This window comes from Homo sapiens, chromosome 10, assembly GCF_000001405.40.
Source record: "Homo sapiens chromosome 10, GRCh38.p14 Primary Assembly".
NCBI lineage: Eukaryota > Metazoa > Chordata > Mammalia > Primates > Hominidae > Homo > Homo sapiens.
In genome coordinates, this window is record NC_000010.11 from 68,953,628 (window position 1) to 69,447,694 (window position 494,067).

The window sequence follows — 494,067 nt, forward strand, 5'->3', positions numbered from 1 at the left end:
GGCACTGTCTGAAATTTTGAGGACACAAAGATGAATAAATCAAGGCTCCTGGCTCAGGGATATCAGAATATAAGTTAAAGCACTGTTGCACATTTTCACAAATTGTTAAAAAAATTTGAGACCATGGCTGGGCGTGGTGGCTCACACCTGTAATCCCAGCCCTTTGGGAGGCCAAGGCAGGTGGACCACCTGAGGTCAGGAGTTCGAGACCAGCCTGGCTAAGATGGTGAAACCTTGTCTCTACTAAAAATAGAAAAATTAGCCGGGTGTGGGGGCAGGCGCCTGTAATCCCAGCTACTGAGGAGGCTGAGGCAGGAGAATTGCTTGAACCTGGGAGGCGGAGGTTGCAGTGAGCTGAGATCGCGCCACTGCACTCCAGCCTGGGCAACAGAGTGAGACTCTGTCTCAAAAAAAAAAAAAAAAAAATTGAGACCACGAAACATCAAATAATAGTTTAGGTGAAACAAAATTTTTCCTTGAAACTCTCAGATTAAAAAATGTGCAGTAGACCAGGCACAGTGGCTCGAGCCTATAATCCCAGCACTTTGGGAGGCCGAGGCGGGAGGATCGTGAGGTCAGGAGATCGAGACCATCCTGGCTAACACGGTGAAACCCCGTCTCTACTAAAAATACAAAAAATTAGCCGGGTGTGGTGGTGGGCGCCTGTAGTCCCAGCTACTTGGGAGGCTGAGGCAGGAGAATGGCGTGAACCCGGGAGGCAGAGCTTGCAGTGAGCTGAGATCACGCCACTGCACTCCAGCCTGGGCCACAGAGTGAGACTGTCTCCAAAAAAAAAAAAAGTGCAGTAATCAGAAATACAGAAATACTTTTCCAGCATTTTCCTTTATCATAAAATGTAATATTTTAAATTGTGTTTTCAAATCCTTGTGACACACTAAGTTTTAATAGTTTTCATTGATTGTGCTCTGTGTGTCAGGCACTGCCAGACCATTTTCTGCCATTATCTTATTTAATTTTCTCAATTGATGAAGTAGGTTTTGTTATCCTCATTTCATACAAGGGAAACTTGGGTTCAGATAAGGTAATGTTTCCAAAAATAACAGAGCAGACTGGGTATGGTGGCTCCTGCCTGTAATCCCAGTACTTTGGGAGGCGGAGGTGGGAAGATCACTTGAGCTCAGGAGTTCAAAACCAGCCTGGGCAACATGGCAAAACTCCGTCTCTACAAAAAAAAAAAAAATTAAAAAATTAGCCAGGCAGGGTGGCACATGCCTGTAGTCCCAGCTACTCGGGAGACTGAGGTGGGAGGATCGTTTGACTCTGGGAGGTCGAGGCTGCAATGAGCCATGATCACGCCATTACACTCCACTCCAGCCTGGGCAACAGAGGGAGAACCTGTCTCAAAAAAATGAAATAGATAAAGACTGGGCGCTGTGGCTCATGCCTATAGTCCCAGCACTTTGGAACGCTGAGGCGGATGGGTGGATAACCTGAAGTCAGGAGTTCGAGACCAGCCTGGTGAAGATGGTGAAGCCCCATCTCTACTAAAAATACAAAAATTAGCTGGGTGTCGTGGTGCAGGCCTGTAATCCCAGCTACTCGGGAGGCTGAAGGATGAGAATCGCTGGAGGCAGAGGTTGCAATGAGCTGAGATAGCGCCACTTCATCCAGCTTGGGCAACAGAGCGAGACTCCGTCTCAAAAAAACAAAAAGGCCGATTTTCAATGTCAGATATTATTCTATCCCATTTTTGAAATTTATTTTTTCTTTTATATATATGAAATATTTTATTTATATATTATATATGTGTGTGTATATATAGATATATAGACATAGGGGTTTTGCTGTGTCGCCAGGGCTAGTCTTTAAGTCCTGGCTTCTTTGGAGGCTGAGGCAGGAGATTCGCTTGAGCTCGGGAGGCAGAGGTTGCAGTGAGCCCAGGTCACGCCATGGCACTCTCCAGTCTGGATGACAGAGCGAGACTCTGTCTCAAACCCACAAGACCTCTCTCTCCCGCTAGTCTATAAAGCTTCTTGACGATAAGGCTTTTGTGCTTGTTAGTGAATACTAGTCCTGTTTCTCCTACCTGACACAGTGAACGCTCATAAGATGTTTGAGTGCTCGCATGAATGAACGACCAGACCCGACTGAATTATTTTTTTTCTTCAGGCTCCTGAGTCTGGTCGACACTTTCAGAGTAGACGTTTCCAAGAGATGATTAAGGACACACATCCGCGCGTCTGTACGTGCAAACTCGAGCAATACAACATAAAGCACTGAAGATGGCGCCACTCAAAAGCAACTAGAAGCCTTCATTTATCAGGCTGGGGCTAGGGAAAATCTGGCCAGTGTTGAAGAATACAAAGCTAACCTTTGCAATTCCTTGCGGTTCTACCGTTCCGTAGGTGCCTTCTAGACCAAGGGCCGCAAGTGGTCAATTCACTAAATCCAACCACAGTCACAGGCCGCTGCTTTGAATTTACCACGCGGAAAGCAGCTTTTCCTGTGCTTCCTGCTTCCCCCGGAAGTGCCTTGCTACGGGAAGTGACGAGAGCCGGGTGGACCCAGGGTGGGGAACTACCTCTTCCTCTCCACGCGGTTGAGAAGACCGGTCGGCCTGGGCAACCTGCGCTGAAGATGCCGGGAAAACTCCGTAGTGACGCTGGTTTGGAATCAGACACCGCAATGAAAAAAGGGGAGACACTGCGAAAGCAAACCGAGGAGGTGAAACGGAGGGACCTGGGGCCAGGAGGGACGCTGAATGGAGCGGAACCCCGGGGTGCGGGAGAAGTGCCCGGGCTGGGATCGTGGGAGCGCGCGGCGGATAACAGCGCGTCCAGACACCGGGCGTGGGTCTTGGCGGGCGGTCGCCCAGGAGTGGTGCGCTCCCCGGGCAGTGGACGCGTCGTTTGCCCGACCGAGCCAGGTCCGCCGTGCGCTGACCTCTTCCTCTGAGCTTATAGGCATCCACAGGTCGGAACTCTGGTAGAGAGGCCCTGTTGGAGCTCGGGAGAGGGCCGGGTGTCCCACGTGGTCCCCGGCGACTTGGGCGCGCCTCACACAGTGCGCAGAGTTGGACCTTCAGTCAGGCTCCACGTTGTTGGCTAAGACAGAACTCCCGGCATGAGCGTGCGCGAAGGAAGTTACACGTCAAGTCAAAGTGGGTACTGGAGGCCGGGTGCGGTGGCTCACGCCTGTAATCCCAACACTTTGGGAGGCCGAGGCGGGCGGATCATGAGGTCAGGAGTTCGAGACCAGCCTGGCCAACATAGTGAAATCCCGTCTCGACTAAAAAATACAAAAATTAGCCGGGCATGGTGGCGCGCGCCTGTAGTCCCAGCTACTCGGGAGGCTGAGGCAGGAGAATTGCTTGAACCCGGGAGGCGGAGGTTGTGGTGAGCCGAGATCGCGCCACTGCACGTCAGCCTGGGCAACAGAGCGAAACTCCATCTCAAAAAAAAAAAAAATGTGGGCACTGGAGCTTTAGAGTAGACTGGAGAGGTCTTAACTTCATCTGCGCACGTGGGCCGCGTCTTTAGTGACTTTTTAAACTCTCGTAAGGGAAGTAGAGTTTGTTTTCCGGTAAGCCGCCCTGAGAAGATGACGTAATTCAGTTATTACGAAAATCTGTTTTACAACTGTTTGACCCACATGAGTTGACTGGATTTCCCATGGAAATGTAAAGGCATGTGTTGCGGTGCTGAGTGTACACCATATTTTTTATATAGGCCAGCAGTGTGCAGTAGTTTTAACCTTGATAGCTGACCGGTGCTTTGCTGTTGCTTCCTAGTGATTTAACTTGTGACTGAGTCTCTGTTCTGAGATCAAGTCAGTGGGAACAAAGATTGTCCTTGAACTTAGGTTGTACGCTACTTAGAATTAACTTTCCTTGTTGGTTTCTCTGTCTTTTGATATGGAGTTCTTACAATAGCAATATTTTAGAATTGTAGGAAGCCGCGGCAGATTTGTACTCAGGTGCAAGAAGGTCGTGGTCCTGGTTTACATTGCATCAGTCAATTGCGTTCAATTTGGCATGCTCAAATCCAGAGGTACATGACCAAACTCTGTTATATTCCAAAAGAGACCACCAGGATGGGAAACTCAGTCTTATTTGGTGGAACCAAGGGATGAAAACGAATAAAATTTTGGAAGGAGACTAGCTTGTTTTTTGTTGGCTAGGAGATTATTCTTAATCTATGATTTGAGAACAGAGACCAGGCCTGAAATTTCCGGGAGGCAGAATTCAGCGTAATATGTACTTCCAACATTGTTCTGGGGCTCTGCCAGAACAGGCTTCTAAGGAGGCTACAACACATGTCTAATTGTTTTCAGTAGTATGAAAAGTTGTAGAGGGTCAGAAAGTTCAAATAGGAGCCACAGTCATCTGTCTTACTTGGTTCTAAGGTGTCACTCCTTCCATATTCTTGTAACTTATTTATTTTATTTTAAATTAAGTACATCTTTTTTACACATGAGTGATAGACTGTGAGTTTTTATAACTTTTTGTTTCATAAAGTGTCTCTTTATTTTATTATTATTATTTTTTGAGATGGAGTTTTGCTGTCGTTGCCCAGGCTTGTTCTCCATGTTGGTCAGGTTGGTTTCAAACTCCCAGCCTCAGGTGATCCGCCCACCTCGGCCTCCCAAAGTGCTGGGATTACAGGTGTGAGCCACTGCATCCTGCCCTTTTATTTTTTGTAGAGACAGAGTCTTACTGTCACCCAAGCTAGAGTGCAGTGGCATGATTATAGCTGACTGCAGTCTTGAATTCCTGGGCTCAAGCAATCCTCCCACCTCAGCCTCCTAAGTAGCTAGGAGTATAGGTGTGCTGCTACACCTGGCTAATTAAAAAAAAAATTTTTTTTTTTGAGACAGTCTTGCTGTGTCGCCCAGGCTGGAGTGCAGTGGCATGATCTCAGCTCACTGCAACCCCCGCCTCCCGGGTTCAAGCAGTTCTCCTGCCTCAGCCTCCCGAGTAGCTGGGACTACAGGTGCGTGCCACCATGCCTGGCTAATTTTTTTGTACTTTTAGTAGAGATGAGATTTCACTGTGTTAGCCAGGATGGTCTCCTTCTCCTGACCTCGTGATTCGCCCTCCTTGGCCTCCCAAAGTCCTGAGATTATAGGCATGAGCCACCGCGCCCAGCCTAAATTTTAAACTTTTTCAATAGAGACGGGGTCTCGCTATATTGTCCATGCTTGCCTGGAACTGCTGGCCTCAAACAATCCTCCTGCCTTGGCCTCCCAGAGTGCTGAGATTACAGGCATGAACCACTGCACCTGGCCCTAAACTGTCTTTGTATAAATTCATTTGCTCTTGTAAGATAGGCAAAGTGCAGAATTCCTGTTTTGGAGTTAGAGGCTGCAGTGAGCTATGATCATGCCTCTGTACCACAACCTGGGTGAAAAAGTGAAATTGTCTCTTAAAAAAACAAAAAAAATCCCTGTTGTTTTACCTGGGATTTTAGCAGGAAGAAAGAAAAGAAACCTGCTTAACATCATCAATCTGTAGATACATTTGCCTTATTCTATTGGAATTGAATTTGGACTTTTTATAGTATTGAGTTTGGAGCCTGTTGGAGTATCCCATGAGCTTATCCAAATCCCTTATGAAAATCTGGTTTATAGGCCAAGCACGGTGGCTCATGTAATCCTAGCAGTTTGGGAGGCCGGAGTGGGTGGGTTGCCTGAGCTCAGGAGTTTGAGACCAGCCTGGGCAACATGGGAAAACCCCACCTCTACTAAAAATACAAAAATTCGCTGGGTGTGGTGGTGGGCGCCTGTAGTCCCAGGTACTCGGGAGGCTGAGGCATGAGAATAACTTGAACTCAGGAGTGGAGGTTTCAGTGAGCTGAGATTGTGCCACTTCACTACAGCCTGGGCGACAGAGCGAGACTCTGTCTCAAAAAAGAAAATCTGTTTTACAACTGTTTGACCCACATGAGTTGAATAGTTACTAAGGGGCACTCTTCATTTTCCAAGATAGTGAAACTATTGATATATACCCGTCTATATATATAGCTAAGAAGCGATTTTAGAAAAAGCTTACTATTTTGATTTTTACCTTATCACAGCATGAAAGTACAAATGTCGAAATGCCCCAAAATTGTATTTTTTAAAGTTGAAAATGATCTTGAAATAATCCAGAATTGATGAATGTTGCAAATGTATAAATGCCTTATTCAGTGTTTGTATTTTCCTTATGAATTTTTTTTAGAAAGAGAAAAAAGAGAAGCCAAAATCTGATAAGACTGAAGAGATAGCAGAAGAGGAAGAAACTGTTTTCCCCAAAGCTAAACAAGTTAAAAAGAAAGCAGAGCCTTCTGAAGTTGACATGAATTCTCCTAAATCCAAAAAGGCAAAAAAGAAAGAGGAGCCATCTCAAAATGACATTTCTCCTAAAACCAAAAGTTTGAGAAAGAAAAAGGAGCCCATTGAAAAGAAAGTGGTTTCTTCTAAAACCAAAAAAGTGACAAAAAATGAGGAGCCTTCTGAGGAAGAAATAGATGCTCCTAAGCCCAAGAAGATGAAGAAAGAAAAGGAAATGAATGGAGAAACTAGAGAGAAAAGCCCCAAACTGAAGAATGGATTTCCTCATCCTGAACCGGACTGTAACCCCAGTGAAGCTGCCAGTGAAGAAAGTAACAGTGAGATAGAGCAGGTACATTTGCACTTCATTGGGTAGAAGATATCTTTCATTGTTGTTTCAGATAAATAAGTAGGTAACTGCTATATGTACTCTTTAATAGTAGGAGAAAATGTGATGTGTCAGCACCTTGTGGGTTGGGGGATACCTTAGGCTGACTGGGACTTCATCTTAAAAATTAGCATACGACAGGGCATGGTGGCTCAGCTAAGAGTACTCTGTCTTTTTTATTTTTTTATTTTTTTGAGACAGAGTCTCGCTCTGTCACCTAGGCTGGAGTACAGTGGCACGATCTCAGCTCACTGCAACCTCTGCCTCCTGGGTTCAAGTGATTCTCCTACCTTAGCCTCCTCAGTAGGTGGGATTACGGGTGTGTGCTATCACGCCTGGCTAATTTTTTGTATTTTTAGTAGAGGCGGGCTTTCACCATGTTGGCCAGGCTGGTCTCGAACTCCCAACCCCAGGTGATCTGCCCGCCTGGGCCTCCCAAAGTGTTGGGATTACAGGCATGAGCTACTGTTCCCAGCGGACTCTGTCTTTAAAAAAAAAAAAAAAAAAATTAGCATAGTGTCACAATGCCTCCTTTACAAATAAGCAGATACTGCTTAAGCTTAGGGAGAGTCTTGGTCTGCTTATTTGCAAGTCAGTCAACAGAAGAGATACAGTTTTGTAAATGGGCCCTAGTTTCCCTCTGAGGGGTTTAACCAAATAAATTATTGGAATTACTGAAAAGGTTGATTGCATAAGTCCTTTTGGTTAGGCCATTAAGTAATCATCCTGGAGTTGAACAGGATGATAAAATGTCTGTCCAGAACCTAATTCTGTTATCTTTCAGAAACTCAGTTATGAAAGAAATACGAATTGTATTAAAAAAATTTGTTTTAGACATGGGATCTCGCTGTGTGGCCCAGGCTGGTCTAGAACTTGTGGCTTCAAGCGATAATCCCGCCTAAGCCTCCCGAGTAGCTGGGATTACAGGCACAAGCCACCACACCCAGCTGAAAAATACTAATTCTAATAGATTTTCTTTTTGCTATAGATCATGGTCAACATTTGTAACTTTTTTCCTGATTATAAAAAATATGTGATCCAGAGAAAATAGAAAATGCAGACATTTTGCAAAAAGAAAGAAATGCTTCCTGGAATTTCACCATTCATTTAGTAAATATTAATACCTGTACTTTTCAAGTACAGAAGTCATCTTGTTAATTTTTGGTGTTTCCTTGTAGTACTTTTAGTATATGCATCTATTATTTTTAATCAGATTAGGATTGTACTGTGCAATCTTGTATCTTTTTTGTTTCTAGCTAAGCATTTTCCTCGTTAAGTACGCTTAATGGTTACATAATCCTTCATATAAATGTCTTGAAATCTACTTACTACTTGTATTGAGCATTCAGATATCTTACTATCAAATAATGCCACAGTGACTGCTACCTCATAAAATGTTTGTTCATTTTCTATGGATGTGTGTATACAAGAGATGCTGCTTTGGAAGAGGGCTAATGACATTTCCATCAGTATATTGTTGATTATGGTTATGGAGTAGATCTTAGTTGAGATCTAGTCACACATAATCTTAGTTGAGATCTTAGTTGAGATCTAGTTACCCAGTATATATTTGCCTCAGATTTTTCTTTTGTTAAAGTTTTATAGATTTATGACAATGTTTCCTTTTCAGATCTCGAGTTACCTATCAAGGTTTTTGTATCTTTTTGGTTGATTTTTAAAGTGATGTGTTTAGAAGAATTGCTTTAGGATAGCTTGTTTTGTCTCTTTCTCAGAAGGTTCTCTATTAATTTGTGTAGGTGATTATTGATTTCTTTCTATGGCCCTTTACTTGATAGGAAATACCTGTGGAACAAAAAGAAGGCGCTTTCTCTAATTTTCCCATATCTGAAGAAACTATTAAACTTCTCAAAGGTAATGTTCTTGGAAATATCGTATGATGTTAGAACGTATTATTTTAACAGAAGCACTCCACTATTTTTGTTAAGATGAACCAGGATGTATTCTTATTGTAGGCTGATATATGCAGTCATATAATGAAGTAGGCCTGTGTATTCAATTTAGTACTATAGTAGTGATGGTTCTTCATGCTTCTTAAACAAGTGGTTAAAGCTTTTTCAGGCCCTCTGTGGTGGCTCACACCTGTAATTGATTGAGGCCAGGAGTTTGAGATCTTCCTGGGTAACATAGTGAGAACCTGTCCCGACAAAAAGTTTAAAAATTAGCTGGGCACGTGGTAACACACATCTATAGTCCTAACTACTCCAGAGGCTGAGGAAGGAAGATCGCTTGAGCCCAGGAGTTCAAGGCTTCAGTGAACTGTGGTCACACCACTGCACGCCAGCCTGGGTGACAGAATGAAACCCTGTCTCAAAAAAAATTGTATTTAATACAGTGTGTATTCAGAAGTGTATTGACTAATGGTGCTGGTGAAATTAAGCAATTAGGTGATGCCATATTAATGTTTTATCTCTTTCACTTCTGAGGCATCTCTAGATTAATGAGCCTAATTTATAGGCATAAACCCAGAATTCATTTAATAATCTGCTTCTGAAGTAGCTGGAGTCACAGTTACTCAAGTAGGTGCTTCCTAAATCAGGAGCAGCACAGTTGGATTGCAAAGCACCAGATTTTCAGGCTTATGGATGAGACTTCAAATATTTACTATAATTGGATGCTTTAAAGTTTGTTGATATTTTTCAGTCAAGCAGATTCTTTACTATCAGAATATTTCTGAGCCAGGTATGATGGCTTGCACCTGTAATCCCAGCTGTCCATCAGGCTGAGGCAGGAGGATCACTTGAGCCCAGGAGTTCAAGGCTGCAAGTGAGTTATGATCACACCACTGTACTCCAGCATGGGCGACAAAGCAAGACCTTGTCTCTTAAAAAATATACGTATTTGAGCCTAACTTTGTAGATGTTGACCAGAAGGTAGAATTCCTTAATTCTGCAGGACCAGAAGCATGAGTAGTATACTTCAGTATGTCAGTATGGCTAATGTTTTAAGAATTGCAGTGTGAGATAACACAGTTAATTTGTTCATAGGCCGAGGAGTGACCTTCCTATTTCCTATACAAGCAAAGACATTCCATCATGTTTACAGCGGGAAGGACTTAATTGCACAGGCACGGACAGGAACTGGGAAGACATTCTCCTTTGCCATCCCTTTGATTGAGAAACTTCATGGGGAACTGCAAGACAGGAAGAGAGGCCGTGCCCCTCAGGTAACTGTCTTAAATACAAGGGCTCTCAGTCAGCATAGGAAAAACCACCACTTGGGCATTGTGTACATACCCTACTATTTTTTATTGAGTTCTTATAGTCACCCATTCTATTTACTGTGGATCTTTATGTGAAAGTAATCCAGGACAATTCTTTTATATTTAATAATTAATATATACAGATCATTCTCTGTATATTTCAATATTTTAATCTTTCCCACAGTTTTGATCATCTATATAATTAATGCTATCATATTTCCTTCAAACCATTAGATGTCCCTGGGGCTCATAGCTTTCGTCAAGTGTCTGACCATTTTTGCCTAGATGGAGAAAGCATTTTTGGTAGAAAAGCATGAATGGGCGGTGGCTCACACCTGTAATCCCAGCACTTTGGGAGCCCGAGGTGGGCGGATCACGAGGTCAGGAGATCGAGACCATCCTGGCTAACAACATGAAAGCCCATCTCTAATAAAAATACAAAAAATTAGCCGGGCGTGGTGGCGGGCGCGTGTAGTCCCAACTACTTGGGAGGCTGAGGCAGGAGAATGGCGTGAATCCAGGAGGCGGAGCTTGCAGTGAGCCGAGATGCACCACTGCACTCCAGCCTGGGCGATAGAGCAAGACTCCGTCTCAAGAAAAAAAAAAAAAAAAAAAGAAAAGCATGAATGGAAAGAAGGGCAAGTCAGAGGTGAAAACGCCAAGCCCCCATATTAGGGTGAGTCCATTGGGTTCATTTCTAGAGAACTTGACATTTAACAAACATTAACCTCATTGAAATGACTGCGAATGCCCATGTAGTCACTTTGGCTGTGGGTTCTTGCAGTTGTCTTTCTGGCCTAACCTCACTTGCTCACTGGCCTTCCAGTGTCCATGCTCCCCCTTTGTTAATTTGTTTACTGCTATATCCCTAGCACATTTTAGATGAATGTATTAGGTGTTCTTGAATCATATTAGTTTCATACCATTACCCTATTTTTGAGGACCTGTAGCAGTTCAAGCAATTCTCCTGCCTTAGCCTCCCAAGTAGCTGGGATTACAGGCGTGTACCACCATGCCTGGCTAATTTTGTATTTTTAGTAGAGATGGGGTTTCACCATGTTGGCCAGGCTGGTCTGGAACTCCTGACGTCAAGTGATCCACCCACCTCAGCCTCCCAAAGTGCTGGAATTATAGGCTTGAGCCACTGCACCTGGACTTTTTTTTTTTTTTTTTTTTGAGACAAAGTCTCGCTTTGTCGCCCAGGTTGGAGTGCGGTGGTGCAATCTTAACCTCTGCCTCGCAGGTTTAAGTGATCCTCCCGCCTCAACATCCCAAGTAGTTGGGATTACAAGTGTGAGCCACCACGCCTGGCTCATTTGTATTTTTAGTAGAGATAGACTTTCACCATGTTGGCCAGGCTGGTCTTGAACTCCTGACCACCCACCTTGGCCTCCCAAAGTGCTAGGATTATAGGCATGAGCCATTGCGCCTGGCCAGCAGTTTCATGTTTTATATATATATAGATCAAATTCATATTGCTCTAGGATTCAAAGCCCCTTACATTGTTGGCTCTACCTTACTTCTCTGATTTTGTTCTGCTTCAAATTTTCTCTACTGTAGAGGTTAAGACTATAGGTTTTGGATCCCAATTGCTTGAAGGCTCTGCTCCTTCTTAGCCTTTGGGGTTTAGTCAAGTTATTTATCCTCTAATACCTAGCTCAAAAGGTTGCAAGAATTGAATCAGAATAATATATATAAAGAATTTAGTAGAGTCTCAGATCTATTAGACAAAAATATTAGATAATGTTATCGTCATCATCAGCGTTAGACCTTGTTCAAGTCGTTCTTTTCCTGGAATGCTGTTCTTTAAGGACTAGATTAAGAAACAAATACTACACAGTAATTTGAATTCAATTATTTTTCTTTATCAGGTACTGGTTCTTGCACCTACAAGAGAGTTGGCAAATCAAGTAAGCAAAGACTTCAGTGACATCACAAAAAAGCTGTCAGTGGCTTGTTTTTATGGTGGAACTCCCTATGGAGGTCAATGTGAGTACATTCAAAAAGTGAGGGAGGTATAATGCCACCCATTGTTGACTGCTCTGATTGGATTTCTTTTCACCTTGACATCTGGCTTCTCTATATAGGATAGTCGTTTATGGGGATTTTCTTTTGCCATTGTTTAAACATGGTCAAGAACATGGTCCTGCTTGATGATAGGCAAATCCTGTATATCGTTCTTAGGACTTTTATCTATTTATATTTATCTAGGGGCTACAAAAGTAATTTATTATTGAACCCAAAAAGACAGTCCATTTGGGCTCTAGGAAATAGGAAGTCAGAATTCAAGGTTCCTCTTGTCTGTCAGGACCTTGGGTCTGTCCCTCTTTCTGCATGGTTGCTTCTTTCTTGATGTAGGCAGGCTTTCTTTCCTTGGGGCTCAAGGGCCAAATGTTAGTCTCTACTCTTATATTCCATTACTTCCCAGTTCAAGGCCTTGGAGCTTTATTATTAGAGCAGATGTATAAATTAGGAAGGGATTTAAGGAATTTAAAAAAATCATAGTTTTGGCCAGGCGCAGTGGCTCACGCCTGTAATCCCAGCACTTTGGGAGGCTGAGGCGGGCAGATCACAAGGGCAGGAGATCGAGACCATCCTGGCTAACACGGTAAAACCCCGTCTCTACTAAAAATACAAAAAATTAGCCGGGCGTGGTGGCAGGCACCTGTAGTCCCAGCTACTCGGGAGGCTGAGGCAGGAGAGTGGCGTGAACCTGGGAGGCTCCCACGCCCGGCTAATTTTTGTATTTTTAGTAGAGACAGGGTTTCACCATATCGGCCAGGCTGATCTCGAACTCCTGACCTCATGATCTGCCAGCCTCAGTCTCCCAAAGTGCTGGGATTACAGGCGTGAGCCACCGTGCCCAGCCGGAAGTAATTTCTTTCCTGATGCTATTGTCCTCCAGTAGTGCATATTTCTTTCTTTCTTTTTCATTTATTTATTTATTTATTTGGTGAGACAGAGTCTCACTCTGTGGCCCAGGCTGGAGTGCAGTGGCGTGATCTTGGCTCACTGCAACCTCTGTTGCCCAGGTTCAAGCGATTCTCCTGCCTCAGCCTCCCGAGTAGCTGGGATTACAGGCGCCCACCACTGCGCCTGGTTAATTTTTGTAGTTTTAGTAAAGATGGTGTTTCACCATGTTGGCCAGGCTGGTCTTAAACTCCTGATCTCATGATCCACCCACCTTGGCCTCCCAAAGTGCTGGGATTACAGGCGTGACCCACCACGCCCGGCTGCATATTTCTTTTATGTCACTTTGTACACTAGACTGTCACTTCAAATATTTACTATAATTGGGTGCTTTAAATTTTGTTGATATTTTTCACTTCTAATGTTTTTCCCACTAGATTAGGAGTGCCATGAGTATCTTTATCATTATTACTTAGCATATTACTTTGTACTTGTAGGTATTTAACAAATATTTTAGAGTAACAATACAGTTAACTGTGGTACCCCACACAGATAAAAGTACTTACTAAAAACCCAGCAAATCTTGTCATTGTTTTTTATAGTTGAACGCATGAGGAATGGGATTGATATCCTGGTTGGAACACCAGGTCGTATCAAAGACCACATACAGAATGGCAAACTAGATCTCACCAAACTTAAGCATGTTGTCCTGGATGAAGTGGACCAGATGTTGGATATGGGATTTGCTGATCAAGTGGAAGAGATTTTAAGTGTGGCATACAAGAAAGGTAATCCACAAATTCAAGAAGCTGATAAAAAAGACCAAAGGAAGGGTGGTAACTCTGTCTCCTGGGTTCAAGTGACTCTCATGCCTCAGCCACCCTAGTAACTGGGATTACAGGCACCCACCACCACGCCTGGCCTCGTATTTTTAGTAGAGATGGGGTTTTGCCATATTGCCCAGGCTGGTCTCAAACTCCCAGCCCCAGGTGATCCGACTGCCTCACCCTCCCAAAGTGCTGGGATTAGAGGCATGAGCCACTGCGCCTGGCCTGGTGACTAAGTAGTTTTCTAAGAGATTAATAAAGCCTTGGGAAATTGGAATGGGGCTCATTTTATCTAGAAACTTGGATTAAAAAAAAAAAGTCATTACTCTGGGATTAAAGCTGGTGAGGAAAAAAAAAGTCATGATTTATCATATTACCACAATGGGGAAAACTTGGAAAAGTAAAGAAAAATACCATCTTCTGTCATCTTGATGTGGTCTGCTTTTGGTGTATTCCTGATGTTTTGCATTTTATTGTATATATGTGTTGATTATACTCTGACTATACATATAAAAATTCAGCAAAAATACTGTATGAAGTGGTTGGCCATGACTTAATTCTACCATCTGCCTAGTTTGATTTTTATTCAATATAAATAGTTCTGTTTAGCCACTTTTATACAGATAGCTTCTCACCTCAATATCTGGAATTGTTTTTTGTTTTTTTTTTTGAGACAGGGTCTAAATCTGTCACCCAGGCTGGAGTGCAGTGGTGGGATCTTGGCTCATTGCAGCCTCCACCTTCCAGGTTGAAGCAATCCTCCGAGTAGCTGGGACTATAGATGTGCGCCACCATGCCCAGCTAATTTTTCTGTTTTTTGTAGAGCTGGGTTTCACCATGCTGGTCTTGAACTCTTGGACTCAAGTGATCTTCCCTCCCACTTTGGCCTCCCAGAATGCTGGGATTACAGATGTGCTCTACCGCGGCCGCCCTTTTTTTATTTTTAAGATAGGCCCTCACCCTGTCACTCAGGCTATAGTACAGTGGCACCATCATAGCTCACTGCATCCCTAAACTCCTGGGCCTCAGCTTCCTGAGTAGCTTAGGGCTACAGGCGTGCGCCACCATGCCTGGCTAATGTTTTTATTATTGATAGAGACAGGGTCTCACTGTGTTGCCCAGGCTTGTCTTGATTCCTGGCCTCAAGTGATCCTCCTGCCTCCACCTCTGAAAGCATTGGAATTACAGGCATGAGCCACTGTGCCTGGCCTGGAATTGGTTCTTTAGGATAGATTTCCAGAAGTGGAATTACTGAGCTTAAAAGTGTAAAAAATTCATGCTCCTCAATATACATTGTCAAATTCTCTCCAGAAGGGTTCTATCACACTTCTATTTGGAATGTTTGAGAATGTGATGTCACTCTTAAGTAGAATTGAACAAACAAAAATAGTAGCTGGACTCAATGATTGGACAAGAATTCTAAATTCATAAAATATTGAGAATAGAAATCTTAGAATAGATTTCGTTTGTAATTCAAAAGCCTAATGGTCAGAAAGCAAAATAACTTTAAAGTACTTTCACTATTTTAAGGATCTTTTAGATAAATTACCTAGCGGTATTTCTTTGCCCATTGGGAAACCTCTGTCTTCCAGTTTTGTGTCCTCAGTGCCCGACTTGGCCTCAGGTGGTTGCTGGTGAACATTGATGGACTGTGGAAGTATTAGGTTAGGTGGAATACTATGTAGGCTTGTTTGGATTATTCATACTGACTTTTTTTTTCCCCCTCCTCAAAGATTCTGAAGACAATCCCCAAACATTGCTTTTTTCTGCAACTTGCCCTCATTGGGTATTTAATGTTGCCAAGAAATACATGAAATCTACATATGAACAGGTGGACCTGATTGGTAAAAAGACTCAGAAAACGGCAATAACTGTGGAGGTAAATTATTTACTTAGTTGCCAGAATATAAAATTGTATATATTTTTTTCTTGTCTGTTAGTATTAAGACTGGCAAATGCTCTTTTTCCAGATAAATACTAAATCCATGTGAAAAGCCAAGGAAAAATATTTCTATTTGAGCTGTATATGATATCTGTGTTTTTATTTTTATTTTTTGAGATGGAGTCTCGCTCTGTCACCAGGCTGGAGTGCAGTGGCGCAATCTCCGTTCACTGCAACCTCCACCTCCCAGGTTCAAGTGATTCTCCTGCCTCAGCCTCCTGAGTGGCTGGGACTACAGGCATGCGCTACCACGCCCAGCTAATTTTTGTATTTTTAGTAGAGACAGGGTTTCACCATGTTGGCCAGGATAGTCTCAATCTCTTGACCTCGTGATCTGCCCATCTCGGCCTCCCAAAGTGCTGGGATTACAGGTGTGAGCCACCACGCCCGGCCCGATATCTGTGTTTTTAAAATTTCATCATCTATGGCCTCATTTCATTTCAGAATGATTTGGAACTTAAATCTATCTGAGTTATGTAAACATAAATCACACTTAAAATTTAAACATTAGAGGGCAGCAGAGAAATCTAGTGCTTTGTGTTTAAGCTTAAAAGTGTTGAAGTTTAAAATTTCACCTTTGATTCTGATAATCTAGATGAATTAATTTCACTGAGGAACAGACCTGTATATTAATCTACTACAGATTGGGTTTTTAAGTAAATGAAAAGGCAAAACATACAGAAATTTGTTGGTTATTTGGTTTCCTGTAGAAAGCTAGGGAGTGGCATTTCCTTTCCTGCATTTTCCTGGTTGTCAGAAAATAAAGAAGTTAGATGCTCTTTAGAGAAAGGGGAGAGGCATGGGGAGATGGGCAGATCATGTTGCTTTCTGCTTTACTGGCTTATTTAGGTTTTTTTCTGTCAGTGGTGGCTGCAGACAGCTCTTATCAGGCTTGAGTAGTTGTTTCCAGGAGCAAGACATTAGAACATTAGTGTTGTGCTCACTGATCATTGTGTTGTGATTTTAGTTTCCAGCAAAGCTTTACTAAATAGATGTTTTTTTTCTTCTTACATAAGCATCTGGCTATTAAGTGCCACTGGACTCAGAGGGCAGCAGTTATTGGGGATGTCATCCGAGTATATAGTGGTCATCAAGGACGCACTATCATCTTTTGTGAAACCAAGAAAGAAGCCCAGGAGCTGTCCCAGAATTCAGCTATAAAGCAGGTTGGTCCTTCCCCTTATGCCAGCAAAACTGGGGATATCAACAAATCTTCACCTTGGGCATATCTGCTCTTGGTCTGATTTTCATTCATTCAGTGAATACCAGTTTAGTTTAGTTTAGAAATGAGAGGAAGCTACTTTTTTTTTTTTTTTTTTAATTGAGGCAGAGTCTCATTCTGTTACCCAGGCTGGAGTGCAGTGGTGTGATCTGGGCTCTCTGCCTCCTGAGTTCAAGTGATTCTCCCACCTCAGTCTCCCGAGTAGCTGGGATTACAAGTGAGCACCACCATTCCTGGTTAATTTTGTTTTTTCTTTATTTTTTTGAGAGGGGGTCTCGCTTCTTCGCCCAGGCTGGACTGCAATGGTGTGATCTTGGCTCACTGAAACCTCCGCTTCTTGGGTTCAAGCAGTTCTCCTGCCTCAGCCTCCCAAGTAGCTGCGATTACAGGCACGTGCCAGCATGCCCAGCTAATTTTTGTATTTTTAGTAGAGATGGGGTTTCACCGTGTTGGCCGGGTTGGTCTCGAACTCCTGACCTCAAGTGATCCACCTGCCTCGGCCACTCAGAATGCTGGGATTATAGGCATGAGCCACTGCGCCCAGCCTAATTTTTTTTTTTTTTTTTTTTTTTTTTTTGGAGACAGGGTCTCACTCCCTTTGCCCAGGCTGAAGTGAAGTGCATTGGCGTGGTCTCGGATCACTGTAGCCTCAACCTCCAGGTAGCATGCACCACCATACCTGGCTTTTTTTTTCTGGATGGTGTTTTATTATTGATATAATTCATGTGCCACATATTATCATTTTAAAGTGTACAGTTCAGTGGCTTTTAGCATAATCATGAGGTTGTGCCACAGTCACCACTATCTAATTGGGAAGACTTTTTTTATCTTCAACTTTTAGGTTCAGGGGTACATGTGAGGATGTACAGGTTTGTTACATAGCTAAATGTATGCCAAGGTGGTTTGCTGCACAGATCATCCCATAACCTAGGTATTAAGCCCAGCATTTATTAGCAGGATTAGCTATTCTCCTACCCACCCCCAACTAATTTTATTTTTTTAAATTTTTTTTCTATTTTTAGTAGAGACCGAGTCTTGCCATATTGCCCAGGCTGGTCTCAAACCCCAGCCTCAAGCAGTCTGCCTGTCTGGGCCTCCCAAAGTGCATGAGCTACTGCACCTGGCCTCACTTCTTTCTAATGATCAGAGGGTACATGTTAGAACTCACTTAATCTGTCATGGCATCTCATCACACAAATGAGGAAAGGGTGGCTCAGACCTAAGGTTACACTGATAAAATAGGTTTGATCACTCTTGTCTCATTCTCAACTTCAATAAGTAAAGTTGGATACAGTTGGAATTGATAACTGAGGATTTGGAAATAATATTGAGGCTTATCCATTCAAGACACATTTTCCCCTTTGTAATGTTTTCAACAGGCATGTCACCAAAATATGAATGTCTTTTACAGGCCTAACTGATGAAGAGAAAAAGTACTTGTATTGTTGGAACTGGTGTTCTTACATCCGTTTATTTATTGGCAGGATGCTCAGTCCTTGCATGGAGACATTCCACAGAAGCAAAGGGAAATCACCCTGAAAGGTTTTAGAAATGGTAGTTTTGGAGTTTTGGTGGCAACCAATGTTGCTGCACGTGGGTTAGACATCCCTGAGGTTGATTTGGTTATACAAAGCTCTCCACCAAAGGTATGTGCTTTATGCTTAGATTTTATTTTGTTTTGTTTTTTTTGGGTATTAAAACAAATTGGAAATTGTATTATTTACTTTCATGTCATTAGTATATAGCTATCTTTTGAGTGCTGGGATGCTAAGGGTGATTTTGAGAATGAACCTGTTATCAGACACCCCCCTCAGAACTGACACTTGAGTAGAAGTGCAGTCAGCAGACAGAGGTTCAAAAGGTGACTTGGGGATATAGTGTGATTTTTGAGCCAAACCTTGAAGATGGGTGGAAGGACTGAGATGGGATAGGGGTAAGTAAGGTAGATAAATGCATGAGCCTAGAGGACAGGGGAGAGAAAGGGCCTGTAATTAACCTCTGTGGTTAGAGATGCTTAGGTTTGTGAGTTATAGGAACCTCTCAAGGAGGACCCTGAATCATAGTTTACTTGATGTGGATAGTTCTTCACGTAAATAAAGGTTGTTCCAAAGGTATTCCAATCACTTCCAACATGAGGACCCCAAAATCTCACCCAAATTGGCAAATCCCCCATGGTTAAAGGCTGCTTACAACAATGGGGAAAAATAACTGAAGACTATGAATTCACCAATTCTTAAAAAGGAAGTCCCATGAGTGTGTGGTATAAACATTGTTTCACGAGCCTTTAGACTTTTTGATATGGTAGCCACTAGCTGTGTTGAGCACTTGAAATGTAGGTGGTCTGAATTGATCTGTGTACTGCAAGTGTAAAATACATACTGCCTAACTTTTTATTATGCGGTCTGGATTTTGAAGACTTACGAAAAAATACAAAATATTGCATTGGTACCCTGGTTTGTATAGATAGTATATTGAAATGATAAGACTTGGATATTCTGACAGGCGTGGTGGCTCATGTCTGTAATCCCAGCACCTTGGGCGGCTGAGGCAAACGAATCACTTAAGGTCAGGAGTTCGAGACCAGCCTGGCCAATATGGTGAAACTCTGTGAAACCCTGTCTATACTAAAAATACAAAAATTAGCCAGGCCTGGTGTCAGGTGCCTGTTGTCCCAGCTACTTGGGAGGCTGAGACAGCAAGATCACTTGAACCCGGTAGGCGGAGGTTGCAGTGAGCTGAGATCATGCCACTGCACTCCAGCCTGAGTGACAGAGTGAGACTCTGTCTCAAAAGAAAAAAAAAAGACTAGATATATTGAGTTAAAATACATTAAGCTTCTTAAAGAAATCTTTTCAGTCTGTCTACTGGAAGACTGAAAATTGGAATTACATATATGCCTCTAATGGACAAGCACTATTTAGACAATGCTCTTTGTAAATTTGCCTGCAGGACAGGGACCATTGTTCTAGAAGCTTTAAAAATTGCCAGAGGTCTTTAAATTGAAGTGCTAAGGGACCTTCTCCCTCATGTCCCCAGGTTTATAACCACAATTGCTAGTGTTCACTGACCTGCATAGGCTACTCAGGTGTTTGTCTCTCTTTTTTGGTTTAGTGTTACTCATGTATTTTACTTCAATAGGATGTAGAGTCCTACATTCATCGATCCGGGCGGACAGGCAGAGCTGGAAGGACGGGGGTGTGCATCTGCTTTTATCAGCACAAGGAAGAATATCAGTTAGTACAAGTGGAGCAAAAAGCGGTAAAACTATTCTTACCTTTCATTAAGCAAATGTTGAGTTCTAAAGTCAGTCTTTGGTTTCTTCAATTTTTATCCACTTTAAAATATTTTTATTTCTAGTGTGTGGCAATGACTGAAAGCTTATTGTTAGGTACATATGTTGTCCTGTGATAAAAGGCCCATTCTGAAGTAACTTTGCATTTGAAAACAGTGATTTTGTTTTCATATGTTTGAAAGGAAGTTTTCAGACAATGATAAATATGAACCAGAGATAATTAAGATTGAGGGGCTGTAGGAATTGCTTGAAAATCAAATGAATGAGGGTATGTCAAAAGGATAAAGGGGAGAAGAGACTAATTTTTCCTCCAGGAGAATTGGAATAGTGTATGTAGATTCTTGCCCCTTCAGGAGCTTCACTCGTCTCCTTCCTCTTGAGTGGACTGCACTTAGGGACTTGCTTTCAAAGAATAGAGTAAGGTGGGGAGTGAGGACTTTACCGAGGAGAGATGAACAAACACTACCTGGGCCAGTTGATCGTGGGTCACATCATTAGTGATAGGCACATAGCCATGTGCCCCTGATAAGAGGTGGTAAGGCGAGCATTCACTTCGGGTATTCCTCCCCCAAATATGTAACCCTGAGCATGAGGAAAACACAAGACAACCTCAAACTGAGGGACATTCTACAAAACTGTTGACCAGCACTCCTTAAAACTGTCAAAGTCATGAAAAACAAGGAAAGAAGGAAAGACAGACATGGAATAAAGTCTGGGGTTTGATTAATAGTTTAGCCATGTTGGTTTCTTAGTTGAAACAAATATACATTAACAGTGTAAGATGTTAATAATAGCAGAAACCTGGAGCTCTCTGTACTGTCTTTGTAGCTTTTCTGTAAGTCTAAAATTAAAAGTTCATTTTTTAATGTAATACATACATTTGGCCTATATTAAAAAATTAGGGGACTGCTTATCTTATTGGAAACAATTGATGGCCACTGTACATTAAACTGTGGTTCATTTTCCTGTAGGGAATTAAGTTCAAACGAATAGGTGTTCCTTCTGCAACAGAAATAATAAAAGCTTCCAGCAAAGATGCCATCAGGTATGTTCCCTACCACTGCTATGGTCTGTTTTAGTGTTGGTTCAAATACTGCATGTCTTTGTACAGTAATAAGATTTGACTTAAAAAAATTTTTTTTTTAAAATTTTTGAGACAGGGTCTCACTATGTTGCCCAGGCTGGTCTCAACTCCTGGTCTCAAGCAGTCCTCCCAGCTCAGCCTCCCAAAGTGCTAAGATTACAGGTGTGAGCCAGCATGCACAGCCTATTCTTTTTAACTGATAACCTGTTTATCAAAAAAAAACCAGACCGTGCTGAAGTAGAATTTCACAAAGTGGATACCCTCGTTTCTACTCATTCCTGTCCTATCCTGTTTACCAGAGGAAACCACTATTAAAATAGTTTGCTTTGTCTAGGATATTTTAAGGGATAATATCTTAGGTATAGTATAGGTGCTTCTCACCCACTGGCTGATTAGACCACAGATTACATTCCAAATCTACATTAATCCAGTTCCTTCCCTGGTAGGATGAAAGTTGATTGCTTCGTTAATAGTAAATGTCTAGATGGTGAGGATTAGGTTAATTAACAGTTTGTCAAATGGAGGTGCTGCTGGCATTGGAGGCAAGAGAATTATTTTTTATGGGATTGTCCTGCAAATGGAAGGATATTTAGCTGCTTAGGATCCGTGGCTGATTCCCCTGTGCCACATACTCAGGGTAAGTAGGGTTGGCATTATAAAAACCAGAAACCATTTTCCAGATGCCTCCTGATGGTGACCTATGTTCTCTGTTAAAGAACCACTGAGTTTGGGCATCATTTTTATAGTAGTTTTCACAATTACTGTAAATGCTTATTTAAAAAACAGACACAGGGAGTCCATGATCAAAGGAAATCCTGGATGTCAATCAGCATATTAATAGTTCAGGAAAGTTTTGTTAATGAAAGAGTTTTGGGCCAGGCATGGTGGCTCATGCCTGTAATCCCAGCACTTTGGGAGGCTGGGGTAGGCGGATTGCCTGGGCAACACGGTGAAACTCCATCTCTATAAAAAATACAAAAATTAGGCCGGGTGCGGTGGCTCACACCTGTAATCCCAGCACTTTGGGAGGCCAAGGCGGGTGGATTACCTGAGGTCAGGAGTTCAAGACCAGCTGGCTAACATGGAAAAAACCCATTTCTACTAAAAATACAAAAAAATAGCCAGGCGTGGTTGCGCACGCCTATAATCCCAGGTACTTGGGAGGCTGAGGCAGGAGAATCACTTGAACCCGAGAGGTGGAGGTTGCAGTGGGCCGAGATCACACCATTGCACCCCAGCTAGGACAACAAGAGCAAAACTCTGTCTCAAAAAAAAAAAAAAAATACAAAAATACAAAAATTAGATGTGGTAGCAAGTGCCTGTAGTCCCAGCTACTCTGGAGGCTGAGATGGGAGGATTGCATGAGCCCAGGAGGTTGAGGCTGCAGTGAGCTGTGGTTGTGCTAATGTACTCCACCCTGGGTGGCAGAGTGAGACTATCTCAAAAAAAAGAAAGAGGGAAGGAAGGAAGAAAGAAGACAGGGAAGGGAGGAAAGGAAGGATGAGTGTATTTTTTTTTTTTTTGAGACAGAGTCTTGCTCTGTTGCCCAGGCTGGAGTGGAGTGGTGCAATCTCATCTCACTGCAAGCTCTGCCTCCCTGGTTCACGCCATTCTCCTGCCTCAGCCTTCCGAGTAGCTGGGACTACAGGCACCTGCCACCACGCCCAGCTAATTTTTTGTATTTTTAGTAGAGACGGGGTTTCACCGTGTTAGCCAGGATGGTCTCAATCTCCTGACCTCATGATCCGCCCGCCTTGGCCTCCCAAAGTGCTGGGATTATAGGCGTGAGCCACCACACCCAGCCTGGAAGAGTGTATTTTAACTGCATTTTTCAAATTTATTTTAGCATGGCATGTTTTTTTAAGTGTCCTACAGACAGGGTTCCCTTGGGTGCCAGTTAAGGAGAGTTGGGGTTAGATGGCCAAGAAGGGGAATGGGACAAAGATGCTGGTGGTATACAACAAACAGCCTCCAGCGTGCCAGCCCTGACACGGCTGCATGTCACTTTCTCCCCTTTTTACTGGATGATCTTTTTCAACTTTGAATGGGACATTTATTATTGCCAAGATAATAGTGACCCCCTTAAGAATGTACAAATAGTCCCATAAAGGTCCTTATCATTTTTTAAACTGACTTTGGAGGTCTTTTTCTTATTTCTTTTATTTTCTTTTTTTTTTAAAGAGACGGAGTTTCTTAAAATGATTGTGTGTGGCACAGTCATAGCTCACTGCAATCCTCCCACCTCAGCCTCCCAAGTAGCTGGGACTACAGGCATGTGCCACCACACCCAGCTTTTTTTTTTAAACTTCAGAATGGAAATAGGTTTTTTCTGATCCTAAAAGTAACACATGCTTCTTGTATAAAAACTCTTGACATAATTCATCATCACATCTAATGGTAGTATGACATTTTATTATGTCTGTTTTGTGGCTTATATAAGCAGCCCAAATGATGCACATTTTAAAATTGTTTGTACTTTTTGTGTATTATAAGTAACACCGTGGTGAACTTCTTGTTTTATTATTTCCTTAGGATAAAATGGTGGGGTAGGTGATAAATTAGAATTACATACAGTCAAAGGAATGGATTTATTACTATAGAAATATGATTATTATATACTGCATCAAAAATAAATATGTTACACATGTGAAAGATTTGGAAAGTTACTCATTTATCTTGAGATGTCTTAGAAATGAAATGTGTCCACTTCTAGTATCCTTTCTCCTAACACACTCTCAAACAACAGGCTTTTGGATTCCGTGCCTCCCACTGCCATTAGTCACTTCAAACAATCAGCTGAGAAGCTGATAGAGGAGAAGGGAGCTGTGGAAGCTCTGGCAGCAGCACTGGCCCATATTTCAGGTGCCACGTCCGTAGACCAGCGCTCCTTGATCAACTCAAATGTGGTAAGGTTCTGCAGCACATTCCTGACACTTCATAATTTGGGGTATGAGCAGGATATGAAAGGGTTTCATTTAAGCTTCCCAGTTGTTTTCATTTTCTCATGAAGTTAGTAAAGTATTAATTGTATTTTACAATTTCTGGCCAGACACAGTGGCTCATGCCTGTAATCCCAGCCCTTTGGGAGGCACAGGCAGGAGGATGGCTTGAGCCTACAAGTTTGAGATCAGCCTGGGCAACCTAGTGATACTCTGTCTCTACAAAAAAATAAAAAAAAAAAAAATTAGCTGGGCGTGGTGACATGCTGTGGTCCCAGCTACCTGGGAGGCTGGGATGGGAGGAGGGAGGATTACCTGAGCTCAGGAGGTTGAGGCTGCAGAGATCCATGATGGTGCCACTGCACTCCAGCCTGGGTGACAGAGTGAGACTCTGTCTCAGAAAAGAAAAGAACCAATAATTCCCATGTTTAAACACACACACACATACATGCAAATCCATAGAGGCAGAAAATATGAGTGGTCCTGACTGGCTGTGTGGAGGGAGGAATGGCAGTGGCTAGTAATGGATGCAGGATTCTTTTGGGTGGATTATGCCATGTTCTGAAATTTTAGATAGTGCTGAATGGTTGCAGATCTTACAAATATACTAAAACAAACAAAAAAAACACTGGATTATATACTTTCAAATGGTGAATTTTGTGGTATGTGATTTTTAATTGTTTTAATCCTAAAGTAGCCCAAACATATATATGCGCATAAATGCATATAATACATTTAGCCAGCATACCTAGAAACTTTAGAAGGTGTATGCTTTTCTTTTCCTGTAAATTCAAATTTTTATTGAGATAATTGTAGATTTACATGTAGCTGTAAGAAATAATACAGAGAGATCCTTTGTATACTCTGCTCAGCTTCCCTAAATGGCAATATTTTGGAAAACTATAATACCACAACCAAGATATTGACATTGGTACAATCAACCAGTCTTACTCAGAGTTCCCCAAGTAAAACGAGGGACTGTTCGTACTAATTGTTTGTGTGAGATGTATGTTTTTAGGAATAACTTTTCAAGAAATATTTTAGAATCACAAAAGCAGGTATTTATCAATTAGGTTTATTTTCAGCACTTTAATTTTATTCTCCTTTCTTGTGTTGTAAGGGTTTTGTGACCATGATCTTGCAGTGCTCAATTGAAATGCCAAATATTAGTTATGCTTGGAAAGAACTTAAAGAGCAGCTGGGCGAGGAGATTGATTCCAAAGTGAAGGGAATGGTTTTTCTCAAAGGAAAGCTGGTAAGGCTGGGGTCTCTGTTGTAACCTTGATGGGGCTTTATGTGGGCAGGAAAACAGTGTGGTGTGGGTTCTTCCTGTTCTGTGGGGATGCTGCATCTCTTCACTCTCTCATCTTCCCTGGGTAATCTCATCCGTGATCCTCAGATGCCACTCTGCCACTGACAACTACTGTACCTCTATCTCCAGCCTGAACCGTTCTCACAATGCCAGACTTGATCCAGCTGCTTCCCTGACATCTCTACCTAAATAGCTTATTTAAAGTAACTTTTTCAGAATCTTTTTTTTTCTTAGCAATGCTATTCTAGCACTGGACTTATTCAGAATCTTGAATTCAAATTAAAAATGAAAAAATTTGCCTCCCAAACCTGGTGTTCTTTCTTCTGAGGCCTTCTCTTTGTTTATGCCATAGACTATCACAAGGATTCTCAAACATTTTGGTTTCACAATCCCTTTAGCAAATGTTAGGGACCCCCAAAAGCTTTTGTTTACATGGGTTATATCTATTGATACTTACTGTATTAGAAATTAAAACTGGAACTCTAAAACACAATATCATGTTCCATTAGTCATCAGAGCAATGATTTTATCACGTCATATATGTCTAGGAAACTCCACTGTACCCTTGAGGGAATGAGTGTGGAAAGGGCAACATTATTATGAAAATAATTTTGACTTGGCGAAGCCCCTAAAAGATCTCAGGTTTCCAGGTTTCCATTGGCCTAGTGAACTAATCGGATTTATCTTCAACTTATTGCATGTCTAGCCATGTTGTTATCTCCTTAAGCAACTCCACAAAACTTGTGGGATAAAGTCTCAACCCTTTCATAGGAGGATAAGATCCTTCATGTCCTGGCCTCTGCTAACCTTACAGCTTAATTTCTACCTCATTGCTACCAACACCATTTACTCCAGCAGTGCCCAGTACACCATGCTTTATCTCATCCTCAGTGCATGCTGAACCTACTATTTATAGTAATCTTTCGGCTGGGCCCCGTGGCTCATGCCTGTAATCTCAGCACTTTGGGAGGCTGAGGTGGACGGATCACCTGAGGTCGGGAGTTTGAGACCAGCCTGACCAACATGGAGAAAACCTGTCTGTACTAAAAATACAAAATTAGCCGAGGATAATGGCGCATGCCTGTAATCCCAGCTACTCAGGAGGCTGAGGCAGGAGAATCACTTGAACCCGGGTGGCAGAGGTTGCGGTGAGCCGAGATCGCGCCATTACACTCCAGCTTGGGCAACAAGAGTGAAACTCCGTCTTAAAAAAAAAATTTTATATATATATAAATCTTTTCCTCCAAAGTAGCTTTTATGACTTTGCTTAGCCTTAAATCTTACCAGGCAATGTTAGGGGCGTCTTTATCTGTACTTCAGAGTCTTTAGGACACATGTTTATGCAGGTAAACTTTTACCTTGCTGTGTTTGCTAATGGAGAGCCTCAAGAACACTCAAAGGCAAAAACTGTTTTCTAATTACCTCTATACCCAGTGAATGCCTGGGATTATACTCTACTTCGTAAATATGTAAGCGAAGATTCCCATGAATGGCAAAATCCACCAGTAGGTGATGATACCTATGTTATGATTGGGTAAATTTTGGGGTGAAAGGGGTGTTCCTTATAAAATATTGCAGTTGAAGACAGCAGGGAGAGGAGTGCCTGTATTAGTTAACACATAGTTTGACTATATTTTTAGACGATTTCCTTGATTGGAGAGGATGGCACTTAATATTAAAGATGGTGTCCTGGCTAGGTGCCATGGCTCACACCTGTAATCTCAGTATTTTGGGAGGCTGAGCTGGGAAGATAATTCTTGAGACCAGCCTGGGTAATGTAGTGAGACCCTGTCTCTACCAAAAAAAAAAAAAAAAAAAAGCCAGATGTAGTGGCATGCACCTGTAGGAATTCAAAGTTACAGTGAGTTGTTAATTGCACCACTGCACTCCAGCCTAGGCAGTAGAGCAAGACCCTATCTTAAGAGGGAAAAAAAAAAGATGGTGTCCTGTATTATTTTTTTCATACTCTTACAGAAGGCTGAATTAAGAAAAACCAGAAAATCAACAATAGAAGATCACTTGTTTTTCTGCTTTTAATTAGGTCATTCTGAATAGCTGGCATTGCTTTTCTGATGGAAGGCAGTATATAGTTTAGACTATAGGTTTTAGAGCCATACAGACTAGATTTTAAATACTTGTGCCATTTAATAGCTGTGGGGCCTTAGACAAGTCAGCTAACCTTTCCAAGCCTGTTTGCTCAGCAATAAAATGTAGCTAATAGCCACTAGGGGGTTAGCACAGTGTAATAGCTAAGACTCTGTCTATAGTTAGAAAGTTCTAAATCATTTGGGGTTCTTTTTTTCAATGTTCCTTGTCTTTCTGCAGTGTACTTTTGGCAGCTATAATGTATTAGCTTTGGTCTAAAGTTCATCTAAAATTATACCTGGTGGTTTTTTTGCTTTATGTTTTTTGTTTTCTTTTTTTTAAAGAATACGTGGTCTTTTAAAGGGAGTATTTTTCATGTGCGTTGGTTGGATTAACTTCCATTTGCTTTGATTTCTAGGGTGTTTGCTTTGATGTACCTACCGCATCAGTAACAGAAATACAGGTATTCTTTTCCCTTAGATTTTAAAGTTAACATACCTAAATTGTAGAATGTTAATTATGAAAATAGAGAATAATAGATTGGGAAACAATAGTTCTGGTTCCTTTAGTAAGAGATAATCGATAATTAAATTTTGGAATATTCCCCCCTAACTTTTTAATTCTGATATTTTTGTAGTTGAACCCACCTGGTTTCTATATTTCCTTTATACAAAGTTGTGAACGATATCCAGCTCTCCCCACCCTTTAACACTTATATATGGTATATAGATTTTGTGTGTGTGTGTGTGTGTGTGCATGTGTGTGTGTGTTTTCAGACAGAGTCTCGCTCTGTCGCCCAGGCTGGAGTGCAGTGGTGCAATCTCGGTTCACTGCTACCTCCGCCTCCCGGGTTCAAGCGATTCTCTTGCCTCAGCTTCCCAAGTAGCTGGGATTATAGGCCCATCACTACCCCCAGCTAATTTTTTGTATTTTTAGTAGAGACGGGGGTTTCGCCATGTTGGCCAGGCTGGTCTCGAACTCCTGACCGCGGGTGATCCACCCACCTCCCAAAGTGCTGGAATTACAGGCATGAGCCACCACGTCCAGCCTACAGGTTTTCATAGACATTTAAAATTGTTACATCTTTATTCAATACTGTGAGAAATGTGTGCTTAATATATTTGTTTTATTACCTTTGGCTGTAGATACCCTGTAGCAATTGAGTTGAATAAATGGTTTAATAACTTAATAAATGAAGTAGTGATGAGGGCTATTTCTCATAATGAAACTGTGTTTTCCCACACTTCAGGGACACTGGCTTTTGGACCATGATGGGTGGCCAGTGTTATTTTTGACCAGTGACTTGTTAAGCACTTATGTTATCACCTTTTCTTTGAAGAAGTGGCAAATATTTTGTTTTTCTCATGCTTTTTAAAAATTGAATACTAATTAAAGCACACAAAAACAAAACATTCTCTCAACAGGAGAAATGGCATGATTCACGACGCTGGCAGCTCTCTGTGGCCACAGAGCAACCAGAACTGGAAGGACCACGGGAAGGATATGGAGGCTTCAGGGGACAGCGGGAAGGCAGTCGAGGCTTCAGGGGACAGCGGGACGGAAACAGAAGATTCAGAGGACAGCGGGAAGGCAGTAGAGGCCCGAGAGGACAGCGATCAGGAGGTGGCAACAAAAGTAACAGATCCCAAAACAAAGGCCAGAAGCGGAGTTTCAGTAAAGCATTTGGTCAATAATTAGAAATAGAAGATTTATATAGCAAAAAGAGAATGATGTTTGGCAATATAGAACTGAACATTATTTTTCATGCAAAGTTAAAAGCACATTGTGCCTCCTTTTGACCACTTGCCAAGTCCCTGTCTCTTTCAGACACAGACAAGCTTCATTTAAATTATTTCATCTGATCATTATCATTTATAACTTTATTGTTACTTCTTCATCAGTTTTTCCTTTTGAAAGGTGTATGAATTCATTACATTTTTATTCTAATGTATTATCTGTAGATTAGAAGATAAAATCAAGCATGTATCTGCCTATACTTTGTGAGTTCACCTGTCTTTATACTCAAAAGTGTCCCTTAATAGTGTCCTTCCCTGAAATAAATACCTAAGGGAGTGTAACAGTCTCTGGAGGACCACTTTGAGCCTTTGGAAGTTAAGGTTTCCTCAGCCACCTGCCGAACAGTTTCTCATGTGGTCCTATTATTTGTCTACTGAGACTTAATACTGAGCAATGTTTTGAAACAAGATTTCAAACTAATCTGGGTTGTAATACAGTTTATACCAGTGTATGCTCTAGACTTGGAAGATGTAGTATGTTTGATGTGGATTACCTATACTTATGTTCGTTTTGATACATTTTTAGCTTCTCATTATAAGGTGATTCATGCTTTAGTGAATTCTTCATAGATAGTATATATAAAAGTACATTTTAATAGAAAGCCAGGGTTTTAAGGAATTTCACATGTATAAGGTGGCTCCATAGCTTTATTTGTAAGTAGGCTGGATAAATGGTGCTTAAATGGTAATGTACTCCACTTCTTCCTATTGGAAGATTAACATTATTTACCAAGAAGGACTTAAGGGAGTAGGGGGCGCAGATTAGCATTGCTCAAGAGTATGTAAAAAAAAAAAAAAAAAAAAAGAACCAAACCACTGGAAATAATCAAATGCAAAAAGGTAACAAATTCATAACTGGAAAGCAAAGAGAAGAACAAGTATGATTTGGATGATAAAGCATTGTTTTAATGGTGAAAACTTCACAGATCACTAATGTTTCTAGAGGTTAACTTCAAGTGGGCAAGCTGGGGTTTTTAGGTAGTCAGTGGCCTAGTTCCTAAAGCCACAGTATAGGATCTGTTAAACTGAATGTCTGTTGAAAGTTTGTTTTAGCTGCTTGGAGGCTTCCTTTTAAGACAAACTGTATGTGATTAAGTTGTTTTGAGGGAACTGAAGAACCTGATGTAGCCCCTGGCCAGATAACTGCCTGATTTCTCAGATATTATTTCTCTGGGAAACATTCTACATAGCACAGGAGCTTAAGAGTGGCATTATCTTCTCGCCTTAATTTCCAGAGATTATTTCTGTACTGAGAATCCTGGAACTACTATGCTAGGAAATTTAAAGCTGCATGGTCTGTCTTGTTTTCATTTAATTATTGTGAATACCTAGAATCTTTCTTGGTCCTGATTTCTCTTGCTTAATCCAGTCTTTATCTCTAACTGCCCCTTATTTGATCACCATGTACTAGGAGCTCTGATAGCCAGCTCAGCTCCTAATCCTTGAGGCAACATTCTTTTTCTATTTGAACTTCAGTTCTGTCCTTGAATCCCGACTAGATATTTCTTGCCCTCTGGTCTCAGAATTCTCTTGGCTTTTATTCCTTGATCCACTTGCCAGTTTTATCACTTTACCCTTGTTCCTCATGGCTTCCCATCAAGCCATGGGTATTAGGTGACAGTGTAATTTATTAGATTCTGGTTTTGCCCAAATACTGGGCATGCTTTAATAATAACTGAACCATTTCATTATTTGGATAGGCATGGGTACCTTATCAAGCAGATTAAAAGGATATGGTACCCGTCCTTTAGAAAAGAACAGCTAAAACCTTGTTGTGGATTATGGATTTAGCCTAAAGAAAAATAATCTGGCATAAATTAAGAGTAAGAGAGAAGATTAATAGAAATTTCACTTCACATAACTTAAAACATGGCTATTTCAATAAAGGACTAAAGTTTCTCCTGGATCCCAGAATTCAACCTGTATTTATAAATGTATAATGTATTTAGCTACTTTTTGGTTTAAATGAACTTGTTGGGTTAGCTTGGTAAATGTTATAATTTTTACTATTTTCTACAAAGAAAATATTTTCTAATTTAAGTTGGAGCTATCTGTGCAGCAGTTTCTCTACAGTTGTGCATAAATGTTTTTACTATAAAATGAGCTAATGTATAAAATACTGCTGTATACCATAATAAAGATAGTAATACTTGATTTTAGTGGCTTTTGTTTTCTAAAATGAAAATAGCTTGAAATATTTATTATAAAAATAATAAAAGCTAGATATAAAAATCTAAAGAGAAAAAAAACCAGTCACCCTTATCTAATATTTTAGTGAGCAGTCTTCCACATGTTCATTTATAAAATTGGAATTATTTGATTTTGTGTATTGCTTTTCCCCCCTCAACATGTTGTGCACAATTTTGTACAGGCTTACATGGACATTTTTGATGACATGTTTTCTTGTATGGATATGCCACTACACATTTAACCAGTACTCGATGTCCATGTTGGTTATTTCTAATTTTTCACCATTATAAACAACCCTAAAGTTAATATCCTCACATATGTGTTTGCATACTCGTCTGTCACCTTAGGATACGTTTTCTAAAGGTAGAACTACAGCTTTGAACTCCTAGGCTCAAGTGATCTTCCCTCTCAGCCTCCCAAGTAGCTGAGACTACAGGGGGGTACCACCAAACCTGGCTAATATTTAAATTTTTTATAGAGATGGAGTCTCATTCTGTTGATCAAGCTGTTTGTGAACCCCTGGCCTCAAGCAATCGTCCTGCCTTGGCCTCCCAAAGTGCTGGGATTATAGGTGTGAGCCACCATGCCCGCCCTCTTCTAATTATCTGTCATGAGATGGATCTCCAGTCATTGCATTGAGGTTTATGTATTTAATATATTTAGTGTTTTCCCTATACCGGGGCATGGATTTTTGTCTTTCTTTGAGACAGGGTCTCTATCTGTTACCCAGGATGGAGTTCAGTGGCATGATCATAGCTCACTGCAGCCTTGAACTCCTGGGCTCTAATGACCCTCTTACTTCAGTCTCCCACTTAGCTAAGACTATAGGCATGTGCCGCCACACCTGGCCAATATTTCTTTAAAAATGTTTTTTGTAGAAAAATTAGCTGGGCATGGTGGCGGGCGCCTGTAGTCCCAGCTACTTGGGAGGCTGAGGCAGGTGAATGGCGTGAACCCGGGAGGCAGAATTTGCAGTGAGCTGAGATCATGCCACTGCACTCCAGCCTGGGTGACAGAGCAAGACTCTGTCTCAAAAAAAAAGATGTTTTTTGTAGAGCCAGGGATCTCACTATATTGTCCAGGCTGGTGAATTTTTATCCATTTTTTACTGCTGAATTCCCAGCACCTACAACAGTGCTGGCAAATAATAGATAACTAAATATTGAACAGGTGAACAAATTTTTTTTTTTTTTTTTTTTTTTTGAGACAGGGTCTCACTCTGCTACCCAGGCTGGTGTGCAGCGGCTTGATCACAGCTCACCGCAGCCTCCAACTGCCAGGTTCAGGTGATCTCCCATGTCAGCCTCCTGAGTAGCTGGGACTACAGGCATCCACCACCATGCCTGTCAAATTTTTGTATTTATTTATTTATTTTTTTGTAGATACGGGGTTTTGCCATGTTGCCCGGGCTGGTCTTGAACTCCTGGGCTCAATCGATCCCGCGACCTTGGCCTCCCAAAGTGCTAGGATTACAGGTGTGAGCCATTGCGCCTGGCCCAAATCATTTTAAATGTACTGGGAGATGCACTGATAGGAGGCCAAACTGGCAGCAGGACTGCCTGTTAGAAGTAATCAGATGATGGTGGCCTAAACTAATGGAGATAAAAAGATGTACACAGAGCTCTTTAGGAGGTGGACTAAGCAGTACTATCTGGTTTTAGGTTTAATGACAGAAGAGGCCTGGTGCAGTGGCTCACGCCTGTAATCACAGTACTTTGGGAGGCCAAGGCGGGCACATTACTTCAGGTCAGGAGTTCGAGACCAGTATGGCCAACATGGTGAACCGCCCCCCCAACCCCGTCTCTACCAAAAATACAAAAATTAGCTAGGTGTGGTGGTGCACACCTGTAATCCCAACTACTCAGGAGGTTGAGGTTGCAGTGAGCTGAGACCACGCCAGTGCACTCCAGCCTGGGCAACAAAGCAAGACTCCGTCTCAAAAAAAAAAAAAAAAAAAAAAAAGAATGACAGAACAGGCTGGGCTTGGTAATCCCAGCACTTTAGGGGGCTGAGGTGGGAGGATTGCTTGATAAGCCTGGGCAACATGGCAAGACTCCATCTCTACCAAAAAAAAAAAAAAAAGTGCAGGAAATCAGCCTGGTGGATGGTGGTGCCATTCACTGACATGTAGAACTGCAAATGTGGCAAATTTGGTATGGGAAGGAAGGGGCATGTGAAGAGGAAGATCATTTAGACTTGAACATACTGACACACAGCAGCTATTGAAACATTCAGGTGTGATTGTTGTAGCTGGATGTTGGATATTCCAGTCTGGAGCTCTGGAGAGCCATCTGGCCTGGAGACAAAGTGGGAGTGAGCAGCGTGTTTAATGATAGACCTGGAAATGGATGAGATCTCCCAGGGATAAGGTTTAGGAAGGACTTTTTAGGAGCATTAACACTTAAAGGATAGACGTTTAATTTTATTTATTCTTCAGAATAATTCTGTCGAGGTAAGTAGTATCATTCAGATTTTACTGTGGGAAACCTGAAGCTTAAAAAAGTTAACTTGTCAATAAGAAAGCTGGTTGGTCTGAGGTTCAAACCATATGTCTATGAGCTCCCAAAATCAATGCTCCTTTGTATGTCTCAAAGCACTGTACACAGCTGGTGCTTAATAGTTAAAATCTTCTATCACCCCTCCCCATTTGACTTGATAACTTAGGAAGGTAAAAGGCATGAGGCGGCTTTCACAGCTGTGGGACTTAGCTCTTGTTACCTTGGGCAGTTGTACAGATTCCTACAACCTGTATTTCAGGGTCGAAGTGAAAATATTTGTCTATCACTGAGTGTTTTGTATATTTATGGCTCTCGATCAAGAGATTATGTGTCAATGATAATAATCAGCTCTTGGCTACATTTCAATTTTTTTTCTTTTATTTTACTTTTAAGTTCTGGGATACATGTGCAGAACATGCAGGTTTGTTACATAGGTATACATGTGCCATGGTGGTTTGCTGCACCTATCAACCTGTCAGCTAAGTTTTATGCCCCGCATACATTAGGTATTTGTTCTAATGCTCGTGTTTTCTTTTTTTCTGAGGCAGTCTCGCTCACTGTAACCTCCACCTCTTGGGCTCAAGCCATCCTTCCGCCTCAGCCTCCATGGTAGCTGGGACTACAGTCGCGCGCCACCACGCCCGGCTAATTTTTTAAAAAAAATTATGTAGAGATGGGTCTTGCTATGTTGCCCACTCCAGTGGGCATCCCAAAATGTTACTGGCATCCCAAAATGTTAGGATTGCAGATATGAGCCACTGCGCCTGGCCTTTTTTAAAAAAAGTTTTATCCAGTGACAGGCTGGGCTATACACTTAATGTCTAAAGGTTTTTGCCTTTCAGTTCATATCAACGCGAGTAGAGTTAGCTAGCTATGTTTGTAAACAATATTCCGATATGCTTCGTTAAAGTAAGCCGATATTAAACATTTATATAAATCCATCCTCACAGGGTCAATCTGGAGATAAACTCACCGCTGCAGGGGGCGGGGAAGGAGGTGGGAACACGCTCATTGACAACTTCATTTCCATGAGAATGGTTGCTGTGGTGATTGCTGCGTCTTCCCATTGGTCATTGCCGAGCGTATTGCGGTTCTCCGGGAGGGTTATATTGGTTCCCATTCCACAGCGGCCGCAACGTGTCGAGAGCCGTAAGTAAAGTGTCGCAAAGCAGAAGGAAGGCGGGAGTCCCGACTGCAAACATTGAGGAAAGCCAGGCAGTAGAGGCCGCTATGGCGAACGTTCCGTGGGCAGAGGTCTGCGAGAAATTCCAGGCGGCGCTCGCTCTGTCGCGGGTGGAACTGCATAAAAATCCGGAGAAGGAACCATACAAGTCCAAATACAGCGCCCGGGCGCTACTGGAAGAGGTCAAGGCGCTGCTCGGCCCTGCGCCTGAGGACGAGGATGAGCGGCCTGAGGCCGAGGACGGCCCGGGTGCCGGTGACCACGCCCTGGGGCTGCCGGCTGAGGTGGTGGAGCCCGAGGGGCCCGTCGCCCAGCGAGCGGTGAGGCTGGCAGTCATCGAGTTCCACCTCGGGGTGAACCACATCGACACGGAGGAGCTGTCGGCGGGGGAGGAGCACCTGGTGAAATGCCTGCGGCTGCTGCGCAGGTACCGGCTCTCGCACGACTGCATCTCTCTCTGCATCCAGGCGCAGGTGAGAGCGAGCCCGGCCAGGCCGGCCCCTGTTGGCAAATGGCGAGGGATGGGGAGGAGCCCCTGCCAAGGCCAAGGGCAGACGTTGTAAGGCGCAATTCGTCCCCACGTTTTTGTAGCTCTGGACTGAGTCCCAAAGAGCGTCTGTGGTCTTCAAAAAAGCCAGTCTTATGGACTTATTGCCTTGTAACTAGATCTCCCACAGTCGGCCGTCCCCAGACTCCGTGTCCACCCTCGTCGCCCACACCAATATCGCTTGCTGCTGCTTCACTTAGACGTGGCGATGCATTGGTGTCCGAGACCCTCCTACATCGTCATGCGCTTTCCTCTCCACCAGTCCAACTCCTGTTCATTCTGTTAAGAAAATCCAAAGTAATTTAAATCTTAACGTCTCAAGGAAATGACAATGACCGGAGTACATTCTTTTTTGGTTTTGTCTTGTTTTTGTTTTTTTCTTAGAGATGGGGTCTCACTGTGTCGCCCAGGTTCGAGTTAAGTGGCACCATCATAGCTCATTGCAGCTTCCACCTCTTGGGCTCAAGCAGTCCTCCTGCCTCAGCCTTCATAGTAGCTGGAACCACAGGCGCATGCCACCATTCTTGGTAATTTTTTTAATTTTCTGTAGAGATGGGGGTCTCACTATATTGCCCAGGCTGGTCTTGAACTCCTGGACTCAAGTGATCCTTCTGGCTCACCTTCTCAAAGTGCTGGGATTACAGGCCTGAGCCGCTGTGCCTGGCTCGGAATACATTCTTAATTCAAAATAAAATGTCCAAAATCTGCAGCTTCCTTTCTTACCAAATTCATTTGTTTGCATCTTAGGGAATTCTTCCCCATTCTTGAAAACCTATCTCAAGAATCACTTCCTTTAGTATTAATAACTTTCTTGGGACCATTTTGGGCCAAACTGATCTCTCCCTCCTACCTTTGAATTCTTATAATACTTTTTGTTTCCCATTTATATGGTACTTGGTTTCTTAAATAAATCTGGGCAGGGCACAGTGGCTCCCATCTGTAATCCCAGCATTTTGGGAGGCCGAAGTGGGAGGATGGCGTGAGGTCAGTAGTTCAAGACCAGCCTGGGCAACAAAGTGAGACTCTGTCTCTTAAACAAAACAAAACAAAACAAAAAACCCACAAAACTAGCCAGGCATGGTGGTACACGCCTGTAGTCTTAGCTACTGGGGAGGCTAGGTTGAGCTGGGAGGATCACTTGAGCCCCTGGAGGAGCCATGATCATGCCACTGCAACTGCAGTCTGGGTGACAGAGCAAGACCTTTTCTCAACAACAACAAAATCCACATCAATATTCTAAAGTAATATTGGTCAACACCTGTGAAAAGAAGGGGTGAAAAAAAGAAAAATACTTTAAAAAGTTAAAATAATATTGGGACAGGTGAACATGGATGTTTATCACAGCAGTGTTGATTATTAAAGAAGGAAAATCGCAGGGCTGAGGCAGGAGGATCGCTTGAGCCCAGGAGGTCAAGGCTGCAGTGAGCCAAGATTGTATCACTGCACTCCAGCCTGTGCAACAGAGTGAGACCCTGTCTCAAAAAGCAAAGAAAAGGAAAACAATATAAATGTCAGTAGGAATATGATTAAATTCCGTTACATCCAAACAGAAGAACAGTACACAATTATTAAAAATAATAATTTATATTAACAAAAATTGGCAATATGAAGAGGGAGGAAGAAGACTATAAGCCATATTTAGAATTATGTAGAAAAGGCCGGATGTGGTGGCTCACACTTGTAATCCTAGCACTTTGGGAGGCTGGGATGAGATGATCACTCGAGCTTAGGAGTTCAAGACCAACCTGGGCACATAGTGACACCTCATCGCTACTAAAAATAAGAAAAAAAAATTATTCCAGGCATGGCTGCTTTGCTAGGCAGTATGTTCTTTGGGCAGCCATCGGGGCCCCAACCACCACCGGGGCTCTGGGGCCAGGCTTCCTTTACTTACCAGCAGCTCCAGGGCCTCTGAGACCTTCTAACAGTACTTTGGTGGATGACATGGAGTCATCTTTCCAGACTTGCTTTGCCTCTCCGTTAAGTCAGGACTATGTCAATGGCAGCAATCAGGAAGAAATTGGAACTGGTGTTGATCGGTGTATACACAAGTTTCTGGATATTGCAAGACAGAATATTTCTTTCCTACAAAAAAGATTGCAATTATCTGTCCAGAAACCAGAGCAAGTTATCAATGAGGATGTCGATGTCTCCGAACTAAGAAATGAATAACATTGGAGACATGCACTGGTCCAGAAGCACTTGACAAAGCTAAGGCATTGGCAGCAAGTGCTGGAGGTCATCACGTGCAGTACAAAAAGCTAGCTGACATCCATCAAGGCTCCTTGGTCTACCTTGAGCAGGCATTCAATATCCCTGCACTTCTGAAGTGCACCTGAGCAAAAGGGTAAAGGCTGTGGGCCTGAGAGTGGGCTGGTGTGGGAGAGCCCCATGCAGATGGTTTGCCACACATCCCTTCTTGTAGACTTGGCATTTTGGAAGAACTCTTTGACAGAGAATGAGTTGATTTTAGTTTTATGCTCCCACCTAAAATTTTTTCACTATTTTTATAAGATGTTAATTTCTTGAGTACTTTATTTATAACATGCCTGTACCTTGGGTAAACCAAGTAAACTTTTTTTTGTCTTAGGCAAAGTTTAGACTGTTCGTATGATGATACACTTTCTTTTTTATGTGGGTTTTTTTTTTTGCTTGTTTTTTATTTTTATTTTTATTTTTGAGACAGAATCTTCCTCTGTTGCCCAGGCTACATAGCAGTGGCACCTTCACAGCTCATTGCAACTTCCACCCTCCTGGCTTAAGCGATCCTTCCACCTCAGCCTCCCAAATAGCTGGGACCACAGGTGCCTGCCACCATGCCCAGCTAATTTTTGTATTTTTAGAGAGACGGTGTTTCACCATGTTGCTCGGGCTGGTCTCGAACTACTGAGCTCAGGCAATTCTACCCACCCCAGCCTCCCAAAGTGTTGGGATTACCAGTATAAGCCACTGTGTCTGGCCTTTTAAAAATTTTTGCATGACTTTTCATCTTTTTATGTGTGTTTCCCATTTGTTTGATATGAGGGAAAAATTTCTAATAGCTTGAGAATCAAGGGGATGGGGATTTTGGTTGTAGGCATTTTATAATAATTAACCCCTTAGCAGTGGTGTAGAAAAATAGGTAAATTTTTTGTTTCAAGACTTAAAACTACCTCAAGAAGAACAATCTAATGTAACAGTATTTGTAACGCTTCCAGAGGTCTCAGATGAGGAATTTTTTTGTAAATGGTTTGGAAGAAGATTAAAATATCCTGGGTTAGCGTAGTAACATTACGGTAGGATCCTTAGGTTGATGCTGACTTTTGTTTGGGGTAAGTTTATATTTTGTGTGGTGTTTATTTACTTTTTTTGAAGAGGAGGATGTAGTAGGAGCAGTGTTACAAATCAGTTTAAGTAATGGAGTAGACCCTGTTGTCAGTGGGGCATAGATGAGTTATGAGGGCTAAAGCTTGCTCTGATGGTCTCTTTTTGTTTTGTTTTCTTTGCTTTTATCTTTTGTTTTACATTTGGGGAGGGGAGAGATTTTCCATTAAGGAAGGTTATTGCTAGTGGATTTGATTCCAAGGGTCTGGGGTGTCACAGTAGGGTTGGGGAGGGGCTGCAGGGTGATCCTTGGCTACTGAACCTCCACAGAGAGCATGTGGTGCCCCTGCCCTTTCAAGATAATTTACTCTCTTGTTAGTTTTGCAGGCCACCTCAGATTCTCTGTTGAATTGCTGTTAAGAAATACAGACCAGTGTTGTTTCTGGGCTCTCGTTGGGTGAGGTTTTCCTGAGTTTTATGTCTCTTCTTAGTTCACATCGTGTTACCCAGAACACATGCTTCACTGTCTTCTGAACAGGCAGTACTCCTGTGGCTCTGTGTCTTGGCTTGTTTAGTTTTTTTCAGCCTTGAAGGCTCCTTCCCACACTTACTGACATCCACTCATGTTCCTGGTATGACCTGGATTGCTGCCTGGTCCCTGCAACCTCCCAATGCCCTTTCTGCTGCATTCCCAGAGCACAGGACTTTTCTCTTTTCTACTGACCTTGCTTGGTTCTCCCTTGTGGGTTAGTAATTTCTGTCTGTCTCTTTGCCCCTCACTAATTGTTCACCCATGAGAATTAGGTATTATTCCTTTTAAATATACAGGGACCATATAGTCTTTATCTTTTATACATGATACTTATTACTCAATTTTGTGTGTGCAAGGTATCTGGCACATGGACCTGTGATTAGTAGCCTGAGGTCAACAAATCTCAGTTAGAATGCGTAGGTTAAACAAAGCTTTTTTTTTTTTAAATTTAATTTAATTTTATCTTTATAGAGATGGGGTCTCACTATATTGACCAGGCTGGTCTCAAACTCCTGGCCTCAAGTGATCCTCACATCTCGGCTTCCCAAAGTGCAAGGATTATGGGCATGAGCCACTGAGCCCAGCCTAAACAAAGCTTTTAAAAGCTCCTGCAACCTCAAGGTTGTTAACCTGGTCATCTCATGGTAATTAGAAACTCTGATTGGCTGCTTTAGATTTCTTGATTAAAAACCTAAGTAAACTGATTAAGTTTTAGGCATTCTTTCAAAGGTTTCTCAGTGAAAAGATTGGGAACTATTCTATTTGGTGCTTTGTGAAAATATTTTGAATTAGTATATGTGCCAGTTATTGCCATTTCTTAAGTCCAAAATGTTTTTCTGGTCAAATAAATAGCAGTTTTTCAAAAACAAAAATTAGCTGTGTGTGGTGGCATGCATGTGTAGTCCCAGCTACTCAGGAGGCTGTGGGAGGACTGCTTAAGCCTGGGAGATCAAGGCTGCAGTAAGCTAAGATGGTGTCACTGCACTCCAGCCTGGGTGACAGAGTAAGACCCTGTCTCAGAAAAAAAAAAAATTTATAGAATGATCCTATTTTTGTATAAGACTAAGTATACACACACACACACATACTTACATTATATATACACATATAGTAAAAAGTTTATATACATGTGAATATATACAAATACGTATGTATGTGTGTGTATATGGAAGAGTTTTGCAAGTATCAGTTAATGGGAATTCATGATATTCTAACTGCTTTGTCTTAATCTGGTGTATTCTCCTTGGGGAACTACAGAACTTGGCTCTATATTATTTATCAAAAGAGATTGATATTACATTAGATTATCAAGAGATTTCTGTCTTCTCTGGGTTCCAGTGCCTTAGGAATAATTTTTATCTGGTATTCCTTCTGATCCTTGTTATCACCAGTACACACTGGCACTACCATCTTGATTACTTCACTTTAGTAAAATTTCCTAGGAAATTAGTAGATTGCTGTCCCCACTCCAGGTTATATATGTATAGGAGTACTTTTTGTTGTTATTGTTCACAGATTCATTGAGTTGCAATTGGCATATAATAAACTGCACATATTTTTAAGGGTACAGTTTGATGAGTTTTGACATATATATTTATACCTGTGAAACAATCACTGCAATCAAGATATGAACATATCTGTCACCACCAAAAGTTTTCTTGTGCTCCTTTGTAGTCCCTCCCTCTCTCCTATATTCTTTTCCTCCCTTCTGCTTGCCCCCAACCCTGCATTTTGTAGAATTTTATTTTATTTTAGAGACAGGGTCTTACTATGTTGCCTAGGCTGGCCTCAAACTCCTGGGATCATGTGAACCTTTCACCTCAGCCTCCTGAATAGCTGGGACTATGTAGAAATTTTATTTTATTTTTGAAGACGGGGTCTGGCTCTGTCACCCAGGCTGGAGTGCAGTGGTGGGATTTCGGCTCACTGCAACCTCTGCTTTCTGGGCTCAAGCCATCCTCCCACCTCAGCCTCCTAAGTAGCTGAGACTACAGGGTCACACCACCACGCCCAGCTAATTTTTGTATTTTTTGTAGAGGCAGGGTTTCACCATGTTGCCCAGGCCTCAAGTGATTCGCCTGCGTTGGCCTCCCAAAGTGCTGGGATTACAGGTATGTGCCACTGTACCCAGCCTATGTAGAATTTTATATAAATGAAATCATATTGTATATACTCTTGTTTTGGTATACCTTTTTTCCACTCAACATCGTTATTTCATTCTGTATCTACTGAGCTGATCGTGTCTTTTCATTTTCAGTCTGTTAATAGGGTGGATTACATTGATTTTTGTAAATGTTAAACTAATCTTGCATTCCTGGGATAAACTCCATTTGGTCGTAGCGTATTCTTTTTATATATTGTTGAACTGAATTCACTAAATTTTTGTTTAAAATCTTTGCATCTGTGTTCATGAAGGATTTCAGTCTGTAGTTTTCTTGTTATATCTTTGTTTAATATGAGATGGGAAGTGTACTGTCCTTTTCTCTTTTCTGGAAGTGTTTGTGTAGTGTTGGTGTTAAACTTCATTACATGTTTGGCAGAATTTACCAGTAATACTTTTTTAGCTGTTTTTATTTTATATTTTACTTTTCTCCTTACCTAGTTTGATAGTGGCAAGGATATGATATGTGAAAGATGCAAGACCTTCCATTGTAGCTTTTCTACCCTTAGTAGGATTTATATTGTATTTAAAGAATAATTCACATAAAGGCTGGGCACGGTACCTCATGGCTGTAATCCCAGCACTTTGGGAGGCCAAGGCGGGTGGATCACTTGAGGTCAGGAGTTTGAGATCAGCCTGGCCAACATGATGAAACCCCATCTCTACTAAAAATACAAAAATTAGCCAGGTGTGGTGGCAGGTGCCTGTAATCCCAATTGCTCAGGAGGCTGAGGCACAAGAATCGCTAGAACCCGGGAGGCGGAGGTTGCAGTGAGCCAAGATCATGTCACAGCACTCCAGACTGGGCAACAGAGCAAGACTCTATCTCAAAAAAAAAAAATGGTAATAATAATTCAAATAAAATGTCAATAGTGATTATCTCTGTGGAGTCAAGCTTTAAAAAAAAAATCCAAAACACCAAACCTAATTTAATTTTAAAAATAAAGGTGGGCCGGGTGTGGTGGCTGACGCCTGTAATCCCAGCATTTTGGGAGGCTGAGGTGGGTGGATCACCTAAGGTCAGGAGTTCAAGACAAGCCTGGCCAACATGGCAAAACCCCGTCTCTACTAAAAATACAAAAATTAGCTGGGCGTGATGTTGGGCGCTTGCAATCCCAGCTACTCTGGAAGCTGAGGCAGGAGAATAGCTTGAACCTGGGAGGTAGAGGTTGCAGTGAGTTGAGATTGTGCCACTGCACTCCAGCCTGGGCGACAAGAGGGAAACTCTCAAAAAAATAAATAGGCTGGGCATGGTGGCTAACACCTGTAATCCCAGCACTTTGGGAGGCTGAGGTAGGTGGATTGCCTGAGGTCAGCAGTTCGAGACCAGCCTGGCCAACATGGTGAAACCCCGTCTCTATTAAAAATACAAAAATTAGCCGGGCATGGTGGCGCATGTCTGTAATCCCAGTTACCCAGGAGGCTGAGGCAGGAGAATCGCTTGAACCCAGGAGGTGGAGGTTGCAGTGAGCCAAGATCGTGCCACTGCACTCCAGCCTGGGCAACAGAGTGAGAGACTGTCTCAAAAAATAAAATAAAATAAAAAATATTTTGGCCAGGCGCAGTGGCTCATGCCTGTAATCCCAAGACTTTGGGAGGCTGAGACTTGAGTCCAGGAGTTTGAGACCAGCCTGGACAACATAGTGAGACTTTGTCTCTATTTGAAGAAAAATAAAATAAAAGTGATTTGATCATTCCACTGGAACATAGCACTTTGGTCTTCCGGCTTTACAAAATATATCCATTGTATATATATTTTTTTAAGTGACTTGATCAGTCCTCAGTATCCAGGACTATAGGTCATACTGATAATGTTTTGAGATTGGATAGTTCTCTCCTCTATGTTACTTATGAGGTCCTTTCCAGGACCTCATTAAACTACATAAGTAATAGAGGCTTGACATAATAGAGGACCTTATTAAACCTCATAAGTAATAGAGACTTGAAGGGTGATATGGTTTGGCTCTGTGTCCCCACCCAAATCTCATGTTGAATTGTGATCTTCAGTCTTGGAGGAGAAGCCTGGTGGGAGGTGACTGGATCATGGGGGTGGATTTCGTCTTGCTGTTCTCATGAGATCTGGTTGTTTGAAAGTGTATAGCACTTCCTTCTTTGCTCTCTCCCCTTCCTACTCCAGCCATGTAGAATGTTTGGGCTTCCCCTTCACCTTTTGCCGTGATTGTAAGTTTCCCGAGGCCTCCCCAGCCATACCTCCTGTACAGCCTGTGGAACTGTGACCCAATTAAACCTCTTTTCTTTATAAAGTATCTAGTCTCAGGTAGTTCTTTATAGCAATATGAGAATGAACTAATAGAAAGGGCTCTGCCTTCCTAATAACTTACTGATTGTAATTTCCTGATCTTAGACCTACAGGCCACCTTTTCCTTACTCTTTAGTTCAACTTATTTCTCCTTTGATGATAGACAGTGCTTGGGAAACTCCTTTGACCATGACACCAGTAAGCCCCACTGCAGCACACTGCAACTAACCTAGGTAGTCTAGAGACTCACCTAGTACCAGAAACTGGTTAGTCACACTCTATTTTTGGGACAGGGTTGTGTTTGGCCTGCTATATTCAGGGTAGACTGTGCCACAGAAAGCAACAATTCTTGGTATGTGACAAATCTGAAACCATGAAACCATGATTGTAAGTTTCCCGAGGCCTCCCCAGCCATACCTCCTGTACAGCCTGTGGAACTGTGAGCCAATTAAACTTCTTTTCTTTATAAAGTATCTAGTCTCAGGTAGTTCTTTATAGCAATATGAGAATGGACTAATACAAAGGGCTCTGCCTTCCTAATAACTTACTGATTGGTCATGTTACATGTTAGTCAGGCTGGTCTTGAACTCCTGACCCCGTGACCTGCCCGCTTCAGCCTCCCAAAGTGCTGGGATTACAGGCGTGAGCCATTGCACCCAGCCCAAAAGATTTTTAAAACAAAATGTGTGATATAGTAATATATATGCTTCTTTATTAACACATTATATAATGTGTCTAATATCTATGATGATTGTAAAGTAATGATGAGCATAAATGATATTTTGAGATATCTGCAAACTAGCATAATAGAAAGGTTTTTTTTTTTCATTTCTATTGTTCACAAAGTCCCAGGTCCTATAATACTGCTACAATTTATTTCCTGTGTTCATAATGAAAAGAAATGCTGTATTTTAATAGGAGATTGGTGAAAAGAAATTTGTATTTTTTTCCCTGTCCAAATTCATGGACTCTGAATTCTCTTTATGGATGCCTTGGGGATCCTTAGACTTGAGGTTAAGAATTTCTGCATTAAAAACTTCCTTCCCTAGTGGCAAAAGATGGTAGAAGGCCAGCCTCAGAAGTATCCTTGTGCCTGAAGGACTGACTATTCCAAGGGAAGTGAGGTAGACTAACCCCACTACATACATACATACATACATACATATATGTATATATATATATATTTTTTTTTTTTTTTTTTTTTTGAGACAGAGTCTCAATCTGTAGCCCAGGCTGGAGTGCAGTGGCACGATCTCGGCTCACTGTAACCTCCACCTCCTGGGTTCAAGCAATTCTTCTGCCTCAGCCTCCCAAGTAGTTGGGATTACAGGCATCTGCCACCACACTCGGCTAAATTTTTTTTGTATTTTTCAGTAGAGATGGGGTTTCACCACGTTGGCCAGGCTGGTCTCGAACTCCTGACCTCAAGTGATCTGCCTACTTCGGCCTCCCAAAGTGCTGGGATTACAGGTGTGAGCCACTGTGCCGGGCCCATATATATAATTTTTTGGTTTTGGTTTTGTTTTTGAGACAGAGTCTTGCTCCATCACCCAGGTAGGAGTGCAATGGCACGATCTCGGCTCACTGCAACCTCTGCCTCCCAGGTTCAGGCAGTTCTCGTGCCTCAGCCCCCCAAGCAGCTGGGATTACAGGTGCACGCCACCACTCCTGGCTAATTTTTATGTTTTTAGTAGAGATGGGGTTTCACCATTTTGGCCAGGCCGGTCTTGAACTTCTCGCCTCAAGTGATCTGCCTGCCTCGGCCTCCCAAAGTGCTAGAATTACAGGCGTGAGCCACCATGCCTGGCCTATTTCTTTTTTTTTTAAAAAAAAAGTTCTCTGGAAGAGCATAGTATTTTGAAAGTATTATATGTTTCTGATCCATCTTTGTCTATTATCTCAGAATCTCACCATGGCTTAGCTGATTGTTCCTTACTCAAAGGCCCACATCATATTGTTGACCTGCTGGGGCTCGCAGTAATACTTGAAGACTGGGACGCCGGGAGGATCCATTTCCAACTTACTCACATGGTTGTTGGCAGGATTCAGTTCCTCACAGGCTTTTTGACTGAGGGCCTCAGACTGTTGACCTCTCTCATTTCCTTTCCATATGGGCTTCTCCATAGGGTGGCTCACAACATGGCAGTTGGCTTCCTTAAGAAGGAGCAGGCAATTGACCGGGCGCGGTGGCTGACGCCTGTAATCCCAGCACTTTGGGAGGCTGAGGTGGGTGGATCATGAGGTCAGGAGATTGAGACCATCCTGGCTAAAACGGTGAAACCCCGTCTCTACTAAAAATACAAAAAATTAGCCGGGCGTGATTGCGGGCGCCTGTAGTCCCAGCTACTTGGGAGGCTGAGGCAGAAGAATGGTATGAACCTGGGAGGCAGAGCTTGCAGTGAGCTGAGACCATGCCACTGCACTCCATCCTGGGCGACAGAGCGAGACTCCGTCTCAAAAAAAAAAAAAAAAAAAAAGCAGGCAATAGATAGCATCCAAAATGGAAATCAAGGGTTTTGTTAACTAATCTTGGAAATGACTTTCCATCACTTCTGTGATAGTCTAGTCGTGAGAAGCACATCACTAAAACCAGCCTGTACTCAAGGGGAAGAGGTTACCTAAGAGCATGAATACCCCGAAGCAGGGATCATTGGGGGTTAATTTTAGCAGCTACCTGCTGCACTACATAAGGTCAATATCATTGTGAATAATTAATTCATTGGTAATCCAACTCTACTATTTGGTTGGTTATAAGTATTGACTTCAAAACTATGAAAGTTACTTTAATTGGAAGTCTTATATCATTGTTTGTTTCTCTTTTTCTTTATTTTCCAGAATAACCTGGGTATCTTGTGGTCTGAAAGAGAAGAAATTGAAACTGCACAGGCTTACCTAGAGTCATCAGAAGCACTATATAATCAGTATATGAAAGAGGTATGTTACATGTCAGATGAGTTTTAAGTTTTGATTGAAACTAGTTAAGAATTGATAGTAAGAATCCCTCATTCGTAATATTGGTGTGACTCTTCACTGTGCCCTAGAACTTCTCTATAGAGCCATCTGGGAAGTCACCTCATAGCTGAAATTATTGCATATTAAAGACTTCAGGGTTTTAAAAAAATAATCCTTGTATAGGACATAATGGCCACCTAGTCTAAATACAATTATAAAGGAAATATTATTCTAGTGTTATCCTAAAATACTATTTGCATGTTTTTGTATTTATAATCTAAACATTCTATTTTAGTTTTCCATGAAAATAGCACTACTTGAAGGAAACAAGAACTACTTTAACAAAACATCTGAAATCTTTGAAGCAATGGTTCTCAAATGTTAGCACCCATCAAAATCTGGAGAGCTCATGAAAGCACAGCAGACTGGGCATCCAGGCTCTGATTTAGTAGTTCTGGGGTGGGGCCTAGGAATTTGCATTTTTAATAAGATCCTGCCTGGGTGATGCTTAAATGCTGCTGGTCTAAGTACTATACTGTACTTTGAGAACCACTGCTTCAGGGCAATGGTTTTTCAATGATTTTTTTTTTTTTTAACCCGTGAAACCCTTCTGAAAATGCAGCATATAAAAATTGATTGAGTTACTCTGGTTAAGCAGGTTAGAAGGACCCAGAGCCCACTCCACTACAGATTCTTCCTCCTCCCCACTGCAGTAGCACAAAAGAGATGCTGTAGAACTTTTAGGGGTCTGGGGAGCCAACATTGAAAACTCTCACTTTAGGGGTCACAGCCTGCAAAGGTGACAAGCCACTGTGTTACCATCTGTTTCCTTAATAAACTTTTTTTTAATATGAAAGGGAAATAATCAGGCACAATATTTTCTTGTGGATTACTATTTGTCACAGCTATCTGCTTTAAAAATCCATTAATACGGCTGAGCATGGTGGCTCATGCCTGTAATCCCAGCATTTTGGGAGGCCGAGGCAGGTGGATCACTTGAGATCAGGAATTCGAGACCAGCTTGGGCAACATGGTGAAATCCCATCTCTACTAAAAATACAAAACAGCAGGCATGGTGGCGCACGCCTGTAGTCCCAGCTACTCAGGAGACTGAGGCAGGAGAATCGTTTGAACCTGGGAGGCAGAGGCTGCAGTGAACTGAGATCACGCCACTGCACTCCGGCCTGGGCGACAGTGAGACCCTGTCTCAAAAAAAAAAAAAATCCATTAATAAAGTGCTTTTATAACATTAAAAAAGTTGAAATAACATTAGATATCACATAAAAGAGACTAAACATACAAAATTATGTTTGCTAAATTCATGCGTCAGAATGCTTGACTGCAAAAGGATATAAGAAGCTTGGTATGCCTGTAATCCCAGCACTTTGGGAGGCTGAGGCTGGAGGATCACTTGAGCCCAGGAGTTTGAGACCAGCCTGCGCAACACAGGAAGACCTCATCACTACAAAAAATTAAAAAATTTGCCAGATGTGGCACACACTGTAGTTTTAGCTACTTGGGAGATTGAGGCAGGAGGGTCGCTTGAGCCCAGGAGTTTGAGGTTGCAGTGAGCTATCATCGAACCACTGTACTCCAGCCTGGGTGACAGAGCAAGATTCTGTCTTTTTTTTTTTTTTGAGATGGAGTCTCGCTCTGTTGTCCAGGCTGGAGTGCAGTGGCGTGATCTCGGCTCACTGCAACCTCCACCTCTTGAGTTCAAGTAATTCTCCTGCCTCAGCCTCCCAAGTGGCTGAGATTATAGGTGCCCGCCACCATTCCCAGCTAATTTTTGTATTTTTATAGAGACCGGGTTTCACCATGTTGCCAGGCTGGTCTCAAACTCCTGACCTCAAGTGATCCGCCCACCTCAGCCTCCCAAAGTGCTGGGATTACAGGCATAAGCCACCATGCCCAGCCTCGTACCTTGGCATTTTAACTTTCTTCCTGAAGTACTAACAAGAGCAGAGTGCCACAAAACCAAATAGAGATATTAGTCTACCCTTTCTTGCTTTTAGGCTCACAGTCTTATATGTGAAATTGTTAATTTAAAATGTAAGGTCTGAGGCCAGGCACAGTGGCTCACGCCTTTAATCCCAGCACTTTGGGAGGCTGAGGTGGGTGGATTGCCTGACTTAGAGGTTCAAAGATCAGCCTGGGCCACATAGTGATACGCTGTCTCTACAAAAACTAAAAAAAAATTAGCTGGGTGTGGTGGCGTGTGCTTGTGGTCCCAGCTACTTCGGGGGCTGAGGTGGGAGGATGGCTTGAGTCCGGGAGGGCAGTCCAGGAGGTCAAAGCAGCAGTGAGCGAGGATCCTGCCACTGCACGCCAGCCTAGGTAACCAAATAAGACCCTGTCTCAAAAATAAGTAAAATAAAATGTAAAAGCTGAACACGGTGACTTACACTTATAATCCCAGCACTTTGGGAGGCCGAGGTGGGAAGATTGCTTGATGCCAGGAGTTCAAGACCAACATGAGCAACAAAGCAAGAACCCGTCTTTACAAAAAAAAAAAAAAAAAAAGTTACTAAGCATCAATAGTATTTCATTAAAAATAGTATTTGTATGGAAACATAACACATATAGTGAAATTCCTTGTGTTTAGTTGTACCTCTGTTTCAGTTAAGAGACTGATTTGACTGTATTAATATTACGTATGATGTGTGAAAGCCATAACAGTGAAGTATGTACATAAAATAATATATTGATTAATTCCCCTCATCTAGACAGGGGTAAGCATGGTAAGCAGCCCTCGGAATTGTTGAAGAGTTCTCTGAAGAATTACTTATCTATTGTGTTTGCCTTGGGCCTTGCTTCCTGTCTTAGTTGTTTTTACTTTATGTGAATCCTGGGAGCCCACGTTGTGATGCTTTTAGTGTTTACATCCAGAATGTAAAATCATATTTTTATGAAAGACGTTGTTCCTTTTTGAGTTTAATGAATTCAGTTAAAAGCAAGAGTGTGTTTCTAGATGGGACTATCCTCATAGAAGTAGAATGAGGCAGAGGTTAGGTAGTTCTGTTTTGGAAGACGTAAGAGGGGGTTGTAAGTGATTTATAAATATTACTTAATCCTCATGAGATAGATACTGTTATTACCCTTATTTTATAGATGACTAAACAGAAGCACAAGAGATCAAGTGACTTGCCCAAGGCAATAAATAATGGAATCTGGTTTTAATGTCCCTGTATTGAAAGGGGGTAATACACTTTTGTTATTTCCTTGAGAAAAAAATATTAGAATAAATATTAAAATCTCTCATTTGATTTTTATTAGTGGTCAGTTTAGAATACTACTACTGTAGAAATATATACATTTTTCCTATTTGTTTTGCTTATGCATGTTTTTAAAAGAGCCCTTTTACCAGACAAAATTGCCATTTGAAATACTTAAAGAGGGGTCGGGCACGGTGGCTTACACCTGTAATCCCAGCACTTTGCGGGGGCCGAGGCAGGCGGATCATGAGATCAAGAGATTGAGACCATCCTGGCCAACATGGAGAAACCCCGTCTCTACTAAAAATACAAAAATTAGCTGGGGGTGGTGGCACGTGTCTGTAATCCTAGCTACCCAGGAGGTTAAGGCAGGTGAATCGCTTGAACCCGGGAGGCGGAGGTTGCAGTGAGCCGAGATCGCACCACTGCACTCCAGCCTGGCAAAAGAGCGAGACTCCATCTCCAAAAAAAAAAAAAAAAAAAAAAACTTAAAGAGGCTGGGCACCTTAGCTCATGCCTGTAGTTTCAGCACTTTGGGAGGCTGAGGCAGGAGGATCACTGGAGGCTAGGAGTTCAAGACCAGCCTGGGCAACAGAGCAAGACCCCCATCTCTAAATAAATAAATAAGAATTAAAAAAAGAAAAAATACTTCAAGAATTATATATGTCTAAAAGCAGATTGGTGGATTTTTTGCATATTTGCAGTTTAACTGCAACAACAGTAAAATTTTGTCAAATGTGAACTTTTGACATTTGGTTAAAACAAATAAAAGGGTATCTTTTATTTGTTTGACTCAGATTTTATGGTTAAGAAAATTACTTGTTGAGGCGGGTGCAGTGGCTCACGCCTATAATCCTAGCACTTTGGGAGGCCAAGGCAGGTGGATTGCTTGAGCCCAGGAGTTTTAAGACCAGTCTGGGCAACATAGCGAAACCCTGTCTCTACAAAAAATATAAAAATTAGCCAGGACTGGTGGTGCACACCTGTGGTTCCAGCTACTCAGGAGGCTGAGGTAGGAGGATTGCTTGAGGTGGGAGGATCGGGAGACGGAGGTTACAGTAAGCCGAGATTGTGCCACTCCACTCCAGCCTGGGTGACAGAGACCCTGTCTCAATAAATAAATAAAAATTTAAAAAACAGAAAATTACTTCTTGAGTAACATAAAAATGAACTAGGAAAAAATGAAATGTATTTGGCTTGTAGAAGTTGATTTCTCCAGGTCCTCCAGAAGAGGGCACTTGGTGTTTACAGTTTAAAACTTTAAAGAGCTTTTGTTTTTCTTAATTGTAGGTTGGGAGTCCTCCTCTTGATCCTACTGAGCGTTTTCTTCCTGAAGAAGAGAAACTTACTGAACAAGAGAGATCAAAAAGGTGAGTAGGTATAGAAATCAGCCCTTGCAAATATTTCCACATATCATAGATTAGTGATTGTTCAAAAAGTCACTTATAAAGGTTATAGAATGTGGATTCTGACAGGAGTAAAACCTCCATTTACCACTTACTTGTTATTTGACCTTGTTCAAACCTGAGACTCAGTTTCCTTATCTGTCAAATAGATACAATAAACAAATCCAACTCAAAGGGTTGGTGGGATAATCAAAATAAATATATATGAAATTTACTTATAAAACGTAAACCATGGTCCGGACACGGTGGCTTACACCTGTAATCCCAGCACTTTGGGAGGCTGAGGCGGGTGGATCACAAGGTCAGGAGTTCAAGACTGGCCTGACTATTATGGTGAAACCCCGTCTCTACCAAAAATACAAAAATTAGCCAGGCATGGTGGCAGGCGCCTGTAATCCCAGCTACTCGGGAGGCTGAGGCAGGAGAATTGCTTGAACCCAGGAGGCGGAGGCAGTGAGCCAAGATCGTGCCACTGTACTCCAGCCTGGGCAACAGAGCGAGACTCTGTCTCAGGAAAAAAAAAAAACAAGTAAACCATTACACAAATATTGGTTTATTTTTTCTTTACAGATTTGAAAAGGTTTATACTCATAACCTATATTACCTAGCTCAAGTCTACCAGCATCTGGAAATGTTTGAGAAGGCTGCTCACTATTGCCATAGTACACTAAAACGCCAGCTTGAGCACAATGCCTACCATCCTATAGAGTGGGCTATCAATGCTGCTACCTTGTCACAGTTTTACATCAATAAGGTAAGCTTCTTGAAGTAGTTATCTAACAGAGTACCAATAGTGAGTATAAAAATAGAACCAGTAGTACCTTGAAAATACTATCTTTTAAAAACAGGTAGCTTGTATTTTATGATGTACAACTGAAGCCGAAAATGCAGCCCAGTTTGCCCGTGTACTAAAATTTTGTAGCTTTTTGTTGTATGAATTATTTTGAGTTTTAAAATACCGAGTTTTATCATTGTTTTACATGTTACCTAAGACCAATTCTTTTTTTAACATAGGCACGCTATCTCAACTCATTTTAGTGAGATATTACCTTAAATTGCAGATTTTACCTTGTAGATATAGCTTTATCTTTACGTAATGGTAATCTCATAACTCTGAGAATTTGACTGAGGAAGTTGACTGTTAAATGTGGGCTTTGATAAAAGCATGTGATGCATTTCAGTTATTTTTCAGAATTAACTCTGTAATAATTTTTTAATGTTGGAAATATGTCTGCTGAGTTCCAAAGTTCTAGGTCTTTATACCATACTTCTTTTGGATTGTTACACAGGGACAATGTTTTTGAGCTTCTTAGTTGTTTATCAGAATTTCTCATAAAAATTTAAAAAAGCATTGCTCACATCATGTTGGTGTACTCTTAATTGACCCATTTATTCCTTTAATCCTTGAGAGTTTTTAATGCTAAAATAATTTTACACCACCTTTTCTAACCAGATTTTCCTATTAATCCTTAATAAGACATCTCAGCAATATAAATTACTTTTATTTATATTTCGAATTCGCAAGCCTCTCTGAAATTTTGGTAGTTCTCTGCTTATCAGAGTTCCTTCTTTCATCTCTCTGGTAACCCGCTGCCTTATCCTTGGGCCTTTATCCTTTTTGAGCATTTCGTTAGCGTTGGTTCTGTAAATGCGCCCGATGATTAAAGTATTGTCCCACAGAATTTCATTCAGAAAAGCTATTAGCAGGAGAGAAAGGGCTGTGGTGACTGCAGCATCGCTTCTAGGACTTTGGTCTAAGATCAAGTGTGTAAGTAACGCTACTGCATATATCAGAGCATTCAGTTAACTAATTCTCATGAATCCATTTCATTGTCCTCATCCAAAGTGTTATCCAGTGCCTCCGCTTGTGACATCTTTTTTACAGCTGTTGGAGGCCCCTTATTCATTCTGTTTAGCAACTTTAAAATTACATATTCACTGTGACTTTAATTTATACTTAAAACTCCATGGAAATTGGCAGTACTAAGATATCTAGATATTAAAGTGTGATTAAAATTTAAAGTTGTTAAGCATTACTTATGTGGAGCATGCAGTAATTTTCATGAGACCTCCCACACCCTGCACTTTTATTTTTTTACCAAAATCTTTTTTAAGTTTTTGTTAAAACCAACTAAGTCGTATTGCAAAAAGAGGGATTTGAACCATGTTTTTAAAAATGCAATTGTCATTTATATCATTGTCATCTTCATCTGATTCCAGTGATGAGGTTTTGCTACTTGGTGAATCCCTACCTGGCAGCTGCTAAAGTCCCACATTTACCAGCCACCTAGAGGGCATAAGACACTCACTGTTCTAGCAGTGGTTGCTCACAGGGAGCCAATCTGGACAAAGCTGAAATGACGATAAATGTTAAGGGATTGGATTATAGAGAGATAATTAAAGTTTCATTATATAAACTCTAACTTTCTTTTGGCTTTTAAGATTTAACACATTTTTATCTATAGATGTTGCTGGGCTAATACTACACGTGTCCAGCTATTCTCAAGATGGCTTCTGAATTTGCCATAATGGAAAGATACATTTAATGCTGCAATTTTAAAGTTATAGCCAACCATTTAAAGCCTTTCAGGTATTACTAATATTAAGTAGACATTCTATTTAATGAGGGTGGCTTCCAACTAAAAGTTGGACTTTAACTTTGAACTTCTGCTGGGTGGTCCTTTGACTTACATGACAAATACAAAATGTTTCTATTAACAAGGAGATCTTCTCTAATTGTTTGAGAAGTTTGCCATGCCCGGAATTGAATTATGAAGTCTTCAAGAGTGTTGGTAAAGCAGTTCCATAAGGTTCATCTGTAGAAGTCTGTTGACTTTAAAACTTGGTGGGAAGCCTTATTGTATGTAAAGTTTAAAGATTTTAGAACACAGGAATATCTTCTTACCTGAGTTTATCCTATTTGCCTTTGTATAGTAGGATGTAAAGGGGCTCTCTAAACCTAATAAAAATTAAATCCTCAGGCTGGGCAAGGTGGCTTACATCTATAACCCCAGCACCCTGGGAGGCCAAGGTGGGAGCATTGCTTCAGGCCAGGAGTTGGAGACCTGTTTAGGCAACATAGAGAAACCCCAGAATTAGTCAGGCTTGGAGGCTAAAGGTGGGAGGATCCCTTAAGACCAGGAGGTTGAGGCTGCAGTGAACTATGATTGTGCCACTGCACTCCAGCCTTGGGCCAGAGTGAGACCCCTGTCTCGTAAAAAAAAAAAAAAATATATATATATATATATATATATATATTCAGTCTTCTGACACAATGTAAATAGTCTAAGAATTTATTGTGCATGGGATTTTGGCTACTTAGACTGAACCTAAAGGAGTTTTTGAGACAGTTTAAGTCTAGGATGACAGCCATTCCTGTATATCTATTGATTGTATAAGGAGAGCTAACTTTCAGTTGGCAGTTGTCTTTCAATCCGAGTGGATTATTATTAAGAGTTTGGGGGCATTAATATTTTAACCTTTGAGGTTACATTTTAACCAGATAATATGATAATATATCTTTTGTACCTTCTGAATGATCTGCAACTCTACAGGGCCTCCTTTGTAGTATTTTTATCTGATTTTATACCTTTTCCCATATTAAAAGAAATTATGCAAGTATCAGTTGCAAATAAAGCTGTGTGATAGTTGCATTCACTGTTGTTTATTTCCCCAATAGCTATGCTTTATGGAGGCCAGGCACTGTTTATCAGCTGCTAATGTCATTTTTGGTCAAACTGGAAAGATCTCAGCCACAGAAGACAGTAAGTTTACCTTTGCATGTTTTACATAGCTTTTAAAAAAAGTTTTATTTTGAAATTATTTTAAACTTTTGAAAAGTTGCAAGAACAGAAGAGCTATCATATGCCCTTCTAAATGCACCAATTTTTAGTATTTTCCTCGCTTGGAATCAAATTTTATTTTTCTCTCTGAACCATTGGAGAGAAGGTTACATACATTAGGCTCTTTTACCCTTTCATACTTTAGTATATATTTCCTAAGAAGAATATTTTCTTACATAATCATAGATCATTTATCAAATTCAAGAAATGTAACATTGGCCAGGCATGGTGGCCCACGCCTGTAATGCTAGATTTTGGGAGGCCAAGATGGGAGGGGCCAGGAGTTCAAGACAAGCCTGATCAACATAGTGAGACCCCATCTCTATGTTTTTAAAGAAATTAAAAAAAAAAAAGTAACATTGATACAATTCTTTTATCTACACTGCATATTTCTATTTCATCAGTTGTTGCCATAATATTCCTTCTAGCATTTGTTTGCCAGTACTGGATTATACAGTTCAAGATTGCATAATGCATTCAGTTGTCACATCTCTTCAGGCATTTTTCGTCTGGAATTGTTCCTCAGCCTTTCTTTCCCTTTCATCACTTAATATTAAGAATATAGGCCAGTTATTTCATAGAATTACTGCCAGCTGGGGTTTGTGTGATGTTTCCTTATGCCATGATTCAGATGATATATTTTTGGTTGGAATACTACATGCATAAGCGATGTTGCCAAATACCCATCTTTTTAAGTATAGTGTTTCCTTTAGTCTTAGAAAATCACAGTTAACATGTGTCTTTGAGTCATTTAACAGGTTTTTTAATAAGTTCATCATTTTCTTTAAAAATAGTTTATTTTTAAAAATAGTTTGATTCTATTGCTCACTGTTGAACAGTTTCCAACCTTCTTACGATGTTTTAGATTTTGAAACATCATGTCTTCCTTACAAATGGACATTCTAATTGTGGATCTGAAAAATGCAGAGACTCTTAAGAGCTAAAGGAATGTACATTATCAAAGTAAATAGTTGCTTTCTCCCCTAATATATTAACTACATTAATTATAGATTAGTTGAAGTCTAAGAGGCACTTGTCTCAAAAAATGAATAAAAACTAAATTGCTGAGATATTATTTAATAATTCACTTTATTTAAAGTAATATCGTGAGATATTATTTTGTTTTTACTCTTCATAATAGCTGAAAAAATGACAGTGACCAGTGTTTTCAAAATGTTCTTATTGAGCATTCTCATATATTGTTGGTTGGCATATTTGTTGAAAATAATTTGGCTGTATGTTGTGAATTATTTAAAATTGTGTAAACTCTTTTACTCAGTAAATTCCACTTCTAGGAATCTGCCCTAAGGAAGAAATCCAAAATCCAGACAGATTTTTGCACAATTATACTCATGTTTCAAGTTTAAAAAAAATGTGTGTATGTGTATAAACTTTACAAAGCTTTGTGTTGACAGCTGACTTTGTAGATTACAGCAAGAAAGCTGCTCTGCTATGTATGACACTCTGACCCAGAAGCAGGTCATCTGAATAGTTTAGCACCAGGTTCTCCACAACCATCTGTTGTGTGACATAGACGTTTTTGTGATAGTAAAGAATTGGAAACAACAAATTCCAGGTTAGAATTAGAAGAATGGTTAAATAATAGAATATCTATTTAATTGTATATAATGGTGTACTTAAAAATGAAGCTAAGAGTTGATAATGATATGAGTAAAGTGTTTGTGGTGCGAGAAAGAAATATGCAAAAATAATAGTGAGTGCTTCTGGGTAGTAGGATTTGGGGGGGGATCTTTCTTCCCTTTTCCCCAAGCCCCCTGCTTCAGTAAAGATCTGTTACTTTTATAGTCAGGAAAAAGTGATATTAAAAAAATTACAGTACCCAATGAAAATTACAGTTGTGACCATTAACTTAAACAAATCACATGTATATTTTAGCTCCTGAAGCTGAAGGAGAAGTGCCAGAGCTTTATCATCAAAGAAAGGGGGAAATAGCAAGGTGCTGGATCAAATACTGTTTGACTCTCATGCAGAATGCCCAACTCTCCATGCAGGTAATGCAGTCAGAAGCTGCCTTTTTCTTTCTTAAATGAGGAAATTGTAAGTAAAAACTCATAGTGGGGATTGTGCTCATTGGGGTCACATTGTGTTTAATATGAAAGGTGTGTAGAATGTTTTCGTAAATATTTCTTTCTTGGTTTTAAATCGTATTCTTCGAATTGCTTGAATCCGGGAGGCAGAGGCTGCGTGAGCCGAGATTGGACCACTGCACTCCAGCCTGGGCAACAGAGCGAGACTCCATCTCTAAATAAATAAATAAATAAAATAAATCTTACTCATCATTCAAGGCCTATCTTAAATACTACCTCTTCCTTGAAGACTTTTCTTTGGTTAGAATATAAGCTTCTTGAGAGCTGGGAACGATATCATATTCTTTTTTTTTTTTTTTTTAGACAGGCTCTCGCTCTGTTTCCCAGGCTGGAGTGTGGTGGCGTGATCATGGGTCACTGCAACCTTGGTCTCCCCGGCTCATGCAGTCCTCCCACCTCATCCTTGGAGTACAGGCGTGTGCCACCATATCCAGTTAATTTTTAAATTATTTTGTAGAGACTGGCTCTCACTGTGTTGCCAAGGCTGGTCTTGAACTCCTGGGCTCAAGTGATCTTCCTGCCTTGGCCTCCCAAAGTGCTGGGATTACAGGTGTGAGCCACTGTGCCTAATCTTTTTTTTTTTTTTTTTTTTTTTTTTTTTGAGACGGAGTTTTGCTCTGTCGCCCGTGCTGGAGTGCAGTGGTGTGATCGCAGCTGCAACCTCTGCTTCCTGGGTTCAAAGGATTCTCCTGCCTCAGCCTCCTGAGTAGCTGGGATTACAGGTGCCTGCCACCATGCCTGGCTAATTTTTGTCTTTTTAGTGTAGATGGGGTTTCACCATTTTGGCCAAGCTGGTCTCGAACTCCTGACCTCAAGTGATCCATCCATCTCGGCCTCCCAAAGTGCTGGGATTACAGGTGTGAGCAACCACACCTGGCCAAGCCCTTACTAATCTTTATATACTTCCCAGTGTTATCTTACACACAGCATGGACTTGATAAAATCTAAAAGGGTAGACTTTTAAGAAATAGCTCATGTAATAGTTCAAAAATAGAAGCAGAACTGATGGCAGTGAAGAGCATGGACTTGAAATACACTAGGTAGGTATGAACTCCAGCTCTGCCGCTTCGTAGCTATGTCTTTGTGGCAATTTACTTAATATATTTTTGCCTCTATTTCCTCACAAGTAAGTTGGAGATAATAGTACTTAATACTGTTGTTATGGGAGTTAAGTCAGTATATATTAAGGCCTCGGAAAAGTGCCTGAGACATACTAAGTCCTTAATAAATGTTAACTACCATCATCATTATTAATTTATGCCCAATCCTAGTTTCTAAGCACTAGGGAGGATAATAAAATTAATCATTTAGATGCAATATACTAAGTGTAGATACATAGGAAGATTTCCTGGGGGATTCATTGTGCTTTTATTTTTTTATATTGTGTATTAAAGTATGATAATTTTTTTTTTTTACATGGGACTCTGCTTGATAAAAGTATAATAATCTTTAGTGGTTGTATTAGTCTGTTCTCACACTGCTATAAAGAACTACTTGAGGCCAGGTACAGCGCCTCATGCCTATAATCCCAGCACTTTGGGAGGCCAAGGTGGGTGGATCACTTGAGCCCATGAGTTTGAGACCAGCCTAGACAACATGTTGAAACCCTGTCTCTACCAAAAATACAAAAAATTAGCCAGGCATGGTGGTGTGCACCTATAGTCCCAGCTACTGGGGAGGCTGAGGCAGGAGAATCACTTGAGCCCAGGAGGCAGAAGTTGCAGTGAGCCAAGACTGCACCACTGCACTCCAGCCTGGGTAACAAAACAAAAGAACTACCTGAGACTGGGTAATTTATGAAGAAAAGAGGTTAATTGACTCACAGTTCCTCAGGCTTAACAGGAAGCATGACTAGGAGCCCTCAGGAAACTTAGAATCATGGCGGAAGGCGAAAGAGAAGCAAGCATGTCTTACCATGGCAAGCAGGAGAGAGAGAGAGGGCAAAGGGGGAAATGCCACACACTTCAAAACCATCAGATCTCATGAGAGAGCTCACTCATTACCACAAGAACAGCAAGGAGGAAATCTGCCCCCAGTGATCCAGTCACCTCCCACCAGGTCCCTCCTCCAATTTAATGTGAGATTTGGCCAGGGACACAAATCCAAACCATATCAGTGGTAAATAATATAGAACCTTGTGAAACTACTAAACGAAAGAAAACCAAACAAACAAACCTCAACACATCAGAAGCATAGGTCTTGAAAAGATGAAGATAATTTTAGAGGTCAGAGGGTAAAGAGGAGGCATATTAAGGAAAGACAGGAAGTAGGGAGAATAACTGTGGGGCTTTATGTGTAGAGAATTTGGAGCCAGGAAGAGCTGTCAAGTTTATTCTGGTCAGGTAAAGAAAGCTGGAAAAGGAGGGTTGCAGGGACTATTGGAGCAAAACAGTAGGCTAATTTAAATAAGCATCCTAGAGAGAACATGTAAGTAAACAAGCAGCCCAAGAAGGAAGGAAGTATACAAGATTTAGAGACTTATGATCTACATTTGAAGTAATTGTGTCAAGCAAATCGCACTATGATTTGACCCTTACCTTTCATTTAGTTGATGTTTCTAGTCTGGGAACTTAAAACTTCATCACTTGGTTAGTTTAAACTCACATATTTGCCATGCTACTAAACTACTCAGATTTTCCTTAAACCCAGTTTTGTTTTTTGAGATGGGGTTTCTGTCACCCGGGCTGGAGTGCAGTGGCATGATCTCCACTCACTGCATCCTCCACCTCCCTGGCTCAAGCAGTCCTCCTACATCAGCCTGCCAAGTAACTGGGACAACAGGTGTGTGCCACTGTGCCCGGCTAATTCTTTGTATTTTTGTTAGAGACGATGTTTTACCATGTTGCCCAGGCTGGTCTTGAACTCTTGAGCTCAAGCGATCCACCCACGTCGGCCTCCCAAAGTGCTGGGATTACAGGTGTGAGCCACTGCGCTCACCCCTGACTTTATTTTTTAACCTTAACTTCATCCTTTATCATCTGTATATTTATCTGAAAGACCTTCTTCAGTTCAAGCTTTAAGACATACATAAATTTATTCAATTAAGTATTTATTTATGCCAACCCTGTGCTAGTCATTGGCCAAGGATACTATGATGAACAAAAATGAACCTAGCCTTTAACTTCATGTAAAAGTACAATTTTGCTAAGTTCCACAAAGGAGAGACACATGATATGAGAAGGCACAATAGGAGGAAATAACAAGCAAGCTCTGGGGATGAGTAAGTAGGAGTTACCTAGACTGAAGAAAAGAAGGCACACCATGTCAAGGAGCTGAAGCAACATGTTTAGAAGTTCTGTGGCGTAAGGGAGGATGATATCAGAAGGGATGGAGCAAAGGCTGTGAGGTTGGAGCTGAGGGAGAGGGAGTGTGATATAAGCTAAAGTTAGAGTTAGAAAGGGGCTGGAGCAATCAAGGCTTTGAAGCATTGTTGTCTTCATCTTCTGAGCATTTGGAAACCTTGAAGGGTTTGTGGAAAGATCATTGGTGAGACAGTGTCAAGTGAAAAGAAGAAAAGGCCTTGGGATCTATTATTTATTTTTATTGGCCAAGAAGAGCTTACCCTATTTCTTAACCACCTTAGTTATTCTTTCTTTTTTTATTTGCCCCCCCCCACCCCCAAGAGGTAGAGGAGATAAAACTTTAACTAGGAAGGTAGATTTAACTCTTTGTTCACTTTGATGTCTTTAAGAGACCTAGAGCATTTCTGTCTGATATATTTCACTAAATAACTAATAGCATAAACATGGTAGCATTAATCTTAATGGCATCCTTGTGAAACATTTTTATGATGTAGATTACAGTCTTTTTGTTTGTTTGTTTGTTTCTTGAGATGGAGTCTTGCACTGTCACCCAGGCTGGAGTGCTGTGGCGCAATCTCCACTTACTGCAACCTCTGCCTCCTGGGTTCAAGCGATTCTCCTGCCTCAGCCTCTCAAGTAGCTGGGATTACAGGCGCCTGCCACCATGCCTGGCTAATTTTTTATATTTTTAGTAGAGACAGAGTTTCACTATGTTGGCCAGGCTGGTCTTCAACTCCTGACCTCGTGATCTGTCCGCCTTGGCCTCCCAAAGTGCTGGGAGTAATGTATCACATATATATAATGTTTCACAATTCTCAAAGTACTTTTACATGTAGCATTTATCTTATTGGAAGGAGTAACTGTAAATAAATTTCAGTTCCTCAGAATAAATGATATGTAAGCAGCTTGTCTATTTAAATACTTTTTTTTCCACATTTCTTGAGTTTTTAATATAATCGGAAGAAAGAAAGAAGTTTTCAAAGGTGTTTAAGATTATGATACCCTTCTAAACCAGGCTGGAAAGTAAGAGACTTCTCTTCTAAAAAACTCTGAAGTTTGCTTTAATATTATTTAACAGCAGGAGGTGAGTGTCCTACTTAACCATAATTTATTTTTTTTTCCTTCAGGACAACATAGGAGAGCTTGATCTTGATAAACAGTCTGAACTTAGAGCTTTAAGGAAAAAAGAACTAGATGAGGAGGAAAGCATTCGGAAAAAAGCTGTGCAGTTTGGAACCGGTGAACTGTGTGATGCCATCTCTGCAGTAGAAGAGAAAGTGAGCTACTTGAGACCTTTAGATTTTGAAGAAGCCAGAGAACTTTTCTTATTGGGTCAGCACTATGTCTTTGAGGCAAAAGAGTTCTTTCAGATTGATGGTTATGTCACTGACCATATTGAAGTTGTCCAAGACCACAGTGCTCTGTTTAAGGTGCTTGCATTCTTTGAAACTGACATGGAGAGACGGTGCAAGATGCATAAACGCAGAATAGCCATGCTAGAGCCCCTAACTGTAGACCTGAATCCACAGTATTATCTGTTGGTCAACAGACAGATCCAGTTTGAAATTGCACATGCTTACTATGATATGATGGATTTGAAGGTTGCCATTGCTGACAGGCTAAGGGATCCTGATTCACACATTGTAAAAAAAATAAATAATCTTAATAAGTCAGCACTGAAGTACTACCAGCTCTTCTTAGACTCCCTGAGAGACCCAAATAAAGTATTCCCTGAGCATATAGGGGAAGATGTTCTTCGCCCTGCCATGTTAGCTAAGTTTCGAGTTGCCCGTCTCTATGGCAAAATCATTACTGCAGATCCCAAGAAAGAGCTGGAAAATTTGGCAACATCATTGGAACATTACAAATTTATTGTTGATTACTGTGAAAAGCATCCTGAGGCCGCCCAGGAAATAGAAGTTGAGCTAGAACTTAGTAAAGAGATGGTTAGTCTTCTCCCAACAAAAATGGAGAGATTCAGAACCAAGATGGCCCTGACTTAATCCTTGTTTTTAAAGAAAGGAAATGTGCAATATTGAAGTGATCTTTTTCCCTAGTCAGACAGGCCCAATTCCATTGTGATGTTTACCTTTATAGCCAGGTGAGTGCAGTTTGAACTTGAGATACAGTCAACTGAGTGTTTGCTAGGATCCTAAGGAACATAAAGTTAATTAAAAACTTACACCTAATTATGTAAATTGCCTTGTTAAAGACATGTGATTTGTATTTTAGATGCTTGTTTCCTATTAAAATACAGACATTTCTACCCTCAGTTTCTAAATGTAGACTATTTGTTGGCTAGTACTTGATAGATTCCTTGTAAGAAAAAATGCTGGGTAATGTACCTGGTAACAAGCCTGTTAATATATTAAGATTGAAAAAGTAACTTCTATAGTTACTCCTTCTAAAATATTTGACTTCCTAAATTCCCCCCACCCAAAATCTTTCCCTTTTGAAAATACTAAAAACTAAGTTATGTTATTATAAAGTGTAAAATGGTTTGTCTTAATTATAGGAGAAAAAGGCCTTGTTAGAAATAAAATAAACTGACTTATTTCACTAATGAAAACTTCTGTTTCCTTTTTGTTTTCTTGTGAGCACTGATACCTCAATACATTGATACCTCAATACCTTTGAGGTATTTTTTGATACCTCAAAGATACTAGCTTATTTGAAGCTAGAGAAGAATATTTCTTCAATAACATTGCACAGTTAGAAAACATTAAAATATCATTCATGGGCCAGGCACCGTGTCTCATGCCTGTAATCCCGGCACTTTGGGAGGCTGAGGCAGGCGGATCACAAGGTCAGGAGATCGAGACCATCCTGGCTAACACGGTGAAACCCCGTCTCTACTAAAAATACAAAAAATTAGCCGGGCGTGGCCGCGTGCGCCTGTAGTCCCAGCTACTTGGGAGGCTGAGGCAGGAGAATGGCGTGAACCCAGGAGGCAGAGCTTGCAGTGAGCCGAGATTGTGGCACTGCACTCCAGCCTGGGTGACAGAGCGAGACTCTGTCTCAAAAAAAAAATATCATTCATGGCTGAGTGTGGTGGCTTATGCCTGTAATCCCAGCACTTTGGGAGGCTGAGGTAGGAGGATCACTTGAGGCCAGGAGTTCGAGACCAGCCTGGGCAACATAGTGAGACCCCCATCTCTACAAAACATACAAAAATTAGCTGGGGCATGGTGCCACCTGTCTGTAATCCCAGCTACTTGGGAGGCTAAGGTGGGACGATTGCTTAAGCCCAGGAGGCCAAGGCTGTAGTGAACCATAATTGCCACTACAGCCTGGGTGACAGTGAGACCCTGTCTCAAAATAAAATAAAATATTCACTTAGTGAATATTTATTGAGCTACTACTGTGTCCCAGGAAACCTCACTGACTGATTTCTCATCAGAGGATCCTGGCATGTTTATAAACTTTTAAGCACTGTTGAGAAAGGATATATACGTCATAATTAAACCTCGTTAATATGTGTTAGTCATGTTAAGAAATGCAGGAATGGAGTTCCTATCCGGTGTATTGTCAAGATCAGTCGTAACATTTAATATAGAGAATAGCTCTGTGCTTTAGCCTGCCTGTTACTTTGCTTCTCAAAGCCTAGGTCTGGTCAACACTAAGATCCTGTAACATTTATGTAAAAACACACACACACACATGTGAAAATCACCTTGCTTTCCCTTTGAGATCAATTTTCCAGGAAGAAAAATCTTTGAGTATAACAGTCAGAAATGTGTAATTCACTCAATATTTAACTGATGTTTATTCAAGTCTTTACTAAGGTCAGGCCCTGCTCTCACTCTTCTAATCATAGAGGATATGGTGATAAACAGGATAAACAAGGACCTGTTCTCACAGAGTGAATAAACAACTAAGAAAGATAATTTCGGGCCATAAATGCTGTTAAGAAAGGAAAACTGAAATGGTAAGCTTTTTTTTTTTTTTTTTGAGACGGAGTCTCACTCTCTCGCCCAGACTGGAGTGCAGTGCCGTGATCTCAGCTCGCTGCAACTTCTGCCTCCCGGATTCAAGCGATTCTCCTGCCTCAGCCCCCTGAGTAGCTGGGATTACAGGCGCACAACACCACACCTGGCTGATTTTTTGTATCTTTAGTAGAGGCGGGGTTTCACCATGTTGGCCAGGCTGGTCTTGAACTTCTGACCTCAAGTGATCCACCTGCCTCGGCTTCCCAAAGTGCTGGGATTACAGGTGTGAGCCACCACACCCAGCCTGAAATGGTAAACTTTTAATGGAAGGGGTGCTGTCTTAGCTGTGGTGATCTGGAAAGGTCTTTGAGAAGGTGGGAGGTGACACCGAGCTGAGAATGAAATGGGGGAAGAAAGCAGCCAAGTCATCTTTAGGTAGGGTGTTCCCGGGAAGCCAGGCTGGAACAAGCTCAGGAAGGAGTTTGGCATGAGAAAGACCAGTGTGGCTGGAGCAGATAAGGGTGAGGAGTGGGGGCAGCAGTGGGGAGTCCAGATGGAGAGGGCTTTGTAGATCAGGGTAAGGAGTTTGGATTTTATTCGAGGTGCAGTGGGAAACTTCATGGAATTTTAAAAAGGGAAGCAGCATGATCTGATTGGAATTTCTTTTTTATTTTATTTTATTTTATTTTATTTTATTTTTTGAGACAGAGTTTCGCTCTGTGGCCCAGGCTGGAGAGCAGTGGCACGATCTCGGCTCACTGCAAGCGCCACCTCCTGGGTTCACGCCATTCTCCTGCCTCAGCCTCCCGAGTAGCTGGGACTACAGGTGCCTGCCGCCACACCAGGCTAATTTTTTCCATGTTAGCCAGGATGGTCTTGATCTCCTGACCTTGTGATCCGGCCGCCTTGGCCTCCCAAAGTGCTGGGATTACAGGCGTGAGCCACCGTGCCCAGCCAATCTGATTGGAATTTTTAAGAAACTACTCTGGCTCTTAGGGCAAGGAAGGGGGAAGGGACAGTCAAGAACCAGAGGAAGAAGAGAGACAAGTGAGATCCTGTTAAGATTAATCCAAGTGAGAGATGAAAGTGGTTTGGAATAGGATGAGGGAGTAGAGATAGAGAAAAGTGGATAAATTCTGGATGTGTTTTGAACACGCTAGAAGGTAAAGTGTAGAGCATGAGGGGAAAAGAAGAACCATGTTAAGTTGAGGAAGTATGGATGCAAAGCATGTTTTTATGGGGGATACGTGGATTTAGAATTAAGAATTTTGTTTAGGTCATGTTGAGTTTAGGATGTTAAGCTTGAGATGAAATGATTGCTATTTAATAATATCTGCCCATCAGACTTTAAAAGGAAAGCGAGGAGGATCAAGAGGAGGCAAAGAAGGGAGGGAAGTTTCTTGAGGATAGTGATATATGGCACTTCAGCTCTCTTGAGAACTGATTCTAAGACAAATCCCCCTGTTAAAAGCCTTCCTTCATGTAGCCATTTTCCTCTCAACCTTAATCAACTTCATAACTTCATTTATATATCCATTCATTTATTTAAGAAGTACTTAGCTCTTTTTTTCCCCACAAGTATATCCAATGTGTATCTTTATTTGTAATGGAAGATAAAAAATATTGGGGAGTAAAAAACAGGTCTGGGCCGGGCACGGTGGCTCATGCCCATAATCCCAGCACTTTGGGAGGCTGAGGTGGGTGGGTCACCTGAGGTCAGGAGTTTGAGACCAGCCTGACCAACATGGTGAAACCTCACCTCTACTAAAAATACAAAAAAAAATTGGCCAGGCCTGATGGCAAGCACCCGTAGTCCCAGCTACTCAGGAGGCTGAGGCAGGAGAATCGCTTGAACCAGGGAGGCGGAGGTTGCAGTGAGCCGAGATTGCATCAGTGCACTCCAGCCTGGTGACAGAGTGAGACCCTGTCTCAAAACAAAACAACAACAACAACAACAAAAAAACAGGTCTTATATTAAGGGGGATAAAGATAGCTATATCAATACAATGGAATATTATATAGATTTGTACATATTACAGCATACAAGTACAAGTAATTATAAAATGTAAAAGCATGGAAAATGCATGGCTAAATGTCAAGAGGATAGCAACATATTAATTTATAGATATACATTTAACATCTAATTTCAACAATTAAAAATGTATATTTAGCAGGGGGTGGTCATGTGCATCTGTAGCCCCAGCTACTCAGGAAGCTGAGGTGGGAGGATCACCTGAGCCTGGGAGGTTGAAGCTGCAGTGAGCCGGCCGGGCACGGTGTCTCACGCCTGTAATCCCAGCACTTTGGGAGGCCGAGGCGGGCAGAGGTCAGGAGATCAAGACCATCCTGGTCAACATGGTGAAACCCCGTCTCTACTAAAAATACAAAAATTAGCTGGGCGTGGTGGTGCACACTTGTAATCCCAGCTACTTGGGAGGCTGAAGCAGGAAAATCACTTGAACCTGGGAGGCGAAGGTTGCAGGGAGGCGAAGGTTGCAGTGAGCCGAGATCGCGCCACTGCACTCCAGCCTGAGCAACAGAGTGAGTCTCCATCTCAAAAAAAAAAAAAAAAAAAAAAGCTGCAGTGAGCCATGATTGCACCACTGTACGCTAGCCTGGGTGATAAAGTGAGACCATGTCTCTCAATAAATAAATAAATATTTAAAAATATAAAAATGTAAGGCCGGGCGTGGTGGCTCAAACCTATAATCCCAGCACTTTGGGAGACCGAGTCAGGCGGATCATCGAGGTCAGGAGTTCGAGACCAGTCTGGCCAACATGGTGAAACCTCGTCTCTACTAAAAGTACAAAAATTAGTCAGGCATGGCCGGGCGCGGTGGCTCACGCCTATAATCCCAGCACTTTGGGAGGCCGAGGCAGGTAGATCACCAGGGCAGGAGATCGAGACCATCCTGGCTAATACGGTGAAACCCCGTCTCTACTAAAAATACAAAAAATTAGCCGGGCGTGGTGGCCGGCGCCTGTAGTCCCAGCTACTCGGGAGGCTGAGGCAGGAGAATGGTGTGAACCCAGGAGGCGGAGTTTGCAGTGAGCCGAGATCGCGCCACTGCATTCCAGCCTGGGTGATAGAGCGAGACTCTGTCTCAAAAAAAAAAAAAAATTAGTCAGACATGGTGGTGCATGCCTGTTGTTCCAGCTACTTAGGAGGCTGAGGCAGGAGACTCGCTTGAACCTGGGAGATGGAGACTGCAGTGAGCCAAGATCGTGCCACTGCACTCCAGCCTGGGCGACAGCAAAACACTGTCTCAAAAATAAATAAATAAAATAAAATAAAAATAAATAAAAATGTATACTTAGTCAGAGGTGGTGTCATGTGCCTGTGGTCCCAGCTACTCAGGAGGCCGAGACAGGAGGATTGCTTGAGCCCAGGATTTGAGGTCAGCCTGGGCAACACAGTGAGATCCTATCTCTTTAAAAAAAAAAAAGATATACCTGTTAGTGGAAATGTAAAAAAAATGGAAATAGTCATATTGTAATGGAATTATAAACTTTGTTTTTAAGATGGAATTTTGCTCTGTCGCCCAGGCTGGAGGGCAGTGGCATGATCTGGGCTCACTGCAACCTCCGCCTCCTGGGTTCAAGTGATTCTTGTGCCTCAGCCTCCCAAGTAGCTGGGACTACAGGCATGTGCCACCGTGCCTGGCTAATTTTTGTATTTTTAGTAGAGACAAGGTTTCACCATATTGGCCAGGCTGATCTCGAACTCATGACCTCAGGCAATCTGCCTGCCTTGGCCTCCCAAAGTGCTGGGATTACAGGTGTGAGCCATTGCGCCCGGCCACAATTAAAAGCATTTTGTTATTATTTCCTTAATATTGTGATCTTTATCTTTCCAATGAACATTTGAAAATTCTCAGACAACACACTAGGTTTTCATTAGAGGTTTTTTTACCGAGCACTTTTTGTGTGCTAGGTACCTTGAGGACATGATCTCTAAGCCACTGTCTCTTAAACCTTAGCTTTTATTCTTCTTGACTGTGTTATTCAACTTGAATTCAAAAGATAACATTCAATCGGCTGGGCGCAGTGGCTTACGTCTAATCCTGGCACTTTGGGAGGCCGAGGCGGGTGGATTGCCTGAGCTCAGGAGTTTGAGACCAGCCTGGGCAACACAGTGAAACCCTGTCTCTACTAAAATACAAAAAATTAGCTGGGCATGGTGGCACGCGCCTGTAATCCCATCTACTCGGGAGGCTGAGGCAGAAGAATTGCTAGAACCCGGGAGGCAGAGGTTGCAGTGAGCCGAGATCGCGCCACTGCACTCCAGCCAGGGCGACGGAGTGAGACTCCATCTCTTAAAGAAAGAAACAAAAAAGATAAAATTCAGACCGCCAAGACTACATCTGCCCCACCTGCACAGAGCCTCGCCCTCGCCACTCCACAGCCGGTCCGCATGTGCCGCCAGCTCACCAGGGTGATATCACTGGGCTCCAGCAAGGGCAAGGCCAGCTTCGCAGGTGACGATGCCCCGTAGGCCGCCTTCCCCTCCATCTTGGGGCGCCCGCGACACCAGGGCATGATGGTGGGCATGGGCCAGAAGGACTCCAATGTGGGCGATGAGGCCCAGAGCAAGAGAGGCATCCTGACCCTGAAGTACCCCATCTAGCACGGCATGGTCATCTACTGGGATGACATGGAGAAGATCTGGCACCACACCTTCTACAATGAGCTGCATGTGGCTTTCGAGGAGTACCCTGTGCTGCTGACCAAAGGCCCCCTGAATCCCAAGGCCAACCATGAGAAGATGGCCCAGATTATGTTGGAGACCTTCAACACCCCACCCATGCACGTGGCCATCCAGGTCGTGCTGTACCTGTACTCCTCTGGCCATACCACTGGCATCGTGATGGACTCTGGCGACAGGTCACCCACATTGTGTGCATATATGAGGGGCACGCCCTCCCCCACACCATCCTGCGTCTGGATCTCGCTGGCCAGGACCTGACCGACCGCCTTATGAAGATCCTCACATTGTGCGGCTACAGCTTTACCACCCGCAGAGGGAGAGCTCCTGTGTGACATCATCAAGGAGAAGCTGTGCTAAGTCGCCCTGGACTTTGAGCAGGAGATGGCCCCACGGGTCCTCCTGGGAGAAGAGCTATGAGCTGTCAGATGGCCAGGTCATCACCAGCAGCAACAAGCGGTTCCACTGCCCCGAGGCGCTCTTCCAGCCTTCTTTCCTGGGCATGGAATCCTGTGGCATCTACAAAACTACCTTCAAATCCATCGTGAAGTGTGACGTGGACATCCACAAAGACCTGTACGCCAACACAGTGCTATCTGGCAGCACCACCATGTACCCTGGCATCGCTCTGCAGGATGCAGAGGGGGATCACTGCCCTGGCTCCCAGCATGAGGAGGATCAAGATCATTGCTCCTTCTGAGTGCACATACTCTGTGGATGCGTGGCTCCATCCTGACCTCGTTGTCCACCTTCCAGCAGTTATGGATGAGCAAGCAAGAATATGATGACTCCAGTCCTTCCATTGTCCACTGAAAATGCTCCTAGGCGGACTGTTCCTTAGTTGCGTTACACCCTTTCTTGACAAAAACCTAATGCGCAGAAAATAAGATGAGATTGGCATGGCTTTGTTTGTGTGTGTGTGTGTGTTTGTGTTTGTGTTTGTTTTTGGCTTGACTCTGGGTTTAAAAACTGAAACTGTGAAGGTGACAGCAGTCGGTTGGAGTGAGCATCCTCCAAAGTTCTACAGTGTGGCCAAGGACTTTGACTGTACATTGTTCTTTTTTTTCTTTTTTTAATATTTATTTTATTTATTTATTTATTTTGGGACAGAGTATCACTCTGTTGCCCAGGCTGGAGTGCAGTGATGTGATCTTGGCTCGCTGCAACCTCCACCTCCCAGGTTCAAGTGATTCTCCTGCCTCAGCCTCTTGGTAGCTGGGACTACAGGCATGTGCCACCACGCCCAGCTAATTTTGTTTTTTTTTTTTGTATTTTTTTAGTAGATACGGGGTTTCACCATGTTGGTCAGGTTTTTAATTTTTTTTGTATTTTTTTAGTAGAGATGGGGTTTCACCATGTTGGTCAGGTTTTTTTTGTCTTTTTTTAGTAGAGACGGGGTTTCACCATGTTGGTCAGGCTGGTCTCAAACTCTTGACCTCAAATGATCTGCTTGCCTCATCCCCCAAAGTGCTGGGATTACAGGCGTGGGCCACCGTGTCAGGCCACATTATTCTTTTTTAAATAGTCATTCTAAATATTGTGAGGTGCATTGTTACAGGAAGTCCCTTGCCCTCCCAAAATCCAGCCCACTTCTGTCTAAGGAGAATGGCCGAGTCCACTCTCAAGTCCACACAGGGGAGGTGATAGCATTGCTTTCATGTAAATTATGTAATGCAAAATTTTTAAAATCTCCCCCTTATACTTTTTTGTTTTATTTTGAATGATCAGCCATCGTGGCCCGCCTTTTTTGTCCCCCAGCTTCAGACGTATGAAGGCTTTTGGTCTCCCTGGGAGTGGGTGGAGGTGTGGAGGCATTCAGGGCTTACCTGTAGAGACCAGTTGAATAAAAGTGCACACCTTAAAAAAAAAAAAAAAGATAAAATTCAAGTATAACAGACAGTGGTCTTAAAACCAGTCTTTATCCCAATAGCCATCAACATACTCTGTTGTTTGTCATTTGTTCTCTGTAGTGACTTGTTACATTTTAAGACTGTATTTTTAGTTATCAGAAGAAAATCTCATTGGCTGCTTTGCAGTCCTGCCCTCTGTTCACATAGCCTATGCCACAAACACTGCTTTCCCTGAGCCTGGCTTCCCAGAGACAGCTGTCTTCCAAGACCTCAAGGCCCCTTTGCACTTAAAATTATTGAGGACACCAAAGATCTTTTGTTTATGTACATTATATATTTCTATATTTACCCCATTTGAAATTTAAGTGGATACATTTTAATAATTTATGTTAAAATGACAATAATAAACCCATTGCATTTAAAGATAACTTTTTTTTTTTTGAGATGGAGTCTCTCTCTGTTGCCCAGGCTGCAGTGTAGTGGCACAATCTTGACTCACTGCAACCTCTGCCTCCCGAGTTTAAGTGATTCTCCTGCCTCAGCCTCTGGAGTAGCTGGAATTACAGGCATTTGCCACCATGCCCGGCTAATTTTTGTATTTTGACTAGAGATGGTGGTTTCACTGTGTTGGCCAGGCTAGTCTTGAACCGCTGACCTCAGGTGATCTGCCTGCCTGGGCCTCCCAAAGTGCTGGGGTTACAGGCGTGAACCTGTAATCACCTTACAATGTGTTTATACAGGCTGACATTATTGAGTGCTAACTAATCTATTCCAGGCACTCTGCTAAGCAGTTTATATACATTATCTCAAGTAATTGTCTCAAAACTCCATGACACTGATACTATTACCCTCCCACAGAATGTGTAACTTTGGCTTAGGGAGAGCTTCAATGACTTGCCCAAGGTCAGATAGCTAGTAAATGGCAGAGCTGTTTGAACCAATGTCAACATGAATATCTTTTATAAAGTTAACAAGAAGTTAGTTCTATCAATTTTAGTTTGAATGGACTGTAAGAAGGGACAACTACACCTCACGTAAAATTGCTGATAAGCCAGACAGAAGCGACAAAAGAAATCAACCTCAAATCACACAATGTCCAAATCAGAATTATAGCTGTATCTATACAGATAGAGAGTTTTAAAAATTATCCATTTTGTTTCTAAGTAGTTGTAGCAATGTTTCTTCTTTTTAATTTAAAAAAAAAATACTGGCTGGGTGCAGTGGCTCGCGCCTATAATCCGAGCACTTTGGGGGGTCAAGGTGGGTGGATCACTGAGGCCAGGAGTTTGAGACCAGCCTGACTAACATGGCAAGACCCTGTCTTTACTAAAAATACAAAAATTAGCCAGGCATGGTGGCACACACCTGTAATCCCAGTCACTCAGGAGGCTGGGGCAGGAGAATCGCTTGAACCCGGGAGGTGGAGGTTGGAGTGAGCCAAGATTGCACCACTGTACTCCAGCCTGGGTGACAGAGTGAGATGCTTCTCAAAAAATAAATAAATAAATATATTTATTTATATAAAAAAGAAAGGGAAAAATATATATTTATATAAAAATATATTTATATAATATATTATATGTGTATGTATTTTTCCTCTTCTTTTTTATAGAGATGGGGGTCTTGCCATGTTGTCCAGACTGGTCTCAAACTCCTGGGCTCAAGCAATCCTCCCACCTCAGCCTCCCAAAATGCTGGGATTACAGGCCTGAGCCTGTAACTAAACTTGAGGCATGAGTCTGTTTCTAAGCTTGCCATAGACACCTTCAGTGCATGTCTGCTTTTTGATTACCACAGTTGCTAATCGTGGGTTATAAAAATATAGAATTCAAATATGTTAGGGCAATAATAAATTATATATAGATGCATTGATGTTGCAGTACATAAATGAGCCTTTCAGTCATTTTGCATTCTAGATAGATGTAATCTTTTTTAAAAAAATTAATTGCTTTCATCTTGAGCCTGGGATGTCAAGGCTGCAGTGAGCCATGATTGCATTACTGCACTGCAGCCTGGGTGACAGAGAGAGACCCTGTGTCATAAACATAAATAAATATTTTTAAAAAGATTCTAAGGCTGAGCATGGTGGCTCACACCTATAATCCCAGCACTTTGGGAGGCTGAGGCAGGAGGATTGCTTGAGACTAGGAGTTCGAGACCAACCTGGGCAACATAGGGAGACTCCTGTCTCTACAAATAAAAATTAAGAAAAATTTATTAGAGGCTGCAATGTCTATTACTATTTTTAAGTTATTTATTATTATTAGGGTTTGAAAAAAATCTAGGATGGGAAAACAAAATTCAAGAATGCAACCAGGAACTATGTGTCAAGGAGAAATCCCAGAGAAAGTATAGCTTTCGTTAAGCCTCGCCCATATAACTCATAATGCAACCAGAGTCTTTTTTTTCTTTTTTTTTTTTTTTTTTTGAGATGGAGTCTCGCTCTGTTGCCCAGGCTGGAGTGCAGGGGCATGATCTCGGCTCACTGCAACCTCTGCCTCCCACGTTCAAACGATTCTCCTGCCTCAGCCTCCCGAGTAGCTGGGATTACAGGTGCCCGTGACCATACCTGGCTAATTTTTGTATTTTTGGTACAGACGGGAATTTCACTGCGTTGGCCAGGCTAGTTGAGAACTCCTGACCTCAGGTGATCCTCCAGCCTCAGCCTCCCAAAGTGCTGGGATTACAGGCATAAGCCACCTTGCCTGGCCCCAACCACACTCTTTAAGCCAGTAACCTCTTTCTCAGGAAGGTCATGACCCAATATTAATTTTTCATCTACAGGAAGTGACAAGAAGGCTTTATACATGTGCTGTGTAAAAATGGAGTTCAAAATGTAGTTAATAGAAACAGACCTGAGAATGTGCTAGATGATTATGAATTGCTGAATCTGACATGACCTACAGCAGCCACACACCAACTCTACCAGTACACAGCTCTTTCTCCCCACTTCCTTCTGAATTATCTCACCCACTTTTTCTCCACTGGTTATCTTAATCATTTTGCCTTTCCTGTTACCACTCTAAGTCAGGTTTTGTTATAAGAACTCATCACCCTTTAGTTATCTATACTTTTGTGTGGATGATTTTTATGCTTTAAATTTACCCAAAACCTATTGCTTAGACACTAAGAAAATGGAACAAACATGCAAGAAATGTTAACAATGAAAACAGAATAATTTCCAATCTGCTCCACTGATTGATTGTGCAAAACTGTAGGATGGCTTTATGTTCAGAATCATTGCCCTTTTAGACTCAAGAGTTTTGAACTCTGCTTCCAAAGAGTTAATCCTTCATCCGTGTTTTCTGTGCATGGAGCCCATAAAATCTAATTACATTCCGCTTCTAAATAAAGAGAAATGACTCCCAAATTCGTCTGGAAAAGTAGCTTTTTTTTTTTGAGACAGAGTCTCGCTCTGCTGCCCAGGCTAGAGAGCAGTGGTGTGATCTTGGCTCACTGCAACCTCCACCTCCCAGGTTCAAGTGATTCTCCTGCCTCGGCTGAGTAGCTGGGACTACAGGTGTGCACCACTGCATCTATCTAATTTTTAAATTTTTAGTAGAGATGAGGTTTCACCATGTTGGCCAGGCTGGTCTCAAACCCCTGACCTCAAGTGATCTACCTGCCTCAGCCTCCCAAAGTGCTGGGATTACAGGTGTGAGCCACTGAGCCCGGCCAGGTTTTGTTCACTGAGGATGTGCCAGTGTCCCAAGTTGTAAAAAGTTAATTCCATAGGCTTGCTTCTTACCTTCTTAGTTCGAAAATCATATATATCTCATCGTAGGAATACACTAAGGCGTGGATACTAAATATAGAAAGTATGTTTGGGATGATCTGACTTGAAATATGGTTGTGTTATGAATGGAAATCACTTTGTGTTACATTGGGGTGCATAGAGAACTAGGCAGAACTCTCAGAGCAGCTGATAAGGTGCTAGAGAAGTGGGGTGCCGTGGCTCACACCTGTAATCCCAGCACTCTGGGAGGCAGAGGCAGGTGGATCACCTGAGGTCAGGAGTTCGAGACCAGCCTGGCCAACATGGTGAAACTCCATCTCTACTAAAAATACAAAAATTAGCCAAGCGTGGTTGTGGGCACCTGTAATCCCAGCTACTCGGGAGGCTAAGGCAGGAGAATTGCTTGAACCCGGGAGGCAGAGGTTGCAGTGAGCCAAGATTGCACCACTGAACTCCAGCCTGGGTGACGGAGTGAGACTCCGTCTCAAAAAAAAAAAAAAAAGAAAAGAAGGTGCAAGAGGCCGAGATGCTACTAAGCCGACACAGAAAACAAATAGGTCTCAGCTATGAGCTCCAAATTTCAGTATTGATTGCTAATTAATCTGCTTCTCACATGAGCAACTCTGTGTTCCTGGGTCAGCAGCAGGGATTTGTTTGTATCATTCAATTATTTAATGATAGTTACAAATTTAACTTAATAATAATATACAATGATATGCTGAATAATGGAGGTAATTATACTTAACATCATAATTTTAATATAGATTGTATCTGCATTCAATGTAAGGCATTGTTTCCTAGAGTCAAGTCCCAGGACTATGTGCATCAGAAACATTTAGTGATACTTATTAAAATGCAGATTCCTAGGCTCTGGCTCAGACCTGATGAGAAACTCTGGGAGGTGAGGTCCAGGAATCTACGTTTTAGCAGAACCCCATGTGATATTTATGTACATTAAGGTGCTAGAACCCCATGCTTCTGTAATTAAGGAAGCTCAAACTACAGAGTATTGGAAAAGCTTTTACAGGGAGAAGCATCTGAATCAGAAAGTTATTCCCAAGGGGAACCCAGCCTGGGGACAGAGGGACACAATAAGTGTTCCCAGCTGCCTTAGGAGCCTAGGAGCTGCAACCCTCTCCTTCCCTGGAGCTCCCTGTGCTGGGAGGAGAATTCTGCTGTGTGGACCCCAACTGGGGGCTAAGCCTGGTAACCACAGCAGTGGGTCTCTCAGGGATCTAAGGGGAGATCTCCGAGATGAAAGGTAGGCACTCTCTAATGACCTTTGAAGAATATTCTAGATTGCTTCAAGGAAGATGAGAAAAAGAAAAGAGAGATTGTTTGACTAGGAACACAGACTGGGCAGGAGTCATTCCTGGGGCATTTGAATGGAATTACCCAAATGGTTGTCCCAGGGCTGTGGTAATTAACTATTTCCTCGGCAATCTAGAGCCAGGACCATCTCTCAGGAACTCTGCAAGTTTGGAGTAGAGCAAATACTCCAGAATTCCCCCACTTTTGTTCCTGGACTAAACTGAGGATCGGGCTGCTATTTCTCGTGGCCCAATAATGAGACCCAGATGAAACTGGGGAGGAAGAGAGTTTTTATTTCTGCAACCAGCGACAGGGAGAAGGCCTAGAAATTATCGCCAGACCAACTCAAAACTACAAAGTTTTCCAGAGCTTATATACCTTTTAAGCTATATGTCTACGTGTAAGTGTGCATTCGTCTAAAGACATAAGTGATTAATATCTTTTAATCCGTAACTAAGGTGTGAGTCCTGAAGACCTTCCTCTGGAGCCTCAGTAGGTTTACTTAATCTAAATGAGTCCAGGTGCTGGGGTGATTACCTTTATCTTGTCTCCTGCTAAATCATAGAGGTTTGGGGAGTTCCTTTAGACCCCCAGTAAACTTGTTTGTGGACACCTGCGGAATTTCTTCAGATCCACAATAAAACTTGTTTAATCTTAAATGGGTCCTGTTAAGAATTCCTTCCTTATTTTGTGATGCTTCAAGGCCCAGGAAAGGCATATAGGCAAAACTCTTGATGGGCTTTTGTTACATCCCAGCCTTTGTATAAGAAAACTGGCTTCTAATATTCAACTTAACCACTAATTCAGTACTCAAACAGTTGTTATGGAGGCGTGCATTAGTGAGACCTGGCCTGCCACACTTTAACACCCCAAGAAGGGTTATATTCTGGTGATGTCTGGTTAAAATAAAAACTGAATGCCTGCTTATAGAGAAGCAATCTTTCCTCCTATAGCAGACAGAGCATGCCTTCCCCGGGGAAATCCACATCTGCAGGATGGAGACATTTTGTATCTAAAACCTACATTTAGTGCTATCTTCCTTTGTTTTTTGTTGTTTGTTTGGTTTTCTTTTGAGACAGAGTTTCACTCCACCACCCAGGCTGGAGTACAGTGCCTGGATCTTGCCTCACTGCAACCTCACCTCCTGGGTTCAAGTGATTCTCATGCCTCAGCCTCCAAGTAGCTGGAATTACAGATGTGTGCCATCATGCCTGGCTAATTTTTGTAGTTTTAGGAGAGATAGGGTGTCGCCATATTGGCCAAGCTGGTCTCAAACTCTTGACCTCAAGTGATCTGCCTGCCTCGGCATCCCAAAGTTCTGGGATTGCAGGCGTGAGCCACTGTGCCCGATCAGTACTATCTTCCTTTGAAGGGGATAAAAGTCACATGCCAGGTGGATGAGAGCTTGGAACTTGGTGAATGAGAAAAATGCAGTTCTCCCCTCATATTTCTGCAGCCAGGCAGCCCAATTTATTAATATATGCACATACAGTGCATACAGCACAGAGTGGACTTAGCCATTGACTGGAGGTCCAGGGACCTCCTTGCTGCTGTCCTAATGCTAACTTTTCAGTCCTCACGATTCCTGGCATTTAATTGACTGACTGCTTCCTCCTTTTTTTTTTTCTTCCTTTTGAGACAGAGTTTCACTCTTGTTGCCCAGGCTGGAGTGCAGTGGCGTGATCTCGGCTTACTGCAATCTCCACCTCCCGGGTTCAAGCAATTCTCCTGCCTCAGTCTCCTAAGTAGCTGGAATTATAGGCACCTGCCACTATGCTCGGCTAATTTTTTTGCATTTTTAGTAGAGACAGGGTTTCACCATGTTGGCCAGGCTGGTTTTGAACTCCTGACCTCAAGTGATCCGCTTGCTTTGGCCTCCCAAAGTGCAAGGATTACAGGTGTGAGCCACTGCACCTGGCTGACTGTTTCCTCCTTGAAGCTCCTTCCTCCTTTTCCGTCTACAACACTGCACTTTTCTATTCTTCTATCTTACCAGCCTTTCCTTATGTTTCCTCTAGGGCCTTTTCAATCTATCACTTGACTGTAATGATCCTTAGGATTGTGATGTAGGCTTCTAGCCTCTCCAGGCACCCCAGGGCAATGCTGTTCATTCCTTTTTTTCTTCTTTTCCTTTTTCTTTTGAGACAGGGTCTCACTCTGTCATCTAGGCTAGAGTGCAGTGGCGTGAACTTGGCTCACTGTAGCTTTGACCTTCCAGGCTTAAGCGATCTTCCCACCTCAGCCTCCAGAATAGCTGAGACTACAGGTGCATGCCACAATGCCTGGCTAATTCTGTTCACTTTTTGTAGAGAGGGGGTCTCACTATATTGCCCAGGCTGGTCTTGAACTCCTGGGTTTAAGGGATCCTTCTGCCTCAGCCTCCCAAATGCTGGGATTACAGACATGTGCCACCTCGCCTGGCCTCATACTTAAGACATATTACTTACCATCTATATCTAATTCTTCATCTTAAAAAAAATTGTTTTAGAGATGAGGGTCTCACTATATTCATATTGCCCTGGATTCCTGGGTTCAAGCAATCCTCCCTCCCCAGGCTCCCAAGTAGCTGGGATTATATTTTCAAGTCACTGTGACTGGCTTTTATTTTTATTTTTTTCATTAGTTCTTCATCTGTTTGGCTTACTTATCCTTAAATTAGAATTTATTGAATGCTACTGTCTCTTTCTCTCTCTCTCACATGTGCACACATACATATACTTTTATTCATTTCCTTTTTAGTTATTTTATTATAAATAAGTACATATATACTTAATTTTTAAATTTATTATTATTATTTTGAGTTGGAGTCTCGCTCTGTTGCCCAGGCTGGAGTGCAGTGGCACGATCTCCACTCACTGCAACCTCTGCCTCCCAGGTTCAAGCGATTCTCCTGCCTTAGCCTCCTGAGTAGCTGGGACTACAAGTGCATGCCACCACGCCTGGCTAATTTTTTGTATTTTTAGTAGAGACAGGGTTTCACCATGTTAGCCAGGATGGTCTTGATCTGCTGATTTCATGATCCACCCACCTCGGCCTCCCAAAGTGCTGGGATTATAGGTGGGAGCCACCACGCCTGGCCAAGATCCATCTCCTAAAAAAAAATAAATTTAAGAAACACCCGAAATTTGGCCAGGCATGGTGGCTCATGCCTGTAATCCCAGCATTTTGGGAGGCTGAGGCGGGTGGATCACCTGAGGTCAGGAGTTCGAGACCAGCCTGGCCAACATGGTGAAACCCTGTCTCTACTAAAAATACAACAATTAGCTGGGCATGGTGGCACGCGCCTGTAATCCCAGCTACTCAGGAGGCTGAGGGAGGAGAATCACTTGAACTCGGGAAGGGGAGGTTGCAGTGAGCCGAGATCACGACATCACACTCCAGCCTGGGGGACAAGAGCAAGACTGTCTCAAAAAAAAAAAGAAACACCCCAATTTGAAAATAATAGTTGCAAGCAGTTTAAAATGAAAGTGCCAGTCCCAGTCTCTAGTACTATTGTTCCCTACTCATTCCCCTCCACCACTCCCAGGAGAAAATCTGTTTAACCGTCTTTTGGTGGTTACCTGGACATGTTGTAATAACATGTTCATATCACTATTTCTTGATTTAGCAATTTAAAACATTATCTGTTGATTTCTCCAATGATGGCAAATGATTTAATTCACTTACAACACCCCACTTCCCCTCCTCACTTCTTTCAATGTATCTCCCAATATAACACTTTTTTGTTAAACCATATATGTAATATATATACATATATCTACTTGCATATGTATAATACATATAGTAAATTTGTAGATATAGGTGTGTGTTGTTCTATTTCTTGACCACCCACTAAGATAAGAATATTAGTGCCCCTACCCTTCAAACTTCCCTTTCTTCATCAACCTCACAAATCCTCTGTATTCTCATTTATACATTGTCAGGGGTTATGCATACATTCTATTATGTGGTCATAATTATTAGTATGTCTCTTAGCCGGGCATTGTGGTGGGCACCTGTAATCACAGCTACTTGGGAGGCTGAGGCAGGAGAATTGTGTGAACCTGGGAGGTGGAGGTGGCAGTGAGCCGAGATCGTGCCACTGCCCTCCAGCCTGGGCAACAGAGTGAGACTCCTTCTCAAGAAAAAAAAAATTATTACTGTATCTCTGTCTGTAGGGAGATCCTGAAGGTTAGTAATCAATCAACAAATATTGTCTACATTATGACTGTGTATATATATATTGCCCACTGCAGAATCAAGTAAAATATACGTCACCATTATTGTTGTTGATTTGAGACAGGGTCCGTCTCTGTTACCCAGGCTGGAGTGCAGTGAGGTGATCATGGCTCACTGCAACATCAACCTCCCAGGCTCAAGTGATCTTCCCACCTCAGTCTCCCATATAGCTGAGACTATAGGCATGCACCACCACACCCGGCTAATTTATTTTTATTCTTTGTAGAGATAAAGGTCTCCCTATGTTGCACAGGCTGGTCTCCAACTCCTGGGCTCAGGCAATCCTTGCACCTTGGCCTCCCAAAGTGCTGGGATTACAGGCATGAGCCACTGTGCCCAGCCTGAAATATACTTTGATTATGTTCCTTTCCTGCACAGATTTGTGTTCTTCCTGGAGTTCCTAACTTTGCTCTTTTTCCTTTCAGTATTTGCCCTTAATATCTTCAGATTGTCAAACTCACCATCATCATAACCAATTCTATAGAGTTATTTTCTCCCCCAAAGACCTCCCTCCAGGAGCTCCCCTTCCTACTCCAGTCCGGGCTGATTGTTCTCTGACTGCTGCTCAGCTACCACCCTGGAATGTGGAGGTGGAGGTGAGATGCCTCTCTAAGAAGATGAGCTGGGGCTGGGTGAGGTGGCTCATGCCTGTAATCCCAGAACTTTGGGAGGCCAAGGTGGGCAGATCACTTGAGGTCAGGAGTTCGAGACCAGCCTGGCCAACGTGGTGAAACCCCCGTATCTATAAAAATACAAAAATTAGTAGGGCATGGTGGCAGGCACCTGTAGTCCCTGTTACTTGGGAGGCTGAGGCATGAGAATTGCTTGAACCCGGGAGGTGGAGGTTGCAGCGAGGTGAGATCACACCTGCCTGGGTGACAGAACGAGACTCTGTCTCGAAAAAAAAAAAAAGATGAGCTGGGAGGTGAGGTGCACAGTTTGGGAAGGAGGCGAGCCCTCTTGGATCTGCAAGTCAGCAGGCTCACCCAAAATGAGTCTTGTGTGTCGACACCGAGGAAAGAAGTTCACCTGGCCGAGCTGGGATGAAGGAAGAGACACATGCAGTTACGATAGGCAGAGGAAGCATGGCATGTTTTGCAGGGGAAGAGATGGAAAGACTTGGGTTAGTTTTAGCACCAAAGGCTCAGAGAGAAAAATAAGGAGATCAATCCTGGCTGAAGACACTGAAAGAAGTACTGATCAAGACAGAAGGCCCGGCTTGGTGCGGTGGCTGACACCTGTCATCCCAGCATTTTGAGAGGTTGAGGCAGGAGGATCATTTGAGCATAGAAGTTCAAGACCAGCCTGGGCAACATAGGGAGACCCCCATCTTGGAAAAAAATAATTAATTAATTAGCCAGACATGTTGGCACAGGCCTGTAGACCCAGCTACTTGGGAGGCTGAGGTGGGAGGATTACTTGAGCCTGGGAGATCGCACTATGAGGCCAGAGGGTAGATTGGGGCCAGACAGAGCAGCCCATGAAGGACCTGAATTCCGGGTGAGGAGTGTGGGCTTGTCCTGCAGGCAGGCAGGTGGAGTCACTGGCTATGCTTTAACAGAGGTGTGTTATGAACCAACTGCTGAAATACTGGATGTTTTAGTTTTCCATTTGCTGTAACAAATTACCACAAACTTGGTGGTTAAAACTACATGAATTTACTATTTTACAGTTCCGTAGTTCTGTGTAAGTCTGACATGAGTCTTAGTGGCATAAAACTTAGGTGTTGACAAGGCTGCAGGCCTCTCTGGAGGTTCTAGAGAGAGTTTTCTTACCTTCTCCAGCCTCCAGAGGCTGCCCACATTGCTTGGCTTGTGGCCCCTTCTGTCGTCTTCAAGCTGGCGAAGGCAAGTCTAGCCCCTCTCACATCACATCATTAGGACCTATCTTTTGTCTTTTGTCTTCCTCTTCCACTTCTGTGAGAAAGGACCTCTGTGATGATGTTGGGCCCACCCGGATGATCCAGGAGAATCTCTCTTTTTTAAGAGCATATGATTGGCCAGGCGCGGTGGCTAACACTTGTAATCCCAGCACTTTGGGAGGCTGAGGTAGGCGGATCATGAGGTCAGGAGATCAAGACCACGGTGAAACCCCAGCTCTACTAAAAATATAAAAAATTAGCCAGGCCTGATGGCGGGTACCTGTAGTCCCAGCTACCTGGGAGGCTGAGGCAGGAGAATGGCGTGAACCCGGGAGGCAGAGCTTGCAGTGAGCTGAGATCGTGCCACTGCACTCCAGCCTGGGCGACAGAGCTAGATTCCGTCTCAAAAAAAAAAAGGGGGGGGGGCATATGATTAGCAGCCTTAATCCATCTGCATCCCCAATTTCCCTTTGCTGTGTAAGGCAACAGTCACCATTTCTAGGAATTAGGACAATTAAGACATGGACATCTTTGGGGAGGTGGTGGTGCTATTATTCTCCCTACTACATTGTATTAGTCGGGTCTCTTTGCAAGTACAAAAGAAAGAAAGAAAAAAGAAAAGAAAAGAACCATGTATTGACTTAGATAACCGAGTGCTCAGCATCTTTCTCGCTTTACCTCTTGGATCTGCTTTCCTTGCTGTTGATTTTGGGCAGTCTCTTTCCATGAGTGGCCCTGGAGCCCCAGGCTTACATCCTACCAGCTTAGCAATGTTAACGAAGGGTCCTCTCTCCTGGTAATTTTAGCATAACCCAGGATGATGAGTATTGACTCTCACTAACCCATCTTCTGTCCAGGGCTGTCCCTGGACCAAACCCTGTGGCCTAGGAGAAATTCTCATGGGTCAGGCATGAATTTCATATGCATCCCTGAAGCTGAAACTTCAGAAGCCCCCCTAAAGCACAGGGAATGAGACCTGGGGGCTGGTGATTCCTTAGAGGAAAACTGGCAGATTGCTATCCCCAAAACAACAATGGCGGTGATAATTGCACAACAGTGTGAATATACTTAATGCCACAGAACGGTACACTTACAGATGAGTAAGGCTGGGCATGGTGGCTCATGCCTGTAATCCCAGCACTTTGGGAGGCCGAGGGGGATGGATCACTTGAGCCCAGGAGTTCAAGAACAGCCTGGTCAACATGGTGAAACCCCGACTCTACTATAAATATAAAAATTAGCTGGGTGTGGCAGTGCGTGCCTATAGTCCCAGCTACTCAGGAGGCTGAGGCAGGAGAATCGCTTGAACCTGGGAGGCAGAGATTGCAGTAAGCCATGATCACATCACTGCACTCCAGCCTGGGTGACAGAGCGAGACCCTGTCTCAAATAAATAAAAAATTGATTAAAATGTTAAACTTTATGTTACGTATATTTTGCCACACACAAAAACACAGAATCAGTCTAGGCTATAGCATCAACCCATGGACTTTTGATGAACCTGCTAAAAAAGAGGATCTTTCTCTTTCTACTGAGGATGCTAGGCTGGTCTGAGCCTAGGATGGAGCTGTTGGGGCCATCATGTCCCCAGGTGAGGAAAGAACCTGCCTGAGAGCAAAGACAACATGAGGAAAGCAGAGCCCGGAGATGCAGGCAGGCAGGTTCCTGATGATGACTGGGACACCTGGACCCAGCTGTGCCTGAAGCCCTCATCTATCCAATAAAGTCCTTATGCTTAGATCAATTCAATTTGAGCTTGAACTGGCCATTAAAAGAGTCCAGACTTATAAAAACAAAAAGTACAAGGGATGGTGGGTAGGAAGCAGCAAGATAAATCTACAAACAGCAATTCCTGGACAAGGGTGAAGCAAGGACAGTCTAAAGGCCAGAAAACAGCAGAATGTTCTTAAACAAATGTAGATGTAAGATGTCGAGAAAATGGAAAGGAAGGATGGTAAGAGAAGCTTTAAATCAGCAATCCTCAAACTTTCTGGTCTTAGGATCCCCTTATACTTTTAAAAATTATCAAATTTTGGGCCGGGCATGTTGGCTTATGCCTGTAATCCCAACACTTTGGGAGGCTGAGGCAGGAAGATCACTTGCATCCAGGAATTCCAGACCAGCCTGGAAAACATAGAGAGACCTCATCTCTACAAAATCAATCAATACATACATAAAAATTATTGAATTTTCTTTATGTGGGATATATCTACTGATGTTTGCCATGTTAGAAATTAAAACAATAATTTTATTTTATTTTTCTTGTTATTTATTTATTTTGAGACAGGGTCTGGCTCTGTCGCACAGGCTGGAGTGCAGCTGTGCTATCACAGCTCACTGCAGCCTCCAACTTCTGGGCTCAGGCAATCTTCCCGACTCAGCCTCCTGAGTAGCTGGGACTACAGGCATGCATCACCATGCCCAGCTAATTTTTTTGTATTTTTTTGTGGAGATGGAGTCTTGCCATGTTGTCCAGGATGGACTTGAACCTCTGGACTCAAGTGATCTGCCTGCCTTTGCCTCTCAAAGTGCTGAGATTACAGGCATGAGCCACTGTGCCTGGCTGAGAATAATTTTAAATGGCAATAATAAACCAATTACATGTTAACACGATTAATATATTTTATGACAAATAGCTATATAGTCTTTCTTTTCTTTTTTTTTTTTTGAGACAGAGTCTCACTCTATCACACAGGCTGTAGTGCAGTGGCGTGATCTCGGCTCACTGCAACCTCCATTTTCTGGGTCCAAGCGATTCTTAGGCCTCAGCCTTCCAAGTAGCTGGGATTACAGGCGCATGCCACGATGCCTGGCTAATTTTTCTATTTTTAGTAGAGACGGGGTTTCGCAATGTTGGCCAGGCTGGTCTTGAACTCCTGACCTCAAGTGATCTGCCTGCCTCGGCCTCCCATGCACAGGCATGAGCCACTGTGCCCAGCCCATATACATTCTAAAATTTTTAAAAATTACTGAGAAAAGTGGCATTATATTTTATAATCTTTTTCTTTCTTTCTTTCTTTCTTTCTTTCTTTCTTTCTTTCTTTCTTTCTTTCTTTCTTTCTTTCTTCCTTCCTTTCCTTCTTTCTTTCTTTCTTTCCTTCTTTCTTTCTTTTTTTGAGACAGTGTCTAGCTCTGTCGCCCAGGCTGGAGTGCAGTGGCGCAATCTTGGCTCACTGCAACCTCCACCTCCTGGGTTCAAGCAATTCTCCTGCCTCAGCCTCCCAAGTAGCTGAAATTACAGGCGCCTGCCACCACACCCAGCTAATTTTTGTATTTTTAGTAGAGAAGGGGTTTCACTGTGTTGGCCAGGCTGGTCTCGAACTCCTGACCTTGTGATCCACCCGCCTCAGCCTCCCAAAGTGCTGGGATTACAAGCGTGAGCCACTGCACCCGGCCTGTTTTATATTTTTTCAAGTCTCTTTGATGTCCGACTTAAGAGACAAGACAGCTTGCTGGATTTTCTTATCTGTCTCTTCATTCAAGCTATTTTGACACCACCGATCACAAAGCTTCTGAAACTCTACTGTACCCTTTTGAGAGAAAAAGACTAAAATAACATCTTAGTATTATTGTGAAAATAGTTTTGGCCTTATGAACACCCTGAGAAGGTCTTGGGGATCCCAAGGGTCCCCAGACTCACTGGAAAAACCCAGCTGTTCATTGGAAAGAGACCTGGATTTGAGTTCTGGCTATGTGGCTTTCTAGCTGTGTGACCTTGGGCAAATTATTTAACCATTCTGAGCTTCTTTTTTCTCCTCTGTAATGAAGCCCGTCTCATAGATTTGTGTTGAGGGTTAAATTAGACAATATTCGTGCCAGGTTCATGTTCAGCACTCAGTAGATGGGATTTGATCCTATTGTTATTGAGGTCTGGGGCTGGGGTGGGGGGGTGAATGGCAGTGTCATTGACAGTAATAGGGACATAAAGGGCCGGAGCTGGTGAGGGGGTAAGAAAAGTTCAGTTGGGTCGTGGTGAGCTAGAGCTGATGATGTGCCATCCAGGTGGAGCAGCTGGGCTAGAGCTCTGGGATTGGGTCTCAACTGGAGATCAAGATTTGTGAGTGGTAGGTTTTGAGGTAGAAATGAAGGATGTGAGGGCCAAGAATGTTAGCGCTGTGAGGGCAGGAAGGGTCTTGGAGCCCCGGGTCTAAGAACAGTGCCTGGCACAAAGTAGGTTCTTACTTATTTGCCTATATTTTTTAAGAGATAGAGGTCTTGTTCTGTTGCCCAGGCTGGAGTGCAGTGGTGCGATCAGATCACAGCTCACTGCAGCCTCCAATTCCTGGGCTTGATCAAACGATCCTCCCACCTCAGCCTAGTAGCTGGGACTACAGGCACGGGCCTCCAGCCTGGCTTATTTATTTATTTATTTTTGAGATGGGGTCTCGCTCTGTCACCCAGGCTGGAGTGCAGTGGCGCAATCTCGGCTCACTGTAAGCTCCCCCTCCCAGGTTCAAGGGATTCTCCTGCCTCAGCCTCCCGAGTAGCTGGGCTTACAGGTGCCCGCCACCATACCTGGCTAATTTTTGTATTTTTAGTAGAGACAGGGTTTCACCGTGTTGGCCGAGTTGGTCTCGAACTCCTAACCTCAGGTGATCCACCCTCCTCAGCCTCCCAAAGTGCTGGGATTACAGGTGTGAGCCACCGTGCCTGGCCTAATTTTTATTTTTATTTTGTTTTTAAAGACAGGGACTCACTATGTTGCCCAGGCTGGTCTTAAACTCCTGGCCTTAAGCAATCCCCCGCTGCCTCCATGTGTATCTGGGGTTACAGGCGTGAGCTAGGCCCTCAGTAACTGTTGAAGTGTAAATGAAATCAGGGAAAGAGAAAGACAACTAGTCCTGAGGCCATGGGTAGGAAGGGCGGGGTCTGAGACAAAGCTGTTCTGAGACTCACAGCGATGCCAATTTCCTCTGGAAACATTTGCTTTTAACCACCAGGGAATCCTTCCTGAAGCGTTTGCTTGAGACATCATCTTTTTTTTTTTTTTTTTTGAGGTAGGGTCTTGCTGTGTTGCCCAGGTTGGAGTGCAGTGGTATGATCATGGCTCACTGCAGCCTCAACCTCCTGAACTCAAGCAATCCCCCCACCTCAGCCTCCCAAGTAGCTGGAACTACAGGTGCGCACCACCGTGCCCAGCTAATTAATTTTTTTGGTAGAGATGAGGTCTTGCTATGTTGCCCAGGCTGGTCTGAAACTCCTGAACTCAAGCAATCCTCCTGCCTCAGCCTCCCAAATTGCTGGGATTACAGATGTGAGCCACTGTGCCCGGTCAAGACAGACACCCATCTTTTAAACTGGGACCACTTAACCAGCTCAACCATTTGATTTGGCTCAAGAGCTGGAGTTCAGAGAGAGGTGCCTGCTGTCCGCTGGTCCTTCAGGCACCGTTTCACATTTAGTCGTCCTTTTACACAGGTTACCTTGACCTTGAGTTGTCTTGTTTCACCTTGTGGAAGGGAGAGAAGGTGTGTGATTCTTGTGACTGGGACTTGTGGTAGACGTTCATCAATATTCAAGTCCTTCTTTACTGTCTCACAGAAGAATGAAGAGGAGCTGCAGGACAAGTTCCAACATCTCTTTTCCATCTTCATCCACTCCTGCCATGGGTGTGCAGAGGATGCACAGAGCGGCAGACCCTCTGCTCACCCTCCCCGTGGCCCAGTGCACTCCTGTTCTGGATACGCATGAAGCCCACTGTCTTGGAAGCAGCAGTGCACATGTCCCCATCATTCTTCCATCAAGCCTGGAATGGACTTTTTTTTTCGTTTTTTTGAGAAGGAGCCTTGCTTTGTCGCCCAGGCTGAAGTGCAGTGGCGTGATCTCGGCTCACTGCAACCTCCACCTCCCCATTTCAAGCAGTTCTCCTGCCTCAGCCTCCTGAGTAGCTGGGATTACAGGCGTCCGCCACCATGCCCAGCTAATTTTTGTGTTTTTAGTAGAGATGAGGTTTTACCAGGCTGGTCTTGAACTCCTGACCTAAGGTAATCCACCCACCTCAGCCTCCCAAAGTGCTGGGATTACAGGTGTGAGTCACCTCGCCCAGCTGGAATGGACATTTTTAAGGTGAGTATGATTTCAACAAAGTCATCCTTTCTCAATTTTAAATTTTGTTTCAGGTGTTTTAAGTCAATGTCAATGGTTGAAAACTATTGGATAGAGGAGATCTGGGAACTTACACAGACTGCACATGAATGCTTAGGGAAAGAATTCTCCTTTGTCCATGCTTTTGCTGTAAGCTGTGCTCTTTTGTGTTTAACCTCGTCATATACAACATGGACTGTCTGCCAAGGGCCTCTTGGTGATCTGCAAGGCGTTCTCAGATGGCTGTCTCTGAGGGCCTGGTCCCTCCTTTAGCTTGTCAAAGGACACAGAGATGGGTCACTGGAGCTGGCTCTCCTTGGGATACAATCCAGTCCCCTCAGCTAGGGCATTTGTATCACTGCCCTCGGGTGGAGCTCAACAGTGACCCCATGGTTAGGCCATCTGGAAACAGGCTGCTGACACCCGGGACTTCTGTGCTGCCAGGAAGAACAAGGCAGGAGGATGCGTCCCTGCACCCAGGCTGCCCTCCAAACCTGTGGAATGCAGCCCCTGGTCATAGAGGAGGCCCAACTGTTGCTGACACGTATGGGAATCCAGAGGCTGGGCTCCCCTTCATACAGCCAGGGCCCCACTCAGACCTGAGCCAACCCATCATATGCCAGATGGGACAGAGTGCTCACATGGGCCACTTGCCGGACCCTCTGACACTTTTAGGAAGCAGGTATTTTCACCATGGCCACACCCAATGCTAGTAAGTGCCTGTGATGGTTAATTTTATGTGTCAGCGTGGCTAGGCTCTGGTGCCCAGTTGTTGGTCAAACATTGTTCTAGATGTTGCTATGAGGGTATTTTTTTGAATGAGAGTAACATTTAAATAAGTAGACTCTGAGTAAAGCAGATTACCTCCCACAGTGTGGGTGGGCCTCACCCAATCAGTTGAAGGCCTTAAGAGAAAAGACTGAGGTCCCCCGAGGAGAAAAGAATTCGTCTCTAGACCACCTTAGGATTTAAGGCCACAACATAAACTTCTGCTAGAATTTCCAGCCTCCTGGCCTGCCCTGAAGATTTCAGACTTGCCTGACCAGATCATCGCATGAGCCGATTCCTTAAAGTCTCTCCTGCTGTTTTTCTGGAAAACCTGACTACTACAGTGCCTGAGGTGGGACCCGATTACCCCATTCTGCCTTCCAGCTGCTGGCGGTGCGTGTGTTTGCCCGGAAGGGTGATCCAGGGCTTCATCAGGCAAAGCATTGGGGATGGAAGTTCCGGCGACTCTCATGGCCTCGCCTGGTGAGGGGCACCCCTGGGGCAAACCCCGTTTCCTACTGATTCCATGTCAGCACTGCTTTTCCTGCTGGCAGAAATCAAATCAAGCCAGTTACCATGGCTCACACCTGTAATCCCAGCACTTTCAGAGGCCGAGGCGGGTGGACCACCTGAGGTCAGGAGTTCAAGACTAGCCTGGCCATCGTGACGAAACCCTGTCTCTACTAAAAATTAAAAAAAAAAAAAATAGCTTGGTGTGGTGGTGGACGCCTATAATTCCAGCTACTCGGGAGGCTGAGGCAGGAGAGTCATTTGAACCCGGAAGGCGGAGGCTGCAGTGAGCCGAGATCGTGCCACTGCACTCCAGCCCGGGCAACAGACAGAGACTGTCTCAAAGAAAAAAAAATGTTCCCGCCATCTAGGCATGAACTGTCTGCTGAAGCCCCTCAAATCTCCTGCCTTGCCCTGGATGGAGACCTGTTTTTATTTTGTTATTTCTGTCTATAAAAGCAGCTAGATTACTATGTCTTTCCTTTTTATTGAAATTTGAAAAACTGCACACCACTTATGTGAGCCACGTTATAATGGAAAAGGCAGGTGCCTCCAGAGGAGACACACAGGGCAGCATGTGTCTGCGTAATGTGTGTCATCAGAATACACGTGTGTGGGTTTTTGTCTAGCTCCCTTCATCTGCATGGCGCCAACAATGATTGTGAAGTATCTGTGAGCCATGAGTTCCTTTACTAATGCAGCACATGCTACTCAGGGCCTCCTCTGTGCCAGGCACCACACTGGGTTCCGGGGACCCAACAGGGAACAAGACACAGTCCCTGCCCACAGGGAATGTGCAGCCTAAGTGTCATCTCTGAGGCTGGGTTCGAAGGGAAGTGAGGAGCGTTAGAATTGGGGCCTGCAGCCTCTTAACTATTTGGCTATTTATCATTACAACGGGGCTCTATGAACCTAGTAATATTTTCTGTTTGAGTCAAAGACATTAGCATTTTTTAGAGCCAGCCAGCCGGAAGTGGGCTCTCCAACCTTCCCTCCACAGCTTCTCTGTGCATCTCACCGTGGCACCTTCACTTTCTGCCCCTACCATGTGATTTTGTAGATGTGGTGTCCACAGGCTGAGCTTTGGCCTCACCCAGACCTGGGATTGGGTCCCAGCCACACCATTTCTAGCCGTGTGATCTTGGCCTCACGACTTAGCCTCTCTCAGCTTCCCTTTCCTCATCTATAATACTAATTTGGGGGAAAATAATAGCTCTGTACTTTTATTGGTGGGGCTGTTAGGGAGATTAGTGAGATGATACATACCATAGTCCCTTGCATAAGTTTCAAATAATGTTACCTGCCACAGTCCCTTGCAAAAGTGCTAAAGGCAAGTCCCTTGCAAAAGTGCTAAATAAATGTTAACTTCCTTTTTTTAAGTTTTTTTTTTTTTTGAGACCAAGTCTCTCTGTCACCCAAGCTGGAGTGCAGTGGCATGATATCGGCTCACTGCAATCTTCACCTTCCTGGTTTGAATGATCTTCCTGCCTCAGCCTCCTGAGTAGCTGGGATTACAGGCACCTGCCACCACACCCAGCTAATTTTTGTATTTTTAGTAGAGACAGGGTTTCACCATGTTGGCCAGGCTGGTCTCAAATGTCTGACCTCAGGTGATCGGCCTGCCTCAGCCTCCCAAAGTGCTGGAATTACAGGGGTGAGCCACTGTGCCCAGCCATAAATGTTAACTTCTATAATATTATTTTTGTTATTGTTACTTATCTCCTTACTTATGTATTTTTCATTATTCAAGGGCAAGGACCATTTTTCCCCTTCTCCTCTTACCCTCCTCCTTGTTCTAAATAGGACTTATGGCAAATTTCAGCAAGTTGATGAGAAAAATAGAGGGAAAATGAAGATATAAACATAAAATGGAGCCAGCAGAGACTAATACAGAAAGTACATCCTTACTTTAGTGGGTCACAGGATTGGCTCTAAGCTTCCTAGCACCCAATGAGATGAAAGAAACTGAATTAGTTACATAATGTAACACTGTTGTCCATGAAATAAAACAAGCGAATAGCTCAGGAGAAACACACCTGGGCGACATTCTTTTTTTCCTTCTCACTTCCTTCTTGACCTTGTGATTCATTTTGCTGAAGGGAAGACCATTTGTTGGAAAGTGTTTCTGAATGCGATGGGAGTCCTGGCCCTTGGTAGAGGCCCACCCCTCGCTGTCTTCAGCTGATCTGTTAGTAATAGAGAAGATCTAGTTCCTGGCCCAGAGAACTGATCCTGCAATAGGGCTGTGTTTTTGAAACCAAAAGCGTCATACAGATAACAAAGGAGATGTGTCTCACTGTGGTTAGGCTATTTTGTAGCAACACTTGTTTCCACTCTTTTGCAATTTCAGGTTCTGTCAGACTTGATCTAAACATGAATGTGCAAGTCCAGTGCTCAGGCTGATATAACCACTGTCTGGGCCCTGAGTTGATTTGAATTTCCACTTCCAATCTGTGGTGCAACGTATGTAACACAGCAAATCAGTAAGGCTTTATCAAGCACTTTCTTTGTGCAAGGCCCCTGTCCCAGGCCCTGCCTGGGAACCTTGCTTCCAGCTTGAGGTAATGGGGGTCAAGAAGGAGGGGCAGGTAACCCTGGTTTTGAGAACTCAGGAGGGAGCTTGTAAACTCAGGAAGCTAGAGAGGCCTGGAAACTTCATGGTGGAGGTAGGACTTGAAGGATGAGGGGGGTAGGAAGGAGAAGAGGCTGTGCATGATGAGAAGGACTCCAGCTGCCACGGTCCAGTGGTGTTCAGACTCCAGGAAGAGCCTGACCTACTTGGAGTGGAGGGGAGGAGAGAGGGAGGGTGTGGACGTCAGGATGTCCTGGAGCCCAAGGCTGCTACAGCTGCTCCCTGCTCCCCACATCAGCTACCTGACATGGGAGTCAGGGAAATCCTTGCTCCTCCTGTTGCCCACCTCAGGGGATCCTAGAGAAGAATCCAATATGAGACTTTTTTTTTTTGGTGAGACAGAGTTTCGCTCTGTTACCCAGGCTGGAGTGCAATGGCACGATCTTGGTTCACTGCAACCTCTGCCTCCCGAGTTCAAGTGATTCTCCTGCCTCAGCCTCCTGAGTAGCTGGGATTACAGGCATGTGCCACCATGTCTGCTTAATTTTTGTATTTTTAGTAGAGATGGGATTTCACCATTATGGCCAGGCTGGTCTTGAACTCCTGACCTCAAGTGTTCCACCCACCTCGGCCTCCCAAAGTGCTGGGATTCCAAGTGTGAGCCAATGTGCCCAGTCCAATATGAGACTTTTTGAAACAATTTGCTACTTAGGGATTTATGAACATTAAAATATATATCATCTGGCCAGGTGTGGTGGCTCACATGTGTAATCCTAGCACTTTTGGAGCCAAGATGGGAGGATCACTTGAGCCCAGGAGTTCGAGCTCAGCCTGGGCAATAGCTGCTAAGTGTGGTGAAACGCCATCTCTACAAAAAATACAAAAATTAGACAGGTGTGACGGTGCATGCCTGTAGACTCAGCTACTCTGAAGGCTAAGATAGGAAGATCGCTTGAGTTTGGGAGGCGGAGGTTGCAGTGAGCCGCGATTGTACCACTGCACTCCAACCTGAGTGACAGAGAGAGACTCTGCCTCAAAAAAAAAATCATCTCTAAGTGAGTGTGGCTAGTGGTCAACATTCACATTTCTGTCCAATGGAAATTGCTAGATCCCAGCTGCTAGCTTTGTAGAAAACCTGCAGGTCAGCATTGCATTCCAGGTTTGCAGGTAGAACTAGACCATGACCTTCACTTGGGATCATGTCAAGATCCTAAAATTGGTTGCAGAAATATTTCTTTTTCCATCCGTTGAAGAAAATAACTCTACTGTGGTTATCTTTATTTTGGCATCTTGGGAGAAACTTAAGGAAGAATGTTGACCCCAAATGTGCTGGTATCTGAAACATTTGGTTACTCTTCAAACCACTAGATCACATGTCCCTGATAGATGGTGGGGCCACTGAGGAGGAGTCTGGGGGCATGGGGAGCAGGCAGAAGGGGGGCCCAGTGGGCTGGCATCTGTGAGGACAAGAGCAGGGCTCTTGCGTCTGTGAGTTGTTTAACCTCATCTCTCTATTCTGCATATAAGGGGATGGAGACTCAAGAAGTTAAAGAAAATTTACCCAAGGTCACAGAGCTAGAAAGTGGCAGGAGTCCGGCTTCAAAATTCAGATGACTACACACCCCAGTTCCCTCTCAGCCAGGCCACCTTCCTTAGAGAACAACCAAACCCACACCAAAAGGTGAACACAAGCTGAATCACCAGGACTCATCAGCAGCGAGGCTTCCTTGGTCCTTTCCCTAGAAATTCAGGTTAGTGGCTCTGGGGCCTGGGCACCTGGGTTTCCACCCTCTCCCCTCTCCCCAGGTGATTCTCAGGACCAGCCAGATCCTGGGACCACCTTGTAAAGAGCCTTCACTCTAGGTCCCTAGAGACCTAGATGGAGTTTCACTCTTGTTGCCCAGGCTGGAGTGCAATGGCGTGATCTCGGCTCACTGCAACCTCTGTGTCCCGGGTTCAAGTGTTTCCGTGTCCCGTGCCTCAGCCTCTCAAGCAACTGGGATTACAGGCGCCTGCCACCACACCCGGCTAATTTTGTATTTTTAGTAGAGATGAGGTTTCTCCATGTTGGTCAGACTGGTCTCAAACTCCTGACCTCAGGTGATCCGCCTGCCTCAGCCTCCCAAAGTGCTGGGATTACAGGCATGAGCCACTGCGCTCGGCCTGGGATGAAGGATTTCTACTGGGAGCCTCTCTCTGAGTGGCAGGGTGGAAGCTCTGGCCAATGGTAGAGTCAGATGGGGAAGAGCAAGCAAGAGGAAGTTGTGTCCTTTCTGTGGAAACTTGAGAACTGAGTAGATGGCAGCATGTGTCACTCTCATAGGCGCAAGAAGCTGTGGAAACTGCTGCTTGCTGACTTCAGCTCCCCCACACCCTCCACCCTCCAGCTGCTGATGTCAACAAAGAATCTTAAGGCCGGGCACGGTGGTTCATGCCTGTAATCCCAGCACTTTGGGAGGCCGCGGTGGGTGGATCACTTGAGGTCAGGAGTTTGAGACCAGCCTAGCCAACATGGCTAAACCCCGTCTCTAGTAAAAACACAAAAATTAGCCAGACATGATGGCACATGCCTATAATTCCAGCTACTTGGGAGGCTGAGGCAGGAGAATCGCTTGAACCTGGGAGGCGGAGGTTGCAGTGAGCCAACATCGTGCCACTGCACTCAGCCTGGCGACAGAGCGAGACCCTGTCTCAAAAAAGAAAAAAAAAAAAAGAATCTTAGCTGCCCTCCAGGGCTGGGGGCAGTGAAGGGAACTGATTGAGTCCTGAGCAGGGGGCTTCAAGTGCAAGCTGTGCCTCAAAGCAACTGTGATCCCCTGAGTAAGACACCCTGCCCCTCCTCTGTCCACAGGCTCCTGTACTGAAAAAAATGAAGCAGCTGGAAGCAGTCTTGAGCCCATAAATCTGTACCCACTGCAGGGGTCCCGAACTTTTTGTGGGGGGCACACCCCTTTGAAAATCTAATAAAATGATCAACCCTCTCTTGGGGAAAAAAAGCAGACATCCAAATTTTGGCTGACAATTTCAGGGAAATGAATGGACTTCCCCAAGCTCATTCAGGAAGCTCTGGGGGTCACTGGCCTATGTTAAGCACTGCTGGTCTGTCCAGAAGCCTCTATGACTGCACCGTTCAGTGCTGCAGCCTCTCATCACATGAGGCCCTGAGCTTGTGCAGGGTGGCAAGTGTGAACTGAAAGGTGCTATAGACATGGAGTGCACACTGGATTTTGAAGACTTAATAGGAAAGAAGAACGTAAAATATCTCATGACTAATTTTTATACTAATTATATATTAAAAGATAAGTTGGGACTGGGCGCAGTGGCTCATGCTGGTAATCTCAGCACTTTGGGAGGCGGAGTGGGCGGATCACGAGGTCAAGAGCTCAACACCAGCCTGACCAACATGGTGAAACCCCGTCTCTACTAAAAATACAAAAAGTAGCCGTGCATGGTGGCACGTGCCTGTAATCCCAGCTACTCAGGAGGCTGAGGCAGGAGAATCGCTTGAACCTGGGAGGTGGAGGATGCAGTGAGCCGAGATCGCACCACTGCTCTCCAGCCTGGGTGACAGAGCGAGACTTGGTCTCGAAAAAAAAAGAGAAAAAGATAAGTTGGATATTTGGGGTCAAATAAAATATGTTATTAAAATTAATTTCACCTGTTTCTCTTTACTTTTTAAAAGTGTGGCTAGAACATTTGAAATGCAGTATGTGACCGGCATTATGTATGGACTGGTCCCCGCTGCTCTGTGATGACACCCTGGAGGCATGGCCTCATGGCCGGACCTCTAAAGTCAGTGTAGGCCCTTCACGGAAAGCCCAGCACTTCCTCTTTCTGGAAGTTGTAGTTAAGAGAATGGGCAGGGAAATCTTCACCAGAACAAGCTGTAAGTTGTGTTTTCCTGACAAGATCGCAAGCTCTAGCCAGGCACAGTGGCACGTGCCTAAAGTCTCAGCTACTGGGAAGGTTGAGGCAGGAGGATTATTTGAGCCCAGCAATCTGAGTCAGCAGTGAGCCACGACTGTGCCACTATAATCATGCATCTCAACTGAGCGAGACCCTTCATTTAAAAAAACAAAAATAAGCCCGGGCGCAGAGGCTCATGCCTGTAACCCCAGCATTTCGGGAGGCTGAGGTGGGTGGATCACAAGGTCAAGATATTGAGACCTTCCTGGCCAACATGGTGAAACCCTGTCTCTACTAAAAATACAAAAAATAGCTGGGCGTGGTGGTGTGTGCCTGTAGTCTCAGCTACTTGGGAGGCTGAGGCCGGAGAATCACTTGAACCCGGGAGGTGGAGGTTGCAGTGAGCTGAGATTGTGCCACTGCACTCCAGTCTGGTGACAGAGCAAGACTCCGTTTCAAAACAAAACAAACAAACAAACAAACAAACAAAAAGGCCTGGTGCGGTGGCTCACGCCTGTAATCCCAGCACTCTGGGAGGCCGAGGCAGGCGGATCACGAGGTCAGGAGATCGAGACCATCCTGGCTAACACGGTGAAACCCCGTCTCTACTAAAAATACAAAAAATTAGCCGGGCGTGGTGGCAGGCGCCTGTAGTCCCAGCTACTTAGGAGGCTGAGGCAGGAGAATGGCGTGAACCCGGGAGGCGGAGCTTGCAGTGAGCCGAGATAGCGCCACTGCACTGCAGCCTGGGCGACAGAGTGAGACTCCATCTCAAAAAAAAAAAAAAAAAAAAAAGTTGAAAGCTCCTAGCTGGATTTAGTGGTGCACACCTATAATCCCAGCTACTTGGGAGGCTGAGGCAGGAAGATCGCTTGAGTCTAGGAGTTGGAGTCTAGCCTGGGGAACATAGCAGGACCCCCATCTCTTAAAAAAAACTGGGGGTGGGGGCGCGAGGCGCGGTGGCTCATGCCTGTAATCCCAGCACTTTGGGAGGCTAAGGCTGGTGGATCATGAGATCAGGAGATCGAGACCATCCTGGCTAACACAGTGAAACCCCGTCTCTACTAAAAATACAAAAAAATAAAAATTAGCTGGGTGTGGTGGCACGCACCTGTAGTCCCAGCTACTTGGGAGGCTGAGGCAGGGGAATCACTTGAACCTGGGAGGGGAGGTTGCAGTGAGCCGAGATCGCACCACTGCACTCCCGCCTGGGCTACAGAGTGAGACGCCATCTCAAAAAAAAAAAAAAGGCACTTTTCTTGCAAAGACATGTCTAATGTGTAAGGCTTCTGGGTCCTCTCCAGGGATGGGCACCTGGCAGATGGAGTGACCGATCTTTGGCCACCTGTGGGACTGGAGCTCCAGGTAACATTGCTGTATTATATTCCTAGGGCTGATCCAACAAAGTGCCACAAACTGGATGGCTTACAGTGACATCCCTCACTGTTCTAGAGGCGAGAAGTCTGAAATCAAATTGCTGGCAGGGTCATGCTGCTGCTGAAGGCTCTGGGGGAGGCATGTCCTTTTCTCTTCCTGGCTTCTGGTGTTGCTGGCAATCTTCAGTGCTTCTCAGCTTGCAGATGCACTGCCCTCATCGTGGCCCCCGTGGTCACTTGATGTCATCTCTCTGTCTCACATCCTCTTCCTTCTGTGTTCAAATTTCCCTCTTGCTAACAAGTCATCAGCTATTGGATTAGGGCCCATCCTCATCCATTATTACCTCATTTTAACTTGATGACATCTGCAAATAGCCTATTTCCAAATAAGGTCACATTCTGAGGTTCCAGTACACATGAATTTTGGGGGGACACTGTTCAATCCAGTATGATTGATGAGTACATTTTGTGAGAAAGATACTTCCAAAGAGTTTGGGTAGAGCTTAGGTAATTTCTCCAGCATCTTCTAACCCCAAATAGGGACAGAACAGAGTGCTTATGTGTGCCAGGCAATGGTCTCGATGCCAGGGACACGATGATGGACATGACACAGTCTTTGCCCCCGCAGAGCTCAGATCCTAGTGATGGAGGCGGACAATCAATACGTGGATATCTGTCAGTATGTAATATGATATTGGGTTGTGTCAGCAGAGTAGAGGCATGGAGAGGAACAGGCCGGTAGAGGTGGTAGGCTATTTTCGATAGGAAAGAATGGCAGGGAAGACCACTGTCACCTGTGAGGTGACATTGAGTTGCAGAAGTAGTGATTTAGTGAGGAGAAAAAGCACCAAGCCCCTGAGGCAGGAATATGATTGGTAAGTTCAAAGCACACGGAAGGGGACAGATGATGTGTCTCACCCACCATGACCTGGGCTGGGAGCTGGGTATCAGGCCTCTTGGCCCAGAGCTGCTGGTCTGGAGTGGGGAAGGTGGTGGGGAGGAGATTTCTCCCGCTTCTGGTCAAGGGTTTCACTTCCTTCAGCCTTGCTTCCCCCATTGTTCAGCTGGGGTGGAGGCTGGTTACCCCTGGCTCTGGCTGGAGCAGTCCAGTGCCATTGTCATTGTCTTTTCCATACAATAAGAACAGAATTCCGTCCTTTCTTTGCTGCTGGCTTTAAACCTCCAGGTCCTAAAGCCCCTTCTCTCACTTCTTTGTTAATCTCAGGGTGTGCCTGAGGCTTTTCACTCTGCCTCCGCTTTCACCACTGCCTGGTGGCTGGTGCGTGGGCTTCTTACCTGGCTCCCTCCTTCACCTCCTGCGAGTCTTCCTTCTTGGATGAGCGCCCCGACCACCTTACTGAAGGAACATGCACTCCTCTCCCAGCTGCCTTTGTACCTTGCTCCTTTCCCCCACGGCATGCTGTAGAATTTCCTTAGGCATTATGTGTTGTTCTGGGTCTCTGTCACCCTCACTGCTATCTACTAGATTGTAAGCTCCACGAGGGCAAAGATGGGTACTTTTTGTTCATGGATATAGCCCAAGCACCTAGAGCAATGCCTGCCACACAGTAGGTACTCAAAAAGTATTTGCGGACTGAAATGAATAAACAAGTGAATGGGTTGTAGGGTAGAATCCTAAATGGCTGAACTGGAAGACTCGCACAGGAATTCCCCTGTGCTGCCCCTACGAGGGAACTGAGATGCAGAGAACAGAAAGGAATTCTTTAGAGAATCGGATGGGAGGCTGGACACAGAGCTTGCCCTCAGGAAATTTACACGAATTGGGGGTGGGGTGGGCAGTGCCACCTCCTTGCACAACTCCAGGGGGTGTCATTTTCATTGAACACAGTATAGGTGGTGCTCCTGGAGTGGTGCCTGGCCTGGGGGTGAGGTAGTTGAGGAGAGACTGTGGCCGGACCATGGTGTGGGGCTCAGAAGAGAGAGTGCAGGTGTGACAGCTCAAAGGGCCCAACCCAAGAAAGAACATCACCAGCCCAGGGCCAGGAAGGGTGTGGTGGAGGATGGGCACCACGGTCAACACACAGAGATCCAACACACACACTCCCAACACCATCTCTGGTGTTTTCTATGCCCAGCACAAGGCCTGGCCAACCCAGTAGGTGAAGTCGCCCAAGGTGCCCAGTAGGTGAAGTCTTTTATTCTTGTTGTTGTTTTGAGACAGGGTCTTGCTCTACCGCCCAGGGTGGAGTGTAGCAATGCTGTTTGCATTGGGCTGACTGAAGCCTCAATAGGGCTCACTGAATCCTCGATCTCCCAGGCTCAAGTGATCCTCCCACCTCAGCCTCCAGAATTTCTGGAACAACAGCTGCAGGCCACTACGCCTAGCTAATTTAAAAAATTTTTTTTTATAGAGACGAGATTTCACCATCTTGCCCAGGCTGGTCTTGAACTCCTGGACTCAAGCAATTCTCCCACCTCAGCCTCCCAAAGTGCTGGGATAACAGGCATGAGCCACCGTGCTGGGCCTAGGAGGTGAAGTCTTGATGAGGGGCTGTGATGGTCTGGCTTGGGAGCAGAGCTGAGGTTTGCTCTAGCACCTGGCCCTCTTGTCCAGTGGGGCTCACTCCTCTTGACTCTGTTCCCCTTGCTGCTGGCTCTTCACTTTGCTGCCTGATAGAATCTAAAATCCCCTGGGGAATTTTAGAAAACATGGGATGCGAGGGGAGTCAGGGGGCACATCCTCGGGGATTTCCATTCAGGTGGTGAGGAGCGGGACTGGACATCCCCTCACCACGTGATACTTGTGTTAGCCAGGCTTGAGAACCCCTGCTCTAGAAGCTGTCCCGGTGACATGGAAGGACCCGGGTAAAAGATTCATAACCCTGTAGTGTTATCCACACAACTGGTGGGTTCGGCCACTTGGTGGGTATCAGTTCAATGACCGCCACCAGAGAGGATGTAGCAAGGGGATTTTATGACTTGTAACAAGTCCCAAAGCAGTGTCCCCCTGAGCCGGGGACTGGGTCACGTTTTATAAGCATAGGGTAGTGATCCGACTGGATCCTGCCATGCAGTGCCTGCTTCTTCTTTTTTTTTTTTTTTTGAGATGGAGTCTCACTGTGTCACCCAGGTTGGAGTGCAGTGGCGCAATCTCAGCTCACTGCAACCTCCACCCACCAAGCTCAAGCAATTCTTTTTTTTTTTTTTTTTTTTGAGATGGAGTCTGGCTCCGTTGCCCAGTCTGGAGTGCAGTGGCGCAATCGCGGCTCACTGCAAGCTTCGCCTCCTGGGTTCACATCATTCTCCTGCCTCAGCCTCCTGAGTAGCTGGGACTACAGGTGCCCGCCACCACGCCCGGCTAACTTTTTATACTTTTAGTAGAGATGGGGTTTCACTGTGTTAGTCAGAATGGTCTCGATCTCCTGACTTCATGATTCCCCCGCCTCGGCCTTCCAGAGTGCTGGGATTACAGGCGTGAGCCACCAAGCCCAGCCTCAAGCGATTCTTGTGCTTCAGCTAGCTGGGATTACAGACAAGCACCACCACACCTGGCTACTTTTTGTATTTTTAGTAGAGACAGGGTTTTGCCATGTGAGCCAAGCTGGTCTCGAACTCCTGGCCTCCTGTGATCCACCCACCTCAGCCTCCCGAAGTGCTGGGATTACAGGCATGAGCCACCACGCCTGGCCCAGTGTCTGATTCTTCATTCAGCCCCCACTTGGGTTCCCCTGTGGTTGCAGGCTTGGTTCATCTGCGCATGCTCAGGTTTTGTGACCCGAGGGTCTGAGGCAACTGGGAAACAACTCACATCTTTGTTACATAAAAGCTCATTCTCAGTAAACTATCGCAAGAACAAAAAACCAAACACCGTATATTCTCACTCATAGGTGGGAATTGAACAATGAGATCACATGGACACAGGAAGGGGAATATCACACTCTGGGGACTGTGGTGGGGTGGGGGGAGGGGGGAGGGATAGCATTGGGAGATATACCTAATGCTAGATGACGAGTTAGTGGGTGCAGCGCACCAGCATGGCACATGTATACATATGTAACTAACCTGCACATTGTGCACATGTACCCTAAAACTTAAAGTATAAAAAAAAAAAAAAAAAAAAAAGCTGAACCAGATTGGTCTGATGCAGTTACAGTGGCTCCGCAGAGAGCATTCAAAAGAATTGATGAACTTGAATGGGAATAAATGACACCTTAATTTTCATGAACCTCCAACTGAAATTGAGTGTTTTCTTCCGTTATGAATGTAAATGTCAAACCACAGCAGTGTCAACAGTACCTGTGACTTTGTCACCCTAGAAATCAGATCTTCTCATATCATTTTATGGTTGTTGTGGGTATCTTGAAATATGATTTAAGCTCATCTGCACTTAAAAAGTAAGATGATTATTAGATTCCTCCTAGATTTTGTTATTTAATGCATTAATGAAGATGCACATATATCACCATATCACAAATTTTACAATATTTTTGGCTACTGGCATTCAACATAATTGTTTCAATAGAAATCCTATGTATCTTAGATTTTTTTCTTTTCTTTTTTTTTTGAGACGGAGTCTCGCTCTGTCGCCCAGGCTGGAGTGCAGTGGCATGATTTTGGCTCACTGCAACCTCTGCCTCCTGGGTTCATGCCATTCTCCTGCTTCAGCTTCCCAAGTAGCTGAGACTACAGTTGCCCGCCACCACACCTGGCTAATTTTTTGTATTTTTAGTAGAGATGGGGTTTCACCGTGTTAGCCAGGATGGTCTCAATCTCCTGACCTCGTGATCCACCCACCTCGGCCTCTCAAAGTGCTGGGATTACAGGCGTGAGCCACTGCACCCGGCTATGTTAGATGTATTTTAAGACAGCATTCTGAGAAGGGGGTCTGTAGGCTGGCCAGATGGCCAAAAGGGCCCCTGATCAAAGCAAAGATCTTCGGAAGGTAAAGAACATTCAGAGGAGGCTCCTTGTCCCCAGAGAAGGCAGAGTGGTATGTAGTGGACACAGTAACTCCCTCTCTCTTCCTGTGTGGCCTGCAGGCAAAGGTCACACCGCTCACGGTCAGGGCTGTCTCACTTCCGTTTGGGGTGAGAGCACCCCCTCACTTACTCGTTTCTCATTTTTTGGCAGAAGTGCCCCTTGGCCTCCCATGGCAGCCCTGGGGGAGGGCAATAGGGCTTTTTTCCAGCCTTGTTAACCCAAGGGGGAGGGGGCAACCCAAACAGTGAGGGAATGAGAAGAGCTTGGACTGGAGGAGAGCAGTTGTTCCTTGAGCCTCGACAGGTAGATGCTGACCGCCAGCTCCTTGCTGCCCCTCACAATTCCTTCCTGCCCTGATTGCTAGTGTTCCCGCCAGAGGAGGGACCTGGGAGACCCACTGATGCCTGCTGGCGCTCCTTTAGAGCCCTTCTGCAGCTCGGCAGACGCTTGGCCCCTGTGATCCAAGCCTGCCCCAGGCACAGTCCCCCACCCTCAGGGAGCTCACAGTCTGGCCAGGGGATCTGAGCCAAGAACTCAGAGTAGGAAGAGGTTTGCAGCTGGGGCCTGGTACAGGTGTGTAGAGCAAACCAGAAACAAATGGGTTAACTTCAGATGATGTTTCTACTCTCTCACACCCACCCTGGGTTGTCTGGTGCGTGGCTGAGCTGAGTCTTAAAGGCTAGATAGAGTCTTAGCTGCCCAACTCACAGCAGTACCCTTTGGATCCACCTGCCCCTGTGGGTGGGCACACATGCTGTGTGGGGCGTGCACAACAGTGACCAGTTGGCGAGAGGTGGTGGTGTCACCACAGGGGAACTTGACCTCCTGGCCCAGCAGCCTAAAACAGAGGTTGATTAAAGCAAAAAGAATCATAGTTGTGGATGGCTGGAGACCTGGGTGTCTGAGGAGATGTCTGAGGTGCGAGTGAGAGGTGCCTGAAGTAAACGACAGACCCAGGAAGTGTCTGCCGTGCTGCTCGGAGCCACGGAACAGGGCCCTTAGACTGGATCTTTTTTCCCTTGGAGTCCGGGAACTCTTTCAGCCCTCTGGCGAAAGCTGCAGAACCATCTCCTCAGGAAAATACACATGTATCATCCAAATTCTGTACCCCATTGTAGAGGTTCTCTTCCCCATGTTTGGAGGAGGAAGAGGCAAAGTTAGAGAGGTGGATGAATTTCCCACGATCGACGGCTCGGCAGCAGGGGGGCAGCAGAGCCAGGACCTCAGGTCCCTGGCAGGTTTAGTGTGCCACGCTTTCCCTTCCCCTTATTGTCTCCCTGGAGAGGAGGAAGTGGGCTGGGGCCGGCGGGAGCCCACATGCACTTCCAGTTCCACACCATGCTGGGGGAAACTAACTGGTAGATAAATAAACACGGGACAGCGCAGGTACAAAAGGCGGCAGAGGCCTTGGGTCCACCCCAGTTCTCACCCTCTCCCTGACTTCTTGATTCCAGTGCAAAAGATCAGCAGCTCTTCTCCCTGAGGCCTAACCTGTGACTTCCTCCTCCTGGGGAAGGTAGAAAGACTTGTCTTCTGGCCTGTTCTCTAAGACCTCCCTTTTCAAGCAATGGAAGCATTCAGAACTTTAACAAGAACCAACCACAGTGACCCCACAGTGTCTGTCCTCGCTGAAATCTGAAAGCAAAGTGGTCAGAGTCGTTTGTGCCCAGGCTTCCTGGAAGTGGTGTCTTCTCAGCACGAGTCGAGCAGCCCAGGACAGACTCTTCTCCCTGACTCCTCTTGGCTTTAGAGGAGAGACTGCTGGTGACAAAAGGAACCTACTGGAAATAAGTGGAGGATCACCCACAGTCTCCCAGCTGCCTCCACCTACAGATAAGGAGGAAAGGGTGGGGAATGTGCTTCTAGTGAGCTGAATCCCAGCCTGGACTCAGGGCTGATCCCCATCCCCAAAGGGCTCAGAAGTGATTCAGGCTGCAGGCATCCCAAGTTGAGGTTCAAGAGAGTTATGCCCAGGAGCCCTGGATTTTCTGAGTTGGTATTCATTTCATATATGTGGTTACCCTTTTGTTGTTGGGTCTCGGTTACTGATTTGAAAAAATTTGTCATTATTAAGGGTCTAGGGCACAGTCCTGGGGTGCCTGGTATGGGCAGGAGTTAGTGGTTTCCTTGCGAGTATATGGCTTTGAGAGTTCTGTCCCCAGCCTTCCCTGTTGCGGCTACACTGGTTTCTGTTAATATCACTTCACTGTGGACTTCACTATCATTCTTCTCTGTTTTCTGTTTTCCTTCTTGCCCAACTTTAGCAACCACCAAAGGGATGCCAACTCCTCGTACCTGCCTCCAATTTTTATTTCATGGTCAAATTTTACTAATTTGGAGCAAACACACGGACCAAATAGTGAAGAGTTTGTTCTTTTAAGTTTTCTTAAGTCATTAAGAGATACTCCCCAGCCAGGCATGGTGGCTCATACCTGTAATCCTAACACTTTGGGAGGCTGAGGCAGGAGGATCGCTTGAGCCCAGGAGTTTGAGACCAGCCTGGGCAACATGTCAAAAACCCATCTCTAAAAAAAAAAAAAAGAAATTAGCTGGGTGTGGTGGTGCATACCCGTAGTCTCAGCTATTTGGGAGGCTGAGGTGGGAGGATCACTTGAGTCCTGGGGCTGTGATCATGCCCCTGCACTCCAGCCTGGGGAACAGAATGAGACCCTGTCTCAAAAAAATAAAAAAAAAATAATAAATAAAATAAAGAAACTCCACCTTGGCCGGGCGCACTGGCTCACACCTGTAATCCCAGCACTTTGGGAGGCTGAGGCAGGCGGATCACCTGAGGTCAGGAGTTCAAGACCAGCCTGGCCAACATGGCGAAACGCCATCTCTACTAAAACATACAAAAATTAGCTGGGCACGGTGGTAGAACCTGTAATCCCAGCTACTCAGGAGGCTGAGGCAGGAGAATCACTTGAAGCTGGGAGGCAGAGATTACAGTGAGCTGAGATCGTGCCACTGCACTCCAGCCTGGGTGACAGAGCGAGACATCTCAAAAAAAAAAAAAAAAAAAGCCCCATTTTGATCTTTGCACAATTCATTTGCCCTATCTGAGGAGTATGCTAACTAAAGGTAAATTTCAGCTGCATCCCTGCCAAGAGGAGCAAGAATTTCCTGAGTCTTGGGTTATATCGGGGGACTCCTTTTCCACATAATTCTCCTGGTTTATAAGTGCCTCTGAAATAAAAAATAAAGATGAAGTGGGAGCTGCCACCACCTATTTTCATTTTATTATTACTATTATTATTATTATTATGTTTGAGACAAGGTCTCACTCTGTCACCCATGTTGGAGTACAATGGCATGACCATAGCTCACTGCAGCCTGGAACTCCTAGGCTCAAGTGATCCTCCCACCCTGGCCTTCCAAAGTGTTGGCATTACAGGTGTGAGCCACTGCGCCCAGCCCCATGGCCTCTTTTTTTTTTTTTTTTTATGTGAGACAGAGTCTCTTGTTGCCCAGGCTGAAGTGCAATGGCGCAATCTTGGCTCACTGCAACCTCTGCCTCCTGGTTTCAAGCAATTCTCCCGCCTCAGCCTCCCAAGTAGCTGAGACTACAGGCACCTGTCACTACGCGCGGCTAATTTTTTTGTATTTTAGTAGAGATAGGGTTTCACCATGTTGGTCAAACTGGTCTTGAACTCCTGACCTCAGGTGGTCCGCCCACCTCAGCCTCCCAAAGTGCTGGGATTACAGGCGTGAGCCACCGCGCCCAGTCCCATGGCCTTTTTTTAATACCCAAGAAAGCTCAGGGATAATAACACACCATGCCTCTTGAAATTGCCACAGAAAGAAAATGGAAAGCCACTTTTAAAAATAAAAAGGCTCAGGCCGGGCACGGTGGCTCACGCCTGTAATCCCAGCATTTTGGGAGTCCGAGGCGGGCAGATCACGAGGTCAGGAGATTGAGACCATCTTGGCTAACACGGTGAAACCCCGTCTCTACAAAAAAATACAAAAAATTAGCCGGGTGTGGTGGCACGCACCTGTAGTCCCAGCTGCTGAGGAGGCTGAGGCAGGAGAATCGCTTGAACCCGAGAGGTGGAGGTTGCAGTTAGCCAAGGTCGCGCCATTGTACTCCACCCTGGGCAACAAAGAGCAAGACTCCATCTCAAAATAAATAAATAAATAAATAAATAAATAAATAAATAAATAATAAAAAGGCTCAAGCCTGTAATTGCAACATTTTGGGAGGCTGAGGTGGGCAAACTGCTTGATCCAGGAGTTCGAGACCAGTCTGGGCAACATTGTGAGACCCTGTCTCTAGAAAAAATTAAATTAAAATATTAGCCAGGTGTATTGCTGGCATGTGTCTGCAGTCCCAGCTTCTTAAGAGGCTGAGGTGGGAGGCTCACTTGAGCTCAGGAGGTCCAGGCTGCAATGAAGTGCGATTGCACCACTGCACTCCAGCCTGGGCAACACAGCAAGATCCTGCCTCAAAAAAAAAAAAGAAAGGAAAATGAAAAAGAAAAGGCTGTGTGGGTTGGCATGCACTTGAAATCCCAGCTAATTGGGAGGATGAGGCAGGAAGACAGTTTGAGCCCAGGAGTAAAACCAGCCTGGGCAACATCATGAGACCCTGTCTCAAATAAAATAAAACAAAATGAAAAAAAAAAAAACAAGACACATTTTAAATCTTCAATAATCTTTAAAAATATGACTTTTAAGATTCTTGGTTAATGCAATAGAAAATTCAGTGATCCCCACCTTTTCTTTCTTTTTTTTTTTTTTTTGAGAATGGGGTCTCACTATATTGCCCAGGCAGGTTTTGAACTCCTGGGCTCAAGCTATCCTCCAGCCCTCTTTTTAATACAAATAAGCAACTCATCCTTAATAATAGTTTGCTTGAAGACAAGGCATCTTTTTTTTTTTTTTTGAGATGGAGTCTTGCTCTGTTGCCCAGGCTGGAGTGCAGTGGCATGATCTCAGCTCACTGCAGCCTCTGCCTCCCAGGTTCAAGCAATTCTTCTACCTCAGCCTCCTTAGTAGCTGGGATTACAGGTGCCCGCCACAACGCCTGGCTAAGTTTTGTATTTTTAATAGAGATGGCGTTTCACCATGTTGACCAGGCTGGTTTCAAACTCCTGACCTCAGGTGATCCGCTCTCCTCAGCCTCCCAAAGTGCTGGGATTACAGGCATGAGCCACTGCGCACAGTCTACAAGGCATCTTTCAAAAGCAAACATGTTATTCCTCACACACCTTCTGAAGATTAAACATGGGATGGACACTACTGATGTGTGGTGGGCTTTGTATGGCTCACTAAGTGGGAGGAATTTTTTTAATATCCTATGTCATAACTCTCAAAGAATGTGTTAAAGCCAACCCAGGAAATTTCTTAGGAACAGAGGTCAACTTGACGGTTGCAGTATTTCTCGGACTTGCGGCTGATGACAAGGCACAGCAGCCTGGGAATTACACAATCTCCGCTCTTACGCATTTCTTAATCATTCACTGGATACAGTTGCATGAATACTTTCTGTTCCTGTTCGAGTTTAGTAAAAATAGCAAAATAGAAGCGTCTATGGGGTTAGGAGAGGAAAAACACTCTAGCAGCAAATTCTGTTCCATTCGACCCAACGTACACGATAGTGATCAGAGGACGTCTCTGGAGAGCGTGTTTTCCTTTTGACCTTGTGTACTTCCTGTACTTCGCTGCCTCTGTGAGCGTGCTGCTCAGGCAGGGCTCTGGGTCCTCAGCAGCACCGAGGCAGCAGAAACACCAGGTATCCGGTGCCCACCACACCAGCAACTTCTGCAGGTCACTGCTGATCCCCACCAGGTCTGACGGGCGGCTGCTCCTCCTGCATTTCACAGATGATTGAAGGAGGCTCCCCAAGGAAGCTGTCCTGGTCAGGTGGTTACAGGTGGCAGAGCAGGTGTGATAGCCCCAGGGCTGTCTGGCTCCAGAGCCTGTCCTTTCTCAACCCTACCACCCTACTTTACGACTTTACCTCCACTTGTTTTTCTTGCCAAAAACTTTTAGCACTACAGGAGAAAGAAGGCCTAGCTTCAGGGCGCTCACAGTCTAGTGAAGGAGAAAAGATGAATATTTAAAAAGCATTTTCTTCTCTGTGCAATGAGGAGCCTGGCACTCTGTGCAATGAGGAGCCTGGCATTCAATTAGAATTAGGGATTCTAACTGAAGCATCAAACCAGATTAGCTCAATGCAGGATGTTGGAACAGAGCACTGTGGGAATTCTGCTTACTGTCAGAGTTTGTATATGGGTAGCCAGGCATGGGGAGGAGGTGGGAAACAGTGAAAGCTGGAGGGACCAGGATTCATACCCCAGAGTGATGGATAAGGTGTAGACAGTATAACAGCAACCTCGATAGCTTGTATTGATTTTGGACTTGCCAAAGCCAGGTTTGAAGTGCTTTCTAGGTTTTGATGCTTTGAATCCACCCTGTAAACCTTAAAGTAGGTACTATTACTCTGTCCATTTCCACGTGAATAGTGGAGACATAGGGAGGTTAGGGAAATTGTCCAGGCCCCCCAGCTAGTAAGTGGCCAGTACTCGAACATAGGCGGGCTGACTCCAAGCCCAAGTTCTTGATCACTGTACAAAGTAGAGGATAAGTTGGCAAATACTCTAATAGATTTTGCCATTATGCTTGTCAAATTTGTAATTATTTGCCTACTGTCTGTTTTCTCCTCTAACCTATGTCTCCAAGAGGGCAGGAACTATGTCTGTCTGGCTCTCAGAGGTAATTTCAGCACCTAGACTAGTGACTGGCACATAGAAGGGTCTCAAAAGTTTCGAAGAATGGATGAAATGCATTGAGGGAAACAGAGGATTCCTTTCCACGAGCAGTCCCCACCCTCTGAGTCCGCCATTCAAGAGCTGACGAATATGAGCAAACTCACTTCTCTCCCTCCCTTGTCATCAGCAAAATGGGGTTGATAACAGAAGTGAAGCTCCAGAAAATGGTCTGGAAGTTCCTAAAAAGTTAAAAAATAGAGTCACCATAGGACTCAGCAATTCCACTCCTGGGTGTTTACCCAGGAGAATTGAGAATACAGTTATGTCCACACAAAAACTTATGCAAGGATGTTCATAGCAGCATTATCCGTGATAGCCAAAAAGTGGAAACAACTCAAATGCCCATCCACAGGTGAGTGCATAAACAAAACCAAGGAGATCCATGCAAGCACATATTTGGTCACAAAAAGAGCGAAGTGCTGAGACATGCAACAATATGAGTAAACCTCAAAAACATTATGCTAAGTAAAGAAGCTGGTCACAAAAGGCCACAAAATGTATGGTTCCATTTACATGAAATGCTCAGAACAGACATGTCCATGGAGGCAAAAAGTAGATTCGTGGTGGACAGGAGCTGGGTGGAGGGAGGAATGGGGAATGAAGAGTATCTTTTTGGAGTGATGAGAATGTTCTGGAATTAGATAGTGATGATGGTTATGAATATACTAAAAACCACTTAGTTGGAGACAGAACTGGGTTCAATCCTGGCTGCCCCCCGGCTTGGTGTATGAGCTGGGGCAAGTTACTCCATTTTGGGATCCTCAGTTTCCTTATCTGTAGGAAGAGACCCTGATCCATTTTGATCCTCATCACCCTATTCACTCCTTCTCCTATGTCCTTGGTGACAAGCCTGGGAGGAAAGAATGTCCTCTGTTGCACTGGATTGCCCTGAGGGCAGTGGATGCCCCTGACTGCTCTGGATTAGACAGGGCACTTTTCCTTTATGTTGCAGCCGCCTACCTTGCAGACCTAATTCAAGGGGTATGAGGCTTATCCTGGAATATTGTCTATTTTGTCCCCAAAATTCCTCAAGCGATTCCAGCATGCACCCAAGTTTGTGAACCACTAACTTCAGCTAACATGCACCAGAATCACAGGAAGGCATTTGTTAAAACACCAATCATTGGTTCCACCTCCAGAGTTTCTGGCTCTGCACACTTGGGCAGGGTGGAGCCTGGACATCTGCATTTCTAACAAGTTCCCAGGTGACACTTATGATGCTGTTCTGGCCCACAGTGAGCCCAAACTACAGCCATGGAGATCAGCCTCAGCTAGACAATAGACTCACCTGGACAGTAGACTCACCTGGGAGCTCTTGCAAACACACAGGCTGCACCAATTAAATCAGAATCTTTGAGGCAAGTCCAGGCCTCAGGACTTCCCCCTCAACATTGCATTATGAAAATGTTCAGCCCGGCACGGTGGCTCACGCCTGTAATCCCAGCACTTTGGGAGGCTGAGACAGGCAGTTCATCTGAGGTCGGGATTTCGAGACCAGCCTGGGCAACAAGTTGAAACCCCATCTGTACTAAAAATACAAAAATTAGCCAGGTGTGGTGGAACGTGCCTGTAATCCCAGCTACTCGGGAGGCTGAGGCAGGAGAATCGCTTGAACCTGGGAGGTAGAGGTTGCAGTGAGCCGACATTGCGCCACTGCACTCCATCCTAGGTGACAGAGTGAGATCCTGTCTCAGAAATAAATAAATAAACAAAAATAAAATAAAATGTTTAAACACACAGCAAAATGGAAAGAATCCTACAGTGAGCAGCTGTGTATCTACCACCTAGATTCTATCTTGGACATGTGACTATGCTTTGTCACACATCAATCCCAACACTCATTCCTCTAACATCAGGATTTCTTAAAGCCTCAATTCCCCAATATTCAGCCACGTTTGAGAACCAAGAGCTAGAGTTTCTGGGCTCCTGCTCTGTAAAGCTCTTTCTGGCTATGATCTGGGGTTCTCTGTGATGCCCTCCCCATCCCTAAGGGTTTGTTGAACAAGAATACATGCATTTATTGAGCACCTACTGAGTACCATTGAGGCTCCCCTTTCCTTGAGCTGACTCTAGTGGTAGATTTCTTCTTCCGAAATGTTTTAAAGCCAGGAAAATTCAGACTAAGGAGCCCCGTGTACTCAGTGTGAGGTCCTCTACTGGTGGGGAGGGTCTTGCTGTGCCACCACCACCAAGACCTGACGATCTGGAGGTGACTTGTCCCAGACCTCCTATCTAACAAAAGACTGGGAAGAAATGAAGCTTCTGGAGAGGGATCCCTATTCGCTCATTCCAGGGTACTCTCCAAGCTGTCATTGTGGGTTCTGTATCCTGCCCTCAGAGCTCAAGGCTTTATAGGGTCAAGCAAACTGCTCTTCGGAGTACAGTGTGATTCTATGTGATAAATGCTCTGCCAAATCAACCAAGGTTTGCAAAGCACTGGACGTACACTTTGGAGGGGAAAATAATACAGGGCTCTGCTGTGTGGAAGCTTCCAGAAGAGCGAACCTGACCAAGAACCATCCCTCCCTCCCCACACCATGGGTGTACAGCTGGCCCTCTGGGGCCTTGGAGTATAGAGGAAGAGGGAGAACCCACAGACATGCATAAGCTTGCTCTAGGCTGCCCGGGTTTCCAGCTGGGCACCTTTGGTTTTTCTTCCACTTCAGCTTCTGGCAGCTGGGGTTGGGGTAAGGGACCAGAGAGCTGCATTTATGTAGGAGACAGTCTTGGTGGGGTGGAGTAAATGAATGTGTGCTCTTGTTTTTGTTTCTAGGGAAACAGTGGAAAAGTTGCTAAATGTGGAAACCCAAGCTGTGGGTCTCTTTCTGGGGTTTCTTTCTCATCCTCTGTGTGGAGTGGCAAGTGGAGAGGAGAAAGTTTCAGAGGGAAGCCAACCCACGCAGTAATTCCCCCAGGGACACAGGCTGAACTTGCAATCCCAGCGGGCAGGAGGCGGGTTCGGGATTTCCTGGCTGGTCAGTAGGGTTAGAGGGTTCATTCTGAAATAAAGGGGGTTTTCCCTCCATCACCAATGAGATCAGAAGAGCTACCGTTTGGAAATACAACCCTGTGTGGAGGTAGTTTCAGCTCTGCTGGTGACTAAAGCTTGGGAGTGGGGACTTCCTCAAACACTTTTCTTCAGTCACTTTGAAAATGTCTGACTCTTCTGGCTCCCTCAGACTGGAGTCTGTTTTGCTGGGGCTTTTAGTGTGACTCATTTTGTATGTCTTCCAAGGTGTCTTCACATTTAACAAAAATGGTTTGCTGGTTTCTTGTGTCTTTAAGGCCCAAGGACCTTAAGCTCTGTGAGGACCATGGCTGCCTGGTGACTCGCTGGGCCTCCAGTGACCTCAGCACAGGACCTGGACAGACTGTGTTCTCCACATACATGGCTTGTTCCACAAACACTGCAGTTTTCCACAACACCAACCAACCCACCAAACAAACAACCCAAATCACGCCAGTCCTGTCATGGGGAATGGTTTTGTCATTTTAGCACATGAACCAGAATGGCAGGAGCCAGGAGAGAAAAGCATGTAGCTCTTCCAAAAAAGCTAATAAGGAAGATTAGGCAGGAAGATACAAAAATATAAATGGTAGAAAAATACAATCTGGTAAGCATGTTGTGATTGCTACTACTCTAAAACATGATGTAGTTAAAAACTGGGCCAGGCATGGTGGCTCACACCTGTAATCTTAGTGCTTTGGGAGGCTGAGACAGGAGGATTGCTTGAGCTCAGGAGTTGGAGGTTACAGTGAGCTATGATTGAGCCACTGCACTCCAGCCTGGGTGACAGAGTGAGACCCTATCTCTAAAAATCCAAAACAAACAAACAAAACTGGCCGGGCTCAGTGGCTCATGCCTGTAATGCCAGCACTTTGGGAGGCCGAGGCAGACAAATCACCTGAGGTCAGGAGTTCGAGACCAGCCTGGCCAACACGGTGAAACCCTGTCTTTATTAAAAAAGTATAAAAATTAGCCGGGCATGGTGGCACGTGCCTGTAATCCCAGCTACTCAGGAGGCTGAGGCAGGAGAATCACTTGAACCTCCCGGGAGGCAGAGGTTGCAGTAAGCTGAGACTGCGCGCCATTGCACTCCAGACTGAGTGACAAGATCAAAACTCTGTCTCAAAAAAAAAAAAAAAAAAAAAAAAAAAAAAAAGAAAAGAAGAAAACCTGGAAGGCAAAGGCAAATGGAAATGATTGTGTTAGTGAGATTACGGGCAGCGACCGTTAAAGGTTTTTCTTAAATTCTAAATGTTACACCATTATTGCAATATAAAAACCAAACCTTTGTGGCTATACTTCATGATGGACACAGCCAGGGCTTGCATGGCAGAAGTCCTTTGGTGTCCTGGCTAGATGAAACTACTTGAGGAATGGGTCCACTTTTTTCATGCATCTCCCCATGGCCTCACACCTAGTAGGACCACACCTAGCACATAATAGGTGCTCAGTAAATACTCATTGAATTAGTGGTTCAGTGTGCAGATTATGCCAAAGGGTGACATCTTTTTGGAGGTACCCAGGGGCATTCTTTTCGGTGAGGGGACACAACAAACGATTATTACTGTACTTGAGAGGTGCTTAGGGGACAAGTTTTCTCTCGTTGCTCAGGCTGGAGTGCAGTGGTGTGAACATGACTCACTGCAGTCTCAACCTCCTGGGCTCAAGCGATCCTTCCACCTCATCCTCCCAAGAAGCTGGGACTACAGGTGTGCACCACCATACCCAGCTAATTTTTAAAGATTTTTGTAGTGACGGGGTCTCTCCATGTTGCCCAGGCTGATCTTGAACTCCTGGGCTTAAGCAATCTTCCCAGCTTGGTCTCCTAAAGTACTGGGATTATAGGCATGAGCCACCTTGCCAGGCCTCCAGAGGCATTTTGATTGGAAGAGAAGACTTGGGAAAAGAAATTGTATCTGACCTGAAAACCACCATCCAAAGGAAAATAAGTCTTGTCAACTCTCATCTTGATTGCATATAAGTTGGTTCTCTTCAATTAATGTGATTTAGTAAATGTATTATCAAATTACTTATCTGTTTATTTGAACTCCTAAGCTTTTCCGCATGTAAATAAAATCACAAAAGAGGAGGAAATACCCCTTGTTAGATGTGGGACCTCATTCTGAGTCCAGAGTCCAAGGAAGGTGATGAAGCCTTGCTCTCAGGGAGGAGCGGCTGCCTAACTCATGTCTCCTTGTGGCTCAGGACCCAGAATCGGTCACCACAGGATGGCCTCCCTCTTGCTTCCAATGCAGGCATCTGTGGAGCTGAGCAGCAAGGTGTTTGCTGCCAGCTCTCCCTTCCTGGGGTCTTGGTGCCTGGGTCCACAACTAGGCCAGCCTCACCAGCACCTTTGTCAGGACATGGGTGGACTTGGCTTGGCGGGGAGGAGCAAGTGGGATGTTTTTGGCATGGTTTGATATTTGCTAACTGGTAAAGGTCTTGCTCCAAATATTCCCTCACCAACCACTTCTGTGTCTGAAATCCCTGTCAGTCTTTGAGAGCAGGGTTTTGAAGATCCCTGCTCAGGTACAGATCTGGAAAGGGGGCCTTTCTGAGCCATTTCTTTAAGGGAAAAAGGGCTGCAAGGTGACTCCACTCTGGGGAAAATGAACCACCAAGTCAGGTTGGAAGGAATTGTGTCTGGGAGCTATTCATGATGTGTCCCTAGCCAGGGAGGCTCAGACCAAATTCTGTCTTTCCTAGTGAGTCTGCCTGGACTACTGATATTAATTCATACACACCGCTAGTTGGTTGCTCAACTTGCAAGACCCTGAGAGAATGGAATGCAATACAGACAACCGTTGGCTTCTTACCCATTGTTTCCCAAGCAGTGCACGAAGCCCTCTACATGTGATATTCTCTTTCTTTTTCCTTCCTTTTTTTTTTTTGAGACAGAGTCTCATTGTCACCCAGGTTGCAGTGCAGTGGCACAATCTTGGCTCACTGCAACCTCCGCTACCCAGGTTCAAGCGATTCTCCAGTCTCAGCCTCCCACGTAGCTGAGACTACAGGCGTGTGCCACCATGCCCAGCTAATTTTTGTATTTTTAGTAGAGATGGGATTTCGCCACGTTGACCAGGCTGGCCTCGAACTCTTGACCTCAGGTGATCCACCCACCTCGGCCTTTCAAAGTGCTGGGATGAGCCACCACGCACGACCCACGTGATATTCTCTTTCAATTTTCCCAACAACCATGTGAGGTAGAAATATCCCTACTTTATAGGAACAAAAATGGAGGCTCAGAGATAAGCCACTTGCCCAGTGTCATGCGGCTAAACATAGTTATGCTGATTAACAGCTAGTACCATTGAGTGCTGCGGGCCAAGGCACTACAAAGGATTCCTGTTTCAACTCACTTGATCCTCATTACATGCTTGTGGAACCCCCTTTTAACAGATGTGGAAACTGGAGTACAGGGAGGTTAAACAGGCTCTCCGAGGCATTCAGCTGGCAGACGTCAGATGTCAGCCTGCTCTTCGCCGCCCTGCTGCATGCAGTGTTGGAGCCATCTGTGTATGAGCCACAAAAATGTGCCGAGAGCCTGCTGTGTGCCAGGCGCATACAGTTACCCTGGAGATCCGACAGCCCTGGCCTACTGGAGGTTACATGCTGGCATCCTCGCACCAGAACTGGTCGTAGATGGCCCAGGGTAGCAAAAGGGTTGGGACATCCAGGGGACATTGGGCCCAGGCAGTGAGTGGCCTTGATTCCTGTCTCCCCTGCCTGGGAAGGGCAGTCAGGGGTGACCCTGACCTCGTCCTGTGTGGCTAACCTGAGGCAATGATTATCCTCTCTAGGGGACTGAGGCAAGCGGCCAGGTGTCTTGAGGGCCCGCTTATCTCAGGACTTGGACCTCTATGGGGTCTTGTCTCACACACCCACTGTGGGGCTTTCCCTATCTCTGCTTTACATGCACATTGCAGAATAAGAGATGCCGTTGAAGGACTCTATCCAAGAAGCCCTTCCCAATGAGATTTGAGGCCAGGATTAAGAGGCCTTAAATGGACATTTCTGTGAGGAAGAAATTGTGCGTGCTTAGATGTCTGTGTCTTTGGAGGGTTTGGAGGGTCAAGACACCATCAAATTTGTGTTTCACAAGCTTGAACTTGAACAAATTTGTGTTTCACAACAGGTTTGATGGGATCTGGACTCTCTCTGCTATGGGGTCAGCCCTCCTGGAGTCCACCCCAGCTTGAGCACTGGAAGCCTGCCCTGGATTGGACAGGAACCCTGCATTTCTCCCACTGGCACTCACCCTCCGCCGATCAAATTATATCCTCGGCTTCCTCAGCAGTACAATCTTCAGAGGACTGTGGAGAGGATTAAACTGTTATTACTGTACATGAGAAGTGCTTACATCAGTGCCTGCTCACAATTTACATGTGATTATTATCATTATAATCCCACCTGGCCTGGTCAACATAAAGAAACCTGGGGCCTGTTCTGACTCCCTACCCCACTTTATTTTTAAAATAGAGACAGGGTCTCCCTCCCTATGTTACCCAGGCTGGTCTTGAACTCCTGACCTCAAGCGATCCTCTGTTCTCGGCCTCCCAAAGTTCTGGGATAACAGGCGTGAGCCACTGTGCTCAGCCTGCTCCTTCCCTTTATCTGCCAGGCTTGAACCCTTCTCCCTGGTGGGACCCAGAAGGCCAGCCTGGCAGAGCTGTGTGAGGACCAGGTAAGCTCTCACACCCACCCTGCCTGGCATGTAGTAAGCCCTTCCTCGCCTCTTTAAAGAAGACCAAGGCAAATGGGTTTATGATTTCTCAGGAAGGTTTTGATTCTGTTGTTTTTCCTTCCCAGCTTCCCAATTGTCTACTGTACCTGCAAACTCCCTATCCTTCAGGTCCAGATCTAGTGTGTCTCCTGCAGCTTCTGTCTAAACTAAGGATTGCCCTTTTGGTCCCTATTCCAGCCCTTCCCCTCTGGGAAATGACGTATGCCTTCCAGAACTTCTAACTTTACCACACTCTGATGGTGAGCTGGGCACTGACTGTGTGGCTGGCATTGTTCTTAATTACCACGTTCCAGGTCTTCACACAGATGGGCTTATTTGATCCTCACTGTGTTCCTATGAGGATGGTGTAATTTTGATCTCTATTTCTTTAAAAAATAGAGATGGGGTCTAGCTATGTTGCCCAGGCTGGTCTCCAACTCCTGAGCTCAAGCAATTCTCCCCACCTCAGCCTCCCAAAGTGTTGAGATTACAGGCATGAGCCATCGTGCCTGGCCTATCATCCCCATTTAAAAGACAGAAAATCTGAGGCACAAGGAGGTTAAACAACTTGCCTGAGATCCCAGTTAGAAAGCGGTAAGTTTGAACCCAAGTAGTGTGACTCTAAGCCCCAGCTCCCAACCACACCATTTTGTTGCCATCGTAACTCTAATGTTTAGAATCTATTGGATACTCAAAGGTCTTGGCGTGTCCTAAATTTAAATAAATAAGTAAACAAATAAATAAATAAATAAGAATCCATAGGAATTGGGAAAAGGAGCATGGTCTTTGTTCTATGAATGTTGTTTGTTTTTTTTTTTTTTTTTCAGTCGAAAGATATTTTACTGCAAAATTGGAGATTTCAAATTCCCCCTGGTTATATTCTGCTGGTGTTTAACCTCCTTCTAAATAAGGCATTCTTTCTGAATCTCACTGAATTCTCTTGTACTAAAAAATAGAACTATTTTTTCTTGCTCCATCACCTGTGGAGATGGAAAAGTACTGATCAGCACGTTCTCTCGCATGCTTGAAAATACCTTCCCGGTATCTCACATCTCTCTGAGCCCATTCTTCTCCAAAGCCAGAGGACCTGGCTCCTTTCCACTAGGCGGGTTTCCTGTTCGTAGCCCTGACAAAAGTGTCCAGAGTTTTCCAGCCTCTCTCCTTCCACTGGGTATGCATTGGGCCATGAGGGTGGCGCTGAGGGTGCACACAGGGTCCAAAGCAAGCCATGTGGCTTGGGGTCCTCCATCTCTGCTCAGAATTTTATTTTAGCTTACTTTGTTATTTTTTATACTCCAGAACATTTAAAAAAGAAATGAAGGTGTAAAGAAGTGGGGTGGGGGGGGGGGCAGGTGGAAAACGTTAGCCTTAATCTCTCCTCCCCTGACATTTTAATACAGGTTGGAGTTGACTTTGAACCTGAGGGCCTAAGTGCCCGGCACTGCGAGGGTATGGCAGGGACCCCATTCTTGATCCTGGCCTTGAGGTTCTCACAATCTGAGCTTGTGAGTATCAAGAACAGCTCTGGGCTGGGCACATTGGCTCACACCTGTAATTCCAGCACTTTGGGAGGCTGAGGTGGGTGGATCACCTGAGGTTAGGAGTTCGAGACTAGCCTGGCCAACATGGCGAAACCCCATCTCTTTTAAAAAATACAAAATCTAGCCGGGTGTGGTGGCAGGCACCTGTAGTCCCAGCTACTTGGGAGGCTGAGGCAGAAGAATCACTTGAACCCGGGAGGCGGAGATTGCAGTGAGCTGAGATCGCGCCACTGCAGTTCGGCCTAGGCAGCAAAGCAAGACTCCATCTCAGGGAAAAAAAAAAAAAAGGAAAGGAAACCAGGCATGGTTGCTCACCTATGTAATCCCAACACTTTGGGAGGCTGAGGCAGGAGGATCAATTGAGGCTAGGAGTTCGAGACCAGCCTGGGCAACATAGTGAGACCCCATCTCTACAAAAGATTAAAAAAAATTAGCTGGGTTTGGTGGCACATGCCTCTAGTCACAGCTACTTGGGAGGCTGAGGTGAGAAAATCACTTGAGTCTGGGAGGTCAAGGCTGCAGTGAGCTGAGATTGCGCCACTGCACTCCAGACTGGATGACAGAGTAAGACCCTGTCTCTAAATAAATAAATAAATAAATAAATAAATGAATGAAGGAAAGGAAGGGGGCTATGGCATGCTGCAGGGTGTGGGGGAGGTTGCAGGATTAGGTGGGACGCCAGGGTTGGCCTCCTTAAGAGGGTGAGAAGGTGAGATTCAGCTTCTCGAAGCTGAGGGGTTTAACCATGTGAGTATGTGGGAGTGGAGCATTTCAGTCAGAGGGAATAGCCAGAGCCTAAAAGAAACAAAATCCAACACAAAATCAGGAAGGGGCCACCTAAGAGATAAGGAGTCTGAGAAAGCGCCAAGGGAAGGGAAGAAGGAGGGTTTCATGCCTATGCTAATTGCATTGTGGCTGCTCTGAGGGTGGGGTCATTTACCCAACCTCGGGACCACCCTCTGCCCAAACCCTTAGGCTAACGGAAATCTGACCAATGTGGTGGTGGAAATAGCTCTGATCCAGGCTCTTTCATAACTAGGACACGGCCTTGAGTAAGCCACATGCTCCTTGGGTCTCAATGGCCTCGTCTGGAAAAGGAAACAGCTGAAAACTGGGTGCTTGCAGGCCCGAGTGTGCTTTGTAATAATAGCAATGTTATAAATAAGATGGCAATTGTAGCATCTTGCCAGGGTGAAGAAGTTAATTATTCTTATGATTGAGACTTTTAAAAATCAAAAGCAAAACCATCTGATTTCTGTGGTTTCTGAGGAAAAGAAAAGCAGGAAAGAAAGATGAAGTGAGGCCGGGCGGGGTGCTGACACCTGTAATCCCAGCACTTTGGGAAGCGGAGGAGGGCGGATCACTTGAGCTCAGGAGTTCAAGACCAGCCTTGGGCCTGGGAGGTTGAGGCTGCAGTGAGCTGTGATCATTCCACTGCATTCCAGCCTAGGCAACAGAGTGAGATCCTATCTCTGAAAAAAAAAAAAAAAAAAAAAGACACAAGTTTTCCTTTCGCCACCATTTAACCATCTTCACTTTGTGGGAACTGTGCTGGGGTGGTGGGTGGGGGGTTGGGGGGACCCTCTCAGCTGCTTGTGCTGGGGTGGTGGGTGGGGGATGGGGGGACCCTCTCAGCTGCTCCCTGGCAGTAGTTCCTTAGCTGAGGTTCAGAACATTCGCAAGCAACCAACCGTCTGTCTGTTGGGAAGGTTTGGAAAGTATTATGCAAATGGTGAAAAAAACGGTCTTTGACAACTTAGCAAAGAATAAAACCTGTCAGAGTGTCCTAGCCTTTAGGCTGTTGGGACCAGAAATACAAAGTCATGTTCTCATAATCTATTAAGTTGCTAAAAGGAGGGATTTGAGAGCATCATCTTGGCAGACACGGGGTTCTGCCCAAACTCTGAGACTTAGGGCCCCGTGATTCTAGGAAGGGCTTTCCCTGCTCACGACAGACAGGAGTGTTTGTTTTTTAAATGCCAGGGCAGAGGTGGGATGGGCTTGCTGGGGAAACTGGACTGATAAAGAAAGTCCTCAGCGTGGTACCTGGAATATCCTAGTGAAACCCCCCAGTGGTGCTTTATTTTTGGGTTACATGGGTTCTTCCAAATGATGTCTGAGTGTTTTTCATTGAGGACTCTCTATTTATGGGATACTTTTTGGTGCAGATACACTTTCAGGTCATGAATCTCTCTTCTTTCTAATCAAGGTTTTCTTTAATTTTGGCTGGGTATGGTGGCTCACACCTGTAATCCCGGCACTTTGGGAGGCTGAGGCAGGAGGATCGCTTGAGCACAGGAGTTCAAGACCAGCCTGGGCAACATGGCGAGACCTCGTCTTTGCAAAAAAAAGAAAAATTAGCTGGGTGTAGTGATGTGTGCCTGTAGTCCCGACTATTCAGGAGGCTGAGGTAGGAGGATTGCTTAAGGCCAGGACTGAGGCTGGAGACTGAGGATGGAGGATCACTTGAGCCCAGGAGTTCAAGGCTGCATGAGCTATGACTGGCGTCACTGCATTTCAGTCTGGGTGACAAAGCAAGATCCTATCTCAAAAAAAAAATTTCCTTAATTTCAAAAAAGTTACCATTTTCTAAGCCAGCACTAACAGAATATAATGCAAACCACAAACATAATTTCAAATTTTTAGTAACTATATTTTAAAAAGTAAAAGAAGACATGTGAAATTAATTTTAATAATATGTCTTAATCCAGTATATCCAAAATATTATTTTTTCAATGTATAATCAATATAAAAAATTATTAATGAGACTTTACATTCTTTTTTCCTTACTATGTCAAATCCAATGTATATTTCACAAATACAGTGCATCTCAATTTGGACCAGCTGCATGTCAAGTTTTTAACAGCCACATGGGGCTACCATGTAGGACAGTGCAGTTCTAAGGACCAAGAGGATGGCTCTTGGCAGTGAGCTTGAGTGGGCTAATCAGGCTGAGCACAGACCCCCTAATCACACTATGATGATGGGCCTCTGAGATGGGGGGTGTCTTCTAGTCACACAGAACAAGGAGGATCCCTGGCCAGGTGCCATGGCTCACACCTATAATCCCAGCACTTTGGGAGGCCGAGGGAGGCAAATCACTTGAGGTCAGGAGTTCAAGACCAGCCTGGGTAACATGGATAAACCCTGTCTCTACCAAAAATACAAAAAATCAGCTGGGCGTTGTGGCACTCGCCTGTGGTCTCAGTTACTCCGGAGAGATGGGAGGATTGCTTGAGCCCAGGAAGCAGAGGCTGCAGCGAGCCAAGATCATGCCACTGCACTATAACCTGGATGACAGATTGAGACTCCATCTCAAAAAAAAAAGAACAAGGAGGATCCCAATGCAAGCCCCATATTCCAAGAGTGTGGTTTTGAACTGAGGTATATTGAGCAAGCTCTTGCTTGCCCCCAACGGTCTTTTCCTCCCTCTCTACTAACCGCACCCCTTACTTCATCCTGGCTTGAGGATTAAATACTAAGATGATCACCAGTCCTTCAATGATTATCATCCTCTATTAAGATGCAAATGTTGGACAAGATTTCAGTTAAGAGGAATAAGTTCAAAAGATCTATTGTACAACATGATGGCTATAGTTAATTTTGTTTTTTTTCAGACAGTGGCTAGAGTACAATGGCACGATCACAGCTTACTGCAGTCTCAAACTCCTGGGCTCAATCAATCCTCTAGCCTCAGCCTCCCCAGTAGCTGAGACTACAGACATGCACCACCATGCCCAGCCTTGACTATACTTAATAACACTGTATTGTATTCTTTTTTGTTGTTGTTGTTGAGATGGAGTCTCACTCTGTCTCCCAGACTGGAGTGCAGTGACACAATCTCAGCTCACTGCAATCTCTGTCTCCGGGGTTCAAGTGATTCTCCCGCCTCAGCCCCCTGAGTAGCTGGGATTACAGGTATGCACCACCACACCCAGCTAATTTTTATATTTTTAGTAGAGACGGGGTTTCACCATGTTGGCCAGGCTTGTCTCGAACTCCTGACCTCAGGTGATCCACCCGCCTTGGCCTCCCAAAGTGCTGGGATTACAGGTGTGAGCCAATGCACCCAGACCAATGTATTGTATTCTTGAGAATCACTGAGAGTAGATTTTAAGTGTTCTCACCACAGAAAACACTAAGTATGTGAAGTAATGCATGCTAATTAGTTCAATTTAGGGATTCCACAATGTGTACATATTCCAGAACATTATGTTGTACACAATAAATATATACAATTTTTATTTGTCTATTAACATAACAAATAAGATGCGAATATTGGGGAGAATATCTTCATTGAGTATCAGCTGAGACTAACGTAGTTGAGGTAGAGATTAGGACGGGATGCAGAACATGTTTTTGGGTTCTGTCTGGAAACTCTGAGGAGTGGCCTTGCTTAAAAACCAGCATTGGTAGGATGGCCCTCAATGGAGTCTTTAGGGTCCCGGCCTTTAAAGAGTCCTTTCGGTACACAACACTTTATCCTAATGGGAACCTTATCAACCATGGCAGCAGCTATGTGAGCAAGAGCAGACTTCAAAATGCTGGGCACCTTGGGTCCATATATATATATATATATATATATATATATATATATATATTTTTTTTTTTTTTTTTTTTTTTTTTTTTGACAGAGTCTCACTCTGATACCCAGGCTGGAGTGCAGTGGCACAATCTCGGCTCACTGCAACCTCTGCCTTCCCAGTTCAAGCAATTCTCCTGTCTCAGCCTCCTGAGTAGCTGGGATTACAGGCATCTGCCACCATGCCCATCTAATTTTTGTATTTTCAGTAGTGACAGGGTTTCACCAGGTTGGTCAGGCTGGTCTTGAACTCCTGACCTCAAGCAATCCACCTGCCTTGGCCTCCCAAATTGCTTGGATTACAGGCTTGCGCCACTGTGACTGGCCAGGTCCATATTTTTCTAAATGAATGAGTCTGTATCTGAAAACTACATTAGGAGTCCTGTGAAGGAGAAAATTTGCAAATTTGTCCTGCCCATCCATTCCTACCCATCCAGAAGGAGAGACTACCCCCTTCTCCCTAGGGAAGCGCCCTTTGACCCTGTTCAAGGAGACAGCTGGTCTTCGAGGTAGGATGTACCTTGGGGAAGGCTGGCTTGACTTTGAGGACGAATCTCTTCTCTTCACCTCTCCCTCCCTCCATTCAGTCATGTTCCAGTGAATGTGCACACCTTTCCTCCAGAGTTTTCTTGAAGGAGGTCTCATATCCCTATTTCCAAGTTCTTGGGAAAAGTGAAAGGGACCTCACTTTCACCTCCGTAAGCTAAGACTATTATTACCACCATGGATGCTCTAAAATCTGAAAAGAAACAGTATTGTTTTGTTTGTTTGTTTCTGAGACAGTCTCTGTCACCTAGGCTGGAGTGCAGTGGCACAATCACACCTCACTGCAGCCTCGACCTCTCGGGCTCAAGTAATCCTCCCACTTCAGCCTCCCAAGTAGCTGGGATTGTAAGCACACACCACCACACATGGCTAATTTATTTCTATTTCATTATTTATTTATTTTTATTTTTACTTTTTTTGAGATGAAGTCTCACTCTATAGCCCAGGCTACAGTGCAGTGGTGCGATCTTGGCTCACTGAAACCTCCACCTCCCAGGTTCAAGCGATTCTCCCGCCTCAGCCTCCTGAGTAGCTGGAATTACAGGCGTGTGCCACTGCACCTGGCTAATTTTTTGTATATTTTAATAGAGATGGGGTTTCACCATGTTGGCCAGGCTGGTCTTGAACTCCCGACCTCAGGTGATCTGCCTGCCTTGGCCTCCCAAACTGCTAGGATTACAGGCGTGACCCACTGTGCCTGGCCTATTTTTATTATTTATTTCTGATTAAAGACAGGGTCTTGCCATGATGCCCAGGCTGGTCTCGAATTCCTGAGCTCAAGCGATCCGCTGCCCTCGGCCTCCCAAAGTGCTGGGATTACAGGTGTGAGCCACCATGCCCGGCCAGAAATACTGTTTTTTGAGACAAGGTCTTGCTCTGTCACCCAGGCTGGAGTAAGGTGGCGTGATCATGGCTCACTGCAGCCTAGACTTCCCTGGCTCAGGTGATCCTCCCACCTCAGCCTCCTGTGTAGCTGGGACTACAGGAACACACCACCATGCCTGGCTAATTTATGTATTTTTTTTAAAGTTGGTGGTATGTTTCACCATGTTGTCCAGGCTGGTCTCAAACTCCTGGACTCAAGCAATCTTCCCACCTTGACCTCCCAAACTGCTGGGTTACAGACATAAGCCACTGCACCTGGTGTGGAAATAATCGTTTGTGGTGACACTTGGATTATCTACTTAACCCACAAATGTTCTTGCCATTCAACCTTCATGATTACTGTATTACTCTCATCCAACTTGTAATATTCCTAACTATATTGTCTTGAGTTTTCAGGCAGTCCCGAGTGCTAATCTTCAACCCAATTTCTTTAGACTCATTGTACTCCAAAGGAGGTTATCTAAAGTATATCCTCCTTTAACAGATTTTTAAAGTTAAACTTTTGTTTGTTTTTTGAGAAGGAGTCTTCCTCTGTTGCCCAGGCTGGAGTGCAGTGGCACAATCTAGGCTCACTGCAACCTCCGCCTCCCAGGTTCAAGTGATTCTCCTGCCTCAGCCTCCCAAGTAGCTGGGATTACAGGCTTGCACCACCATGCCTGGCTTTTTTTTTTTTTTTTTTTTTTTTTTTTTTTTTTTTGTATTTTCAGTAGAGACAAGGTTTCACCATGTTGGTCAGGCTGATCTTGAACTCCTGACCTCAGGTGATCCACCCACCTTGGCCTCCCAAAGTGCTGGGATAATAGGCATGAGCCATCACACCTGGCCTAAAGTAAAACTTTTGTAAACAACCAAAATATTTTTATTGAGCCTTTTTCTTGATTATTAATATACATAATTTTTTTCTACAAAATTTAGAGTAGTCTGGAAAAGATGAAGAAGAAACATTTGTGATCCTACTGTCCAGAAAACACCACTGTTAATTTTTTGGTCAATGGGTAGCTGAACCGATTAAGTTCTAGAGCAGCGGCCGGGAGTGGTGGCTCACGCCTGTAATCCCAGCACTTTGGGACGCTGAGGGGGTCAGATCACGAGGTCAGGAGATCGAGACCATCCTGGCTAACACGGTGAAATCCTGTCTCTGCTAAAAATACAAAAAATTAGCCAGGTGTGGTGGCGGGCGCCTATAGGCCCAGCTACTCGTGAGGCTGAGGCAGGAGAATGGCGTGAACCTGGGAGGCGGAGCTTGCAGTGAGCCGAGATCGCATCTCTGCACTCCATCTGTCTGGGCGATAAAGCGGGACTCCATCTCAAAAAAAAAAAAAAAAAAAATACATCTCTAGTATAATCTTGGTGTGAAGCCAAGACAAGAACATGCAAAAAAAAAAAAAAAAAAAAAAAAAAAAGATGGAGTATGGAGTATTCAATACATATTTATTCATCTATTCATTCATTCAGTGCCTTGAGCGGAGGTGCAGAAGCACGTCAAGCTAATCGGGAAGTTTAGTCCAGTTGAGGATATAATCAACTAAAGGTCATCAAGGTGTAGAGCATTTCACTGAAGTTGGAAGAGGAGCAACCTATTTCAGTAGTAGATACTATTTTTTTGGATGGAGGGTGGCTGTATCCTTTCATTCTTTAGTGAGAATTAAAAGTTAAAATTTAGCTGGGTGCGGTGGCTTACACCTGTAATCCCAGCACTTTGGGAAGCCAAGGCCGGCAGATCACTTGAGGTCAGGTGTTTGAGACCAGCCTGGACAATACAGCGAAACCCTGTCTCTACAAAAAATACAAAAATTAGCTGGATGTGGTGGTGAGTGCCTGTAATCCCAGCTACTTGGTAGGGCGAGATAGGAGAATTGCTTGAGCCCAGGAGGTTGAGGCTGCAGTGAGCTGTGATCCAGCCACTGCACTCCAACCTGGGTGACAGAGCCAGACCTCGTCTCAAAAAAAAAAAAAAAAAAGTTAAAATTCATCATGGGAAAAAATTTTTACCATCTCAATGAAGCTGCTAAATCGCATTTCACTAAGTGATGCTGTTTATATTTTAAATTTTTAACCAAAGCAAAAAAAAAAAAAAAAAAAAAAGCCTAGAGTCTGGCAAAAAATAAGAACCAACTAAAGTGTAGTAACTTAATTGGTAAATGTGGTCAGCCTCTGGGAACTGAAATGAAGAGGCCGTTGAAGATCCGGTTGATGTTCTGTGATTACAGATTAAGGGGCAAGAACTTCCTTCTTCCTTAGTGACCCATAACCTTAAGTATAATTGCAGGTATGGAGTATAACGGTGTGTGTCTGGAGGAGAAGGAAGTAGGGGTGAGGTAGGAAACATTGTCACTGAATTTGGGAATTTGGATAGGTTGCTTATCTTTGGAGGGAGCTCAGCATCTTATGGTGGTAGAATGGATGGATGGGTTATAGGATTGGCAGGAATGAACCAGGTGAGTTCTGGGGACATTGGTGGGGCTATGTACTGCTGCAGGATAGGGTATAAAATAAGAGCAATGAAGGAAGCTGAGGGGGATCCAGTGTACCAGCGAGTGGTGTGTGCTACTTTGAGTTGCACACTCAAGTCATCATGATGGAAGACATGATAGTCATAATCTCTGTGTGGTAGGTGACAAAGGATTTGTCCTTTCATTTTTTAATTTTTTTGAGACAGAGTCTTGCTCTGTTGCCCAGGCTGGAGTGCAATGGCACAATCTCAGCTCACTGCAGCCTCCGCCTCCTGGGTTTAAGTGATTCTCCTGCCTCAGCCTCCTGAGTAGCTGGAATTATAGGCGCCTGCCACCACACCCAGCTAATTTTTGTATTTTTAGTAGAGATAGGGTTTCACCATGTTGGCCAGACTGGTCATGAACTCCTGATCTCGTGATCTGCCCACCTCTGCCTTCCAAAGTGTCAGGATCACAGGCGTGAGCCACTGAGCCCGGACTTGTCCTTTCTTTTAAGTCCCTCCTTGCAATTCTTCACCTGCTGACTTTTCCATAGTAAGCATTAATTAATTAGTTAATTATTTTTGAGACAGGGTCTCACTGTGATGTCCAGGCTGGAGTGCAGTGTCACAATCGTGGCTCACTGCAGACTTGAATTCCTTGACTAAAGTGGTCCTCCCACCTTGGCATCAGCCACTGTGCCTGGCCTATTAATTGTTTTGTTGTCGTTGTTGTTTTTGAGAGTCTCATTCTGTCGCCCAGGCTGTAGTGCAGTGGCACAATCTCGGTTCACTGCAACCTCCGTCTCCCGGGTTCAAGTGATTCTCCTGCTTCAGACTCCTGAGTAGCTGGGACTGCAGGTGCGCACCACCACACCCGGCTTTTTTTTTGTATTTTTAGTAGAGACAGGGTTTCACCATGTTGATCAGCCTGGTTTTGAACTCCTGACCTCGTGATCTGCCCGCCTCAGCCTCCCCAAGTGCTGGGATTACAGGTGTGAACCACCGCGACCAGCCCTAATTTTTTAATTAGAAAAGATAGCTAACTAAAGATAGACAAAAATAATTTTAGAATAGCATCGATAGATAGTGTGTCTTGGGAGAAAGGTAAGACTTAAGAAGTCAAATAAAGACCTCTTTTCTTGATTCATATTCAAAGGGTCCTGCTCTCTCTAACCCACATATCCACTCCTGTGCCCTTTCTGAAATTTCCCGAGAGATGTGTTTCCACTATTTGTAATATCCTATAGTTTTTTGTAAGTCCTATAGTTTTGGAATTGAAATTCTGTGTCCTATTAGACTCAGGGTAGCATTTTGAGAAGTTATTCAATGCCTTTCTTTTTTTAAAATAGGATTTTTTGGCTGGACAAAGTGGCCTACACCTGTAATCCCAGCACTTTGAGAGGCCAAGACCCAAGTTCAAGACCAGTCTGGGCAACATAGTGAGACCCCGTCTCTACAAAACAATTAAAAATTAGCTGGGTGTGGTGGTGCATGCCTGTAGTTTCAGCTACTCAGGAGGCTGAGGAGGGAGGATTACTTGAGCCCAGGAGGTCAAGGCTGCAGTGAGCCATGACTGTATTGCTGCATTCCAGCCTGACAACAAAGTTGAGACGGAGTCTTGCTCTGTCGCCCAGGCTGGGGCTGGAGTGCAGTGGTGCGATCTCAGCTCACTGCAAGCTCCGCCTCCCGGGTTCACGTCATTCTCCTGCCTCGGCCTCCCAAAGTGCTGGGATTACAGGCGTGAGCCACCGCGCCCGGCCTAAAAAAAAAAACAACTTTTTTAAAGAACAGTTTTAGGATGGGCACAGTGGCTCACGCCTGTAATCCCAGCACTTTGGGAGGCTGAGGCAGGGAGATCACTTGAGGCCAGGAGTTCAAGACCAGCCTGGCCAACATGGCGAAACCCTGTCTCTACTAAAAATAGAAAAATTAGCTGGGCATGGTGGCACATGACTATAATCCCAGCTACTCAGGAGGCTGAGGCAGGAGGATCACTTGAACCTGGAAGGTGGAGGTTGCAGTGAGCCACTGCACTCCAGCCTGGGTGACAGAGCGAGACTCTGTCTCCAAAACAAAACAAGCAGACAAAAAAACAAAACCAAGCCAATAACCCCAAGTTCCTCAACTTTTAGGTACCTAGGGAGGTTTCTGGACTAGGACTCTGGAGACAAAATTTTAAGAAGGGGAGCAATCATGCTCTTGGGAAAATACATATATATGTATTTTTAGACAGAGTCTCCCTCTGTCGCCCAGGCTGGAATACAGCGGCACAGTCTCGGCTCACTGCAACCTCCACCTGGCGGGTTCAAGGGGTTCTCCTGCCTCAGCCTCCCAAGTAGCTGGGATTACAGGTGCATGCCACCACACCTGTCTAATTTTTTATATTTTTGGTAGAGAAGGGGTTTCACCATGTTGGCCAGTCTGGTCTCAAACTCCTGACCGCAAGTCATCTGTCTGCTTCAGCTTCCCAAAGTGCTGGGATTACAGGCATGAGCCACCGCACGCGGCCATGGGAAACTAATATTAATAGATGTGTGGCTATGGTGATGAGAAGGGAGGAGCTGGAGAAGGAGCTACACGGCCCTGCCAGGGATGCCCTTGAAACTATGCCCTCTTCCAGGGCATCCCTACGTTGTTCCTCGGTAAGGAGACCAAGGACACAATGAGAGCTGCTCCCTTGGGATCAGAAGCATCAAGATAATTTCCTGACCAGGTGCGTGGCATGTGCCTGTAGTCCCAGCTACCTGGGAGGCTGAGGCAGGAGAATTGCTTGAGCCTCGGCATTTGAGTCCAGCCTGAGCAACATAGCAAGACTTTGTCGTAAGAAAAACAAAAGGTGATTTTTTTGTCTTGGCCACAGTCTCCCTGTCCACTAAATGATTGAGGGTGGGAATGGAAGTAGAACCAAAATAATAGGAAACTCAAAGTTGTCTGAGATCCGTGAAAAAATAAGCCACTTTTTAAAAAAACATGCCTTTTTTTTTCTGTAACACCTTTTTTAAATCAGATGTTTTCTCATTTATATGGACTCTAAATAAAATGAAGATCTCTTTTTAAAAGGATAATTTTTTAGAAGTTTTATGGAAAAAAATTTTTTTTTTAGACAGGTCTGGCTCTGTCACTCAGGATGCAGTGCAGTGGCATGATCTGGCTCACTGCGACCTCCACCTCTCTGGCTCAAGCTAGCCTCCCAACTCAGCCTCCCAAGTGGCTGGGACTACAGGCATGAGCCACCATGCCCAGCTGATTTTGGTATTTTTCACAGAGTCGGGGTCTTGCCATGTTGCCCAGGCTGGTTTCAAACTCCTGAGCTCAAGTGATCCGCAAACCTTGGCCTCCCAAAGTGCTGGGATTACGAGTGTGGGCCACTGTGCTGGCTTATTATGTAAATTCTCAAAAATATATTAAAGTAGGGAGGATAGTATAATGAACCTTCTTTTACTCATTGCTCAACTTCAGCAGTTGTCAAACCACCAGTATACCCTCCCCATCTACCCTCAAACCAGATTATTTAGAAGCAAATCCTAGTCATTTTATCATGCTAAACAGAAATGCTTAGCATGTACCTCTACAAGAAAATAACAAAAAGGACTTCTGATTATTTACAAATCTTAATCTTGCTTCCCCTTCATTCCTCATCTATCCCAGGGCATGGATTAGGAAGCGTGAGTTCTAACCCTGGTTTGCCCCTTGCTAACCGTGTGAGCAGAGGCAAATCATTTAACCTTTCTGGACTTGCATTTTTCTCACCTGAGTGAGGGAACTAGATGATTTCTAAGATCCCTTCTAGTTCTAGAAATCAAAAATTCATGCAAGGGCCGTCCTTCAAGCCTCTAGAGACATACAGATTTGGTGCAGTATCTATTTACTGGTTTTTGTTTGTTTGTTTGTTTGTTTTGTTTTTTTGGTGCAGTGCCCAGTTCAGAGTCAAGACCCTCTCAATGAAGAGCCAAGCAAAAGTCCTAGAGGCTGCTGGTGGCGGAATCTTTAACCTGGAGCTTTAGGAAAGAAATAGGCCTTGGAGCTTCCCCTTTGTGCAGTTTCATGGTGCCCTCTGTATCTCTTCTCATAACCTCAATTTATCATTTTTTTTTTCTTTTTTTGAGATGGAGTCTTGCTCTGTCACCCAAGCTGGAGTGCAATGGCATGATCTCTGCTCACTGCAACCTCTGCCTCCCAGGTTCAAGCAATTCTCCTGCCTCAGCCTCCTGAGTAGCTGGTATTAGAGGTGCCCGCCATCATGTCCAGATAATTTTTTTGTATTTTTAGTAGAGACAGGGTTTCACCATGTTATCCAGGCTAGTCTCAAACTCCTGACCTTAGGTGAGTGATCCGCCCACCTTGGCCTCCCAAAGTGCTGGTGTGAGCCACCCTGCCCTGCCGGCGACCCGTCACTTTATTAAACAACAGGAACTGATTTCTGTCATGTTCCAGGTGACTGTTAAGGAATAAGAATACTCATTTTATGGGCAAATAAACTGAATGTGAAGTAAAGTAGGTGCATCTCAGGTTGCCTGGTGAAAGAAGGATTAAGTCTGGTATAGGGTTTGTCTTTTAAAATTGTGGAAAACATGCATATCGTAGATTGACTTTTAGGGAAAGATGTGGGTCCTATTGGGTTAATGGCGGAATCTTTTGGTAAGATCATGCCCAGCCCTGAGGACTGTTGCCAATGCCTCCCTCACCACGTGTGCCATGTGCTCTTGAGGACATCCTGTCATTGGCTTCCCACACCATCATTACATCTGGAACAAAGGACGCATAAAAAGTGAGTGGCCCAGCGTGGCTCAGCTGGTAAGTGAAGGGCATGGGCTTGGACCCAGGACTTCCAGCTGCTGCAGCATGTGTCCTGCTCCCCTACAGCTTGAAGAGGGCTAAATGAGACTGGAGGACTTCTTAGAAAAAGAGACTTGATTATCAGCGTAGTGGGAGAAGAGCAAATGCTTATGAATACTGCACCTGTGCTTTAAAAGTCACCATGAGCTGGGCGTTGTGGCTTACGTCTGTAATCCCAGCACTTTGGGAGGCCGAGACAGGTGGATCACTTGAGGTCAGGAGTTCGAGGGCAGCTTGGCCAACATGACAAAAACCCCATCTGTACTAAAAAAAAGAAAAGAAAAGAAAAGAAAAGAAAGAAAGAAAAAAAATTAGTCAAATGCGTTTGCTTGAACCCAGGAGGTGGAGGTACACCCTGGGCGACAGAGAGAGAGAGGTAAAAAACAACAACAACACCATGACCCAGAGAAAGAAAGAAAAAAAATGAAGTTCCCAAATGGAAAAAGCCCCTAAAATTACCATTTTAAAACACAGCCCTAATCAGCTCTGGGGATTTGCAGGAAACTCATCGAAGCTATTGATAGGAACTATTGTTTTGGTGCCAGGGTTTTCAATTGGGAGTTAGATTTAAAAGGACCAAAGATGACATCTGATATTTCAAACAGAAACCGACATTTCTCAGTGGAAAACTTTCCGGGCCAGTGCATTTTGGGGTTGGTTACTGTGCTTGGAGACGCCCCTGAGTTGGAGGACACACTTCTGGCTGATGTGAGGGGCTTCTGAGGAGGGCCAAAATGTACACTCTTTGTGTTCTTGCACCACGGCTATTAGACTGTGAGACTCTGTCCTTAGCAGGAAATGGTAAAGGAATCAGCAGGAAGCCTAAAACAAGGGAAGGGAAACTCCTCCCTCCTATCAAAGGCCAGGCAAGGGCGAGGATGAGAATGGAAAGTGGGGCACGTGCATTAAGCCGTCTGGGGGAGCGGTAGGGATAGACATGTTGAAATGGAGAGTGGTTGAATCTTGAAAGGAAGTAAGGAAAATGTATATGCCACAAGGGCAAGGATGTATGATAGGCTTGTATTTATTGTATAACTTTATTTTATTTTATTTTATTATTTTTAGTTTTTTGAAATAGAGTCTCTCTCTGTCACCCAGGCTGGAGTGCAATGGCACGATCTTGGCTCACTGCAACCTCTGCCTCCCGGGTTCAAGCGATTCTCCTACCCCAGCCTCCCGAGTAGCTGGGACTACAGGCACTCGCCACCACGCCCGGCTAATTTTTTGTATTTTTAGTGGAGACGGGGTTTCACGGTGTTAGCCAGGATGGTCTCGATCTCCTGACCTTGTGATCCACCCACCTCAGCCTCCCAAAGTGCTGGGATTACAGGTGTGGACCACAGCACCTGGCCTTTATTGTATAACTTTAATATGGAGCCTTAGTCCTCCAGAAATCTGCACCATGCCCAGGGAAAATGCTGTTCCTTTATTTACATGAGGCAGAGGTTTGTGTTGTTTGCTGAGGTCCAGCAGCTCACTGTGAGGACAACCTCTCCCTCGTTCCTGATTTCTGGCTTATTCAAGGCCAGAGGACCCAAAACTCGAGTTGAAAATTTTGACTAGGAGAACAGATAAAAATAGAAATGGAATCCATCTTAAGAAATGCTCAATGTGAAGGAGAGGGGAATGCAAAATAGTTTTTCTGTTTTACCACAGTCTTTGTAACTGAAAATCCTATGTTCTTGAGATAGAGAGAGAGCCAATGATCCAATGCAAGAAACTGAGTTTAAGAAGAAACTGTTTGCTGGGCACGGTGGCTCACGCCTGTAATCCCAGCACTTTGGGAGGCTGAGGCAGGCGGATGGCCTGAGGTTGGGAGTTTGAGGCCAGCCTGGCCAACATGGTGACACGTCGTCTCTACTAAAAATACAAAATTAGTCCAGCGCAGTGGTGTACGCCTGTAATCCCAGCTACTCAGGAGGCTGAGGCAGGAGAATTGCTTGAACCCTGGAGATGGAGGTTGCAGTGAGCTGAGATCGCGCCACTGCTCTCCAGCCTGGGTGACAGAGTGAGACTCCATCTCAAAAAAAAAAAAAAAAAAAAAAAAAAGAAGAAAAAGAAGAAGAAGAAACTGTTCATCTGAAATCCGACAACTCATTCTTGAAGGTTAGAGCTCAGCTTTGAAGTTTCACTTCACGAGCTTGGCTCAGTGAGGTATGTTACTCCCCGGTGAAAAAGAAAATGAAGAGAATGTTTTATGTTGAAAGTGCTTGGTGACGAAAAGGCAGCACCTAGATCCCTTATCTCATAAAAAATGCAGCAGATTCTTAATATTAGCAATCTAGTGTTTAGATTGTTACCTGAAGAAAGGAAAAACAAACTGTCCCAAATGCTGATTCTACTGTTTCGGTGGGAAAAAAAAATGTCTTGCAGGCAAGTGGCAAACAACAAAACTTTTGAAAAAGCAGGCCTGGGGGGAGTCCAGTACAGTTTCATAATGGGTATGAATAGTTATTTTACTGTGTTCCCCCCACCCCCTTTCTTTCTGGGTTTTGATGTGGATGTCTTTCTATTTGTTCAGGAAATTGTGACGTGTGTTCTGGGCAGGGTTTGAGGTTTTGGAACATTTTCTAAAAGGGACAGAGAGCACCCTGCTACATTTCCTAATCAAGAAGTTGGCGTGCAGCTGGGAGAGCTAGACTAAGTTGGTCATGATGCAGAAGCTACTCAAATGCAGTCGGCTTGTCCTGGCTCTTGCCCTCATCCTGGTTCTGGAATCCTCAGTTCAAGGTAAGACTCAGGAGTCTTGTTCCCCAGCCATCTTCTCTGTAAGCCCTGTGGTCCATGCAAGTCATTATATTCATTTTAAGGCATAGAATGTATAATATTGTGAGAAAGGAGGCAAAGAAGAAGGATTTGGGGTCGCTGAACCCTTTAATATGAGTTCTGTTAAGTTTGGTACCAAGAAAAATTAAACTCTGTGGCGTGTGCAGTCTTGTAAACTCTTACAATGATTGAAATGTGCTATTTTGGGATGAAAATGTGAGGTTTATAAATTTTAAAAGCTCAAAAAAGGAATCTAGAAAATGACTCCTGTGCCTGTTGCATGGAGGAGATGGCACCTTTGACTGTTGGGGGGTGTCTGCCTACCCCTAAGTGTCTACATCAGCCCCAAGTTTTAGTGCGCTGTGACGGTGTCATTGTTATTTTAACACTGGGAGACGTTATATTCCAATTGGGGTGAATCTGACTGTGTGTATTTTCTTTTCTTTTTTTTTTTTTTAAAGATAAACTTGGTTCTTACTGAAAACTCAATTATGGTTAGACATAGTTCATGTAAAACCTCTCAGATTTTAAAGAGAAGGCCAAATAATTTGGTATTTGTGCTCTTGCTCAGAGAAGCATCATATTCGGAAATATCTTCCTAGGTTTATCTACCATTTAGTGTTGTTTAGTCAGACTGAAACAACTTAAAACCTGTAATGACTAAGACAATGAAAATGATAGGCTTGTAAGAAAAATACAATTTGTTATTCTTTGGCAAATAAGGAATCATGTCTAAATAAGACGGAGGTCATGGCTTGATAGAGAGATGGCTGAACCTATAGTAGAAAAACACTAGGTTCCGCCAAATGGTAAGGGAAATGTTGAGTCACAATGACACACATGTCCTAGATTTGTTTCGTCAAAGCGACTTTTGGTTGTCATGATCTTACTTCCGGTGGAGATGAAATCTTACAGATGATCGCAGAGACATTCATTTTATGTTGGAAATTTATAAAATCATTTTCTTCTAGTTATGCTAATGCTGAAAAAAGAGCAAGTAATGTTTCTGGAACGTTATTAATTTATGTATTTTTAAAATATAAAACATTGTCAATTGTAGGGAACAGGCTTCACTGGGATCTTTTAGGGAATATCTTCAGCTTGATGAAATAATTCCCGAATAGCCAAGTGGTCTGACAAGATCGAGAGTAATGAGGCCCATACTTTAGTACAGTCTTGAATGGCCAGATGGTGCTGGGCATACCCCAACCAGAGATATGTAAGTCTTTATGTTGTCAAAATTTCCCAGAAACATGAATTTCCCACTAAGATTCATTAAGGAAAACTAGAATGAAAACAAAAACGTTCCTTGTATAATATTCATTAGAAAGAAATGAAGAAGGCCGGGCATGGTGGCTCACGCCTGTAATCCCAGCACTTTGAGAGGCCAAGGTAGGCAGATCATGAGGTCAGGAGTTTGAGACCAGCCTGGCCAACATAGTGAAATCCCGTCTCTACCAAAAATACAAAAAAATTAGCCGGGCATGGTGGCACACACCTGTCATCCCAGCTACTCAGGAGGCTGAGGCAGGAGAATTGCTTGAACCTGGGAGGTGGAGGTTGCAGTGAGCTGAGATTGCACCACTGTACTACAGCCTAGGTGACAGTGCAAGACTCTGTCAGAAAGAAAGAAAGAGAGAGAGAGAGAAAGAAAGGAAAGAAAGAAAGAGAAGGAAAGAAAATAATTCATCATGAAATTGTATAGAATACTAGCATTTATGTCATGACCTCGTAGGTTTAGCTCTTTGTTAGAAAAGGAAACCATAGAAAGAGACAAGGGAGAAACTGACAAACTAGGGTGTTTCCGAAAAAAGGCTCTCAGTATCGGGCTCAAGGGCTTGTGCCCACATCTGAGCATGCAGGGAAATAGATGTCCCCCACTGGCTGCACATGTGAGTGACTGCGGCACAAGGCTGTGATGTGAAGAGTCGTGACACCATTTCCTCACACCTCCACGCAATGCCAGATATGATTCGACAACATTCTTCCTGTCTTATAAAAAGTGTTTATCTAGCCCGTTGGTTTGGCAGATGAAATCAACTAGGCTTTTGGCTTGCTTTTACTGAGCATATTCAAAACCATTTCAGGTCACTATAGTGGTTTGCTCGGGTTGCCATAACAAAGTACCACGGACTGAGTGGCTTAAATAACAGAAATGTATTTCCTCACAGTTCTGGAGATGGGAGTCCAAGATCAAGGTGCTGGCAGGGTCGATCGCATTCTGAGGCCTCTCTCCTTGGCTTATAGATGGCGCCTTCTCCCTTGTCTGCACATGGCCTTTCCTCCATGCATCCGTGTCTTAATACCATCTTCTTAGAGGGTCACCAGGCATTGGATCAGGGCCACCCTAATGGCCTCATCTTAACTACCTATATCTGCAATGACCCTATTTCTGAACAATTTCACATTGTGAGATTCTGTGGGTTAGAACTGGAACATATGAATTTGGTGGTGGTATATTTTTATTATAAGTCAAACCCAAGTAAAGATGTGGGGTAAGATTGTGTTTACCAAGCACAAAGAAATGGAAATTTGGGGATGTGTAACTCTGGAGAGCACAGATGACTAATCTATTTAATGTAGGGCTCCAGGGGATTTGATGAGGCCTGTGAATCTTCCACTTTTATTGCCTCTCTTTTCCAATGACACCCATAAAGAAAAAAAATGGAATATCCATGAACAGGTGCAGCCAAGGAGGCCAGGCCCGCCATGTGTCCACTGTATACTGTCTCCTAGCTCACAGGAATGATACTGATCCACTCCTTGTGCTGCTCTTTGTAAAGTGATTTCACATCCATTCTCTGGTAATCATCATCACATTCCCTGTGATGAGGAATTAGCACCAATTATAGAGGAGAAAACTGGATCTGACATTTCTCATCTCATTTGCTCTATACATTAACCTCTTGCAAAAAATTTGTGAGTCTTGCCCAAGACCCATTACAACTAATTAACGGCTGAACTGGTCGTCTGATTTCAAGGCCAGAATTAACTTTCTACTGCAGCTCATGGATCAGAGGTTTTCTTTATTTAAACAAACAAACAAAAAATCCTTTGACCGTAGCCCTTGCTATAACGTTTCCCACTGAGTTGAGGGAGAAATTGAAAGTAAACTTAGGAGCTTTTTATAGCTTGTCAAACCATGCAAGAGTGGGGGAAGCTTATCCATCTTGTGGAATTGATAGACCAGGAGGAAGTAACTCCGGCTTAGATAATGCTACCATTTTGAATAAATCAAATGGTCTTCTTTTCCCCTTCATGGTAGTTGCTGCTTAAGTTTCTCTAACATGCCTGCAGTAAGTTTCCATTAAGAATAGGAAATTAGGCTCGGTACAGTGGCTCACGTCTGTAGTCTTAGCACTTTGGGAGACCGAGGAGTGTGGATCACTTGAGGTCAGGAGTTCAAGACCAGCCTGGCCAACATGGTGAAACCCCCATCTCTACTAAAAATACAAAAATTAGCCAGGCATAGTGGCATGCACCTGTAATCCCAGCTACTCGAGAGGCTGAGGCAGGAGAATCACTTGAACCAGGGAGATGGAGGTTGCAGTGAGCCAAGATCATGCCACTGCACTCCAGCCTGGGCGATAGACTGAGACTCTGTCTCAAAAAAAAAAAAAAAAAAAAAAAAAAAAAGAAAAAGAAAAGAAAAGAAAAAAAAAAGAAATTAGTATATTGTGATTATGTTGAGGGAAAAGTTAGTACCATAATATAAAAAGGTATGGACTATTGGAGAAAGTTGTTTGCTTTGGTAACATTTACTCATAGAAAGTATTTTGGTAAAGCAGGACTCAGGGTGGTGGGGGAGGTGGGCAGTGAGGGATAGGATTCAAATAAAAACCATTCTTTCCCTTGGAATCCACTACACAATTAACCAACAAATCCCATAAGTGGACCTTTTAGGAAGATAACATTTCTATCCATGAGCATAGCCACTATAATCACAAGACATTTATCTCAAGCAAGATAGAGTCAAGATACTCTCACAACCTCAGGGGCTGGAACTGTAAATTTTCACATCCTGCCAACACCCTTGAATAGCTATGTCAAGAATTTAGTGTCTGTAACTTGTTCTTTATTTTAAAGTACATTTAACATCATCGGCCCCAAATTAGATAGGCTTTTGGAGTGGGATCCCTTCTACTTTTGATTTCTTTATAAAATTTTAAAATAGCTTTGTTGAGATAGTGTTCACATACCATACAGTTCACCCATTAAAAGTGTTCAATTCAGTGATTAGGCCAGGTGTGGTGGCTCATGCCTGTAATCCCAGCATTTTGGGAGGCCAAGGCAAGTGGATCACTTGAGGTCAAGAGTTTGAGACTAGCCTGGCCAACATGGTGAGAACTTGTCTCTACTAAAAATACAAAAATTAACTGGGCATGGTGGTGTGCACCTGTAATTCCAGCTACTTGGGAGGCTGAGGCAGGAGAATCACTTGAACCTGGGAGGTGGAGGTTGCAGTGAGCTGAGATTGCACCACTGCACTCCAGCCTGGATGACGGAGCAAGACTCTGTCTCCAAAAAAAAAAAAAAAAAAGTGTTCAATGTTTTTTAGTATATTCACAGAGTCATGCAACCATCACTATAATTGCTTCTAGAACATTTTCATCATCCCCCAAAAGAAAGCCTTCGTTACGAATTTTAATTAGCTGAGATTCTGAACTCTGGGGGAATTTTGTATTCTAGAAATATTTTTTACTAATATGCTACAGTTGTATTTGTCATGCTGGTGAAAAGATGTGGTCTTTCACCTGGATGCTTTCTCATTAAGCATTATTTTTCTGTTTAGCTTCCTGTGTGAGCAAACATTTTCTCAGCTTGATACTCAGTGCATCAGCGGCTTGCAGAAGAGACTGCCTAGGCCTGCTCTGTCCAGTACGGTAGCCACAAGTCACTTGTGGCTACTGAACACTTGAAATGTGGCAAGGCCAAATTGGGACAGGCTGTGAATGCAAAATATACAAGATTTGGAACCCTTAGTATGAAGAAAAGAATGCAAAATATCCCAGTAATAACTTTTACATTGATGATATGTTAAAGGACAATATTTGAATATGTTAGGTTAAATAAAATTAATTTCACCTGTTTCTTTTTACTTTTAAAAATATGGCCGCTGGAACATTTAAAACTCCCTATGTGGTTTGCTTTGTGTTTCTATTGGACAAAGTTGGTCTAGACAGTACAAGGTGTGAAGACACCGCCCTCTGCTGGAGAAGATGCTGGATTTTTATTTCACCTACAGGAAGAGACGTCTAAGTAGCAATTAGATGCTAAACTAATGCTGCCTCAGGAAAGAATCAAAAGAGAAAGAGTGAAACCAGGCCGGGCGCGGTGGCTCACGCCTATAATCTCAGCACTTTGGGAGGCCAAGGCGAGGGGATCACGAGGTCAGGAGATCGAGACCTTCCTGGCTAACCCCGTCTCTATTAAAACTACAAAAAATTAGCCGGGCATGGTGGCACGTGCCTGTAATTCCAGCTAGTCGGGAGGCTGAGGCAGGAGAATAGCTTAAACCCAGGTGGCGGAGGGTGCAGTGAGCTGAGATGTGCCACAGCACTCCAGCCTGGGCAACAGAGCCAGACTCTATCTCAAAATAAGGAAAAATAAAAAAGAAAAGAAAGAAAGTCCATAAATTGAGACTCCTAGAGATACTAAATGGTAGAATGGGAATTTGAATTTAAATTTATAAGATGTTCACTCTCGGAGATCATAGGTCATTGTTGTCCTCCTCCTTTTCATGACAGGAACTAGCAATGAAGAGCTCTGACTATGTGCTAGGTACTACTCTGAGAACCTAACATTTGTATCTCCTTATTAACTCTATTACTGCCCCATCCTACAGATGAGAAAATTGAGGCACAGGAAGTTTAAGTTGGCCAAGATCACACAGCCAGTAAGGGGCAGACATTGAAAGGTCATTTTGCCTGCCTTATCCCCAGCCTCCAGGCAGTGGCAGAGTTAGCTCATTTTGGACAAACAGCTCTCCCAGACCAGACATTGTAAGCTATACTCAGGAATCATAGGAAAGATTATGATAGAATAATATATAGTTACAAAGAAAAGAAAGAAAATCCAATGGGAGAATATTTACTGTTTTCTATATTAAAGTGTTTAATGTTTATGTTTTTAGAGGAATATTGTTTATTATAGCAATTTAGAAAACAAAATGAGAAAAAAAATCACCAAAGATTCTACCTCCAGTTATTTTTGTGTATTTCCTTCCATTTTTCCCCCCATGTCTGTTTATATAATTGAAACTATTATTCATGCAAAGAGGTATTCTGATTTTCTCAGTTATTTTTATTTATTTTTAATTTTGTAAATAAACTTTTTTCTTCTGAGACAGTCTCGCTGTGTCACCCAGGCTGAAGTGCAGCCGTGCAATCTTGGCTCACTGTGACCTCCCAGTCTCAAGCAATCTTCCTGCCTCAGCCTCCTAAGTAGCTGGGACTGCAGATGTGTGCTACCACATCCAGCTAATTTTTAAAATCTTTTTTCTCTTTTTTGGTAGAAATGGGAGTCTCTCTATGTTGCCCAGCCTGTATTGAACTCCTGGGCTCAAGTGATCCTCCCACCTCAGTCTCCCAAAGTGCTGGGATTTCAGGCATGAGCTACCACACCCAACCTAATTTTTATTTTTATTTTATTAAAAAAAAAAGTTTTTGCCTACCCGCCTCTCACCCTCTCACTCATTTTTAAGTATAGGTTTTTCTACAATGCCACATTGTCTTTTCCATAAAAAGTACTTTCGGCCGGGTGTGGTGGCTCACACCTGTAATCCCAGCACTTTGGGAGACTGAGGCGGGTGGATCACCTGAGGTCAGGAGTTCGAGACCAGCCTGGCCAACATGGTGAAACCCCATCCCTACTAAAAATACAAAAATTAGCTGGATATGATTGTGGGCACCTGTCATCCCAGCTACTCGGGAGGCTGAGGCAGGAGAATCGCTTGAACCTGGGAGGCAGAGGTTGCAGTGAGCCGAGATTGTGCCACTGCATCCCAGCCAGGGCAACAGAGCGAGACTTCATCTCAAAAAAAAAAAAAAAAAAGTACTTTTCTTCATTTGGTTAGTATTCTCTTATGAGTTGATGCCTTGTAATTTATCTGAATGTTTTCCATTATTTTGTGGTGAGCTTTAAAACTACCCTTCCTGACTTTCAAGAATCCTAGACATGCTCCTTCTTGCTAGGTAATTATTAGTTGCACTCATTAGAATAAAGTATATGCTTGGAGTGGGGAGGAGATGAACTTTTTGAAGGGCGGTGAAGTATTTCTCACCACCAGGCCTTTGTCTTTGCTAAACTGAGGAAGGAAGATTTTATTTCATTAGCTAACAAAGAACCTCCTATATAGGCCGGGCATGGTGGCTCACGCCTGTAATCCTCACATTTTCAGAGGCCAAGGTGGGTGGATTGCCTGAGCTCAGGAGTTTGAGACCAGCTTGGGCAACATGGCAAAACCCCATCTCTACTAAAAATACTAAAAATTAGCTGGGCGTGGTGGTGAGTGCCTGTAATCCCAGTTACTCCAGAGGGTGAGGCAGAAAAATTGCTTGAACCCGGGAGGTGGAGGTTGCCATGAGCCGAGATCGTGACAGTGCACTCCAGCCTGGGCGACACAGCAAGACTCTCTCTCAATAAAATAAAATAAAATAAATACATAAATAAATCTCCTATATAACCTCATAATATCAGATTTGGAGCCTTTTCCATAGAAATGAAATTCAGAAGAAGCTGAGACTCAGATATTCCAAGCTGCCTGGTGCTCTGTGAATAGAGGAGACTTGTTCTTGTGAAATCTGAGTGCAAAGACACAGGACAAATTGTTATCTACTTTTCATTCCTAAGGATACTGTATGGCCCTAAAACACAAGAACTAGAATTCTGTGATACCACGGGTACTCCACAGTGTGTTCCTTCCCCTTTCTGAACCTGATTTGACTCATCTCTATGAAAAGATGTGGGCTTTGGGGTCAGATGTGGGTTGGAATCCTAGCGCCTGTGTGGCTGCAATTTTCTTTTGTGTAAAATTGAGATAATAGTACAAAAGTAACAACAGTTAATATTATCAAGTGCTTACTGTGTGCCTGGCACTGTGTTAAATTCTCTAAGTGTATTTTCTCATTTAATTTTTGTGATAGGCTTATGACACTATTAGTATCTTCATATTACAGTGAGGGTTCAGAGAAGTTAAGGTTCCATAACTAGTCAGCAGACCTGGGACTTCACTCCAGGCAGCTGATTCCAAAGCCTATTCTAACTTTAAACTGCTACTTTTTGGAGTGTTGTAAGAAGGACAATTTATATAAAATGTTGGCACATAGTGGGTGCTGCTGTTATATGAATGGGCACAAAATCTGTCTACATTTTGCCTTTTACCAAATTTAGAATCTATTTAGTTAAAACCTTCTTAGGGCGGGTGGGGTGCAGTTGCTCATTCCTGTAATCTCAGCACACTGGGAGGCCAAGGCAGGAGGACTGCTTGAGCCCAGGTGTTTGAGACCAGCCTGGGCACATAGTGAGACCCCCATCTCTCCAAAAAACAAACAAACAAACAAAAACAAAACAAAACTAGCTGGGCGTTGTGGTGCCCCTGTATTCCCAGCTACTCAAGAGGCTGGGGTGGGAGAATGGCTTGAGCCCAGGAGTTCAAGGTTGCAGTGAGCTATGATCACAGTACTGCACTCCAGCTTGGGCAGCCGACTGAGACCCTGTCTCGAAAAAAAAATAAAAATAAAAACTTCTTAGGACAGAGTGATTAGAAGCTGTGTAGTAGATACTTAGTAACAATGTGGGTTCCTCGGGCAGGTTATCCTACGCGGAGAGCCAGGTACCAATGGGTGCGCTGCAATCCAGACAGTAATTCTGCAAACTGCCTTGAAGAAAAAGGACCAATGTTCGAACTACTTCCAGGTGAATCCAACAAGATCCCCCGTCTGAGGACTGACCTTTTTCCGTAAGTGGACTTTTCTCTAATTAATTAATTAATTACTTATTTATTTGAGACGGAGTTTCACTTTTCTTGCCCAGGCTGGAGTGCAATGGCGCAATCTTAGCTCACTGCAACCTCCGCCTCCTGGGTTCAAGCGATTCTCCTGCTTCAGCCTCTGGAGCAGCTGGGATTTCAGGCGCCTGCCACCATGCCCAGCTAATTTTTTTTTTTTTTTTTGAGACGGAGTCTCAGTCTGTCGCTCAGGCTGGAGTGCAGTGGCGCAATCTCGGCTCACTGCAAGCTCCACCTCCTGGGTTCACGCCATTCTCCCGCCTCAGCCTCCCGAGTAGCTGGGACTACAGGCACCCGCCACCACGCCCGGCTAATTTTTTTGTATTTTTAGTAGAGACGGGGTTTCACCTTATTAGCCAGGATGGTCTCGATCTCCTGACCTAGTGATCCGCCCGCCTTGACCTCCCAAAATGCTGGGATTACAGGCGTGAGCCACTGCGCCTGGCCTAATTTTTTGTATTATTAGTAGAGACGGGCTTTCATCATCTTGGCCAGGCTGGTCTCAAACTCCTGACCTCAGGTGATCCACCCACCTTGGCCTCCCAAAGTGTTGGGATTACAAGCATGAGCCACTGTACCCGGCCTTTTCTCTAATTTTAAAGTGTCTGTAATTTCACAACCTCTTGGCACAGATGTGGGAGTGTTTTTCTTCAAGCTGTCCAGAGTGTTTTGCTTCGAGCTCTTGCTTTGGTAGTTTGGCTCTTACTCTGCAGTACATGGTAAAAGTGTACTGTATATACTGGCATATGACATGTGCGAGTATACATGATTCACCTATGTTTTTGAAATTTTTTTTGTGGATGGTAGAGAGGAGCATTGAGGACTTTTCATCAACAGGTATTGAAAATGATTGAACATTGTTTTATTTGTGTAAACAGAACACACTATATATAAAAATCCAATAATTAACTGAATGGATAAGCAAAATGTGGTATAAGCATACAAAGGAATATTATTGGGTCATAAAAAGAATGAAGTACTGATACATGCTACAACATAGATAAACCTTGGAAACATTATGCAGAGTGAAGGAAGGCCAGACACCAAAAGCCACATATTGTATGATTCCATTTAGATGAAATGTCCAGAATAGGCAAATCCCTAGAGGCAGAAAGTAGATTAGTGGGTTACAGGGGCTGGGGAAAGGGAGGAATAAGGAGTGACTGCTAATGGGTATGAGGGTTTTTTTTGGAGGAGGTGATTAAAATGTTCTTCTGCCAGGTGTGGTGGCTCATGCCTGTAATCCCAGCACTTTGGGAGGCCGAGGCGGGAGGATTGTTTGAGCCCAGGAGTTTGAGGCCAGCCTGGGCAACATAGTGAGACCCTATCTCTATTTCAAATACATTTTTTATATTAAAAAAATGTTCTTCAAGTAGTTGGTAATTATTTTTAAAAATGGCCAGGTGCAGAGGCTCATGCCTGTAATCCCAGCACCTTGGGAGGCTGAGGTGGGAGGATCCCTTGAGCCCAGGAGGTTTGGGACCAGCCTGGGCCATACAGCAAGACCCTGTCTCTACAAAAAATACAAAAATTAGCTAGGCATAGTGATGTGCACCTGTGGTCCCAGCTACTCGGGAGGCTGAGGTAGGAGAATCTCTTGAGCCTATGTTGAGCCTGCAGTGAACCCTATTTATGCCATTGCACTCCAGCCTAGGCAACAGAGTAAGACTCTGTCTCAAAAAAAGAAAAAAAAAATTAGGGAAAGGAAGAATAATTAGCCAAGACTTGTAAAACAAAAATCAAATCTCTTCTTTTGATCACATAAAACTTGCTTTAAACTTGCAAAAAAGACCTGATATAAATTCATAAGTAACAAAAAATTGAATTATATTAGAAACCATTAATTCAATGAATACTAAAGCTATGTAGGATGTAGCAAAATATACATATTAAGAAAAGGATTATCATAAAAGTTTTAATCTCCAGGCTCAAACCTAGAAAATCACTCTCCTCAAAGCCAGGGTTAATCATCATGCTCCAAACCAGGTACATTTCACATCACTTTGGGATCCTGGCAACTTTCTCTTTTGTTTTTTTTTTTTTTTGAGACAGGGTCTCCTCTGTCACCCAGGATGGAGTGCAGTGGTGTGATCATAGCTCACTGCAGCCTCGAACTCCTCAAGTGATCTTCCTGCCTCAGCCTCCCAAGTAGCGGGACCACAGGCACACAGCACCATGCCCATCTAATTAAAAAAATTTTTTTTTGTAGAGACAGGGGTCTCTGTACATTTCCCAGGCTGGTCATGTACTCCTAAACTCAAGCAGTCCTCCCACCTCAGCCTCCCAAAGTGCCGGAATTACAGTCATGAGCCACCATTCCCAGCGCTGGTGACTTTCTCCATCACTGGTGACTTTCTCCATCACTGGTATTCACTGCATTAGTGATGACATCATTACAATCTTCAATATGCAACTTTGTAGTCCTACTCTTGCATTCTTACTTTAAAGCCTCAGCATTAAGTTTGAATGTAATATTACAGCATCCTTCATTACTTTAAATCATTGGTTTCAATAGTAATTCATTTAAATCTAAAATGTTAGGCTGCAGTGGCTCATGCCTGTAATCCCCCCAGTTTGGGAGACTGAGGTGGGAGAATCACTTGAGGCCAAGAATTTGAGACCAGCCTGGGCAACACGGCAAGACCCCATCTCTAAAAATTAGTGGCCCGGCGCTGTGCCTCACGCCTGTAATCCCAACACTTTGGGAGGCCGAGGCGGATAGCTTGAGGTCAGGAGTTCAAGATCAGCCTGGCCAACATGGCGGAAACCCATTTCTACTAAAAATACAAAAATTAGCTGGGCATGGTGGCACGCCTGTAATCCCAGCTATTGAGAGGCCGAGGCAGGCAGACTGGGAGGCCAAGGCAGGCAGATTGCTTTGAGACCTGCCTGGGTAACATGGAGAAATCCTGTCTCTACAGAAAAATACAAAAATTAGCCAAGCATGGAGAAACCTCGTCTCTATAGAAAGACACAAAAACTAGCCATGCATGCCTGTGGTCCAGCTACTCGAAAGGCTGAGGTGGGAGGATTGCTTGATCCTGAGAGGTCAAGGCTGAAGTGAGCCATGGTGTGGCACTGCACTCCAGCCAGGGTGACAGACTAAAACCTTGTCTCAAAATAAATAAACACATTTAAAATAAATAAATACAATTAAAACTAAAATTAAAAAATAAAATAAAATGTTAAGAGAATAGCTCAAATTCTCCAAAAGAACTCTTGCACACCATTCCTCCTCTTCTCAAATCTCTATTTTCCTTCCCCAAAGCCAGTAACTGCTTCTCACCCTGACCCTGTGCTTTCTTTCCCGTCATTGCGAAAGAATGGTCCTTGCTTCTGTGCTGATCCCAAACCCTTTTGCCCTCAGATCCTCCTGTCCTTCCCTGGCCCTGCTCTGTATTGGCTGTGGGGTGGGGGTGGCGGTGGAACTGACCCCTGGCGTCTGCATTTCTCAGGCTCCCAGGGCTGTGGCTGACTTTGGCCAATGGGAGGCAAGGACGGGAGACTGAGAGCTTGGGAGGAAGGGAGAGAGGTATGTTTCTTCTCCTTACTCCCTGCCTGGGATGGCACCTTGGGCAGGACTCTGTTTTGCCCATGGCCTCAGCTCCCACCAGATGCCTCTAGTCCCTGGGCTCAGGAAATAGACAACCTCCTTCCACTATCGCTGTAGCCCAAGGAGGGAAGTATTTTTTTCTTTCTTTCTTTCTTTTTTTTTTTTTTTTTACAGAGTCTCACTCTTGTTGCCCAGGCTGGAGTGCAGTGGTGCGATCTCAGCTCACTGCCACCTCTGCCTCCCGGGTTCAAGTGATTCTCCTGCCTCAGCCTCCAGGGTGTGCCACTATGCCCAGCTAATTTTTGTATTTTTGGTAGAGACGGGGTTTTGCCATGTTGACCAGGCTGGTCTTGAACTTCTGACCCCAAATGATCTGCCTGCCTCGTCCTCCCAAAGTGCTGGGATTACAGGCATGAGCCACTGTGCCTGGCCGAAGGAAATATTTTCTTGCTATTGCTAATCTCTGGGTTACCTCGCTATCCCCCATTTAGCTTCACTTCTCCTCCATCACCTGTATGAGGAATTCCCTCTGTGTTAAATATCTGGAGAAGTTTCCTGATTGGACCCTGGCTGTTGCAGCTTCCAAGGCCACCTCTCTTTGTGGCTGGTATCCTTTTCCCATGCATCTTCTCCAGGACTTCCATTCTGCAGTTATCTCTCTGAACTCAGTGTCTTCTTCCCATCAGTATAGGGGTGGACTTTAGTATCTCCTATGTTTAGGCAACATCTCTCCTTTGACTCTGCGTCTTCTCCAGTGGTTGCCCTTCTCTGCTCCTCTTCACAATAACACCTCCTGAAAGGGCCACCCATGCCTGCCCCCTCCTTTCCTCACCCCCTCTGTGGCTGGACTTCTGTTCCTACACTCCACCCTGGTTGACAAAGTCACTGATTACTTCTCTATTTTCAGCTTACTTGATCCTTAATTGCCTTCAAAAACAGCTAACTGGGCCATGCATGTAATCCCAGCACTTCGGGAGGCCAAGGCAGGAGGATCACTTGAGCCCAGGAGTTCAGGACCAGCCTGCCTGGGCAACATAGTGAGACCCTATCTACAAAAAATAGAAAAATTAGCCGGGCGTTGTGACTCATGCTTGTGGTCCCAGCTACAAAGGAAGCTGAGGTGGGAGGATGGCTTGAGTCCGGGAGGGTGAGGCTGCAGTGAGCCATGATCACGCCACTGCACTCCAGCCTGCACAACAGAAGGAGGCCCTTTCTGTAAAAAAAAAAATGGTTGACCACTCCTTCCTTGAAATGCTTTTTTCTTGAGGCTTCCATGCCCTGCCTTATCCTGTTTCTTCCTACTTCTCTGGTTGTGCTTTTTCCTCTGCTCAGTATTTAACATGTTGGTGTGACCCTGGCTCTGGCCTGGGCCCCCTTCTCTATCTACATGCTTTCTCTCGACGACCTCCATCGGTTGCATGGGTTTAACTACCAAATCTGTGATTCTAGCTCCGACACCCCAGGCTAAAGTAGCCACCTGGTCACTCCCTATTACATTGGTCAATTTCATTTCTCTGTGCCACCTATGATTTTCCTGATTTATTTATTCACTTTTCATTGTCTGTCTTCCCCACTAAAATAAAAACTTCTTGAGAAGGGGCTTCATCGATCTGCCTCTGTTCTATCCCAGGCCCTCAAAACAAGGACCAGATATTCAACAAATATTTATTGAATGCGTACATGAATTAAAACTCTAATTGGTTGTATGCTGGTGGTTTATTATTTTCATGGAGGAAATGACTTGTAGGCTGTGACACTCAGCTTTTGTCTCTGATGCTTTGTTGCCCTGTTCTGTCACCGAGGGCTGTCGTCATTGCTCTGGCCATTTTGTGCTCTTTGAATTTCTAATCATCACACTCAACCCAGAAGGCAGCCTTACCTTTCAGCACTCTTCAGCTGAATGAGTGCAAGTTGGAGGCAGGGTCATTTTTTGATAGGAAATTGAATGTTTATATGCTGGTAAATATAAAGCTTAGCTTTTTACAAAGAATTTCTCAAAAGTGAGCTTTGTTGAAGCCCTGTAAATTGTTAGAACTTTTATGGAAATTTTAATTTAGGAAAAAATGTCATCTGTTTGGGCTGACTTAGTTGTTAGTTGTTTGTCCTTTCTTTTTTTTGGTGGAGGGTATGGAGTTTTGCTCTTGTAACCCAGGCTGGAGTGCAGTGGCGCGATCTCGGCTCACTGCAACCTCCGCCTCCTGGGTTCAAGCGATTCTCTCACCTCAGCCTTCCGAGTAGCTGGGATTACAGGCATGCACCACCACACTTGGCTAATTTTTGTATTTTAAGTAGAGACCGGGTTTCACTATGTTGGTCAGGCTGGTTTCGAACTCCTGACCTCAAGTGATCACCCACCTTGGCCTCCCAAAGTGCTTGGATTACAGACATGAGCCACCACACCCGGCCAAGAGGACTTCTTTTAAAAATGATTTCTTGGGCCGGGTGCAGTGGCTCACACCTGTAATCCCAGCACTTTGGGAGGTGGGTGGTTCACAAGGTCAGGAGTTTGAGATCAGCCTGGCCAATATGGTGAAACTCCATCTCTACTAAAAATACAAAAATTAGCCAGGCATGGTGGCGCACCCCTGTTGTCCCAGCTACTCGGGAGGCTGAGGCAGGAGAATCACTTGAACCTGGGAGGTGGAGGTTGCAGTGAGCCGAGATGGCACCACTGCACTCCAGCCTGGGCAACAGAGCAAGACTCTGCCTCCAAAAATAAAAATTAAAATGATTTCTTAAGTAAATTTCAAATATAGAATGTATATGCTAGTGATAACAAAATTAACACTGTTTATGCAAGTCTGCAATAGGTAGATGTGAAGTTGATAGGTGCAATAAGTATAGGCAAACACATAGGAACATTTGACCTGTTTTTTTGTTGATTTTAAAACATTGAATAATTGGGAAGCTTTTAAATCTCTTAATTTGAGCAACTAGATGGCTGTATTTATCTCCTTATATTAAAAAAACTATTATAATTATCTTTCCCACATATCAAACTCCACTGGTTTTTTTCCCATTTTTCTTTCATACTTCAGAAAGACGAGAATCCAGGACTTGAATCGTATCTTCCCACTTTCTGAGGACTACTCTGGATCAGGCTTCGGCTCCGGCTCCGGCTCTGGATCAGGATCTGGGAGTGGCTTCCTAACGGAAATGGAACAGGATTACCAACTAGTAGACGAAAGTGATGCTTTCCATGACAACCTTAGGTCTCTTGACAGGAATCTGCCCTCAGACAGCCAGGACTTGGGTCAACATGGATTAGAAGAGGATTTTATGTTATAAAAGAGGATTTTCCCACCTTGACACCAGGCAATGTAGTTAGCATATTTTATGTACCATGGTTATATGATTAATCTTGGGACAAAGAATTTTATAGAAATTTTTAAACATCTGAAAAAGAAGCTTAAGTTTTATCATCCTTTTTTTTCTCATGAATTCTTAAAGGATTATGCTTTAATGCTGTTATCTATTTTATTGTTCTTGAAAATACCTGCATTTTTTGGTATCATGTTCAACCAACATCATTATGAAATTAATTAGATTCCCATGGCCATAAAATGGCTTTAAAGAATATATATATATTTTTAAAGTAGCTTGAGAAGCAAATTGGCAGGTAATATTTCATACCTAAATTAAGACTCTGACTTGGATTGTGAATTATAATGATATGCCCCTTTTCTTATAAAAACAAAAAAAAAAATAATGAAACACAGTGAATTTGTAGAGTGGGGGTATTTGACATATTTTACAGGGTGGAGTGTACTATATACTATTACCTTTGAATGTGTTTGCAGAGCTAGTGGATGTGTTTGTCTACAAGTATGATTGCTGTTACATAACACCCCAAATTAACTCCCAAATTAAAACACAGTTGTGCTGTCAATACCTCATACTGCTTTACCTTTTTTTCCTGGATATCTGTGTATTTTCAAATGTTACTATATATTAAAGCAGAAATATAACCAAAGGTTAAGCTGTCTCGGATCTGTTGTTCTAAACCCAGGAAACAGTTATTTTTGGCCAGACGTTTCTCCAGAAGTCTTATCAACAAAACAACTTTAAACGTATTCTACAGTAAACACAAGTTTTGTAACCAGAATCAAATCATACTAACTAGCAAATGAAGAAAGCAATGATGCCTTAGCAAGAGGGTTATATATCTCAAAGCACTTCCTCACCTGAAAGATAGTTCCATCTCTGTTCCCCTTAGTTCTGAAAAGCCCCCTTACATCACCATCCTGGATTCTGTTCTGTACTGTCCAGATCCCAGCTCCAGAACTGAGTACTTACTCAAATTAATCTCCTCAGGAGAGAGCCACCTTGCCCAAGGTCATGCTGCTTTGCAGGGCAGCCTGCATCCAGTGACTGGCTGATGTGGGCATATCAAGGCCTGAACTCAGAATAGTCATACAGATTCAAAACTCCCCACAGGATCAGCTCCAGTTTTGCTGGGACTACTTTGTAGCTCAGTTTCTTCTTTACTCAATTTTACTTCCTTCCATTCCGCTCATAGGTTTCTATCCTGAGAGTGCTCCCTTAGAAATTTTCTGCTAGTTTCCATCTCAGAATTTGCTTCTAGGAGAACACAACTTGTGACAGGTTGTGCCAGGAGGGATAAGAAATGGATGCTAAGATGGGATTTTGGAGCTAGATTGCCTGCTGTCTGGCTGGCAATGAGGACTCCATCCTTGGCCATAGATGAGCACAGGCACAAGATAGCAGTGCAATTGTTAAAACTTTCACTGGTGATGAACCAAGATGGTATACCAGTGGAAGGGAGTGCACTAGGGTGTGATGTACTAGGCATCTGAGAAATGTTGGCAAGTAGTAATAATAAAGACAATGGTATTGGTTGGCTATTGCTGGACTTAATTAATGCTTTTGAAAAAGACAATGAAAGGCTAAGGACAATTAATTAAAAGCTAAATGTGAAAACCATTGGGCCTCCTTGGCAGCATATTAAGAAACTCTCTTCTGTAATAGAAGGAATTAAAAAGCTGAGGACCAGGCCCAGGACTTATGAGAATAGCAGATGGCTGGGTGTGGTGGCTCACGCCTGCAATCCCAACGCTTTGGGGGGCTGAGGCAGGTGGATCACCTGAGGTCAGGAGTTTGAGATCAGCCTGGCCAACATGGCGAAACACTGTCTCTACTAAAAATACAAAAATTAGCCAGGTGTGGTGACAGGCATCTATAATCCCAGCTACTCCGGAGGCTGAAGCAGGAGAATTGCTTGAACCTAGGAGGTTCAAACCTGGGAGGTTGCAGTGAGCTGAGATCATGTCACTGCAATCCAGCCTGGGTGACAGAGGGAGACTCTATCTCAAAAAAAAAAAAAAAATAGCAGAGTTCCAAGAATATTAAATTGTCAGCTTAGCCCAGTCTGTTATGCAAGCTCAGAGTCCTTACTGGGGAAAAATAGGACCCTGAGAGATGGAAACATCTGGGCTGATACATTCAAGTTTTAAATCCTCAGATTCCTTTGAACCTCTGAATCTACAGAAGAGTCCCATGCTTTAAGGACCGATGCTGGCCAGGTGTGGTGGCTCATGCTTGTAATCCCAGTACTTTGGGAGGCTGAGGCGGGCAGATCACTTGAGGTCAGGAGTTCAAGACCAGCCTGGCCAACACAGTGAAACCCTGTCTCTACTAAAAATACAAAAATTAGCTGGTTGTGGTGGCGAGCACCTGTAATCCTACTCGGCAGGCTGAGGTATGAGAATCACTTGAACCTGGGAGGTGGAGTTTGCAATGAGCCGAGATCACGCCACTGCACTCCAGCCTGGGTGACAGAGCGAGACTCTGTCTCAAAAAAAAAAAAAAAAAAAAAAAACAAAACAAAAAACAGCAATCAAAAAACAAAAAAACTAGTGCTTTCCTGTTGAAGACAATCAAGAGGCCTCTACCCTTAAAGACAACACTCACTCTCCTTCAAGATCTGTCCCCACCTCCCTTCCTAGACAGCAGATAAATATCAAAGTTAAGTCAGTATAAACCAACAGGGGAGTTTTGGGCTTGCTCAGGAGGAAAGGTAAAATACTCTGAAAGTTCTGTAGAACTTAGCTAACGTGGACCTTAAAAGCTAAGAGGGTGTCTGTAAGACTTAACTCTGGAAGTCCTTGATCCAGGGACGGAGATAGAACACAAACTTGGATAAGGGAGTGTTTAGCAATGTGAGTGTACCCTCCTGGGATACAGGTTTTAATGCCCTGGCAAGAACCCTGGGAGAAGGTGTTGAGACTCTGCTAAAATGACTCTTAGACACTTGGAGAAAGTGACAGCCCACACTTAAGTGAAGTGGAAATACTAGAATTGTCATGCCAGGCAGTGGAAAAAGGGGTCAATAGGATTAAGGAAATGCACATGATAGAATGAATGGACTATATAAGCCTTGCAAACCCACCAGATGACTGTCTTGCAGGAAGGCCAAAGCAATAAAGAATAGCCTGGTGAGAGCAATCAGCACCTCTGAGCCATCTGCAGTGGCTTTCCTCTGAAAGGCAGGGCTGATGTTGTTACATAACTGGGCTTATTAATAGCAGTGGGAATAAAGGGTACCAAAATAATAGAGACCAGGTGGTAGTGCTCAACCATCAGAAGCCAAGAGGTGCAGTTACCTTTTTTTTTTTTTTTTTGGAAATGGAGTCTCACTCTGTTGCCCAGGCTGGAGTGCAATGGCGAGATCTCAGCTCACTGCAACCTCCGCCTCCTGGGTTCAAGCAATTCTCCTGCCTCAGCCTCCTGAGTAGCTGGGACTACAGGCACACGCTGCCACACCTGGCTAATTTTTTTTTTTTTTTTTTTGTATTTTAGTAGAGATCACCGTGTTGCCCAGGCTGGTCTCGAACTCCCGAGCTCAGGCAATTTGCCTGCCTTGGACTCCCAAAGTGCTAGGATTACAGGCATGAGCCACCGCGTCCAGCCAAGAAGCCAAGAGGTGCAGTTATCTTAATGAGCAGCAAGGTCAGAGATGTATCCAGGGGAGCCTCATGGGCACTGAGATAGGAGATGGCATCTCTAGAGGCAATGTAGTTGCACAGCCAGCAAAAGTATTGCTCAATCTATTGTATTAAGCAGGGTTTGCCAGAGAGACAGAACCACTAGGACATATACTTAGATATATGAGAGGAGGTTTATTAGGGCAATTGGCTCATGTGATGGTGGAGGCCATCTGCAAGCTGGAGAACCAAGGAAGCTGGTAGCATAGCTCAGTCCAAGTCCAAAGGCCTTGGACCAGGGATCCAGGGATATGGCAGATCTTCCGCACCTGGTCTACCAACTCACACTCTAATCTCCTGACGAAATAACTTCACAGATACACCCAGAAATAATGCTTTACCTCCTATCTAGGTATCCCTTAATCCAGTGAAGTTGACATCTAAAATTAACCACCACATTATTCAACCAGAAAGATCAAGATGGTCAGGAGGCATAGGGCAATTGCCTCAATAAAAAAACACTATGGTGGCTGGGCGTGGTGGCTCATGCCTATAGTCCCAGCACTTTGGGAGGCCAAGATGGGCGGATCACGAGATCAGGAGTTGGAGACCAGCCTGACCAACATGGTGAAACCCCATGTTTACTAAAAATACAAAAATTAGCCGGGTATGGTGGTACGCGCCGGGTGTGGTGGCTCACACCTGTAATCTCAGCACTTTGGGAGACTGAGGCAGGTGGATTACAAGGTCAGGAGTTCAAGACCAGCCTGGCCAAGATGGTGAAACCCCGTCTCTACTAAAAATACACAAATTAGCTGGGCGTGGCGGCAGGGTCCTGTAATCCCAGCTACTCAGGACGCTGAGGCAAGAGAATCGCTTGAACCCGGGGGACGGAGGTTGCAGTGAGCCGAGATCGAGCCACTGCACTCCAGCCTGGGCGACAGAGTGAGACTCTGTCTCAAAAAAACAAAAACAAAAACAAAACAAAACAAAAAACAAAGAACGCAGGAATGCTGGTCCCCAATGCACCTCCATTTAATTCACCAGTCTGGGCCTCACAAAAAGCAAATGGAGAGTGCTAGTGGACTATTACAAATTCAACCGAGTACAGAGGGTCCCCAACTTACAATGATTTGACTTAATGATTCTTTGACTTTATGATAGTGTGAAAGTGACACACATTCAGTAGAAACTAAATTTCAATTTTTGAATTTTGACATTTTCCCAGGTTAGTGATATGTGATGTGATGCTCTCTGGCGGTGTTGGGCAGCACTAGCGAGCATGGTTTTTCGCTTTCAGTATTCAATACATTACATGAGACATTAAAACTCTTTATTACAAAATAGGCTTTCTATTAGATTATTTTCCCCAACTGTAAGCTAATGTAAGTGTTCTGAGCATACTTAAAGTAGGCTAGGCTAAATAAACTATGATGTTTGATACGTTAGGTGTATTTAATGTGTTTTTGACTTAAGATATTTTTGGCTGGGTGTGGTGGCTCACGCCTGTAATCTCAGCACTTTGGGAGGCCGAGGTAGGCGGATCACCTGAGGTCAGGAGTTCGAGACCAGCCTGGCCAATATGAAACCTTGTCTCTACTAAAAATAGAAAAACTAGCTGGGTGCGGTGGTGCACACCTGTAATCCCAGCTACTCCGGAGGCTGAGATAGGAGAATTGCTTGAACCTGGGAGGCGGAGGTTGCAGTGAGCGAAGACTGCGCCACTGCACTCTAGCCTGGGAGACAGAGTGAGACTCAGACTCAAAAATAAATAAATAAATAAATAAATAAATATTTTCAATTTATGATGGGTTTATTGGGATGTAACCCCACTGTAAGTTGAGGTGCATCTGTAGTAGCTCTATTGAAGCAGCATCCCCAGGTGGAACACTTTTGCTAGAGCAGAGTTACATAGCTTTAGATACCTAATAGTCATTTATTTGACAAATGCTTTCTTTTATATCCCTATCAAAAAAAGAGGATAAGGCTGGGCACAGTGGCTCATGCCTATAATCCCAGCACTTTAGGAGGCTGAGGTGGGAGAATCACTTGAACCCAGGAGTTCGAGACCAGCCTGGGAAATATAGCGAGACCTCATCTCTCCATTTTTTAAAAGAGGATCAGAGGCCAGGCGCAGTGGCTCATGCCTGTAATCCTAGCATTGGGAGGCCAAGGTGGATGGATGGCTTGAGCTCAAGAGTTCAAGACCAACCTGGGCAACATGGTGAAACTCTGTCTCTACAAAAAATACAAAAATTAGCCAGTTGTAGTGGCATGCGCCTGTAGTCCCAGCTACTCAGGCAGATGAGGTGGAAGGTTGGCTTGAGCCTGGGAGGTAGAGGTTGCAGTGACCTGAGATTGCGCCACTGCACTCCAGCCTGGGCAACAGAGCCAGACCCTGTCAAAAAAAAAAAGAAAAGAAAAGAAAAAAGAGGATCAGAAAGAGTTTACGTACTCTTGGAACAGACGGCAGTATATTTACAGTCTATTCCCAGGACTATTTTAACTCTCCCACTCTTTGTCATAGTACCATCTAAAGAGACCTGAACTGGCTGGACATCTCACAGAAAATCACAGTGGTCACTGACCAGACCCCCATGTCATTGCCACTGATGCACCAGCATTTCTTCCTGGGCTCACATCTATGACTGTATGAGGGCTTCCTAATGACCAACTGCCAGGATAGGAATAAACTCCAGCTTGGTTCACACATGGATTGGTCTGGTATATGGGAGCAAGCCAAAAGTGGATGTCAGCTACACTACAATGCCATTCAGGAGTGGACTTGAAAAGCAGCTTTGAGGGGAAATCCTCCCAGTGAGCAGGAGCATTGGGTGGTGCTCCTGGCCATCCACTCTGTGTAGAGAGAGAAGTAGCCTGAGGTTGGAAGATACTCATTTGCATGGACTGTGGTGACTGTTTTGCCCAGTTGATAAGGGGTCTAAAACAGAAAGATTGGAAGATTGGGCACGAAGCAGCTCAGGGTAAAGGCATGTGGATGGACCAATGAGAGAAGACAAAGTGTGAAGATGTACGTATCAAATGTGAATGCCCACCAGAAAACATCCATCACAGAAGAGGCACTAAACAACCAGGTAGACAAAATGACTTGGACAGATGTCAGTCAGCCTCTGTCATGGGCCACCCTAAAACTGGCACAATGAGCTTAGGAAGGAGTGGCCACAGTGGCAGTGATGGAGGCCACACATGGGCTCCCGCTGACCAAGATTGATCCAGCTACTGATGTTGCCAAATGTCCAGTATGCTAGCAACAGAGCTCATTGCTGAGCCACTGATATGGCACTATCCCTGAAGGAGACTTTGGTGGCTAGTTGACTACATTAGGTCCCTTCCATCATGGAAGGGCCAGAGATTTGTTTGAACAGTGATAGAGATGTATTTCAGGTATGTGTTTGCCTTTCCTGCTCAGGGGATGTCTAACACTAAAATCTAAGGACTTACAGAGTATGTTTGATTTATCAACAGGGTTTTGCATATAACATCACATCACAGCATAACAGCAGGAGATGCAGCAGTGGGCACACGACCATGGGCTCCACTGGTTTTATCACCCACCACATCACCTCAGTGCCCTCAACATGACAGAATGTTGGAAGGGCCTGTTGAGGGCACAGCTGAGGCAATGCTTGGCTATGATACACTGAGGTTGGCGTCACAACCTTCGGGATGCAGTTTACATGCTAGATCAGTAACCTTTATATGGTGCTGTGTCCTTAATAGGTAGAATACATGGGTCCAGGAACCAAGGAGTGGAAGTACAAAAGGACTCAACATCGAAACTACGTGGGGTGTTTAGCTGGACACAATGGCTCAGGTCTGCAATCCCAGTTACTTGGGAGGCTGGGGTGGGAGGATTGCTTGAGGCCAGGAGTTCAAGAGCAGCCTGGACAACATAAAAGACCCTGTCCCCTTATCTAACAAATAAAACAAAACACCACTTGTGGAATTTATTCTTCCTATTACCGCAACCCTGAGTTTTGCATATTTAGATGTTATGATTCCCTGTGGGAAATGTTTCCACCGGGGGACATGGTAAGTGTCGTACTGAACTTTAAGCTATGGCATCTTAAGCTCTTTTTGGCAAGGGATGAATGGTCAAGAAGTCACCATCTTGGCGGGGGCTATGAACCTGATTATCAAGAGGCAGGGCTGCTGCTACACAGTGGGGACAGGGAGGCCTACGCTTGACACCCAAGTGATCCACTGAGGCTTCTCTGAGTATTTCGAAGAAGTACTAATGGTTTAATGGTAAATGGATAAATACAGCAGCCAGGCCTGAGAAGAACCTGCCAACTAGGGGCTCAGATCCTCATGGCTGAAGGTCTGGGTCAATCCTCCAACTATGCTATCTAGACTAGCAGAGGTGTTAGCCAAGGGTGAGAGAAATCTAGAATTGATAGTAGAGGAGGCATTTAATGAGTATCCATTGTAGTCTTGATACCAGCTGCAGTGGCAGTGGCTGCAATTCATTCCACTGACCTTTCTCCAGGAAAAGAGCCCTGCAGTATCCTGAAAGAGCTGTTCCCAGAATTTATATGAAGCAAAAAGATCTAAGTGGCACAAGGGGTAAACTGTTACGAATGCTGTGCTGTGTTACCGAGATTCCCCCTTTGGGACTGGAAGATCTGTTCCCTCGGCCACAGGAAAGGTTGGCTGACGGCTGCAAGTTCTTAGATGCAGAGAGCCAGTTCATCCAAGGTCATGCTCCCTTCTCATGGACAGCTCACAGTCAAAGACTCATCTATGTGGGGGTATAGAGTCTCAGAGCTCATGCTCCACTTGGAACAACTCAGAAGAAACACCCCAACTTCAGAACTCTCTATTTGGTCAGCTGATGCCTTGTGATTATACTGCAGCTCAATTTATTCCTCTCTAATCCTGTTTCCTTCTCGTTCTGCACAGGTGTTTATCCTAAGGCAACTCCATCATTAACTTCCTCCATGCTATTCATCCTCTCAGAGTTTGCTTCTCATAGAACACAACTCATAGGAATATGTTTATAGCATTTTACTTTTGGTGACAGTTGTAAATTATACCCTGATCTTTCTGTTAATAAATCTGAGATTATTTAACAGGAACTTAGTTAGTTTTATGCCCAATGGGGTATTACTGTCAAGAGGCCTATTTTTGGCTTCCACATGATACAGCAGAGAAAACAAGGCACGTTTTAGAAAATACACCTGTTGCTTTGTATCACTAGTTAAGTGCTAGGTTTTACACCTTTAAAGGAGAGGTAGGTAGTCTAGGTTTTAAAACATGACATTCTTTTTTTTTTTTGAGACAGAGTCTCGCTCTGTCGCCCAGGCTGGAGTGCAGTGGCGCCATCTCGGCTCACTGCAAGCTCCGCCTCCCGGGTTCACGCCACTCTCCTGCCTCAGCCTCCCGAGTAGCTGGGACTACAGGCGCCCGCCACCACGTCCGGCTAATTTTTTTGTACTTTTAGTACAGACGGGGTTTCACCGTGTTAGCCAGGATGGTCTCGATCTCCTGACCTAGTGATCCACCCGCCTTGGCCTCCCAAAGTGCTGGGATTACAGGCTTGAGCCACTGCGCCCGGCCAATGACATTCTTGTTAAAAAAGATCTTAAACTTGCCACAAAGAAACTGTAGAATATTTCTGTTTTGTAGAAAGAGTTTGAGTTTTAGCATTGCAAAGTCCTGGCTTAAATACCAGTTTTACTCTTTATTAGCTGTGTAAGTTTAGACAACTAGCCTAATTTAGCTAAGCTTGTCTAGGGAGAGCAGTATAGTAAGGGGTTAATTGTGTGGACTCCAGAGCCAGATCATCTGGATTGAAAGTTCTGTTGGCCGGCCGCAGTGGCTCATGCCTGTAATCCCAGCACTTTGGGAGGCCGAGGAGGGGCGGATCACGAGGTCAGGAGATCGAAACCAACCTGGCCAACATAGTGAAACCCCATCTCTACTAAAAATACAAAAATTAGCCGGGTGTGGTGGCACGTGCCTGTAATCCCAGTTACTTGGGAGGCTGAGGCAGGAGAATCGCTTGAACCAGGGAGTTGGAGGTTGCAGTGAACCGAGATCATGCCACTGCACTCCAGCATGGTGACAGAGCGAGACTCCGTCACACATACAAAAAAAAGTTCTGTCACTTACCAACTAGATAAGCTTAGATGAGTTACCTAACCTCTCTATACCTCAGTTTCCTCCTTTTTAAGGTGAGGATAATGATAGTACCTACTTTGTAGGTTTGTTAAAAAGATTAAACAAATTAATACATGTAAAGTGCTAGAGACAATGCCATTGAGCAACTGATCAATAAACATGAGCTATTATCACTACTTGTACTATAGGTTAACAATACTTGCCCAAGGGGTTGTGGTGAAGATTAAATGAGGCAATGTATACAATATAGTTAGCTCAGTGTTTGGCAAATAGTAAGCCCCTAAAAAATTGTAATCATGAAAATGTGTGTTGATTGACAGATAGAGCCCAAAACGTAAAAGAGTAAGAATTTAAAAACCTACACAACTTAAAAAAATTTAAGAGTAAGAATTTTAAAAACTACACAAAACTACACATGCTATTTCATAAGATTATCTATGTGCTAGGTGATGGGAATACAGAGGGAAACAAGTACACATCAGATGGCATTTGTCCTTGAGCTTAGTCTAACAGGGTTTGAATGAGAGTGAATGTAACATGTTAGTCTTGCCTGGCACTAAGGAAGGTATTATGTGAGTGCAATAGTAATTGCGGTTTTTGCATTGTTGGAATTTGCTGTTTGATATTGGAATGCATTCTTAAATAAATATGGTTATGTTATACATCATTTTAATGGGCACTTCTTGTTTTATGTTTTTGTGCTAGTGACTTATTACTTGCTGTTTATTTTATGTTTATTTTAGACTACGGAAATAATGTTAAGACAAAAGCAAATTCAAGCTATTTTCTTATTCGAGTTCAAAACAGGTCTTAAAGCAGCAGAGACAACTCGCAACATCAACAACCCATTTGGCGCAGGAATTGCTAACAAACGTACAGTGCAGTGGTGGTCAAAACGTTTTGCAAAAAAGATGAGAGCCTTGAAGATGAGAAGCGTAGTGGCCGGCCATGGGAATTTGACAATGACCAATTGAGAGCAATCATTGAAGCTGATCCTCTTACAACTACACAAGAAGTTGCTGAAAAACTCAACATCGACCATTCTACAGGTCGTTCGGCATTTGAAGCAAATTAGAAAGGTAAAAAAGCCCGATAAGTGGGTGCCTTATGAGCGAGCGAGAATCAAAAACGTTGTTTTGAAGTGTTGTCTTCCCTTATTCTACGCAACAACATGAACCATTTCTTGATCGGATTGTGACGTGCGACAAAAAAAATGGATTTTATGCAACAACCGGCGAATACCAGCTCAGTGGTTGGACAGAGAAGCAGCTCCAAATTACTTCCCAAAGCCAAACTTGCACCAAAAAAAGGGCATGGTCACTGCTGCCAGTCTGATCCACTACAGCTTTCTGAATCCCAGTGAAACAATTACATCTGAGAAGTATGCTCAGCAAATTGTTGATGAGATGCACCGAAAACTGCAACTCCTGCAGCCGGCATAGGTCCACAGAAAGGCCCAGTTCTGCTCCATAAGAACGCCCAAGTGCAGGTCGTAGAACCAATGCTTCAAAAGTTGAATGAATTGGGCTACGAAGTTTTGCCTCATCCGCCATATTTACCTGACTTCTTGCCAACTGACTACCACTCCTTCAAGCATCTCGGCAACTTTTTGCAGGGAAAACGCTTCCACAACCAGTAGAATGCAGAAAATGTTTTCCAAGAGTTCATCAAATCCAAAAGCACGGATTTTTACACTACAGGAATACAAACTTATTTCTCATTGGCCAAATTGTATTGATTGTAATCGTTCCTATTTTGATTAATAAAGATGAATTTGAGCCTAGTTATAATGATTTAAAATTCATGGTCCAGGCTGGCTGCAGTGGCTCACACCTGTAATCCCAGCACTTTGGGAGGCCAAGGGAAGAGGATCACTTGAGGTCAGGAGTTTGAGACCAGTGTAGCCAACACAGTGAAACCCCATCTCTACTAAAAGTAGAAAAAATAAGCTGGACTTGGTCGTGGGCACCTGTAATCCCAGCTACTTGGGAGGCGGAGGCAGGAGAATCGCTTGAACTCAGGAGGTGGAGGTTGCAGTGAGCCAAGATCATGCCACTGCACTCCAGCCTGGGTAACAGAGGGAGGCTCCATCTAAATAAAATAAAATAAAATAAAATTCACAGTCCAAAACTGCAATTACTTTTGCACCAATCTAGATAGCTGGAAGTAAATATTACTTTTGTACCAACCTAGATAGATGGAAGTAAATATTATCAGCCACATAGAAGAAATAGTATATAAAATGTATAGCTTTTTTTTGATTTTGAGACATGATCTGGCTCTGTTACCCAGGCTGGAGTACAGTGGTGTGATCTCAGCTCACAGTAGCTTCCAACTTCTGGGCTCAAGCAAGCCTCCCACCTCAGCCTCCCAAGTAGCTGGGACCACAGGTGCACGCCACCACACCCAGCTGTTTTTTCTTTTGTATTTTTGGTAAAGACAGGGTCTTGTTGTGTTGCCTAGGCTAGGGTTTTGTGTGTGTGTGTGTGTGTGTGTGTGTGTGTGTGTGTGTGTTGTTTGTTTGTTTGTTTGTTTGTTTTTTGTGAGGGACAAAGTCTCGCTCTGTCACCCAGTCCACCCAGTCTGGAGTGCAGTGGTGCGATCATAGCTCACTGCAACCTCCACCTCCCAGGCTTAAGCAGCCTTGAGCTCCTGGCCTCAAGCGATCCTCCTGCCTTAGCCTCCCAAGTAGCTAGGACTACAGGCATGTGCCACCATGCCTGGCTCTCTCTCTATATATTATATATATATTTTGAGACAGGCTCTCATCATGTTGTCCAGGCTGGCCTCAAACTCCTGGCCTCAAGTGATCCTCCCACTTTGGCTTCCCAAAGTTCTGGGATTACAGGCGTGAGCCATCGTGCCTGGCCTTGTGTAGGTTTTCAAATTCTTACCCTTTTACCTTTTGGGTTCTATTTTTCAATCAATTATTTACCATAATTACAGAGTTTTTTGGGGGGGGGGTTGTGGGCAAAGGGTTAAAAACTTCTTCCAATTTGTACTTTTAAGCAATAGTCTAATTAGTAGCCAATTTTCCTATCTGATATTATACAATCAACAAAAACCTGCTGAGGACCAAGCCACCAGGGATTAACAGTTAAGACTACTCACAATTTAGTGGATAAAACACAAATAACTATAATACATTTTACATTATAGATGTTTTTTCAAATCTATAATAATGATAAAATGCTAAGATAGCAAAGGGTTGGGAATGGCTGATTTTGCAGAAGCTTTTTGTCTCCATTCCCTCAGCACGTTGTCTGCTTTACCAGTTGGGTCACTGTTGAAAATATTAATACAGTTGATCTTTCAGAACCCTATTTGTCTTCCTAGGTTTATGCATACCAAACCAAGGTTTCTCAGCTTTGGCATTATTGACATTTATTTATTTATTTATTTTTTAGAGCTAGAGACTCACTATGTTGCCCGGGCTGGTCCAAAGCTCCTAGGTTCAAGTGGTTCTCCTGCCTCAGCCTGCTGAGTATCTGGGACTACAAGTCCATACCACTGCGCCTGGCTATTGACATTTTTGACAGGGTATATCTTTGTTGTAGGGAGGCTATTCTGTGGATTATAGGATGTTTACAGCTTTTCTGATCTCTACTCATTACTTGCCCAGTAGCACTTTCCCCCCTAGAACTCGACAATCAAAACTGTCTCCAGGCCGGGTGAGGTGGCTCTCGCCTGTAATCCCAGCACTCTGGGAGGCTGAGGTGGGCAGATCACTTGAGGTCAGGAGTTCGAGACCAGCCTGGCCAACATGGTGAAACCCCATCTCTACTAAAAATGCAAAAATTAGCCGGGCGTGGTGCTGGGTGCCTGTAGTCCCAGCTACTCGGGAGGCTGAGGCAGGAGAATCACTTGAACCCAGGAGGCAGAGGTTGCAGTGAGCCAAGATCATGCCATTGCACTTCAGCCTGGGGGACAAGAGTTCGTCTCAAACACGCACACACACACACACACCCCTTAGTGGCAATAAATATTAGTAAATAATGAACATTTCAAAATTTTATAGTTTCTTTGGATCAGAAATTTGAGAGAGGATTACCTTGGTGGTTCTGTTAAGGAGATTTTCATGAAATTGCAGTCAATTTGTCAGCTGAGGCTGCAGTCACCTGAAGAGTTAATGAGGGCAGGAGGATTAGCTTCTGAGATGGCTCACTCACATGGCTGGCAAGTTAGTTCTGGCTATTTCCAGGTGATCTCAGTTCCTCACTATGTGGACCTCTCCATTGGACTTCTCCCAGAATGAGTGACCCAAGAGAAAGCAAGTCAGAAGCAGCCGTGAAAGTCACACACATCACTTCCATTTTATTCTGTTGGTCACACAGACCAGTGTTGACAACATTTGAGAAGGGACTACAAAGGAGTGTAAATACTGGAAGGCAAGGATCATCGGGGAATATCTTGGAGGCTGGCTACTATAACACAGTCATTTCAAAAAAAAATCATAAGAGTTGGAACATAAAATTGGAGAAATTATTTAGAAAGGAGAACAAAGAGACAACTAGATGGAAAATAGAAAAGAAGAGATAAGAAAATGACATAATCAATTCAGGAATTCCAATATGCAACTAATAGAAGACCCAGGATGAAAGAGGAGAGGAAAAGATGGGAAGAAATTATCAGAGAAATTTAGCAAGGTTTCAAGATACCAAGTTATTGTAGAAAAGTCACACACAAACACATGCACAAGCAATGAACAATTAGAAAATATTTTTTTAAAACAAAATTTTAAATTTGGTATAGAGACGGGGTCTTGCCATGTTGCCCAGGCTTGTCTTGAACTCCTGGGCTCAGGCAATCCTCCTGCCTCGGCCTCCCAAAGTGCTGGGATTACAGGTGTGAGCCACCATACCAGGCCAGAAAATAAAAAAAAAAAATTAATACAATTTACAATAGTGTCAAAAAATAAATGCTTAGAAAAAAATTTAACAAAAGATATGAAAGGTACTGAAAACTACAAAACATTGCCAAAAGAAATTAAAGCTGTTTTCTCTACTTATTTAGAAAAATAGATAAATACACCATATTCATGGATTGCAAGGCCCAATATTGTTAAGACACCAATTTTCCCCAAATTAAGGTGTAGGTTCAAACCATTTCCAAGCAGTAGATTTTTTTTTTTTGGAGAAGTGGATTCACAATTTATAAATGTATGTTGGAATACAAGAACTTAGAATAGCCAATGCATTTTTGAAAAATAACAAGTTGGAATAATTACAGTACCTTACTTCAAGGTTTACTATAAAGCTATTGTATTGAAGACAGTGTAGTATTGCATAAATATAGACAAACAGATCAATGGAAAAGACTAGAAATTTCAGAAATAGGCCCACAATTATACAGTCAATAGATTTTTTACAAAAACACCAAAGATATATCTATCTATCTATACAGACATATATATATGTATATATATATATACATATATATATATACATATATATATATATATATTTTTTTTTTTTTGAGATAGAGTCTCACTCTGTTGCCCAAGCTAGAGTGCAATGGCCCAATCTTGGCTCACTGTAACCTCTGCATCCCAGGCTCAAATGATTCTTCTGCCTCAGCCTCCTGAGTAGCTGGGATTACAGGCACGCACCACCACACCCAGCTAATTTTTGCATTTTTTAGTACAGACGGGGTTGCACCATACTGGCCAGGCTGGTCTTGAACTCCTCACCTCAGGTGATCCACCTGTCTCAGCCTCCCAAAGTGCTGGGATTACAGGCATGAGCCACCGCGCCCGGCTAACACCAAAGATATTTAAGGGGGAAAGGTAAGTGTTTGCAACAAATGGTGCTGGAACCATGTAGACACAAATAAGCTCTCAAATCTTACCCCATACTATTTGCAAAATTTAGTTTGAGATGGATCTCATTTTACATTTTACACCTAAATGTAAAAGTCCAAATTCTCAAGTCATCAACAGACATTGTTAGGAAAGTAAATAAGCACACAGAGTGGGAGAAAATATTTGCAATTACTACATTTGATACAGGACTTATATTCAAAATATTTGATAAACTATAACTCAATGAGAAAATAAACATCTTAACTAAAAATTGGCAGTCTTGACAGGCACTTCCCAAAGGGAGGTATATGTGAATGATACATATGCACATGAAAAAGTGTTCAGAATCATTAATCATCAGGGAAAAGCAAATTAAAATCACAGTGAGAAAACCACACACTCATAAGAATGACTAATGTTAGAAACACTGACAACACCAAATGTTAGCAAGGATATAGAAACAATATTTCACACACTCGTGATGGGAGGATAAAATGGCACAAACAGTTTAAAAAGTGATGTGGCATTTTCTTGTAAAATTAAATATACACCTAACCCAACCCAGCAATTCCACTTCGGTTAGGTTCACAAAAAAGGCGTGTACATAGTAGCACTTTGTTCACAATAGAAAAAAATGGGCAAAAAGATGTCCACTGACAGGAAAAAGGATATTTTGTGGTCTCTTCACAAAATGGAATACTACTATAAGCAATGAAATGGAACAAACTGCTGATGCATACAACAACATAAATAAGTATCAAAACCATTTTGCTTAGGGAATGAAACAAGACACAAAAGAACACTTGTGGTATGATTCCATTATTATTTTGCTATAGAACACACAAAGCTAATCAATATCAAAAAAAAATCAGAACAGTGGTTGCGTCTAGGAGATGGGATTGATTGTGAGAGGATGTGAGAAAGTTTTCTGGGGTTGATGGCAGTCATCTATATCTTGATGAAGGTGTGGGTTAAACAAATGTATGCTTTTTTTTTAAGAGTCAGGGCCTGGCTCTGTAGCCCAAACTGGAGTGCAGTCGCACCAGTGTGGTTCACTATAGCCTGGAACTCCTGGACTCAAGCAATTCTCCCGCTTCAGCCTCCTGAGCGGCTGTGACTACAGGCATGCCCCACCACCTGGATAATTTTTAAATTTTTTCTAGAGACTAGGGTCTTGCTCCACCATCCAGGCTGGAGTGCAGCGACACGACCATTGCAGCCTTGAACTCCTGGCCTCACGCAATCCTCCTGTGTTGGCTTCACAAAGTGCTGAGATTATAGACATGAGCCACGGCGCCCTGTGACACCATGCACAATCAAAATGTATGCAATTGTCAAAACTGATCAAACTGCACACTTAAGACTAACATATGTCACTGTATGTACATTATATCTCATTTTAAAAAGAAAAGAGGAATAGTGAGATAAAACATTAAGTATTGGTACATTTAAGAAAAAACTGTATATTGTGAAAAAATGTTTGGCTTTTATAATTGTAATTTTTTAAAAAAAGAATATTTACCATGATTACAGCTGCACTCGCTAAAGTTTTTAAGCAAAATCTATTCTATGTGCTCTGGGAGGTTAAAAGAAAAAAGTGTTTCTATACTTCACTGGCATGCTTTAAATTGTATTTTATTTTTAAATTAAATTAATTTATTATTTATTTTTTGAGACAGGGTCTCGCTCTGTTGCTCAGGCTGGAGTGCAGTGGTGCAATCTCTGCTCACTGCAAACTCTGCCTCCCTGGCTCAAGCTATCCTCCCACCTCAGCCTCCTGAGCAGCTGGTCCAATAGGCACATGCCACCACTCCCAGCTAATTTTTGTTCTTTTGCAAGAGACAAGGTCTCACCATGTTGCTCAGGCTGGTCTCAAACTCCTGGGCTGAAGTGATCCACCTACCTCAGCCTCCCAAAGTGTTGGGATTACAGGTGTGAGCCATTGCGCCCGGCCTAAATTGTATTTTCTTTCTTTATCCTTTTTGTGTATTTGTATTTTATTCTCTTCCCTTAACTTTGCCAGTGAACTCTGCAAACAGCTGCTCCCTGACACTCTCACAGTTATTAATGTGAATTTTTAGTCTTTGTGAATTTGAACAAATGACTATTTTTCTCTTAACTGGTTTCTGATTGATAAAAGCTCAGATTATCTTATCATCTAATACTTTCTGACCTAAACTCGGTACTTTTGTTGATGAAAGTCAATCCCTGTAAGTTAGTCACATTTTCCTCACACACCCCACCTTTTTTTTTTTTTTTTTTTTGGCAGAGGGCAAATATAGAGATGCCACAGTTCTCAGCTGGTGAAACACTGTACTGCTCACAATCTAGCTCTAACATTCTGGCTTGCTGAATAGATTGATAGGTAGGCAGACAGACAAATAACTAGCTCAACAATTCTGTTGCTTCTTGTATTTATTATGATAGCACAATTATTGATTGGGTTTTGATCAGTAGAATAAATAATTAGTACAAATTGGTTTCTAGTGTGACTTTCTTTGCCACCTCTTATTTATACCTGGCTTCGCTAGTATTTCTTTGCCTGTGTGGCATTTTCATCTATTCTCTTTGTTATGTTGATATTTAAGTCCCAGAAAAGAGTGGGTAGGAACCAGAGTAGCTCTCAAGGTGACAGGCAAATCTTCTAAGTGAAAAAAACCATTTTTCACTTTTATTAATTAAAGATTTGCATTGTTTTTGCTGCTTTCTTTTCACAGTTCAAACAGACAACAATATCAGTGTTACTATAGTTATTTATTTTTTTTGAGATGGAGTCTCGCTCTGTCACCAGGCTGGAGTGCAGTGGCGCAATCTTGGCTCACTGCAATCTCTGCCTCCTAGGTTTAAGTGATCCTCCTGCCTCAGCCTACCGAGTAGCTAGGATTACAGACGTGCACCACCATGCCCCGCTGATTTTTGTATTTTTAGTAGAGACGGGGTTTCGCCATGTTGGCCAGGCTGGTCTCAAACTTCTGACCTCAAGTGATCCGTCCGCCTCGGCCTCTCAAAGTGCTGGAATTATAGACTGTGAGCCACCATGCCTGGCCCAAATATGTGCATTTAAAGCTACAAATTTTCCTTTTACACAGTGTCACTGCATTCCACAAATTTGATATGTTGTATTATTATCTTTTATTTCAAATTATTTTATTTTTATTATTTTTTATTTTTGAGACAGAGTCTTGCTCTGTCGCCCAGGCTGGAGTGCAGTGGCTCCATCTCGGGCACTGCAACCTCCGCTTCCCGGATTCAAGAGATACTCGTGTCTGACCTCAGGTGATCCACCTGCCTTGGCCTCCCAAAGTGTTGGGATTACAAGTGTGAGCCTCCGTGCCCGGCCTCAACTTATTTTTAAATTTCCATTGATCTCTTCTTTGACCTAGAGATTTGGAATTATGTTGCTTAATTTCCAATATTTCCGGAATTTTCTGGCTTGTTTGGGTTGATTTCTAATTTTAATTCTATTGCGGTTAGAGATGATACTCTGATTTCAATCCTCTTAAATTTGAGGCTCACACTGAGGATTAAGTATAAAAAAATTTTTTTTGATACCTGTTTCATGGACTCGCCTCACAAACTTCTGTTTTAAGGTGGGGTAATTATAGTGCGTTCAGGGATGGATTTTTCTTCTGCTTTGGTTATGCATAGAGTGCACTGTGGCCCTTCAACACTATACTCTGAAATCCCACACAGTATTTTCCTCATCTGGAGGTCCTATAGGCTTACACTAGGGAGGAGGATCCAGTTCAGGCCAGCGTAGTCTTCAGCTGCGCCGTGGGACTTTCGGGGGAGCGCCTTTGCCCTCTCAGAACGGCTGGGCGGAACGGTGGGTTTGTGAGCCCTCCAGGCTCAGGGTGGGTCGCTCAGGGGCCATCTGGGGACTTTGGGAAGCAATGAAAGTTGTACCCTAGGATTTTTTTCTACTGGTCTTCTCTTCAGAGGCGAGAAAGCCAAGTTAAGAAAACCCAGACTCAGAAGGAGGTGGAGCGGGACTGCGTTCAGGCAAGGTGGCAGAACGCCTCGCCGTGGACGAAGAGAGCACATCTCTTCTTGCGAGGCCTAAGGAAGTAGGGCTCCCACTCGCCTCGGCAACCCAAGGACCCAGCCAAGGAGAGAGCCTCCAGATGAATCCTTCCTCTCCTCCTTCCTTCCCAGCCGCTCAAACTTTCACAAAGAGGAACTGGGTGCGGTAAAGAGGCCGGACACGGAACCGCTCGTCCGGTGACCGAAGAGACGGCGAGGAGGAGCCCGCGAACCCGCCTCTGTTCAGGCCCCGCCCACTCGACGTAATTTGCCCGCCCCTCTCCACCCTCCGAAGGGTGGAGCCTGAGGCCCCGCCTCCAAGCGGCCTCTCCCCGGAGTGCCTGGCGGCCAGCAGGGCGGGGCAGGAGGCTGGGAGAGGGACGGGTGCGGGGGTGGGGGAGAGGAAGGGAGCGGTCACGTGTGAGGGGCGGCCCGAGGTCACGTGACGGAGCGCCGGAGCGGAGGGAGCCGGGGCTGGGAGTTCTCCTGAGGGAAGAGGAGTGGAGTAGGGGGGACGCGGCGGCGGCGTTGACAATGGTGAGTGCGCGGCGGCCAGCGCGCTCGCCTCCCGCCCTCGTCCCGGAGCGCGCGGCGGGCCGGCCAACCGCGGGCCGGGCGTCGCCGGAGGAGGGGACGGGGGAGCAGGGCGGGGAGCGGGGTTAGGCCTGTCGGGCCACCCCTGGGTCTGGGAAAAGCTGGCGGCGCCACCTCTTCCCGGTCTCGGCGAGGCCCGAGCACCTACGGGCGGCGGCGTGCTCTCCTGGCCATGTCGGAGCCTCTGCCCGCGTTCTTCGACTGCTTGTTGGGGCTCTGGCTGGGGACTCGGACCCCGCCTCTGCGGGGGCTGGTCGCCGCCTCCCCTTCCTAGGTAGCCAGTCCCTGTTCTCCTCCCGGGCAGCCTCTCTTCCATCCAGGTGGGGCGACCCGGGAGCCCCCCACCTCCGGACTCTTCGGGGGACTTGGGCACTCAGTGTGTCACGAACTTGATAAACTCTGATATTTTAAAACCTGACTATGGTGACATTCTTTGATTTCATGACCCCAGTTCAGGCTTTCTGTTGACACTTGTAAAATGGGAGAGAAAAATAAAAGGACGTTGGAATGGGGGATATCTTTAACTCCAGAGACACCCGTTTGGTGCCCGCCGTTTTAAGCATTGGCTCTCATTTCCGTCCGCAAGCTATTTCGCTGAACTTAACGCTCTGGGTTGTTGAAACGGCCTATGAGGCAGAGGAGGGAGGGGAATCAGTGCTCTCACCACAGTCCGCGGAAGCACTAGCCTGGGCATTGTGGTATTTAGCTGGGTGTCGGCAGTCTCTAGGTTAGATCTCATTTTACCCATTTTCTGGTAGTAGTCGTCAGTTCTCTTCATTTAGCGCCTACTGTATGCTCTCCTAATACTACCTGCTCTTCCCAAAGCTCACTGATTCAATAGACTGCTTGAGACTTTTGGCTTAAAAGGCCGAGCCAGGTATATTTTTAAAAAGCTACTTTGAATAAATAACTTTTAATTTCAGTAATGATGTTGCTTTCAAAACAAAACAAAACAAAATCCAGACATTCATGTTCATTCTTAGAGCTTTTTTTCTTTCATTCAACAAATAATTGCTCAGGTGTGCCTAGGGGACCCCAGTAAAATGGAAACAGCGCCTACCTGCTCTCGTAGCTTACAATGTAGGGAGAGATAAACATTTATTTGTGTAAATTATTTGTTTAACGTGGAAATTAGAATTGTGACAGATACTAAGAAGGAAGTATTGGGGGACCTTGCCTAGTCAGTGTTAGGGCAGGCTTCTTTAATTGAATATCATTTGAAAAGAAAACTTAAAAGGTCCTCCTATTTTTTGCTTACATTTGTAATTATTACTTTTAATACGCTTTTTTGAATTATGTTCAAGAGCAGTTTATATTTTCAAGTTACCCAAACAGAAACTAAATTGTAAAACTTTAAAACACTGAAATGGTCACAGATGTAATATATGTATGAAAATTTGCTGTTTCATTGCTTGTGTATGGGCTAAGTGAATGAATTTTGAGAGTCAGCCTTCCACCTCAGAAATGCAATGAGTTGCATTTCTTTACATCCACTGGACTTAGTGAAATTCCTTCAGTGGGGACTAAAAAGTTGCCTTTTTATGTATCTACCATGTATTTTTGCTAATTGGTAATGCTCAATATTGGGTTCAGAAATTATATGAAAAATCCTAAATTAACCTAAAGTCAGTGATAGGAGGTTTAGGCCAAGATTAGAAAACTATAAAAACAATTGCTAGCATGTTTTTATAGTCATATATATTGCAGTCCAGTTATTTAAAAGCTCAAGAGTTTTAACTTGCATATTAATAGTTAATCCTGAAAATCGCAATATTCCAAATGCGCCCTTGAAGATATCTTTACCAAAAGAAGTGAGTAGTATTTTTGCACTTAAAAGATCTCACGGGGTGCGGTGGCTCACACCTGTAATCCCAACAATTTGGGAGGCCGAGGTGGGCGGATCACCTTGAAGTCGGGAGTTTGAGACCAGCCTGGCCAACATGGCGAAACCCCGTCTTCACTAAAAATACAAAAACAAAAAAAAATTGGCCAAGTGTGGTGGCGCATTGCTGTAGTCCCACCTACTCGGGAGGCGGAAGTTGCCTGACCAACATGGTGAAACTCCGTCTCAACTAAAAATAAAAAAATTAGGTGTGGCGCACACCTGTAATCCCAGCTACTCAGGAGGCTGAGGCAGGAGAATCAATTGAACCCGGGAGGCAGAGGTTGCAGTGAGCCGAGATCGCGCTGCTGTACTCCAGCCTGGCGACAGAGTGAGACTCCGTCTCAAAAAAAAAAAAAAAAAAAAAAATCTCAAAACTGAATTGCTGTCTGCATCATATCCTAACCCTCAACAAATTTTATTCTCTTTCCTTCTAGTCTTTACCAGCTTGACAGTTGTGTATTTTACTTCCTCTTTAACATATCAGAAGTATTAGAATTTTATTTAGAATAATTAGAAAAAGAATTTAATTTCATTACCCTTTATTTCAAATGACAGAAGTTGCACATCTTAGAAAAAACTTTGAAAGAGAGACTTTGGGTAGAGATCTTTCTCTTTCAGTTCTTTCTAAAAGACAAGCTTTTTTCCTCAGTTATTTTTTTCTTTTTGTTCTCTACCTGTAAAATGTAAGATATCCACAATTTTCTGGAGGTGTTTTTTAGTAAGACTAGTTCTTTTATTATTATTATTATTTTTTGAGACGGAGTCTCGCTCTGTCGCCCAGGCTGGAGTGCAGTGGCGCGATCTTGGCTCACTGCAACTTCCGCCTCCTGAGTAGCTGGGACTACAGGAATGCGCCACCACACCCGGCCAATTTTTTTTTTTTTTTTTTTTTTTTGTATTTTTAGTGGAGACGGGGTTTCGCCATGTTGGCCAGACTGGTCTCAAACTCCTGACCTCAAGTGATCCGCCCGCCTTGTCCTCCCAAAGTGTTGGGATTACAGGTGTGAGCCACTGTGCCTGGCTGACTAGTTCATTTTCGATATGCCCTAATGTAAAAAAACTGAATGTTGGTCGGGCGTGGTGCACTTTGGGAGGCCGAGGCGGGCGGATCACGAGGTCAGGAGATCAAGAGCATCCTGGCTAACACGGTGAAACCCCGTCTCCACTAAAAATACGAAAAATTAGCCAGGCGCGGTGGCGGGCACCTGTAGTCCCAGCTACTCGGGAGGCTGAGGCAGGAGAATGGCATGAACCCGGGAGGCGGAGCTTGCAGTGAGCCGAGCTAGCGCCACTGCACTCCGGCCTGGGCGAAAGAGCGAGACTCCATCTCAAAAAAAAAAAAAACCTGAATGTTAACCCAATGCCATATTGTCATGGAATAACTGGTTAAAGTGCAGTAATTTATTACTCAACCTATTACTTTTTTGCATATGCTATACTAGGCTTTTTAAAAATGCCATTTGATTGCTTCCAATTTTAGTGTTTTGATTGTATTTAAAAATATCTTTTTTTTTTTTTTTTTTTTTTTTGAGACAAGCTCTTGCTCTGCCGCCCAGTCAGTGGCTTACTGCAGCCTCGACCTCCTGGGTTCAGCCTCCCAAGTAGCTGGGACTGCAGGCACACACCACTATGCTGGGCTAATTTTTTAAATTTTTGTAGATATGGGGGTCTAGCTGTATTGACGAAGCTGGTCTTGAACTTCTGGGCTCAAGTGATCCTCCTGCTTCAGCTTCCCAAAGTGCTAGGATTACAGGTGTGAGCCACTGTGTTCTGCTACTTTTTTTAAAATTATGAAATATTTCTTGCATCCAGAAAATAATAGAGGATAGCACGTAGTTTTTCACATATTTTTAATGGTTAGGAATTTAAATATTTAAGGAATGGTGTCAAAACACTGTTTATCATTATGGTGTTAATTGTGAAATTTTATAAAATGAACTTGGTTTATACCATTTTAATTGGTGGCAATTTTAGTTCTATCAAAATTTTATTTAACTTTGGGATTTGATTTTTTTTTTTTTTTTTTTGAGGCAGAATCTCACTCTGTCGCCCAGGCTGGAGTGCAGTGGCAAGATCTCGGCTCACTGCAACTTCTGCCTCCTGGGTTCAAGCGATTCTGCTGCCTCAGCCTCCCGCATAGCTGGGACTACAAGTGCATGCCACCACGTCTGGCAAATTTGTTCTGTTTTTGTAGAGATGGGGTTTCACCGTGTTAGTCAGGATGGTCTCGATCTCCTGACCTTGTGATCCTCCTGCTTCGGCCTCCCAAACTGCTGGGATTACACGCGTGAGCCACCGCGCCTGGCGATTTGATCTTTTAATGTCAGCTTTCAAATCCCAAGTGGAACTCTGTGTGTTTAGGTATATGCATGTGGAAAAAAGTTATAATATTTCCTTTTCTCTGTAAAACAATTTTTATAGTTTTCAAATCTCATTTTTCTTTTAAGTAGCTCTGGGAAGTGTCAGGAGGAATGAGAAAATTAATTTTAAGGCCAAGCAAGGTGGCTCACGCCTGTAATCCCAGCATTTTGGGAGGCTGAGGCGGGTGGATCACTTGAGCCCAGGAGTTTGCGCCTGGCCTGGGCAATGTGGCAGAAACCCTGTCTCTACAAAAAATATAAAAACGAGCCAGGTGTTGTGGCTCACGCCTGTAGTCCCAGCTACTTGGGAGGCTTGAGGTGGGAGGCTTGCTTGAGCCCATGAGGCAGAAGTTGCAGTCAGCTGAGATCATACCACTGCACTCCAGCCTGGGTGACAGAGTGAGACTCTGTCTCAAAAAAAAAAAAAAAAAAAAAAAAGAATTAATTTTAATTTTTCTATCTCTGTTTTATAACTCAAATGAGTTATAAATGTGGATGTCATAAGGAAGGAGAGCTCATTCTTATTGCTCTCTCTGCCAATTAGCATTATCCTTCAATATAACTGATTTTGTTTTCCATCTAAAATAGACTGCTACTTGAAGATGTTGTCTTCTACCCTTTCATGATTGCTCCTCCCACACAACCCCTGTACCCTGCTAGCTCAGCACATATTCGATTAGTAAATGTGAGCTGCATGATTTTAAGCTGCTATACATTCTCATTTCTGTAGCCCTTAGAGGAAATGTACTACAGTATTTCAGAATTTACCATTTTGAGTTTAAGACTTGGAGTACGAAAGCCACCTAGGAATGGACAGTGTGTGTGACCTATCACTGATGATTTTCATTCTCTTTTTTCTAAATTAGTTCAGAATAGTTTTCTGATTAAAATTAGTTTTCTGGTTAAAATTCGAGTTTGTTATTTGTAATTTTGCCAGAAAAGATTAAAACGTGTCAAAAAGAAAAAAAAATTTTTTTTTTTTTTAAACAGAGTCTCACTCTGTCCCGAGGGCTGGAGTGCAGTGGCGCGATCTCGGCTCACTGCAACCTCCACCTCCTGGGTGCAAGTGATTCTCCTGCCTCAGGTGCATACCACTACGCCCAGTTAATTTTTTGTATGTTTAGTAGAGACGGGGTTTCACCGTGTTAGCCAGGCTGGTCTCGAACTCCTGACCTTGTGATTCGCCCACCTTGGCCTCCCAAAGTGCTGGGATTACAGGTGTGAGCTACCGCGCCTGGCCCAAAAAGAAAATTTGCTACATATGTCAAAAGTACTAATCTGGTAATTCTTTTAGTTGGTTGCTTAAAATTATAATCCCTTTTGTTAATACAGGATTTAGGAAAACATCTCATTTGAGTATAGCATCACCTTGTGCCCTACATAGCCACAAAGCAAGCTAACAGAAAGCAAACTAATGACTCTCCTAAGTGAGGACAGAACTGAGGTTTAATATAAATTCCATTGATATAGTTTGCTACTATACCAATGCTAATTTGCTCAGAAAGGCTAATATTATTGACTATTCCAGATTTCAGTTAATTTCTCTTGTATATTTGTTTATTTTCTGTTATTAAAATGGTATGTGTTTGTTCAAAATTAACATTCAATAGGTATTTTAATGCCTTCTGCTAAATGCCATACGCTGCCTTAGATGAGCCTCATGGAGTTTACAGTTCAGTAGGAGAGTCAGGTACTAAGTAAGCCTTGTGAAACCTAAATTTGGAGAATCCAGTTTTGATTAGGAAGTCAAGGAAGGTCTCATGGAGAGGGAGTCAAACTGAAACTCAAAGGGTGAATTAGGTTAAGAATACTTTGCTTGGCTCTAAGACAAGAAGGACACTAGCAAATTGGAACTGTTGAAGAAAGAGCTCTGAACGTTGGAGGCTGAGTAGTTGGAGAGATGACTAGTGTCAGATATATGTAGACCACATTAGAGAATACATTGTGTGTGTGTCTGTTTTTAAAATCACAACTGAAGTAAAATAACTATGAAAAAGTACACGAATAGGTGTATAGCTTGATGAATTTTCACCAAGTGAAATACCTCTGTATCAAATGCTCAGTTATAAAAAAAACAGCCAGAACATTACTAGCAGCCAGAAGCTCCCTTTGTGCTTTCTTTCAGTCACTGCCTGACCTGTAACACCATAATGTACCTTACATGTTTTTTGCTTACTATGTGAGTGGAGTTATACGTACGTTTTGTGTATTCCTTTTGTGTCTGGCCTCTTTCACTCAACATTATGTGTATGAGATTCATTCTTGTGTGTAGTTGTATCTCCTCTAATTCTATTGCTGTTTGGTGTTCCCATTTGTATGAATATATACTAAATTGCATATATCCATTCTCTTGTTGATTGATACTTGGATTGTTTCTATTTGGGGCTATTATGAATAACACTTGTGAACATTTTTTTTCTGGAGACAAATTCTTGCTCTGTTGCCCGGGCTAGAGCGCAGTGGTGCGATCTTGGCTCACTGCAACCTCTGCCTTCTGGGTCCAGGTGATTCTCCTGCCTCAGCCTCCCGAGTAGCTGGGACTGCAGGCATGCACCACCATGCCCGACTAATTTTTGTATTAAAGACGGGGCTTCACCATGTTGGCCAGGCTTGTCCCGAACTGCTGACCTCAAGTGATCTGCCTGCCTTGGTCTCTGAAAGTGCTGGGATTACAAGTGTGAGCCAGCGCGCCCAGCCAGATATGTTTTTTAAAGATCATTCAGAGCCAGGTGCAGTGGCTCACGCCCATAATCCCAACACTTTGGGAGGCCGAGGCAGGAGGATTGCTTGAGCCCAGGAGTTTGAGACCAGCCTGGGCAACAGAGTGAGACCCTGTCTCTACAAAAATTTTTTTAAAAAAGATCATTCTGGGCCGGGCGCGGTGGCTCATGCCTGTAATCCCAGCACTTTGGGAGGCCAAGGCGAGTGGATCACGAGGTCAGGAGATCGAGACCGTCCTGGCTAACATAGTGAAACCCTGTCTCTACTAAAAATACAAAAATTAGCTGGGTGTGGTTGCAGATGGCTGTAGTTCCAGCTACTTGGGAGGCTGAGGCAGGAGAATGGTGTGAACCCGGGAGGCGGAGCTTGTAGTGAGCCAAGATTGCACCACTGCCCTTCAGCCTGGGCAACAGAGCAAGACTCTGTCTCAAAAAAAAAATCATTCTGGTTGTTATGTAGGACAGAATATGAAGGGATGTAGGATGACATGATAGGAGACTGTTCTCTGTGTAAACTTAAAAAGATTAGAAGACTAAATTTCATTGTGGCTAAAATAATCCATAACTATATCCAGTATCAAAATTGCTAATGGATTCTGTATTATTACCAACTGATGTGTTTTGGCATTGATAAGCAATTGATCTTTGTCCCTTATATTTGTCATATTCAGGATTTATAGAACAAGGCTTGTAGATTTTCTTTGGAAAAATTCACAGAAATTTTATTTTCCTTCATTATAGCCAGTTTTACTACAAGGGCTTTCACAGTGTAACATATCCTGTTCAGACCAAATATAGCAGTAGATTTTACAGTAAGTAGTGCATTATAGTAGTACATTTGGATTTGTGTGAGTACTTTGAATTGTGTAAATTCTGCTATAATAAAAGAACCTCATAAATAAAAGTATAAATAAAGGTAATTTTTCAAGCCTAGCTGTTAAGAATTAACTTCTTAGATTTCTGACATATGTTAATATTTGATTATAGTGGTTTTGTATGGAAATGATTGAAATTATAGCATGCTGAAATTTGTTTAGGGTTTTTTTTTTGGTCTTTTTGGTGGTTAAAAACACATAACATGAAATCTACCCTCTTAACATTGTACTTAAGTTGTTCAGTTTTGATGTAGTTTTTTTTTTTTTCTTTCTTTCTTTTTTGAGACGGAGTTTTGCTCTTGTTGCCTAGGCTGGAGTGCAATGGCGCGATCTTGGCTCACTGCAACTTCTGCCTCCTGGATTCAAGTGATTCCCCTGTCTCAGCCTCCCGAGTAGCTGGTATCACAGGCGCATGCCACCACGCCCGGCTAATTTTTGTGTTTTTAGTAGAGACAGGGTTTCATCATATTGGTCAGGCTGGTCTTGAACTCCTGACCTCAGGTGATCCGCCCACCTCAGCCTCCCAAAGTGCTGGGTTTACAGGCGTGAGACACCATGCCCGGCCTTTGATGTAGCATTTGATATATGTTTTTATCATTTCCTTATGAACTCACAGATTTGCAGTCTATTTAACCGTAGTTCATAGGTAATTAAATTCAAATTATAAAATGTAGTGACTGACTAAACATGATAATTATGACCATTTTCATTTTATTTCAGAGTTTTCTTGGAGGCTTTTTTGGTCCAATTTGTGAGATCGATATTGTTCTTAATGATGGGGAAACCAGGAAAATGGCAGAAATGAAAACTGAAGATGGCAAAGTAGAAAAACACTATCTCTTCTATGACGGAGAATCCGTTTCAGGAAAGGTAAATCTTCTGTTTGACAAAACTATCTAATTGTAAGATATCAGAATTAGTTATCAAAGTGGTCTGTGCTGTTTCTTAAATTTGAATAATTTTATGAGGGAGAGAGATTTTTTTTTCCCTAAAGTTCAGCTAAAATATTTGATTGATTAGAAGATAATCTTTCCTGCAAAGGAAAGATTCTTACCCTGGAAGGCTTTCAAGGGAAGAGCCTCTAAATTTCATGCAAAATTTTCTGTTTAAGTCTCCTGTGTGGTTCATGAAAAAAAAAATATTTTTTTTTTCTGTTTGTGATTATGTGCTTCTGTCTGGTTTCAGACAGTTTCTTCAGATCGGAGCTGTAATTCACCCAAAGTTTGTTTTTCCTTTAACATTAAGTTAGAGATTGAGAGTAATTCTCTGGTATAACTTTCTAAAGGTTTTTTTACATTCTTTGTAACTTACCTCTCTGTACTGCTACTATTGTGTCTGTTGATCTTATTTCTAGGTACTCTGTAGAGGACTTGAGTACTTTTGGGATGTGTCTATGCATGGTCAGATATGTTTATGACGCCTTCTATAAGGTTTCACTTTTTTCCCCTTTTCTTTATCCGGTAATGTATACGGTTTTTTGTTTTGGGTTTTTTGGGTTTTTTGTTTTGTTTTGTTTCGTTTTTTAAATAGGGTCTCACTCTGTTGCTCAAGCTGGAGTGCAGTGGTGTGATCATGGCTTACTGCATGCGGCCTTGTACTCCTGGACTCAGGTGATTCTCCCACCTCATCCTCTCTGGTAGCTGGGACTACAGGCACACACCACCACTTCAGCTAATTTTTTAATTTTTTTGTAGAGATGGGGTTTGTCCATGTTGCCCAGGCTAGTCTTGAACTTCTGGGCTCAAGCAACCCACCCACGTAGGCCTACAAAAGTGCTGGGATTACAGGTTTGAGCCACCACACCTGACTGATTATTCTTATATTTTAGGGAGTATGATCAATACTTATTAGTGGTCAGTGATAGTGGAGAATGGTAATATCATAGACAAAAGCAAACCACAAAACATTTGAAATAATTTAAAAATAGAAAATACTAGGATTTTTCTCCCCTGCTTGTTCAGTTAATATATTCATGTGGTAGACAGTTTTGGAAATATATATAATCTCTTCATATAGAAATAATTCACTGTTAAAATTTGGATGTGCTTCCTCTAATCTCCGCATTAATTGATATTTATGTATATGTAATATATTCAGCATACTTTTTCCTCTATTGTTTGATATTTAAGCAGTTTCTGTTTTTCAGATGGCTTTCTTCATATCTTTGGTAATATGGACATCGGTATACGTAAATTTTTCTCTAAATTTCTGTAGGACGAGATTATTTCCTTAGAATAGATTGCTGAAAGTGAGCTGCTAGGCCAAAATTCGTGAAATATCTGAAGGATCTTAATACACATTAATCTGGAAAATGTATTTGCATTAAATTACATGTCCACCTGTGGGTCTTTTTCACCCAAGGCAGCATTGAATATGATCACTTTGTAATCTTTGCTATTTTGGTAGGCAGAAACAATCTTATTATTTTAATTTGCATTTCTTTGGTTACTAGATAAATTGAACTTAGATTTACCAGCCATGTGAGGTTATTTTTTTTTTTTGTACTGCATTGTCTCTTCTGGTCCTTTGCCAGATTACCTACTGGGGTCTTAGTGTTGAATCCGAAGTGAATTTTTTGGTTTTCAACTTTACTTCCCTTTTATTCTTCCTTTTAAAAGATGAAAAAAGAAAAAGGCCAAGTGCAGTGGCTCACACCTTTAATCCCATCACTTTAGGAGGCCGAGGAGGGAGGATCACTTGAGCCCAGGAATTCAAGACCAGCTTGGGCAACATGGGGAGACCCTGTATCTATTTAAAAAAAAAAAATGGAGAAAAAGGCCTAAAGAAGAGCAGACAATCATCAAAAGGATGGAGCATGTCAAATGAAAGAAGAGTAAAAGTAGTAGTGTTTGGCCTATTGAAATGACTTGTTAATGGGCTGGGGGCATAGGAATACCAATCTAGCTTTCTTTCTAGGGAGAGACTGAACCTAGCATCTCAGGTATTTCTTTTACAGATATGACATGTAAATATCTCTCCTACTAATTTGTAAGCTCCTTAAGTTCAGGGGATCAGAGTGTGCTTCTGTAGTCTCCATAAAATACATGATAGTGTTGATTATATAATAGGCTTTCACTAAATATTTATTTGGTTTATTTACTGTTTTTAAGTCTTGTAGAGAATATCTTCAGTCTAGTTTAAAGTAATCTTATGTCACCTGGACCAGTTGAAGTTCATGGCTGATGTTTATGGGATAAAGGAAAAGGGGGGTGTTTAAAGTAAAAGTAAAGCTACTCCAGTGTGTTCTTTAAAAAGAATAGTTGGTGTTCAAATTACATTTTGATCCTGGGTGTGGTGGCTCATGCCTGTAATCCCAGCTCTTTGGGAGGCTGAGGAGGGAGGATTGTTTGAGCCCAAGAGTTCAAGACCAGATTGGGCAATGTAGCAAGATCCTGTCTCTAACACTAAGTAAATAATTTTTTTAAAAATTACATTTTGGCATTGCTGGAAACCATACGTAGACCTGATCAACTATGGATAGCATGTTTTAAAATGATAAGATCTCTTATAGGTAAGTATTTTCAGTTCAAAAGTTACTATATCTTGAATCTGATTGTTTATTGGTTTGAGATTTTTTTCATTTTTAATGTTTTTATTGAAAAAACACGTGTAGAAAACCATATACAACAAAAATAAATTATTATAAGGCATATTTTCTTATTATCACCATCCAAGTCAAGAAGTAGTACTTTGCCAGCTACCCCATGTGTCCTGTCTCCATCACACTCCCATCCCCTCAAAAGTAACCAGTGTACTGACTTTTATAGTAGTACTTTCTTGTGTTTGTTTAGTCTTGCTCATTTAAGAAAAATTTGGTACGGTTTTTAAATCTCTCTTAATCTCAGGTTCCCTCTTCATACCTTTCTTTAACTTGCAATATCTGTTGAAGAACACTTGGTCATTTGAATTGTAGAGTTCTCTGTGTTTGTGTATTCCTGGTACAGTTATTGCCTATCAGTTGGCAGCTAGGTCCAGAGGCTTGAATCAAACTCAAGTTTGATTCTTCTGGCAAGAATATAGGTGGTGGTGTGTTTTTCCATTGCAGGTGCAAAATGTCTGGTTTTCTTTCTCTGTCATTTTTCTTTTCTTTTCTTTTTTTTTTTTTGAGACAGAGTCTTGCTCTGTCCCCCAGGCTGGAGTGCAGTGGCGTGATCTTGGCTCCTGCAACTTCCCGCTTCCTGGGTCCAAGTGATTCTCCTGCCTCAGCCTCCTGAGTAGCTGGGATTACAGGCACGCGCCACGACATCCGGCTAATTTTCGTATTTTTATTTTTAACAGAGACGGGATTTCACCATGTTGGGTCAGGCTGGTCTCGAACTTCTGACCTCGTGATCCGCCCAGCTCAGCCTCCCAAAGTGCTGGATTACAGGCGTGAGCTACCATGGCTGGCCTTTTTTCTTTTTTGCAACTGTTGATACTCAGTACCTAGATTGATTTAACTCATTGGGAGTTGCAGAATGGTGATACTTTAAATTCTGTCATTTTGTTTTTACTTATGAAATGGAATACATTTACAAAGAGACGTTATCTATATCTTGTGACCTAGTGGTACAGCTCATATAGAAAAAAGAATGCTTGACCTTTTTCCTTTTTTGGCCTGTTTTGTTATTTATTTATTTATTTATTTATTTTGAGATGGAGTCTCGCTCTGTTGCCCAGGCTGGAGTGCGATGGCGTGATCTCGGCTCACTGCAGCCTCCACCTCCCGGATTCAAGTGATTCTCCTGCCTCAGCCTCCCGAGTAGCTGGGATTACAGGCACGTGCCACCATGCCCAGCTAATTTTTGTATTTTTAGTAGAGATGGCGTTTCACCATGTTGGTCAGGCTGGTCTCGAACTCCTAACCTTGTGATCCGCCCGCCTCAGCCTCCCAAAGTGCTGGGATTACAGGCGTGAGCCACCGTGCCTGGCCTTTGGCGTGTTTTAAAAAATAATAACTTGGTTCCTTATCTTCCAAAGGTGTAAACTACTAGTTTTATTTCTCAATAACTTATATAAACTCATGATTTAAACATACTTGATGTTTATAAATATTGCCCTATTGAAGCTCTAGTTGTATAATCCTCTGTAACAAATTACCACAAACTTAGCAACCTAAAATAACAAATTTATGTCTTAGGATTTTTGTGATTTAGAAGTCCAGGTGGAGGTTAGCTGGGTCCTATGCTCAGGGACTTACCAGGTTAAAATCAATCCAAGGTTGCAGTCTCGTCTGAAGTTCAGGATTTTCTTCCAGGCTCACTGGTTTTTGGCAGAAATTTCCTTGTTGTGCTATGACTGATACCCTTGTTTCTTGTGCAGTAGGCTGTCTGTTCCTATAGGTTGCCCTCAGATCCTTGCTGAGTGGCCCCTTTCTCTCAGTTTGCGTTGTCTTCAAGGCCAGGAGGAGACCATCACTCTGACATTCATCTTCTTTTAAAGAGCTTACCTGGTTTGATCAATTCCAGTTAGGATAACCTCCCTTTTGATTAACTAAAAAAATCAACTGATTAGTAACCTGATCACAGGAGTGGTATCCTATCATATTCACTGGACTCACCCACACTCAAGAGGATTATACACATGTGTACACCATGGGATAGTAATATTGAGGGCTATCTTAGAATTCTGCCTACCACATTTGTATTGACTCTTATGAAAGGACATGGGGGCCCTAGGATTTTTCTTTTTTTAAGCTGTATTGAGATATATATATATATATATATTCGCCATAAAAATTCACCCATTTTAAGTGTGCTTAAAATTTTTAGTAAATTTAGAGTTGTACAACTATCACCACTAATTCCAGAACATTTTCATTACTCCAGAAATTTTTAAAAATGCTGTACCATTAGCAGTCATTCTCCATTTCCCCTCCTTCCAGTCTCTGACAACCCCTGATCTCTGTTTCTATGAATTTGCCTATTCTGGACATTTCATATAAATGGAATTATACAATGTGTGGTCTTTTCCTATTTTGTTTCTTTCACTTAGTATAATGTATTTGAGATTCATCAATATTGTAGCATTTGTTATTAGTATATCATTGTTTTTTATTGATGAATAGTATTCCATTTTATGGCTATACCACATTCTTGTTTATGCATTCACCAGTTGGTGGGTATTTGGGATGTTTCTACTTTTTTGCTGTTGTGACTAATGCTGATGTGAACATTTGTGTAGCAGTTTTGTGTGGACCTATATTTTCCTTTCTCTTGAGCATGTACCTGGGAGTGGAATTGCTGCCTTATGTTAAATATGTTTAAGTTTTTAATAAACTGCCAAAGACCTTAGGAGTTTTTGGTGGCTTTCTTGCTAACTGGTATGACAAGATGTTTAAGGGTCTTTTGTGTTTCTGCTTCATACCTGCACTCAGCCGTATCTTTCAAGGCCATAGTTGCATGCAAAGATTGCTCATTGCTACAGTGTTGGACATTATTTCTAGGCTGCTCAGTGGATAGATGGGGAGAGTTTTTAAATATAGATTTAATAAATTTATTTTTATTTGTGTATATTGTTTAAGATAAAATACTTCAGGAATCATATTGTCATTTCCAATTCAATTTGAAAATTAGAAGTTTTTACTTAACCTCTTATGTTACATGTATATCTCCTTTCTTCTGCATCAAGAATACTGATTTTCAGAGTCAAAGGAAGATGTAATTAGCATATCCCATAATTTACTCAATATCTTTACCCCACATTATATACATAATAGTCTCAGAATAACAATACTAACATTACCACTATCAATATGATTATGAAGTTAGTTAAAAAAAATTTAGCATTTGCTATTTGTTTTACTCACATTTCTTAAATGTACCATAGTAAGTACATTGTCAGAGTGTATAGTAATTATATACTTTATGTGCTTCCTTTCGCCCTCACTTAGTCTTGGTTTTATAAATAACTGTTCATATAGTGTGCACCACCAGTCCTTATATCTTTGTCTCTTTATTTGTTTCATTGTCTGAAGCTTATTCTCTAGTTACTAGAGTCTAATAGATTCCTCAGGAAATGCTCATGGGAACAATAAGGCCTAAGTTTTTGCATATTGGTAATGGCTTTTTTGTGTCCTTTACACTTAAAAGTTAGTTTTTCTGAATAATCTTGGCTTACATTTTTTTGAGTTATTTTATTTATTTTCTATTTATTTATTATTTTTGAGATGGAGTCTTGCTCTGTCACCCAGGCTGGAGTGCGGTGGCATAATCTCGGCTCACTGCAACCTCTGCCTCCTAGGTTCAAGCGATTCTCCTGCCTCAGCCTCCCAAGTAGCTGGGACTACAGGTGCCCACCACCATGTCTGGCTAGTTTTTAAATTTTTAGTAGAGATGGGGTTTCACCATATTGGCCAGGCTGGTCTCAAACTCCTGACCTTGTGATCCGCCTGCCTTGGCCTCCCAAAGTGCTGGGATTACAGATATGATCCATCGTGCCCGGCCTTCTTGAGTGTTTTAAATCTATTATTACTGCATTGTCTTCTGGCATAGGGTATTGTTAACAGTTTTTTCATTTGAGGAAAGTTTTCTTGAATTACAGCCATTATTAATTAGTATTTATTCCATTCCTTTGCTTTGGTTTTCTTCTTGATATCAGTATTTTTGAGTCTTGTTTGAGTGTGGTTTTTTGCTCTTGTATTCCTTCTGCTTATCCTTTATTTCTAAAATGATTTTTACTTCTATTTCTAATTCTTTTCTGATTTTTCTCACCCTAGCTTAAGATTTTCTTTCATGTATTGTATCATTTTCTTAATATCGTATAGCCTGTTTTGAAATAAATTACAGTTTTGATCTATCTTGTCTGTAGAAATGCCATTCTGTTCCTTCTCTTTTTTTCTTAAAATAACTTTGTATGGGATTTGACCTTGATATATTTATGTTGCTAATTTTTATGTGAAATTAGTTTTCCCCAATGTTTTTTTTTTTTGAGATAAGATCTTGCTCTGTTGCCCAGGCTGGAATGCAGTGGCATGACTATGGCTCACTGCAGCCTTGACCTCCAAGGCCCAAGCGATCCTCCTACCTCAGCCTTCCGAGTAGCTGGGACCACAGGCATGTGCCACTGTGCCTAGCTAATTAAAAAATATATATTTTTTGTAGAGACAGGGTCTTGCTATGTTGCTCAGGCTGGTCTCAAACTCCTGAGCTCAAGTGATCCTCCCATCCTGGCCTCCCAAAGTGCTGAGATGTGAGCCACTGCACCCGACCTTCTCCTGAACTTTTTGTCTTTTCGTGATAGAGTCTCACTCTGTCACCCATGTTGGAGTGCAGTGGCACGATTTCAGCTCACTGCAACCTCCGTCTCCCAGGCTAAAGCGATCTTCCCATCTCTGCCTCCTGAGCAGCTAGGACCACAGGGCACACTACCACGCCCAATTATTATTATTATTATTTTTGGTATTTTGGGGTAGATACGGGGTTTCACCGTGTTGCCCAGGCTGGTTTCGAGCTCCTGAGCTCAGGCGATCCACCTGTCTCAGCCTCCCAAAGTGCTGGGATTACAGGTGTGAACCACTGTGCCTGGCCCTTCCTGAACTTTTGATGGTTTGGTTTAGGATAGTTTTTCTAACCACCTATCCTAGACAGCAGGCCTGACTGGTCAGTTTTGAGTGTTCTAATATTATTGGATTGTGCAAAACTCCTTCCAGCGTTAGCTCTTATTCTCAGATTGACACCATGCTTTCCAGTGAATATATATGAGTAATTTGGGAGTTCTTAGGTCCATCAGACACTCCATTGCATTCTTTGATTCCTCCTGCACAACCCTAGTATCATGCAGGTTTTGTGGCTATTAACCTGGTTTGTCCCTACGCATTATGTTTTGGGATTGTGGGAATACTTTATCTTTTTCTGTGGTAAATTGGATCCTTAGATTTTTTTGGTTTTGCTGTCTAGTTGGTCCATCTGTTTTTATGTGACGATCTGGGGAGATTCAAAGACTATGTTGCCATCTTCCCAGAAATTGATCTGAGATTCTAAAAGGCCATGTGTAACCATTCTGGCAGTTTAGCAATATGTATCAAAATCTTCAAAAGTGGATATCATTTATAGTAGCCAGAATAGTCTGGATTATTACTATGTAAGAGACAACCCCAAAACTCAGTGACTTAAAAACAACAGTGGCAGTGGCTTCTTTCTTGCCCAGGCAACATGTTCCTTGTGAGTTAGCTGAGGGCCTTATTCTGTGCCATGCTCAGTGATGGAGCAGCCAGGAACATCACACTCATCATGGCTGAGGGAGAGAAATCTCTGCAGAGTCTTTCACAAGCCATTAAAATGCCCCATCCTAGAAGTAACAAAGAGCATTTCTGATCAAATTTATTGTCTCTAGAAACAGTCTTGTTCGTACCTCACCCAGCCACAAGAGGGTAGGGAATACAATCATACCATGCACTCAGAATGTATGCAGCTGGAAATATTTGAGCAGTGCCTGTATTGATTAATATTATTTTGATCCACAGATTCTTCTGATCAGATTTTATCCTAAAATAATCAACTTTGTTCATTTCACTGTTTATAATATTCAAAAATTGAAAGCCACTTAAATGTCCAGACATTAAAAAACCTAATTATGGTAATAACCATTAAGTGCTTAGGGCCATTATTAATGTGATTATATTGATCTGTATTCATTCACATGAAAAGAGGTTTGCTATAATAACAATATTTACTGAGTACTCACCATGACCCAGGTATTCCTTCTGAAGTTCTTCATAATGATACAATGATTCCTCTTTTTTTTTTGAGATGCAGTCTTGCTCTGTTGCCAGCCTGGAGTGCCGTGGCGCGATCTTGGCTCACTGCAACCTCTGCCTCCCGGGTTCAAGTGATTCTCCTGCCTCAGCCTCCCGAGTAGCTGGGATTACAGGCGCATGCCACCACGCCCGGCTAATTTTTTGTATTTTTAGTAGAGACGGGGTTTCACCATGTTGGCCAGGATGGTCTCAATCTCTTGACCTCATGATCTGCCTGCCTCAGCCTCCCAAAGTGCTGGGATTATAGGCGTGAGCCACCATACCAGGCCTTTTTTTTTTTTTTTTTTTTTGAGGTGGGGTCTCACTGTGTTGCCCAGGCTGAGTGTAGTGTCATGATTACGGCTCACTGCAGCCTCATCCCCCTGGGGGCCCAAGTAATCCTCCTACCTCAGCCTCCCAAGTAGCTGGGACCGCAGACATATGAACCACCCTGCCTGGCTAATTAAAAAAATTTTTTTTTTTTATAGATAGGGTCTTGTTGTGTTGCCCAGTCTGGTCTCAAACTCCTGGACTCAAGTGATTCCCCAACCTTGACCTCCCAAAGTGCTGGGATTATAGGCATGAGCCACTGTGCCTGGCCAAGGATTATTTGAAAGATTATCTTGTGTTCAGTAAAATTAGGATAACTAAAGAAAATGAAAAAAGTGGTATAGATTTGTAATAACCTCAGAAAGACTATCTTGACAACGAGCTTGAGGCTTTTAAAGCTAAGAAAGACATTTTAAACCTCATATTTAGAATAAGATGAATAAGAAAATAATATGCTCATTTGGCACACTTATTTTAATATAACAAATGCAAAAGAAAGCTTTCCCCCCACTATTCAAAAAAAAAAAAAAGATTTAAATTGGGAAAGGTAGGATCATTAAAAATTAAAACAGAATGAAAGCTTTGTTATGGTTAAGAAGATTAAAAATAAACTAACTAGTTTTCAAACATCCTGGTGACCATACCAGACAAATGCTATGCGATAATACTGAAAGAATTTTGCAGAACTGGTCACCAAATCTCTGCTAGGAGTCCTTTAGTAATTGTGGAAAATGAGAGAGGTTCTAGAATATAAGAAAAGCCCTTATTTATAAAATGGGGTAGAAAGTTTGTTTCAGGTAAACTTAATATTGGTTCCTGACATATCTTTAGATTATTAAATAGGTGATCAGTGAACATGCTGAAAAGAAAGCTTAAAGGAAAAAGAGGAGGAAACAACGGGTTGTTTACGACCAAGCATGTGTCACTAAGAACAAATCTTGCCACACCAATCTAGGGTTTGTGAAATGTCCTGGTGTAATAAAAAGATCACTGGGCTAGCACTGGAAGATCTAGCCTTAACTTTACCGCTGTCTTGGTAGGTAACTCTGGACAGTCATTTAATTTCCTGGATCTCACCTATAAGTTTAGGAGGTTAGACTGCCTCATTGGTTTCCAAACTTGGCTTTGCACTGTAGGATGCTCTGCATGAAAATCTTTCATATATTAGATATTATGTTGGATCTTGGAGGTCTGACATCTCGCCCACAGCAAGAATAAATTCCTTTTTAATATTCCTGACGTGAGTTTCTGTATGCCTACTTTTCAGAGTGTGGGGATTCTGCTGTTCTGTTAACAGTATCCACTCTGCTTTTTAGAGATACGCAAAATAAATCTAATCCTTTTCTAAGTAAGAGTTCTCTCTAAGCATTTTCCACATCACTGTCTTGTTTATCCTGTCTTCTCTAAGCTAAATATGCTATTTCCTTTAGTTATTGTTCAAGAACCCTGGGTTTTGAGTCTTTATCACCCAGATTGCTTTCTTTTAGTTTTCAAATTAAATTTAATTTTTTTGAGACAGGGTCTTGCTGTGTCACCCAGGCTGGAGTGTAGTGATGTGGTCATGGCTCATTGTAGCCTTGACCTCTCAAGCTCAGGCGATCCTCTCACCTCAGCCTCCCAAGTAGCTCAGACAACAGGCACACACCACCATGCTCAGCTAATATTTTACTATTTTTGTAGAGTTGGGGTCTCCCCATGTTTCCCAGGCTAATCTCAAACTTCTGGGCTCAAGTGATCCTCCTGCCTCTGCCTTCCAAAGTGCTGGAATGACAGGTGTGAGGCACTGTGTCCAGCCTCAGATTCTTACATAACTATATAGAAAACTGGTTTGCATTATCTGTATCCAGCAGTTCTACTCCTAGATACATACTCAAGAGCTCTTTTAAGAGCAATTCTAGATTTTCAGAAAAATTGAGCAGAAAGTAGAGTTCTGTGTACTCCCTTCTTCCTCACCCCAGCCCCACATGGATTCACTGTTACTAATCTTGCATTAGAGTGATACATTTGTTAAAATTGTTGAACCATTATTACCACATTATTATTAACTAAAGTCCATAGTTTACATTAGGGTTTACTCTGTTGTACATTTTCTGGGTTTTGATAAATGCATAATGTCATGTATCCATCATTGTGATATCATATAGAATAGTTTAACCACCCTAAAAATTCCCTGTGTTTCATTCACCTAGTCATGCCGCTCTGGCACCTGCGCTACCACCACCATCCACACAGTCTTCGGCAACTACTCATCTTTTTACTGTCTATAATTTTGTCTTTTCTAGAATGTCATGTAGTTGGAATCATATAGAATGTAGCCTTTTTAGATTGGTTTATTTCATTTAGCAATATTCTTTTAAGGTTTCTCCATATATCTTTGTGACTTGATTGCTCATTTATTTTTAGTGCCAAATCATATTCCATTGTATGGATGTACCAATGTTTGTTTATCCGTTTACCTACTATCTTGGTTGGTTCCAAGTTTTGCTCATTTTTCTATCTAGTTGACTCTTTTTCTCTTATTGATGTGTAGGATTTTTTGTATGTTCTTGATAAAGGTGTTTTATATATCTAGATATGGAGTCCTTTGTCTATGTATGTATCATAAATATCTTCTCCTAATTTCTGGCTTGACTTTGTAGTCTCTTAATGGTGTCTTATGATAAACAGTTCTTAATTTTAATACACTAGATACATAATGTTTCCTTTTTGTTTATGCTTTTCATATCTAGTTTAAAAAATCTTTGCCTACCCCTTGGGCACAAAGATATTCTCCTGTTTTTTTTCCTCCTATAAATGTTATTTAATTAAATTAATTAATTAATTTATTTTTGAGACAGAGTTTCGCTCTTGTTGCCCAGGCTGGAGTGCAGTGGCGCCATCTTGGCTCACTGAAACCTCCGCGTCCCGGGTTCAAGCTTTTCTCCTGCCTCAGCCTCCTGAGTAGCTGGATTACAGGCACCCACGACCACACCTGACTAATTTTTATATTTTTAGTAGAAACTGGGTTTCACCATATTGGCCAGGCTGGTCACGAACTCATGACCTCAGGTGATCCACACACCTTGGCTTCCCAAAGTGCAGGGATTACAGGTGTGAGCCACCACACCCGGCCTAAATTTTATTTTTATACTTCACATTTAGATCCTTGTTTTGCTTGGAATTGGTTTTCAGTTTGTCTGTGGTGGTAACATAGGAGTCAAGTTTATTTTTCTTCTTCTGTATGGATACTAATGAACCCAGGATGTATACTGAAAAAGCCATCCTTTTCCACTGCACTGTCATACCACCTTTGTCATAAATCAGTCTGTGGTGTGACACAGGAGTCAAATGTATTTTTCTTCTGTATGGATAGCTAATGAACCCAGGATGTATATTGAAGAAGCCATCCTTTCTCCTGCTGCACTGTAATATACCACCTTTGTCATAAATCAGAGGTTGTGTGAACCTGTTCAGAATTTTATTCTGTTCTGTTGGCCTATTTGTGGCATGTACTTTTTTCTTTTCTTTTTTTTTTTTAAATAGCCTAATTGAGTTATAATTCACATGCCATAAAATTCACCTATTAGAGTGTATAGTGATTTTTACTATATTTGCAGAGTTGAGCCACCATTATCAAAATGTAATTCCAGAACATTTTCACCACCCCAAAAAGAAATCCCATATTATTAGCAGTCACTACATGAGAACCACTAATTTACAAATCTTCTTTCTTTCTTGCTGAATTTATTGATTCTGGACATTTCATATAAATGGCATATACTGTGTGGCCTTTTGTGTCTGGCTCCTTTTACCTAGCATAATGTTTTCAAGGTTCATCGTGTTGTAGTATGTACCCATACTTCATTCCTTTTTATTTTTATTCAATCACTTATTCATTCATTCATTCATTCGAGATGGAGTCTCGCTCTGTCACCCACGCTGGAGTACAGTGGTGTGATACGGGCTCACTGCAACCTCTGCCTCCTGGGTTCAAGCAATTCTCTTGCCTCAGCCTTCCGAGTAGCTGGGATTACAGGTGCCTGCCACCGCGCCCAGCTAATTTTTAGTACAGACGGGGTTTCACCATGTTGGCCAGGCTGGTCTCAAACTTCTGACCTTATGATCTGCCCACCTCGGTTTCCCAAAGTGCTGGAATTATAGGCGTGAGCCACCGTGCCTGGTCAACACTTAATTCTTTTTTAAAAAAATTGTGGTCAAATATATATTACATAAAATTTGCCATTTTAACAGTTTTAAAGTATATAATTCAGTGGAATTAATTCCATTGATAATGTTTTGCAAGCATAGCTACTATATTTCCAAAATTTTTTCATCACCTCAAATAGAAACTTTGTACCCATTAAGCGGTAACTCCCCATCTTCCAGCCCCTGGTAACCTCTAATCTACTGTCCGTTTCTATGAATTTGCCTATTTTAGATATTTTGTATAAGTGGTCATATAATATTTGTCCTTTTGTGCCTGACTTATTTCATTTAGCATGTTTTCAGGGTTCATCCATGTTATTGCATGTATGAGAACATCATTCTTCTTTTGTTTGTTTTTGGTGCCAGATAATATTCTAATATATCCGTGTGGTATAAGGATATACCACATTTTGTTTATTCATCAGTTGAGGACATTTGGGTTGGTACTATTTGACCATTATGAATAATACTGCTGTGAACATTCATGTACAGGTTTTTGTGTGAACATATGTTTTAACTTCTGTTGGATCTTAGCAGTAGAATTGCTGGGTCATATGTTAACTTCCTGTTTAATTTTTAGAAGAACCGCCAAATTTTTCCAAAGCAGCTGCACCCTTTCAGATTGCCTCCAGCAATATATAAGGGTTTTGGTTTTTCCATGTTCTTGGCAACACTTACTAATATGTCTATTTTTTATTATAGGTATTTTAGTGGGTATAAAGTGGTATCTCATTTTGATTTTCAGTTCCCCAGTGAGTAATAATATTGAACATCTTTTCATGTGCTTATTGCCATATGTCTGTGTTTCTTGGAGAAAACTCTATTCAAAATTTGACTATTTTTTTAATTGGGTTATTTTTCTTTTTATGGTTGAGTTGTAAGAGTTCTTTATATATTCTGGTTACAAGTCCAGATATGTGTTTTGCAAATATTTTCTCCCATTCTGAGTTCTCTTTCCACTTTCTTGGTGTCTTTTGCAGTGCAAAAGTTTTACATTTTGATGAGGTCCAATTTATCAATTTTTTTTTCTTTTGTTGCTTGTGCTTTTGGCATTATTTCTGAGAAATCATTGCCTAATCCAAAGGTCATGAAGATTTGCACCCATGTTTTCTTCTAAGAGTTTTTTAATTGTAGCTTTTACATGTAGGTGTTTTATCCAAATGAGTTAATATTTGTGATGGCGTGAGGCAGCAGTCCAACTTTATTCTTTTGCATGTCAGTATCCAGTTGTTTCAGCACTATTTGCTGAAAAGAATATTCCTTCCCCATTGAATTGTTTTGGCACCTCTGTGGCATTTTATTTTTTATTTTTTATTTTTATTTTTTGACAGAGTCCTGCTCTGTCGCCAGGCTGGAGTGCAGTGGCACAATCTCGGCTCACTGCAACCTCCACCTTCTGGGCTCAAGTGATCCTCCCACCTCACCTTCCTGAGTAGCTTGGACCACAGGCATGTGCCACCATGCCCACCTAATTTTTATATTTTTTTGTAGAGACAGGATTTCGCCATTGTGCCCCAGCTGATCTCGAACTACTGGACTCGAGATTAGCATGCCTCGGCCTCCCACAGTGCTGGGATTACAGGCATGAGCCACCGTGCCCAGCCCCTGTATTGTGTTTTCATATGAAAACTTTGTCAAACTCTTTAGGTATTGCTGAGAATTTTTTTTTTATAAATATGAAATAGCTACTGTCACAACAGGCAGAGAATAAAAGAACCTCTTATTGTATCTATTTAAGGTAAAGAGATATTTAGTAATTAAGATAGTTGGTAATTATTTCAAAGTGAGATATTATTTTAGAAGTCAATTTTCACTGTTCTCTACTTTCATTTGTAAGACATTTTTATTTCTTTTTTAGAAATTGAATCTGTGGCAAGTAAAATGGCTTGAGGTGGTACTACTATTGACAAGCCACTTAGAGTGAACTCTGGATCTATTCCCTGTTGCAAAAGTCAACACAGGGGTTGACTTTTGTTTAGTCCAAGATTATAGTAGTTTATAGTTTAGTTCTTTAAGCAAGGAATATTTTTGTGGCATCTTTCATCAATATGCATATGGACTATGACAGCAGTTGCAAACTAATCTTGGATTTCCACTGGCAGCAGTTGGAAACTAATTTTGGATAATCACAATATCCAGCAACAATAATATACAGATAATTTGGTGTCTGATTTTAAAATGAGTGTATAAATGGTGTGTGGTACATTGATAGTATATGTTTGTCTTAAACAGTGTAGAATAATGTAACTCCTTAAATAAATTCTGAAGATAGCATTATTCGAGACATCTCTAGAATATTGTATACTGAGGCATGAGCTTTGAGACTCATTTGTTGGAGCAGAGAGTATTTTTTTTTTTTTTTTTTTGAGACGGAGTCTCACTCTGTTGCCTACGCTGGAGTGCAGTGGCACGATCTCAGCTCACTGCAAGCTCTGCCTCCCAGGTTCACTCCATTCTCCTGCCTCAGCCTCCCGAGTAGCTGGGACTACAGGTGCCCGCCACCACGCCCAGCTAATTGTTTTGTATTTTTAGTAGAGATGGGGTTTCACCGTGTTAGCCAGGATGGTCTCCATCTCCTGACCTCTTGATCTGCCTGCCTCAGCCTCCCAAAGTGCTGGGATTACCAGTGTGAGCCACCGCGCCCAGCCAAGAGTATGTTTTGTATGTAGATCTGTTTTTTTTTACGTTCATTTTAAACCTATGTAGTCTCAAGTATCTGCACACAAATTATTCATTAATAGCAAAGGGGAGAATAATAACTTTAAATTAGAGAAACTTGGTAGATTAACCAAGTGACCAAAATTAACATCAATCAGTATTGGGACAAACTGGCATTGTATGCTTCCTAATATGATGCATTGAAATAGATACAACTACACTTTTGTGGTCTTTTTTCCAAAAGTGTGTAAGCTGAGTCTAACTGTGATGAAACATCAGACACACCAAATTGAGGTACAGTCTATAAACTGTCCTGTATTTTTAAATAAGTCAGGGTCAAGAAAGATGATGATTGAGGAATGTTCTAGATTAAAAAGGATACTAAAGAGATATGTAATCCTGGACTGGAGAGGAAAAGACTATAAAGTACATTATTGGAACACATTTAAAATTTTTTTTTAAGACAGTGTCTCCTGTCGCCCAGCATGGAGTGCAGTGGTGTGATAATGGCTCACTGTAGCCACAAACTACTGAGCTCAAGTGATCCTCACACCTCAGCCTCCCAAAGTGCCAGGAGTACAGGTCTGAGCCACTGTGCCTGTCCCTATTGGAACAATTGATAGAATTTGAATATAGACCATGGAATGTTAACTTTCTTGGTGTTTTTTGTTTTTTTTTTTTTTTTTTTTTTTTTTTTTTGAGATGGAGTCTTCGTCTGTCACCCAGGCTGGAGTGCAGTGGCATGATCTCAGCTCACTGCAGCCTCTGCCTCCCAGGTTGAAGTGATTCTCTAGCCTCAGCTTCCTGAGTAGCTGGAACAGGCGCGTGCCATCACGCCCTACTAATTTTTGTATTTTTAGTAGAAATAGGGTTTCACCATGTGGGCCAGGCTGGTCTCTTAACTCCTGACCTCAAGTGATCCACCTGCCTTGGCCTCCCAAAGTGCTGGGATTACAGGCGTGAGCTACTGCACCTGGCCCTCATTTATTTTATTTTATTTTTATTTATTTTTTATTTGAGACTGAGTCTTACTCTGTCATCCAGGCTGGAGTGCAGTGGCTCTCTGCAAACTGTGCCTCCCGGGTTCTAGTGATACTCCCACCTCAGCCTCCCAATTTGCTGGGACTAGAGGCATGCACCATCACACCTGGCTAATTTTTGTATTTTTTTGTAGAAAACGGGGTTTCACCATGTTGGTCAGGCTGGTCTCGAACTCCTGACCTGAAGCGGTCCGCTCACCTCAGCCTCCCAAAGTGCTGGGATTACAGGCGTGGGCCACTGCGCCCGGCCCAACTTTCCTGATTTTGATAATTGCACTGTGATTATGTAAGAGAATGCGAATTTTCTTTTCTTTTTTGAGATGGAGTGTCCCTCAGGCTGGAGTGCAGTAGCACGATCTCGGCTCACTGCAAGCTCCACCTCCTGGGTTTCACACCATTCTCCTGCCTCGGCCTCCTGAGTAGCTGGGACTACAGGCGCCTGCCACCACACCCGGCTAATTTTTTGTATTTTTAGTAGAGACGGGGTTTCACCATGTTACCCAGGATGGTCTAGATCTCCTGACCTCATGATCTGCCTGCCCTGGCCTCCCAAAGTGCTGGGATTACAGGCGTGAGCCACCGCGCCCGGCAGAGAATGTCTGTTTTCTTAGGAAATACATATGAAATGTTTAGGGGTAATGGAGCATCATGTCTCCAACTTACTCTTTGTTGTGGAAAAAAGTATATATATGCATGCCCATATATATGTAGAGAGATGATGATAAAGCAGATGGGGCAGAATATAAAACTTGTGCTGAATCTGGGTAAAGGTTATGTGAGATTTCCTTGTGCTATTCTTGCAAGTTTTTTGCAAGTTTTTGAATTATAATAAGAAGTTAGAAAAGTATAACTGAATTGGTATTAAGACTCTTGACATAGGTTGGGCGTGGTGGCACACACCTGTAATCCCAGCACTTTGGGAGGCCGAGGCAGGCAGATCAAGAGGTCAGGAGATGGAGACCATTCTGGCTAACATGGTGAAACCCCGTCTCTACTAAAAATACAAAAAATTATCCGGGCATGGTGGCGGGCACTTGTAGTCCCAGCTACTCGGGAGGCTGAGTCAGGAGAACGGTGTGAACCCAGGAGGCAGAGCTTGCAGTGAGCTGAGATCAGGCCACTGCACTCCAGCCTGGGCAACAGAGTGAGACTCCATGTCAAAAAAAAAAAAAAAAAAACACACACACACACACAATTAGCCGGGTGTGTGGTGGCAGTTGCCTGTAATCCCAGCTACTCAGGAGGCTGAGGCAGGAGAATCACTTGAACTGGGGAGGCAGAGGTTGCAGTGAGCCGAGACCACACCAATGCATTCCAGCCTGGGCTACAGGGCGAGACTCCGTCTCAAAAAAAAAAAAAAAAAAAAAAATTCTTGACCCAGCTCACCAGCATAGTTAGTTTACTTTTCTGTGCTTCCTTGCAGAATAGCTTTTAAACCAAAATGCTTAATTATGCCTTCAAATTCTGGGATTCTTCATATTGCAGAAGAGCCTACAATAAGGCTTAAAAGCAACTGTGTTTTAACATCAGTGGGAGATCAAGGAAAATTTCAGAGTTTGCAGTTTGGTAGGAAGACTGAAAAACTTTGCATTTGTACTTTAATAGTGTGGTTTCATGATGGTTTTTGAAGAACTGTAAGTTTTAAAAATATCAGACAAAGCCATGTTCAAATAAAATCATTCTTAAAAACTGCTGCCATATAGGTATTTTCAAAAATATAATTTTTTTCTATATGCTTTGTTGGTAGAGATTATAGTTCAAATTACTGCATGGCTTTTGAAATAGCTGGGATTATGCTTGTTTTATTATTTGTGGTTCAAATATAAAATTTTTAATGTTAAGCCTGTTTAAGTACTACTTTTCTTTCTTAAATATTTTTCTGACTTTAATAGTATTTTTTGCCTTTTTTTTTAAAGAGGCCTGGGCAACATAGTAAGACCCTGTATAAAAAAAATTAGCCAGGCATGGTGGCATGTGCCTGTAATTTCAGCTATTTGGGAGGCTGAGGTGGGAGAATCACTTGAGCCTGGCAGATTGAGGCTGCAGTGAGTCATGATGGTGCCACTGCGCTCCAGCCTGGGTGACACAGCAAGACCCTGTCTACAAAAAACAAAACAAAAACTTAAAAACCAGAGAAGGAAACAATTACCCATAATCAATAATCATTCATTTCAGAAGTAACTGCTGTTAAGAGTATTCTCTTTCTGTAGTTTCAAAAAATATAATCGGCATATACTTGTATACAATTTAACCATGCTTTATTCACGTAACACATCATGCATATCTACCCACATCATTAAAAATTCTTTATCATTATTGTTTTTAAACTTTTAATAATATTCCATCATATGGTGTATCACAATTTACTTTTTTCTGAGTTATTTTGAAGGCAAGTAACTAACTTATATTGGTTATAAGATAGGGAAGATACAGAAGATGAATATTTTAATCTATGCAGTTTACAAACAGAAGTAATTGGACCTCTTTTTCTTGTTCCTTGATTTCTGTTATCTTTTGAGAAACATTATTTGTAAGAAAAGCTTTTAAAAGTTACATTACCAGCATTTGTTATAGTAAAAAACGGCGGGGCACAGTGGCTCATGCCTGTAATCCCAGCACTTTGGGAGGCCGAGGCGGGTGGATCACGAGGTCAGGAGATCAAGACCATCCTGGCTAACATGGTGAAACCCCGTCTGTACTAAAAATACAAAAAAATTAGCCGGGCATGGTGGCGGGCGCCTGTAGTCCCAGCCACCCAGGAGGCTGAGGCAGGAGAATGGCATGAACCTGGAAGGCAGAGCTTGCAGTGAGCCAAGATCGTGCCACTGCACTCCAGCCTGGGCGACAGAGCGAGGCTCTGTCTCAAAAAAAAAAAAAGAAACCTGGAAGTATGCTTTTTTGTATGAAAAAGGATCCTACCTAATTCTTAAATGTTAAGTTGTTTTTTTTTTTTTCGGTTGGCGGGTACAGGGGGAGATAGAGTCTTGCTCTGTTGCCCAGGCTGGAGTGCAGTGGTTCACTGCAACCTCCGCCCCCCGGGTTCAAGTGATTCTCTTGCCTTAGCCTCCCAAGTAGCTGGGATTACAGGCATGTGCCACCACGTCCAGCTAATTTTCGTATTTTTAGTAGAGACGAGGTTTCACCATGTTGGCCAGGCTGGTCTGGAACTCCTCATCTCAAGTAATCCACTGTCCTCGGCCTCCCAAAGTGCTAAGATTACAGGCATGAGCCACTGTGCCCTGCCTTTTTTTTGTCTGAGACAAGGTCTTGCCCTGTTGTCCAGGCTGGAGTGCAGTGGTGTAATCTTAGCTCATTGCACCTTCGACCTCCTAGGGTCAAAGGCTCCTCCTGCCACAGTCTCCCTAGTAGCTGGGACTACAGGCACACACGCCCCAATACCCAGCTAATTTTTTTTTTTTTTTTTAGTAGAGACGGAGCCTTGCTATATTGTCCAAGCTCGTCTTGAACTCCTGACCTTAATTAAGCAGCCTTCCTGCCTCTGCCTCCCAAAGTGCTGAAATTATAGGCATGAGCCACCACGCCTAGCTTGGAATTTTATTTCTAACATACATAGTTCACAGATATCTTTCTCAAATTAAAAAGTTATAAATTTGGCTGGGTATGGTCACTTGAGGCAGGAGGATTGCTTGAGGCCAGGTGTTCGAGACCAGCCTGGGCAATATATTGAGACTCCACCTGATTCTCTGCTTTCTCTTTCCTTTTTCTGATTTCTCTGTTCTTTGAGGGTAAGATGATATTCTCAGACTACATACATCTTTCAATAGTAGCCAGCACAGGGCTGGGTACATTCAGTGAACAAGTGAATAAATGAATATACAAAATACAATCAGAATCTTAGAGAAGGGGAACCCGGTAGGATTGTAAACACATGCAGAGAAACACCCATCATAGGAGCAGGCTGGCTTCAAGTCTAGACCCTGGTCATCTCACAGTGAACTAATGGTACTTGAACGGAGCCCTGACTCCCATGCCAAGCAATGTGAAGTTGTATCCTTGACTGTCTCAGGTAATACTTAGAGAAGAAGAGTGTTATCAAGAAAGACAATTGAGAAACAACCTATATGACCATACAGGGGATTCAGCAGGTAAATGGTGGTGTAGCCAAACAATAGAATTCTTTGTAGATCTGGCTGGGCGTGATGACTCATGCCTGTAATCCCAGCACTTTGGGAGGCCGAGGTGGGTGGATCACCTGAGGTCAGGAGTTTGAGACCAGCCTGAGCAACATAATGAAACCCCATCTCCACCAAAAATACAAAATTAGCTGGGCGTGGTGGCACATGCCTGTAATCCCAGCTACTTGGGAGGCTGAGGCAGGAGAATTGCTTGAACTTGGGAGATGGAGGTTGAAGTGAGCCAAGATCTTGCCACTGCACTCTAGCCTGGGCAACAAGAGCGAAACTCCGTCTAAAACAAAAAAAAGGAATTCTATATAGATCTTAAAGATGAGTTTGTGGCCAGTACAGTGGCTCATGCCTGTAAGCCCAGCACTTTGGGAGTCCAATGTGGCAGAACTGCTTGAGGCCAGGAGTTTGAGACCAGCTTGGGCAATATAGTGAGACCTCATCTCTACAAAAAAAATTTTTTTAATTAGCTTGGTGTAGTTATGCATCCCTATAGTCCCAGCTATTTGGAGGCTGAGGCAGGAGGATCACTTAACCCTAGGGGTTCAAAGCTGTAGTGAGCAATAATCATGCACTGTACTCCAGCCTGGGTGACAGAGTGAGACTCTGTCTCTTAAAATATGTGTGTGTGTGCGCGCACGCGCACGTGCGTGCACATATATATATTTTTTTTTTAAGATTTCCACTTGGCAGATATATGAGTTTAGGGATTTTGAGATTATATATTTTACTCCAAAAGTATGTAAGATAATGGCCAGGTGCAGTAGCTCATGCCTGTACTTCTAGCACTTTGGGAGGCTGAGGGAGGAGGATCATTTGAGCCCAAGAGGTTGAGGCTGCAGTAAGCTATGATTGTGCCACTGCACTCCAGCCTAAGCAACAGAGTCCTTTCTGGAAAAAAAAAAAAGTATGTAAGATAAATCATACTTGAATTTAAATCTTTAGGCATTCTGTTTTTATGGTGGGTAGCAGACTTAGGACAAAAGGCACTGCTTTTAAGGTTAGGAATTATAATAATATATTGGTTACAGAAAACTGAAAGTGATACCTCAATTACAATAAGTATGAAGCTATGATTTGACCGACAAATTTCTGAGCATTGTCCATAATATAGTCCTAGTTGTGTGGATGTTAGTCTTGCTTGATTTAAATGTCCTGGAATTGCATCTGTTTTTAGGTCAGTTCTTGAAATTAGTAATTACCTCACATTAAAATGCTTTTATTAGTCATAGAATTAACTGTTTGACCAGAAAACAAATATGGATAGTTGAAGGCTGTTCCTTTCTTTGAGTCTTTTTATAGTTCTCCACCTATTAAGGATTCCTTCTTAACAAAGCAGACTTTATGTTGATGTAAATAAGAGGTTCACCCATGATTGTGTATAACTAAATTACACCTTCTCTGGTGCTATAACATCATCCTGATTTAGGTATGTGGTGGTGTCTCAAACTTCATAAATGAATACCTGAAATATTTATATATTGCATTCATCTGAAAGGAAGCTACTAGTAGGCCCACTCATAGGATTGTTAACATCTCTTATAATTTCATGTTTTGGCAGGTAAACCTAGCCTTTAAGCAACCTGGAAAGAGGCTAGAACACCAAGGAATTAGAATTGAATTTGTAGGTCAAATTGGTGAGTTTTAAAATAGTATTATTTCTTTTTCTTTGATAACTGAATTTGAAGAGGGTTGGATTTTGCACCAAAATAATTGAATTAGAGCTTAGCTTTGTAGAAGGAAGGAATTGATTTTGCATAATAAAAGAGAGGATTTACTTTATAACTATATTAAATTGTGTTTCTTTGACTTGTATGAAATGATATTTGATATATCATTTCATGATATATATGAAACTACCAGCCTTGAAAACTAATTCAAGTAAATTAGTTGACCTACTGAAATTTTCATCTGCCTGCATTTTTCACCATCCTTCTTATAATTAGCAGCCTCACCTTCATTCTTCATTTTCTAATTACCCATGCCATTTGTCTTCCTGATCTAGTGTGTGCCTGTAGCCAGACTCACTTGTGTCAACACACAATTCCATGTGAGAAGGAAAGGTGTAGTTTCTTCTTGACTTAGATCAACTTATGTACATTTCCATACATGATTCCAGATGAATGCTTGATTTAGTAGGGAGTTAAACTATATAAATCTTTCTATACTGAAGATTCAGAAGAGAAAAGAAAATATGTCTTTATAATACTGTCTACATAACTAGGCTTAAAATCTAGCTTTCTAAGTTTCAGTGTACATTTTTAAAGTATCAGAATTGGAATGGGTAGATATTTATATATCTGTTCTGACTGAGAGTGTACTTACATGTCTATTCTGACTGAGAGGCAAGTTGTAGTAATTGATAGTTGGTTTTAGTCTTTTTGTGTTTTGTAATTTTATGAAGGTAATATATTTGCCTAACTAAAGCAAAATAGAATTTTTGCCTTGTCTAGGGGAAGTTCAAATAATTGCTGGTAATGTGTCAAATGGCTTCATATTGGGAGAGCCCCAACTACATCAAAGGAATGAACTCATTTTTAAAGAAATTTTCATTGTGCTATGCCACTTGAAATCTTTTATGCCTACATGAAGTATAATTATAAAAAGGATAATGGAATTCAGAGCATAGGTCTAGTTTATTAGAGACAAACTCAATAATTCTTTTGGTAAAAATCGTTTGTGTTTGAAGTAGATGTCTGGGTTTTATTGAAATGGCTATTAAATAATTGGTCTTTTTGCCTTTTAAAATTTCTCAGAACTTTTCAATGACAAGAGTAATACTCATGAATTTGTAAACCTAGTGAAAGAACTAGCCTTACCTGGAGAACTGACTCAGAGCAGAAGTTATGATTTTGAATTTATGCAAGTTGAAAAGCCATATGAATCTTACATCGGTGCCAATGTCCGCTTGAGGTATGAATGTGTATTATAAACTGTAAACAGAATCAAAACCAGAAAGTAATGACTACTGTTGATATCTTATTTGAACCTCTAATTATAATTCTGTATTGGAAGATTTAAGATTTTTAAAAATTCTGTCACATACTTTGGCTAATGCTGATTTGAGGTAATAGAGCGTTCTAACATTATAGAGTTAGACAACATTGTTATGAGACATTTCAGTTATACACTTCCCTGGTATGAATTGTCCCTTACGTACTTCATTTGTCATGTAAACTGAATGACCTTCTAAATCCACTAGTTTCCCAGAAAATCTCCTTTAGTATATGGTTCAGAAGTAATCTGGAGTACCAGAGAGGCTCTGATACATCTAAAATGACACAAATAGTGGATGGCAGAAAAGGAGTACGAACCTAGTTTTCTAAACTCTCAATTCAGTGTCCTTTCCCTTCACTAAGTCTGTATGCAGGAAGCCAGGGATGCCTCAGAGTCCAGGGCATTTCAGGATATTAATCTGAATGCATCAGGTCCGAGATCTTGCTTTCTCTGTTTAACTTGGCATTATCTATCTGGAACTGGGTTTGACAACCCAAATTTCAAATAGCAGTTCCTTAAAGAAGTGATCTGGAGAGGTTTCTTCAAGTAGGCTTGATGACAGCCCTCCAAACTCATCTGTAAAGTATTTACACTATTCTTAAAATTGAACTTTGTATTTTTTTTCATGTTGGGGGCATTAAAGAAAATTGGAACTCCTTCGTGAAGTAATGAAGTAAGTTGATCCCAAAGGAGTTCCAGCAAGGAGGAGAAGCCTGAGTTGCAGTTAATGTTTGCTGATTTAAAACATGAAAATTTATCACAGGTGATTTAACTCATCGACTCTCTTTTAACTTTGTAGGTATTTTCTTAAAGTGACAATAGTGAGAAGACTGACAGATTTGGTAAAAGAGTATGATCTTATTGTTCACCAGCTTGCCACCTATCCTGATGTTAACAACTCTATTAAGATGGAAGTGGGCATTGAAGATTGTCTACATATAGAATTTGAATATAATAAATCAAAGTAAGTATCATTCACAGATAAGTTGTTCAGAGAAAATTCAAAAATTAACTTTTCAGGTGTTTGTCAGTTGGTCAAAGTAAGGATAGAATTGACATTAATCTGATGTTAACAAATCAACAGGATCTCTGAGCTAAAAGAAATTTTAGGAGTTTGGTCTGGTTTCCACTCAGTAAAGGTGTCTTTTATGTTCTATTCCTGATAAATCTCTGCTTGGCCACTTTGTGTAGAGGATGTCACCATCTCAGAAGGCAGCCAGTCCTTCTGAGGATACAATTTATCTTACTGGCTTGATATTACCTCATCCTAGCCATCTCTTTTCACATATTTTCACCTTTACCACTTAATCACTGTTAATGTCTCCTTGTATATCATTTCTTGGGGGGAGGGGGAAGGTATATATGTTTATATATGTTGTATTTTTACAAAACTGGCTCATATTTTGCTTGTGTTTAATGCCTTTTTAAATTTTATTATGGGAAATTTCAAGCATATACTAAAATATTTGAACAGTATACTGAATAATATAATGAATCCTCATGTACCCATTGCCCAGCTCCAACAGTTATCAACACACAATCCAGTTTATCTGTATTCAGCTCTCATACTCCCCATAGGTTATATTGAAGCAAATTCCAGACATTTAATTTAACCCATAAAATTATGTATCATTTTATCAATTAAATTATATATGTGGAATTTGCTTCGATACAATCTGTGGGAAGCTGTATCAATATCATTTTATACATGGACTAAGATGTTCTCAGAAACATTACTTACATGAACAAAAGATTGCCATTTAAATGCCCACTGGTATTATAACAGTTAAATAAATTATGGTCCAGCCATACTGTGGAATGCTAAAGAAGGGTTAAAAAGATTGAGGCCGGGTGCGGTGGCTCACACCTGTAATCCCAGCACTTTGGGAGGCCAAGGTGGGCAGAGTTTGATCACCTGAGGTCAGGAGTTTGAGACCAGCATGGTCAACATGGAGAAACTCCGTCTCCACTGAAAATACAAAAATTAGATGGGTGTGGCGGTGCATGCCTGTAATCCCAGCTACTTGGGAGGCTGAGGGAGGAGAATTGCTTGAACCTGGGAGGTAAAGGTTGCAGTGTGCTGAGATCACGCCACTGCAGTCCAGCCTGGGTGACAGAGGGAGACTCCATCTCAAAAAAAAAAACAAAAAAAAAAGATTGAGACATATGTATTTAGTTCTCCAGAAGCGTGTCCATGATATATTAAGTGAAAAATTTAGCCATAAAAACAGCATGCATAGTACTGTTTCATTTCTGTAAAATACTCATGTATTTGGATATGAATAGAAAAGAGTCTGCAATGATATTCTGTTGTTAACAGTGGTTATCTGTAAAGGATGAAATTATGTATTGACTTTACATATCTCTTATTTAAATGTTATATGACAAGCTTGTTTTCTGTGTCTATTCAGAAAAAAGTTTTAAAAAGTTATATATCATTCTAAATATAACTACAATACTCTTATATCTAAAAATATTAGTAATTCCTTAATATCTTCATACACCCAGACAGTATTCACATTTCCCTAATTGGCTCACAGATATCTTTCTTTTTTCACATACTTTGTTCAAATCAATATTTAAACTAGGGCCACACATTGCATTTGGTTGTTTGAGCCTTAAATTTTTTAATTTATAGGTTTCCCTTCTATTTTTTTTATTAAAGTTTGTTTGTTGAAGAAATGGATGTGCCCTGTATTATCCCTTTCATACCCCAGTCTTTTGTTACATTATTTTTATTGGTTGTCACTCCCAGGTTTATATCACTGAATATGTAATACATATGGACTTCAGAATCTTAAAATTATATTGTTGATGAAATTATCAAATAGTTTAGGACCTGAAACCACTGAAGCTTCCCTTCAGACTGACATAATTTTTACACACACACACACACACACACACACACACACACACACACAGTTTTTTGTTTGTTTGAGTCTCACTTTGTCGCCCAGGCTGGAGTGCAATGGCGTGATCTCGGCTCACTGCAACCTCTGCCTCCTGGGTTCAAGGGATTCTCCTGCCTCAGCCTCCTGAGTAGCTGGGATTACAGGTGCCTGCCACTATGCCTGGCTAATTTTTGTATTTTTAGTGGAGACGGGGTTTCACCATGTTGGTCAGGCTGGTCTCAAACTCCTGACCTCATGATCCACCCGCCTTGGCCTCCCAAAGTGCTGGGATTATAGGCATGAGCCACCGCGCCCAACATATTTTTTTTTTTTTGGAGTCGGAATCTCTGTCGTCCCGTCTGGAGTGCAGTGGCATGATCTCGGCTCACTGCAACCTCTACCTCCTGAGTTCAAGCAATTCTCCTGCCTCAGCCTCCTGAGTAGCTGGGATGACAGGCATGTGCCACCACGCCCGGCTAATTTTTGTAGTTTTAGTAGAGATGGGGTTTCACCATGTTGGCTAGGCTGGTCTTGAACTCCTGACCTCAGGTGATCTGCCCGCCTTGGTCTCCCAAAGTGCTGGGATTACAGGCGTGCCCGGCCTGACATAATTTATATTAACCAACTCTTGAGATACAATTTTGAGAGCCAAACCTGGGAGGATGCTAAAAAGTCCTCTGGATATTATAGGGATTCCTAAGTTTATTACCACATCATTACAAGGTACGTGGGAGCGACCTTTGGTTATTAGCTATCACAACAGCAGACTCAACCTATGTAGGTAGGTTTCTTTTACTTTGTCTTTGTGGGCAGATGATTTATGTTAGCTGCACTCTTGTAGAACTTGAGTAATAATGACACTAAACTCTTGTGTCTTTTAATGTTGAAAATATCTTCATACACCAAATATTTCAAGTATTTTTTGTGTGTGTTTGTTTTGAGAAAGAGTCTGGCTCTGTCACCCAGGCTGGAGTGCAGTGGCACAATCATGAGTCACTGCAGCCTCAATCTCCCAGGCTCAAATTATCATCTCACCTCAGCCTCCTGAGTAGCTAGGATCACAGGCATGTGCCACTAATTTTGCACCACCCAGCTAATTTTTAGAAGAGATTACATCCCCCTATGTTGCCTAGGCTGGTCTTAGACTCCTGGGTTCAAGCAATCCTGTCGCCTTGGGCCTCCCAAAGTACTGGGATTATAGGTGTGAGCCACTGAGCCCAGCCAGAACAGTTAACCAGGGTAATTATTCCCTCTGAGGTAGTCAAGTAAAAGTTTGATTCCTTATTTGCATAGTGAAATGATGAATACTTTTTTGAAAAAAAGAACACTAAACAATATGAATAATCAAAATGGTTGTTGTTGGTTTTTGTTTTTGGTGAGCCAAAGTTTTATTTATTCATTTGAAGTATTCTCTGATGACATCCTGGCCTGAGACTCCTTGCCATAGTTCTTAATTACTGCACAACTGCAAACAACCACTTTACGGGGTTTCCCCCATCTGTCAGTTTTATAGAGGCTTACCCATTCCCCAGTTTCTTCTTGTCATCAACCGGGGTTCAGCACAAAGGGCCTCCACCAACTTAACATACATGGGCTCATCACAATTAGATGCAAGCACACAAAGATGAGCTTGGTGCCTGTCTAAGGCTTTGGCAGCTTTGTGAATTCCACATGCTAGGCCATCATGGATGAGGGTGGTCTTCAGCACCTCTTGTAAAGCAGTAGTAACGTCCCTTATACCTCCAGCAGCAATGCCTTCCTCAGCCATGGTGGTGAGTGAAACTGAATCTTGAATACACCCAGGCCGCCACCTCCATGCAACTCAGCAGCGGCAAGGAAAGAGCTCAAAATAGTACTTTTTTTTTTTTTTTTTTGAGATGGAGTCTTGCTGTCACCCAAGCTGGAGTGCAGTGGTGTGATTTGCCTCACTGCAGCCTTCACCTGCTGGGTTCAGGCAGTCCTCCCGCTTCAGCCTCCCAAGTAGCAGGGATCACAAGCATGTGCCACCATGCCCAGCTAATTTTTGTATTTTTAGTAGAGACAGTTTCGCCATGTTGGCCAGGATGGTCTTGAACTCCTGACCTCAAGTGATCCGCCCACCCCGGCCTTCCAGAGTGCTAGGATTACAGGCAAGAGCCACTGTGCCCAGCCTCAAAATGGCTTAAGTAATTATACTAAAGATGTCTATCAAAGTCTTTTAGGACATAGTTCACTGTTTTTGCTTGTTTTTAAACTGATATTTAGTGAGATATGTTCTTCCCCAATAGGTATCATTTAAAGGATGTGATTGTTGGAAAAATTTACTTCTTATTAGTAAGAATAAAAATACAACATATGGAGTTACAGCTGATCAAAAAAGAGATCACAGGAATTGGTAAGTTGAAAAGAGTATGTAAATTAAAATTCTTTGTTTTAGTTGACATTTTTAAAATCTTAAAATATTGTTTAAACATAATTTGATATCCACATTGAGTACTAATTTTGCTAGTTAATATTGCTGGCAGTAAGTTATTTAATGTTTTTTTAAATTACTTTTTGATTGTCCAGAATTTATTTTTTATAAAAAATTAATTTTTGAATAGGTAATAAATTCACATGGTTCAAAAATAAAATGTAAAAGAGTATACAGTAAAAAGTATCTTATTTCTGTACTCTAGCTACTCATAGGTAATATGTTTATTATAAGTTTAAAAATCCTCAGTGGAGCAGGTCAAAACTCCTGTGCTGATCAGTAGTGGGATTGTGCCTGTGAATAGCCACTGCACTTCAGCTTGGACAACAGAGTGAGACCATTCCAAAAAAAAGAAAAACAAAAACCAAAACTTTCCAATTAGTTATTATGTATACAAGCAAGTACCTATGTATAAGACACACCCCTTTTTACTTAAATGGTGGTGTATAATGCATACTTCGCTTTGCCACTTAGTAGTGCATCTTAGAGAACTTTCCATAACAATGTGTAGAATACTTTATCTTTTTAATAGTTTTCCATTTTATTGATATACTAAAATTGAACCAGTCTGCTGTTTGTGGACATACTGGTTGTTTCCGGTCTTTTGCTATTACAGATAATGTCATTTTGCACGTGTGCAAGATAAAATCTTAGAAGTGGAATTCATGGGTTAAACAGCATATTTGTTTATAATTCTTCTGCCCTTTTTGTGGCGAACAGGGTCTCACTATGTTGCCCAGGCTAGTCTCGAACTCCTGGGCTCAAGCTATCCTCCCACCTCTGCCTCCCAAAGTGTTATGATTACAGGCATAAGCCATTGCACCTGGCCATTTACAATTTTGATGCATGTTATCAGTAAGTCCTCTTTAGGGATTATCCCAGTTTGCATTGCTATCAGCAGTGAATGTAGGAGAGTGCCTCTTTTCCCCCATATTCTCATGAGCACAATGCTGTAAAAACTTTTAGCTCATTTGATGGGTAAGGGGGAGATACTACTACAGTGTAGTTCTGGGATTTTTCTTATGGATTCTTTTTCCCCCACTGCTTTATTGAGGTATAATTGGCAAATAAAAATTGTATATATTCAAGATGTATGATGGAATGTTTACATTATGAAATGATTACCACAGTCAAGCTAATTAATATATTCCATTATAGTTTTAATTTTCAGTTTTCTTTTTTTTTTTTTTTTTGAGACGGAGTCTCGCTCTGTGGCCCAGGCGGGAGTGCAGTGGCGCAATCTCGGCTCACTGCAAGCTCCGCCTCCAGGGTTCACGCCATTCTCCTGCCTCAGCCTCCCGAGTAGCTGGGACTACAGGCGCCCACCATCACGCCCGGCTAATTTTTTTTGTATTTTTAGTAGAGACGGGGTTTCACCGTGTTAGCCAGGATGGTCTCGATCTCCTGACCTCGTGATCCGCCCGCCTCAGCCTCCCAAAGTGCTGGGATTACAAGCGTGAGCCACCGCGCCCGGCCTAATTTTCAGTTTTCTTATTGAGGATGAACATCTCTTCATATGAATAAAAACAATTTTTATTTTCTGTAAGCCATTCATATTCTTTGCCCCATTATCTATTCTTTTTCTTACTTATGTGTAGAAACTATATATTAGAGAAATCAATCCCCCTCCACCTTTTTTTTTTTTGAGACAGGGTCTCACACTGTCACCCAGGCTGGAGTGCAATGGTACAATTATAGCTCACTGCAGCCTTGAACTCCTGGACTTGAGCAATCCTCCAACCTCAGCGTTGTGGGTAGCTGGGGCCACAGGCACATGCCACCACACCCAGCTAATTTTTTATTTTTTTGTAGAGACAGGGTGTCACTACGTTGCCCAGGCTGGTTTCAAACTCCTGGACTCAGCGATCCTCCTGCCTCAGCATCCCAAATTGCTGGGTTTACAGGTGTGAGCCACTGTGCCCTGAATTCCTTTTTCTAATATTAAGGGTAGCAAAAATTTCCCTCGTTTGTCTTGTTTGTGGTGGTTCATGCCATGTAGAAGTTATTGATGTTTATGTAGTCAGATTTATCAGTTTTTCATTTTATGGCCTCTGGGTTTTATGCCATGGTTAGAAAGGTCTTTTTCACACTGAAGTTCTAAAAATAATTTTCTGTGCTTGATTCTACTGAAGTAATACATTGTGGTTTAGGGATTTTGTTTCATTTTTAAAATATTAATTCATTTGAAATGTGTTGTGATGTAAGAGGTGAGGTATGTATCACCTTTACTTTTTTCCAGATGGCTGACCAGTTGTCCTGATATCTTTTATTGTTTCATCCCTGCTTTTTGATTTTAATATATAAATATATAAACTTACTTTCTCCTCTAATATTGTTGGGTGTTTTTTTTTTTTTGGAGACGGCGTCTCCCTCTGTTTCCAGGCTGGAGTGCAGTGGCGTGATCTCGGCTCACTGCAACCTCTGCCTCCAGGGTTCAAGCAATTCTCCTGCCTCAGCCTCCTGAGTAGCTGGGATTATAGGCACACGCCAACATGCCTGGCTAATTTTTGTATTTTTAGTAGAGACGGGGTTTCACCGTGTTGCCTAGGCTGGTCTCGAACTCCTGAGCTCAGGCAGTCTGCCTGCCTTGGCCTCTCAAAGTGCTGGGATTACAGGCGTGAGCCACTGTGCCTGGCCTCATCGTCGGGTTTTTTGCTGAAAGTAATTCTAGGCAACACTTTATAAGAATTTATAGTCAGTATTCATAATTTAAAACATCTGTGATTTCTTTTATTATTATTATTTTATTTTTAAATAAAATTCTCACCCAAGGCATGATCTCAAGGCAAGAGGTCCTGAGAACATGTACCCCCATATGTGATTTCTTAATCTCCATGTTTCTACTTGCTAGTAAATTTAAGTGATTTTAAAATCACTTCAAATTCTCCTTTGTTGTTTCAAACAACTTCAAATTCTCCTTTGTTGTTTAAAATGTGGCCAGGTGCGGTCGCTCACCTGTAATCCCACTACTTTGGGAGGCTGAAGCGGGCAGATCACTTGAACCCAAGGAATTCAAGACCAGCCTGGGCATCATGGTGAAACCCCATCTCTATCCCAAAAAATACAAAACTTAGCCAGGCATGATAGTGCACGCCTGTAGTCCCAACTACTCTGGAGGCTTAGGTGGGAAGATTGCTTGAGTTCAGGAGTTTGAGACCAGCCTGGGCAATATATTGAGAACCCATCTCTACAAAAATTGAAAATAAAAAAACAGGCATGGTGGTGCACACGTGTAATCTCAGCTACTTGGGAGGCTGAGGCAGAAGGATTGCTTAAGCCCAGGAGGTTGAGGCTGCGGCAAGCCATGATTGGACCACTGCACTCTAGCTTGGGTGATGGAGCGAGACACCGTCTCTAAAAAAAAATAATGTAGTGGAAAAATAAGAAGGCATAAGGCTAGTAATTATATTCTGGAATATTTAAATTAATGTTATTTACATTATTGCACTAGGACCCAGTACCACAACAGAAACAGAAACAATCGCCAAATATGAAATAATGGATGGTGCACCAGTAAAAGGTAACACACTTTTCAGTTACTTCTTTTGTATAGTGCAAACATCAGTGTTCATGGCAGTTTTGTTTGTATTTATTTAGTGTGAAAGTATCTTTGAATTCTTAAACCATTCTTACAATGATAGCTTTTAAGGTCATCTTTGTACAGCTGCAAAGAAGACTGTAATTATATTTCCTAGTCTGAAATAAGGTTTAATTTTTCAGTTTCAATTTAGGATTTACTAGAGACAGTTATATGTATCTATTCTCTAGTTTTGAATTTGTAATATTTTCATTGTCTTCTATTATACAATAGTTCGTCTTTGTAAATGTTTTTTCTCCTGACCACAAAATGGAGTATGGCTGAGCATTAATTCCTGTAGGTTTTTGGAGTCATTATAGCTCTCAAGAAAATAAGCAGTTCCATTACTAGATTAATCTTCAGTATCTGAGACAATGAAGCCAGTATTTATCATTTTAAAATTTATGTCTGGGTTTTCTTCACTATTTGTGCTTACATCACAAAGCCAGTACCATTTATTAAGTGCCAAGTGTAGATGAGGCAATGTAATCTTAGGTGCTCTAAAACTCTTTGAGCTAGGTGGTTGTGTCCCTTATGATGCATGTATGTGTACTCTTGTGTTATGCAACATTACTTTGTAAAATTCCAGCAGCCACCAGTTTTTATGTAAAATTATGAGTTTTATATCTTTCAGCAAATTGGTGTGCATGAGAAAATTATTATGTAAAAAATATTCAGGCCGGGTGTGGTGGCTCATGCCTGTAATCCCAACATTTTGGGAGGCTGAGGTGGGCAGATCACTTGAGGTCAGGAGTTCAAGACCAGCCTGGCCAATATGGTGAAACCCCGTCTCTACTGAAAATATAAAAATTAGCTGGGTATGGTGGTGCACGTCTGTCATCCCAGCTACTTGGGAAGCTGAGGCAGGAGAATCGCTTGAACCTGGGAGGCGGAGGTTGCAGTGAGCTGAGATCATGCCACTGCACTCCAGCCTGGGAGACAGAGTGAAACTCCGTCTCAAAAAAAAAAAAAAATTCAGGGGCCGGGCGTGGTGGCTCACGCCTGTAATCCCACCATTTTGGGAGGCCAAAGTGGGTGGATTGCTTGAGCCCAGGAGTTTGAGACCAGTCTGGGCAACATGGCAAAACCCCCATTTCTATAAAAAATACAAAAATTAGCCAGGCATGGTGGCATGCACCTATGATCCCAGCTACCTGGGAGGTGGGAAGCTCACTTGAGCCCAGGAGGCAAGGTTGCATTGAGCCAAGATGGCACTACTGCATTCCAGCCTGAATGACAGAGGGAGATCCTGCCTCAAAAAAAAGAAAAAGAAAAAGAAAAAAAAAAGCCAGGCGCGGTGGCTCACGCCTGTAATCCCAGCACTTTGGGAGGCCAAGGTGGGTGGATCACCTGAGGTCAGGAGTTCGAGACTGGTCAGCCTGGCCAACATGGTGAAACCCAGTCTCTACTAAAAATACAAAAAAAATTTGCAGGGCATGGTGGCAGGTGCCTGTAATCCCAGCTACTCGGGAGGCTGAGGCAGGAGAATTGGATGAACCCAGGAGGTGGAGGTTGCACTGACCCGAGATCGCACCATTGCACTCCGGCCTGGGCGACAGACCAAGACTCCATCTCAAAAAAAAAAAAAAAAAAAAAAAGAATATGCAAAGAATTACCCTTAGGAAAATAGAAGCAATGAGAATCTGAATAACAGTCTTTTTGGTAATAAAAGAATGTCATCATTCTGTCCGTTTTTAGCTTTGAATATATGAGTAACAAGTATTCAATAATTTATACACATGATTAGAAATTATGGTAAACTTCATGAAAGAAGATAACAAAACAACTTATAGAGCACTTATCTGTTGGCACTGTTTGAGTTTTTTAGGTATATTAACCCATATAGTCCTTACACATTCCTTGTGAATACTATTGTTATTCCCCATTTCACAGATGAAGAACTTAAACAATGAGTAAGTGATTTTTCCAAGGTCACACAACCAGTAAGTGGTTGAGATCTGAAGCCAGGTATTCTGACTCTAGAACAGTAGTTCTCGTCTAGGGGCAACTTCACCTCACAATGAATGTTTGGTGTTGTCTGGAGATATTTTTGGCTGTTACATTTGGAGAGTACTACTGGTATCTAGTGGGTAGAGGCCAGGGTTGCTGCTAAACATCCTACAAAGGATAGGACCCTCCCCACAACAAAGAATTATTCAGCCCAAAATATCAGTACTACTGAGGATGAACCCTGGTCTTTGTTATTTTGCATCTCATGAGGATGTGAAGCATTAGTGTCAACTCTATAGTGCTTAGTCCTACCTGTTATGTGACTATATTTAATCATCTTTAGAATTAAGTAGAAATTCCTTTTCTTTCAGGTGAATCAATTCCAATAAGGCTATTTTTAGCAGGATATGACCCAACTCCAACAATGAGAGATGTGAACAAAAAATTTTCAGTAAGGTACTTTTTGAATTTAGTGCTTGTTGATGAGGAAGACCGGAGGTACTTCAAACAGCAGGTATGGTGCCACTTGGGCTGGTATTATGTTCTGCGGCAGATCTAAAAATACCTCGAAAGCACTCTTCTAAGCTTCACTGTACTGAGCGAGTGGGAGTTTCTAAATAAATAAAAACACTGTGGGTATGATAGATAAAGAAGTAGAGGAGAATAGAATCCTATGATAGATCCCTCCCCAATCATTCTGCAGTACTCCAGAATGAGCTATAATTTTTCAGGGCTTTTAGTTTTCTCTTACAAGTTCTTTTGTTTTTGTTTTTTAATAAAAACAATACCTGCTGCTTATTTAGAAAAAAATAAGGCAATAAAGAACAAAGAATGAAGTAAAGGTCAGCAGAATTTCCACCACCATTGCAACTAATGTGTGTATGTGTGTTTACATCATATTATGGATATTGCTTTTTTTTTTTTCTTACTGTTTTTAATTTTTTGTAGAGACAGAGTCTCACTGTGTTGCCCGGGCTGGTCTTGAACTCTTGGGCTTAAGCAATCCTCCTGCCTTGGCCTCCCAAAGTGCTGGAATTATAGGCATGAGCCACCGTGCCCAGCTGTATTCTTTAATTTGCATTTTTACTCAGTAGTGTCTTGAATATCTTTCTCTTAACAAATATACATTATTATTATTATTATTATTACTATTTTTATTTTTTAAGATGGGGATCTTCCAAGCAATCCTCCAGTCACAGCCTCTTGAGTAGCTGGGAGGTACAGGCACGTACCACTGTGCCCTGCTGATTTATCCCTTTTAAACAATTCTGTCATAATGTCCATGAGATGACTGAATTCTAATAATTTTTTTATTTGAGACAGAGTCTCGCTACAGGTTAATTTTTGTATTTTCTTTTTTGTAGAGACAGGGTTTTGCCATGTTGGCCAGGCTGGTTTCAAACTCCTGGCCTAAAGTGATCTGCCTGCCTTGGCCTCCCAAAGTGCTGGGATTACAGGCGTGAGCCACCATGCCCAGCCTCTAATCCTTTTTTTTTAAGTTTTTTTTTTGAGACAGAGTCTCGCTCTGTTGCCCAGGCTGGAGTGCAGTGGTGCGATCTCAGCTCACTGCAACCTTCACCTCCCGGGTTCAAGCAGTTCTTCCGCCTCAGCCTCCCGAGTAGCTGGGATTATAGGTATGCACCACCACACCCGGCTAATTTTTCTATTTTTAGTAGAGACTGGGTTTCACCATGTTGACCAGGCTGGTCTCGAACTCCTGACCTCAGGTGATCCGCCTGCCTCAGCCTCCCAAAATGCTGGGATTACAGGAATGAGCCACCGCGCCCAACCGCCTCTAATTCTTTGTTTAATATAAAGTGTTCATTACAAACTTGTTCTCATTTGAAAATCAATTAAAAGCTTTTGGTGAATTTTGAATGAAGATAGTAATTAGAATGGTCTTTTGTATTCTGAATCAGATTAATAAACATGTAGTTAAATGTCAGTTGAGTGTTCAAAGCTAAGTTAGAAATTACCCTGTCCTAAGTACTGTGAAAAATACAAAAACTACCTTTTATAAACATGATCTGTCCTCCATGTTCTCACATTGTAGATATCTGGGAAAAAGAAAAATAATATAAACTAACAGAATACTTAAATAATAGCTTGACAGTAATTTAGAAGAGACAAAACCTATTCCAGTATTGCCATCCTAATGTTGTATAATTAAACATACATGATTTATAACTTTGAAATAAATTACATGATTTTTACAATTTCAAAATCAATTGCATATCATGGCACTATTGGAGGTAAGTCTGTTATTTCCCATGTGCACTCATTTGGATGTTTAAATTCTGATATGTTGGGGAAAAAAAAAAGCCTATAATGACTTCATGAAGCAAATAATTTTAGGAATTTAGAAGAGGGAAGTTCTCAGGATGGATTGGTTAGGGTAAGAGTTAGGTAGAGAAATCGAGATTTGAAGACTGGGGAAGATGTAGGGCGAGTTTATTTGGATTGCATTGGAGGCAGAGAGTAACTCCATTTGGCCGATGGGGGAAAATGGTCAAGGGAGGGAAGAGAATAATGTTGGTAAATTGGATAAAGGTTATAGAGGGGCATGAATACCTGTTTGGAGATTTATCCTGGAGGCACTGAGAACTACTAAAGAGCAATCCAAGCAATGTGCTGGAGGATTAACCTGCTAGTGATAATAAAGGATTAGATAGAAAGGGCTCTGCCTCTCTTGCCTCTGAGGAAGCTGTTTTAATATCTAAGTGACAAGAACTTGAATTTGGATGAGGGCAATGAACAATTAAAGGATGGATTTGGGGAATTCTTTAAAGTAACAATAGGACTTCTTGACAGATTGGATTGGTGGTGGTGGAATGCATGGGTGCTGGTGATAGGAGCACTAGAGGTAGAAGGGGCAGTCAAGATTAGAGCTGGAAGAAAGTGGAAAAGAAGTTGGAAAAGAGGAGGGCTTTTGTAGGGAAGAATTTAATTTTATTATGGTTAAAATTGAAGTGGCAATCAATAGAGATAAGGCATCATATCAAACATTAATTTGTTAATATCTTGCATTTGTTTACTAGGAGATAATTTTATGGAGAAAAGCTCCTGAAAAACTGAGGAAACAGAGAACAAACTTTCACCAGCGATTTGAATCTCCAGAATCACAGGCATCTGCCGAACAGCCTGAAATGTGAACTGAACAGGAGAAAAAAAGAAAAGCAAAAAACTCCTGTAACCCTTGAGATTAAGTTCAGCAGGTTAAAGATGGTTGCAGCTGGAGGGGGCGGAAAAAGGCCAAAACTCCATATATGTTAGTCTTCCTTTATCTTACAGCGCAGCATTTATTTTATGATATAATGAAATGTTCGTTCATGTATATACATTTTTAAAAGTGCTTTCTTTGAAACACTGGAACTTTGTTAAGCTGCCTTTTTTTTTTTAACTTCCTACTTTGATGATAAGCACTCAGATATATATCAGCGTAAACATGAAAAATTTTCATGTGAGTAGGCTGGTATTTGTAATTTTGCTTTCTTTCTGCATAATGTTGATTATAAATCCTCTCTTTTCAGGCTAATGATTACCTCTTATTCTCTACATGCAAAAAATTAAATATTTTGTGTTCAAATAAAATTAGAAAACCTGAGTGGCCTCTTGTGTCCTGCAGAGATTTAAAACATGGCATCTCAATATTTTTGAGAACTACATTTGTTTTTAACATATGTGTTTGAGAAAAGCATATGGAGTGTTTCACCGCAGGCACTTCTGAGTACCATTCCATGGCTTCCAGAATTTTATCCTCTTTGAGGTCTTCTGTGCTATGAATATTAGATTTCTTTCCCCAAGGGATTATGTGGCAGGTCATTATGGCCTTCTTTTTTTTGGCCATATTAAGTAACAGTTTTGCTATATTCCAGTAGTACCGTTGTGTGTTTTCTGCAATGTGGAGTTGACTTAGCTTGGCATTTTAGATTTGTTAAAACTATTTTTTCCATAAATACTTTGAAACATATTTATATATTTCAATTTAAGGAATCTTTTTGCCATGTGTATGCAAATATTATTTTCTTCATACATTCATTTTCTTTTCAGGGGAAAATTTTGGGATGGGGGACTCAGGAGGACCTGTGAAGCATGTAGTTATCTAGATCTGGGTAATTTCATGTTTATTAAACTCGAACTTTGGCTAGTTAAACTCATATTGAAACTTCATCTAGTCTCTTAATTTTTTAACACTAAATTCAAGTCATTTGTTTTAAGTCTCTAAAAAAGAAGATTGCAGTCATCCATTCATATGCATGGGGTCTGATCGCAAATACACTAAATGTGGAGTGTAGGAACCAAAATGAAACCTGCTGTATGGAAACTACTTTCACTTATGGTTCATTGGTTTTTGTACCAATATTTTTTATGCACTTCAGTGCAAGTCTTGTCAGTTAACCTTACTTTATGAGTAAGCTAAATAACCCAAATTACATTTCTTTAAACCTGTTTTACTACTATGGCACTTTGATAAAATGGTCAGGAACCAACTTTACTGGCAAAAGGGTCCATGTACCACCATGTGCTGGAGCATCTGTTCTACATGTGGATATCTATGAATGGTAATGTTTTCCTTCATGTAAGTGCCTATTCAGAGTTTCAGAATTTTAAAATGCCAAATATTTTCATGGTCATTTGCATGTAGTAAGCCAGAAAATATTCAAAGAGATTTTGAAAACCAATTGTATTTAACCAGCCTCAAATTGTGCAACCATGATGTATAATAAAGAATTTGAAACAGAAACTGAGCTTGCTGTTTGCATGATTAAAATAGCTCTGTTCTCAAATCTCTTCTCATTGTTAGATTTATTGTCGAGGATAGGATTGTTCAATAGTTTAGGAAGCTGTAACTGTGATAATGAATTTTTATAAATATTACTGGTTTCAATTTTAAATAGATATATAATGCTTTTAATAGGCTGGCTTAAAACTGTCATATACAGGATGCCTATCCGTTTTGCTCAAGACTTTTTGTAGCATAACCAATTTGAAAAAAATTCAAATTTAATATTTGGTGATTTCAGTCAAAAGTCAGCCAGCTAATTAGAAGTCATAAACTGAAAAAGAAATTTGTGTCTTTAATGAAGAGTTACAATGTCTAATCCATTGGTTCTCAACCCTGGCTGCATATCAGAATCACCTTAGAAGCTTTTAAAATAACCAGGCCCGGGTCCTACTCTGACCAATAAAATAAGAATCTCAGAGACTGGGCCATAAGCATTAAAAACAAAACAACCTCAAAAAAATACCTGTCATCTCAGCCACTTCAGGAGTCTGAGGCGGAAGGATCACCTGGAATTCGAGACCAGCCTGGCCAACAAAAATGAGACCCTATCTCTACAAAAAAATTAACAATGAGCTGGGCATGGTGGCATGCACCTGTATTTCCAGCTATTTAGGAAGCTGAGACAGGAAGATCCCTTTGAGAGGTGAAGCCAGCTGGACTTCTGAGTTGCGTGGGGACTTGGAGAACTTTTCTGTCTTACAAGGGGATTGTAGAATGCACCAATCAACACTCTAGCTAGGATTGTAAAACGCACTCTGGCTAGCTGGAGGTTTGTAAAATGTACCAATCAGTGCTTGTGAAAACGCACCAATCAGGCTGGGCACAGTGGCTCACGCCTGTAATCCCAGCACTTTGGGAGGCTGAGGCGGGCAGATCACCTGAGTTCCAGGAGTTCGAGACCAGCCTGACCAACGTGGAGAAACTCCATCTCTACCAAAAATGCATTAGTCGGGCGTGGTGGCACATGCCTGTAATCCCAGCTACTAGGGAGGCTGAGGCAGAATTGCTTGAACCCGGGAGGCAGAGGTTGCAGTGAGCCGAGATCACACCAATGCACTCCAGCCTGGCTAGAAGTTTGTAAAATGGACCAACCAGTGTTCTGTAGAATGGACCAATCAGCAGGACGTGGGCGGGGACAAATAAGAGAATAAAAGCTGGCCACCCCCCAGCCAGCAGCGGCAACCGGCTCGGGTCCCCCTCCATACTGTGGAAGCTCTGTTCTTTCACTCTTCACGATACATCTTGCTGCTGCTCACTCTGGGCCTGTGCCACATTTAAGAGCTGTAACACTCAAGGCGAAGGTCCACGGCTCCGTTAAGTCAGCGAGACCGCAAACCCACTGGAAGGAACCAACTCTGGACACACCTTGAGTACACGAATTTGAAATTACACTGAGGTGATCATGCCACTGCACTGTAGCTTGGGTGACAGAGACACCATGTCTCAAAAATCTACCCAGAGTTGGGAACCACTGATCTAAACCATTAAAATTTTTATTTCTGTCACTAATGAAGAATTTTCTCATTGTTTTGATATTGCTGGGGAAGAAAAACTTTTACCCTCTTAGGATGAGTTCTTGGGGGCCTGCAAATTAAATAAACAAGAGACGTGGCCAGGTGCCTAACTCTTTTGAGAGGCCAGGGTGGAAAGATCGCTTGAGCCCAGGAGTTTGAGACCAGCTTGGGCAACATAAACGGGACCCCAATCTCTACGGAAAAAAAAAAAAAAAACATAGGGGAAGTGGTGGGGCATGAGTACTTACGGGAAAACAAATGACTTAGAAGATATGAAATGAGCTCTTATGAAAATAGATGGAAGATAAAATTTTGTTACAATGTCTGTTCACGTGTGGTACCCATTTATTGTCTCAGGATAAAAGTCAGTCTTTCCTGGTTGCTCCCGGGAAGGGGATTTTTTAGCTCTTTTGAGAGCCCAGGCTTTTAGACAGCTAAGGGATTTCAAAAACAAGTGATTATAAAATTAAAGATGCTCTCATTTAGAAAAAAAATACAGGTCTAAAATATAACACAGTTATGGATTAGAACTGTTATGCAGCTCAGTATTAGAATAAAGCAAAGGTTTTCCAGGAGTGGTATTATGCCCCGGAAAGAAAGCAAGACAGAGCAGGACCACATGGGTACCATCTGTACAAGTTCTACAAATGTGTCTGACAGGTGCCCCATCCCTTCCAGCTCTAACATTTCATGACTCTAACACTAAATCTTTTTTTTTTTTTTTTTTTTAATTTTGAGATGGAGTCTTGCTCTGTCGCCCAGGCTGGAATGCAGTGGTGCAATCTCGGCTTACTGCAACCTCTGCCTCCTGGGTTCAAAGGATTCTCCTACCTCAGCCTCCCGAGTAGGTGGGACTACAGGCACGTGCCACCATGCCTGGCTAATTTTTTGTATTTTTGGTAGAGATGGGGTTTCACTTTATTAGCCAGGATGGTCTCGATCACCTGACCTCACTGAGAGGTGAAGCCAGCTGGACTTCTGGGTCGGGTGGGGACTTGGAGAACTTTTCTGTCTTACAAGAGGATTGTAAAATGCACCAATCAGCACTCTGTAGCTAGGATTGTAAAACGCACCAATTGGCACTCTAGCTAGCTAGAGGTTTGTAAAATGCACCAATCAGCTCTCTGTGGCTAGCTAGAGATTTGTAAAATGGACCAATCAGTGCTCTGTAAAATGGACCAATCAGCACTCTGTAAAATGGGCCAATCAGCAGGACATGGGTGGGGGACAAATAAGGGAATAACAGCTGGCTGCCACCCCCCAACCCCAGCCCCCAGCCAGCAGCAGCAACCCGCTTGGGTCCCCTTCCATGCTGTGGAAGCTTTGTTCTTTCGCTCTTCACGATAATAAATCTTGCTGCTGCTCACTCTTTGGGTCCATGCCACCTTTGAGAGCTGTAACACTCACTGCAAAGGTCCACAGCTTCATTCTTGAAATCAGCAAGACCACGAACCCACTGGAAGGAACAAACTCTGGACACATCGTGGTCCACCTGTCTTGGCCTCCCAAAGTGCTGGGATTACAGGCGTGAGCCACCGTGCCCGGCCAAGAGTAAATCTTAAAAGTTCACTTAGGATAAGCAACAGTTTAGCGTCTAGATCATGATAACCTTAATGTCAGAAAAATACTAGAAACTTCAACTTACAAAATTTGGTAGACAAGGTATGAGAGAGTAATCTACAGGATGTGCTTTTGTGAAACCTACACCAGATTTTGTTAATAGCAAAAGCAGGCCGGGCGCGGTGGCTCACGCCTGTAATCCCAGCACTTTGGGAGGCCGAGGCGGGTGGATCATGAGGTCAGGAGATCGAGACCATCCTGGCTAACACGGTGAAACCCCGTCTCTACTAAAAATACAAAAAAAATTAGCCGGACGTGGTGGCGGGCGCCTGTAGTCCCAGCTACTCGGGAGGCTGAGGCAGGAGAATGGCATGAACCCAGGGGGCAGAGCTTGCAGTGAGCCGAGATTGCGCCACTGCACTCCCGCCTGGTGACAGAGCAAGACTCCGTCTCAAAAAAAAAAACAAAAAACAAAAAACAAAAAACAGCAAAAGCAAAGGCGAAGAAGAAATTAACTTGTATTATTTCTGCCACCTAGGTTATCTTCTCCCACTTCCTTTCCCCTTCTATTTATTTCCGTATTCATGCATGGATTTAGCATATTTACAGACTATCAGTTAGTGCTTGCTATGGTTTGAATGTGTCCCCTAAATTTTTTGTGTTGGAACTTAATCATCAAATTCATATATTGATTGGAGGTGAGGCCTTTGGGAAGTAATTAGGATTAGATAAAAGTTCTCAGTGTGGGTCCCCCATGATGTGACTGGTGGCTTCGTAAGAAAAGAGAAACCTGAGTTGACACACAGGTCTTGCTCTCTGGCCATGTGATGCCTTCTACCAGGTTATGTCAAGAGGGCCATCACCAGATGCCAGCCTCTTGATCTTGGACTTCCTAGCCTCCAGAACTAAAAGAAATAAATTCATTTTCTTTACAAATTACTCAGTCTGTGGTGTTCTGTTATAGCAATGCAAAATGGAGTAAGTGTTATCTTGGCCCTATCCTGAAGGAACTTTAATCCAGAGCAGTGGTTCTCAAAAGTGTGGTCTCAGACCAGCAGAGTTGCATCATCTGAAATGTTTTAGAAATGTAAACTCTCAGATCCCACTCCAGATCTACTGAATCAGAAACTTCAGGGATGGGGCCCAACAATCTTGTTGCACTCTAACGTTTAAGAACCACTGACCCAGAGACACAATTACGATAGTTTTCATTCTATGATAGAGCCTCTACTGGGACCTGTGATATGTAAGAGAAGCACCCAGTGTGTTCAGAGGTGCAGAGGTAAGAAACGATGATATAACTGGTGTATAGTTCCAGCATGAATAGAATGGTAGATGTGGGGAGTAGAAATAAAGCTGGAAGAGGCATATAGGGCCAACCAATTTAGGACAGAACCTGGATGCCATACGATGGAATATGGGCTTTATCTGAACATTTATTCAGAATCACCAAAGGACTCTAAGCAGGAGTAACTTACCAGATTTGTGTTTTCAAAAGATCATTATGGTGCTACGGCAAAGTATAGGAGGATACCAGTTACATAGTTACTGCATTAATCCATTCAACAAGCAAAATAAAACATTTATAGAGGCTCTAATATGTGTTAGGTGCTGATTACACTTACTGCTATAAATATGACATAACCAGTATAGATATGACATCTTTTTTTGTAAAAGCAAAAATTTTATATTGAATTTTCCCATTTCAATGTTTATAGTAGAACTTAATGAATGGCTGAAAGGGAAAGCCTGTATGTGCTATCATAAAATTCAGATTGCATTTTCTACCTGCAAGGAGGTGCAAACAAAATTACAGTTAAAATAGTTTTGAGGATTTTTTTTTTCTGTAAAACTATACTAGGGTTGGGCTAGATCTGTAAGACTAGTAACTGCCAGGTGCTGTGGCATGCACCTGTAGTTCCAGTTACTCAGGAGGCTGACACAGGATTGCTTGAGCCCAGGAGTTCACGATCACCCTTCCAAAGAAAAAAAAAGACTCGTACAAATGTTGATTCTGGCCTAATATGCTGCTCCTGTCCAAAAAGCCCACCTATTTGCTTTGAAATCAGAAAGACTGGCTGGGCACGGTGGCTCACACCTGTAATCCCAGCACTTTGGGAGGCCGAGGCAGCTGGATCACTTGAGGCCAGGAGTTCTGAGACCAGCCTGGCCAACATGGTGAAACTAAAGAGAATACAAAAATTAGCCAGGTATTGTGGTGCAAGCCTGTAGTCCCAGCTACTCGGGAGGCTGAGGCATGAGAATTGCTTGAGCCTGGGAGGTGGACGTTGCAGTGAGTTATGATTGCACCACTGCACTTCAGCCTGGGCAACAGAGTGAGACTGTCTCAAAAAAAAGAAAAAAAAAAGATTTAGATTTGTATCTGACTCTACCACTTACTGGGGCAAGTTAGTTAACCTGGTGACAATAATACCTCTAAATTGTTGTCAAGCATATTAAAAGATTAAAAGGAACAACATAGTGCTTGCCTCAGTTACGTATTAAACGTTTGGTTTATCCTTCATTCTCCTAGTTTCCAAATCTGACGAGACATCATTGTTTATTAACATTTTCTAGCATATTTAGTCACTCACTACATTATCTAAGGAGTCTTGTAAAACCTCTCATTCCACATACATGGTCTCCATCATAACTCAGACACAGGAATCTACCACCTTCAGCTAGAACTGTTGATAAAGTTGTAATTTTCCTCCCTGCATATTTGTGTTTATCCTAGTCTATCCTAGGTACTTCCTAATGAATGATTTCTCTTCTCAAAAATATAATCACTATTTGTAAGCCATAGAATTAGGTCTGCGTTAACTCTGTTACTTAAATTTTTTTCAGTATGTCTTTTCCTTAGTTAAGCCTCTGCTTACATCGTTTCCACTGACTAGAATTTACTTACCGCTTCTCTATGTTTTACTTTTAAGTCTGGCAGAAATCTCCTTACCACTCTCAAATTGCTCCTTTCTTTGAACTGCCATTAGTCTATTAGAGTAATAAGTGCATTATTTAACGTGTACTGTTCTTACCACCAAAACCAGATCAGAACCTTTGAAAGCAAAGGACTGTCTCCTTGTATCCCTGATGTTTAAAAATTATTTTGTGAATCAAAGGCACGTGGCAAATTGTTACTGGAATCCTATTAGACATACAGTATTGTATATTACATAACACGTTCCTTCAAGTTGTAAGATCTTAATGATGTAAGTATAAAGAGATGTGGATGGAGATGCTAAACTTGTGAATTTTTTTTTTTTTTAGACGGAGTCTCACTCTGTTGCCCAGGCTGGAGAGCAGTGGCCCGATCTCGGCTCACTGCAACCTCTGGCACCCAGGTTCAAACGATTCTCCTGCCTCCGCCTCCCTAGTAATTGGGATTACAGGTGTGCACCACCACGCCCGGCTGATTCTTGTATTTTTAGTAGAGAGGGGATTTCACCATGTTTGCCAGGCTGGTCTCGAACTCCTGACCTCAGATGATCCACCGGCCTCGCCCTCCCTAAGTGCTGCGATTACAGGCGTGAACCACCACGCCCGGGTTAAACTTGTGAATTTAACATGTTGCAGCCTCACATGAGAACACGGTATTCAACAAATGCAATGGAACGAAACTATGGCTGGGGTACAGAGCACGTATTTTTGCCATGTGGTCACAACTATGTGGTCATAGCTGCTAGGATGATGTACGCAAACTGCTCACATTAAAGCAAAAGTACTTACGTAATACAAGGGGTTTAATAGTGCAACAATATTTCTTAGCAACATTTCTGAGGGGCATATCAAGTTATTATCGCTAACGTTATCATATCAGGAAATGACGGTTAACAATGCAAGAAACTTTTGGGAAATGCTATTTAGTGTTTGAGTCCGCAAGACATACTCGTACCCTGAGCATTCGCAGTTGCTGCTCCACCACCCATTCTCTCACTGCTCACCCACGTGCTTCTGGACACTTGCTTACCAAAGTACTAGTTTGCATCACGTGACACGACTAGCAGGCCCCCTCCGCTCATGTATGACATCCCAAAGATGCCTGATTATTTTCCCTTCTTTAGGGAAAGGTGGTCCCAATCACCAACAAAACAGAGAAAGAGAACGAGAATTATCTCTAGTGGTTTTGCCTGCTAATCTTCTTTTTCCCTGAAAGAACACCCTCACGGCACGGCGTTTTCCTTAACGGTCAGGCGTTTTCCCGGGCAGCTTACCTGCTCGGCCTGGGTCTTTCTGGACAGCAGGCGCTGGAGGTGCGCGTCACTGTCCGCCGCCGTGTCCGCGGCTGCGCCAGACAGTGTAGAACCTGCGGCCTCGATGTCCTTCTCCCGTGCCCTATTGTGGGCTCGGCTCCCGGCGGGGCGCCAGGCTGGCCACCGGGCAGCCATCTGCTCTGCCCTTCGTCCCCACTTTGGGCCCTTTCCCGGGGTTCTGGGGCAAGTTTCTGTCCTTGCCACCGCCTCCTCCTCTGCCTCCGGTGGCTCCAAAATACCAAACACGTCCTTGTTCGTGCCCCTGACTGTGAAACCTCAGGGCCCCAGCGCCGACGGCGACGTCGGGGCCGAGCTAACCCGGCCTCTGGACAAGAGTGAGTGCGGGAACTACTGAGGGCGGCAGAGGGTGGTGTCTGCTGGGCCGAGGCTGGTTGGGAGGAAGCTACATCCCCTTCCCCTGGGGATCCGAGGTCCCATCGAGTGTTGTCATCGTGCCTCTCAGTGTCTGCCTCCTTCGCTGGTGTGTGAGCCCCTCAAACGGCTTAGGACTGTATCTGATTAATTCTTAACGCCTCGTCCCAGAAGCGGCCTTTTCCCTTTTACTGCCCTGCTCTCTGAATGGTTTAGACACTCATGTGTTGGGAAGATTTGACTTTTTTGAGTTGTTAGGTGGACGCCCGCTCTTTCTTGCATTCTTTGTTTCTCTCCCACCCCCGAATGGGATGTGGCAGTGAAAAGCCAGCGGAGACTCCTTTTAGGATTCTTTATCATTGAGGAGGCGCCGACTCATACCACGCTGTTAGGCTGTGTGGTGGTTGCCAAGAGGAACCAGACTCAGATCCAGATCCCCTCTTAAGAAACGTAACGGTATCGTGGGGGAGGACACGTGTATGGAAAGTGAACTGTAATACAAGGTAGAACATGACAAGGTCTAGAACAAGGTAGGGTGTCCCCGGCTCCAGAGAGAAAAGAAGAGGTAGCATCAGTTAGTGGCAGCGGGCTTTGCTCAGCAAAACTTAAGTTTGGATGGATTCGTTGACAGAGAGGCATGTGAATGTTTTCAAGGTGAGTTTCGGGATGATTAGGGAGGTAAGGGAGTTTCCTCTGACCATATGAAACTGGGAGATTGAGGAAATGCTATCCAGAATTGTCTCCAGGAATAGGAGGAGAAATGTCTCACTTCAACAAGCGACATTGGTGCCTCCTATTGTAAATCTAAAATATAGACTACAATATGTTTTTCAGAGCAGAAGTACAGTACTTTCACTAAACATGTGATGGAACTCACAGTATATGTTATTCTTTGACATATTCTTCCAGTGTTAAGCAAGGCCTTTCACTTTACTTGGTGCTGGGAGACTGTCTTTATTTTCTGCTGTTATAACATAATACCTGAGACTGAGTAATTTATAAACAATAGAGGTGTATTTGACTCATGGTTCTGAGCCGGGATCTGATGAGGGCCTTTGGCTGCATCATCACATGGTGGAAGGTGGAAAGGCAAATGAGCCTGTGAGACAGAGAAAGGGGGCTGAACTTATCCTTTTTTCCTGTGATAACTGACTCCTGTGATAATGGCATTAATCCACTCACAAAGGCAAACTCCTCATGTCCTAATCACCTCTTAAAGGTTCCACCTCTCAACTGTTAAAATAGCAATTAAATTTCAATATGAGTCTTGGAGAAGACATTCAAACCATAGCAGAGAATGTGTTATTTTAATAATGTAATTATACTATTATTTATTTTTAAATTATAAAAATACATAAAATTTACTCTTTTAAGCTTTTTTTTAGTTTTTTTTTCTTTACTTTTTTTTTTTTAGAGACAGGGTCTTGCTCTGTTACCCAAGCTGGAGTATAGTGGTATGATCATAGCTCACTGTAACCTCCAACTCCCAGACTCAAGCAATCCTCCTGGCTCAGCCTTCTAAGTAGCTAGGAATACAGGCGTGCATCACCATGCCTGGATAATTTTTTAATTTTTTGTAGAGATGGGGTCTTGCTATGTTGCCCAGGCTGGTCTCAAACTTCTGGGCTCCAGGGATCCTCCTGCCATGGCCTCCCAAAGCCCTGAGATTACAGACCTGAGCCACTGCACCCAGCCAGTCTTAATTGTTTTTAAGCACATAGTTCACTAGCGTTAAGTATATTGACATTGTCGCGAAATAGATGAGAACTTTTTCATCTTGCAGAGTTGAAACTCAAACAATAGTTTACCCATTAAAGAACAATTTTCCATTATTTTATATTATTTGAAGGCATAAGGTAATTTGGATGAGATAATTTGCCTTATTGTATTCAAATATTGATAAATTCTTATTTTCTGCAGCTATTCCAATTCACCTGAAAATGTAAATGTCTTTGCTGCTTCCTGTAAGAAGATAGAATAAAGACATGGGTTTGTCAGCACTAGATTTTCTTCTGGTGGAGAATCCTTAGATACTTCATTGGGTCTGTGTGCCAGGTGATTTTTCATCTCCTTTGACTGGGATTGGTCCAGATGTTGAATTTACTAGAATGATTTTTCAGCATGGCAGGAGGGGCTACAGAAGATGGTGCATTACTACACTCTGATATAGCCATGTGGTTAAGGTGTCAGATTTCCACTTAGCTTAGCAATCAGGACAAGAAGCTGTCACTTCTCAATCTCTTTTGCCTACTCATAACCCAAAAAGTTGAGGTACTTAAAGGCTTTGTCCTGCGTCACCTTGCTGCCTTATTCTGTGCTGTCTATGGGGTGTCTCATTCTCTCTCTCCCCTCACTAATTCAGTATTCCTCTCAGATCTTTGTCTCTACCCTGGACCTCTCTCCTTCACCCTGGACCTATATATCTCGCTGCCTACCAGGTGTCTCCACTTGTCTTTCTTACACACACCTCACCTTAGCATGTCAAGACAACTTACCTTCCCCTCAGCCTGCTCCTGCAGGTGCTCAGGTCAAAACCTGGTAGTCTTTGTTCTTCCATCCCTCACCCCTACATCTAACAATCAGAGAAAGCCCAGTTAATGAGTCTTGTTGATTCTACCTCATAAATGTTGGATTCATTCATTTCCCTCATTCTCCACTGCAACCAGCTTAGTCTAAATTGCCAGCTTCCATCTTTTGACTGGACTGCACATATAGCCCCTTATGTGTCTCCTCATATGCCTTTGATCCCTTCATTCTATTCTCTACCTGCAGTCAGAATGTTCTTTTAAAAAGACTAGGCTGGGCGCAGTGTCTCGTGCCTGCAATCCCAGCACTTTGGGAGGCCCAGGAGGGTGGATCGCTTGAGCCCAGGAGCTCAAGACGAGCTTGGGCAACATGGCAAAACTCCATCTCTACAAAAAATACAGAAATTAGCCAGGCATGATGGTGTGTGCCTGTAGTTCCAGCTACTTGGGAGGCTGAGGTGGGAGGGTTGCTTGAGCTTGGGTAGTAGTAGAGGTTGCAGTGAGCCGAGATTGCACCACCACACTCCAGCCTGGGTGACAAGAGTGAGACCCTGTCTCAAATAAAAAAAGAAAGATACAATTTTAATTTACATACTAGAAAGCTCACCCTTTAAAAGTGTATAATTCACTGGGTTTTAGTGTATTTGCAGGATTGTACAATCATCACCATAATTTCATTTTAGAACATTTTTATCACCCTAAAAAGAAACCTGATATCTGTTAGCAAGTCACTCTCTAGTTCCCCAGTCCCCAGTGTCTTTTTTTTTTTTTTAGCTCCAGATAACCACTAATCCACATTCTGTCTGTTGATTTGCCTGTTTTGTGTATTTCATATTTATAGTGTCATATAGTATTGGTCTTTTGTAACTGGTTTCTTTTACTTAGCATAATGAGAAATTTCACATTTTGGAAGCATTTTAATTTGAGTAAAGCAGCATGAATCTTATATAACACCGTAGTATTAGTCACAGAAAATAGGTTAATTCTAAATAAATGTGATCTGTCTTTAGTTTGTATCGAGTTTATAGGTCAGCAGAATTTTCCCAAGCAATGATGGCATGTGCCTTTTTCCAATCTTTTATTTGTCATTGGTTTTTCTACCCTTGATACCAAGAAACTGTTGGCCAGGTGCAGTGGCTCACGCCTGTAATCCCAGCACTTTGGGAGGCTGAGGCTGGCAGATCACCTGAGGTCAGGAGTTCGAGACCGGCCTGACCAACATGGAGAAACCCTGTCTCTACTAAAAATACAAAATTAGTCGGGCATGGTGCATGGTGATGCATGCCTGTAATCCCAGCTACTTGGGAGGCTGAGGCAGGAGAATCTCTTGAGCCCGAAAGGCGGAGGTTGCAGTGAGCTGAGATCGCGCCATTGCCCTCCAGCCTGGGCAACAAGAGTGAAACACTGTCTCCAAGAAAAAAAGAAACTGTTGTTCCTACCCGGCACAAAGTAACAGAGACCCAGAAATCTGCCTGTGATCTGAAATATAAATACACACACACACACACACACACACACACACACACACTGTGTGTGTATGTGTATCTCATATTTAATTGTGGGCAGATCTAGTGATTCTGAAATTTCCTCATTCTGTCAAACAGTTTTATTAGTGGAATGCTTTGTTCAGGCTTGATTTCTTCAATGAGTGTTGTGTGTGTTGGACTGTGTGAAAATGTGGTTGGCACATTTGTGAAAGGTAAAAATACAGGTCACTTGGCCTTTCTGAATTTCATGGGTAAAGGCTGTGTCCTCATTGTGGCTTCTCCTCCTAGAAATACATAGTGTGTGACTGAGTCAGTAAAATGTTTATTGAATAATGCTGTAGTATTTTAACATATACAACCATAATACAATCTCAGCTTGATTAGTTTAAAATACTTTTACCTCTAAGATTATTGATTCATAGTGGCATGTTATCTCCCAATAGCATAGACATTTCTCTGCCGTCACCCTTGACAGTCATCTAACCCTTGCTTGAGTAATTCCATTGGCAAGGAGCTCTCACTTTTCACTGTTCTAATTGTTAGGAAGTTCTTGTATAAATTCCACTGAAATCTGCTCCCACTGACTTTAGTTATGCCATCTAGCACAAAACAAGTGTAATCTTTTATCCCTGAAATCATCATCCTCAAACTTAACATCAGCGTGGCTTCCTTAAGCATGAGGATCTGGTCCTTGCTATATTGGTTGTCTTTCTGGATGTGTTTTAGCTGCTCACTGTTTGGATGTGCAGAATCGTTATAAGTGAATGACAGTGTGGCTCTCTACCTATAAGTGGCCTGGTGAAGGCTTGAGGCTGCCTCTCATCCCAGAGTGCATTGCTCATTCCTCTATGGTATAACAGGGTGCTGCATTATTTGACTCGATCATTTTTCTCTTTTTTTTTTTTTTTGAGACGGAGACTCGCTCTGTCTCCTAGGCTGGAGTGCAGTGGGCCCATCTCGGCTCACTGCAAGCTCCGCCTCCCGGGTTCATGCCATTCTCCTGCCTCAGCCTCCTGGGTAGCTGGGACTACAGGCGCCCAATAACAGGCCCAGCTAATTTTTGTATTTTTAGTAGAGACGGGGTTTCACCATGTTAGCCAGGATGGTCTCTATCTCCTGACCTCGTGATCCGCCCACCTCAGCCTCCCAAAGTGCTGGGATTACAGGCGTGAGCCACCGTGCCCGGCCAACTCGATCATTTTTCTTAACACTCCCATCGCATATGAATTCATAAAGAAGGATCGACTAAAACCTTCTAGTTCTTGCAACACTCATTAGACTGCTGCCTTTAGTGTTATTGCTTCAAGTTTCTTTTGCTTTTTTTCAGCATTTATCTAAGATAAGGAAACGTTAAATTTTGACATCTCTCTTCTAGATGAAGTAAAGAAGGTCTTAGACAAATTTTACAAGAGGAAAGAAATTCAGAAACTGGGTGCTGATTATGGACTTGATGGTAAGGCCCAAAACATCTTCATAGAGGTATTTTATTACCTCTTACGGTACAGCTTGGTCAGGACTGTACGACCCCTCATGTGACCTGGCTGTTGTAGTCTGGAGACACGTCCCTGCTCTTTGCTTCTGGCTGAGTGGGAGACTGGCGAGGCTCACCTGGTGAGCCATACTGCACGGCAGAGGAGCTGCAGCTGCGGCCTTCCTTCATGCTGTGCTAGGACTTCAGTTTTAGCCCAGATCATAATAAACCAGCTGTACTGCCAAAAAAAAAAAAAAAAAAAGAAAAAAAAAGACTCTTTGATGAGTTTGGTGTGGTGTGTCTGTGTGCTTTTTAAAATGAGAACTACACCTTACATCTTTTCATTTTGTGTTTCTACAGCTCGTCTCTTCCACCAAGCTTTCATAAGCTTTAGAAATTATATTATGCAGTCTCATTCCCTGGATGTGGACATTCACATTGTTTTGAATGATATTTGCTTCGGTGCAGGCAAGTGTTTAGAGACTTTTTAAAATCCTATTGAACATACCTTCTATTTCTTCTCATACTTCATGCTCATTTCTCTAGAAGGGCTTATTTGGTTTAGAGTGGGTCTGGTAACATCCTCTGTAAATAATTCAGTGCTTTCACAGGATGACTTCTAGGTTGTTTGCTTTTATATTGGGTCCCTGAGCTGGTTATTACATCACCCATATGTCTTAGACTGGAGGAAGACTGGGGCCCAGTGAAATAAGCTCTCACACAAGTTGGAATTAGTGCATAGCAGATTCCATCTGTTTTTGCCACTGGCTTCCTTCTCCCTCATATCAGGACAAAGTTCTTGCTATAAAAGAAAAAAAAAAAGTCAAAATATCATAGTTTCATTCCCACAGGCAGTTTGGCTTTGGTTATGTATTTGACTCTTAGACCTGTACCTTGTGCCCAGCACTGAGGATACAACGCAGAATGGGACATGCCCCAGCCTCCTCTCAGAGCCACTAAGATGTGGAGAATTCTTGCTGAGGAACAAACACATGTTTTTGCCTGTCTGTGGTTTTCGAAGTTTAAAAAATGTTTGCGCCTTCATCTCTGTAATGTACATGTCTAGGTTCTTTATTTTTAATTTAACTTTTGCCAATGCTAATCTTTGCCTGTTTGTACTAAAGGAGTAGGACGTGGTGGTTGCTAGCCAATTTCCTGAAAATATAAATTAAAAGGAAAAAGTAAGACAAAACAGGATCCCAGAAAAGGATAAGGCCTGTAACCTCAGGACTTTTCTACTTTTTTTTTTCTTTTCTTCCTTTTTTTTTTTTTTTTTTTTTTTTTGTGACACGGTCTCACTCTGTCACCCAGGCTCTGGAGTGCAGTGGCTCAGTCTCAGCTCAGTGTGTAGCCTCAACCTCCTGGGCTCAAGCCATCCTTCCAGGTCAGCTTTCCAAAGTGGTGGGATTGTTGACGTGAGCTACTGTGCCCAGAGAGGACTTTTCTTTTTACCCTGGCAGTGCCCCCGCAACTTAGCTTGTTAAGAAAAAAGATTTCACTAAATTTAGTTACGAATTTTATGTAGATTGCACATGTTAATACAGTGTTTTATTTTCCAGCTCATGCGGATGATTTATTCCCATTTTTCTTGAGACATGCCAAACAAATATTTCCTGTGTTGGACTGTAAGGATGATCTACGTAAAATCAGTGACTTAAGAATACCACCTAACTGGTTAGTTTCTCCATTTGTGGATTTGAAATTTTCAGTTTCTAATCTTGGATGATTCGTGGTCATTATTTTTTTTTATTGTATTCTAGATAACAAATTATAAGGAGTCTGGATTAGGTTGTTTTCCTAAAATAAAAAGAGGCAGTTAACTCTTTTAGGCAATTCACTGGTATCTTACCTTGATCCGGATTGAGTGTGGTTTTAGGTTTTATTAGGGCAGATCTAGAATAGCCCTGACTTAAGGATGTTGTCCTTAAGTGTAAGCTATGGCCTTCCTGGTGTTTTAGCTGAGCGCCTGGGTGTTAATGAGTTCTTTCCACCATGGCTGGAACTGCAACATCACCTAGCACTTGAGACGTCTTTGAGACTTTCCACTGAAACCCTTGGTAGGCTGCTCATTCCTAGACCCTGCCGATTCTTACCTTGTACATGGTTAGCCCAGCCCTTGGCCAGGAATTCGCAGGGAACCCCCACACAGACTTCTGGGCTCTCCTTCTATGCACCCTTCTCTTCCACAGTCTATTCTTCACATTTTAGCTGCTGAAGCAGCTCTGAACTTAATCTCTGCTGCTCGCTTCAGTGGGACTGTCATATTCTGCTTGGGTTCCACCTCCCTATGCCTTGCTGGGGTGCAGTACGGCTCATCCCAAGTGTTCTTTTCTTTCAAGGATTGCAGTCCTGCACTGCCTTGTGGCCCATGTCCCCACACATTTATTGCATGTATTTTGCCCCACTTTGTACTTGATTTTTTTTGTTTGTTTTTGAGAGAGAGTCTCACTCTGTCACCCAGGCTGGAGTGCAGTGGTGCGTTCTCGGCTCACTGCAACCTGCACCTCACAGGTTCAAGTGATTCTCCTGCCTCAGCCTCCTGAGTAGCTGGGATTACAGGCGTGTGCTACCACACCTGGTTAATTTTTGTATTTTTAATAGATACGGGGGCTCACCATGTTGGCCAGGCTGGTCTCGAGCTCCTGACCTCAAGTGATCCTCCTGCCTTGACCTCCCAAAGTGCTGGGATTACAGGCGTGAGCCACCATGCCTCGCCTGTACTTGTTTTTAGTGGGAGGGCAAGTCTAGTGCCAGTTATTCCACTATGGCCAGAGGTAGAAGACTCTGTTATTATATTTGTGTATGTTGGAATTCAGGGGCCTGGGAATGTTTGCCTTTAGAGTTATGTGTTTAGAGCTGTGGGAATGATGTGAACATAGTATGGAACTGATAGCAGCTTAAATTTATTTTTAGTAACCGCTGAGAAAAAGAGATTTGTACAATGGGAAAAATTTCCAAGACATTAATTTGCATTTGGGTTTTTCTGTCCTCTAGTTAGTAAATGCTATTCTTGGAAACCAGTCATTATTTTAATGTGGATATGAAACCCATTGTTTAGTTTTTCAAAGACTTGATCTTGTGAACATTAAGAGGATATTTCATTTGGAATTTGTTTCATTTGCTGTCTTTGCCAGGATGGATTTTGAGGTTAATGGATTAAGCTGTTTACCTACTCATGTTTTAGGTACCCAGATGCTAGAGCCATGCAGCGGAAGATAATATTTCATTCAGGCCCCACAAACAGTGGAAAGACTTATCACGCAATCCAGAAATACTTCTCAGCAAAGTCTGGAGTGTATTGTGGCCCTCTAAAATTACTGGCACATGAGATCTTCGAAAAGAGTAATGCTGCTGTCAGTATATTACCAAATATTTGCTCATTTTTTTCTTAATTTTCTTTTTTGGTGGGAGTGGGAAAAGATGTTTGTAGTAATTTACTGTTAACAAGAAATTACCATATTTCATTGTGTCTAAGAGGCTGTCAATTGTAAGATGTACCATTATTTTATATACAGTTAAGAAAGAAAAAGATGCTACCAACTGACTCTGACATGCTATCAATTCTTTTTTTTTTTTTTTTTTGAGATGGAGTCTCGCTTTGTCACCCAGGCTGGAGTGCAGTGGTGCGATCTTGGCTCACTGCAAGCTCCGCCTCTCGGGTTCATGCCATTCTCTTGCCTCAGCCTCCCCAGTAGCTGGGACTACAGGCGCCCACCACCACGCCTGGCTAATTTTTTGTATTTTTAGTAGAGACGGGGTTTCACCATGTTAGCCAGGATGGTCTCAATCTCCTGACCTCGTGATCTGCCCGTCTCGGCCTCCCAAAGTGCTGGGATTACAGGCGTGAGCCACCGCACCCAGCTCTATCAATTCTTAAGATGCATCTTGATTTCAGAGATACAAAAACATGAAAACATGTGCCAGTACAGTGAATGAAATACAATATTGAAGAACATTTTACATATGTAGAGAAATGCAGAAAGTAACATACAAATAAGCTTGAACCTATTACACCACCTCATCATATCTTTACATTTTATCATACTTGCTTCACTTACTTTTTTAAGAAATAAAATATTGTTGCTACTCTCAAAACTCTGTAGTCCTTTGCCCCATCAGAGTTAAGCACTACTCTATGATATTTAATTTACCTTTTATAGATTAGACCTCTGATGCTATCAGCTAGAGCTAATGATAAAGACTGAAGCTACCTTTTCAAAACTGAAAGGACTGAAGCCCTGTAGTCTGAGGCATCATTTTCACTAAATGGGCTACATTTTGGTTCATTGTTTTATTATGACTTTATAATGTGAGTTTAACCAGTTTTGGTAGGTAATTTGCATTCTCTTTTTTTTTTTCTGAACAGTTTGAGCAATTTACATACATAATACCTCTTTATCTGTAAATACTTGAGAATATGTTTCCTCAGAACAGACTTTTACGTAACCACAGGATATTTGTCTGAAGCAGGACATTTAATATTGATAGATTACTCTTACTTAATACACAATCTATATTCAAATTTTATCAATTGTCCAATTACACCCCATCCTCCACCCCTCCAGGGTTCTTTTCAGGGTCTTACACTGTATTTAGTTGTCATATCTCTAGTTTCCATTAATCTTGGACAGTTCCTCAGTCTTCCTTTGTCTTTCATAACCTGTACATTTTGGAAGACTATAGGTCAGTTGTGTTGTGAACTGTCTCTCAGTTTGGATGTGTCTGGTGTTTCCCCATGATTAGATTCAGGCTATTATGATGACCAGCCATCCCAGTTTGCCTGGACTTCTCCAGATTTAGCACCAAGAGTCCTCCATTCTGGGGAACCCATTAGTCCTAGACAAACCAGAATGGTTGATCACCCTGATACAGCATTAATGTTGGTCCCTCTCAGGGAATTATAATAGGAGGTCTTTACATTCTTAAATTGTATTTATAATGTTCTTCTTGAATATAGAAACAACTCATTTTAATGAAGTCAAATAGTTCAGAGATGTACAAAGTTAAAATGTGAAACTGCTGCAGTGTCTCATGCTTTTGTTACCTGAGGATTTAGCTGATTTGAGATGTTTCCAGGTTTACCCAAGTTGTGTAAGAGAGTGGCTCTTATTTTACTTTATTTTTTATAAAAGGGAAAAAAGCATTGGGAATTTTTTTTTTTTTTTTTTTGAGACAGTCTTGCTCTGTCTCCAGGCTGGAGTGCAGTGGCATGATCTCGGCTCACTGAACCTCCATCTCTCAGTTCAAGTGATTCCCCTGCCTCAGCCTCCCGAGTAGCTGGGACCACAGGTGTGCAACACCACTCCCAGCTACTTTTTCTGTTTTTGGTAGAGATGGGATTTCATCATGTTGGCCAGGATGGTCTCTATCTCTTGACCTTGTGATCTGCCCACCTCAGCCTCCCAAAGTGCTGGGATTACAGGCATGAGCCACCGTGTCTGGCCGTGGGAACATTATGTTTTAACTGTGAAACAAACTAATTTGGTGGTAGTGGAGAGAACACCCTGTTAAATATCCAAAACGTATTTTTGCATTATTTTCAATAATTCTAGTTTTTTTTCTGTCTTTCTAGGGTGTGCCATGTGACTTGGTGACAGGTGAAGAGCGTGTGACAGTTCAGCCAAATGGGAAACAGGCTTCACATGTTTCTTGTACAGTTGAGATGTGCAGTGTTACAACTCCTTGTATGTATATGCTGTTTAAGAAACTATGGTTTGGTATTTTTAATTTTTTTTTTTTTTCAAGACAGAGTCTTGCTCTGTTGTCCAGGCTGGAATGCAATGGTACTATCTCGGCTCACTGCGACCTCTGCCTCCCCAGTTCAAGCGATTCTCCTGCCTCAGCCTCCCAAGTAGCCGGGATTACAGGTGCCCGCCACCACACCCGGCTAATTTTTGTATTTTTACTAGAGACGGGGTTTCTCCATGTTGGTCAGGCTGGTCTCAAACTCCCGACCTCAGGTGATCTGCCCACCTCGGCCTCCCAAAGTACTGGGATTACAGGCGTGAGCCACTGCGCCTGACCATGGTATTTTTAATTTTAAAATACACTTGAACATGTGAAATACGATTTTTTTGTGTGAAGAAAAAATTTTAAAATCTAGAAAAAGAAGAGAATAAGTATGACAAACGTGCGATCCTGCCACCACTGACAAATGCCTGCACCTGAAGTTCTTTCCCTTTTTCTCTTAAAAGAGCTGAAATGTTAATAAGCATAATTGAAATTTCCTTTGTACCACTCTCCAGTTTAATTCCTCTCTCCTCTTTTGTTCTAACTGGTAACAGATATTTGGTGTGTATAGTTTTCCTGTCTCTTTTCAGGATATATATTATATCACTGATACGTATTACCAGTATTCTAGATTGTTGTGTTTTAAAACATTTATGTGATTATTGTATTATTATTGTTCTACCACTTGCTTGTTTACTCCACAAATGTGTTTAGATCTATCTAGTCTTATTGAAGTATCTATAGCTACATATTTGTAGTTATTTCATTTAAACTGTTTTATAGTATTCCATCTTAGAACTGAAATTATTTGTTCCCCATTTGTTAAAGGATATTTAGGTTGTTTAAAGTTTTTTCCTGTTATGTACACTGCCACAATGAGCTTCTATTTAAAGTTGTTTTGTTTTGTTTTTGAGTCAGGGGCTCACTGTGTCACCCAGGCTGAAGTGCAATGGCGCAGTCATGGCTTACTGCAGCCTCGACCTCCTGGGCTCAAGCAATCCTTCTGCCTTAGCCTCCTGAGTAGCTACAACTACAGGTGTGAGCCACCACACCCAGCTAATTTTTTATTAATAAATTTTTTGTGGAGATGGGTTCTTGCTGTGTTGCCCGGACTGGTCTCTAATTCCTGGCCTTGTGTGGTCCTCCCACCTAGGTCTCCCAAAGCAGTGGGATTACAGGTATAACCCACCGCACCTGGCCTTAACATTTAAGTGAAAATTAACTTTTTCCTTATTATGTAAGCAATCATATCTTCATTATTGAAAATATAAAAATGTAAGCAAGCAAACAGAAGAAAACAAATGTACATAATTTCCCAGTCCCACCTATCCGGAATCAATAGGTGTTAATTAACCCTATATATTTTCCAGACTTTGTTAATATTTGTGTTCATGTTGTGTATGCATATAGTTATATGTGCATGGTGGGTGTGTATATTAAACAAATAGGAAGGTACTTTACTATTTGGTAGCTTGCTTTTTTTCATTTTAATAATCAACTTTGTGAGAAGAATAGTTTTTAAAAAATCAATACATTATAAAGTAATATATTGTACAGTTGCACAGAAGTTTATAAATCAGAATTTCTTCTCTATGTCTTCTCTTCTAGTCTTGTTTGTACATATCCAGATCACGAAGTAGTTTTTTTTTTTTTTTTTTTGAGACAGGGTCTCACTCCTGTCGTTCAGGTGGGAGTGCAGTGGCACGATGACAGCTTATTGCAGTCGTGACCTCCTGGGCTCAAACAATCCTCCTGCCTCACTTTTAAATTTTTCTTTTGTAGAGAAGAGGTCTCACTTTGTTGCCCAGGCTGGCCTCGAACTCCCGGGCTCAAGCAGTCCGCCTCGCCTCGGCCTCCCAAAGTGCTGGGATTACAGGCATGAGCCACCATGTCCAGCCTCAATAAGTAATTTTTAATCTGATGATTGTTCAATATAAAATTAGCTTTCTTTACTTTCCTAAGTGTCATTGTATTTTTAAATGTTCTCTTTTCAATTCTGTAGTATTTGGGGAAGAAAGTAAAATATAATATATGAATTACAGGGAATAGAATAAGGTATTTGGAAGCATTTTAGCTTTAGAAAATGAGATGAGACACTACTTTTTGCCATAGCGATGGATTTAAAACCCCTAAGGATGAGCATGACTGAGGCCCAAGGAATTATTCCTTCCACTTCACTTTCTGCTCCTGAGAGCTGCCTGGTTTCCTGTGGTAGAGATGCTTCATTAGTAAATGAAGGGCTGTCACCTCCTTGTTCTGGAACTTGCCTTCTTCTTTTACTTCTGTCCAGATGTGATAGTTCTCATCAGAGAAATTCTCCAGGCTGTCTCTTAGATTGCAAAAAAACAGGACAAGTGGAACTGCTCAGTGTGGGAGGCAGTGTGGTAGAGTATGTAAGAGTATGGACTTGGAGCTGGATGTGGTGACTTGTGCCTGTTAATTCTGGCTACTTAAGAGATTGAGATGGGAGGATTGCTTGAGGCCAGGAGTTCGAGACCAGCCTGAGTAACATAGCAAGACCCTCATCTCTAAAGAAAAAAAAACCTTTTTTTTTTTTGAGCTGGAGTCTTGCTGTGTTGCCCAGGCTCGAGTGCAGTAGTGCAATCTTGGCTCACTGCAGGCTCCGCCTCCCGGGATCAAATGATTCTCCTGCCTCAGCCTCCAGAGTAGCTGGGACTACAGGCGCACGCCACCATGCCCGGCTAATTTTTGTATCTTTAGTGGAGACGGGGTTTCACCATATTGGCCAGGATGGTCTCGATCTCCTGACATTGTGATCCACCCGCCTCGACCTCCCAAGAAAATGTTTTTAAAATTAGCTGGTCATGGTGCTGCGTGCCTGTAGTCCCAGCTGCTTGGAAGCTGAGGCAGGAGGATTGCTTGAGCCTAGGAGTTTGAAGTTACAGTGAGCTATGATTGTGCCACTGGACTCAGGCTGTATGACAGTGAGACACTGTTAGGAAGATCACTTTCAACCCAGGAGTTCAAGGCCATCCTGAACAACAGTGAGACCCTGTATCTAAATTAAAAAGAAAAAAAAAAGAGTATAGACTTTGGAGCTAGATGGCCTGGGTTTGAATTTCATCTCTGCATTTAACTGTATAACTTAAGGCAAGTAACTTAATTTCTCTGGGCCTCTGACTTTTTCTGTCAAATGGAGATAGTGATAATACTTAACCTCATAGATTTGTTGTGAGGATTAAAGAGGAGGTACTTAAGAGGAGGTAAAACACTTAGAACAAACCTGCTGGAAAAGAGGAACCCAGTAAGTGATGGTGGTAGTGGTGATGGTGATGCTTGAATTTTGGTGTTGGAATTTGTTTATAATACTATTTAAGTAGATGGTATTGCTCATGTTAACTTTTTTATTTTAAGATGAAGTGGCTGTAATTGATGAAATTCAAATGATTAGAGATCCAGCCAGAGGATGGGCCTGGACCAGAGCACTTCTAGGTTGGTGGTCGTAATGCTATAAAACCCGTGCTTTATGACATCTGCGCTGAGATGCATTTTTATCTGCTTGCCATTGCCAACCAAATAGAGTCACCTAGAACCTTTCTTTTTGACACAAAAAAGTAAACTAAGTATGAGTTTTTATTTTCTAAATATTATTTTAATAATGGGAAATCTATTTTTTCCTGTGCTAAAACTAGCATAACCATGTAATTAAAGTTAAAATGTTCAAATCTCATATTTACACAACTACAATTTATGTTTTGGTGTGTTTCATGCTAGTCTTTTCTTTTTTGTATGTGCATATGGTGTTTTGAGAACATTAGTTTTGTATCTTGCTGTTTTTCATGTGACATTTTTCATTATGTATTAATATGATCGCATATCTCTATTGAAGGGCAATACTGTAATTTGCTCCATAGAGTTGAACCTTTTTTTCCCTATTACTAATAACGCTGCAGTAAAAATCTTTGTGGCCAAAGCTTTTTATTTTTTGAGACAGGGTCTTGCTCTGATGCCCAGGTTGGAGTGTGATGGCGCAGTTGTGGCTCACTGCAGCCTTGACCTCCTGGGCTCAAGCAGTCCTCCCATCTCAGTCTCCCGAGCAGCTGGGACCACAGCTGTTTGCCAACATGCCCCCTGGTTAACTTTTTAAATTTTTTGTAAAGACAGAGTCTCCCTATGTTGCCCAGGCTGGTCTTGAACTCCTGGGTTCAAGCACTCTTCCCACCTCAGCCTCCCCAAATGCTGGGATTACAGGCATGAGCCACTACACCCAGCTTATTTTTTATCTTTTTAATTATTTCTTTAGGATAGGCTCCTGTAAGTGGAGTTCTTGAGGTCCATAGACATGAATGAACATTTCTACTGCTTGATGTTGGAGTGAATTTTTGATCATGTTTTAGGGCAGATGTTTTCAAATTTAAAAACAAATAGCTGAACTTGGCTGGGTGCGGTGGCTCACGCCTGTAATCCCAGCACTTTGGGAGGCCGAGGCTGGCCGATTGCTTGAGGCAAGGAATTCAAGACCAGCTTGGCCAACATGGCGAAACCCTGTCTCTACTAAAAATATAAAAATTAGCCAGGCGTGGTGGCGCATGCCTGTAACCCAGCTACTCCAGAGGCTGAGGCACAAGAATCACTTGAGCCTGGAAAGGAGATATTGCAGTGAACCACAGTGAACCGAGGTCATGCCACTGCACTCCAGCCTGGGCGACAGAGCAAGACTCTGTCTCATGGAAAAAAAAAAAAAGGCTGAACTCTTTTTTTAAACAAAGAGTATACATTGAAGCCTGTTATGTAAAATACATGGAAGTGGATCTGCTCGGGGATAAGGAGCTTGGAGTTTCTTCTGCCCTCCAACCCCCAACCTCTGAGGTACCTCAGCGATTCCATGGAGCCTAATTTGAAAAACACAAGTATAGGGTCTGTGTTCAGTACTTAGCATCCAAATGCCAGCTTCTAATCCTGGCTCATTTCACTCTGATAGAGTTGAAACTTTGGCCAAAGCAATTTAAAAGGCCTGAGATTAATAAAAATTGGATAATCTTTGCCCATTAGAAGTTGGTGATTATTTCAAGGTTTGCATCAGAGATAATATTTTTGAAAATACTTGGTAAGGTTGTAAAGCAATATGTAAGCCAACGTAAAGTACTTTGGCTATGTAAAATGTTGTATATTTAATTATAAATCTTTAAAATTAAGAAACCCAGTTTTGCATTGACAGGACTGTGTGCTGAAGAGGTTCATTTGTGTGGAGAACCTGCTGCTATTGACCTGGTGATGGAGCTTATGTACACAACGGGGGAGGAAGTGGAGGTATTCGATTAGATGCTTTGTTCTCCAGGTGGCATATCAAATAGTCCAGAGTACCTAGGCAGTGGCTTCAGAGGCCCTAGATAATGCCAGCGTCAGAACTTAACTAAAAAGAAAGCTTCATTTTCTTGTGATCAACTAGACCATATATATTTGATTGAACCTCATGATCTGAAGTTCTGACAGAGTGGTCATCACACCCTAAGTCTTCCAAGAGTACAGGAAATTCTTCACTTCTTGACAAAACCTTGTGGGGCTTGAGTAGATCTCTTCGAATTAAATAAATCAGTACTCTTAGAAGTTGGAGACCCAGCAAGTTTGTCGTTTTCAAAGTGTTGTATGTCAGATATTGGGGCCTTTGATACACATCTAATTGCCAGACACAGTTTATATTCCTTTTTGAAATTCTTAGAGTTGGAAGTAACTGGTTTCCTTTTAATCCTGCTTCTCTTTTTCTTTACCAGAGTTCTATAGTAAAATGAATTATTATTATTATTATTATTTTTTGAGACAAGGTCTCACTCTGTTACCCAGGCTGGAGTGCTGTGGTGCAATCACAACTCACTGCAGTCTCAGCCTCCTGGACTCAAGTGATCCTCCCACTTCAGCCTCCCAAATAGCTGGGACTACAGGTGTTTGCCACCATGCCCATCTAATTTTTTATTTTTTGAGCAGAGGGCATCTCACTGTGTTACCAAGGCTGGTCTCGAACTCCAGTGCTCAAGCAATTCTCCCACCTTGGCCTCCCAAAGTGCTGGGATTATAAGCATAAGCCAAGGAAATAGTTTTGAATTAGCCTGTTATTTTAGTTTTGTGCTCAGTTTTCAAGGAGAGATAGTGGAATATAGTGGAAGAAATTTTGGAGTCCATTCTGTGTTTTGCCATTCTTAGCTTTGCATTCTTTAGACAAGTCACAGAAGGTTAGACTTGCAAAATGTGCCTCAGACATTAATTTTTTATTGGGCTCAGTTTTACTATTTTATAAAATGGAAATAGCAGTTAATAACCTTTCTGAACTTAACACATTGCCGTGAAAATGAAATATATGAGAAAAAGCTTTGAAAACAGGTGAAACACTCTGTTTCATCTTATTAATTTAGAGATGCCAATGAGAAGTGATGGTAACACTTATAATATCAAAATAAATGTTTTTCTGTGTTTTCTTTTGAAAAACATTGGTACTTATCAGTTTTTAGCTACTCTTAACTGCATTACAATCTTTTCACTTAATTACTAGTCACAAGAAGTTGAGTTGGGTGTGTCATTTTGCCATTTCATGTCTTTATTGTAGGTTCGAGACTATAAGAGGCTTACCCCCATTTCTGTGCTGGACCATGCACTAGAATCTTTAGATAACCTTCGGCCTGGGGACTGCATTGTCTGTTTTAGCAAGAATGATATTTATTCTGTGAGTCGGCAGATTGAAATTCGGGGATTAGAATCAGCTGTTATATATGGCAGTCTCCCACCTGGTAATTATTGACTTTCCTCGTGACAAGATATGAAATCTCCTATCTTTGCAATTTATGTTGAGATATATATAAAAAAATGGTAAACAATATTGAATTAAGCTGCTTGATGTATTGGTAATTTGTTAAACGTCATATAAAATAAATAATTTTCTATTTCATCTTAGTGGAAATAGAAGTATTTTAATTATAGTTCTTGTTAGTTGCTGCTATTATTAGACTGTATCTTAAATGTTGAGTTTATTATTTTCTTACAGAAATGTCATTGAAATCTGGTCTTGACCATGTCCTTTTAAGTTGTAGTCCTGAAATCTGTGTCCTCAGGAATAAGGCTAGTGTGGTGGGGGATTGTGTTGCTATATGACGGAGTATTTGAAGGAATGGATGTAAAGGATAAGTGGCTCTTTGAGGATATAAAGAAATAAAGTTTGAAACAGTAAAGGTTTTATCATTAAAAATGGGAAGAACAGGAGGTGAGGGTTTCCAAGATGTACTTAGCTTGATGTAATAAAAGACTGAGAACACTGATTTAACATAAATTGTTCTTGTTTTAGGGACCAAACTTGCTCAAGCAAAAAAGTTTAATGATCCCAATGACCCATGCAAAATCTTGGTTGCTACAGATGCAATTGGCATGGGACTTAATTTGTAAGTAATTTGTTTTTAATAAGATGAATATTTGGTGAGTTAAATGGTGGTTTTTTTGTTTTTCAGTTTTCTAATTGGCATTAATGACCAAACGCTATGATTTGGGAGAATAAATATTATAGGCTAGATTTGAGGTTTGTCTTGCCTACACCTATTGAGGGAAATAAAAAGAAAATATTAAATAGTGCCAGGACTTTTCTTAGGGACAGGGTCTTGCTCTTTTACCCACGCTGGAGTGCAGTGATCAAATTGTAGCTCAGTGCAGTCTTGAACTCCTGGGCCCAAGTGATCCTCCTGCCTCAGCCTCCAGAGTAGCTGGGACCACAGGTGCACACCACAAAGCCTGGTTATTTTCTTTTTTTTTGGGTAGTGACAAGGTCTTACCCTGTTGCCCAAGCTAGTCTCTAACTCCTGGCCTCCAGTGATCTTCCCACCTCAGCCTCCCAAAGTGCTAGGATTACAGGCATGAGCCACTACACTCGGCCCACACTAGGACGTTTGAATGCTGCCCACCACTACTGCTAACCTATTGTACTACGTCACTTTACTTTCAGTTTCTCAGTCAGGTGTCCGAGTGCCTATTATGCACATGGGGCTAGTTATTATCTCTAAATGATAACAATGTTAAGCCTAAATATTATTTATTTATGTATTTATTTATTTCTGAGACAGAGTCTCACTCTGTGCCCCACGCCGGAGTACAGTGGTGTGATCATGGCTCACCGCAGCTTCAAACTCCTGGGCTCAAGCGGTCTTTGTGCCTCAGCCCCCCGAGTACTAGAGCAACAGGCACACACCACTGAACCTAGCTGATGTTTTTAATTTTTTGTAGAGACTTGGGTCTTGCTATGTTGCCCAGGCTGGTTTTGAACTCCTGGCCTCAAAACAATCCTCCTGCCTCAGCCTCCCAAAGTGCTGGGATTATGGGTGTGAGCCACTGTGCCAGACTTTCCTTAATTTTGTAAGTGGCAGTCAAGGTTGCAAGAGGACCTAAGCTAGTATTGGAGTGAGCATTATGCAATGACCCAAGTATTGGAGGGTTTTTCATACAGTCTGCAGGATCACTTTTATTTCTGTTTCAGGAGCATAAGGAGAATTATTTTTTACTCCCTTATAAAGCCCAGTATCAATGAAAAGGGAGAGAGAGAACTAGAACCAATCACAACCTCTCAAGCCCTGCAGATTGCTGGCAGAGCTGGCAGATTCAGCTCACGGTTTAAAGAAGGAGAGGTTACAACAATGAATCATGAAGATCTCAGTTTATTAAAGGAAATTTTGAAGAGGCCTGTGGATCCTATAAGGGTAAGAGGTAACATGTTAACTACTGCTTCTCTGTGGAGGAGAGTCATTCTTTCCCTCACCCACCATCCAGACTCTCACCTCAGACACATTTCTGGATACAGACATAAGTGAAAGAAAATTTTGTGCCATGAAAACTGCATTAAAAAAAGCCCTACTTTATTGCTTTGGAGAGCCACAGAGTTCTTTGATCAGAGAATGGTATGCAAGTGAAGGTCCAGATTGACAAAGTTTAGTGAGCCTGATTTGCCTTTACTTCCTTCCGGAATCTAGCAGCGGGAAGGAACAGGGAGAAAAGCAGTTTCTTCAGCTGAGCACACAGAGCTACATTAGTGGACTGAAAAATGACCAGAAGCCTGAATATAGACGAAACCTTGTATTGCTTGGGGCAAAAACAGCCCTAAGCAATACAACTTCATCCAGTGAGGAGAAGGTTAAATTTTGGTTAATATTAGTTAATGAGTTAGAATTGTACATATTTGAAACAAACTTTCTAGTAATAGTCAAAATTTAAAGTTCCCTGGAAAATTCACTTACATGGCTTATCTCATTTGTGACACTAGATGAAGGGGAGTATAGACATGAGATCATACAGGGAGAAGCATGCAGGGAGAGAAGCTTCCAGGGGAAGGCTGTGCTGGAATCATTTCTGTAACTTCTCAGCAGTACAGTTAGGTTCGTGGTTGGCTCCTGTGACCTCCCTGCTTCCCTCCTGGGCACCTCATGTCTTGGACTCTTCTTCCCTCCCTTATGACTAATTTCTCTTGCCTCTTTTCTTCTGTCTTTTTCATTCACTTTCTCTCTCTGTTTCATACTTCATTCCTTATACTTTCCTGTGGCCATGTCCTAACGGTGTAATGTGTAGCTAAAGAGAACTCACTTCCAGTTTAAAAATGTTCTCATGTCTTTCTAGATGTATATATCTATGTTAGTTTTATTGCCTTGGTTAAAGTGACTGGGTTTTTCTTATTCATTTTAATTCAATGAGGAGAAATGAGACATGGAAAATGGTTTTACCCTGGAAAACAGGTTTTTCTTTCCTTTTTTTTTTTTTTTGAGATAGTGTTTCACTCTGTTACTCAGGCTTCAGTGCTGTGGCATGATCACGGCTCACGGTAACCCCAATCTCCTGAGCTCAGGAGAGCCTTGCACCTCAGCCTCTTGAGCAGCTGGGACTTCAGGTGCTCACCACCATGCTTGGCTGATTTTTTAAAAATTTTTTGTAGAGATGGGAATCTCCTTTTGTTGCCCAGGCTGATCTTGAACTACTGTCCTCAAGTAATCCTCCCACCTTGGCCTCCCAAAGTGTTGGGATTACAGGCATGAGCCACTGCACCTGGCCGTAAAATCTTTTTTTTTTTTTTAGACGGAGTCTTGCTCTGTCGCCAGGCTGGAGTGCAGTGGCGCGATCTCGGCTCACTGCAAGCTCTGCCTGCTGGGTTCAAGTGATTCTCATGCCTCAGCCTCCCGAGTAGCTGGGATTACAGGCACGCAGCACCACACCCAGCTAATTTTTGCATTTTTAGTAGAGACGGGGTTTCACCATGTTGGGCAGGATGGTCTCAATCTCCTGACCTCGTGATCCGCCCACCTTGGCCTCCCAAAGTGCTGGGATTACAGGCATGAGCCACCACACCCAGCCCATAAAATCATTTTTTGTACACTGCCAGATCATCATAGGTTTTAGAAATATAACTAAAATGTAAGCAAAAGACTAATTTCTCAGTGGCCATAATCTGTCATTTTTACTAAATCATCAACTTTTCTAATTGGTAATAAATGGTAAAATGATATTTTTTCTCTTTTACTCAAATTCTTGGCATTTACTTCATATGGTGAGAGCTTAGCCTGAATGGGACTTTATCGTGCAATAACTTAAGAAAATTTGTCCTTTTTGAAAAAAAAAAAATCAGCTTATGATTGTTTTTTCTTTTACTAAAAGGCAGCTGGTCTTCATCCAACTGCTGAGCAGATTGAAATGTTTGCCTACCATCTCCCTGATGCAACACTGTCCAATCTCATTGTAAGTGGAAACTCCCTTTCACATCTCCCCTAAAAATGTTGATATGTCAGGTGATTACTGGTTAACCTCATGAGCATGAATGGATAGTCTGCCTTTGAGAAGTTGCTATTTATAAAATTTATTTTACAAGTGAAAATTTTTTCTCAAAATCTTTTGGGACTTTAGCCCTGAGGAATTTCCTCTCAGTATTTCAGGTGGGGAAGGATATGAGGGAGTGATTAAAGCAAGCCTTTATGGAAGTTTGTTCTGGATTAAAGAGATTGTCTTTTATAGACTTGAGTATGTTATTCATTGTTCATTTTAATTCACTTAGGCAGTCCAGTAATTTCTGTCTTTTTTTCCCCAAGGATATTTTTGTAGACTTTTCACAAGTTGATGGGCAGTATTTTGTCTGCAATATGGATGATTTTAAATTTTCTGCAGAGTTGATCCAGCATATTCCACTAAGTCTGCGAGTGAGGTATGTTTTCTGCACAGCTCCTATCAACAAGAAGCAGCCTTTTGTGTGTTCTTCACTGTTACAGGTAAGCCTTTATCTTTAAGCTATTTTGAGTTCCTTCTGGTTGATGCAGGTTCCCCAAACAGTACTTTGTTATTCAAAATAAAATAATTACAAGAGTATTCAGTAATATGAGAGACTTTGTAAAAACTTAAATAGGGGTTAATAGTAGCAACAGTGTTCAGTTTTCTTAAGTGTAAAGCACTGAGCCAGGGGTTACTGTCTTGTATGAGCACCATGCCAGGGTTCTAGCCTCTTTTAACTCATTTGGGTAGGGATGCAAATCTCTGACTTCTGAGAAGCACAGGATTCCTGGGGGCCAGGAAGGACAGTGGACTATGGAGAACCATAAATCTCTACCAAGGCCGGGTGCAGTGGCTCACGCCTGTAATCCCAGCACTTTGGGAGGCCGAGGCGGGTGGATCACTTGAGGTCAGGAATTCGAGACCAGCCTGGCCAAGCTGGTGAAACCCTGTCTCTACTAAAAATACAAAAATTATCCGGGCATGGTGGTGGGCACCTGTAATCCCAGCTACTCGGGAGGCTGAGGCAGGAGAATCACTTAAACCAAGGAGGCAGAGGTTGCAGTGAGCCAAGATCGCACCATTGCACTCCAGCCTGGGTGACAGAGCGAGACTCTGTCTCAAAAAAAAAAAAAACAAAACTCTACCAAGGTTTATCATAACAATACTTTTATTTAATTTAATTTTATTTATTTTATATTTGAGGCAGGGTCTTGCTCTGTTGCCCAGGCTGGAGTGCAATGGTGCAATCACAGCTCACTGCAACCTCAACCTCCCTGGCTCAAGTGATCCTGCCACCTCAGCCTCCCAAGTAGCTGGGACTACAGGCATGTGCCACCATGCCCAGCTAATTTTTGCATTTTTTGTAGAGACAGATCTCTCTATGTTACCCAGGCTGGTCTCGAGCTCCTGGAGGCAAGTGATCATCCCACCTCAGCCTCCCAAAGTGCTGGGATTACAGGCATGAGCCACCTAGTCCAGCCTAATATTTTAATTATTAAAAATGTTTTTGAAAGGATCCAAATGTCCAACAAGAGGGAAAAGGTTAACTACATTATGGCATATCCACTTGATTGGATATTAGGAAGACATTGCAATGATAATTATGATTATAATGAAGAAATCTACATAAGTGGTTACACTATAACAGTAAGTGAGGGAAGCGGTTCAGAACTGTATGTACCTTATAAACATAACATGTTCTCTCACCTCCCGCCCTATTTCCTCTGCTTTGCATGCTCTCCCCACCCCACTAAACCCAAAGGCCTCCTCTTCTCTGAATCTTGTCCTGACTCACTGAGGTTCACTGCCATTTCCTCTGTAGGCCTGAGCATTCTACATATGAGCTATATTCTAATCAAATCTAGCTCTAAACTTATTTTTTAAATAACATAAATAGTCCAGTGCTGTGGCTCATGCCTGTAATCCCAGCACTTTGGGAGGCAGGAAGGATTGCTTAAGCCTAGGAGTTCGAGAACATCTCCAGCAACATAGCAAGACTCTGCCCTTTAAAAAAAAAATTACATAAATAATACATACATTCTCTTTATACAAAATGAGAACATTACAGATAGCTTAAATGTGGCTCCCTCCCCAATCTTAGTCCTCTGAAATAACTACTTGTGTAAGTTTGTGTGTATCTTTGCAGACTGTTTTTCATTGCGTTTGCCTATGTGCATGTTCATGTGGAAACACTAGATTTGTTGTGAGGGTGCATTTCCCCATAAAAAATTATCTTTTTTTTTTTTTTGAGACAGAGTCTCACTCTGTCGCTGAGGCTGGAGTACAGTTGTGTCATCTCAGCTCACTGCAACCTCTGCCTCCTGGGTTCAAGCGATTCTCGTGCCTCAGCCTCCTGAGTATCTGGGATTACAGGCATGTGCCATGCCTGGCTAATTTTTGTATATTTTGTAGAGGCAGGGTTTCGCCATGTTCCCCAGGCTGGTCACGAACTCCTGAGCTCAAGCAGTCCACCTGCCTCAGCCTCCCAAAGTGCTAGGATTACAGGCATGAGCCATTGTGCCCAGCCCTATCAACGTTATCTTAATGAATTACTCACAACTTGCCTTTTCTTTTTCTCTTAATAATATGTGTTAGAGATCTTCCATGTCCAGATGTTTACCTAGAAAATATGTTTCTTAGAGCTGGCATTTGTGAAAAACTTAGCTAGCATAAGGTTGAAGTTTATGGAACAGTCTTGAACTGCTGTAAACTGACCTGAGTGGAACTCAGTCCCATGGCCTTGGCACCATTCACACCATCCTTTAAACAGCTATTCTAGTGAATAGAAGCTCTTTACTAAGGTGTAGGGAGTCTCTGGAACATGCAGGTCAACAGTTGCTTGTTTTCTTAAGATAAGGTCTCACTATGTTGCCCAGGCTGCAGTGCAGTGGCACAATCATAGCTCACTGTAACCCCAAACTCCTGGGCTCAGGCGATCCTTCCACCTCAGCCTCCTGAGTAGCTAGGACTACAGGTGTGCGCCATGATGCGTGGTGTGTTTTCTTTTTGAGATGAAGTCTCACTCTGTTGCCCAAGCTGGAGTGCAGTGGTATGAGCTTGGCTCACTGCAACCTCCGCCTCCCAGGTTCAGGCGATTCTCCTGTCTCAGCCTCCCGAGTAGCTGGGATTACAGGTGCCCGCCACCATGCCTGGCTAATTTTTTGTATTTTTAGTAGAGATGGGGTTTCACCATGTTGGCCAGGCTGGTCTCAAACTCCTGACCTCAAGTGATCCACCCGCCTTGGCCTCCCAAAGTGCAGGGATTACAGGCATGAGCCACCACACCCGGCCGCTCCGTGTGTTTTCTGTTTAAAAATTAGAATATGAAATCTAGAGGCTTTTCCTTTTTTCCTGATCTTTGTCATTACTGAACTATGAAAGAGCTCAATCACATTAATGACTTAGGATGCCCCTTAGGACTGTGATTTGGAAGCTGTGCTCCATGGAGCTCCTTTAGGGCCAGCTGCTGGATGGATGGATGGATGGATGGATGGATGGGCGGGCATCTCTCCCTGCTCTCTCTGCATAGCTCCTTACTTAGCTCTTTTATGTATTGGGCTTCCACTAGTTGTTTGTGGCCAAAAAAAATAGAGCCACTGCCTTTATAAGATAACTTGAGAACTCATGCTTGGCCTGTCCTGCCTAGCAGGTAGTGTGGTCACATTTCTACCCTTTATGGCTATCCTACTTGGCATTTATTAAACTTAGCAGAGTGGACCAGACTGAATTTAACAAAATTGTGGCATTATTTAACTACAATTGATCTAAAACTGCTCTTCCTCTCTGAAGTATTAACCTTGCTTAGGTTAAGCATTTAGAGATAATTTCCCCTAATCAGGAAATGAATCATTTGAAATCAGCTTGAATCTTGAAGCTGAAGATTTTATTTAAACTCTTGCTTGAGGGGTCTTACTGTGTGGTTGTATGTCTATCTTCTGTAGTACAGGTGATGTATAATATTGCCTAATTCTGGGATGCAACATGGTTTTGAAAGCACATTCCCCAGCAGTGTCTTGTGGTTCAAGACAGGGCTGTGATGTCTCACGTTACCAGTGAGGAAGCTGAAGCAAAGAGTGTTGACTTGGCCAAAGCCACACAGCTCGCAGGAGGCAGATCCAAGATTGACTTCTGACCAGCCTTGCACCAGGCCACCTCAGAGGGTTTCTATATAATAAGGGAGGACAGCCAGGTGCGGTGGCTCACGCCTGTAATCCCAGCACTTTGGGAGGCCGAGGCGGGTGGATCACAAGGTCGGGAGTTTGAGACCAGCCTGACCAACATGATGAAACCCCGTCTGCACTAAAAATACAAAAATTAGCTGGGTGTTGTGGCGGGCGCCTGTAATCCCAGCTACTCAGGAGGTTGAGGCAGGAGAATCACTTGAACCCAGGAGGCGGAGGTTGCAGTGAGCCAAGATCGTGCCATTGCACTCCAGCCTGGGTAACAGAGCGAGACTCCGTCTCAAAAAAATAAAAAATAAGGGAGGACATTAACAAGATAGAGAAACTTAAGCTCGTATTTGAGGTTATAGGACTATTACATATGAGATAGAAATAGGAGTCTTCAGGTACTGTCTGTCCATAGCTTTAGAACATCACATATTCCTAAATAAGAGTTAACAGACTTAGGCCCTGGAAAGTTAGTCCTTCTACAGCTTCTTTTTTTTTTTAACTGCTCCTTGTGGAGCAGGGATACCCTATAGGTAGTGTGCCCAGAGTAGCCCTTGAACTTCTGCTGCACATATTATTACCCTGGTTTTAGAAAAAGAAGGAAATCATCTTTTTTTGTTTTTTCTTTCTCCAAATGGTCTCACTGCTGGAGTGCAGTGGCACGATCATGGCGCACTGCAGCCTTGACCTCCCTGGGCTCAGTAATCCTCCACCTCAGCTTCCTGAGGAGTAGATGGAATCACAGGCACACACCACCATGCCCAGCTAATTCTTTGTGTTTTTTGTATGGATGGGGTTTCTCCATGTTGCCCCAGCTGGTCTCGAACTCCTGGGCTCAAGTGATCTACCCGCTTCAGACTCCCAGAGTGCTGGGATTATAGACGTGAGCCACTGTACCTGGCCTTATAAAGTATTAAATGTTCTTTAAAATGTAGAAGAGTATAAAGGAGAAAAGAAACCACCTGTCTATTGAAATACAACCACAATGTTTTGTTTTGCTTTCTTTTTTTTCTCTTTCTAATTATAGACTTAAGGGAATTCTGACACTTCTCTGAAACCCTTTTCCTCTTTCTCTCTCAGTTTGCCAGGCAGTATAGCAGGAATGAGCCCCTGACCTTTGCATGGTTACGCCGATACATCAAATGGCCTTTACTTCCACCTAAGAATATTAAAGACCTCATGGATCTTGAAGCTGTCCACGATGTCTTGGATCTTTACTTGTGGCTAAGGTACCAACATTTTTCCTTTATGTGCTCTCATTTTTCTAGTAGGACAAATTAAAGGTTTTATGAATTTGTTTTTCTATTTCAAATTATGGACATATTTGCAAGATGCTCTATATTATGTCTATTGTCCATAAAGGCAATTCAACTGATGGAATGGTTTCCCATTCCAAAAATGACTTGAGTTCTTGCAATTCTAGTTAAGATGGCTAGGTGAGAAGGAAGGTCCACTGGACTCCTGCTGGTCAAAGGATGGTCCTTGGACCAAAAGCATTGGTATCACCTGGGAGCTTGTTAGAACTAAGGAGTATCAGGCCCATGCCTGACTTGATCAGATTCTGCATTTTAACAAGATCCCTGGGTGATTCACTTGTACATTATCATTTGAGAAGTCCTGTTCTAGGCCAGTGATTCTCAAAGGAGGGGCATGTCCCTCTCCAGGAGTATATCAGAGTCTATTGAGGTATAGTGCTGACCCACCCTCAGGATGACATATTCCTCCGATATGTGGGGGCAGAAATCAAGGTTGAGCAAAGGCACTGAAGAGAGTTTGCAAAAAGAACATTTAGAATTTATCAATGTCATGATGTAGGTGTGCCATTGAGAGTTGTCCAGTGACTGCGATAAGAGCTGTTGCTATAATGCTAATGTGTCTTTTTCCCAGCTACCGATTTATGGATATGTTTCCAGATGCCAGCCTTATTCGAGATCTCCAGAAAGAACTAGATGGTATTATCCAAGATGGTGTGCACAATATCACTAAATTGATTAAAATGTCTGAGACGCATAAGCTGTTGAATTTGGAGGGCTTTCCATCAGGGAGCCAGTCACGATTGTCAGGAACCTTAAAGAGCCAAGCTAGAAGGACACGCGGCACCAAAGCTCTAGGGAGTAAAGCTACTGAGCCACCCAGCCCCGATGCAGGAGAGCTGTCCCTTGCTTCCAGATTGGTGCAGCAAGGACTCCTCACTCCAGACATGCTGAAACAGCTAGAAAAAGAGTGGATGACACAACAAACTGAACACAACAAAGAAAAAACAGAGTCTGGGACTCATCCAAAAGGGACGAGAAGAAAGAAGAAGGAACCTGATTCGGACTAGTTTTCTGTTCCTGTTTTTTTTTTTTTATTTAATTTTGCAAATAAAAATTTATTTTGAATCCTTTTTCCTCATATGCATTTACTCCCTCCTCTAGTATTGTGGCTATCTGGTACTGGGGGATTTTTGGTGTGTGTGTGTGTTTGTGTGTGTGTTTGTTTGTTTTTTCTTTTTTTGCACAGAAAAATCTCTCTTGATGACTAAACTTGTTTTTTTTTTTTTCAACATTTAGAAAATACTAGGATATCATGGAGGTTTAATTTAAGTCTTTATATAATGGCCATTTGTAGAATAGTACTAAGACAGTGCACTATAAGGAACTCTGCATGGGAATAAAATCACTTTGGTGAATTGTTTGACCAGTTTCCTATGCCATGCTGAGGATGTCATGGATGCAGTTCTTTGACAAACATTGCTGTCTGTTGTACCCATATACCAGAGGCTATTTAGGTGCTGGAAATATGCAGTAAGCAAGACTGACAATCTTCTACCCTCATGGATCTCATATTTGGTAGGAGAGACAGGAACAGGTTAACAAATAAATCCTGTCAGATCGGTGAGGGCAGAGATTGTAGTCTATTTCACTACTGCATCCACAGTATCTGGAATATAGCAGAAGCAAAATCATTCTTTGTGAGATGAATGGGTGTAATTTTAGAGATGAATGCTAGAAAGAATAAGGAAAGAGTGATGCTGAGTGGCAGGGAAGGGCTGTTTTAGGTAGGGTGGTCTTCCCTTGTCCAAAGGCCAGCCTACACTTGTTCAACGAAGTTTTCAACCCTGTTCAGAAACCTAGCTAAAAGGGGTTTAAAGATGGAAGCTTTGGAGTTAGACAGATGTGGTTCCTTTTCATATCACAGCTTAGCAGCCTTGCCATCTCTGGGCTTGATCTCACATCTGAAGAAAATGGTCAGTATGCTCACTTAGAGTTGTTTGGGAGGTTAAGTGTGATCACGTGCCATTTAGCACAGGGCCTGGCACACAGGAAGCATTTTATTATATAAATGAACCTGAAGGTTTGGGTCCAGTCTGGGCTGTGAATTGAGCTCTCAGATTATTCTGACAACTGAACTAATTTCTTGAGCAACTATTGAATTGGGGCTGACCTCCTGGTAGGGATTAAATATGATTTGACTCAAATTGGGTGAGGGAACGTAGCCAGATCTGCAACCTCTCTCTGCTTTTTTCTTTGGTGGTTCAGAGGTAACATTTAACTGAGATGACAATCTTCATTCTGACCTTTGCCTTCATGGGAGTAAAGGCTGAGTGGGTGGCACTGACTCTATTTCCTCCTTGCTTATGGATAAACTAGTGAAATGCCTGGAAGGGCTTATCTCTTGATATTCTGCAGTGGGGCAACTGCAGCTTCTAGAATTTGCTTACCCCTGTAACTTACACCATAGCAGACATAATCATTCTTGTCCAGATGGTTACAAGAAATACCTATGAACTGAACCAAATAGTGGATTTGGTCCCATCGTATGTAAGTGATGGGGTGCATCACTTAGAATGCTGTTAACTCTCCCATTTTCTCCAGTTTGGGGGCCAGAGTTGTTAAGTCAGAGAAAGGACTTAGGCAAGACACTTAAAAACTAAGGCAAGTGAAAAGTCCTGAATATGTTAAATAAAGAAGTGGCTGGGTGCAGTGGCTCATACCTGTAATCCCAGCACTTTGAGAGACCAAGGCAGGAAGATTGCTTGAGGCCAGGAGTTTGAGACCAGCTTGGGCAACACAGTGAGACCCCATCTCTACAAAAAATTTAAAAAATTAGCCGGATATGGTGGCATTCACCAGTAGTACAGCTCCTTGGGAGGCTCTGGTGGAAGGATCACTTGAGCCCAGCGTGTTGAAGCTGCAGTGAGCAGTGATCATGCCACTGCATTCCAGCTTGGACAACAGAGCGAGACCCTGTCTCTAAATAAGTAAATAAATAAAGCCTCAAATAAGAGAGGTGGGGGTGGGAGGTCCTGTAAAGGAAGGGCTGCTTGAACATTCAGCTAACGAGCATTTATAGTGATAGTTTGCCCTTTCACGTCTCCTTCCTTTGGAGGGAAAGGAGGGAACTGTGGTTAGAAGAAGAGACAGACTAAAGAAAAGATGGCAGCATGTGAAGCAAAACAGGAAAAATAGAATTGGAGTGGCCCTGGAGAATTATCTTCAGTGTACCTAAAATTGTCACCAAGAAAGCAGCCTAGTCTTCCTTCTCTGCAACAAGCTTGTCATGTCACTTATCTTTCTTTGTGGGCTTCAGGGCCAGCTAAATTCCAGGCATTCATTTCCATTTCACTATGGTCATGTCACTCTTTGTGAGAGACAGCTCTTTCCTGTCCTTGCAGTCTTCTCACGGATTGTGAAGTACTCACCTGAGAGCCCTCCGTGGATTATTATGGATTCCACTGAACTTAAACATGGGATGTGGACTAAGGCTTAGAGACTAATCTCAACCTATCACTATACAGACCTGATAATTTAATAAAATGTGATTAGAAAATGACTGGGAATAATATCCAGTGACTTGTAATGTTTTGTATGTTACATATATGGAAGAGTGTAAATCTGCAAAATGAAACTCTTGAAAAGTGACTGTAAATCACAAATATATAAAACTATCATCACAAATTAGAGTCTCTTATGACTCAAAACTGGGAGTCTGTAATTATGATGCAGTCATTCTGTGTGTGTCTAACTCAAACCTATTAGGATGTAATGAAAAGTAGAGATTTGCTATGGGACAGGCAAATGGATAAGGGAGTCATGCTGAGATTTCCCTCCCCTGTTTCACAGCTTTAAAATACATAAACCTGGCTGGGTGCAGTGGCTCACGCCTGTAATCCCAACATTTTGGGAGGCTGAGACGGACAGATCGCTTGAGCTCAGAAGTTCAAGACCAGCCTGTGCAACATGGCAAAACCCTGTCTCTACAAAAAAAGCAAAAATTAGCCCGGCATGTTGATGTGCGCCTGTAGTCCCAGCTACCTGAGAGGCTGAGGTGGGAGGATCACTTGAGCCCAGGAGGCGGAGGTTGCAGTGAGCTGAGATGGCACCACTGCACTCCAGCCTGGGTGACAGTACCAGACCCTGTCTCAAAAAAATAGATAAACCTCCACCTATAGTATCTCTAGATAAAGTAATTTTTAAGTTTTCTTCTGTTTCTTACGTTATTCTAATTCCTTTTTTTTTTCCCAGCTTGGTTTGATTTCTACCTTTATTGTTGGAAACTTGTCTCATGTGTCTAGCGATCCTTGCCTGTGTCTATGTTTAAAAGTGAAGAAATAAGCTAATGGAGAGCTCTGTTTATAGGCCTAATGTCTTTTCAGTTTTTATGCAGGTTGATTGGATGATAAGCTGGCTTTTTAAATGATTCCCTAAATGTCAGTATCTGTAAGGTTTATTTTACTTTATTTTATTTTTTGAGTCAGAGTCTCATTCTGTTGCCCAGGCTGGAGTGCTGTGGCATGAACTCTGGTCATACAACCTCTGCCACCCAAGGCCAGGTGCAGTGGCTCACGCCTGTAATCCCAGCACTTTGGGAGGCCAGTGGGGTGGGAGGGAGTGAATCATGAGGTCAGGAGTTCTAGACCAGCCTGGCCAATATGGTGAAACCCAGTCTCTACTAAAAATATAAAAATTAGCTGGGCATGGTGGCGCGTGCCTGTAGTCCCAGCTGCTCAGGAGGCTGAGGCAGGAGAATCCCTTGAACCCAGGAGGCGGAGGTTGCAGTGAGCCGAGATTGTGCCACTGCACTCCAGCCTGGGCGACAGAGTGAGACTCCATCTCAAAAAACAAACAAATATACAAATAAACAGAAAACAACCTCTGCTTCCCAAGTTCAAGCAATTCTCCTGCCTCAGCCTCCTGAGTAGCTGGGATTACAGGCGTGCACCACCACACCCAGCTAATTTTTGTATTTTTAATAGAGACTGGGTCTCACCATGTTGGCCAGGCTGGTCTCGAACTCCTGACCTCAGGTGATCCCAAAGTGCTAGCATGAGCCAACATGCCAGGCAGTATCTGTAAGGTTTTTTGTTTGTTTGTTTTTGAGATGGAGTTTTGCTCTTGTTGCCCATGCTAGAGTGCAATGGTGTGATCTCAGCTCACTGCAACCTCCGCCTCCTGGGTTCAAGCAATTCTCCTGCCTCAGCCTCCAGAGTAGCTGGGACTACAGGTGCACACCACCACAGCCAGCTAATTTTTGTATTTTTATTAGAGATGAGGTTTCGCCACGTTAGCCAGGCTGGTCTCAAACTTCTGACCTCAGGAGGTCCACCCAGCTTGGCCTCCCAAAGTGCTGGGATTACAGGCGTGAGCCACCACGCCTGGCCTGTAAGGTTTTTTAAACATAAACTTAAAAAAAAAAAGTTAGGATAGTTTTAGATTTGCAGAAAAATTGCAAAGATAATACAAAGAATTCCCATATACCCAACACATTTCCCCTATTAACATCTTACATTTCCCCCATTAACATCTTACATTAGTATGGTACGTTTGTTATAATTAATGAACCAAGACTGATACATTATTATTAACTAAAGGCCACAGGTTTTTAGATCTCCTTAGTTTTTACCCAGTGGCCTTCTTCTCTTTTGGATCCCATCCAAGACACCACATGACATTTAGTCGTCTCCTTAAGCTCCTCTTGGCTGTGACAGTTTCTCAGACTTGCTGTAGATGATCTCAACAGCTTTAAGTACTAATCACGTATTCTATAGACTATTCATCAGTTGGGATTTGTCTGATGTTTTTCTTATGATTAGACTAGGGTTTGGGTTTTGGGAGAAAGAGCCCAGAGGTAAGGTGCTGGTCTTATCACCTCATATCACGGATCTGTACTGTCAACATGACTTCACCCTGCTGAAGTTGACCTTCATCACATGCCTGAGGACAACGTGTCAGGTTTCTTCACTGTCATGTTACCCTTTTCTCATTTTCCATACTGAACTGTCTGGAAAGAATCACTGTGTATACTGTGCTCCACCTCTTTGAGGGTGGAGTATCTGTGTTCATTCTTCTGCATGGGAGATTGGTCCTTTCTCCCTCACTTATATATTTATACAATTATTTGTTAACATCAGTATGGGCTAATGGAAATGTAGACTTTGGGTTATAATCCAATCATACTTTATCTTGCCCAATTTTTTCTTTCTTTCTTTTTTTTAACACTCCTATCAATGTTTTCTAGCTTTGGTTATTAGGAACTTTTTCACTTTCAGTTGGCTCCTGTGTTCCTTTGACACATCCGTATCATTTGGTTTTTGTTTTGTTGATTAGTTCCTTCCTTTCTGGCACTACAAGATGCGCCAGGACCATCTTGTATAGACCTGGTTCTTTGATCTGGGCACTAGGTGTGCTTGTTGCTACTGGGTGTCATTACTTCTAGTGTTTCTCAGCTGACAAAGCAAGGACATATGCACGTGTATACTAAGCTATATACACGTCTTCAAATCTTTATATAAACATATATGTATAGTCATCTATATGAATATCAAGCTAAACATGAGTGTATACTGATGTCCTCAATTCTAATCCAGTGACATGGATCATTCTAGCCTTCTCCCCTGCTTGAAGCCTCTCACTCCAGCAGCAAGAAACCTCCCTCCCGCCATCCACCATCCATGTACTTAATTGTTCAATTCCAGTATTCTTGTGTAGTGGTTTCAGAATTGTTAAGCGTGCTCTTGCAGGAAGCAACTTTATCAATCAGAATACAGTGCTACATACACTTCCTTTTACTTGTAGTCTTACTCTATTAATTTCCAAAGTTTCTTAGGTCAGCATATTTTCCCTCCCCTTCCCCTTCAGTGAGGCTATTTCACACACTTGCAACACAGTTAGACTCATGTCACAGTCTGTGTTGCGTCGCTGACCTCCTAAATGTTTTTTTGAATGTATGTACATTAAAGTTCATTCTTTGTGCTGTCAAATTCTATGGGTTTTGAAAGTGTGTCATGTATTTGCCGTTACAGTGTCATACAGAATAGTTTCACTGCCCTAAAAACGCCCTTGCGTTTCACTTATTCAGCATCCCCCACCTTTCCAAATCCCTGGCCACTACTGACTTGTTTACTGTCTCTATAGTTTTCCCTTTTCCATACCTGTGGGTTTGGGTTTTTTTGGGGTTTTTTTTTTTTCCGCTGAGATGGAGTCTGGGTCTGTCGCCCAAGCTTGAGTGCAGTGGTGCAATCTCAGCTCATTGCAAAATCTGTTCCCCAGGTTCAAGCTATTCTTGTGCTTCAGTCTCCTGGGTAGCTGGGATTAGAGGTGTCTACCACCATGCCTGGCTAATTTTTTTTTGTATTTTTAGTAGGGATGGGGGTACCACCTGGGCCAGGCTGGTCTCGAACTCCTGACCTCAAATGATCCACCTGCCTTGGCCTCCCAAAATGCTGGGATTACAGGGGTGAGCCACCGTGCCTGGCCAAGCTTTTTTATATAGCTTTTTAACCAATCTCTTGTTTTTGGCTCTATGTCTTGCCCCAGACCTCTGATTCCTGAGCATTTTAGAGTTTTACAAACGTCACAGCTCCTTTCTCACCCGAGTCACCCTCTGCGGGCACTCAGGTTTCAGTGTTTGCTCTACTAAGCAATTACTTCCGTGAGCTTCCTGTCTTCCAGAATTATGTTAAGATCTCTTATCAGTCACTGTTTCCTTTCTTTTTGTCCTTGTAGGTTAATGCCGTGTTTAACCAGAAGTCTCATTTGCTTTGAAAAGTTGGTTATTTTGTGCAATTGAGATTGTAATTATTCTGAAAAATGTTAAAAGTCACATGAACTGCATTTTCTTGTATGGCTTTTCTTTCCTTGATAGGTGTTTTGCAAATATGACCCTTAATGTACAGTTGTGATTTAGAAATCATGTCAGAATTTCTTCCTGAGCATTCCTTGTCTTCGGTTCAGAATAAACCTGTAAAAATGATTAGCAGCATTCTTTTGAAACTTGCTGAGGTTAGCATTTCTGCTTCATTTGTGGCTGCTCCGATAGAGACACCATTGTGACTGTAACCACTGGCAGCGTTTGGAAGTCTCTACATTGGTTTTCTTATTATGGAAGTTTGCTCTCCCACACAGTTTCTGATTCTTTTGCAGCAAGTGGAATACCAGCAGGTCACACTGATTTATGTTATGACGACTTAACTTTGGACTTACCATTAAAAAGAATACAGGGCAGAATTCAAGAGCTGTTTTCTTTAGTAACAGGAATAGAATTTCCATAAAATTCCCAACTGTTCCTTTAATTCCAGTACATGGAACAGGTACTTTCTAATGGTTTAGGATCATGCCTTACTGAGTGGACTGAAAGGTCTGCACACATTTTCTTATCCCAAGAGACCAAGTTGGGTGAGCGAAGAGGGGTCCCCAGCCAGGGAAAGGCTGAGCTTCAGGAGATGCTTCTAGTGTGCCCACTGTAGACCACATGCCTTTCCTTGTGTGATAATTTGCTTTCTTTCTCACTGTGACCACTGACATAGCTATGAAGCTTTTACAGATATGAATATAGACTTGGACCTTTACCTGCAGTTTAAGAAAAGCCAAAGTAGGACCCCAGGGCCTGTGCACTTTCCACTGTGTTAGAAAGAGCTTAGGGCCATTTTTCCAGCTGAGGCCCCAAGTCTCCCCGTGCCTTGTTTCCAGCCTAGCCAGTGTAGCACAGCGGGCAAGCAAGAACTCTGCAGCTAGACTGCCTGCGTTCAAATCTCGATTTCACTGCGTCCCAGTTGGGCTCTGTGCCTTGGTTTCTCCATCTGTAAAATAGGGAGAATGACAGTTACTGTGGAATTAATATCGTAAGACATCTAGTAAACCCCATGGGGAAGTGTTTGCTAAATAAATAGGTAAATTTTGCTGGACTTCTAGTCCTCCCACCATACTCAGTACTTAAAGAGAAACAGAAATTATCTTTGAGCCTTGCCAAAACGGACCGTGTAGATTAAAGTGGAGCTCTATGAAACGGAGATGTGTCTACAGATGGGAGAGTTTCCCTTCTTACATGGAAGATTTGGGCCAGATGGGTGATACGCTTTAACTAAAATGTCACTTGTCAGTGTCGGCCCTCAAATGGGTGTTCTTAAGCAAAATCCAACTACTTATAAGATTTAAACCTAGATATCCTTGAATAGCCAATAGAACTGTAGTAAGGGTGAAAAATCCCAAGACTTGAATTGGAGTAATCAGATGAGGAATGATAAAATAACCTAATTATTTTGTCTTGATTCTATAAAGTGAGAGGGCTGAGCTAGATGACTCCAAATGCATGTGATCTCTGTAATCATTAAACTTCCTGGTTTAGTCACCTTACTCAGGCCTGGAATGTAGACGCTAATGTGCTCAGATTAAAAAGGGAATGATGCAATAGATGAAAATCCTCTGGTGTCATTTGCCTGATTAAAATTCCAAAGGCTGCCTATCTGACTCACACAAGCAACCGTGAGATTACAGAGATCTTTGGTTATGGTTTGCATCTTTTGACCACTGGCTACTGTAACCTCTTATCCCTATGTCGAACAAATCAATGACAGTTGGTTCATACTGCACTGCCCAGGTTACATTTTTTTTTTTTTTTGAAATGGAGTCTCACTCTGTTGCCCAGGCTGGAGTGCAGTGGTGCAATATTGGCTCACTGCAACCTCCACCTCCTGGGTTTAAACAGTTCTCCTACCTCTGTCTCCTGAGTAGCTGGGATTGCAGGCACCCGCCACCATGCCCAGGTAATTTTTGCATTTTTAGTAGAGACAGGGTTTCACCATGTTGGCAAGGCTGGTCTCGAACTCCTGACCTCAGGCAATCTGCCCACCTCCCACCTCAGCCTCCCAAAGTGCTGGGATTACAGGTGTGAGCCACTGCGCCCAGCCCAGGTTACTTTTTAAATGGGGGAATTAAATGCTGGGTGTGGTGATGCAAGCCTGTAGTCCTAGCTACTCAGGAGGCTGAAGCCAGAGGATCACTTGAGCCCAGGAGTTCGAATCCAGCCTGGGCAAGACTGGATGGAGTTCAAATCCAGCCTGGGCAAGACAAGATGTAGTGAGACTCTGTTTCTGAAATAAATCAACTAGTGGGGGAATTAGGATAAATAATGTCATCACTTACGGGCAGATGGCCTTCCCAGGATGTTATCCTCAGCCAATGGGGGCTAGGGCCTAGGATGCGCATTTCAGAATACCAACAATTCCACCTGGTTTGGGGCACTGAATGGTTTGGGGAACTAAAGGTTCATCTTTGTTTGCTTGTGTAATAAAGGAGCAAGCTAAAAGTCATAGTCTGAGGGTAAATTGACTGAAAAGGATGGGGATCCTCAATCTGGGAGACAGTTTTAATATGCTTATATCAATCTGAATAAAGCATCTGGAGTAATTTTAACCGAGCCTCCTCTGCATTGTGGGCTTAAGTGAGACCTGATGGCTCGTCCACACGGCAATGGGTAGAGAGCACTGAATTCCAGCTACTCAGGAGGCTGAGGCAGGAGAATTGCTTTAACCCAGGAGGTGGAGGTTGCAGTGAGTTGAGATTGAGCCACTGTACTCCAGCCTGGGCAACAGAGTGAGACTCTGTCTCAAAAAAAAGAAAAAGAAAAACAAATTCTTAACATCCCAACAGAATGCTGCTACTAATAGTTATCAATTGCGTATCTATTGAGTATCTATTGCGTGGAGAAAGCAGGGCTGGAGAGCCAATGCCATGTATTATAGCTGGGCCCTGGAATCAAACTTCCAGGATTGACCCCTTGCTGTCCTGTTTATGGCTTTGTGATCACGTAACCTTTCTGGGCCTCAATTTTTTCATCTATAAAATAAGAGTGGGCCGGGAGCAGTGGCTCATGCCTGTAATTCCAACACTTTGGGAGGCTGAGGTGGGTAAATCGCTTGAGCCCAGGAATTCAAGACCAGCCAGGGCAACATGGCAAAACCCTATCTCTACAAAAATACAAAAATTAGCTGGGCATGGTGCCACGTGCCTGTAGCCCCAGCTACCCTGGGGATTGAGATGGGAGGATCACCTGAGCCCAGAAGGCTGATGTTGCAGCGAGTCATGATTCCACGACTGCATTCCAGCCTGGGGGATGAATGAGACCCTGTCTAAAAAATAATAATAACAAGAGTAATAAAAACAAAATGGGATTGGTAAATGCTCCATCCATGTTAGCCGCTGTTGTTAACGCTGTTGTTATTGGTTTCATTAGCCAGCCAGTGACTGTGGGAAGAGTGCAAGGTTGATTGTACCCATGTATTGGGTGCTTTCTGGGTCCTTCTCATGTCAAGTATGATGAGTGAGAAGTGAGTGAATAAAACATCTCAGTGGCCTGAGACATTTCTCTTTTTTTTCTTTTTTTGAGATGGAGTTTTGCTCTTGTCACCCAGGCTGGAGTGCAATGGCGCGATCTCGGCTCACTGCAACCTCTGCCTCCCAGGTTCAAGTGATTCTCCTGCCTCAGCCTCCCAAGTAGCTGGGATTACAGGCACCTGCCACCACTCCTGGCTAAGTTTTTTGTATTTTTAGTAGAGATGGGGTTTCACCATGTTGGCCAGGCTGGTCTCGAACTCCTGACCTCATGATCTGCCTGCCTCGGCCTCCCCAAGTGCTGCGATTGTTACAGGCGTGAGTCACTGCACCCGGCTGGACTGAGACATTTCTTATCTGTGACTTCCTTCTCTCCAGCAGTGATTCCCAGTGAGCACTGGTGACTTCAGTTCACTCTTTCTCAGGAATATTTTTTCCTGGGTCACTACCTGTGAACTAAAGATTTTCTGGCTTAACACTGTGAATAGGTAAACATTTATTGATCATTTTCTGTTAACCATGGGCTATTAGTTAAGAGATCTGATCTGTCACAAATGGAAGAATCTGCCCCAACATTCTTGAAATCCCATTGACCAGGACAATGTTTAGTTTTAGTTAGTTCAGTGCTTCTGAGGAGCAGGGGGTCACAGAGTTATGCCACTGGCATAAAAAACTAAAGAGAAAAGCCTGGGACTGGAAATTTGCAGAGCAGCTCCACCGGTTGAAAGTTGGCTTTGTTTAGTGCCCAACTTCGCAGAAGATTTTCCTCGGCTGAGTGGGCTTGGCAGAGCCCCGGCTTGAGAGGGTTGCTTAGCAATGAGATTTGGTGGCACCCAATTCTCAAGTAGTCAAGCAACCCATCAATACCCTGCTTCCCCCTCCACTAAACCTCAGCTACCATCCAGAGCCTCCTATTAGACAATCAAGTGTGTGCCAGAGGGAGGGACCAAAGGGGTGGGGTGGGGGGGAGTTTAATCATTGAACCAAGCAGGCTGGAGGTATTTAGTCCGCAACACCTCGCTCCCCAGGAGGTCTGCCAGCCTGGACTGGAAGCGTGCAACACTCCAGAGTCGTAGGAGTGAACACTGCACAGGAATCTCTGCCCATCTCAGGAGAAACCAAACTTGGGGAAAATGTTTGCGGTCCACTTGATGGCATTTTACTTCAGCAAGCTGAAGGAGGACCAGATCAAGAAGGTAAGGAGGACCCACGAAGCTGAGAGATGCCCAGCTCCTTCTTCACGGACAAAACTGATTCCCTTAAAAAAAAAATCAGAAGGGAGTGAAGAGAGCTTATTAGAAAAGATACTGGGAGCATATGACCAGTAAAAGACTCACTGAGGGAAGAGGGAGTAATTCTCCCACACTCCTGGGCATTGCATTACTGTCCTGAACCTTACACTTCACTCGGAACTTCCTGGCAGGTATTGGATGCGGAAGCGGGTGAGGAGGGTGTTTGGAAAGCTTGAAGAGGATTGTGTTTGCTGTAAGGGATGTTTGCTCGGAAAGGCCACAAAGGCGAGGAGAATCATTTTCAAAGAAGTTTTAAGAACTGTTGGAGCAGAAGGCTGGGCGCAGTGGCTCACGCCTGTAATCCTAGCACTTTAGGAGGCCGAGGTGGGCGGATTACCTGAGGTCAGGAGTTCGAGACCAGCCTGGCCAACATGGTGAAACCCCGTCTCAACTAAAAATACAAAAATTAGCTGGGTGTGGTGGCGGGCACCTGTAATCCCATCTACTCGGGAGGCTGAGGCAGGAGAATCGCTTGAACCCAGGTGGTGGAGGTTGCAGTGAGCCGAGATCGCGCCATTGCACTCCAGCCTAGGGGACAAGAGTGAGACTTCATCTAAAAAAAAAGAACTGTTGGGGCAGATCTGTTTGTTCATGTATTTGAAAGCATATAAATGTGGGCAGCAAGAAGGTGTGAGTTGCAATAGACAGTAATTGAAATATCTATTATTGGCACCTGCTATTTGCCAATGGTACACTATTCATGGTGTGCATTATTTTGTCACTTTGCTCAGGGAACTTGTCTACAAAATTCATTCCAAAGTGGGCTGGTTAAAGGTTGCCAAGGGTCAACAGGAGGGAACCAGGGTTCTTTCCAGGCAGCTAAAATGAGCCCAGTCTGCTACTCTGGCCACACCGGCTGGCTGTCACGGCCCTGGGCAAAAAGCATCTCTCAAAGTGCAGATGACAGAAGTCCTCCTAGCAGGAGGACTTAGCCAAGGTCACCAAGTATTTAGGATGGAATGAGGATTAAATCCAAGTTGGCTGACTCTTCCTTCAATGCTTTCTGCTGTGCCATGACTCCCTCCTGCTTTACAAAATGAATAAGGAGGCCAGGCACCGTGGCTCACGGCTGTAATCTGCATACACTGGGAGGCTGAGATGAGCAGATCTCATCTCAAACTTGAGGTCAGGAGTTTGAGACCAGCCTGGGCAACATGGAGCAACCCCATCTCTACAAAACATGTAAAAATTAGCCGGTCATGGTGGTGTGTGCCTACAGTCCCAACTACTCGGGAGGCTGCGGTGGCAGGATGGCTTGAGCCCGGGAGACTGCGCTACTGCACTCCAGCCTGGGTGACAGAGTGAGACCCTGTCTGAAAAAAAAAGGAAAGAAAAGAAAAAAAAAGGCCAAGGATGGTGGCTCATACCTATAATCCCAGCACTTTGGGAGGCCAAGGTGGGTGGATCACCTGAGGTCAGGAGGTTGAGACCACCCTGGCCAACATGGTGAAACCCCGTCTCTACTAAAAATTTAAAAATTAGCTGGGCGTGGTGGAGTGCGCCTGTAATCCCAACTACTCAGAAGGCTGAGGCAGGAGAATCCCTTGAACCCGGGCAGCAGAGGTTACAGTGAGCCGAGATCATGCCATTGTACTCCAGCCTGGGCAACAGAATGAGACTCCGTCTCAAAACAAAACAAAGAAAGAGAGAGAGGAAGTGTGGCCCCTTACAGCCCTCAGGTACTTGGTGGGATAAACTCCCACTAAATTCTATTCATTTAGAGAGTTGAGTTAGAGGTTGTAGCAAATTTAAAAACATTATAAAGCAATCACTTGTTGATTAGATTCAGAGCCCTCTACTGGCTACTTAAGGAGGCGCTGCCTAGGAATCCACTTTCTTTTGTTATCTGCTTAGTAAAGGCACAAGTTGCACCATGTCTCTCCCACCCCCAAGGGGGAGCCTTTGGAACCCTGAAACCTTTGATTCTGCAAACTTATTTCATTTCCTTGGGCTCCTTTGTGTTGGTTAACCTTTTGTACCCTAGGATCATGCGGGACATGTTTGTCCAACAGCCCTGGTGCAGGCTCAGGAGCACCCTGTGATGGGAAATGCAGCCTCTGCTGATGGGCTCCAGGTCCTTCTGGAAGGACAGTCAGCCTTTTTCAATGCCGGGAGCTGACCTCCCTCTCCCTGTGGGAGGCGAGAAAGTTGGAAGCACTTTTATAGCCACCTTAAGCAAGTGCCCCAGGAAGTCTCTGGGGTAGTGTGGGAGACTGGTTTATGGCTGCTGGGCTGAGTCATGGTTCTGAGAACACTCCTCCCAACACGTGGTGGAAACACACCTGGTCAAAAGGCACAGCTCGTTTCTCTGCGGTCAGGCAGTGAGTCCCCTTCTTCGTCTCTGTGCTTCCTGCCTCTAGAATTGTCCAGATCCTGGGCCAGCGGTGCCTGCAAGGGTTACTACTGAGACCCTGGAACAATTTCTAAAAATCTTCCCATACCAGCATGGAAACAAAAATAAAACAAAATGAAAAAAACGAAAATAGAAACCACTCTGACAGATTCTTTTCCAATTCAATATATTGACATTATTTGACCTATTGATAGCACCAGGCCAGACCTGGTCACTGACCTGCAGATTGTTCATCCACAGGAGAACTGGGAGGTTTTCAGTGTGTATTTTTCATGGCTCTGTATGTCAACATTACAAAAAAGTGGAAATGTTACTTGTAATTCCACCTTTAATTTACTTTTAATCTCAAACACTTTCATATTTGCTGGGTGGAAGCCTTCCTAGTTTTTCTTCATCCTGTATGTTTTTAGTTATGTTTATAAGGTACATACAGTTCTGAACTGCTTCCCTCACTTACTGTTACAGTGTAACCACTTACATAGATTTCTTCATTATCATCATAATTATCATTACAATGTCTTCTTAATATCCAATCAAGTGGATATGCCATAATGTAGTTAACCTTTTCCTCTTGTTGGACATTTGGATACTTTCGAATATCCAGAGTTGTGTAACCATTACCACAATCTAATTTTTTTTTTTTTTTTTTTTTTTTTGAGACGAAGTCTTGCTCTGTCTCCCAGGCTGGAGTGCAGTGGTGCGATCTTGGCTCACTGCAACCTCCGCCTCCAGGGCTCAAGCGATTCTCCTGCCTCAGCCTCCTGAGTAGCTGGGATCACAGGCCGCACCACCACGCCCAGCTAATTTTTGTATTTTTAGTAGAGACAGGGTTTCGCTGTGTTGGTCAGGCTGGTCTCGAACTCCTGACCTCGGGATCCGCCCGCCTCGGCCTCCCAAAGTGCTGGGATTACAGGCATGAGCCACCATGCCTGGCCTCATTTGGATACTTTCAAAAACATTTTTAATAATTAAAATATTAGGCTGGATGAAGTGGCTCATGCCTGTAATCCCAGCACTTTGGGAGGCTGAGGCGGGATGATCACTTGCCTCCAGGAGCTCGAGACCAGCCTGGATAACATAGAGAGATCTGTCTCTACAAAAAATGCAAAAATTAGCTGGGCATGGTGGCACATGCCTGTAGTCCCAGGTACTTGGGAGGCTGAGGTGGCAGGATCACTGGAGCCCGGGAGGTTGAGGTTGCAGTGAGCTGTGATTGCACCATTGCACTCCAGGCTGGGCAACAGAGCAAGACCCTGTCTCAAAAATAAAATAAATAAAATAAAAGTATTGTTATGTTAAACCTTGGTAGAGTTTTAGTTTTATTTTTATTTATTTATTTTTTATTATTATTTTTAAGATGGAATCTCGCTCTGTCACCCAGGCTGGAGTGCAGTGGCGCGATCTCGGCTCACTGCCAGCTCTGCCTCCTGGGTTCATGCCATTCTCCTGCCTCAGCCTCCGAAGTAGCTGGGACTACAGGCGCCCGCCACCACGCCTGGCTAATTTTTGTATTTTTAGTAGAGACATGGTTTCACCAGCTTGGCCAGGCTGGTCTCGAACTCTGACCTCAGGTGATCCACCCGCCTCGGCCTCCCAAAGTGCTGGGATTACAGGCGTGAGCCACTGCGCCCGGCCTTGGTAGAGATTTATGGTTCTCCATAGTCAGGATTATTTCCTGAGAATAGGTTCTGGAAATGAAAGCCCTGGGTCAAAGAGCGGAATTTTTTATGACTCTCATTCCTAATGTGAGACCTTTGGACTAGACGAGCTCTAAGGCCCCTCCAGCTCCCACCTTCTGCAATTCAGTCTTGAGTCTTGAATGTTGGATTTGCTCTTTCTAAGTGAAACGGGCTGCTGGTTGGCTTTCTTGCTTAGACGATATCTCCCATGATGGTTTGTGTGTCTCTCCAAAAGTGGGCTTGGTTTTCTGCAGCACCAGTACTCTCCCTTAGTGCCTGGGACGTGTGTCCCTGGTTACACATACCCCACATGACTTGTTTGGATTGAAAATAGGTGCTTTTTGTCCCAACATATGTTTCACTTTTCCCTTCTAACAACTGTTCCTGGTGCTGTGGCAGATACAGAAGATCAAAAGGAAACTGTTGCTGAGTTGACATTCTTTCTGTCATAACCTCAACTTATTGAAAGAGCAGCAGCAAACCAAGTGCTCAATGACCCCATTAAACCCCAGTCGCAAATGACCCCAACTGGGTCTCAAAAAACAGGACTTACATGGCAGGGATAACATTGTGTGGATGCCTGGAGTTTTTTATACTCTCAGGCTAAGCAAAAATGATCAGTAGGTTCAGGGGCACTGTCTGAGAGCCCTTTGGGTAGGAAAGAATCAAGTTTGGTTCCCACATACAGCATCCCACCCTTCCCCAACCCCAATTACTTGGGTCACGTCCTTTGCATCCAGTTTTCTCGGCTTGTGTGTGGCTGTGCCAACCAATTAGTCATAAACAGCCTTGGGGGAACAGGAAGCCCTTAATGAAGCCTGACCTGGTTCCATCCTGTTTCTCAAATATGCTGAAAGCTCAATTGTCCTTTTTTGCTAATGGCTGTCTGATGATTTTCTGGTCTTTCTCTGGCCCCCGAGTCCCCGGAGCCATGGTACCATTTCAGTGTCTTGGGTCTGTTCGTTGTCACGAGACTGAGCTGGGTCCTGGCCTCTGAGGCCTGGCTGATGACCGGGCCCCTGTCCTAGCGCGAAGGTAATGTGAGCCCTGTGCATTTGGTATAATTTGTCTGTCGGGCTTATGCATCCCCGACAGAGCTGTGAGCCAAAGCCAGGCCATGGGGGTGAGTGATCTAGAGCCTATGTTACAGTCCCACGTAGCCACAGCTCTGCAGCCCTCTCACCTCACCTCTCACCTGGGGACAAGAACTTTGGCCTTACGTGGCTGCCTCAAAGGGATGCTGTGGCGATGAGAAGAGGTGACGTACGTGGACGCACTCTGTAGACAGTAGCACGTGTTCTTCACCCTGGATAAAATGCCCTTTCACCGGGAATGTGCCTGGGATGGAGCCTCCTGTCACCTGGAGGGTGGAGAGTGCTCAGTATAAAAACAGGGCTGGAAAGGACAGGGTGCATATGCCCCTGTCTCTCCTCCTGCCCCCATCAATAATCCATCCCAGTGAGCCCGGGCTCCAGACTGCCAGCACCAATTGATTAGTGTTAATTAGTGTGAGGGAGGAAGCTTTGCTGCCGTCCCTGATGTGACATATTACCAACAAGAGGACTGATTTTAGCCATAGTGATTTGTATAACTTCCCTCCTTTGGGTATGGTCCTCTGTCCCCGTTTCCTGGTTACATGAGTGACATCCACTCATTTTCAATAGCAATCTGAGCTGACTTTAAAAATTCAGCTTTGTCTTAACTAGAACAACTCAGTTAAACCAAAATGGACATTTATGGCTGGGTGAGGTGGCTCACGCCTGTAATCCCAGCACTTTGGGAGGCCGAGGCGTGTGGATCACTTGAGGTCTGGAGTTCAAGAACAGCCTGGCCAACATGGCGAAACCCCATCTCTACTAAAAATAAAAATAAAAAAAAATTAGTCGGGCCTGGTGGCACCTGCCTGTAATACTAGCTACTCAGAAGGCTGAGGCAGGAGGATGGCTTGAACCTGGGAGGTGGAGGCTGCAGTGAGCCGAGATCTCATCACTGCACTCCAGCCTGGGCGACAGAGTGAGACTCTGTCTTAAAAAAAAAAAGGAGGGAAATTTAAAGGGCTAGATTTAGGCATTGCTTTTGGAAATGAAATTTAGCTCTGAGCTTCCTAGCAGCCAGTAAACAAAGAGAAACCTGTCTAGCTATATCTGTGGTCATCATTGGATGAAAGAAAGCTTCCATGTTTAGAAATCTACGATTCAAGCTCTAGCTGGCCTTTTTTGGTGGAGAGGAATGGGACACTGGTGAGGGCCCTGAACTGGGAATCGGAAACCCTGAATCCTTCTTAGTTTCTGCCTCTCCCTTGTCTCATCAGAATAATGGGAGAATCATTTTCTCCTCAGATTCTGCCCTTCAGAGAAGTAACTCCACACCTTCTCAGCCCTCCGTTCCATTCTGCTTTCCTAACTCGCTTCCCTGTCCTCTGCCTGAGGAGGGGTCAGATAGGGAGGCTTTGGGAATCCACATCTCAATGCTGTCCCCAGAGTCAGGAATGCAGCTTGCTGAGGGATGTCGGGGGTTACAGCCTCGACTGGAGGGTGAGGGCCCCCAGCAGCACCCCTTGGTGGCCGGTGTCTGTTCCAGGTGGACAGGTTCCTGTATCACATGCGGCTCTCCGATGACACCCTTTTGGACATCATGAGGCGGTTCCGGGCTGAGATGGAGAAGGGCCTGGCAAAGGACACCAACCCCACGGCTGCAGTGAAGATGTTGCCCACCTTCGTCAGGGCCATTCCCGATGGTTCCGGTGAGTGCAGTTGTCCGCTGCCAGGGTCCCTGGCTCCTCTTGGCTGATGGGTGTCTAAAGTACCTAAGGTTTGCCCCTGTACCTTGGCTTCTCTCTCTAGCCCTCTCTCTGCTGTCCCACCCTCCCTGCCCCTCTCTGCTTCAGTCCTGCTGAATCCCTCTTGCAGTTCTGCAGTTCTGCAGCCCCAGGCACCGTGGCTTCTCTGCCCATCGTGGCCTCACACATTTGCTCCCTCTCCTCCTGGAGCATCTCCATGTTCTTCCCTGGTGAGTATCAACGTGGCTTTTCCGTCTCAGCGTAGTGGTCCCTGCCTCCATCTAGGAAGTATCCCTGTGCTGGGCTGGGTGCTTGTCAGGGCACTTGTCACTTTGCTGTGTCCCCACTCTGAGTCTCCACCAAATTAACCACTCACTCCGTGGGTCCAAGGTCTTACCACAGTGTTCCCAGCACCTAGTGTAGCACTGGGAATGAGTAATGGGAGCAAGAATGATGTAGTGGAAATCACATTCAATGATAATTCAACAAACCTGGGTCTGAGGCCCAGCTCTGTCACTCTCAGTGACCTGAGGCAAGTGTTTAGCCTCAGTTTGCCCAGCTGTAGAATGAGAAATGGCCTATGTATCTGTTTCCTATGGCTGCTGTGATGTATTACTACAATCACAGTGGCTGAAAACAATCGAATATATTCTCTGACAGTTCTGGTGGACGGAAGTTTGCAGTGGGTCTCACTGGGCCAAAATTCAGGTGTCGGCAGGGCTGCGTTCCTTCTGGAAGCTTGAGGGGAGAATCTGTTTCCTTAACTTTTCCAGTTTCGAGAGGCCACCTGCATCCTTGAGGCATGCCCCTTTCTGTTCTCAAAGCCAGCAGTGTAGCCTCTTCAGGTCCCTCTCTGACCTGACCTTCTGCCTCCTTTCAACATTTAAAGATCCTGTGATCACGTTAGTCATGCTTAGATAATCCAGGATAATCTCCCAACTTCAAGGTCAGCTGATGAGCAATTTTGATCCCATCTGCAACCTTAATTCCCCTTTGCCTTGCACCCTCAGATATTCACAGGATCTGGGGATTAGGATGTGAGCATCTTTGTTGGGGGTGGGGGACATTATTTTGCCTACAATGGCCTAGAAATCTGTAGATAGGATCTATGAGGTCCCATCCAACTCTTCCATTCTCAGCCTCTGAATGAAGCTGTAAGAGGGAAAAGGGCTGCTACTGGCCTGGAGTGGTGGCTCACGCCTGTAATCCCAGAACTTTGGGAGGCCGAGGGGGGCAGATCACTTGAGGTCAGATGCTCGAGACCAGCCTGGCCAACATGGTGAAACTCCACCTCTACTAAAAATACAACAATTAGCCAGGTGTGATGGCATGCACCTGTAATCCCAGCTACTCGGGAGGCTGAGGCAGGAGAATCACTTGAACCTGCAAGGCAGAGGTTGCAGTGAGCCGAGATTGCGCCACTGCACTCCAGCCTGGGTGACAGAGCGAGACGCCATCAAAAAAGAAAGAAAGAAAGGAAGAAGAAAGAAAGAAAGAAAGAGAGAGAAAGAAGAAAGAAAGGAAAGAAAGAAGAAAGAGAAAGAAAGAAAGAGAAAGAAGAAAGAAAGAAAGCAAAGAAAAAGAAAGAAAGAAAGAGAGAAAGCTGCCATTTACTGAGCAACCACTGTGGTCATGGGGTGCTGGGGACTCGCTGAGCCACATATTTCCTGTGACAACCCTGTGGTGTGGCTGTTCAGACAGAACCACCAAGGACCAAGGGGTTTCTCCCATGTCAGGGTCCCAGTGCCCAAACCGAGCTCGTGAAAGAGCACTGGGGCTCTCGCAGGAGCAGGGTCTGAGGTTTGGGAGCTCTCAGGGGGCTTTGATGGGATCAGTCGTGTTCTGGACCTCTCTGGAGCAATGCCTGGATCAAGGTAGCTTGGCTCTGCTGGTTGAGAGGCCCTGGGACACTGCACTGGGAAAGGCCCTGTGCCCTCACTTGTGGGTAGGTGCTTGGGATGGACAGTGCCCTGTCCTGGAAGGACGTTGAGCTTCGGAGAGAGACAGCCCTACTTTGAAATCTTGGCTCTGTCCTTGCCACAGCTTGACGAGAGTACTGGGACGTGTCCTTGACAGGGCATCTGGGGCCCCTGGGAGGAAGCAGCTGAGTCATGTGGGGAGCACCAGGGCTAAGTCCGCCTGGCTTCCTGGACTGCAGCCCCTCCTCCTGATACAGACAAGGTGTGTCCCCAGAAGCAAGGGAAGGTGGCCTTTGATGGTCTGGAGGCTCTGGGACAGGCGGTGTCCTCCTGGCCCTGGCTGCTTCTGAAGGTTCAGAAGTGAAACTAACTAAGTCATAGAAACTCTCTCCTCCTTAGCCGGGAAGACGCCCAGCTCCCCATCCCCGTCTCCGCAGAGCCTCTCACCACACAAAGCATCTCACCAGTGATTCTGTTGTGCCGAGGTCCCTGGGCCCAGAGTCCCTAATAAGCCAGGTGTTCTTGGTAAATCCCGGCACCATACATGATTGTCAGGATTTAATGAGATCATGTGGATGGCGTGCTTTAACATCTCTAAAATCTTGTCCCAAGTCCTCCTAGCTCTTGTGAGCTGGTGGTATAATTTCATGATTACCGACAAAAAACAAGCAAAACTCTCCTAATTCCTTATGGTGTCCGTTTCAGAAATGTATGCAGCTTCCAGAGAAGTCCTGAGTTTGCCTACTCCCATCAGGACCTATCTGCGAGGGAGTCACCTGTTTGAGCCTTAGTTACCACCCAGCCTTTTGGTCAGGGGGCTGCAGTGGTCTGTTCTGACAGGATCAAGTGCCTTAAAAGTGCTGTGTTAATACTGGAGCCTTCTCTGCCAGTCATGGAAGGGGCATGGGAAGCATGAGGGTGACTGTGATTCTTTGGCTTGACCCCTGCTGGCTCTGTTCCAGGCCTTAGCCTCCAGTCAGCCTCCAAGGCCAAATAGGCCTTGGGGGTGAGCCCGGGAGCCCTGAGGTCGTCAGCCTGGAGCCTCGAGTGTTTCCTAATACACACTTTCCCAGCCCCTCCCCCTGGGGACTCTGAATCTCCAGGAATCTCCGCATTCAGCCACTGTGCACCTTTGGGAGACTCTGCACTGGGTAAAAGGAGGGAGTGAAGGCACCAGCACCAGCAGTGACTTACGAGAAGGGAACCATTGGGTCCAAGGCAGTTCATGGAGGGTCCTCTGGAGCAGGCAGATTGGCCAAAGCAATTTACCCCGCTTAGGACACTGTTTTCTCTTTTCTTTCTTTTTAGAAACAAGGTCTCCCTCCGTTGCCCAACCTGCAGTGCAATGGAGCCATCATAGATCACTGCAGCCTTGACCTTCTAGGCTCAAGTGATCCTCCTGCTTCAGCCTCCCAAGTAGCTGGGACTACAGGTGCATGCCACTACGCCCAACTGACTTTTTTGTCTTTTGTTTTGTAGAGACAGGGTTTTACCATATTGACCAGGCTGGTGTTGAACTCTTGGCAAGGGATTAATTCTCCTGCCTGGGCCTCCCAAAGTGCTGGGACCACAGGTGTGAGCCACCGTGCCTGGCCGGGGCTGTTTTCTTGATGTCTGTGAAGACTCTGAGGCCCCACAGACTGCTGTTGCCTGGGCAAGTCCTCCCTCTCCCAGGGTCCACTGGTTCCTTTTTTCTGGGGTCAGAGACAGAAGGGATCACACCATGTGGCATCCATGAAATGGCACCTCGAGCCACTGGTGGAGTGAGGTGTTTGATAGTGATTGCGATGCGGGCCGGGAGTGGGATGCCTCCACACCGACACTGGCCAGGTCTCAGCACATCCCCTCCCGTCCGATGGCAGTGCAGCAGCCTCTTCTTTTGTTAAACCCTCAGTCTATTCTGGTTGGTGTCAGAGGCATTTGTCCCCAGAATCTCAGATCTTGGCACTCCCTAGCTTAAAATCTTTCTGCAGCTCCCTCTCACCTTCCAGATAAAGCCCAAGCTCCTTGGGGTGGATAGCTTTTCCAAATCCTTCCAAATTTAACCTGAGAGCCACCTTCCAACCTCATTTCTGTGACAGCTGCCCTCCTTTGGCAAAAGCACACTCACTCTTAGCGGATGCTTTCTCATTCCTTTGCCCGTGGTTCCTCTCCCTGGGACCCCCGCTCCCGGCAGCCTGGCAGCCTGACTCCTGCTCACCCTTCAACACTCAGCTCTGTGTCCCCTCCCTGCAAAGCCAGCTGCCTTTGTCTCCCAGCTTTGACCTGGATATCTCTCCCTGTGCCTCTCACAATCTGAGCACTGGTCCTACTATATGGAAATAGCTGATTTATGCGCCTGTATTTCGGATCAATTTCCCAGGGAGCACACCGTCTTTCATCTGCGCATCCCTAGCACCTAACACATGTTACTCAGCACAGAGTAGATGCTCAGTAAATGTGTGGACATAGATTGTGGGATCTACCCTACCTCCTACACAGCAAGACAGCATCTGGGAGAACCCTCTTACTTGGTGCATAATATATACTAATAAAAGTTGCATAGGATTAACTCCCTGAATTCCCTCACCAAATAATAAATGACTCCATCAGCTCCTTTGTGGCTGATCTGTGAAGGTAAGAATTTCCGGATGTCTACACAAAAACAAAAAATCGAGCTGGCTGCACCTTTGCTACTCTAACTATGGTCTACAGACCAGCAACAGCAGCAACATCACCAAGTTGGCCAGGCTGTTCTTGAACTGCTGACCTCAGGTGATCTGCCCGTCTCGGCCTCCCAAAATGCTGGGATTACAGGCATGAGCCACTGTGCCCAGCCCCCACCTTTCAATTAATGGCATCTGTCTTGGGCTGGGCTGGGTTGTGTTCCAATGTCTCCTTTTGGAGTGGCTCTGGCCTAAAAAAATCAGCATCCTTGGCACCTCAAGGGCCATTGTTTAGTCCCTGTCTCCTCTCCCCTCCAGGAGTGTTTTCCCTCTGCCCATAGGATCATCGGCTGCAGGAGGCTGGCTGCTCCTCGCCGCACATCCTGTCTTCCCCCTCATACCTTTATCCGAGTTTCCCCAGGCTGGGAGCACCAGCTCTCTCTTCCCAGTGATGGCATCCCAGGATGGGCTCCACCGTCGAGGCCACCTCTCATACCACCGCAAGGGCTGTGCTCACATTTGCCCTCTCCAGTTGACATGCACATTCCTACAGCATGAGCCAGTGGGTTGGGCTCAGGCTGCAGAGTCAGGCTGACTTAGTTCACATCTCAGCTCTGCGCCTTACCTCGAGGGCTCTGAGAAATGGCCAGAGTCCTCAGCCTTGGCAAATGAGCATAATGATACCTAGTGGCTGTGATTTGAAGACGTTGATTATATGTCCAACCTCTAATGCAGAGCTTGCCATATCTGTAGTAGACCCTCAATAAATGGAAACTGAATTTGTTTCTTAATAGAAAATGGGGAGTTCCTTTCCCTGGATCTCGGAGGGTCCAAGTTCCGAGTGCTGAAGGTGCAAGTCGCTGAAGAGGGGAAGCGACACGTGCAGATGGAGAGTCAGTTCTACCCAACGCCCAATGAAATCATCCGCGGGAACGGCACAGAGGTACCTGGCAGGTGGCTCCTGTGACCGCAGGGAAGGCGGTGGCATCCGTGTGTGGGGAAACCACACCTTAGCCCATGTACTTTGCTTTCTCTTCTCTGCAGCTGTTTGAATATGTAGCTGACTGTCTGGCAGATTTCATGAAGACCAAAGATTTAAAGCATAAGAAATTGCCCCTTGGCCTAACTTTTTCTTTCCCCTGTCGACAGACTAAACTGGAAGAGGTAAGGCGCGGAGGGAAGCAGCAGTGCAGGAATTGGGGCTTGGGGAATGTGGGCACGGGTGGGAGTCAGGCTGCACGCAGGAGAGAACAGCAGGAGCTTTCTTGTTTGTCTTTTTCTTTTCTTTTTGTTCATGATGAGGTGGCAGCGTGAGGCAGAGAACTTGTTAACGCAATGGCCTTGATTTTATGATTAACGTGGGCACAGCTCGGGGGAGTAGAATGCTTTTCACTAGCTCTCAAACCTTGGTGTGAGGAATTCCTTGGAGGGCTTGTTTTAAGCACAGATTGCTGGGCCTACTGGAATCAGTGGTTCTGCAAGGAGGCCCTAAATTCGCCTCCCTGACAGGTTCCTGGCAGATGTGATGCTGCCTGAGGCCTGCACTTAGGACCACTGACATAGCCAACTAGAAGAAACATGGGAAGGCTGGGGAGTCTCTCCCTGTAGTGAGCCCTCAGGAGGAGGATTAGAATGGGGGCACTGGAGGACCAGGCGCGGTGGCTCACGCCTATAATCCCAGCACTTTGGGAGGCCGAGGCGGGCGGATCATGAGGTCAGGAGATCGAGACCATCCTGGCTAACATGGTGAAACCCCGTCTCTACTAAAAATGCAAAAAATTAGCTGGGTGTGGTGCCGGGCGCCTGTAGTCCCAGCCACTTGGGAGGCTGAGGCAGGAGAATGGCGTGAACCCGGGAGGCGGAGCTTGCAGTGAGCCGAGATTGTGCCACTGCACTCCAGCCTGGGTGACAGAGCAAGACTCCGTCTCAAAAAAAAAAAAAGGAATGGGGGCACTGGAGGAGTGAGAATGTCCTGGAGCAGACACAGAGCCTGGGATACACAGTCTGAACTGTGTCACCAGCTAGGCCGGGGTTCCTGGTAACTCATCTCTGTGTGTCTCAGTTTTCAATCTGTAAGCAGGAGGAAGCTAACCCAATCTTATGTGAATAAAGACAGCAAATAAGGGGACGTTCTGGGGCCAGGTTGGGGGAGTTACTGTCAAGAGTCTAGTCTCCCCGGGCCACTCCTGTCTGGGTTGGGGACCCTGATCAATCTCCTCCTCCTGGCCCTCCTGGTTATGATGCCCAGTTGACAGTCACATGGACCTCCTTGGGATGTGCTTGATATTGTTGGCTTGAGTCACTTATTGGTGTGGAATAGTGAAAGGGAATGAGCTTTCATGTTCCACACACATGGCTTTGAATCATGGTTCAGGACAAATTGTGTCCCCTTGGACCAGTTCCTTAATTTCATGAGCCTCTTGTTTTCTCTTTGAGAAAATTTTATTTATTTTTATTTTTTTCTTTGTAGAGATGAGGTCTCACTATATTGCCCAAGCTGGTCTCAAACTCCTGGGTTTAAGTAATCTGCCTGCCTCTGCCTCCCAAAGCGTTGGGATTACAGGCATGGGCCATTGTGTCCCACCTTGTTTTCTCATTTGTAAAGCAGGGATAATAACATCTGCTTGTTGGGCTGAGGTGAAGCTTAGGCAAAGCATTTGTAAAGCATCCAACACTGTGGTTGGGCCTTACACAGTAGCTGCTAGGCTGTGGTGACTGTCCCTGGATTACTTGTCTCTTTGTGCTTTTGTATCTTATCCCTAAATTCAACAGAGGTTTTTGGAGGGCAAGCAGTGCCCGCCAAGGGCACAGACCTTCCCCGCCAAGGTCTCTGACAATGTGTTGTATTTAATAGGTGCTTGATAACTATCTCACAGTTGAAAGGTGTCAATCATTTATTTGATTCCATCGTGGGAATTTGCCATCATCTATACAGGGGACAGGCTGAGTTTTACTTTTTCATTCTTTTATAAAGAAAGGACTGAGAAAAATAATATAAAGAAGGTTCCAGGGGCCTGGCGTGGTGGCTTTTGCCTATAATCCCAGCACCCTGGGAGGCTGAGGCGGGAGGATTGCTTGAGCCAGGGAGTCCAGGCTGCAGTGGGCTGTGATCACACCACTGCACTCCAGCAGCGCAGGCCACAAAGCGAGACTCCATCTCTAAAACAAGCAGCCAGATGCGGTGGTTCATGCCTGTAATCCCAGCACTTTGGGAGGCCGAGGGGGGCAGATCACCTGACATCAGGAGTTCAAGACCAGCCTGGCCAACATGGTGAAACCCCATCTCTATTAAAAATACAAAAATTAGCTGGGCCTGGTGGCGGGCGCCTGTAATCCCAGCTACTCGGGAGGCTGAGGCAGGAGAATCACTTGAACCCACAAGGTGGAGGTTGTGGTGAGCTGAGATCACGCCACTGCATTCCAGCCTGGGTGACAGCGCGAGACTCTGTCAGAAACAAACAAACAAACAAAAAACAACAACAAGCAAACAAAAAACAAACAAAAAAGTTTCCAGGGAATGTTTGGGTGAGACCAAGTGGAGCTGGCTGGCAGAGAAAGGTCCTAGGAGTGAGTAGATGTGTATGTCAGGGGGTTGGGAATCAGGGCCCTGGCTGGATCCTGTAGTGCAGGTGGTGGAGTGAGAGTGTGCCAGCTGCTCTTATTAGAGAGCTCTGGAACAGAGACTCCAGGAAGAAGGAAGAAAATTCTCAAGCTCTGTGAGAATTCATTCAACTTTAAGAATTAAATGCACATGCTTTCTTGATAGCTTGGCAGCGGAGGGTGTGAACGGATGGTTTATCCATCCAGGATTTTGTCATTTATCTATGTTGAATACCCACCAACATCTTTCTCAATAATAATGATAAAAGCACGTGCCTCCGGTTTTGACACTGTACCTCGCGCTGTGCCAAATGCTTTATGCGCATTATCTTGTTAAATCCCCCAAACAATTCTAAGAGGTAGATATGATTATCTTCATTCTATATTTGAGAAACACTGCAGCTCAGCGAGGTTAAGAGACTTGCACAAAGCCACACAACCAAGAGTAGCCCACCCCAAGTTCATAAGCTCCCCAACTACAGTGCCTTTCCAGAAAGACACCACTTTAGAACTTCATTTAAAATGGCAGCAGGTGCCTGAAAGCATTTTGATTTTTTTTTTTTTTTTTGAGCTCTGTCGCCCAGGCTGGAGTGCAGTGGTGTGATCTCGGCTCACCACAATCTCCGTCTCCCAGGTTCAGGCAATTCTCCTGTCTCAGCCTCCCGAATGGTGGTATTACAGGTGCCTGCCACCACACCCAACTAATTTTTGTATTTTCAGTAGAGACGGAGTTTCACCATGTTGGCCAGGCTGGTCTTGAATGCCCAACTTCAGGAGATCCTCCCGCCTCAGCCTCCCAAAGTGCTGGGATTGCAGGCGTGGTGAGCCACTGTGCCCGGCCCATTTTGACCCACTTAGTGTCATATTACAATAAAGATTTTTCAGGTAAAATTTAAACTAAGGAAGGGCATTTAATTATATCAAGGAGAGGCCGGGCACAGTGGCTCATGCCTGTAATCCCAGCACTTTGGGAGGCCGAGGAGGGTGGATCACCTGAGGTCGGGAGTTCGAGACCAGCCTGACCAACATGGAGAAACCCCGTCTCTACTAAAAGCACAAAATTAGTCGGGCGTGGTGGCACATGCCTGTAATCCCAGCTACTCGGGAGGCTGAGGCAGGAGAATTGCTTGAACCTGGGAGGCGGAGGTTGCAGTGAGCTGAGATGGCGCCACTGCACTCCAGCCTGGGCAACAAGAGTGAAACTTCGTTTCAAAAAAAAAAAAAAATTGTATCAAGGAAGGGAAAAATGCTTTTTTTCTCATCGCAGTCTAGTCAAATATACTTATATTTTATAAAATTTCCTCGCAAACTGCCTTTCAATAAAATCTAAAGTTAAGTAGTAAAGTTCCAACCACAAGAAAACTCATTCCTGATAATATTTGAATGTGGCCTCATCTGGCAAAGCTATTTAAGCAGGGCTCTGCTGCAGGAGTGGGTTCGGTAACACTAGAATAAGGGCTCCTGGGGAAGATGGGCTCTGTTCAGCTCCATGACTGCAGAGGGATGGAAAGGGGAAGGCTGTGTGAGGAGGTGTGATTAGGGGGCTTCTTTGAGAAACTGAAAATGATTAAAGAAGGTAGGAGCGTGAGAATTCTTATTATGTTTAACCCATAGCCAACATCATGAGCATAAGAATTAAAGGAAGTCACTTGGTTTTTTATTCTTGTTTTTGAGGGAACAGAAAGTCTTAACCAAAGAGAAATTTCTTTGTGTGTGTGTGTGTGTGTGTGTGTGTGTGTGTGTGTGTGTTTTCTGATAATAAAATAAATGGTAATACTTTTTTCAAGGTTTAAAAAAAGAGAGAGAGAAGGAATGGAAAAGTTTAAAGAAGAAAATAGAAATCACCACTCATCTCAATATTCAAATATTCCCACCACTAGAATTGTGGGTTTTTCTTTTACTCATACCTATATTAAATACAAGTGTTATCCTGTATCTACAGTTTAGCAAATCTATGGTTGATTCTAGTCACCAAATATTTGAGACAAAAAGAAAATGTACAGTTGTATGTAATTGCCTTTTTAATTTAACATTCTATCGCAAGCATTTATCCCTCACTTCCCCCATCCACCTTCCCTGCAACAGGGATTTTTGAAGAAAGCCAGCCTGTGCATCTCTCCCCGCTCTGTCCCTGGAGACAGGGATGTTGTCATAGCCTATGAGAGCAGAAGTTAGGGAGAGCTGCCACACGGCGGCGCTGTGGTGCAGGAAAAAAGCCCGAGGGCTGGTCCAGAGTCAGAGACCTGCATTCGGCTTGGGCTCTATCCTTCACTCGCGGTGAAATTCAGAGCAATTTCCTCCCTCTCTCAATCCCAGCGTTTTTAAATCCATAAATTGAGGGAAATGGAGGAGGTGCGGTCAGGAAGTTTGTGAGCCTGGGTCAGCTGCTCTTGACTGAGACGACTTGGGCGATTCTCTTTTAACTTCCAAGTTCTCTTCCAGTCTGAAACATTCTATGATTATTTGCGATTTCAGACACGAAACTCAGGAAACACCATTTGTAAGCAATGATTGGTAATGCAAATTGAGAACCATTTTTCTTTCTTTCTCTTTATTAAGAGACGAGGTCTCGCTATGTTGCCCAGGCAGGCCTGGAACTCCTGGCCTCAAGTGATCCACCTGCCTCAGGCTCCCAAGTAGCTGGGACTACAGGTACGGGCCACTCTGCCTGGTTGGGAATCATTTTTCTAAGTTGAAATGAAGTTCCTGAGACAATCCTGCAAGGTTACACCATGTTAGTTCTGTTTTGTGGACCTGGCAAACCATGCATTCTGCATGTATAATACACCAGGTATTTTCTTTTTTTTTTTTTTTTTTTGAGACGGAGTCTCGCTCTGTCGCCCAGGCCGGACTGCGGACTGCAGTGGCGCAATCTCGGCTCACTGCAAGCTCCGCTTCCCGGGTTCACGCCATTCTCCTGCCTCAGCCTCCCGAGTAGCTGGGACTACAGGCGCCCGCCACCGCGCCCGGCTAATTTTTTGTATTTTTAGTAGAGACGGGGTTTCACCTTGTTAGCCAGGATGGTCTCGATCTCCTGACCTCATGATCCACCCGCCTCGGCCTCCCAAAGTGCTGGGATTACAGGCGTGAGCCACCGCGCCCGGCCTACACCAGGTATTTTCATTAGAGCATTCCTTTGAGAGAGGTAGGGAGGTGACATTTCCACTTTGCAGAGGAGTAGACTGAGGCTCAGAGAGGTTAAACGACTTGTCTAATGTCTCATGAATCCAAGAGCTCTAACTTTTCAATAATTACTCCTTCTGCTACCATATATTTCAAACCACTCAGATGAGAGTAATAGTCCTTTAAATTATTAGAAAAGGCTGCAGAAGCAATGTTTTAAAAAAATTGGGGTGATTCAGCTTAGAGAAGAGAAGGCCATGGGGGATGCACGTAGGCATGAAGTTTCTGCGGCTCAGTTGCACATCTCAGCACGTCTTTCATTCAAACTGGACCTGAAATCTTCTCCCAGGGTGTCCTACTTTCGTGGACAAAAAAGTTTAAGGCACGAGGAGTTCAGGACACGGATGTGGTGAGCCGTCTGACCAAAGCCATGAGAAGACACAAGGTGAGGAATTCACCTCGGTGTGGGAGGCTCTCCCAGCCCTAGCTCCTTTCTCTTGGGTTGGTGGGGCTGGGGGTGAGGTGAGGGGGTCACATATGGTGCCTGCATGGAGGGAGAATCAGAGAAGGAATTGATCTTAGAAAAGGTCCCACTGTAGTACAGATGTGGCCAACTTGGATGAACCCACAGAGCCTTGGTAGGCGGGGCTTGCACCAATCCCTATTGAAAGGTGGCCAGCTCATCCCTGGGCCTCCCCAGCAGCCACAGCCCTCTCCGGAGGTCTTGGTTAGATCTGATGCTGTGTGTAGGCCCCACACGCCCTCCTCTCTGAGGCTGAAAAGATCATATACTTTCCGGGCTGGTTCCATATTCTTTCTGGGCTGGTTCTCTATTTCACTGTCCACTCCCTGTCCATTAAATATCCCTATTTGTTGAACGTATTTTACAATAATTTAAACTACTGCGAAAGCAAGACTCGCTCCTTGCTGAGCTGGAAAGTACACAAACCCAAATTGCTTGTTGCCCTGACAGCAAGAGGCATGTTTGCTGCATAGCCTTCCAGCCTTTTTTTCTTTAAAGCTGGGATCTTATTGTTTTATAGCCTGCATTTTCCCTTATTGTTTTCATTTTACTTTTTTTTTTTTTTTTTTAGAGATGAGGTCCTGCTGTGTTGCCCAGGCTGGCAGTGCCTGGCACTCCATCCTCGAATTCCTAGGCTCAAATGATCCTCCCACCTCAGCCTCCTGCATAGCTGGGACTATAGGCATAAGCCACATGCCTGGCTCTCATTTTACTTTAAAATGTTCTTCCAAACTTTGGGGGATGTTGGTGCAATAACCCAAGCTGACTTGGCAGAACAGGAAATCCAGACAGGAAGTCACCATGCCATACATGGGGAAGACTTGGCCGAGTCTGTGCCTGCTGGCTGAGTTGTCCCCGTGGGTGAGGACTTTGGTGTTTTCTCCTGGAAATGCCACTGGATAAACATGCTTTCCTCAATGTCTTCCCAGGATCTCACAAACAAAGGCTGAAACCTGGGTGTGATGTGTGCCTGTAGTCTCAGCTACTCAGGAGGCTGAGGCAGGAGGATCACGTGAGCCCAGGAGTTTGAGGCTGTGGTGTGCTATGTTTGTACCTGTGAACAGCCATCACACTCTAGCCTGGGCAACATAGTGAGACCCTATCTGCAGATTAAAAAATAAAATTTTTTAAATTAAAAAAAACATCGACAACAAAAAACAAGGGCTGGAGTCCCGGTGGCCTGTCCCTCATATTTCCATTGCAGAGGCCTTCACCCACAAAGCAAGAGGATGGGCTCCCCTCTTCAGCTCCTGTCGGCTCTTTCTCTCCCCTAGACCCTGAACCTTGATGAGGCCTTGCTCCTTCAGACAGGCCCAGCAGGCAGGATCTAGGGATGTCTCAGCAGCCACCTTCACTACCTGCTGCCTCTGTGGGGAAGGAGGGAGGGAAACACCTCCTTCCCACCCGCTGATTCCCTCTGGCCTTGTGTTCGGCAGGACATGGACGTGGACATCCTGGCCCTGGTCAATGACACCGTGGGGACCATGATGACCTGTGCCTATGACGACCCCTACTGCGAAGTTGGTGTCATCATCGGTAACTCAATTGGACTGGTTTTTTGAGGGTAGGGGAGAAGGGACTGTTTGGGAGTTTCATTTCAGCGAGCTCTGAGTGAATTCGGCGGGAAGGGCACTGCACTATTTAGGAGAAGCAACATAGGGACATGAAAAATTCATTCATTCATCCATTCGACAAGTGTTTACTGAGCACCCATTGTGTGCCGGCCCCTGGGCTTGGCACTGGGTTTGGAGTGGGGAGTTCCTGTGCTCCTGGAACTTTCAGTGGGGAGGTGGGTGAGAGGCCCAGAAGGCCTAGGCTATTAAGATAATTTCAGGTGGTGGTTAGCGTGATAAAAAAACAAAAAACAAAAAACAAAGAGAGTGATGTGACTGTGAGTGGGATGAGGCGTCAGGGAAGCCTCTCTGAGGGGTGGCATTTGAGCCGGGACCTCAGTGATGCAAACCAGGGAGCAAGGTGGAGGCCCGAGGGTAGGGAGTCCCTGCCAAAGGAAAGAGGACACCTACAGGCTTGGAGATGGGAAGGGGTCCAGGGAGGGGGCACTGGGGGAACCCTATAGCCGAGTGGTGTCCGGATGAGGTGAGTGAAGGCTGAGAGTCGGAGGCCATTCAAGTGAGAGGCAGAGGACAGACTGGGCAGATTGCACAGGATGTGCACACAGTCACTGTAAGGTCACCGGCTTATCCCCTGAGGGAGACTGGAAGGCACTGGGGGACTCTGGGTGGGGGATGGATAAATGGATGCGCATTTTATTTTATTTTTTTATTTGAGACGGAGTCTTGCTCTGTCGTCCAGGCTGGAGTGCAGTGGCACAGTCTTGGCTTACTGCAACCTCTGCCTCCCAGGCTCAAGCAATTCTCCTGCCTCAGCCTCCTGAGTAGCTGGGATTACAGGTGCCCACCACCACGGCTGGCCAATTTTTTGTATTTTTAGTACAGATGGGGTTTCACAGTGTTTGCCAGGCTGCTCTCAAGCTCCTGACCTCAAGTGATTCACCCGCCTTGGTCTCCCAAAGTGCTGGGATTACAGCCATGAGCCACCACGCCCGGCCGGATGTGCATTTTTTAAAAGCCCATTTTGGCTGCTGTGTGGATAATAGATTACTGGGGACAAGAGTGGAAGCAGGGTGACCATCCAAGAGACCACTGGACTGTCAGGCAAGGTGCACTGCAGCTGTGGACCAGAGAGGTCGTGGTGCAGTGGGGGTTTCCAGTGGGTGGTCTCCACACCAGAGCGAGGGGGTCAGCTGGAGGAATGTGTGGGAAGGCAGTTTGGGGTACAGTAAAGCTGAATGGCTCTGACTTATAGGTTGTTCTTGAATATCCCCTTCTCCTTTTCCCATTCCTTTACCACTCCTGGGGAAAGTTCTTCTGAATTGCTTTTTCTTAATGTCCCTCAAGACCCTCCTCAGCCTGGCTTTCCCAAAGGGCAGGTTTTTAAACCTGAGGGGCTCCCTCCACCCTTCTGTTTCCAGGAGCCTCAGAATGGTTCAGGCCCTTGCCAGTCATGGCACCCGCCTGTCACTGTGGCTGCGTCTGGTAACCACAGATTGGGGGGGCCACGCCTAAACAGTGTCCGTGCATTTCTGAGAAAAGCTTTTTCCAAATATTACATTCTGCTTTTCTACATTTCTCATTTTCCATGTTGGCATTTAAAATACTCATACCAGAGTATCAGCCAAGGGAAGATACTGAAGAAAAAAAAAAAAAAAAAAAAACCCGAAAATTCAAACAGCTTTATTGAGGCATAAAAGTCCTCCGATTTTAGGTATACGATTCAATGATTTGTAGTAAACGTATAGTTTTGTAACCATCACCACAATCCGATTTTAGAACATTTCTGTCCTCCCAAAAGAGTCCAAAAAGATGGTGCCCACTTGCAGTCATTCCCCAGTGCTCAAGTGTTTGAGGCATTTCCTTGGAGCGATTTTGTGTTTGCATAACGGAATGTTGCTTTCTTAGGTGGTAGCTAATCACAGTCTAAGATAAGGATGCAGCTTATGCTAGAAACAATTTGTGGCAGGCCATAAGTAAAGAATATTTTTAGTATCAAATAGAGAGGAAGCTAAGTAGCTTAAGGAAAGAATTTTCAAAATTACCCTGGGTTGGTGATTTTTTGAAAAAAATATTTACAAGATTATCTTCATTTGTCCTCTTGTAAGAGCGCTTCGTCAGCTTTCATCCATATTCATCAGCGGACTTCTTCACAATTGACTCCATTCAGAACAGCAAACCCTGAGCACCCTGAGAAGTGCAGACTTGACATGTCAGCTGTTTTCCCCATGTGCTTGGGGCTTGCCCAAGCTGCTTCCCTCAGCGAGAGCCAGCCCCCAGGGAATGAAAAGCACTTTGTGGTACATTGAGGAGGACTCCCCAGCAGTCAAGAGTTCTCTGTCTGTGCCCAGCTGGGAGTCCTCTCTCTGCATATTCTCTCTGATCCCTGGTTCAGGAACTGGCACCAATGCGTGTTACATGGAGGACATGAGCAACATTGACCTGGTGGAGGGCGACGAGGGCAGGATGTGCATCAACACAGAGTGGGGGGCCTTCGGGGACGACGGGGCCCTGGAGGACATTCGCACTGAGTTCGACAGGGAGCTGGACCTCGGCTCTCTCAACCCAGGAAAGCAACTGTGAGTTCCCTTCTGGTGTTATCTGGGCATCGGCACCAGGCAGTGCCTAATCACTCAGGTCCCCTGGCTACCTGGGAGGCTTTCCAGTTGTGACTAGCTATCCATCACAACTTTCTTTCTTTTTTTCTTTTTCCTTTTTTTTTTTTTTTGAGATGGAGTCTCACTCTCTAGCCCAGGCTGAAGTGCGGTGGCACGATCTTGGCTCGCTGCAACCTCCACCTTCCAGGCTCAAGCAATCCTCCCACCTCAGTCTCCAGAGGAGTTGGGACTACGGGCATGGGCCACCATTCCTGGCTAATTTTTGTATTTTTTGTAGAGTCAGGGTTTTGCCATGTTGGCTAGGCTGGTTTTGCACTCCTGAGCTCAGGCAATCCTCCCGCCTCAGCCTCCCAAAGTGCTGGGATTACAGGCATGAGCCACCATGCATGGCCCCATTACAACAAATTTATAAGGCATTGCTTGTATTTCAGTTTCATCTGACAAATGAGGAAATAGAAGCCAAGGACATTGAAAGATTTCCCTAAGTCATAACCCTAATAACCCTAATTCTAATTCAGTCAGTATTTGTGGGTTACGTATGTGCATGATAGGCACTGAAGATAAGAGCACTCGGACGCTTGGCCGCAGAACACACCTGGGCAGTGAGGAGAAGGCAGGCACAGCCGAACTCGTCGTGTTCGCATGTCCCCCAGCCGCCTTGCTTTCTCGGAGGCCTAATCACTCAGCAAGTGGTGACTCTGGCAGGACCTTCCCTCTGTGTTTGCTGTCCACAATTTTTATTTTGATGCTCAAATTGTTTCAGATTTGGCCAAAGGAAGCCTCTGAAGCTGCCTCCTGTGTCCTTTTGACATGTTCCATCACTCTTTAAGTACTTCCTTATTTCCTGGCACCGTAAGACGTTCCCGGCTCATGTCGCACTTTCCTAGCCCCAGCCCTGGAATCAGCCATTTTGTCAAGACATGCTGGTGAATTTCAAGCACCTTCTAGGAGCGATTCAAACACTAGAACTGTGCACCCGGGAAGCACATTCCACTTTGGTGGCACCTACTCCAGGCACATGCCTGTGCTCTAGTGACCCATTGCAGTCATGTCCCAAGGACGTGGTGTCCATTTTTTGAATTTTATCATCTTCACCCATTTCCATTTTACTTAAAATAAATTCTATTCCTTCCAGGCCTGGTGGCTCATGCGTGTAATCCCAGCACTTTGGGAGGCTGAGGTGGGAGGACTGCTTTAGTCCTGGAATTTGAGACCAGCTTGGGCAACATAGTGAGACCAGTCTCTATAAAAATAAAAATTAAAAAAAAAAAATTAGTCAGGTGTGATGGCAGATGCCTGTAGTTCCAACCACTCAGGAGACTGAGGTGGGAGGATCACTTGAGCCAGGGAGGTCCAGGGTGCAGTAAGCTGTGATCATACCATTGCACTCCAGCCTGGGCAACAGAGCAAGACCCTGTCTCAAAAAATATATATATATATTATATTCCCTGACATCCACCCTAAATTTCTTTTGATTGTCTTCTGTTTCTTCAATGCTCAAAGACTTTTTTTTTTGAGATGGAGTCTCACTCTGTCGCCAAGGCTGGAGTGCAGTGGTGCAATCTTGGCTCACTGCAACCTCTGCCTTCTGGGTTCAAGCAATTCCCCTGCCTCAGCCTCCTGAGTAGCTGGGATTACAGGCATGCGCCACCATGCCCGGCTAATTTTTTTGTATTTTTAGTAGAGACAGGGTTTCACCATATTGGCCAGGCTGGTCTCAAACTCTTGACCTTGTGATCCACCCGCCTTGGCCTCCCAAAGTGCTGGGATTACAGGCATGAGTCACTGTACCTGGCCTGTTCTAAGACTTTTTATAGTGAACTATATAAAGTAGATTGTGACATAGATTGTTCTTGATTTTGTGTCTTATTGTGTTTGGAAAATAAGCATTATATTTAGGCCTGATGCGGTGGCTCTTATCTGTAATTCCAGTGCTTCGGGAGGCCAGGGCAGGAGAAACACTGGAGGCCAGGAGTTTATGATAAGCCTAGGCAACATAATTAGATCCTGTCTCTACGAAAATAAAAAAATTAGCCAGGTGTGATGATGCACCCCTATGGGAGGCTGAGGCAGGAGGATCACTTGAGGCCAGGAGTTCGAGGCTGCAGTGAGCTATGATTGCACCACTGCACTTTAGCCTGGGTGACAGAACGAGATCCTGTCTCCAATAATAATAATAATAATAATAATAATAATAATAATAATGTTCAATAGTCTGCCTGGGAAACAATTAGGAATTGTTGGTGTGCAGACTTGGAGTAAAGCTGTAGGTAGCCATGGCAATGTTAAATCCACATTGTTGTAGAGCCTGTCTGGGGCTGTCCAAGCCCATCTCACAAGCACAGCATCTTTCTCTCTTGGACAGAAGCTTGATGTAGGAGTGGGAAGCATCTGAGTGTGAAATTTGACTTGTCGCATCATGTTTGAGTGATTTTGGGAAAATACCCAAAGTCTGTGAAATTGAGAGTCCCTATGCTCGATGTGAGAATGGTACCCATGGCCAGGGTGATTTGAGACAAAAGTTCTTGCCATCCAGCACTTTGCGAGAAGGAGGGAATCTTAGCTCAGCCCTCTCCCATGTGCTCCTTCCTGTGGGCAGTGGCTCCTGGTCTTCGGGAAATGATGCAGCTTAATCAAAGGGGCTGCGTCCACAGATCTGTTCACCAACCTGCAGGTTCGAGAAGATGATCAGTGGCCTGTACCTGGGGGAGCTTGTCAGGCTTATCTTGCTGAAGATGGCCAAGGCTGGCCTCCTGTTTGGTGGTGAGAAATCTTCTGCTCTCCACACTAAGGGCAAGATCGAAACACGGCACGTGGCTGCCATGGAGAAGTAAGCAAGTCCCTCTGCCTTGGCTCTGTGGAGGGCTGGGATGGGAGGCCCAGGTGTGGGGTGCTCCATGTGGTAGGACAGCAGGAGGGACTAGATCCTCCTCCTTCACCAGGAAGATTTCAGACCTGGGCATGGCTTCAGATGGGTTAGCAATTTCTGCCATGACTCAGATGAGAGGTTCTTGTTGGTTTCATCAGTGAGGGACTCTGCTGTCAGAGGGCCACCCTCTTCCCATGTTCTGTTGCCTTCTTGTTAAAGTGGTAACTTGTAGCATTTTTAGGATCACAGATCCTTTTGAGAACTTTATTCAGGTTCTAGACCCTTAGCCCCGAAAATGTACATTCACACACAAGTTTGCTTACAATATCAGGGCATCCTTGGACACTAAGCTCATTGTGGAATCCAAGTCCAGAACTCCTGTGATAGCAGAGCCTTCTCCACCTGCTCCCATCAGGAACTGGCTTTGAATGTGGTGATGTGAGGCCTTACACACAGGTCCCTCGCATGGAGCTGGCTGGTGAAGGCTGCAGGTGACGGCGGCTGGCCCCGGTGTGACTGCATTGCCGTCCAGCACATCTGAGGGTCCTGCTCCTCAGGCTTAGAAATCTTGGCATCGCCTTGACTTTGTGATCAGTTTAGATTCTGAGCTCAGCCACGTGGCGCTGACCTGCAGCATCTATGTCTATGCAGAACTTGGCAGGGACAGAATTTCCGTGAAAGTCAGCATAGCACAGGGTGATTAAAAGTGTGGGTGCTAGAATCTAACTGCTAAGTTCAAATCTCGGCTCTAGCCCTTACTAGCTGTGTAGCCAAGGACAAGTTACTCAACCTTTCTGCACTCACATCTCTCATCTGTACGACAGGGTAATGACGGTGCCTCCCGCAGGATTTTTGTGGGCGTTGAAGGAGTTACTATGTGTAAAATCCTTAGACAAGTACCTGGCTCATGGTGACTGCTCAGTTAGTGGCAGCTGCTACTATCAATGTTGATATTGTTATTTTTATTCTATACCATGGACCTGCCTATTAATTTTCACAATCCTGAGAGGTGGAGAAGCTTGTTCCCCCAGGAGGATACCAGTGGGATGGAGAAGTGTCGTTCACTCATTCCTGTCCCCTGGCCAGGTATAAAGAAGGCCTTGCTAATACAAGAGAGATCCTGGTGGACCTGGGTCTGGAACCGTCTGAGGCTGACTGCATTGCCGTCCAGCATGTCTGTACCATCGTCTCCTTCCGCTCGGCCAATCTCTGTGCAGCAGCTCTGGCGGCCATCCTGACACGCCTCCGGGAGAACAAGAAGGTGGAACGGCTCCGGACCACAGTGGGCATGGACGGCACCCTCTACAAGATACACCCTCAGTGAGTGCTGCCTGCCATCCACGCCCCCACAAATGAGTCTCCCTGGAGCAGGGCCCCAGTGTCTTCTGGACTATCCTGCCTATCTGGGGTCTGGAACCAACAACCCCTCTTGTTGGTTCTGAGATTACAAGGGAAAAGGTGAATCCAGGGCCTGCATTCATCTAGCTGGCTGGGTTGCTTTTGGGGATTACTCTTAAAGAAATATTCTGCTAAAGCCAATTGCCTAATTAGGAATGCTGTCCATCCATGTATCTATGTCCACCCATCCATCACCCGCCCATTCATCTCTCCATTCATTCTTCCATCTAGCCATTATTTACTGAACACCTACTATGTGGTTAAGGCTGGGAAGTAAGATACACCTAGTCATAGATGGGGAAAAATAGAGATGGCACAGGTTGCCAAGATTATGGGAAGGGTCCTGGTAGGAAAACACAGGGAAATGGGAATTTTCCAGAAGGAAGGAGAGTGAAAGCCCCTTTGGCTACCGGGGTGGACTTGGAAGTCAAGTGGTTACACCCTGGAAAGAGCTGAGAAAGAAAATCCTTCTCTTTGGACAGAAATGATGTTCAGCCAATACATTATGCACAGACTGGTTGAAATGTTCGTTGACAGAATAAGCACTTCCCCGAGCCTCCCAAGTGCCTTCCACTGCCCCAGCTTCTTAGTCCCTCCCTCCTCTCATCCCCTCCCCTCCCTACCATCAGCAAATAAAGGGCTGAGCCCCGCCCCGCAGGGCCCTCCGGGACTGGGTTTACTGCTGCCCCTGGGTCTGTGCCTGAGCCTGGCCTTTATGATTGCTAAATATTTTGCCATCACCCCTGCTTCAGGTACCCAAAACGCCTGCACAAGGTGGTGAGGAAACTGGTCCCAAGCTGTGATGTCCGCTTCCTCCTGTCAGAGAGTGGCAGCACCAAGGGGGCCGCCATGGTGACCGCGGTGGCCTCCCGCGTGCAGGCCCAGCGGAAGCAGATCGACAGGGTGCTGGCTTTGTTCCAGCTGACCCGAGAGCAGCTCGTGGACGTGCAGGCCAAGATGCGGGCTGAGCTGGAGTATGGGCTGAAGAAGAAGAGCCACGGGCTGGCCACGGTCAGGATGCTGCCCACCTACGTCTGCGGGCTGCCGGACGGCACAGGTGGGCCAGCACAGCCTCCCTCTCTGAACAGCCATCCAGGGCTCCCGTCAAAACTCCTTAAAGCCAGTGAGGTTCTTGGTTTTTAGAAACTTGGGTTCACGTCTCTAATGGAGGGCAAGAGTAAGAAGAAGGCTAGTATTCTTTCTAAATCTGTTGGCCTTTGTTAACCCAAGGCATTTGCAGTAAAAACAAAACAAATAAACAAACAAAAACACAAAAAGCCTACATTAGGTTATGTGTGTGCACTTATGTGTGTGTAGATGAGAACATGAGTGTACCCCCCCCGACCCCCAGATCCTGACCCCAGGAACTTTGTTTTAGATGCCTGAGATTGCCTGGGCTTGTCTTCCTGCTGCTTCTCTGGCTCTGTTCTCTTCTGCAGCTTGGCTCACTTCCCTTTCCCTCTCATTGCTTCTGCCCCCAACTTCTCCAACCCTTGATCCTTCTGGTCCTCGGTGCTCAGCCAAAAGAAGCCACTAAGTAGTGAAATCAGTTCTTCAGACAAATTATTTTACCTCTTTGAATCTCACGAGACTCTTCCGGAAATAATGACCTTAGTAAAATGCTTTACATCTTATAATTTGCTTTTGAACCTTTCATTTCATTTCATCCTCACAACCACTTGGAACGTTACCAAAGAGGAAATGGTTCCCATTTTATGGATGCCATACCTGAGACTTACAGAGGCTAGATGACCTACTCAAGGTCCAACAGCTGTACTTGGGATCTCTTAACTGAGAGCAGTAAAAGACACTGTTTATTTTATTTTTATTTTTATTTTTTTTGAGACGGAGTCTCGCTCTGTCACCCAGGCTGGAGTGCAGTAGCGTGATCTCCGCTCACTGCAAGCTCCGCCTCCCAGGTTCACACCATTCTCCTGCCTCAGCCTCCCGAGTAGCTGGGACTACAGGCGCCCAGCACCACACCCGGATAATTAATTTTTTGTATTTTTAGTAGAGATGGGGTTTCACTGTGTTAGCCAGGATGGTGTCGATCTCCTGACTTCGTGATCCACCTGCCTCGGCCTCCCAAAGTGCTGGGATTACAGGCGTGAGCCACCGCGCCAGACCGGAGGCCCCTTGAGTATAAGAATCATGCATTTCCTTGACTGGATGCCCTGTACCGTTCCTTGGGGCTCCCGAGAAGGCTGTCAGTCAGTGAAGCTGAAAGAGCCTTCAGAGGTTCAGTCTCCTGATTTTGCAGATGTGGAAGGATGGGACCTTGCCTCTCTTGCTCAAGATAAAAAGCCATTTCTCAGAAGCCCCAGGTCCCTTGACTCCAGGCCAGGGCTCTTTTCACGGCACCTCACTGGCGATAGTGTAGGTGGTGCCTGGGACTTTACCACAGAAGTGGAGGCCAAGGAAAGCAGCCTGGCCTCACGCAGGCTCAAGATGCCTGCCCGGGGCCCGGGCACTGTGCAGGGTGGCCCCCACGACCCTCTGGTCTATGAGGCCCAGGAGTGCAGGCCCTGGGTCCGCTCTGCTCCGACGTCTCCTCTTCCTCCCAATGCCCCGACACAAGTCCCTGTCATGGAATGCAGCTGCTGCTTTCTCCATCACAGAGAAAGGAAAGTTTCTCGCCCTGGATCTTGGGGGAACCAACTTCCGGGTCCTCCTGGTGAAGATCAGAAGTGGACGGAGGTCAGTGCGAATGTACAACAAGATCTTCGCCATCCCCCTGGAGATCATGCAGGGCACTGGTGAGGAGGTAAGTGCCAGGCAAGGCCTTTGGGCTCCGAGGTGCCAGCCTGCCACCCTGCATCGATGTCCGCCTGGTGTGAATGCCGCTCTCTCTCTCTCTGCAGCTCTTTGATCACATTGTGCAGTGCATCGCCGACTTCCTGGACTACATGGGCCTCAAGGGAGCCTCCCTACCTTTGGGCTTCACATTCTCATTTCCCTGCAGGCAGATGAGCATTGACAAGGTAAGATAGCCCCACCAGGCTCACGGCCAGCCCAGTGGGCTTCCTTCCTCTTCTGGGACCATCTCCAGGTAACTCCCAGCCTGCCTTCATTTTTACAGGGATCTTGGGTTCAGGGCAGCTGGGAACACATGATAGAGAATTTCAACAATTTAATTTTTAATCAATTTATCACGATTTTTTAGACTGACCATTCACAAGAGAATTTAGAGTAGTATGCAATAAAGGGACATGTGCATAATATTCCTACTAAAAGAGAGGTCGAATCATATTATGGAGAGAGGGAGAAAGAGGTAATGTCCAGTGAAGGCCAGTTATAACAATTGGGCAGTAATACGATCTGTGTCTTTCTGGACAGCCATGTAAACAGGGAATTACAATGGGTTTTTATCGTCTGATGAAAGAAATCTTGCCAGCACATCACAAGAAATACATTTCTTTTTTTTTTTTTTTTTTTTTTTTGAGACAGAGTTTTGCTCTTGTCACCCAGGCTGGAGTGCAAGGGCGTGATCTCGGCTCACTGCAACCTCTGCCTCCTGGGTTCAAGCAATTCTCCTGCCTCAGCCTCCCAAGTAGCTGTGATTACAGGCACCTACCTCCACGCCTGGCTAATTTTTTGTATTTTTAGTAGAGATGGGGTTTCACCATGTTGGCAAGGCTGGTCATGAACTCCTGACCTCAGGTGATCTACCTGTCTCGGCCTCCCAAAGTGCTAGGATTACAGGTGTGAGCCACCACACCCGGCCTACTTTATAAGTTTTGAAATCAGGAAATGTGAGTTCTCTTTCTTCTTATTCAAGATTGTTTTGGCTATTCGGCACTCCTTCCATTTTCATATGAATTTTAGAAGCAGCTTGTCAATTTCTGCAAAGAAGCCAGCTGAGATTTTCATAGGAATTGAGTTGAACCTATATATTAATTTGGGGAGTTTGCCACCTTAACAATAGCGAGTTCCAATCCATGAACATGGGATATCTTTCCATTAATTTAGGTCTTCTTTATTTTCTTTCAACAATCCTTTGTAGTTTTCAGAGTAAAAGTCTATACTTCTCTTGTTTATTCCTAAGTAATTTGTGCTTTTTGATGCTATTATAAATGGAATTGTTTTCTTTTCTTTTTTTTTTTTTTGAGACAGAGTCTCACTCTGTTACTCAGGCTGGAGTACACTGATGTGATCTCAGCTCACTGCAACCTCTGCCTCCCGGGTTCAAGTGATTCCCCTGCCTCAGTCTCCCGAGTAGCTTGGATTACAGGTGTGTGCCACCACAACTGGCTAATTTTTGTATTTTTAGTAGAGATGGGGTTTCACCATGTTGGCCAGGCTGGTCTTGAACTCCTGACCTCAGGTAATTCACCTACCTCAGCCTCTCATAGTGCTGGGATTACAGGCGTGAGCCACTGTGCCTGGCAAGAAATGCATTTCTTTTCTAATATTAGTATCTCAGAAGCAATTGATCACATGGCCACTTTAGCTGACATTGAAGAACATCATAGTTTATCATTTAATAGATAATTCATAAATATGGAGACATTTATTACAAAATCTTTCCTGTAATTCTAGGGTAAAAACACCCAGGGTTGTCCAGGTGTGGTGGCTCATCTCTGTAATCCTAGCACTTTGGGAGGTCGACATGGAAGGATTGCTTGAGGCCAGGAGTTCAAGACCAGCCTGGGCAACATAGTGAGACCCTGTGTCTTAAAAAACAAACAAACAGGCCGGGAGCGGTGGCTCATGCCTATAATCCTAGCACTTTGGGAGGCCAAGACGGGTGGATCACGAGGTCAGGAGATGGAGATCATCCTGGCTAACATGGTGAAACCCCGTCTCTACTAAAAATACAAAAAAATTAGCCCGGCGTGGTGGCAGGTGCCTGTAGTCCCAGCACTTGGGAGGCTGAGGCAGGAGAATGGCGTGAACCCAGGAGGCGGAGCTTGCAGTGAGCTGAGATCGTGCCACTGCACTCCAGCCTGGTGACAGAGCGAGACTCTGTCTCAAAAAAAAAAAAAAAAAAAACTGTAGCCAGGCATGGTGGCACATGCCTGTGGTCCCAGCTACTGGAGAGTATGAGGTGGGAGGATCACTTGAGCCCAGGAGATTGAGGTTCCAGGGAGCTATGATCACACCACTGCACTCCAGTTTGGGCAACAGAGACTCCATCTCTATTAAAAACAAAAACAAAAACAAAAACACACACAACAAGCAAGCCAAGTACAGTGACTCATGTCTGTAATCCTAGCACCGTGGGAGGCCAAGATGGGAGGATCACTTGAGTCCAGGAGTTTGAGACCAGCCTGGACAATATAGCAAGACCCCATCTCTAAACGTGTGTGTGTGTGTGTGTGTGTGTGTGTGTGTGTGTGTGTGTTTCTGTGTGTAAAAACAAAAAATCACCCAGGCTTAACTTTATGTGTAATGAATAAAGATTTTTAATTGGGAAGCTAAGACACAGGAAGGTCAGTATTGTGTGTTTTTTGCATGGTTTTTTTGGTAAACTAGCTTGACCAAGAGGTAGAGCTTAGAAGTGGGGACTAGACACTGGGCTAAGCTCTTAGACTCCCCAGAGCTCCAGTGGGTCATGGGGCCTCGGCCTGGAGCTGACAGTGGGTGAGTGAGGCTGGGCCTTTGCATGAGGCTGGGGCAGAGCTGTCTGTTCTGCAGATGGAGGGAGACAGTTTGCAGCCTCTGCCAGTGCCCACACAGAAAGCCTCCGGGCAGGGACATGTCCTTCTGCAGGGGCTTGGGAGCAGGCCCAGATGAGGCCACACAGAGAGGCCCAGTGTCCTTCCTAAGGTCAGAAAACACAGTGTTCGAGAGCACAGGCTCTGGGGTTATGGGCTCCTGTTTTGCAAACCTGTCTCTACTGTTTCCCATATGAATAACCTTGAGCAGATTATTTAACTTCTCTGAGGCATGGTTTCCCCATTGGTGAAAATGGAGGAACATGGTGAGGACTAAATGAGCTCGTGTGTGTAAAATGCATAGCGTGGGTCTAGCACCTGGCAGGCACTCAAATCCTAGTATCATCCTTCACTTTCGAGGCAGCATAGGATTGAAATTCAGCCTGGAAAAGGCCAAGAGGAATCCAGTGCTGGTAATGGTGGTGAGGAAGGGGTGCACTGTCGCCAGGGCCTGACATCATAGCGGTGAATTCTCTGCAATCCCTGGCCTCAGCTTCACAGACAGACTCACCAGCTTGTGGAGAGGAGCTCTGTCTTTCTGACAGACTCTCATCAGCCAAGCTTCCGAGACTGGCATAAAGCAGAATACAGCTTCCTAAATTTATGGTAGAACTCTGGTCAGCTCAGCAGGTCAACCAGAGAGCTCAGGACAATAATAAGGGTAGCACCAAAGATGCACTAAGATTTTGTCCAGGGCCAGGAGCAGTGGCTCACTCCTGTCATCCCAGAACTTTGGGAGGCTGAGGCAGGCAGATCACTTGAGGTCAGGAGTTTGAGACCAGCCTGGCCAACATGGCGAAACCCCATCTCTACCAAAAATACAAAAATTAGCTGGGTATGGTGGCGGGTGCCTGCAATCTCAGCTATTTGGGTGGCTGAGGCAGGAGAATCGCTAGAACTCAGGAGGTGGAGGTTGCAGTGAGCTGAGATTACACCACTGCACTCCAGCCTGGGCGACAGAGAAGACTCAGTCTCAAAAAGAGAAAAAAAAAATTTTTTTAACCATTTTCTTATTGTGGTAAAATACACATAACATAAATTTCCCACTGTGACTATTTTTTAAATGCACACTTCTATGACATGAAATACATCCACATTTTTGTGCAGCCATCACCACCATCCATCTCTTAAACTTTTTCTTTTCCATCTGAATTTCTGTACTCATTGAGCGCTGATTCCCTAGTCCTCCTTCCCCCAGACCCTTGGCTTCTCTACTTATTGGCTGTGTGACCTTGGGCAAGTCATTTAATCTCCCTGTTCCTTGGTTTCCTCATCTGAAAATGATTACAAAAATAGAACTCATTTTATAGGTGTGTTTTGTGGTTTTATTTTCGTGCAATTATATTCAAGGAATATTTTGCTCAGTGAAGGAATGTGGCACATCCATATAAATGGCCTGGAAGGATCTGGAAGATACATTATTGAATTAGAAAAAAAAATTGCAATAGTTCACACACAGCGTGAATTTACTTACTTAAAAATATGTGTAATTTCACCCCTGAAATAAGAAATGGTGGGAAAAAGAAAAAAATACTAATAAATGGAGAGGAAAAGGTCTGGAAGGATTAATATCAGACTAATGGCAGAGGTTACCTCTCAGATTGGGAGGATGGGAGTTGAAGGGAACTCTATCCTTATCAGTAACATTTTAATTTTTTACACTACTAATGCATTCCTGCATTGCTGCTGCCATTAAAAATTAATACACCATCCGGGAGGGTGCCGTGTGCAGCTGTCTGCGGTCCTGACGGGGCACCAGGACACAGCTACTGCTCCTGACTCAGGACACTGGGCCTTTGGGCCTCTCTCCCAGCAGCTCTGAAGGTGTCGTGAAGACACAGTGAAGAAGGAGGGGAGACCCGTGGGCAGCTAAAAGTAAAGATACCCATGGTTGGGGAGAAAAAAGAGAGACGTCAAAAAATAGATTAGTTTTGTGTAATTGCAATCAGTAAGAGAGGTTTCCCAGTTGGGAGTGTCTCTCTAATGTTCTACACATACCAACCAGGAAAGGAGCCAGCCAGGGGTCCAGTTTCCCAAGAACTATGGAGGGAAGGAGGGAGACTGGGGCTTGTGGGCTAACAGCCTCAGGGTGAGGCGGCATCCAGCCACGGGGCTGACGGCACTGCCATCAGATTTTCTCACTGCCTTTCCTGTCCCAGAGCTTCTCCTGGCCTAGACACCCTAGCTCTGCCTGCCTTCACCCCCCTGGCTTTCTAGATGATGGAGTGCGAGGCTAGACTAACTCCTGCCTCAGGCTAACAATGTAACTTTGGGCTTCCTTTTGAGAATTAAAAATACTACTTTCGGGCTGGGCACATCGGCTCACCCCTGTAATCTCAGCAATTTGGGAGGCCGAGGAGGGTGGATCACTTGAGGTCAGGAGTTCAAGACCAGCCTGGCCAACATGATGAAACCTCGTCTCTACTAAAAATACAAAAATTAGCCAGGCGTGGTGGTGTGTGCCTGTAGTCCCAGCTACTCAGGAGGCTGAGGCACGAGAATCGCCTGAACCTGGGAGGCAGAGGTTGCGGTGAGTTGAGATCACACCATTACACTCCAGCCTAGGCAACAGAGTAAGAATCTGTGTCAAAAAAAAAAAAAACAAAAAAAACCTACTTTCTCAGTATTATAAAAATCATATATGTTAATTTTAATTTCAGAAAAATTAGAAAATATAGACAAACAAAAAGGAGAGAGGAAAAGTGATGCATAATTTTGCACCCAGAGAGAGCCACTGTTAACCCTTTTGGTGTATATATTATTCCAGTCCTTTCTCCAAGTGCGAGTGTATATGTGTGTATGAGTGTAATTTTAAAAATAAAAATAGAATAATTCACTATCTGTATTTGTTTGACGTGCTTTCAATTAACAGTGTGTGGAAAACACCTTTCTCTCACATCAAATGTTCTCTTACAGTGTAATTCTTTATGGGTGTATATCATGTCCCATATCGAGGTACAGGATGATAGATCCATACTGTTGGAGTTTTAGGATACCTCTAGTTTTTCACTGTGAAACATGCTTTGATAAACATTTGGTAGCTTTGCCTTTGATCACATTGTAATCTGTCCTTGACTAAGTTAGAAGTAGGATCATGGCCAGATGTGGTGACTCATGCCTGTAATTCCAGCACTTTTGGAGGCCAAGTCAGGCGGATCACCTGAGGCCAGAGGTTTGAGACCAGCCTGGCCAACATGGTGAAACCCCATCTCTACTAAAAAATACAAAAGTTAGCTGGGCGTGGTGGCACATGCCAGTAATCCCAGCTACTTGGGAGGCTGAGGCAGGAGAATTGCTTGAACCCGGGAAGTGGAGGTTGTAGTGAGCCGAGATCACGCCATTGCACTCCAGCCTGGGAGACGAGTGAAATTCTATCTCAAAAAAAAAAAGAAAGAAAGAAAAAAGAAGAAGTAGGATCACTATGATCCTAGGCCTTTATTCCGCGTAATCATGGCCAGGGAACATGATTTGACCCTTGAGGAGTATGAATTGCTGCAATGATTCCACTCAGTGATAGACCTTGTCTGAGTGTTGTGCTCTGTGATGCTGCTGTGCCCAGGGTTAGGGTTGTGGAGGTGGAGGCATAGTCAAAAGCACACGTACTTGACAAGCAGCCAGCTATAGTGCTTTGCATCTGTTGGATGTTGAGGTTGTGCAGTGGCCCTAGCAAACTATTGCTCAAATGAATTTCCCCTCCTTTCTTTCAGGGAACACTCATAGGGTGGACCAAAGGTTTCAAGGCCACTGACTGTGAAGGGGAGGACGTGGTGGACATGCTCAGGGAAGCCATCAAGAGGAGAAACGTAGGATGTGGTGTTGAGGCTCATGCCTGCTCTTGCTGCCTTCCCCAGGCCCCTCTGCTCTGCCATCCTCTGCCCAGTTCCTATGACTCTGGCCTCTGTCTGCCTTGGGATAACATGCCCCTCCTAAACCTGTTTGGCTTGCACATTCAACTCATAGTAAAGCTGGGTTTTTTTTGTTTTTGTTTTTGTTTTTAGGAGTTTGACCTGGACATTGTTGCAGTCGTGAATGATACAGTGGGGACCATGATGACCTGTGGCTATGAAGATCCTAATTGTGAGATTGGCCTGATTGCAGGTAGGTGGTCAGGCATGGCCCATTGGCCTAATCCCACTGTATCCATTGATGGTTTCCTTTTAACATAGTGAGAGGGTGGGCATTGTTCCATTATACAGAGGCTCTGCCCAAGGCAGAGATGAAGTTACAATTGGGATTCCAGGTCACCAAGTTCTTTCTGCATTAAGAGTCCTAAGCCAAGGTCATCCTTTCTATTGAGGAAGGATAATGACACAGGAAGAAGAGATTTTTAAATAAGGACCTTGGGGCCAATTGTCATGGGGGGGGGAAGGAGACTACAGTTGGATCATCTTGGCCTGGGGCTGAGGGAGCTATTATAGATTTTCACTCTGGCTCCAATGTGTGCCTCTTCTGTTCTCTGAATTCTTCTGGTTCTCAGGGTGCACAGGAAGGAGAGGAGCTGGAAAGAAACTTAGAAGAGGGGAAAGGAGTGGCCTGATACAGGCATTTTAGGGGTCTTTGGGAGAAGTCTGGCAGTGATTAAGGCCAAGGGTAGATTCTAGGGGGATGTTCTCTCTAAGAGGGGTAGAATGGGTAGGATTGGAACAGGTGGAGATGGGGACAAAAGGCATTCCAGGTGATAGGCACAGGCTAAGTAATGATAGAACCTAGAAAAGTTGTTCCATTTGATCATCTGGGCTTTCTGGATATAAGCAGCAGGTGGAACAAGGAGATGGGGATGTACTGAGTTATCTCCCATGCCAGGTAAGAGGTTTCCTCTCACTCTAACTCTTACCCACTTTGTGAGCTTGGGCAGGTGGCTTATTCTGTCTGACTTGAGTTTCTTCATCCGTGGGAGGGATTGGGCTAGATCTAGGAGAGCAAAGAGGTGAGGCCTGTTGATTGACTAAAATACTTGCCTGGACTGCTGGGCTGAGAATAGTTCTGAGGCCAAGTCATGGGCAAGGAAGAAGAGGGTGGCTCACAGATGCCAAGCATTTGCTTGTCCAAGACTAGATGATTCCTCATGGTCCCTTCCAGCTCTGACTGCTAATTTTACGACTGCTTGGAAGCTTTGTGTGCCTATGGCTTAACAAAGATAATGATGATGATGATGATGATGAAGTCAGCAGGTACCGTTTATTGAATGCTTACCATGTGAAGGAAACTTAAAGATATCACTTCATAACAAACCCATAGGCAGGTATTATTTCCTCCTCAGAAATGAAGAAACTGAGCCTCTGAAAGATGAGATGCTTGCCCAAGGTTAGCCAGCTATGACTGTAAAGCTGGAATCGCATCCAGTTGTATCTGACTCCAAGCTTAAATTCTTATTTGCTGCACTCTGCCACCTTTCTAAAACCTGGTGATGTCTTTGAAGACTAAGGTTCCTTCACAATTCCTTCTAGGAACAGGCAGCAACATGTGCTACATGGAGGACATGAGGAACATCGAGATGGTGGAGGGGGGTGAAGGGAAGATGTGCATCAATACAGAGTGGGGAGGATTTGGAGACAATGGCTGCATAGATGACATCTGGACCCGATACGACACGGAGGTGGATGAGGGGTCCTTGAATCCTGGCAAGCAGAGGTGAAGAGGGTGGATGTGTGCATTTATGTGGGTTGTGTAGTGAACAACACTACCAGACCTAAGGGGGTACCATAGACAGCATAGCTTTGTGTGCTTATTACAGCTGTCGAATGTCAGTGAAATATCCTATTGGAACAAAAGAAAAATATGATGACAAGTTTGCAACAGGTAAAGGGGAAAAGTCCCTTTTTCTAATTACCATAAGGCCCCATAAGGTCTAGTGGTGGTTCTGGAAGTGAGGCAGAGGCTGCCAGCATGTTCATTCACCAAGGGCATGGTAACTCAGTGAGCCTTCTTGAGATGGGCTTTTAATAAGTCTCTTTCAGAGGCCAACATCCTCAGGCCTTCAAGAGCTGGCTACCAGGTTGGTGACCTTTTCTGGGAGTGGGGAAGTGGCCACCTGTGATGGATGAGAGTGCTGGTTCTCGACCATGATGTCATGTCCCACCACGGGTCACAATCACTTGTGAGGTGTATTCCAATGACTAACCACATGAAAAATACTGAAAATAATGAATGGCCTAAAAAATAAATTAGAGTAGATTTCACTTGCATTATGATATTATGAGAGAAAGGGGTAGCAGAGCTAGAGCTGGCATGTGATATTAGTCCATTCTCCCGTTGCTGTAAAGAACTACCTGAGACTGGGTAATTTATGAAGAAAAGAGGTTTAATTGGCTCACAGTTCCACAGGCTGTGCAGGAAGCATGGCTGGGAGGCCTCAGGAAACTTACCATAATGGCAGAAGGTGAAGGGGAAGCAGGCACGTCTTACATGGCTGGAGAAGGAGGAAGAAAGAGTGAAGGGGGAGGCGTTACACACTATTAAAATAACCAGATCTTGTGAGAACCCACTCACTATCACCAGAACAACAGGGGGGAAATCCACCCCCATGATCCAGTCACCTCCCAGCAGGCCCCTCCTCCAATACTGGGGATTGTAATTCAACATGAGATTTTGGTGGGGACATAAATCCAAATCATATCACATGCTAAAATTTGATTATTAACCCAGGCCCATCCACTAGAAGAGGAGTTGGCACACTTATTCTGTAAAAGAACAGATAGTAAATGTTTTAGGTTTTGCAGGCCATATGGTCTTTATCAAAACTAAGCTCAGTGTCTTAATATAGAAAATAATGGGAAACATAGATTTATTGTTATGGGTGCTATCCAAGTTGAGAGCTTGAGCAGATGGGAAATGTGAGGGGATGCTTAGGCCATGGACACCTTGGGAGCTGTTGAACTGAGAATGTTGTCTAGGAAGAGGCTCAGACAAGACCAAGACTGGCCCTGGTGGTTTCTTTCCTCTTTGGCACCAATCTTGTAACTGGAAGGCAGGTGAGTTGTGGTAAGCCCAGCTGAAGCAAGGATTGCTCCAAAAAGAAGGGACCTTCCCTTTGAATCCCAAGTTGGGGCACCTGAGTGTCATGGCTCTTCCCAAGGGGCAGTTCATTCTAGTTAGCTTTGTGTCTGTAGCCACTGAAGGCTCACATTTTTGGATTGAGGTTTTAAGGGGGCAGCACCTTTGAACTTGCCTTGAAATCACCATTTTTTGTTCTGGTGTTAATTCCCTTAGGCTGATGAGGTCTTGAGCAGTTAAGAGAACCCAAGCCCAGCACATAAATGCTTCCCATTTGACTCTGCAAGCAGTGGCAGTCTGGCTCTGTGTCACTGTTGTTAATGATGATGTGTGTCACCATCACACACCCTGTGCAGAGTGCCTGGTCAGTACAAGGCCCCTTTTCTCTCTTGCTCTCTTGACCCTCATGGAGCTCACGGTCTGGTAGAAAGGAGGAAGGGAATTAATGCTTTTGAGCACCCCTGGTGCATGCAGACAGTTTCAATGTGTTAACTCACAGAGTAGAATTTGCAGAGTGGAACAGATTTGTAGCACAAAGCCAAGGAGAATTGGCTTTGGGGCCAAGACCAGGGACTAAATTTTGCTTAGTGCCCACTGTACCCAGATGCTTGCCTCCTAACAGTCTTGTAGGGGCGCTACTCTTCTCCCTGTTTTGTAGATGATAGCTTGCAGTGCTTGCTCACATCAAGCAGCTAGTATGTGGCAGAGCTAGGATCTGGATCTTGCTCCATGCGTAGCTCCAAAGCCTGGCCTTCTCACATCATGTGGTCTTCTGCATTGCAGGTCTGCCCCAACCTTATCCTTCTTCTCCAAACAGATACGAGAAAATGACCAGTGGGATGTACTTGGGGGAGATTGTGCGGCAGATCCTGATCGACCTGACCAAGCAGGGTCTCCTCTTCCGAGGGCAGATTTCAGAGCGTCTCCGGACCAGGGGCATCTTCGAAACCAAGTTCCTGTCCCAGATCGAAAGGTGACCTGTGATCAAGTTCATCATGAGGCTCTGACTGGCATATGCTGCCACCACGCTGGGGTTGGGCCAATTTGAGGTTTAAAAATAAAAACAGAAAGGCCCTGGCTGGGTAAGGGATTGCCTCCTGGGGCTGCTCTTCTCTTTCCAACTGATTCAGGATCGCTTTCAACAATAATAAACTCATGGCCAAACTGGGCTCATCTATAAAGTCCTGCTGTCCCCATCCTCAGGCTGGGCTAATTTGAAACAAACCCCACATCTTACATCAGTTCATCTATAAATATTTCATAATGTATTTCTGAAATATAAGGATTCTTAATAAAACATAACTACAGTACCATTATCACACTTAAAAAGCTAATGATAAACCTCAATCTCACAAAATATCCTGTTAGTGTTCTTATTTCCTGAATTGCCAAAAATTAATGGTTTTTACAGTTCTTTTGTTTGCATCAGTATCCAGACAAAGTTTATAAACTGCATTTGGTTGATATGCTTAAAGAATCTCTTTTAATCTATGGGTTTCCTCTCCCTCTCTTACTTTCCCTTGCAATGTATTTGTTGAAGAAACTGTTGTCTTATCTATGAGTTTCCTGTATTCTAGATTTTGTGGATTGCAGCATTTAGCATTTTCCTCTGTCTTCTTGTATTTCCCAAAAACTCATAGTTAGACCCAGATGCTTAATTAGATTCAGTAGTGAATTCTGGACAAGAATATTTTCTAGGTGGCATTGAGTTGTCTGTCTGTCTCTCTTTCTTTTAGGATGTTATCAGTCATTGATGCATATTGCCTGGATCTATTATTTCACTAGACATCGTAAATGGTGATGATTCCTGCAGTTATTAGCTGGAATACTTCTAGAAAGAGGAACTTTCCCCTATCAACTCTTTGGTGTAATTATCATTTTGAATGGCTGCATATTATACTATGTTACTGTACTATAATTTACTAAACTTTCCCTTTAATATAGGATGTCTAGTTTGTAATTTATAAATTCCTGTTATTCTGAGTAACACCATAGTTTTTCTTTTAGTACACATAGTCATTTGAATACAGTAAATCATTTCCTTAGTAGTAGAAACATTTGGTTAAAAGAGTATTTCACCATGGGCGCAGTGTTTTTTTTTTTAAAGTAGTTTCAATTTCCATCACCATCAGTTATGTACAAATGTGTCAGTTTCACTGCTTTTTGTGCTAGCACTGGATGTTATCTGATGCTTTGTGTTTGGATTTTCTCTCCATTTGTGTTCATTCATTTAATTCTCTTGGTCTTTATGGTCAGATGCCCACAAGTGAAAAATCACTTTTCAGCGGGGAAAAAAGAAACACATTATACATGAAAGTGGTTTACTTAATGAGGCAAATCAGATGGGCTGTTTAAGGGGAGTTCTTATTGTTTAAGGAGAGGATGGTGGAATCAGTAACAGCAGCAGCGATTATGTATTTTTGGGGTGTAAATTAGCAAGTGTTCAGCATCCTTCTCCTGTCTAGTCTTCAACCCATCCAATCTGAACAGATGGGTTAAAAATCATCACGCTTGGTGACCAAAGGGATCCTGTTTTGCTGTGTAAAACAGCTTCTCCCTCATAAGCAATAGACCGACAAGTTTACTTATCTTTGCCTTGCTTTTTTTTTTTTCCGTAATAAAAGAAAAGTTGTTCCTAGACAAGCACAAGGTGGTAACACTCTTATGCCACCAGAAAGATTTGCTTCTGCTGCACAAGAGGTGTCTGTTTTGGATGTTTTGATTTCTACAGGTTTCTGTTGTTGTTTTGTTTTTGTTTTCTGAGACAGGGTCTCACTCTGTTGCCTGGGCTGGAGTGCTGTGTTGCAATCACAGCTCAGTGCATCCTCAACCTCCCGGGTTCAAGTGATCCTCCCACCTCAGCTGCCACCACTGCTCCTCTCCCCTGCTCCCATTCCCTGTCAAGTAGCTGGGACTACAGGCACACACCACCACACCTAGCTAATTTTTGTATTTTTTATAGAGATGGAGTTTCACCATGTCGCCCAGGTTGATCTTGAATTCCTGGGCTCAAGCCATCCATCTGCCTAGAACTCCCAAAGTGGTAGGATTACAGGCATGAGCCACCGCGCCTGGCCAGGTTTTGTTTTTTAAAAGCTTCATGGAATAAAAAAAAAATCATATCCACCTAGTGCCAGTGGGAATTGGTAGGTGCTGTGCTGACTGCAGCCCATTTCAAAGCAGTTTGTCAAATGGATGGGACAGTGTTCTCCGGGGGAAGTGCCCTGAATTTACAGTCTTAGAGCTTGAGTTTTAAGATTTATCTCCACTACTTAACCTGTTTATGCTGCGTGACCTGGGGCAGGTTGTTTCACCTCTTTGAACCTCAGTTTCCTGCTTCATAACAGAAATAATTGCCCTGTTGCTTAACCCCCAGGATTGCTCTGAGGATCAGGAAGGGAATGTACTTGAACTAGGTAAGCTGTGAAAGGCTGGGCCCAGGAAGGAATTGCAGGCTTTCTCTTTAGACACACCAGTTAAAAAACCTCTTTTTCTTACTATACAAATGTTATTCATTCATTTTAGAGAATCTAAAAAATACAGATAAACAAAGGAAGAAAAATAAGAATTAAGCTACGTGTGGTGGCTCATGCCTGTAATCCCAGGACTTTGGGAGGCCAAGGCAGGCAGATCACCTGAGGTCAGGTAGCCAACATGGTGAAACTCTGTCTCTACTAAAAATACAAATATTAGCTGGGCATGGTGGTGGGCCTATAATCCCAGCTACTTGGGAGGCTGAGGCAGGAGAATCGCTTGAACCCAGGAAGCGGGTGAGCCGACATCATTGCACTCCAACCTGGGCAACAAGAGTGAAACTCCGCCTCAAAAAGAAGAGAATTACCTGTAATCCTCCCAATGTCTGAATAGATTTCCTTCTGTGTGTGTGTGTGTGTGTGTGTGTGTGTGTGTGTGTGTGTGTGTCTTTTTTTAATCTGGGCAAGGGCAAACATTAAAACAAAAAGCCAGCATCATACAGTGCATAGTATTTTATAATCTATTTTTTCACTATGTCATGAAGATTTTCCATGGTGTGAAATATTCTCACGCAAACTCATCTTTTTTTTTTTTTTGAGACAAGATCTTACGCTATTACCCAGGCTGGAGTACAGTGGTATGATCATGGCTCACTGCAACCTCAAACTCCTGAGCTCAAGCAATCCTCATGCCTCAGCCTCCAAATAGGGACTATAGGCATACACAATCATGTCTGGCTCATTTAAAATTTTTTAGAGATGGGGTCTTGTTATGTAGCCCAGGCTGGTCTCAAATTCCTGGCCTAAAGTGATTCTCCTGCCTCAGCCTCTTAAAGTGCTGGGATTACAGGTGTAAGCCACTGTGCTGGCCACAAACTCATCTTTAAGATCTATGAAGAATTCTATTGTTTGGCTACACCGCCATTTACCTGCTGAATCCCCTGTATGGTCATATAGGTTGTTTCTCAATTGTCTTTCTTGATAACACTCTTCTTCTCTAAGTATTACCTGAGACAGTCAAGGATACAACTTCACATTGCTTGGTGTGGGAGTCAGGGCTCCGTTTAAGTACCATTAGTTCACTGTGAGATGACCAGGGTCTAGACTTGAAGCCAGCCTGCCCCTATGATGGGTGTTTCTCTGCATGTGTTTACAGTCCTATCAGGTTCCCCTTCTCTAAGGTTCTGATTGTATTTTGTATATTCATTTATTCACTTGCTCATTGAATATACCCTGCTGGCTACTACTGAAGATATAGTCTTACTGTCAAAGAGCAGAGAAATGAGAAAAAGGGAAGAAAGTGCAGAGAATCAGAAAAAGTTAAATAGAAGGAAAGTTGGCCTCCAATTGAAGGGGGCCAGAGTGTGGGAGCTGGCACGATTTGTGGGAAAGTGCGAGAGGTGGTGTGAAAAGGCTTGAATTTGAGCCCCTGCTCTCTAACGAGAGGGCACAGCTCTAGCAGGCTGAGCCACAGCCTCCTCTTCTGAAAAATGGGTACCTGGTGTGTTGGTTGCTGCAGCTCATATGGCTTCTAGTGAGATCACAGATATGAACATGCTGAACACCAGAGGCATTCACACTTTATTTTTTAAAGTTGATGGAACTTCCAGGGGTGGTGGACCTTCTTGAGTCTCGGCTTCTAAGGCATTCTGCTCCAGCCTAGCCATTGCCTGGGTCAATTTCTCCTCCCTCCTGTAAGGGCATCTAAGAATGGGGAGGCTGTGGGTCACACTGGGCACATCCCGGGGTCCTGGGAAGCAGGTCCTGACTCCCTGCTCTATTGCCTGCAGCGATCGGCTGGCCCTTCTCCAGGTCAGGAGGATTCTGCAGCAGCTGGGCCTGGACAGCACGTGTGAGGACAGCATCGTGGTGAAGGAGGTGTGCGGAGCCGTGTCCCGGCGGGCGGCCCAGCTCTGCGGTGCTGGCCTGGCCGCTATAGTGGAAAAAAGGAGAGAAGACCAGGGGCTAGAGCACCTGAGGATCACTGTGGGTGTGGACGGCACCCTGTACAAGCTGCACCCTCAGTGAGTGCCCACAAGAGGCGTGGCGGGTGGGGCTGGGGAGGGCTGGCGGCCAAGTGTGGACTTGGCATAGCCTCCTGAACTGCGGCATGGGAAGATGCATCCCCGTCCTTTTATGGGAAAGGAGTGCTGTGTGGTCAAGTCACCTATTCAATCTGACAGACAAGGTGTGAGCCCTGGTGCCTCTGCTACCTGGTAATACGATGTGGGAATGTTAGCCGGCCTCTCTAAACCCCAGGTTCCTCATCCACAAAAGGCCAGCACTAATAATCCCTACCACATAGGGCTAAATGTGTGAGGTTGAAATGAGTTAGCACATGTAAAGTGCTTCACACGGGGCTCAAGAAATGTAAGTTGGCTGAGTGCAGTGGCTCATGCCTGTAATGGCAGACGGGAGGATCACTTGAGCCCAGGAGTTTGAGACCAGCCTGGGCAACACAGGGAGACTCCATTTCCACAAACATAAATAAATAAAATACAAAATGAACAAAAATTACAAATATTAGCTGGGCGTGATAGTGCATACCTGTGGTCCCAGCTACATGGGAGGCTGAGCTGGGGGGCTTGAGCCTGGGAACTCGAGGCTGCAGTGGGCTGTGATTGCACAACTGCAGTCTACACCCTGGGCAACAGAGTGAGACCATGTCTAAAAAAAAAAAAAAATTAGAAGAAGCTGTTTAGAGCCTTGAAAAGCAAACCAAAGGGAAGAAGCTAAAGAAATTAGATTATGATCATTTATAAATGTTCTGATTCTACATGGAAGGGCTGATGATGTTTCTTTCTCTTTTTCATAGCTTTTCTAGAATATTGCAGGAAACTGTGAAGGAACTAGCCCCTCGATGTGATGTGACATTCATGCTGTCAGAAGATGGCAGTGGAAAAGGGGCAGCACTGATCACTGCTGTGGCCAAGAGGTTACAGCAGGCACAGAAGGAGAACTAGGAACCCCTGGGATTGGACCTGATGCATCTTGGATACTGAACAGCTTTTCCTCTGGCAGATCAGTTGGTCAGAGACCAATGGGCACCCTCCTGGCTGACCTCACCTTCTGGATGGCCGAAAGAGAACCCCAGGTTCTCGGGTACTCTTAGTATCTTGTACTGGATTTGCAGTGACATTACATGACATCTCTATTTGGTATATTTGGGCCAAAATGGGCCAACTTATGAAATCAAAGTGTCTGTCCTGAGAGATCCCCTTTCAACACATTGTTCAGGTGAGGCTTGAGCTGTCAATTCTCTATGGCTTTCAGTCTTGTGGCTGCGGGACTTGGAAATATATAGAATCTGCCCATGTGGCTGGCAGGCTGTTTCCCCATTGGGATGCTTAAGCCATCTCTTATAGGGGATTGGACCCTGTACTTGTGGATGAACATTGGAGAGCAAGAGGAACTCACGTTATGAACTAGGGGGATCTCATCTAACTTGTCCTTAACTTGCCATGTTGACTTCAAACCTATTAAGAGAACAAAGACTTTGAAGTATCCAGCCCCAGGGTGCAGAGAGGTTGATTGCCAGGGAGCACTGCAGGAATCATTGCATGCTTAAAGCGAGTTATGTCAGCACCCTGTAGGATTTTGTTCCTTATTAAGTGTGTGCCATGTGGTGGGGTGCTGTCTGGGGCATCTGTTTTTCATTTTGCCTGTGGTTTGTGTTGCAGGTGTTGATAGTTGTTTTAAGGATTGTTAGGTATAGGAAATCCAGTAAATTAATAAAAAAATTTTGATTTTCCAATAAACTTTGCATGAAGTGGTGATATTTCTTCTGGGAGGCTCACTTGGTAATACCATGCTTTGTTGATGGAATAAGGGATGCAGAGTCAGAAGGAGCTTGAGCATTTTTCTCGAGTCCAAACTTCCTACCAACAGGGGTAATATATGGAATATCTTCTACAATATCCTTAACAGATTATCCAGATGTCTTTAGAATACTTCCAGTAACTGAGCATTTCCCACATGATCCTACAGCTCTTGCTTTTGAACGGCTGGAGTGGACTGGAAGTCCTTCTGACTTCTGAGCTCGGTTCCTCCCATACACCCCACTGATCTCCATTCTACCCTGCAGAACTATGTGTAATAGGCCTGTCCCTGACCATTTCTCCAGTGGACTTCCTCTCTCTCTCCTCTCTTCCCCACTTTACCTGAACTGCCTGTGCCTTTCTGTTCTGCCACATAGTTATCTGTATGAGTTTCACATCTGGCCAGATAGATTGTAAACTCTTTGTCAAACACATTCTTGTATTGCTCTAGTGAACCTAGCACTGTGCCATTCCTATCAAATACTTACTTGTGGGAGGCATGATTGAAGAAATAGAACTTTTCAAGAAATTTTCTTCAGATAAAGTATAGACTGGGTATGGTGGCTCACACCTGTAATCTCAGCACTTTGGGAGGCCAAGTCTGGAAGATTGCTTGAGGCCAGGAGTTCAAGATCAGCTTGGGCAACATATCAAGACCCCCATCTGTACAGAAAAATTTTTAAAATTAGTTGAATGTGGTGGTGCACACCTGCAGTCCCAGCCACTCAGGAGGCTGAGGTGCGGGGTATCTCTCGAGTCTAGGTTTGAGGTTACAATGAGCTATGACTGCACCACTGCACTGCAGCCTGGGCAACGGAAAGAGACCCTGCTTCTTAAAAAAAAAAAGAGAGAGAGAAAGAGAAAGAAATGAAAGAAAGAAAGAAAGAAAAAGAAAGAAAGAGAAAGAAAGAAAAGGAAGGAAGGAAGGAAAGAGACAACTATTGTCATGGGAAACAAACTGAAAAGAATAATCCACAGTGATTTTATTTGTATTTATGTGCTTAATTACATACTTAAGTATGACAACTCCACAGAGTGCTCTTGCTGTCTCTTCAAAAGATTATGGCTTTGGTCAGGCGTGGTGGCTCATGCCTGTAATCCTAGCACTTTGGGTGGCTGAAGCAGGCAGATCACTTGAGTTCAGGAGTTTGAGACCAGCCTGGCCAGCATGGTGAAACCCCGTCTCTACTAAACATACAAAAAAAAAAAAAAATAGCCGGGCGTGGTGGTGTATCCTTGTGATCCCAGCTACTTGGGAGGCTGAGTCAGGAGAATCACTTGAACCTGGGGGGTGGAGGTTGCAGTGAGCCGAGATTGAGCAACTGCACTCCAGTCTGGGTGACAGAGCGAGACTCTGTCTCAAAAAAAAAAAAAGTTTTTGGATTCCAGCTCTAAGCGTCACCATTTGCTGAAGCGGGATGTCCAGATGGAGTGAAGGGGGCTGAGTCTAAAGACGGAGAGAGAGAGAGGCCAGCTAGGGCTGGGGATAATGAGGGAGCTGAGGGTTCCCCAGGACATATTTTTTACACTTTCTTTTTTGTTGTTTTTTGAGACAAGGTCTCATTCTGTCACTCAGGTTGGAGCATGGTGGCGCAATCACGAATCACTGCAACCTTGACCTCCCGGGCTCAAGGCATTCTCCCATCTCAGCCTCCCGAGCAGCTGGGACTGCAGGCGCATGCCACCATGCCAGCTGATTTTTAAATTTTTTGTAGAGACAGGGGTCTCACTATGTTGCCCTGACTTGTCTCAAACTCCTGGCCTCAAGTGATCCTCCCGCCTTGGCCTTCCAAAGTGCTGAGATTTATAGTCGTGAGCCACTGTGCCTGGTCCATACTTTCAATACAAATGTATGGTGATACTACTGTGAACAGGTCCTAGATTTACCAAAATTATCTTTTTGTGTGTTTGTGTATTTTAAGGTTATATCTCTTTAGAGAAATGTCGTATGAATTTATTAAATGTATCTTTTTATATTTTGAAGTTATGCCTCTTTGGAGAAAGGTTTCACCTTATCAGGTTTCATCTTAATCAGTTGAAAACCTTGCTGTCCTTATTCTCTTTCCCCAGGTCTCCCATTTCATGGTAAGTCATCCTCAGCTCCCAGTCCCTCTTTCCCCTGGTTCTGCTAGGGGTCTTTCTCTTTGCTGTCTTTCCTGGACAAATGATCTGACCCATAGATTCAGGTTGTTGTGCCACTAAGTTCTCCCATGACCTGGTCTCTCAGCACATGTTTGGCAGGTTAGGGAGGTCACCCAGTCCCTTCTCACCCAGCCGTGGTCTCTTACAAGAAAAAGGAGACACAAGGTATCTAGGCAAGCTTGCACATTCTGACTAATTGATTGCATCATAGAATCCTTGAACAAGAACCAGAACTCCAGAGAGGGAAAACATCTATCTTGCTGTGTTTGGACAGGCCAGCCCCTGAAACATCTTGGGCAATGGAGGGTTAACTTCTCAAAGTTTAATAGGCAAGACCAGCAACCATGCAACAAGGTAAATTGTCCTCACGAGAACTCCAAAGACTATTTTTCTCTCTCTTTTTTTGAGGCAGGGTCTCGCTATGTTACCCAGGCTGCTCTCGAACTCTTGGGCTCAAGCAATCCCCCCATCTTAACCTCCCCAGCAGCTGGGACTACAGCCACGCGCCACTGCACCCAGCTGACTTTTCCTTCTAAGCATCTTTGGCTGGGCGTGGTGGCTCATGCCTGTAATCCCTGCACTTTGGGAGGCCAAGGTGGGTAGATCACTGGAGGTCAGGAGTTCTAGACCAGCCTGGCCAACATGGTGAAACCTCATCTCTACTAAAAATACAAAAAAATTAGCTGGGCATGGTGGCAGGTGCCTGTAATCCTAGCTACTCGGGAGGCTGAAGCAGGAGAATTGCTTGAACCCAGGAGGTAGAGGTTGCAGTGACCCAAGATTGTGCCACTGCACTCCAGCCTGGGTACACAGCGAGTCTGTCTAAAAAAGAAAAAAAAAAAAGGAAGAGAGAGCATCTTTATCTTCATTTTCTAACCTTTAAGTGTTACTTTCTCCCAGTAACATTTTGCCCAGAAAGAGGTGATGAATATAGATTTAAGAATAAGATTTTCCCCATGTTGCTGCCTTTCCAGAACAAGTGAGTTCATTCTCATTTGTCTTTCTTCAGAAATCTTTTATCTGTCTTTCTCCCATTAGCTGGAATGGGTGCTCCATGAGAATAAAGACTTGGGTTCCATTCTTCCTATTGTCCCCAGAGCCTACATACTGGCTGGCATTGAGTAGCAATTGAACAGTTTTCTGAATGAATGAATGAATGAATGCTCAAATAAGCACATGAATTAATTATCACTTTCCTTTGAATCTCTCCATTCTTCTTCCTCACCCAATGGGGCTCGATCCTTATACACAGAAGATACTCTATAAATGATGATTCAATGAATGCCAAGCCCTGTTCTATGCACTGAAGACCAAAAGAAATAAAAGACATCATTCCTGCTCTGTAAGAATTCATAGGCTAGTAAGGAAAGAAAGATATATAAATATCTGTAATACAACATGGTAAACAGGAACAAGGTGACGACTGTTCCTGACCATTTCCTGTATCCTTTAGATCAGGAACTCTCAACCTTTGTGCACGTGTATGTGTGTGTGCATGTACCATGTACCCCTTGGACAATCAAGAATACAAGAAACCTTGTATTCTTTCTCAGAATAATGTTTTTAAATGCATAAAATACACAGGATTATAAGGGAAATTAATGGCATGAATTACATTTATTAAAATGTTAAAGTGGCACCATGGTAATACATGCATGTATTTATTAATGCATTATTCAGCAAGATCCAGCAGGAACCTAATAACAATGACAATTTTGAAGTCTTTTTTTTTTTTTTTTTGAGATGGAGTCTCGCTCTGTTGCCCAGGCTGAAGTGCAGTGGCGCAATCTCGGCTCACCACAAGCTCTGCCTCCTGGGTTCATGCCATTCTCCTGCCTCAAGCCTCCTGAGTAGCTGGGACTACAGGTGCCTCCCACCACGCCCGGCTAATTTTTTGCATTTTTATTAGAGATGGGGTTTCACCATGTTAGCCAGGATAGTCTCAATCTCCTGATCTCGTGATCCACCCTCCTTGGCCTCCCAAAATGCTGGGATTACAGGCATGAGCCACTGCACCCGGCCTGACAATTTTGAAGTCCTGATGAGTGTAAACACTACTTTGAGACATTTGCAACAACAGCATAGATATGAATATATCTGTGATTTCTCTTTTTTTTTCTTTTTTTTGAGATGGAGTTTTGCTCTGTTGCCCAGGCTGGAGTGTAGTGGCACAATCTCAGCTCACTGAAACCTCCACCCCCTGGGTTCAGTCAATTCTCCTGCCTCAGCCTCCCGAGTAGCTGGGATTACAGGCACCTGCCACCATGGCCAGCTAATTTTTGTATTTTTGGTAGAGACGGGGTTTTGCCATGTTGGCCAAGCTGGTCTCAAACTCCTGGCCTCAGGTGATCCGCCTGCCTTGGCCTCCAAAAGTGCTGGGATTATAGGCGTGAACCACTGCGCCTGACCCAATATATTTGTGATTTCCACTGGAGACAAAGTCACAGATGCTGCTAGCACTAGTGGGTTTGTTGCCCACATTCAGAATTAAAGGAAATGCTAAATTTCAGTTACAGACTATCAGAAATTAATTTGTATTTTTTTCCCACAGAAGCTTACGGATATCACCTTCTACCTGAAGGGTCTCTGATGCCCAGGTTATTAATCTCTGATCAGAATGTTCTAATGGAGCTGGCACTTATTTAGAGACAGATCTTAGATGGCAGATCTAAGCAATTTTAGCATTCCTTGTAGTACAGCACTGATGGTAGTAAATTCACGCAACTTTTGTTTGTCTGAAAATGTCTTTTTACCCTTCCTTTTTTAAGAATACACAATACACAGTTCTAGTTTGGTACTTTTTTCCTCCAGTATTTTAAGAATGTCATTTCATTTTCTTCTGGCTTCCATAATTTATTTTGGGAAGTCAGTTATAATTCTTATTACTGTTTTTCTGCAAGTTTTTTTTTTTTTCCCCTTTCTAGCTGTTTGTAAGGGTTTCTCTTTCTCTTTAGTTTCCAACAGTCATTTAACTATAATGTGCTTGGATGTGTTTTTGTTTTAGTGCATGTGTTCTTTTTTTTTCTTTTTTTAAATTTATCTTGCTTGGGCTTTGCTAAGATCTTCTTGAATCTGTGGGTTAATATCTTTCATTGTTTTTTTGAAAATTCTTGTTTTATGACTCATTATTTCTCCTCTTTCCTTCTGAAATTCCAATATGCAAACATTAGAGCATTTCATCCTGTCTTACATCTCTTTCAAGTTCTGTTCCAGTTTTTTTGCCATTTTTTTTTTCTCTGTGCTTCCGTTTGCATAATTCCTTTTCTTTCTTTTTTACCTTTTTTTTTTTTTTTTGAGATGGAGTCTCACTCTGTCAGCCAGGCTGGAGTGCAGTAGTGCAATCTCAGCTCACTGAAATTTCCGCCTCTTGGGTTCAAGCAATTCTCCTGCCTCAGCCTCCCAAGCACCTGGGTTACAGGTGCCCGCCACCATGCCCAGCTAACTTTTGTATTTTTATTTATTTATTCATTTATTTATTTGAGATGGAGTCTCACTCTGTAACACAGGCTGGAGTGCAGTGGCGTGATCTTGGCTAACTGCAGGCTCCACCTCCGGAATTCATGCCATTCTCCTGCCTCAGACTCCCAAGTAGCTGGGACTACAGGCGCCCGTCACCACACCCAGATAATTTTTTTGTATTTTTAGTAGAGATGGAGTTTCACCGTGTCAGCCAGGATGGTCTCCATCTCCTGACATCATGATCCGCCCACCTCGGCCTCCCAAAGTGCTAGGATTACAGGCATGAGCCACCGCTCCCAGCCTAACTTTTGTATTTTTAGTAGAGATGGGGTTTCACCATGTTGGCCAGGCTGGTGTCGAACTCCTGACCTCAGGTGATCCCCCTGTCTTGGCCTCCCAAAGCGCTGGGATTACAGGCATGAGCCACTGCGCCCAGCCAGTTTGCATAATCTCCAATAACTAGTCTTCAAGTTCAGTGACAGATTTTTTTTCTGCTGTGGCCAACCTGCTCTTAAGCCTAGCCAATGAATTCTTAATTTAAAACATTATATTTTTCAATTGTAGAATATCCATGTCCTTTTTTAGAGATTTAATTTCTCTATTGACATTATTTATCTTTTCGTCCATTTTTTCTAACTTTTCTTTTATTTTTCTTTAACATAATTACAAAAATCATCTTAAAGTCCTTGTCTGCTAATTCCAACATCTGGGTTACCTGTAGGACTGTTTGTGTTGTCTATTTTTTCTCTTGCTTACAGGCCACATTTTTCTACTTCTTTGCATTTTTTTTTAATATTAAGCATAAATAGCCATAGAGTCTGATGTAGATATTATTTTTCACCAGAAAGAGAACACTCTTTCTTCTCTCAGGCAGCTAAGGTGATGGACTGATCACTTTGATCCAGTCTGATATTGAGCTGGATCAGTTCACTTTTCGTTTCAAATATCAGCTGAGCATAGTGGCTCATACCTGTCATCCTAGCACTTTGGTAGGCTGAGGCAGGATGACCACTTGAGCTCAGGAGTTCAAGACCAGCCTGGGCAACATAGATCTCATCTGTATTTTTTTAATTTTTCAAATTTTAATTTAAAAAATACTTTTGCCCAGGCGCAGTGGCTCACGTTTCTAATCCCAGCACTTTGGGAGGCCAAAGCAGGTAGATCACCTGAGGTCAGGAGTTTGAGACCAGCCTGGCCAACATGGTGAAACCTTGTCTCTACCAAAAATACAAAAAGTAGCTGGGCATGGTGTCACACACATGTAATCCCAGCTAATTGGGAGGCTGAGGCAGGAGAATTGCTTGAACTCAGGAGGCAGAGGTTGCTGCGAGCCGAGATGGCACTCCAGCCTGGGTGACAGAGCAAAACTCTGTCTCAAAAAAAAAAAAAACAGTTTCAAATATCTTAGAGTCATGCCTGTCTTGTGTTTATTACAGGCCCTTTTTTCAAGCAGCCTTCTCTTTCTCAAATACAACAATATTATAGGGTATCTTTCTCTGAATTTCAATCTAGCCTTCTTTACTGCCCAGAACTTAGCAAAAATCCTATGGGGAGAACTGGCAGGTGGGGAAAACCAGCTATGCATTTGAAGCTTCTCCAGATTCTACTCTGTCTAGCCAGCTCACATGACCATAAAAGCTGGCTGCTTTCTCATTCTCTCTGAGTAGTCTTGCCTCTATTCTGGCAAGTCTAATCTCCCCCAACCCATGCCGAGACTCAACAAATGCCCTCATAGAGGAAAGCAGTCATGAATCTCCACTCACTTTGGGAGGGTCCCTTCTGCTCTGGAATTTAATTCCATTAGATTTCCAGCCTTCCAGTATCTCTAAAAAGAAATATATATGATTTTTAGTTTATCCATATATATTTTTTCTAATTGCTATAGTGGACACAATGGTCTACTGCTCCCCTCTTACATCCTATATCCTAACCACCAATTCTAAATATTTTAAATTCCCATTACAATGTCTTATTTTATTCATGAGTTATTAAAAAAAAAAAACCAAAAAACAAAAAACCTTTTAAGGCCGGGCACGGTGGCTCACGCCTGTAATCTCAGTACTTTGGGAGGCCAAGGTGGGAGGATAGCTTGAGGCCAGGAATTTGAGACCAGCCTGAGCAACATGGCGAGACCCCATCTCTACTAGATTAAAAAATACATAAAAAATAAAATTTAAAAAAAAAACAACTTAAATTTGTACATTTGTAATTTCCAAGTATATTGTTTTAAATTTGATCATTTTGTTAATTTTAACTTAATTATATGTTGATTTATGGCCTATATCAGGGATTGACTAATTACTTCTGTAAAGGGCCAGGCAGTCACAATTGTAGGCTCTGTGGGCCATATGATCTGTGCTGTTGTAACAAAAAAGGAGCCATAGACAACATGTAAATGAACGGGTATGGCTTGGTTCTAATAAAACTTTATTTACAAAAATAAGTGACAGGTTGGATTTGTCCTGCAATTCAGTTTGTCAATCCCTGGTCTAAATTATCTTAATTATTTACAAATTTATTAAGACTTGCTTTATAAATATGTTTGCTTTGAAATTTGAGTGCTTTTCATGTGCACTTAAAATATATTCTGTATTAGCTGGGCACAGTGGCTCATGCCTGTAATCCCAGCACTTTGGGAGGCCGAGGCAGGTGGATCGCCTGAGGTCAGGAGTTGAGACCAGCCTGGCCAACATAGTGAAATCCTGTCTCTACTAAAAATACAAAAAATTAGCTGGGCGTGGTGCCAGGTGCCTGCAATCCCAGCTACTCAGGAGGTTGAGGAAGGAGAATCGCTTGAATCCAGGAGGCAGAGGTTGCAGTGAGCCAAGATTGTGTCATTGCACTCCAGCCTGGGCAGCAAGAGCAAAACTCCTTTTCAAAAAAAAAAAAAAAAAAAAAAAAAAAAATACATATATATATATATATACACATATATATATTCTATATTAAATAAGTAATTCTATATATTTATTAGATTAAACTTGTTTTGTTGTTCAAATCTTTTATAACTTTGTTGATTTTGTTTGTTTGCTTGCTTGATCTAATGGCAGAGAAAAATACATTTAAATTTATTCTTGTAATGTGGATTTGTCAGAGTATTTCTGTAGGTCTAACAATTCTTGCTTTAATATTTAGAGGTTAATTTATTAGAATATTAACATCTGGCCAGGCACAGTGGTTCATGCCTGTAATCCCAGCACTTTGGGAGGCCGAGGCGGGTGGATCACCTGAGGTTGTGAGTTTGAGACCAGCCTGGTTAACGTGGTGAAATCCTGTCTCTACTAAAAATACAAAAATTAGCCGGGTGTGGTAGTGCACTCCTGTAATCCCAGCTACTCGGGAGGCTGAGCCATGAGAATTGCTCCAACCCGGGAGGCGGAGGTTGCAGTGAGCTGAGATCGTGCCACTGCCCTCCAGCCTGGGTGACATAGTAAGACTCTGTCTTAAAAAAAAATTAATATCTTAATTTTAAGATATTAATTTTAAATGATTAAAATTATTTAATTATTAATTAACATAATAATTAAACATCAAATCATTCAATCATTTAATTAATAATAATTATAACTATAACTATTATCTTTATATATAATTACATATAATAGGATATTTTATATATCTATATATATCCTACATATATGTAGGATGGAAGCGAAGGATTGATAAATGTATCTTCTCCCAAAGAAGACAAGTATTTCAGCATGCTTTTATGTATTTTAGTCTCTCTTACCCCTATAGCCCATCATACTGAAATGGTCTAGAATTTTAGTTATGTGCTATTATTCATAAACTTTCACTTATTTGGCTTCCTCTAAGTGTTTTGACGGAGAGATATTATGTGGCAAGCTGAGGGTTTAAATCACTGAGAATATTTTTATTATGCCATCATATTTGAATGCTAATTTCGCTGGATATAAAATTCTAGATTCAAAGATCCCTTTCTTCTGTTCTTTAAATCTATTACCTTATTCTTTTCTTGCATCATTGGTTGCAAGTCTAATGCCAATCTGGTTCTTGTTTCTTTTTGAGTAATCTGTTTTGTGTCTCTGAAAGCATTTAAAATTTTCTTTTTGGCTGGGTGAAGTGGCTCATGCCTATAATCCTGGCACTTTGGGAGGCTGAGGCACGAGGATTGCTTAAGGCCAGGAGCTCGAGACCAGCCTGGGCAAAATGTTGAAACCCCGCCTCTATTAAAAATACAAAAATTAGCCAGGCATGGTGGTGCCCACCTGTTGTCCCAGCTACTCAGAGGCTGAGGCAGGAGGATCACCTGAGCCTTGGGAGGTCGAGGCTGCAGTGAGCCATGATCATGCCACTGCACTCCAGCCCGGGCGACAGAGTAAGACCCTGTGTCTAAATAAATAAAGAAATAAATAGGATTCTACTTTAGAAATTTTATCTAGCTTTTTTCATTTATTATTATATATTACAAAAAGGCTTTCCCACTCTCCATCTTTTGTATTTTTGTAGCTCCTTATAAGCCTAAATAAAATACTATTTACCACACAACTGAGTGCTGATAAAAGTGGTTTGTTTTAGGCCAGGCACAGGGCTCACGCCTGTAATCCCAGCACTTTGGGAGGCCGACACAGGCAGATCACCTGAGGTCAGGAGTTCGAGACCAGCCTGGCCAACATGACGAAACCCTGTCTCTACTAAAAATACAAAACTTAGCTGGGCGTGGTGGCAGGCGCCTGTAATCCCAGCTACTCAGGAGGCTGAGGAAGGAGAATTGCTTGAACCTGGGAGGCGAAGGTTGCAGTGAGCCGAGATTGTGCCATTGCACTCCAGCTTGGGCAACAACAGCGAGACTCCGTCTCAAAAAAAAAAAAGGTTTGTTTTATAGTGAACTGTGGAGGGATAAGGGACAAAGCTGGGCACAAAAATAGATCTGATGGTAGGGTTAGGACTGAGGGGGCAGAGGAAATGAGACTGACATTTCCTAGGGAAACTGACAGGTTAGCCAATGTTCCTATTCCAATCCATCTTCTTGGAAACTGCCTGCCATTTCCTCTGACATCTGAAGCACTTGCTGTAAAGCACTCACTGCTTACACTATGGCTGCCTGGCTGGCTTTCCTTGAGAATATGTATATTTAATCTGTATTTTGTCTATGAAGCTTTTTGAGGGCTCTGTAGTTCTACTCCACACATTGCCCACTCACCCATCCCATTTTCCTCCGGTAGCTGCTACATGGAAAGTACTATGGATCAAATTGGAAATCCATCTCTCCTCTCAAAGGCAGCTAAAGCTATGTGGTCAGGCTCTGGGCCCCAGATTCCAGTCCTGATTTCTGAGTCTGCTTTCCAGGTCAGGGAATGCACTGGGGCTGACGACAAGGCTGGAACGTCCCGGGATTGAAGCTTGGATCCGAACTGTTGGACGGCGTCTGGAGTTTTGCACAAAAGAGAATTGAATTGTAGATCAGCTGGGAAGTTACTGTGGTAGTCCTGGTGCCCTGCGGCCTCCAGCGACTGGAACCCTGTGGGAGCACATAGCTGGCATTTTTTGCTAGAGATTAGGAAGTCTTTTGCTTCCTCTGTGAAAAGGCTTGAATTCAATGGACTGTGTGGTAAGATGAAGTTGTTTTTTTTTTCCCTTATTGATAAAAATAAAACAGAGATTTGGCTTGGGTTATTACGCAGTGGTGGGCACATGAGCTTGCTCTCCAGTGTTTGGCGGGAAGCCAGTTGAAGAGCATGTGGTTACATTTTTGTCCGGCATCATCAAGAGTGTAGAGAAGCTGTGATTCTAGCCTCAGAGGAGCGAGTTTTTATTGTGGGGTGACTCTTCAAAGACCATCTTTATGCAAGAAATGTCAGAGGCCCATTTCATAGTAAGTTTCTTTGGAAGTTTTGTTTTCGTCGATGCTATATTATCACTCATGGGCTGATGTCGTCTCCTTATGATGGTGTCCCTAAGAGCCTTCACAGGCCTAGGGAGCACTGGTTGGTGGTGGGAGGCCCAGGCTGAGAGGCAGGTCTCTGTGTTGTATTTCTTCCTGGGCTTTAGTCTGTCTCTTTCTAAAATGGGCTAATCCTCTCTCTGCCCTCTTCCTCATGTGGTGAAGGGCGTTGGGACAACATGCAAATATGGTTCAAAGGAGAAGTGAAGCTGCTCTTTTGTACTCTGTCACATTTGCTTGCTCTGAATTGGGTCTTTTGTTAGCACATTCTTTGAAGTAGAACTTGTCCATGGTTGACTTTGGTGTCTTGATTTGGAGAAGAAATTGAGTAGTGCCCAACTGCAGGTAGACTGAGAGGCTGAACTGGGTTTGCATGGGGTTTGCAGGATGTGCAGAATGGTTAAATGAATGTATGAATGAACATATGTAGATCGAATGTTTGATGGGGAACCTCAGAATGACCCAAGAAACATGTTTCTCCAGAAACTAAGTAGATCTTGGGCTGTGAAGTATTTAGTACCCATAACAAGCAATGATAGTTTAAATATGTAGTCCAAAAATTTCTTCCTCATCAGTCAAGTCATAAATGCAGGACTTAAAGGAAACCACATGTGAGAGGTGTCTGTGACCTAGGATATTGGAGGCCTGGGTCACAGTTAGGAATCAGGACCTCGCAAAATTTACTTAACATTCTCCAGAATGTGGCCCAATCTACAAAGCCACCCTCATGTCAGCTGCTCAGCTGGAGAGCACATGTGCTTGAAGTTTCTTTCACCTTCACTCTTGCTTTAATAAAAGCATGTATAAGTCCAGGAGCTTATTTTATACTTTGGTTGATCAGCGATTGTGTCTTCACTAAGAACCACCCATATTGTCATCCTTGGGCAGACACGAGGAAGGATGAAAGGATTGACCTGCGAGAATCTAGAGAACTAAGGCCAAGGGAAGCAGGTCAGATGGAGGTAGATTGCATCTCAGATTTAACTGGCCAATGATGAAAAAAGGTTTTGTTTTTTTTTTTTAGACAGAGTCTCGCACTGTCACCCAGGCTGGAGAGATCTCGGCTCACTGTAAGCTCCGCCTCCTGGGCTCACGCCATTCTCCTGCCTCAGCCTCCCAAGTAGCTGGGACTACAGGTGCCTGCTACCATGCCCAGCTAATTTTTTTGTTTTGTATTTTTAGTAGAGACAGGGTTTCACTGTGTTAGCCAGGATGGTCTCGACCTCCTGACTTTGTGATTTGCCCACCTCGGCCTCCCAAAGTGCTGGGATTACAGGCGTGAGCCACCACGCCCAGCCCGGAAAAGGTTTTTTAAAGAGTGAGGTAGCACCTACCTGGATCTTGTCTTGGGTGGGTGCTATGGTCTGCATGTTTATGGCCCCCCAAATTCATAATTGAAACCTAATCTCCGATATGATAATATTAGAAGGTGGGGTCTTTGGAGGTTATTAAGTCATGAGGGTGGAGCCCTCACGAATGTGATTCATCCCCTTATAAAGGAGACTCTAGAGAGCTTGTCTGCCCCTTCTACCAGTGAGGACGGAGTAAGAAGGCTGTCTTTGAGAAATGAGCCCTCACCAGGCAGGCACCAAATCTGCTGGTGACTTAATCTTGGATTTGCCAGCCTCCAGAACTGTGAAACATACATTTCCATCATTTGTAAGTTACCTAGCCAATGGTAATTTGTTGTAGCAGCCTGAACGGACCAAGACAGTGAGGGTGGGAGTGGAATATGATGTGCTAGGTTCTTTCCAGTTTTCAAATAATATGCTTTTACCTTCTGGAGTTTCATCCCCTGTGCCACTAATCTCTGAATTGCTAAAATCTTTGCATTTTTGTCTCCTACTCTCCACTTTATCAAACAACCTGTCCTATGTCTCTGTATAGCTGCAGACTCTTATCAGACCTCTCAAAATATCGTTTATGACTTCCTCTTCCATGTGGAGGACATGAGAGAGTGAGAGAGAACTGGGATCTTCTGTACTTTTAATGAGTGAATCCACATGATTGTAGGCATCTAAAATAGGGCTCTCAAACTTTAGCAGGTCACAGAATCACCAGGAGGGCTTGTTAAAACACAGATTCATGGTTCCACCCCAATGTTTTCCATTCAGTAGGTCTGTGGAAGGGCCCAAGAATGTGCATTTCTAACAAGTTCCCACCTAATGCTGTTGTTACTGGTGCAGGGACCACACTTTGAGAACCACCACCCTAGAGGACGGGGACCAAGCCAGCCCACTCTCAGTAAAATCCCAAATGCAGAGGGGGCAGATTAATAAGTACCAGGGTGTGCTGTCCTCTTCCTCCTCTTTCTCTTCCTCATCCTCCTCCTTTATCGAGGCTTACCTGATCCCTGCCTCAGGGGCCTCCAAAGAAAACTCTGACTTAGACCAATGTGTCCCAGATTCAATGTCACTTTCTATAGGAAGCCGTTCATGAACCCCAGGATTAGATGTTGTGGCTTCCTATACTTTTTCTTGATAGCTATCATGATTCACAATTTGCAACTGTGATTTGTGTGATTTCTTAATCTCTGTTTCCTCCAGAGAATGTAAGCTCCATGAAGACAGGATATACGAATAGTAGGAAAAAAGGAAGGGTTTGGGTGGGGAATGGTGGTGAGTCACCCTTAGGATTGTGCACAATAAAAGAGAGTGAAACAACAGATTTTGTCCCCAAAGAATAAAGGAAGGGGAGGGAGGAGGAAGGAAAAAGGTGGCCTGGAATATCCATTAGAACGTTGGCTGCCAAGTCTAGCCCAGCTCTCTCTGGTGCCAACCAGAGGTTTGCCTGCTCTATTTTGGCCACAGAGTGGGCATTTCATCTCTCCACGCATTTTAAAATCCTAGTTGTTTCTTTTTTTAGCTCTGAGCTACTTACCCGCTCTAAGCCTCAGCTACAGCACCCATAAAACAAAGAATTAAGGCTCCAGGGCTGAAGAGACCTAAGTACAACACCCAGCTCTGCTACTGTTGCATTTCCATGAGTGCCTGAATTAACTCCTGTAAGCGTCGGCTTCCCTCCTGAAAAGGGTTTCTACTCCTAATCTTGTTGGGACACTTCCAGGAATCAGGGCACATGAAGTCCTTAGCACAATCCCTGGCTCAATGCACATGAGTGGCCATTGTCATCACCATCTTCAATATCACCGTCCTCCTCACCATTGTCACCATTTCTGTCCCCACACCCAAGGTTTCTGAGGTCTCAATGGGATAAAATAACTTCATAACCATGAAGCACTGTCTGAATGTCAAGGGCATCCAAGTGCCCCATCCCCTGCCCACAAGTCCTGGAGTAACATCCAAGGATGCCTTCCTTCCCCAGGACGCTGGCGCAGGCTCAACCCCTTGCAAGCCTTTGGTGACTCTTGATTTTACGACAAATACATCTTTTGTCTCTTCTGTTTTCAGGACTTCAACTAACCAACTAAAGAACTGTTCCCCAGAGCATTGTTCCTGAGAAGGAAAAGAGTCCAAACACCTACCCACACCTGCTTTGTGCCAAGAATCCACAGTTGGATTGCAAGGACAGTGTATGTTGTCCTTTTGGAAAAATGAGAGTGAGCCCAAATGAAGAACAAGCAAAGGTGTCTCAAGTCATCCCAAGGCAACTAGGGGGTTGCCTGGGCTGTGACGGCCTCACTTCTGCATGAGACTCTCTCTCTGGCTTTTCGCATTAAGTAGCTTCCTGTCCTTCTCTGTAAAACAAAATGAATGAGCTGGGTGCGGTGGCTCATGCCTATAATCCCAGAACTTTGGGAGGCCGAGGTGGGTGGATCACCTGAGGTCAGGAGTTTGAGACCAGCCTGGCCAACATGGTGAAACCCCTTCTCTACTAAAAATACAAAAAAAAAAAAAATTAGCTGGGTATGGTGGCAGGCGCCTGTAATCCCAGCTACTTCGGAGGCTGAGGCAGGAGAATCGCTTGAACCCAGGAGGCAGTTTGTGGTGAGCCAAGATTGCGCCACTGCACTCCAGCCTGGGTGACAAGAGCGAAACTCAGTTTCAAAAAAAAAAAAAAAAAAAAAATGAATGAAGGTATAATCTGGCAGGGTGCGGTGGCTCACACATGTAATCCCAGCACTTTGAGAGGCCAAGGCGGGAGGATCACTTGAGACCAGGAGTTCGAGACCAGCCTGGGCAAAATAGAGAGATCCCATCTCTACCAAAATTAAAAAAAAAAAAAATTAGCCTGACGTGGTGGTGCATGCCTGTGGTCCCAGCTACTCTGGAGGCTGAGGTGGAAGGATCACTTGGGCGCAGGAGGTCAAGGCTGTAGTGAGCCCATGATCGCACCACTGCACTCCAGCCTGGGTGACTGAGTGAGACCCTGTCTCAATAATAATAATAATAATATAAATAAAAATAAAAATAAAGAGCTGGCTGGGCGTGGTGGTTCATGCCTGTAATCCTAGCACTTTGGAAGGCCAAGGTGGGCAGATTACTTGAGGTCAGGAGTTCGAGACCAGCCTGGCCAACATGGTGAAACCCCATCTCTACTAAAAATACAAAAATTAGCCAGGCATGGTGGCAGGCAACTGTAGTCCCAGCTACTCAGGAGACTGAGGGACGAGAATCGCTTGAACACAGGAGGCGGAGGCTGCAACAAGAGGTTGCAATGAGCCAAGTTCGCACCACCGCACTGCATTCCAGCCTGGGTGACAGAGTGAGACTCTGTCTCAAAAAAAAAAAAAAAAAAAGAAAAGAAAAAAAGAAAAAGAAAATAAAGAGCTATCCAAGTCTCAGGATCTTAAAAGGTAGATCCTGGGGTTTAAGCCCACTTATTTTACAGATGAGGCCCAGAGAGAGGCAAACACTTTCCCAAGGATACACAGTAATTTGTAACTGGGCCAAAGCTCACTATAGTTAAGTCTTTTTGTTTGAGGTGACTGAGATAATGCCATCTATGATTTTTTCTTTTAAGGCAAATGCTGTGCTGATATTCCTCACAGTTTGAGACTTGTAAAATGCCTCTCTTCCCTGAGTACCCATCTGTCCTCTACTACCCTCAGGGTTTGGGACTGATGCTCTGCAGTTGAGGGACAGTGTGCAAGATTGGTTAAGAATGGAGGAGCCTGATTTCAAATCTCAGCTTGGTTAGCTTACAGCCATATGACCTTGGGAAGCTACTTGACTGCTGTGAGCCTCAGTTTCCTCATGTGTAAAACTGGGAAAATAGAACTTATGAGGAGTTCTTGTGAACTAATGCCTGTGAGGTATTATATTTATAGCAGTGCCTCGCAGACAGGAAGTATTCAATAAATGCTAATTTATTGAATTTAATGACCTCCAAGAGAGTTGCTTAAGGGCAAAGTGGAAGTCAATTGAATAGTGGGTACATCCTCTCTGAAAGCAAGGCTAAAACTATGTAAAAAAAAGCATCACTGGAAAGGAAGAAGGAATCCAGCTGCTTAAGCCAAGTGGAGTGGCTCACTCGTGTAATCCCAGCACTTCGGGAAGCTGAGAGAGGAGGATCACTGGAGCCCAGCAGTTTGAGACCAGCCTGGGCAGCATAGTGAGATCCTATTTCCCTTTTTCTGAGACAGAATCTTGCCCTGTCGCCCAGGCTGGAGTGCAGTGGCACAACCTCGGCTTACTGCAACCTCCGCCTCCAGGGTTCAAGTGATTCTCCTGCCTCAGCCTCCAGAGTAGCTGGGATTACAGGCACTCACCACCACGCTCAGTAATTTTTTTAGTTTTTCTTTTTTCTTTTTTTTAAGACGGAGTCTCTCTTTGTCACCCAGGCTGGAGTGCAGTGACATGATCTTGGCTCACTGCAAGCTCTGCCTCCTGGGTTCACGCCATTCTCCTGCCTCAGCCTCCTGAATAGCTGGGACTACAGGTGCCAGCCACCACGCCCGGCTAATTTTTTTGTATTTTTAGTAGAGACAGGGTTTCACCATGTTGGCCATGATGGTCTCGAACTCCTGACCTCAGGTGTTCTGCCCACCTTGGCCTCCCCAAATGCTGGGATTACAGGCATGTGCCACCGCACCCAGCCGTGAGATCCTATTCCTTAAAAAAACAAACAAACAGGCCGGGCGCGGTGGCTCACGCCTGTAATCCCAACACTTTGGGAGGCCGAGGTGGGTGGATCGCAAGGTCAGGAGATCGAGACCATCCTGGCTAACATGGTCTCTACTGAAAATACAAAAAATTAGCCGGGCGAGGTGGCGGGCGCCTGTAGTCCCAGCTACTCAGGAGGCTGAGGCAGGAGAATGGCGTGCACTCGGGAGGCGGAGCTTGCAGTAAGCCGAGATTGCGCCACTGCACTCCAGCCTGGGCGACAGAGAGAGATTCCATCTCAAAACAACAACAAAAAACAAACAAACAAACAAAAAACAGAAAGGAATCCAGCTATTAGCAAAATTCAAATGAATTGTGGATTTTTCTGTTATTAAAATGTAGAGATATCAGGATCCCTAAACTCAAGTAAATGACACAATAAACAAAGCATCAAATTTGAAGCTGTGTTATGATGGTGCCTGTGCCAGATTTGGGGGAAGGGCAATACTTGGCTTACACAGATGCTCTAGATCTTGAAGAGGGAGAGAGGGGCACAGTTCTGCGGCGACATGTGCGAGTACCAGAGAGAGGGCCAGTTACTTCGGGGTGGAGAGTATATGGAGAATGGAATGACTAGCTATAAACCAGCTTGCATGGTGGGCTGGTGGAAACACCAGTTTCTACATGACCTCTAGACCAAACACTCTCTAGACAAAAAGCAACTCTGCTTTGAATGACCTTCAAAGCGAATGCCCTGGGCCAGTCCCAAGGGTTCCTTCCCCTCCTCCTACTCCGTCTCCTGGGTAACAACATTGTAAGACTGGGAAGAAAGGAGGTGATAGCATAATCTTCTCTGTCATGTTACAGACCCAGGGAGCTTTTAAGAAATAAATACCAATGGGAAAGAGGTAACATGCATTCTCTGCAAGTACTTTGGTAACTCATAGCAGTGTTTTAACTAGACTCGGGAAGTTGCCTGGGGATCAGAAAGGAAGGCAAAAATGTGTGTGGAATTTGTCAAAATTTGTTAAGCCCATATAGCATAATAAGGAGAACATCTATCTACAAAAACAAAGTTAAATCATAAATTATAGCTGAGTACAGTGGCTGACACCTGTAATCCCAGCACTTTGGGAGGCTGAGGGAGGAGAATCGCTTGAGCCCAGGGGTTTAAGACCAGCCTGGGCAACATAGTGAGATCCCGTCTCTACAAAAAATTAAAAAATTAGCCAGCTGTGGTAGTTTGAGCCTGTAGTCCCAGCTGCAGAGGCTGAGGTGGGAGGATCACTTGAGCTCTGAAGGTGGAGGCTGCAGTTAGTGTGATTGCACTACTGCACTCCAGCCCAGGTGACAGAGCAGGACGCTGTCTCAAAAACAAGCAAACAAATAATTGCAAGGCATATATTTTATTTTTAGATCACGCTTTACTTTTTTTTTTTTTTGAGATGGAGTTTCGCTCTCGTTGTCCTGGCTGGAGTGCAATGGTGCAATCTCGGCTCACTGCAACCTCCGCCTCCCAGGTTCAAGGGATTCTCCTGGCTCAGCCTCCCAAGTAGCTGGGATTACAGGCATGTGCTACCATGCCCGGCTAATTTTTTGTATTTAGTAGAGAGGGGGTTTCACCTCGTTGGTCAGGCTGGTCTCGAACTCCTGACCTCAGGTGATCCACCCACCTCGGCCTCCCAACGTGCTGGGATTACAGGCATGGGCCACCTCATGAGGCGCCTGGCCTCATGCTTTGCTTTGAACTAGGGGAACCATCAGTGCCTCTGTCGAGGAAGCTCATAGAGAAACCAGGGACAAATCCTAGAAGGCTTTACGCTTTCAGCCAGGGCTCTCCATATCATTTTGGTTATGCACTCCATCAGTAAAATATTTTTGTAGACACATTGTATTAGTCTGTTTTCGCACTGCTATAAAGAAATGGCCCTCAATTATGTCATAATAACATCACACAAGTATTTCAGTTGAAAAAAAAGAAAAGAAAGAAAAAGAAATGCCCGAGACTGGGTAATTTAAAAAGGAAAGAGGTTTAATTGACTTACAGTTCAGCATGGCTAGAGAGGCCTCAGGAAACTTGTAATCATGGCGGGAAGGCAAAGGGGAAGCAAGGCACCTTCTTCATACGGCTGCAGGAAGGAGAGGTGCAGGGTGAAGGGGGAAGAGCCTCTTATAAAACCATCAGATCTCATGAGAACCCACTCACTATCACAAGAACAGCAGGGGGGGAACCGCCCCCATGATCCAACTCCTTCCACCTGGTCTCTCCCTTGACATGTGGGGATTATGGGGACTATGGGGATTATAATTCAAAATGAGATGTGGGTTGGGACACAAAGCCTAACCATATCACACATTCCTCAGTACATATATTTTAATTATTTTGAGATTATATATCTTTATAAGTCCACTTATGCGAAATGGCCAGAAGGCAAATTCACAGACACAGAAAGTAGATTAGTGGTTGCCAGGGGCTGGGGGAAGGATCGAATGAGAATGGCTGGTAATGGGTATGGGTTTCCTTATAGAGTGATGAAAATTTTCTGGAATTAGTGATGATGGTTGCACAACCTTATGAATATACAGAAAACCACTGAATTATACACTTTAAAGGGTGAGTCTTTTGGTATGTGAGTTATAGCTCATTTTTTAAAAAATCACATATAAATAATGTGTACATTATAAAGAATAGCCTTAAAAAGTTATAGGGTGAGATTTTAAAAGTCGTAAGTAGACTGAATGCAGTGGCTTACACCTGTAATCCCAGCACTTTGGGAGGCTGAGGCAGGGTAATCACTTGAGACCAGGGGTTCAAGACCAGCTTGGGCAACATAGCAAGACACTGTGTCTACAAAAAAAAAAAAAAAATTAAAAATTAGGCTGGCATGGTGGCCCATGCCTGTGGTTGCAGCTACTCAGCAGGCTGAGGCAGGAGGATTGCTTGTGTCCAAGAGTTCAAGTTTGAGGCTGCAGTGTGCTACGATGGCACCACTGCACTCCAACCTGGTCAACGGACTGAGACTCTGACTTGGCCTTTTGGAGATGTCTTTGCTAATTTCCACTTCTATTGGATTTCCTCTCCAAAGCATGACTCTTTCTTTGGACATAGTCATAAGCAGAGAAGGTTGTAGTTGGTGACGAGGTACCACTTCCAGACCAGGCTCCAGGGAATTTCTTCTAGAATGACAGGCTGCCAGAAACCTTGACTGGGTGCAGTAGCTCAGGCCTGTAACCCAGCACTTTAGGAGGCTGAAGTGGGAGGTTTGCTTGAGCCCAGGAGTTCGAAACCAGCCTGAGCAACAGAAGCTGCAGTGAGCTATGATGGCGCCACTGCATTCTAGTCTGGGCAACAGAGCAATACTCTGCCTCAAACAAACAAAAGGAGAAACTTTATGACATTTTACCTGGGTTTACGAATACTCTAGAAATGTGTCTGCACTATGTCTTGGTTCTCAGTATTAGGGTGTTTAGCTTCCTAATTGGTGAGGACAAAAATGAGACCGACAATCCTCTGACCCTGCCTTCTTTGAACTTGGCCTTTCTCTAGGCGTTCAAGACCCAGCTGTTGAGAGTAGAAAAGCAGAAGAAAGGACCCGAGGTCAGCAAGTGCCCTCCCCACAATGGGGCAGATCTGCCAGCGAGAATCGGTAAGCTCTGGTGTTTCTTTCTTTCTTTCTTTTTTTGAGACGTTTTTGTTCCATCGCCCAGGCTGGAGTGTAGTGGCGCGATCTCGGCTCACTATAACCTCTGCCTCCCGGGTTCAAGCGATTCTCCTGCCTCAGCCTCCCAGTAGCTGGGATTACAGGCATGGGCCACCACACCTGGCTAATTTTGTATTTTTTTGTAGAGATGGGGTTTCTCCATGTTGGTCAGGCTGGTCTCAAACTCCTGACCTCAGGTGATCCGCCCACCTCGGCCTCCCAAAGTGCTGGGATTACAAGCCGCTCTGGTGTTTCTTTAGCTTCTCAGAGGGCTCACATGTACCATAGCCTGCTCAACCTGCTCTCCCTGGCAGAGGGGTGTGTTGGGGTCCATCTTAGAGGAGGGAAAACTCTGACCAAGAGCACAGCAGGAAAGCGTCATGAGGCAAGGCAGGAGCCCCCTCAGACCCAGCCTCTAAGTCTTGGTGCAGCAGGGGCCACTTGTGTTCTGACCAAGGGAAGCCCAGAGGATCGTTCTGTATCCCCCTGGTTAATTGCTTTTTAGACAGTTATGCTGTGAAGTCATCAGTGTGTGCTGGAAATAGGAGTTTGGCTTTTTCTTCTCTAAGAGAAGCCCCCTCTGGCTGAATTTTATATTGCCATGTAAAAATGGGCTTCTGCCCATTAAAAAAAAAAATTTTTTTTTTTTTTTTTTTTTTTTTTTTGAGATAGAGTCTCATTCTGTTGCCCAGGCTGGAGTGCAATGGCATGATCTCGGCTCACTGTAACCTCTGCCTCCTGGGTTAAAGTGATTCTTGTGCCTCAGCCTCCCTAGTAGCTGAAATTACAGGCGTGCGCCACCATGCCTGGCTAATTTTGTATTTTTTTGTAGAGATGGGGTTTTGTCATGTTGCCCAGGCTGGTCTCGAAACCCTGGCTTCATATGATCCGCCCACCTCAGCCTCCCGAAGTGCTGGGATTATAGGCGTGAGCTACTGCACCCGGCCAATTTTTTTTTTTTTTTTTTTTAAATTTTAACAGAGACAAGGTCTTACTATGCTTCCCAGGCTGGTGTTGAACTCCTGGCTTCAAGTGATCCTCCCACCTCATCCTCCCAAAGTGTTGGGATTACAGTGTGAGCCACTGTGCCCAGCCCAGAAGCCCGTTCTTACATCTTAAAGAGCTTTGATTCTCCCCCTGGATGTTGAAATAAACCCTGGAAAATGTTTATAGGATAAATTATGTTCTGAGTAGCGGGCTCATTTCAAATTAATCTATGCTGTAGGTGGGTCCCTCTGAAGCAAGGACTACAGCTGTTCCACCCCGCCCCCCACCAACAGAACAATCTGGGAAATTGAGACACAGTGGGCTTGATCTCAAAGACAAACACAGTGCTCATACTAACTGAGTGCCCTGAGCCCAGAACACTCTCAGAGCCCCATTTAAATCACTGCAGTGGCCTGGCCTGTTTGCTTTATGAAGACTTTCCCCTGGTCAGCCCTTGGGTGGCAAATTAATTCCTGATTAGTATCTGAAAGTGGACAATACAAGCTCAAGGAGTTGCTTCCACCTCGAGGCAAGAGGTGAGGGTCTTGGGCACGCCTGGGGTGGTTATCTTTCCCTCAGTCCTACAAGAGTAGCTTACAATGCCCTCTTCAGCTTCTTTGAGAAGGGCTTTGCAAAGTCCAGCTCAGGTGCATCCCTCCTGCCTCCCAGGGTTTTTCGTTTGTTTGTTTGTTGTTGTTGTTTTTGAAACAGAATTTCACTCTTATTGCCCAGGCTGGAATGCTATGGTGCAATCTTGGCTCACTACAACCTCTGCCTCCCAGGTTCATGCAGTTTTCCTGCCTCAGCCTCCCCAGTAGCCGGGATTACAGGCTCCCGCCACCACGCCTGGCTAATTTTTTGTATTTTTAGTAGAGACGGGGTTTCGCCAAGTTGGCCAGGCTGGTCTCGAACTCCTGACCTCAGGTGATCCACCCGCCTCAGCCTCTCAAAGTGCTGTGATTACAGGCGTGAACCTCTGTGCTCAGCCCCTCTCAGGCTTTTGAGAGGATTGAATTCTGTCCTGTTCCTAATGCCCAACTGGAAGCTCTCAGCCTCATTCTCCTTTGTGGAATCCAAGGCTCCTGTGTGGTTGTCAGTGGGGAGTGGAGGCCACTAAATACAGAAAATCAAAATTCCTCTTAGCCGTTGGGTCTCTTAGGCCTCTTCCTTTTCTCCTCCTTCACCCCGCAACCAGAGTGAGAAAAGTTTTGCCTGCTCTGGGAAAGAAGGAGCCCTTCTAAACCTGGAAGCTTGTTTGGGATGTCATTGCCACCTCTCATGGCCCCCTTCTTGTGCCCCTGCCTGGCTTTGCCAGTCCCAGGCAGAATGCCACCAGGAATTTAAAGCAGGCCAGGCCAGCCTTGGAGAGGTGGCACAAAGCAGCCAGTGTCACAGGCGCCATGTGGCAGTCAGCAGGTTTGGACTCCTGCACCCAGAGTTCAGTGTCAATCTGACGACAGGCCCTCTTTGGTGCTTGGAGGTCCAGGGAGAGGAGCACAGGTTCTGGGATCTCAGACACAGATGGAAATCCAGCAGCTGGACGTTGATTTGGTCCCATCAATTAGCCCAGAGCAGTTGTAGTTCTTATTGCCTGGAGCCTCTGTCAATCCATGATCTTTATTGTAGCTGCTGCCATTTACCAAGCAAATCCTCTATGCCCACCACTCCCAAAGGCCCAGTGAAGAAGGTGTCATTCCCACTTTACAGATGGGGAAACTGAGGCTTAGAGAGGTTAAATTCCTTTGCCAAGCTTGTACAGCTGGTCCTGGCAGATCCAGGACATAAACTCAGGACTCTCTCACTCCAGGACTGTGCTCTTTCTACCCACCATCAAGCTCAAGGCTGAAAGTGAGGTGTGTGACTCCAACCCTATCTTCCTAAGGATAGATATATTTTGAGTTGTTCCAAGCTTAGAAACTCATGCTCGGGATATTGAAATTTCCACTGTTAGTGTAAGGAAGGGCCAAAAATTGCATGGTCCATTTGGTTTCTTTCTCATAGGTTTCCTGACAATTCCAAGCCCCAGAGAGTATTTTTCCCTGTTGCCTTACTATTAATTCTCATGTAGGCTTGGAAGTATCTGCAAGCCTTCATTAGAGCCATTTCAGCAGGGAGTTGGCTATCATGGGGGTGTCAGTGTAAGGCCTAGGCAGTTTTGGCTTTGGGCATGTGGAAAACCTGCCTGGATTGTTCTGGAAGCTCAGACTGTCTATGGGATGCTATTTTTTGCTTCCGTAGTTTTCCTAGGACCATAATTTTTTTTAATTTTATTTTTTATAGATGGGATATTGCCCTGTCACCCAGGTTGGAGTGCAGTGGCACAATCATGGCTCACTGAAGCCTTGAACTCCTGAGCTCAACTGATCCTCTTGCCTCAGCCTCCCAAGTAGCTGGGACTAGAGGCGTGTGCCCCCACAACCAGCCAGTTTTTAATTTTTTTTTGTAGAGACAGGGTCTTGCTATGTTGCCCAGGCTGTTCTTAAATCCCTGGCGTCAAGTGATCCTCCTGCCTCAGCCTCCTAAAGTGCTGGGATTACAGGTATGAGCCACTGCACCCAGCTTAGGACCTTGATTATGTGAGGTAGGACAAGAAGTGCTGGAAAGATCATCCCTGCCCTCCAGGGGAGATACACACATGGATTACCCCTGATTCTTACAGGGACTACCTGCATGTCCATGGGCTGCTATGCAAGCTTCCAGGAACTTCAGTCTCCTTCCTTATAGAGTGGGATTGCCCCTTGTGCTCTGTCACTCTGGGTTCCATCCCTTCTCACCCACTAATAGTGGGGAGGAAGAAGAAGAGCTAATATTTATGCTGTGCTTTCTGGGTCTGGGCACTAAGATAGGAGGCACTTTACAGGTTGTTATTACAGATAAAGGGCTGAGGAGGGCCTCAGTATTCGTATTCGTATTTTTCCCCCAGTTTTCCCCCAACCTCCAGTGCTGCAGAGATACCTGCAGGGGTGAGTGGAGATTGACAATCAGAATCCTATGAGATCTCCAAGTTGAGAGCAGAGTCCTTTGAAGTCCCTAGGCGTCACCAATATACTTGAGTTTGGGCTACATCTGTTCTGACTTGGGGCTCCCCAGAAAGTTTGTCTCTAGCAGCCCTGAGATTGGTTGGGACCAGGACCCACCCTATCCCCTGCTAGTGGTAGGTGGAAAGGTGGGGTGAGGCTCTAATCCATCTGATTCATCTCCCCTTTCACTGGACAAGACTGATTTGGCCTCCACTGGCTCCAGAGCAGGCATGCTGGCTACACTCCCAACACTCATTTCTGGAGGTGTGACTTGAGCCCATTACCAAGCATTTTTATTCACCCCCCTGCTCCCTATCTGGCATCTTCTGTATGTGGGGACGTTTATCAACTCTGTGCTCCTTGGGTAGCCTTCTTCTGTGCCCAGTGACACAGGACAGCTCAGTTCCCAGCCTCAGCCAGATGCCCTGGGCATGTTAGGCAGGTGGGCTGGTACTCACATGTGCCTGAGGTTCCCAGCCTCAGTTCACCTCCAATAGGTCTAGGTTTCCTTTTCCATGAAGTATTCCAGCAACCAGAAAGTCAAGCATCTAAACAGGCCAGCTTGCACATGATTTTTGGAGATACTGGAGGAGGAAGGAAGATATCTCCAAGATATGTATGCACTGTCATTTCTGCCTCCAACCTTGAAACCCTTCTCTGTATCAGCCAGCTTTTGCTATGTGTGTGGTGTAATAAATCACCTTAATACTTAGTGGCTTAAAACAATAATCTCTTATTTACCGGCAATCCTGTGAGTTGGTAATTTGGACTGAGCTCACCTGGAACGGCTCTTCTCTGTCCCATTTACTGTCAGACTGGCTCCCTCAGAGGTCTGCAGGCAGCTTGAGGTCTGTGGCTTCTCTTCCACATCTGAAAGTTGACTGGCTGTAGGCAAGGGTGGTAACTGGGCCATGTGCCACACATGTTCAGCAGAATAACTGGGGCTCATTCACATAGTGGTGGTTGCAAGGGTTCCAAGAGCAGCATGGGAAGTCAAGCCCCGAAGCACAAGCATATTTCTTTCTTTTTTTTTTTTTTTTTTTTTTTTGAGACAGAGTCTCCCACTTTGGCTCAGGCTGGAGTGCAGTGGCGTGATCTCGGCTCACTGCAAGCTCCGCCTCCCGGGTTCACGCCATTCTCCTGCCTCAGCCTCCCGAGTAGCTGGGACTACAGGCGCCCACCACCACGCCCGGCTGATTTTTTGTATTTTTAGTAGAGACGGGGTTTCACCGTGTTAGCCAGGATGGTCTCGATCTCCTGACCTTGTGATCCACCCGCCTCGGCCTCCCAAAGTGCTGGGATTACAGGCGTGAGCCACCGCGCCCGGCCCTGCACAAGCATATTTCAAGTGTCTGTTTGCATGGCATTGCTATTGTCCTATGAGCCCAAGCAAGTCACATGGCCAGTTCTGGAGTTGCTGTGAGTGGAGACTATGTAAAAGCATGGGTATAGGGAGGAGAATTAGTGTGGCTGTTTTTTGCAAACAATTTACCACACCCTCCCTATCCATTCAGCTATCATCAGGAAAAAATTCATATGAGCTTTTCTCTTGATTGGCAGCAGCTTCCAAAATTTGTGAGGCAAAGGAAGTTATAAAAAAGCAGAATCTGCCAGGGGCAGTGGCTCACATCTGTGATCCCAGCACTTTGGGAAGTTGAGGCAGGTGGATCACTTGAGCCCAGGAGTTTGAGACCAGCCTGGTCAACACAGAGGGACTCCATCTGTACAAAAACTAAAAAATGTGGCCAGGCACGGTGCCTCACACTTGTAATCCCAGCACTTGGGAAGCTGAGGCAGGCAGATCACTCAAGTTCAGGAGTTCAAGACCAGCTGGGCCAACATAGAGAAATCCCATCTCTACTAAAAATACAAAAAAAATAATTAGCCGGGTGTGGTGGCGGATGCCTGTAATCCCAACTACTCAGAAGGCTGAGGCAAGAGAATCGCTTGAACCTGGGAGGCAGAGGTTGCAGTGAGCAGAGATCATGCCACTGCACTCCAGCCTGGGCAACAGAGCGAGACTCCATCTCAATAAATAAATAAATAAATAAGCCAGGTGTGGTGTTGCACACCTGTAGTCCCAACTACTTGGGAGGGTGAGGTGGGAGGATTGCTTGAGCCCGGGAGGTCGAGGCTGCAGTGAGCCTTAATCATGCCACCGCACTCCAAGCCTGGGCAACAGAGAGAGAGAGAGAGAGAGAGAGAAAGAGAGACCCTGTCTCAAAAAAAAAAAAAAAATAGCGAGGGGAGGGCAGAATGCTAACTCATCTTTCGCAGACCCTGCCAAGAGCTGGTCACTGCTTGATGGCCATGTTGCCTCCTTGCTCATCAGGGAAGCATTGCATCTTCAGGGTGGGAGACACAGCGGGGCCTGCGGTTCAGTAGGGATTAGATGCCTGTGCTCCCACAGCTCCTCTCCAGGCCTCTGCCGCAGCTCCGGTGCTGCTGCGCTTCCATTACTGACCGGCACATCTGTCTTTCTTAGTGGATTGTGGGCTCCTTGAGGGCCGAACCACGGTTGTCTTTCATCTTGGACTCTCCAGCTTCCAACACAGTGCCTGGTACATTTGTAAGAACCTAGTGTTTGTGTGAATAAATTCATGAATTGCACATGACTGAGCTCTGCTGCATTTCATCCAGAGAATTGGTAATCATGATAGAATTTGCTTAGACATTCCAAGGTTACTTGTAATTACTTTTGTTTTCTGAGCGTGATTGATTAGTTATAAGCATCAATATGTTGTGAATGCAAGTTGCTAAAATGCATTTGTAACACTTTACTTGTCCTGTCTTTCTCTAAGGCTACAGCAGCTGAAAAACCAAAACTTCATCTACTTGCTGAAAGTGAGGTAAGAAAGCTATTTTTTTTTTTATTTCCTTCTGTAACATTTTCTGTAAAAGATAGTGCGTGGCAATCCCCTTTGGGATAATGATTTTCAGCCAGCCAAGCAGCTGTGCAGTGGCTTCTCCAGGGTGTGGAGCAGTATTGACCTCCAACTTGCTCCCTGCTGGACTCAGTACACCTGAACAGGGAAGGTGCTTTCCAAGGGTGCCTAGTAACAGAGGCCCCCTTCTTAGCCCTTTCTTGGAAGCAGAATGCTAATTGTCAGAGCCAAACACAAGGCCTTCCTGCCTTGGGGATGCATGGTGTCCTGATTGTGAGAGACCCTGGGAGGGGAAATGGAAGGGTCTCTCCCCTCCCGTCTTTTCCATTTTACAGTCAGGCATGCCAGAAACTTGGCACCCATCTGCTCTGCACTTCAATATGGACAAGTTTCAGATCTTTCCTGTCGACATATCCCATTTAGCCCCAAATCAAAGAGTTTCCTGCGCTGTTTGTGCTGACCTACCCTCTTCCCTCCCATTCCCCAAGCACACAGCTTACTATCTCTTTAAAGTGGCAACAGAGTGGATCTGAGATGGGTTGCTTCATGCGAAGGTGGTGAGGTGTACACTTTATGAATCAGCTTGGGAGAAAAGCACAGAAACTCTCGATTTCCCCTGTGTCCGGGGCCATTACCTAGTCCCAGGTGAGGGCCAAAGCTGGGTGTGGATTCAACCTGGAGCCCCAGAGCTCTGCCCTGCTCCTCATTCCACTGATTGCGTAGCTTTATTCTTGTTCTTTTGAAAATAAATAAGACTCGGTCTCCAGCCTCAAAAGACTTAATGACTGAGAAGTGAAGCTCAATATTTTTTCAAAAGAGAAAGTTACAACATAGGTGAAACGTGCTTTAAGAGCTGGGTGAGGGAGTGGTCAACCCCGTCTTGGGTCCAGATAACAAAGGCTGGATAGAGGTGATGAGATTTGCAGAGAGTCTTGAAGAAGAGGAAAGCATGTGTCAGGCGAGGAAGGGCATTTCAAGCAGAGAGAGCAGCATGTGCCAAAACAGAGCCTGCAAAAATGGGAAAAAGCTGGGGAGACTGAGGAGGTTGGATGGGACTGGGATTGGTTGTCCAGTTGAGAAACTCTGACAGCATGGCCTGAAGGATCCTCTAGGCTGAGGAGTCCTGTGATTACATTGTTTTCTGTCTGGCAGTAGCAAGGAGCTTGAGCTGGAGGAAGCCTTGGGCATCCAGGAAACCAGAGAGGGGGTAGGGGGCATAAGTGTAGTGAGACCTCCAGGATGTGTGCTGTGCAAGATGATCTACTTCCCAGTGGGAAGAAAGTACAGTTGACCCTGAAGCAATGAGGGGGTTATGGACACTGACCACCCCCACATCATGCAGTAGAAAATCCATATATAACTTTCTACTCCCCCAAAACCAAACTGCTAAAACTACTGTTGACCAAAAGCCTTACTGATAACATAAAGTCAATTAACAAATATTTTGTATGTTTTATATACTATATTCTGTATTCTTACAATAAAGTAAGCTAGAGAAAAGAAAATGTTATTAAGAAAATCATAAGGAAGAGAGATAGATTTACTATTCTTTAAGTGGGAGTGGATCACCATGAAGGTCTTCATCCTTGTAGTCTTCACTTTGTGTAGGCTGAGGAGGAGGTAGAGGAGGGCTTAGTCTTGCTGTCTCAGGGGTGGCAGAGGCAGAAGAAGATCCAGGTGTAAGCAAACTCCTGCAGTGCAAACCGGTGTTGTTCGAGGGTCAACTGTATTACAATTCCATTGTCACCAACTTTTTAAAGACAAATCAACGTTGGTGGCCTTGCAGGTACCCAGGACTCTCACAATGAGGAGGGGTTGATAGTGGCCCCCTCCTTTATTTCCTAGACCATCTTTAGCATATTCTGAAGCATCGCAGCTTTAGAATTGCTTGGTTGAGGCCGGATGTGGTGGCTTATTCCTGTAATCCCAGCACTTTGGAAGGCCGGGGTTGGCGTATCACCTGAGGTCGGGTGTTTAAGACCAGCCTGGCCAACACGGTAAAACCCCATCTCTACTAAAAATACAAAAATTTAGCCAGACATGGTGGTGTGCATCTGTAATCCCAACTACTTGGGAGGCTGAGGCACGAGAATCGCTTGAACCTGGGAGGCGGAGGTTGCAGTGAGCTGAGATCCTGCCACTGCACTCCAGCTTGGGCCACAGAGTGAAACTCTGTCTCAAAAAAAAAAAAAGAAAAAAAAGTGCTTGGTCGGGCCAGGTGCGGTGGCTCACGCCTGTAATCCCAGCACTTTGGGAGGCCGAGGCAGATGTATCACCTGAGGTCAGGAGTTCCAGACCAGCCTGGCCAACATGGTGAAACCCCGTCTCTACTAAAAATACAAAAATTAGCCAGGCGTGGTGGCAGGCACCTGTAATCCCAGCTACTCGGGAGGCTGAGGCAGGAGAAATGCTTGAACCCAGGAGGCGGAGGTTACAGTGAGCTGAGATCATGCCATTGCACTCCAGCCTGGGCAAGAAGAGAGAAACTCCATCTCAAGGAAAAAAAGAAAAAAAAAGAATTGCTTGGTTGAAGTAGTCTTACGTATCATGTTATTTGGGTTTAATTAGACTGATCCTCACAAAATAGGCAAGTGGTTTTAAAAGATTTCTGCATAAAAAATGTGGGTTGAGACAGGTGTAGTGACTCATACCTGTAATACCAGTGCTTTAAAAGACCAAGGAGAGGATCACTTGAGGCCAGGGTCTTGAGAACATCCTGGGCAACATAGCAAGACCTCATCTCTAAAAAAAATTGTAAAAATTAGCTGAGCATGGTGATGTGTGCCTACAATCCCAGCTACTTGAGAGGCTGAGGCAGGAGAATTGCTTGAGTCCAAGAGTTTGAGGCTGCAGTGAGCTATGATTTGTGCCCCTGCACCCCAGCGTGGGTGACAGTGAGACCCTGTCTCTTAAAAGGAAAAAAAAAAGTAGAAGCTTTTGAAGCTAACACAAATGAACAATGAGAAAATAAGATGGCTGATAATTTTCCTACCCCTGGTACAGACTATTCAGCTACATCATGGGGTTGAAAGAAGATAAAGATCTTATTAGATATAATGCCAAGTCAGTCAAAAAATTAAAAATTAGCAGGCTATTTAAATTCTGGCTTTACATATGATATTGTTAATGATGAACTAATCACTATGTGTACAGAGTGCCTTGAGAGAATTAGCTAATGACACTACTAGGCCACCAAATTTTAAAATAGTTCATCTTTATCTCTTTATTTATTTATTTTTTGGAAACAGAGTCTCACTCTGTTGCCCAGGCTGGAGTGCAGTGGCATGATCTCAGCTCATTGCAACCTCTCCCTCCTGGGTTCAAGTGATTCTTCTGCCTCAGCCTCCCAAGTACCTGGGATTACAGGCGTGCGCCACCATGCCCGACCTATGTTTTTATTTTTTTTAAATGAAAGTATAATTTACTACCAGTCAAACACACAAATTCTGTAAGCTTAATAAGTGTGTTGTTGTTGAAACAGGGTCTCGCTCTGTCATGCAGGCTGGAGTGCAGTGGTGCGATCTTGGCTCACTGCAGCCTCCACCCCGTGGGCTCAAGTGACCCTCCCACCTGGTCTCCCAAGTAGCTGGGACTACAGCCATGTACCAGCCTGCCCATTTTTTTGTTTGTTTGTTTGTGGTTTTTGTTTGTTTGTTTGTTTGTTTGTTTGAGACGGAGTCTCTCTCTGTTGCCCAGGCTGGAGTGCAATGGCGTGATCTCGGCTCCTGCAACCTTCGCCTCCTGGGTTCAAGCGATTCTCCTGTCTCAGCCTCCCGAGTAGTTGGGATTACAGGCGTGCGCCACCAGGCCCAGCTAATTTTTGTATTTTTAGTAGAGACGGGGTTTCACCATGTTGGTTAAGTTGGTCTCGAACTCCTGACCTCGTGATTGCCCAGCTCGGCCTCCCAAAGTGCTGAGATTACAGGCGTGAGCCACCGCGCCCAGCTTTGTTTGTGTTTTTTTGAGATGGAGTCTCACTCTGTTGCCTGGGCTGGAGTGCAGTGGCGCAATCTCGGCTCACTGCAACCTCTGGCTCCTGTGTTCAAGCAATTCTCCTGCCTCAGCCTCCCAAGTAGCTGGGATTACAGGCGCCTGCCACTACACCCAGTAATTTTTTGTACTTTTGGTAGAGATGAGGTTTTACCATGTTGGCCAGGCTGGTCTTGAACTCCTGACCTCATGATTCGCCTGCCTTGGCCTCCCAAAGTGCTGGGATTACAGGCCTCAGCCACCGTACCCGGCCTATTTTTAATTTTTTTTTTCAGTAGAGACAGGGTCTTGCCATGTTGCCCCGGCTGGTCTTGAACTCCTGAGCTCAAGCAATCCACCTGCCTCAGCCTCCCAAAGTGCTTGGATTACAGATGTGAGCCACCATGCCCGGCTGTTTAAGAAGTTTTAACACACGTATACACCTATGTAACCGTTGCCCAGTTCAAGATATAGAACATTTTCATCACCCCCCAAAATCCCTTCACAGTCTTTTCCAGTCAATACTTCCCATTTCCTGTCCTGACAGTATCACTATTCTGACTTCTATCACCAGAGCTTTTCCATTCTTGAACCTCATATAAATATAATCATACATATGTACTCTCTTGTGTCTGGTTTTAATATTTTAATGTTGCTGCATATATCAAAAGGTTATTCCTATGTAATTTTGTTTTTTGCTTTTTTTTCATGAGGCATTTTATTTGTAAATATGTATAACATCTCTAGAAAAAGAATCCCAGGATTTTCCTTCCTGTGTGTTTTCGTCTTGCTTCTTTATGGTCCATGATGCCAGCTGAGACTGTCAGTACAATGAAATCAAACTGGCCAGATGGAAGCAGATTATTCTGCATTTCTCTAGATCTTTGAGTTGCACATCAAATCTGGGGCTGATCATGCCACACTTGTTTAGACTGCCTGTGAGGTTCACAACAATTTGCCTAGCTCTGTGATCATCCATGATTTCAAATTCGCCAATATAACCATGCTTCATCATCACAGTGAGAAACCAGACGATGACTTTGGAGCATGGCCTAAGAACCTGGTGTTTGTCTCTCTTTTCAGCATTGTTGATGCTCTTGAGAGCATCAGCCAGGACATTAATGTGCACCACTGTGGTGGCGTGGAAAGATGGCAAAAAGAGCCCTGCATGATTTTGTACGTAGAAAATCCTGGAATACCCACAAAAACCTATTAGAACTAATAAACAATTTCAGCAAGGTTATAGGATACAAGGTTAATATACATAAATCAATTGTAGCCAGGCACGGTGGCTCACGCCTGTAATCCCAGCACTTTGGGAGGCTGAGGCAGGTGGATCACAAGGTCAGGAGTTCAAGACCAGCCTTGGTTTCAGACTGGTGAAACCCAGTCTCTACTAAAAATACAAAAATTAGCCGGGTGTAGTGTTGGGTGCCTGTAATCCCAGCTACTCGGGAGGCTGAGGCAGATAATTGCTTGAACCTGGGAGATGGAGGTTGCAGTGAGCCGAGATCACGCCACTGCACTCCAGCCTGGGTGACAGAGCAAGACTCCATCTCAAAAAAAAAAAAAAAAATTAAATTGTACTTCTTCTATAAAATTGCAATGAACAATATAAAAATGAAATTAAGAAAACAATTCCTGGCTGGGTGTGGTGGTGAGTGGGTCACCTGAGGTCAGAAGTTTGCAACCAGCCTGGCCAACATGGTGAAACCCCATCTCTACTAAAAATACAAAAACTAGCCAGTTGTGGTGGCACACACCTGTAATCCCAGCTACTCGGGAGGCTGAGGCAGGAGAATTGCTTGAACCTGGGAGGTGGAGGTTGCAGTGAGCTGAGATCACACCAGTGTACTCTAGCCTGGGTAACAGAGTGAGACTCTGTCTCAAAAAAAAAAAAAAAAAAAAAAGAAAAGAAAACAATTCCATGTATAATAGCATCAAAAAGAACAAATTACTTAGGAATAAACAAGAGAAGTATAGACTTTTACTCTGAAAACTACAAAGGATTGTTGAAAGAAAATAAAGAAGATCTAAATTAATGGAAAGACATCCCATGTTCATGGATTGGAAGACACTATTGTTAAGGTGGTAAACTCCCCAAATTAATATATAGATTCAACCCAATTCCTATGAAAATCTCAGCTGGCTTCTTTGCAGAAATTGACAAGCTGCTTCTAAAATTCATATGAAAATGGAAGGGGTGCCGAATAGCCAAAACAATCTTGAATAAGAAGAAAGAGAACTCACATTTCCTGATTTCAAAATTTTAAAAGCAGGCTGGGTGTGGTGGCTCACACTTGTAATCCTAGAACTTTGGGAGGCCGAAACAGGTGGATCACCTGAGGTCAGGAGTTCGTGACCAGCCTTGCCAACATGGTGAAACCCCATCTCTACTAAAAATACAAAAAATTAGCCAGGCGTGGAGGTAGGTGCCTGTAATCCCAGCTACTTGGGAGGCTGAGGCAGGAGAATCACTTGAACCTGGGAGGCAGAGGTTGCGGTGAGCTGAGATCACACCATTGCACTCCAGCCTGGGCAACAAGAGCAAAACTCCATCTCAAAAAAAGAAAAAAAAAACTTATAAAGCTACAGTAATCAAGACAATGTGATACTAACATTAGGATAATTATATAGCTGCATGAACTGAAATTGAGAGTTCAGAAATAAACCCTTACATTTATGGTATAATGATTTTTTTTTTTTTGAGACAGAGTCTCACTCTGTCGCCCAGGCTGGAGTGCAGTGGTGCGATCTCAGCTCACTGCAATCTCCGCCTCCCGGGTTCACACCATTCTCCTGCCTCAGCCTCCCAGGTATAATAATTTTTGACAAAGATGTGAAAACAATTCAATGGGGAAAGAAAAGCCTTTCAACAGATGGTGCTAAGACTCTGTCTCTACAAAAAGTAATTTTAAAATTTCCTGAGAGTGGTGGGGTGCATCTGTGGTCCCAGCTACTTGGGAGGCTGAGGTGGGAGGATCACTTGGGCCCTGGAAGGTCAAGGCTGCAGTGAGCTGTGATTGATCCACTGCACTCCAGCCTGGGCAAAACTATGGGACCCTGTCTCAAAAAAAAAAAAAAAAAAAGTTTGTAGGTTTCATTTGTTTGCTTTGTTTGTTTGTTCTGAGATACATTTACAGGTAGAATTCTTAGGGTTTGGTAACAGGTTACATGTGGAGCCCATGGGAGTGGAAGGAGTTCAAGGATGATGGCAGATTTTCAGCAGAGGCGATGAGGGGCTAGTTCTGCCTGGAACACTCTTTTCCTAGACACTGGCATAGTGTCCCTCATCTTATTCTGGTTTCTGCTCAAATGCCGCATCTTCAGAGGTCCTTCCCTGTCCATCCTGACTAAAATGAAATCCCTACCCTTTATTTGTTCAACGTGTGTATCAGTTAGTATTAGATTTGGCTGGCAGTAACAGAAAACTCCAAAATAGCATTTGGATAAACACATTGGAATTTTGTTTTTCTCTCAAATTTTAGAAATATAGAGGTAATGTGGTGGGGGGAGGGGGGAGGCTGATATGGGGCAGCTTGATGACAAGGATGCAGGTTCTATTCTATTTTGTTGCTTTGTTTTGTATGGGCATCATTCCCAGAGTTATCTCTTTTTTTTAATTAGAATAACACACATGTATTATCTACGATTTTTGTAACCACCCAGAGGGTTCACTTTGCCCACTGCCTAGACAGAGCTGATTTATCAAGGTAGAGAATTGCAATAGAGAAAGAGTAACTCATGCAGAGCTGGCTGTGTGGGAGACCAGAGTTTTATCATTACTCAAATCAGTTTCCCCAGGACTATTTCTCTATTGCAATTAAATCCATGCACCATGGGTCAGCAGTGACCGGCCTGTAGAGACAGTAGCGGAGTCAACCCCCAGTCCAAGAGAAGTAGGCGGCCACTTGGACTGGCCTCTGGATCCGTCACCAGAGGGAGGCTACCGAACCAGGATTACCCTTATGGCAGGTAGTCTTAAGGGCAATCCTGGACAAGCTCCCAAACTTGTAACCGCCCAACAGGTTCACCTTGCCCACTGCCTAGACAGAGCTGATTCATCAACAGGGGAATTGCAATAAAGAAGGAGTAATTCACTCAGAGTCACCTTTGCGGGAGACTGGGGTTTTACTATTACTCAAATCAGTCTCCTTGAGCATTTGGGGATTGGAGTTTTAAGGATAATTTGGTGGGTAGGAAGCAGCCAGTGAGTCAGGAGTGCTGATTGGTTGGGTCAGAGATGAAATCATAGGGAATTGAAACTGTCTTGCACTGAGTCAGTTTCTGGCTGGGGGCCACAAGATCAGATGATCCAGTTTATCAATCTGGGGGGTGCCAACTGATCCATCAAGTGCAAGGTCTGCAAAATATCTCAAGCACTATCTTAGGCTTTACAATAGTGATGTAATCCCCAGGATCAATTTGGGAGGGTCAGAATCTTGTAGCCTCCAGCTGCATGACTCCTAAACCATAATTTCTAATCTTTTTGCTAATTTGTTAGTCCTTCAAAGGCAGTCTGATCTCCAGACAAGAAGAGGGTTTGTTTTGGAAAAGGGCTGTTATCATCTTGTTGTATTTTTATTTTTATTATTTATTTATTTATTTATTTATTTATTTATTTATTTATTTATTTTTGGGGGACAGAGTCTCGCTCTATCGCCCAGAATGGAGAGCAGTGGCCCAGTCTCGGCTCACTGCAACCTCTGCCTCCTGGATTCAAGCGATTCTCCTGCCTCAGCCTCCCAAGTAGCTGGGATTACTGGCGCCCGCCACCACACCCAGCTAATTTTTGTATTTTTAGTAGAAGCAGCGTTTCACCATGTTGGCCAAGCTGGTCTCGAACTCCTGACCTCAAGTGATCCGCTCGCCTTGGCCTCCCAAAGCGCTAGGATTACAGGCGTGAGCCACTGCGCTCAGCCTCATCTTTGTTTTAAACTATAAACTAAGTTCCTCCCAAAGTTAGTTCAGCCTATGACCGGGAATGAACAAGGACAGCTTGGAGGTTAAAAGCAAGATGGAGTTGGATAGGTCAGATCTTTCACTGTCTCAGTAATATTTTGCCATGGGTGTTTCATGTTTGTGGGTCAGGAGTTGGGATAAGCTGAGCTAGGTGTCCTGCCTTGGGTCATGCTTTCCTGCTCATGTGGTTGTTTGCAGCGTTCGGTTCCTTGTAGCTGTAGGATTCACATCTTGCTTCTTCTGAGAGGCCTGGAGGCTAGAAGTCCAAATTCAAGGTGTTGGCAGGCTTGTGCTCCCTCTGAATCTTGGAGAAGAAGACCCTCCCTTGCCTCTTCCAGCTTCCAGTGGCCCCAAGCGTTCCTTGGCTTGTGGCAGCATCACTCCCATCCCTGCCTGCATCTTTGTATGGTCATCTTCTTTCTGTGTATGTCCCTTCACATGGCGTTCTCCCTGTGTGTCCCAAGGTTATCTCATAATCCAAGATGATTGCAGGATCTCCAGCCACTCTGCCTGTCCTCCAGTCAGCGGGAAGGAGGAATGGCAAAGAAGCAGGAAAGCCACAGAATAGCTGTGTCTCTTAAGGGAGGCTCCAGAAGCTACTGAGACACTCTCACTTTCATCTCTGGCCAGAGCTTGGTCACATGCCTGCATCCGACTATAGGGGAGGCTGGAAATGGAATCTTTATTCTGGGAGGCCTGAGTTCACCTAAAAATTGGAGCATTGATTAGTTTATTAGGACAAAGGGGAAATGGATATTGTGGGATACAGCTGTGTCAGCTGCGCCTGCCTTTTCTCCTAGTGCCTGGCCTAATGTATATTTAATTAGCCATTTGTTTACCATCTGTCTCTCCCGATCAGAATGTGGGCTGTGTAAAACCAAAGAAGAAAACTGAGGTACCAGTTAAAAAAAAAGAAAAAGAAGAAGGCTGGGTGTGGTAGTTCACACCTGTAATCCCAACACTTTGGGAGGCCAAGGCAGGCAGATCACCTGAGGTCAGGAGTTCGAGACCAGCCTGGAACATGGTGAAACCCTGTCTCTATTAAAAATACAAAAAATTAGCCAGGTGTGGTGGCATGCACTGTAATCCCAGCTACTCGGGAGGCTGAGGGAGGAGAATCGTTTGAACCCGGGAGGCAGAGTTTGCAGTGAGCCGAGATGATGCCACTGCACTCCAGCCTGGGCGACAGAGTGAGACTCTGTCTCAAAAAAAACAAAAAACAAAACAAAAAAAACAACAAAAAAAAATAAGAAAAAGAAAAAAAGAAGAAGAAAATGACTGAGGCGAGTCTCAATCAATTTAGAGTTAATTTTGCCAAGGATGAGAATATGCCCAGAAAAAAGAGACATAAGCCACAGTAGGATCTGTGACCCACACTTTTTCCAAAGAGGGTTTGAGGACTTCAATATTTAAAGAGGAAAGGGTGGGGCTGGGCACGGTGGCTCACGCCTGTAATCCCAGCACTTTGGGAGGCCAAGGCGGGCAGATCATGAGGTCAGGAGATTGAGACTATCCTGGCTAACAGTGAAACACCGTCTCTACTAAAAATACAAAAAAAAAATTAGCCACGCATTGTGGCGGGCACCTGTAGTCCCAGCTACTCAGGAGGCTGAGGCAGGAGAATGGTGTGAATCCGGGAGGTGGAGCTTGCAGTGAGCTGAGATCGCACCAGTGCACTGCAGCCCGGGCGACAGAGTGAGACTCTGTCTCAAAAAAATAAAAATAAAATAAAATAAAAAATAAATAAATAAAATAAAAAATAAAGAGGAAAGGGTGAGCAGTGCAGGAAAGAGGAAAGGGAAAAAAGGGAAGGGTAGATAAAAGAGACAAGGGGTTGCATTCTTTTGAGACTTTGATTAGCTTAGTGTTCCCTGAACCCACAGTTCACATGTGAAATGAGGAGGGTGGAGGAACAGTCAGCTATGCATTCATACTCAGTGAATGTGCATTTTTACATAAGTAAAGTAAGCATAGAATAAAGGAAGCAGTCAAATATGCGTTTGGCGCAGGTGAAGGAAGGGATAACTTCTAGTCCAGTCCTTGTCCTGTACCTGTGATGGTAAGCTGTCAGTGTACATTGTTTGGGTGAAATTCAACAGAATTCTGTTTTAGGGTAAAGGGATTTCCTCATGAGCAAATTGTGAGGGAAGCCCCCTGGGAAGATATGTGGCCTACCTTTGCAGCTACCTATGTAGGGACAAAATGGGAGGTGTTTTGGGTGACACAGTTCCCAAGCTAAACACTTTCCTTTGGCATAGGGAGTTTGTTGGATTTTTGGGTTGTTCACCACATTTCCAGTGACTAGGAAAGTGCAGGGCAGATTAGGTGTTTCACAAATATGTGTTGGGTGAATAAATGACAAGGAGGGGAATTGAGAAGAGTAAGTTTAAGGAGAAGAACATGACTGTGTTGGAAGATACTGAGTTTCGGGTGCCCATGGGACATATAAGACTTGATTCTCATAGGCAGCTGGAAATATAATCACGAACTTGGGAGGGAGATGTGGCTGAAGCCCTTGACAAGAGTGATTCTTTGGGAAGGGCATAGCGAGACAGACCTACAGAAAACAGCGAGAGAGGAGACATACTCAGCCCACTCAGTGGAATCAACCCAAGCCAGAAGTCTCCACCCCCACCCCCCGGGGGAGGGCAACTTCTTCCATAACCCACTTATAGCCCCTCTGGCCTTGCAGATCTGCCTCTCTGTTTGGTTTGAGAATTCCCCTTATAAAGGAACTCTGCAGGGCCCAGATCCACTTGCCACGCTTTAGGAATCTAAGCCACGACTCAGTCTCCTCGGTGCAGGTTCTTGGACCCCTTCACTGGACCTGAGTGAAATAAGAGAAATAAGGACAATATAGTAAAATAAATATTGCATTTTGTCGGAATGACAAGGTGGGCTGGAGACACACTGCCTTGGCTTGGATCCCAGCTTTTCCATTCAGTTGCTGTGTGACCTTGAGAAAGTCACTTAATCACCCCGTGATTCAGTTTCCTCATCTATAAAATGGGGATATTACGAGTATCCACCTCATTGTGTTGTTTTAAGGATCAATCAGTCAATAAATAAGTAAATAATTTAGAACAATGGTGTATAGTAAGTTCTACCTAAGTGCTAGCTATTAATATAAAGCCAAATGTATTTAGCTTACAAAGCAACCATTATTTTTACTTCTCTGTTTTAAAATATATTTTCTTTTCTTTTTTTTTGAGATGGAGTCTCACTCTGTCAGCCAGGCTGGAGTGTGGTGGCACGATCTCGGCTCATGGCAACCTCTGCCTCCCCGGTTCAAGTGATTCTCCTGCCCCAGCCTCTGGAGTAGCAGGGACTATAGGTGCACACCACACGCCCAGCTAATTTTTTGTATTTTTAATAGAGACGGGGTTTCATCATGATTGCCAAGCTGGTTTTGAACTCCTGACCTCAAGTGATCGACCCACCTCAGCCTCCCAAAGTGCTAGGATTACAGGTGTGAGCCACCACGCCCCGCCTAAAATATATTTTCTTTTAGGAAAGCGGTTCCCAACCTTTATGGCACTAGGCACTGGTTTTGTGGAAGACAATTTTTCCACAGACCCGTGTGTGTGTGGGGATGGTTTCGGGGTGAAACTGTTCCACCTCAGATCATTATGCAGCAGGACAAGCTGCAGACAAAACTCCTCAGACACCGAGTTAAAGAAGGAAGCGGTTTATTCAGCCAGGAGCATCGGCAAGACTCCTGTCTCAAGAGCCGAGCTCCCCGAGTGAACAATTCCTGTCCCTTTTAAGGGCTCACAACTCTAAGAGGGTCCTTGGGAGAGGGTCATGATTGACTGAGCAAGCAGGGGGTATGTGACTGGGGGCTGCAGGCACTGGTAATCAGAACAAAACAGAACAGGACAGGGATTTTTACAATGCCTTTCCATACAATGCCTGGACTCTATAGATAACATAAACGGTTAGGTCAGGGGTCGATCTGTAACTACCAGGCTTAGGTCAGGCAGGGCCAGGCCTGGTTTCGGGTCTGGTTCCTTGCTTTCGGGTCTGGTTCCTGGGCGCCAGGCTACCTGCCTTTAGTTTTGCTTCTCTTTCTTTTTCTGAGTATAAAACAATATGAGAGGGTCTGTCTCTCTTCTCTCAATTAGGCACTAGATTCTCATAAAAAGTGCACAATCCAGATCCTTTGGATGAGCAGTTCACAATAGGGTTTGTACTCCTACAAGAATCTAATTGCACTGCTGATCTGACAGGAGACAGAGCTGAGGCGGTAATGCTCGCTCACCTGCTGCTCACCTCCTGCTGTGAAGCTCAGTCCCTAACAGGCCACAGACCAGTTGGGGACCCTACTTTAGGAAATTATGATTATAGGATATGAAAATCATACACCTAAAAAAGATCCTGGTCTGGCATGGTGGCTCATGACTGCTAATTCCAGCACTTTGGAAGGCCAAGTCAGGAGGATTGCTTGAGCCCAGGAGTTCGAGATTGCAGTGAGCTATGATCATACCACTGCACTTTAGCCTAGGTGACAGCAAGACTTTGTCTCTTTTCTTTCTTTCTTTTTTTTTTTTTTGAGACAGAGTCTCGCTCTGTCCCCTAGGCTGAAGTGCAATGGCATGATCTCGGCTCACTGCAAGCTCCGCCTGCTGGGTTCACGCCATTCTCCTGCCTCAGCCTCCCCAGTAGCTGGAACTACAGGCACCCGCCACCACGCCCGGCTAATTTTTTGTATTTTTAGTGGAGATGGGGTTTCACTGTGCTAGCCAGGATGGTCTCGATCTCCTGACCTTGTGATCCGCCTGCCTCGGCCTCCTAAAGTGCTGGGATTACAGGTGTGAGCCACCGCGCCTGGCATGACTTTGTCTCATTAAAAAAAAAAAAAAAAAAAAAAAAAAAGCCGCGAGGTGGCTCATGCCTGTAATCCCAGCGCTTTGGGAGGCTGAGGTGGGCGGATCATGAGGTCAGGAAATTGAGACCATCCTGGCTGACACGGTGAAACCCCATCTCTACTAAAAATACAAAAAATTAGCTGGGCGTGGTGGTGTGCACCTGTAGTCCCAGCTCCTCGGGAGGCTGAGGCAGGAGAATCACCTGAACCCGGGAGGCGGAAGTTGCAGTGAGTTCAGATTGCACCACTCGGCCAGGCGAGGTGGCTCACTCCTGTAATCCTAGCACTTTGGGAGGCCGAGGCAGGCAGATCACCTGAGGTCAGGAGTTTGAGACTAGCCTGACCAACATGGTGACACCCCATCTCTACTAAAAATACAAAAAAAATTAGCCGGGTGTTGTGGCGCATGCCTGTAATCCCAGCTACTTGGGAGGCTGAGGCAGGAGAATTGCTTGAACCCGGGAGGCGGAGGTCACAGTGAGCCGGGATCACGCTACTGCACTCCAGCCTAGGCAACAAGAGCGAAACTCCATCTCATAAAAAAAAAAAAAAGAGATTGTACCACTGAACTCCAGCCTGGGTGACGGAGTGAAACTCCATCTAAAAAAAAAAAAAAAAAAATCTGGCCAGGCATGGTGGCTCACACCTGTAATCCCAGTACTTTGGGAGGCCAAGGCAGGCAGATCACTTGAGGTCAGGAGTTCGAGACCAGGCTGGCCAACATGGCAAAACTCCCTCTCTATTAAAAACACAAAAATTAGCCGGGTGTGGTGGTGGATGCCTCTAATCCCAGCTGCTTGGGAGGCTGAGGCATGAGAATCGCCTGAACCCATCAGGCAGAGGTTGCAGTGAGCCGAGATCGTGCCACTGAACTGCAACCTGGGTGACAGAGCCAGACTTTGTCTCAAAAAAAAAAAAAAAAAAAAAATCCTTTCTAAGCCATATAAAAACTCAGAATCTAATTTTTGTTTATATGTTTAACTTGCTGACCCATGTCATCTTAGAGCCTAGGAACCCTGCCTAGGTGTTGACATGAACTCTGTGTGAGCATTTTCCAGTATATCTTGGTGCTGTTGATAAAGAGTCAGTCTGTAAAATATTTGAAGAGATTATTCTGAGCCAAATATGAGCAGCCAGTAGCCCATGACACAGCCCTCAGGAGATCCTGAGAACATGTGCCCCAAGCAGTCAAACTACAAGTTTATTCATTTCAGGAAGACAATAAAATATCAGTCAATACATGTAAGAGGTACATTGGTTGGCTGGGCCTGGTGGCTCATGCCTGTAATCTCAGCACTTTGGGAGGCTGTGGCAGGCGGATCACCTGAGGTCAGGAGTTCGAGACCAGCCTGGCCAAAATGGTGAAACCCTGTCTCTACTAAAAATACAAAATTTAGCTGGGCATAGTGGCAGGCACCTGTAATCCCAGCTACTCAGGGGGCTGAGGCAGGAGAATCACTTGAACCTGGGAGGCGGAGGTTGCAGTGAGCCGAGACTGCACCACTGCACTTCAGCCTGGGCAACAGAGTGAGACTCCGTCTCAAAAAAAAAAAAAAGTGATAAGGGGTTGTGGAGACCAAGGTTTTATACAGATGAAGCCTCCAGATAGCAGGCTTCAGAGAAAAGATTGTAAATGTTTCTTATTAGACTTAGAGAGTCTGTTCTATTCTATCAGTCTGTTGATGTTAATGCTGGTCGGATGGGACTGAATTCCAAAAGGGATGAAGGTATGATGAAGTATGTCTGACACCCCCATTCCATCATGGCCTGAGCTAGTTTTTCAGGTTAACTCTTGAATGCCCTGGCTGAGAGGAGAGGTTGAATCAGATGATGAGGAGGATGGTGGGTTAGAATTTTATTTGTGGTTTACAATGCTAACTCGAAGGAAAGGATTGAGGACTTTTTCCTGGCCCTGTGAAGGTCGTTGTGTGTGGGTGCTGGGAGAACTATCCCAGGAAACTCAGGGTAACTGGCAAGGTGATTTGAGATTGCTCTGGTCCAAAAGATAACGATTTCATTTGGGGAAACCATTTCCTTTGGAGAGCTGGCTGAGATAAGGAGCTAGTCTGAAGCCTGGGAAGGCCTCAACAATCTGGTTAACCCTTCCTCCTCCAGGATACAATTCTTTCTTTTTTTTTCTGAGACGGAGTCTTCCTCTGTTGCCCAGGCTGGAGTGTAGTGGCACAGTCTTGGCTCACTGCAACCTCCACCTCCTGGGTTCAAGCAATTCTCCTGCCTCAGCCTCCCGAGTAGCTGGGACTATAGGTGCATGCCACCACGTGCAGCTAATTTTTGTGTTTTTAGTAGAGATGGGATTTCATCATATTGGCCAGGCTGGTCTAGAACTCCTGACCTCGTGATCCGCCTGCCTCGGCCTCCCAAAGTGCTGGGATTATAGGCGTGAGCCACCGCGCTCGGCCCAAGCTACAGTTCTTTACGCCTATGACTTTTGTCAGGCTCAGAGGCAATTTAATGAGGATGGGATGTCTAGAAAGGGACAGGGTGGGACTCGGATTTCCTTGGCTCTTCTGAGGAACTTTTACCTTCAAAGGGGAGTAGAAGCCACTGCAGGGTGGAAGGAAAACTTCCGCTTCCCCCTCCGTGAATTTGCTGAAAAGTCAACAGACAAAAGACGATTAAGAGAAAAGGCATACACATTTTCTAATATGCCTAGAAGAAAACACAGTGATTACCCTAACCCTTCAATGGAGTACAGAAGCTTATATAGCCTTTTATTTCTGAGACAGAGGCTCACTCTGTCGCCCAGGCTGGAGGGCAGTGGCATGAGCTTGGCTCACTGAAATCTCTGCCTCCCAGGTTCAAGTGATTCTCCTGTCTAAGCCTCCTGAGTAGCTGGGATTACAGGCTTGCACCACCACGCCCAGCTAATGTTCGTGGTTTTAGGAGAGAGATGGAGTTTCACCATGTTGGCCAGCCTGGTCTGGAACTCCTGACCTCAAGTGATCCACCCGCCTCGGCCTCCCAAAGTGCTGGGATTACAGGCGTGAGCCACCGTGCCTGGCCATATAGCCCTTTTTTTTTTTTCTGAAGCTGGTAAGGAGATGGGGAATATGCTAATTCTGTAATTCTGCATGATTTCTCAGGAGAAAGAAGGGATCAGAGAATTGAGATTAACTTGTAAATGGCTCTCTTTGGAAACTGAATAAGCCCGAGAGACAGACAGGCATTTTATCCCTCTAGGGGTGGTGACATTCTTCAGTCTTCTTTTCTGCAATAGAGAATCAGATAACGGGAAGGGGAAGGGAAAAAATTGTTCCCCCAGGGGCATCCTTCTGGTCTTTTGGTCTTTCCCCTTTGGAGGTGGGGCAGTCTCTTCCAGTGTCTGTTGATCTTTAAGGGCCTTTCATTCAAAATACTCTTTACACAAGGGAGCCGTATTTTGGGGTGAATTATGTTGGTTTCCTTCACCTCCTTGGGAGGTGGGAAATGTGTCCTGAAAGGTCAGGGCCTCTCTGAGTGGAGATGAACAGGTCAGGGTTGAGTAAGGAGGAGGCTGGCAGGGGCCTTTATGATACCTGAGAGGACTGGGGCTTGGATGGAGCAAGAGAGGCACTGATGGAGTAAGATTCAGGTACAAGACTTAAGTCTTGCATCCTAGGCACGGCTCTTGCCTCATCCTCATCCCAGCCCTAATAATGGGAGGCTTTTTGCCGGTAAATTCCCATTATTAGGAGCTGAAAATGTCAATGCCTTACAGGCGCCAGTCAGCAGTGTCAAGCAGTGGGCTGGGTGGGGCCTGGGCTGGCTGGAGCTCCCCTACCCTGTCTAAAGGGGGCGGTGGCTGCTCAGCTCCAGCATATGCGGGGAAGGCGCTGGCTAAGATAAGGAGCTAGTGCCATGATGACCACGTTGCCACAGGATCAAGTGGGTCCTGTGTGGTGTCACCTTTAGGTGCCTGAAATCTAGATTTTATTTTATTTATTTTATTACTATACATATTTTTTGAGACGGAATTTCGCTTTTGTGGCCCAGACTGGAGGGCAATGGCGCAATCTCGGCTCACCACAACCTCTGCCTCCCGGGTTCAAGCGATTCTCCTGCCTCAGCCTCCCAAGTAGCTGGGATTACAGGCGTACACCACCATGCTGAGTAGCTGGGATTACAGGCATGTGCCACCATGCCTGGCTAATTTTGTATTTTTAGTAGAGATGGGGTTTCTCCATGTTGGTCAGTCTGGTCTCGAACTCCCGACCAGATGATCCGTCTGCCTCAGCCTCCCAAAGTGCTGGGATTACAGGCGTGAGGCACCGGCCTGAAATCTAGATTTTAAAGTGAAATTTCTTAATTTTTTTTTAAGGGCAGGCACAAATTTATAAAACATCAGGTGGGCCAAATAAAATGTTACAGGCCACAGTTTTAGCTTGGTGGTTGCTGATTTACTGACCCTGTTATAATATTGGAGGTCAGGACTTTGGGCAAATGAAAGAGAAAAGGAGGCAGACTGAGAATGTGATTTTACAACTCCAGCCTCTCCAGGGGCTGGGTGGCCAGTGTCTCCTCAGCAGCCTTCTCCCGCAGGAAGCAGAACTGTCTGCAACGCTGATGGAGTCACAGTAACCTTCACCCCACTGAGCTCAGGATCTGCAGAGCCACTAAGACCCTGGAGCAACTGCCTTCAGCATCCAACAGAAGCTGCTAAAAGGATTATGGGTCAATTCATTTTAGACATTTCTTCCAGATGTTCCCATGGAAAGCTAGGGTCTAAATCAGTGGTCCTCATTCCTGGCAGCACCTGAGTTTCACCTGGGGAACTGTTAGAAAGTGAAACTTGGACGGCATTCACATTAGTCCAGTCTCTGGGTGGGGCTTGGACATCAGCATTTGTAGAAGCTCCCTAGGTGGCTTTGGTGCAGCCAGGTTGGAAACCACTGATCCAACTAATAGAAATGCTAGGTTGGGATCTCTTCCGAGGCATCTCTTTAGGACAGGCTGTGCATGACAGTCCCATAGTGTCAGGGTTCTAAGATGCTCCAATGGTTTAGGCACTGGTCTTAATTTTCGTTTTTTCGCTCTCTTTGAGACCTTAACAAACTCTATAGGGCTGGGCACAATGGCTCACGTCTATAATCCCAGCATTTTTTTCTTTTTTTCTTTTTCTTCTTTCCTTTTCTTTTCTCTTCTCTTCTCTCTTTTCTTTTCTTTCTTTTTTTCTGAGACTGTCTCACTCTGTCGCCCAGGCTGGAGTGCAGTGGCACAATCTTGGCTCACCACAACCTCCACCTCCCAGGTTCAAGCGATTCTCTTGCCTAAGCCTCCCAAGTAGCTGGGACTACAGGCTCTTGCCACTATGCCCAGCTAATTTTTGTATTTTTAGTAGAGACAGGGTTTCACTATGTTGGCCAGGCTGGTCTCGAACTCCTGACCACGTGATCCTCCCACCTCAGCCTCCCAAAGTGCTGGGATTACAGGCGTGAGCCACTGCGCCTGGCCAATTCCAGCAGTTTTAGAGGTCAAGGCAAGAGGATCCCTTGAGTCCAGGAGTTCGAGACCAGCCTGGGCAACATGGCAAGACCTCATTTCAATTTAAGAAAAAAACCAAAACACCCAAGCTCTATAACCTTCACATCCTCATTGACTGATTAAGTGCAGATAATGATATTTGCCCTTCTAACCTCACCAGGCTGTTATCAGGAGAAATGAAGCAATAAATGAGAAATTGCTCTGCAAACTGTCAACGTTATGTAAACATTGCTATTCAGAGTGTGCTCCCAGGTGCGGGAGGTACAGCTGTTATCTGTTGGAGATCACTCCTGAAGTAACATTCCTAGTGCCATGGGTCAGATGGGAATTGGTACAGACATTCCAACTTAGAAGGCAGCCTTTATTGTCTTATAAGCAGGTGCGTTTCCTGGGGTGGCAGCCTGGCACTGGTCACTCCAACCCCAACTTGTGTAGGAGGTACCACAGTAAATGAGTAGAGAGAGTTCAGGGGACTTGAAGGGAAGTGGAGGGCCATCTGGAGAGGGAGGGAACTAAGGACTCCCTGTGGGTTGGGGTCTTCCTGAGGATCCAGGGAGTAACTGTCAAGGAGCCTTAGCAGGGATCTAAGAGCTATGCAAGAGCAAAAAGAGGCAAATTATTAAGGAAATTAGTGAAGTCAGCACTGGAACAACAGAGAGGGGACACAGCAGTGCAGCATGGGCCCTGGCCTCAGGAAGCTGTCTGATTGGGGCAGATAGGACCAGCCCCCTAGAAGACAGTCACCCATATCAGTTAGGCAGTCATGACTCAGTGTTACTTATCTGAGGCCCAGGTTGCATGAGGGGTTGGGGGTGGGATGGACAGAGCACTGGCTGGGCATCAGGACTAGGCTGGAGTCCTGGCTCAAAACTCTACCACAACCTGACACTGGGCAAGATGGCCCACCTGTGGCATCCCAGGTTCCTGCCCTGTAAAGAGGAGTCTGGGTGTATATCCAGATGGACTGTGAGCACAGCCTGAGTTTGCCCTGTCGAGGTGCTGAGGCCTGGGAGATTGGGGTGAGTAGCTGTGGTCCAGGGAAGGTTGGCAAGCTGGGCCTTAGATGAGAGGGGATGCTTGGTCAGGCAGAGGTGAGTGGAGAAGGCAGGGCAAGGAAGGGAATATGAGCGGCGAACAAATGGAGTGGACATGGTGGGGGCAGAGGATGGTGGGAAGTGGCCTTGTTGCGGCCAGAGTGGAGGAAGAGATAAGTGGGAAAGAGTGGAGTCGATTACAGAAGGCCTCGGAAACCAGGCAGAGATGTTTAAATTGGCTCTCTCAGGAAGGAGAGGGCCATGAAGGGATTTAGGGAAGGGTCATGACATGATTATGCTGCATTTTAGCAGGATTAATGTGACCTGGTGCTCAGAATGACTTGGATGGCATGAGGCCAGGAGCCGAGGAGGACAGTTAGAAGACTCTTGTAATATTTCTGGCACAGGGAGATGGACTGGGAGTTGGGAGGTGGCAATAGGTCAGGCCTAGAGACATTTCTCAGGAAATATTGACAGGCCTTGGGGCCTGGTTGCATTCATGGAGTGGGGAGGAATGAGTCACCTTGAGAAGCAGTTTCCCTCTCAAAGGCCAGGGAAGACAAAGCAGAGGCAGCTTTCCTGCCTGCAAACAGGACATTTCAGGGTAACCTGGCTCTTCCAAGCGTCAGCTTCTCCCTGGCTCCAGCTCAGATAGGAGTTGTAACAACGGGTTGGGCATGGGTGATGGCACCGGCTGGTGGCTGGGTTAAGGGCCATGTTTTTGATTATGCATTAGGCTTATTCAGCCTGCCAAGTGCCAGGCCCTGCGCTTGTGTAGGAGACAGAGCAATTAGCAAAACATAGTCCTCCATCCTCAAGGAGTTTCCAGCCCTGTGAGCTTGGCAGATCTGCAGAACTCAAATGAAATGGCAGTTGAGAACAACCATCTTGTTCTCATTCACTCCATTTTGCTTAACGGCCATGTAGGTAGTTCCAAATGTTTGATGTGTACCAGAAAATCTCTCTCTTCCTGGTTTATAATTATGATCCAGGGCAAATCCAGGTTTTGTTGGGCTTGAAAATTAAATAAATTGGCACTCTCTATGGAAAATAATTCAAATATAAATATACAAATATCACACTGCTAGGCCCTCCCAGGGCCTAGAAGGGTAGGAATGAAAGTGAGAGTCCCTGAAGCTTTAACCGCATTAACTTTTCAGTCAGTTCTATGATACCTGCCATTCCTTAAGTGTGTATTATGTGCACGTATTTTGCGTACAGTATTACACAACAATCAAGGGGAGGTGAGGTGGGCATTAGTGTCTTCATCTTATGGATGAAGACACAGTCTCAGAGGTGATTCAAGATGCCCCTCTGCATAGGCCCTAAGGCAGGGGGTGGGGACTGTGACCTGGACAGGAAGCTGGGGCCTCAGGACTGCATCTAAGCTCCTCCTTTTCTGTGGGTGATGGTGGCTGTCAGGCCCCTGAACCTACGTCATCCCTCCCTCTGATTTGACTGTACCTTTGCTAGGCCTGGTCAAGGGCTAGGGACTCCTAAAGTCAAGAGCTAGGGTAGAGGTTGGGGGTTGGATCTCAGGGCACCATATGGTGCAGACTTGGTTGCAGGAAAGTGACCTATTTAGGCAGAGGGGCTCTATACAACTGGGACCACAGCAAACCCTAGAGGTGAGCACCTGCTTCAAAGACTCACAGATCCAAGCTGTGATCCTAGATCTACAACTTCCTGGCTGTATAAAGTCCAGCAAGACTGAGGCCTCACTGAGCTTCAATTTCCTTACCTGTCTAACCAGAATAGCAACAACTTGTTTGTATATTTGAGCTCATTACATGTCATTTTGTAAGGCACTAAAGCTCCTGGAGGCTTCCGGAACACAGAAATAATTAATCTAAGAATCCTAAAGTGGCTGTCCTGGTAGCACCTCTAGGGAGTCCTCCCATCCTACGTAACTTCCTCTGGGAAAGTAGAAAACACGGCACCTGGGAAGGGGCGCTGAACCGTGCCCCAAGTCCCAGTGGGCCTGGATGCCCAAGAGCAAGAGGAGGCCCAGAGGATGGGGACAGGCCACGACCTGTGGCCCAAGTCCCGCCCAGAGGGAGTGCGCCCTGAGGGAGAGCCACCGGAGCTGGTGACTCGGGGGCGGGTGCTCTGGGGTGTCGCTTTGGGTTCAGCAATACAAATCTGCCAGCTGGAGATTAGGCGGGGCACGCCGGGGAGAGGTGATGCACTGCCGCTGAAGACCCAGGTAGGCCGGTGCGTTCGGCCTGGGTGAGGAAGGCGCGGGACCCGGGTGCGAGGACTGCGTAGCGTCCCCGGCTCCCGCTTCCGCCCGCTTTCCACGCCCACTTCTGCAAGTCCCCTCCGGCACCTCGGCGTCCACCGGACTCCTAGGGGCGAGCCCTCATTTCCGAGGAATGGGACCGCCTTCGTGCCCCCGGGGCTGCCAGTCCCTAGACTAGCCCTAGGGGCTTCTCGTCCCGGCGGAGCCGGGCGGTGCCTCCTGCCTGCGCCTCGCACCTCCCCGCCTGGCACGGCCCACCCGGGCACGGCGCCGCCACGCGTGAAGGCCCGCATCGGCTCCCTACGTGGGGGACGTGCAGGATGATGCGGGGTCGGGGGGGATTTCGCTGCGTCGCCCGCCCCCTTTCCGGCGCAGGAGGGAGCGGCCGCCGCGTCCCCGCTCCCCGGCCGGGACGCCACCGCCGGGCGTTGCAGAGGCGCGCCGCAACCAATGGGCGTGGAGGAGGTGGGTCGGCTGGCGGCTGTCACCCTCCAGGGGACGGGAGCGCGGAGACCGGGAGCGCGCGAGCTGTCGCCGCGCCCCGGGCCGAGGGGGAGGAGCCGGGGGAGGAGGAGGAGGAGGAGCCGCCGAGCAGCCGCCGGAGGACCACGGCTCGCCAGGGCTGCGGAGGACCGACCGTCCCCACGCCTGCCGCCCCGCGACCCCGACCGCCAGCATGATCGCCGCGCAGCTCCTGGCCTATTACTTCACGGAGCTGAAGGATGACCAGGTCAAAAAGGTGAGCCCCCGCCCGCGCCGCCGCTGGTCCTGGCCGCAGCCTTGCGTTCCGGCATCCGCTCGCCGCCTCCGCTGCCTCCATCCTCCGGCGCCCGGCCTTCTCCGGGCCAGCATCGAGTTGGACTGCAGGGCGCAAGGAAAGCCTTCGCCTTCGATTCTACCGGCATTGTCAGTGTCTCTGTGTGTGTGCGTTTTTGGGAGGGGGGCAATCGGGCGGAAGACCCCCGAGACCGGGCTGCCTGCTGCAGTGTCCTTGAAACGGGCCCTGGATGTCAGATAGGCCCCCGGGCTGTGCGGGGAGGTGGCCGGTGGGCCCTTCCGCAGGGCCTGTTCGGGAGGGTCCGAGCGCCGTGGGAGGAGGTGTGATCATGGAGATGCTGGGGAGGTGATCGAGCAGCAGGCGGGGGTGCTGGCTGGAGGCCAGGCCTCCCATATTTGGGGTTCCTGGCGGAGGGTGTCGGGTGCCCCGGAGAAGCTGTCGCCGGGCTCTCCCAGTTGTTTGAGCTGCTCGTTAATCTGAGGACGAGGTGACCCGCCCGGCTTCCCGGAACGGGGAGGGGCGGCGAGGCCACCGGAAACTTTGCTCATAGGCCTCGTGTCTGGAGCGGCACGTCTGAATGGAATTTTTTATTCCTCTTAAGCTGTAATTTCTAGCCAGCACAGGAGCTCAAATAAGCGACTGGTCATTTGAGTTGGGTGGACGCCTGTGGCATGCTTGTTCTAGCACTTGGACGCATGCATCCTCCTGTCCTGAGGTGTTGTTGCCTTTGACATCTTAGTGTAAAATACTGTCCGCTGGCAGGTCTTAAAGGTGTATTTGTCTCTTCTGCCAGCTGTGCTACCATATTTTAAAGAAACAGCCTAAGCTGTAGGGAAAGACGCCCGTTTTATCAGTGCCAGGTCTGGTACAGGCTCCAGGCCCACCCACCCTGAACGTGGTGACGTTATTGCTGGGGTTAGCTGGGATGGACTGGCAAAGTCATCTTGACTTTGGCGTTCAGACAGGTGGAGTTCTACAGGTGAAAGGCAGGAGTGACAGGCCTTGATTTTCTGCCCGGCAAGCCATAGGGTGTTCCATCCTCTTCCTGTGCATCTAAGATGACTCCCTCATCTGGCACCATAGGAAACAGGCCTACTGAGGGCAGCGACCTTATCAAGGTCACCCAGTGAGTTAGAGGCAGAGCCAGTCAGGGGGATCCAGGTCTCCCAGTGCCTCCACCCAGGAACTTCACCAGGGTCCTCCTGGAGGTCAGCTTCCAGGAGGGAGTGGGTACTGAGAGACAAAGCCGCTGGGGACCCTGCCGTGATCTTGGATCCCATGGTGGGTGGGGACCGGGAGTGAGGTAGGTAGGAGATAGGCTTGGGAATGCCATCTGCCATTGCTCTTTATGGCTTTAAGCACTCTGGGGTTGTCAAACCGTGGCACTCGAAACACTTGCTCCTATGGAGCACCCTGGAGCTTCCCTCTGGCCACTGACCTGGGAGCTGTGCGTGCGGGTGTGTGCATTTCATGAGTTTTCTCTAGTGGTGTTGTGCATCACTGATGTTCTTCCCATTGGACCAGGGAGACAGTTCTCCCGGCATGGCAAGAAGTGCCCAGAACAGGCCTCCTGAAGCCAAGAGTTCACTGTCCTCCTGCACGTGGTGTCCTTTATAGCTCAAGACAGTGGGCTGCTGGGCTGGGGGGTGCCTGGGTGACCTTGTAAACCTCCAGTGTCCACACCCACCACCACCCACAACAGACTGCTGGCTGTTGGCTGCCGGTGGCCTCCAGCAGCTGAGCTGGGCTGAGGTTTGGACTCCATTCAGTGGGACATGTTTTCTCAGACATACAGTGTCTAGGGTGGGCCCAGAGCTCTCCACTCCTGTGGGTGGCTCAATTCACATCTATGGATGCACAGTCTATCTCCTAGGCCCCCGTAGGTACCTGAGTGTGTGATTCAGTTGACCCTTCCATCCCTCCTCACTCCGAGTTTGGGATTCTGATGTTCTTCCCTTCTCTTCCCCGAGAACCTTGCTGGAGGAAGGTCTTAAGGCCAAGGTTTCCACCAGATATTATTTGTCAAGGAGATTCTTAAAAACAAGATGTTTGCTTGCATTTCACCACGGACTTCCTATGCTGCTTTCTATAGGGGAGTACGTGGATTCCTGCCAGGGGGTCCACTCATTTTGCATAGTGGACTGTGTGGCACAGCCATCTGTGGGTGTGGTCCTGGCTATGATTGCGCCACCGCACTCCAGCCTGGGCCTTCTAAGGACAGTGACATAGTGGGTACTTGCTCCAGTGACCTACTCAGTTTTGCCCAAGTGTGCAGATGCTGGGGACCACATCTGCTCTTCTGGGGCCCAGGATTTCTTAGAGACCAGCTCTTTCCACGTACCACTCACCATAGGAAAGGCTAGGTGAAGGTGCGGGACCCCCTGTTCTTCCTGTGGGGCTGGACTCTGCCTGCCTCCCAGCAGGGACCTGCTGAGGATGGTTCCCCCCCAGCGTGGGCAGCCATGATGATTCAGCCCTCCAGCTGTAGGCAGCCTCCGGGGCTCTGGAGACAGACCTGGCATCCCTCAGTAACTCTCATCTATCTTCTTGCCCTCAGAGCCAGAGGTAGGAGAAGGGAAGCTGGGGACCATGCCGGGGAAGTTTTTGGGATTGCTTAGAATCCAAACGTGATCATGAAAATGGTGTCATTTCTTTCTTCATTGCCTATGAGGCACATCAATAATTCAACTCCATAAAAATATATCCTGGGTTGAAACAGTTCAGGTGTCTGACTTCCCAGCTTGGAACCCCATTATCCAGACGGCATCTGCATAAATTGGTTAATGGGTGCTGTTGAAGAGGGTGTACTGGCATTAGGCTGAGCTAAGCACAAAACACATATATTCCTTTCACTCTTCTAGTGCCTGTAGGAGGAAAGGGAGGCATATGTGTGCTTGTGAAGGATTCCATTCATCAGAATCCCAGACATCTGCCAGTTCTGCAGCTAGAGGCTGGGTTCTTTGACCTCTAAGTAACTTTAAACACGCATCTCATCTCGCCAGCTTCTTCCACTCGGTTTAGCCATTAGGAGCTTGGAGCAGGGTGAAGGATTGCATAGTGCTCTGTTTGTTTAGAAAGGGAAGATGGGTCCAGGAAGGTCAGAACTTGGCTTCTAAAGAAAGATTAGACTTCCTTTCCTCCAGGCTTGTCAGAATGGTGAGCAAATGCCAGTGGATTTTCTCTGGGCGAGATCCCCATAACGCTAAGTGATTTCCACTAGTAGGTGATCATGAAAAGGGTGTCATTTCTTTCCTCATTGCCTTGAGGCACATCAATAATTCAACTCCATAAAAATATATCCTGGGTTGAAACAGTTCAGGTGTCTGACTTCCCAGTTTGGAACCCCATTATCCAGACGGCATCTGCATAAATTGGTTAATGGGTGCTGTTGAAGAGAGTGTGATTTGTCCAATGGCCGAACTCAGGAGTCCTTGAGTACTTGACCCAGGAAGACAGGGGAGAGTAGGCTTAGCAATTAAAGGGTTGCCCAAGGTACATTCCTTAGAGCCTATGTGTTCCAGCTGCAAAAGCAAGCATTAAAAATAAATAAATAAATAAAAGGCCGATGTAGTGGCTCACACCTGTAATCTCAGCACTTTGGGAGGCTGAGGCGGGTGGATCACCTGAGGTCGGGAGTTCGAGACCAGCCTGACCAACATGGAGAAACCCCGTCTCTACTAAAAATACAAAATTAGCTGGGTGTGGTGGCGCATGCCTGTAATCCCAGCTACTTGGGAGGCTGAGGCCGGAGAATCACTTGAACCTGGAAGGCAGAGGTTGCGGTGAGCCGAGATCACGCCATTGCACTCCAGCCTAGGCAACGAGAGCGAAACTCCGTCTCAAAAAAAAAAAAAAATGCCCATTCATTATTGCTCAGGGGTGAGAGAGGTGATAGTTAGAAAATTGTGAAAAATCTGGCTGGGCACAGTGGCTCATGCCTGTAATCCCAGCACTTTGGGAGGCTGAGGCAGGTGAATCACGAAGTCAGGAGTTCAAGACCAGCCTGACCAATATGGTGAAATCCCGTCTCTACTAAAAATACAAAAATTAGCTGGACGTGGTAGCATGCACCTGAAGTCCCAGCTACTCGGGAGGCTGAGGCAGGAGAATTGCTTGAACCGGGGAGGCGGAGGTTGCATGAGCCAGGATCATGCCACTGCACTCCAGCCTGGGCAACAGAGCGAAACTCTGTCTCAAAAAAAAAAAAAAGAAAATTATGAAAAATCTGTGGGTTCTTGCAGTGGCAAAGAAAAAAAAGAAAAAATTATGAAAAGTCAGCCTGGGCAACAAAATTAAACCTCATCTTAAAAAAAAATTTTTTTTAGCCTGCTTTGGTGGCATGCACACACCTGTAGTCACAGCTACTCAGGAGGCTCATTGAGCCCAAAAGATTGATCCCAAAACAGTGAGCTGTGATGCTATGATTGTGTTACCGTACTCCAGGCTGGATGATAGAGCGAGACTCTGTCTCAAAAAAAAAAAAAAAAAAAGAAGAAAGAAAATTATGAGAAGTGTCTCATAACCTCTCAATTCTGATGTTGTACAAATATTCAGTGAGAGCTTCTTGGTGAATCTTGACTTTATAATCCCTGCCTTTCCTACCTTAGATACTCCTAGGGTTTCTCCCAAGAGAAGCCCCATCACTTTATCTGGTTGGATAGTTTGGGAATGTCATGAAGGAATAAACTGGCAGGCAGGGTGTCTGTGAGGTGCTTTCACATCTGGCCAAGCTGTGCCATGCTCCCACGCTCCTACTGTTCTCCGGAGAAGACATAGGCAGCTTTCCCCTTACAAGACTGATTTGGCATGACTGGGACTGTCTGTGTGTGTCTGCAGTCAGGGATTCCTGGCAGACAGATTTAGCCACTGGAATCACCTCTGAGCATGCCTGAGAAGGTCCAGGGAAGACATGGATAAAGACAGGGAGCTGTATACCTCTGCATCCAGGAATCAGTTGTGGTCAGACTGCTGGCACCTGCTTATGGATTTGTTTTTATTTTTTTATAGAGACAGGGTCTCACCATATTGCCCAGGCTGGTCTTGAACTCCTGGGCTCAGGCAGTCCTCCCGCCTTGGCCTCCCTAAGTATGCTTATTGATTTGAAAACCCTGAAGATCAAATCTGATCACAGGAGCTCAATCATTTCTTTAAAAAATGTTTGATTTTTTTATTATGTGCAGAGGACTGTGCTAGGCTGGGGTGACAACTATAAACAAGGCAGAAACGGTCCCAGTTCTCATGGAGCATAAAATATTTGCTGGCCGGGCGTGGTGGCTCATGCCTATAATCCCAGCACTTTGGGAGGCCAAGGCAGGCTGATCATTTGAGGTCAGGAGGTCGAGACCAGCCTGACCAACATGGTGAAACCCCGTCTCTACTAAAAATACAAAAAAGGTGCCAGATGTGGTGGCTCATGCCTGTAGTCCCAGCTTCTCGGGAGGCTGAGGCAGAAGAATCACTTGAACCTGGGAGGCGGAGGTTGCAGTGAGCTGACACTCCAGTCTGGGTGACAGAACGAGACTCCATCTAAACAAAAATAATAATTAAAAAAAAATGAAGTATTTGCTGTGTTATATGTGCAAAGCATATGGGCTATGAGGGCCCACAGCATGGTGTGGTCATACCTTGGGTGGGAAATCCCTAGGCTAGGAACTGCTTACAGCTAGGCTGCAGATGTTAGCTCCTTAAGTGCTTCAGGAAGCTGCTCCCATCCCCAGTTCTGGGGATGTGTTAGTCTGTTTGGAGTAGCAGGACAGGTGCCCACTGCCTTCTGGCCTAATAAACCTTAACAACGGGATCTTTTGCAACCACTTAATATACACTGGGTTGTGTTCATTGTATTTGATCTTAAAGAAAAATAGGTAAAAATTTTACAGTTTGATTGGTCTTGATTTCTGGAAATAACATTGACTTCTGGTAAACAGTACACATCAGGGATATTATACTTAGAAACTTTGTAAGGTGGAGTCAAAATTAATTGTCACAAAAATGTGTATTTTTTTTTTTTTTTTTTTTTTTTGAGATGGAGTCTTCGCTCTGTTGCCCAGGCTGGAGTGCAGTGGCACGATCTCAGCTCACTGCAAGCTCCGCCTCCTGGGTTCTCGCCATTCTCCTGCCTCAGCCTCCTGAGTAGCTGGGACTACAGGCGCCTGCCACCACTCCCGTCTAATTTTTTGTATTTTTAGGAGAGACGGGGTTTCACTGTATTAGCCAGGATGGTCTCGATCTCCTGATCTTGTGATCCGCCTGCCTCGACCTCCCAAAGTGCTGGGATTACAGGTGTGAGCCACCACACCCGGCCATGTATTTTCTTATTCTTTTTTTTTGAGATGGAGTTCTGCTCTGTTGCCCAGGCTGGAATGCAGTGATGTGATCTCGGCTCATTGCAACCTCTGTCTCCTGGGTTCAAGCGATTCTCCTGCCTCAGCCTCCTGAGTAGCTGGGATTACAGGCACCAGCCAATGCTCCTGGCCTGCATTTTTTTTTTTTTTTTTGAGATGGGGTCTCACTCTGTATCCTGGGTTGGAGTGCAGTGGTGTGATCTCAGCTCACTGAAACCTCCATCTCGCGGGTTCAAGTGATACTTCTGCCTCAGTGCCCCCCCCTGCCCCCCAGTAGCTGGGATTACAGTCGCCTGCCACCATGCCCGGCTAATTTTTGTATTTTAAATAGAGACTGGGTTTCACCATGTTGGCCAGGCTGGTTTCAAACTCCTGACCGCAAGTGATCTGCCCGCCTTGGCCTCCCGAAATGCTGGGATTACGGGTGCCAGCTACTGCCTCTGGACTGCATTTTTTTTTTTTGAGACAGAGTCTTACTCTGTCGCCTGGGTTGTAGTACAGTAGCACGATCTCACCTCCCTGCAACCTCTGCCTGCCAGGTTCAAGCGATTCTTCTGCCTCAGCCTCCCTAGTAGCTGGGATTACAGGTGCCTGCCACTACACCCAGCTAATTTTTTGTATTTTTTGTAGAGACGGGGTTTCACCGTGTTGGCCAGGCTGGTCTTGAATTCCTGACCTCGTGATTCACCCGCCTCGGCCTCCCAAAGTGTTGGGATTACAGACGTGAGCCACCGCGCCTGGCCGCTTTTTTTTTTTTTAATGGCTTTTTGTCTCTGGGCATCCTGGAACACTTCGTGAGTGTCATGTCGGGTATGAATTATATATATATGTAATTGAGATTACACTATAAATGTTTCTGCACACAACTATACTAACATATGTGTAGGTGTGTGTATGCTTTCATATGCTCTTTCAAAAGCCTCAGCGAGGTTGTCAGTACAGGAAGTATTATTCCCGGGCTTCCCAGCACGGCTCCCTCCCCAGGGCATCCTGCTGCCTGCCTTGTGTGTTGCAGACAGAAGGCAAGCAATTTATTCCCCATTTAGAAACAGAGACTGAAGGCCCATCCAGAGGAGATAAAACATTTTTCTAAGGTCGAAAGAAAATCAGGAATAGGATTCAGAGGGCTCTTCTTGCTTCCTCTGTTTCCTTCTTTTAGGAGAAAAACCTGTCCTTGTTGATTTTAATGTTTTACCTTGGAACCTGTATTTTAATACTGTCCCCTCACAAATCAATACATTTGAGTTAATTTTTTATTATGAAATATTTGAGGCACATAAAAGAAGATTGAGGTTCACATAAACACCTCTGAGTCTGCTACTCAGCTTGAGAAGTTATAGACACAATTACAATTACATTACAGACACAGTTGAAGCCCTTTCTATGCCATCTCTGAGATAGTTTGCTGCTTCTCCCTTCGGAGGTGACCTCTGTCCTGAATTTGGTGTTTATCTTTTCATGCATGTTTTTACGCTTTTATTACATATGCATATGTCTATAAACAGTATATGGTATTGCTTTATAGATATATGGTTTTGATCTTTTGTAAATGGTGCTATACTGACTATGTGTTTAAGCAATATATGGTATTGCTTTGTGTGGTTTTAAACTTTTTTTTTTTTTTTTTTTTTTGAGATGGAATCTCATTTTGTTGCCCAGGCTGGAGTGCAGTGGCACGGTCTCAGCTCACAGCAACCTCTGCCTCCTGGGTTCAAGCAATCCTCCTGCCTCAGCCTCCTGAGTAGCTGAGATCATACCTGGCTAATTTTTTTGTATTTTTAGTAGAGACGGGGTTTCACCATGTTGGTCAGGCTGGTCTCAAAATCCTGACCTCAAGTGATCCACCTGCCTAGGCCTCTTTCCAAAGTTCTGGGATTATAGGCCTGAGCCCCCACACTCAGCCAGTTTTAAACTCTTATAAATGGTGCTATACTGTATGTATCCTTCCGCCATTTACTTTCTTTTAGCTCAACATTGTATTTTTGAGATTTTAAAAATGTTGATCTACGTAACTGTTTCATTAAACTGCTCTGGTTTCTTACAGAGTATAAAAGCTCCCTAGTTAATTCATCTATTCTGCTTTTGATAGGCATTTGTGTTTCTAATGTTTCAAGTGACAAACAATGCCTTGGTGAACTTTCTCTAGAACAACTCATTCAGCGCATGCACAAGTTTCTCTAGGCTCTAAGCTGTGTACCTAGGGCTGAGATCACCAGGCGGAGAGATGTGTGCGTTTTCCCATATACGAGATTCTGCCAAGTTGCCATCCGTGGTCATGCCAGTTCACACTCCCATCGGAAGTATGTGCAGGTTGCCTTTGTTCCACACCAACCCTTGTTATGGTCAAACCTTTGCAAATTTGTAATAGATGAGTTTTAGTCTGTTTCCTTCCTCAGTTGTTTCCATTCACATCACAGTATTCGAGCTGTGTTTAAAATTAGCCCATTTCCTGAGTTACCTTATCAGAGTCCTTGCTTCAGAGTCCCACGGACTGAAGTTGACAGCTCCATGGACTGCTGCTGCTGAGATATCTGCACTGGGGAGGGATAGTTGATGCAGGGAAAGGCTTAGGATGGCTCTCCATGGCCCCTGGTGCTGTGGGCTGACTCCGTTAAGCTTTTCTGGGAGTTGAAACACACATTTGTGAGCTTTCACTTGCACACACTTTCTCTCTTCCCGGGTGGATCCGACCCGGGTAGGGCAGGCTTATCTGTTGCGTAAATGTGCCCAGCTCTGCTCAGAGAAAACTCAAGCCAGCAGCCTCTCAGACCGTCTTCCGTAAAAGGAGAGGGTGGCTGTACCCACGTGGCAGGGAAAACTGAACCGTGAAGTCGGCGGCTCAGCCCTTTGCACACAGAAGCTGAGCTGTCCCTGTGCGAGGCAGAAAATGTCGGCTCATGTTCATCTTGAGTCTATGCCTGATTACAGGCTCCAGACTCGGAGACCTCGAGGGTGCCTTACAGGGAAGGGGGCATTCAGTGCCTACTAGGCGCCCGGCTTTTCTTTTTCTTAGCAGGGGTCTTATTTAATCATTTCTAGTACTCATATGAACCAAAGCCAACATTCATTGTTGTATTCATTGCCATGTACTGTGCTAAAGGCATCGTGAGCCTTTGCTTAGTTCATCCCCACAACGCCCTTGTGAGGTGGGTGTGATTTCAGACGGTGAGGCCCAGATAGTGAACGATAGAGCCAGCATTCAGCCTCATCAAGGCTGATGGCAGAGCTCCTGCTTTTATTATTTTCTCAATTGAGTTATAATTCACCTACCATGAAACGCATCATTGTACAGTGTACAATTCAGTGGTTTCTAATAGATTTACAAGGTTGTCCGAGCACCATCACCATCTAATTCCAGAATATTTTCATCACCCTCCGAAAAAAACTACCCGTTAGCAGTCACTTCCCATTTCTTCCTCCACCTAGCTTCTGGCAACCACTATCTACCTTTTTTTTTCTTTTTTTTTAAATGGATTTGCCTCTTATGGACATTTCATATAAATGGAATAATATAAAATGAGGCTTTTTGTGTCTAGCCTCTTTTATTTAGCATAATGTCTTCAAGGTTCATCCATGTAGTAGCATGTGTTAGCACTTCATTCCTTTTTATTGCTGAATGCTATTCCATTGTATTTATCTACTACATTTTGTTTTTCCATTTGTCAGTTGATGGGCATTTGGACTGCTTCCACTCTTTTCGGCTGTTATGAATAATGCTGCTCTGAACATTTGTGTGTGAATTTTTTTTTGTATAGACATGCTTTCTTTCTTTCTTCTTCTTTTTTTTTTTTCAGATGGAGTCTTGCTCTGTCACCAGGCTGGAGTGCAGTGGTGCAATCTTGGCTCAGTGCAACCTCTGCCTCCCGGGTTCAAGTGATTCTCCTGCCTCAGCCTCCCAAGTAGCTGGGACTATAGGCGCATGCCACCATGCCCAGCTAATTTTTGTATTTTCAGTAGAGACGGAGTTTCACCATGTTGGCCAGGATGTTCTTGATTTCTTGACCTTGTGATCCACCCACCTTAGCCTCCCAAAGTGCTGGGATTACAGGCGTGAGCCACCGCGCCCGGCCAGACATGCTTTCATGTCTGTTGGGTGTATATGTAGGAATGGAATTTCTTGGAAAACCCCTGCTTTTAATCGATTTAAGGAGGAAGGCATCAACTCCATTCAGAAATGAGCAAACGAAGGCCCCCCAGGTGGTGAATTGACTTTCTGATGACCACACAACTCATGAATGACAGGGATAGGAACACTACTGCTGGTCCCCTGATTCAGAAATCCATGTTCTTTCCACCATTACACCCAACTCTCATTGTGCAGTTTAGGGAAACAGATGCAAGGAGGGAAAGACTGGGGTGGGAGAGGGGTGGAATTGGCTTGGGATCCTCCAGGTTCCCTGCCCCCCATCTCCTGCCCCTCCCCAGCACCAGCATGGTGTCTCCTGCCTGTGCCTGCTGCCTCACCCCCAGCCCCATTTGCTTAGTGTTGATGAGCCCCTTCCACTTGGGAAGGAAATGGATCCGATAAGGTCATTAACAGTGAAATGTTAGGAATTTGCCCTGTTTTTCAAATCTCCCTTTTCATTTGTCTCCCTCTCCCATTCTTGTCTGCATTTAAAAGAGGACCCCCCAGGAGGGCAATGCTTAACCTGCATGAAAACCCCCTCAATGCTCCTTGCGATGCCCACTCCTGGCCTCTGCCTGGGGGTACTGTAAGCAGCTGTCGATTCCATCAATTGATTGACACATGGGGCTTGTCTTCAGCCATGTTATTCACCCAGACCTCATGTCCCTGATGTCTCCTGGTGCCTTCTAGGACCCTGTCTGGGTGGGTGTGGTGAGTGAAGTAGGAGACCCAGGCTACTGCTGTGATAAAGACACCACCTCACCTTTACAAAGTTCTGTTTCATTTATAAAATACTTGATTTAATCAGATGCTTACTTTAGTTGGATCTTTCCATCAAGCTTGGATGTAGGAATTTCTTCCTGCATCTTACATATGGGGCAGGTGAGTCCCAGGAAGTGGAATTCATGTGATCTCGGTGGCCAGAAAGCAGAAGAGCTAGGATGGGTACACAGACCTCCCTAACGCCAGTGGGCAATTCTTGCAGTACCTGCAGAACCAGAACGGTGGTCCAGGGCTCCAGACTCCAAAGCCATTGATGGGGTTCAGGACATACTATCCCCAAATAGTAATATGGCATTTGAGAAAACAGCAGAAGCAGGAAGGTCTCTCACCTTTCCCCTCCCTTCTTCCCTGATGCAGACTCTCATTCAAGAAGGTGTCTACCTTATACCCAGAAGAAAGGGACATCCTTATCTCTGGAGATACAGGGACACAGAGAAGAACAAACAGGGCCTGCCAAGTTCTCTTCAGTTTATCACTATTAGATCATATCCCCTTTCTCCAGTCACACTTCTTCACGATCATCCACTTCTTCATCAAACCTGACATAGGGAAATATGCAGACTTACCTGTTTCTTTTCTTTTTTTCTTTTTTTTTTTTTGAGACAGTTCTCGCTGTGTCGCCCAGGCTGGAGTGCAGTGGTGCAGTCTCGGCTCACTGCAGCCTCCACCTTCCTGGTTCAAGCAATTCTCCCACCTCGGTCTCCTGAGTAGCTGGGATTACAGGCATGCGCCACCATACCTGGCTAATTTTTGTATTTTTGGTAGAGATGGGGTTTCACCATGTTGACTAGACTGGTCTCGAACTCCTGGCCTCAAGTGATCTGCCCGCCTCGGCCTCCCAAAGTGCTGGGATCACAGGCATGAGCCGCCACGCCGGGCCAGAGTTACCTGTTTCTTTGGACCTTCATTTCCTTATGAAGGCTTCTGCGTCACCTAAAAACTTAGATTAATTTGTATACATTGTTCTTGTTACTCTGTCTTTTGTTATAGGGGCCTCAGCCATAAACCTAAGATGGGAAGGAAGGATATTTCTTTTCAGCTACTGCGTGTTCTACATTTCAGCGGCCTTCTTCATAGAAACTGTCACCCAAGGCTCTGATAATGGAGATATGTCAGAAATGCTGGGGCTGTGTGTCCAGAATAGTAGGCGCCAGCCATAGGTGGCTGTTGAGCTCTTAAAATGTAGCAAGTCTGATTTGAGATGTGCTGTGGCATATAAACTCCACACAGGTTTTCAAAAATTTCATGTGACACAAAGAATATGAAATAGCCCGTTAATAGTTTTCTAATATTGGCTGGGCATGGTGGCTCACACCTGTAATCCTGGCACTTTAGAAGGCTGAGGCCAGAGGATCACTTGAGCCCAGGAGCTTGAGATCAGCCAGGGCAATATAGCGAGACCTCATCTCTGCAAATAATTAAAAACGTCAGCTGGGCATGGTGGCACACATCTATGGTCCCAGCCACTTGGGAGTCTGAGGTGAGAGGATTGCTTGAGCCCAGGAGGTCAAGGCTGCAGTGAGCCATGATTGGAGTGCACTGCACTCCAGCCTAGGTGATGGAGCCAAGACCTTGTCTCAAAAAAAAAAAAATTTTTTTTCTGATATTGATTAGACATAGAAACAACATTTTGGATATACTGGGTTAAATAAAATACATTATTTCATTTGGGAGTCTGAGGCAGAAGGATTGCTTTGATTGTTTGAGGCTGCAATGAGCCTTGATTGCACCACTGCACTCCATTCTGGGTGACAGAGTGAGATTATCTAAAAAACAAAATTAATTTCATCTGTTCTTTTTAAATGTGGCTAGTAGGAAACTTAAAATTGCATATGTGGCTCATATTATCTTCCTGTTGGACAGTGCTCTGCTAGATGGTAAATTCCATGGCTCAGGAGTTTGCACTCTGCATTTAAAGCAGTGGGTTTCTGGGCATCCTTGGGCCTCAGTTTCCTCATGTGTAAGCCACAGTTTCCTCATCTGGAATCCATTATCTCGAAAGGACCCATCCAGCTTGAGCAGTATTGTGAGGTGACCATCAAGTTCCCTAGGCCTCATTTTCTTTCTTTCTTTCTTTCTTTCTTTTTTTCTTTTTTTGAGACAGACTCTTGCTCTGTCATCCAGGCTGGAGTGCACTGGCGCAATCTTGACTCACCGCAACCTCTGCCTCCCTGGTTCAAGCGGTTCTCATGCCTCAGCCTCTCTAGTAGCTGGGATTACAGGAGCGCCGCACCACACCCAGCTAACTTTTTTTTATAGTTTTAGTAGAGACGGGTTTTGCCATGTTGGCCAGGCTGGTCTTGAACTGGCCAAGTGATCCACCCACCTCAGCCTCCCAAAGTGCTGGGATTACAGGTGTCAGCCATTGTACCTGGCCTGGCCTCTGTTTCATCTGTCAGATAAGGTAAATGATTCCTGCCTTGTTCTCTGCCCCCACTTTTCAAATGAGAGAATGGACGAGGAAATACTTGGAAAGTGTACACAACTGTACAAATGCCAGGTGTTATCATTGTCACTCACCCAGCTCACACCTGTAGACACCTTGAGTAGCCAAGTGGAGGACGGCAGCTTCCTGGCTAACAGAGTAGGCAGACAACAGAGCCCTGAGCCTGGGCAGGGGTCCTGAGTGCCATTCTGCCTTTGCCTTGGATTGTGTGAGAGCTCCTGGACCATCTGCATGTCTGTGTGCCCTGGCCAAATGGACAGATGAAAATGACACCATGGGCTGCTGAAATGCCATGTTCTGAGGACTCTAAAGTGTCATGGAGCTCCTGTGTATGGTATGTGAGGCCAGAAGGCAGATTTCATGATTGCTGTTTTACTGATGGAAATACACAAGAGATCGAAGTGACTTGCTCAGGGTCATAGAGGGAGGCAGTGCCCATGGCCGAGGCCTGAGGTCTTTCGATTTCTAGCTCAGTCCAGTCCCACCACTGCAGTATCTCCAAGCCACAGCATTGGGATTTGGTTGTCTCACAGTGAAAGTAAACCTGTCTGCACTCAGATCCTTTTCTCCCTGTTGTCGGGAGGTGCTGGGACAGTGGGAATTGTGAGACTGGAGGTCCAGAGGCTGGCTGTTTGCTAAGCCATCCACCAGGAGGCTGAGAAGTAAGCCTGTTGTGCCTGCCCTGCCACATTCCAGGGCTGTTCTGTTCTCCCCGAGGGAATGGGGGCCTGCTTTATTTTTAGCTAGTTCAGTGTGACAGCCTTGTTCTCTTTCTGGGCAAGGACTTGGCCACTTTTACCAGTCAGGAAGCTCCCTTTAGAACCTCCAGGCCCTACTCAGGTTCTCCTAGGAAGAGGGGGCCAAGGGAAGGGGAGCTGAAGTTGGAGTGCCGCTCTGCTTGCTGGGGGCCTGGGGCATTTGGCTTAACTGCACAGCCCTAGGTTCCACCTGCCTCATGTGGGGTTCATAACAGCTACCTTACACATTGTGCAGATTTGGATGGAGGAGCTTAGAGCACCCAGCGTGGGCCCTGTCCACATTCACGTTGCTAGAACGTCAGTTTCTTCATCAAGAATGGGGATCCTGGCTGGGCGCAGTGGCTCACGCCTGTAATCCCAGCACTTTGGGAGGCCGAGGTGGGCAGATCACAAGGTCAAGAGATCAAGACCATCCTGGCCAACATGGTGAAACCGTGTCTCTACTAAAAATACAAAAATTAGCTGGACATGGTGGTGTGCGCCTGTAGTCCCAGCTACTCAGGAGGTTGAGGCAGGAGAATCGCTTGAACCCGGGAGGTGGAGTTTGCAGTGAGCTGAGATTGCGCCACTGTACTCTCCAGCCTGGTGACAAAGCGAGACTCTGTCTCAAAAAAGAAAAAAATGGGGATCCCATTTTCCTCATGATTTGTTGTGCGTAAACAGAGTTCATTGAAACAGAACCAACAGTTTACACATGCTGAGAGACACATATGAACCTGGAAGAAGAGACCGGGCAAGGCTGTGTCCCCAGGATGGGGTTTTTGAGTGCCTGAGGGATGGTTTTGGCTTTGGTGATGATCTCACACAGACCTGTCACTGAGGAGCCCTGCGGTGGAATTGATTATCCCAGACACAGTTCCTCTGGTAGCTTGCAGGTGACTCAGCTTGAATATGGGAGTGGGAATCCCGATTATCTTTAGGCCCCTCTGTCCCTCTGGGCCTCAGCCATGCAGTGGTGAAGTGCTGAGGGGAAGGCAGGGGTTAGAAGTGCCTGGAACTCTGTACCTTAAAGTGAGAGGCCGCTGCCGGGGGAGAAGGGCTGGGCCATTCGGGGAAGTCTCCGGGCCTTATCTGAGCCAGCAAACCCTCTGAGACCTCCCTAGGCTAGTCATTACTGGAGGCCTCCCGCCCAGCACAGGAGCCACCCAACCTGGCCCAGGAGCCACCACGTGGTGCCTCCTAGGGCTCCTGGGCACACAAAGGGCCCAGAGGGCATGGCTCCTGTACCCCTGGCACTCACGGTCTAGCTGGCGGTGTGGACCATGCATGTGTCCCTGCAACGCCCAGGAAAGACACACACCACGAAGTGTCTCCCAGGCAGATCGACTCCTACATAGTGAACACCTAAGGCCGAGGGGATGCTGAGGAGAGGAGTGGACGGTGTGGGGTGGGGCGGATCATGGCATGTGCTCCTGAGAAGGTGAGTTGGGAGGTGAGCTTTGGGAGGAAGAAGGAGCTGGGGACGGAGAGGCCCAGGAGGCAGACTGGACGGGGCTTGCGAGGAAGGACCTTTGAGGTGATGAGCCACCATCAGGGTGCTGGGGGTTAGTGGTTGCTTTAGGGACCCCACTAGATCAGGGCTGCCTCCCCTCGTGGCCATTTCCCTCCCTGCTCAGAGACCGGCTGCCGAGAGCAGGACAGAAACTAGGTTCCCGGCTGCCACCCACACTACTGAGGTGGGGCTGGGCAGCCGCAGAAGCCATGTGCAGTCAGGAAGAGGAGTCCGGGGCTGCTGGGCGGGCACAGACCACGGTGCGGGCCCAGGCTCTCAGCTTGCTATGGCTGTTGAACTTCCTTCCCAGACTGTGTGAAAGGGGAAGGAGCAGATCGGACAGCTTGTTGTGGCTCTGATCCCAGCTGGAGGGGAGAAGAGGCCTCCTGGAGGTCACACTGGAGTGGCGTGCTTTTGGCAAGGCCAGGCAGCCATGCTGTTCTTGGGTGGCTGGAGCTGTGGCGGTGATAGCCCCTGTAGTACCGCATCTCCCTCTCCAGGAAGCCCCTGGCCCTGGCTCTCCCTGGACTGAGAGGATAGAGCACAGGACCAGGAATCAGGGAGCTTGCTGTCCACCCCAGTCTCTGCAAGTATGTCGCCCTGGCCAGTTGAGGAACCTCCTGGCCACTCATTCTTGCCCAGGGTGTTGGAAGTGATGGTACCTGCTCTGCTTCTGCAGACAGGATGCTGTAAGGACCAACAGGTAAACGCGCTGTGCCAATTAGAGAGGCCTTTATAGGTCAAAGTCATAGGAACGCACCCACTTGACAGATGGGAAGACTGAGGTGCCCACAGGATGGCAGAGCCAGAAGTCAAATGCAGGTGTCTACATGGCCCCGACTGTGCCCTGTCATCGGACCGGGAGGGGTCCTGAGGAAGTCTTTAGTACGGCTTTGCTAGTTTGAGTCTTAGAGAGTGTCTGCAGGAAATAGGAAGCGGGAAGTAGGTTTTTAAAGAAAAAAGTGTTTATGATATAATTCCATTTTTGTAAAACAAAAAGAACCATCCATCTCTTTATGTATGAGTGTTTGTTTAGGGAGGAAGATAGTCCTAGTACATAGAGCTCTAAAGTCCTTGTACATAAAGCAGGGATATCTCTGGGGAGACTGGGGGAAGAATTAATAATTTTTACTTTTATGCATTTTTATGATGTTGGAATATATTTTACAATAAGTATATATTACTGTTATTGCTTCTTTTTTGTTGTTTTTTTGAGATGGAGTTTCGCTCTTGTTGCCCAGGCTGGAGTGCAATGGCGTGATCTCGGCTCACTGCAACCTCCGCCTCCTGGGTTCAAGTGATTCTTCTGCCTCACCCTCCCAAGTAGCTGGGATTACAGGCATGTGCCACCAGGCCTGGCTCATTTTGTATTTTTGGTAGAGACAGGGTTTCTCCATGTTGGTCAGGCTGGTCTTGAACTCCCGATCTCAGGTGATCCACCAGCCTCGGCCTCCCAAAGTGCTGGGATTATAGGCACGAGCCACCGCGCCTGGCCTATTATTGCATCTTTAAAAAAAAAAATGAAACAGTGTAAATGTTTCAAGTAGTTTTGTTAGAATCTTTCATTTGCCATTTTTTTCAGGCATATTGCCTCCCAGCTTTAGTTTTCTACCAATGGGTCAATAGCATTTTGGTAGATGCCTTTTTTTTTTTTTTTTTTTTGAGATGGATTCTCGCCTTGTTGCCCAGGCTGGAGTGCAGTGGTGCAATCTCAGCTCACTGCAACCTCTGCCTCCTGGGTTCAAGTGATTCTCCTGCCTCAGCTTCCCAAGTAGCTGGGATTACAGGCATCTGCCACCACACCCGGCTAATTTTTTTTGTATTTTTAGTAGAGTTGGGGTTTCACCATGTTGGCCAGGCTGGTCTTGAACTCCTGACCTCTCAAGTGATCCACCCGCCTCGGCCTCCCATAGTGCTGGGATTACAAGCGTGAGCCACCGTGCCTGGCCGGTAGATGTATTTTTCAGGCATTGAGATGAAAGGAGTTAGGGGTACATGATTATGTCACTTAGGGATGGGAGGGAGGGAAATGACACTTGATGCTTACTTTGTTTCTGCACATTAAAATCCTCCCCATAACCCTCTGAAGTGGAGGATTTATTATCTCCATCTTAAAAGTGAGACTCAGAGAGATTAAGTAACTTGTCCAAAGTCACACAGCTAATAAATCGGATTTGAACCCAGCTCTCTGTCCACAGCCCTGTGTACTTTCCACCATGTGAGGAAAATGGAAATGCTTAAGGTGAAGCCCCAAATGGGAGGTTACGAGCCCTGGAATCTAGACCCAGCTGCCATTTCTAAACTCCCCAACTTAGCTTGAATCATGGGTCTGTTTCCTCTCCTAGATAATGGAGATAATGATGTCTTTCCTGCCTACTTCACTGGGCTGCAGTGACAGGAGAAAGGGAACTAGCATTAAAGCACCTGCTTCCTGCGTGGCACTTGGCATCCACAAGCTCATTTCACTTCTTTCTACACAGTTCAAATGGGATAATGTATGTGAAGGTCCTGTATCTGAAGGGCCAGTGCACATGTGAGCCATTGCTAATTGTGATGTTAATAAGCACCCAGGACCCGTTCTCTCTGAGTCAGTGTCCTTAGCAAAGGGAAGTGAATTCTGATGTTGAAATCTCTGTCCTCCCCTAAGCTAACATCTTTCTTAACCCTTCAGGGTGCACGCCACAATTTCCTTTTGTAAGTGGAGCGCCTTGCTTGGAAAGTTCATTTTAAAGGCCTGCGTCAGCAGCTTCAGTCACGCCTGCTGTTCTGCAGCATTCTCGATCCTCACGGGAGGGTGGATGAGAGAGGGAGTGAAATTTTCCATGGCTGTGCACCCTTCCACGGGGTGGGGTGAAAATGGCTGGGATGGTTACCAGTGGTTACTGGTGCCTCCTGCTGCGACCGGCCTGTTCACTTGGGCATGTCCAATCTTGCGTTTGTTTTTTGTGCATGTTCTGTTGGGAGCAGGAGGTGGGGCTGGGGTCGGGCACAGAAATGTTTGTGAGTTGATTGCAGTGCTAGGCCATTGAGTTCTTTCCTTGGTTGGAGGGCTCTGAGCCAGGGAAGCTTGGCGAGGCTGTGTGTTCTCTGCTGATGACATGTCCTCCTGCTCTGCGGGGGTCCAACTTTGGGAGCCGCTGAGAGCTTCAAGGCCCCCTTGGTCCACAAGAAGGAGAATCCAGGACAAGTGTCTGGAAAGTGTTTGAGCAAGAGCGCCCGCCCTGTGCAGCCGGTCTGGCTACCCTCATAGGAAGGGCTCTTCACTCTGGGCAGCGGTGGACAGAGGCCCTGGAGGCTGGATGCGGGTTCTCAGGCAAGAGTCTGAGGGACCCAGCTCGGTGTCTGATGTCTGGTGTCTGGGACTGGGCGCCTTCCCATTTCCATCCCAGCCTGACCAGACTGACCAGAGTCCCACATATTCGTCTCAGACACTGGTTTGAGAGGGAGCATTTGAGGGCCTGGGTTTCTGTCATGACTCCTGGGAACCTCTGTCTTCTGATAGATGGTCCACAGACCGAGGCTTGCAGTGGAAGCAGCTGGAAGTGGTGCTGTGCGGTGTCCTCCCCAACTCCCAAATGGAGTGTGGGGAGGGATTCTTCGGGCACTGATGTTTGGCTGGAGCAGTAAAGCAGCGGTGATGTGGAGGCAGCACCTAAGAGAAGGGGACAGGATTATGGAGATGTGAGTGTGTGTGTGTGTGTGTGTGTGTGTGTGTAAGTACTTGTGTGTGTATGTGTGAGTGTGTGAGAGTGTGTGTGTGTGAGAGATTGTGTATGTGAGAGTGTGTGTGTGTAGAGAGAGAGGGAAGAGGGGAAAAGGAAGGAGGAGAGTAAAGATCTGGAGATGCTGTGGAGAGGAGGACAGAAATAGAAAAGTTGAAAGGCCAGACTTTGGCCAAATCCCCAAAGACCAAGAGTCAGCCTTTCTTCCTGGGTTTCTGGCAGAGATCTGGAGCAACTGGGCAGGAGAGATTTCTCCAATGCCCTTTCTTCCTCCCTCTCTCCTTCAACCCACTGCCCATTCCCAGCCTCTTTCCCAGGGAGACAGGCGTGGTCCAGTGGAGTGCCAGGAGGGGCTGGTCTGAACGAGGAAGATGCGTTTTGCTCAGTGAAGTGCTGGGTTCTCTGGGCCCCTGGAAGTTTTCTGCAGGTGTCTCTAGTCATGTGCTTTTCTCCAGTGCCTCCGGGCCACTTAAAGGCCCACAGTCCAGAGGGGCATGTCTGCTGAGTCCTGCACCAGGTGCCTGCCTGGCTGGGCAGTGTGGCAGATACCAGGGAGCTGACTTCTCCCCTGGCAGCCCAGCCCCAGGCCTAGGGTATTTGCTGGTTCAGTGGCCCCTTCTGATCTCCCGAGGACCAGTGGAAAGAAAGGGCTTCCCTTCATTGTCCTCATTCATGTAAAATCCAGGAGGCCCCAGTTTCAGTTCCGGCCTTGCCTCAATTGGGCCTCCCTTTTGGCCCCAGTATTCATGTCTCTTCTGAGAGGGGTTGTACCTCATGACGACTCATGAACCTGAACAAAAGGAGGAAAACCCTCCCTCCATAGCAGCTTGAGGACCAGGCCGTTCTCTGTGTCTGCAGCCTGCTTTTTGATTTGAGCTTCTAAGCTTTATTTGGATTTAGCTTGGTTGTCCTGAAACGTTGGGGTTTTTGGATCAATGTCTGTGTGCTGAGCTGCACCTTGACTTAGAAGGCAGGATAGCTGTGGAGTTATGGAGAGCTGCCTTTTCTAGAAGCTTCTCCTGTCCAGCGGGAAAACCCCAACAGCTCTACTTGGATCTGCCTTCTGCAGAGCAGGGGACCAGTCTTTCTTAAGGGGCAGGGATGATTGTATGGAGGAGCCTTAGACTTGCAGGTATAAAACCTCACTCCCCCAGCTGTGTGCTTTGAACTAATCACTTAGCTTCTTGGACCATCAGTTTCTGTGTCTGTAAAATGGGGATTAAGAACATCTCCCAGACAGTTTTGAAGGTTAAATGACATACTGGATCTTGATATACTGATATACTGTAAGCCACAAGAGAATTATATAGTATTATTCCAGGATCCAGCATTGTTTGAATTCCTCCTTTGTGTCAAGCAACTGGGTGAGTTCCAAAGGTCTATTCAATATGTTTTCTTTCCCTGGGGAACTCACGCAGTATCATAGGAGATGGACAGCTTGGTAAAAGGATAATCATGATGTGTGAGGAGTGTGGTCGTTGGGGCGTGTCCAAAATGCTGGAGTAGCAATGTACCTTTTTTAAAATTAAAATTAAAAAAAATTTTTTGAGATGGAGTCTTGCTGCATTGCCCAGGCTGGAGTGCGATGGCGCGATCTTGGCTGACTGCAATCTTCTCTACCTCCTGGGTTCACGCGATTCTCATATCTCAGTCTCCTGAGTAGCTGGGATTACAGGCATGCACCACCATGCCCAGCTAATTTTTGTATTTTTAGTAGAGACCGGGTTTTACCATGTTGGCCAGGCTGGTCTTGAACTCCTGACCTCAGGTAATCCACTCGCCTCGGCCTCTCAAAGTTCTGGGGTTACAGGCATGAGCCATTGCTCCCGGCCTTAAAATTAAAATTAAAAAATATTTTAGAGGTGCGATATCACTATGTTGCTCAGGCTGGTCTTGAACTTTTGGGCCTAAGCAATCCTCCTGCCTCGGCCTCCCAAAGTGCCAGGATTACAGGCATGAGCCACTGTGCCAGCTAGCAATGTAGCTTTTATTGTATGATCTTGCGCTTGCTCCTCCATTCTCCACGCAGCAGACACACAACTCTCATCATGGTTGTAATCAGTAAAGCCGTCCCAAGGCTCGCTGTGCTGTGGGATCCCGCTTGTATTTGTTTATGTGGCTCATCAGGCCCTGTGTGGTTGAGCTCTGGACAGTCTTTCCAGGCACACCGTCTGCTTGTTCATCACAAAAACCACCCTCCCTCCCCTTCGGACTTCACACATGCCCTTGCTTGTGCCTGGGCATGCTCTCCAACTTCGCCTCTCCAGGAAGCCTTCTCTCCCATGCTTGCAACGTGGCTGTCTCTCCCTGCAGACCCAGGGCACTATGATGGCAAGGGCTGCTGATGAATGCCACCAGCCAGAATAGGGCATGGCTTGTCTCTCCTCCCAGGGCCATGTTTTTGGCAATTTTATTTCCTTTAAAAAATATATATACATATTTCTTTCTTTCTTTTTTTTTTGGAGACTGGATCTAAGTCTGTCACCCAGGCTGGGGTACAGTGGCAGGATCATAGCACCCTGCAACCTCTGCTTCCCCAGCTCAGGCAATCCTCCCGCCTCAGTCTCCCGAGTAGCTGGGACTACAGGGGCGTATCACCACGCCTGGCTAATTTTTGTATTTTTTTAGAGACGAGGTTTTGCCAAGTTTCCCAGGCTGCTCTCGAACTCCTGGCCCCAAGCAATCTGCCTGCCTTAGCCTCCCAAAGTGTTGGGATTACAGGTGTGGGCCACTGCTCCTGGCCAATTGTTAATTTTTTTTTTTTTTAGAGACAGTCTCACTCTGTCACTTAGGCTGGAGTACAGTGGTTCAATCATGGCTCAATGCAGCCTCAACCTCTTGGGCCCAAGTGATCCTCTTGCCTCAGCCTCCCGAGTAGCTGAGACTACAGGTGTGCATCACCATGCTGGGCTAATTTTTATTTTTTGTAGAGACAGGGTTGTTGCCCAGGCTAATCTCGAACTCCTGGGCTCAAATGATCCTGCTGCCTTGGCCTTGCAAAGTTCTAGAATTACAGGTGTCAGCCACCATGCCTGGCCTCTTCTGGCAATTTCTATTCTGGCTCTTGGTGGTTCCTGATTGCCCTTCTTTGAGCTGCTTTATTGTAAAGGGAAAAAGGTGGTAGGGCTAGTGGTTAGGAGTGGGGGCAAGGATCATCCTTGGGCGCAGAGAGTGTTGGCAGACATTTTGGGAGGCCTAGGTGGGTGGATCACTTGAGGTCAGGAGTTTGAGACCAGCCTGGCCAACATGGTGAAACCCTGTCTCTACTAAAAATACAAAAATTAGCAGGGCGTGGTGGCGCACGCCTGTAATCCCAGCCACTCAGGAGGCTGAGGCAGGAGAATTGCTTGAACCTGGGAGGTGGAGGTTGCAGTGAGCCAAGATTCTGCCACTGCATTCCAGCCTGGGTGACAGAGATAGACTATGAAAAAAAAACCAACCCCAAAAACAAACAAACAAACAAACAAACAAACAAACAAAGGAAAAAACACCAGTGTTAAGGTCTTTTCAGCCTTGTGGGGCTGTAAATCTGTCTCTCTATCCAGTGGGAGCCTTCTGTGTGCAAGGCTCCATGTGAGGCACTGGGGAGGTCAGGGTGACACGCATGGAAAGCTGGGATCCAGACCAGACCCTGCCTAGGGGTCAGTGCTGAAGGAGTGGTGATATCCAGCCTGAAGGACTTGGACATCTTCAGGAGGAAGTGACAGTTGATTTGAACCTTGAAGGTTAGGTGAGCTGGGAAGAAAAGGAAGGGCATTTCAGGTAGAGGTGACAGCAGAAGGAGGAGAGCCTGGAGCACCTACTAGGAATGGTAGAGGTGGTTTGGCCGGAGTTCAGAGAGCACAGAGCCACACCTGCAGAGGGTAGGTGCCTTGGCAGTGGGGAGGCATTGCAAGGCTTTGGGCAGAGGCATGACTTGATTAGGGTTGCACTTTAAGAGGCTGATGCTGCAGTGGTGTAGAAGATGGGTTGGAAGGAAGAGATTGAAGATAAACTGTTACAGTGGATCATCAGCAATCCAGGCACACAGAGCAGCAGAAAGAGTGGATGGTGAAACAAAAGAACCTTCCTCGGTGGACTCTACAGGGATAGTGCCATCAGGACAGGTGTCTAGCTCAATTCTAGGCACCTAGCTGGTGCCCAGTGAATCCTTTTTTGGGAGAATAAATGCGAAGATGCCATGAAGGACAAACAATTAGTGATAGCCAGTGACAACCCAGGGTGCCTAAGGTTAGGAGCCTGGGCAGCTTGAGGAGAACGGGGAACTCAGGAAGAGGAGCAGGTTGGGTCAGGCCTGGTGAAGGGTGGGAGTAGTTTGACTCGGAGGTGCAGGGCCCATGGCCTGGCACACAGGCCCGGCACATGGGTATGGGAGCCCAGGGGCTGTCTCCATTCATTGAGGCTGGGTTTAAGGTTTCTGTGCTCTGGGCCTGCCACCCTGTGTTCTCAGAAGGGTCCTAGCCCTTTGGCCGCCATTTCTGTCTTTCTAGAAGTCTTGCCCATGGACACCTGCCAGTACTACTGTCTCATGTTAATAATAATAGCTGATGTTTATTGAGCAGTTACTGTGTTCTAAGTGCTTGTGTCTCATTTGAACTTGTCCTATATGTTAGGTCCTATCTATCATCTCAGTTTTTCAGTTGAGGAAACTGAAATTCACACAGCTGTTAAGCTCTGGGGCTAGGATTGAACCCAGTTGGCTGGCTCCAGAGCCCTTGTTCGTAGCCTCTCTGTCATTCCCATCCCAGTGAGAGTGAGCCAGCCAATTCTCAGAGAGAGAAGGAGGCTTGAGGTGTTCCTGATACTGGAGGAAACCTACCTCCATCAAGTACTTGGGGGTTGAAGAGCAGCTTCCATGTCATATTTGAGGGTTGGAAAGGATCTTAGAGATATCGGGTTCATTTTACAGGCCAGGAACTAGGGCTCAGAGCATTTGCAAGCCTGTTCTGGGTGACATGGATGACAGCAGTTGAATGACCTTCCGCCATGCGATGTGCCAGCGTGCGTGTTCCTGTGCCTGTGGGAGCTGGCTATCTCAGCGGGTGGGTGCCTCACCTTGCCCTGTCCTCCCCCTCGACCTCACTCTCCTTCCTTCTCATCCCCCTCCAGATTGACAAGTATCTCTATGCCATGCGGCTCTCCGATGAAACTCTCATAGATATCATGACTCGCTTCAGGAAGGAGATGAAGAATGGCCTCTCCCGGGATTTTAATCCAACAGCCACAGTCAAGATGTTGCCAACATTCGTAAGGTCCATTCCTGATGGCTCTGGTAAGTCTGTCACCCAGAGATTGAACCCTGAGGGCTAAATGTTCTGTGAAATCTTCCTTCTAACTTCATTTGTTCATACATTTGCTCATTCATTCATTCACCATTCCATCAATCTGCTCTCCCATCCATCCATCCATCCATCCGCTGATCCATCTGCTGATCCATCCATCCATCCATCCATCCGCTGATCCATCCATCCAATATGTGTCTACTGAGACCTTATGCCAGTCACTGGGGATACCATGGTTGGGCAAGGCTGACCTGCTGTCATTGACTTTACTGTCTAGTGGCTTGTGATACTTTAGAAAGTGTAGTGTTTATGGGTCTCGCAGATACTGTGTGGGTTGCTCTTATGTCTTCAGAACATGAAGAACTCCAGAACAAATGAAGGGTTCATTTTAGGGAAATCTCTCCATCAGGGAATCAAAGCTTCCCTCTCTTCTTATCCCAGATAATAGCAATCCTAATGGACAGGTGGGTCTCAGACTTAAAGGCAGAGATTCCAGACCCCCTTTGGACAGATTTCACAGATGCAGAATTGAGGCAGCCCCCAAAACAAAGAAATACAGAGGGGAGGTAGAATTGAAAGAAAAATTGTATCCTTTCACTCTGCATCCTGTGGCTCATACCCTGCAGTGGGGCGTTGGGGGAGGGCCCCCTGAGGATTGTCTGTTTCTCCTCCCCAGAGGAGTGGTATCAGCCCCTGCACCTGGCTGAGCGGAGACTGAGAAGTCGCAGTCTGGCCTGCTCAGTGGAAGCTGTTCTTCCCGGCAGACCCGCAGTTACTAGTTTGTGGAGGTGAATGCTGTGCTTGCTCCAGCGTGGCGCCCTCACAGGAATCCCCTGTTAGCTGTGTTCTGTGCTCTAGGGTGGGGCTCACCTGCTGTAGGCAGCAGAGGGAGGGAGAGCAGGAGGAAGTCAGGTTTCCCTTGGGGTTGTGAGTACACGACCAGTGAGTACAGCTTTCACACACCCCTGCGATTTCTTCCCTGCTCTCGAGGCTCTTATTTAAAGGAGTGATTTGGGGCATCTTGTATGCAGCCTGCAAAATGGACGCCAGGAAACTGCAGCTGTTGCAACTGATGTTCTTGAAAGATGGGCAAGTGGGAGTAGGCTGGTTGCAGCAGGAAAAGACCTCTGCTCTCTGCCTGCAGTCATCCTGAATGAGATTTGGACGCTGATAAAGAGGCCTTGTGCTGTTCACTGTGGCCACGGGTGGGGTCTACTTCATGCTCACATATTAGCATGTATATCTCTGATGTAAGCCTACTCCACCTCCACCCTTTTGTTTAGGTGTTGATTACTAGCACCTACTTCTAGCTTTTTAAGAACTACTGAAGAGATTCTGGCCATCAGAGTGAATAGACTGTGGTCTACCCTGGGTGTGTTCGCTTGTCTCTGGCTGGAGAAGAAAGAACTTTATATATAGTTCACTCTTGCTTTTTCCCAGCCATGGATGTCACCTACAGCCAGGAGCACTGGAACCTTTCCAGGATGAGGAGAGCTATGTAGCAGAGGCATGGCTCTGACTGCTTCCAGCTGAGAGAAGAGGAAGGAGCGGGGAGGGGAGGGGGTATGGGCAGCACCCAGGAGAGCACCTGCTTTGGCTTTGCTTGGGAGAGCTCAGAAGGCTACCTGATCCCTGCGAGGCACCTGGCCCTGTGTGACTGGCTCAGGGCAGACACAGGGGAGGAGACACTTTGCCTCCTACCCACTGGGCCCTGCTCTCAAGCCAGCTGTGTCCCAGGGACCTATGTCAGCAGGGGTGCTCTCCCTCTCCTTCACAAACTGTTTCCAGGATTGAGAGTCTCAAGGTGTGATCCAAGTGCAGTAGAAATCCAGCCATTTGCCATATTGGCTACTCCTCCAAACAAGGCTTAGAACTCATACTCATTTGTGAAATGTATTTTTCACCCCCTTTTAGAGATTCATAGAAACGGCACCCCCCCATTCCAAATATTTATGGGTGGGTTCAGTTCATGTGCCCCAGAGCCCACACTTCGCTTGCAATGGTCCCTACAGCCCCGCAAAGACATTGCTGTTGATGCTAAGGACTTGGATACCCAACCCCCAGTCCACTTCCTGCCCCTTCGTGTTGTGCCGGGCTTCTGTCTTCACCTCCCCCTGCCTCTTGGCTCCTTTATCATCCAAGAATCAGGAGATCCCTGCAGTAATCAGAATCTGGGTCTCTTAATAGTAAATCCATAGTGCTGTTCCCTTTTTGAAATGTTAATCACTGCTTCAACTGTAGTAATTAGTGACAGAATTAGTGGTAATCCCAAACCACGGAGGGATAAATTGGCGCTCACCATGGTGGAGCAATGCCTAAGTGGTGATGTGATTTCCAAGGCAAAGGAAGGAAACAAGCCTTTCCTTTCTTGCTGACCTTGACCCTGGTCGACTAGACACAGAGTTTTGGAACTCAACTGACTTTCCAGAAGCATTTCTGAAAACATATCTGATACATACATTCTGATACCTATCAGCCCATTTTTAATTAGTTTCTTTCTTTTTTGGTCATTTTTTTTTTAATGGGCAGTGAGGTTTTTGTTTTTGGTATTTTGTAGAGATAGGGTTTTGCCATGTTGCCCAGACTGGTCTTGAACTCCTAGGCTCAGGCGATCCTCCCACCTCCCAAAGTGCTGGGATTACAGGCGTGAGCCACCTCACCTGGCCTGTTTTTATTTTTATTTTTTAGTTGTTCTTCAATAATCTGTATATCATTAAAAAAACCCCAAAAACCTAAAGTGGCTTTTTGCTGCTGCATATCATTTTTGAGGTAGTGGATGAATGAATAATAAAGAAGGAAAATATTGAAGCCTCTTAACATTGGTGATTTGGCTAAATAGAATTCCCTCTTCAAAGCTACTGTAGGGAGCAAGGGAAAACGTCCCCTTTGCCCTCTGAATGTTGGCTGAAAAATCAGCTCACAAAAGGCAGATTAATAGGAGAAAGGGCATACACATTTATTAACATGCATGTGGGAGAATCACAGACTGATTACTCAAGTATCCCGGTGGGGCCCAGATACTTACATTTCCTCTTTTCTTTTCCTTTTTTTTTTTGAGATGGAGTCTTGCTCTGTTGCCCAGGCTGGAGTGCAGTGGCACGATGGTTCAAGCGATCCTCCTGCCTTAGCACCCCCTACGTAGCTGGGATTATAGGCACCTGCCACCATGCCCAGCTAATTTTTGTATTTTTAGTAGAGACGGGGTTTTGCCATGTTGGCCAAGCTGGTCTCGAACTCCTGACCTCAGGTGATCCACCCGCCTCGGCCTCCCAAAGTGCTGGGATTACAAGTGTGAGCTACTGCGCCCGGCCACACATTTCCTCTTTTCAGAGGGGAGGCAGGAGACAGGGAACAGTAAATGATTACTAGGGAGAATGAAGATATCAGGGAACAGAGATTAACCAGTACCGGTTCTCTTTGGAAATTGAATAGGAGACAGATTTTTTTTTTTTTTTTAAGACAGTCTCGCTCTGTCGCCCAGGTTGCAGTGCAGTGGCATGATCTCGGCTCACTGCAACCTCCGCCTCCCGGGTTCAAGCAATTCTCCGGCTTCAACTTCCTGAGTAGCTGGGATTACAAGTGCGCACCACCACGCTGGGCTAATTTTTGTATTTTTAGTAGAGACGAGGTTTCACCATGTTGGCCAGACTGGTCTCGAACTCCTGACCTTGTGATCTGCCCGCCTTGGCCCCTCAAAGTGCTGGGATTACAGGTGTGAGCCACCACGCCCGGTTTAGGAACAGACATCTTTAAAAAGGTCCATTCAGGTGTGGTCAGATTCTTCAGTCTTCTTTTCTGCAATAGATAATGAGATAACAGGGAGGGTAAGGATAAAGTTCTCCTTGGAGGGTCTGCGTGGTCTTTATGCAGATAGGAGAAAAGCATTTTCCAGCATCTGTTGATCTTTAAGGGCCTTTAGTTCAAAATACTCATTATACCAGGGAGCCATATTTTGGGGTGAAGTATTTTGGGTTTCCCTCACTACCCAGTCTCTTGGGAATTGCTGTCCCTCTGTGCCCAGCCTCCCCCATTCGCGAAGTGTCCCTTTTTTCTCCTTTTCTCATTTATCCCTAAGGATATTGTAAGCACTAATTAGAGTGTAAGCTTTTGGAGGCTAAATAGGAATCGATACTTCTTGGTTTCGGCTTCATTGTTCCTACACAGCCTTTACCCAAAAGAGAAGTTTTTACCCAAAGGAGAAGTAAAAAAAAAAATTTTCTAGAAGCTTGGATGTGCCATTATCTTTTTTCATGCAAAGCAGAGCCATTTACAGTGTAGTCACGGTTGTTTTGGGGCCCTAAATATTCATACTACTGTTTTCCAGTCAACGGAAGGAAAATATTTACCTTCTCTTCTTGCAGCATTTGGGTGGTCTCAGTTTTCTTATATGGAAGGATAGTTGGGTTATCTCAAGTATTCTCTCTATCTGTGAAACCTCCTGAGTTGAAGGCGTGGAGTTCCCATCATGCAGCTGGATTGTAGATGGGCAGGAATGCCTGTGTATCTCATGTACAGAATTAATTCATTGAGGCTGGGCACGGTGGCTCATGCCTGTAATCCCAGCACTTTGGGAGGCCGAGGCAGGCGGATCACCTGAGGTCAGGAGTTGGAGACCGGCCTAGCCAATATGGCGAAACCCCGTCTCTACTAAAAATACAAAAATTAGCTGGGCATGGTGGCCGGTGCCTGTAATCCCAGCTACCTGGGAGGCTGAGGCACGAGAATCACTTGAACCTGGGAGGCAGAGTTGCAGTGAGCTGAGATCACGCCACTGCACTCCAGCCTGGGCAACAGAAACTCTGTCTCAAAAAAAAAAAAAAGAAGAATCAATTCATTGAGCTGGACTCAGGCAGGCATTTCCCGCAGGCAGAGTTTTTGCTTGCCCTGTATTCCAGCACAGGCTGGTACTCGAGACACATCTGTCCTGTGTTTGTTTTCCATTATTTGCTGGTAATAATGGCTGTCATTAGAAAGTGGAGAATTGCCAGTAGCCCTTCGGATGTGTTGTTTAATGAGCTTTCTCTTGAGCGGTTCTCCCAGCTTCAGTGGAAATGAGAAATGTGAGGAAAGGTCACAGGCAGGAGGCCCCAGTAGCAGGAAGCAAGGTTTGAGACCAAAGATTGAAAGAGGAAGTTGGGAGGAAACCTATTACTGCAGAAAGAGGCTGAGCTTGTAGCCAAAGAGAAAAGGAAATAAAAATCTAGAACACTGAATCGGTCTCTGGGTTTGCCACTCCCAACCTGTGTGACCTTGGAGAAGCCACTTAACTTCTGAGCCTCCATTTCCTCATGGGTAAAATGGCCATGGTAATCCCTGCCCCACCTGCCTCACCAGGCTATCATCAGGATCAAATGAGAGTCTTTGGAAACTGCAAACCACCGTGAGTTATGGTGCGTCATCGTCATCCTCATCAGTCTTATGATATAATAACTGGCTTTGGAAGAATTCCTTGGGAAAGTCTTTCCTAACCAATGGAGCCAGTCCAAGGACCGCACCCAGCAGGCCTGAATGTGTAAGCCGAGCCCCTGCAGGAAGGATGCAGAGTTTTTCAGGATTCGCTGGCATCTCTGTGATGTTACAGGGGAAGGAGGCAGAGAAAAGGGGCAAGCCAAGGCAGGCTGTCTCACCCCCAACCCCTGAGCTAGCCACATAAAATGTGGGTGAGACCACAGGCTACAGCTCCAGTACCTCTGCAAGGGGGTGACTGGACACGACAGCTCTGAATCAGGGAGCCAACCCGAGGTAAAAGGGACTGATAGGTCCCTTTTGTTATGGAGGGCAAGTGGGTATTTGGGGGATTCATTTCCTGACAAAGAATATTGAACTAACCTGGAAACCTTCTGGTTGTAGCTGAAGGAAATCTGACTCAAATTTGTTTAAGAAAAAAAGAGAATTCTAGTTTCCTATAACTGGGAAGTCTCGCTGTGAGTTGACTTCTGTATCTAGGGATTCATCTGTCTCTTACTAGTTCAGTCAGCTCCTTTCCTGTGTGTTGGCTTCATTCATAGGCCATCTCTCCTCTTACAGTGGCAGGGACGGCCCCTGCAGCCCTAGGCTGACCCCTCCCCTTATAGCCAGCGATCTCTGTGCAAAGAGCAGGCCTTGCTCCCCATGGACCTGTGATGGTCTTGGAGAGGGCTGTGATTGGCTTACTTGGGTTATGTGCCCATCCTGAACCAATCACGATGGACAAGATGGGTGACTTGGGATGCCCCTGGATCCCATGCCTGGATTACGCATTGGTACCCCTGGAGCTGGAGTGGGGATTCAGCCCCACTTCCAACCTCATAGGTGAAAAATGGGAGGGTAGTTATCTAAAGAGATGCTGGACATCCAGGAAAGTTTATCAGTTATCTTGTTGTCCTTAACAGACATCATTCCTCAGTGTCTTTTGCCCGGCAGCGTATAGGACCAGCACTTTGGGAGGCCGAGGTGGGCGGATCACAAGGTCAAGAGATCGAGACCATCCTGGCCAAAATGGTGAAACTCCGTCTCTACTAAAAAATACAAAAATTAGTTGGGCGTGGTGGTGCATGCCTGTAGACCCAGCTACTCGGGAGGCTGAGGCAGGAGAATTGCTTGAACCCGGGAGTTGGAGGTTGCAGTGAACCAAGATTGCGCCATTGCACTCCAGCCCGGGCAACAGTGTGAGACTCCATCTCAAAAAAACAAACAAACAAAAACATGAAATAAATAAATGTTTAGGTGAACATTAAAACAGCAAATTAATTAAGTAAAATATTAAAATAAAAAGTACCGATCATTTCATCTCAGTGTAGTATTTGCTTTTGTGCCCCTTTTCCCCCTATGCACAAGTGGTTTATAGTTGTTTATCAGACTGAGCTTTCACTGTCTTCATTAGAGAATGAAGCAAAATAAAACCAAAGCTGGCCGGGCGCCGTGGCTCACGCCTGTAATCCCAGCACTTTGGGAGGCCAAGGCAGGCGGATCACGAGGTCAGGAGATCGAGACCATCCTGGCTAACACAGTGAAACCCCGTCTCTACTAAAAAAAAAAAAAAAAAAATTAGCTGGGCGTGGTGGCGGGCTCCTGTAGTCCCAGCTACTTGGGAGGCTGAGGCAGGAGAATGATGTGAACCTGGGAGGTGGAGCTTGCAGTGAGCCAAGATCACGCCACTGCACTCCAGCCTGGGCGACAGAGCGAGACTCCGTCTCAAAATTAAATAAATAAATAAATAAATAAATAAATAAATAAAACCAAAGCTAGGCCAGGCACGGTGGCTCACGCCTATAATCCCAGCACTTTGGGAGGCCAGGGCAGTCGGATCATCTGAGGTCAGGAGTTTGAGACCAACCTGGCCAAGGTGGTGAAACCTCGTCTCTACTAAAAATACAAAAAATGAGCTGGGCGTGGTGGTGGGTGGCTGTAATCCCAGCTACTGGGGAGGCTGAGGCAAGAGAATCGCTTGAACCCCGGAGGCGGAGGTTGCAGTGAGCCGAGATCGCGCCATTGCCGTCCAGCCTGGGCAACAAGAGTGAGACTCCGTCTCAAAAACAAAAACAAAAACAAAAAAAACAAAACAAAAAAACCCAAAGCTATAAGGAATCATGGAAGTTGAAGAGCCCCAGAAAAGAAGTGTAGCCATTCCTGATGTGCTGAAGTCTCTCTCTGGCCCCCACTTTCCTTGGGGATCCTTGTCCCTGAGTTCTGTCCAGGAGGCAGTTTTCATGGTTATACATTATGGCTTCGGATTCAAATGCTGACTCTGCCACTTACTGGTTGTGCGTTTGGGCAAGTTATCTAACCCCTCTTTACCTTTACTTGCTCATCTGTAGAATGGGCATCCTGACAGTACTGACTTCATAGGGTTGTGAAGATTGAAAATAAAAGGATACGTATAAGCACTTAGTGATTGGTACAGAAAGACTCAGTGAATGTTAGCTGATGGATGGTCAAATAAAATGTTTCTGATATTCTAGTGACTCACCTGCGAGGAGCTACTTCATACTGAATTCAATTTTTTCAGTTATTTCAATTTTTTTTTTTTTTTGAGACAGAGTCTTGCTCTGTTGCCCAGGCTGGAGTGCAGTGGCATGATCTCGGCTCACTACAACCTCCGCCTCCTGGGTTCAAGCGATTCTCCTGCCTCAGCCTCCTGAGTAGCTGGGATTACAGGCACCTACCACTACACCCAGCTAATTTTTGTATTTTTAGTAGAGACAGGGTTTCTCCATGTTGGCCAGGCTGGTCTCGAACTCCTGACCTCAAGTGATCCACCCGCCTCAGCCTCCCAAAGTTCTGGGATTACAAGCATGAGCCACTGCGCCCGGCTGAATTCAATTTTTTAACCTAGTGGTGGTGTAAAGTACTGTTGGAGTTAGGACTCCAATGGGAGCCCAAAGAAAATTCTATATTGATTTGAACAATGCCACAAAGTCGGGGTCAGAATTTCCACCAAATCTATGACACCTGCTTCCCAGCATTCTCCCTTGTTCTCTCTCTTTCCTTTGGACCACAAATAATTTAAAACCAGTGGCTTCATGTGATATATACATATAATGGAATATAATCGGTTCATAAAAAGGAATGAGGTACTGATCCACGCTACAGCATGGATGAGCCTTGAAAACCTTATGCCGGGTGAAAGAAGCCAGACACAAAGGACCTAATATTATACAATTCCACTTATATGAAATGTCTGGAATAGGGGCATCTGTAGAGCAGAAAGTACATTAGTGGTTGCTGGGAGATAGGGAGGTTGGGAGGAAATGGTGAATGGTTGTTAATGGGTATGGAATTTCTTTTGGGATGATGAAAATTTTCTAAAATTAGATAGTGGTGATGGTTGCACAACTCTGTAAATATGCTGAAAACCACTGAATTTTTCACTTTAAAATGGGTAAAAATTGTATGCTATATTATTATATCTCAATAAAACTGTTATTAAAAAAACAACCAACCAATATGTGAAATAATAAGAAATATACATGTTGGTCTCTGCCCCTAGTCTCTAGCATTTAGCTTCTAAAACCCTTGTAATTTCTTGAGCAATACAGGTGCTAGGAGAATCTTTGATCCTGGTCCTGACTCAGAGCTCCTAAATCCCTTGGAATTTCTTGGGTGATAGGAGAGTCTCTTTTGTTCCTTGGTGGGACCCTGGATAGCCTCAGGATGGGGGGCTGGTTGCCAGGGGGAACCAACCATGTGATCAGAGGGTTGCTGTCAGCCCCAACCCCCATGCCGCCTCCAGGGAGGGAGAGAGCCTGAAAATAGAGCGAATAAACCAATGGTCGATGATTTAATCAATCGCAACTGTGTAATGGTGCTTCCACAAAAACCTAAAACAGGCCAGGTATGATGGCTCACGCCTGTAATCCCAGCATTTTGGGAGGCCCAGGTGGGTGGATCGCTTGAGCCTAAGAGTTTGAGACTAGCTTGGGCAACATGGTAAAACCCTGTCACTACACAAAATACAAAAAAAAGTTAGCCAGATGTGGTGGCACGTGCCGGTAGTTCCAGCTACTCGGGAGGTTGAGGTGGGAGGATCGCTTGGGCTCTGGAGGTTGAGGCTGCAGTAAGCTGTGATCATGCAACTGCACTGCACTCCAGCCTGGGTGACAGAGTGTGACCCTGACTCAAAGAACAAACAAACAAAACCAAAAAAAAAAAAAAAAAGCAAAAAGAAGAAAACCTAGAATGACTGAGTTCTGGTAGCTTCTGTCTAGCTGAACACATGGAGGTTCCTGGGTGGCACATCTGGAGGGGGCATGGAAACTCCTGCCCTTTCTCCCATGCCCCTCCCTGTGTATCTCTTCCATCCAGTTCTTCATCTGTATTTATTGTAATATCCTTTATAGTAAATATGTAAATGTAAGTGAAGTGTTTTTTCTGGGTCTGTGAGCTGCCGTAGCAAACTAATGCAACCCAAGGAGGGGGTTGTAGGAACCCCGATTTATAGTGATCAGCCAGAAGCACAGGCCACAACCTGTGCTTGTGACTGGTGTCTGAAGTTGGAGGGAGGGCAGCCTCGTGTGAACGAGCCCTCGACCTGTGGGATATGATGCTATCTCCAGGTAGCTAGTGAAATAATTGAATTGAATTAGAGAGCATGGAGCTGGTGTTCACTGGAGAATTCACTGCAGAATTACTTGCTTGGTGTGTGGGGAAAAACCCACATGCATCCAGGGTCACAGGTGTGTTCTGTGTTGTGGTGAGTAGAGAAAAGGAAAAACATACTCTGGTTTTTCCTCTGTGTGTGTCTCACATGATGGCGTAACTGCTTTGTGCTTAATAAACAGCAAGCAGGGGTGCTGTATTAGTCCGTTTTCATACTGTTAAAAAGAACTGCCTAAGACTGGGTAATTTATAAAGGAAAGAAGTTTAGTTGACTCACAGTTCAGCATGGCTGGGGAGGCCTCAGGAAACTTACAATCATGGTGGAAGGAGAAAAGGCATCTTCCTCACAAAGCGGCAGGAAGGAGAAGTGCTGAGCGAAGGGGGAAGAGCTCCTTATAAAACCATAAGGTCTCATGAGAACCCACTCACTATCACGAGAACAGCATGGGGGGAACCACCTCCATGATTCAGTTACCTCCACCTGGTCTCTTTCTTGATATGTGGGCATTGTGGGGGTTACAACTCAAGATGAGATTTGGGTGGGGACACAAAGCCTAACCATATCAGGTGCCTTGAATGAATGAATGGACCACCAGTCCCTGTGACCAGGCAGCTAATGAGCATTTGCTGAGCTGTCCTGGGTGCCAAGGACAGAGAATCCCAAGTTGTGGTCTTTCCCTCAAGGAACTTGAGAACGAAGATAGGAACAGGCTGGGCGCAGTGGCTCATGCCTGTAATCCTAGCACTTTGGGAGGCCAAGGCAGGTGGATCACCTGTGGTCAGGAGTTTGAGACCAGCCTGACCAACATGGTGAAAACCCATCTCTACTACAAAATACAAAAATTAGCCAAGCATGGTGGTGGACACCTGTAATCCTAGGTACTCGGGAGGCTGAGGCAGGAGAATCACTTGAACCTGGGAGGCAGAGGTTGCAATGAGCCAAGATCACGCCATTGCACTCCAGCCTGGGCAATGGAGGAAGACTCCCTCTCAAAAAAAAAAAAAAAAAAAAAAAAGATAGGAACAGTGACATTCAATGTGAGAATTCCTTGGTTTGTTGTTTATTTCTTTATACCTTCATTAATTCCACAAGTATTTGCTCAGTTTTTACCTACATTCCAAACACCATTGTAAGTTCCAGAAATATAGCAGTGTGTCAGGGCTTATAGCTTGGTAGAATCAAATACAAAGATAAGTCAGCTTTATTGTTAAAAACAGAAAGCAAACCTTATTTTGTGTTGAAAATCAAAAGCTCAAGGGACCCAGAATAACCAAAGCAATCATGAAAAAGAAGAACAAAGCTGAAGGAATTTCACTGCCAATTTCAAAATTTTCAGCAAAGCAACAGTAATCAAGACATGTGGTACTGGCATGAAGGTAGACATGCAGACTAATGGAACAGAATAGAGAGTTCAGAAATAAATGCATACAGGCTGAGTGTGGTGGCTCATGCCTGTAATCCTAGCACTTTGGGAGGCCGAGGCTGGTGGATCACCTGAGGTCAGGAGTTTGAGACCAGCGTGGCCAACATGGTGAAACCCCGTCTCTACTAAAAATACAAAAAAATTAGCCAGTTGTGGTGGCACACGCCTGTAATCCTAGCTACTTGGGAGGCTGAGGCATGAGAATTGCCTGAACCCGGGAGGTGGAGGTTGCAGTGAGCCGAGATCATGCCACTGCATTCCAGCCTGGGTAGCATTCCAGCCTGGGTAACAGAGTGAGACTTTGTCTCGAAAAAAAAAATAAATGCATACATTACGGTCAATTGACTTTTGACAAGAATGCTAGGACTATTCAATGAGGGAAAGAATAGTCTTTTCAGCAAATGGTGCTGGGACACTGGATATCCACATGCAAAAGAATGAAGTTTGACCTACACCTCATACCATATATAAAATTAACTTGAAATGGATCAAATACCTAAATGTGGGAGCTAAAACTAATAAAACTCTTAGAACGAAATACAGGTTTGAATCTTTGTGACCTTGGATTTGGCAATAGAGTCTTAGCTACAACTCCAAAAGCACAAACAATAAAAGAAAAAACGTAAAACTGGACTTCATCAAAATTTAAAACTTGGCCATGCTTGGTGGCTCATGCCTGTAATCCCAGCACTTTGGGAGGCCAAGCAAGAGGATCACTTGAGCGAAGGCATTTGAGACAGCCTGGGCAACATAGTGAGACCTTGTCTCTAAAAAAAATTAAAAATTAGCCAGGTGTGGTCGTATGCCTGTAGTTCCAGCTACTTGGGAGGCTGAGGCTGGAGGATTTCTTGAGTCCAGGAGGTCAAGGGTGCAGTGAGCCATGATTGCACCATTGTACTCCAGCCTGGGCAACAGAGCAAGACCCTGTCTCAAACACAACAACAACAAACATAAAATGTTACTGCATCAAAGGATACCATAAAAAAAAGAAAAGACAATCCACTGAATGGGAGAAAATATTTGCCAGTCATATGTCTGATAAAGGATTTGTATCTAGAACATAAAAAGAACTTTTACAACTCAACACATAAAAGACAAATGAGGCCGGGTGCGGTGGCTCACGCCTGTGATCCCAACACTTTGGGAGGCCGACGCAGGCGGATCACAAGGTCAGGAGTTCGAGACCAGCCTGGCCAACATAGTGAAACCCCGTCTCTACTAAAAATACAAAAATTAGCCAGGCGTGGTGGTGCACGCCTATAATCCTAGCTACTGAGGAGGCTGAGGCAGGAGAATTGCTTGAACCCGGGAAGCAGAGGTTGCAGTGAGTCGAGATTGAGCCACTGCCCTCCAAGCTGGGCAACAGAGCGAAACTCCATCTCAAAAAAAAAAAAAAAAAAAAAAGGAAAAGATAAGCCAAGTGTTTAAAATGAGCAAAGGATCTGAATAGACATTTCTCCAAGTGGCCAATAAGCACATAGAAATGTACTCAACACCATTAGTCATCAGAGAAATGCAAATTGATAAAGAAGTCAGACTGTAATAAGTGTTGATGAAGACATGGAGAACTGAAAACTTCATGCATTACTGGTAGGAATGTAAAATGGTGCAGCTGCTTTGAAGAATGGTGGTAATTCCTTGAAAAGTTAAACATGGGTTACTATTTGACAGCGATTCTTGTCCTAGGTATATATACCCAAGATAAATGAAAACGTGTCCACACAAAAACTTGGGCACAAATATTCATAGTAGTGTTATTCATAATAGCCAAAAGGTAGAAACAAACCAAATGTCTGTCAGTAACAAATGAATAAATAAAATGTGTTATATCTATAGAGTGTAACAGCCATTAAAAGGGATAAAGTCTCATATGCACTATAACATGATGAACCTTAAAAACATTTTGCTTAGTGAAATGAGCCAGTCATACAAGGTCATATACCGTATGATTTCTTTTCTTCTTTTTTTGAGACAGGGCCTCGCTCTGTTGCCCAGGCTGGAGTGCAGTGGCGTGATCTCAGCTCACTGCAACCTCTGTCTCTTGGGCTCAAGAGATTCTCCTACCTCAGTCTCCAAGTAGCTGGGATTACAGGCTCACACCACCATGCCCATCTAATCTTTTTTGTGTTTTTGGTAGAGACAGGGGCTCGCCATGTTGCCCAGGTTGGTCTCAAACTCCTGAGCTCAAGCGATCCACCTGCCTCAGCCTCCCAAAGTGCTGGGATTACAGGCATGAGCCACCGCACCTGGCCACTGTATGATTTCATTGATATGAAATGTCCAGAAGAGGTAAATCTATAGCAACAGAAAATAGATTAGTGGTTGCCTAGGGCTGGAGAAGGATGAGGGGCTTGGGAGGTGATAGTTAAAGGGTATAGGGTTTCTTTTTGAAATAATGAAAATGTTATAAAATTGGCTGTGCTGATGGTTGCATAACTCCGAATATACTAAAAACCATTGAATTGTATACTTTAAATGGGTGAATTATATGGTATGTGAATTAAATTTCAATAATGCTGTTACATAAGATATAATGATAAAGATCTTTCCCTGCCTAGGAAAATGATATGCCCCAAAGCAGTCTAGTATTTACTGCCATAGGATTGAGAGCTTGGTGGATCATGTGCTGTGGAAGGCAGGGGTGGCCGTCACCCCTGGCGTGGTAGATATTAGGACAGTGGGGATGTCACCTTAGCATCACGAGTGAAACATATCTTAACTGATTTTTCTGGGAGCATCGTGAGGATAACTAATGAGATGAAGGGTAGAGAATGTTTGGCTGTGGCTTAATGGTTGGAACTTTGCCCATGGCCGCCTGCCTTTGCTGTCCGATGGTCTCAGCCTACAGTCCTGCTCTGCCCCCTGAGGCCCACCCCAGTGCTGCACATGTCACTCCCGAGGGAGGTAACCATAGCAGACCAGTACTTTGGCCACTGGTACTTTTATGTGACCAAGAGGGACTTCTGTTAAAAGCATCCTCTGGGTGGAAACAACCCAAGGGTCCATCAACAGATGAAAGGATAAACAAAATGTAGTGGATCCATACAATGGAATATTATTCAGTCTTAAAAAGGAATGAGGCTGGGCACGGTGACTCACGCCTGTAATCCCAGCACCCTGGGAGGCCAAAGCGGGTAGATCACCTGAGGTCAGGAGTTTGAGACCAGCCTGGCCGACATAGTGAAGCCCTGTCTCTACTAAAAATAAAAAAAATTAGCCAGGCATGCTGGCGGATGCCTGTAATCCCAGCTACTCGGGAAGCTGAGGCAGGAGAATCACTTGAACCTGGGAGGCCAAGGTTGCAGTGAGCTGAGATTATGCCTCTGCATTCCAGCCTGGGCAACAAGAGCGAAGCTCTGTCTCAAAAAAAAAAAAAAAAAAAAGGATGAAATTCTATTGGGGGCAGGGTGGCTCATACCTGCCTATAGTCCCAGTTACTTGAGAGGCTGAAGTGAGAGGATCTTGGGAGCCCAGGAGCTTGAGACTGCAGTGAGCTTTGATCACACCACTGTACTCTAGCCCAGGTGACAGAGCAAGACCCTGTCTCTATTAATTAAAAAAAAAAAGAGTAAAATTCTGAAAATATGGATGAACCTTGAAAACGTTATGCTAAGAGGAATAAGCCGGTCACAAAAGGACAAATAACTGTGTGATTCTTCTTGTATGAAATATCCAGAATAGGCAAGTTCATAGAGACAGAGAGTAGAATCGTGGATGCTGGGGACTGAGGGTGAGGGGAAATGGAAATTATTGCTTAATGGTTATAGAGTTTGTGTTGGGGTGATGAAAAAGTTTTGAAAATAGTGGTGATGGTTGCACAACATTGTGAATGTACTTAATGCTACTGAATTGTACGCCTGAAAATGGTTGCAGTGGTAAATTTTATGCTATGTGTATGTTACCACAATAATAAAACACAACCCTGAGGAGTAAGCAGAACCCTGGAATAATTGATGTCAGAGCTGACATGCAGAGACCCAGGGCAGGCACTGGGTGGACCTCAGATGTAGGGCTTTGTCTGAGTTGAAATGCGGTGTGATTTTTTATTTCTGCATAGCAGTGCTGTTTTTGAAATAGGTTAAGAAACTAGAGAAACATGGGGTGGGAATTTGTACTTAATTCAGTACTTCCATTCCCCTATAGTCAGAAGTAAGAGACTGGGATTGCTTGAAGCTATTTCTGTCTAAGGACTCTGGGGTAGGATAGGGTTTCTTTTGCCTACTCTGCGTATATGGCAGTGGTTGGATGAAGTTTGCATGATTGCTGCTTTCTGGCTGATAACAGCATGTGGCAGGGGGAGGCAGACAGGGCCTACGCCCTGCCAGGAAGCGGGCATGGTATGTGGCTTCCCCTTAACATTTGAATCTCATGTGATACCTGTTGTCTCCCTAAACAGAAAAGGGAGATTTCATTGCCCTGGATCTTGGTGGGTCTTCCTTTCGAATTCTGCGGGTGCAAGTGAATCATGAGAAAAACCAGAATGTTCACATGGAGTCCGAGGTTTATGACACCCCAGAGAACATCGTGCACGGCAGTGGAAGCCAGGTGGGTCCCTGCTCCCTCCGGGTCACCCCGTCGGGCCAGCATCCCCTTGGTTACCTCCAGGAACCAGGCCTCAAAGCACTGGCATCCCAAGCCCCTGGAAGAGGGTTGCTGGAAAGAGTCCCTCATAGATGCATATGTAAAAGGACTCCTGGGCAGAGGATGTGACAGCCTGCATGGGGGCCCTGCTTAAACAGAGGCTCTCCGTCTGGGCAAACTGGTGTAGTGGAAGTGGGCTGCTTGGACTAGCAGAGTCTGGGTTTGAGGAGGGAGGCTCCGCAGCTCTGTTGGGTAAATGCACTCATTCCCTGTGGATCCTGGGGTCGGTTCCCCAGTGCAGGTTTAGCAGAGCCCTGGGTGAAAATGCCCTTTTCTCCTGGTCATTGGCCTCACCCACTTACTGGAGGCCCCGGCCTTGTAGGGTATGGCTGTGGCCTTGTCGGGCAGGAATGAGGTCTCACAGCTCTGGGCTATTTGGGGGCTTCTTGTTACCTGATTTAGAATACCATTGCACAAGCCCTTGGCACAGAAAGCAGAGGAAGCAGGGAAATCACGGTCCCCTCCTTTTACACTCCTGTTGGGGCTCCCCACGCTGGGCCCCCAGGAAGGGCTGCCCTTCCTCCCTGCCCAAGGGGCTGTGGGCATGCCTAGGAAGGGCCTGTCCACCTGCCCCCTCCTCTCTGGGTGCGGGGAGTGGTGGGTCTGTAGCTCACTGAGGACCCTGTGATCAGGGCTCAGGCAGCCCACTGCAGGTTTTCAGTCATTTCTGGGTCCCTAAGCCCGTCGTGGGGCAAGGTGCACTCCTCCTCTCTCCTGTAGACATTCTGGCTCCTCCAGTCTGGCTCGCCTCCTGAGTTGTGGCTGCTGTCCAGCATATGTACTCAGAGCTGGCCAAATGTTTGCTTTAAGGAGGGTGTGCTCACCGCAAGGTTCATGACTAAGATTTCCAGGGAACTCTGGTTCTGGGGTGGACTTCGAGATGAGACCCAGGAGCCTTCTCTTGACTCTACTGTGCTCTTAAGTTCTTGTGGGTGGGACCTGGAGCAAGCCACCAAGCCTTTTCTTTGTCCAAGAGACAAGGGCTAATCCTGGCTAACCTGCTCCCTGGGATTTGGGTTCAGAGCCCTTCAGATTATGTCACAGTGAGTGTCACAGGTGACACTGTCACTAGAGCAGGTGAGCCACTTTATAGTAGGCCACCAAAGCTGGGTGCATCACTACTGGATGGCCCTGCCCAAGGGCTCCCCTGCTACTCCCATTACTGGGGCTGCAGAGACTGGCCCATCCATCTGGCGCCTGCACAAAGGCTGCCAGCTGGTAGGTCTCTTGACCATGCCCAGTTGGCTGCTGCATTGCTTCTCCTTGCAGGTGGCCAGCAGCCCATGGTTTGGCATCCTGCACTTTCTGTTTGGAACACACACTGGCCTATCACTCTGTTTCCCAAGGTCCTTGGGTTGAGCTACCTAAGCCTGGCGCATTCAACACTGAGACTCACCCTGTGCTGCAAACATTCCCTGTGTGTTTTACAAACATTCCCTGTGTGTTTTGGCTTGACCTTTTAGGAGCAAGGTTTGTTAATTAAGGGAGTACCCTCACCTTCTTACCACTGCCCTCTTCGTCTCTCCCAGCCTCTATCCCCATCGTCCCCTCTTCTCAGTCCTAGAATCACTTTATTTCCTACTGTCTCTGTTTCTTCCTCTCCTCCTTTTAAGCAGCCTGAAAAGAGGATGATGACGATAATCATGATAATGTAGTACCATTATAGCAAATTCTTTTTTTTCTTCTTTTTTTTAAGACGGAGTTTTACTCTTGTTGCCCAGGCTGGAGTGCAGTGGCGCGATCTCAGCTCACCACAACCTCCGCCTCCCGGGTTCAAGTGATTCTCCTGCCTCAGCCTCCCAAATAGCTGGAATTACAGGCATGCGCCACCACACCTGACTAATTTTGTATTGTTCGTAGAGATGGGGTTTCTCCATGTTGGTCAGGCTGGTCTGGAACTGCCTGTTCAGGTGTGAGCCACCACACCCAGCCCAGAGCACTTTTAAGCTTTAATAAATTCAGAAGCACAAATGGAACATTCTTAAAATATCACTTACTTAGTTGTGGGAATTTTGAATAGTAAATGTTTTAAGTTTTTGTATTAGCCATCATTTGCCATCTTTAATAAGAGTGACTGAGTCTTTATTTTTATTTTAAATTATTAAAAAAATTTTTTTTTAAAGATGGGATCTTGCCAGGTTGCCCAGGCAGATCTCAAACTCCTGGACTCAAGCGATCCTCCCACTTTAGCCTCCCAAAGTGCTGGATTATAGATGTGAGCCACTATGCCTGGCCATAGTGTGTGTATTTCTCAAATAAAGAGTGTGTTGTCAGGCAAGAAGAGAAAATAATGTTTTTTTTTTTTTTTTTAAGACACTAAAGCTTTGAGTTCAGAGCGGTTAGGTGACTTTTTTTCCTGGTTGATCGCAGACATAGTCTAGCCTGGGGCGGGTCACTTCCTGCCTCTTTGGGCAGGCTTGTCACCCTGGATCACCAGCACTCCAGAAACGGCCTTTCCTTCTCAATGGTGCACTCTGGGGAGTTGTGTTTGGCCTGGATCCGGGAACTGGTGACAGGTCCCATTCATGGGAATCCATTTGAGTTCTGCCCCTTCCTGAGGCAGCCTTCCCTTCACCCGGCCTTCTCTCCCGAGGCTGCAGGAGAGTCTGGAGCCTCCGAGTGCAGATGGCGTGGGGCGCCAGGACCAACTTAGTAATGAGTTTATATCAGTCTGCAATGTAGGTCGCAGGAAGCTTAGCCGGCTTCTCTGGGGAGGGTCATGTGTCAACTCAGCCTAAGATGCCAGCTGCTCTGCAGCCTGAGTAATAGTGACTCAGGGATAGAAGGTCCTACATTAAAATTGACCAGGCGTTCTATTACTCTGGCAACAAAGTCCGACTTTAGAGCTGGCTTGGGGGGGATCTGGGGAAAGATGGGAACAGCAGTAATGACTTCTGGCCCCCTCATGAGGCCCTGCAAGTAAAGCCTTCAGGCAGCTGGCCTTGTCTGGGAGTTCGGGCTGGGGCCACTTCATGTGACTATGGTTTGGCTCTCCTAAGACAGCCTTCTTCTGGGTTCCAAAAAGCTCCATGGCTGTGTCACTGCCATGTGTAAGGGAGGTCTAGTGTCATGAGAGTCATGTGAAAGAGACAAGGGGTTAGCTAGGCTGTGGCATGGCTGCCAAAAGTGTATATATATACGCTCAGGTTGGATTACTAGAGGCAGAGAGATAAAGAAGGGAGGTTCTTAGTTCTACTAACCACTCTTCTGGTTAGAACACACATAGAATATTATCTTCTGTTCTGATTATATTTTGAGACAGGGTCTCACTCTGCTGCCCAGGCTGGAGTGCAGTGGTATGATCATGGCTCACTGTAGCCTCGACCTCCTGGGCTCAGGGGATCATCTCATCTCAGCCTCCCAAGTAGCTAGGACTACAGGCATGTGCCAGCATGCCTGGCTAATTTTTAAGCTTTTTGTAGAGAGGAGGTCTCACTTTGTTGCCCAGGCTGGTGTCAAACTCCTGGGCTCAAGTGATCCTCCTGCCTTGGCCTCCCAAAGTATTGGGATTACAGACGTGAGCCACCATGCCTGGCCCTGGTTATATTTTAGAGATGAAGGGAATTATTAGAGAGATCCAAAAAGATTACCTTAGAGGTGTTGAGCCTCTCCTCATGGGCAGTATTCATGTAGAAGCTAGGGACCCAGTGTTCCAGGCTCTTTCTAGCAGATTCCTAAGATATGTATGTACCTGATAAGTCATAGATAACATGTTATAGCACAGGCAAGCTTAAGCTACAGTGCGGTAGATAAATTGTGGTATATTCATACCAAGGAATACTGTGCGGCAATGAGAATGAACAGTTGTCAAAGACAACTCCGTGGATGACTGTCATCCACATGGTGTCGAGTGAAAGAACACAGACACCAAAGAGCACACACGGTCTCATTTCCCTTTAGACACACCAAACAAACAGGCAGATGTAACTGAGGGTGATAGACGTCGGGGTGGCTGGCAGTTGCCCTTGGGCTGGGTGGTAGCGGTAGTGACTGCAGGGGCAGAAGGGGGCATATTACAGGTGTTTCTCCATCTCGTGTTTCTCCATCTGGGTGCTGGTTACATGGATAGCTGCAGCTTGTGAGAATCCAGTGAACTCTGCACTTAGGATGTGTGTACTTTTTGGGGTATGCATAAGACACTTCAGTAAAAAGTAACATTATGACAGTCTGAATTGTTAAGTCACTCCAGTGGGCTAGAGGCTGTGGAATTGCCCTCAGAGTTTCTGAAATTTTCAGAGAGCGTGGCGTCGGGCGGGGCGGGAAGGCCACTCCACCTGGTGGCTGGTGGAGATCCGTGACCTGTGTGTTATGAAGGCATAGCTGGTTTTCTATTATTTTTCCATTTTTCTCAGTACCCAGATGTTGCATATTAGTGACCACTGAGAGGCCAGTTCTGTTGAAGGCTTTGAATTGCTTCTTAAGAGCTGTACTTGCCCACAGGGTAGCTTTTGAAAAGTGACTCTTCTCTGCATTCACACACAGCATGGCTTTTCAGACAGGGCCACCAGGTCCCAGGAGTACGAGCACTTTGTTTGGGTAGATGTATTCCTTTCTGTGTGTGTGGGAGGGAATGGTTTATATTTTTCTATGAAATGCTAAGCCTGCTTTGGGGCCCCCTGACTGCTCTCATGTTTCCTTCAGCTTTTTGATCATGTTGCTGAGTGCCTGGGAGATTTCATGGAGAAAAGGAAGATCAAGGACAAGAAGTTACCTGTGGGATTCACGTTTTCTTTTCCTTGCCAACAATCCAAAATAGATGAGGTAAGGATGTTCTGGGATTATCGGGCTCTGCAGATGCCCCGGGATGGAAAAGCTAACAAGCCCTTTTCTCCACAACTTTTCCCCTTTGTTGGCAGAATGGTTTGCATGTCTGGTATTTTTAAAGAAACATTTGCAGAAGTTAGTGTGGTATCATGATATAGTGTTTACTTTTTCACTTAAACTTCAGTTATTTATGTATTTTTGGAGACAAATCAGGGTATTTTTGGCCACCAGGTAGACAGAAGCATTTATTAATCTTAGGCAAGCAAAGGAAAATAAAGTAGTTTTAATGGTGGTGGAGAGAGGTGGGAAAGCTCTTTGCCAGAATTGCATGGTGTGATGTTTACCTGGAAACTGCCCTGGTTACTGCGAATATGCTCAGGGCCCTGTCCCTCAGGTGCCAGGGCTGCCTCTCCATAGTGGAGCTGATCAGTGGCTCCAGCCCCAGGGATGCCCTTGGCGACCTCCGAGGTGACTTGTTGTACCCACCTTCCTGTTTGTCATCTATTTGTTTTTTCATTCGTTCATTCATTCAGCAAGGATGGACTGTGATGATAACACTGAACTTCAGCACTGCAGGAATACAAAATAAATACATACAGCCTTGTTCTTTTTTTACATGGAAAGACAGAAACCACACACACCACAAACACAAACCACCCATGAATAAACTTCTAATAATATGAATTCTGGGGTTGGGTGCAGTGGTTCATGCCTGTAATCCCAGCACTTTGGGAGGCCGAAGCAGAAGGATCACTTAAGTCCAGGAGTTCAAGACCAGCCTGGGCAATCTGTACAAAAAGTTAGCTGTGTGCGTTAACATGTGCCTGTAGTCCCAGTGATGTGGGAGAAGCTTGGGAGATCGAGGCTGCTGTGAGCCATGATTGTGCCACTGCACCCCAACCTGGGGGACAGAGTGAGACCTTGTCTTTTTTTGTTTGTTTTTTGAGACAGAGTCTCCCTCTGTCGCCCAGGCTGGAGTGCAATGGCACGATCTCGGCTCACTGCAACCTCCACCTCCCAGGTTCAAGCAATTCTCCTGCCTTAGCCCCCCTAGTGCTGGGATTACAGGTGCCCACCACCATGTCCGGCTAATTTTTGTATTTTTGGCAGATATGGGGTTTCACCATCTTGGCCAGGCTGGTCTCAAACTCCTGACCTTAGGTGATCCGCCTGCCTCGGCCCCTCAAAGTGCTGGGATTACAGACGTGAGCCACTGCACCTGGCCAGGCTCTGTTTTAATACATACTTCACAGGTATTGCACATAATCTTCAAGCATCTCTATGAGTTAAGTGCTTATGATTCCCACTTTACAGATGAGGAAACTGAGTCTCAGAGGGGCTAAGAACCTGTCCAAGGTCACCTAGCCAGGAAGATTCCATGCTCGTAACTGGTCTACTCTGCTGCAAGTTAGTAGCATTTGGGCTCAGGGCACCTTCCACACTTGCAGGGAGCACCCCTGGGTCCCTTTATGCCATTAGGGTAAGCGTCCTTTCCTGGGCACTGCTTCCTGTGGCTGGAACCCTTACATCTGTAAAATCTGTGGAATCAGCAAGAAGGGGCTTGAGAGCACAGCAGGCCAAGATGAGCGCAGAGGTCTCCCCAGGGTCACAGGGCTTATTAATGGCAGGCCTTGGACCAGGGTCCCAGGCCCCACCTCCCATCCAGTGCTCCACCCACCTCCAACATGTCTAAATGCCTCCGAGATGTTCTGTCTGACCTGTTATGCTTTCAGGAAGCTGTGGCCATATGTAGACTCTTAATCTGGTTCTGGTATCTGAGAACGCCCCTCCAAGGTGTTCAGATCAGTTTGGCCTCCACTGTGTCCTTCCAAACCCTTTGGCAAGGCCTGTTTTCAGTACAAGTTTCCCTTGGCTTTTGAGAACTGAGACATGACAGTCACTCCCCCTTCCCCTTCCCTTGTGAGAGGTGGGCCTGGAATGAAGAGACTTTGGTGGACTGCGTTTCACCGTTGTTTACATGTGCTCTCTGCAGCTATTGACTGAGTGCCATCCCTGTGCCAGGCATGGGCTAGGCCCTGGGAGAGAATGGCCAGAGTGTATTTATTTTGTATTCCTGCAGTGCTGAGGTTTAATGTTACCGTACAGTAGGTCCCGTAACAGCAGATGTAGCCTGTTCCCCATGAAGGTGCAGCCTTCTATGGACAGAAGTGTTGCAGGAGGTGGGAGGGAATGACTTCCTGGGCACGAGAGCCTGCAGGGTGGAGCAGACATGCCCAAGAGGGGGCATTGTGAACAGAGAAGGAGCCAGAGGTGGGGGGTGTCCACCTGCCAGCCTTCACCCCCTCTGGAGAATGCTTCCTAGGCTGGGCCAGGGTACTTGCTGTGGCGCCAGTGGAGCACAGACCCTCAATTTCCCATCCAGAGGCCTGTGCATGTTACCCCTTAGGGCTGGCTGAGAACTTCAAGATTGTCCACTTCTAGATCAGCTCCCTGTTTCTAGAGGAGCACAGTGAACCTCAGAGGAGTGAAGGGAACTGCCCAGCAGGAAATGGGCAGACAGTATGAAGTGGGACCAGGTCTCCAGATTGCCAGCCCCACCTTTGTCCCACAACACCTGGTTCTCTGAGGCTTTGGAGGAGGAAGAGGGCTGCTTGAGAGGAGGCAGATAGTGTCCAGGGCTTTTGCAGTTCCTGACTTAGCTTAGTTGCTGCTGAGCAAAGAACCACCAGTTCTCATCAAGGGCTGCCCTCCCTGGTGCATACTCCAGTCTGTGTGGCTCCCACCGTGAGCTGGGGCGGGGCCCATGTGCTCAGAATGCTATCCCTGAGCTACCTCTGCAGGCCTGCGGGGCCTGGACCGTGAATCTTCCAACCCTGCTGCATTTATAGTGACTTGCCCCATTCAGAGTAAAACAGCCAAGTATAACAATTATTTTTCTGTTCTCATATCTTTTTAGTTTTTTTTTAAGAAAGCAAAAGCAATATGTAAAACTATCAAAGTAAGATAAAATTATAGAATGTTTACCATTGGATGTCTATCCTTGATGTTTCTCTGCTAATATGCAAAGTGAAATAGGATCATACTGTGTAAATAGGGGAGTCACCACTTACAAATGGCGGTTAAGTCCCAAAGCTGGTGAAGAGGCACAAATCATGTATAGTCCACATCATTCCCTAAATGTCTGGGACCTGGCTCTTAAAAGCTCAGCAGCCAAGAATTATCTTAGCATTTTGTTTCTTTTTCCAATTTGGCTCTGGCTTTCTTTTCCCAGGGCTGTGGAAGCCGGGGTCTGGTTGGGAAGTGGGGAAGGGGGCCAGGGATTTCTCTTGCTCCCTTTTAAAATAGGTCTGGCTGCGCAGTTGGCATCCAGTTAGATTGGCAAGCCATGTGGCATTACTGTCCCCACATCCACTTGCTTTCTTCTGGAGTGAACTGGATATTGTGAGCAGGTTTCTCCCCACCCTATCTTTGCCCCCAGAGAAGCCCATTGTGTGGATGATCGGGAGATGGAAATGAGTCTGGGCCCCTCCCCAAGCCCAGTGTGATCTGGGAGGAGCCACTTGGCCCCTATGGGCTTCTGCTTCATCCCTGTCCTGGAGCAATGCCCAGGGCCTTGGGGTGCTGGAGGCCTCCCAGCCCTCATCCAGCCCCATCCATTCTTCTTTGCAGGCCATCCTGATCACCTGGACAAAGCGATTTAAAGCGAGCGGAGTGGAAGGAGCAGATGTGGTCAAACTGCTTAACAAAGCCATCAAAAAGCGAGGGGTAATTTCTCCTGGGCCCTCTGCCTCAGCCATGCAGGGGTGTGGGGAGCAGGGCTGCATTCTAAAACAGACCAGTGCCCTTCCTGGGGGGCAGTAGTGCCAAAGCCTGAAGACCCAGGCAGGGGAGAGTTGAGGGCTCACAGTGTGGAATGATGAGGATGGGGATGGTGCAAAGCCCAGCTCTCGGAGGTGCTGCCTGGAGCACCCAGGCCTGGAGCAGGGGGTCACCTCCTGACAGGAGTGCTGGGCTATTCAGGGAGTGGGTGTCACGGATGCAGCCTGCTGTGCTTAGAACAAGGGCAGAGGAGCCCGCCTTATCGGGGACGTGGACCTCCTGTGGAGGTTTGCAGAGGAATGTAGCTCCATGAGTAAAATCCCCACTACCCAAAGACTCTTAAGCCAGGTAATTAAGGAAACTGTGAGGTTTTCATCATTTAATCACCATGCTCTGATCTAGTTAATTTGAGTACCAGCTGTAATGAAACCAGTACCACTCACAAAAGCAGGGGTTCTGAAAACGGGAGCACTTCTGCCAAGCGCTGTTAAGGTGTGTGATCTCTGCTCCCATGTGTGAGTGGACAATGACACCCCGTTATCTGTCCCCAGGACTATGATGCCAACATCGTAGCTGTGGTGAATGACACAGTGGGCACCATGATGACCTGTGGCTATGACGACCAGCACTGTGAAGTCGGCCTGATCATCGGTAATGCATTCCCCTTTGCCCATCCATTTGTTCGGCCCATCTTTCCAGGTGGCTCTGCACCCTCCCCGTTGTGTGGTCATAGCTTCTGATCTTGTCCTGCCCAGGCACTGGCACCAATGCTTGCTACATGGAGGAACTGAGGCACATTGATCTGGTGGAAGGAGACGAGGGGAGGATGTGTATCAATACAGAATGGGGAGCCTTTGGAGACGATGGATCATTAGAAGACATCCGGACAGAGTTTGACAGGGAGATAGACCGGGGATCCCTCAACCCTGGAAAACAGCTGTGAGTCCTTGACTTTTGCTTCTAACCACATATGTGAGTTAGGGGACATTTGATGAAAGATTTGGGATGGGAGATGAAAAGGGCATAAAGCCAAGTGATCACAAACAGAAAAGCCTGTCACATTTTTTTTTTGAGGCGGAGTCTTGCTCTGTCACCCAGGCTGGAGTGCAGTGGCTCAATCTCAGCTCATTGCAACCTCCACCTCCTGGGTTCAAGCGATTCTCCTGCCTTAGCCTCCAAGTAGCTGGGATTACAGGCATGCATCACCATGCCCAGCTAATTTTTGTATTTTTAGTAGAGACAGAGTTTCACCATGTTGGCCAGGCTGGTCTCAAACTCCTGACTTCAAGCGATCTGCCTGCCTCAGCCTCCCAAAATGCTGGGGTTACAGGCATGAGCCACCTAGCGCGGCCTAAAGCCCATCAAATTTGCATTATTTGTTGCTCCTTGTTTGGTGAGATGCACAGCTGTAGAGTCTGTAGCTGAAAAGCACCTTTAAAATAATCTTCTCTTTGTTTAATTACACTATGATTGTGTCCTTGTAAAACATCATGAAAACAAAAAGCACAGAGGCATTGATGCATCTTGGTGTGGGGCTCACAATGAACCCATCTGATGGGGAATGCGGCCAGAGTTGAGCAGGTACTGGTGGTCAGGGGAGGAGATCAAGAGGTGAATGGGAGCCCAGGAGCTCAGTAGCCCCTGAAAAAAAAAAATCCTCAAATTATCCCCTGCTGCATGAAAATTAATAAATATGAATGGTTCAAAAATGCTTCCCCAACAAAGCACAGGAAAGTTAGTGTAAATGTAAGGTTTAAAAAATATCTCTATGCTGTAGTCACGAGTGTTGCTGTTCATGGTAAGAGAGGCCAACATGGTATGTGGGGCATCTAAGGGAGATGAGTGTCCATTCATTCATCACATATTTATTGAGCACTTACTATGTGCTGAGCTCTGTGCTAGGCTCTGAGGATCCAAAACAGCACCTTCCCTCCCAAGACTTACAATCTAGATGGGGAGGTAGGGCAGACATGCAAATATCTGTTGTGCAGAGGAGTTGGGGTAAGAAGAGTATAAGTCATGTAGACGTTAGGGAGAATGGAGAAGCAACCTCCATTCTTACTATGGCAATCTCCGTATCTCCAATGTCAAGCATAAATAGACACACCAGAGTTGATAAAGAACAGAAGTAAGAGTGATATTATTCAGGTTAGAGTGGGTATTGCTTTCTCTGAGCCACTTATTTCCTGAAGTGCCTGCTCACATTTCTCTGTGATGCTGGCATGCTGCTAGCTCTCTCTGATCTACCCAGCCTCCCAGCAGCCTTATCCCAGAGTTGGATACTGTCAACCTACAGAGAGATGTTCACTGACTCTGTAGACCTAATAACCCTTATCCTGATGCTAGAGGGACAGGAATTTACTAGCCATATTGAAATGCATGACCCAAAAGATCTCAGTACTGCAGGGTGGACAGTTGGCCTTTCCACCTGAATTAATGGATTTTCATCAATGGCGAGCTCCCCACCAGTGGAGGTGGCAGCAGTGAATAAACTAGGTTTCTCAGTGAGGGAATTCCCAAGTTCTTACACCCAGAGTTGAGCATCACCATTGCAGGCTGAGACTGTGGTACCAGCTTGGTGACAAGGGACCCCAGTTCCAAAGCTCTGACAGTCAAAGGTTTTTTACCATACCCCCCCCCACCCCGCCCAATCCATTGACCCCACTGGCATGACATGAACTTATTACTGTGCCTATTTGTATGTTTCACTGAATAGCCCTGAATGTGCTTGATGGCAGTGCTGCCTCAGGCACCTCTGGAGGTATTCTGTGACACATGGCATGTATACCCTGTTGCATCTCTAAAATTCTCAAATCTCCACATTCCCAAGCACATGTGACCCCAAAGGGTTTCAGATAAGAGGTTATGTACCTGTAGTTACTATCAGTCACTTAATGAGAAGTCTCTTTTCTTAGAAGTGCAGGTGGGGCATGCCACTTGTGGTAACTCGACAGGTAATGCCCAGGCCCTTATCCTTGGTTCCCAGTTTGGGAACCCTGCATGGCTTGGGTGTAAACTTGGATCTCTCTGCTGTCCATTGATGTTTGCCTGAAATTTTCCAAAGAGATGAACTGTATCCCAAGGCTAAACTATAAACTGTGTTTACAGTTGGCTTGCAATAAATATTTTTGGGATGGATGGATGGATGGGTGGCTGATGATGGATGAGAGATGAGTGGGTGGCTAAATGGGGGTACAGATGAGAAAGTGAAAGGTTGGGGCAAAATCTCTTTTCTTGAATATGTTTCTCAGTTGTATTAGTCTGTTTTCACACTGCCTATAAAGACATACCCGTAACTGGGCAATTTACAAAAGAAAGAGGTTTAATAAACTTACAGTTCCATGTAGCTGGGGAAGCCTCATAATCATGGCACAAGTCATGTCTTACATGGATGGCAGCAGGCAAAGAGAAATTGTGCAGGGGAACTCCTCTTTATAAAACCATCAGGTCTTGTGAGACTTATTCAATATCACGAGAATTGCGTGGGAAAGACTTGCTTCCACGTTCAGTTATCTCCCACTGGGTCCCTCCCACTACAACATGGGAATTCAAGAAGAGATTTGGGTGGGGACACAGCCAAACCATATCACTAGTTTACTGCATACTGTAGGCCAGGTCTCATTGAGAACAATTCCAAGGAAATGACAAATTCCCAAGTTGCATCACATATTCCTGGAAATAGGCTGTAGGCTAAAGAGTTTTTTTGCCTAAGCAAATTTTTGCTGTGCCCCCAGGCTTCTATCTGAATCTTTGGATCTTCCCTATGTCGTTTTTCCATGGAATGCCTAGTTCTTGAAAGCCATTTTACCCTCTTTGTGGCAGGGAAAGACGTTTGCTCCATTTGACTGATGGGAAAATTATGGCCCTAGAATAGGACAGAGGTGACCCAAGACTCATTGTTGAGGTGTGGTCTGGTGTAGGTTTGGGGATTTTTGCCCTGTTTGAAGGTTTGAGGTTTTCAGAGTGAGCTTCCAGAATCTTTTCTCATTGGTAATCAGGGAGGATCTAGGGAAGTGATTTTTCATCTCTGAGTACATGTTAGAGTTACATAGCGGTCTTTTAAAAAAAATACTGATGTCCAGGCATCCTCTCACTAATGATTCAGTTGGCCTGGGTTGCCCAGTCCTCTGTATTGTAAAAGCTCCCTGGGCGATTCCAATTTTTAACCAGGGTTTTTTTTTTGTTGTTGTTGTTTTGTTTTTTGAGACAGTCTTGCTCTGTCACCCAGGCTGGAGTGCAATGGCGCAATCTCAGCTTACTGCAACCTTTGCCTCCCAGGTTCTACGTGATTCTCCTGCCTCAGCCTACCAAGTAGCTGGGATTACAGGCGTCTGCTGCCACGCCCAGCTAATTTTGTATTTTTAGTAGAGATGGGGTTTCACCATGTTAGCCAGGCTGGTCTCGAACTCCTGACCTCAGGTGATCCAGCCACCTTGGCCTCTCAAAGTTCTGGGATTACAGACGTGAGCCCCCGTGCCCAGCCATTAACCAGGTTTTAAAATCTCAGTGTGTTAGATTTGTGCAAAGGCTCTCAGTGCCCAAGTGGGCTCTAGACTACCAACAGCTACTCATTCCATTTGCTTTGATTGGAGTTAGCATTTAACTGAGTACCTACTGTATACAGTGGACAGGGAGGACATTGTCATAATAGCTATGTGGCTCCTGCCTTCATTGGTAGTTACTGCATTTGGGAGGCAGCAGAGGAACCTGCTTTGAGTGTTCAGGCCCCACCTTGCCCCAGAGCCAGAAGGTCTGTTTCTAAAAGGGATCAGTCTTTTGGTTTCCTTGTCTCGCCCTTATATTCCAGGCCTTTGATATTCTTGCCACATGCTTGTCTTATACTGTGGAGTTAGCCCCACCTTTTATATCATTTTTAATTCTCCTTCCCTTTTGTTTCCTTGAGGTTTTTTTTTTTTTTTCTTTGAGACAGGGTATCACTCTGTTGCCCAGGCTGGAGTGCAGTGATGTGATCTCAGCTCACTGCAGCCTTAAACTCCCAGGCTTAGGTGATCCTCCTGCCTCAGCCTCCTGAGTAGCTGGGACCACAGGCAGCAGTACCATGCCTGGCTAATTTTAAAATTTTTTTATAGAGACTGGGTCTCCCTATGTTGCCCAGCTGGTCTCGAACTCCTGGGCTCAGGTGATCCTCCTGCCTCAACCTCCCAGAGTGCTGGCATTACAGGTGTGAGCTACTGCACCCGGCCTGCTTGGGCTTCTTGCTCTTCTGCTCTTGCTCTGTGTTCTGCCTGGAATCTCTGGGATCTTGAATCCTTTTTCCCTGTGATTCCTTATCACATCCTTCAAAATGCAGAGCCCCCACCCCACACAACAACACAGCAACAGCAGTGACTGCAACAGCAAACGCTGGTGGTTGGTGTTCAGGAGAGCTCTTTGGCCTGGATGGTGGTTGAGTAACTGTGCGCCTTCAAGTCAGCACCCAGATGCCTTTTCTTTCTGTGGTTCTGCTGCTCCATGGAATCTCTCGGCAGCTCCGGTCCTGGTTTGCTTGGCCATGGGCCTCTGTCTCTTTTCTTTCCTTGGGCTTCTACCTGAAGCAGACCCAGGGTGCTGAGGGCTCCTCTTTGGTGTGCAGGTCCTTGCCCATGACTTCTCGTGGTTGATGATGCTCCCCTCCCCCATCTCAGCCCTTCCTGGGCCCACCAGCAGGCAGATTGGTTGGAACGCTGCCACGCCGCCTCTCACTGCCTGTCTGTGGTCGTAGGTGTCTGACTGCCGAGACACCTGGGCATTACCTGTTCAGTTATCACAAGGAAAAGGGCCCGGGCGTTACCCGTTCAGTTATCACAGGTGGCATGCCCTGAGAGGCAGATCATGACTTGCTCGATTTCATTAATTTCACTTGAGCAGATGGGAAGCACGCTGTTGGAACAGGAGCCGGTCTCCATGAGCCTTGGTTTGAACAGAGAGAAGCTCGTGAGAGGTGCTATTTGCTTGTTCTGCTGCTCTAACAGGGCCTTTAGGGACTGGGAAAGGACAGACCCTGGCCGTGGGCCTCTATCTGGAAAAGGGGGTATCACTATCCATGTGTGTAATAGGCCATGTAGAAAAGGGAGCAGATTGTTCTGGGCGTCTTTAGAAGGCAGAGTGAAAAGCAGCGGGCAGAGGGTGCCAGGAGGCTGATGTTAGCGCATCCTATGGGGAATGCCCTTTCTCTTGTCACACTGCCCAACAGGGAAGGCTGCCTAGGGAGGAGAACAGGCAGAGAAGCTGGGGTAGGGTGGTCCTAGGTGGCTGCTAGCATGATAGTGACAGCTAACATTGAGTGACACGGTCCATGAGACAGGCAGGAATGCACAGTGGTTAGGAGTACAACTTCTGGTGTTAGATCTAACTGGATTCAAAATGTGGATTGCCACTTGTTAGCCCTGTCCATGGGCAAGTTATATAACCTTTCTGTGCCTCTGTTTCCTCATCCGTGAAATGGGGATAATGCTAATGTCTCCCTCCTAGGGTTGTAATGAGGATGAAAAAAGTTAATACAGGTAAAGTGCTGGGAAAAGTGTCAGACACATAGGAAGGGCCACAGGCACTCATTGTTAGCCAGATATTGTAGCACTATCTGACCTATATTAACCCATATCCTCCATATAACCTTACAGGAAAGCAGTCAGTATCTCATTGCACAGGTAGGGAGGCCAGGGTGAGTAGCTCAGTAGTGGCTCTGCCAGGCCTCCACCAGTGCTGAGATTCCTGTTCAGGGCTACACAGAGGCTGTTCCCACAGGAGCCTGGGGTGGCACCAGACTTAGAAGGGCACTGTCCTGCCAGGGATCCTCTGCCTGGCTGCAGCCAGGCGGTCACGTCTGGTTCTGTCAGGAGCAGGAACAATGAGGACTGTGTTTTTAAGGAGGCTCTGTGCCCTGTGCTGATGGTTGAGGGCCGGGTGCTCAGGTCTCGGCAGCATCCTTGGCTTCTGGGCGGCTCTGGTTGGAACAGATTGTTTTGCTGTGTCACAGCCAGCTGTGGGTGTGCCAGCTGGGCTCCCGCAGAGGAGCGGCGGGCTGCTCTGATGTGCGCCCACCTCTTCAATCTGCCCTGCTCAGGGGTTCCTCCTGGCCCCTCGTCAGCCAGGATGTGGGGGCTGAATCTGGCTCACATATGGCATCGAGCCCTGGTTCTTGCCAGCTCCCGGCTGGGCCTTCAGCAATGCGTGTTGGCTTCTATCTCTACACCTGGCTGCCTCTCCCCTGCAGCATTGGGCTCATTCTGTCATTGGTCGGTGCTTGACCGGGGCTGGAGCTGTGCGGTGAGCTGATTGGCTGTCAGTATGCAGAGCCCAGCCCTGGAGTTTAGGGTAACATCAGTGGGGGAGGAGTGAGTTCCTCAAAGCAAATTCTTGATCCTTTTGGCCGGAGAAGGAGAAAATCATGCCAGGGAGGTGCCTAACAAATGTCCTGACAGCGGCCCCAGGGGGAGTGGCTGCCTTTCCCTCGGAGAAGCTGTTTACCCTTTCTGAGCTGGGAAATGGGGAGAATACTTCCTGGCCACCTCCTATCCACAGGGCTTGGGGTCTCCCATAGGAGTGGAGGTGAAAGTTCTTTGAAAAGTATAGCATACAAGCCAGGTGCTGTAGCTTGCATCTGGGAGGGTCGCTTGGGCCCATGAGTTCGAAACCAGCCTAGGCAGCATAAGGAGACTCCCCCTCTACAAAAATTTTTAAGAATTAGCTGGGCGTGGTGGTCTAGCTACTCAGGAGGCTGAGGTGGGAGGATGGCTTGAGCCCAGGAGGTTGAGGCTGCAGAGAGTCGAGATTGTGTCACTGCGCTCTAGCCTGGGCGACAGTGAGACCCTGTCTCAAAAAATAAATAAATAAGTAAATACATACATACGTACATACATAAAGATAAAAAATAAAAAGTATAGCATACAGTTTAGGAGGAGATTATCATATTTTGCACATTTCTATCTGGGGCCTTCTTGACATCTGCAATCTAAATCCAAACGCTCCCCCTGCCTTCAGGCAGCCTTCCCTGCCTGCTCCTGCCCATGGTGTTCTCCTAGTCACAGGCATGGGGTCTGGATGACTCCTGCCCTCTCCACAGTCGGCTTGGCTTCCGATCCCTCTCCCTCTGCTGTTCAGTCACTCAAGCACATGGTTTTGCCTGCCAGCGAGGCTGGGGGCTGGTGAGGGGTGAGTCGGGGCTTCCCATTCCTTTTATGTCTGTCCCAGCCCTCGTGTGTGGGGCGCAGAGGAAGGCTGACAAGTGCCGGTGTGCCTTTCTCCACAGGTTTGAGAAGATGGTCAGTGGCATGTACTTGGGAGAGCTGGTTCGACTGATCCTAGTCAAGATGGCCAAGGAGGGCCTCTTATTTGAAGGGCGGATCACCCCGGAGCTGCTCACCCGAGGGAAGTTTAACACCAGTGATGTGTCAGCCATCGAAAAGTAGGTACCATCCCCTCAAGGCTTTCTTGGGGTGTTGGGGCAGAGAAGAGCAATTGGTCCCTTGTTACTTCTTGAGTCCAAGTTTGGTGGCTTTTCCTTCAAGAGTGTCATGGCTTTCTGGGTCCGTGTCCTCTCACTCTTAGTTGACCCATTCTGGGCCGGACTCCCTGAAGGCACTTGTGGCGGTTCATTAAAGAATGACATAGTTAGCCTCAAGTGCACAGGTGATTTTCCTGTCTAGCTACAAGAGCAGCCTCCTCTCCCACCCCCATCAGCCCATCACCCCCACCCTCCACACACACTCAGGGTAAGATTAGCGTCCAGGAAGCAGACTATTCGAGCAAGGAGCAAGGAGCTGGTAAAGCCCGGAGCCTGGGTTTTTGGAATTCCACCTCCCACTTCCAGTCTGGAGACCTCCAGACTGTGCTGAGGGCACTAAGGGCACCCTAGTAACCTCAAGATGTTAATTAGGTGCTCCCTGAAAAAAGACTTCCTTGACCAATAGGATTGGGAATATGGCACATTTATCTTCCAGTTTACAATATTATGGTAAAATAAATACAGACTCACAGTAAAAAAGAATAAGAAGTATAAAGTATAAAAATACAGATTTATAGTATCATCAACACATTAAAGAAAACCCAGTTTGCTTTGACTTGTCATTTCCCAAACTTCTTTTGTGCTTGAAACCACCCCTTCCCTGCCACACACACATTCTTTCAGAGGAAACCTGTTAACAGCCAGAAATGTGCCCTGACGTGCAAGTTTGAGAAACACCGGTTAACAGATGAGACAGGACAGTTAGAAGGAAGGACAGAGCCAGCCAGCAACTAACTGTAGCCCCTTGGCATCACACAAGAAACCCGGGATTCTCTGTCTCCTTGTGAAGATTTGCATCAGCTCTCTTTGAGGTTAGAGAAGGCAGCTGCTGGAAGAGGAAAGGGGTTTATCTGGACCAACTCTTCTGCCAAATCCATGTGCTGGAGTTTGTTGTATGATCACTCTCCTGAGTTTCCAGCTGTCCCTTTTCATGAGTCTCCTGGTCAGTGGCTGGGAAGGAAGGGGAGCGGGAGACTCGTGGATTGTCTTGAAAATCACTGGCCAAGTCAGGAAATGCATGCCTTCCTCTTGGCCTGTTTCTGGTATTGACTCTTTGGTTACCAAGAAACACAAACCCAGCTAGCTCAAGAAAGCATGTATATTATAATAAAGGCTATCTCAAAAAAAAAAAAACTATAAAAACATCCTACAAGAGCAGATGTTAGAGGCATTCTCTAAAATCAGGAGCGAGACAGTATCACCAGTTTCTATTTGGCATCGTACTGGAGTCTTAGCCAGTGGGTTTTCGTTTTTGTTTTTGTTTTTAAAGAAAAGACGAGAGATAAATTAAAGGTATGAGAATCAAAAAAGAAGTGAAACTGTCATTATTTGCAAATGGTAAAAGTCTATATGGAATACCCCCAAAATATCTACAGACAAATGAATAGAATGACGGGAGAGGTTAAAAAGATGTCTGGATGGGGTTTCACCTTGTTGGCCAGGCTGGTCTCAAACTCCTGACCTCAGGTGACCCTCCCACTTTGGCCTCCCAAAGTGCTGGGATTACAGGTGTGAGCCACTGTGCCCAGCCCCCATCCTCTTCTATCATTTTTAAAATCTCTTCTCCCATCATAAAATTAATTTCTCTCATATTTTTTGGTCAGGTAGAATTGGGAAAGTCCCACACTCTCCTATTCTCGTATTACCTTAACATCCCAAGCTTCCTTTCCTTTTTTGGTCTTTATGAATATATTTATATGGACAGAATTAAGATAAACAAAATTGATTTCCCCATTCTCTCACTTCCCCATCTTGTCTTCCTAGACCCCACAGAGTTAAAACTTGGGACTCCCCCGACCCTCCCAGAACACTTGTATATTGTTTGTTTGAGGTTCGTGCCGCAGTAACAGACACAGTATTTGATTGCACATACAGATGTTTGCTGGGTATATTCACTGTACATTTTATTTAATCTGGTTTTTTGTTTGGGGGTTATTTGGGGCGAGGTTGGTTTTGTTTTTAAATATTAAAAAAAATCTGTCAAAAAAAGATGTCTGGAGATAAGATACAGAAGTCAACTGTATTTCTATCAGCAATAATAAAAATATGTACATATTTTAAAACACATTTTTAAGAATAATTTTAGATTTACAGGAAAGCTGCAAAGATAGAGTGTATGTATATGTGTTTGTGTGTATGTGTGAGTGTATATGTATGCCTGTATGTATACATATATATTTTAAAGGCACCATTTGCAGCAATAACAAAACTATAAAGTACTTCAGAATGAATCCAACAAAAGATACACAAAACACGTGTACAGAAAATTACAATTTCACTGAGAGACATCAAGGAAGGATGTATAAGCATCCAGGGGCAACTCACAGACCCCACGAGTGGGAGGTTCTCCTGAGCCTCATGAGCCCTGGGTGGTGGCAGCCATTTCGCCACCTGTTCAGAGGCCACATAGTCTTGCCTCTCCACTTCTCTTCATGGTCCTGGCTTGGCATAGTGCAACCTGGTACAGTTTTTCCTATCACTACCTGGCATTTCTTATGGAGGAGAACCCTTCCTGGGCTCTTCTCAGGCATTTGACAGTCTTCATCCCATACCATCCCATACCATCCCACACATGGTAAGTGGGGCTGTCCCTTTCCAGCACCTTTGAGCCTCAGTGCTTTGCACTGCCTCATGTGGTCCTCAGTGCATCAGTATTGGCTTCTAACTTCACAGGAATAAGGAAGGCCTCCACAATGCCAAAGAAATCCTGACCCGCCTGGGAGTGGAGCCGTCCGATGATGACTGTGTCTCAGTCCAGCACGTTTGCACCATTGTCTCATTTCGCTCAGCCAACTTGGTGGCTGCCACACTGGGCGCCATCTTGAACCGCCTGCGTGATAACAAGGGCACACCCAGGCTGCGGACCACGGTTGGTGTCGACGGATCTCTTTACAAGACGCACCCACAGTGAGTCTGCCCTTTGCTATCATTGGCACTCTGTACCCATTGTGGGTAGGGACCTTCTCCAGAGATCAGACTTTTGTACCCGGTAAACGTTTTTCGGCAGACAAGACAATGGTGGTCGGGGGCTGTGGCTCATGCCTGTAATCTTAGCACTTTGAGAGGCCGAGGCAGGAGGAAGGAGTTTGAGAACAGCCTGGGCAACATAGTAAGACCTCATCTTTACGAAAAATTGAAAATAAATAAATAGATAAATAACATGCTTAGTTCTGGGCATAAGGTCAGCGTCGCCCCCTTGGGAAGTATCGCCCTTAGTCGATTCTTGCTGGTATTGCTTCTGCACTCTGTCGTTACCTCGCCCTGTCAAAAGTCGAGATGGAGATTTCTGTAGCTGTCGGCTCCTCTGGGTGGAATGTGTCTGTCTCTCGTCCGCATTTCATCAGGAGGACCTTGGGTCATAGGTGTGGTACCCACATTCTTGTTTCAGAAGCTCCTGTTAAAACCCCCCAAACCCTCAGACTTTACTTTTTTAAATGGGCAGCTTGTCTGTGCTTGGCCTCTGAGAGCTGGAGCTGCAGGAGCTGTAAGTTGTCCCCATTGGCAAGGAGGTGCTTTGTTCCCCACACAGCCTTCTGGTCTGTCAGTGGCCCCAGCCAGTCCTCATGCCATCTCACCTTAGTTTTAGAAGCCATGTTGTCCTGTGAGAACGTGGCTTATACTTTTTTTAAAAGGCTAAAGGGAAATTCTAAGTCATTATTTAATAAGTTTTAATGCTAGCCTGTGACATGATTGTTTTGCACAGGACCTCAGAGTTGTTTCCCACTGTACATATAAATACAATGTGCATGTGAAGCACCCATGTCAGTACTGCACCTTCACACCCAGTTCTGTTGATGGCTCAAAGAATGTCGACTTCAATTGAAATAGTTCTGGCCTGGCATGGCAGCTCACACTTGTAATCCCAGCACTTTGGGAGGCTGAGGCAGGTGGATTGCTTGAGCCCAGGAGTTCGAGACCAGCCTGGGCAATGTGGCTCTACAAAAAATCATACACAGCTGGGTGTGGTGGTGTGCCTATAATCCCAGTTACTTGGGAGGCTGAGGTGGGAGGATCACTTGAGCATGGGGGTGCAGAGGTTGCAGTGACCTGATGTGCCTCTACACTCCAGCCTGGGGGACAGAATGAGCTCCTGTCTCAAAAAAAGAAAGAGAGAGAAATAGTTTTGTGTTGCTGAGGGGATAGGGTTTGAGCCAAGGACGTAATTGTATTTTTAAAATATTTTTAAAGTATTTGCAAAAATCTTGATAATGAAACTTTTATTAGCCATTTCTTTCTTTTTTCTTTGTAATTTCTTGGCTAATTTTTTGGACAAGAAAGCCTAGGGATTTGCAGCATCACATTAGAATTTTTTTAGATTGTGGTAAAATACACATAACATGAAGTATATCATCTTAACCTTTTTTTTTTTTTTTTTTTGAAGGCAGGGTCTTGCCCTGTTGCCCAGGCTGGAGTGGAGCGGAGTGGTGTGCTCTCAGCTCACTGCAACCTCTGCCTCCCAGGTTCCAGCAATTCTCCTGCCTCAGCCTCCCGAGTAGCTGGAATTACAGGCATCTGCCACCATACCCAGCTAATTTTTGTATTTTTAGTAGAGACGGGGTTTCACCATGTTGGCCAGACTGGTCTTGAACTCCTGACCTCAGGTGATCCACCTGCCTTGGCCTCCCAAAGTACTGGGATTACAGGCATGAGCCACCTCGCACTTGGCCCCATCTGACTTTTGAACACCGTGCTTTTGACCACTGTGCTGTATTATCTTCCTGTCATGGTGGAGGGCAAAATCTTTTTAGACCTGGAATTTTTTGTATGTGATACTCATGTAATAATGAGAGTCTTCTCTTTTTATGTGTGATTATGAACGATTTCATTTTTCCTTTTTACCTCTCTGCATTTGCTAACTTTTCTACAGTGGATGTATATGATTTGTGTAATGAAAAAAGCAGGTGCAGAAAATGGAATTAGGCTGGGCACAGTGGCCCATGCCTGTAATCCCAGCACTTGGGAAGCTGAGGCGGGTGGATAGCTTGAACCTAGAAGTTTGAGACCAGCCTGGGCAACATGGCGAAACCCTGTCTCTACTAAAAATACAAAAAAGTTAGCCGGGCGTGGCCCCAGCTACTCGGGAGGCTAAGGTGGGAGGATCACCTGAACCTGGGAGGTTGAGGCAGCAGTGAGCTGTGATTGTGCCATTGCACTCCAGCCTGGGTGACAGAGCAAGACCCTGTCTCAAAAAAAAGGAAAAGAAAAAAGAGTTAAAGAGTGGAGAAAGAAAGGGTGGCCGGAGGTCCCCAATAAATGCTCAGTCCAGCTGTTGTGGAATGTCCCCCCTGCCCCCATAAGGTATTCCCGGCGTTTCCACAAGACTCTAAGGCGCTTGGTGCCAGACTCCGATGTGCGCTTCCTCCTCTCGGAGAGTGGCAGCGGCAAGGGGGCTGCCATGGTGACGGCGGTGGCCTACCGCTTGGCCGAGCAGCACCGGCAGATAGAGGAGACCCTGGCTCATTTCCACCTCACCAAGGACATGCTGCTGGAGGTGAAGAAGAGGATGCGGGCCGAGATGGAGCTGGGGCTGAGGAAGCAGACGCACAACAATGCCGTGGTTAAGATGCTGCCCTCCTTCGTCCGGAGAACTCCCGACGGGACCGGTGAGGGCCTGCTGGGGGCTGACATGCCTGTCCTGCTCCTGCCAGGAACTGAGCCGCAGTGGGGGAGGTTGGATTCGCCAGTGGATGCCTTCACACTGGTGATGCACGATTTTGCCAGAGCTAGAAACTCCCTCACATCTCTGTTTTCCATTTTTATTAACTGATTTGTCATGTGTGTGACTCAGGGCAGTTTAATTTTCCTGGTCAGACCTCCCAGGCAAGTGCTATCTCTAAAACCACAGCCCTGCTCAGAACAGTGCTCTTAGCTGGGCAAGGTGACACACGCCTGTCATCCAGCTACTTAAGAGGCTGAGGTGGGAGGACTGCTTGAGCCCAGGAGTTCAAGACCAGTCTGGGCAACATAGCAAGACCCTGTCTCAAAAAAAATTAAATGAATAAAAAAGAAGTGTTCTTAAAAGCTGGGCAAATCCCACAGCACTGATTAGGTTTTCCCAAAGCCAAGGAAAGCCAGCAGAAGGATAAACACTCAGTGTACCCTTCTTAAATCTTGATAGAGTATGCATGAGGCATTCAGGGCCTGGGGAGTTTCGCATTCAGGCAAATTGTAGAACAAAATCCAACCCTTTATGCTAACCTTGGTAGTTTTCACTGGAGCTGATCATTATGGGGAATCTGAAGAGCTTTTCAGGTGGGTCCTTGGAGTAACGAATGTTTGTGACAGGAATGTGTCCTATGTGTAAGTTACCTAATACCACATTATAAGCCACCCTCACACTTAGTGGCTTAAAACAACCACGCTTTATTATTGTTCATGCATCTGTGGGTCAGTTGGACAGTTCTGCTCATCAGGGCCAGGATTGGCTGACCTCTGCCGGCCTCATTCCTGCATCTGCAGTCAGCTGTTGAGTCAGCTGGGAGGCAGATCTCAGACGCCCTTCCCCACATGTCCAGCAGTTGGCTGTCAGCTGGGGTGCAGGGGCCCCTGGCCCTGTGTCTCATCCTTCAGTGGGCCACCTGGCTGTTCAAGTGGTGGCAGCAAGGGCTGCGAGGGAGAGGGGAAGACTTCAAAGCCTCCTGGAAGCCCAGGCTGGGGATAGGTTCAGCTTTGCCTCTGCCACACTCTGTTGGCCTGAACAATCCTAGGGCTGGGCTAGATCCCAGGGGAGGAGAAATTGACTCCATGTTTCAGTGGGAGGAACTGCAGTCATGTTGCAAAGAAGGATTTTGCACATGCAGGGAAGGGAATGATGCAGCTGTTTTTGCAAATACCCCACACCTTGACATAAATTATTATTTTTTGTAGGAGATTTTCATTGTTGCAGCCCTGGTGAAGTCTGTGTATTGTGACAGGTGGTTTACTCACATGCTCTCCTCCCAGTGTGGCTCCAAGTCTGTGGTGGTCAGAGATGTGGTGCCCACTCTTCCTCTGAGTCTGTGCTGTGTCCTAAAGGGAGGAGTTGCAGCTTCTCCTCTATGTTTGCTATGGGGTTCTCCCCTTGAAAGTCTGGAGTCTTGGGGTTACTGGCTGCCAAGAGGCACTTAGCTGTTTTTGACATTCTTTACGCTTTTGACTGCAACAGAGAATGGTGACTTCTTGGCCCTGGATCTTGGAGGAACCAATTTCCGTGTGCTGCTGGTGAAAATCCGTAGTGGGAAAAAGAGAACGGTGGAAATGCACAACAAGATCTACGCCATTCCTATTGAAATCATGCAGGGCACTGGGGAAGAGGTGAGATTACAAAACCATAGTGCATGTGCACTGCACACACGGCCAGTGGCACCGGCAGTCACGTGATGACCAAAATCCGCCACGGGGTGCCCACATGGATTTGTGTCCTTGTGGCCCAGAAGCACCAGATGCTTTTTGCCATGCCTGGCTTGTGACACTCTGGTGGCTGAGAAGATTCTGGAAAAGGAGGCTCACTCTGCATGTGTGTGGGGTGTGTTTTCCTACGTGTGTGTGTGTATACACACTTTGGTCCATGTGCACTGATAAAATTAAAACCACAGAGAGCACGGGCGATCCTTTCTTTTCCCCTGCAGCTGTTTGATCACATTGTCTCCTGCATCTCTGACTTCTTGGACTACATGGGGATCAAAGGCCCCAGGATGCCTCTGGGCTTCACGTTCTCATTTCCCTGCCAGCAGACGAGTCTGGACGCGGTGAGTCTCTGTTCTTAGGGCTCAGTGATCGGGCAGCACTGAGTCCCCTGTGGCCTGGGTGGGCTGGCCCTTGAGGCCTTCTCCAGCCTCAGTGTCATTCCTAGATGACAGTCACAGTCACAGTGGGTTGAGCCAGGCTTTATTTCACAGCCTGCAGGGCATACTGAGACTCTTCTCTCTTCTTTTCTCTTTGAAAGCGTCACCTTTTCTGGGAAACCTTCTGGTCCTCCAAGCAAAAAAAGAACCTCATCCTCTTCTGTGCCCCCTGTTCATTTGATTGTTGCCTTGCTTATAACACTTCTTACACAGTTAGTTCTTAGTGTCTTTTGTTTCTGCTAGTGGTAGACTCCGTGAGCAAGGACCTGTATCCCTGCACGCCCTAGCACAGTGTCCAATCAGAGGAGATAATAAATGTTTGTTCAATATATGAGATGAATCAGGGTCCAGGATCAGAGCTTGAGCACCTGCTGACTACTGATTGGCTGGGCTCAGAGCTGAAGGTTACAGCTCCTGTCCTTTGGAAGGCCACAGTCTAGTGGGGGAGCCGAGTCCCTAACACCAGCAGCTCCAGCTCCATGCTGTCAGGGCTGGGGAGTGGATTCTGGGCAGAAGGAACCAATGGTGCAGAGTCACGGAGGCAAGACCCAGCCTGTCACGCTGGAAGAGCTGTAGGTAGCTCTGGGTGTCACAGGTGGAGACGTGACCAGGCAGGAGTTCTGGAGGTGGGTCTTAGGCCAGGGTTTAAGGCTTAATGAGCAGCCCTAGGAGAGTTAGGTAGGGTCACCTACCTCTGTAAACCAGTTAATCCAGTTACATCGCTGACTTGGGACTTTTTTCTTCTGAAACCCTTTTAGAGCTCAGGAGTTAGATCTGTTTGTTTGTTTTTAAAGCATTTCACTTATACCTTCACCTTGGATTCATCATAGTCAACACACACCCAGTGTACTTTCTTCCCCAGGAAGTGTTTTAACTTCAATCCAGTGAAAGCTAAAATGTACTTTAGGTAGACACAGTATTACTAAACTCTTAGGATCCTTCAGTTATAGTGTCAGTAGACTCTTCTGTACAGCTGGTTATGCCAGTGGCAGCACCAGGCTTGGAATCGGGTGATCTGGGCTCTTGTCCAGTATTGAGTGCCGTCTTTGCCGTCTGCTGAGTGAACTTAGACATTGCTATTTACCTAATGTGCCTCATGCTCCATCTGTGAAGTGGGATTATTTCAAACCCCTATGAGGATGGTGAGGAGGGTCTATTCATATTTTATTGGTTTGTCCTCAGATGTTTGAACTCCGTCTCCGATGTTGTAAGCCCTCAGCAGTTGTTGACTCAGGAGGGAGGGTTGGAATTTTGTGTTCTCCCCTTCCAGGTTAATTACACAGGACTCTCCTGGTGCTTTTTATGTTGTAGGGAATCTTGATCACGTGGACAAAGGGTTTTAAGGCAACAGACTGCGTGGGCCACGATGTAGTCACCTTACTAAGGGATGCGATAAAAAGGAGAGAGGTAACTATTAAAAGAATGTTTTTTAAAATCTTTACTGTTTTAGGGGCTTCTAAAAAGTGTATTTGCCTGTTGTAAAGAATTCAGGCCAGGCGTGGTGGCTCACGCCTGTAATCCCAGCACTTTGGGAGGCCGAGGCGGGTGGATCATGAGGTCAGGAGTTCTAGACCAGCCCGGGCAATATGGTGAAACCCTGTCTCTACTAAAGTTACACAAATTAGCCAGGCGTGGTGGTGCGCACCTGTAGTCCCAGCTACTCGGGAGACTGAGGCAGAAGAATCGCTTCAACCCAGGAGGAGGTTGCAGTGAGCTGAGATCACGCCACTGCACTACAGCCTGGGCGACAGAGCAAGACTCCATCTCTAAATAAATAAATAAATAAATAAATAATACATAAAAAAGAATTCTAACAATACAGAAGTATGTGACCTGGCCAAGAAAAGCTCCCTATTTCCTGACTCCACTGCCCGCAATAAAATAAGGGCTCATAGGTTTGTGTTGTTAAAAGATTATTATTATTTTTTTTTTAGAAAGGCAAATCATGACTCTCATACAAATTGAAAAAGAGAGAAGCAGCCCCTGACAGGTGGGCACAGCCTGGCACTCTCAGTTAGGCCTTGGTGTTCTCCTGTGGAACACAAACAATTTCACAGAGTCCACAAACAATTGCAGAGCAGAAACATCAGACACAGCCACTCCGTCCGGGACCATGATGGATTTAGACAAGAATAAGACCAGTCTGTAACCATAGAATTGCCCCTGGTTCCTGACAATATCCAATCCAGAGCAAAGCCCCACTTCTTTAAACCTTCCCCCAAACCACAACACAGACACAGATCCAAATTAAACTTTTTTAAAAAAAATTTTTAGAATTTTAAAGTTTCCTTTTTTGAGACAGGGTCTTACTCTGTCACCCAGGCTGGAGTGCAGTGGAGCAATCTTGGCTCACTGCAACCTCTGCCTCCCAGGCTCAAGCGATCCTCCCGCTTCAGCCTCCCTAGTAGCTGGGATTACAGGTGGGCATCTACATCTGGCTAATTTTTGTGTTTTTGGTAAAGATGGTGTTTTGCCATGCTGCTCAGGCTGGTCTCCAACTCCTGGGCTCAAGCAATCTGCTCGCCTTGGCCTCCAAAGTGTTGGGGTTTTTAAATAGAGGTGGGGTCTTGCTATGTTACCCATGCTGGTCTTGAACTCCTGGGCTCCAGTGATCCTCCTGCCTCACCCTCCCAAAGTGTTAGGATTCCAAGCATGGGCCACCACACCAAGCCACTTTCCAAGATGCCCCCGGGGTGTGTTCTCCAGTGTTGCAATGAGTCAGTAAAGCCCAACTTTGTTAGATTACAGGTGTGTTTCTCGTGGTCTTTGGCTGGAGGACATTGAAAAAATATAAAATGAAAAATTCCCAAGATTTAATTTAACTCATTAATTAATGAGGGAGTCAGTAAGAGACTGTTTTAAATTTTTTTTTTGACTTTTTTTCAAATCCCATTACACTGAGCAAAGTAAGAACTTTAAAAAACAAAACAAAACAAAACAGAACACTTCAAATAACAGTCTAAAGAGCAGACAGATACCTGGGCACTAGGCTGTCAGGGAAGCTGAAATGAGTGTCTGAAAGAGGGCTGATTTGTCTGCTGTCTTTTGCAGTTAAATAGAAAAAAAACAAAAAGGGCTGAGTTGCATCTGGAAGGGTATGCTACACAACTTACAATATTTCATTGAAAATATAGCTGCGGGTTGGGTGCAGTGACTCACACCTGTAGCCAAGGCAGGAGGAACTTTGGGAGGCCAAGGCAGGAGGAACGCTTGAGCCCAGGAGTTGGAGACCAGCCTGGGTAACGTAGTAAGACCCCGTCTCTATAAGAAATTAAAAAATAAAAAATTAGCCGTCATAGTGGTGCACAACCTGTGGTCCCACCTACTGAGGAGGCTGAGGTGGGCGGATTACTTGAGCTTAGGAGGTTGAGTCTGCAGTGAGCCGTGGTTGCGGTAGTACACTCCAGCCTGGGTGACAGAGCAAGACTCTGTCTCTTAAATAAGAAAGGATACCTGCTGATCTATTTTTGCCTGCTTCACAACTATTAGTGTTAATTCTTCTAGCTTGCTTTCCATGCATATGCCAACACACACACACACACTCACTTAAAAATAGGAATTATACCATATATACAACATGACAAATTGCTTTTTTGATTTAATATGAAACAGGTATCCTTCCTCATCATTGCATTTAGATCAACCTCATTCTTTTTCCTGGCTGCGTAGGATTCCAGCATGTGTCTGAATTGCCTTTTACATAGCCCATTTGATCTTCACTTGGATTGTTTCCTCTTTCTGACTATTGCATGTCATGCAGTAAATATCCTTGTATGTGTGCGTTTGTGCACCTGCAGACTATTTCTCAAGGACAGATTCTGAGCAGTGAGTTTAATATTTTCCATTTTGCCCTCTGAAAGGCCATAATGCTTTAAACTCCAAAGGGAAGAAGCTATTTGACCATTGCCCCTTGTCTCTCCTATTCTATGATTCCTCTAATAGTATCATCATCTGTAAAATGGGTAGAATACTTTCCCTTCCTTAGATCTCATGTTTCAGATATATCCTTAATAGCAGGGGTTTAGTCTGTGAAGGAACATTCATTACCTTTTTGTAGGCTGGTAAGAAAACCATCTTAGATGATGACCAGTGGCTCTCTGACTGCAGTGCAACAGACAGAACCGGCAGCATTCAAGCCAGGCATAGTGATCCTATTCCTAAAGCTGTGTCCCTTTCTTTGCAAAGGAATTTGACCTGGACGTGGTGGCTGTGGTCAACGACACAGTGGGCACCATGATGACCTGTGCTTATGAGGAGCCCACCTGTGAGGTTGGACTCATTGTTGGTGAGTGTCCTGGAAGGTCTCTTTCCCTGCAGAAGGGAAGGCTGGGGTTTCCCCGTTTTGTGGGGCCTTGGCCCAGCAGCTTGGTCCTCTGTATGGGGTAGTCTTATCTGTCAGTATCATTTCTTGACCAGCTCCAGAGTTCAGGGCTGGACGAAGGCAGCAGAGTCTCTGGCGGGGGGAGGTGGGGGGGCCTTTCTTAAGACACCCATAATGCTACACATTGCTTATGATCAGACTGTCAAGAACTGAACTCTTCAGGAATGAGGACCCAAAAGGCTCACTTGGCTTGAGTGGAGACAGGTACCTGGAGCGGGCCTGGCAAACATGGCAGCTCTATGGGCCTTGTATGGAGGGGCTCTGGTCAGGTATTGCAGGGGGATGGGGTGGGGAGGGAGTCTGCGGCTGGAAAGGAAGTAGAGAGCACCTCCCATGCTGACCACACTTAGAGCATGGAAAGGGGCAGGATGGTCTTGGGCACCATTTTGCCTTTAGCAGCCACTGTGTGCGCATGGTCCCAGCCACTGAAGGGGGTTGCAGAGGGGTTGTCTCTGCAGCTCGTTGCCTTGTAATCCAAAACACATTAGGGGTCTGGGCCTCGAGCACATAATTCCTGAAGCATATTGATTTGGGCTATGAGGAAACCATTTGTCCTGCTGGCCCTGCTCCTCGCGTCAGGGGATGCTGGGAAAGACCCCAGGGAGTTTCTTAGCCAACATCTGCGGACTCTGCCTGGTGAGTGAGCAGTGGCACCCCTGCTACTGGATCAGTTGCTGAGTGTCTAGAGCTTGGGAAGAGGCCCCAGCAGGCTGCCTTCCAGGTGCCAGGAAGAACTTTTCATTCATTGTTAAGCCACTTTTCGCTTCTGTTGAAATTTTAAAAAACCTAGGGAGCAGCTGCTGGTGAAAAGGTTGTTTGGGGCCTGGCTTTCTCCACCCAGCCCCTCCCTTTCTTTCCATGAATGGGCTTGGGTATGAAATGCAAAGCTAGAGTGACACAGCAGCTCTCCTCCTCCTGCAGGCCCCACCTTCCCTCCTGGGAGGTCAGGCCCGCCCGTTTCCTGGCACCAGGCTCCAGCTACATTTCATAGCTACTTCATAGCTACTTTTTCTTTCCTCCATCAATTGATCTCTTTGCTCAGGACTCCCATAGGCAAGATGTATGGTTTCCATGTTTTGGCTTTCTTTGCATCTCCCACTCCCATCATCTTCCGTTTCTGGAGCTCCTCTTCTCTCAGTTTTAACCTTGGGTGAAAAGGGGGCTGAGAAAACAAAGAACAAAAATCATCCAACTGTACAGTCTTTGAACTCTACTTAAGTTTCTTCAAAGGGGATGAAAACTACCAAAGCCCTTTTGGTCTGGCCAGGGGGTGTGTCTTGTGCCCTCCCGATGAAAGTTCACCTACATCCCACCCTGGATGGGTGGATGGTGCTCCTGGGCGCATCATTAGCATCATCCTGGGAGCTTGTTAGAGATGCAGGCTCTCAGGTCCTGGCCCTAGCCTCTTGAATCTGGATCTGCTTCTTAGGGTCCCCAGGTGATCCAGGTGCATATTAAAGTATGTGTGTGAAGCACTCTTCCTGGGTTAGTTGATTGGTTTTTAAATGTCCAGTCTATTCAGTGAGGCAAGTTCAGTGACCACAAGCTTGGATATCATGGCAATTAAAATTGCTGTGAAAGTTGCAGGATGCTTGCCTTCAGTTTCTTAGCTCCTCATGGGCTGGAACAGCAAACAGTCGGTGGTCCTTCTATTTTGAGTGACTCTGCTCTAGGGAGTTCAGGAATGGAAGTCAGAGATTCCTGAGCCCCTGGCAAGCATATGTCAGGTTGCATGTGTGCGGTGTGTGGGTCCACCCAGAGAAAGGTGCCTTTTTCACAGAAGAATCCTCTGATCTTCAAAGGTCTGATACAAAAATGATGAAAAACCATTGCTTTTGAAAGCCCCCCTTGAAATGCTGAAGACACTGTCCTGCCCTGAACTGTGGGCTTCATCCCAAGGTATGTAGGAAAGCTTATTGAGCAGGCATAGTCCACGACCAACCATCCTTGTCGAGAAAAGATAAGTGGGGCTGGGCGTGGTGCCCACGCCTGTAATCCCAGCACTTTGTGAGGCTGAGGCGAGAGGGTAGCTCGAGCCCAGGAATTTGAGATGAACCTAGGCAACATGGCAAAACCCTATCTCTACTAAAAATTTTAAAAAATTAGCCAGGCATGATGGTGGTGCCTGTAGTCCAGCCACTTGGAAGGCTGAGGTGGGAAAATCACTTGAGCCCTGGAGGCGGAGGTTGCAGTGAGCCAAGATTGCGCCGCTGCACTCCAGCCTGGGTGACAGAGCCAGACCCTGTCTTGAAGAAAAGAAAAAGAAAATAAGTGAATATCTATGGTATGATAGAAGATAATCCCCTAATATTTTATACACATATATATAGGCATGTATATATTGTATATTCATGTGTGCATGATGTTGTGTGTGTACGTATATATTTCTTCTTCTGGTCTGAATGTTGCCTAAACCTCTACCATTGATGCTCCATCTCTTTGCTATAAAGCCATCTTCTATTAAAATAAACATAACCCTGCCTGGACGGGTGAACACATTGGCTCTTGGTTGAAAGTCAGCTAAGCAGGTGCCCTCTGGGTGATGTGGCTCAGACTCTCCATTTACATTTCAAATTTTTCCATTTCAAAATTGGGAAAGAAAAACTATTACTTTGTTCATCACAAAAAACGTGCCCCCTGCCTGTGGAACCTCAGGCCCCAGACCCCAGGCCCAGTTGCAAGACCCCCAAATGCAAGGCCACCGCTCCTCATTGCCCCCTCGTGTGTTCCAGGGACCGGCAGCAATGCCTGCTACATGGAGGAGATGAAGAACGTGGAGATGGTGGAGGGGGACCAGGGGCAGATGTGCATCAACATGGAGTGGGGGGCCTTTGGGGACAACGGGTGTCTGGATGATATCAGGACACACTACGACAGACTGGTGGACGAATATTCCCTAAATGCTGGGAAACAAAGGTAACCCCGCCTGGTGGAGAGGACACTCACAGTCAGGGTGGGGGCAGCACTTGGCTGCATTCTGCCACTTGCAGTGGAAGAAGTTTCTAGGAGGAGAGGTCTGAACAGAGGTTTCAAGACTGGACCCCCTGGCTCACTCCTGACCTTTGTCTTTTGGACAGCAGAGAACCAGGGAGGACAGACCCCCAACATGGTACAAGATGGCCCAGGGTTGATGCCTGTCTAGGGGCTGCCTGTGACTGTTTTTTAGCCTGGAGGATTCTGGCCTTCCGGTCCCCTTGCTGTGTTCCTTTCCCATCAGAATAACAAGGGGGTGGGGTGAGGGTGGCTGGGCGGCAGGTTGGTGTGAAGCAGAGGCCCTGTCGCAATCGTCCTTTCCTCCGTGAGCCTCCTGCACCACCTAGTGGCCTTGTGGAGCTTTGCAGCTCAGGTCTCAGGTACCATGTCTGAAATGGCAGTGTCTGCCCTTTGTCTCAAGCCCCCAGGAATCAGGCCATCCTCTGCCACGGCCAGGATGAGTTGGTCCAAGTTGTCTCCCTAGGAGCAGAAAGAAGGGCTGGAGCAGCACCCAGCATGAGTCACTCCCTAGCCCCCTCAAGGTTTTTGCCTTTTCTAAATACCACCCATGCTGTTATTTACTTAGTGCTTTTCTTCGAATCAGCTTACAGTTTTTTGTTTTTCTTTTTGTTTGAGGTGGAGTTTTGCTCTTGTTGCCCAGGCTGGAGTGCAATGGCGTGATCTCGGCTCACCACAACCTCCACCTCCCGGGTTCAAGCAGTTCTCCTGCCTCAGCCTCCCCAGTAGCTGGGATTACAGGCATACACAACCATGCCCAGCTAATTTTGTATTTTTAGTAGAGACGGGGTTTCTCCATGTTGGTCAGGCTGGTCTTGAACTCCCGACCTCAGGTGATCCGCCTGTCTAGGTCTCCTAAAGTGCTGGGATTACAGGTGTGAGCCACCGCAACCAGCCCTTATAGTCTTTTTCTTTTCTTTTCTTTTCTTTTTTTTTTGAGACAGAGTCTCACCCTGTTGTCCAGGCTAGAGTGCAGTGGTGCGAGCTCAGCTCACTGCCACCTCCTGGGTTCAAGTGATTCTCCTGCCTCAGCCTCCCAGGTAGCTGGGATTACAGGTGCACGGCACCACGCCCAGCTAGTTTTTGTATTTTTGGTAGAGACCAGGTTTCACCATGTTGGTCAGACTGGTCTCGAACTCCTGACCTCAGGTGATTGGCCCGCCTCAGCCTCCCAAAGTGCTGGGATTATAGGCGTGAGCCACCGTGCCCAGTGGCCTTTAAGGTCTTTACTGACATTTAATGAAGGAGGAAAAAGAGGAAGAACCAATAGTACCATAAAGAGATGGTAACTAAAAAATGAGTATAGTGAAGAACCGTGCTATTCAAGTCTAGCTGATGCTGTCGCCTACCAAATGACCTGAACTAAGACCCCCTTTGGGCTGAGTGCAGTCTATCATCAAAGTAATCCCAGCACTTTGGGAGGCCAAGGTGGGAGGATTGCTTGAGCTCAGGAGGTTGAGACCACCCTGGGCAACATAGGGTTGAGACCCTGTCTCTACTAAAAATTAATAACAATAATAACAACAATAATAGTAAGACCCCCTTGGTTAAAAAGCGGGGGGATCAGCAAGTGTTGGAAGGGGTTAAGGACATGTCAGCACCAAACTGGGGTGGTCTTTGTGGTGGAATGAGAAGGACTGGGTGGGACTTCGTAGTGGTGGCCCACCCCTCTGTGATTCCATTCTGTTTCATGTTCTTCCATGGACCACATGAAATAGGAGGAATCCTGGAGTTCCAAATTCCAGGGGACTCTTCTCAGCTTTGGGACACTGGGCTTGGGCATGTGCCATGGAAATGAATCAATCCTTTGTTATTTCTTGAGATCCTTGAGCATGGAGAGGGCAGGAAATTTGAAGTCCCAAGAACAGGTTGACCTCCAGTGTGTTGTGGTCACTGAATTCTCCCTCCTGTGTGGCCTCATCACTCTGCTGTGGGCTTGACCAGTACTCTGGGTATTTGCAAAACCTTTAGAAAAATCTAGAAACTTTCCTTTTTTTTGTCTTCTTGTTCCTTTAAGACTTAGCCCAGTCATTTGCTTATTCTGCAGATAGTTTTTGGGCACTTTCCTGAGGGCCCAGTGCTATGCTATGCTGTGCTGTGCCCTGGGGACTCAGAGCTGAAAAAGACACACATGCCCTGTCCTCTTGGGGCTGTCACTACAGCAGTGGTGGTGGGAGGCAGTGAGCTCAGGTGTGTTGTGAAGGAGGAGAATGGTGAGGTGTGTGGGAACCTGAAACAGGCAGGTAGAACCCAGGATCAGGAGGAGGACAGGCTCTCGGGGAAGTGACCTTGGGGCTGAGAGCTATCAGGCAGCTGAGGAGGGAGACCAGTCTAGCAGGTAGACATGAATGCTGGTGGTTTTGTTTCTGATGTGAGAGAGTGGAGGACTCCCTGGTCCTTCCTGGTCCTCCCACTCTGCCTCTGCGGCAGAGCACAGGGCTGGGCACATGGCTGTTGATGATGCGCTTGAGGGGCAGTAGGAGACGCGGAGTGACCGTGAGACCGAGGGGTGACAGTTCTCCTGGCCACTTCCCATAGACACCCCAGGCCCCTCCTCCTGTCTCAGGTATGAGAAGATGATCAGTGGTATGTACCTGGGTGAAATCGTCCGCAACATCTTAATCGACTTCACCAAGAAGGGATTCCTCTTCCGAGGGCAGATCTCTGAGACGCTGAAGACCCGGGGCATCTTTGAGACCAAGTTTCTCTCTCAGATCGAGAGGTGAGTGGGCAGTGTCTTCCCTGCCAGCGCCCACCCTTCAGAGGTCGCCTGGCTGGTGGATTGTGATGGGGGTGGTAGGGACCCTAGGGGACATTTTGGCCATTTTTGAGGATTTTTTTTCCTCTGGAATAGCAGACCCTGGGCATTTGCATAGTGAAATCTTATAATTTTATTATAAATTACTTTTCTTGGCCTGGTGTGGTGGCTCATGCCTGTAATCCCAGCACTTTGGGAGGCCGAGGCAGGCGGATCATGAGGTCAGGAGATTTGAGACCATCCTGGCTAACATGGTGAAACCCGATCTCTACTAAAAATACAAAAAATTAGCTGGGTGTGGTGGCATATGCCTGTAATCCCAGCTACTTGGGAGGCTGAGGCAGGAGACTCACTTGAACCCAGGAGGTGGAGGTTGCAGTGAGCTGAGATCGCGCCACTGCACTCCAGCCTGGCCTGGCAACAGAGCGAGACTGCATCTCAATAAATAAGTAAATTACTTACTTTCCTTTTATCCATCCTTTATGTTGGGGCATTATATTGATTTATTTGAAATTATGTGTGTAAGAGGGCCATATGGATTCCATTTCAGATGGTAAAGATGCACTACACATACTTGTATTGGGGGTGCATAGGGCCCACCTGGATTTATCTGAAAGGCAGCCTGGGGTTCAGTGCCAGGCCACCCAGGAGCTGATGCCCCTCAGCAAGTTGTTCCACCTTCTTTCTACTTTTCTCCTGTCCAGGGTACATTTCTTCCTGGCCTTTGCTGTCTTCTAAGGCACGCTGTGTGAGAAGGAGGAAAAAAGGGTCAGAAAAAACAAAAGCAATTGTGCAAATACTGTGTTCTTCTTAGAATGGTCATAATAACCTAACGTAGGCTCTGTGTAGGCTGGGCACGGTGGCTCATGCCTGTAATCTCAACACTTTAGGAGGCCAAAGCAGGTGAATCACTTGAGTTCAGGTGTTCGAGACCAGCCTGGTTAACATGGCAAGACCCCATTTCTACAAAAAGTGCAAAAACTAGCCGGGCGTGGTGGCACATTCCTGTGGTCCCAGCTATTTGGGAGGCTGAGGTGGGAGGATGGCTTGAGCCCGGTGGCGGAGGTTGCAATGAGCTGAGGTTGCACCACTGCACTCCATCCTGGGCGACAGAGACAGACTCTGTCTCAAAAAAAAAAAAAAAAGAGAAAGAAAAGAAAAAAAATATTAAACCTTAAACAAAAAAAAACCTAACAAGCCTATACACTGCTCTTACCCAGGCAAAATGGTTTTTAAGTATACAGTTCGGTGACATTAAGTACATTCACATAGTCGCACAGCTATCACCACCATCCATTTCCGGAACTCTTTTCATCTTCTCAGCTGAAACTCTGTACGCAGCAAACACTAACTCCACATTCCTCCCTCCCCCCACCCCAGCAACCACCATTCTACTCTCTGTCTCTATGGATTTGACAACTCTGGATACTTCATATAAATAGAATCATACAGCATTTGTCCTTTGTGACTGGCTTAATTCACTTAGCATAATGTCTTAAGGTTCATCCGTATTGTGGCATGTGTTAGAATTTCCTTATTTTTTTATTTTTATTTTTTGAGACGGAGTTTCACTCTTGTTGGCCAGGCTGGGGTGCAATGGTGCAAACTTGGCTCGCCATAACCTCTGCCTCCTGGGTTCAAGCGATTCTCCTGCCTCAGCCTCCTGAGTAGCTGGGATTACAGGCGTGCGTCACCATGCACGCCCGGCTAATTTTGTATTTTTAGTAGAGATGGGGTTTCCCCATGTTGATCAGGGTGGTCTCAAACTCCCGACCTCAGGTAATCTGCCCACCTTGGCCTCCCAGAGTGCTGGGATTACAGGCATGAGCCACCACGCCCGGCCATAATTTCCTTATTTTTAAGGCTGAGTGATATTCCATTGCATGCACACACTGCATTTTGTTTATTCATTCATCCATCCATGGACACTTGGCTTGCTTCCACCTTTTGGATATTGTGACAAATGCTGCTGTGAACACGGGTGACCAGTATCTCCTTTCAGTTTGTGTGTGTGTGTGTACGCACCCCAAGTGGACTTGCGGGATCATATGGTAATTCCCTGTTCAGTTGTTTGTGGAACCACCATGTTGTTTTCCACAGTGGCTGTAACATTTTACATTCCCACCAGCAGCCCGTGAAAGTTCTAGTTTCTCCACATCCTCGCCAACACTTGTTATTTTCTGAGTTGAGAATAGCCATCCTAATGGGTATGAAGTGGTATGGAAAGTCTTTTCAAGCATAATAGCAAAGAAAGAAATCATAAAGAAAAATGGCCAAATATAGCTACATAGTGTCTGTAAGTAAAAAAAAAAAGTAATCAAACTTAAAAGGCAACGGTAAACTGAGGAAGACATTTGTACTGTGTATGACAAGACGCCTAGCAGGGCATGGTGGGCTTTGGCAGGTCTGGTCTACACCTGCTCTTCTCCACCGGCTGTGTGCTTTGCAATACTCAATTTCTCCCAGCCTCAGTTGCCTTATCTTTAAAATGGGAATAATCATACATTCATTGGTTGTTTGAGGAGTAAGTAAGGTAATGTATGTAAAATATATGTTACATGGTAAGTCCTCCAAGAAGCCTGGCTGGTCTTCATTGTACCATCCCAGTTATCGTCTCTTTCAATTTAATATAAATAAGACAAATATATCAGGAGAAAAGTCTTGAGACGTAAGAAGTAGTTTATATGGCCAAAAAACAAATGGAAAAAAAAGAGATCATCCTCACTAATAGAGAATAATATAAATTGAACTACAGTCTTGTGATGCCTTCTTATAAAACTGTCAAAAGTTGTAAAAAAATGCTCTTTTCCAGTGAGGATAAGTGTGGCCAAATACTCTGCTGAAGAGTAAATGGATACAATTTTCTGTAAGGCATCTGGCAATGTGTAGCAAAAGCTCGTTGACCCAGAAATTTATCCTAAGGAAAAACATCAGAATTGCACACAAAGATTTATAAACAAACCTTATCAAAATGTTTCTTTATAATAGCAGAAAATTGCAATTAACTTGAATTTCTCCAAGCTGGCTAAAGAAATCATGGTGCATCCCTAGAGGGAATACTGCAGCAGCTGTTTCCAATCCTGTTCTCAGATAAGGCTGTGGGAAATTGCTCAATGCATGAAACAGGAAAGAGAAAGAAAATCACATATCAAGGATAATCCCATTTTGCATATCATGAGAAGCATACCAGCTAGGAAAAATAAACTGGAAGGAAATATATTAAAATGTTAATAGCATTTTCCTAGATGTTGAGATAGTGAATGGTTTAGATTTTCCAATTTTTATTTTGCTAGATTTGCCAAATTCTCCACAGTTTAACATGTAACACTTGCCCTTGACTCTGTCTGTGGATGAGTACAGTGATTGGGGGCGGGGGGCGTCCTTTGGACGTGGTCTCCAGGCTGCTCTTGTGGGTCCTGCTTCATCCAGCCCTCTGGCTCTTGTCCCCCACAGTGACCGATTAGCACTGCTCCAGGTCCGGGCTATCCTCCAGCAGCTAGGTCTGAATAGCACCTGCGATGACAGTATCCTCGTCAAGACAGTGTGCGGGGTGGTGTCCAGGAGGGCCGCACAGCTGTGTGGCGCAGGCATGGCTGCGGTTGTGGATAAGATCCGCGAGAACAGAGGACTGGACCGTCTGAATGTGACTGTGGGAGTGGACGGGACACTCTACAAGCTTCATCCACAGTGAGTGGGCCTTCCAGTTGGGATGCGCAGAGCTTGCTGGGATCCCTTTGGGTTAGGGGGTATCAGGGTGTGGTTTACGCTGGGGAAATGCCCTGCGGGAGCCCAGCCAGGCTGAAGGCTGTGCGTTCAGGAGCTGGGGATTGTCTAGGACAAGGTAATGAACAGTTTGTAGGGTTTGACTGGGATCCTTAGGGAGACAGAGAAGTGGCTTCACTTGGCCAGCTCACACCAGTGGCATGATGTGACCCTCACCCCACTCCTCCTGGTCCCCCTTAGGTGGGGGCTAGGCAGTGGGAGAGGAGGTGAGGGTGGGCGTGGGCTCACTCATAAGCCTGGTGAGCTGTAGCCAGGCCAGAGGCTCTGTTGGGTAAGTGGGGAGAGGATATTAAGAAAGGGGAGGAGCTGGGTGCAGTGGTTCACACCTGTAATCCAGCACTTTGGGAGGCCTAGGTGGGAGGACTGCTTCAGTCCAGGAGTTTGAGACCAGCCTAGGCAACATAGTGAGACCTTGTCTGTACAAAAAAATTTTGAAAATTAGCCAGGGATGGTGGTGAATGCCTGTAGTCCCAGCTACTCGGGAGGCTGAGGGAAGAGGATTGCTTGAGCCTGGGAGGTGGAGGTTGCAGTGAGCCCAGATCACGCCACTGTACTCCAGCCTGGGCAACAGAGTGAGACCCTATTTCAAAAAATAAAATAGGAAAGGAGGATAGCCACTCTCTTGTTCATCTGCTGAATCAGTTTGCTAAGACTTGGAAGGGCGGGAGCGGTTTGGGCCCTGGGCTTCATGGCAGGGAGGGGTAGGGAGTGGCCTCCCTCTGGTCAGGCATCTGACCCCCCATGCCAGAGAAGGACATGTGATTGCACTTGCTGTGTGATTGTGATCCACCGCATGTCTCACCTTATGAATAGGGTGACCATATTATTTATTTATTGTCTACACTAGGGTACTCTTGCCAGTCAAGAGTGCTAATAATTATTACTCTGGGACTGTAGGCAAACTAGGACCATCCCAGATAAATGAGGCCATAGTGTCACCCTACTTATAAGCAACCTCACCCGACTCAGTGTAGACATTACCTGCTTACCTCATGGCCGTGGCTTGGGGTGGAACCATCTGTCTTGCTCCATCCTCACCTCTGTCTCTCCCCCTTAATAGCTGTCCTTGCCATCAGCTGAGGCAGCACACAGGAGTGGTTTAGAGCTAGGCTTTGGAGCCACATACTCTTGGATTTAACCCTGGCACCGTCACTTAGAATCTGTGTGCAATTGCTTAATCCCTGCAAAATCTCATCTTCCTCATGAGGTGGCAGCCACTGGCAGGACTAGAAATTAGAGCTGTAAAATATGGGGCACCTAGTAGGTCCTCAAACTCCTTGGCTCAAGTGATCCTCCCACCTTGGCCTCCCAAAGTGCTGGCATGAGCCACCGCACTCCGCCCACCTAATAGGTCCCCAACCAAGGACAGTGACTACTTTTGAGAGCCCCTCACCACAAGCATCTTCAGCCTGGCCCTGCCCTTCATTTTGAGCCCAACTTACAAGCATGTAGATTCAGCCTTTGTTCAGATACTATCTTCACTGGAAGGCATTCCTGTCTTTGGGGGCCAGGCTGTTGATGGTGGGGCGCTGGGGGTCTCAGGGTTGCAGCTGGAGATGGGTGATATTCATTCCTGCATAGCCTCCTGAACCGATCCAGTGCTTGGCTGGCTTGCACCTGCCTTAATGATCCATGTCAGCCCCTAACATCCTCCTTGGTTTTGAGGTCCCCCTGGAGCCTCAAGCTCCGATGTGGGTGTGTGTGTTATTCATGTCCTAGCCTTCATAAGCCATACAGAGCAGTTGTGTTTGGATTCGCAGTTGGGCCTCCCTGCTGAAAACTGTGACAATGGGATTGACCGTGGGCCCACTTTCCTCCCAGCCATTCTCAACTGGCCACAGCTGCTTCTAAGCAGCCTGCCTCCCAACCATGTTCACCCTCCTTGTTGTTGGGTTCAGAGTCTCTTTGACTTCCGATGCTTATGTCCTGATAAACCCATCACAAAGTCGAAGAATCCTAAGTCGAATCATCACCAGTCAGGGGGCTGTCTGTGCTTTGGTGTTTTCGGGTAGGCCCAGCGTCTCTCATCTTCCTCCAACTACCTTCTGTTTTCTCGTCCTTTTTAGCTTCTCCAGAATCATGCACCAGACGGTGAAGGAACTGTCACCAAAATGTAACGTGTCCTTCCTCCTGTCTGAGGATGGCAGCGGCAAGGGGGCCGCCCTCATCACGGCCGTGGGCGTGCGGTTACGCACAGAGGCAAGCAGCTAAGAGTCCGGGATCCCCAGCCTACTGCCTCTCCAGCACTTCTCTCTTCAAGCGGCGACCCCCTACCCTCCCAGCGAGTTGCGCTGGGAGACGCTGGCGCCAGGGCCTGCCGGCGCGGGGAGGAAAGCAAAATCCAACTAATGGTATATATTGTAGGGTACAGAATAGAGCGTGTGCTGTTGATAATATCTCTCACCCGGATCCCTCCTCACTTGCCCTGCCACTTTGCATGGTTTGATTTTGACCTGGTCCCCCACGTGTGAAGTGTAGTGGCATCCATTTCTAATGTATGCATTCATCCAACAGAGTTATTTATTGGCTGGAGATGGAAAATCACACCACCTGACAGGCCTTCTGGGCCTCCAAAGCCCATCCTTGGGGTTCCCCCTCCCTGTGTGAAATGTATTATCACCAGCAGACACTGCCGGGCCTCCCTCCCGGGGGCACTGCCTGAAGGCGAGTGTGGGCATAGCATTAGCTGCTTCCTCCCCTCCTGGCACCCACTGTGGCCTGGCATCGCATCGTGGTGTGTCAATGCCACAAAATCGTGTGTCCGTGGAACCAGTCCTAGCCGCGTGTGACAGTCTTGCATTCTGTTTGTCTCGTGGGGGGAGGTGGACAGTCCTGCGGAAATGTGTCTTGTCTCCATTTGGATAAAAGGAACCAACCAACAAACAATGCCATCACTGGAATTTCCCACCGCTTTGTGAGCCGTGTCGTATGACCTAGTAAACTTTGTACCAATTCAAAGACCCGAGTGATGCTTAATGGCTGGGGACGGGGGGACAGGCAGAGGGGGGTGCAGTTTCTTGGGATGTGGCAAAGACCAAACACTGGGGAGTTTTGTGGCCTTCTGGGCGGAGGAGTTTTTTTTTTTGAGATGGAGTCTTGCCCTGTCACCCAGGCTGGAGTGCAGTGGCACAATCTCAGCTCAGTGCAACCTCTGCCTCCCGAGTTCAAGTGATTCTCCTGCCTCAGCCTCCTGAGTAGTTGAGACTACAGGCGTGCATCCCCACACCCAGCTAATTTTTGTATTTTTAGTAGAGAAGGGGTTTCACCATGTTGGCCAGGCTGGTCTCCAACTCCTGACCTCAAGTGATCTGCCTGCCTTGGCCTCCTAAAGTGCTGGGATTATAGAACAAGGCCACTTGGCTTCCAGGCTGCTTGGGTTCAGTGAGAGGACTGCAACACTGGTCCCCTCTCTGCCATCCCCACCCGGATCCTGCCCTTCATCTTCCTCTCTGCCAACCCCAAGACAAAGGATGAAATGTGCTCTGCCCCACCCCTCCCCTCCCTCTCTACCCAAACACAGATGAAATCTTGAAGCAGCCCAGGCTGGCTGCACGCTCCCGCTCCCGGATCTTTTTTCTTTATTTTTTATTTTTATTTTCTGTAGACAGGGTCTCACTGTGTTGCCAGGGCTGGTCTCCAACTCCTGAGCTCAAGCAATCTGCCCCCCTCAGCCTCCCATAGTGCTGGGATTATAGGCGTGAGCCATCGCTCCCGGCCCACCCCTTCTGGATCTTAGATTGACCTCATCCCTAGGAAATTAACCCTTGTCTGACCTTTTACTCTCCCTTCCCACCCCCACCTCAAGAGATTCCTGGTCTATCCCCAGGCTACCATTTTGGATTCTCCCCCAGCCTTGGTGGGTTCCATGTCACTCTGCACCCAAGCACCTTGTGATGTCCCAAGCCACAGCTGCGGCTCTAAGTGGCTTCCTGCGAGACCGATTGCCAGACCACCTGGTTTGGTGAGATCAGAGTCCCTTTATTAGGGGCATGGTGCTGGTGTCTACGGAGCAGTGATTTTTTGGAGAACACAGATAACATTACACCTTCCAGTGTGCATTGACAATGTTACATGGCTCTTCTGCAGGGGAACCAGGGCGTGGAGGCTGAGTTGGCAAGCAGGAGGTGTGCCCCTGGGATGGGCTGGGCCAGACCGGGAGCTTTCTGGGAGTTGGGACAGTTGCTGCTTTCTGCCCTCTAGCTTCTTGCTGCAGAAGTGGGAGTGGGAGCTGTGCTGCTGCTTTGTAGGTGGCTTTTGTGTGAAATAGTTAAAAGTCATGGCTAACAGCCAGGTGTGGTGGCTCACATCTGTAATCCCACCACTTCAGGAGACAGGCAGGAGGAATGGTTGAGCCCAGGAGTTCAAGACCAGCCTGGGCAACATAGCAAGACCCCATATCTACAAAAAACTTAAAAACTAGCTGGGTGTGGTGGTATGTATCTGTGGTCCCAGCTACAGGGGAGACTGAGGCAGGAGGATCCCCTGAGCCCAGGAGGTTGAGGCTGCACTGAATCATGATGGTGCCACTGCACTCCTGCCTGGGTCTCAGAGTGAGGTGAGACCCTGTCTCATAAAAAAAAAAAAAAAAAAAAAGAAAGTCCTGGCTACCATGTATTGGGCACTTAATCTGGTCTGGCCTGCTAGTTTATAGGCATTACTCCCATTGTTCCTCACAGCATCCCTGTGAAGTAGTTTTGATACTGGGCAGAGGTCAAAGTGACTTGCCTGAGGAAACACAGCTGATTTTTTTGGCTCTTAATCACCATCTACGTGGGCTGTATCTGACTTCTTAAATACTGAGACAGAGAAGCCCTCAGCTGACTCAGTCACTGGGCTTTGTGAAATAAGAAGTTTCCTCCTTTGTATCCACAGCCTGATGGCGAATCAGGGTCATGGTTGCATTGCCCACAGATACGTTTTGTTTAACTTATGCAAAGTTTATGAAAATTTGGGTCAAATTCAACAAATCTGGAAGACTCACATACAAATGTGGATTTATAGCTTCTCTTGAAAGATTTAGAAGATCTAGCAACAGTGGGCTCCCATTATCATGTGGCAACGTTTGTCCAGAGCTGAGTAGTTCTTGTCCCCTTTGAATGCCTGTCCTCTCCAGGTTGCCATGGCCCCCACCATTCCCTATTAGCTCAAACTGAGGGTGGAAGTCAGTTGCCTTTTATCATCACATTTGCAGTTTTTCTTTTATACATATTCTTGTATGCCCCAGGAAGGCATTTGAGCTTGCATCTCTTAAATTAGATAAATATCAGCTTACACTGTCTTTTCTGACCCTTACTGGATCCTCTGAAGTGCTCTCTGAGATGGGTGGCTGAGTCCTCTTAAAGTCAGCATCCTTTCTGGAGTTCTGGCCCCATGTTGTCTTTGTATTGGTATACTGAAGGATGGGGCATGAGCTGAACTTTCAGATGTGGTCTTCTCGATTGGCTACTTCTCAAAGGGTGCTACACCTCATTCTGCAGCCAGGCACAAGGCTTCAGGGTTCAATAGGCACCTATCTCAGTCCATTTGTGTTGCTTTCATGGAATACCTGAGACTAGGTAATTTATAAAGAAAAGAGGTTTATTTGGCTCATGATTCTGGTGGCTGGAATATCCAAGATTGGGCAGCTGCATCTGGTGAAGGCCTCAGGCTGCTTCTTGTCATGGTGGAAAGTGGAAGGGAAGTGTTGTGTGCAAAGAGATCACATGGTGAGAGAGGAAGCAAGACAGGGAAACTGAGGACACCACACTCTTTCTAACAACTTGTTATTTTGGGAACTAGTCCATTCCCACAAGAGTGATGATTCACTTCAACTGGAAGGCATTAATCTATTCATAAGGGATCCATCCCCAATACCCAAACACCTCCCACTAACCCCTACCTCCCAACACTGCCACATTGGGATCAAATTTCAACATGAGTTTTGGTGGGGGCAAGCAAACCATACCCAAACCATAGCCCTGATCCATCCTGGGGACGCCCCGCCTCCCCACTGGTAGCCTCGGAGGGGGCTGTGTCCCCAGCCATGAACAAAGTCTCCTTAGTGTGACACCTGTTGACTCTCGTGGAGAGGGAGGTCGTGGGAGTCAGCTCGAGCTTATCTTCCTTGGTGGGTGTGACCCATGGGCAGCAGCGGAAGGCAAGCCGGAATCCAGAGCGAAACCTGGGGGAGCGAGGGGCACCTTGAGCCAGGGAGTTAGGGGCTCAGGAGCTGTGATGTGACTGCCCCCACCCCCAGGAAACTGACTCCCTTCCAGAGGAAAGTCACTGTCTCTCTCCAAGAGCCTCCCATGGCTCAGGGGCTCTTGAGAGATGCCTTCGTGGGTGAGTTTGATTTTTGGAAACTGCCAGAGTGTTCTGGAGCTGGGTCTAGTGAATGAAGTGGGTGACTAAGCTGATTTAGGTCATCTGTTATTACGAACAAAAAATGACCCCAGCATAATTACTAAAAAAACCAACCAACCAACAAACAAACAAAAAAACCAGCAGATGTTCTTGTCTGACTTGTTAACTGGCTTCTAAGGGATGAGTCAAAGAAGAACCTGCTAAAACACAATGGAGGCTTTGGCAACTTGGGAGAACAAGGATGCTTTTCCCAAGGGGACTACATTGAAAAACCCACACTCGGAGCCACCAAGTTCTGATGCATTTGCTTGAAAACAAACAGCTCTCCCCATGGCAGCACTGAACGGGAGTTCAGAGGAAGCACACACGGTGAGTGGAAGAAATCAGACGGCAGAAAGGGAACGCTGGCTGCTCAGAGAAGGGAATGATCCAGAAGTGATGTCAGGATCTTGTAGAGCCTGGGGTGTTGTTTAGACTCCCAGGGACTGTATCTCCCTTGGGTAGCAGGAGAGTGATCAACCCACAGACACAGTGGGCTGGTGGCCCCTCCCAGATGTCAGAGTCCCTGTCTCCAGGTTTTCAATCCCACAAGTCTTTAAAAGAGAAATGCGTGGTGTGGGGATAAGATGACAGGCCTTGGAGACCCATGGAGTCCTGGCTTTACTGTTTGTTGTATGAATTTGGGAGCATCTTACTTTCTGAAGCTCAGTTTCCCCATCTGTAGAGTGGGGGTGACACCTGCTTCTCTCCTATTATCTACTTCCCTCTCAGGAGATAGAGAGTTCTGGCCTCCTGCAAAAAATCATAGCTCCTTATTTCCTTTTGGCCTGCCCCAGGCGGGTGAAATGTCTGAGCCACAAAGATCCCAATGGCATTATGAGTAGCCTGGCTACCTGGCCAGGGAGGTGACAAAAAACATGAACAAAGAGGTCCAAGGCCAACTTCGCCCACATCATTGTCTCACTGAGGTGAGACTGTGTCCACCTCTTGCCGCCCCTTATTTGCCCCACCTTCAGGGTTTCCTGCCACTGAAAGGCCTGCTCTGCAGAACTCCTGGGGCTGGGTTCCTCCCTGACTCACCACCCCCCACCTCTCCAGGTGCCCCAGAGCAAGTGCAGGCCCCTCTCTGGGACTCATTTCCTCAGAATCACGAGGCGTAGGGAAACTGGATGATGCCAGGAGAGTGAGATTCTGGCCCCCTCCTTCCTGGCTGTCTCTGACAGGGTCACTTCCCAGCTGCCCTGAAAGTCCCTGGAGGACAGGGCATGCACTGTGAGCTTTCCAGGGAGCAGCCTGCCCCACCCCTGTGCTGGCCCCAGCCCCCATCCACTGCTTCCACTGCCGGATGGGTGCCATTCACTTGGCTCCAGGAAAGCCCTCAGTAGGAAGCTTGTGAAAATACTAGAACAGAAGTCAGTCCCTCCCTCCCGCTACTTAGCTTTTCTTTCCTTCGTCTGTCTGTCCCACCCCCTCTCTGTGACTCTCCCCTCCCCTTCATCTCTCTGGCCCTCCCTTCTCTCTTCTCTTGCCCCAGACACAGAACCCAGAAGAGCCAGCAGGAACAGACAGACAGTGAGAGCTACAGCCTGGGAGACGGTGAGGATTTGGGGAGGAAGGGGGCTCAAGCTAGGCCCAGGCCAGAGGGATTATTGTGCTGGGGGCTGAGTGTGAGGACGGCTTTCTCATGTAGGCTGGGGGCACAGGGCCACAGGTTCCGGCAGGAATGAGGATGGATGCTTGAGCTGTGCAGGGGAGCCCACCTGGGGCTGGGCAGTGGGGCCCTGAGGGCAGAGGGTGGGGCTGGAGTGGGGGCTCACCTGTGGTTGAGACAGCAGTAGATGATGGGATTGTACATGGTAGAGCTCATGGCCAACCAGAAGAGTGCCAGGTAGACTTGCTGGATGAACTTGTGGCAGTAGATGTCCTCCTGGAAGCTGCCCAGGATGAAGTAGAGGTGGTAGGGCAGCCAGCAGATGGCAAACGTCAGCACCACCAGCACCATGGTCTTCACAAACTGGTCCAGGAGAGGCTCAAGTTACTTCTTAGTGCCCAAGCCCCAGCCCCAGCCCTCCGAGGGCAGACACAGAGGACCCCTTGCACCCACCTGGGAACTGCTCCACACACAGACCCCGTTAGCTCTATTACTCAGGCCTCTGAGCATGTTTTGCCCAGACCTTCCTGAGCCCCCAACCTCAGAGGCCTGTGCTCAGGCAGGTCCCTCTGCCCATACTGCCATCCTTCCTTTGAAGTCCTCACTCCTTGAAGCCCAGCTCAATGGCCACTTCCTACAAAAGGTGTCTGGGACCCCTTCATTCACTGCAGCTCCCCCTCCCTGGAGAGTGGCTGAGCTCTCTCTCCTAACCCCATCCCTGGGGGAGCCCCTGTGTCAGCTATGCGTTCCCAGGACGCCCCCTCTCTGGGATCCGTATCGGCACAGCCCTTCTCTCTGTGGGCTGTAAGGTTCCAACCAGGGACCCCTGCCTCTGCCCACGGGTCAGCTCCTGGACCTCCCCCTCCTCAGAGCCTGGCCCCTGCAGGCACACTCCTGCTCCGTTTGGCAGCCCAGCATGCCAATTACAAAAGGTCTGGGGGCTCCTGGGCACCCTGATCCTCACGTAGGATCTGGGTTGAGACCCCTAGTGTGGAGCAGATGGAGGCCAGTGCTCCATGAGGGGCACCAGATGGCGCCCATGTGCAGCTATCTCCCCGAACCACCCTGTGAAAGATGCCTACTTTTGGGTGAGAAGCATGGCTTTGACCTGGCTACATGATGTGGTTAACCCATTACCTCCCCTGTTGCCTGGTAGGAAGGGGGCAAGGACAAGCTTGGACTGAAGGAGGGTGAAGGGGGTCTTGGGCACAGAGGGCTACATCAGGACCTTCGGGGGACCCTGGATGGCAGGGAGTAGGGGGACACTGCCACTTCCGGAAGAAACTGGAGACAGATTTGATGAAGCTGGACAACTATCTGGTCTCCACGACCTCCGGGGTCCGCAGTTCCAGCCTTTGAGGGCTCTCCTGTGACTGTCAGGCACCTTCTATAGTTCTGTGGGGCTTCTCAATTTCAACATTCTGATTATTCAAAAAGTCTAAGATTTTAATATTTTATCATTCTAAGATTCTTGGGGGTATCTGAATTCTACGGGGCTTTAGGAGTCCCTGACTCCCCTAACATTCTGGGAAGTTAATTTTTTTTTGTCTTTTTTTTTTCTTCCTTTTTGTGGAGAACGGGGTCTCGCTATGTTGCCCAGGCAGGTCTCGAACTCCTGGGCTCAAGCTATCCTCCCGCCTCTGCCTCCCTGAGAGCTGGGATTACAGGCGTGAGCCGCCGCGCCCGGCAAGTTTCTTTAATTTTGTATTTGGCCAAAGACCAAAGGCAAATCCGCCCGGCTGGGAGGAACGCGGTCAGGCTCTGGCCCCAGACTTCGCGCGAAGGCAGCTTCCGCAAGCTTCTCCCGGGCGCCCTCTTGCGGACCGGCCTTGAGACCGTAAGGGCGGCTCCCCAGGGCGGGGTCAGGCCCCGTCCCGCCCCCGTCCCGCCCCCGTCCCACCCCCGTCCCACCCCGTCCGGCCCCGCCCCCATGAGGCCTCGCCCCCGCCAGCCCCCCGCCCCCTCCAGGCCCCGCCCCCTCCAGGCCCCCGCCCCCGCGCCCACCTTCTTCATGGCCTGCAGGTGGCGCAGGTTGGCACCGTGCGCCTGATGTCCGGGCACTGCGCGCCTCCAGAGCGTGAGGCCGATGACGCTGTAGGCTACAAACATCACCGCGAGCGGCAGGAAGTAGATGAGGGCGATCACCACGAGGTGGTACCTGCAGGGAGAGCCGAGGCCTGGGCAGCGGAGGGCCCGGGGGCGACTCCGAAGTCTGCCAGCGCCTGGTCCTGGGACCCCGCGGGCACTGTGGAGCCGCCCCTGCGGGCCCACCCTGGGCGCCTCCCAGGGACTTGGTTTGATTTAAACAAAAATAAAGGTGGCATTGGGTAGCCTGTGTGCCAGGAGACGGCTTCCCTGCAAAAGGGACGCCAGCAGTAGCCCTGCGTCCTTCCATATCACATCCTTCCACGTGATAGACACGTGTCAAAAAAAGGAAAAGTGAATGAAACAAATTAAGAAATAATTTGTTTGCAATTTAAAATGCCATTAAGCACAAAGGAGGCAGTAAAATTATCCCACTCCCACCACTATTAACATTAACTATTAATATCTGGCATATTTTTTCCAGAATCATATGTATGAATAGTAGTCACCCCTGATGGGAGTTTCACTTTCCCGGGTTTCAGTAACCCCTCCCAACTGCGGATCCAAAATAGGGGAGGAGAGTACAACAAGATATTTTGAGAGGGAGAGACCTCATTCACAGAAGTTTAATTACAGTATATTGTTATACTTGTTCTGTTTTATTACTAGTTACTGTTAATCTCTTACTGTGCCTAATTTATAAATTAAACTTTATCATAGGTATGTTGAGGAAAAAAACAGTATATATCTATATAGAGAGAATTCAGTGCTATCTGAAGTTTCAAGCATCCACCGGGTGTCTTGGAGTGTATCCTACAGTATAGCCATATATGTATACGTATACGTATATGTATATGTATATGTATATATATATATATACATATATACATATATATATATACATATATATATATATATATATATATATATATATATATATAATCTGTATCTGTCTGGATGGATAGAATGACTGGTGTTAATAAGGCTCCATCTGCACCAACATCGCTATGGAGGCATGGGACAGTGGAAAAGCGCCATATATCACATGCTGCTGTGTCATCTGCTTATGGTTTATCAGCATTTGGCTGGGAACCTCGTTTGTGTCAGCAAATGCTCTTTCATACCACCTTTGAGGAAGTGATGCAGAGTACCATTGCGTGGCTTCCTACCCCGTCCCCAGGGAGGACACTGGGTTGTGTTGAGGCTTTTCATTTCCTTTTGGAAACAGTGTAGGCCAGGCGTGGTGGCTCATGCCTGTAATCCCTAAACTTTGGGAGACCAGGATGGGAGGACTGCTTGAGCCCAGGAATTTGAGACCAACCTGGGCAAGATAGTGAGACCCTATCTCTATTAAAAAAAATTAAAAAAATTAGCCAGGCGTAATGGGGCACACCTGTAATTCCAGCTACTCAGGAGGCTGAGGCAAGAGGTTCACTTGAGCCCAGGAGATCGAGGCTGTAATGAGCTATGATTGGGCCACTGCACCCTAGCCTGGGCGATAGAGTGAGACCCTGTCAAAAAAAAAAAACAAAAAAACGACAGTGTCCCCAGTTCTCAGATCTCTGGTTTATGAGTGACGCTGCAGCCTCTCTCTGATGAGCTGCAGGCTGGGGACTGACTCCTCGGCAGGTCTGCAGTGGGAACCTGTGGAGACAAAAGTGACTCCATCTTGGATGCCACTCCCCTGTGTTGACTTCCGATTCGCCCCAGTCTTGTGAATGCCTTCTGATTTCTACTTTATTTACTGCCCCTAGTGTAAGAACATGTCAACCTTGATGTTACTCCACAAATCGTAGGCTGTGACTCACGTAGCGTTCTTGCCTGTTCTGGAGGGCTGCCTTTGGTTGTCTTGCTGGAGCACGAATACCCTTTCCCTATGGTATCTAAGCCTTGCATCTGGGGTGTGAGAATGCAGAGCTCCACCTGTCTTGTGGCCACCCAAGATCCCACTTCGGTCTGTAAATTCCCTCAATAAATCACCCAATATTGACAAACTGGATTTGTTCTGCCTCCTTCTTTGGGTCTGGGCTCCTTTGGCATTTGGGGGTCCCTTTCATGGAACAGAGTCCTTAGAGCATTCCACCAATGGGCCTGAGACCCCTGGTCCCGTCATTTGACTTTTTCTTTCTTACTGGGAGGACTGAGGTGTTCCCAAACCTCCTGCTTCTACCTGCCACATGCTAGGCTTGCTGCGCCCCTTTCTAGAGGTGCTGCTACCCCAAGGGAAGGGGACCCATGGTGAAACCACCTTTGCAAAAATAACGAGGAAATTACGACAGTGAAAGAAATCAGACCTAACCAACTCTATCTTGCTTCTAATCCTTAAGCTGTCCTTGTTCATGCCTGGGTGTAGGCCGAGCTATCTTTGGGAAGGAATTCAGTTCATGATTTTACTCTGAAGCAAAATTGATAACAGCCCTTTCCTGAAAAGACCCCCTTCTTGCCTGGGATCCAATCTGCCTTTCCAGGACTAACAACTTAGCTACAAGGATAGAAATTATTTAGGGGTCATGCAGCCTCTGGCTCCAAGAGTTTGAACCTCCCCCAAATTCCTTGGGGGCAACATCACTATTGTAAAACCTAAGATCAGTGCTTGAGATGTTTTGCAGAGCCTGCACTCAGTGGATCAGCTGACACCACCCAGACCGGGTAATCTGACTCAACCAGTTCTGCTATCACACCCAGGAACAGAAGACAGCGAGAAAACCTCATTTCGACCCCCTGTGATTCCATCTCCAACCCGACCAATCAGCATTCCCCATTTGCCAAGGCCCTAGCTGCCAAATTATCTTTAAAGACTCTGATTCCTGAATGCTAAGGGAGACTGATTTGATTTTGTTTTTTTTGAGATGGAGCTTTGTTCTTGTTGCCCAGGCTGGAGTGCAATGGTGGGGTCTTGGCTCACCACAACCTCCACCTCCCAGATTCAAGTGATCCTCCTGCCTCAGCCTCCCAAGTAGCTGAGATTACAGGTGCCTGCCACCACGCCCTACTAATTTTTGTATTTTTAGTAGAGACAGGGTTTTACCATGTTGGCCAGGCTAGTCTTGAACTCCTGACCACTGCCTTGGCCTCCCAAAGTGCTGGGATTACAGGCGTGAGCCACCGCGCCTGGCCTGATTTGAGTAATTATAAAACTCTGGTCTCCTGCACAGTAGGCTCTGCATTAATTACTTTTTCTCCATTGCAATTCCCCTGTCTTGATAAATAATTTCTGTCTAGGCAGCAGGCAAGGTGAACCCACTGGGTGATTATAATGGCTCCAGTAAATCTCTCTCCTAAAGTCTTGTGTTTAGAATTCTGCTTGGGTTCTTTTGGCAAGCATGCCAATTACAAGAGGTTCAGGCGCTCCTAGACTCCCTGATCCTCAAGTAGGCTTTGGGTTGAGAACCCCAGTGTGGAGCAGATAAGAGGGGAGGAGGGGCAACGAGGGCCAGGGCCCATCACCTTACAGAGTGAGGATCTACAGGGCCACCTATCTCAGTGTCCAGATAGGAAACTGAGGCCCAGAGAGGCACAGGAAGTCTGTGTCATACCCGTCTACAGATTTAATCATGACCAAATTTCCCCTTTTCTGAGGGTCAGCACTGTGGGAGTCAGTACAGGGCTCTTGTCCAGCCTCTTGTTTAAAGCATGATCTTAGGCAAGTCAGGGCTTTCCCTCAGCCTCAGTTTCCCCATCTGTAAAAGGAGGAGGCCATCTCTAAGTCCTTCCTTAGCAGGAGCCACACTCCTCTGTTGCTTGCTCCTAGGATGTTGTGCAGGACAGGAATTCACCCTGGGCTAGGTCTCCATGCAGAAGGCAGAGGGGAAGAGTTCCAGGGACCGCCTTTGTTTGTTTTGTTTTGAGACGGAGTTTCACTCTTGTCGCCCAGGCTGGTGGCAATGGTGTGATCTTGGCTCACTGCAACCTCCACCTCCCAGGTTCAAGCGATTCTCCTGCCTCAGCCTCCCAAGTAGCTGGGATTACAGGCACCCACCATCAAGCCCAGCTAATTTTTATATTTTTAATAGAGACAGGGTTTCATCACGTTGGCCAGGCTGGTCTTGAACCCCTGACCTCAGGTGATCTGCCCACCTTGGCCTCCCAAAGGTAGTCTTTTTGTATTTTGATTTTGGGGGTGTGTGCGCATGTTCCTGAAGAGGGCATCTTTAATTTCATCAGATTCCTAATTACACACAGTTACATGAGCCTGTGTGGATGGAGCCCTCATCCTAAATTAGGCTCTCCCCCAAGAAAAACAATAACACATTCTCACACTTAAAACCAGGCTTTCCCCAAATCCTTTCGGAATTTTAAGCAACACCAAAGTATGGCTTTCCTAGCCCACCCCTGCCCGCCTGTTTTTCCCAGTCGCCTGAATCTGGGATGGAACTCGCTGTTCTCAGAGAGCTGGCACGCACAGTGGTCCTGTATGAAGATGGAGAAATACCGACCCCAAGTGGCCGGTCTCAATATGTTCTGCTCTCCACCCTTTGCTGAGCCAGAAAGCCGGGCATTCCCCATATATGGATATCGCCCTCCGTGAGAGGGTGGGGTGCAGGGAGGGGGCAGAGACCCTGGGCAGGGCCTGCCCTCGAGACTCGCCAGTCCCCAGGAACGGCTTCTCAGAAGAATGGCACCTTCCCTATCCCTGAAGCCCACAAGAGCAGCCTTCTCCTGGCAGGTGCTCAGGACAGATGGAGACCAGGCAGGGAGGATGTTGGAGGAGAGGTGTGTTGCCATGGCTACCTGGCAGCCCTCACCTCAGACCATGCACACCCTCATGCTTGGGGCAGCTGGGACTTTGTGGGAAGGATCTGCCACCCCCAGGTGTGTTTTCATGTGTCCCCTATTTAAGCTGCCACATACTGGGTACCAGTTCTGTGCCAGGCATGGTGCTAAGGGCTTCAGGTACACTATCTCATTTATGCTCACAGAGCGAGGTACTATTATGAATCCTCATTTTAGAGAGAGAAAGCCAGAGGTTCAGAGGTTACGTGAGTGTGAGGCATCCTCCGGCCACGTGGGACCAGGCCACGACTTGGGCCTGACTGAGCCCAGAACCCCAGTCGGTTCTTTAGCCTCTACCAAGCAATGGCTCAGTGCCTGGGGACCACAAAGACACATCGTGAGATCCTCAGAAACTGAGGCCGGAATGGAGAAAGGACTCACCCAGGGTCACACAGCAGCTGGGCCATGCCTGAATTCCTCTAACCCTGCCCTCCCTGCCTCCAGCCTGTGATGCCCACCTCAGCAGCCTGAAAATGTCCCAGGCTCCATCATGGACTCGTTCTGCCTCAGTCTCCTGCCGCTTTGTGGCCTGAGCATATAGAGAGTCTCCCCCAGACACACGCCTACACATGTCCCTAACACGTGCCTGTGTGCAAACACATCTACAAATATGCCCACACACTTGCACGTGTACACACAGGCAGAAATGGGTGCCGCATGTTCACGTGACATGTACAGTCACATACACGTGTGCATGCATGCATATCCTTATCTAAGGATGCAAGGGTGCATATTTGAGTAGCAGAGTGGTGAGGAGATTGGGCCCTGGGCAGGATTGCTTAGATTTGAATCCATAGCTGGATTCAAATGACTAGCTGGATTTGAATTACTAGCTGTGTGGTTTTGGGCATGTTACTTAGTTTTTCAGTGCCTCAGTTTCTTCATCTAAAAAATGGTAAGAATAATAATATAATATATATCCCACATAGTTAGGAGAATTAAATGGGTCAATATATGTAAAGTGTGAAAAACAGATCGGCTACATCGTGTGTGTTGCTTACTAAGCATATAGGTATATTCACACAATCCCGTGTACACTCACTCATGTGTACACCCATGCATGCACACCACACATGCATGGACATGGATGCATGCACGCGTGTGTACACACACACACACAGACTCACACACACACACTGTTGCCCTCCACAATCCCCCAGAGGCCTTACAGGAGGAGCGTCTTGCCCCCGCTGTCTTCGGGCCAGGCCACCACGCACTTGGTGGCACCCTGGTCCATGGTGACGGTGGAGTAGAAGCACTGAGGGGAGGCCAGGGCGAGAGCCACCAGCCAGATGCCAGCAATAACCGCCTTGGTGCTGGGAGCTGAAAGCCGAGGCTGGAAGGGGTGGACGATGGCCATGTACCTGTGAGCAGAGGGCAGCTTGAGCGGCAGGGGCCCTCCTGTTAGCCCAGCTCCCTTTCCCCTGTCTCCCTCTCTCCCAACCCAGGCCCACGCCTTCTAGCCATTCCCCGCACTGCTGCCATCTGCTGATATCATAGTATCAGCCGACCTGCAGAGAGCCCGCTGGGTGACTCTCCCACAGCCACACAGCACACTGATGCCTTGGAACCCCGGCCCAGGCACCTCGGCCCACCATTTCCCTCTGGGCATGGACATGCCCGTGGACGGCCACAAGAAAGCCACACTGGAAGCCCATCTCAGGGCAAGATCAAGCATCCAACATTAGCCTGAAGCTCAGCCCTGAGCAGCGTTGGGAAAATAATTGGCCCTATTAGATTGTAACTGCAAGCAAACTTAACATTTTCCCCTCGTGTAATCTATCCGGAATAATAAAAAAAAAACTGTATAAGACATATCTTTGGAGTGAAATAAAGACAACAAAACAAAGATCAACTCCAGGAAAGAACACTTCAGAAGGTCGCTAAAACATTGCCCACTTCCCCTACAGACTTGAACAACCTGTCTAGTGCATCTAGTGCAAAGTCCTTCTCTGTGTCTAACCCTCAGTCTACCTTCTTCAGCTCCACAGTCCCCCTGCCTTCCAGATTCATAGTTTTGGACCATGACCAGATTTGGGAAGCCATTCCCATGGTTCTACCCAAACTTGCTGTGTAATCACAGGCATGTCACCACCCTTATCTGAGCCCCGGCTCAGTGGGGAGGCTCCCCCCAGCTTCCCCAAGGACCCTCTTGCCTGTCGGCAGCAATGGCGGTCATGGAGTAGATGCTGACAAACATGGCTGTGATGGGGAAGAGGTTCTGGAAGTAGCAGAAGGCACGGCCAAAGTACCAGATGTTGTGGCTGGCATAGACAAAGTTGAAGGCGGCATTGAAGGCAGCCATGCAGAGGTCAGCCAGCGCCAGATTGACGATGAAGTAGTTGGTGACTGTGCGCATCCTCCGATGGGCCAGGATGATCCAGATGACGATGGCATTACCCGTCACGGCCACCAGCACCAGGGCCAGGTAGGCTGTGGCCCACAGTGCCAGTTGCCAGCTGGGCATGGAGAAGGCTGTGATGCCCGTGGTGTTGCTCTCAGGGCCAGATGAGATATTGGCTTCAGTCACAATGTCACAGGTCCCCATGGCTGCTTCTGGGTCTGGAACAAAGGACCTGGCTCCTCGGCTCCTCTCGGATTTGCTATGAAAGAGAACTCCCCTTCAGAGCATGGGAATATGGGGGCAGGGAGAGGAGCAGATGCCAAGCGTGGTGGCACATCAGGAGAGCCTGGGGCCACTCCTAGGTCTCAGGCAAAGATGAGCTGGGCTGAGCACAAAGCCCAGTCCAGAACCATTGTCATTTCAGATTCCATCCTTCCGGCCAGACTTCTCGAATATCATGTGGAAACACAGAATTCAAATCACAGTGTCAGAGCAGAAAACACCCTTATAAATCAACCCCTTCGCTGAAGAGATGGAAGACAGAGATTCCAAGAGGGGACGGGACCAGCCCAGGTCACTCAGGAAGTTGGTGACAAGTTAGGACTCGAACCCAGGTTTCTCGTCACGTAATTCAGGAAACCTTCCAGATCAGAGGAATGCACAGCGGGAGTCTCTGGAGTCCACAGGTCAATGGCGCAGCAGCCTCTCTCCAGGCTTTGGGCTGCAAGCCGGGCTGGGTGCTGGGTGCTCAGGGCTCTGCCAGCTGCCAGCCCTCGCTGCAGCTTCCCTGCCGTTCTCTGGGGCAGGGCCAGTGGGGGCCTTGGCAGAGGTGCTGCCTGCTCACGAGGGGGGGCTTTGGCTCCCGCCCCTGGTCCCACCCCCTGCTTGGCCTTGTCTCTTGAAAGATTTAGGACTGGCTGCAGAGGCAGGGAGAGACTTGGGGGAGATGGGGCTGGTACAGAGGGCCCAGCTCTCGGCGGATGTTGACTTTCAGCCCAGGACAGGAGCTACGTCTGAAGAGTGATTCTGAATACAGAAGGAGTTCGAGCCTGGTTTGGTGACTCCAGGCAAGTCTCTTAACCTTTCTGAGCTCTGTCTACCCCATCTGAAAAATATAGAAAAATGGTGTGCATCTTACAGTACATTTGTGAATTTTAAATGGAGATAATGTGCACAAAGTCTACTTAGCACAGGGGTTGGTACATAAAAACTATGATTGGAGTTTCTGGCCCGAAGGGAGGACCCCACAGCTCTGGGCGCTCTAGGAGGAGAAGCCAGAACCCGGAGCGTTTCCAGCGAGTTCCCAGGTGATACTGATGCTGCTGGAGCCAGCACTTCACTTTGAGAACCACTGTCTTAGGACAAAGTCAGGGCTCTTCCGGGAACCACAGCAAAGCTGGAGTTTTAACTCCTGAGAAGCTGCTCTAGGTTTGCCCCAAGATCCCTGCTCCTGGTCATTGACTGTGTGCACGTGTGTGAAGCAGTGAAGATGTTTCTGAGCAACTGTATGTGCGGCTGACGTGTTAAGCTCACACACACGCATGAACCTGTGCACACCTGTGGTGTGTGGACCATGAAGGCAGGGCAGGATTAGCGGGAGTCGGGGGGGCATGTTCTTCATTAAAGCAGAGGAGGCTTCTCATTCACCAGCAACCCACGGCACAGCAGCCTCTGTGCTCCCAGGGCTCTGCCTTGCACCGCCTGGGTTTCTCGTGGCTGGGCCTCGGCCCCCACACTCCCAGTCCATTTTCTGCTTCTCCCTGTGTGTCACTTTCCTGACACCCAGCCCTTGTCTCCCGGGGTGAGCTGAGAAAGACCTTTAAAGGTCTCTAGTGCTGAAAAGATTATGCCACCCATGGAATCCAATATAAAAACAACACTAAACCATAAGTCATGAAACTTAAACATGCTGAAATTGAAAGAGCTTCTTTATGGATTTTTCTGATTATGAACTTCTGGGTAAGTTCATCGACAATCAACACTGAAATTGTATCTATTGTTTGGTCTCCCTGCTGTGCAGATGTGAGGAGCATGTGCTGGGTCGAATGGGAACCCCATCCTTGCCCTTGGGGAGGGAGTGCTTCCTGGGCCCCTACTCCTCCCGTGGGTGTGTGCCTGTGTGCCTGTTTCCTCTCTGGAGTGGCCTGTTTGGACTTTGGACCCTAGCAGAAGGGTCTCTGCCTTTGATCTCTGTTGGTGGCGGCAACAGTAGCAGTACTTTAGGGTTTGCTTCTGTCTCATGCCCATCTGGCCAGGGTCCTAAAGAGCAGAATGTGTAGAAATAAGAATGGAAGCCCAAGACAGCCTGCTCTTTTTGCTGTCCTCCTGCTCCCAGGCAGTGGGAATTTGTTGAGCTTCAGGTGCAAACCCAGTGCAGGGCTGGGATGCCTGAGCGCCTGTCACCAGTCACAGAAGCCCAGCAGAGTTCAAGTTCCTTCCTCCCCACAACATCCCGCCACCTCCACTGTTTATGTAAAGGGGATTATGTTTTGGAGCTTGTACATCTGAGTTTTTATTTTCCCCTTAAATTATCTGCTCTTGCAGCCTTCCAACTATGTGCTATGGTTTGAAGCCTCGTGAAAGGGGAAGATGCGGGCCACCCAGGATGAAGGGGTTCCTGATCAGCTTTGCTGCTTGGCACTGGCCTTCTGAGTCCATAGCTAGACAGCGATCCCGAAGGCCAGTCCTTATTTTATTTTATTATTTTAGATGGAGTCTCACAGTGTCGCCCAGGCTGGAGTGCAATGGCACGATCTTGGCTCACTGCAACCTCCGCCTCCTGGGTTCAAGCGATTCTCCTGCCTCAGCCTCCTAAGTAGCTGGGATTACAGGTGTATGCCACCACACCTGGCTAATTTTTGTATTTTTTTAGTAGACAGGGTTTCACCATGTTGGTCAGGGTGGTCTTGAACTCCTGACCTCAGGTGATCCACCTGCCTCAGCCTCCCAAAGTGCTGGGATTACAGGCATGAGCCACTGCGCCTGGAAGGCCAGTCCTTTTAAAGGAGAAAAAAAAATGCCGGGCACGGTGGCTCACACCTGTAATCGCACACCTGAGCTGATGGTGCCAGTTGCGTGCATCCAGGAAGCAGACCCTGCTGTGTAAGAAACACACCAGCTGTTTCTCAGGGAGCTACCACTGGGGTCAACACTTGGGGCAGCAGACAAGGCAGGAAGCAAGTGTGGCTGAAGCACGGCATCGTGCTGTGGTCCAGGCCTACAATAGCCTTGGTAACCCCATGGGTAATTGGAACTGGGATAGCTTCAGAGTTGCCCCGTGTGGGGCAAAGTTAACCAGGCCTTTATATTTCCACATTGGTCACTGGACGTGGGCCACCCCAAGAAATCATGTGATTGTTGTCAAGGCAGTTGAGGCGAGGCCTGCAGTCGGGGACGCTAAACATGGTGCTGGTACTATATGCCTGCCCGGCAGCTTGAAGGGGGCCTGGGAAGCGCAGGGCAACGTCCACACAGCTAGACAGCAGCCACTCCTTCAGACGGGCGTGCGCTGGCAACTGTGCCTTGCTGGTTGGTGTAATTGTGACCTCTGGGCTAGAGGCTTAAAGACCAGAGTTGGGAGAGGAATGATCTTCCAGGGAGTTTGAGGAAGAAAAGGTGGGAGAGCTGTGGTGTGTGAGAGAAGTGGGTGGGAGAGGAAAGGCGGCTCCAGAAAGCACTGTGGATGAGGCGTTGCTATCAGCGCCTGGGGGATGCTCTTGAGAGTGGCCTATCTCTGTTTGGGAGGCTGCTCTGGGCCCTAGCTTCAGAGGTCACAGACAGCATCGCGGGACACTAGCGCTGAGGGTCACCCTGTCACCAGGGCAATGCTGGGGGTGCCAGGAGGTGGCCGAAGTGAGAGGAGGACGTGGGGTTGGCAAAGGGTCAGCCCCTCTGCTGAAAGGCTCCAGTCCTGTGCCCGGTGGTGGGTCTGACCCTGAGCCGCTGCTCCAGTGATCATCCCAGAGACAGGAGGAAGGATCACATCTGTATTTGCGGGAGCTCCTGGTGGGGCCAAATGAGGACAAGAAGAAGAACACTTTTCATTCTGCTAGATGAATCTGGTTCCATGGACTGTCCTTCATTCCGAGACCATGCCCTTCCTGCTGTTTGAGTTCTTTCATGAAATAATGGGGATGGCGGATGGTAGTTGTTGACCTGGTTTTGCTTTTTCTTTAAAATTCCTTACTTGGTGGAATAAAAAGTCAGTGACCGGTATGGTTCCCTCAATAGGGTTTTTGTTGTTGTTGTTGTTGTTTTTGTTTTGTTTGTTTGTTTTTGAGACAGAGTCTCACTGTGTTGCCCAGGCTGGAGTGCAGTGGCACAATCTTGGCTCACTGTACCCTCCACCTCCCAGGTTCAAGCGATTCTCCTGCCTCAGCCTCCCGAGTAGCTGGGATTACAGGCGCCCACCCCCATGCCCAGCTAATTTTTATATTTTCAGTAGAGACGAGGTTTCACCATGTTGGCCAGGCTGGTCTTGAACTCCTGACTTCAGGTGATCTGCCTGCTTCAGTCTCCCAAAGTGGTGGGATTACAGGCGTAAGCCACCATGCCCGGCCCCCTCAATAGGTTTTTAATATTATATTGGCCCATGAAATTCAAAGACCCAGGAGCCCCTATCTATTTCCTCAATTAGAGAAGAGGAGTGAGGCTGGGTATGGTGGCTCACACCTGTAATCCCAGCACTTTGGGAGGCTGAGGTGGGTGGATCACCTGAAGTCAGGAGTTCGAGACCAGCCTGGCCAACATGGTGAAACCCTGTCTCTACTAAAAATACAAAAATTAGCCAGGTACAGTGGCAAGTGCCTGTAATCCCAGCTACTCGGGAGGCTGAGGCAGGAGAATCACTTGAATGCGGGAGGCGGAGGTTGCAGGGAGCTGAGATGCAGCCACTGCACTCCAGCCTGGGTGACAGATTGAGATTCCATCTCAAAAAAAAAAAAAGAGGTGCAGGAGCTCCCAAGAGGGGCAGGGCGAGGCCTGGTTTCATCACCAGTGAGGTGGGGCTCACGTCCCCTTGTCTTGCCTTTACTGTTCTGTCGGCCTCCACGTCCCGGAGGCCCATCGAAACCACTTCCTTGATCACCTCCTTGTCACACTGATGGCAGGCAAGGCTTCTCAGGTCTTGGATCGCGTCTTGTTTGTTTCCAGTGTCTAGGAGTGGCCAGAACGTTGTCAGTGTCCTATAAAGGTTGGTTGAATAAAAATGATGAATAAAATGTAAAATAATACTCCAGTGAGGGATGGGGAATCTTATGTGTACATTATTTATTTATTTATATCTATGTCTTTGTGATACAGATATGAAAGTTCTAAGTTAATGGTGGGATTTCAAGTGGGCAGGGCCGTATAATGCCTGGCACACTGGTACATGGTAGATGCTCAATAAACATCAAATGAATAAATGAATAACAAATGATGAGTAAAGTCTAAATTATCACCTTGTTAGGGGTGAATGGGTAGCATTTTTATTTTTACAGGCCCTAAAGCTTAAAGTAAGAGAATATTTCTCCATACGTCCTGCAGGGATTTTGTAGCAGGACATCAGAGTCTATAGCACTCCTGGATTTATTTCTCATAGATAGTCCCCTCTTAGTCTGTAAACCAGAGGGCCCCAGGCCGGCCCCTTTAGAAGGTGCGCTCTGTGCCCCCTGCCCCTTGGCCTGGGCATCAGTGGCCCAGAATTTGGGACTTCAGCTGGGAGAGGGAGAGTCGGCCTCTGCCAAAACACGGGCTGCAGCTGACATCTTCTTTAAACACTGAGAGTGTGCTGGGGGCAGCGCCTTGCCCTGAAAGCCTGAAGTTTATCTAGCTGGAGAAGAGAGGCTGGAGTGTTTACATCTGCTGTGGTCCTGGTGTACACAGAGCTCTTAACACAAAACGTGCTCATTTCTCAACATCGGGCTCCAGCAGAATCTGTCCATCTATGGCAGGTGGAGGAGGAAGTGGGTGAGGCTTGTCTTAGGAGAGGACGCCCTGACACCCACTGGCTGGTTGGGTCACGGGGGAGTCATCCCAGAGCCAGCCTGGATATTGCAGACAGAAGGAACTTGGCGTCTGCTCTGGGTGCTGGCGGATGTGGCAACACGTGCTGTGGCATGGCTGAGGTGAGGACAGGAGTTGGAAAAGGGCCTGCCTGCTGAAAGGCTCCAGTCCTGTGTGTTGTGGTTGGGTCTGTCACTGAGCAGCTGCTCCGAGGCTCAGCCCAGAATTAGAAGAAAGGGTCACATCTCCTCCTTCAGGAGGCTCCTGGACAAGCTGGGTAGCCAAGACCCAGCCTTGCAGAGAGAACTCACCATACCCTTCTGTCAAATGGGTGATGCGTGAGCTTCAAGCTTCAGAGGAGGGAGGAAGAGGTCTTTAGGGGTGGCGGAGAGTGAGCTTGAGTGGCTCTGGGAGGTCATGAGGGAGGGGACATGGGAATGAGCCCCAATCCTGAGAGAAAGGTCAGAGTAGCCTGGGGGAGCCAAGGGTTCCTTCAGGAGGGTAATGAGAGTTGCAGCAAGTATAAATCTTGTCACAACCCCAGGAGTGCAAGAAACATCCTCTTTCTTTATACCCTGAAAAGCAACTTGATCTTGACTCTGAGTCCTCATCTCGTCCAGCTGGCAGGGAAATCCAACTTATTACTCCTGGGCTCCCACTATCCCCCTCCTGGTGCCGTCCATAGTGCCAGGGCATCTGGGGTGTGCCTTTACTGGTCATTAATCTACACAGGTCACTTTGGAGATGCCTGCTGTCCATTTCTGCAGGGTTCTTGAGGAAGGGGGTGGGGGCTGTTGTTTCTGAGACAATCCTGGGCCCTGGGAGTTTGGCGCTTAGTTGGGCATTGGGTCCTGGAGGCCCAACTTCCCAGAGCTCCTCTCCTTCTCCCATCTTGGCCATTCCTCTCAGGGCATTGCTAGGGGGAGGAACTGAACACCCACTTCTCCTGGCCCCACGGTCCTCTCTTCTCCCAGCCCTCTCTGGAAGTCCTGCTTCGTTAAAAATTCAGCTTCTTCCCCCAAATCCCACCATCCTTCATGCTCTTTCATGATGTCTTTGATAAGACCGAGAATACTGGCAACCAAAAAAACCATTCTGCTTTCCTCCAGGACATGCAGACCTTTCATCTTCAGACCTTACTAAGAAGGGAGAAAAATATTTGCCTTCCATCCCTGGAGCATGGCAAAGAAAGGCAGGAAAAACTAAAGCTAGGTTTCCATATTAAAGCTTTGGAATATCCATTTCCTGCCCAGAGATGAGCCTGGAGAGGGAGAGTGAAGGCTGATGGAGAGAACCTTGAATGCCCTTTCTGGGGCCCCTTGTCTGAGGCCATCTTACCAGTCCTTCAAGGACCCCTCAGATGCTACCTCCTCGAGGATGCATGTGACCTTTGGGTCAAACGACTTTCTTTTTTTAATTATTATTATTATAAAATTAGATACAGGGTCTCCCTGTGTTGCCCAGGCTGATCTTGTACTCCTGGGCTCAAGGTCCTCCTGCCTCGGCCTCCCAAAGTGCTAGGATTACAAGTGTGACCCACTGCGCCAGTCCCCATATGGCCTTCTTGACCACTGATGTTGCCCCTGGGGTGGTACACTTGGGGTAATTTGCAAAACATTTTTTCCCTGCCCATATCATAGTAGGGGAGCTGACAAGAGCCCATCCCAGGCTTGGCTGTGTTTGAAATTACAGTTAACTAGTTCTCATGATATCAATTTAGGTTGCTCCAGTTCAATTCCAGTAAAATGACATCATAAAGCTGGGGGATTTGGAAGACTCCCTGACCAATGGAATACAGCCATAAAGTAAGGTGTTACATGCCTTCAATTCATGTTGGAATACCACCTAGTCTTTGCCATACTTTGTATAACATTTTTTCACTCAGCCAAAAATGTGTCTGGACCCATATAGGCTTTTCCTTCTATCCCCACTGGTCCAGGTCACCATTACAACCAGATTTGCTGCAATAGCCTCCTCACTACCTTCTGCATTCACTCGCTCTCCTCTACTCCATTCTCCACGTCTGCTCACAGTGATCTCTCCAAAAACACAACCTGACCAGGTACTTCCTGCTTTGAGCTCTTCAAAGACTCATTGTTCTCATGGTTAAGAGGAAATAGCCCTGCTCCTTCACCAGCTGGGACGGCTCACGCTCCCTCAGGAACCACTTCCCCTTCTTTCCTTTAGAAACAGAACCTCCCTGCCTGTTAGCTGTCACCTGGCTGACCAGCTAAAGTCTGCATTTCCAAGACTCCCTTCCAAGCTACATGTGGTCACATGATTAAGATCTGGCCAATGAGATGTGGGCAGAAGTGACACACACACACACACACACACACACACACACACACACAAAACTTCACAGTCTCATCTTTAAAGAGGGAGCTGCTGACTCCCCACTTCCTACTGGAGGGCAGTGGCAACAACAGGGACTTCCATCTTGAATCCACAGAGGGAAGCCATATTGAGGATGGCAGAGCCTGGGGAGGTCTCAGGGCTCTTATGTGAAAAAGAAAAAGGAAACAGGTTGGGCATGGTGGCTCATACCTGTAATCCCAGAATTTTGGGAGGCCGAGGCAGGTGGATCACCTGAGGTCGGGGGTTCAAGACCAGCCTGACCAACATGGAGAAATCCCATCTCTAATAACAATACAAAAAATTAGCCAGGCGTGGTGGTGGGCACCTGTAATCCCAGCTACTTGGGAGACTCAGGCAGGAGAATCACTTGAACCCGGGAGGTGGTGGTTGCAGTGAGCTGAGATTGCACTCCAGCCTGGGCAACACAGGGAGACCCTGTCTTGCCTGTTTTTCGAAACTCCGTCTAGAAAAAAAAAATAATAAAGGAAACAAAACAAAACAAACTTCTCTCTTGTTTGAGGCACTGCATTTTACATCTTGGGGACCCTTTATGATGGCATGTAACTCTAAATAAACACTAGCCTTCAAGAACTTCTTTGATGCTTCCACAGGTTAACTATTTTTGTTCTACATTCTAATAGCATTCCTGTGCTTTTTTTCTTGTTAACATCCTGATCCATCACATGTATTCAAAGTGTGTTTTCCCTACCATACTAGGAAATCCACAAAGCCAGGAATGATGATGACAGCCTTGATGACAGCCTTGATGACAGCCTTGATGACAGCCATATCCTCCCTGTCCTCCACTGTGATTGGCTCAATGATAACTTCTAATTAAATGAATGAATGGTGCGCCGATGAATGAACACACTGGAACAACTTGGATATGATACCATGCATACTTTTTGCTGTAAGTAACAGTAACTTAAACAAATATCTTTCTCACATAACCAGGCATCTGGAAATAGGTGATTCTGTGAGAAACAGCTCAGTGATGTCAAAAGCTCTTTGGGAACTTTGATTTTTCTTGGCCTTCCCCTCATAGCTGCAAGAGGGCTGCAACAGCTCCAACAATCTTTTTATCTAACTGCACTCTCATCCCAGGAAAGGAGCAGGAAGGAAAATAAGTCTCCTTCTAGGCTTCTCTCTTTTGGTCAGGGAGGAAAGCCTTCCCCAGGATTCCCCCCAGCAGATGCCCCTCACATCTAATTGGCCAGAACTAGGTCACATGACCACCCCAGGCCACATGGGAAGCTGAGAAAGGGAACTTCTTCCTTCTTCAGGACCCAGTGGGAATAAACCAGTTCTAACAGCCCTTGCCCCTCCTTGCCCAGGTGGTCCCATTTGGGAAGCCCCAGGGACAATGGGGTATCACGATCTGGTCACAAATAAAAAGCCATGCCTTGTGCTTGATGCTTGCTGGAGGATATCACATTCTGTCTCTTGAAATTCTCTCCCTTGACACTGGCCCACCCAGCCTTTCCCTTGACTCTGCCCATAAGCTCACCTGTTTCAGTGCAATCAGTGATTGTTATCTCTGTGGTTACAGCGTCGCTACTATTTACTGAGCACCAGCCACGTGCCTGGTGACTGAACAAGTTGCATAACCTCTTTGTGCTTCCTTTTCCTCACCTGTAAAATTTGTACTACCTCATGGGATTGTTATGAGATTAAATTAGTTAATACAGACAAAGTGCTTACAACAGTACCTGACACAAAGGGCTAAATAAGCATTTGCTGTTGTGAATTGTTTATATCCTCATTTCACAGATGGAATAAATAACATGTCCAAGGTCACACAGTCGGGGGAACCAACAGTGAAAGCCTGGTTTCTCTGACTCTAGAGCCCACAGCCTTTCTTCTCTTGCTGCCAGGCCTTGCTGTGTCTGCAAGTTTCTCCTCAGTGTCTCAAAGGTGGGATGTCTTGCCACAGACACTATTTACTAATTCATTAATCCACCTCCTCCTGGAAGCCTTCCAGGGCACTTGCTCTCTGCCCCTTGCTGGCTCTGGGAAGGCCCTTCTGGAGAACATGAGAAGCTTCCTCTTGTCTCTTCTGGAGGGCTGGGAAATGTAGGTCCTGCCCGCTATTGTGGTCAGCTGCAAAGACACAACGTCATCCTCCAGAGATGCCCAGCCCTGATGAGGACACTGAAGTCCAGGAAAGGCACTCCCTCCAGGTCAGACAGCCAAGTACTAGGGGAGCCGCAACTGGATCTTAGGCCTCCAGGATGACTGCCCAGCACCCATTCCCTGCTCCGGGCTTCCTCCGTGTGAGCATTTTGCAGAGACAGCGACTCATCCAAAGGAGACCCTTACTCACAGTAGGGCCAAGAATGGGGCTTGCCTGGGAGATCCTGGCCTGAGCATTACAGGGGAGACCATGCCTTACTCATCCCTGACCCTCCACTCCCACTCTGGCTCCTACGTGGGCCCAGCCTCATCCCCTGCAGAGATATGCAGACTGTAGCCTAAGTGCAGGAGTGCCTGTAATACACAGATTATGACACTAGAGGCCAGGCGCGGTGGCTCAGGCCTGTAATCCCAGCACTTTGGGAGGCTGAGACGGGCGGATCACAAGGTCAGGAGATCAAGACCATCCTGGCTAACACGGTGAAACCCTGTCTCTACTAAAAATACAAAAAATTAGCCGGGCGTGGTGGCGGGCGCCTGTAGTCCCAGCTACCTGGGAGGCTGAGACAGGAGAATGGCGTGAACCTGGGAGGCAGAGCTTGCAGTGAGCCGAGATCGTGCCACTACACTCCAGCCTGGGCCACGGGGTGAAACTCTGTCTCAAAAAAAAAAAAAAAAAAGAAAGAAAAACAAACGACACTAGAGGGCAGCCTCACTGCTTTAATCCTGGTGACCACAAAGGCTTTTAAGAAGCCTCCACCAGATTGATGATGATGATGATGATGATGATGATGATAATGATCGTGGTGGTGGTGGTGGCGGCGGTGGCGGTTGAGGCTACTATGTATTGAGCCAAGATGATATATCATCTCTAACCAGCAGGTCTTCTGTGCATACCATGTTCTGCTGTGTTCTGAATTGCAGAAAATGTACCACCTCCATCCAGTTACCCAAGCCTGAAACCTGGGCATCACCATCAGCTTCTTCCTCCTTCCCTCTCTCCACTCTACCACCTACTCCCATCCATTCTATATCCTAAATCTTGTCGCATCCCCATCTCTCCAGGCCCACAGTTTGTCCTTCTCCTCCAACTTTCCATTCGATTTACAGAAAGCCCCAGTCTCCTGCCTCAGGCCCTCATGCAGGCCAGCGGCTCCTGAACTTTGCTGCACATTGGAATTTCCTAGAGCTTCCAAAACTCCAGCTGCCCACGCCACACATCAGACCAATTAAGTCAGGATGTCTGGGGGTGGGAACCAGGTATCGGTACTTTTTTTTTTTTTTTTTTTTTGAGTCAGAGTTTTGCTCTTGTTGCCCAGGCTGGAGTGCAATGGTGTGATCTCGGCTCACTGCAACCTCTGCCTCCCGGGTTCAAGTGATTCTCCTGCCTCAGCCTCCCGAGTAGCTGGGATTCCAGGTGCACACCACCACCCCGGCTAATTTTGTATTTTTAGTAGAGATGGGGTTTCTCCATGTTGGTCAGGGGGATCTCGAACTCCTGACCTTAGGTGATCCGCCTGCCTTGGCCTCTCAAAGTGCTGGGATTACAGGCATGAGCCACCATGCCCGGCCATGCATCAGTACTTTTTAAAGCTCCCCAGGTTGTTCCAGTTTGCAGCCATGTTTAGGCATCACTGTGCTCTCTCTCTGAGACCCTCTTCCACGTCCTTTTAGCTGGGCAACTCGATAATCAGGCGGGTCTCTAACATTGCTGCCGAGCCTGAACAGCACAGAGCCATCGACTGCTCCTCCCCACAGCCACACTTAGTACGCTGCATTGTGACTGCTTCTTCAAACACCTGCCTCCCTACCCGTCACCACCAACTGCCCTCCCTCCACTGAGAGAAAGGATTGGGCTCCCTGATGCATGTGTGTGCAAACACGGGAATGGAACAAATCTTTATAAGAACACAAGAAGTGAGTTTTATTATTCTTAGCAATTTTGAATTTTGCCCCAGGTTTTTGTTTTTGCAGTGATCTGTTTACAGTGTTTAAAGCATAAAGAGATACATTTTCTTTTCAAATACAGATGTAGATATAAAAACACCTGTACTTAATACTCTCAAAGCCATTTTGTTCTATTTTCTACTTGAAATTTCCAAGCTGTGGCTAATCCTTACCCACGGACCTTGACACTGTGGAAAATACCCCCCAATGCTTATGATGTACGGAAAACCAAAACCAAAACAACAATTTTAACCAGGAGGTGAAAGCAGGGGCAGATGGGCTGAGTTAACCCACAAGTGTCTGTGGCTGGGGGGTCCTGCCTGTGCTGGGGTAGGGGTGGGCAGTGGATACAGGGTTTATCTCAAGGGGCTGGAGCCCAGTATTGTCTCTCCTATAGGGGCTGTACAGGTCAGTGTCCCATTTTACAAAGGAAGAAACCCAGACAAAAGGCTAAATGAATTGTCCAAGATCCTATTACTAATAAGTAAGACAGGGAAAATTCAAACTTGGCTTTAACTGACTATCCATATTCTTTCTACTATATCAGGATGGATCAAAGTTCCAGAGCTGGCTGGGTGCGGTGGCTCACGCCTGTAATCCTAGCACTTTGGGAGGCCGAGGTGCCTGGATCACTTGAGGTCAGGAGTTCAAGACAAGCCTGGCCAACCTGGTGAAACCCTGACTGTGCTAAAAATACAAATATTAGACAGACATGGTGGTGTGCACCTGTAGTCCCAGCTACACGAGAGGCTGAGGCAGGAGAATCCCTTGAACCTGGGAGGTGGAGGGTGCAGTGAGCCGAGATGGTGCCACTGTACTCCACCCTGGGTGGCAGAGCAAAACCCTGTCTTCAAAGAAAAAAGAAAGAAAAGGCTGGGTGCAGTGGCTCATGTCTGTAATCCCAGCACTTTGGGAGGCTGAGACAGGTGGATCACTTGAGGTCAGGAGTTTGAGACCAGCCTGACCAACATGGTGAAACCCCCTCTCTACTAAAAATACAAAATTAGCTGGGCGTGGTAGCAGGTGCTTGTAATCCCAGCTACTTGGGAGGCTGAGGCAGGAGAATTGCTTGAACCTGGGAGGCAGAGGTTGTGGTAAGCCGAGATGGCGCCACTGCACTCCAGCGTGGGCAACAGGAGCAAAACTGTCTCAAAAAAAAAAAAAAAAAAAAAAAAAGTAAAAAGTTCCAGAGCTGCTTTCACTTCACTCTTTAATTTTGCTTAATTTAATCTTTATCAAATTGATATATTTATATAGTTTAAGAAGTCAAATAATACCATAAGACTAATAGCAATAGAAAGTTTTCTCCTCTAATACTTCCCTAATCTTGATTCCTGTCCCCAGAGGCAATTGATTTCAATTCTTTTAGTCATTTTTTCTGGAATTTATATCTATATGTCTTAACATAATAACATGATTATTTAATTTTTCTTTAATAGTTAAAAATGTTTTTTTTTTTAAACAGAGTCTCCCTCTGTCACCCAGGCTGGAATGCAGTGACGCGATTGTAGCTCACTGCGGCCTTGAACTCCTAGGCTCAAGCAATTCCTCTGCCTCAGCCACCTGAGTACCTGAGACTACAGGCATCTGCCACTGCACCCAGCTAATTTTTTTTTCTTTTTCTTTTTTTTTTTTTTTTTTTGAGACGGAGTGTCGCTCTGTCCTCCAGGGTGGAGTGCAGTGGCGCGATCTTAGCTTACTTCAAGCTCCGTCTCCCGGGTTCACGCCATTCTCCTGCCTCAGCCTCCCTAGTAGCTGGGACTACAGGCACCCGCCACCACGCCCGGCTATTTTTTTTTTGTATTTTTAGTAGAGACGAGGTTTCACCGTGTTAGCCAGAATGGTCTCGATCTCCTGACCTCGTGATCCACTCGTCTCGGCCTCCCAAAGTGCTAGGATTACAGGCGTGAGCCACCGCACCCGGTCATTTTAAAAAATGTTTCAAAGAGATGAGGTCTCAGTATGTTGCCCAGGCTGGTCTCGAACTTGTGGGCTCAAGTGATCCTCCCACCTCAGCCCCCTAAAGTGCTGGGATTATAGGTGACGCCACCATGCCTGGCCTTACTTTTTTCTAGTTTTAATGGCTTTGATCAGCACATCCTTCATTTGAAGTCTCTACTTTTCAGAATTTATTAAAATTTCCACAAGTACATGACTACTTTTGGTAAACTTTCCATGGGCATATGAAAAGGATATATATTTTGTATTCGTGGCGTTAAAAATTATTATTATTATTATTATTTTAATGAGATGGAGTCTCGCTCTGTTGCTGAGGCTGGAGTGTGGTGGTTCGTTCTCAGCTCACTGCAACCTCCACCTCCCAGGTTCAAGTGATTCTCCTGCCTCAGCCTCTTGAATAGCGTGGGCTACAGGCATGCACCCTCATGCCTGGCTAATTTTTGTATTTTTTTAGTAGAGACGGGGTTTCACCATGTTGTCCAGGCTGATCTTGAACTCCTGACCTCTCAAACTCCTGACCTCGAGCCATCCGCTCACCTTGGCCTCCCAAAGTGCTGGGATTACGGGTGTGAGCCACTGCACCCGGCCAAAAATTCTAAATGTACCTATTAAACTGAGTTTATTGATTTTATTGCTCAATCCTCTATACATGATTATTGTTTGCTTACTTGATATATCAAGTTTTGAACATGTATATTAAAATGTCCAACTATATTGCTTTATTAATTTTGTCTGCATTTCTAGGAATGTTTACCTTATATATTTGGCTGCTACGTTATTTGGTACATAAAGATTTCTAGCTTTTCCAAAGGTTTTTCTTTTTTTCTTTCTTTCTTTTTTTTTTCTTTTTCCTTTTTTCTAGACAGGGCCTGGCTCTGTAACCCAGGCTGGAGTGCAGTGGTGCCATCTTGGCTCACTGCAACTTCCGCCTCCTGGACTATAGATGCATGCTGCCACTCCCGGCTAATTTTTGTATTTTTTGTAGAGACACAGTTTTGCTATGTTGCCAGCCTGATCTCAAACTCCTGAGCTCAAGCAATCCACCCATCTCGGCCTCCCAAAGTGCTGGGATTACAGGCTTCAGCCACGGCTGCTTTTCCAAAGGTTTTTAAGTTACATAATATACTTCGTCCAGTTTCATGCTTTTGTTTTTCTTCTTCTTTTTTTTTTCTTTTTTCTTTTTTTTTGAGACAGGGTCTCACTCTTCACTTAGGCTGGAGTGCAGTGGCGCGATCACAGCTCACTGCAACCTCCACCTCCTGGGCTCAAGCGATTCTCCTGCTTCAGCTTCCTGAGTAGCTAGGACTACAGGCTCCACCATGCCTGGCTACCTTTTGTATTTTTGGTAGAGATGGGTTTCACCATGTTGCCCAGATGGTCTCAAACTCCTGGGCTCAAGCAATCCTTCTGCTTTGACCTTGAAATATGCTAGGATTACAGACCTGAGCCACCATGCATGGCCTTTTCATGCATTTTATCTTGTCACATTGATACTAATGTTGTGATTCTGATTTTTTTTCGTAGGCTGCTTTTGCTTGGTATCTCTTTGCCTATTCCTTTATTTTCAACTTTCCTTTTTCACTTTGTTTTTGGTACATCTTACATTAACCACATATAGCTAGATTATTTTTCAATGCAACTGACAATCTCTTGAATAGGTGCATAAACCCATTCATATTTGTTGTAGTAACTGAAATACTTTTCTTCCTTTCATCATGTTTTACATTTATGCTTTATTTTGTGCAACATGGTTCTTTTCTCTTTATCTCATTCTTTCCTTTTTTTTTCTTGGTCAAATTCTAGAATACCTGCTTTTGAGTTTCTAACCACCTTAAAGTTTTAGTTCTCTAATAATACATAAAAATTAAATAGCTACATTTTCCCCAATAAGATATTTTACTTACTTTTTATTTTTCAAGGTAAGTAAAATTTTTAGAAAGTTTTGTGTTCCCTATTCTCTCCTCTTCTCCACTTAAGGTCCTGGGTTTCATTGATATCATTTAACTTCTTTAGTCTCGGAGTATTTTTTTGTTTTGTTTGTTTTTATTTTTATTTTTTGAGATGGTGTCTCATTCTGTTGCCCAGGCTGGAGTGCAGTGGCATGATCTCGTCTCACTGCAGCCTCTACCTCCTGAGTTCCAGCAATTCTCCTACCTCAGCCTCCTTAGTAGCTGAGATTACAGGTGTGCACCACCATGCTTGGCTAATTTTTTTTGTGTGTGTGTGTGTTTTTAGTAGAGATAGGGTTTCACCTTGTTGGTCAGGTTGGCCTCGAACTCTTTCCTCAAATGATCCACCCGCCTCAGCCTCCCAAAGTGCTGGGATTACAGGTGTGAGCCACCTCGCCAGGCCTGTTCATTTGTTTTTAGGGAAACATTGTGTTTAATGGTAAAGCTTAGCACACCCCAGCACCAGGAATGGCATGGAGTCGCAGCAGCAGGGACAGGCAGGTGATCCCCACAGAGCCTCACATGGCGAAGAGGATGAGGAAGGTAACCATCAAACGGAACAGCCCCGTGGCCTCAGACAAGGCAAAGCCCAGAATGGCATAGGAGAAGAGCTGCTGCTTGAGAGGTGGGTTCCTGGCATAGCCAATGATCTAGCTGCCAAACACAGTTCCAATGTCAGCCCCTGAACCAGCCACACCAACTGTGGCTGCCCCAGCACCAATCAACTTGGCTGCTGTGTCAATGTCCCCAGAGACAACACTGGTCTGGAACTTCTGTCTGGCCCCTGGAGTAGGGAGTTGCTGTAGGAAGCTGTTTAGATGAATTCTCTGGGCTATTCAAGAAGGAGGCAGACACAGGCCCGATTAGACCCCTGGTACAACAGCAGATCAGAGCTGGAGAAATGAGTAGTGCCCTGGTGGTCTATATTTTTTCAGTCTCCCAGCTTTAGCCCTTGGTCTCAGCTGTCTTGGAGTATTTTAAAATATGGATTATTTATTCCAAGAGTTCTCACTTAAAAACATATCTATATCTACACACACACATCTCATACCCAGTCATGTTATCATAATCCATTTAGGTTTTTTTTTTTTTTTTTTTTGTGTGTGTGTGTGTGTGTGTGTGTGTGTGTGTGTGTGTGTAGAGACGAGGTCTTGGTATGTTGCTCAGGCTGGTCTTGAACTCCTGGGCTCAAGAGATCTTCCTGCCTTGGTCTCCCAAAGTGCTGGGATTACAGGCATGAGCCACCATGCCCAGCCCTAGATTTTTTTAAAAAAATAAATTTTATTGTGTATATTTAAGGTATACAAGGTGATATTATGGGATACATATAGATAATAAAAAGGTTACTATTATGGAGCAAGTTAATATATCCATCATCTCAGTTACCTTTTTTTTTGTTTTTATGGCAAGAACAGCTACATCTACTCATTTAGCATGAATCTCATTGACTGTACAATTTTATTACCTAGAGCTCTAAGTAATAAAATTAGATCTACATTTTATTAGATCTACCTACATTTGATCTCTAGACTTCTTCATCCCTCAAGTCTAGTACTTTGTGTTCTCTACCTATGTCTTTCCATTTCTTTCTCCCTCACTCCCAGCTCCTGGTAACCACTGTCTGGTTCTCTATCTTTGTATATTTCAGTTTTTAAAATGACTCCATATATAAGTGAGATCATGTAATATTTTTCTTTGTTTGGCTTATTTCACTTAGTGTAATATTCTCCAGGTTCATCCATGTTGCGGCTAATGGCAAGATCTTGTTCCTTTTTAGGGCTGAATATATGTGTATATATGTATGTTGTATACATGTACCAGTTTCTTTCTTCATTCATCTGTGGACAGACACTTGGGTTGTTTCCATATCTTGGCTATGGTGAATAATGACACAATGAACATGGGAGTGCAGTTATCTTTATGAGGTGGTGATTTCACTTCCTTTGTGTATATGCCCAGAAGAGGGATTGCTGAGTCCTATGGTAGCTGTATTAGTCCATTTTCACATTGCTATAAAGAACTTCCAGAGACTCAGTAATTTATAAAGAAAAGACGTTTAGCTGACCCACAGTTCCACAGGCTGTACAGGAAGCATGGCTGGGGAGGCCTCAGGAAACTTACAATCATGGCAGAAGGCAAAGGGAAAGCAAGCACGTCCTACATGTCTGGAGAAGGAGGAAGAGAATGAAGGGGAGGTAGTAGACACTTCTAAACAACCAGATCTCATGAGAACTCACTCAGTATCACGCGAACAGCAAGGGGAAAACCCTCCCCCCATGATCCAATCACCTTCCACCAGGCCCCTCCTCCAATGCTGGGGATTACAATTTGACATGAGATTTGGGGAGGGACACAAATCCAAACCATATCGGTAGCATTCATTTAGATTTAACTATATCTATTGCTCACTACTGTTTTCTGTTTGTCTTCCCCCATCTTGAAATTTCTGCTCTGATTTAAATTGCCATTTGGGGCCAGACACAGTGGCTCATGTTACAGGATCCTTGAAGGTGCCGCTTCGCCAACCAGAAACCTCTGTGGCCGGTGGCGCCTTTGCCTGAGTTTTGCTTGGGCCCACTGGGCTCCTTCCATGTACTTGGCCTGGCAGGCTGCGCTTGACTTGCGCTACTGGCCTGGATCCCATGCCTACCAAGGGCAAGCCAGGAACAGAGCGGTAAAGGGTGCGTGAGTGAGTGAGCATGGGGTCTGGCCACTGCACACAGCCAGGCATGCCAGCGTTGGTGGGGTGGGCAGCTCCAGGCGCCAGCATGGGTGCTGGCTCCCTGCAAGGCTGCAGCTGGACCAGGCATACCACAAGTGGCCTCCAGTGTGGGCACCTGGGAATGCAGTGGTGCCCGGAAGCTTGGGGAATGCCAGGAACCACAGAGCCCCAAACAGGGTGTCACAGCCCTGGCTTGGGGAGCTCCTAGGTCTGAGCTCCCCAAAGGGCTGCAGCTCTTCTCTCCTTCTTGTGGTCCACAATGTGGCAATCCAGGGGGTGGTTGTGTTTCAGCCCGTTTGTGTTACAGCTCTTTCAGTCCTGCCATTTGGCCAGGTCCCGAGTTCTTGTCCTGTGTCCAGGAAGAATGAGGCACATGGATAATTGGAGGGTGAGCAAGGTGAAGAGGTGCTTTATTGAGCAATAGTGCAGCTCTCAGGAGACCTAAAGTGGGTAACTCCTTTCTGCAGGCAGGTTGTCCCGATGAGTGCAGCTCTCAGCAGAGAGGAGACCTGGAGTGGGTAGTTCCTATCCATAGGCAGGTTGTCCCGATGTCTCTGTGAGTCTGGTTGAGTCCAGGGTTTTTACAGGCTTCAGAAGGGAGGAAGTGTGTGCTGATTGTTTCATGGGAGGCCATGGGTGGGCCCGGAAAAAACACCATTAAGTTCTCGCTCTGGGCTGTCGACTCTACCCAGAACTGACAGCCTGGCCCTGTGCTTTAGGCCGTCCATGGCTTGAATGTGGGGCTTCACCAGGGACCTGCCCCTTTCCACCCAGGAGTCTATCTGCCTCCTGCCACCATCTACATGTCATCCATGGCACCCAGGCTGTTCCAGCCGAGGCCTGGCAGGCCAGCAGGCCCAGGCTGAGCCACACTCAGCCCCACCTCAGCCTCCCTCCCAGGCTTGTTTGTGCCCAGAGTCCGGAAGGGGCTGAGGCGGCAGGGGGCTGGCATATCAGCACCATCCAAGCATGCGCACACCTAGCCGGGTCACGAGAGTACCCGGGCTTGGCCACAACTTTGCTCCGTAATTGGAGCAGGCACTGGGAGCAGGAAGACGCCAGGCAGTGGGAGCAGGCACTTCAGAGCCTGCAGGGCAGGGGGCTTCCCGGGCCTCTGAGAGTGCAGGGATGCTTGGGTCTGCAGCTGTAGCTGGGCAGCTGCAGCTGTGCCTGGGAGGGCAGGGCTCCCACCCCGCCAACTCGGAAGGAGGTGGGGCTCCCATCTGTTTTTGGCTCCCACCAGCTCTGTGGAGCACGTAGCCCTGGCTGAGCTATGGAGACGGAGTCTTTCTCTCTGTAGGCCAGGCTGGAGTGCAGTGGTACAATCTCAGCTCACTGCAACCTCCACCTCTCAGGTTCAAGCGATTCTCATGCCTCTGCCTCCTGAGTAGCTGGGATTACAGGCGCATGCCACCACACCTGGCTAATTTTTGTATTTTTAGTAGAGACAGGGTTTCATCATGTTGGTCAGGCTGGTCTTGAACTCCTGACCTCATGATCTGCCTGCCATGGCCTCCCAAAGTGCTGCAGGTTATAGGCGTGAGCCACTGTACCTGGTCGCATTTTATATTTTTTAAAATGCGAAAATCTTATTGGAAGCTTATGTCCCATTGGCCAGAACTGTGTCATCCAGCAAGGGGAGCTGATAACGAGTACATTTTACTTTTCCAGTCTCCATAGTGGAGTCAGAGAAGGGAATGGATGGAAATGGGGCTGAGTAGGCAGCCAACAGCAGCTGCTACATTTCTTCATCTTGGATTTCGCCTCCACGTCTCTTCTCTTTCCTTTCAGATTCCCACTTCTTTGTGTTTTTGCTCTATACTGCAAGATGTCTCTCTCCCAATATCTTCCAGACCACTGATTCAATTCCCAGCATTTACTGTCTTCTAATGAATTGCTATATTTGAAAGTCATGTATGTTAGTTTGCAAGAATCTTTTTGAGTGTGCTGTGATCACATCTTGAGAGTTCCCATACCCTTTTCCCTCCTTTTTCTTTGAGGTTCTTTTCTGCCTTTCCTACTAGTTCACCTGGGGCTTCCTCCTCCGTGTTACCGAGTCTTCTTAAACAGGTGCGATTTTTCTTTACTTGCTCATGTTTTTTTCCTCTTGGTTCCCATAGGGACAAGGCTGTTGATATTTCTAGAGTAGGGCAAAACCAGTAAGTGCTGGAAGATCATTTACTTTGTTTTCTCCTGGGCCCATGGCGAGGGAAGGGTCTGGCAAACTGTCACTTCTTCACTCTCTCCATCTCACTTGTCCTCAGAGTCTCACAGCCAGCTAGGATCCATCAGTCAGCAAGTGCCGTTTCCCCTGCTCCACAGACGTCAGGTGGGTAGGGCAGGCCCCCAAGGACCACGCACAGCCTGCAGCAGAAGCAGCCCTTCCCCGAGAAGAGTTCTGCTGGTGGGGTCATCTCCAGGCACCAGAAATTCCGTGCCAACTGATGCCTTCTCTCTGCTGGCCTTTCAGCTCTCGCTCAGGAGACAGAAGCCCCAAACCTGTTCTTGTCCTTGGAGAGGTAGGGGCTCTCCTGGTCTTCAGGTGCACCTCAGGGCTTCCTGATTATGTTACCCAAAGAGTGAGTGAACTGACAGGGTAAGGGAGGTGAGGAACACTGGCATTTAACGCTTCATCATGGGACTTTCAGGATCACTGGAGCCATATTTATAAAGGTTTGACTGTTGCTTAATGCCTCCATATTTGCTGTACAAACAGATGTTGTAAATCCAAGTGCATCTTTCCTGTTTCCCAAAACAGGCCTAGCAAGGCTTCTCTGGAGGCATTCTGTCAGTAGTTTGATTGAATTAGATGAGTGGGTTGTGAATAGAGTTCAGACAAAAGGATGGTATAGGAAATAAAAGAATGCATCACATGGTAAGGGCGAGTTTGTTTCAGGCTCAGTTGCGTGATTCATATGCACATTGTGCTATAGTATATCATACATTTCCAGGTAATGTTAAAAACATATGAGCAATGCTAAGTTAGAGGACGTTCTGGGGGCAGTTGACGTGGTTTCCCGAGAGAGTGAAATTGGAGGGAGTTTAGATCCTTTACTAAAAGAAGTCTATGACCCCTCTAGCTCCAGCTGACTTTAATTACAAGGTACCCTCACAGCAGTTACACTGCACTATAACTAACCACTAAATAGTAGGTGAAACTGTGCACCCACAGTGAATTTTTCAGCAGCCCCCAGCAGTGGTCTTTACCCAGCCCCCTTACTTCTATCCCCCAGGAATTCAAGGCTGACTTGGTTTCTCTGCAGTCGTTGTGAAATGCTCAGGGCCGTTTGCTCTGGCAGAGTGAGAAACTTTGGGCAAAAAATCTGAGACTGTCTCCTCCTGGGTAAACCTGGGAGAATCCTTCCTGTCTTTTTCTCCACACAGAGTGATTATGATGACCCATGAGAAAGAAAAACAACGGTTTAGTCGACACATGTTGTAACAGAAGATTATATTTTGTTAATGAAGCGCCATCTGTTTTTTTCTGAACAAGGCTGAGAGGGATTTGGGTGTGTAAGATAGAAAGTAGGTGCTGCCGCTGAGCTGAGCTCAGTAGACAGGAACGAGGAAGTTAAAATGCCCTGAGGGAAAATATAGGAAGTAGGAGAAAGCCAGAAAGTCTGGGAGCAGAGAACTGACGCCTCCAGGAGACCCAACAAGATTGTCATCAAATGGTGACTGAATTTCAGGGGAAGCCTGGGGAAGGACAGAATTCTGCTGAATTCTGCAGAAGTCTTCAGCTGTCAGAAGTCTGAGGTGTGACTGCCAGAGAGTCAGCCCTCATGGCTGAGGGGACAGCTGGCTTCCATGTTTAATGAGCATCTACCTGTGTCCAGCACCCCTAGGCACCCAGACACTGGGGTGGCATCTGGAAGTAAGACGGTTCTTTCCACCCACAGTGCTGACAATCCAGCAAGGAAGGGGGCACTCTCCGAGTAAATCTGCACTTGGAAAGTGCTCTAATATATGAGGTGGAGGTGCTTTGTCAACTGCAAACTGTGAAATCCACCTTTAAGGGCTGCTGGCGTCCCATAGCAACCAGCACATGGCCAGACGCTGTGGTTCCTTTACTGCTGCTCATGAACCAGCAGATCCATGTGTGTTTTTGAATGTAAAAGCCTTCCAGCCCTTCTTTTGCCCACCTTCCTCTATAGCCACAGGCTCAAATCCAGACCCCATTTCAGTGTCCCCTAGTACTCTATCCTTGGTACCCTCAGACTGCCCTGGGAGCACAGCTAACTTCCCTGAGGCTCCCCTCCCCCAGCAGCACCCAACCTTTCCCAGAGCAGCTGCCCTGCCCTCCTGAATGACAGATGGAGCTGCTCGGGGCATGATGCCCGGGCACCGGGGCATCCAACCTCTTCCAGTGTGAGTCAGGCAGGCCTGGTCCAACATCCCATCAGCCAGTGCTCCCCAGCTGCTTCCCCGGAATGCCTGGCTGAACCCCAACAAGGCCAGCCCCTGCAGGCAGATGGCTCTGAGACTCTTCCTCTGTCAAAGCTCTGCAAGATGTCCCGGTGCAGTGGCTCATGCCTGTAATCTCAGCACTTTGGGAGTCCAAGGCAGGTGGATCACCTGAGGTCAGGAGTTTGAGACCAGCCTGGCCAACATGGCAAAACCCCGTCTCTACTAAAAATACAAAAGTTAGCCAGGTGTAGTGGTGGGTGCCTGTAATCCCAGCTACTTGGAAGGCTGAAGCAGGAGGATTGCTTGAGCCTGGGAGGCGGAGTTTGTGGTGAGGTGAGATTGCACCACTACTGCACTGCAGCCTGGGTGACGGACAAGAGACTCTGTCCACATCCCCCCCCGCCCACAAAAAAAAAAAAAAAAAAGCCCTGCAAGATCAGCCTGGAGTCTCCTCATCTGGAAGGGCCCCTCTCCTGTGGAGATAAGAGGTGTGAATGGCATTTTCTCAGCCTGCCAGCCACCTGGCATTGGCTACTTACAAGAATCTCTCAACTGGAAAACGTGCAAAGGATAAAAACAGGAAATTTTCAGAACTGTATATCCTCAACCTCACTAATCATCATAGACATGAAAATTAAACAGGATATTTTTCACTTAGAAAACATTTTATTGTGCAATACAGCCCATAAATAGAAGAGGACACAAACTTAAATATATAGCCGTGAGCAATACACCACCCTTTTAGCTTGAGTTTCTCTATCCACTCATGTGGATGTTGGACACAATTATGTCTAAAGATCCTCCCAGCTCTGGGACCTCTTGAATCATCACTACTGTCAGTCTTGGTTTACTGCTAATTCCCTCAATGACCTGGGGAAATAGTCTAACCTGTTTTCTCATTTGTAATTGGGCATACAAACAGCTACACACCCTGCCTCACAGCACTGATTTAGGTGGGTCCAAAAAGATTAAAAGCTTTTTTTTAGGTATAATAAACTATCAAGCAATCCAAAAAATTTTGACAGAGAAAGCCAGCCAGAAGACAGATACCTTACAACGGCGGATGCCAAGTACAGGGCCAGCCCTGCACTGTCAGGAAGGGAAGTGGCCCTGGGGGTCTCTGAGGCTTTCCCTCTGAGGGTGAGGGAAGATTTTGCCTCTACTCTCTGAGGGTTTCATACACACACACACACACACACACACACACACACACACACACACCCGAAAAATGAACAAGTCCCAAAAGATGCGCAGTTGCACCTGGGGTCCAGGCTGGGAAACTAGTCATATGGGAGAAGAATGACTGCATTTTTTTTTTTTTTTTTTTTTTTTTTAGACAGAGTCTTCCACTGTTGCCCAGGCTGGAGTGCAGTGGTGTGATCTTGACCCACTGCAACCTCTGCCTCCCGGGTACACAAGTGATTCTTGTGCCTCAGCCTCCAGAGTGAGATTACAGGCACCCACCACCATGCCTGGCTAATTTTTGTATTTTCAGCAGAGACGGGGTTTCATCAGGTTGGCCAGGCTGGTCTCGAGCTCCTGACCTCAAATGATCTGCCCACCTTGGCCTCCCAAAGTGCTGGGATTACAGGCGTGAGCCACCGTACCTGGCCTGACATCTGCATGTTTCTATTTGAGGAGAACTCCCTTCCACCATGTTCTTTTATAGAGGTGTGACCTCATCCTTACAAATGGAGGTACAATATATTTTGGGAAATAGTTATTATTATATTGAACTTAATGTTGTGTGTGCTGCCCCACATACCCGCCCCACTGGGAGGGTACATCATATTACATCATGAAATGGCCCAGCACCCCTATGCTTAGTGACCCGCTAGCCTTCCCCAACTCATGCACCCAGCCATTACCCAGGGGCAGTGCACAATCAGAGCCTGTCGCCTCAAAAAGGCTCACTGGACACAGTAGAACTCTAGCAGGCTCTGCCAGCTCCTGATCGCATTCCCAGCCCTGGGACCCCAGCCTGGAGTGACCATCTCCTGTAGCATATAACCACTTGCCAGATTCAAGACCCTCTAGTTTGGTTCTGTCATCTGGCCTGGGCCATTGTCCCCAGGACTCCCCAGATGTCCCCTTCTAAAGGCTGAAGATAGTTCCTCTGTGGGTTCCATAGGCTTCATACACCTGCTGGTATCACCTCTCTGCTCCCCCGACCACTGATGGGGATAAAGGCCCAGAAAGCCTGCTGAAGTCTCAGAACTTAAAGAACCTGACTTATGTCCCACTTCCACCCCCAAACACACAGACAGAACCTCAGGGTATGAAGAGCAGTTCCCACCACACTCAATACCTTTCTACATCACCTTCAATGACTGCACAGGGCTCACAGCATGGTTGTGCCAATCACCCAGTAATAGACACCATGGTTGGTCAGTTAGGTCTTCATGAGGCCATCCACTCTCCCCAGCTGGTAGTCAGGAGCAGCCTTTCAGCAGGGAGAGCAGGGGACAGGAGGAAGGACAGGAGTCCTGGGGTGGGGGCTGCAAGGACGGCTGTTCAGTAACCAAAGGTAGGAATGGGCCTAGGGATGCATGGAAGAGGATCTGGGCAGTCGGCCTTCTGTGGGGGCAGTGGTGGGGCTGCAGAAAGGAAGCCAAAAGGAGCAGGGCTTTTAGAGGCAGCTCTCTGAGGGATTTCCAAAACAAGAAGCCGCTGGGGTGACCCAGGCCCTTCTGAGTAATGAGCATTTTGCATGTCCTTGGAGGCTGTTGTCCCAAATCCCCTCGGGCCCAAAGTCACTAAAGTGTGCCCATCACCCCATGCAGGACCCTAAGCGGTGTGATCATAGCCTAGTCTGGTTGTTTGACAATCATTGCAGAATAAGTTGTGTAATTTGCAAAGTCAAGCACAAAACATAAATAATCACTGTTGTCTTTAATTTTCCTCTTAAGTATAGAGCATAAAACTTTGAGGAGGTTGCTTTCAACTTCAAAAGAATTAGGAACTAGTGCCATGGGATAGCATTTCCCGAAGTACATTTCCAGATATGCTAGTTCCTTGAGATGTTAATAGCTGGTGTCTGGGGAAAATGTTGTGTCCTCAAATACAGTTGAGAGAGGCTACACATCCTTCTTTCCTCTTAGAGACACACAATACTGCATCCGTTCTCATTAAAGGCTATGAAGAAGTCCTGCAGTATTTCCCAGACTTATTTAATGGATCCTTTTTTAAAAAACAAACAAACAAACACTTAAAATCTCTTGGAACTACTATTTTGCAGTAACCTGCCTCTCCATGTAAAGTTTCAACTCCAACCAGTATTGAACTGCCAATATTTGAGCTGAGTGTATTGTTCCAATTTGCTTTTTAACCACTTAGTTAAATGATTTTATTCTAACATAGCTGGGGCTACAACTGCATTGGAGTAAAAAGCACATTGCTTGCTGGGTCAGGGGGCACTTTAACTTCTTTTTTTTTTTTTTTTTTTGAGATGGAGTCTCGCTCTGTTGCCCAGGCTGGAGTGCAGTGGAGCGATCTTAGCTCACTGCAACCTCTGCTTCCTGGGTTCAAGCGATTCTCCTGCCTCAGCCTCCTGAGTAGTTGGGACTATAGGCACCCACCACCATGCCCAGCTAATTTTTTGTATTTTTAGTAGAGATGGGGTTTCACTGTGTTATCCAGGATGGTCTCAATCTCCTGATCCGCCTGCCTCGGCCTCCCAAAGTGCCGGGATTACAGACATGAGCCACCGTGCCTGGCCCACTTTAACTTCTTAATGGAGAAAAATCAGTTTACTTCTCTGAACTTCAGTTTCCTCACTTGCCAAATTCCATGAGTTGTGAGATTTAAGAGGTAATTAATTATGTGAAAGCCCCCAGCTCAATGCCTGATGCTAAAGAAATAACTGGTAGAGAATGAATATAGAGCCTTGGGAGTTGAAAGACAGGAGTCATGGAAAACTTGGACAACGGTAGTCCTTTTTCTTTTTCTCCTTTCCCTTTTCCTTTCCTTTCCTTTCCTTTTTCTTTTATCTCCTCTGCTCTCTTCTCCTTTCCTTTCTTTTCCTTTCCTCCCTTCTTTCTCTTACTTCTTTAGAGATGAGGTCTCAACTATGTTGCCCAGGCTGGTGTCAAACTCCTGGCCTCAAGCAATCCTCCTGCCTCAGCCTCTCAAAGTGTTGGAATTACAGGCTTGAGCCACTGTGCCCAGTGAAGTCTCTTTTCTTTCTTTCTTTTTTTTTTGGGGGGGGGGTTTGTTTTTTTTTTTTACTCATCACTCTACTAATGAAGACGAAGTCCCATTTCAAGAATAAATATATAGATTGAAAACTGCAGTATTTGCGGGGAAAAACTAGAGGAAGAGGAAAAGAAGGGGATGGGTATTTGAGTTCCTTTTTTTTTTTTTTTTTTAAAGGATCTATGATGCTGGGCGTGACTCACGCCTGTAATCCCAGCACTTTGGGAGGCTGAGGTGGGTGGATCACGAGGTCAGGAGCTCAAGACCAGCCTGGCCAAGATGGTAAAATGCTGTATGCACTAAAAATACAAAAATTAGCCGGGCACGATGGCAGATGCCTGTAATCCCAGCGACTCAGGAGGCTGAGGCAGGAGAATCACTTGAACCCAGACAGCAGAGGTTGCAGTGAGCTGAGATCGCGCCACTGCACTCCAGCCTCAGTGACAGAGCAAGACCCCATCTCAAAAAAAAAAAAAAAAAAATCTATGAATATAACAGTTAGCATTTGCTGTAAAACAAATTACCCCAGAATTTAGTGCCTTAACCCAACAATCATGTATTAGTTCGTAATTCTGTGGGTTGACAAATTTGGGCTGGGCTCAGCTGGGTGGTTCTGCTGGTCTTGCCTGGATCCACTCACATGGATATAGTTAGCAGTTGGGCTGATGGGCTGGATGGGCTAAGATGGTTTCACTCACATGTCAGGCAGTTGGTGGCTGTCAGCAAGGAGCCATGGCTCTACTTCGTGTGGTCTCTCCAGCAGGCTAGCTCAGAACTGTTCTCATGACAAGTCAAGGCATTTGATTCCTAGGGTTAGAACTCAAACCTCACTTCCATCACGTTCTATTGGTGAAAACAAGTCAGAAGTGCAGCATAGATTCAGAAGGTGGAGAAATAGATTCTACCTCTTGATAGAAGCTGTAAGGAGTTCATGGTCATTTAAAATCTCCCAAATAGGCTGGGCGCAGTGGCTCATGCCTGTAATCCCAGCACTTTGGGAGGCTGAGGTGGGTGGATCACGAGGTCAGGAGATTGAGACCATCCTGGCTAACATGGTGAAACCCAGTCTCTACTAAAAATACAAAAAAAAAAAGAAATTAGCTGGGCGTGGTGGCAGGCACCTGTAGTCCCAGCTACTTGGGAGGCTGAGGCAGGAGAATGGCGTGAACCCAGGAGGCGGAGCTTGCAGTGAGCCAAGATCGCGCCACTGCACTCCACGCTGGGCGACAGAGCGAGACTCCATCTCAAAAAAAAAAAAAATCTGCCAAATAGAGGTTACTCTTGTGTATTTGGTGTTTTGGGAAGAAGTCTATGTGCAAACTCCCTTGTGAATGGTTTCACAACTGCTTGAAAGAGTGTCTTCTTCCCTGTGTTTCCCGTACTTACTTCCTTTACTTCTTGCCCTTCCTCTCCTTTATCGATTCTAATAAGGCTTTCACCCCCACACTCTGTGGAAAGAGCTCTCATCAGGTCATTGTGACTCACACCTTGCAAAGCCAATGGATGATTTTCTGTGCTGCCTCCACTTGACCTCTCCGGGCATAGTAGAAGCCTTGGCGCAGGTTGGAAGGGGAGTTCCCAGGACACTTAGTCCTTTCCCACATCTCTTTCTCCTTCTCCAAGCATCCCTGTCCCCTCACTGGCCTTGTTTTCCTTCTTCCTTACTGACTGTACCTTCTCTGTTTTCTTTGCTGCCTCTCTCCTTCTCAGTGTAGGAGGTCCCAGGGTCGGCCTTTGTCTCTCTTTTCTCTTCTTGCTATACTTTCTCCCTAGATGACCTCATATAGGCCAAAGTTTAAATGGATCAAATGACTCTCAAATCTGTATCATCCAACCCAAACCTCACCTCTGAGCCCCCCAGACAACTGCACCTGGATTTTGAAAAGACATCTCAAAAGATAAAATGGCCAAACAAAGAAATTGAATTTTTTTTAAAGTATATGTGCTGCTGAAACAAGCACAACAGTAATTTGAGTTTTGGCCTAACCTCCCCTGCCACTCTTCTTTATCTCTCTTGCCTTTGTAAATGACAGCAACATCTACCAAGGGATCATCCTTGGTTTCTCTTTTTCTCACACTCCACACCCAAAGCATCAGTAAGCCCTGCTGGCTCTACCTGTAATATATATCCCCAATGCAACTGCTTGTCACTATTTCCAATGCTGTCCTCCTAGTCCAAGTCAAAACCTTCTTGCACTAGGACTGCTGCAACGGCCTCCTAACCAGTCTTCCTCCTCCCTCCCCTTCTGTAGGTTCCCCCAACTCCTGTCCATCCTCCATACAGGAGCCTGCCAAAGCACAAATCAGATTCTGTATCACCTTCCTGCTTCAAACCTACCAATGGCCCTCAGTGAAACTAGAAATAAATCTAAACCATTTTCTAAAGCCAAAGGCTCTTTCGTATGTCTCTGACCTTGCCTCCTTCCACTCTCCCAGGAACCCCTTGCATGAGCCACACAGATCTCTCCAAGGCCTTTCCTGTCCCCTGCCTTTGCACTTGCTGTTTCTTCCACTTAAAAGCTCTGCTCTCAGATCTTTAGCAGGGATCCATATCTGAAATTATACTTTTCTGTTTTTTTTTTTTTTTTTTTTTTTTTTCAGGCAGGGTCTTGCTCTGTTGCCCAGGCTGGAATGTAGTGTTGCAATCATAGCTCATTGAAGTCTCAAACTCCTGGGCTCAAGCAATCTTCCTGCCAGTGACTCCTGAGTAGCTGGAACTGCAGGCATGCACCACTGTGCCCAGATGGTTTAAAACATTTGCTTTTGTAGAGACAGGGTCTCACTTTGTTGCCCAGGCTGGTCTCCAACTCCTTGCCTTAAGCCATCCTCCCACCTCAGCCTCCCAAAGTGCTGGGATTACCAGCGAGCCACTTTGCGGGCTGAAATGATACTTTTCATGTGTCTGTTTTCATGTGTTGCATGTTCCTACAACCCCTCACTCTCCAACAGAATAGAACAGAAGCTCTTGTTTACCTTGTGTATCTTGTTTGCAGTTGTATCCTCAGAGCCTGGGCAGGACTTGACTCACAGGAGAAGCTCGTTGTGCATTTGCTGACTCATCTATTGACTGTGAGAATTATAGCTAAGATTGTTAGAGCTGGAAGAGAAACAGGCCAACCTCATTGTTTCACAGGTGGGGAAACAGAGGCACAGACAGAGACCTTTGCCCAGTGGCATGAATACAGACATACCCAAGTCAAATTGGTCATGCATAATTGTTAGCTTCTTTTTCACAAACTGTAATAGCCATTAAAGGCAAGGGTTAGTCATTTCCCCCTAAATCTCACTGTCAAGTTATCAAGAAAACAGATCTCAGGACGGATTCTGCTGCCCATACGAATGTCTATAAAACAAACATTTATTAGCTAGTAGCCACAAAATTGGTTCATACAACCTTTCTGTGAAACTCAAAAAGGCCCAGCTTTCTGTCCTTTTAGGAGCTCTTCCACCTTGCAAGAAGGGTCTGCTGGAGGAAAATACAATATTCTAAAGGCAGGACTCAGTTTGACTGATGGCTGCATTGGAATACTTTGAGACAGAAGCACTCTCAAGCCTTTAGCTCAGTGTATTATCCATAAGTGAGAATTAGCAGCTTCCCAAGATTCTTTGACACTGTTTGAACAAGGAATGGGTGGTGCCAAAACTATTTTAGCCAATCTAAATATCTTTAATACTGTTAATTTCTCCAAAGGAGACTCATTTCTAATACCTGTTATGCTAATTAATAAGCCCAGAATTTTACCAATCCATTCATTATGCTAATTAGAAAAGCCTTGGGGGTGGATTGAGATATGGATATTTGCATGGGATACTGAGTGATTGTTCCAGACTCTGCATGCCTCTGAACTCCCAAGTTCATTGAAGTGAAGTTGGTAACTTAAAATCAGACATGGTGGAAGTATTTACTTTATGGAAATTGGA

General features: G+C 45.2%; 8 protein-coding genes, 2 long non-coding RNA genes and 5 pseudogenes across 59 annotated transcripts, besides 72 other annotated features; 10 read left to right on the plus strand and 5 right to left on the minus strand.

The window, feature by feature from the left end:
- Positions 1,863–2,112: an enhancer, noted in NCBI's record as "active region_3472". NCBI's record gives its function as "activates an Ori minimal core promoter by ATAC-STARR-seq in GM12878 lymphoblastoid cells {active_cell/tissue: GM12878}" and the evidence as "EXISTENCE:reporter gene assay evidence [ECO:0000049][PMID:35858748]".
- Positions 2,520–3,301: an enhancer, noted in NCBI's record as "NANOG-H3K27ac-H3K4me1 hESC enhancer chr10:70715903-70716684 (GRCh37/hg19 assembly coordinates)". NCBI's record gives its function as "activates a minimal SCP1, AML or CMV promoter by ChIP-STARR-seq in naive and primed H9 embryonic stem cells {active_cell/tissue: H9 hESC(naive and primed)}" and the evidence as "EXISTENCE:reporter gene assay evidence [ECO:0000049][PMID:30033119]".
- DDX21 (DExD-box helicase 21) lies at positions 2,543–31,441 on the plus strand. Of its 3 annotated transcripts, none has more exons than NM_004728.4 (15): positions 2,543–2,685; positions 6,179–6,622; positions 8,455–8,530; positions 9,664–9,842; positions 11,750–11,867; positions 13,391–13,576; positions 15,349–15,494; positions 16,574–16,723; positions 18,264–18,425; positions 19,918–20,037; positions 21,043–21,116; positions 23,902–24,061; positions 25,215–25,349; positions 27,910–27,954; positions 28,916–31,441. In NM_004728.4, the coding sequence occupies exons 1-15, from the start codon at positions 2,599–2,601 to the stop codon at positions 29,183–29,185; spliced, it is 2,352 nt and encodes a 783-aa protein (NP_004719.2). In that variant the 5' UTR covers positions 2,543–2,598; the 3' UTR covers positions 29,186–31,441. The 3 variants fall into 3 exon arrangements, with proteins under 3 accessions (NP_004719.2, NP_001397861.1, NP_001243839.1); NM_001256910.2 differs by lacking the exon at positions 2,543–2,685 and adding an exon at positions 3,020–3,121; NM_001410932.1 differs by lacking the exon at positions 18,264–18,425.
- Positions 3,302–4,082: an enhancer, noted in NCBI's record as "H3K27ac hESC enhancer chr10:70716685-70717465 (GRCh37/hg19 assembly coordinates)". NCBI's record gives its function as "activates a minimal SCP1, AML or CMV promoter by ChIP-STARR-seq in primed H9 embryonic stem cells {active_cell/tissue: H9 hESC(primed)}" and the evidence as "EXISTENCE:reporter gene assay evidence [ECO:0000049][PMID:30033119]".
- Positions 3,423–3,682: an enhancer, noted in NCBI's record as "active region_3473". NCBI's record gives its function as "activates an Ori minimal core promoter by ATAC-STARR-seq in GM12878 lymphoblastoid cells {active_cell/tissue: GM12878}" and the evidence as "EXISTENCE:reporter gene assay evidence [ECO:0000049][PMID:35858748]".
- Positions 34,968–35,347: an enhancer, noted in NCBI's record as "active region_3474". NCBI's record gives its function as "activates an Ori minimal core promoter by ATAC-STARR-seq in GM12878 lymphoblastoid cells {active_cell/tissue: GM12878}" and the evidence as "EXISTENCE:reporter gene assay evidence [ECO:0000049][PMID:35858748]".
- Positions 35,176–63,355, plus strand: KIFBP (kinesin family binding protein). Of its 2 annotated transcripts, NM_015634.4 has the most exons (7): positions 35,176–35,631; positions 46,797–46,895; positions 51,419–51,498; positions 52,105–52,288; positions 55,214–55,298; positions 57,273–57,388; positions 61,914–63,355. In NM_015634.4, exons 1-7 carry the CDS (start codon positions 35,206–35,208, stop codon positions 62,787–62,789), a joined length of 1,866 nt encoding a protein of 621 aa, NP_056449.1. In that variant the 5' UTR covers positions 35,176–35,205; the 3' UTR covers positions 62,790–63,355. The 2 variants fall into 2 exon arrangements, with proteins under 2 accessions (NP_056449.1, XP_016871556.1); XM_017016067.2 differs by lacking the exons at positions 35,176–35,631; positions 46,797–46,895; positions 51,419–51,498; positions 52,105–52,288 and adding an exon at positions 53,271–54,124.
- Positions 37,501–38,241, plus strand: MED28P1 (mediator complex subunit 28 pseudogene 1; annotated as a pseudogene).
- On the plus strand, positions 69,163–70,267 carry ACTBP14 (ACTB pseudogene 14; annotated as a pseudogene).
- Positions 70,884–70,963: a silencer, noted in NCBI's record as "silent region_2425". NCBI's record gives its function as "represses an Ori minimal core promoter by ATAC-STARR-seq in GM12878 lymphoblastoid cells {active_cell/tissue: GM12878}" and the evidence as "EXISTENCE:reporter gene assay evidence [ECO:0000049][PMID:35858748]".
- LOC105378342 (uncharacterized) lies at positions 93,923–95,353 on the plus strand. The gene is made up of 2 exons (XR_946030.3): positions 93,923–94,080; positions 95,181–95,353. It is a non-coding gene; the product is annotated as an uncharacterized LOC105378342 (long non-coding RNA).
- Positions 94,486–94,780: an enhancer, noted in NCBI's record as "tiled region #5024; K562 Activating DNase matched - State 8:EnhW". NCBI's record gives its function as "activates a minimal TATA promoter and a strong SV40 promoter by Sharpr-MPRA in K562 cells {active_cell/tissue: K562}" and the evidence as "EXISTENCE:reporter gene assay evidence [ECO:0000049][PMID:27701403]".
- Positions 95,333–95,533: a silencer, noted in NCBI's record as "peak1005 fragment used in MPRA reporter construct". NCBI's record gives its function as "represses an SCP1 promoter by STARR-seq MPRAs in K562 erythroleukemia cells {active_cell/tissue: K562}" and the evidence as "EXISTENCE:reporter gene assay evidence [ECO:0000049][PMID:32103011]".
- Positions 97,654–97,783: an enhancer, noted in NCBI's record as "active region_3475". NCBI's record gives its function as "activates an Ori minimal core promoter by ATAC-STARR-seq in GM12878 lymphoblastoid cells {active_cell/tissue: GM12878}" and the evidence as "EXISTENCE:reporter gene assay evidence [ECO:0000049][PMID:35858748]".
- Positions 98,594–98,723: an enhancer, noted in NCBI's record as "active region_3476". NCBI's record gives its function as "activates an Ori minimal core promoter by ATAC-STARR-seq in GM12878 lymphoblastoid cells {active_cell/tissue: GM12878}" and the evidence as "EXISTENCE:reporter gene assay evidence [ECO:0000049][PMID:35858748]".
- Positions 98,864–98,973: an enhancer, noted in NCBI's record as "active region_3477". NCBI's record gives its function as "activates an Ori minimal core promoter by ATAC-STARR-seq in GM12878 lymphoblastoid cells {active_cell/tissue: GM12878}" and the evidence as "EXISTENCE:reporter gene assay evidence [ECO:0000049][PMID:35858748]".
- Positions 99,094–99,595: an enhancer, noted in NCBI's record as "H3K4me1 hESC enhancer chr10:70812477-70812978 (GRCh37/hg19 assembly coordinates)". NCBI's record gives its function as "activates a minimal SCP1, AML or CMV promoter by ChIP-STARR-seq in naive H9 embryonic stem cells {active_cell/tissue: H9 hESC(naive)}" and the evidence as "EXISTENCE:reporter gene assay evidence [ECO:0000049][PMID:30033119]".
- Positions 99,596–100,095: an enhancer, noted in NCBI's record as "H3K4me1 hESC enhancer chr10:70812979-70813478 (GRCh37/hg19 assembly coordinates)". NCBI's record gives its function as "activates a minimal SCP1, AML or CMV promoter by ChIP-STARR-seq in primed H9 embryonic stem cells {active_cell/tissue: H9 hESC(primed)}" and the evidence as "EXISTENCE:reporter gene assay evidence [ECO:0000049][PMID:30033119]".
- Positions 100,225–100,384: an enhancer, noted in NCBI's record as "active region_3478". NCBI's record gives its function as "activates an Ori minimal core promoter by ATAC-STARR-seq in GM12878 lymphoblastoid cells {active_cell/tissue: GM12878}" and the evidence as "EXISTENCE:reporter gene assay evidence [ECO:0000049][PMID:35858748]".
- Positions 101,235–101,284: a silencer, noted in NCBI's record as "silent region_2426". NCBI's record gives its function as "represses an Ori minimal core promoter by ATAC-STARR-seq in GM12878 lymphoblastoid cells {active_cell/tissue: GM12878}" and the evidence as "EXISTENCE:reporter gene assay evidence [ECO:0000049][PMID:35858748]".
- Positions 102,944–103,093: an enhancer, noted in NCBI's record as "active region_3479". NCBI's record gives its function as "activates an Ori minimal core promoter by ATAC-STARR-seq in GM12878 lymphoblastoid cells {active_cell/tissue: GM12878}" and the evidence as "EXISTENCE:reporter gene assay evidence [ECO:0000049][PMID:35858748]".
- Positions 103,304–103,483: an enhancer, noted in NCBI's record as "active region_3480". NCBI's record gives its function as "activates an Ori minimal core promoter by ATAC-STARR-seq in GM12878 lymphoblastoid cells {active_cell/tissue: GM12878}" and the evidence as "EXISTENCE:reporter gene assay evidence [ECO:0000049][PMID:35858748]".
- Positions 103,894–104,093: an enhancer, noted in NCBI's record as "active region_3481". NCBI's record gives its function as "activates an Ori minimal core promoter by ATAC-STARR-seq in GM12878 lymphoblastoid cells {active_cell/tissue: GM12878}" and the evidence as "EXISTENCE:reporter gene assay evidence [ECO:0000049][PMID:35858748]".
- Positions 108,042–108,161: an enhancer, noted in NCBI's record as "active region_3482". NCBI's record gives its function as "activates an Ori minimal core promoter by ATAC-STARR-seq in GM12878 lymphoblastoid cells {active_cell/tissue: GM12878}" and the evidence as "EXISTENCE:reporter gene assay evidence [ECO:0000049][PMID:35858748]".
- Positions 111,806–111,945: an enhancer, noted in NCBI's record as "active region_3483". NCBI's record gives its function as "activates an Ori minimal core promoter by ATAC-STARR-seq in GM12878 lymphoblastoid cells {active_cell/tissue: GM12878}" and the evidence as "EXISTENCE:reporter gene assay evidence [ECO:0000049][PMID:35858748]".
- Positions 112,446–112,645: an enhancer, noted in NCBI's record as "active region_3484". NCBI's record gives its function as "activates an Ori minimal core promoter by ATAC-STARR-seq in GM12878 lymphoblastoid cells {active_cell/tissue: GM12878}" and the evidence as "EXISTENCE:reporter gene assay evidence [ECO:0000049][PMID:35858748]".
- Positions 113,998–114,167: an enhancer, noted in NCBI's record as "experimental_16959 CRE fragment used in MPRA reporter constructs". NCBI's record gives its function as "activates a minimal promoter by MPRAs in K562 erythroleukemia cells, with activity observed for the non-introgressed 10:70827466 or rs11817844 variant allele {active_cell/tissue: K562}" and the evidence as "EXISTENCE:reporter gene assay evidence [ECO:0000049][PMID:34662402]".
- Position 114,083: a transcriptional cis regulatory region, noted in NCBI's record as "Neanderthal adaptively introgressed variant 10:70827466 (GRCh37/hg19 assembly coordinates) or rs11817844 in the experimental_16959 CRE". NCBI's record gives its function as "modulates activity of the experimental_16959 enhancer by MPRAs in K562 erythroleukemia cells {active_cell/tissue: K562}" and the evidence as "EXISTENCE:reporter gene assay evidence [ECO:0000049][PMID:34662402]".
- Positions 115,394–115,945: an enhancer, noted in NCBI's record as "NANOG-H3K27ac-H3K4me1 hESC enhancer chr10:70828777-70829328 (GRCh37/hg19 assembly coordinates)". NCBI's record gives its function as "activates a minimal SCP1, AML or CMV promoter by ChIP-STARR-seq in primed H9 embryonic stem cells {active_cell/tissue: H9 hESC(primed)}" and the evidence as "EXISTENCE:reporter gene assay evidence [ECO:0000049][PMID:30033119]".
- Positions 132,790–132,959: an enhancer, noted in NCBI's record as "experimental_16968 CRE fragment used in MPRA reporter constructs". NCBI's record gives its function as "activates a minimal promoter by MPRAs in K562 erythroleukemia cells, with activity observed for both the introgressed and non-introgressed 10:70846258 variant alleles {active_cell/tissue: K562}" and the evidence as "EXISTENCE:reporter gene assay evidence [ECO:0000049][PMID:34662402]".
- On the plus strand, positions 133,976–151,184 carry SRGN (serglycin). Of its 3 annotated transcripts, NM_001321053.2 has the most exons (4): positions 133,976–134,033; positions 134,401–134,609; positions 143,457–143,604; positions 150,244–151,178. In NM_001321053.2, exons 2-4 carry the CDS (start codon positions 134,531–134,533, stop codon positions 150,491–150,493), a joined length of 477 nt encoding a protein of 158 aa, NP_001307982.1. In that variant the 5' UTR covers positions 133,976–134,033; positions 134,401–134,530; the 3' UTR covers positions 150,494–151,178. The 3 variants fall into 3 exon arrangements, with proteins under 3 accessions (NP_001307982.1, NP_001307983.1, NP_002718.2); NM_002727.4 differs by lacking the exon at positions 133,976–134,033 and having other exon boundaries at positions 134,476–134,609; NM_001321054.1 differs by lacking the exons at positions 133,976–134,033; positions 143,457–143,604 and having other exon boundaries at positions 150,244–151,184.
- Positions 134,607–135,806: an enhancer, noted in NCBI's record as "MED14-independent group 3 enhancer chr10:70847990-70849189 (GRCh37/hg19 assembly coordinates)". NCBI's record gives its function as "activates an origin of replication core promoter dependent on BRD2, BRD4, P300/CBP and CDK7 cofactors, and independent of MED14, by STARR-seq in HCT116 cells {active_cell/tissue: HCT116}" and the evidence as "EXISTENCE:reporter gene assay evidence [ECO:0000049][PMID:35650434]".
- Positions 136,505–136,684: a silencer, noted in NCBI's record as "silent region_2427". NCBI's record gives its function as "represses an Ori minimal core promoter by ATAC-STARR-seq in GM12878 lymphoblastoid cells {active_cell/tissue: GM12878}" and the evidence as "EXISTENCE:reporter gene assay evidence [ECO:0000049][PMID:35858748]".
- Positions 169,785–170,144: an enhancer, noted in NCBI's record as "active region_3485". NCBI's record gives its function as "activates an Ori minimal core promoter by ATAC-STARR-seq in GM12878 lymphoblastoid cells {active_cell/tissue: GM12878}" and the evidence as "EXISTENCE:reporter gene assay evidence [ECO:0000049][PMID:35858748]".
- Positions 170,405–170,804: a silencer, noted in NCBI's record as "silent region_2428". NCBI's record gives its function as "represses an Ori minimal core promoter by ATAC-STARR-seq in GM12878 lymphoblastoid cells {active_cell/tissue: GM12878}" and the evidence as "EXISTENCE:reporter gene assay evidence [ECO:0000049][PMID:35858748]".
- On the plus strand, positions 170,551–220,785 carry VPS26A (VPS26 retromer complex component A). Of its 5 annotated transcripts, none has more exons than NM_001318944.2 (10): positions 170,551–170,653; positions 179,271–179,420; positions 179,905–180,010; positions 202,185–202,260; positions 203,380–203,536; positions 204,420–204,584; positions 208,779–208,885; positions 212,415–212,483; positions 214,862–215,004; positions 217,529–220,785. In NM_001318944.2, exons 2-10 carry the CDS (start codon positions 179,395–179,397, stop codon positions 217,640–217,642), a joined length of 963 nt encoding a protein of 320 aa, NP_001305873.1. In that variant the 5' UTR covers positions 170,551–170,653; positions 179,271–179,394; the 3' UTR covers positions 217,643–220,785. The 5 variants fall into 5 exon arrangements, with proteins under 5 accessions (NP_001305873.1, NP_001305874.1, NP_004887.2 ...); NM_001318945.2 differs by having other exon boundaries at positions 179,905–179,980; NM_004896.5 differs by lacking the exon at positions 179,905–180,010.
- Positions 171,009–171,515: an enhancer, noted in NCBI's record as "H3K27ac hESC enhancer chr10:70884392-70884898 (GRCh37/hg19 assembly coordinates)". NCBI's record gives its function as "activates a minimal SCP1, AML or CMV promoter by ChIP-STARR-seq in primed H9 embryonic stem cells {active_cell/tissue: H9 hESC(primed)}" and the evidence as "EXISTENCE:reporter gene assay evidence [ECO:0000049][PMID:30033119]".
- RPS12P17 (ribosomal protein S12 pseudogene 17) lies at positions 207,887–208,354 on the minus strand (annotated as a pseudogene).
- Positions 226,322–226,691: an enhancer, noted in NCBI's record as "active region_3486". NCBI's record gives its function as "activates an Ori minimal core promoter by ATAC-STARR-seq in GM12878 lymphoblastoid cells {active_cell/tissue: GM12878}" and the evidence as "EXISTENCE:reporter gene assay evidence [ECO:0000049][PMID:35858748]".
- On the plus strand, positions 226,607–255,466 carry SUPV3L1 (Suv3 like RNA helicase). Of its 9 annotated transcripts, NM_001323585.2 has the most exons (17): positions 226,607–226,935; positions 228,893–229,027; positions 232,360–232,437; positions 232,816–232,923; positions 233,767–233,839; positions 234,015–234,129; positions 235,640–235,808; positions 238,028–238,139; positions 241,561–241,638; positions 243,365–243,456; positions 244,745–244,925; positions 245,477–245,570; positions 246,653–246,872; positions 248,812–248,892; positions 249,240–249,416; positions 254,166–254,314; positions 254,973–255,466. In NM_001323585.2, the coding sequence occupies exons 4-17, from the start codon at positions 232,903–232,905 to the stop codon at positions 255,406–255,408; spliced, it is 1,998 nt and encodes a 665-aa protein (NP_001310514.1). In that variant the 5' UTR covers positions 226,607–226,935; positions 228,893–229,027; positions 232,360–232,437; positions 232,816–232,902; the 3' UTR covers positions 255,409–255,466. The 9 variants fall into 9 exon arrangements, 7 of the variants coding, with proteins under 7 accessions (NP_001310514.1, NP_001288612.1, NP_001310515.1 ...); NR_136627.2 differs by lacking the exon at positions 233,767–233,839 and having other exon boundaries at positions 249,316–249,416; NM_001301683.2 differs by lacking the exon at positions 233,767–233,839.
- Positions 236,266–236,469: a silencer, noted in NCBI's record as "fragment chr10:70949649-70949852 (GRCh37/hg19 assembly coordinates)". NCBI's record gives its function as "represses an EF-1alpha promoter that drives an FKBP-Casp9 reporter gene in an ReSE screen in K562 erythroleukemia cells {active_cell/tissue: K562}" and the evidence as "EXISTENCE:reporter gene assay evidence [ECO:0000049][PMID:32094911]".
- Positions 250,550–250,649: a silencer, noted in NCBI's record as "silent region_2429". NCBI's record gives its function as "represses an Ori minimal core promoter by ATAC-STARR-seq in GM12878 lymphoblastoid cells {active_cell/tissue: GM12878}" and the evidence as "EXISTENCE:reporter gene assay evidence [ECO:0000049][PMID:35858748]".
- Positions 261,706–278,863, minus strand: LOC101928994 (uncharacterized). Its single transcript, NR_120648.1, has 5 exons — positions 278,744–278,863; positions 272,195–272,359; positions 269,540–269,598; positions 269,250–269,398; positions 261,706–263,145 (listed from the first exon to the last, which is right to left on the minus strand). It is a non-coding gene; the product is annotated as an uncharacterized LOC101928994 (long non-coding RNA).
- Positions 264,562–264,731: an enhancer, noted in NCBI's record as "experimental_16991 CRE fragment used in MPRA reporter constructs". NCBI's record gives its function as "activates a minimal promoter by MPRAs in K562 erythroleukemia cells, with activity observed for both the introgressed and non-introgressed 10:70978030 variant alleles {active_cell/tissue: K562}" and the evidence as "EXISTENCE:reporter gene assay evidence [ECO:0000049][PMID:34662402]".
- HKDC1 (hexokinase domain containing 1) lies at positions 266,705–313,925 on the plus strand. Of its 4 annotated transcripts, none has more exons than XR_007061989.1 (18): positions 266,705–266,871; positions 273,580–273,742; positions 279,137–279,285; positions 279,387–279,506; positions 285,415–285,510; positions 287,025–287,124; positions 289,555–289,738; positions 292,452–292,607; positions 293,733–293,966; positions 294,797–295,101; positions 296,663–296,808; positions 296,906–297,025; positions 303,409–303,504; positions 303,700–303,799; positions 305,149–305,332; positions 307,512–307,667; positions 308,431–308,561; positions 311,958–312,047. XR_007061989.1 is itself a non-coding variant. In NM_025130.4 (18 exons), the coding sequence occupies exons 1-18, from the start codon at positions 266,809–266,811 to the stop codon at positions 313,128–313,130; spliced, it is 2,754 nt and encodes a 917-aa protein (NP_079406.4). In that variant the 5' UTR covers positions 266,705–266,808; the 3' UTR covers positions 313,131–313,925. The 4 variants fall into 4 exon arrangements, 3 of the variants coding, with proteins under 3 accessions (NP_079406.4, XP_011538497.1, XP_047281740.1); NM_025130.4 differs by lacking the exon at positions 308,431–308,561 and adding an exon at positions 312,983–313,925 and having other exon boundaries at positions 311,958–312,191; XM_011540195.3 differs by lacking the exons at positions 307,512–307,667; positions 308,431–308,561; positions 311,958–312,047 and adding an exon at positions 305,436–307,505.
- Positions 270,791–270,960: an enhancer, noted in NCBI's record as "experimental_16994 CRE fragment used in MPRA reporter constructs". NCBI's record gives its function as "activates a minimal promoter by MPRAs in K562 erythroleukemia cells, with activity observed for the non-introgressed 10:70984259 or rs56088826 variant allele {active_cell/tissue: K562}" and the evidence as "EXISTENCE:reporter gene assay evidence [ECO:0000049][PMID:34662402]".
- Position 270,876: a transcriptional cis regulatory region, noted in NCBI's record as "Neanderthal adaptively introgressed variant 10:70984259 (GRCh37/hg19 assembly coordinates) or rs56088826 in the experimental_16994 CRE". NCBI's record gives its function as "modulates activity of the experimental_16994 enhancer by MPRAs in K562 erythroleukemia cells {active_cell/tissue: K562}" and the evidence as "EXISTENCE:reporter gene assay evidence [ECO:0000049][PMID:34662402]".
- Positions 275,592–275,761: an enhancer, noted in NCBI's record as "experimental_16995 CRE fragment used in MPRA reporter constructs". NCBI's record gives its function as "activates a minimal promoter by MPRAs in K562 erythroleukemia cells, with activity observed for both the introgressed and non-introgressed 10:70989060 variant alleles {active_cell/tissue: K562}" and the evidence as "EXISTENCE:reporter gene assay evidence [ECO:0000049][PMID:34662402]".
- Positions 276,061–276,120: an enhancer, noted in NCBI's record as "active region_3487". NCBI's record gives its function as "activates an Ori minimal core promoter by ATAC-STARR-seq in GM12878 lymphoblastoid cells {active_cell/tissue: GM12878}" and the evidence as "EXISTENCE:reporter gene assay evidence [ECO:0000049][PMID:35858748]".
- Positions 276,161–276,210: an enhancer, noted in NCBI's record as "active region_3488". NCBI's record gives its function as "activates an Ori minimal core promoter by ATAC-STARR-seq in GM12878 lymphoblastoid cells {active_cell/tissue: GM12878}" and the evidence as "EXISTENCE:reporter gene assay evidence [ECO:0000049][PMID:35858748]".
- Positions 278,207–279,406: an enhancer, noted in NCBI's record as "MED14-independent group 3 enhancer chr10:70991590-70992789 (GRCh37/hg19 assembly coordinates)". NCBI's record gives its function as "activates an origin of replication core promoter dependent on BRD2, BRD4, P300/CBP and CDK7 cofactors, and independent of MED14, by STARR-seq in HCT116 cells {active_cell/tissue: HCT116}" and the evidence as "EXISTENCE:reporter gene assay evidence [ECO:0000049][PMID:35650434]".
- Positions 278,207–279,745: a biological region, named in NCBI's record as "MED14-independent group 3 enhancer GRCh37_chr10:70991590-70992789".
- Positions 279,020–279,745: an enhancer, noted in NCBI's record as "H3K4me1 hESC enhancer chr10:70992403-70993128 (GRCh37/hg19 assembly coordinates)". NCBI's record gives its function as "activates a minimal SCP1, AML or CMV promoter by ChIP-STARR-seq in naive H9 embryonic stem cells {active_cell/tissue: H9 hESC(naive)}" and the evidence as "EXISTENCE:reporter gene assay evidence [ECO:0000049][PMID:30033119]".
- Positions 294,445–294,983: an enhancer, noted in NCBI's record as "H3K4me1 hESC enhancer chr10:71007828-71008366 (GRCh37/hg19 assembly coordinates)". NCBI's record gives its function as "activates a minimal SCP1, AML or CMV promoter by ChIP-STARR-seq in naive H9 embryonic stem cells {active_cell/tissue: H9 hESC(naive)}" and the evidence as "EXISTENCE:reporter gene assay evidence [ECO:0000049][PMID:30033119]".
- Positions 302,923–303,115: a silencer, noted in NCBI's record as "fragment chr10:71016306-71016498 (GRCh37/hg19 assembly coordinates)". NCBI's record gives its function as "represses an EF-1alpha promoter that drives an FKBP-Casp9 reporter gene in an ReSE screen in K562 erythroleukemia cells {active_cell/tissue: K562}" and the evidence as "EXISTENCE:reporter gene assay evidence [ECO:0000049][PMID:32094911]".
- HK1 (hexokinase 1) lies at positions 316,373–448,255 on the plus strand. 30 transcript variants are annotated; one of them, NM_001322365.2, is made up of 23 exons: positions 316,378–316,481; positions 317,380–317,469; positions 328,902–329,023; positions 335,044–335,143; positions 338,631–338,723; positions 342,006–342,053; positions 390,200–390,362; positions 406,270–406,418; positions 411,156–411,275; positions 414,909–415,004; positions 415,610–415,709; positions 415,814–415,997; positions 423,307–423,462; positions 426,235–426,468; positions 428,860–429,164; positions 430,706–430,854; positions 431,169–431,288; positions 432,696–432,791; positions 435,570–435,669; positions 438,498–438,681; positions 441,323–441,478; positions 444,968–445,201; positions 447,364–448,255. In NM_001322365.2, the coding sequence occupies exons 4-23, from the start codon at positions 335,117–335,119 to the stop codon at positions 447,506–447,508; spliced, it is 2,859 nt and encodes a 952-aa protein (NP_001309294.1). In that variant the 5' UTR covers positions 316,378–316,481; positions 317,380–317,469; positions 328,902–329,023; positions 335,044–335,116; the 3' UTR covers positions 447,509–448,255. The 30 variants fall into 30 exon arrangements, 28 of the variants coding, with proteins under 28 accessions (XP_047281093.1, XP_047281092.1, NP_277035.2 ...); XM_047425137.1 differs by lacking the exon at positions 338,631–338,723 and having other exon boundaries at positions 316,373–316,481; positions 328,902–329,077; XM_047425136.1 differs by lacking the exon at positions 338,631–338,723 and having other exon boundaries at positions 316,373–316,481.
- Positions 337,550–338,050: an enhancer, noted in NCBI's record as "H3K4me1 hESC enhancer chr10:71050933-71051433 (GRCh37/hg19 assembly coordinates)". NCBI's record gives its function as "activates a minimal SCP1, AML or CMV promoter by ChIP-STARR-seq in primed H9 embryonic stem cells {active_cell/tissue: H9 hESC(primed)}" and the evidence as "EXISTENCE:reporter gene assay evidence [ECO:0000049][PMID:30033119]".
- On the minus strand, positions 346,766–347,220 carry RPS15AP28 (ribosomal protein S15a pseudogene 28; annotated as a pseudogene).
- Positions 359,200–359,701: an enhancer, noted in NCBI's record as "NANOG-H3K27ac-H3K4me1 hESC enhancer chr10:71072583-71073084 (GRCh37/hg19 assembly coordinates)". NCBI's record gives its function as "activates a minimal SCP1, AML or CMV promoter by ChIP-STARR-seq in primed H9 embryonic stem cells {active_cell/tissue: H9 hESC(primed)}" and the evidence as "EXISTENCE:reporter gene assay evidence [ECO:0000049][PMID:30033119]".
- Positions 364,234–364,463: an enhancer, noted in NCBI's record as "active region_3489". NCBI's record gives its function as "activates an Ori minimal core promoter by ATAC-STARR-seq in GM12878 lymphoblastoid cells {active_cell/tissue: GM12878}" and the evidence as "EXISTENCE:reporter gene assay evidence [ECO:0000049][PMID:35858748]".
- Positions 364,774–365,453: a silencer, noted in NCBI's record as "silent region_2430". NCBI's record gives its function as "represses an Ori minimal core promoter by ATAC-STARR-seq in GM12878 lymphoblastoid cells {active_cell/tissue: GM12878}" and the evidence as "EXISTENCE:reporter gene assay evidence [ECO:0000049][PMID:35858748]".
- Positions 365,754–365,803: an enhancer, noted in NCBI's record as "active region_3490". NCBI's record gives its function as "activates an Ori minimal core promoter by ATAC-STARR-seq in GM12878 lymphoblastoid cells {active_cell/tissue: GM12878}" and the evidence as "EXISTENCE:reporter gene assay evidence [ECO:0000049][PMID:35858748]".
- Positions 367,389–368,305: an enhancer, noted in NCBI's record as "H3K4me1 hESC enhancer chr10:71080772-71081688 (GRCh37/hg19 assembly coordinates)". NCBI's record gives its function as "activates a minimal SCP1, AML or CMV promoter by ChIP-STARR-seq in naive H9 embryonic stem cells {active_cell/tissue: H9 hESC(naive)}" and the evidence as "EXISTENCE:reporter gene assay evidence [ECO:0000049][PMID:30033119]".
- Positions 372,178–372,786: an enhancer, noted in NCBI's record as "H3K27ac-H3K4me1 hESC enhancer chr10:71085561-71086169 (GRCh37/hg19 assembly coordinates)". NCBI's record gives its function as "activates a minimal SCP1, AML or CMV promoter by ChIP-STARR-seq in naive H9 embryonic stem cells {active_cell/tissue: H9 hESC(naive)}" and the evidence as "EXISTENCE:reporter gene assay evidence [ECO:0000049][PMID:30033119]".
- Positions 374,326–374,620: a silencer, noted in NCBI's record as "tiled region #12566; K562 Repressive DNase matched - State 5:Enh". NCBI's record gives its function as "represses a minimal TATA promoter and a strong SV40 promoter by Sharpr-MPRA in K562 cells {active_cell/tissue: K562}" and the evidence as "EXISTENCE:reporter gene assay evidence [ECO:0000049][PMID:27701403]".
- Positions 374,326–374,640: a biological region, named in NCBI's record as "Sharpr-MPRA regulatory regions 12566 and 14132".
- Positions 374,346–374,640: a silencer, noted in NCBI's record as "tiled region #14132; K562 Repressive DNase unmatched - State 5:Enh". NCBI's record gives its function as "represses a minimal TATA promoter and a strong SV40 promoter by Sharpr-MPRA in K562 cells {active_cell/tissue: K562}" and the evidence as "EXISTENCE:reporter gene assay evidence [ECO:0000049][PMID:27701403]".
- Positions 375,240–376,041: an enhancer, noted in NCBI's record as "NANOG-H3K27ac hESC enhancer chr10:71088623-71089424 (GRCh37/hg19 assembly coordinates)". NCBI's record gives its function as "activates a minimal SCP1, AML or CMV promoter by ChIP-STARR-seq in naive H9 embryonic stem cells {active_cell/tissue: H9 hESC(naive)}" and the evidence as "EXISTENCE:reporter gene assay evidence [ECO:0000049][PMID:30033119]".
- Positions 376,042–376,843: an enhancer, noted in NCBI's record as "OCT4-NANOG-H3K27ac-H3K4me1 hESC enhancer chr10:71089425-71090226 (GRCh37/hg19 assembly coordinates)". NCBI's record gives its function as "activates a minimal SCP1, AML or CMV promoter by ChIP-STARR-seq in naive and primed H9 embryonic stem cells {active_cell/tissue: H9 hESC(naive and primed)}" and the evidence as "EXISTENCE:reporter gene assay evidence [ECO:0000049][PMID:30033119]".
- Positions 381,330–382,256: an enhancer, noted in NCBI's record as "NANOG-H3K27ac-H3K4me1 hESC enhancer chr10:71094713-71095639 (GRCh37/hg19 assembly coordinates)". NCBI's record gives its function as "activates a minimal SCP1, AML or CMV promoter by ChIP-STARR-seq in primed H9 embryonic stem cells {active_cell/tissue: H9 hESC(primed)}" and the evidence as "EXISTENCE:reporter gene assay evidence [ECO:0000049][PMID:30033119]".
- Positions 383,454–384,141: an enhancer, noted in NCBI's record as "H3K27ac-H3K4me1 hESC enhancer chr10:71096837-71097524 (GRCh37/hg19 assembly coordinates)". NCBI's record gives its function as "activates a minimal SCP1, AML or CMV promoter by ChIP-STARR-seq in naive H9 embryonic stem cells {active_cell/tissue: H9 hESC(naive)}" and the evidence as "EXISTENCE:reporter gene assay evidence [ECO:0000049][PMID:30033119]".
- Positions 384,142–384,827: an enhancer, noted in NCBI's record as "H3K27ac-H3K4me1 hESC enhancer chr10:71097525-71098210 (GRCh37/hg19 assembly coordinates)". NCBI's record gives its function as "activates a minimal SCP1, AML or CMV promoter by ChIP-STARR-seq in naive H9 embryonic stem cells {active_cell/tissue: H9 hESC(naive)}" and the evidence as "EXISTENCE:reporter gene assay evidence [ECO:0000049][PMID:30033119]".
- Positions 385,516–386,201: an enhancer, noted in NCBI's record as "H3K27ac-H3K4me1 hESC enhancer chr10:71098899-71099584 (GRCh37/hg19 assembly coordinates)". NCBI's record gives its function as "activates a minimal SCP1, AML or CMV promoter by ChIP-STARR-seq in naive and primed H9 embryonic stem cells {active_cell/tissue: H9 hESC(naive and primed)}" and the evidence as "EXISTENCE:reporter gene assay evidence [ECO:0000049][PMID:30033119]".
- Positions 389,790–390,643: an enhancer, noted in NCBI's record as "H3K27ac-H3K4me1 hESC enhancer chr10:71103173-71104026 (GRCh37/hg19 assembly coordinates)". NCBI's record gives its function as "activates a minimal SCP1, AML or CMV promoter by ChIP-STARR-seq in primed H9 embryonic stem cells {active_cell/tissue: H9 hESC(primed)}" and the evidence as "EXISTENCE:reporter gene assay evidence [ECO:0000049][PMID:30033119]".
- Positions 391,248–391,377: a silencer, noted in NCBI's record as "silent region_2431". NCBI's record gives its function as "represses an Ori minimal core promoter by ATAC-STARR-seq in GM12878 lymphoblastoid cells {active_cell/tissue: GM12878}" and the evidence as "EXISTENCE:reporter gene assay evidence [ECO:0000049][PMID:35858748]".
- Positions 412,370–412,875: an enhancer, noted in NCBI's record as "H3K27ac hESC enhancer chr10:71125753-71126258 (GRCh37/hg19 assembly coordinates)". NCBI's record gives its function as "activates a minimal SCP1, AML or CMV promoter by ChIP-STARR-seq in naive H9 embryonic stem cells {active_cell/tissue: H9 hESC(naive)}" and the evidence as "EXISTENCE:reporter gene assay evidence [ECO:0000049][PMID:30033119]".
- Positions 412,876–413,379: an enhancer, noted in NCBI's record as "H3K27ac hESC enhancer chr10:71126259-71126762 (GRCh37/hg19 assembly coordinates)". NCBI's record gives its function as "activates a minimal SCP1, AML or CMV promoter by ChIP-STARR-seq in naive H9 embryonic stem cells {active_cell/tissue: H9 hESC(naive)}" and the evidence as "EXISTENCE:reporter gene assay evidence [ECO:0000049][PMID:30033119]".
- Positions 422,705–423,227: an enhancer, noted in NCBI's record as "H3K27ac-H3K4me1 hESC enhancer chr10:71136088-71136610 (GRCh37/hg19 assembly coordinates)". NCBI's record gives its function as "activates a minimal SCP1, AML or CMV promoter by ChIP-STARR-seq in primed H9 embryonic stem cells {active_cell/tissue: H9 hESC(primed)}" and the evidence as "EXISTENCE:reporter gene assay evidence [ECO:0000049][PMID:30033119]".
- Positions 423,228–423,748: an enhancer, noted in NCBI's record as "H3K27ac-H3K4me1 hESC enhancer chr10:71136611-71137131 (GRCh37/hg19 assembly coordinates)". NCBI's record gives its function as "activates a minimal SCP1, AML or CMV promoter by ChIP-STARR-seq in naive and primed H9 embryonic stem cells {active_cell/tissue: H9 hESC(naive and primed)}" and the evidence as "EXISTENCE:reporter gene assay evidence [ECO:0000049][PMID:30033119]".
- Positions 436,268–436,990: an enhancer, noted in NCBI's record as "H3K27ac-H3K4me1 hESC enhancer chr10:71149651-71150373 (GRCh37/hg19 assembly coordinates)". NCBI's record gives its function as "activates a minimal SCP1, AML or CMV promoter by ChIP-STARR-seq in primed H9 embryonic stem cells {active_cell/tissue: H9 hESC(primed)}" and the evidence as "EXISTENCE:reporter gene assay evidence [ECO:0000049][PMID:30033119]".
- Positions 437,062–437,773: an enhancer, noted in NCBI's record as "H3K27ac hESC enhancer chr10:71150445-71151156 (GRCh37/hg19 assembly coordinates)". NCBI's record gives its function as "activates a minimal SCP1, AML or CMV promoter by ChIP-STARR-seq in primed H9 embryonic stem cells {active_cell/tissue: H9 hESC(primed)}" and the evidence as "EXISTENCE:reporter gene assay evidence [ECO:0000049][PMID:30033119]".
- TACR2 (tachykinin receptor 2) lies at positions 450,276–463,291 on the minus strand. Its single transcript, NM_001057.3, has 5 exons — positions 462,305–463,291; positions 461,318–461,512; positions 455,295–455,448; positions 453,457–453,653; positions 450,276–451,457 (listed from the first exon to the last, which is right to left on the minus strand). Exons 1-5 carry the CDS (start codon positions 462,694–462,696, stop codon positions 451,199–451,201), a joined length of 1,197 nt encoding a protein of 398 aa, NP_001048.2. The 5' UTR covers positions 462,697–463,291; the 3' UTR covers positions 450,276–451,198.
- Positions 455,007–455,286: a silencer, noted in NCBI's record as "silent region_2432". NCBI's record gives its function as "represses an Ori minimal core promoter by ATAC-STARR-seq in GM12878 lymphoblastoid cells {active_cell/tissue: GM12878}" and the evidence as "EXISTENCE:reporter gene assay evidence [ECO:0000049][PMID:35858748]".
- Positions 455,577–455,676: a silencer, noted in NCBI's record as "silent region_2433". NCBI's record gives its function as "represses an Ori minimal core promoter by ATAC-STARR-seq in GM12878 lymphoblastoid cells {active_cell/tissue: GM12878}" and the evidence as "EXISTENCE:reporter gene assay evidence [ECO:0000049][PMID:35858748]".
- Positions 463,061–463,795: an enhancer, noted in NCBI's record as "H3K4me1 hESC enhancer chr10:71176444-71177178 (GRCh37/hg19 assembly coordinates)". NCBI's record gives its function as "activates a minimal SCP1, AML or CMV promoter by ChIP-STARR-seq in naive H9 embryonic stem cells {active_cell/tissue: H9 hESC(naive)}" and the evidence as "EXISTENCE:reporter gene assay evidence [ECO:0000049][PMID:30033119]".
- Positions 464,546–464,840: an enhancer, noted in NCBI's record as "tiled region #2430; HepG2 Activating DNase matched - State 5:Enh". NCBI's record gives its function as "activates a minimal TATA promoter and a strong SV40 promoter by Sharpr-MPRA in HepG2 cells {active_cell/tissue: HepG2}" and the evidence as "EXISTENCE:reporter gene assay evidence [ECO:0000049][PMID:27701403]".
- On the minus strand, positions 479,239–479,786 carry ATP5MC1P7 (ATP synthase membrane subunit c locus 1 pseudogene 7; annotated as a pseudogene).

What these genes read in the sequence shown, in the direction of transcription:
- DDX21 (NM_004728.4), top strand. Translation starts at nt 2,599, where the DNA reads ATGCCGGGAAAACTCCGTAGTGACGCTGGTTTGGAATCAGACACCGCA. An exon ending in AACTCCCTATGGAGGTCAAT is followed by an intron (nt 11,868 to 13,390) that starts GTGAGTACATTC and finishes TGTTTTTTATAG; the next exon opens with TTGAACGCATGAGGAATGGG. An exon ending in TACAAAGCTCTCCACCAAAG is followed by an intron (nt 18,426 to 19,917) that starts GTATGTGCTTTA and finishes TTACTTCAATAG; the next exon opens with GATGTAGAGTCCTACATTCA.
- KIFBP (NM_015634.4), top strand. Translation starts at nt 35,206, where the DNA reads ATGGCGAACGTTCCGTGGGCAGAGGTCTGCGAGAAATTCCAGGCGGCG. An exon ending in GAACAAGAGAGATCAAAAAG is followed by an intron (nt 51,499 to 52,104) that starts GTGAGTAGGTAT and finishes TTTTCTTTACAG; the next exon opens with ATTTGAAAAGGTTTATACTC. An exon ending in GATCTCAGCCACAGAAGACA is followed by an intron (nt 55,299 to 57,272) that starts GTAAGTTTACCT and finishes TGTATATTTTAG; the next exon opens with CTCCTGAAGCTGAAGGAGAA.
- SRGN (NM_001321053.2), top strand. Translation starts at nt 134,531, where the DNA reads ATGATGCAGAAGCTACTCAAATGCAGTCGGCTTGTCCTGGCTCTTGCC. An exon ending in TCTGGAATCCTCAGTTCAAG is followed by an intron (nt 134,610 to 143,456) that starts GTAAGACTCAGG and finishes TTCCTCGGGCAG; the next exon opens with GTTATCCTACGCGGAGAGCC. An exon ending in CTGAGGACTGACCTTTTTCC is followed by an intron (nt 143,605 to 150,243) that starts GTAAGTGGACTT and finishes TTCATACTTCAG; the next exon opens with AAAGACGAGAATCCAGGACT.
- VPS26A (NM_004896.5), top strand. An exon ending in TGAATTTGTAGGTCAAATTG is followed by an intron (nt 202,261 to 203,379) that starts GTGAGTTTTAAA and finishes AAAATTTCTCAG; the next exon opens with AACTTTTCAATGACAAGAGT. An exon ending in GGAGGTACTTCAAACAGCAG is followed by an intron (nt 215,005 to 217,528) that starts GTATGGTGCCAC and finishes TTTGTTTACTAG; the next exon opens with GAGATAATTTTATGGAGAAA.
- SUPV3L1 (NM_003171.5), top strand. Translation starts at nt 226,665, where the DNA reads ATGTCCTTCTCCCGTGCCCTATTGTGGGCTCGGCTCCCGGCGGGGCGC. An exon ending in TGTGTTCTTCACTGTTACAG is followed by an intron (nt 249,417 to 254,165) that starts GTAAGCCTTTAT and finishes TTTCTCTCTCAG; the next exon opens with TTTGCCAGGCAGTATAGCAG. An exon ending in GATCTTTACTTGTGGCTAAG is followed by an intron (nt 254,315 to 254,972) that starts GTACCAACATTT and finishes TCTTTTTCCCAG; the next exon opens with CTACCGATTTATGGATATGT.
- HKDC1 (NM_025130.4), top strand. Translation starts at nt 266,809, where the DNA reads ATGTTTGCGGTCCACTTGATGGCATTTTACTTCAGCAAGCTGAAGGAG. An exon ending in GGCCATTCCCGATGGTTCCG is followed by an intron (nt 273,743 to 279,136) that starts GTGAGTGCAGTT and finishes GTTTCTTAATAG; the next exon opens with AAAATGGGGAGTTCCTTTCC. An exon ending in CTCAACCCAGGAAAGCAACT is followed by an intron (nt 289,739 to 292,451) that starts GTGAGTTCCCTT and finishes ACCAACCTGCAG; the next exon opens with GTTCGAGAAGATGATCAGTG.
- HK1 (NM_001322365.2), top strand. Translation starts at nt 335,117, where the DNA reads ATGGGGCAGATCTGCCAGCGAGAATCG. An exon ending in TGAAGTCGGCCTGATCATCG is followed by an intron (nt 415,710 to 415,813) that starts GTAATGCATTCC and finishes TGTCCTGCCCAG; the next exon opens with GCACTGGCACCAATGCTTGC. An exon ending in GATGTGTCAGCCATCGAAAA is followed by an intron (nt 423,463 to 426,234) that starts GTAGGTACCATC and finishes CTAACTTCACAG; the next exon opens with GAATAAGGAAGGCCTCCACA.
- TACR2 (NM_001057.3), bottom strand. Translation starts at nt 462,696, where the DNA reads ATGGGGACCTGTGACATTGTGACTGAAGCCAATATCTCATCTGGCCCT. An exon ending in ACCGCCATTGCTGCCGACAG is followed by an intron (nt 461,513 to 462,304) that starts GCAAGAGGGTCC and finishes CTCTGCTCACAG; the next exon opens with GTACATGGCCATCGTCCACC. An exon ending in TACTGCTGTCTCAACCACAG is followed by an intron (nt 451,458 to 453,456) that starts GTGAGCCCCCAC and finishes TCGCTCCCCCAG; the next exon opens with GTTTCGCTCTGGATTCCGGC.